Raw genomic sequence first — 555310 nt, 5'->3', positions numbered from 1 at the left:
GAGAGAGGGATAGAGAGTTAGAAACATCGATGAGAGAGAAACATCGATCAGTTGCCTCCTGCACACTCCCTACTGGGTATGTGCCTGCAACCAAGGTACATGCCCTTGACCGGAATCGAACCCAGGACCCTTGAGTCTGCAGGCCGACGCTCTATCCACTGAGCCAAACCAGTCAGGGCAAGGTTGTGGGTTTGATCCCCAGTTGGGGCGCATATGGGAGGCAACTGATAGATGTATCTCTCACATTGATGTTTCTCTCTTTCCCTTCCTCCCTCTCTAAAATAAAAAAATAAAATAAAAACATAGAGAACAAAATTTTTAATCAGCATGAAATGCACCTTTACCATGCCCCTCAAATTTGTTCCTCTGCTGTATTCTCTGTGTGGTCACATAGGCTAGAAATCCTGTAGTCACCCTTAACTCTACCCTAACCCCTATATCTCATCAGACGCCAAGTTCCATTTTCTTCCAAGTATTTTTCTAAACTTTTTTTGCTACTCCTACTAAGATTGCCCTGGTTTGGACTCTTGTCATCTTTATTCTGGTCTACTGCAGTGGCTTAACCATAAATTTCACATGTAATTCTAAAATTAAAGCCTATGTTTCCTCTTGACCACATGCAACAGTAGCTATACAAATCCTTGACCTGTTCAGGCTCTTCCCTAGTGATACCATTTTGGAAGACATACTTAACAAAAGAAAAAAGTCCAAATATTTTAATAATGAAAATTGAAATGATTATGACAACCCAAAATGAGTATCAATCCAAATGGTATTCTGTGTGTGTATATATATATAGTGTGTGTGTGTGTGTGTGTATCAAAGTACCCAGCAAATACTAGATGCTCAATAAATACTGAGTGACCAAATGAATAAAAAATGTAGCTATAAAGATAACGGTGTGGATTAAATTACACTGTGGACCTGTGCCCATGAAATAATGTTAGGTGGGAAAAAAGACATCATTCTATAAGAGTGCCTCTTACATTAAGATGAATCAGGATATGTTATAGATAGATTGTCTCTCCAAGTGAATTAAAAAATCAAAATATACCAGTTATATCACTAGAACATCTTGAAAATAAGTGCTGTCTATCCTCATAGATTACTGGTGTGGCTGAGATATTTCATTGGCCACAGTTCCTGATTTCAGCTCTAGTGATTTTTAGATCTGTGATATTGATCTCTTGGGCTTCTAAGTTGCTGAAACACCAGCTTCTGGGCCCACCCAGATTGCTGGCTGGCATCCTCCCCTAAGTAAGCACTGCATTCTCTTATAACAGGGTGGGTCCTGAATCTACTGCCCAGGATTTCAGCCAGGACAGTGGGGAAATGCCTTGTGGCTCAAGGCGTATGTCTGGGAAAATTACTGAATTCTACTAAGCTACCCAAACCATTTCTTAAAGCCCCACTACATTAAAAAGTGAATTTAATGAATCATAATCAAAATGTTTCTCTTTCTATGAAGTTGTTTCACTTTTTTTTTTTTTAAACAACCCTGTACTTTGTTACTCATGCTTTGAGTAAAGGTATGACTGTAAGGAGTGTGGGTTTCAAACTATCTGCTGGTACACTGGGATTCCACAAACTAGACCGATGTGTTCCCACAGCTAAAATCAAACCTTGGTGGTCTTTTTCCCAGGTCCAATAAAAGTTGGTAGATAGAATTTTCTCAATTGTATGTTTCTTCTCTGTAAATGTTTTTGATGCATTAATACCTGCTGCCAAATTTAAAAGGTTATAAAGACGCATTCTGGGAATATTTGGCCAGCTGAATATTCTTGGTCTAATACCTGGTCTTCGTGGCCATGTGTATTCCTGGTGGCTTTATATTATATACATATATTTTCTGCTAGTAAATTGTTCCTTGTTTGTCAAATTGAATTAAATGTGTAATTATCATAGGCAGCAAAGGCCAACTTGATTTCTAGGTTTTCCACTCCTGGACTAGGTGTGCAAAATATAAAATCCAAATATTCTTATGTAATTTGTACAGATCATACACTCATAGGCACTACTTACTTTAATGAAAATAACCCTTGGTAATGAAAGTACAACTCTAAGTTCAGGTAATCCCTGGATTATTTCTTCAATATAATGACTTCTGGAAAAGCCCTGGGAGAGTGGGGCCTGGTTTTTGGGCACTCAACCTGTAATTAAGACTCCTCCCTTGGAAACCAAGATGGCGGCATAGGTGAAACACCTAACCTGCAGCCGGGCACAACAATTTCAAAGGCACAACTAGAGGTCAGAACGGACATCGTCCAGAACCACAGGAGAGCTGGCGGACTGAAATGCCCACAGCTGGGGGGAAGGAGAAGGCCATGGGGACAATCGGGGGAGCCGTAAAAGCCTGAGGTATGGAGAAACTGGCGGAGACACGAGCACGCGCGCCTGCGGGGAGGATGGAGCCGGAGAGGAAGGGGCGGCTGACGGCCTGGCCGGCGTTCACTGGCAGGAAGGAGATAAAGGCTCCGGAGTGCGCTAAGCGCCGGCTCCGACTGCACTGAGCGCCAGTTCCGGGCGAAACCCTGGGAAGCCAGGCGCAGGCTGGGGGAATGAATCTGGGCTGTGGGGCGCAGGCACAGAGGAGCGGGGGAAGGCAGAGCTCCAGAGGCGCGCACGGGAAGGGGCGCAAAGGACGGACTGTTGCCTGCGCCACTGAACTGCCCTAGCGGGAAGGAGACATAAGCTCAGGACCGTGCTGAACCCCAGTTCCGACTGCACTGAACCCCAGTTCCGGGCGAAACCCTGGGAAGCCAGGCGCACGCTGGGGGAATGAATTTGGGCTGTGGTGGCGGAGGCACAGAGAAGCGGCGGCTCCAGACGCGCGCACTGGAAGGTGCGCAGAGGACGGACTTTTGCCTGCGCCACTGGGTGGCCCTGCTGGGAAGGAGACAGGGACGCCAGACTGCGCTGAGACCCAGTTCCAACTACACTGAAACCCAGTTCCAGGCGAGAATCTGGGAGTCCAGATTCATTAGGGGAGGGACTGGACTGTTTGGCAGTGGGCGAAACTCCAGGGCGCGTTTCTCTCAGAGGTGTTTGCAAGGAATACGGAGGGACACAGACACAGGAGCCTCATAGGGCGGGGCTGACAGGAAGCCAAGGTTGTAGGCTCCACCCTGTAGCTCCGCCCCAGCCAAGCTGAGCAGAAGCTTTTTCCTGCTGAGTGCCTCAGGTAGTGGCTGACCCACACTACATTGGAGACCCAGAAACGAGGGCATCTAGTGGTTGGTGGGAGATGACACCAGATTTCAATCACTTGCATAAGGGAGGCATTCTAGAGGCAGACTCAGTGAGCGCCAAGGCATTGCTGCATCAAGACCCGGCCCACAAACATGTCTCCTGCACAGCAACTCTTCCTATATAGACAAAGAGGGTCCTCACGGCCAATTGGCCTGGAGGACAATTCCTCCCAGTGACACCAACAACAATCAAGACTTAACTGTACAAAGGAGGACCAAGATGGAGACATAGGGCGGCAGCCTGATCGTTGCCTACCACAACAATATTGAGACTACGACGGGAGAGCAGAGCAGACACCAGCCAGAAAGACCGGGGGGCTGGCTGAGCAGATGCTCTACAACTAGAATAAAAGAGAGGGGTACGCAGGATGATGCTGATGCCGGTGACCCAAAGTCCACACTTTAAGAACTATGGCTCAGGCGACACAATGGTGGCCTGGAACGTGCTCGGCGCAGTTCCCCCGGCGGTCTCCGGCTGAGGGGACGGCTCCACTCGCTGCCGAGCATGGACAGACGAGCCCCTGGGAGACATGGGGTGGGAGACTCCGTGCTTGCTGACCTCCGAGTCCTTCAAGAATCTCAATGCCCCGAAGTGGCCAGGTGCGCACGCTCAGCGACTGGCCACCGTTGCAGACCCAAGGGCCGACGCAGCGACACCGGACCAGCCCACCGCCGGGCACCGGGCACACCGGAGCCTTGCCGAGCCCGCCGCCCAACGAGTTCTGCGGCAGCCGCCCTGGAGCTCTGAGAAAATGACCGAAGGAATTGCTGAGAGGGAATTGACCAACAGGAATTGGGATCAAGAAGACGAAACCCCGCTGAGACCCGAGTCCAGGCGAGCCTGCGAGCCTCTGGGCTCAGATGTGGTCACACGCCTCTGGGTCTAGGTGAGGCCTCACGCCCCTGGGTTTGGGTGAGGCCACGCGCCCCTGGGTCCAGGTGAAGCTGGATTCCGGGTTCAGGTGAGGCCATGTGCCCCTGGGTCCGGGCGAATCTGAACCCTGGGTCCGGGTGAGGCCGTGGGCCCCTGGATCCGGGTAAGGCTGGGTCCCGAGTACGGGTGAGGCCGTGAGCCCCTGGATCCGGGTGAGACCACGCGACCAGGGGTCTGAGAGAGGTAACGCGCCCCTGGGTCCGGGTGGCTTCGTGCACCTAGGTCCAGGTGAGGCCACGTGCCCCTGGGTCTGAGAGAGGCCACGCACCCCTAGGTCCGGGCGAGACCATGTGTCCCTGGATCCGGGTGGGGCCGCGTGCACCTAGGCCCGGGTGGGGCCGCGTGCCCCTGGGTCTGGGGGAGGCCAGGCGTCCCTGGGTCCAGGTGAGACCGTGTGTCCCTGGATCCGGGTGAGGCCTCGTGCGCCTAGGCCCGGGTGAGGCCACGTGCCCCTGGGTCTGGGGGAGGCCAGGCGTCCCTGGGTCCGGGGGAGACCGTGTGTCCCTGGATCCGGGTGAGGCCTCGTGCGCCTAGGCCCGGGTGAGGCCACGTGCCCCTGGGTCTGGGGGAGGCCAGGCGTCCCTGGGTCCGGGGGAGACCGTGTGTCCCTGGATCCGGGTGAGGCCTCGTGCGCCTAGACCCGGGTGAGCCCAAGTGGCCCTGGGTCTGGGAGAGGCCAAGCGTCCCTGGGTCCGGGTGCGACCATGTGTCCCTGGAGCCGGATGAGGCCTCGTGCACCTAGGCCCGGGTGAGGCCACGTGCCCCTGGGTCTGGGAGAGGCCAAGCGTCCCTGGGTCCGGGTGAGACCATGCGTCCCTGGATCCGGATGAGGCCTCGTGCACCTAGGCCCGGGTGAGCCCAAGTGGCCCTGGGTCTGGGAGAGGCCAAGCGTCCCTGGGTCCGGGTGAGACCATGTGTCCCAGGATCCGGGTGAGGCCTCGTGCACCTAGGCCCGGGTGAGCCCAAGTGGCCCTGGGTCTGGGAGAGGCCAAGCGTCCCTGGATCCGGGTGAGACCATGTGTCCCTGGATCCGGGTGAGGCCTCGTGCACTTAGGCCCGGGTGAGCCCAAGTGGCCCTGGGTCTGGGAGAGGCCAAGCGTCCCTGGGTCCGGGTGAGACCATGTGTCCTAGGATCCGGGTGAGGCCTCGTGCACCTAGGCCCGGATGAGCCCAAGTGGCCCTGGGTCTGGGAGAGGCCAAGCGTCCCTCGGTCCGGGTGAGACCATGTGTCCCTGGATCCGGGTGAGGCCGCGTGCACCTAGGCCCGGGTGAGCCCAAGTGGCCCTGGGTCTGGGAGAGGCCAAGCATCCCTGGGTCCGGGTGAGACCATGTGTCCCTGGATCCGGGTGAGGCCTCGTGCACCTAGGCCCGGGTGAGGCCACGTGCCCCTGGGTCTGGGAGAGGCCAAGCGTCCCTGGGTCCGGGTGAGACCATGTGTCCCTGGATCCGGGTGAGGCCTCGTACACCTAGGCCCGGGTGAGCCCAAGTGGCCCTGGGTCTGGGAGAGGCCAAGCGTCCCTGGGTCCGGGTGCGACCATGTGTCCCTGGAGCCGGATGAGGCCTCGTGCACCTAGGCCCGGGTGAGGCCACGTGCCCCTGGGTCTGGGAGAGGCTAAGCGTCCCTGGGTCCGGGTGAGACCATGCGTCCCTGGATCCGGATGAGGCCTCGTGCACCTAGGCCCGGGTGAGCCCAAGTGGCCCTGGGTCTGGGAGAGGCCAAGCGTCCCTGGGTCCGGGAGAGACCATGTGTCCCTGGAACCAGGTGAGGCCTTGTGCAACTAAGCCCGGGTGAGGCCACGTGCCCCGGGGTCTGGGAGAGGCCAAGCGTCCCTGGGTACGGGTGAAGCCAGATCCTGGGTCCGGGTGAGGCCGTGCGCCCCTGGATCCATCCGGGTGAGGCTGGGTCCCAGGCCCGGGTGAGACCACGCGCCCCTTGGGTATGGGTGAGGCCACGTGCCCCTTAGTCCGGGTGACGCCGTGCCCCTGGGTTCGGCCGAGACCAAACCAGAGGGAGTCGGACCTCCATTACCACCATTTGTCCACCATCCAGAGCTGAGGGGTCAGTGCTGACATGTACACATAAGGAACTACTGGACATTGAAATTGGGTCTCAAAAGAACTGTTGGTCCAGGGGGAAGCTCGCTACAGATTGATTCATTTGCCTGTCAGCATAACTATTATTGCTCGTCTCACATTTAGTTCTTATTAGTATATATCCAGTGACATATGATCTCGCTCATCTAGGGGAAATGATGAACAACATAGACTGAGGAACAAGAACAGAACCAGAAGCAAGGAGGCATCGATCGGACTATCGGGCCTCAGAGGGAGGATAGGGGAGGGTAGGGGGAGGGTGGGGGGAGGGGGAGAGTTCAACCAAAGGACCTGTATGCATGCATATAAGCCTATCCAACGGTTAAGTTCAACAGGGGATTGGGGCATGCGTGGGGAGAGGGGTGGGATGGGAATGGGGGGATGAGGACAAATATGTGACACCTTAATCAATAAAGAAATTAAAAAAAAAAAAAAAAAAAAAAAAGACTCCTCCCTTATTCCCTAACCTAAGGCACAAGTTGGGACTTTCTAGAACCCTTTCTGCCTGATAATACCTGCTCTAGGTCTAGTGCTGTGCTATGTCCTGAAGTTACTAAGGATAAAATACAGTTTGATGGGTATTTGAAGAGCACATAAACACCTAATCAGAGTACTATTTAATAAGTCTCAGAAAAATGTACCAGCTTCTGCGAGAGTACAGAAAAATGGTGACTATCAGAAGAAAGTCAGGCAAGGTTTCACAAAGAGGTGACGTTTGAACTAAGCCTTGAAAAGCATGAATATGCCCACTGAATGTCAGATAAGATATAGGGAGAAGGGATGGAGAAGCAATTGCAGACATAGAACAGTGCAGGTATAGTCACCGGTGTGTGGCACAAGAGAGGTGGGTTCTACTCAGCATAGGATGTGCTGGGGAGCAATGCAGATGGTGAGGCTGGAAACAATAGACGAGGGTTGGGATCATGAAAGAAAGGCTGGGGCACCTGAACTTTATCTTGTGGGAATGAAGAACTACTAAGGAATTTTAGCAGATAAGTGAAACAATGAAATTTACATTTAGAAAAACCTCTGGCTACATTTTGAAGACTAGATTGAAGGTGTGGGAAACCAGTTAGGAGCCTGCTGTAGAAGTCAAATTCAAGAATTGTTTTGAGCCTGGCCAGAGTGGCTCAGTTGGTTGAGTGTTGTCTTGTGCACCGAAAGTTTTCCAGTTCAATGTCTCTGTCTCTCCCTTCTTCTCTCTAAGCATGTCCTCTGTGGGGATTAAAAAAAAAGAAAGAAAGAATTGTTTTGACAGCATGCATGCAAGTGGGATTCGGGGGCGGGGGGGGGCGGGGAGCAGGGGGCAGATACATGGTGGGAGCAGGAAGTAGAGGACAGGGAGGAGCCTTAAAAATGTTACAGGTTTGGGGGTGAACAATAAATAATTTATTTTTAATATATATATATTTTTTTTTTATTTATTTCAGAGAGGAAAGGACAGGGGTGAGAGAGATAGAAACATCAATGATGAGAGAGAATCGTTGATCTGCTACCTCCTGCACTACCCCTACTGGGGATCGAGTCTGCAACCCAGGCATGTGCCCTTGACCAGAATGGAACCTGGGACCCTTCAGTCTGCAGCCTGATGCTCTATTCACTGAGCCAAACCAGCCAGTGCAACAATAAAGAATTTAAATTAAAAAACAAACAAACAGCCATAACCGGTTTGGCTCAGTGGATAGAGCATCGGCCTGCGGACTGAAGGGTCCCAGGTTCGATTCCGGTCAAGGGCATGTACCTTGGTTGTGGACACATCCCCAGTGGGGGGTGTGCAGGAGGTGGCTGATTGATGTTTCTCTCTCATCGATGTTTCTAGCTCTCTATCCCTCTCCCTTCCTCTCTGTAAAAAAATCAATAAAATATATTAAAAATATAGGTAAATAAAAGCTGAAAAAACAAACAACAAAAACAACCAAGTATAGATAGTGATATCAGTATCTGGCTCAAAATCCAGAGAATTCAATGCAGTGTTCCACTTAGATTCATTAGAATATAGTAAATAAATTAAAGGACTTTATGAAAAGTTCTTTTGCAGGATGATGGACTGATTAAACCAATAGTTATTGAGTATTTACTGTGTGCCAGCGACTATGAAAGATCGGGAGATACAATCTGGAGATAAAACAGAGTCCCTGGTGCCTTTCAAGTTTAATCTAGTGGGGAGGCTAAAGTATACTGGTAAATAAAATATGAATAATTACCAAAAAAAATTAAATAAAAAAATGTTACAGGTTGCCCGGCCAGTGTGATTCAGTGGTTGAACATTGACCCATGAATTAAGAGGTTCAATTCCCGGTCAGAGCACATGCCCAGGTTTCGGGCTCCATGCCTAGTAGGGGGTGTGCAGGAGGCAGCCAATCATGATGTTTCTCTCTCATTGATGTTTCTATCTCTATCCCTCTCCTTTCCTGTCTCTCTAAAAATCAATTAAAATTTGTTTATAAAAAAAGCTACAGGTTTCTCAAAGGGCAGATGATGCTCAGATAAGCAGGTAGGGTTACCAAATCTGTCTTTCCTCATGTATGAAATGGGAACAGTTATCTTTCCCCCTCCTGTCTTAAGGGGTTACTGAAATGGCAATGAAATGTAAAGGTGTGTCATAGTGATCTTTATCCATAAAACAAATACCATGAGGTTGAATGATATGAAATTGCCTCTTTTATAGCTAAAAAAAAAAAAAATCAAGTATCAGCAATTTCAGTGATTCAACCACATAGTTTGTGGATTAGTTTTCCCCTGTTACTTCCTGTCTTCTTTTCAGCCATATCATTGCCTTTCTTTCTTTCTTTTTTTTAAAGATGAGCAATACATTTCATCAAGGGGGTTTCCAGAAATGTTAAGAAAGCAAGTATGGTAGAAAAGTGTACAGGCTTTGAAGTCAGATAAACCTGGAATCAGCTTTACCCCTGTAATTTATTAACTATGATCTTCATTAAGTTACTCTGTTTCAACCTTATTATTTTCATCTGGAAAATGAAAATAATGCCTGTCTTGCAGTGTTATTAAATGAGAACATTCATGACTTGTTTGTGTGTGGCATGTAAAAGGTGCTAAATAAAAGTTAATTTCAACTGTTTCTTACTCCACCCCTTCCTTTTTTTTTTTTCCTTTTTTTTTTCACTTGTTCACATGTTTGGTATAGAATTCTAGTTATCTGCTTCCTTGTGTCCCAGGAAAGCAGAGTTAATAGCTACATACCAGGGATTTTGGTGTGTATCAGAAATGTTCAGCTGTCATAATCTTAGGCCAAAATATCTTAAACTAAGTGACCATTTATACTATCAAATATCATTCCATGGAATTGCTTTAGTGCACAATTTGTGTCAAGTTTTTCTGGAAAGCCACAAGTCTCATCACTTTTCACATAATTCAGGAAGTCCTAATTTAGCCCAGACTTCTAATAAATTCATGCATACAGACTGTGTCATATTCCCCTGGAAATGACATCACATTTGTGTGTGTGTGTGTGTGTGTGTGTGTGTGTGTGTGTGTGTGAGATAACTGTTCGCAAAGGAAAAATCCACTTGAAATAGTATGTATGCCCTTATATTCCCGACTGAATCCACCCCCAAAAGGTGAACTCACAATTGCCAACCCTCTATGCTGCTGGGTCCAAGTAGCACAACTGGGTTTCTGTCTCTGTTTCCCATTTTAACATTTTCTCTGATGATGAGTTCTGCTTTTGCATTAAATCAGTGGTTTTGTTTTTGAGCTCCTAGTTTGTGCAAGCCCTATTCTTCTCACAGCATGTGTATGACAAACAGGACAGACAAAATCTTGGCACTCATGAGCTTTCATTTTTGTGACAACAATCAAATAAGATATTTTCAGAGTGGATGAGTGCTATCCAGGAAATAAATAGGCTAATGGGTAGGTGGCGGGTAACTTAGAAAGGGTTGTCAAGGAATGAGGTGAAAATGAGTTTGGCATATTTGAAGAACAAAATGGGATTTTTTTCTCTTTTTTGTGTGTGACAAAGGGATAAAGTGGTAGAAGATGCAGTAAATAAGCAGGGGACAGATAAAAATTACTCTCTGAGCTCTGGCCTCCAGCATCCCTGGGGGGTTGGATCCCTATCTAGCCACTGTATAGGACCTTCCTTTAAACCAGAAGTATTTCATCCAGAAGTATGCTCTGACTAACATTCTAACTCCATCTCTATTGCCAGGAACCTGGCTGCCTTGCCCTCCCCCACTGAATTTGCCCCTGACAGAAATCAACTCAGAGTCTTTGATTTTCCACTACCTGATGGCCTTTTTTAACTTAAAAATTAATTACTAAGTACTGCCTGCTTATCAAGATAGAAAATGAAGAAAGGCAAAAATAAAATTAAAAAGTTATTTACAATCTCACCACCAGAGATAAATATTTGTTATTTTGGGGTTATATAATTTCAGACATGTATTCATTTATATATATTTTTAATCTAAATGTCATAATGTGACTTTATTCAATGACATAAACTTCTATATCAACAAGTCAATGTCTGCTTATATGTTATTTTAAATAATTTGTCATGCTGATGATATACCACAATTGCTTCAACCCATTCACTGTTTCAAGTACTAATAAAATAATAATTATGATAATTATGACAGTTCATAGATGTTAAGAACACTGATAATTTTGCACATGTTGTTTCTGAGGCAAAGACTGTTAAGTGAGTTGCCTAACATCACACAGATAATAAGTAACCGTCAATGGTGAAACAAGTCACATTTGCTAAGCGTGTACTGTAGGCTTGGCATGGGACTAGTCTCAGTAGCGAAAGAACTTCTGCTGTTTCTTTTAAATCCACAGGTTAAAACTCTGTAGCCCTTCAGTGACTGGTAGTGGGAGGAAGACTGCATATAATGGTGCAGAAGTGAGGCTGCTATTAGGATAGGGAAATGTATGCTGGACAGCCTAACTTTGACTGTCATTATTCTCTTGCCTTAGACTACAATCCAGCCTCAGTTTTTGGTGCCTCTCCAAGAGGGCTCCTCCACTCTAAGCCCCTCACCTCTTACTTCCAGTGTCTTCATCTATAAAATTGGTATACCATGGTTTGTTTGTTTTTTTACTGTTGCCTATTCAATAAACTAGGGCCCAATCCTGGATCACCAAGTATCCAGGAATGAGGTGGGTCCCCACCAATGCCCTTTGAAAAAGTGAGGACAGAATCATCAGCATTTGGAATCCTAAAGGAATGAGGAAAAAGGGAACTAGATATAATCTGTTTTTTCCTCAAAGTTATTGAAGGAAATAGGGGTGAAGGGGGTACGGTGGGGAATTCTCCAGCAGCCTCATTCAAGTATGGCAATGTCATTCGAGTGTGGTTTCCTGGGAGAGCTGCTCACAGGGGCCTCCATTGGCATTCTTGGCATTCCACATTGACATTAACCTACCACTACACTCCTATTACCTGCAAAATTTACTTCTCCTTTGAGGCTTATGCCATCCACCTCAGTCAATCAGACCTTCTGTCCTGGGACCATGACCCTTGAATAAGTGACACAGGAAAGGAAGAAATGATGGAGGTGAGGGGCTGTCTTTGAGGCTCATGCCATCTTCTATGCTTTCTTTGTAGTGGTTGACTTCTGACCAACCCAGTCCCTCAAGTCTTCTCTGCTTCAAGTCCTGCCATCACCCAGGCGACTTCATTTTGCAAAGCTTTTAAAACACCCTGGCCTCCTTGTTCCACAATGTTGGTAACAATAACCAACCACCTCACAGCCATCGTCATACCCTGGAGCTTCTCAAGACCTGGCACTCCACTTTAGAGAGCTTAAATTCTAGTGTATTAAACCCCTGCCTGTAATCTCCTAGCTTCCTAACTCTCACTCTTCGACTCCTATCATACCTTCTCCTTGACCTCCTGGCCTTTGGCCTCACTGTTTTCTCCGAAGTCCATCACTCCCCTACATATTTTGCTTCCTTCCCTATTCTCCCTTGACCTTGTAGTACAGCATGAAAACCAGCATTATCCTATTTCTACCACACCTATTCTTAAACATGTAAACTCTGTATCAGCCCACTCATCTACCTTCTTCACTCCTATGCTTGGGCTCCTGAGCACAACCATGCAAATTGGCTCTAATGCAGCTGTGGTCATCTCTTCACAATAGATATGAATTAATTAACTAACAAAACCGATTAGTCCATTCATTCATTTGGCAAATATTTACTTACCATCCATTATATGCCAGGAAGTGTGCTTAAAGAGAAAACAGTAGACGGTAGACAAAAACAGACAACAGATACATTCCCTGCCTTCATAGAATTATAGTCTAGCAGAGGAGAGAGACCTTGTCCACTAATACAGAAATATATCATTATGGTCAAGAAGAGTGCTGCAAAGGGAAAAACTCCAAGTATTATAAAAGTATACCAGAGGAAGACATGCCCTAGTCTGAAGGGCCAGGGAAGGCCTTCCTGAGAAAGTGACATTTAATTTCTGGCCTAAAGGAAGGGCTCAAATAAGCTAAGTGGAAGTAGAAGTGGAATGAAAGGTCTCTCCGTGTAAAGGGAAGAGTGTGAAGGCCCTGAGACAGGAAAGAGGAAGGAAATGAAAGTGGGCCTTGTGTATGGAGGGGTTTGAAGGCAAGGCTGAAGAAGTCAAGGTGAACCAGATCTTTGGGTCATTTTAAGGATTTTGAATCCTTCGGGTTTTATGCAGAGAATGACATTGTCTGGTTTGCCTTGTCTTTTAAAAGAGGTCAACTCATTTGTAGTGTGTTGAATTGGAGGTAGGTAAATCAGATAGAAACTGTTGTAATTGTCTACTCCAAGGCTGGTGGCTTAGTGGAGATAGATTTGAGAACCTTCTCCAAACTCCAAAAAAGGCCCATTATCTACTTTTGATTCCTCCCACTGCCACCACCACTACCATCACTACCACCAATTTTGGCAATTGACTTGCTTCCTACTTCGTAGGAAACTGAAAATATCAGGTGTGAACTTCCTCAGTTTCCTGCTTCTACACCAACAAATTTAGCTGACTGCATGCCCTTCACCTTCTTCTTGCCAATCTCAGAGAAATAGGGTCAGGTCTCTTTTCTGAGGCCCATCACTCCCCCCGCTACATTCTCCAGGACCAATAACTATGCTCTATTGCTTGTTTACTCCTTGTCCTGAAGCAAACTCAATTCTCTTTCAGTTAGAAAAGCAAAACCCACTAACCTCCTGTCACCCTAGATATTACCTTATCTGTCACCCTATCTCTTCTTCCCTTTATAACAAACTAGAGGTCTGATGCATGAAGATTCCTGCAAGAATGGGCCTTCCTTACCCTGGCTGCCAGCACCACCTTCGTTCTGGCCGGAGCTGCCTTTCTGCCTTCCCATGCTGTCTCGAGGCCCAGAGTTGCTGGGGCAGTACAGAACGCCTGCGTCATTGCCATGGAAACACAAGTGTCCTGCTCTGCCCTGGCCATTCAGTGCCTGTGTATGCAAATTAACCCGCCATCTTTGTTGGGTTAATTTGCATACTCGCTCCTGATTGGCTGGTGGGTGTCACAAAGGTATGGTCAATTTGCATCTTTCTCTTTTATTAGTGTAGATTATATATAGTCTATTCTCCCTATGTCAAAAATGGTGGTACTCACCAATATTCCATATACCCCCCACATTTTCCAGCTCCTTTGACTTGCTTCCTACTTAGGCAGGCCTAGGCAACTAGTATCTCACTTTGGACCAAAACATAGAGTAGCTGGCAAGTGACCTTCCAATGAGTTCTTTAATTACGGAGGCAACTGTAGAGGGAGTTTTGTCTCCTAAAACTTACAACTTCAAGATGATGGAGCCTCCATTGCTCTGAGCTCTTAAGTGACTGTGTAGAGCCTAGAATGTAGGAAAGAAAGAAATGTTTGCTCTAAGTCACCGAAATTTAGGGATGGTTTGTTCCTACAGCATAGCCTATCTAACTACCGCATTTACTATCTCTACTTCCTCACCTCCAGAAGAATTATATTATTTCTGACATAGTTTTTAGCCCTCAGATTCCTCCTCTCCATTGACAGTTTACTCAATCAAATGCCACCACAATTCTTTATTGCTAAATTATCTAATTTGATTTCTCTGTATCATGTGACATAGTTGTCTATTCTCTTCTTGAAGCCTCTCTTCTGGCTGTTATGATACTAGCAGCTTTTGGCTTTCCTCCTACTATGTTTTGGAGGTAATAGGACTTTTTTCTTGTTCCATCAAAGTAGAATCAATGGCTGTAATCAAGTCGAACTCCCATTGAAAAAGACTCTATGGCTTTCCAATCTAAGTTTATTAAACTGACATTTGAGACACTCAACAATTTAGCCATAACCTATTTTTCCAGCTTTAGCTTCTATTCCCCTTTATACAGCTTACCCTTTACCTAAGAGGGGCTTGCTGAGCTCCTCCTCCTTCTGTTTCCTGTATCTGTCACATGCTTCAGTTTTGTTTCCTCCTTACAAATAATTTAGATATGTGTGCAAGGATGCTTGTATAAGGTTTGCTTATAATAGTAAAATTTTGGAAATGATCTAAATGTACATCTTTAGGATAGAATAAAGACATTTTATAGACATACCACATCTGACATGCACTCTTTCTCACCGAAATAAGGAAACAAACCAAGAAAACAGAAGTCTCAACAAGGAAAGAAGACGAAGAGCACCTGGAAGGTGGCAGTGAAGATAAATCCTAGGATCACAGCTTTGCACCAGGTATAAAGGGCAACCAATTCTGATAAGAGCAAGGTGACTCAAAAGATTTATATTATGGACTATCACCAGGCTAAAACTGATGAAAACACTGGTATATGTGATCTCTCAAATAAGGGCATAACCTAAGAAAGGAAGATAAAAATTCTAGTCAACGAGGACTTCAATTCAGGACAAGGCGGGGACATTTTTCTCAGAATGACAGGGAAGGAAAGTCCCAGGAGGGCTCAAGTACAAACAGTTACAGCATGAAAACGAAGGTCCACAAGAGGAATGTGTTTAAGAGAAACATTGGAACTGACAGATTACCTGATGCCATTGACCACAGAGAAAACTATAGTGAAAGATTATTGGAAAGTGTTAGAAGAGTTACCTGTAGGTAATTATTGCAAAGAATATTTGCCAAATGAAAAATCAAGACGACTGTTAACTTTAGGAAAAACAAAGGTAGAAAGAGAAATATAATTTTGATATGCTTCAATGGTCAGCTGTAAATAACATTTGCATAGGGGTCATAATGTAAACGCTGAATACTGATTTAGCCCAAATTAGTTCTATCGGGAGCGTGGGGGAGAAGAAACAGAAGGGATGGGGATGTAAAAGAGCTAAATCCTAATCTACATAAAAAGATGTAACTATATTATGTTTAAAATGGGTTAGTCAAAGATAGCAATAAGAACATATTATTTAGGGAAAACAGAGATATATAAATGCCAAAAGAAAGAACAAGGATGGTTACCTCTTGGCAAAGGACTTGGGGGAATGGGCAGGGTTGGGGCAAGGCAAGAAATTATTGCTTTACTCTGAGGAGTGAGATTGGCAGGAAGATGGTTTCTATTTACCACTTTATATTCTCTTGTACTATTCATTTTTTTTTTACAGTAAGCATGAATTACTTTTATATTTTTAATAAAAAATAATAAAGCTAATGTGCTGTATCTATTTTCTGTCTTTGGCAATTCCATCTCCAGGTTGTTGAGTCCATCACCAGTCCTCCCCATCTCCAGTCTCAAGCCCTGTGTGTGGGTTTGTCTCCTTTGTTTGAATGACAGTAGGGCAATAGCTCTGTGGTTTCTCTTCTCAATCAAGAGCTCATCTCCGTTATCGGCAAACTCCTATCTTCATACCATCTCCAAAGGACAGGAAGCTGTGGCTCCCTCAGCCAAGTTAGCCATTGTCTTGAACACCAAGGAGCCTCTATCAGACCATGGCCTGCTGTGCAGTATATTTCTCTATTTTGAAGTTCTTTCCTCCAACGCTTACCTTATTCACACTAAATAGTTCTTTCCATCTTTGTACACCACCCCTAACTCCCGGAACAAGCATTTCCTGGAACACAATGCCATAACTATAACTAATTAAGTTTGTGTTTGGATCTCACATGAGAAAACACCCTGAAATCAACTTTGATATTCATAGTCTATGGTTAAAAGCTGGAAGTGGCAAGTAAACCTACCCAACCTTTGCCCCAGACAAAGACATTATCTTTATTAGATGGATTAGGGTACAAATCTGCCCTCTGCTATGGAGAAAGACACTTTCTCTGTCTTCCAAGACTCTTTGCTGTACAAACATCCTTGAAAAGATTGTCTAGAACAAAGTTGGTACAAGATATGCAGAAGTACAGTGGAGCATTGTCTCCCCAGACTGACCTATAGAAACTGTGATATAATAAACATTTGCTGTTTTAAGCCATTAAGATTTGGAGTAATTTGTTGTACAGCAATAGATAATAAATACACTTATATATTTTTATTTCCAGTGCTCTTAATTCTTAGTGTAGACCTAGATTTTCACTTGGTATAATTTTCCTTTTGTCTGGAGTACTTTCTTTAACCTTCCTTCCAGTGCTGGTTTGCTGGTAATGACTTTTTTTTTTTTTTTTTTAATATATTTTATTGATTTTTCACAGAGAGGAAGGGAGAGGGATAGAGAGCTAGAAACATCGATGAGAGAGAAACACCGACCAGCTGCCTCCTGCACAGCCCCCACCGGGGATGTGCCCGCAACCAAGGTACATGCCCTTGACCGGAATCGAACCCGGGACCTTTCAGTCCGCAGGCCGACGCTCTATCCACTGAGCCAAACCGGTTTCGGCTGGTAATGACTTTTTAACCTTTTTTTTTTTTTTTAATGTGTAAAGGTTTTTGGGTTTTTTTTTTTCTTTTATACAGCTTTCTTGAGGTATAATGTACATATCCAAAATTGACCCATTGAAACTTTATAAATGCAATAATTTGGTAAATTAATAAAGTTGTGCATCTATCACCATAATCCAGTTTCAGAACATTATCATCTGTCCAAAAAGTTCCCTGATATCCATTCCGTAGTTAATCTACACTCCCACTCCAGACCTAGACAACCACTTAATCTCTTTAAATTTGCTTTTCCTAGGTATTTCATAGAAATAGAATTACATATGTAGTTTTTGCTTCTGATTTCATTCACTTAGTTTTTCAGGTTCATCCATGTTGTAGCATGTACCAGGAGTTCGTTCCTTTTAAATACTGAATGATGTACCATTATATGGATATACCATATTTTATCTTTCATCAATTGAACATTTAGATTTTTTCCATTTCTGACTATAATGAATAATACTGCTATGAACATTTTCATACATTTTTTTATGGACATATATTTTCATTTATCTTGGATACATTCACAGAAATAGAATTGTATAATAATTTTTGAAGAAATGGGCAAACTGTTTTCCAAAGTGGTTGTGCCATTTTATATTCCCACCCATAGTGCATGAGGGTTCTGATTTCTGCACATCCTCACCAACACTTGGTATTATATATCTTTCTTATTATGCCCCTCTAGTGAGTATATAGTGGCATCTCATATCTTCTTTTTATTGAAGTATAGTTGACATATGCAATATTATATTAGTTTTAGGTGTACAACATAGTGATTTAATGTTTATCTGCCTTATAAAATGATCATCAGAATAAGTCTAGTAATTGTCGCCATACAAAGTTGTTACAATATTTATTGACTATATTCCCTATGTTGTACATTGTATCATTATGACATGTTTTATAACTGGAAGTTTGTATGTCTTATTTATCTATCTTCTTTTTGTCCATTTATAAATTGGGTTACTTTCGTTTATTATTGAACTAATAAGAGGCCTGGTGTAGAAAATTTGTGCACTCAGGGGCGGGGGTTCCCTCAGCCTGGCCTGCGCCCTCTCACAGTCTGGGAGTCCTTGGGGGATGTCCGACTGACAGCCATCAGTCAGACATCCTTAGCGCTTCCGCAGAGGCGGGAAAGGCTCCTGCCACTGACTGCGCTCGCCAGCCACGAGCCTGGCTCAGGGCTTCTGGCTGAGCGGCGCTCCCCCTGTGGAGTGCACTGACCACCAGGGACAGCTCCTGTGTTAAGCATCTGTCCCCTGGTGGTCAGTGTGTGTCATAGCGACTGGTAGTTCCACCTTTTGGTTGATTTGCATATTAGCCTTTTATTATATAGGATTGTGAGAGTTCTTTATTTATTCTAGTTACAAATCTTTTATCAAACATGTGATTTGAAAATATTTAATCCCAACCTAAGCCTTGTCTTTTAATTTTCTTAATGGTGTCTTTAATTTTGAAGTCCAATTTATCAATTTTTTCTATGGCTTCTGCTTTTAGTGCTGTATCTAAAAACTCATTTCCCAATACAAGACCAGGAAGATTTTCTCCTACATTTTCTTTTATAAGGCTTATAATATTAGCTCTTACCTCTAGGTCAGTGATGGGCAACCTTTTGAGCTTGGTGTGTCAAACTTCGCCAAAAAACTGAGCATAACTCGGGTAGTGTGTCACTTTGAGGACAAAACTAACTCCAAGACTCTAGTCGCAAATGTTTCATCCTCAGGAGCAGCAAATGTTTCATCCTCGGCATGCGGCCGCGTGTCATCAGAAATGGCTATGCGTGTCATTGCTGACATGCGTGTCATAGGTTAGCCATCACTGCTCTAGGTCTATGATCCATTTAAATTAATTTTGTGGACTGTATAGTATAAAGTAAGGATCTGAGTTAATATTTTTTGCATGTGGATATTCAATTGTCCCAGCACCTTTTAATTGTCCTAGTTACCTTTTCTTTGTGGTGAGAACACTTTTAAGATCTATTCTCTTAGCAAATTTCAAGTATACAATGCAGTATTATTAACTATAGTCACCATGCTGTACACTAGATCCCAAGAAGTTATTTATCCTGATGAATGAAACTGTATCCTTTGACCATTTCCCCTACTCTCTAGTCCTGGCAACCACCAATCTACTTTCAGTTTCTATGAGTTCAACTTTTAAAAATTCCACATGTAAGTGCTATCATTTAGTATTTGTCTTTCTGTCTGGCCTATTTCACTTAACAATGTCCTCCAGATTCCTCCACATTGTCACAAATGGCAGGATTTTATTCTTTTTTAAGGATGAATAATAATAATATACACTGAGTGGCCAGATTATTATGATCTCTGAATGCATAATAATCTGGCCACTCAATATATAGATATATATAGATGATATAGATATAGATATAGATATAGATATAGATATAGACATAGATATAGATATATTTTAGAGGCACAGTGCATGAATTCGTGCATGGGTGGGGTCCGGCCAGCCTGGCCAGAGGGAGGGGACATGGGCGGTTGGCCGGCCTGCCTGCTGGTCAAACTCTTGGTCGAGGGGACTATTTGCATATTAGCCTTTTATTATATAGGATATACACTGAGTGGCCAGATTATTATGCACTCAGAGATCATAATAATCTGGCGACTCAGTGTATATTACATTTTCTTATCCATCCATTCATTACTGAGCATTTAGGCTCTTACCATATTGTGGCTATTATGATTATGCTACAATAAACATTAGAATGCAGATATCTCTTTTTTAAAATACATTTTTATTGATTTCAGAGAGGAAGGAAGAGGGAGAGAGAGATAGAAACATCAATGATGAGAGAAAATCATTGCTTAGCTGCCTCCTGCACACCCCCCACTGGGGATCGAGCCAGCAAACCGGACATGTGCCCTTGACTGGAATTGAACCTGGGACCCTTAAGTCCGCAGGCTGACGCTCTATCCACTGAGCCAAATCGGCTAGGGCAATATCTCTTTTTTTTTCTTTATTGATTAAGGTATTACATATGTGTCCTTATTACCCCCCGCCCCCTTGGCAGATATCTCTTTCGATACTCATCCTCAGTGTGTTTTCTACATTTCTTCTGCTTGTGGTTCATGGAGCCTCTTGAATCTGTGAGTTTATAGTTTTTATCAAATGTGGAAAATTTGGGGCCATTGATTTTTCAACTATTTCTTCTGACCCCTCCTCACCCTCTTTCAGGATTTTGAATTATACATATATTAGGCCCCTAGAAGTTTTTAAATAGTTCAATGATGCTCCATTCTCTTTTTGTCATTTTTAGTCTTTTCTCCTCTTTTAAATTTCAGTAATATTTTCTTCTTCAGAGTCTAATTTGTTAGTATATATTTCTAGCACTAAGACTCATCTAATTTTTCTTCCCACTTCCAGGGATCAGTGTCCTGAACAGCCTGTTGTCCAATGTCTGAAAATAGTTATTTCATATATTTTGTCTGTCTTATAATTGTTTTAAGCAGAAGGCTAAATCCATTGCCTGCTCCTCCACCTTGGCTGGAAGTGGAAGTCCTTTATTCCAATAGCTTCCTAAATTTTCTCTAGGTATTTTCTCTCATTGCCCAAATTTGGTACACATGCATTGTTTTGGTCTTGGAATATTTAGATGACAACTGTAAAAAAAGAATATTAAAAATTCCCATAATTTCCCTGTAGTAATAACTGGTTAGGTGTGTGTGTGTTTTTTTAATATTTCATATTTCCTTCTGGTCTTCTTTCTATCTTTTGATTTTGCATGGTGTTTGCATCCACCTTCCCCTTATATGACTTCTTGCTAGCCCTTGACTAATTTAAAAATTTTTGTTCACTATTAGGTTCCAGGAAATCTCTCTCTCTCCTGATTTTATTTCAACCCTTTCAAATACTAAGAATCCTCCCTCATAAGTTTCTTTTTCTCCATATACCTTTAGATAAGAACTTCTTGCTTGATTCTCCTCTCACTCAATATGGTTCTACATTCTCCCTGAGTGTTTCAGTTGTTATCCATGACTTTAGTTATCATTCATCTGCTTATGACTCACAAATTTATACTTCAGAATATCTCTTCCCAATACTATATATATATATAGGGATGTCTCACAATGTCTTCCAAATGGAACTCATAATCTTCCCCAACAACCTGCTCTGCATCTTGGTTCCATCCCAGTGAATGGCACTAACATCCACCTTTCTTCCCAAGCTAGAAACAGAGAAGCCATGCTCAACTGGTCCTTCCCTCTTCTTCTTAACCCCATATATTTAATAGAAACATGTAATTCTTGTCTAGTTTATCTCCTAAATATCTCTCTTCTTCACACTTGTGCCCTGTTTTCCCCACAATCCTGTTGTTCACACCTTCATTATATCTCACCTAAACTATTGCAACAGCCTCTTATCTGGTCTCTGGATGAGTGCTGGATACACTGTGGTCTTTACAAAACACCAATTAGATTATGTCACTCTCTTGATTAAAGAGCTCCAAAGTCTCCCCATCACGCGAGATAAAATCTAAACCTTTAGCTTAGTATGTGCAAGGCTCCACACAGTCTGCCTCCAGACTCCTTTCCAGTCTTACCTCCTGATCATCCCAGATATATCATTCCCAAATGCATCATCCCCTCTGCTTTTGCACATGCTCTTTTTTTCTGCCCGGAAAGTCCTCCCCATTTCTCTTTTCCACAAGTGTTTTCTCATATTTCAAGATATAGCTGAAATGTCCATTCTTCAGTGAATCTCTCCCTGGAACCCTTCAAGAAATGCATCCCCTTATTCCTCTCATACCCTGGGAGTTCCTTCATTCAACCATCATTGCACTTGTCCCAATGGCCTGTGATTGTGTTTTTCCATCTATTTCTTCTACTGGACTGGGGACTCTTCAAAAACCGTGGTCATCTTATTCCACTATGGACTTGTCTCTCTAACAAGGGCTCAATATAATAATGCTCAGTAAGTGTTCAATACGTGCTCAATGAGTGTTTGTATAATACTTGGTTTCCTTACTGAGGCCCACAATAGGCTTTGGAGGGCCCCTGAGCTCTGGGTAGTGTATGTAAAACTGTACTTTTTGAGGGCATTTTCCTGGAACAAGATCCCATTCTAATCACCAGATTTTCAGAGGGCCTGGATTCACAAAAGTTTAAGAATCTCTACCTGAGGGAGAAACTGTAGCCAGGAAATTGTTGTTAGAAATCTCATGATTGGTCAGAGCCTAAATTTCACTGTGCGAATGGGAAGACATCCTGCTGTAGCTCATGTCCCTAAGACCTGTGAAGAGGAGAGAACTGGAGGGAAGGGTGACCAGCATCTCTCCCCATTAGGTGGGAACATGCAAAAGGCTAAATTTGAAAAGCCAGGACTTTCTCTCTCTCTCTCTCTCTCTCTCTCTCTCTCTTTCCTTTCATGCTCATGAGCACACATAATAGGATGAACGCAAACTTGAAATCCTAACACACACCTCTGCATGCACCCAAATATGCACACACAAACACACAGCCAGGCATGTCCATACATACCCATCTGCACCACACAGATGAACATGCACACACAAACCGGCCACATACAAATATGCAGTCAGTCACACGCCGCCTGGCCCATGCATGTAACCTCTCACACACGGCCATGCATGTGAGAATCACACAACCTGGCTGCGCCCTCCCTCCTGCAGAGTGCGAGCGCTGCCCCTGGTATGGGGCGGGGAGAGGCAGCCGAGTGGAGCCATCTGTCAGGCTGAGGTTCCTGCGCCGCCCATCCTGCCTGAGCTCAGCCGCTCGGCATGCGGGGCATGCAGCCTCACTATTCCCTCCTCGGCTGAATCATGCTGAGTGAGCTGGCCTGGCCAGAGTTTATGAAATCGGAACAGAATTTTGGCAAAACAGATGATTTGTGAGTTTGGCATTTGTGGGCCCGGAAGGTGGAGACCTGGAGGGAAAGAGGGGAGAAGTGGAGGTGAGAAAAGAGGAAGATTGTTTCTCAGTATACTGAGAGACCATGGAGGTGACATCTGAGTCAAGGTCTTAAAGAACAAATAGAAGTTCCTAGGCAGAGAAGTGAGAGTGGGGAGAAGGTGTTCTTGGGATAGAGTATTCCAGGCAGAGAGAACAAGGTTATATATAGATACTATTATAAAACTTATAAGATTATCAATATTTCTCCCTCTGGCTTCTTCACATACTCTTTCCTCTTTCTATTTCTCTATTTCTCTGCCTCACATATTGATAAAACCAACCTAGTGTTTAAGCGCACAGGCTCTGGCATTGGCTGGGTGTGGCTCAGTGGTTAGAGCATCGGCCTGCTCTAACCACTGAGCCGGTCTAATTACTGAGGGTCCCGGATTCAATTCCCCGTCAAGAGCACGAACCTGAGTTGCAGGTTTTTTTTTTTCTTTTTTTTTTTTTTTAATGATTTCAGAGAGGAAGGGAGAGGGGAGAGAGAGATAGAAACATCAATGATGAGAGAGAATCATTGATGAGCTGCCTCCTGCACGCCCCCTACTGGGGATCGAACCCATAACCTGGGCATGTGCTCTTGACCAGAATCGAACCCGGGATCCTTCAGTCTGAAGGTTGGCGCTCTATCCACTGAGCCAAACCAGCTAGGGCTGTAGGTTTGATCCTCCGCTTGTGGGAGGTAACCAATTATTGTGTCTCTCTCATATCGATGTTTTTCTCTCTCTTTCCTCTCTGTATCTCTCCCGTTCCCTCCTCCCTTCCCCCCTCTCAAAAAATCAATGGAAAAATATCCACCGGTGAGGTAAAAAAAATTGTATTTGCTTCATAAGATTGTGGAGAACATTACATGAAATCACAAATTTAAGGAGCAGACCTGGCATAAGGTAATGCTCAAGAAATGTTAGCTGCTCTTATTTTTATTGTCATAGTTAAGAACCTTTAAGCACCAAGGAACAGAGAACCTAACTCAAACTGGCATAAACAGTAAGGAGATTCTTCATCTCGTATAATGGGGAGACCTGGAGAAGAGTGGGCTCCAGGCATGGAATAATCAGGGCTCTGACTTTATTTCTCTGCAGTTCTCCTAGCTCTGTCCTCTATTTGTATTGGCTTTGTCTACAGACTGGCTTCCCTCTTTGTCTAGAGGTGGCCGTGTCACCATGTGCTGCGCAACTGTGACAACATGCTTCCTTGTTCACATCCATCATGATAGGGGACAAAGCCTCCTCCCCCAAACAGAAATATAAATCCCTCCTCTCAGTCTGTTTAGGCCAGCTTAGGTTGAGTGCCTGCCCCTGAACCAATACAGGGACCAGGGGGATTCCCTGGGTTAGCTAAGCCTGGCTTCCTGAGCCAGTCACTGTGAGTGAGGTTGGGTTGCTAGGATTGGCTTACAGTAACTCCCCGGAGTTGGAGATGGAGTCCAGCTTTCTCAAGATCACATGGCAAGGGGGAGGGGCTCTGTTAGAGAGGAGGGAGAAATAGCTGGATGTTGCCTGGACAACCAACAATATCCTCTGTTATCATAACAATTTTATTTTGGGCATGATAGTTCACATGGTTCTTTTCAGACCTTGGTTCAAATGACTCTTTACCAATTAGGTCTTCCTTGACCATGAGACCAGTTACATAAAATCTCTCTCTCTCTCTCTCTCTCTCTCTCTCTCTCTCTCTCTCTCTCTCTCTCTCTCCCCTCCTCCACTTCTCTTCTGTACTTCCTATATCCCTCACCCTGCATTAATTTTATCTAAAGCACTTATCACCACCTGATGTGTCATGTGCTTTTGGCTCTACTTGTTTATTGTGTCCTTCCTCCAGAAAACAAATTCCATGACAGTAGAGGTTTTGGTTGGTTCAATGCTGTATTTCTAGTACCTAGAACAGTCCTAGCCCATAGTAGTCACACAATAACAATTTCTTTAATGAATCAGTGATTCTGGCCTGAGACAGATGCCTCTGAGCTTCACCTGTTATGGGGCCTGGGAATGGTTGAAACTTTCACAGAGCCTTCTTTTCTTCTACAAAGTATTGATTCTAAATCTTTTTCTTCTCCTTTTTCATGATAATGGTATGTATTCTCTATGTGCAAAATATTAAATATTTTGTGTTCAAATAAAATTAGAAAACCAGAGTGGCTCTTTCGTCTTGCAAAGATTTAAGACATGGCATCTCAATTTTTTGAGAACTGCATTTATGTTTCTATACATGTGTTTAAGAAATGTGTATGGGGTATTTTCTGGTAGGTGCTTCTGAGTCTACCACTCCGGTTTTCTAAATATGTATCCCCTTTGAAGTCTCATTTGGTATGAATATTTTTAAATTTTAAGAAAAAAAAAAATCTCTGCTTTTTTCCACACCATCTCTACCTTAAAACCGGTCTGCCTCTAATGAGGGACATGTAATAGGACATTCTTTTCTTGGGTGATACTTTCTGACTCTAGAACTATACAAAAAAACAATGATAAAAATAACAACAAACGACACATATTTGTCTGGAAATTTACAATGAATCATGCCCATTGTTTTTTCCTTAGTTATAAAATTAATATGTACTCATAAAATATTACTTTTTAAAGTGAAAGTCTCTCTATCATCTCTAATCTTACTTCCCAGAGGTAACTAGGAACTACTGTTAATACTAGATTGGTGTACATTCTCCAGAGTTGTTGTTGTTGTTGTTGTTGTTCTTCTTCTTCTTCTTCTTTTTTTTTTTTTTGCATGTATGGCATGTCTGCCAGAATTTCACTTTCTCCTCTATGGTACAAGTTTTTGCCAGAAGCAGTTACCTGGGAAGAGATATTTTCTAGTGATCCTTATATCCAGGTGTGGTCATGTGTACAGCTATTGCCATTAGAATGTGAGCAGAAAGACATGTTATTATTTCTGGGCCAAAGCTTTTAGGAAGTGAGTGTGACTCTTCCACACCCTTGTTCTCCTTCTGCCTGTTGAAAGAAACGCTTGGGGATGGCAGAACCGCAAGATGAAAGGACCCGGGGTCTTTGAATCACTGAGGGGAAAAGAGCCACCTGCCAACCTTGAACTTGTGTGAGTGAGAAATGAACTTAGGTTTGGATCTTTATATGTTTGGGGGCTGAATTGTTGCAGCAGCTAGATGTACCATAATCAATATAGCATGTACGAACACAAGCTATTTTTTGTTATATTATATTCACCTGCACAAACTTAAAAAAATAAAAAAAAAAGGATCACACATTACACCATGATGCTATTTGGCTTTCACAGTTGAGAACAGTCCTCTAAGAGGTGCGGCCAGGAAGTGCAGAAGCCAGAGCTGGGACCTGGGCCTTGGAGCCCCAAAGCCTGTGTTTTTTTTAGTGCATTCATGCCAGCCATAACCTGGCTCTAACCTACCTCTTTGATGATGCCAACATGTAAGAAGATGTTATTTGTTAGGCTTCTTTGATGACTCAGAACAGCTGCATTGCCTTCTGAGATGGGGGGTGGGTAACCCAGGTAGGCTCTGCCCACCCAGGAGCCTGTGGCTTCCTGTCTTCCTCAGTTCAAGGGTTTCTCAGAGACAGAGCCTTCAATATGATCATATTTCCCAGAAGACACAGTTTGATTTGACAAGTACTGCCCTGGGGACAGGGGCATGGGGTTGTGGTGAACACCAGTCAAGTTTGGAAGAGCCAGGTCTGAAAGCCCCCTTCTCTAGTCCAACACGAACATGGCCCCAGATCCTCAGAACTTACAACTTGTGAGCTTATGTCCCCAGAGAGGGCTCCCTGCTTCAGGTCCCAAACACCACCAGAAAGTGAGCTGTAGAAAGCCAGGTGGCCTCAACTCCCACAGGCTTCCAGGAAACCTTGACAGTTTTAAGAAGCCCCAATTTCCTGCTTAACATGCAGAGCCTGGGTGGGGAAAGCCAGGGAGGCCCTCACCCACTGCTACCTCCACCCCCAAACTTACCCTGGGGAATATCTCTGTGTGCACAGATGAAATGCTCATAGAGACAGAACCAGCAGCAGGATGGGTTGGGGAGAGAGAGCCCTCAAGTTAGTCACACTCTGGGATCCCCCACTTCTCTGGGGCACCCTCCACATGCATTCCTTCTAGCTCCACACCCTTCTATCACCTTCTGAGCTAAAGACAGGCTCAGAGGTGAGCCAAAGCAACTGATAACTCAAATGGTATTTCATTGATTAATTAATCAATGTTCCCCAGTGTGGGAACCATATAACATTGGTGGGACACAAAATGATTGAAGGTTTGTACATAAAGACCGATGATAAATAATATTTAATTATTCCCCTTTCCGTTCGTTTCAACACTTTTGATTACATCAAGAGAATGTCACCATTAGGTGCTAGTAGGCCTTTAGTACCTCTCTATATCAGTAGGATGCATCAGAAAGAGAGAGAAGGCGCCAATAAATAACATTAGAAATAAAAAGGGGTCATAACTGAGATAGCAGATATCAAAAAGATATACAAGCAATAAATATTTTCTAATGTAATGTAATTAAAAATATATATATTCTTTACAAAAGCAATTCAATTTTATGTATCTAGAGGCAAATCTCACAAAAAGTGGGCTTGGTCTTTATCAAGAAAATTGTAAAACTTTAATGAAAAACATAAAATAAAACCTAAACAAATGAAAAGACATAGCATGGGTAGGAAGAAGACACAAGTATAAAAATATCTCCCAAATTGTTCTAGAAATGTATGCAATCCCAATCAACATACTAGCTGTGTGTGCACGTGAGTGGATTTTTTTTTCTAGCTGATTCCAAAATGTATTTGGAAGAGCAAAGAGGGCTGCTATTTTATATAAGGTGGCCAAGAAAGACCTTCCTGAGATTAGACTCTGAGGACTGAAGCATTCCAGGCAGGTTGAGCCCAGGTTCTGAGCAGCAGCTGGTTTGGAATGTCTGAGGAATATGAGGCGGTCAGTGTGGCAGGAGCAGACTGAATGAGTGGCAGAAATGAGGTCACAGAATTACCCAGGGGCCAGATGAGATGGGCTTTGAAGACTATGATAAGGGCTCTGGATCATCTCTGGGTGGAAAGCATGATCCAATCTGATGTACACATTCTTAAAGATTTTGCAAGAGTTGGACATACTAAGGAAACATGTTTCCAGGTGGTGTTTCAGAAATGCAGTAAAAACTGTGAAGGGAGTATACGAATGGTTGCAATTTTGGAAATTCTGCCTTCAGGAACTCCTTGGGTCAGAGATGTGATTTGAATTCTGCTCAGCCCAGCAGACTGGGGAAGGAATCTATGTTCTCTGAGCCAACACTGACAAACATGCAGGATGGCCAGGCCCCGACCAAGACTTTCTCCTGCTCCTTTGGCTCAGGAATGATGAGCCTAGCTATGGCTAGACCTCCAATTATAGCCTTCCAGAGAGCGGGTCCAAAAAGCAGCAACTCTGTCCGGCTCCTGAAAAACACCACTGCCTTCCAGACTAATGAGGTTTAAAGAAGGCTGAAGGTGAAAGAGACTCCAGAGAGAGTCATAAAAGAATAAATGATAATGCAACTGGCATGTCCCTGAGGGAACTCATTGTCTTCCCTAAAAAGCTGTTCCTTCTCTGGCATTCTTCAGTCAACACCATTTTTCATTCAGTCAATAAATGCTAGTTAAGCATGTGCTGTCAGCATTGGAGTCACAGTGATGAGCAAGACAGACATAGCTTTTACCCTCATGGAACTTATAGTCTAATGTGGGGAGAAAGACAATAAAAATGCAGAAATCAGTTATTACAAAATGCTTAGTATTGGGAAAGAGACGAATAGGATGATGTGGTAGATTAGGGGTACAATAGGTGGGTGACGGGCCAAATGTGTCCTACTGCCTTTTCTTTGTAAATCAAGTTTTATTGGCACACAGCCGTGGCCATTTGTTTATTCGTTACCTAGGCTTGCTCTCATGCTTTCAAAGTCTCTGGATCTGTCTGATCCTTTCCAGGAAACGTTTGCCTGCCCTTGTGATAGAAAATGATAGAGGAGCCAGTTTCCTCTCAATGCCTGATAGAACTTTTCTGCAGTGATGGGAATGTTCAATGCTGTGCTGTCCAATATGGTAGCCACCCACCACACGTGGCTATTGAACATGTGAAATGTGGTTAGTAACTTACATTTCACCTTATTTAATTTTAATTATTTTTTTATTTTTTTATTATTATTTTTTTTAATTTCTTTATTGATTAAGGTGTCACATATTTGTCCTCATCCCCCCATTCCCCTCCCACCCCTCACCCCACGCATGCCCCAAACCCCTGTTGAACTTAACCGTTGGATAGGCTTATATGCATGCATACAGGTCCTTTGGTTGAACTCTCCCCCTCCCCCCACCCTCCCCCTACCCTCCCCTATCCTCCCTCTGAGGCCCGATACTCCGATCGATGCCTCCTTGCTTCTGGTTCTGTTCTTGTTCCTCAGTCTATGTTGTTCATCATTTCCCCTAGATGAGCGAGATCATATGTCACTAGATATATACTAATAAGAACTGAATGTGAGACGAGCAATAATAGTTATGCTGACAGGCAAATGAATCAATCTGTAGCGAGCTTCCCCCTGGACCAACAGTTCTTTTGAGACCCAATTTCAATGTCCAGTAGTTCCTTATGTGTACATGTCAGCACTGACCCCTCAGCTCTGGATGGTGGACAAATGGTGGTAATGGAGGTCCGACTCCCTCTGGTTTGGTCTCGGCCGAACCCAGGGGCACGGCGTCACCCAGACTAAGGGGCACGTGGCCTCACCCTTACCCAAGGGGCGCGTGGTCACACCCGGGACTGGGACCCAGCCTCACCCGGATGGATCCAGGGGCGCACGGCCTCACCCGGACCCAGGATCTGGCTTCACCCGTACCCAGGGACGCTTGGCCTCTCCCAGACCCAGGGGCACATGGCCTCACCCGGGCCTAGGTGCACGAGGCCTCATCCGGATCCAGGGACACATGGTCGCACCCGGACCCAGGGACGCTTGGCCTCTCCCAGACCCAGGGGCACATGGCCTCACCCGGGCCTAGGTGCACGAGGCCTCATCCGGATCCAGGGACACATGGTCGCACCCGGACCCAGGGACGCTTGGCTTCTCCCAGACCCAGGGCCACTTGGGCTCACCCGGGCCTAGGTGCACGAGGCCTCATCTGGATCCAGGGACACATGGTCGCACCCGGACCCAGGGACGCTTGGCCTCTCCCAGACCCAGGGCCACTTGGGCTCACCCGGGCCTAGGTGCACGAGGCCTCACCCGGATCCAGGGACACATGGTCGCACCCGGACCCGGGGACGCTTGGCCTCTCCCAGACCCAGGGCCACTTGGGCTCACCCGGGCCTAGGTGCACGCGGCCTCACCCGGATCCAGGGACACATGGTCTCACCCGGACCCAGGGACGCTTGGCCTCTCCCAGACCCAGGGCCACTTGGGCTCACCCGGGCCTAGGTGCACGAGGCCTCACCCGGATCCAGGGACACATGGTCTCACCCGGACCCAGGGACGCTTGGCCTCTCCCAGACCCAGGGCCACTTGGGCTCACCCGGGCCTAGGTGCACGCGGCCTCACCCGGATCCAGGGACACATGGTCGCACCCGGACCCAGGGACGCTTGGCCTCTCCCAGACCCAGGGCCACTTGGGCTCACCCGGGCCTAGGTGCACGCGGCCTCACCCGGATCCAGGGACACATGGTCTCACCCGGACCCAGGGACGCTTGGCCTCTCCCAGACCCAGGGCCACTTGGGCTCACCCGGGCCTAGGTGCACGAGGCCTCACCCGGATCCAGGGACACATGGTCTCACCCGGACCGAGGGACGCCTGGCCTCTCCCAGACCCAGGGCCACTTGGGCTCGCCCGGGCCTAGGTGCACGAGGCCTCACCCGGATCCTGGGACACATGGTCTCACCCGGACCCAGGGACGCTTGGCCTCTCCCAGACCCAGGGCCACTTGGGCTCACCCGGGCCTAGGTGCACGCGGCCTCACCCGGATCCAGGGGCACACGGTCTCACCTAGACCCAGGGACGCTTGGCCTCTCAGACCCCGGGGCACGTGACCTCACCCATGCCTAGGTGCACGAGGTCTCACCCGGATCCAGGGACACACGGTCTCACCCGGACCCAGGGACGCCTGGCCTCCCCCAGACCCAGGGGCACGTGGCCTCACCCGGGCCTAGGCGCACGAGGCCTCACCCGGATCCAGGGACACACGGTCTCACCCGGACCCAGGGACGCGTGGCCTCTCCCAGACCCAGGGGCACGCGGCCCCACCTGGACCTAGGTGCACGAGGCCCCACCCGGATCCAGGGACACATGGTCTCGCCCGGACCTAGGGGTGCGTGGCCTCTCTCAGACCCAGGGGCACGTGGCCTCACCTGGACCTAGGTGCACGAAGCCACCCGGACCCAGGGGCACGTTACCTCTCTCAGACCCCTGGTCGCGTGGTCTCACCCGGATCCAGGGGCTCACGGCCTCACCCGTACTCGGGACCCAGCCTTACCCGGATCCAGGGGCCCACGGCCTCACCCGGACCCAGGGTTCAGATTCACCCGGACCCAGGGGCACATGGCCTCACCCGAACCCGGAATCCAGCTTCACCTGGCCCCAGGGGCGCGTGGCCTCACCCAAACCCAGGGGCGTGAGGCCTCACCTAGACCCAGAGGCGTGTGACCACATCTGAGCCCAGAGGCTCGCAGGCTCGCCTGGACTCGGGTCTCAGCGGGGTTTCGTCTTCTTGATCCCAATTCCTGTTGGTCAATTCCCTCTCAGCAATTCCTTTGGTCATTTTCTCAGAGCTCCAGGGCGGCTGCCGCAGAACTCGTTGGGCGGCGGGCTCGGCAAGGCTCCGGTGTGCCCGGTACCCGGCGGTGGGCTGGTCCGGTGTCGCTGCGTCGGCCCTTGGGTCTGCAACGGTGGCCAGTCGCTGAGCGTGCGCACCTGGCCACTTCGGGACATTGAGATTCTTGAAGGACTCGGAGGTCAGCAAGCACGGAGTCTCCCACCCCATGTCTCCCAGGGGCTCGTCTGTCCGTGCTCGGCAGCGAGTGGAGCCGTCCCCTCAGCCGGAGACCGCCGGGGGAACTGCGCCGAGCACGTTCCTGGCCACCATTGTGTCGCCTGAGCCATAGTTCTTAAAGTGTGGACTTTGGGTCACCGGCATCAGCATCATCCTGCGTACCCCTCTCTTTTATTCTAGTTGTAGAGCATCTGCTCAGCCAGCCCCCCGGTCTTTCTGGCTGGTGTCTGCTCTGCTCTCCCGTCGTAGTCTCAATATTGTTGTGGTAGGCAACGATCAGGCTGCCGCCCTATGTCTCCATCTTGGTCCTCCTTTGTACAGTTAAGTCTTGATTGTTGTTGGTGTCACTGGGAGGAATTGTCCTCCAGGCCAATTGGCCGTGAGGACCCTCTTTGTCTATATAGGAAGAGTTGCTGTGCAGGAGACATGTTTGTGGGCCGGGTCTTGATGCAGCAATGCCTTGGCGCTCACTGAGTCTGCCTCTAGAATGCCTCCCTTATGCGAGTGATTGAAATCTGGTGTCATCTCCCACCAACCACTAGATGCCCTCGTTTCTGGGTCTCCAATGCAGTGTGGGTCAGCCACTACCTGAGGCACTCAGCAGGAAAAAGCTTCTGCTCAGCTTGGCTGGGGCGGAGCTACAGGGTGGAGCCTACAACCTTGGCTTCCTGTCAGCCCCGCCCTATGAGGCTCCTGTGTCTGAGTCCCTCTGTATTCCTTGCAAACACCTCTGAGAGAAACGCGCCCTGGAGTTTCGCCCACTGCCAAACAGTCCAGTCCCTCCCCTAATGAATCTGGACTCCCAGATTCTCGCCTGGAACTGGGCTTCAGTGCAGTTGGAACTGGGTCTCAGCGCAGTCTGGCGTCCCTGTCTCCTTCCCAGCAGGGCCACCCAGTGGCGCAGGCAAAAGTTCGTCCTCTGCGCACCTTCCAGTGCGCGCGTCTGGAGCCGCCGCTTCTCTGTGCCTCCGCCACCACAGCCCAAATTCATTCCCCCAGCGTGCGCCTGGCTTCCCAGGGATTCGCCCGGAACTGGGGTTCAGTGCAGTCGGAACTGGGGTTCAGCACGGTCCTGAGCTTATGTCTCCTTCCCGCTAGGGCAGTTCAGTGGCGCAGGCAACAGTCCGTCCTTTGCGCCCCTTCCCGTGCGCGCCTCTGGAGCTCTGCCTTCCCCCGCTCCTCTGTGCCTGCGCCCCACAGCCCAGATTCATTCCCCCAGCCTGCGCCTGGCTTCCCAGGGTTTCGCCCGGAACTGGCGCTCAGTGCAGTCGGAGCCGGCGCTTAGCGCATTCCGGAGCCTTTATCTCCTTCCTGCCAGTGAACGCCGGCCAGGCCGTCAGCCGCCCCCTCCTCTCCGGCTCCATCCTCCCCGCAGGCGCGCGCTCGTGTCTCCGCCAGTTTCTCCATACCTCAGGCTTTTACGGCTCCCCCGATTGTCCCCGTGGCCTTCTCCTTCCCCCCATCTGTGGGCATTTCAGTCCGCCAGCTCTCCTGTGGTTCTGGACGATGTCCGTTCTGACCTCTAGTTGTGCCTTTGAAATTGTTGTGCCCGGCTGCAGGTTAGGTGTTTCACCTATGCCGCCATCTTGGTTTCTCACCTTATTTAATTTTAATTATTTTATATTTAAATAGCTACATGTGGCTAGTGGCTACCGTGTTGGAGAGCATAGTTCTATACATTGACTCAGCTCTTCCTTGAATCCTTATTTCTTCCTCACACATCTGAATATCTCTTAAAGTCCCAATAAGCCAATCAAAGCCAAAATCAAAATATGTGTTCACTATAATTTCAGTTGTATACAAATGTGTACAAGGATACACAGAAGTATGTATCTAATACTTGGAAGCTACTACTATTGTCATTAGTTATTTTTATTAAATGAGAAAGCATGGTGGATTGATTTCATCTTGCTCTTTCAACATTGTCATTGGTTCTATTGAATCATTTGTTGATTAAAAATCTGACATTAGGCTGTGCTTGGTTCTTTGGGTTCTCAGGAACAAATAATCATTCAATTTACCTCAAGTAATATATATGTGAGAGAGATAAGGATAAAAAAATTGATAAAACGGGTTGATGGGGAAAGGGGGAACATATGTAATATTTTCAACAATAAAGATTTAAAAGGAAAAAAGAGATAAACTTCTCATTGAATCTAACGAGAGGACCCCTATGGTAGTGTGACTGAACCACATGGTTGCTCCATATCTAAAGAAGCTCAAAGAACCTTAACAACAGGGTTTCCATAGCCCTTGGCCACACTGGTCTATTATTGTGACTCAGTTACTCTGCACATCTATATGTCTGCTCTATTTTCTCAATACTTATCTCCACTCATAGTTTCTGATTCCTCATGATTTCTGTGTCCTTACTGCTTTTGCCTGCTCATCATGGTTGCCTCTGGTTCTTACTAAATCATAACCCTTCAACGTCTACTCCTGCTGCTAAGTGCCTCCTTCTCTCCATATTTCTCTGTTTAAATTCCCAAATAAGAAAATGTGGTTATCCCAGTTCCTCTTTCTGTGCCATTCCGTAGTGGAGGTCATTGGCCAGCCAGTGGGTTTGTTACACTTGGGTTCAGGTTCTACTTCCACCTGCCCATTCAGTTGTAGCCAAAGGGAAGTGGGGTCACATGATAAAAGCAGGGCTATCCTTGGCTGCAGGGACGATGAGTGGAAGGACTGTGGATATAAAGTTGAGTTCATTGACATGGTGAATACCATCCTTTTTGCTTGCACTAGCTGGGATCATCTCTAAGTGCCCGAATCTGTGACACTGTGACTCTTTTATGAGGCTTTGGCCCCTGGAGAGCTGGGTCTGTGACACAAATTGACTCTCTTTACAGCTAGAAATTCCCAAATGGTTGGCTGTTTGGTGGGAGCAAACTTATCCCTCTCACTCCTCCCAATTTAGAATTCCCCTATCCCTTCCCCAATTAAGAACTCCTTCAGCAAGAGAGGAAAAGACAGCACTTCCCACATGTGGGTCTCAGAGATACAGAGAAACACTGCTGTCCCTTGGGAGGAAGTCTGCTGAAGAGGCTGCTGGAGAATTTTGGATTTTCCGCTTTGGGCCTTAGTAATTCAGGGATGATGTGTTCATCAGAGCCTGAAGGGGTATATTTGCAATCTCACCCCTAACAGCATTGGCTTGAGCTCTGAAGCTTTGGCCACTGCTGACTCAGAGCTGAGTTAAGGGATTAAGTCTGCTGCCTCCCAAATTTGGCAAGGATGGCAATGGGTGGTGGCCACGGGGCAGCTGAGAATCTCCTGGGCTGGCAGAGTGGGCTTCACTTGGCCATATGGGGGCAGGAGGTAGGGGTCCTGGGAATTCTCCATTCCCAGCACACCTTCCCCAGCTGCTCTGAATGCCTAAAATAAGCCAGCAGATACTTTCCTTTACCTGGCAGCTTTGGTCCCAATTAAAATGCAATTCCCTTTATTGCCAATGCCATCCTGAGAGCTGACTCCAGTCCCATGGGCTCTGTGGAAGACTGAGTTTCATATCCTTTCCACTGCTCTGGTTTGGAGAGGAATATAGCAGAGCAGTGGGAGCTAGAGTGTGTGTGTGTGTGTGTGTGTGTGTGTGTGTGCGTGTGTGTGTGTGTGTTGGAGGTGGAATTGAAAGAAAAAACATGTTCAGAATTGGGGCTTGGGCCCTACTAAATGCAGATTATAACAGAGCTGTAGCTCTAATAGAGACTTCGTTTAATCTTGACTGTGCGAAAAATTCCATAGGTCCTTAAGCAAGTTGCTTAACCTCTCTGGGCCTCAGTTTCCTCTTCCGTGAAATGAAGAGGTCGGATGAGGCAATCCCTTGGGGCTTTTCCAGTTTTGAATCATTGGGCCTGAAACAAATGCTTTCTGGAGGAGAGCCAGTGAGAGGAGGAAGTGTCCACTGGAATCTCTTCTGTTAGGCTTACTAACAGAAATAGTAAGAGCAGCAGCAGTGGCTCACCCCAGAAAGCTGGGGAGTAGGGAAGGTCTTACAGCTAAATTCAGCCGCTCCAGCTCCCAACCCCAAATTCCAGCCCCTGCCAGTTTCACCTCCATTCCAATTAGAAAAATGTGTCCCTCTTCAAGAGACAACACTTTACCTCTGATTTCCAGAAAGTTATTTGTGTGACACTTTGAATAATGTCTGTTTGTTTCATCGTATTGGGAGGCCAATGAGGGCAGGGCAGTATCTGTTTTGCTCACTAATGTATCCCTAGCACTTAGCAATGTGCCTATTGCATAGCATATGCTCAATAAATATTATAAAAGGAAGGAAGGGATTGCCCACTCTGTGGCAGGCCCTTGCTTAGCCCTCCTAAATCCTGTGTAAATAGGCAGATTACATAGAAATAAATCATTTGGCTTAGACATTGAGGGTAGTATTACAAGAGCCTATTTCCAAAAAATATTGAATGGATGTTAGGAAAAAGGCTAAGTTGCTATAACAAAGGTGCCCAAAATGCACTGACTTATAGAAAGTAGAAGTTTATTTTTCTCTCACAAAACAATCCCAAGCTAAAGAAGCCAGTGTAGCTGGACCCTTCTGGTCCACACAGTTATTAAGGGTCCCAAGTTTCTTCCATTGTATTATCTTACCATCCTCAATGTCATTATCTTCATCTGCATGGTCAAAGATGGGTCATGTATGACCCATACGTGTGTCAGTCTATGAGAAGGGGATAGAGTAAAAGTCCCGGGCTAGTGATTTTTTTTTTTTTAAACAAATGAGGCAAATTTACACCCTTCACTTCCATTCACAGTCCATTGGTGATGACTCAGTCTCAATACACCGATACATAGAGCTACAAACTAGCTAGAAAATGAGTAGCCATTTGCCTAGATTACCCTCTATTTCTACAAAAGAATGGGTGAATGGATTTGGGGAGATATCTGGCAGTCTTGGTGTGTGTGTGTGTGTGTGTGTGTGTGCGTGCGTGTGTGTGTGTGTGTGTTTATTTGTTTTGTTTTGTTTCCTGGAAGTCTTTATCATGATAAATAACTATTACTCAGGAGATATAATTTTAACCCAAATTACAGGCTCAAGCCACTAAGTCCCACCAATAAGTTACCAGAAAAACATTTTCTTTATGGATTCTCCCAGGTATTTCTGAGAATTTTCAGGGTGTTCCATTATGTTAAAAAATAGATCCCTCCTCAATTTGACAATATACATCAAAATTATAAATACTTATACCCTTTTATACAACAAATTCACTTCCAAAAATTTCTCCAATAGATATATTTACACACATAGGAAATAAATATGCACTATTGGCGAAAGGAAAAGATTAAATAAAATATTATGTTCTCATACAATGCAATATCATCTAGCTATTTTTTTTTTTAATGAGGAAGCTCTTTTTGCACTGCTATGTAAGGATATCCAAGGTATACTGTTAAATGAATAAAAAAGGTGCAGAATAGTGAGTAGAGTATCCTAATCTTTATAGGTGAGAGTAAAAAGGAATATGTGTATTGTACATATTTATATTTGCTTTTGTAGTCATACGTTATCCCTGAAAGAATTAAAAAGAAACTAGTTATGTGACACCTTAATCAATAAAGAAATTAAAAAAAAAAAAAAAAAAAAAAAAAAAAAAAAGAAACTAGTAACAAGGTTGGGAGGGTTGACTGAATGTCTGGGGCATGTACTTTTCGTACTTTTGATTTAGGACCATGTGAATATATTGCCTTTTTTTTTTTTTTTAAAGGAAATGGAAGGAAAGGAAAGGGAGAGAGGTGAGAAGGAGAAACTGAAAGAGGAGAATAGAAGAGAGGAAGGAGAGGAAGAAAGGGAATACAGAAGAAAAGGCACGCTGCTGACCCTGAGGTTGCTGCCCCACTGTGAACAATATTTGGGGTTCACATAAGGCATTGCTCTCCTCTGGGCTTCTTTGGCCCAGGTCCCAGCAGAGACCAGCCTATGTTTAAAGAAAAGTGACTGGTGATTCCAGAATAAAGTAAGGGAAGAATAACAAACAACTTCCTATAACTACACAAACTCAGATCCTTCCTCAGGAATGCCCTATTGGTTCATCTTCCTGCTGCATTCCAGGCCTGACCTCACTATGCAGGGGTCAGTGTTCACCAACACCAGTTCTCTAGGAATGTCCCCACTTCAGAGACCAAGCCAAACCAGCCCAAGGCCCCAGAAAGAGAAGGAAGTTTTCCCCCTACACTAGTTCACGAGGTGGCTTCCCAGACCTTATTTTCAGCCAAAGGATTGAATTCTTTCCAGGACGATTAACAACGGCAATATCCATTTCCTTCAGGAAGTATCTCCTGCAGGCCCACAATGGTATTGTTTGGCCTTATGGTTCTCAAAGACAATCATAAGACTCTGACTTGAATACATTTCCAATATTTCCTCAGTGGAAATATCAAATTAAAATCAAATTAGGATATGTAGTCTAGAATTTCAATTGCTGACCCAGGGGGAAATCTGCCAAACTTAGTTTGTTTTTAGTTGCTTCTCCCCTCAAGGGTTCAAAAATTGTGGGGCTCAGACTTTCCCAAAGTTAACTTATTACATAAAGAAACAACAACAACTACCCAATCTTAGACACAATATTAGAGAAAGGAGAAACAGAATGGCATGAAGAGCCTGGGATGAGATCATTATGGCTATTGAGCCCTAAACATAGCTCTAAGTTTCACTGCTGTAAGAAAGAATGACCATGGATTGTGTCATTGTCCTTGTCTGGTGAGAGGGTATTTGTCCATAGACACAAACTTGTAATTCATTACAGATTCGTATATAAAGGATAGTGAACAAGAACATAAAGTGTCTTCCATGGGAGCTCAGAAAAACCTTAAGGGAAATGCAAGCTGTGCCTGAGGCTGATTCCAGAACTCAGGTGTGGAGGTGGTTAGCAAGACAGGCAAGTACTGTTTTGGGGAGGAGTCTACATTAGAAGGGAGGGTAGTGAAGACAGACAGCTGATATGTCTTACAGAGATTGTTAGCTGGTCTCGGCGAGCAGATTTGAATTGCAGTATGCTCTGCAGAGAGTTGCATGCTGTGTGAACCCACCGTGAACACTCCAGCTTCCATCTTAATAGAACCATTATTTTGTTCTGCTACCCACTCCTCCCTCACGCAGCCATGTGCATCAGGGGAAGTGGACCTTGCTCCAAGCTCCAAGTGATAGGTCTGACTGACTGATATAAAGGCAATCTTATCCCCTTGCTCATGATTAGTCTAGGACAGTGGTCGGCAAACCGCGGCTCGCGAGCCGCATGCGGCTCTTTGGCCCCTTGAGTGTGGCTCTTCCACAAAATACCACGGCCTGGGCGAGTCTATTTTGAAGAAGTGGTATTAGAATAAGGTGACCAGATTTTAACATTGGTAAAGCGGGACACCATTAACGGGGGGGGGGGGGGGGGGGGGGGGGAGGGGGGCGGGGAGGAGGGGGCGGTTCTTGATTAAAAATTTGGTCTATATGGAGCAACAAAAATTTTCATAGAACCCAAAAATAGTATTGTAATATATTTTTTTAAATTTCAAAATAAGTACAATTTACAAATATAATAAATAAAAAATTATGTATAGTATTATTTTATTCTTTGGCATATTTCTCATTTGAGTGAATATTTTTAGTAGATTGCTGTCGTTGTTTAAAAGGTCATGAAATTTTTCACAAGAATTTGTTAAATTATATTTCACACATAAAATGGCTTTCAAAGTCTCAACACTTAATTGTGATTTTTCTGATGTCCACACTTTATTTACCGTAGAAAAAATGCATTCAGTCGCAGCATTAGTTCCTGGTAAGGACAGCGCGTATTCCACAATTTTTAGTGCATTATTTATCCTGGCTAAATAGCCATATGGCTGCCAAAAACCGTATATTCCCTTCCCGTTCTCCCGCCATTCCCTAGCTTGTTGTACATTCTTTCCAAAAATCGGGACTTTTTTAAAACGCCGCGGGACGCAGGACAAATTGTTAAAAATCGGGACTGTCCCGTCAAAAGCGGGACGTCTGGTCACCTTATATTAGAAGAAGTTTAAGTTTAAAAAATTTGGCTCTCAAAAGAAATTTCAATCGTTGTACTGTTGATATTTGGCTCTGTTGACTAATGAGTTTGCCGACCACTGGAATATGCATATGACCCAATTCCAGCCAATGAGAGCTGAGAAGTCTGCTGAAGGATTCTGGGAAAAGTTTATTTGTTTCAAAGAAAGAGCCATAGAGATGTTCTCTCTTCTGTATTTTGTGTGATGCCTGGAGCTCTTACAGCTATCTTGCAGTTTGAGGTTGAAGTAAAAGATGACATACAGAGCCCTGGCCAGTGTGGCTCCGTTGGTTGGAGCAGCATCCGGTACACCGAAAGTGGTGGGTTCAATTCCCAGTCAGGGCACATACCCAGGTTATGGGTTCCATCCCCAGTCAGGGTGCATACAGAAGCCAATTGATTGATGTTTCTCTCATACATCGATGTTTCTTTCTTATTTCCCTCACTCTCTCTAAAATCAATAATAATAATAATATAAAAAGATGACATATAGAGAGCTAGAAAGGAGCAAGATTTTTAATGGAATCATTGAGTTTCCAACCTGGGAAGTTATCCTAACTCTATCTTCTTACATATGGTAACATATTTTCTTCTTTTAAAGCAAATTTCAGTTGGGGGTTTAGTCATTGCAACTAAAGCATATATTCCACAAATATTTATTGGAGTCTAACTATTTATTAGGTTCTGAGGAAGCAGTTTTAAATGTTAACACATCTCAACTCCAGTAGAGCTTATTTTACAGAGCAGAAGGCCAGATATTAGATAACTCATTGTGCAACTCATGACTTAATCATAATAGTGTAAAGTGCTACCAAGGGGAATATGCATAAAGAGAATGTGATCTTGTGTGAGGGAGGCTCATTTCTTTCTCCAGAAGTCCCTCCCTTAAATGGGCTTTTTATTTTAATTTTATTGTTTTTAATATATTTTTATTGATTTCAGAGAGGAAGGAAGAGGGAGAGAGAGAGAGATAGAAATGAGAGAATCATTGATTGGCTGTCTACTGCATGCCCCACACTGGGGATTGAGCCCGCAACCTGGGCATGTGACCTGACTAGGAATCATACCTGTGACCTCTGGGTTCATAGGTCGATGTTCAACCACTGAGCCACGCCGGCTGGGCTCAACTGGACTTTTTAAATTTCAACTGTGCTTCTTTTTAAAAAAATATATTTTATTAATTTTTTACAGAGAGGAAGAGAGAGTTAGAAACATCGATCAGCTACCTCCTGCACACCCCCCCACTGGGGATGTGCCCGAAACCAAGGTACATGCCCTTGACCAGAATTGAACCTGGGACCCTTGAGTCCGAAGGCAGACGCTCTATCCACTGAGCCAAACCAGTTAGGGCTCAACTGTGCTTCTTATGAGAAGGTAGTTTGCACTCAGTTCTAAGTTTTGCTTCTTTTATATATATATAAAAATAACTCTTTATTGTTGAAAGTATTACGTATGTCCCCTTTTTTCTGCGTTGACCCCATCTGGCCCTCTCCACTCTCTCCACCCCAGGCCTTCAGCACCCTATTGTCTGTGTCCATGGGTTATGCTAAGTTTGGCTTCTTGGCAAGGGTTTGTGACATCCATTTAATGACCAAAGGGATATCCATAGAGTTTAAATATAAGACTAACAGGACCAAAGCTGACATGCTTCTGTGAAAATTGTGGAGCCTAAATTACATTCCTTCTTGGATGGAAGGAGTCCAACCTGTGATTTGCTGAGGATGAGCAAATCCCACTTCACTAGCCAACAATGCCAAAGAAATCCTGGGGAATGAGATAACCAGAAGGGCTGGGGACAGCACTTGAGAATCACTTACAGCAGTGCAAGTATTGAATAAATTACAAACAAATGTTATATTAGTCAGCAATTAGTGAACTTTTGATTACAAATGAGCAAAATCAGGTCTTTTTTTCTCTCCTTCTTTACTCAGAATTAGCCCACACAAACAATGAGACCAATAAAAACTCCAAATTTGATGACACGATCTGAACTAGAGAAAGCAGGCGGGGAAACTGTCTTGAGAAAGTATGGTGATAACTGTATATGGATACTATGGGCCAGGTGGGTACTTGAAGGAGTGGGAGGGACCACTCTGTAAAGTACATAATTTCCTAACCACTTTGCCGTACATCTTAAACCGATACAGAATAATATTGAACGTGAACTGTAATTGAAAAATTAATAGAAGAAGAAAGTGGAGGAAGATAAAGCTGCTACAGCAGGTGCCTGTGGTGCCTCACTCACAGGTCCTCAACCCACCTCTCATTTCAGCCCAGCTCAGCCTCGCCTGTGCTGGTAGCATGGTGCCTCAAGCATGTGACTCCCATCTTTTCTCCTTTTGCCTTGGAGCTTCACTGATATTGTGAAAACTACTTGACTCACGTAAAAGTAAAAGTGTGTTTTGGGGAAAGTACATTTAATGCGACTGGGGCAGTCCTCAACCAAAGAGGGATCAGAGGGAGAGTGGATGAGTTCTCCAGTATCCAGCGCTTCAGGCAGACAATTCTGAGAGGCTATACACTTCCCCAGGCCCTATTGCCCACAGTCACAACCTCAATAACACACCCTGATAGTGGCTTTTCCTTCTTCCCTTGATTTGCTTTTCTCTATGTCCTCATTCCTGCTTTTTGGGGTCGTGTCCTAGATAAACTATTTGCACCCTAGTTCTTGTTGAAGGCTCTACTTTTGGAAGAAACCAAACCAAGACAGACAGTACTTGCAGGGAAGGACTCTGACAAAAAAACGAATCAATCTTCTTCTTCAGCACCTTAGAAAGGCTCAGGAACTGGAGGCATACCAAATGTTCTGGAAAGTGATGAGATCCTCCAATGAAAAAGGAGCTCTCTGCCTATGGGAAAGCTACAGGGACGCTCTCTAGACAACAATTTCTGCCCACAGGCAGATTCCAATTCACATTTTAGTGACCCACTATCTTCTTCCTTTAGAAGAATATGTTTTTAAAACAATCTCAAATCTGCAGAAAGGTTGCTAGTATAACACCTACAGAGGTATTGGTGGAAACTGATTAATTCAATATGTGTGGAATAACTTTTATCCCCTCAAACTATTTGCCAATAAGGACTGACATGATGATTCATCTCTGAGTACTTTAGTGTGTATTTCCTAAAAACAAGGGCATTCTCAAAAACAACAGCAATAAAAAACAGGGACATTCTCCTACTTAACCACCACACAACTATCAAAATCAAGAAATCAACACTGACACATTACCACAATCTAATCTTCAGACTCCATCAAGTTTCACCAGTTATTCCAATTAAATCTTTTACAGAAAAGTGAGCCAGTTCAGAATCACATTTTGTTGTCATATCTCTTTAGTCTCTTTTTTTTTTTAAATATATTTTATTGATTTTTTTACAGAGAGGAAGGGAGAGGGATAGAGAGCTAGAAACATCGATGAGAGAGAATCATTCTGCACACCCCCTACCAGGGATGTGCCTGCAGCCAATGTACATGCCCTTGACCGGAATCGAACCTGGGACCTTTCAGTCCGCAGACTGACGCTCTATCCATTGAGCCAAACCGGTTTCGGCCTCTTTAGTCTCCTTTAATCTGATGCAGTTCTTTGGTCTTTCCTCGACATTCATGACCTTGACACATTTGAAGATTACAGCCCATTATTTTGTAGGATGTTCATCAGTTTAGGTTTGCCTTACACTTCCTCATGATGAGGTACAGGTTCTGAATCTTCGGCAGGGATATCACAGGAACGATGTTGTGTGGAATGGTTTCAAGTTGTCCCATTACTAATGATGTTCACTTGGATCATTTGATTAAGGTAGTGTCTTCAAGTCTTCTTCATGGAAAAATTACTCTTTCCTTTCTTAACAAATAAGTATTGTTTTTATAGTGGTAAAAACACATAACATAAAATATACTATCTTAGCCATTTTTAAGTACACTGTAGAGTTCATTATATGCATATTGTTGTGCAACAGATCACTACAACTTTTCCATCTTGCAAAACTGAAACTATATTCATTGAGCAACAAGTCTCCATTTATAACTGAGTATTTTGCGGGACTGTGTTTTGAAACTATGGAAATATACTGTTCTTCTTCAAGTTCTCAGTTTATTCATTTATTTATAACAGTATGCATTCATGGTTTCCTAATTTATGTAGTGAATTATAATCCCTTATTATCATTATTTCTTTTGATGTGAAAATTATTCTAGATTTGGCCAGTGGGGGTCCCCTCAAGCTTGTTTCTATGTCCTTTTGACCCAATTGATTTTTTAACATTTCCTTGCTTTCTGGCACCAAGAGATGTTCCAGGTTCACCTTGTACTTTCCCTGACTGCTCCCTGGAATCAACCATTCAAGGAGTTTTGGTTATTTTTAGTGGAGAATGGATTTTAGAAACCAAGACCTAAGTGCTAGGTCTACCCAATGTGTTTGCTTCCAGACCCTAAGAATAGGCAGCTAGCAAATATATTTATGTGTATCCACGTTGTGTGTGTATGTGTGTGTATTTGCATATAAACATTTATATTTATATTTATTTCTACATCTATCCATACATATTGAAATTTATCAGTTTTTACCAATACCTCAATTTCTAATTCAACACTACATTCTGGTTTTCTTCCTTTCTATATTTTTAACTTCATACTTTGACAGATGTCTAGGATATTCTGTTGAATGAAAAAAGGAAGTCACAAAACAGTATGTACACTATGAGGTCCTCTTTTTAAAGTTAATCAAGTTAATGTTCATTGCAAAAAAAGACGATAAGAATATGTATCAAACTGCTAACGCTGTTCTTTTTTTCAGAGAAGTGGGATAATGAGAACTTTGTACTTTCAATATTACATCTCTATTTATGCTATTTAAAAATATTTTTGCCAAGAGCAGGAACTACTTTTTAATAGGATGTTGGCGGCTCTTTTTTCTCTTGCCCTGCAGTCACACCAAAGCCTATGGCTGAAAACAAACACAAGCAAACAAACCAAACACCTATATACCTCACCTTCTAAAGAGAACAACATACATTTGGGGTCTACCCCTCTACCCTTCAATCTTCTCCTGGGCTTACAAACAGAGTGCTGTCATCATCCACCTCCTCTTCCCCACTATACCCCATTTCCAAAATATATTAAAAGATAGGGTAGGGAAGACAGGGGAAATTTCTTGAGGGTGCCAACGTGTGGAGGGGGGAACTCCAAGAGAATGGTTTGTAGCAATTAGAGTTGCCTGCAAGACAAAGAGAGCAGATTCTATTCCCCAGTTGGACATCTGCTTAGGCAGTAGATTACTGAACTATCTCTAGTGTCTAATAGAGCAAGCAAGCAAAAAAAAAAAAAAAAATTGGAAGGAGATAGATGGCAGGCCAGAGAGAGGAAGTGGGGGCAGTGGAATAGTCTACACACCCACTACTTGGAACTGAAAGTTTTGATGTGTTCCCCGAAGGTCAAGTGAGGATCACTGACAGTAGGGAGGTTTGAGCCTTCTTAGTTCATTGTTGTTCTATCAAAGAAGGCTACCTACTAGGCAAGAGACTCCAACAGTAATAAGCTGTAAAGTGTGCTCTGGGTTGATACTCAAAATAAATATTTAACGGCTGGACAGCATGGATACTGCTTAATCAGAATGTGCACTAGTCATAAACAACCTTGGCAGCAGGACTGCTGAATATCACGCTGATAGTGGTTGCTGAGGGGTGTGGAAGAGCGGAGCCAGAGCCCTGGCTCTTACAGCAGATGTGCAGGGCTTTATCCACTTGCCCCTCCAACTCCATTCTCCACCCTTCCCTGCCCTGCTCTGTGCCTTGGGATGTTTACTCTTAGGGGCCTCATCACTAGGCTCCCTCCCTCACCAGACTTCCAACTGGGTCTGGGCAATAGGAGATACCAATAGGAGATCAGAGGATGGGAGGAAAGAAAGACATTTATTACCCTCCAACCCACCATCCTCAATCCCTCCCTGCTAGGCCATAGTTTTACAATAGCTTTACTCATCTTTCTATGACCACAGCCTTCCGGTGGCTCCTCTCCCATGGTTAACCATTTTTTCCCCAAACTCCTTCCAGCCCAGTAATAGCGCCACTGACTATCCCTAGCCATTCTAGTTGGTTCCCCTAACCTTGTCCACTCCTCTGTCGACATTCCAACATTAGAGTCTCTTCAGTTATTCTTTTGAATGTGGAGTCTGTTTCCTGCCTGGACTCTGACTGATCGTGAGACAACTCTATAGTGGGGAGGGAGGTTCCTGTAATTCCCTCCCAAAGAACTCCCACATGCTCTCCACGAGATAGCCTACTTTTGGAAATCTGCCTCAGAGAGGTCGTCAGTGGTCACTCACTGACAGCCAAAGAAACAACAATAACCAACAGAAGGATTCTAATCAGAGCCAGCCAAATTAAGACACTTGTCCCATTCCTTCTAGCCCACTCCAATATGCTAGAGGCTAAAAGAAGGATAAGAGTATCAGAGTCTCTGATGTTACCCAATCAGAGTATCTCTCTCACTTCCTAGATTCTAAACAAATTGAGAAATTATACAAAGAATAAGGTTGATGGATGGTGGCCAACATATAACCTTTTTTGTGTGTGTGTGATAAAGGCTAAGTTGGGGCATATAGGTCACAGCAAGAACCAATAATGAACGGAACTCCAGAATTAGGCAGACTCATCTTGCAGAGAAGGTAGTACCAGACCCCGGCAGCCTGCAGACAGGGGGTCCTGGCCAGGTAAGACTTAAAACGAGGAGCAGAGGGGAACTCCTGCTTCCTATAGGCAGGTGCTCTCCTAAGACAAGTAAGAAGAGGAAAAATAATCACTGAATCAAATATATCCAGCTTATTCCCAAATTTACAAATCAAATAATTTACTCTGCTTTCAGTGAACAGAGTAAATAAATGGAGACTGTCATAGTAATTGAGCTCTCTCATTTTGAAATAAAATATGGATGGTGGAAAATCCTCCCCCCTAGCAAGGAGGAGAGGTGTTTTTGTGTTAGATTTCACTCCCTATTTCCACTCTAAGCAATCAAGTTTCCAACCTAAACCTGGAGTGAGGGAGGGGAGGAGATAAAATTTATACTGAATTTAAGATTACACTTTTTAAACTCCAAATAGATCATAGACCTAAATGTAAGAGCTAAAACTATAAAACTTTTAGAGGTAAACAGAAATAAATCTTCATGACCTTGGGTTAGGTAAACTCTTCTTAGATGCAACATCAATAGCATAAGCAACCAAAGGAAAAAATAGATAAATTGGACTTCAGCAAAATGTAAAACTTTTGTGCTTCAAAGAACATTAATAGGAGAGTAGAGCCGAAACGGGTTTGGCTTAGTGGATAGAGCGTCGGTCTGCGGACTGAAAAGTCCCAGGTTCGATTCCGGTCAAGGGCATGTACATGGGTTGCGGGCACGGCCCCGGTAGGGGGTGTGCAGGAGGCAGCTGGTCGATGTTTCTCTCTCATCAATGTTTCTGGCTCTCTATCCCTCTCCCTTCCTCTCTGTAAAAAATCAATAAAATATATTTAAAAAAATAGGAGAGTAGAAAGACGACCCACAGAATGGGAGAAAATATTTGCAAATAATATATCTGATAAGAGACTGTATTCAGATTATATAAAGAACAGTTACAGATCAATAATTAAAAGACAACCCAATTAATATAATGATAAAAGACTTCAATAGACATTTCTTCAAAGAAGATAAACACATAACCAATAAGCACATGAAAAATGCTCAACATCACTAATCAATAGGGAAATGCAGATCAAAACCACAATAAGATGCCACTTCATATCTGCTAGGATGACTATAGTAAAAAAGACAAATAATTAGTGTTGCCAAGAATGTGGAGAAACTGGAATGCTCATACACTGCTGGTGGAAATATAACATGGTAAGCTGCTTTGGAAAACAGTCCTACTGTTTATCAAAAGGTTAAACATAGTGGCACCATATGACCCAGCAAGTCTAAGAGGCATGGAAATGTACATCTACTCAAAAACTTGTACATACATTTTCACAGCAACATTATTTATAATAGTCAAAAAGTAGAAACAAGCAAAATGTCCACCAACTGGGAAATGGATAAATAAAATATGATATATTATTTGGCAAGGAAAAGGAATGAATCTCAAATGCATTAGGATATCTATCTATCTATCTATCTATCTATCTATCTATCTATCTAAGGAGAGGCCGATACAGCAGGTGAACAAGAAAATATTTACAATACAGAGTGCAAAGTTCTACCTCAGAGGTAAGCTCTGAATGGTACAGAACAGACCAGAGGTGGAGCCTCAGTGAAGGCTTCATGGAGTTGATGTTTTGGGTGAGCTCGGAAGGATGAGTAGGCATGAGCTAAATGATGAGGATGGAGAAAGAGCCTTTCTGGTAAAGCAAACAGCATGTGAATGCAAAGGTAAAAAAGGGATTTGAGAAATGCTTACCAAGTGCCTACTTTGTACTAGATACAGTGGAAGTACTAGGATTCTGCAGTAAAAAAATTATGGAAAAAGCTCTTGGGCTTAAGGTCCACACTGGCCTCTAATTAGCCAATGATGGGGATGAGAAATAGGGTAGTGAAGCAATAACAAGACTCTGAGAGTAAACTCCTGGGGTTAGGCAGGTGAATTCTCTAGGGAAGCCAAAACCTCACTATGTGTCCCGCTGGGGCTGTGAGGGTAACAGTTTCATGTCCCAGGTTCTGTTGGGATCTGCGTAGTCTTGACAGTTTTTCCTGGATCTCTTTCAGGTCACATACTCCTAACCTTACCAAGCTGTATCCCTAAACTTTGCTCAGAGTCCAGATGGAGCCACCAAGGAATGGACAGTGAGATGCTGGCCAGGGCAAAGGTCGCTCTAAGTTTGAAGGAAGCAGGGAGTCTGAGAGTGCAGTCCCCAAAGAGTTTGGCTTAAAGACAACTGGGCTGGCCCCAAAGGAGGGAGAGAAGATATACTAGTAGAAGACAAATGCCTAGTATAAAAGGCTTCCTGCTAGGCAGCTTAACTCTGCCTCAGAGTCATTTCCATGAAATTACCAGCCTAAGGCTCTAATAAGGTGATCTGGGAGACAGCTGGTATTTTGCATAATTCCTAGTAAGCCTGCAGTAATTCGAGATCATAATTGATTTCCTTGAATCTTCCAAGAACAATAAAGATTTGTGGATGAATGTCATCAAAGGAGCAGAAGCTGAGGGACACCTGGAGGCCCCCTGTGAAGGAGCCATCCCTAGGGGCCCTCTGGAATGGCCCTGGGGGAGGAGAGACTAGCTTTCCCGGAGTTTGCTTCAAAAGTGACCTATATCTGGGAAAGGCAGGTTAACGATAGCATCTCCCTGGCTCCTTCCTTTAGCCTGTGGACACGCTCAAGCTTCATTCCACATTTAGGAAGTCCTCCTTCACCCCTCACCTACCTCTGATATCACATTTATCTCTTTACTCCCCTTCACAGTCAGACTTCTAGAAAGTTTGCTGTGACCACATTCGTTCACTGTTCTCATCAAAGTCATTCAAGCTGAAACCAATCCCTTATGTTCCTGGATACTCTGTAGGATTTAACACTCTCTTTTGAAATCCTCTTCCCTAGGCTTCTGTAACACCACCCACCCTTAGTTCTTTTTCTACCGCTCTGGTTTCTCCGAATCCATCTTTTCCACTGAATTCTCAGCCATGGTCCATTCCTTAAGTGCCTCTCATCCAGAGTTTTGTCCTTGGCACACTTCCCTTTTGCTCTGGGTGAGCTCATCCATTCCTTTGGTTTTCGCCAATCCCGCCCATGCTGATGACTCCCAGCTCCTTGCTGTCACCGAGCTTCTAGCCTCTACATTGTCCTGCTACCTGAATATACCATGGTCCCCCAACTCAATATTTACATAATTGAGCTAACCATCAGTTCCTTTAAATTTGCTCCTGTGATGTTCTTCAGCTCAGCTGGTATCAAAACCCTTTTATTCATATATAAAAATAAGAAATCTAAGTAGCACTCTAGCCAATCCATCTGTGTGTTTAACGTCAATGACAATTTAACATCTCCAATTCCCTCTATATACCTCCTTAACTCCCACACCAATTCCTATCATCACTAACTTAGTTCAGACTTCATCATCTCTTCTATGGATTTTGCAACGTTTGCTAACAGGTCTCTATGCTTTCTCTTCCTCTATTTAGTAAAATAAAGGTTTCTATGACCTTCCTATGACCCTTTTAGGAAGAATTAGATCTGTATCTTTATTTTGTTCCTATACCAATAGACTTTCCTCTATTGTGGCATTTTTCATTTTGGATTTAGATTTCTTTTAGCTCATAACAGCTAAAGCAGTTATTCCTGCAATGGATAGCCAAATGCATTCTTAAATCCAGTCTCTTACTTATGCAAACAGAAACTTGCCCACCCTTAAGAGTCATATCTAGTCTACTTTAGCCCTTAGGTCAATGCAAAAAAATATAACAATAGCTAGTCAGCTACATTCTGTGGAGAGCTGGGCGTCACAGCTCATCCCTGCTGAAACATCTAGTTATGCTGGACTGGTTGTCATGGAAACATAGCTGATGATGTGAGCATATGGCCTAGAGCCTCTGTCTCTTATATTCTCCGTGCGGGAGGGGAGCTGGTACTTGAGAACAATGTGACAATGTCCTATATTATCTGTCATGCTTGTTAACGAAGGGGGAGAAGAGATTGCTGTAGAGAGGGCTGAATTGGGGGTGCTGTGAGGAATTAGAGAGTCTGATTCTTCTGTGAACAGACCAATGTCTGAGCACCTAAAATGAGTGCAGATGGACCTGTGGAGGGTGGAGGAGTGATGAGGAGGATGTAGGGGGGAAAATGTAATGAATAATCACTGTGTGCCAGACACTTTATGTTGGACAATAGCAATACCTAGCATATTTTGAGCACACGATAAGTGCAAGATACTTTACATCATTATTTCATCTAATCCATATAACAATCATATGAGAATGATTCTATTATTCTACCAATTTTTCAGAAGAGGGAGCTTTAAATAATTGCCCAAAGTCATGCAGCTAGATAGTGTTAAGCCCAGGCTTGAACCCAGGGCTGTCTATGTATAAAAATGTATTCTATACTATCTCTCTGCTATGATGAGTGCTTTGAATATATTCTTTGGTTCAAATAAATTGTATAGGGCCCTAACCGGTTTGGCTCAGTGAATAGAGCGTTGGCCTGCGGACTGAAGGGTCCCAGGTTCGATTCTGGTCAAGGGCATGTACCTTGTTGGCAGGCACATCCCCAGTAGGGGGTGTGCAGGAGGCAGCTGATTGATGTTTCTAACTCTCTATCCCTCTCCCTTCCTCTCTGTAAAAAAATCAATAAAATATATTAAAAAAAATAAATTGTATTGGTATTAAACTTCACACCAAGCTTGTAGGATATAATAACAGGTGCTTGTCTGAAATATGCTCATATATAGTAGATGAGAGACTTTTGAACTTCAAATTGTACTATAGCATAAATCTCATGATAATTTGGAGAGGTAGGTAAAATCTTTTTTATTTTAAAAATAAGGAGTCTTATGCTCAGGGAAATAAAGAAATTTGCCCAAGGTCACATGGCTGGTGGTAAAGAGGGAAGAGAAACCAGTAGGTGTCATTCAAAGCCTGTACTCAATCTACTATCTACTCTGTAGGGCCTGGCAAGCTACCGCTCCCTGTCCACTGTGGCTTCAGTTGCCACATTGGGTTGACTCCAAAGCCCACTCCTCAATTTGACTGAGAGGCTCATGTATCCAACCAACGGCTTTCTCAAAGTCACAAGCAAACGTAGTCTGCCCAGACCAAAACAACCACCCCCCACAACTAGAAAACCCAAAATGGCCAAAGTCAAACTAAAGATATTTTCCTCCAAAAGCTACTCCTCCTCTCATACCCACTCTCAGTAAATGGCACCATCATTCAGCCTATTGCTTATTCCAGTAGCACAGAGGTCAGCCTTAACATTGTCCTCTCCCTCCCCTCTTTCACATCGAACCCATCACCGAGTCCTGGTAGTTCTGCCCATTGGTCTAATCTTACATTACCCTGACCCATGCCGTTGCCATCTCTTGCCTGTATTACTACAAGAACCTCCTCACAGGCCTTCATGCTTTTGTTCTTGTGTCTTCCAATCCAGTTTTCACTGCAGCAAACTCTTACTATCACTCTTTTTGCTAAACGGAGAAAGTCCAAAATCCTTAACACGGCTTATATGTTGTGTTATAATCTGTTGTGCATTCTCATAACCTCCTCTACTTTTCTTTCACAGCATCTGTCACTTTTATGATTGACCATTGCATTCATTATTTGTGCGGTTATTGATTTGATATGTCTCTATGTTAGAGTCCAGTCCCTGCATTCTAGTCCTCACTCTGCCACTCACTGTCTGTGCTGGCTTGAGCAAGAAGCAAGATTATTGCTTTTGTGCCAGTCTCTATTGTATATCTTTGTTTGTGTGTCTGTGTCCTCCACTGAACTCTGAGTTCCTTTGGGAAGAACTTGACTATAAACCAAGTCTGTCTGACCTCAGAACCTAAATTTCCCAATTCTTGCAGCAGGACAAAAATGAGGAAAATAGTTGCGTAGATGGAGAAACTGAAGCCCAGAGTAGCAAGGTGATTTGCCCAACAGCACACAGAGCCAGAGCAAGAACTATAACCTTCTGGCTCTTAATCCAGGACTTGTTCCTTCAGCCCACAGCCTTTCAAGCAGCAGCACCTGACAGAGGCTATGGGAGACAAAAAGACATTTCCCTTTTCTCCCTTGAGGGTTGGAAGCATGACTACTAGACTTTGTGGGGGTCTCTGCGCCCCTCTTCCCAACTCAAGTCTGTGCTAGAGCTTTGCTTTGAATGAGCTCTGCAGGTTGCCCTTACTAGTCCAAGCAGCTCTATTCATGGCTCAGCAGGGGCCCTGCGGGGGTGGAGTTCTGGGTGAAGGAAATACATCTCTACCTGGCCCAAAGGGACCACCTGAGTTTCAGGTTACCACTTTAAAGTCCTTGATATAACTTTCTTTGGGGCCCACAATGAGGCCCTGCTACCACATACAGCACCTTAGGGCATACTACAAGCAGGTAGCCCTTCAGGTGGACAAATTGTGGAAGGGAGCTGTTCTAGGAGCCCGTTTAAATAGCCTCCCTTCTTCTGCTGGCTCAGCCTCAGCGGGGGACCCTGGGCAACCTCCTCTGCAGGGTCCCTGCCTTCAGGGCACAAACTGCCCCAGCAGAAGCTGCAGCCTGCCAGTACTTCTTTCCTTCCTCTGGCCACTTCTCATTATCCTGTGCAATTTGTCCAAAGCTTATTTACCACCTCACTACTTGTTACGGTGAGGTCTAGAAGACTCCACCTCTATACCTATGGCCCCACACCAACCTCCTAAATCACAGCTCTTTCCATCCTGGAGTTCATAATCTAGGGAAAGAGACAGGGAGAAAAATCTGAGGTGGTTCTGGGGAGTCACCCAAAGTGCATCAATTCCCCTCCTCATAGAATCAGTCATGGGCAAATTAATGTATTACTGCAAGAGCCTCCTAATAGGCCTTCATGCCTCTACTCTGTGTCCTTCCATTCCAGCTGTCACTGTAGCAAACTCTTACTATCACTCTTTTGCTTAAATGATTTCTTATGACTCTTTAGAGACTGTCCAAAATCTTTAACAGGAGTCAACCAGGATGATGGGGAGGGGGACCCAAGGAGAGGCAGCGGGTAAAGGGGAGCCTAGGGTACTGGATTCAAGGTCGGACGGCCTTAGCCTGTTCCTTCCCTGATGTGTGATCTTGGGCAGGTCTTGTCCCTTTGTGGGGCCTCACTCTCCTTGGAGGTGGTCCAGGAAGTTGGCCCCAGTGATAACTAGGATCTCAGTCAATGTGGACCTGCCATGATGGGCTCTATAGGGTGAGCGTTAAACAAGGAGAGTTGTTTTTCCAGTGTGGTACACACAGCTCACAGGTACTCGGCACATGTATATCTTAGGTGGCCTCTTAGATGATCTTAGGTGGTTAGAGGAGGAATACTTTCAACTCTAGTGGTATTGTATTTTTAAATAGAGTATAACCCAGCCAGCATGGCTCAATGGTTGGGCATCCACCTATGAACCAGGAAGTAACTTTTTGATTCCCGGTCAGGGCACATGCCCGGGTTGTGGGCTCGATCCATTCTCCCTCATCATTGACTTTTCTATCTCTCTTCCTCTCCGTCCCTGAAATCAATAAAAAATATATTTAAAAAATAAAATACAGTATATTAGGGGAAATATATTTTATGTAGGAAATAATTTTTCTTAGGCTCTTAGAAAAAGTATTCATCAACCAAAGTACATGTGGCCTAGAGATACAGCAAAACACACATGAGGTTGTTATGGAAACGGCCAATACTTGGGCAATGTGGATTTAGAGAACATTCTATTTTCTCTGAAGACACTTAACCTGCTTAACCTTCTCCTCTGTACTAATCTTCTTTTCCAATAATGAAAACAACATATTTCATCATGGCTCCTTTTATAGCTTTTCTGTTGTGAAACTCAGAACATTTTATTGATCTTTATATTGGCAGGTACGCGTTCCCCTTTGCTTTGGATCTCATTTCCTTCTTACGTCTAAATGATCGTTTCTCTGTGTAGTCTTCCATTGAGAGCTGTGGGGAGTGGAAAGTGGTGAGTTACCCTTAAATATAAATAACACCCAAAATGATGATGAAACGGGAGTGATGTTAGCTTAGTCCTTCATAATTGATGAAGCAGTTTTGACATATCCTTTCATATATCACTTTTGTTTTCCATAATAGGACTCGTAGCTACCTATTGGGGAAAATGTTGTAATTATCCCAAGTCACAGATGGGAAAACTGAGGCATGAAGCAGAAAGAGGACCTGCTCATGGTCACGTGAGTTGCGAGTCAACTCTAAGTCCTCTGACTCCTATTTACATATTTTTCTGTGTCACTGTAATTTCTTCGTTTTTGTCTTTTTAAAAATAAGATCCACAGCCCTCTGGGTGGGAATGGAGGGGAGAACTAAAGCGGGGGAGGAAGGCCCTGGGCCTGGGCTTGAAGCACTCGCTGTGAGCCCCGCCTGCCCATGACCGTTTCTCTCTGGCCAGTGGTTCTGGCTGCTGGCGGCCTGGCCAGAGCCCCACTTGGTTTATGGCTCCCAGCGCTCAGGCAGCTTTCAGCAGGCCCAGGCCCGGCCCGTGGCTTGCAGAGCCGCTTCCTCCTAGTTGGCTTGGCTTTTCACAGGCTTAAAGCTTCATACCTCTGTGAGCACAGCCTGTTAGCACCCTTGTCAGCAGGGCCCGTGGCACCGGGGTGACGGCTCCCTGCCCCACCGCGCGCCGTCCCAGCTCAGGGCCCTTCCAGAGTCACGAGTCTCCCGGCCGGCCTGGCAGGGGTGGGGGCGATTGTTCTGCAAACGGAGGCTTGCCGCCGGCCCCATGCTGCCCGCCGACCTGGGCTTCTTCAGATCTCCCCAACCCCTGCTCCTGTCCTCTGGTCTTACTGTTACCTGCGCACTGGGCTCTGAGGGCGCAAGTCTTTGATTTAGTCAGTTGTCTAGGTTTCCCCAAGCTCGGGGGCTGTGGGAGATGTTGGGAATTGTGGCCATGGATGGCTGGCTCCCTAGGCACAGACACTCAGCAAGTTTCTCTTTTAAAAGGCGGGGGAGGGGGAAGCCTCCTCTCACCTTCTTAATTACATAAATAAGGTAGCCAACACAGGAAAACATGAAAAAAGGAGAAGAGCTTAAAGGGAAAGGACAAAAATGTGTTCTAATCATCCCAGCCTCCCAATCCAAGGACAGCCGCTGTTAACACATTAGTGCCTGTCCTTTCCCGGTAGTATTTGTTAGGCCCATAATAGCATTTATTGTGTTCTCTACCCAGAAAAGGCACCAAAAGTAGTTACTATTTTGCAGGGTTTTTTGTTTGTTTGTTTGGTTGGTTGGTTGGATTTTATTTTTCTTCTTAGCAGTAAATCATGAACATTTTCTGTGCCTAACGGCATTCTTCCACAATGTGATTTTTAATGGTTCTACAGCATCCCATGGTGGATATATTGTCATTTACTTAACTGATACTCTTGTTTGGCATTTTACTAGTAGTGACTTCCATGTTTTTTTTTTTTCCTACTCTGACAATATTGTGATGAGTATTCAAGAATTTACATGGTCCTGCCCTAGCTGGTTTGGCTCAGTGGATAGAGCATCGGCCCGCAGACTGAAGGGTCCTGGGTTTGATTCTGGTCAAGGGCATATGCTCGGGTTGCGGGATTGATCCCCAGTGTGGGGCGTGCAGGAGGCAGCCGATCAATGATTCTTTCTCATCATTGGTGTTTCTCTCTCTCTCTCTCCCTCTCTGAAATCAATAAAAATACATTAAAAAAAAAAAAAAGAGTTTACATGTTCCAGCATTGCCCCTAATATAGAATATCTTAAATTCTTGAAAGTAGTATTATAGAGTCAAGCAGTATGCACACACTTAAAGCTTTCCTCCAGCAGTTCTATAGTGGTTTTTAAAACATAATTTTATTTAATGTAAAAACAACATTAGAGCAATAATAATGAATTCCTGAAAAGATAAAGCACCCACAAACTCCCTTCCCTAACAAAAACAGTTGTTTTTATTTGCTCATGTTCCTGTCCATGTGTAAAGAGAATTTTTCATGATTGCATTTAGACCTATGTTAGGCTGTTATAATTCCCAGGAATGCATACTCATATAGGCCACAGGGTCTAGCTAGAAGGGAAGAGAAAAGTGTCGCACCAAAACTCAGCAAAAGGGGCCGCAGTTCAGCGAGGCCTATTGTACGGGAGCTGGACAATTGTTCCGGATTTAAGGTAGTTTTCCAGACTCAGTGGATTACTGGATCTTCACTGTAACACTCTGCCATTTATCTAAGTCAGCTACTCTTTGTGCTTTTGCTTCTTTACCGTGTCTACCTCTTTTCTCTCCATTTACCTGGCTGACTTCCTCACGCTCTACTCTGCATCTTTTCTCAGCTAAATATTTTCTGGTTCCTGATAACACATGTGTTCATAGCCTCTCATTTCTGTCCTTGACGTCATGGTCTAAGTATCTTTTAAGCTTCGGCCCCTGATGTCCTGATGTGGTTTTCCTGGGTCTCTTGGTATTTGCCAGTTCCGATTCCAAAGAATGAAAAACCTAATGGCCCAGTTCATCCTCTTTGAGCAGAGTTTCGTAGCAAAGCATCTCAGAAGATGTTGGCTAGTCTGGATCAGTTGTTCATCCCAGAGCCAATCAACTGTGTGGAGAGGAGGGTCATAGAACGTGGTTCTTTAGGGCTACTCTGCTCAAGTAGGTGCTAGGTGTTGGGGTCGCCGAAGGAGGAATTCATGAGACCAAAAGTGGTAAGGACTTATAAATTTACTAGGTCGTCTGGAGACCAGATGGGCTGAGTCCCAAAATGGCCCCAGCACCGAGGGATGGGAAGTCAGAGGTTTTAAAGGACTCTAGGCGGGCTTTCTCAGTGGGGAACTCTCTGGGAAGATCCAGATCCTGGGAAAGTCCAAAGGGGAAAGATAATGGTATCAGCAAGTGGAATGTGGTCTTAGCAAGTGGAACGTTGGTTGTAAAGTGACCTAACACTTGGGTGATTCAGTTTCGTAAAAAGGCATAGTGACTATTGTAGGTAACTGGGCTGTTATATCCTATATAATAAAAGGCTAATATGCAAATAGACTGAATGGCGGAATAACTGAACAACCAGTTGCTATGAAGTGTGCTGACCACCAGGGGGCAGGTGTGGAACATGGTGGGTGTCGGCTGTGGCGGGATGGTGGAGCAGGTGAATGGGGGCGCCAGACCAAGGCGAGGCACCAGTCGTTGTCATCGGGGCGAGCCTCTGGTGGTTACTAAAAATTCTTTGCTCCTGCACACCGTGGTCCCTCCCAGCACTTGCACCTGCTGCCGGCACTGGCCCCACTTGCACCCGCTGCCAGAGCCACCACTCACACCCACTGCCGACACCCAGTGCTGGCCCCAATTGCCCTAAGAGCTTCTCCACCTCCCCCTGCTCCTGAGGGGTGATCGGGGCAGCAGCCGCCGCTCGCAACCACTGATGGTGTTGACCCCCCTCTCTCCTGCTGCTGGTGCTTGCCCCAATCGCTCCGTACTATCAGTGCGTGCGAGTGGGGTCGGCGCCGTCAGCGCGTGGGGGCAGCGGCGGGAGGAGGGCTGCTGGAAGACAGGGGACCAGGGTCCGTGGCAGGAGGGGCCAGGTGGGAGTGCGGAGGATGGGCTGAGACCTACCCCTGAGCCCCCTGCAGCCTTGCATCTCACAGTTCCTTACAAGGTGCATGAATTCGTGCACTGGGCCCCTAGTATAGTAATAATGACATTGATAAAATTATGTATTCTAGTGTTTGAATTATTGTTATGTCATAAGCATATAAAGACTTCATACTTACCCAGTTTCATATAGGCATAACAGTTCATCCAGGGGATAGACTGTAATTTATTTAAGTAATCTATAGTTAGACATTGAAAGTATTTAATTGTTTGTTTGTTTTTACCACATTGGAAAATTCTGTAATAAACAACATATCAATACACATTTATAATTTTTAAAAGTTTTTCTCTTAGGGGCTTATCAATTAGCAATGTTTTTAGCTGCAAGGAGCAGAAAGCTTCTCATATAACAAGTCATTCTGAAGTGGGTGACTGCTGGCTTTGGTTCCCATGGCCTTTTTCTCATGTTCATGTTTGCAAAAATGGCTGCAGAATCTCTCTCTGGTCATAACATCAGCACTCAAGGCAGAAAAGATGAAGAGATAACACCAGTCAGGTCTGCCTTTTTGTGTTTATCAACCCAGAATCATCTCTCGCAGGCATAAACTTCTGTCTCTTTGGCTAGAATTGTGTTACGTGGCCACCCCTTCCCGTAAGGGAGACTACACAAGCAAATGTCATCCCAACCTCTTTATTTGGAGGCAGCAAGGTAAAGAGAACTGCTAATGTGTATTAAACTAGCCTTCCTGCTGCTGTCACAGGGCTTCTCAGATGTGTTGGAGCTGCAGAAAATTTCCTTCAAATAAAATATTGCCTGGGAGCCTATTTGAAAAGCTGAGGAAGGTGGAGTGCTTTGGTTGAGGTGAGGATAGGAGCTTAGAGCTTTACGTGGTCAGCACCTTTTCACCCAGTAGAAGATATTTCCTGCTTTCCAGCTGTCTAGCACCCATGTCATCTTGCAATTAGTTCCCTAAGGCTTCAATTTTGGGGGACTCCCCATATGTGTGCAGACTTGGGAGATAATTCCCATCTCCCATTAAGAAGTCAAACCCCCAGATTCTTTACCCTCCCCTCTCCTGCTTCCTTGCAAAATCTGAGGCATATGATTTAGGTCCAGTCAATCAGGCATTCTCTCCTGAGTATGTGACTGTGTCAGGTGATCAGGGGTCATTTTCCTCTCAGCAGCAGTGCCATATGCACCTGATTGTTCTGGCTCTGTGACCTGTGGTGTGGTTCCAGCTGCTTAGCCCTCTGGAATTCTCGTTTCCTGCCAGTTTTCAGAACCTGGTTGTACGGCTGATTCTGTGAGCCTCTGAGTGTTTTGTTTTGTCTTGTTTTTTTGTTTTTCAGTGCATTGACTTTTTGCTTATAATAGGGTTAATTTCTCTTGCTCATAGCCACAAACCCTGACTAATACGTATCCTTCCTAGCAGTCCCACAGACAATTCTGCAGAACTTGTGAGGTTGCAAGTAGCATAGTTTAAAATCTGCTGCCTTAGGACAAATCCCTTGGAATGGAATTAAGGGACAAAGGTACAAATAGTTTAAAGTTTCTTGATAATTATTGCCAAAGAGTGTTCCAAAAGTATTGTGTAAATTTACTTAACCACAAGCACTGGGTATTATCATTGTTTTAATTTTTGCTAGTATAATGACCGGGAAATGGTCTCTTTTAGTATTTTAATGTGTATGTACTTGAGAATATTAAACTAAGCATTTTTCCTTATGTTGATTTATGGTTATATTTCTATTTATGGGAGATGGCTGTTTATTCAAGCTTTAATTTTTCTTTTTATGATATGAACTTTATATAATTTAGTCATTCTTTGAATGTTATTGCAAACGTTTTTCTTCATCTGTTTTTTTCTTTTTCATCTTTTTATTTTTTGTACAGAAGCTTCACATTTTTATGTAGTAAAATCTGTTCATCTTTTCCTTTGTGATTTCTTCTTTTGCTTACTGCTTTAAAAGTTACAGATTCCTCCAAAGATCAGATAGTCAATTCAATTTCCTGCCAGTTTTTCTGTGATTTGGCTTTTGTATGTTTAACTCCTTAATCTTGTGAAATATGTTTTTGGGTATTGTATAAAAGTATGAATCTAAGTGATTACACTGGCTTTTAGATCAATATGCTTTTGTGAATAAGCCAAGCTTCTGGGTTTTTGTTTTGCTTTGTTTTGGATTCCAGTAATGCAAGCAATATTGGGGCTTGTTATTGAGAGAAATGTGAGTAAAATGAAGAAAGAACATGAGACAATTGACAGAGAAGCAGAGACAGGGAACGATTGAAACGGAGACAAAAAAGCTGAAATGGAGACTGAAATAGAAACAAAGAGAAGACTCAAAGATCAAGAAGCCAAGGGAGAACAAAGACCCAGTTGAAGGAGGGGCTTTGGAGGTAGGTCTCAGGCCTGCAGCCTGAATCAGTGACCACTGAGGCTGTGGGAGTGACTGACAGAGGCTGAGATGACGTCACAGGCTGCAATTGAAGATCTCCCTCCATGGCTGCCCCATCCAAATTTACCCTATCCCATGCATCTGGTGAGGCCTCCCATTCCACTTAGGGACTCCAGTTTTCCCATCATTCTCCGGTTAGCTGTACGTCTGGAGGATCTCAGGGACATAAAGAAAAATCTGTCCTCTTTCCTGCCCATAGTCTTCCTTCTTTCTGGTCTGGCTTTAGACAAGGGTTCACAAAAGGACGAGATCCTGAAGACCAAGCATCCAAAATGTGCCCCAGTGGAGGCTGTAGAGTGCAAATATCTCAGTCTGGTTCTGGAGCCCCAGCATTATCCTCATCAGAGGGGTTAAGTAACTGTGCTCATCAATAAGAGGTAGACATGGGATTCAAACCCTGGTTCTATCCAATTTCAAATCCTGTAGTTCTCTCATGTGGATCAAGATATTGGGCTTGCCCTGGTTGGTAGGCTAAGTGGTTAGAATGTGGGCCCAAGCACCAAAAGGGTCTCAGGTTCAATTCCCAGTGAGGACATGTACTTTAGTTGCAGGTTCAAACTCCCTCCCGCCCCCCAATCAGAGCATGTGGGAGGTAAGCAGTTGATGTGTCTCTCTCACATTGATGTTTCTCTTCTCTCTCTCTCTCTCTCTCTCTCTCTCTCTCTCTCTCTCTCTCTCTCTCCCCCTCCCACCATTCCTCCTTTCCATTTTCTCTGAAAAACAATAGGAAAAAATATACTCAGGTGAGGATTAACAACAACAAAAATACATTGGGCTTATTCTATATCTCTACTAGAAACTGTCCTCCCCAGAATGCCTTTTATTTCTGCTTTTCCATATGTCATCTTTCCATCACTTCAGCCTATGGGCTATTTCTCACCTCTGATTTTCTGTAGCTCAGGCTTCATTTGGCACTGAGGCCTTACTTATAGTCCTGGCTTCTCCTCTTAGCTAAACATTGTGGTATTTTTGTCTTGTTTTCTCAACTGAGTTATAACTTGGGACTGTATTTTACCCCTTTGGACTTCCAGCATTACTTCACACTATGCTGCCCAATCACTAGTTCATTCATCCTCTCAGTAAATATTTTCTGAGAACTTCAATGTACCAGGCACTGAGTAAGCAACTGCAAAGGCAAAACTAAATGTTTGTCAAAAAATATTTTCCAAATCAGTTTTAATACATTCCTGCCCTGCAGCACGGCCAGGTGCTGGCATGCTCCAGTCACAGAAAGATATGAATGATGAACTCCATTGCCGGTCCCTGTGCTTTGCCTCTGGCATGAAAATCTGTGCAGAGGCCAAAGAGGAAATGGCTTTCCCTCCTGCTCACTAGTGTACTTTCAGGCATGAACCTTGGTGATTGTGACTCTAAAATGTGATCACTTTTTTCAAAGCTCTAATCAAGGTCTGCATCTTTAATAGGTAGCACTGAGGGGATGTTGGCATATATTTTGCCTTGGGTTCAAGCAGACCTGGGATGAGATTCAGGTTCTACTTTAGCTAGTCTCTTCAGCTTCCCAAGCCTTAGTCTTCTTACCTGTGAAATTGGGATGATAGCAGCAGGGCACACACGAGAATGTACATATAAAGCTCCCACCTTTATAGGGAGATTTCACAGGACAGGAGAGAGTCCCCAAGTGTGACTTCGGGTTCTTCAACCACCTTCCCTGTCTTTTTTTTTTTTCTATTTCCCTGGTTAATTACTGCATTGTCTATACTTTTTAAAGCTCTAGTTGGCCGCCAAGCTGGCATGGCCCAGTGGTTGAGCATTGATCTATGAACCAGGAGGTCACAATTCGATTCCCAATCAGGGCACATGCCCGGGTTGCAGACTTGATCCCCAGTGTGGGACGTGCAGGAGGCAGCTGATCAATGATTCTTTCTCATCATTGATGTTTCTATCTCTCTCTTCCTCTCCCTTCCTCTCTGAAATCAATAAAAATATATTAAAAAAAGAAAAGAAAGATAACTCTAGGTGGCCATTGCTATACATTTTTTGGACATGTTGCAATTTGTAGCTTTGTAGTTTGCAGTTACTCATAATGATAGCTAATGTTATAAAAATAAGTGTTTCTGAAAAGACTAACTCTTAAATAATTTACTGAGTGTAAAAATTCTTTTTTTCACATTCATGTTAAAGTTTTTTTAATATATATTTTATTGATTTTTTACAGAGAGGAAGGGAGAGGGATAGAGAGCTAGAAACATTGATGAGAGAGAAACATCGATCAGCTGCCTCCTGCACACCCCTTACTGGGGATGTGCCCGCAACCAAGGTACATGCCCTTGACCGGAATCGAATCTGGGACCCTTCAGTCCACAGGCCGATGCTCTATCCACCAAGCCAAACTGGCTAGGGCCATGTTAAAGTTTTTAATTAATTAATTTGTTTTTCTGAATAGATAATACATTTTCTTAAAACAAGAAGTTTATTTAAACAAGACACTTGACTTGAAGGGAAAACTATGTAGGATTCATTTTTTTAGAGTAATTTACTCAAAGACAGATTGCCCTATGTGTAATAGCTGCATACAAAAAAGTTATAAAATTGTCCTTGGTTTTACAATGATAAATGAAAAACATTAAAATTCTCCAATCAAACAAGGTATGCAAGAATTTTTATGTTGTTCTATTTTTGTTAAACAGTGAGAGCAAAATAACTTACAGGAATATAAAGATAAGAGCTGAATGAGTATGCCATTAATGGAGAAAGAAGGTGTTTTCACAGAATCAGTATTTTTTTCCATCCCATCTCTATTTGATGTAGATCAAAACACACTATTGGCCATTTAGTTTTAAAAAAAAGCAAATGCTTGTGCACATACATCAGTTACTTTATCCTACCTAATAAAAGAGTAACATGCAAATTAACCACCACTCCGCTATACCCACCAGCCACGCCCACCAGCCAATCAGGAGTGGGTATGCAAATTAACCCAACCAAGATGGCTTTGGCCACAGAGAGAGTAGGAGGGAGGTCTGGGTTTCCCCAGTGATGGAGGAAGCCAAGCTTTCTGCACACCCTGGCTGGCCCAGGCCTCCGCTTAAGGCTACAAAGTTTCAATTATAGAAGATAATAAATCCCAACAGAAATGGCAGCAGCCATGGAGCTGGAGAGAGCAGGAGGCTAGGGTTGCCCCCGGCGATGGAGGAAGCCAAGCTTCTGTAGCCCTGGCCTGCTTTGACCTCCACTTAAGGCTACAAAGTTTCAATTATAGAAGATAAATAAGTCAAAACAGAAATGGCTGCCACCACAGAGCGAGCAGAAGGCTTGGCTCTGCTCCAGGCTACAAAGTTTCAATTGTAGAAGATAAATAAATCCCAGGTACCAGGGCCTCCACTTGGGTTGCTGGGGGGCGTGGCCAGCCTGCAAACTACCACAGGCCCCTTGCTCAGGCTGCCCCACGCCCCATGGGAACCCCCACCTTGATCCAGGACACCCTTCAGGGCAAATCAGCTGGCCCCCACCCATACACCAGGCCTCTATCCTATCTAATAAAAGAGTAATATGCAGATTGACCATCACTCCAACACACAAGATGACTGTGCCCATGTGGTCAAAGATCCTGCCCCCATGTGGGCACAAGATGGCCACCACAAGATGGCCAGCAGGAGAGGGCAGTTGGGAGGAACCAGGCCTGCAAGGGAGGGCAGTTAGGGGTGACCAGGCCAGCAGAGGAGGGAAGTTGGGGGCAAACAGGCTGACAGGGGAGCAGTTAGGCATCAATCAGGCAGAAGCAGTTAGGGGCAATCAGGAAGGCAGGCAGGTGAGCAGTTGGGAGCCAGCAGTCCTGAATTGTGAGAGGGATGTGGGATCGGGCCTAAACGGGCAGTCGGACATCCCTCGAGGGGTCTCAAATTGGAGAGGCTGAGGGACACCCCCCGCCCATGCATGAATTTCGTGCACCGGGCCGCTAGTGTACAATAAAGGAATGGGAAAGGGGGAAATGAAAGATTAGAGAAAACTATACTGTAGCAGTCAGATGTGTTGAAACCAAAGTGCAGTTTTCTAACTGAGAATGTCTTCTTGTTCTGGAGGAACAGAGTTCTGGAGTCAAGTAGCAGGTTCCCTTTTTAGTAGACACCTCCTGTCTGCTGCTGGAACACATCAATTGTATCTTCACCCTCCATTTCCAACTGTGCAGGTGTGCCTGTTTCAGTGATTGGCTGCCTGTCAAATTGGAATCTGATCTGCCTCATGACAAACCCTTGGGCTTTTCGTCGGCCATGGCGAGTGCCGGGGTCTCCTCAGCTGCCACTTCACAGAAGAGGTCCCAGGTCCGCTCCAAAGGAGCACACACAGCAGCACCAGGAGCGGCAGAAGAAGCCGTAGATAATACATTTGCGTGGTTCAAAACTCAAAAGGCGCCGGAGTGTATACAAGAACAGTCTCCCAGATTTTTGTTTATCTTTTTAAAAAATATATTTTTATTGATTTCAGACAGGAAGGGAGAGGGAGAGAGAGCTAGAAACATTAATGATGAGAGAGAATCATTGATAGGCTTCCTCCTGCACGCTCCCTACTGGGACCGAGTCCACAACCCCGGGCATGTGCCCTTGACCGGAATCAAACTCAGGACCCTTGAGTCCACAGGCTGACACTCTATCCGCTGAGCCAAGCTGGCTAGGGCAGTTTTTTGTTTATCTTCTAGACATAATCTATTTATTACAATCAAATACACATTTATATGCTTCCCCTTTTACACAAATGGTAGTGTTTTATACATTCTTGTTGGTATCTTATTTTTCTTATTTAGGTAAATCTTGAAGATTGTTCCAAGTTAGCAGGAATTCCTCTTTTAAAAAATGTTTGTGCTGCATAGTGTCTCATTCTCTGAATGTACTTTGATTTATTTGACCATTCCCAAATTAATAACATTTAAATTGTGTCAATCTTGCCGAAACCGGTTTGGCTCAGTGGATAGAGCGTTGGTCTGCGGACTAAAAGGTCCCGGGTTCGATTCCGGTCAGGGGCATGCACATTGGATGCGGGCACATCCCCGGTAGGGGGTGTGCAGGAGGCAGCTGGTCAATGTTTCTCTCTCATCGATGTTTCTAGCTCTCCATCCCTCTCCCTTCCTCTCTGTAAAAAATCAATAAAATACATTTAAAAAAAATAAATTGTGTCAATCTCTTGCTCTCACAAATAGTGCTTCAGTAAATAGTCCCATAATATATGTTATTTGGCACATATGTGAATATACCTGTTAAATAAATTATTAGAATCAGATTTTCTAGGTTAAGGGCATATAAATTTGTAATTTTGCTAGATATTACCCACTCCCAAAGATGTTTATATCTTGACTGGGGTTCCCCCATGAAAGCATATCTCTGTAACAATGATTCTAGTGCAAGTAGTATAATTGGTAGGTGCATGGAACACCAGGAAGCTGAGGATTGCGGGGAGTGATACAAGGAAGGGAAGGCACCCTGGAAAGGATGTGTTATGAAGCCAGTTGCTACGTGGGTGACCAGAGTTTAATCCCACCAGGAAATTATGAGCAAAGGTGCAGAATACTCACTTCTAGACTTTTCTTTTTCTTTAAAAAAACATATATATATTTATTGATTTCAGAGAGGAAGAGAGAGAGAGAGAGAAAGAGAGAGAGAGAGATAGAAACTTCAATGATGAGAGAGAATCATTGATTGGCTGCTATAGGCATGCCCCACACTGGGGATCAAGCCTACAACCCCCGGGCATGTGCCCTGACTGGGAATCAAACCTTGACTCCTGGTTCATAGGTCAATGCTCAACCATTGAGCCACGCTGGCCAGGCACTTCTGGACTTTTCTAAACAAGGCGAGGAAGCTGCATTTCCCAAGAGTCATTAGCTGAAGCCTGCTCTGGGAGCATGGAGTGTGAAATGGGAGTAGGAGCAGTAGGTGTTAACTCTCTGGCCTGGCCTAGCCTGCTGGTGGCCAGAATGGACTTCCACAGTTCAGAAAAATCTCTCCGGCAAAGAGATGAATTTCTTGGGGTACTGGGTCCCTGAATACATTGATAGGGTCTAGAATATGGGCTGCACCCCACTGGCAATGAACCAAGGTATCTGTTTCCCTGGATTTTTGTTTCATAGTGTTCTCACGTATTTGATCTTGCCAATTGTCTAGGTGAAAAATAGTACTCATAAAACAAAAAATAGTAACTATAGTTTTAATTTTTATGTATATTATAATTCACATTGACTTTTAAAATAATTTAAAGCTCCCATCTATTTAATTTCTCTAACCCTACCATGTTCCAGTAAATCCTCACACCCTCATCCCACCCTGAGAGTAGGTACTGCAATGATTCTCACTTTAAAACACTAAAGGGAGGAGAAAAGAGGTTTAGTGATCTGCCCTAAGCCACTCAGTTTGTCGCTGGTGGGAATGGGATTTGACCTCAGATTCTCTTTAAAACCCATGCTCTTTCTATTGTGTCAACATGCCCTTTGGGAACATTTTTATCTTGTAAATGGTATAAAACAGAGCAGCCACTCAACTTTTCAGTTCCTTGATCTACAAAAGTAAGAATAGTGAACATCTGTTGTTTGTCTCTTCCCAGCATCCATTCTTCACTCTTTTGCTATCACCTGGGAATTTGTTAGAATTCTCAATTCTTGAGTTTTACCCCAAACCTACTGAATCAGAAACTCCTGGGTTGAGGCCCAGCAGTCCGTGTTTTAACAAACCCTCTCTGTGATTCTGATTCGTGCTGAAGTTTGAGAAATACCGGGTTAGGGGAAAGAATGTAAGTGGAGCTATCTTGCCAACAAAAGCCAGGGGAAACCCAGGTTAAGACTAAAGTCATACAGAACAAACACATGTGAGAGATACAGAGAGTGAAAGAGTTCTGAAGATACCATCTGAGTCTAGTCCTGCTTGAAGTTAGACCAACAGCGGTATCATTTAGTTACATGAACCAATACATCCTTTTCATTTCAGTTTGAGTTGAATTTCTGCCACTGGCAACCAAGCTATTCCTTACTGTCAAGGAGAACACTTATTCCTCCTTATGTTTCCAAGGGAAGAGATTCTTTTTGACCATTAGTTCTCAAAGTGTGCTCCCAGGATAACATCAGCAGCAACATCAACATCACTAGAGAATTTGTTAAAAAGCACGATTTATCAGACCGCAGTCCACACCTACTGAATTAGGATTCTGGGGTGGAAACCAACAATCTGTGTTGTAATAAGCCTTCCAGGTGATTCATGTCCTTTCAGATCACTAAAATGTGAAAATCACTAGCGTAAGACTCCTAGCCTCTCTCCCAACCCCCTTATTCATTCTTCTCTGTGTAGAATGTATGAGTTATCTAATTAATGAGTTTGGAAGGATGATCTGGGCATGCTCAGTTTAGCTCCTCCCTCTGTGTGGTTTTTTTTTTTTTTTTTTTTGTGTGTGTGTGTGTGTGTGTGTGTGTGTGTGTGGAGAGGTAGGAGGGGGAGCCGGTGTGACCCACAGGGGCAGTTATTTTGTGTTCCACTATGTGCTGTAAGTTTTATGGAGACAGATCCCCATAAGATGAGGCCTGCAGTTTTTCCAGCCTTGCCTGTAACTCAGTGGTAAATGTATTCTGGGAACAGTGTAAGCAAGACCATTTGACCTCAGATCTAAGTCATACCCTCCAGTCTAGCTCTTATCAGTAATATAGCTGACATTTTGATCTGCATCTGCTGATTGATAGCGATTTCTCAATTGGTTCAGACTTGGGTGAGGAAGAGGGCTATCTATGGAATCCCCTAATGCCCCAACATTGACTAATTTAGGGAGGTGGAGTAGAAGGTTTCTCAGGCCCCTTCCCCATCTAACATTTAGGACGCCATGTCTCAAACTTTCTCTACAGGGCTCCCAGTGGCCCCTGAAGAAAACCTTGTTTGTTCTCACCAGACCACTGGTGTTGCACCTGCGAGAGACAGAGGTATCCCATGCCCCATGAGGCACAGGAGGGAAGACTGCAATCATAGAGCATTTTCTTTCAGTTCTTTCCTGAAACAGTGTAACTCTGTGGGGGCAGAAATGGGACCTAGAAACCACGGCATTCTAAAAGCTTCCTGGGAGCTGTCTGCCATGCCTTATTATCGGGTTCTACCAGCTGTCTACCCTAAATCCATATGGCTGCGTTTTGAAGTTCCCTTCTGTTTTGTAGGCTTATCATTTGAAAGAAAAAAAAGGACTTCTCTCTTCTCTATTCCACTCTTTTTGTCTTTTCTGAGTTATTCACAGCCAGACGGGTTAGAAGCTCTGCAAACCAGGCCCGGGTGCTACCGGAAGCTCAATGTTCAGGGCTCAGTCCCTTTAGAGCAGCAGGCGTGCCTCTTTCTGGAAAGCTGCTGCAGGGAAGAAAGAGACAAAGCAGCCATTACTAAGTTCAACCCGAGTGACAGAGGACAACATAGCTATTCTCTCTGCATTGACCTGTTTCTCAGTCTTCCTGGAATACTTAATCCTCCCAGATTGTCTAACTACCACTTATTTTTACATAGGTCATATGTGTACAACTGCTTTATATAGCTACAACATATATGTATAGTTTTGGCTTCTGTTGTGCCCATATCATTAAAAATTGTTCATAAATATAATTTTTTTTATTTTTCTGATTTAAAATTAATAAAAAATTGGACTTCATTAAAATTAAAACTTTGTGCATCAAAGAACACTATCAAGAGAGTGAAGGAGAATGGGAGAATATATTTGCAAATCATATATATGAGAAGGGCTTAATATCCAAAATATATGAAGAACTCCTACAACTCAACAACAAAAAGATAAGCAACCCAAACAAAAAAATAGCCAAAGGACTTAAATAGACATTTCTCCAAAGAAGATATATGAATTGAAAATAAGCATATAAAAATATGCTCTACATTATTAGTCATTAGGAAAATGCAAATCAAAACTATAATGACACACACTTCACACCTAGGATAGCTATAATAAAAAAAGGAAAATTACAAGTGTTTATGAAGATGTGGAGAAATTGGAACTCTTGTACATTGTTGTGGGAATATAAAATGGTCTAGCTGTTATGAAAAACAATTTGGTAGTTCCTCAAAATGTTAAACATAGAATTATCATTTGACCCAGCAATTCTACTCCTAGGCATTTAACCAAAAGATTTGAAAACAGGAACTCAGGTACTTGTACACAAATATTCATAACAGCATTATTCACAATAGCCAAAGGGTGGAAATAATCCAAATGATCATCAATAGATGAATGGATAAATAAATCATAGTATATCCTTACAATGGAATACAATTTCACGTGAATATGTGCAACAACATCAAGGAACCTTGAAACATTATGCTAAGTGAAATAAACCAGACATGAAAGGACAAATATTGTATGATTCCACTTATATAAAATGTCCAGAATGGGAAAGTTCATAGAGATAGAAAGTAGATTAGAGATTATCAGGGATTGGAGGTAGGAGAAAATGGAGATTTAAAAAAAAAAGTAAGATGGAGGAATATGTACAGAAAAACTGAAAGTAGAAAAAACCCTCACCTGTAATCTCACGACCTAGGATAGCTGAATATCCTGCCAGGCATTTTTATTTTTAATGTATACATGGTGGTCAAGTACAAAAGCTTCTGGATTCAAATATGCACTCTGCCATTAACTAGCTATGACATCTCTGTGCTGCAGTGGTTTTGCAAAAATACAAATCATAACAGAACCCACTTCAGATGGTTGATTTGTGGATTAAATTGCACAATATGTTTTAAGTGATTATCACAGTGCCAGGCTCATGGTAAATGCTCCTGTGTTGTACCCCACTCTTCTCGTTTTCTGGTAGAAATAAAAATTATTTTTAATAGCCACCTAGTATTTCATATCATGGCTATAGCATCATTTACTTAATCAAGTCGCTATTATTGAGCGTTTAGGTAGTTTTGAAATTTTCATTATTTTACAAAATGCTCTCTGGTGGACATCCTTGCTTGAGTCTTCTTGGCAGACATGCCTGAGAAGGGTTTGTAGCTTTGGCCCTGCTCAGCCTTCTGGGTTCTTGGGCTTCCAAGACAGTGCACCATGTTGAGGCCCAAGCTAGGAGATAGGATCTGAATTCCAGTCATTCTTCTGCTCTATCTCTAGTCTAGGCAATGCTGGGACTGCTCCTGTCTATCTGGGCCTTTGCTTCCTCATCAGTAAAATGAGCATTATAGTGGCAAAGATCTTAGGGTGGTTTTTCTGCTCTGTGACTCTCAGATGATCTCTGCTAAGCTGTGGATTTCTCCAGCCCTGCAGTGGCCTTCCTCAGGGGGGTGTGTGCACACACGCTTGAGTGTGTGTTTCAATTTCTATTCTTAGCAGCATGATCTTTAAACAAGGAATAGATTTGTGCGTCTATCTCATCTCAGATGCATGCAGCTCCTGCTAGGCTCTTTCATTCTCCACCAGCCATTCATTCACATTAGAAACAGTGGCCCTTTAAGGAAATAAGCAGATGGTGCTCTTCCATCAACCATGATAAGGATCGAATGCTCTCTGATTTGGGGGTTTGGCCCTTTTCTGTCACCAGGCCTGGGCTCTGTCTGACTCAGCTATAGATGAGGTCAGGGGAATCTTGGTTTCAGCACCTCCCTTCCCATTCCACTCCCAGATCCTTTCTCTGGGATGGGCCAAGGATGGTATTTGGGCAATGGTGATTTTTAGAGATGATGAGTAACCAGCATTCCAGAAGAGAAGGTCATTGTTTGTCCTGAAAGAAAGAGTGGACATGAATAAATCTACTCTTCTCCAAGAGTTCTCGATTATGGAGGTGTCTCAGAGTAACTTCAGATATTTAAATATACAAATTCAGATTTTTTTTGTCTGCAACCTCAAAGATTCTTACTTATGAACTGTGGGATGGAGCCCAGGTCCTTCATTTTAGGACACTACAGGGGATTTAGACCATCCTAGGTGGAAAACATTGGCATATAGTAGTAGGATTTGCAAATTCTTAAAGCTCACAAAAGCCAGGCAGGCAACATCAAATGGATGGGGTGTGATGCAAGAGTGCTGGTGACTCTGTAGAATAGGAGCATCTACACCTTTTTTCAGGGCACCCTGTACTTACCTTCAGCCAGTTGTCATAGATAAAGCTGGCCCGGTGTTGCTAGATGTTTCACTTAATTTTTTTTTTTTTTTAAGGAAGAGTAAGAAATCCAGATTTGTTTATAAAATATCCCACTTTTTTTTGTTTTGTTGCTGTTGCTAATCCTCTCCGGAGGATATTTTTTCCATTGATTTTTAAAGAGAGTATAAGGGAAGGAGGGAGGAGTAGAAAGAGAGGGAGACACATTGATGTGAGACACATTGATTGGTTGCCTCCCGCCGGCGCCTGGACTGGGCTGGGGACCCAACCTACAACCCAGGTATATGCCCTTCACTGAGAATTGGATCTGTGAACCTTCAGTCCACAGGCTGATGCTCTAACCACTGAGTACACAGGCCAGGGCAAAATATCCTACTTTTAAATATTGGCAACCAATTCAATTTTTTTAAATTGAATATGTGGGCCAAAACATACCTGTTGGTCAAATCTGGCCCTAAATCTGCCTGTTGAAATCTATTGACAACTCCTTAGCCAGACAATTGCTCAACTTAAGTAAAAATGATGCATTCAACAGCCTCTTGATTGACAGCATTGCACTGTCTCTGTGCTGTGATTCTCTGAGGGGTTCTGGACAACACCTGGCTTGGTATGAGGAAAAGTGCTCATAGCAGGCAGTCAGAAGACCTATATCCTGCTAACAACCTGTTAGGTAACATTGGGAAAGAAATGCCTTCCCTAGTCACAGAATTTCTTTTGGTAAAGTAAGGGGGATGGTCTCTATTGTTCTTCCCAAGTTTCTAGGTCATTCTTTTCATGAAGATTTATGTACTCACCTATTTTCCCTCTATTGAGAATGAAACTTTTCAGATTAAGATAAAAGTTAATCTTTAATCGTCTTGAATGACAACTAGTTGTTTCTCTCCCATATTCTTCTATGTCTTTGTGATTCATTTTTGCAGGGGAGTTTCTTTTTGCTATAGGCTTTTGGGCTATTTTCTAAGGGGAAGACAGCATTTTGGAATAGCATGCTTAGGTGGAATTGAGCATATGGGCAATTTGCTTGCTGAACAGTTGACTTCGAGTAAAAAACAACAACAACGATAAAGAAATAGAATTGATATGAGGGACATTTTGAAGTAAAAAGACATTTTGTGATAGCTCAAATAAAACGCTGCAATTGAATGTTTTCTCCTCATAGCTTTATTGAGATTTAATTCTTATACCATAAAATTCACTTTAAAAGTGTATAAGTCAATGCAATTAGATAGTTGCAACCATCACAACTATCTAATTTCAGAACATTTTCATATCTCCAAAAAGAAACCCCATACCTGTTATCAGTTACTCAGCATTTCCCCCTTAGCGCTGGCAACCACTAATCTATTTTCTGTCTCTATAGATTTTCTTACCCTAGATCACACAATATTTGGTCTTTTGTGACTGGCTTTTTCATTTAGCTTATTTTCAAGATTCATCCATATTGTAGTATGTTTCAGTACTTCTTCCCTTTTTATTGCCAAATAATATTCAATTATATGAATATGCCACATTTTGTTTATCCATTCATCAGTTCACAAATAATTGATTTCCCCCCTTTTTGGTTATTATGAATAATGCTGTTATAAATTTGCATGTACATTTTTATATGGACATATATTTTCATTTATCTTGAGTATATACTTAGGGGTAAAATTTCTGGGTTGTATGGTAACTCTATGTTTAACTTTTGAGGAAATCCCAGACTGTTTTCCAAAGCAGCAGCAACCTTTATATTTCTGTCAACAGTGTATGAGGGTTCCAGTTTCTCCACATCCTCTTCAACACTTGTTATTATCTATCTGACTTTTTTATTATAGTCATCCTAGTGGGTGTGAAGTGGTATTTCATTGTAGTTGATTCTGCATTTGAATCTGCTCTGATTGACCTGACTTAGTCACATGCCCGTCCTTTAGCTAATTACTCTGGCTAGTGGAGACTGGTAATCTTAAATGAATCTGAGTGAACTCCTGGAGCTAGGGGTGGGTGTCAGTCACTCCCAAACTACAGAGGAGAAATTGGAGATACTATTTGAAAGCAAGGAGAAATGCATTCCTGGGAACCAACTAACCCATGTTTTCTACAGGATGGGTTTATTTGCTTGGTTTCAGTGTTGGAATTGTCCTGTATTCAAGGATCGTAGTGGTGCAGGTTAGGGAGGAAAGAACCTCACCATCTTGGTGAGGACTCAGGCAGAGAAGGAACCGAGGAAATAGGTGACTGAAATAGAGTCTACTGAAAATAGGTTTCTCTCTGAAAACTCTAGTCACCGACACATAGTGCTTGCAAACTTGTATTTATTACTGTACTACAGGCCCGGTGCACGGATTCATGCACTGGTTTGGTCTCTCAGCCTGGCCTGTGCCCTCTCGCAATCCAGGACCCCTCGGGGGATGTCGGACTGCCGGTTTCGGCCTGATCCCTGCAGGCCAAGGGACCCCACTGGTGCACGATTCCATGCGTTGACCACCCTGGTGGTCAGTGCGCATCATAACTACCAGTCGAACTATAGCTTAGGCTTTAATATATATAGATGCTCCTCATTTTCTTTTCCTGGTCAAACTATCATCAGGCTCAGTACCCCTGAGTGCTCCTCTGCCACATGCTGAGTCACAGAATGCTGAGGACCTCACTGTAATAGTTTTAGGACCTATGCTTGATTCCCCCAGTCTAAATAGCTGTGCTAGTATCGCTATCCCCCCCCCCCCCCCCGCCAGGGAATAACTTTCTTTTGGATATTTTTGATATTTGGTAAGCTTTTCTGATTACCAGAGCTTTTTGAAAGGAGACAAAGATTTTGATTGTACTTTAGAAGGGAAGGAGTGTAAGGACAACTCTTTGGTTATCTTCTTCATCCTGAAAAATAATGGGGAATTTCAGGCCTAGGTAGACACTAAGAGGCATTTGTGGGAAGCATAACTGGCCCTTTCTCAGGTTTTCTTTGACATGGGTTCCTCTTTCTTTTCTTTCTCCCTTTTCTCCTTTTCACATTAATAGTAATATCTGTCATGGAGGTTTTTCTGGCTACAGCTGCTGTGTAACAAATATCCTCCCACTTCCTCAAAAAATAGATCTTAAAACAACCATTTTTGTGCCACACTTAAAAAAAGCTAAAGAAATCTGACAACCAATGCAAGGTCTGATTCTAGACTGGATCCTGTTCTAAAGCACATTATTGAGTCAACTGACAAAATTGGAATATAAGGGTTAGATTATACAAATGTTTTCATATGAATGTTAAATGTACTAAAGTTGATAAATGTACTGTGGTTGTGTGAAATAATATCCCTATTCTTTGGATATACACACTGAAGCACTTAGGGGTAAAGGTCCATAATGTCTGTAACTTAGCCTTAAGTAGCTACAAAATTCATTTTATGAGTTATACATATCTATAAAGAGAGGGAGAATAAGAGAAAAATCGATAGAGAGGGGAGAATAATAGAGGTAAAATGCTCACAATAGTTGAATTTAGGTAAAGGTATATGGGTGTTCTTCATTCTTTATATACAGAAATTATTCCACAGTAAAAAGTTTTAAAAAGTACAACAGTTTACTATTTTATTTTGCTCATGACTTTGTAGGTCAGGAATGGCTAGCCTGGGTGGCTCTTGCTTGGAATCTGTCATGCAGTTGCAGTCAGTCAAATGCCAGCAGGGGCTGCAGTCCAAAGGCTGGGCAGAGCTGGGTGTCCAAGATGTCTCACATGGCTGGCAGTTGATGCTGGCCATCAGCTAGGAGCTCAGCTGGCCCTTTGACTGACATGTTTACTTGTGGCGTCTCTAGCATGGCAGTCTCAGGGTAGCCAAACTTCTGACTGTGTTTCTCCTAGAGCAAGAATTCCAAGAGAACAGGTGGAAGCTGCATGGCCTCTTTTGACCTAGTCTTGGAAGTGATAACAGCATCTCTTCTGCTGCATTCTACTGGTTCCAAGAGAGTCACTAGGTTATGTCCAACGAACTTGTAGTCATGTTCCAAAACTGCCATAAATGCCAAAATGTCAGACGCTGTTGTATTAACTCATTTGATTTTTATTAAAAACAACAACAACAACAACACACATAACACCTCAAGGTAGGTAGTCTTAGTCTTGTTATTTACACAGGTTAAATAAGTTCCCAGGATCACACCATTATTGAAAGAGCCAGGGTTCGAATCCAGTCTGGCCCCAGAACCCATCTCCACTAACTTACACCACCTCTACATCGAGCTGTGATTCCTGCTACATTCTGCCAAATACAAAAGATAATCCCTTTCCATTCACAATCAGTGGTATGCAAACTCCCAATACATTTACAATCATGTGACACAATTCTTACCTTCCTAGCTCTGACTTTTGCATATGTGGTTTCCTTTCCCTGGAATACTTTTATTCCAATTTTTTGTTTGCCTATATCATTTAGTGTTCAGGTCTTTTAGGGCGCTTTCCCTGATTAATTACCCAGCGCTGGGGTGAGTGCTTTTCCTATGGGTGCACATGCCACCGGTGCCTAGTAGTTACTTTGCCTGTTGTCCTGGCGGTCTCTCCCATTGAACTCTAAGCTCCCCGAGGGCAGGGACGTTGTTTTGTTCACGAAAAGGATCTCCAGCACAGTGCCTGGTATGTAGTGTGCAAATAAGTACACACTAATCTCTCACACCCATACCCCTCAGCTACATTACTATATATTTCCCACACATAGACACAGACACTGAGACACTCTCCTGACACACACAAAATCTGTCATATTCACTCTTGCCCGAGCACGCTCAATCACTGTGACTTATGATTCCCCACGCTCAGTCTCGGTCACAGTCCTCACACACTGTCACCACCACAAGTTCATCACACACAATTCCTGTGACACAGCTCTGATCCTCCATCGCTGACACATACTGTTCTTCAATCATGTCACCATCTGCACTCTTCAAACAGGATATTGACTCTCCTACAAACTGAGTTAAGATCACAACAGCTCTATTTTTCACACATGCCTTCACATACTGTATTTTTTTTTTTTTCATCCATATAATCCCTGACATATGGAATTATGGTCACATACTATCTATTGTCTTCTTCCCATTCCCACTGGACACCCTCTCTCACTCATGCTCACGCGCATACACACACTCAACAAGGGCAGCCGTGGAGGTCTCAGCTCCGGAATCTCGCGCGGCCCCGCCCCGCCCGCCCCCCCGCCCCGCCCCCTCATGCATATGCAGCACCAGCCCAGCAGCCCGGCCCCCAGACGGCCATTTGTAGCGGCGCTGGAGGCTGGCTCGGCAGGCGCTGCGGAGACGTGTGGACTCGCGCGCCCCTCGGTCGCTGCTGCCCCCCAGCCTCTGCGGTCACCCCGCTTCTCCGCGCCTCGGGCGGGACTCGGCCAGCCGGGGCGCCGCGCTGCCGCCCGCCCCGGCCTTTTCCAGCAGCTCCGGGCGCCCGGGACCCCCGCCCGCCCGCTCGCCCGCAGCCCGCCGGCCGCACACGTCCCCGGAGCCGGGCCTAGGGCGGGCGGCGGCTCGGCGTGGCCGGGCTGGGCTCGGCGGCGTCCCCATGGCCGCGGCCGGCTGGCGGGACGGCTCCGGCCAGGAGAAGTACCGGCTCGTGGTGGTCGGCGGGGGCGGCGTGGGCAAGTCGGCGCTCACCATCCAGTTCATCCAGGTGCCTGGAGCGGGGCCCCCCGGGGGGCGGCGGGGGGGTTGGCGGGCAGGGGCTCTCGTACCTGTGGCGGGGCGGCCGCCGCGACCCCGCCCCGGAGGCGCCGCGCGGGCGGGGGTGGGTGGGGGGCGGGGGGACGCGGGGCCGGTCCTGTGCTCCTACCCCGCGGCCGCCGCGCTGCGCTCCTGTGTGCCCGGCGCCCTGCTCGCGTCCCGGGAGTCGGGCTTCTCAGGAATGTGGCCGGGAGGGCGGAGCTGGGAGGGTAGGAAGCGCCGATCCACCTTATCGCTCCGGCAGGGGCCCGAGCCCTGCGGGGAGGCAGCGCCGCCGCGCCGGGCTTCCTGCCGGGAGGACCGGGGCGTCGTCGGGCGTCGGGCGCGGGGCTGGATGGAGCCCGGCGCGTTGCGTGCCCAGCTGCCCGGCCGTCTCCTGCCCCGTCGGGTGCGATCGCGGTGGCAACTTGGCCGTGGTCCCGCGTGGTCTCCGGGCTCCTCCGCGCCCGCCGAGCCGGAGTGTGCTGCTCTTTGTGTGTGTGCGTGTGCTTTCCTTTTTCAGTGTTCCCGTAGGTAAGGTGCCCGGGTGGGAGTGTGGGATAATGCCCCAGGGAGATGGTGGCTTCGAGGAAGTTAAGAATGTTCTTCGATACGGGTGAGACCATTTCCTAGGAATTCCTGGTGCCTTCCTCCTCCCGGCCGTGCCAAGGTGAAGTTTGGGATGGGCCGGACGAGGAGGTGACCGACCGAGTCGAGCGGAGCGTTCCGTGTCCGTTCCAGCCACCGTCTCCCCCACCCCCAACCCTCTCTGGTGGCTGAAGGCGGAGAGTAAGGGATGGGAAAGAAAAGGGAGGTGGAATTCTTCATTCTTGCGATTTGCTCTGGTGAGAGGTTCGACTGATCTTTTTTTGGGGATTAGAGAGAGAGAGAGAGAGAGAGAGAAACCCAGTTATCTCTCTGCTTTTGTCAACCTAAAAGGTGTGGCTTCAGCTGGGAGAGAACGAAGGTACCCCGTTATAACAAGTAACAAAGATGTTCTTGGTCTATCACGGAGCACTGTTAAGATTCTTTGGTGAAATATTTATTTCTGGCTTACGTTTCACCCGTTTGTTATCAATAGTGGCGTGAACATACAGAGTACTGAAACAGGAATGTGATTGTTACCTTTCACCTTGACTAAATGAGCAGTAATTGACGTTATGCTACTTCAGGGTATTAAAGACTGCTGCTGAAACCTTTGTATCCAGGAAGAGGAGATGTTTATGTAATGAGCATTTACAGTCTGCTCATTAGTGGGTTAAAAAATTACACTTACGAGGTGAGACTGGTTTAAGTTGAGCAGGCTGCAGGATCAGGGACGCCGTCATGTTGCCGTTTCCCTAGGGCTGAGAGAGACTTGCAGTAACTGGTGGCAAAGCAGAACAATTTATAAGCTAACCCCCAAAGAAATTGGGGGCTGCAGTTAATGGGGCGGGAGGGGCAGTTGTGGGAGTTGTCCTGGAGTGAGAGTAATCTGTCCTGGGTTCTGAATGTATTTGAATCTGAATGTAAGTGAATTATTTAATTAAGGAATTGGACCTTTTGTTTTTGGAAATAGTATTAGAAACCATTAGGAAAGCGGAATTGCTGGCTTTCTAATGATTTTCTAGAATTCATTTGTTAAAGCAATGTCTCCTTTATGAATAGGAATATACCTAGGTGCTCTAGATGATATAAAAGAAATAGAGGAGCCATGTATGCCTGAGGAAGACATGCATTTATAGAGAAATAGTGTGCGCTTTGAGTCATAGACTTGAATGCCTGGTCTTGCTATGTTACTTATTCACTGTGAGAACATGGCCAAAATATGTATTTAGCTTCTCCAAGCCTCAGTTTTATCTTCAGTAAAACGGGTCTGATCACATTCTTTAAGTTATGGGAACCTTAGCATTGTATCTGGCATGTAGTATGTACTTCGGTTAATGATGGCTAATGTAAGTTTGTGGACAGTTCTGTAATACATTTAAATGCAAAGGGAATCCAGAATCAGGGCAAAGTCTCTTGGTACTTTGATAAAAGTACAACTTACGGTTAATAGTGGGGAGAGAGAACAGGTCTTGTGTGAGTATGGGAAGTCATGCTAGCTTTGAGAGAGGAGGCAGTCAGGGAGGGGAGTGTGACAGGTGACTTGGGGCCAGTGAAAGGGAGAAACATGGCTTCTGATTTTGAGGAGACCTTCTGGAGAGTCAGGAGCCAGGCCACCAGGATAGAGAGTTTCATTCTGACCTGTGTATGTGCCTTACCAGAATCAAACCTGTCACCTTTTGGTATACAGGACGATGCTCTAACCAACTCCAGCCAGGGCCACCTGGATAGAGTGTTAGCTCTGTGTAATCTTAGGCAAATTTTACTTAACCTGTCTGTATGTCAGTTTCCCCTTCTGTAAATTGGGGAAATGGGAAGTATGAAGTATTACTCTTGCAAAAATTAAATGAATTACTATATGTCAAGAGACGAGAAAACTGTCTAGTACACAGTAAAGCTACAGGCATAAGATTATTGATAGATTGTGGAGCAAACATGACTATCATCTTTACTTAATAGAGCTACTATTTATTGTCTGACTCCTGGGAAATTAAAATTCATTCTGCTGTGATTGTCTGGCAGTAGTAATTGGAGGGAGAAGAGACGGCGGAAGGATAATAATCTTAACAAGCGGAAGTCAGTTCTCTTCGGAGGAGATCAGGATGGCATAAATTGGTTTTATTTATCTTTTAAGACTCCTGAGATTAAAAAACTTTTTAAATAAGGTTCAATATATATATTTTTTCTTTTATAATCTTGAGCAGAAAAAATATAATAAATTTTGGAGTGGAGAAGTTAAAAACAACTTTGCCTTTAGCCCTGACTTTAACTTTAGATTTACTTGTTGCTTTCTAGGCATATGAAGAGGTGCAAAATTAGGAAATTAAGGCAATAATTACTTAATTTAGGTGCATTTTCCTCTTTAAAAATGAATATAAATGTGGTAAAAATGTAAAATTTTATGTTATTAAGAATATATGTGTGTATGTGACCTTTCTGTTGTTGATAGTTGTGTTTTTGTTTTTTTTTTAAATATATTCTTATTGATTTCAGGGAGAGGGAGGGAGAGAGAATCATTGACCCGGTGCCTCCTGCACGCCCTCTACTGGGGATGGAGCCTGCAACCCAGCATGTGCCTTGACCAGAATCAACCTGGTATTCTTCAGTCCTCGGGCCAACGCTCTATCCACTGACCCAAACCAGCTAGGGCTGCTGTTTATAGTTTTTTGGAAAAAGTTTTAGGTTCTGTTGGTCAATAAAATACCCAAATGGTTAGTAAACTCCAGCCAAAAAATGATCTTAACATTGTACAAAGTGAAGTGGAGAGAACATTTAATATCTGGGTTCTAGGCCTCCCTACTCAGGTAAAACTGGGGGATATCTTAATCTCCCTCATCTTTTCAAGCTTCAGTTTCTTCATTAAATATCGAGTTTGGTCGAACAAATCTCTGCATCTTTCAAATTCAAGGTCCTTTCTTAGTTAACTAGCTGTGTGTTTTGGGTCAAGATCCTTAGGTTCTCCAAGCCTGTTTCTCTATATGAAAAGGGAACCAACAGTAGTACCTATAGGACTTCTGGGAGAAAATGATATAAAACATGCAAATCATTTAGCACAGTGCCATCTACAGAGTAAGTAAATAATTGTTACCTGGTTTTATTTGCTGTTACTTCTGTATCTTGTTCCTCCAAAACAAAATTTGTAATTTGTTCATTTTTCCTTGACACATGATCTGGTCTCTTAAGTCTTCAACCCTCTCCTCCCCCTTCCCACCCAACCTCCTAATCCCCTCCTCACTTTTTGTGGTTATTTAGGTGATAAATGTTGATCCCATTTTGAGTTGGGGAATTCTTTTTATTACTTGGGGGTTAATTTTGGGAAGTAATGGAGGAGTCATTGGGGTTTTGAGTTAATGCTAATCTAGCAACTTTGAGAAGAGACCAAACATGTTTTCCAGAATTAGAGAGGAATTTCCCAGTTTCTGATCTTCGTTTAGCAACCTTTTATTCAGCAGTTTGTCAGATTTTGAGCTATGTTGGGGGTAGCTGATTTCTCATATACTGAGTTTTAGTCTTACAATCTGTTAGTCTGGACCTGACTCAGACATTGCTTTTTACCTAAAGTTTGTCTTTTACTGAATGCTTTTCATGGCTCTTTCCTGGGACAGATCCTAAAAGAGACTTCAAGACTCATGTATTTGTGTTCTCAATTGATCCGTGTATGAAGGTGTAGATTCCCGGATTGCTGTTCTCTTGCTACATCTTGAAGACATCCTGCAATTATAAATCACTTAAAATTATTTTTATCTGTGAATTTGAAACCATACTGTAGACTTATTTTTAGAGTGCAATTACTGTTTTACATTTTCAGAGTAATTTACAAATGAATTCTTAGCATTGAAAAATAAGACATCTCTCCCCATGGTGGAGAGATTTCCTCATTTTGGTAACAGTTGAAGTGATTCTGCTGGCAATTACTAGATACAAATGCTAGGTACTCAAGGAAGAACACTGTCTTCTTCCTTTTTTTTTAAAAAAAAAAAATGTTTTGTTGATTTTAGAGAGAGCAAGGGAGAGGAGAGAAACATCAGTTGGCAGTCTTCTCCCTCCTCCCTCCTCCCTCAACACACACACACACACACACACACACACACACACACACACACACACGAGTGTGCAACCCTTGTGCCCTGACCTGGAATCAAGTTGGCAACCTCAAACCGGCAACCTCTCTGGCACACCAAGTGAGCTTCACCGGCCAGGGCAACACTGTCTTCTTCTTCTTCTTCTTTTTTTAACAACTTAGTTTTTAAAAAAATATATATTTTATTGATTTTTTACAGAGAAGAAGGGAGAGGGATAGAGAGTTAGAAACATCGATCAGCTGCTTCCTGCACACTCCCCACTGGGGATGTGCCCGCAACCAAGGTACATGCCCTTGACCAGAATTGAACCTGGGACCCTTGAATCTGCAAGCCGACGCTCTATCCACTGAGCCAAACCGTTTAGGGTGCAACACTGTCTTCTTAATAGAGGTTGACTACTTTTGTCAGAGGAGAAACAAGGAAATTCTAACCTACGATTTTTCTTATTCTAATCTGTGTGTGTGTGTGTGTCCTCCTGTGATGGAGAAGTTGCAGGAGTGTAGTGGGGACATGTCTGCTGAGTAGTTCAAGAACCCTGCTTTTGACAGGCAGCTACTACTGGGAAGGTGTTTTTAATCCATCAGTGTTGTTGAAGTGTCCTGGGTCTTTCCCAAGTTTTGAAATGAAAGTAGTCTGTTTAATTCACCTAGGAAAATACAGGCTAACTTTAAAAGTGGGGGAGGGTAGAGAAAGAGACTTTTTTAAAACCAGTACTGTTTTCTTTTAATTTATTACAAGTTCCTTTTTCAAAATAAAATTGATCTCTTAAAATTGAAACAGACTTTGTGATGATACTACATGAACATTTTTTTTCTTTTTCTTTTTGTATGGAAAAATAGAAGTACCTGTACGGTATTCTACTGTGCCCTCCTTCCTGAAAAGTGCTAAAGAGTAAAAGACTTTCTCTCTATTCGTAGACAGTGTGGCGTTAATAGTCATTGAATCTTCTTGAAAGGCCTTGATCTTGAATTACTTTGGGTAGAGCCACTGAGTCTGTGTTTGGGATTGAATTTTAGTTTAAAGTAATGTCCTTGGTAGGCCTCTGATTTCTGTTTTACAAAGAGAAATGTCTCTCAGGCTTTTATGAAAAAGACAAAGATTTATATATTTATTCACATATTTTTGGTATGGTTCTGAAAGAAGCAAAGAAATATAAGTTGTTAAATTGTGCTAATGGGGATATAATTAGACTGAGTTTCTTGTTACCTTGTAAATTTTGTTTTATTTTTAGTGATTTATGAAAGCAATGTGATTGTTTATTGGTTACATAGCAGTAAATAGCATTGTCTTACTTTAATTAAAACTTTTTGTTGTTTGTATATATTAGCTTAATATTGCAAACCAACTTATCTTGTTCCCTCATATGGTGATTTTTTTCCCCTAGGTAGAGCTTTGTTTACAAGTAACAAATGTTCAGTACTAGAAATAGGCATACAACTGTCAAAATCACACCCAGTGTTGCTTTAAAAAAAAACAAAAAAACTTTACCCATATTTTCTCAAAGCTAACATTTTACCATATCTGTTCATCCTTCCCTCTCTATATATACACAGCTTTTATTATGAATAAGTAGAGTGTAAGTTGAAGACAATGCCGTTATTTTTAAATACCTCCATGCAGATTTCCTAAAAATAGGGACATTTACTTATATAAACATAGTATATAACCAAAATCAGAAACTAGATTATATATTGCTAATCAAATATGCAGATCTTTTTTCAAATTTTGCAAAATGTCCCCCAGATGACCTTTATAGCAAAAGAAAATCTCAGATTATACAGTACTTTGTTTCCATGTCTTTACATTTGGAACAGTTCTTTAGTCTTTGTGTTTTATAACTGATATTTTTGAAGAATACAGGTTAGTTGTTTGCAGAGTTCCCTCAATTTGAGGTTGGTTCTTTATGGTTCGATTCAGGTTATGCATTTTGGAGGCAGGAATAACACAGAAATGATGGTTTCTACTCAGTGCATTATATCAGGAGACATAAGGTACATTTTGATTTGACTATATGTGTGCTTACCTTTTGACTCAGTCACCCCAAATTTAGGAATTACATGAAGATACACTTCCAACAGTATTAAAATACACATGCATGAGGTCACAGCATTGTTTGTATTAAAAATAATTATGAGCAACCTACAGGATAGGAGAGGGGCTGAGTAAGATATGATACATTCACCCAGTGGAACATTATATGCTGCTATGTAAAGAATGGGAAAAGTCTCTATAAACTGATGTGGAGTACTTTCCAGGATATATTGTTCAGTGAAAAAAAGGATCTACTGTATGTATAGTATACTACCTTTTGTGTAAAAAAGGAGGGGAAATAAAATACATATATATTTGTTCATTGGGACAAAAACAGTATAGGAAGGAGAAATTACTGAGATTGGTTACCCATAGGAGGTAGGTGGGAATGGGAGTGGCAACCCTCCTGAGGATATCTTTCTGACTTTTGGAACCATGTTTACATATTCAGTATATAAATAGCAAACACCAATAAAATCAAGTGATGAAGAAAAACACACCCTAAGGTAGACTACATACAGAAACAAGTGAACCAAACCAAACCTTTTTTCAAATGAGCAACATACCCACACTGAAGTGTGTGTGTCAGGGGGACAACTAAGTAACTTTTTTTTTTTTTAAATTTACATTTTTAAAAATATATTTTATTGATTTTTTACAGAGAGGAAGAGAGAGGGATAGAGAGCTAGAAACATCGATGAGAGAGAAACATCCATCAGCTGCCTCCTGCACACCCTCTACTGGGGATGTGCCCGCAACCAAGGTACATGCCCTTGACCGGAATCGAACCCGGGACCCTTGAGTCCGCAGGCCGACGCTCTATCCACTGAGCCAAACCGGTTTCGGCCTAAGTAACTTTTGAACCTGGATTTGGACTATGTCCTTAGGATGAGGACCAAAAAAAAAAAACACAAACACACAAACAAACAAAAAACAAACAAAAACAAGATCCCTCCTCCAAACAAACGGTTTGAACCCTATCTAGTTAAAGGCTTTTCTTTTTTTGGTCACAGAAGCATGGGTTTGCAATTTTGAAACAGTTTTCTATACTTGGATTAAGCAAATAAATAAATATAATTCTGGAAAATGGAAGCCACATTTTGTCACTGTTGGAGAAAGAATTATAAATGTGGGAAGGGGGAGGCCTAGAATGAACTCTGATGTTTGATTGGAATTGAAGATGTTAGCATGAACTCATGGCTGAAAATGTACATGGGTAGATAGATATAGAAATAGATGTGTGTGGATATACATACACACATCTGTATATTTTTTTGCCAACTCTGTCTGCTGCGAGGGCTTAGAAACAATGGGCACTCCATTAGCAGGGAAAACAGATAGAGCCAGACCTTGGTTTCTGAGGACCAATCTTTACTAAGAGGAAACTTGGTGAAATGACTGATCCCAGGGCTGAGGCAGGGAAAAATAGAAGATGAGCTTGGAGCATCTTGTAGTGCCATAAAGTAAGAAGTGCTTAAAAAATGAAATGACGGTGGAATGTCAAAGACATACAGCCAATCTGTAAGAACTCCCATTGGTTAACTCTGGGACAATATATCAGCATCAAAATAAATAATGATAGTAATTGATTATTGCCCATAAATAAAGTAAGGATCTATGACTCCATAGTGATAAATGAAGGAGGAAGGGAATTTAAGGTAGAATTCTGACTAATGAGCATAGAGGAAATGGAATTAGAAAGTCATTTGGCAATTATAACAGTATGCATCATAAACGGATGTAAAAACTAGTGGCTGAGACTAGTTGGCCTGGCTCAGTGGTTGAGCATAGACCTATGAACCAGGAGGTCATGGTTTGATTCCCTGTCAGGGCATATGCCCAGGTTGTGGGCTCGATCCCCAGAAGGGTGCAGGAGGCAGCGGATCAGTAATTATCTCTCATCATTGATGTTTCTATTTCTCCTCCCTTCCTCTCTGAAATCAATAAAAATGTATGAAAAAACAAAAACAAAAACCCTAGTGGCTGAAAGTTTGAGTAGCTAGAGTATCTGCTCATAAAATATTACTAGTTACTAAGGGGAAATCATAACCACAGGAGAGAAACCTGGCTGATATCACCTTGAATGAGTGATCAAAGATCTCTGATGCTGCTTTGGGTAATAGTAATAAGCAGGGTTTGTTTTACTCAGTTATGCTAATAAGATCTGGTCTTCATAAATTATTAAAACTATTCATAGTCTTAAACACTTAATTAGAAAATCAGAATAATAGTGTTTCCAGTTACAGAGAATGAGGAATTTAGCAGTTATGTTTGCTCTTTCATAAATTTTGTGTCCTTATTTAAAGCAACTAAAAGTGTGTGATTGAATTATTTTAAAAGATTGCTTTTTTGTCTTTTGCATTTTATTTTGTTATTATAATAGTAAAAAACAAACAAACAACAACTCAGTAGTATGAATCCCTTCCTCATTTAGGGTTTTTGCTTTTGCCAATTCTATCATTCTAACTGGTTTCATGCTTTCAAGCAGTCCTCATCAACAGCTAGTTTTTATAATGAATTGTGATTCAGAGAACACTTTCAAGTATGTTTTACTGAGAAGATTTCTAAGACTGTATTTACTTTTACACGCTAAATAATTATTTGGCTGGATATAAAATTATTGGGTCCCAACATTATTGTATTAAAACAGTGGAGGTACCACTTTATTTACCGTTCGTGGCTTTACCTTTGCCTGGCTGGTCTCAAGTTTCTATTCTGCAGGAATAACTGGTTTTCTACTTGTATACTTATAGCCTTCTCTTATCATTGGAAATGGAAACATTAATAAGGAACTAGAAGTTTTTCTCTGTTCACTAACTTTCCCTGGGAAACAATGAAACACTCTCAGGGAAAGTTTTCCTCTCCATTTTTGTATTCATTTTCTCTATTATCTTGTGAAATACCCATTACTTGTGCATTGATTCTCTGAAGTATTTATACCATATTGGCTTAAATTAACTAATGAAAAAGGAAAGACAGTATCCATTTTAGGAGAATTTGTCAAATTTGCTTTCTGTATTATTGATCTTTTTTTCTTATGTGTCAGAATATGTTTTTTTTTAAATTTATCTTAGCTGTTCCTTTTTAAAAATATATTTTTATTGGTTTCAGAGAGGAAAGGAGAGGGAGGGAGAGAGAAACATCAATGATGAGAGAGAATTATTGATCAGCTTTCTCCTGCATGCCCTCTACTGGGTATTAAGCCTGCAACCCAGGCATGTGCCCTGACCAGGAATCAAACTGTGACCTCCTGGTTCATAGATCAGTGCTCAACCACTGAGCCACACTGGCCGGTAATCTTAGCTGTTCTTGGTGTTGAAAGTAAAGAACTGGTCATCCCTTAGAATTATTGCAGGCCACTGAGATTTCTATTCTTTTTGATGCCAAACTGCAAGTTGATATAGGAAGCTTCGATTTTTGGAGTAGCAGGATTTCAGCAGATGTAAAATTCTGTTAAATCTGCTAAGACAATCAGCCACATTTCGGTTTTTGGCTGAGAGATATAAATTTGAGATGGTTAAAAGGGATAGTTTTCGAGTTTATTAATCCTTCAAGTCTAAGCTTTCTGCACTGAGACAAGTGGGAGAGTTATGGGTGAGAGGAGATCGAGATAGAGAGAGAGATAGAGAATGTTAAGCTGTAAAATGCAGATCAAGGTAAAGGCTTTTCTTGTTGTAGGTGGAAAATTTGGAATGGTCTAGAAGCAAAAGGAATCCTTCAGAGAGAGTGTGTGTGTAAGTGTAATTTTAAGTATGGTTATTTTATATTGCATAGTATGTGGAAGTATTTCATGATTTCATATATAAACTTTTGTTGTTGCTTTCTCCTTTAAAAAAAATGAGATTGATTGCCATCTCTTACTGTAGTGCTATAGACATATGCTATAATTTATATTTTTAAATATATTTTAAAGGAATTCTAGAGAGGACAGAATGTTTTTCTTCTGTTACCATCATCACAAAGTCTAGTATCCTTCATGACTTTCAGAAAGGCATGACAAAACTGATTTTGCATTGTTTTCTTTGATAAGAAGTCTTGTGCTTTTTATCAATTTTTATATAATTTTAATTTGAGTTTGAATATCTTCTTAATTTGAGTAATTTAAACTTGGTGAGGGATTGAATTGATTCTTTTAAAGATTTCTGGCTTTACAAAGCTATTGTCAAAGAATATGACCTGTAAATTCTCTATGTTTTGGATAATTAAGAACTTTTAATTGATTTTTGTAAATATTCCAAGAACATGAGAGAAGAATGAATATTTATTTATGTCATATATGGTGTAAAGTTTAACAGAAATCTATTGAAATGGAAGTTGTTGATTGTATTATTCAAATATTTTATTATTTTTAAATATATACATATATTTTTATTGATTTCAGATAGGAAGGGAGAGAGAGAGAAACATCAATGATGAGAGAGAATCATTGATTGGCTGCCTCCTGCAACCCCCTACTGGGGATCGAGCCCGTAACCTGGGCATGTGTCCCTGGTTCATAGGCTGATGTTCAACCACTGAGCCATGCCAGCCCGGCAAGTGTTAGGTCTTGAACAAGACATAGTAAATTAAAAAAAAAAAAAAAAAGGAAATAAAAAAAAGGTCTTTGGAATGAGGAGTTGTATTTGTTATGGTTCCATAGCAGCTAGTTACTAAAGAGGACAAAGAACTGGATTTTATAATTTCTCTCTAATTAAAAGTTTATGTGTATGTGGCATGTGCACATTTGAATGTTGAGTTTTCAAAGTTTTAGCAGTTGGATCCATAGCATTCCGTTTTATTCAAAATAGTCTTTAGAGAAGATAGTCCCATTTTAATCTCTCTCTGAAAATCCTGATTTAGGAAATGTAAACCAGCCTAAAATAGTAAGGTCTAATGATATATTACTTTTGTTTTATTTCCTAGTGGGTTCTCTCTTAATGTCTTGTTTTTAGTTAAATGATGACGTGGTTGATCACAGCAGTTAGTAATTTGTTAGCTGAAAGGGAAAGAGCAGTAAGCAAGTAATCAAGTCAAACTGCAAAGGAAGATTTGTGATAAATGCAACATTAAGTTTCAGAATTCTTGTGGAAAAGATATGTGACTTAAATTTGTAATTTGGTTCCTTTTGCCTCTGGAGATGTGTCAATTAAAGTAAGGTAGGGAAATTTATCTTATGCAGGTACTTTAAACTGAGGAAGGAGTGAACTTAAGGTTAGAAAGGACTTGTGGGTTTGGGGAATAAAAAAATGGAAATAAAAATGTAAAGTAAAGGTGTAGATCTGATAATTTAATGACGTGTAGACATTTACATGAATGGTCATAGTAGTTTAATTGAGTACTATATAAATTTATTATTTTCAGATATTAGCATGGAATTTCCATGCCATCCACTTGGTTTGAATTAGTTACTTTTAAATTATCAAGTTACTTAATGTTAAAATTTTCTTAACCACTGCAGTATTTTATGGTAAAGCACTTTTCATTCAGTTGAAAGTTAAGAATGGAGTAGGAATTGGTGAAGTTGCAAATTAATAATTCAGACTTTATCAAATGTTGGGTTTGGGGGTTATTTCTTTAGTTCCATGGTCATAATTTTAGCAAGTGTTAAAATAGTGTGGAAAACTTTTACTTCTGTTATAGACTTGTGATTCTCAGTTTTAATTTTACATTTAAAGACACAGGCATGTATTGTTCAGTTTTCCTCCTTTCTCAAATCATTGCAAATTATGTAGTTGGTTAGATTTCTTTGTAGCAGTTTCAGGAAGGAGCCATTCACTCACTCTGCTGGTTAGTCAAATGAAGTTGTCTGACATGGGTTACTTTAGTTTGTGGTTTTAGACAAACAGTACATAGTACACAGCTGTTGCTCCAACAGCTTTGTTCCAGCTGTCTTAGTGGCCTGTCACAAAATACCCCACATTCCTTTTTTTTTTCTTTAATGGAAACCCTTGTAATATTCTATTAAAGTGGATCCTAGTAATTACTTTAATGACTTTACTTTTATCCCCATCAATAGCTATTTATTCAGAATGATGCTAAAATGGATTATGTTAATAGATTTAAACTTTGTAATATTTATACTTTTTTGTTGTGAATTAAAGTTGCAGTTTTGAAATATTTATACAAGTTAACATTGAAAAAGGCACCAAACTTAATATCCCCAGGTAACTAGTTGGTATCTGGGTAGAAACTGGCATATTCTAATTTCTTATTTAACCTAGAGTTTGTATTAATTGATTTCAATAGAATTCTAAGGTGAAAAGCTATAATAGTGTGATTATAGAGCTTGTATAGGTAGACTTTAGTTTGTGCTTTTTAAAAATCCTCACCTGATAATATGTTTTTATTGATTTTTAGGGAGGGAGGAAGGGAGGGAGGATGGATAAGGGAGGATAGGATAGGACTATGCGCCAACCAACTGAGCCACCTGGCCAGGGCTTTAGTTTGTGTTTTGATAAGGTGGTTGGACTTCAATTCATTTTCCTATCATATATATATATATATATATATATATATATATATATATAGTAACTGAATTATAATACTAAGGGTTTCAAGTTCTGTTATTTTACTAAGGAACATAGACCTCTGAAGAATATTTTGAATCAGTAATGACTAATGTATATTGAGCATTTTCTTAGACACCATGGTAAAATCTTTATGAGCATTGCCTTATTTGATCTTTACAATTATATCTTTTTTACAGATAGGGACAGTGAGGCCGAGAGTTTAAATAAATTGCTCAAGATCCCACACTATGACTCAGATGGGACTTGAGTCCCTATTTTCTGATTACAAAATGCCAGAGGAATATATTACCGTGCCGCCCCCAAGCATATTTTATTTTGTAAACTTATTTATTAATATATTTATCTATCTACCTTAATAATGAAGTCTTTGCCTAAATTTTTCTTTTGAAAGCATTTAAAAAAAATTGATTTTAGAGAGAGAGTGAGAAACATCGTTTTGTTGTTCCACTTGTTTACACATTCATTGGTTGATTCTTGTATGTGCCCTGACCCTGCAACCTTGGCATAGCAGGAAGGTGACGCTCTAACCATTGGACATCTGGCCAGGGCCAAGTTTTTTTTTTTTTTTTCTTTTTAAAAAATAGTTAGGTTCATGGAACATTTTCCATTTAGTTGAAAAGACTAGGAGAGCTGGGATTGAAGAGGGAATGAAGTTTCCCTGAAAGTGTTCCTTTTCCTCCCTTTTTCCTCCCTCCTGCCTCCCTGTGACCCATTTCTCAGCACTCCTGTTGTGATGGCTGCTTCTCTTCCCCATCTGGCAGCTCCCAGAATCCTGCCCCATACCTATTAGTAATTCTGTCTTTCACGCAGTGTACTGGAGAAAGGCAGTGTGATCACACTTAGTCACAGTCTGTGTGAATACACATCGGTGACTCTTCTGAAGCTGTGTCATCCTTTAGCCAGTACGCCCTTTTAGCTGACTAACTCTTACTCTTCTTTCTAGATGTAAATAAGGCTCTTCATTTCCAACAAGCCTTTCTGAGGGAATATCCAGATTGGACTAGGTGCCCCTCCCATGTGCTTCCATAGTATGCTCTGCATGTTTTTCCCTGAACCTTTTGAGAGTAAGCTGTGGAAGTGATGCTGCTTTAGTGTTTAATTCTTGAATATCAAAAAAGAGCCTTTTATATAACCTTAGTACATTTTTCAACTATAATCTAACTTAATCCAAACTTTACCAATTGTTACAGTAATGTCCTTTATAACAAAAGAAAAAAAATATTTTTGGTCCAGAATCCATTCCAGGATTGCATGTTGCAATTACTTTTCTTGTCTTTTTAGTCTTAAAGTTATTTGTAAAAATATCCCACAACTTGGGTTGTCTGAATTTTTTTCTTGTTGTTAATCCTCACTGGAGGACATTCTTTTCGTTGATTTTTAGAGAATGGAAGAAGTGGGGTGAGATAGGGGGTGAGAAAGAGAGAGAGAGACAGAGACAGAGACATAGACATAGACATTGATGAGTTGCTTCCTGCATGCGCCCCAACCGGGCTGGGAACCAATCTACTACCCAGGTATATGCCCTTGACCAGGAAGCGGGCTGACACTCTAGCCGCTGAGCCACAGTGGCCAGGCCATCTGATGTTTTCTTTCCATTAGAATCAAATTGTGTAGTTTTGGCAGAAATAGCACAAAAGAAAAGTCTCCAGTACATCATGTTACGGAGGGCATGTACATTTTTCCTATTGCTGATAATGTAAAATCTGATAATGTAGTTAACCACTGAACAATTAGTAATTGTTCCCTTTGTAATTAATATATATCTTGTGGGTAGAGATACTAAAACCAGATTAATAGCTAGTTATTTTCCAGCCTTTGGGGTTGGATATCTTTCTCTTCCTTTAACTCCTCTCTATTCTCCCTTCCTTGTTTTTTAGTTTCCTTCTTTATTGTTACATTTGCTGTCTCCAGTTAGCATTTTGTGCAGAGAATGTTTTTTAATGCCCTCAAAGAATGCTTGCATCATACTAATATTTTCTTTAGGAGCAAAGTCCCTCAGTTACTACATTTTCTCTATTTAGTAAAGTGTCTATGTTTTCTTGACTTTGGTTTCTTTATCTATAAAACGAAGGGGCTGAAATAGATTTTATCTAAGGTCCTTTCAGATTCTAAAGTCCTATGGCACATGAGTTTGTGTTTTAAAAAATGATTTAGATTGTTATATTTTATTTAACCTTTTTTTTCATAAGGTTTTTAAAAGGCTGTCTTTATACTTCGTTTTGTACAACATAAAAATGTTTCATTGCTTTGGCTTGTAAGAGAACTATCCTTACTTTGACTTGGGCCAAGATATTTTTCACATCTAGATAATGCCTCTTCCCAAGCTGGAAGACAAAGTGGTATTCTTCCCTTTTGATGGGGTAGGGATGGGAGTGGGGCACTCATCCCCTCAACAGTCATTAAGTAAATCCTGTAATTCCTTAGAGTTTTCTAAATTGTTTAAAACAAAGAAGAGAAGAAAAAAACACAATTCAGTCCAATAGTGTTTATTACCTTGAATAACATGATTTATGTATATTTTCTTTTGGAGGGTTTTACAGAGTTTCTAAAGTGAGTATCTTGAATTAGTGTTGAATTTAGAGCACATTATTTAATTGTAGAATTTTTTCATTATAAAAAGAGTAAAGGGTTATTTCAACATTGTTAATAATTTTAAGTTCTGTAGTAGAAGCATTAGGTTAAAAATAAATTGTAGAAAATTAATTTGGGCACATTTTAACTTTTTAAAAAGCATTTTTATAATAACTAGCATTTAATTCTATGATTTACATTTGTGTATACTTTAGTTTTCAGGGACCTTTTGTGTACATGATTTCCTTCTACACCAGCAACAAACCTTTATGATTGAAAGGCAGTATGACATTGTCATGGTCATTGTTATTTCCATTCTGTACATGAGGAAATGGAGGCTTGGGAAGAAGTGATTTACCCAAGGTCCTATGGCAAGTAAACAGTGAAGCTAGGATTTATGTTGGTTTCCTGACTCTTAAAATAGAAGAGTCTTTTTACTACAGAATTATGAATGTTAAAATGGGACAAAAATGTCAACACTTAAGTAGAGGGAGGCTGAAAAAGAGATACATACTCATTTAATGAATAAAATTCTGGAGCACTGAATAGGGGAGGGGGGAAGAGAGGGAAGAGTAAGTGAAGTTTCGTCAGAAACACTTGCTGACCTGATATGTTTCTATGAAAACTGTTAATTATGGTGATTGATGAAGGTTAGAATGGGGCCAAAGATTAATAATGGCATCTTTCTCTCTAAAATGTACCTAATAAGACTGAGGTATCCATTCTACAAACAATCACTGTTGTATAAATGCCTGAGAATGACAAACACCAAATTTAGGTATTGTTTACCTCTTGGGGTGGGGAGGTGGAATATATTGTTGAGGGACATATAAGGGCCTAGAATCATATTGTTAATGTTTTATTTCCTAAATTGGGAGGGAGGTATACATACTCTTAATTTTTTTCTTCATAACATTTCCTGAGATATAGTTAACAAGAATGTACTCTGAATTGACTGGAAACTTTTAGCTCTCATTTTAGTGTTCAAGGTATCTTGACTTGGTTGACGAGACACAAGTGTATTCTTTAGGGGTTTTCCTCCAGGGTGGGAAACTGTTTTTTTTTTCCTCGGTGTATTCAAACAACAAATAAAATTTGAGTACAATACTTATTACAGTAAAAAGTTCATATTTGAGTTTGTGAGTAAAACTGCTTTGTGTGAATGTGTGTATAGAAGTGTGTGCATTGTGATTTGCTTTAAAATCACTATACAGTTTCTAAAGATTTCTCCAGAGCACAGTATCTGATTTCATCTTGGTGGTTACAGGAACTGATGATTAATTTTGCCTTACATTTCCTGTATGAAGAAGTGATACCTTTAACTTTTCCCAGCACAAAATTCTTAATACTATTTGTAGTCATGCAAAATGAATGCTCACATAATGTGGTTTTAGGGAGGTATGAGTAAGGATTAAAAGAAAATCTGGAATATCATATATTAGACCCATGATCTGTGCTATACTGTTGACATGTTTTTGGTCATAAAATTTACTCATTTGTAATATAAATTTGGACTGAGAACATTTTCATCAGGAGTTGATTTGTGTGTGTGTGTTGGGGGGGTTAGGATTATTTAGTTATTTAAAAATGTGCTACCTTTTTGGTTGCTTTATGAATGAAAGGAATTTTATTTACAAGTTTGAATGATCAGAGTATTAGAAAAAATGTTGTTTATATCAAAGCTTTGCCTTTATTTGGGTACTTCTGATTTTTGGAGAGGTTAGATGGGAGAGCAAAAAGGAATTCTGTGTTCCTTAATGTGAATGTACACTTACATGTTGCTAATTTCCCCAGTAAAGAAATTTATTGCAAACATGGTTTTAGGGCATCTTTGGATTTATAGAGCCTAATGTGTGCTTAAGAAGAAGTGCGTGGGTAACAGGTAGAAGGTTGGGGAAGGTGTATAAGTTTTCTTTTTTTATGACACAGTTTTAGATCTTATAATGCATTTGACAGAGAATTTTGCTTTTCTATATCATAACATTTTAAGATAACAAGAATTACAAGTGAGCATTGTATCAGGACTTTGTAGACCCTTGGTTTTTAATATAATCTCTAGAACATCCATAAATAATAATATATACATACAAATACAACCTAATTATTTTCTTAGTCGTCAAAGCTTTCTGCGTAATTTAAGCATATCAAATAGGTCTAATTACTTTACAATTTTTCTTCTATAAGGAGAGAAAAATCTTTTGAGGTGTTCAGGGGCCTGATGTGTTTGTACCTGTGATGTTGGTGGTAAAACAGCACCAATTGTTACCAGTGAAGTTGGACCTCAGTTCTTGAGTTTGGCAAATAAAGAATTCAGAGCCAGGAACTCAAATTATAATATAAAGTTTATTTAGAAAGTTACAGAGATAGTAAAGTGAGCAGTGGAAGAAACTAACAAGGAAAAAACCCAAAGAAATCCACACCAAGGCACATCATAAACTTCTAAAAATTAAAGACAAAGAAACAAGTTACAGAGCACACGAAGGGCCGTTAGAGCTTAGGAAAGTACACTTGGAAAGGTGGTTCCAGGAGGTGTGATCTGGGGGGAGAGAGAGTGCGCCACTCTTGTTTTTTATTTTAGATGTCTTAGTTAACTCCTTTTGGGGGGATTACCTATGAGTTAGTTAACTCATGGTACAAATTGGGGGTCCCCTGGTGTTTTTGGATGGATTCTGAATGTCATCTAAGGACTAGACTCTTGTATTGATTTTTGAGAACTTGTAAGTGTTTTGCTTCTGAAATTGTTTATTGTTGCAGGTTTTCTTTCTCTGGTGTCTTCTCAAAAGCAGAGCCATTCTTCCAATTCCCAGTGGCAAATGGAAGCTGTGGTCTATTAAAACGTGTCTTATAGAAGATAATTTAAAAAAAAATTTTTTTTTTATACAGGACTCTTTTTGGCAGTTCGGTGAAGCCTATGGATTTCAGAATACTGCCTTTTAAATGTATAAAATAAAATAAAATACATAGGATTATAAAAGGAGACCGATTACTTTAAATACAGTTACCAAAATACTAAAAACAAAAGTCTTCCTATTTAACTTGTGTTGAGTGTAAATACTATTTTGAATTATCTACAACCAGTTACATGAAGTATCTGTGATATCTATTGGAAACAGTCACAGGTATTGCTACAGTGGTTTATTGAAGAAAATGCTAAATTTCAGTTAGAGGTTAGTCAGAAAATATTTTTCTCTGTCCACATTTTTGAAGTTTTCCAAGAACCACTTTTTGAATGCAGTAAAAAACAAACAAAAGGGGTTTGGAGCCAGACGACTATGGGGTTGAGTCTCGTATTCACTACTTATTATTATTATCTACATATTTTTGCAACTCTGAGCCTTAATTTCCTCACGAATATAACAGAGATGGCAATAGTACTTGTGGGTTTTTAACATATTATACCTAGAGCACCCACAAAAAAAGCTAGAATCTCACAAGTACTATTACCACCTCTCTCTATCATCACAGTTTACTGGTATTGTCGTTTTACTAGTTTGAAGTATGAATTTGTTACCTCCTGTTACGCTCCTTTACTCTCCGTTTATAATAGAATTATTTTAAGTATTTCCTCTACAGACATATAGAACCACATCAGACGTTATTATAATTTTTGCTTCAATTGTCAAGCATACTTTAGACATTCGAAAAAAAGGAAAGCCCTTCATATTTATCCATATTTTGCTGTGTTCGTCCTTCCTTCCCAGAGTTTCTTCTTTTATTATTTTCTTTCTGTTTAGAGAACTTCTTTAGCCATTCTTTTACAGTAAATTCACTGGTGACAAATTCTCTTATATTTCCTTTATCTTCATTCCTGAAGGCTATTTTTGGGGGTGGAGTATAAGATTCTGGGTTGATAGTTCTTTTTGCTCAGCACCTGAAAAATTATGCCACTTCTGGTCTCCATGGCTTCTAATAAGAAATCTGCTGTCATTCTCATTGCTTTTCCTCTAGAAGTAAGGTGTTTTTCTCGGTCTGCCTTCAATATTATTTCTTTGTCTTTAATTTTTAGAAGTTTAATTATGATGTGTCTTGGTGTGGATTTCTTTGTGTTTTTTTTCCTTGTTAGTTTTGCTCAGCTTCTTGAATGTGTAGGCTTCTGTCTTGCCAACTCTAGGAAATTTTTTAGCTATTTATGTCTTCAAGTACTTTTTCAGCCTCACTGTACTCTGATAATATGAATGTTAGATCTTCTGTCAGAGTCCCACAGGGCCTTGAGTCTCTGTTCATTGTTTATTTTAAGTCTGTTTCTGTTTTTACAGATTGGGTAGTTTTTGTTGTTTTATATTGCAGTCCATTGATTATTTCTTCTTCCCTTCCATTCTGCTGTTGAGATCATTCTCTGAGCTTTTTGTTTCGCTTATTCTGTTTTTTAGTTTTTTAAAAAGAATAGTTTATTGATTTTTAGAGAGAGAGAGGAAGGGAGAAGAGAAAAACATAGATTAGAAGCATAACATCAGTCAGCTGCCTCTGGCACACCCCCCACCGGGGTTCAAACCTGTAACCTGAGCATGTGCCCTGATTGGGAATCAAACCAGCAACCCTGGGTACATGGGACAATGCCCAACCAACTGAGCCACACCAGCCAGGGCTCTATTTTTTGGTTTTAAGTTTCAGTTTGCTTCTTTTTAAAAAAATATATTTTATTGATTTTTTACGGAGAGGAAGAGAGAGGGATAGAGAGTTAGAAACATCGATGATAGAGAAACATCGATCAGCTGCCTCTTGCACAACCCCTACTGGGGATGTGCCCGCAACCAAGGTACATGCCCTTTGACCGGAATCGAACCTGGGACCTTTCAGTCCGCAGGCCGATGCTCTATCCACTGAGCCAAACCGGTTCCGGCTCAGTTTGCTTCTTTATAAGCATATTTGTTTGTTGAGACTTTGATATTTTTGCTGAGTTTTTTCCCCATTTATTTCAAGTGTGCATGTAATTGCTGAAACATTTTACAAGACTGCTTTAATGTCTTCATCCGATGATTCTTACATCTCTGTCATCTCTGTTGGTGTCTATGCATCATAGGTTTTTTCTTTTTTTGGTCATTCGGTTTGAGATCTTCCTGGTTCTTGGATTTTCTATTGTAACTTGCACATTTTCGTATTTTATTCTGAGGCTCTGGATCTTACCCAAACCATCTGTTTTAACGGACTCTTTGATAATGCTCTGGCAAGAGAAGGGAGGAAGAGGTGCTGCCTCATTACTGCCAGGGGAGCTTTATGTCCAGATTCCCCACTCAGTCTTCACTGAAAGCTGAGGTGGGAGGACACTCCTTATAACTATTGGGTTGGGAGTGGAAGTCCAGGCTCCCTTCATGATCTCCATCGATGCTGTTGGGAGAGAGGTTCATTACTGGCTGGTGGGAGTTAAAATCCTTGGGCTTTTCGGACACCATCCCAATGGGGTATCGGGGATGCCTCCTTATAGCCTTGAGTGTGGAATTTTCTAGGCTTCCTGGGCCTTTGCTGGTGGAGGTGGAGTTGGTTGTTGTCGACGTTTTCCATCTTTCTGGGCTGCCCTTTTCCTGGTCCCTTGGCCAGAGAGAGCACACTTTGGCTGGAGTTCTTTTTGTTTGTGCCTGTTAGCATTTCCAGGTCGCAGGCGTTTTTAGCTCCAATTCTGGGATTTAAAAAAATATATATATACATACTATATTATTGATTTCAGAGAGGAAGGGACAGGGAGAGAGAAATAGAAACATCAATGATGAGAGAGAATCATTGATTGGCTGCCTCCTGCCCCCTACTGGGGATCGAGCCTGCAACCTGGGCATGTGCCCTTGTCTGGAATCGATCCCGGGACCCTTCAGTCCACAGGTCAACGCTATATCCACTGATTCAAAGCAGCTAGGGCCAATTCGGGGATTTTAAAGGTAAAAAGAAAACCTGGGGAACTTACCAGGGTATTGTTCCTTGAGTTCCAGAGCATTAGCCTGACTGCATTCTCTCCAACACTCAGATTCTTATGTTTGTTTTACATGCCATTGACCCTTTAACAACATGGGGTTGTGGCACCAACACCATGCAGTAGAAATTCTGCATATAACTTTTGATTCTTCGAAAAATTAACTACTAATAATCTACTGTTGACTGGAAGCCTCATTGATAACCTGTTGATTGACACATATTTTGTATGTTATATGTATTATGTACTGTATTCTTACAATAAAGTAAGCTAGAGAAATGTTATTAACAATGATAAGGAAGAGAAACTACATTTACAGTAATATACATATTTATTGAAAAACTCCATGTATAAATGGACCTGTGCAATTTAATCCTGTGTTGTTCAAGGGTCAACTGTATAATGAGTATCAAGGAGATTTTTGCTTAGCGGGAGGAATAGGGAAAGTGTGTATACTCCATCTTCCCAGAAGGAAAAGTCCTTCTAAAGTTTTCTTTTTTGGATATATTAAATAATGTTGTAATTAATGTTTTTCTCCAAAGTTTTTTTGTTTTCTTGTTTCTCTTTAGATTATTAGCTAAAAAATGAATTAATATTTTTATGCTTCTTGATTCACATTGCCAGTCATAATGTCATTGAACTTAATGAGTTTAGTTCTGTACCTATTGAGTTTGAGATGCTTCAGGGGCAGCTATGTGAAGGTAGGTATTATCTCTATTTGTAACTAGAAGAGTGGAGTAGGAAAGAAGTCTTGGTGGAGAGATACATTTGGGAGTCTAAAGTAATACTAGATTCTTGAAAATTGTTTGCGTAGATGAGGCTTACCCATTTGACTCAAGATGTAACTCGGAAAGGCTGCCATTGAAAAGAAAGAGGGAAGAAGAAAAGGACCAAGATGACTGAAGAGAAGCCACTGGAGAACTGGAGTTGAGAACCATGTGAAAAGTTAAAATTGGATTAGGCAATGGATAGATTACAGAGAGCAGTATCAGTAGAATGGTGTGAATAGAAGCCAGATTACACTGAATGGGAAGGCAAGAAAAATATTGATGGGTGAGAAAGAAGGAAGGCAAAAGCTTGAGGGTGCATGTGAACGTTTTCAAATTTAAAAAAGGAAGTTTCTTGTTTATATGCTGAGGTTAAAGATCTGGCACAATAGGAAAAATACTAGAGAAGGGACCTTTAATAGCAGGTACCTTTAAGAAGATGGGAGGAGATTGAATCTAGAGCACAACTGAAGGATTAAAAGCTGGGTAGGTATAATACCTCCCCTTCTCCCCCACCCTCCTTACAATGGTAGAAAGGATATTTATATCCATATGATTATGGATGTAGGAGACTTTTTAGAAACAAGTAAGAACTTGATGGGAATCTCAGCTAGAATTAGGAGGCAAAATAATCTAAATGTACATAGATGCTTTTTAAAAAAGTTTTACCGAAGCCCTGGGGAGGTGGCTCAGTTGGTCAGAGTGTTGTCTCAATAGGTCAAGGTTGAGGGTTAGATTCCCAGTCATGGCACATATAAAAAGCAACCAATGAATGCATAAATAAGTGGAATAGCAAATCGATGCTTCTTTCTGTCTCTCTCTCTTTTCTTAAAATCGGTTAAAAAAAAAGTTTTACCCATTAGTAATTTCATAGATTACATTACAGGCTTATCAGAATTGCATATATTTTTTAAAATTTGCTGATACAAGCAATTCTTATACCTTAAAAGAAAAATGGAAACAGGGTGAGAAGACAGTTAAAACACAAAATACTATAAATATTTTAAATTGTTACCCCTCACTGAGTAGCAAAAAATAAAACAAAAAACCATTAAAAATTATCAATTGACAAAAGGTTGTAAAGGTATGGAGATATGGGTACACTCACACTGCTATTGAAATTGTAAACCAACAAGCTGAATTAAGCCTTACATTTCATATACTCAGACCCAGTAGTTATTTTTCAAGGAATTTTTTCTGATGAAGTAATTTGCTATATGTGCAAAGATTTACATATAAAAATTTGTGACAGTGTTACTTACAATATAATTTTGGAAATAGCCTATATGGTCAATAATAAAAAACAAGTAATAGTCCATTTCATTAAAATTAATCTTAAGAAACTATTGAGTAAGAAGGAAATGCTCATTAAGTGGCGGGGGAGAAAGCAGATTATAAAACTGGATATACAATACAGATTTACTTATATGTGCATGGGGGAAAAGGTAAGAGTAAATATCTGTGGATGGTTTTAATTAATTTTGTGTCTGGATTTGTTAATGAACGTGTAATGTATTCTAAAAGGAATTTAACATGCCAGTGCTGCTGAGATCACTCTTAAAATTTTTTAAAATATATGTTTTTATTGCTTTCAGAGAGAAGAAGGAAGAGGGAGAGAAAGAGAGAAACATCAATGATGAGAGAGATTCTGATTGGCTGCCTCCTGCACTCCCCCTACTGAGGACTGAGCCCACAACCCGGGCATGTGCCCCAACCCTGAATCCAACCCTGGTGACAATGGTTCATGGGTTGACGCTCAACCACTGAGGCACACCGGCCGGGCTGAGATCACTCTTAAGGGAATACAACTGATACAGCTTTTTACAGTACAGTTTTGTATTTATCAATAGCGTAGCTTTATCCTTTGACTTCATAAGTATACCTCCAGGGATTTTACTAAGGAAATGAGTAAGAACCATAAAGCTCTTTACATGAAGATATTTATCATGGCATGATTTATAATAGTGACATGCTCTAATTGTGCTAGAGGCCAGTGATTAAAATATAGGTCATTGTTCTAGTGGACTTAACAGAGATCGATGCAGCCTATAAAAAATGATTTTAGAAATATATTAGAGGCCCAGTGCATGAATTCCTGCATGGGTAGGGTCCTTCAGCCTGGCCGATGATCTGGGCTGATGCGGGGGTGTGGGGGTGTGGGGGGGTGGGGGGGGTGGCTGGCTGGGGGGAGGAGCTGTGGGAAGTTGGCTGGCAGGGGGAGGGACCATGGCTGGCCACGGGAGGTTGGCTGTGGGAGCGCACTGACCACCAGGGGACAGCTCCTGCATTGAGTGTCTGCCCCGTGGTGGTCAGTGCGCATTATAACAACTGGTCGACTGGTCCTTTGGTCGCTTAGGCTTTTATATATATAGATAAATTTTCTACAATGGCCATTGTTTTATAATTAGAAAACAGTTGTAAATAAATTTGTTAGTTGATGTAAAATACTCCATAAAGTTGTTTGGTTTGCATTGGTATGATATACAGGGAAGTTTGAGTTCTTATTTTTCTTGTTGCAATTTTTCTTGTATGATTTATTTGTGTTTTTATCCATTTACCTATTAGCCTCTTTTTTTTAAAAAGTCTTTATATGTCTTTTATATTTACTTCAGTTAGTTTCTCTATTTTGTGGTGAAACACATTATACACTACAAAGCAATATTTATTCTATCACTTAAAGCTTAGAAAAAGATATTTCCTCTTAATATCTGATTTGGAGTTTTTATTTCCTATGATCAGAATTTTTACGTTGTTAATTTCTTGGCATTATTGTGTGTGTGATTTCTTTTTTAATTGATTGAAACACTGAGTGAAATATGTGAACATTTCACTAAAAGTACAATATTTTTACCTTATGTGCAAAGATAATGCAAAATTATAAAATGAAAAGTAAAAGTTTCCCACTCTGCCTCTATTTTATTCCTGTTTAGGTTCTTGTTTCTAGTAGTAACAAGATACAATAAAATTTATTTTAAGTGTATTGTTAGATGAGTTTAGACAAATGTATATGTGAAAACTATGTAACCATTACCAAAAGCAAGATATAGAACATTTCCGTCACCTGAAGAAGGTTCCTTGTGTCCCTTCCCATTCAGTAATCCCCAGAGGTAAACACTATATTGATTTTGGTCACCATAGTGCAGTTTTGCCTGATTCAGACTTTATATCTTGGAGTAATACAGATACATATATTTTTGTCTGGGATGTTTTTGCCCGGCATAATGTTCTTGGTGGGGATTCATCCATGATATTCCTTGTTTCTCAGACTGATGATGTTGAATATCTTTTTGCATGCATGTTAGATATTTGTATACTTTCTTTAGTGTTTGTTCAAATGTTTTGTCTGTTTTAAAAATTGGGGTGTTTGTGTTACTGAACAGTAAGGATTCTTATATTTGGAACACAAGTTCTTTGTCACCTATGTGCATTGTTAATATTTACTCCTTGCCTTTTTGTTTGTTTATTTATATTGAGGTATAATTGACATATAACATTGTATTAGTTTCAGGTGTACAACATAACAATTTGATATTTGTATATATTATGAAATGATCACAGTAATCCAGTTAACATCTGTCATCATGCATGTTTCTTCCCTTTTAATATTTATATCCTATTTTTATAGTTGTATTGCTTTGCCAAAACTTTCGAACTTTTAAAATAACAAGAGTTAAATCAAAATGAACACAGTAGATATTTTGCTACTGATTTTTTTTCTATGTCACGTAAAATACTTAAAAAGTTTTATGGATAACTTAGGTAAAATAAGTATCCTTTAGTATTTTATTGAATACTATTATTAGCAATGTAATTTTATCAGATGCTATTTGGCATCTATAGAAATGGATCCTGTTATTTTTATTAAACAAGTAGAGGCCCAGTACACGAAATTTGTGTGCTGGGGAGGGTGTCTGTCTCTCAGCTGGGCCTGGACCCTCTCGTACGTATTCTGGGAACCCTCAGGGGATGTCCAACCGACGGTGTGGGGAGCAGGCCCAAGCTGTCAGTCGGACATCCTTACGCTGCTGCAGAGGCAGGAGAGGCTCCTGCCTCCACTGCTGCATTCGCCAGCCATGAGCCTGGCTTCTGGCTGAGCGACGCTCCCACAGGGGGAGCGTACTGACTACCAAGGGACAGCTCCTGTGTTGAATGGTCATTCCCACCATTCTGCAAATTAGCCTTTTATTATATAGGATTTTTATAGTATTTCTTAATGCTGAATTCTTCTTCCACATCTAGGACATGCATATGCTAACATTTTACCTGATAAGTTTCTTTTTTGTTTTATTAAGTTGTATTGTATGGGTGTTGTGCTTCTTGTTCCCATTTTCTGGGTACATAAAACATGTGATCAAAACCATATTTGTCTTGTAGGTAATGTGTTCTTTACATTCTTGAAGAATTTTAAATTTTATATTATTTAAAAATCAGAATTTACTATTGTTGTCATTAATTCAGATATGAATGTTGATAGTTTTTAGACAATTTTGTCCATTTTATCTTCTGTTGATTTAGTTTTCTATTTCTTGAGATTTCAGCTTTGTGTATAATCATATGTTTTTCCTTTATAAATTTTAGTGTAAAAATATTGCTTCCATTAAACTTCCCAACTTTATTATATAGCTGTGCATGATTATCTTATTTTTGCTGTAGACTTTTCCCTTTGAATAAATAACTAAATATCATCTGAACATTTTTTTGAGGGTTACTACATGTCAATAGCATACTTTTCAAGGAATCTTAGATGATCAAAGCCTCCCTCTCCTCGGTGTGTATTACTCACTTAGATTTTCTAGAAGGCCCTGCCACCCACTCCTACTACAGGTACCAGCTCTTAAATTGTGAATGCTGCTACCAATTAGAATGTTCTGTTTTCCTTTGGATTTAATAGTTTTCCAAAATTTTGTAATTTATTGCTTTGTTTTTCTCTTTTGATGAGCACATTCAAAGTTATGATTTCACCTGTGAATATTGCACTACTCATTTTGATATTCGTTAAATTCCTGTTTTAATTTTCTATATTAAAATATTTTTTCTCATAGGAGTGGTTTAGTATAATATATATTTGAAATTTAACTGTGTTGATTTCTGTTTTTTTTGTTTTGTCTTGTTTTTGGCATTATAGCCAGGGATCTGGAATTTTTAGACACTAGGAAGATACATTTGTTGTCTTTAGTGCAGGGACATATCCATGTGTTAAGGGACCTAGCGTTTATGTGATATTGGGGACCCTCTTTAAAGAAAAGAAAACAGAATTATGTACACAGATGAGTATTTGTTTAGAATGAGAAAAGAAGGCATCCATGTAAATGAAGGCTCTCAAAGCCCAATCATTTTTTTTTAAAATATGCTTTTTTATTAGGTTTTTTTTTTTAGATATAGAGGGAGAGTGATGGAAACATGATGAGAGAGAAACATCGTTTGGCTGCCTCCTGTGCGCCACCTACTGGGGGGGGCGGTCAAGCCCACAACCTGGGCATGTGTACTAACTGGAATGAAACCGGTGACCTCTTGGTTCATGGGCCAGTACTCAACCTCTGAGCCACACTGGCCAGACCCAGAAATCTTCATTTTGTTGTGAATCTGCCTCAATTGAAATATAAAATTTAATATGTGGACTTTGAATCTTGATTAATTTTATTTATAGCCTTTCTGTGGTGTATTTTTTACTACATGCATGTTTTACTTACAGTATTTCTAATAGTTTTTGCATTGATTTATCCTTTTGTTGCCTAAATAATGTTTCCATTTATTGCATAATGGCATTTTAGATGATCACTATAGCTCTTGCCAAATAAACTTTACCATATTTGGTAATGATGTTTTCATACTTGCTTTTCTTTGTTGATTCAATTTGATGCATTTTTTGGCTCACCCTCATATTGTTAGCTGTGTTTTTTAAGCACCACATTGTTGGATTTTATTTAAAAAGAAATCTTGAAACTTTTTTTCTAGTGAAGCTACTAAATTTTTAGTATGATTATTTTGTTTTAGTTTATTTTACAATGAGTTTTAAGGAGCTACATCTATTTTTTCATTATCTGCAGTGTGTGGGAGAGTAAAGTTTTCATCTATGAAATTTTTTCTCTGATGAGTTGTGGTTGTGGATAAGAAGTATATCTAAATCTATGAAGAGTTGATTGGAAGAGATTAAAATTACGTACTGCACATTTTCTTTTTCCCTGTAGCATTTAGAAACTTGTTAAGTAGAAGGGAATTTATGTTGTGTGGGTTATGTTGTATGAATTGGTATTGTCACAATTCTAGCAGCAGTTTTACTGATAACTTGACTTTCAAATGAAATCAAGTGAGAATTAATAAGATAACTAGTTATTCTCCTGGAGTGAAATTTTAATTCCTTTAAATTCCCACATCCTTCTGGGGTCTTTTAGATCAGCAGTCGCCAACCGTTCGGACCACTGGTTGACGACCACTGCATTAGATTGTGTGTGTGTGTGTGTGTGTGTGTGTGTGTGTGTGTGTGTGTCCACGTTTGTATACTGAAGCAATGCAAAGTTAGTTTGCTTAGTTGATTAGTGCAAATTAAAAGGCAGTTTTGCTAGTACAAATAAACATGCTTCTGAAGCTAATGTAATACTACTTGCCTTTTTTACTGTTAGTAATGACACATTGTATTTGTTCTTTAAACACTTAGGAAGGCAGTAGCAGTGATTTTTCAACCGGTGTGCCACAAGAATTTTTAAAACATGCAATACCTTTTTCCCTTAGATTATATAAAAAAAAGACAATGGCCAACACAACAATAGGTGATTGGTGTGAATGCCCTGTCTTGAACCATAACTATGTAGATTATATAATAGAGTTGTATCTTACTGGTTACATTGCATATAAGGTTGTGTCTGATTGGTAAATTCTTTATGCAGAAAATCTTACATACAAGTTTAGGCACCTGATTTTTTAAAAAGTCACATTGGAGCAAAAAGGGTAGGTAAATACTGTGACTCTTTTGTAAATCAAATTACACCTATTTATTTTGTCAGATCAGCAAAATATTTTTTGGTGTGCCGATGAATTTTAGTAATTAGTTTATGTGTGCCATGAGATGAAAAAGGTTGAAAATCGCTGGACCCTAGAACTGATTCCCACCTCAAGGACTTCCCACCTAGTAGATAGAATGAGATTTTTTTTTCCCCCTCTTCACTCTGAAGACAACTTCCTTTATTTTACATTTTTGGTGGTGATTATAGCACTTGTTTTGAGGTTTCACCACCCTCTACTCAGCTATTTTATTTTTACATGTCACTTTGAGTATACTCAGTGGTATTTTAACTATAATATCTTCTGTAATGAAATTTGTTAAAAAGATGTTAGCATGAAAATTTTGTGCATGTGTATTATTTCCTAAAACACCCCTGTTGTTTTGATTTAATTTGGTTTAATTAGTTTATGCTCTTTCTGTTTCATTTGAGTTGTTTTTTAACAAGTGAATGCCTAGTTACACAGCAGAACTGAATAGTAAAATCATACTCTTAATAGATTTTCAATGTTTGTCTTTTTTTCTGTTTAATGTGTAAATGATTTAAGAAATGACATGAGTTTCAACTGCTTGGCTGCTTGAAGTGTCCCCACCTTCCCACCACTAACATTCCAGTAGAGGATGTTTTGCTCTTACTGGCAACTATGTCCTAAATTGAATTGGACTCTGACCGTGTCATGTCAGTTAGAGTAAAGGTATAGGAGAACTTTTATCCATTATTATTAACTAGAGGCCTGATGCATGAAGATTCGTGCAAGAAGGGGCCTTCCTTCCCTTGCTGTTGGCATTGCCTTTGCTTCAGCCTGGAGCCGCCTTTCTGCCTTCCCACACTGCCCAGAGGCCCGGAGTGGCTGGGGTGGTGCAGAATGCCTGTGTCATTGCCATGGTGACGATGAAAGCGTCCCGCCCGCGGCCACTTGGCGCCTGCATGTGCAAATTAACTCGCCATCTTTGTTGGGTTAATTTTGCATACTCACTCCCGATTGGCTGGTGGGCATCGCGAAGGTACAGTCAATTAGCATGTTACTCTTTTATTAGATTTTTTTAAATAATTGGTAAGCTTTAAAAATGTCAGAATCAGTGAAACTTCATAATTTTAATTTTCCAAAATTTTATTAGCAATAGAAAGCATATGTTCCCTGAAATAGTTTTAATATCACAACAATTGGTGTGGTTGAATTTAATCTAATATGTGCTGTAACTTTTTATTTAAAAGAAGACTTAAGCATCATGTAAAATAGTTAACAATATCATACTGGCACAGTCATTTAATATATGGAATGTTAGAAATTATTTAGTAGCAGCAGCATTTTATTTATTTTTTTTTATTTTTTCAATTTTTTTTATTAAGGTATTATATGTGTACATATCTTACCATTGCCACCCCCCACCCTACTCCCAGATATGCCCTCACCCCCCAGAGATTTGCATCCGTTGGTTATGCTTATATGCATGCATGCAAGTCCTTTGATTGATCTCTTATCTCCCCCACCTCTCCCTAACTTTCCCCCTGTAATTTGACAGTCTGTTTGATGCTTTACTGTCTCTGTATCTATTTTTTTGTTCAAGTTTATAATGTTCTTTATTATCCATAAATGAGTGAGATCATGTGGTATTTTTCTTTCATTGACTGGCTTATTTCACTTAACATAATGTTCTCCAATTCCATCCAGGTTGTAGCAGCAGCATTTTAGAAGCTATGTAACATTCTAGTGAATGTAGTTTTAAGCTGTCACTTATTTCTGTTTTTATGAAAAATAAAGCATTCAGATTTTCAGATAAGGTACATATTCTGTTGAAGCCTTCACTACTTTTTTTGGGGTTATGCCATGGGAGAATGAGGTCATTTTTAGTGCTATTCAAGGAAAGAAAACTAAATTCTCTATCTTATAATATGTCAATGTTTTGCTGAATGCTTTTCTATATATTCCCAGACAGAAAGTCTTAAATTTGAGGAAGTAAATGAGAGAAGCCTAGTGAGAGTCTAAACTTAATCTTCCCTCAAAATGGCATCAATTGTTGCTCCTTCCCCAACTCCCACTCCATTCTGTAATTGGACAGTATTTTATGCAAAAATTAGCATTTTATAAACCAAATAGAAGATATAGTGGTGAAAAGACCCCTTGTATAAACAGCACAGGAATCCTAAAAATGCTATCATGTGTCACAGCATATTTTAAATAAACAGAAAAGCATACTATAGTCTTGAAGATTCAAGTTCTCAACTTTAAAAATGAATCTACAAACTTAATGGCATTATAAAATAAAACTAAAAGGATTAAAAAACCCCACCAGACAATTACTCTGTTGAGGCAGTAAGTCTTAGTGTAGGCTCATTTTGTAGGTGAGTAAAGTGAAGCTCAGAGAAGTCAAGTAACCTCTCTAAGGTCACAGAGCTAGGAAGTGGTTGAAACAAGGCTTCACAACAAGGTGATTTTGACAGTTCACATGTAATAATAGCTAATATTTAGTAAGTATTTGTATTATTAAGCATTGCTGTTCTATGAAGGTACTATATATTGCCTCAATTAGAATAGCATCTAAATATTTAGGAAATCAAAATTTGTTAGACTTCTCTAGGGTGGTTTTAGAGATAATGCATTCTGTATTTATAGATTTATATAGGTCCTTTATAATCCCCTCCTCTCAATTTCACATTTTCCTACATGCATAAGCAATTGTTCCAGCATCATTTATTGACTAGTCAATAAATGTCATTTTTGTTAATGTTATCCATGAACATTGAGTGCTTTTTCATTAATATATATCTCTCCCCCTTTTCCCTTTGGCCTTTGTTTGCAGTTTTATAGTTTCTTTCCATATAGGTATAAAATATATTTTATTAGATTTGCTCCTAGTTACCATATATTTGCTGTTGCTGTTATAAATGTTATCTTCTATTTGACTTAATTTTTTTAATGGCTTTTTTTTTTGGGGGGGGGTATGTAGATTTTTTAAAAATCCGGACACCTTGCAAAACTCGCCCAATAATTTATTCTGTATATTCAGTATAGGGCTTTCTGTGTAGATAACTATATCATCAAATAATTTATTTTCAATTCTTATATAATTTTGTTTTCTTGTCATATTGCATTGGTTAGGATCTCCATTATAATGTTGAATAAACATAGTAATAAAGGCTGTTCTTTCTGTTCTTTATTTTATTTTATTAATCATCACCCAAGGATATTTTTTCCCATTGGTCTTTTTTAGAGAGCGAGCAGGAGGGAAGGAGGTGGGAGGGAGGGAGGAAGCGAAGGGGGGAGAGAGAGAAAGAGAGAGAGAGAGAGAGAGAGAGAGAGAGAGGGAGGCATCAATGTGAGAGAGACATATTGAATGGGTTGCCTCCTGCATGTGCCCAGTCTGGGGCTGGGGATTGAAACTGCAAGCGAGGTAGGTGCCCTTGACTGGGAATCGAACCTGAGACCCTTTGGTCTGCAGGCTGACACTCTAACCATTGAGCAAACTGGCCAGAGCTCTTGTTTGTTATATTAAAGAGTTTCACTGTTAAAAAAAAATGTTGTTTGCTATAGGTTTTTGGTTCCCTTTTAGTCCCACTGCTATTACTTTTTGAAGTAAATGTGATTTTCTCATGTTTTTCCTGTATCTTGGGATCATATTGTTTTCCCTTTAATCTGTTCATATGGTGAGTTAATACTGTAATTTTTCAAAAAGATTTATGTATCTTTGTATTCCTGAATTCCTGGAATACACTGGTCAGAATGTATATTCTTGTTAATGTATTGTTGAATTCTGTTTGCTAATATTTATTTATGGACTTTTAATTTTTTTGCATCTATGTTATTTAAGTTGGCCTATGATTTTCATTTTTCATAATGTTCTTGTTTAGTTTTGGTATCTAGGTTATACTGGTTCTGAGTTCGGGGGTATTTCCTCCTTTTCTGTTCTTTGCAAGAATTTGTGTAATAGTGGAACTACCTGCCCCTGAAACTGTGGTAGAACTGGTTTTTACAGCTCTGGACCTGGTTTTTATGTATGTGTGGCAAGGTTCTTTTGTTTCTTAATTTTTCCTCTTTTATTGGTCCTAGGACTATGCAGGCTTTCTAATTATTCCATCCCTAAATAAGGGTGAACTCAAATGAGACTAGGGAGTACTTATACATAAGAAAACACAGAAAAGGCAGAAGTTCAGGAATGAGTCAGAATTTCAATTAGAGACTGAACTTCGGGCCAGCAGCAAGCTGAGGGGTTGTTGGTGGAAAGGGAGCTAAATCTGAGACTTTCCTCATTAGGAAGGATCCCTCCAAACAGGCTGAAGTGGTCGCAGGTGGTGGGTTAATGTAGTCTTAGTGGAGAGAGAGCCCCTTGCTTGCCCTGCTCCCACTCACTCTTGAATGATCAAACAAATGTGCACTAGCAGTGCGTAAGACAGGGCGGAAATAACACACAACAGACTGTGGCTCCACCCCACCGTGTGCAGGGTTTTCAGCTATTTTGACACTTTATGATCATTTTCAAGAGTAAACATAAGAATGAGGGATTTTAATACCATCCTTGTAGAATTCCCTGCACCATCCTGCCACCCTTCCATGAAGGGAAATTTATTTAGAAAACCTAAAATTTGCTGCCAACAGGCAGGCTAATAGAAGGAGAAATGGTATGGACATTCTCAAAGGTTTTAAAATATTGACTCATTTACAGTCATTATGTTGCTTATGTTACTACGAAGGTTAATTCACATTTCCAAAGTTTTCCCATCTGTTACATCATACTTCTTTTTACAGCTGGTTGTCAGGGTCTTGAAAAATGAATTTTAAAATACATTTAAATTATTTGGTATTTTTATTATTGCCAACTTAAGCTCTTTTATATAAACTGGCAGTATTTTTAATACCTTTCATAAAAGTTCCTTCCCTGTGCTTTTTTATCTTCATCCATTCTTAGCTAATGTTTTTACACACCTTTCTGAAAGCAGCAAAAAATTGATTAAGGGGTCTCTGGGCCACCCTGAGGTTTAACTTTAAAATACTCATGAGTTGCTATAGGAAAAACTTCCTACTGCTTTTATTATTTATTTATTTATTTATTTTTAAATTGAACCACTTTTTTTTTTAATATATTTTATTGATTCTTTACAGAGAGGAAGAGAGAGGGACAGAGAGCTAGAAACATCGATGAGAGAGAAACATCGACCAGCTGCCTCCTGCACACCCCCTACTGGGGATGTGCCCGCAACCAAGGTACATGCCCTTGACCGGAATCAAACCTGGGACCTTTCAGTCCGCAGGCCGACGCTCTATCCACTGAGCCAAACCGGTCCCGGCTGCTTTTATTTTGTTTATAGATTAAAATTAGCTAAATGATCGAGTAGTAAATGGGAGTTGCTTAAAGAAGTCTATTTAACATTTTTGACTTGATTAATTTACAGTCTCAGTGTCAGTTGACCTTTTACTTATGGTAGCGAGCATGTGACTCTAGACAAACATGCAGTCACTCTAGGTGTATCGCTGCTTAAGAAAACTGCTGTAAAATAATCTGTTAGGACATGGGAAAAAAGATCTTGCTCTCGTGTGGTTTTCATGGTACCAGAGGTTTGGTTGCTTGTGTTTCGCTCAATTGCTTTCTGTTCAGTGAATAGGATCATACCATGCATCACAACTTTGCAGACTCACTGCAAAGGAAATAGCAAGAGGTAAAATGACCTCAAATGAATGTGGCTTTTTGTGGGTGGGCAGTGTTACAACTAAATAAACAAACTGTGTAGGAAGATCTTTATTGAACTCATCTTTATATTCTCACACTGACTTTTTTGGCGAACCACTCCTTATTCTTTAAACATTTTTATAGTGATTAAGTTCATTGTAAATAAGTAGCATATTTAGAATTAGTTATTTAGTTTTTTCATAACCTTATTTTTATCATTTTTCTGATAAGTTCTGTTTTTCTTTTAGGCTGACAGTTTACTTGTGAGTACCTTTATAAGAGATCTGTGGGAAGAATGGCATTAACCCCCTTTTATCTTGTCATGTTAAATTCTTTTACATCTGCTTTTGCTAGTTTATCACACAATTGTTTTGTACTCAGAAAAATAAAAGTGATATTTATATCTCTCTGCCATAAATCTTTTGGGTGGGTAGAATCATGGCCTTTTTTTTCAGTTGAGCATTGAGTATGAGATATTATGATGATACTTTAAAGAAGTCCTTCATTATGTATGGTAATCTTGAAGTTAACTGTACTCTTAGAAGACAGAAGGGAGTCTGGATAGTTTATGTCTACGTTCATTGTAATACAGACCATATTCACATACCTAGGAAACCACCTGCTTGCCAGCTTATAGTCAAGTGTCAGGATTGACTGAGTGGGGAGAAGGATTTGAGGTCTGGACATTTTAGAGACAATACATTTATTTTGTTTTCTGAAGGTAACGCACAGTGTAATGATTTAGTGGTTTGGGACACAAAATCTAACCAGACTGCTTGGATTCAATCTCCACTCCACTCCTGATTGCCGTGTAGCTTTGGGCAAATTACTTAACCTGCGATGTCTCCATTCCCTCAGCTGTAAGATGGAGACAATAATAAAAGTATCTACCTACTTTATGGACTAATTGAGACGTTTCAATGAATTGATATGTGTAAAGCACTTAGTGCCTGGCACATAGTAAAACTATGGAGATATTGTTGTCAATCAATAAGTGTGACTCAAGTTGGGCCGATATATGTTTCTCTGAAGGCGTTTTGAAAGAATGAATAAAATGCCTGTGTTTGGGTGATCTTTACTGTATACTGTCTGTCTTCCTTGGGAAACATTTCTTCTGTCTTAGCTGCTCCACGGCCCAGCTAAGCTGGGCTTCCTGCTGGAGTGACCACAGCAGGAAAGCTTGTCCTAGGAGACCACATGAGCACCCCACCTGACTGGGTACAGGAGTTCTGCTGTAAAAGAAGGGTTTTGCGCCCTAGCTGGTTTGGCTCAGTGGATAGAGCGTTGGCCTGTGGACTAAAGGGTCCCAGGTTCAATTCCTGTCAAGGGCACATGCCTGGGTTGCAGGCTCAACCACTAGTAGGGTTCGTGTAGGAGGCAACCGATCAATGATTCTCTCTCATCGTTGATGTTTCTAGCTCTCTATCCTTCTCCCTTCCTCTCTGTAAAAAATCAATAAAATATATTTTAAAATAAATATATATACATACATATATTTTTTTAAAAGGGTTTTGCTTTTCTTATAAGTGCACCTAACCGAACAGGTGCCACCTCATCCTTGGGTACTCTAGTGTTAAAAGAAGTGAATGTCCAAATGAAATTTATTGGGGTAGTGATTCATTCGTTCAACAAATCATTCTCTAAGTTTTATGTGTGTGGCCTTAAGTTTGCAAAGACAAGGCTTTCCTGTGCTAAAAGTAGAGCTTTCGTACTAACCGAAGGGAAAAACATGAAAATGATTGCTTTGTTCTTCCTGCTATCTCTGAAAATGACGTAAATGTAGTTTATTTTATGATTGTCCCCTTTGTACACTTAAAAGTTTTGCTGTGATTTGTTTTGTAGAGGAAGATCAAGAGGAAAAACTGATAAGTCCTCTCATCTTCTAAGTTTCTAGTTGATTAAAAGCTACATTTTTTAGAAGTAAAGAAATTACCTGTGATTTTTTTTTCCCAAAGGAATTAGTGAAATGCCATTATGAATTTATGTTGGCTTAAAAAAATTTTTTATTAATAAAGATATTCTGCATCTTACAGGTCTGTATTACATTTTGTAAATAAATTTGTTCCTTGGCAAGATATGTAAATTTTGAATTTTATTTCCGATTGACTTAAAGGATTAAACCTGTGGAATTGCTTCATCCTCTTACCCCCTTAAATACCTATTGAGAGAGCAAAGTCAAACAGTAGGACCTGCACATCTGTGCTCCCATAGTCACTTATGCTAAACCTACTCTAGTACTTAGCCACTTGGAAACTATAGTATCTTATCTAATCTAAGACATCTTGAAAATTTTTCTTATTTTAATATCTTTGTAATTAGAATCATCTTCCAATTGATGGCATCCTAGAGTCAACAGAAGATGGTATTCCTTTTTTTCTCTGGCCTCCTACATGACAGTGAATAGACTCCTTGAGGGCAAGAACTGATATTCATTTATTTTTGTTATCTCCAGGGTCTGATTTGCATTTAGAGCCCTGCTTTTGCTGAATTACAGTGTAACAGTTTTTAGGATCATCTCAATAAGTATAAGTTGAAATGAGAATTTCATCAAGACAATTTTGCAGGGTGAGGCATAGAAAAACAGGTCTTGGTAAATGCTGATAGGTAGTTAAATGCTACTTTTACTTCCCCTTCTTTGTACCCCTTCTCTCTTTCTCTTTTGATTGATTCTCTTACTCTTTTGATTGATGCATCCCTCACAGACAAAGCATTTCTTTACCTGAATTTGTTGCATTTAGCAGATGCCAGAGAAGTGAAAGGGAGGAATGCTGTATTCTCATTTATGATATGCTATTATGTTTTTGAGCATCCTTTGGAGATTGCACTGTGCCATAGTCACTTACATTATGTAAATGAGGAACAGGTGTAAATGTGTTTGGGGACATAGTGTTTAGTCTATAGTGATGGAAGAAAGGCCAGACTTCCTGCTCAAGGCTTCTGCTTTATAAGAATTTTCTTCTGAATTGCTATTCGTTGTTATTTTTATTAGTTTAAAATTATCAATTTTATTTATAAACTAGTGGCCTGGTGCATGAATTTGTGCACATTGAAAGGAAATTAGAAGAAATATTTTAATATTGCTATTCGCCCTTTCTCTGTAATAAAAGTGGCAACCAAATTCTTAATCGACAGTGACAGATGGAAACACACGCATGCAATTGGTGCCAGCGAGAGCTTTATATGTATTGCGCATGCATGAGTCAACTTAAGCCTTTTATATATGTAGAATAAACTTGCTTAATTAGACCTGCTTTCTGATTTAGCTAACCTTTTTCCGGCCCAGTGAAGCACCTCAACTTCTCTTTCAGGTAATTGTCAGCAACACAGCAGTAAATACCAACACAAAGCAGATTATTATTGTAGATCACGAAGGGAGAACAAAGGGTAAAATATTTAACTGCAGCAGTGTTTGACTATACTATGCACAGTGAGAAAACCTGAAGTCATTTTCAAGGTCCACCATTTCTTCTTTTCAGTCGGGTCAAGTTTCTAAGCTTTCTAAATCTCCGTTTTCCGGCTAACGAAAATAGGATGCCACCAAGCCTTCTCCAGGACTTCTGTGAGGATCAAATGAGATGAGGCATGGGAAAATTCTTCACAGACATTTGGTTAAAGTGTAAAATGTTTCCATTTGGCTATAAAGCAAATCGTGTTTGTGGGCAGAAGAAACTTCAAAGATGCTAGTCGCTAGGGAGAGGAAGCCAGGCATTGCTATATGACGTCATTACCTGGATGGACACTTAGCATATTAGCCTTTTACATATACACAGACTAGAGGCCCGATGCATGAAATTTGTGCAAGAGTAGGCCTTCGTAGCCCCAGCTGCCTCCCAGCCCTAGCTGCTGGGGCCCTTGTGGCCCCAGCTGCCTTGCGGCCCCACCCCTGCCCCCCGCCTGCACCCGCCATGCCCTGGTGCTGCCCGTGTCCATTGCCACACACCCTTGGTTCCCTGGTTCTGTGGAGCCCCCTGATTGATTACCTCACAGAGTGTGGCCTGGGCCTCCCTCTTTGGGGCGATCACAGAGCTCCTCCCCATGGATCTCCCCCCCGGCTGATGGCCTGGGCCTCCCTCTGCAGGGCAATTGTGGGGCAGTGGTGGGCCCCCCACCAATCGCATCGCACCCGCCTTGGCTGACCTGGTGCCAGTGTGTGTCATAGCGTGGTCGTCCAGATGGTCATTCTGCTGTTTGGCCATTCGGTCAATTTGCATATTACACTTTTATTATTATAGATAGCTCTGTGATTATGAGACTGGGTTTGCGCAACCTTATCACAATAAATCAAATGTTTGCTTGAAAAGGTAGAGTAGATCTAGTCTCCCTTTATCTTGCTCCTGAGTACCATAATTATCATTCTTGTGAATCTAGATGTAATCTTAGTGCTAGAAGAAACTGCTTAGTGGCTGTAGTTGTTTTCCTTAAGTTACAGGTGGGTGGTTAGAAAAGTCTTATCTAAGACCCCTTAATTAGAAATGACTGCCATGTAAGTTGCTTTTGTTTGTTTAATTCTCACCTGAGGATATGTTTTTATTGATTTTTTTAAAGAGAGGAAGGGGAGAGAGAGAGAGAGAGAGAGAGAAAGAAAGAAACATTGATGTGAGAGAGAAAAATCCATCAGGAGTACATGCTCTGACTGGGGATCGAACTTGCAACCTAGGTATGTGTCCTGACTGGGAATTGAATCCACAATCTTCTTGATGTACAAGACGATGCTCCAACCATCTGAGTCACCCTGCCGGGTCATGTAAATTGTTTTAATACACTTTATGTTGCGAGTTTTAGATAAATAGATAAAATAGTTTCCGTATACTTGGTACCCAGTTTCCTTATTATTAACATGTGACATTGTATGGTACATTTGTTCTAATTAATGAACCATTAACTATAACATTGGTGCATTATTATTTACTAAAGTCCCTACTTATCCAGGTTTCCATAATGTTTACCTAATCTTCTTCTGTTCTGGGATCTCATCATGATACCATATCGTATTTAGTTGTCCTGTCTCCTTCGGCTCCTCTTGGCTGACTTTCTTGGTTTTGGTGGCCCTGGCCATTTTAAGGAATACTTGTCAGGTATTCGTAGAATGCCTCTCTATTGGACTTTGTCTGTTTTTCTCATGACTGGACTGGGATTATGGATTTTAGGAGGAAGACCACAGAGGTCAAGTGCCATTTTCATCACATCACATCAAGAGCACAAAACTAGCATGATATGACTGTGGATGTTGACCTTGATCATCATCTGAGTGAGGTAGTGTTTGGTTTCTCCACTGTAAAGTTACTACTTTCTTTGCCACCTCCTCCCCTTATGGTATTCTTTGAAAGGAAGTCATTATGTGCAATAGAGATGCTATGCAATTTTGAATAAATGTTTAAATGGCAGAACAATGTAAATATGTACCCGGAGTTAGTGAAATATTTGCTTTTAACAAACTATCACTGTTTAAAACGTGAAGAAATGTGCCTACATTTAGAGATTTGTTTTGGTAAAATTTTTCAAGTTTTTAAAATTTCTTAGTGCTTCAACCTTTATTATGTGGCAGCTGTTAGCTGTTAGATGTTCCTCTTTACCTAATTCTTGTTCTGTCTATTTGATACTTATTTTTTGAGACCATAAAATGAAAGGGAAATGTAGGAGATCATTAGTCTAAAACTTGAATAATTTAAAAAAACATTTTGATCATCATCTGTTGCTTTTCTGCACTTAAAAATATTTCTAAAATTGAGGGCTTAGTTGATATGTAAATTATGATTAGAGACCAGAACAGTTTAGGACCCAAAATGATCAAGGGAAAGCACCTTGTTGGAAACCCCCATGACAATAAACCTCTCCTTGTAGTTCCCATTTGTGTGTTTCAATTATAAGGCTTATGTTAAAATTAGATCATAATTTCCATTGTAGACTCTCAATTTTATGGTTGTGTAACTGCCATATATAAACTTGATTGTAAACAGAGGCCTTTAATGATGAGCTTTATTTGAGCAATTTAAGAAAGGGTTATTCAGCTCCAAGGGTAGAAAATACATGCCTAATTTTACATTTTAAGTTAAATTGTGAAGAGAGGCTTTGATTTTAAAGGTGAGCTTGAGCCTGGCTGATGTGGCTCAGTGGTTGAGTGGAGACCTATGAACCAGGAGGTCACAGTTCGATTCTCGGTCAGGGCACATGCCTGGGTTGTGGGCTCGAGCCCTGTAGGGGGTGTGCAGGAGGCAGCTGATCAATGATTCTCTCTCATTATTGATGTTTCTAACTTTCTCCCTCTTCCCTTCCTTTCTGAAATCAATAAAAAAATATTTTTAAAGGTGGGCTTGAAAATATTTTTCTTACAATTTTCTGTGATGAGATGTATTATTTTATAAGAAAAAAAACCTAAAAAATAAAATTAACTTATTAAACAGTTAAAGCCTTGAGATTTGTTATATTTTAAAACAAATAATGATTTTGACTTATTTCCAAAAACTACTAGTACCAATTTAAATCCATTTACCCTTTTTTACTTTTTGTTTTGTTGACTAACTGAATCTCTCTAGTTCAAAGAATGAAACTCACTTTATGTATCTATGAATTACCTTTGCAATAAATTGTAGTGCTGGTATTGTGAAGACTGGTCAGTATTTGAGTTCCAATAGCTTGTGAGAAGAACAAAAATTCTGTTTTGTCATACACTCTTTTTGGGCTAATCTGCGGAAAATAATTAGAAGAATGAGGAGTTCAAATTTTATAGGTGAGCGTGTTCATTTCCTAGGTCTGCTGTAACAAATTACCACAAACTTCAGAGCTTTAAACAACAGCATTTTTTTCTCCCACAATTCTGGACGCTAGAACCCCGGAATCGAGTTGTTGAGAGGGTTGGTTCCCTCTGGAGGCTCTGAGGGAGAATCGGTTCCATGTGTCTCTCAGTTTCTGATGATTGTTGGCAGCCCATGCATTCATTGATTCATTGGCTTTCACTCCCATCCCTGCCTCCGGCTTCATATGCGGCCCCCCCCCCCCCCCCCCCGCCCTCCAGGCTTCTCTATCTGTGTCTCAAATCTACCACTCTTTTCTCTTATAACACAGTCATTGGATTTAAGTCCAGGATGATCTCCTCTGGAGATCCTTAAATTAACTGCATTCACAAGGATCCTCTTTTTAAATAAGGTCACATTCGTGGGTAGCAGTGGTTAAGAGTTAGACATATCTTTTTGGGTGCCACAGTTCAACCCACTAAAGTTAGTAAACTGCTTTCTGAATTTGCTAATGAGCACTGTGAAAGTACTTTTACTAAACGGAATAATAGTTATAGACTCGGACAATATGCATATAAATGTGATTCAGAATTTAGTTGCATGTTTACTTTCTCTTCATGTGGTTTGCAATTGATGTGGCATTCTTTTACTGTGAAATTAGTCTGTACTCATATAGACAAGCTATAATTTGTGACTTTAAATGGTGTGAGCAAAGTCTTAAACTCTGTGAACATATGCCACTTAGTTGTTGAATTTTTAAACCTACATACATGGGTATTTTTCTAAGATGAATGTTTATATGGTTCCCTTTGATATGAATCATGTTTGTCTCTACTTGAAAGAGTTTAAATTTATCCAGTGATCTAGTGTCTGATTTTCATTTATATGCCACAAGGAGGGATTTTATGGGAACCACTGAGAATTGCTGGGTGGATAAATGAGGTTAAATAATTAGAAGAAAGAAGGTTGGTCCTTGGTGTGAATAGACAGAGCCACTTTCTGAGAAGTACCGGCCTGGCCTTCTGGCATGTGGTTGGGAGAGAAGCTCTGGTGAGAGCATTCTCTCCTTTTCTCCAATTTTGAGATGAAGGTCAGGAGGAATTTAGTTCTTATTGTTACTAGGATAAAAGAACAGTGATATAGGCTAAATAAAATTGGATTGTTTTTAAAATTTAGTTGTGCTTTAGACCCATAACTATAATATTGGTCTAAATAATGTATTTTCTAAATAATGTAATTTTCTAAAACAAGAAGCCCCTTACCTCAAAGTACTCATTCTCCATCCACATTGGTCTGTTTTGGGTTTTTGGTAGTGCTTATTTCAAACATTATTATCTTTATTCTGCTTGTGTAGGTATTGTCTCCTCTTCTAAAATATAAGGTCCAGAAGTGCTAGAACTATGTCAGTTTTATTCTCATTCAGGACTATATTCCAGCTCCTGAGTGGTAAGCACTTAAATATATTTGTTGAATGAATGAACTTAATATAGGGTGAGGCAAAAGTAGGTTTATAGTTGTATGTGAAACAGTTTATTCTTGTATTATTATTTAGTAAATAGTAGCCCTGCGCACATAGCTCTTGTGCGCCAGTAGCTCTCTGCAGGGCCTGGCCGCTCCGCGCCCGCTGCCTTCTGCGGCCGGGTGCAGAACGCTTGCATCCACCTCCCCTCCCCCCCACAGCCGCTCCGTGCCCGCTGCCCAGAGGCCCTCCGCGGCTGGGGTGGAATGCTTGCCTTGTCGCCACAGTGATGAAGCAAGCATTCCGCCAGGCCGCTCACGCTGCCCTCTCTCAGCGGCTGCCCCCCCAGGACTGGGAGACTCCAGCGGGGCTGAGAAGACTGGGTGCTGCCGCCATATTGTGGCTATGGGCACCGACATATTTGTGATGGAGTGACAGTTAATTTGCATATTACCTTTTTCTTAGATAGGATTATTGTATTTTCCATACAAACAACTATAAACCTACTTTTGCCCCACCCTGTATGTCACAGATACTCTTGAAATCCATACATAGAAACTTATTTCATCTCTTCAATGGTTGTTTACTAATCTTTTATGCATATAGCATATTCATTTAATCATTATCTGTTACGGACATTTAGGTTATTAGTAGTGTATAGAGGGAAAGAAAACGGAAAAGGGAGTATCCAGGCTCGGGGAAGCAAAAGTTACAGCTGGAAGTGAGTTGGTCAGCTACCTGCTTATGGGGCAGCCTTTGTTTCTAAGTTTGGAAAGGAAGGGAACCAATTTGCAAATGCCCATTTTGAGCTAAACAGTGTACTGGGTACTTCACAGTGTCACTTAATCTTCACAATAGGCTGTAAATAAGAATCATTATGGCCATCTTATAGGTCAGGAAATTGATATTTAAGAGGTTAAGATATTTAAGTGAGATATCCAGGTTTGACTGACTCCAAAATCCATGCTTTTTCTTACACTTCATAATACTTGAAGGGGAATCTACGTATATTAATAATTTACATTTTATATGATGCTGTAAAAATTTCAGAAAATTTTCATGTATCTTATTTGCTCCTTGTGACAAACTTGTGAAAGTGGCTACCAACTCAACTTTACAGGTAATAGAACTTGATATCAGTGATGTGATTTGATGCAAATTTTATAGCTAGGAAGTAGGAGCTAGGGCTTTCATCAACCCTTCCTGTCTTAAAATCTGATATTCTTTTCTTTATACCACAAACTTAAAGAAATTCTTGCGAGTGCCTACACATTATGTTTGACACACTGTAGGAGCTAAATATGTCACAATAAAATTAGAGAGGTAGAGTCTTTTAAGAGATCTTAAAGATGGTAGTTGGCACCAATTCAAATGCCAAAAGGAGCTGGCTTATAGCAGCAGAAGTCCCACCCCTGGTCCCTGATTGGGCAGCTTAGAGCCGCTCTGATTGGTCAGAGCTGTGCAGAAAACTTCAGTCTTATTGGTTGTAATAGGACTCCTGGAACTCCTTTATAATGGCTGGCTCAGGTGGCAGAAACAGTGCAGGCAGGCAGAACAGCAGCATTGAGCCAGGTAGTCTAGCAGTCCAAAGGCAGGCAGTTCAGCACAGAGGCATCCTCTGTGAAGTGCAGTTTGTGTTGGAGGCCACTGTGCAGAAATGGCTGCTAGGCTCTGCTTTTTTTTTTTTTTAAATTATTTGAGTCCAGATGGCTACCAGGAGCCCCTTTTTAGTTCTTGAGTATGCTTTATTTCCTTTCAGGGTTCATAGGAGAAAATTCCTCTGTACAGCCAAAGCCAAGAAAGAGGGTGACTCACCTAGGAGCACTCAGTTAGTTGTAGAGCTGGGACTAGAACCTACATTTCCTCATGCTGTTCTCTGCTTTTATTACTAAAGAGTTTATATTTAATCTGTGTAGGTCTTTCCCCTCGGTTCCCTCTTTCATTCACATGTTTCAGCTTTCAAAACCTACAAAAATATTTTCCTCCCACTCAGGTCTCCCAGCAACCCAGTTCTTTCCACAGGTAATTGAGGTTAGTTTCTTGTATGTCTTTCCAGAGATATTTTATACACATAAAGGAAATACGTAAACTGTGTGTATTTATTTAACAACGTATCTTGTAGATTACTCTGTTAGTACAGGAAGTCTTTTTTTTTTTATGGCTTCATTCATATTGAATGAATGTTTCATAATTTAACCACTCATTTACTGAAGGACAGTTAACATTGTTTCCAGTCTTTTAAATTAAAAACAGTTGCATAATGAATTACACATGTCATTTCTTATAGGCACAGATGTATTGGTAGGATAAATTTCTAGAAATAAAATTGTTAAGTTAAAGAGAATATTTCTGTACATATTTTTATAATGCCATGCTTAGACCTTTATTTGTTTATTTTCTCCTTTCCACTCATTTTCTGAATGGAAGTCAGAGGGAGAGGGAGAGGCAGAGAGAGAGAGAGAGAGAGAGAGAGAGAGAGAGAGAGAGAAACATTGACAGGAGAGTGAAACATTGATCAGCTTCCTCTTGCATGCTCCCCACTGGGGATTGAGCCCACAACTCTAGCATGTGCCTTGACTGGAATTGAACTGAAATCTTTTGGTGCGTGGGATGATGCCCAACCAATAGAGCCACACTGGCCAGGGTAGACCTTTATTCATAATGTAGAAATGGAGTGTTTTCACTTTGAATGAAATTGCTTTTGTCTTTTTATTTAGCAGTGGCAGTTTTATAATTTTAAAAATAACTTATTTTAAGAGTAACAGGATTTTTCTTTTAAACTGGTGTATGCTATATGCTTTTATGTTAATACTAGTGGCCTGGTGCACGAAATTTGTCCACATTAAAAGGGAATTAGCCGAAACCGGTTTGGCTCAGTGGATAGAGCGTCGGCCTGCGGACTCAAGGGTCCCGGGTTCGATTCCGGTCAAGGGCATGTACCTTGGTTGCGGGCACATCCCCAGTAGGGGGTGTGCAGGAGGCGGCTGATCGATGTTTCTCTCTCATCGATGTTTCTAACTCTCTATCCCTCTCTCTTCCTCTCTGTAAAAAATCAATAAAATATATTTAAAAAAAAAAAAAAAAAAGGGAATTAGAGGAAATATTTTAATATTGCTATTTGCCCTTTATAATAGAAGTGTCAGAGATGAAAGAAAATTGGTAAAGTGTATATGAAAATCTTCCTCCTGTCAGAGTCTGGGGCACGCCGCGGGACCCAGAGTCAAGTCTCTGCCCACCCACGCACACCTCAAAATTGCACGAGACCCGGCTGGCGCCACCCCCATTGGATCTGGCCGGCCCCACCCCCATCAAGTCCCGCCGGGTGGGGGGGGGCGCAGCCTCAGGTCCCCCGGCCTGGCTCCGGGGTGAGGGGCATGGCCTGAGGTCCCCTGGCACCAGGAGGGGGGGGCGCCTTGAAGTCCCTTGTCAAGCTCTGCCAGGTGGGGGCACGGCCTGAGGACCCCTGTCAAGCCCCGCTGGGCAGGGGGTGTGGCCTGAGGTCCTCTGTCAATCCCCACCATGCGGGGGACACGGTCTCAGGCCTTCTGCCCCGGCCTGGCGCCACGCAGCCTCAGGTCTCTGCTGATCGCTCGTTATGGCTCATTACAGAAACCCCGCCTCCACTGTGGGTGCAGCCATTTTGTGTTACGGGAATCCTGCCTCCGCTGTGGGTGCAGCCATCTTGTGATGGCGTTACCATCTTGTGAGGTTCAATTTGCATATTACCTCTTTATTATATAGGATGGAAGGTTAAAGAAAGTATAATGGAAGCAGTATTGTTTTGGAGTCAGACCTGAATTTGGATTCCAGTTCCACCAATCTACTGACTTTTGACCTTCGGTAGGTCATTTAAACACTGAGCTTCAATAATCTCATTGTAAAATAGGAATAGTAATACCATCCTGACAAAGTGAGTTATTTAGAACTACTGTACATCATTGATTCTAAGAAACGCATTCCCCCCCTACATTTTAGTATCTCTGACATTGAAATGCTTCAGAATCGAAGACAAGTCCTAATTGTTTTGGCTTTTTTTCTTTCTTGGCACATAAAATAATAGTGGTCTGACAATTGATGGCATTTTTTAGATTTGATTAAGTAGGGTGTTTCCACATACTGGCACAAGTGAACTGTGCTAGGGCATGATATGGGTGGAGGAGTGAAGTGTGATGGGGAAAGTTCAGGGTTGAGGTAGGGGGTGAATGGGTATTAGAGGAGTGGGTATAACAGTGGTGTTTTGTTTTAGGCAAGTGGTCAGAATAGCAGATCCACCACATAGTGGGTGGATAGTACAACTGCTTGGTGAAGTACAGGAACAAACGTTACCCACAAATTTGAGTATATGGAAGATGGAATTATGGCAGATTGTTTGTGGGCAATAGGACTTTGGCTCAGGGCTGAGATTTAGGAACTGTGTACTAATTTGTGTCAGGAAAACTTTAAAATAATGACTGTGGAGAAGATATTTGCAAATCATGTGTCTGAAGGGATTTGTATATAGGATATATGAAGAATTCTCACACTCAACAATAAAAAGACAACCCAACTTGAAAGTGGGCAAAGATTTGAACAGACATTTCTCCAAAGAAGGTGTAAAATGGCCAATAAGCATGTGAAAAGATGACCAACAACCCATTAGGGAAATGCCAGTCAAAACTGCAAAGAGATATTACTTTACACTCAGTGGATGGCTAGGGTAAAAAAGACAGATATTAGTAACAAGTTTTGGTGATGAGAAGTCCTCAAACACTGCTGATGGGGATGTAAAATGGTACAGCCCTTTGGAAAACTCTGGAAGTTCCCCAGAAAGCTAAACATGGTCTTACCATGTGATCCAGCAATTCCACTTCTAGGTATGTATCCAAAGAAAATGAAAACATGTTTACACAAAGGGGTGTACAGGAATCTTCATAACAGCACTGTTAATAGCCAAAATGAAAACAAAACAAAACACAAAAACCACCCTCAAATGTCCATTACCCAGTGAATGGATAAATATAGTATGGTATATCCATATGGTAGCATCTCATAGAAAGGAATGAGAATTGAAATACTGATACATGTTATAACATGAATGAACATACAAACAAAAAAAATGAGGCCCTGGTTCTAGGAATGACCTGTGTTTGTAGATTATCAGCATAAGGGTTCAGAGTCAAAGAAACCAAATTATAAGAGCTGGAACACCTGTTGATTGGAAAAATCCTTGAGAAGAGGGAGGAGAAGTGGTGATACTGAGGTTTGGGAATAAAATAGAAGCAGTTATCAGCATTGCCAAGGTCAGACGAATAACAAAGCTAACAATGGTGAGGCTCTGAATTTTGGCTTGTAATGATTGAAATTGCTTCCTGCCTGAAGTAGGTATTGGCCCTGAGGTCTGTGTGGTTGGGCTGAGCCTGCAGAGAGGACCTAGGGGACTCCAGTGTGGGGAAGCACCCTGATATGGAGAGGAAGGATACACAGATAGGACCCAGGTTAAGCCTGGACGTTGTGTACCCATAGAGGTCAGGGTCTATGTTTTCATCTAAAGGGTCCCGCAGAGGCCAGCATTATATTGTTGAAGCATCTGTGGTCCACGTGAGGTGTAGGTAAGGAAGGCTAACTTAACTAAGGTAATGGTACCGGATGGAAAGGATGGGTTGGATATGGAAATTCCCTAGGAGTGCAAAGTTCAAGTCAAGGCAAGAGCCGAAAGACACAAAACAAAAAAGACTTGTGCCTTGGTGTGAAAAAAGGAATGTCATGGGATTTACTCAAATTTCCCATGGGAACAGCTTGAGATGTTTATTGAATATCTACATATCAAACATAGACTCTGTTTATATATTACTCTGTGCCAATTATCATTATGCTTTGAAAAAATTGTTTTCTTATTCTTAAAACATATAGGCTTTGTGTTACATGTTGTAATAAGACTAATAATTGGGAGATGAAAGCAAACTAATAACTATTAAGGTCAAGCAAGGAAAATAAACTTCATGCTGCATGATAGAGACCACTGGCTTATTGTTGCTTACTGGTTTCTAAATACCAACTCCGAAGGATGAATATGCAGTGATGTATTTTCTTACCTACAAATGGCTGTATATAGGAATAGTGGCTGCAGCCATGGCAGGTTCTGTTTCCTCATGTTGACAGTTTTCAAAATATCTCTGCTGGTATTATGAACTAACAATTTTTGTAGTATTGTGGAGGGAGGGGAAAGAGGCAAACCTTTCTTTTCTTCTTTTCTTTTGAAAGAACAAAAGCTTTGAAGAATAACCTGAAGCTCCCTTTGGGGAGCCGACATGAAATGGTGGTTGAGTCCTCTGAATAATTTTCCCTTAATTTTCCCTTCATAGTCTGAAGTGTTTCTTTTCATTTCTTACCTGTGCTGAAAATGTTACTAAAGATTCATTTTGGTTTTGAATGTTGCTTTTTAGAATAGCAAGTGTCACATGGAGGGCTGGGGTGAGCTTTCTCAGACTTGCACCTCGCTCTAATTTGGACTGATAATGTTCCACCTTGGGTCTCTGGTGAGATTAGCTCTCTTGAAGGAACTGTTAGTTTTAATCTGAGAGTGGAACAGTGGGGAGAGAGGTAAGTGGTTTTGTACCTAGAATGTTTTCACAATAGGCTAATGGTCGAGTAAGAATGTCGTGGACAGTTGGGACGTAATGAGGAGGCTGGGGTGCACAAGGGATGCCCCAAAGACAAGCTTTTCATCCTTATAAGTGTAGCTTAGGGCTGGCTCTGTACTCTGGGAAAGGAAATGAAGTCCTCTTCCCATTTCTTTTTAGGGCCAAATGACGCTGCTTCAGAGGTTTGGACTCAGGGTTAATACTGGCTCAGCACCATATTTCAATGGTAGTTATTGTGGTCTGGCTTATGGACCTAAACACAGATTATTCTCTGGGGAAATGAGTACCAAATAACTGACTTAGAAACAAACTTTTGTACCAGGACTAGTTGGTAAGTTGACTTTGTACTGTACTTTTGCTTGCTGCATACCAGGCCCATTGATTTGCAACCAAATACTTTCTACATGAGGTGTACATATCGCCGAGATTGCCCAGAAGTCACATGAAGGCCTGAGTTTTGCTAAAAAGAAACTAAAAGGATTACTGGGCTTAGTGTAGCTTTTATTATTCTGCATTTGAGTTCTGGAGGATACATTATGGAGATCTCTGTAATTAATTATACATGTTAGATTAAATGAAATACTAATTTCAGTCAGAAAAAAAAGTATTTGAGTGAAGGAATATTAAGCACATTGGAAACATTTGACATAAAAATAAGAGAGGGTATTGCAGGGAACAAAGGTTCTCTGTGACTTGACAGCTGCTGTTAAGAAGTGACACCAGGAGGAGCCGGGCTCTGGCTCCCAGCTGCCTGAGGTTGCTGCAGTCTTCTCGAGTGTTACCAGAGGAATTTGTCTGCTCTTGTTTTAGCAAATAGAGGCCACTGATGGCTAACCAGGTCCTTCCTGTGCTCTGGGAAATTAATCCTTAACTCCCTGTTGCGAGCTTTATAATATTGGGTTTTCCAACAGTCAGTATTTTGAGGGTCTGGGTACAATGTACATTGCTTAACTCCCTTGCAAGGAAGTTCCAAGAAGTATGAGATAGCCCTAACCGGTTTGGCTCAGTGGATAGAGTATCACGGCCTACGGATTGAAGGGTCCCAGGTTCGATTCTGGTCAAGGGCATGTACCTTGGTTGCAGGCACATACCCAGTAGGGAGTGTGCAGGAGGCAGCTGATCGATGTTTCTCTCTCATCGATGTTTCTAACTCTCTATCCGTCTCCCTTCCTCTCTGTAAAAAATCAATAAAATATATTTTTAAAAAAAGAAGTATAAGAGCCAAAACCGGTTTGGCTCAGTGGATGGAGCGTCAGCCTGCGGACTGAAAGGTCCCAGGTTCGATTCCGGTCAAGGGCATGTACCTTGGTTGCGGGCACATCCCCAGTGGCGGGTGTGCAGGAGGCAGCTGATCGATGATTCTCTCTCATCGATGTTTCTAACTCTCTATCCCTCTCTCTTCCTCTCCGTAAAAATCAATAAAATATATTTTAAAAAAAAGAAGTATAAGATAGACCTTGGATACATCAAATCTACTTGGACGCATATAACTGGATTTTCACTAGAACTCTAACCTTTTTTAGTTTCTCTTGAAGCCCCAAAGGCTGAGAATAAAGAAATAGTTGCCAAGTCACCCTCATATTCCAAGGACATGCGTGGAATATGACCTTAAATTTGTTTTGCACTTTAGCCCATACCTTATCTCCAGGAGATAAAAGTGTGGAGAGTTAAGGGGTCTGAGATGAAAATTTTAGGAAAGAGCTGTTAGTATGTGGTGTGCTTTTTGTCCTTTCCCACCATTGCACATAGCAGAGGAGATGATGCTTTTCTTATATCCCCTTCATTGAAGCCAGATGATGGGGAAGGCACTCACAGAATTATTCTGAGAACTTGACATGTATCCTCTTGTTTGGGGAGAATGAGGATTCAAATGTGAATCAATAGCAGAGCGGAGAGGAAAAAAAGAGGGTTGTGCAGGGTGAGGCAAGAGTAGGTTTACAGTTGTGAACACAAATATTTATTCTTGTATTATTATTTATTAACTACAGACCTGGTGCATGGATTCGTGCACCAGTGCGGTCCCTCGGCCTGGCCTGCGCCCTCTTGCAATCTGGGATCCCTCGGGGGATCTCAGACTGCCGGTTTTGGCCCGATTCCCACAGGCCAGGCAGAGAAATATAAGATCTTTGGTTAATCTCTTCCCGCCCTCCCCCTCCCTCTTCCCCTGAGATTCATCGGTCTGTTCCATGTTTCTATGCCTGTGCGTTCAGCGTCTGCCCCCTGGTGGTCGGTGTGCATCATAGCTACTGGTTGAATGGTCGCTTAGGCTTTTATATATATAGATTATTGCATTACTTTCCCTATGAGAATCTGTAAACCTACTCTTGCCCCACCCTGTAGTAAGACATCTGAACTTCAAGAAACAGCAGTGTTTTCCAGAGCTTCTGGATGGAACCAGCTTAAAGCCTTCTGAAAAGGGGCGCTGTGCATGGCCACCTGGAAGATGATGTAGACCAGGAGAGGTACCCATTGAAACCCCAAGGGCTGAGAGTGAAAGGTGTACACAGCGAGGCCTCATTTAAGTCCCGGGAATGCACAGGGAGGGTACCACACAGGGACTCTTCTAGGAAACCCAAGGCCCTCGTGAGGAAGCATAGACATCAAGTTTCAGGTGCAGCCTTTTCAACCCCTCCTGCTCTCCCACTCCAGCTCTCTGAAGGAGCCACAGACAGCCTTGTTGTAAAAATTAACTAGGAAAATATTGTATGTATCACAAAATAAAATGTAGTGGTGCAAACTGCTTACCACATGTTAAATGCTAAATAAAGGATGACTGCTTTTCTTGTGATTCAAGATACTTCCTTTTTTTTTTTTTAATGGAAGTAATGGAGGAGGGAATGGAGATGAGTTTAAGAGTCATTTAACTTTAGAAAGGCAGAATAAATGAAGCAGAAGGAGCTTTGGCCAAAGAGCCTGCAAACTTTGATTTTAGTGCTGGATCTGCCAGTGATTTGCTGTTTTAAGTGCTAGGGAAGTCATGTTACCTCTGACAGAAATCTGTGCCCCCCTGGAGTTTATATTGTTGGAGTGGGGGAAAGGATGGATGGTAAAACTAAAAAATTAATATAAAGAGAACTGGAAAATATTCTGACCAAGAAAAAAAATTTAGGTTTCTAAGCAATTTGGTTTTGAATACAATGAGGTGAAAGCTCAGTTGAAAAGCATCCTTTCGTCCCTTGATTTGACCCTTTCTATAGTACTTAGGTGCTACCACCAGATTAAAAAAATAAACTTCATATGAAAATTGGCAAATATATGCAAAAGTAGAGAGAGTAGTACAATACTCTCGTATACACATTACCCAGATTCGGTAGATATCAATATTTTTCTATATGGTTTCAACTCTTTCCTTCCCCTGCTCTCTCCTTTTCCCCTCCCCTCTCTGCACCCCATGTTTCTAGAGGACTCCAGGACTCTCTAGAGAATGGTGGTGTGCTCAGAAATGCTCTGTCATTTCTTTAAACTCATCAGTGGTCTGGTAGGTCTAGCCTTCTATCCTTTTTATTTTATTTATTTTTAAAATATATTTATTTATTGACTTCAGAGAGGAAGGGGAGAGAGAGAGAGAGAGAGAGAGAGAGAGAGAGAGAGAGAGAGAGAGAGAAAGAGAGAGAAAGAGAAAGAGATCAGTGATGAGAGAGAAACATCAGTGATGAGAGAGAATCATTGGTCGGCCGCCTCCTGCATGTCCCCTACTGGGGATCGAGCCTGCAACCCAGGCACGTGCCCTTGGCTGGAATCGAACCTGGGACCCTTCAGTTTGCAGGCTGACGCTCTATCCACTGAGCCGGCTAGGGCGCCTTCTGTCCTTTTTTAAATACAAGGGTAGTGGACTTAACCAGTGTGGTGGCTTTACTGAGTTCCCAGTCTCTAATTGCCTGTCCCAGGACATAGACCAGGCACCGCTCTGTGGCAGTGCTTGGGAACTACACTCTCATCAGTAGCTTGGCGGCAGGAGAAAGTGGGTTGTCCCTCTTGCCCACTGAATGCAGAAGTATCATTCTCATTCCTTCCCTTCCCCCTTCTTTTCTTCCCTAAGGCAGCTTCTTTGAATGGGAAGATAGTGAGTTGGCCAAGAAATCTAGTGGCATATAATCAAATGTTCCTGCTATCACAGCATTAACACTTAGGGCTGCCCCAGATTTTATCAGGGGAAATAGAACTCCTGTCTGAATGGGCTAGCTCCCCTCATCCTCACTTTGTTCCTCACCTCCTAACATCCTTGAAGAGACTTAGGTCCATTTGCCCTTCTTACTACCTGGAAGGCATCCTGCCCTTTGGAAGGAGCATTCCCTTTCTTTCTGGCTAGGATCCTTCTCCATGCATCCTTTCCTGTGATACCAAGAAAACACAATTTCCTCCCTCCACCCTCCTTTCTTCCCCTTCACTGTGTTCTTCTGAACTCTTTAGTCCAATTCTTTCCTGCCCTTGCCTGAACCTCTACTGTCTTCCACAGTGCAATACCGTACTTGGCTTTTCCTTGCTTTCTGCTACAGAATATCCTTTCTGGACTGTGGTAGGTAACATTTCAACTTCAGTAGACAGACTGTTTTCTTCTCTGGCAAATTGCAGGGGCTCTGTGTTTATAGGTGAATGTATACATACTTCCTGTGCATTAGGCACTGGAGTATTAACCCCTTACATTTTGTGGCCTTCTGAACAAGCATGGTATTGGCATTTCATGCTGTTTCTGTTCTTTGGCCAATACATTTAACACTCCTTATTCTCCTCTTCTCTAATCACAGCACAATTACTGCATGTTGTGCAAAAAGCAATGGGCTCTGAAAGTAGGGACTTTGTCCCTGTGATGCTCCATAAATAATTGTTGAGCAAATGAATGAGAGCAAGAGCAATTGGCTGAAGGATTTCAAGTAGTGAAAAATAAGTCTCGCCGAAACCGGTTTGGCTCAGTGGCTAGAGCGTCGGCCTGCGGACTCAAGGGTCCCAGGTTCGATTCCGGTCAAGGGCATGTACCTAGGTTGCGGGCACATCCCCAGTAGGGGGTGTGCAAGAGGCAGCTGATCGATGTTTCTCTCTCATCGATGTTCCTAACTCTCTATCCCTCTCTCTTCCTTTCTGTAAAAAATCAATAAAATATATTTAAAAAAGAAAAATAAGTCTGAATGGTGAACAGCACAGATCAAACTAGAAGGCTTTGCATACTGTGTAAACAAAGTACTGAATCATATAAGCAACAAAGGCACCATTTAATCCAACCATTAATTTATGTAATTTAGAAAGGTATAATTTGTATCGTGCAAAAAAGTACCCATACCTTAAATGTACAGCTTGATGAACATTTGCATAAGTATATATTTGTGCAGTTACAGCTCAGATCCAGAAAATATTTCCAGAATCCCAGATGGGGTGGGGGTAGCTTTTATTTTTGATTCACAACATTTTGAATACCAAGTCCCATGGTTGGTTTGTGGTATAACTAGGATTGGAATTATTACAGCTGTTCCTGGGATTAGCAAGTCTTTAGACTGGAATAAAAACAGTAGTTCATACCATCTAACCATGTGACAAAAATAATACAATGATTATTATGGTTAATGTTTATAAACCATCAGCATTCCTTGGCACTTTATATGCATTACTTCATTTTACCTATTCCACCAGGTTTTGTTGCTTTCCTATTTTATAGATGCTAAAGGTTAGAAAGGTAAAGTCATTTGCCTCAGGTTCCACAGCTAGCAAATAGAGTTAGACTTCAATCTAGGACTGGCCCTCACCAGAGCCTGATTTCTTGTTGGTGATCAAATATCTGGTACCCACGTTTAAACAACAAAAATGTTATGTCTTTATGGTGGGAGGTGATGATTATGTTTGTTACCTGCACATGATGAATGCCCATTTTAGGCATAGTCTGAGCTGTGGCTTATTAGAATTATGAAAGGGAAAGAGGGTCTTTGATTTTGTGACAGCCATGTTCAGAGTGATGTTGTTACTGAACTCAAGGGGCTCGCCACTTGGGGTGTTTTATTCAAGAATGAGGCATAGTTGTCACAAGGTAGTTTGATTTACTTGCAGCAAGGAAAGGAAACAGTATTTATATCCAAAGCTCTGTCTTGCCCAGATCTTGAGACCTTGACCTAACAGTGTTCCATGAGGCATGAAGATGCTTTTCAGTAAAGATGACTCTTTAAAATCTACATATAGTAAGAAGACGATGGGCTCTACAGACAACTTTTGAAAACAGGACACAGTGTAGATGAAATGCGGACCTAAATATCCAGAAATTCCAAAATTAATTTGTCTTAAAAATTAATATGAATGGAATAAGTGCTTGCCAGTGTTAGTAAAGTGGCAAACTTTTTACAACATTAAGATTGTTTCAAGAACTAAAACATCCAAAGAAAACATGAAAATTCCACAGCCACTACATTTATTTTAATGGCCCTCAAAGTTGCTTAAACTACAAGTCTCCTATAAGTGTTAATGTTTTAATTTGGTTTCACAATGCAAAAAGAACCCATCGCATTGAAAGAACTCTAGCTATTATGCATGACCTGGACATTTGAAAAGTATCCTATGTAATAAAAGGCTAACATGCAAATAAACCAAAGAGTGGAATGACCGGTTGCTATGATGCGCACTGACCACCAGGGGGCAGATGCTCAACGCAGGAGCTGCCCCCTGGTGGTCAGTGCGCTTCCACAGGGGGAGTGCTGCTCAGCCAGAAGCTGGGCTCATGGCTGACCAGCACAGCGGCAGTGGCGGGAACCTCTACTGTCTCTGCAGCAGTGCTAAGGACCCCTGGGGGATGTCCGCCTGTCGGCTTAGGCCCGTTCAGCGCCTGCCCCCTGGTGGTCGGTGCGCATCATAGTGACCGATCGTTCCACTGCTGGCAGGCAGGCATCCCCAGAGGGGTCTCAGACTGTAAGAAGGTGCAGGCTGGGCTGAGGGGACCCCCCCCCCCCAAGTGCACGAATGTCGTGCACTGGGCCTCTAGTAGTTAATATTTGTTCATTATGTTTTCAGACAAAGTGGGAAGGACAGTGGGCACATTTTAGCACATTTAGGCATAAACTGGGAATACTCAATGAAATTCAGGTTTATGAGATGAAAGCATGGCAAGAGGTATCAGATTGCTGTGGAGAAACATGTTTCAGGAAACTAATCTTAAAAATATATAAACAGCGTGCTTTATCCAACTTGCTTGGCGAAAGACTGCAGTTTTAAGTTGTTTAGAGTAGTCGGTACAAAGAAGATAGTTGCCAGTTGTATTTACTTTCTGAAGAGGTGTGGGTGCCAAGAAGTGAGTTCAGGATTGTTTTTGATATCTGTTTATTTTAAATGGGGAATGGGGTAGTGATGGAAATGGCTTTCTACTCCAAGCTGCTCCTGTTGGTAAATGTTTCTTTTACAGATTTTGTTTAATAAATTATGCATTTAAGTGAAACCATCAAATGGGGAGGTTATGTATACTGAATTCTATGATTAAAGTTAATCCTAAAATATAACTGTGGAAAGTACCCCTCAAAAACGAAATAAATATGTAAAGTCATGGTAGCAAGCAGATCATTGTTCTCACCCTTTCTACCCGCCTCTCCTCAAACCAGGGGTTTCTTTACTATCCTGTGCAGAGTGCCTGTGTCTGCGTAGCTTTTTGGAGTTTGCATAGGTCACCATGCCCAGGGCTGTCACTTAAGAATGTGGTGTCCCTGGAGCCAAGCAGGTCCTGCTGCCAAGAACCTTTGCCTGAACAATGGCTGAACACCACTGGCATTGGTTCTTAGCATTAAACTGCCTTCCTCCAAGTCATTCCCTCAGATTTTGTAATGAGCCAGTGGGAGGGGAGTGAAGGAGACAGCAGAACAGGGTGATGTCAGTGTCCTAGTTAGTGCTCTTCTGTAAGAATGGGGAACTAAGTCTCTCTCAGATTCTTGTGGTTGCTGTTGTTTCCTTGTTAAAAACATTTTTTAAAAAACTGTGAAATATAATACACAGACACTTAATTGGTTCACTAAGATGCTTCCCTTCTGAGTGCTACCTGAACTGTGCTTTCTGCTGGTGATGATTTCAGAGGATAACAATTGGGAGGCTTTGCTAACGGAAGAGGGAAATTGAAATTAAGATAACAACAAGAATATTGGTAAAAGAATAAGTTGAGATCCCTATAAATGAAAGAATCCTGAAATCATGTTTCTTATGATAATACTAGTGGCCCGGTGCACAGGGTGGGGAGGGGGGGTTCCCTCAGCCCAGCCTGCACCCTCTCCAATTGGGGATTGCTTGGGGGGGGATGTCTGACTGCTGGGGATCGGGCCTAAACCGGCAGTCGGACATCCCTTTCGCAATCTGGGACCGCTGGCTCCTAACTGCTCACCTACCTGCCTGCCTGATCGCTCCTAACTGCCTCTGCCTCCATGCCTGATTGCCCCTAACCCCTCTGCCTGCCTGCCTGATTGCCCCTAACCTCTCTGCCTGCCTGATCACCCCTAACTGCCTTCTCCTGCCGGCCTGATCTCGCCCCCAACTGCCTCCCCTGCCAGCCTGGTTGCCCCCAACTGCCCTCCCCTGCCAGCCTGATCTCGCCCCCAACGCCCTCCCTGCCGGCCTGATCTCACCCCCAACTGCCCTCCCCTGCTGGCCTGGTTGCCCCCAACTGCCCTCCCCTGCCAGCCTGATCTCACCCCCAACTGCCTCTGCCTGCCTGATCATCCCTAACTGCCCTCCCCTGCCGGCCTGATCTTGCCCCCAATGCCTCTCCTCTGCTGGCCTGATCTCGCCCCCATCTGCCCTCCCCTGCAGGCCTGATATTGCCCCCAACGGCCCTCCTCTGCTAGCCAATTTGGTTCTGATCAGTTGGATTCTATGCCAGTCAGCGTCCAAAGTTCTGCCTCGCCTTTACTGGTTTGGCTCAGTGGATAGAGCATTGGCTTGTGGACTGAAGGCTCCCAGGTTCGATTCCAGTCAAGGGCATGTACCTTGGTTTTGGGCACATCCCCAGTAGGGGGTGTGCAGGAGGCAGCTGATCTATGTTTCTAACTCTCTATCCCTCTCCCTTCCTCTCTGTAAAAAATCAATAAAATATATATATTAAAAAAAAACAAAAACTCTGCCTCCTAGGCAGCCATTGGCTCCTTACAGCAACCAGATTTGGTTCTGATTGGTCGGTTTCTATGCCAGTCAGTCAGAAGCTCCACCTCCTAGACAGCTTTTGTTTTTTTCACAGCACCCACATTTGGTTCTGATTGGTCGGTTCCTATGCCAGTCAGCGTCAAGAGCTCCGCCTCTTAGATAGCCATTGGTTCTTCACAGCACCCACATTTGGTTCTGATTGGTTGGTTCCTATGCCAGTTAATGTCAAAAGCTCCGCCTCCTAGACAGCCATTGGTTCTTTACAGCATCCAGATTTGGTTCTGATTGGTCGGTTCCTATGCCAATCAACGTCAAAAGCTCCGCCTCCTAGGCAACCATTGGTTCTTCACAGCACCCGCACTTGGTTCTGATTGGTCGGTTCCTATGTCAATCAATGTCAAAAGCTCCACCTCCTAGGCAGCCATTCGCTTCTCATAGCACCCAGATTCTGTTTTGATTGGTCAGTTCCTAATGCCAGTTAGCGTCTCTGGGCCTATCAACTGGGCCTGATCAGAAAGGCGGGGCTGATCAGCAGCCCCAGTGGAGCCTGCAGAGAAATGGAGGCCTGACTGCTGGCCGGACTGGGAGAGAAAGAGAGAGGCAAGTAAGTACTGATCAAAAGCTACCACAGAGGCAACAGATCAGTCCCTGCTTCTCTCTTCAGGCCTCTCTCTGGCCCTGATTTGCAGCCCCCTCAGCAGTCAGTGCTGGAGCACCACGCCTGCAGCGGAAGCAATTACAACCCAGGGTTTTTATATATTAGGATACAAGGCTGGTGAAAAGACAAAGACAAGGCATGAGAAAAGAAGCAGGACCTGCAATCTTCCAGGCCTCTCTCTTTGTTGTTGCCGTTTGTTTCAAACTACTTTGTTCTTAGGACTGATGCTTACCATCAGGTTGCAAATAGACCTGAATTTTAATTTATTGTGTTTTCTTAGTTTTTCTTGATAGCTAGATTCTTAGGTGTATATATAAGTTAATTATGAAACCAACCTGCAGATGTTTTATAGTCTTCTTGCATATTTCAGATATGAAAATTCAGATACTTAATTTTTTTTCTCCATTTGAAAGCTGCTTCGTTTAATGAGGAATTGACGTAGTAGAGATAAGCCTTAATACAATGAAAATATTTTGATTAATTCTGGATATGTGGGATTTGATAAAGTTACATTGGTACTTGCTTAGGCAGACATGAATTTTAAAACAAGGTAATTTTTCTTACAGTCCTATTTTGTGACGGATTATGATCCAACCATCGAGGATTCCTACACAAAGCAGTGCGTGATAGATGACAGAGCGGCCCGGCTAGATAGTAAGTAATCTTCCTTTACTTGATAGTTCACATATCCTATTTTTAAAAACTAAGCTCTGATGTTTTTCTAGGTTAAATACAATAGAAATATTAGATAATCTTACACATAAGCCTGTCTTTTTTAAGTTTTAATTGATAATCTGCACATTGGGTAATTTAAATATTCCTCAGTAAATGTAAAGTAAACCAGCACCTGGATTGATCTTGTTCTGGGGAAACTAGTCCTATAGCATTATAACTTGAAGTTGTGTTTATTGGGCTATTTGGGAAAAACATGTGAGGTTTCAGCTCTTCCTAGTTTTAGTAAAAAAATTTTAGCTTCCATGGCCTAAAAAGGCTTTATTAGGCCATTGCTAGAAAAGAGAGAAATAAAAAGGCCAGTCTTGGGGCATGGAGCCTACGCTACCAACAGCATGGCTGGTGGGGAAAGATAGCACATCATCCAGAGTTTTGCAAGCGGTTAATACATTACTAGTGGGGGAAAAAGATGTAAGTCATTCTGAAAAGGATTTCCATTGCCTATAGACCAAGGGGATGGGAGAAAGTGAAGCGGGCTAGTTCTGGGATAGGCCCAAAGAGTCCATGGAAGAGGCGTCAGCTCCCGTGGATTAGCGGTGGACAGCAGATTAAAAAATTCATGTGTAAATAAGAAGTGGGGGCTCCTGGCGTTCTGTGGCACACAGCTGTTCTCTCTTTTGGATAATCGTGGAAATAGCCACCTGGAAATTAACCCTAAATCCCAGCAGATACACGGGAATATGAGCAGTCTTTTGTCAGTCCTGGTCCACAGCTATTAGCAGATGTCTCTCTCTCTCACTCTCTGGCTGCTGTAATTTTAATTTAGAACATCCAAGGATTTTCTTTTTCTTGTACTACCTTTTGGTGAAGCTTAAGCTAGGTGAAGTAAATAAAGAAGAGCTTCAGTAATTGTTAACTTGCTTAGAATTTATAGCACAAAGGCTTTAGCAAATACTGTTTTTTGCTTGGCTAACACTTCACCTCTGCACAAAAGAAAGCCCTGTCCCTTTGACTAGTACAGTCCTTTCACAGAGCTGAAGAAAAGCATTGGCACCTGCACTTGAAGTATGGTATTTGGGGTGTAAAACAGAGTTTCCTTTTGAATTTATAGGTGTCTTTTCTACTTCTTTTCATGGAGGAGATAAACATTCAAATGAATTCAGAGGTTATCTGACTCCAAATGCCTAGATGTATTTGATATTTTTAACCTTGTATAATTGGTATGCTAATATATTTTAACTACAAAATCAACCTGTGCTGATGAAGGTAATTCTGAAACTGGCTGCCATTAGAATATATTTGTCTTTCGTATTGAGAATAAAGTACGAAGAGGAGAAGAATTCCATTTCTTTATCACACTAAGTATGACATGCTCTGAAGGACTCATATTAATTGGACCTGCCTTTGTGGGAGGCAATGTATACATTGAAAACATGGACACAGTTACAGTTGTTGCTTTTTCTTTAGTTCTAGATACAGCAGGACAAGAAGAGTTTGGAGCTATGCGAGAACAGTATATGCGAACTGGCGAGGGTTTCCTGTTGGTCTTTTCAGTCACAGATAGAGGCAGGTTTGTACCAATATTAAAATGGAGATCTCCCTTCAGTCTAGAACAGCAGTCGTCAACTAGTGGTTTGCAGACCACGGGTGCGCGGTCCGTGAGGTCCAAAAGGTTGGCGACCGCTGGTCTAGACCCGTGGTCGGCAAACTGCGGCTCATGAGCCACATGCGGCTCTTTGGCCCCTTGAGTGTGGTTCTTCCACAAAATACCACGGCCTGGGCGAGTCTATTTTGAAGAAGTGGCGTTAGAAGAAGTTTAAGTTTAAAAAATTGGGCTCTCAAAAGAAATTTCAATTGTTGTACTGTTGATATTTGGCTCTGTTGACTAATGAGTTTGCCGACCACTGGTCTAGACCACTGTTTTATTGGATTTGGATTTTCTGGTTTTTAGAAAGAAAAAGAAATAGAGTATTAAATGGGATATGGGACATATGCTGCTCCTTGGCCAAATTGATTAATTGTTTTTCTTTTTTTAGTTTTGAAGAAATCTATAAGTTTCAAAGACAGATTCTCAGAGTAAAGGATCGTGATGAGTTCCCAATGATTTTAATCGGTAACAAAGCAGATCTGGATCATCAGAGACAGGTGAGAAAGAATTTTGCATTTGGAAAACCAGTTGTTTCTATGTAAGTGAGTGGATGTATTTAATGCAACAATTGAAAGTCCATGATAAAAAAACTGTGCTGTTTGACACAGCACACTGTTTATACTAGTAGAAGTCACAATAGGTAAGAAATAAAAAGGTAGTAGATTTGGGGAAATTAAATTTTCACATTTTTTGCGCAGAACTTTAATGGACTGTATAAACCTGCAAGTATTTGTACCAGCTCCAGTTCACATGTTATAATTTCTTGGGTAACATCCAAAACTCTAATTTAGTTAGACAATCTTAAAGTTACCCCCAAAGGCCTAATTTACCCATTATTAGCCCTAAATTACTTTCATGTAGAGAATGGATTTGATTTAAATGACAGGATTTGATTTTTTTTCTAAGTCGCATTAGTGACCGAATTTTCTGTTAATTTTTCACATTGGCTAGCTCTACCACCAGTAACCAGCAAGAAAAGAATATCTTCAGTATTTAGTTGCAGGCTGGTTTATACTAACTTAATTCTTTTTTTTTTTTGTCTTTATTGATTAAGGTATTACATATGTGTCTTTATCTCCCCTTGGCCACCCAAATCCCCCCCGCTCATGCCCTCACCCCCCTGGTGTCTGTGTCCATTGGTTATGCTTATATGCATGCATACAAGTCCTTTGATTGATCTCTTCCCCATACCCCCACCCTCCCATGCCTTCCCTCTGAGGTTGGTCTGATTGATGCTTCTCTGTCTCCGGATATGTTTTTGTTCATCAGCTTATGTTGTTCATTATATTCCACAAATGAGTGAGATCATGTGATACTTATCTTTCTCCAACTGACTTATTTCACTTAGCATAATGCTCTCCAGGTCCATCCATACTGTTGCAAGTGGTAGGAGTTCCTTCATTTTTTACAGCAGCTTAGTATTCCATTGTGTAGACATACCAGTTTTTTAATCCACTCATCTGCTGATGGGCACTTAGGCTGTTTCCAAATCTTAGCTATGCTAAATTGTGCTGCTATGAACATAGGGGTGCATATATCCTTTCTGATTGGTGTTTCTAGTTTCTTGGGATATATTCCTAGAAGTGGGATCACTTGGTCAAATGGGAGTTCCATTTTTAGTTTTTTGAGGAAACATACTGTTCTCCACAGTGGCTGCACCAGTCTACATTCCCATCAGCAGTGCACGAGGGTTCCCTTTTCTCTGCATCCTCTCCAGCACTTGTCATTTGTTGATTTGTTGATGATAGCCATTCTGACAGGTGTGAGATGGTACCTCATTGTTGTTTTGATTTGCATTTCTCAGATGATTAGTGACTTTGAGCATGTTTTCATATGTCTTTTGGCCTTCTGTATGTCCTCTTTCAAAAAGTATCTATTTAGGGCCCTAGCCGGTTTGGTTCAGTGGATAGAGCGTCGGCCTGCTGACTGAAGGGTCCCAGGTTCGATTCCAGCGAAGGGCACATGCCTGGGGTTGCGGCCTCAATCCCCAGTAGGGGGCGTGCAGGAGGCAGCCGATCAATGATTCTCTCTCATCATTGATGTTTCTAACTCTCTGTCTCCCTTCCTCTCTAAAATCAATAAAAAATATATATATATTTTAAAAAGTATCTATTTAGGCTGTTGCCTATTTTTTGATTGGGTTGTTTATCTTCCTTTTGTTAAGTTGTATGAGTTCCCTGTAAATGTTGGAGATTAAACCCTTTTGGAGATAACATTGGCAAATATGTTCTCCCATGCAGTGGGCATTTTTGTTGTTTTGTTGATGGTTTCTTTTGCTGTGCAGAAGCTTTTTATTTTGTTGTAGTCCCATTTGATTATTTTCTCATTAGTTTCCCTTGCCCTAGGAGCTGTGTTGGTGAAGATATTGCTTCAGCATATGTCTGAGATTTTGCTGCCTGTGGATTCCTCTTAAGATTTTTATGGTTTCCTGTCTTATGTTTAAGTCCTTTGTCCATTTTGAGTTTATTTTTGTTTATGGTGTAAGTTGGTGGCCTAGTTTCATTTTTTTGCATGTATCTGTCCAGTTTTCCCAACACCATTTATTGAAGAGACTGTCTTGACTCCATTGTATGCTCTTGCCTCCTTTGTCAAATATTAATTGAGCATAATGGCTTGGGTCAATTTCTGGGTTCTCTGTTCTGTTCCATTGGTCTATATGTCTGTTCTTATTCCAGTAGCAGGCAGTTTTGAGAATCGTTGCTTGGTAATATAGCTTGATATCTTTCTCATTCTTAAACTTACAACACTTTCTTCCCCTTCCTGTCAGTTTGTATGAGTGATATTTTTCTGTTTCACTGAGAAGTTTCTACATGTTCTGACCTCCACGTGAACTAACCTCAGTGCACATGTATCCCATCAATTCTCCCTTCCCCCACTTACATGGATAAACTCTTCACCTCTGTATGACCAGCCCCTCCCGTAGCACTGGGTTCCTTTCCTTCTCACCAGCTCATGGGCACCGCTCCAGTAATTGTTTCATTCGAGTTGCCCCATTTCTCTCCTACGTGGTCATTCCCATTAGCATACAGCATACTACAGTCTTTAAAACAAAAAGGAATTATAGCAAATACTTGTTCTTAATCTGACATTTCTCTCCAAATACTTTTTTGCTTCTCCCTCAATAGCAAAACTCCTTAAAAGCGTTGTACACTTGCTCCCTCTGTTTTCTTTCCTGCCATTCTTGCTGGCACTGACTTCTGGCATGCAGTGCCCCAGTCAAGGTCACCATTTGCACAGATGTCAGTGACATTTGACACAGTTGCTCACATTCTCCTTTTTGAAACACTGTTTACTTAGCTCTGGGACACCATTCCCTCCCCTTCCCCTCTCCTCTGCAGTGGCCTTTGTTGGCTCCTCCCCGTCTTACCTTTCTAGGGTGTCTTAGGGCCCAGGGATGTACAAGGACAAACATGCCTCCCAGCCTTGAGGGCCATACTCAACTACATTTGAAATGGAAATGTTATATTTTTTAAGTTTCTTCACAATTAAAGGTGATGTTTTGTAATGTCTTGGCACCCTTAATTGCTCTACCAACTGAGCCTGGACAGGCCCTAGGAAATCCCCCCCCTCCCCCCCCCTGTTTAGAAATGCTTACATTTTGGTCATCTCCAGGTTCTTAGTCAGTAACCAGTCAGACTTGCTCATAGTTGTTGACCTAGCTCATTCATTTTTGCCTTTTGTCTTAGACTCGATCCTTTGGCCTTTCTCTAGCTTCTAGCCTATTTTCTCTTTGATAGCAAATGCCAGTTCCCCATGTTCTGAGTGTGTGCTCAGCCTTGGGCTTCCTGCCACTGGCCCCTGAGCTAAACCCATCAGGGAGGGGAGATTAGCCAGAAGAAGCTTCGCCTGCTTCCTTTGGCTTCTGTATCTTCGTAGACTTGTTCTTTCATCTATTCAAAATTTATTGAACTCTTTTTCCAGACACTGACAACAGAGCAGTAGGAAAAAACAAAATCACTGAAGTTTATAAAAAGAGATTTATAGAATTTGAATGGTTATTTAGCATTACCACATACCTGGTCCCTTACAGAAGCATTGATCATTTTGTTTATCCTGTCAAAAGTGCAGGGAGAACACATAGGTAACTGATTGGCTTGCTCTTGCTAAAATGTAAGAGTAGGTAAATATGACAGCACATTGATGCTGAAACTTAATACAGCAGTATGTGGTCTCGGGCTGTGGACTTTATGAACCTACGATTTCAAGTTCCTTGTCCTTCAGACAGCTCTGTCTAGGGTGCACTGTTGTGAGCCCCTTTTTTCCTCCCTGACTTGCCTTATCTTGTCCCTTTCCTTGTCACTTTGTTAAGTGTTTAATTGCTAGTGGCCTGCGTCATTTCCCAGTGAGGGGCATGCAGGAGGCTGCTGATTATTTCTCTCTCTCCCCCTCACCCTTCCTCTCTCTAAAAAAATAAATAACAAAATTTTAAAAATATTTATAAAAAAACATACAAAGGAACTCATTACACTTATAATGATAGATACCTAAATGTGCTGACTCCTCCTGTTTGTCAGTACCTGTACCACAGTGTGCCCCTGCCACCTCCCAGGAAAAAGAACCCACCCCCCTCTAACAATAGAGCAAGGGTCTCCTACCTTACCTGTTCGTGCCTTGACTGCATCTCAAAGGTTTGTCAACTATTGACTTGAAGTACGTGCATTGAGGGCCTCTCAATTTCCACCTGTTGGTTTTGTTCATGCTTTATCCTTAGCACATAGAACAAAGATGCACTCAGTAAATATTTGCTGAATGAATGAATCAGCATCAACAAATCAAGATGTGGTATTAATATAATGACTCTTTCTACGTAATAGGTTTGAAAAACAAGTTTTGCTTCTGTAAACTTAGGTTATTCATTAACTACACACATCCCTAAATAAGTATTACAAGTGCTATGGTCTGTTCCATTTAAACCCAGTTTGTTTTAATGAAGTTGCTCTCATCATTCCCATTTTACTCTTCTCTATTTGGAAATATACAATATTACCTAAGTTCATATTATTGTAGATTTCTGCTACTATACATTGTGCCTTGGAATAATCTCCCTGGAGGTTGCATCAGATTCACTTCAGTTGTTTAAAACAAAACATTTCTAGATAGAGCTCAGACCTACCAAATCAGAATATGCAGGGGATAAGGCTGGGTATTTGGCATCTTTATAAAACTCTCTGAGGAACCTCTAAGAAAGCCTTGTTTGTGAGCCTTTAAGCTTCATTCGATTTCTGGCTTCACAGTGCTGTGGCTTCGCTTTGTTTCATGTGATGCTCATTTTCTTTGTGTTGGTGGTGTAGCAATGCCGTTTCCATTTAGTTAAAATTAGGCTACACCAGTGACTTTGACAGCAACTTTTTTTGTGGTTAGAGCGTTCTTGACCAGAAATGTGGTTGTACAAACTTAGCTGACCTTAATTCCTGGAAGATAGTGGTGGGAGACCATGCTTTAAAAATAAATAAATTAAGCACATACACAGTCTTAGCAGTTGGATTGTTTTATCATCTAGACCATTAATTTGTTAATTTTCTTACTGTCTATAAAGACAGGTCATTTGCTGTTCCCCTCTAGCTGAATTACATTATGCAGGGGGGGATAAGGCAAACTACCTTTTTGAAGAATAATTGAGCAGAAAGACAAATAGAAAATTCTTTTTTTTTTTTCCCAAATAGAAAATTCTTAAGGACATGTATTTTCCTTCTCAGTCAAATTTATATTAGTAAAGTAAGTTGTTGAGATGAACTTGTCTCAAATATTTATTTTTATTTTTCTCCCTATACCATCCTTTCTTTTATTTCCAGGTGTACTTACTTTATTGGTCATATTCATTAACATATGTTTATTTAGTTAACTACTCTGCACTCTTATAGACTCAGGAATCCTTATTCCCTAGCTACAGAGAACACAATGGCAGGAGAGCAACAAACCTAAACCAAAAATTATAGTGTAGTATAGTGTGTTAACACTTATCACAGCCACGGCAGGGTGTGACAAGAGTCCTGGCAGGCTATTCTAAAACAACATCAACACTAAGGAGAAATTGCTGATTGCTTCAGGCTTAAAGTATTAGTAAGAAACAAATTAAGGGTATAGAGTTGGGAGGTCTCTCCCAGAGAGAAGGAACAGAATTTGTGACAACATGGGGGTATTTTTATAGGAAGGAATTTACCATGTCAGTTTTTTTTCTTAAAGGACATTTAAAAAAACACTTTCTAAATTCTTGGCTTCATGAAACTTTCTTACTTGGTTTCCTTACTTGTTAATTGATTGCTTGATTTGATTGGTTTATATTTCAAAACCATATGTCTTATGGTACATATGCTATTTTGAAGAGAGGAAGGGTAAATTTAAAAATTACATAAACTTGAAACCAGCCTGCCACCCTTTTGGAACACAGCAGGGTATAAAGTGTTATGAAGTACTTGTTAGATGTATATGCATTAATGTAATAACCTAATGGTATTTCATTGAGGTTGCTGAGTTTTGGGAATGGAATTTATTAAATTGGGAGAACAAACTACCTGACAAGATTAGAGAGAACAATGCCTTGAGCTCAGATAGGGTCAGAAATAATTCATAATACAATCGGCCCGAGTGGAAAACCTTATAATTCTTGGAGTATTGAATGGTGTTTTGTTTCACTTGTAGGGCAGAATTAGCCGTAGACTAAATGCTGTTCTAGCACTGTATAACAAAAAAGATCAATCTTCCCAAATAACTGAATCTCAAAAGAAGGCTCAAAACATTTGTAGGAATACAAACTATCAAGAACTTAGTAGATCAAAGTCCAATATCCAACCATTCACTCAAAAATTACTAGGCATGTAAAGAAGCAGGAAAATATGACTCATAATAGGAAAAAAAATAATGAATAGAAACAGACCCAGAAATGACACAGAATTAGTGAATACAGATATTAAAACATATTCCTATGTTAAAGAAACTAGAGAAAAGACTGAATATGTTAACTATAAACATGGAAGATGTATGAAGATCAAATTAGATTTACAATGACTGTGATTAACTAGAAATAAAGGATGAAAAAATTCTAAATTTGATGAAAACCATAAACTTGTATATCTAAGAAGCTCAGCAAACCGTGAGCACAAGAAGTATGAAGAAAATGACAACAAGGCATATTATCATGAAATTGTTTAAAACTTGTGATAAAGAGAGAATCTGAAAAATGACAAGAGGAGTAAAGATAAAGATGTGACCAGTCGTCATAGTTTCTCCTGGGAAACAATGCAAACCAGACTGGAGTGGCCCAACATCTTTGAAGTACTGTAAGAAAAAACTGTTGCCTAGAATTCAATACCCACTAAACATTCATTTCAAAAATTAAGGTGAAAAAAAGACTTTTCCCAGGTATACAAAAGGTGAAAGAATTCATTACCAGCAGACCTGCATTATAAGAAATGTAAAAGGAGAAATTATACCAAATGGAAATCTGGATCTATACAAAGAAATGAAGAGTACCAAAAATGATAATTATGTAGGCAAATGTAAATTACTTATATTGTTATTTAAATCTCTTTAAAACATAATTGGATGTTTAAAGCAAGAATAATAACAATGTATTGTGAGGTAAAAGGTAATAAAGGCAGAAGGGAGAAACATACTCATTTTGTAATAAGGTTCTTAAAACTACACATGAAGTGGTATAATGACATTTGAATTAGATTGCGATGAGTGAAAGAAAATGTGTATTATAGACTCTAAAACAATCATTAAAATACCATAATAAGTATACAGTTCATTAATCAACATAGGAAATAATATGGAATCACTAAAAAAATATAGTTAATCCACAACAAGGCAGAAAAAGGAAAAGTAGGACAAAGAACAAATAGGATGGACAGGAAACAAATTTCAAGGTGATACAACTGTATCAACAATAACATTAAATGTAAATAGTGTGAACACCTCAATTGAAAGGCAGATATTGTCAGAGTGGATAAACAAAGCAAGACACTACCAGAAATCTACTTTAAGTGTGAAGACACAAGTAGGTTAAAAATAAAAGGTTGGGCTAAAATATACCATGGTAACACTAATGAAAAAACATTTGGCCCTGGTTGGTGTGGCTCAGTTGGTTGAGCATCATCCTGTGCACCAAAAAGTCACCAGTTCAATTCCTGGTCAGGGCATACGTACGAGTTGCAGGTTCGTTCCCTGGTTGGGGTGCGTGCGGGAAGTAGTTGATCGATGTTTCTTTCTCACATTGATGTTTCTCTCCCTCTCCCTCTCCCTCTCCCTCTCCCTCTCCCTCTCCCTCTCCCTCTCCCTCTCCCTCTCCCTCTCCCTCTCCCTCTCCCTCTCCCCCTCCCCCTCCCCCTCCCCCTCCCCCCTCCCTCCTCCCCCTCCCCCTCCCTCCCCTCCCCCTCTCTCCCTCTCCCTCTCCCTCTCCCTCTCCCTCTCCCTTCTTTCTAAAAAATCAATAAAAACATTTAAAATTAGTTGAAATGGCTCTATAAATATCAAAATAGATTTCATGGCAAAGAATATTATCAGGAATAAAGAGGATTGTGTCATAATGATAAAGAGGTTAATCATCAAGAGAACATAACAATCCTGCTATTAGGTAAGTATTCATGTAACATAACAATCCTGCTATTAGGTAAATATTCATGTACCTAATAGCAGCTTCAAAATTCTTGAAGCAGAAATTGAAAGAACTACAAAGAGAAATGGACATATTTATACTAATAGTCAGAAATTTCAGCACCCCTCTCTCAATCATTGACCGAGGATGCAGAAAGAAAATCAATAGTGATATATATAGATGGCTTGAACACCACTATCAAACAACTTATCCTAATTTACATTTAATGAACACTTCACCTAACAGTAGCAGAATGCATATTCTTTTGAAATGAGAGTAGATCATAGAACAAATCTCAATAAATTTAAACGATTTCTAATGAGACAACATGTTTTGTTTTAATTCCATAGTGAAATTAAATTGGAAATCAATAAAAAAAGAAATCTAGGTAATCTCTAAATATGGGGAAACTACATACTTCTAATCCTTGATACAAAAAAAACAAAACCACCCAAAGGGAAATTACAAAGCTTTATAAACTGAACGAAAATTAAAACAACATATCAAAATTTGTGGGAGCTACTGCAGAAGTATATAAAGAAGTTTATAGGACTAAATGCTTTTATTAGGAAAGAAAGTTCTCAATGCAATGACTTCTGCCTTAAAAACTAAAAGGAAAAGAGTAAGTTAAAGTCATACTAATCAGAAGAATGGAAACAATAAAGCTAAGAATGAAAAGCAATGAAATAAAAAATAGAAAGCACAGGAAAAAAACAAACCCCAAACTGATTTTTAGAAGGTCAGTGACAAATATGGCTAGAATGGTAAAAGACACAAATTATCAACATCAGTAATGGGAAAGATACCATCACTTCAGATCTTATAAATATATAAATATTTAAGAAATAATGAAAAAATACTATAAACAACTTTATACTAATAAACTAATAATTTTATACATGTTAGATGAAATAGACATATTCCTTGGAAGGCGCAAATTACCAAAGCTCACTCAAGAAAAAAATAATCTGAACAGTACTGTATTGATAAAATAAATTTAATTTGTTGTAAGAACCTTCCCTCAAACAAAACAACAAACCTAGATGGGATCTTTAACCTTTTGCACTCGGATGTCGAGTGTGACTCGACACGGTTAGCATTAGAATAAAGGAATCGAGAAAAAAGCAAGTGAGTGCAAAGGGTTAATGAATTATATAGAACCAATTTTGCTGAAACTGTTCCAGAAAATTGAAGAAGAGGGAATTCTATTCCACTCATCATATGAAACAGCATTGTTCTGATACTAAAACCAGACAAAGATGTAAGAAAACTACAATCCAACATCTCTCATGAACATAGATGTAAAATGGAGATTTTTTAACAAATAGAATTCAGCAATATATGGAAAGGACAATACATCATCCCTTAAGTGGGGGATGCAGTATTGGTTTGACATGTGGAAATGAATTAATATAATTTACCATATCAACAAATTAAAAAAGAAAAAAATCATATGATCTCAATAGACACAGAAAACAACATTTGACAAAATCCAACATCCATTCCTGATGAAAACACTTTGCAAATGGAATAGTGAGGACCTTGGTTAGCCTGATGATGAAGGACATCTCATGTCAATTAACATAAGGTGTTTTGATAGTGTGGTTCAGGCCATCTATGTCATTACTGATTTTCTTTCTCCTTGCTCAATCAATTATTGAGAGAGGGATGCTGAAATCTCTGCTGTTATCTATACTAATAAAAGCCTGGGTGGCCCTCGCGCGATGCCCTCACGTCATCACAAGATGGCCGCCCCCACATTGTCACAAGATGGCTGGCAGGGGAGGGCAGTTGTGGGTGATCAGGCCAGCAGGGGAGGGCAGTTGGGGGCAAACAGGCCAGCAGCAGAGGGCATTTGGGGGCGATCAGGCTGGCAGGGGAGGGCAGTGGGGGGCGACCAGGTCAGCAGGGGAGGGCAGTTGGGGGTGATCAGGCCAGCAGGGGAGTGGTTAGGGGGTGATCAGGCTGGCAGGCAGAAGCAGTTAGGCAGGCAGGCAAGTGGTTAGGAGCCAGCAGTCCCGGATTGTGAGAGGGATGTCCCAGATTGGAGAGGGTTCAGGCTGGGCTGAGGAACACCCTCCCAGTGCACAAATTTCGTGCACCAGGCCTCTAGTAGGTACATAAAACCCTACCTGCAACAAATAGCACACGTAATGGTGAAAGACTAAATGCTTTGTCACTATGATCAGAAACAAGTCAGAAGTACCCCTCACACCACAGATGTCATTGTACTGGCGGTTCTAGGCAGTGAGCTAAGGCCAGAAAAAAGAAAAGAAAAGGCATCCACGTCAGAAAGGAAGCAATAAAACTTTTTATTAGCAAATGACATAAGCTGTTTTTGTAGAAAGGCTATTACCAGAGAACACCTAGATAAATGAGGTTAGTGTGTTTCCAGGTGTAACACAAATACATAGAAGTTATGATCTTATTTTTGTAGAGAAAAAGGTATATCATTGAAAAAGGAGAAGAATGTGGTTCTCTATGGGTGACAGGCTCCTAATCTTTTCTTTTTTCCCATATCTTTTTTCTAACTTTTCTACAAGTGTTTACTTTTGTGATAGTGACAGCAATAAAGTCTTTTTCAAAAACATACCTTTTCAGCCCCACTATATAAATGTAAATGTAATATGATTTAATAATTTTAGGCAAATATCACTGGTCTGACCTTTCACATTTAAAATACATAAGGTATTTACTTAGTTCAGTTGATGTTTTCTTATTCTGGCCTACCGTTTTCTGTCATCAGCTCTGGCACCCTTCCTTGTCTGCCTTCCTTTGCCTCCTAATGTAAGAAAGGCATTGTAAAGGCTCGTGGTCCTTTTCATTGTTCATTTTTTCCACATATTTGTGGAGCATCTCCTATGTACTGGTACTGGGAAGTGCAGAAGTGAAAAAGACCCCTGTCCTCCTCCCCATCGCTCACCTCTTGTTTTCTTTCTTGGTTTGCTGTATCCAGCCATTCTTGGCTTCTCTCAGTTCCTGGAACTTGGAAAGCACATTCCCCACTGTGGCCCTTGCTCAAGGGTGCTCTTTCCTTTGTCAGGGATACCTCCTCACCCCACCTCCAGCTAGCTCCGTATTTTTAATTTAGTTCTTAAATGTCACTTCCTCAGGGCAGCTTTCCCTGACCAGCCGGACAGGGTTACAGATTCTCATAGCATCTTGGCCTTTACCTTCCCAGATTTATCACTGTTGTGTTTAATACTTTTTGAGTAACCTCTAGACTGAAGTCGTGCTCCTGTCACAGGTGTGTGCTCCTGAGTTCTGCAGAGCTGGGCTTCAGTGTATGCTGAGCTGTTAAGTCCTTCTGTGACAGACCAGCTTGGCCTCTGGGTGGATTAGCAATGCAGCCGTGGCTGAGGGTTAGATGGAGTGGATCTCACTGTTAATAGAGTACCTCATACACTACTCTTGGAATTTCAGGTAACACAGGAAGAAGGACAGCAGTTAGCACGACAGCTGAAGGTTACTTATATGGAGGCATCTGCAAAGATTAGGATGAATGTAGATCAAGCTTTCCATGAACTTGTCCGGGTTATAAGGTAAGCAAGATACATTCTAGAAATTGGTTTTAATTTATTGAATTTGACAGGTAATCACACTGTGCTTTTCAAAACCGTTAACTGGGGGACCATTAAATATTTTTTAGTAAGAAAGGAAATTGTATGTAGAAATGATTCTGATTTGGGGATTAATACACATGTGCTAAAAATTTTAATTAAGTCCATTTTATATTCTAGGTACTTCCTACATATAAACCCTAATTTAATTAAATTGAAGTAGAGAGTCCACATAGGAATTTTGAAAAGAATCTATGCAATTTCCCAAGGTGGTGGTGTGAGGGTAGCGATGACGGCAGCTGACATTTAAGGGTAGTTTCTGGCAGATGCTGGGTTAAGTGCTTTATGTGTATTTTTATATTTAATCCTCACCACAACCTGTAAGTCAGATACTTTCATTTATCCCCACTTTCAGATGGGGAGACAGGTACAGAGAGGTTAACTAACTCGTTCAAAGCTTGGGCATATTAAATGGCAGAACTGGGACTTGAATCCACAGCTCTGAGTCCAGACTGTGCTCTTAGCTTTGCTTCTTACCCAGCTCCTCCCAGCAAAGAGTAATAAGCAAGTGATAGATATTGAGTGTTCCCATGGGTCACGGAGAGTAATCCAGACTACAAAGAGTCTTTCTGTTAGCTGGCCTAGGAGGTCCCTGTGGTTCAGAAAGTGTTAATGGGTTCCAGGAAGCTTGAGGTGATGGGTGAAGTCCACTGGAGTTTCTGTATATGTTTGTGTGTGAGAAGAGATTGAGGTGCTTTCTTGAGCAGGGTTTGATTTGGTTATTTTGAGTCTGTGGCTGGCCCCTACCACACCCTCTGCTCTCTGGATCTACTGGGTTCTCTGCTAGTTAGATAGTTTGACAGGTCTGTGGAGTGGGCTCATGTTAATTGTGTATCTACTAGTAAGCTGACTTAACATCTGAACTTCTTGTAATGTTTAGCCCTTGCCTGAGCGTTCTCTGTAGAGGGCGGGCGGTGAGGTAAAGATTATATTTTTTTATTAGTTTGTTAAAAATCTGAGGCCTGTTATTTTTTAATGAATACAGAGTCTAGATTTGCGAGAGGAAAGAGTTCTGGAGATGGATGGTGGTGATAGTTACATAACGTGAATATTTTTAAATGCCATTGAACTGGACACTTAAAAATGTATAAGTTGGTAAATTTTATGTCATGTGTATTGTAACATATACAGAGATGAACTAGTCCTTCTTAAAATCATTTTTACTGCCCCTTTGAAATATTTTGTCTTTGGATTTGATCCTCAGAATCTGTCTATATCCATCCATCCCTCAGGAGTGAGGAGAGGGTAGGGCAGGCTTTCTAATGCTAGGTACTGTTAGGCATATAAACACTACACAGCCCTAAATGGTTTTGCTCAGTGGTTAGCGTGCCAGCCCTTGGACTGAAAGGTCTTGGATTCAATTCTGGTCAAGGGCACATACTTCGGTTGCAGGCTCAATTCGTGGCCTCAGTTGGGGTGCGTGCAGGAGGCAGCCAATCGATGTATCGATCTCAGATTGATGTCTCTCTCTCTCTTCCCCACCCTTCAACTCGTTAAAAGTCAATGAAAAAATATCCTCGGTAAGGAGTAAAACAATAAGTAAGCATAATACGATCTTCTTTAATCCTCATAGCAACTGTAAAAGGTGGGTTTTTATTATTCCCTTCTAAAACATGGAGGTTCAGAGAGGTCAACTAACTTGTCTAATACTGACTTGTAGCTCGTAGGTGGTAGGACATGGATAAGAACATGGATAAATACCTCATAAGGGTAATTTTATATTGTGCTGTAGTGATGCATACTTATTTTAAGTATACTTTAGGGTCATGGAACTTTAATTTGGGAAGAGAATTTAGAGGCACTGAGTTCAGCATCTCACCCATTAATGAAGAAGCTTGGACAGCCTGTTATGCTGGTACTAAAGCATTTGTGGGCACTCCTCCCCCCAAGTTTTGCTTTGCTTCCCTAGGTGAAATTTAACATTGAAAAGCATATGCACATACACTAGATTTATCAAAAAATAACCTGCATTTGTAATAATATATTACCAAGAAGGCATATGTAGATTTTATAGATTTACATGTAGATTTTTCTGTCTTACAGGAAATTTCAAGAGCAGGAATGTCCTCCTTCACCAGAACCAACGCGGAAAGAAAAAGACAAGAAAGGCTGCCATTGTGTCATTTTCTAAGAATCCCTTGAGTTACAGCTACCAACTGCCAGGCAAGCCTTCACGTTCTCTCCTTACAGTTGACGTCACAGTGGTACCTTTCTAGCCTTAGACAAGTGATCACGGTGGTGGCCTCTGACCAAGAAGCTGGCTGACTACTTCTGTGAGGCTGACCCCATGGTCGTTTCAAGACAGATGGAAAGGAAACACTAAGGCTGCTTCAAAGTTTTCTGATTATTTCAAAAGATATAACTGTGTAAACAGACACATTCTTTTTTAAGGGCTTACATTTTAATAGGGATGAATCAGATTTGGAACCTAAGCTGTTTGCCAAGCTGAAATCATGGGTTTTGAAATAACTTTTAACGTCTGGAATCATATTGCCTACTGTTAATCTAAATAGAAACGTAGGGAGTTGTTTTTTTTAAAATGTGAATTTTTGCCTATCTCTAAAACTTTTTATGTCACCTTTAGTTACCTTAAATACACTGAATCGAATCCTCAAAAGTGAGACATCTCAGACCTGTACTGATGTTACAGCCTTTGTTTTCCAGTGGCCAAAATACCAAAATGCCTATTGTATTTATAAATTAAAAACTGCTTTAAAAGCCTTTATTATTACTCCTGCTCTTAAAGATGATAATATTCTGTGTGGCCAAATATTTGGACTCATTCTGGACTTAGGCATTTCAATGATCTTGGTTTTCTAATTTCACTCTCTTCACAACCATGTTCAGAGTAAAAATAAAGAATTTATGTGTGTCTTCCTTTGTAAGTATTTCTGGATAAGGGGGTTCAAAAAAACTAAAACTGTTTTTGTTGTAATATAAAATAAGGAATTGATCTTTCCAGGGTCAGAGATGATTAATGTTTTTGCTATATACTTTTATACATTATTTTCTTATCAAACTAGTTAACAAGTATTTTTATATGTTTGTAAGCAACTATGCTTTCACAGCATACCTTGTGTATATGTAAAGATAAGTATTTAATTCTCACTGTTCACTTTTAACTGACAAAGAAAAAAAAAGTGAAAACTACAGGAACTGTGGTGGAACTTGACTTGCTCTTCTGGTCCTGGTTGTGGCAATCTTTGGCCAGTCACATAGCTACCCGAGAAACCTGCCCAGGAGAGTACAACAGGATGAGGATCTGAAATCGCCCTCACCATCCCGCTAGATATTGACTGTGTGTCCGGTAGTACCTGTAAACGTTTAAATGGACAATTACTATAGCTGTGGGTGGCTTCTGATTTCGTTTTTAATTCTGTGGATTGTGTTTAAACAATTCAAAAGTCTGTTCCTGATTTTGAGATACTAAGTGGTATTGCACAGTTGTCACTTTATTGAATGTGTACAACAGTCCCAGGAGGTTTATAAAGCGTACCCTTGTATAGTTTCAGGTGCTGGAATTAAAATTGATCTGTTATCACAAGATGCCGCTTGATGACTTGTTATTTCGGTGATTTCTTTCTTTTTTTCTTTTTTAAAAATATAGTTCTTTATTGATTTCAGAGAGGAAGGGAGAAGGAGAGAGAGATAGAAACATCAATGATGAGAGGGAATCATTGATCGGCTGCCTCCTGCACGCCCCCCACTGGGGATCAAGCGCACAACCCAGGCACGTGCCCTTGACCGGAATCGAACCCGGGATCCCTCAGTCCGCAGGCTGACGCTCTATCCACTGAGCCAAGCCGGCCAGGGCTCGGTGGTTTCTTGAAGGAGTGAACGTTGGAGGAAACTTACTTTAGTAGCTCGAAGCCTCTTCCCAACAGTGCCTTTAGGTTTTGAATCTAAAAGTCAATGTTGGTCATTTAGTAGGTGAACTTGAAGTGAAATGGCTTGTTCTTAGGATTTTTTGAGTAGTTCCTTAAGTCGGTGTTTTTTAAACTTTTTCTGTGATGTGCCCCTGACAGGAACCTCAACTGTACGGGAGAGAGGACTACATCTGAGGATGACGCTTCAAACTTTGAAGCGAAAGCACATGCATTTATTTGAATGTTAATTAAAATTATTACCCAGGAAGATACCACATTTACTCTTGTCAGCACTTTCAGTTGGGAAAGTTTTTTTACTTATGGGTAACTTCAGATAGCAAGAGACTGTCTACGTAATATGCAGACTTAATGGGAATCCTTGCATTTTATTCTGAGTAGATGATTTGTAGCAGAGCAGCCTAGAAATTAAGTTTTGTTATCTCAGTTTACTACTTCTTTTCTTTGTGTTTCACTTGGGATAAATTTTATTGCTACATCTTGAAGTTCCCTAACCCTTTCTTCTGCAAATGTTTAGTCTGCTATTAATCCCATCCAATGAATTTTTCATTTTATTCTTTATTTTCTTATCTAGAAGTTCTGTTTGGTTCTTTTAAAAAAATGTATATTTTTATTGATTTCAGAGAGGAAGGGAGAGGGAGAGAGAGACAGAAACATCAATGATGAGAGAGAATCACTGATTAGCTGCCTCTTGCACACCCCCTACTGGGGATCGAGCCCGTAACCCCAGGTATGTGCCCTGACCAGGGATCAAATCATGACCTCCTGGTTCATAGGTCAAATGCTGAACCACTGAGAAACACTGACCAGGCTTTTTTTTTTTTTTTTTAAAGAATAGATTATTGATTTTTCAATAGAGGGAGGGAGGGAGGGATATATATATATATTGATGCAAGAGCACAACATTAATCGGCTGCCTCCTGCACACCCCCTACCAGGTTCAAGCCTGCAATCCGGGCATGTGTCTTTTACTGGAATCAAACCACAGCAACCTCTGGTGCATGGGGCGATGCCCAACCTACTGAGCTATACCAGTCAGGGCTGTTTGGTTCTTTTTTCTATCTTCTGTTTCTCTCCTCATAATGTTTATGTATTTCTCTTACCTAGCCTCTCTCAATTTGGTTCCCAGAATTGAGTCTAATGCCCCTTAACTGTTGCATGTAATACATTCACTGAATGGTACTAGCTGTGTATCCTCCTTGAGAGATTTGAGAAAACAGTCACTAAAATAACTTTCTCTTGCTGCTTTGAATATTTGAACATAGTTATAAATAGCTGATCCTATCTATCATCTCTATAATTTTTGCATCTGTTCTATTGACTGATTTTTCTCTAGTTGTGGGTCACATTTCCTTGCTTTTTTGCATGTCTACTAAGTTTTGATTGAATGCTGGACATTGTGTATTTTATGTTGTTGGATGCCTAGATTTTGTTGGGCCTTTGTTCTGGTAGTCGGTTAATTGACTTGCAGTTCAGTTTGATCCTTTTAAGGCTTGTTTTTAAGCTTCATGCTGTCTCAAGTAGCTTTTTCCCAGGATAGTTTAGTTCCACTAATAGGTGTGGCCCATTTGGGGTCTCTACTGAATGCACTGAGTAATTAGTGTGAACTCTCCAATATGGCCAGTGGGAACTGAAACAATTTGCAGCCCCATGTGAACTCTGGGGACCATTCTATTCATAGTTCCTGGGCCATTCTTTGTCCAGCTAACTGGAGTTTCACTTTATACTAGTACATGTATATCTTAATTTTCAGTGAAGACTCATTGACTCTATGCATTTCTGTGTAGCTCTCTCCTTTCCAGAACTTGGTCTTGCAACTTTCAGCTTCCTGAAACTCCCTGATCTCCAGTGCCTGTCCTTACAGCTCAGGGACACATTTGTGCCCTGCTTAGAATTCCCATCCCTCTGTAGTCTGGAGTTTGCCTTCTAGGCAGTCAGGGCAATTGTAAGGCTTATCTATTTATTGCTCTTCCATCAGGGATTGTAGTTCTATGCTGCTTGGTATATAATGCCTGAAAAAAGTTGTTATACATTTTTTACATCAGCTTTCTGATTGTCTAAGGTAGGAGAGTAAATCCTGTTCCTGGTTATTCTGTGGTTGGAAGCTGAAGTCTCTGTTGATTTCCCTCATATAGTCAGAGGTGCCTTGCAGCTCTCTTACTCTGACTTGAAATCTTTTCTTTATAGCTGAGGGGTTGGCAAACTTTTTCGGTAAAGGGCCAGATAGTAAATATCATCTTGGGCATTGTGGGCTATATAGTCTCTACCATTGTATCACTGAAGCAGCCATAAACAATGAATGAATGTGGCTATGTTCCAATAAAACTTTATTTGTGGACACTGAAATTCGTATTTCATATCATTTCCATATGTCATGAAGTATTAATCTTTTGAATTTTAAAAATTCATTTAAGCTTATAAAAACCATCTGTACAAAAAGCAGGTGGCAGACTGGATTTGGTCTGCGGGCCATGGTTTGCCAAACCTGCTCCCTTGAGCACACTTAGCATTTGAGGTTACATTTCTAACTTTAGAATCTTTTATGTTTCTTTATATATTTGTAAATTCTTTCAAACAGGATTTCCTGAATTGACAGTCATGAATTTCTGTCTTGGGAATTTTCTCCCTATATTGTTTAAGGATTTATAATATTTTAGAGTTGGACATTATGCCTTATTGACATACATCTTCAATGGATGATTCTTTAACCTTTTGCACTCGGATGTCGAGTGTGACTCGACACGGTTAGCATTAGAATAAAGGAATCGAGAAAAAAGCAAGGGAGGGCAAAGGGTTAAATTTGGGGCTTTCAAGTTTTATAATATACATTGGTTCCTTTATCATTTGACTTTTAAAATTTGATGTGACAAGTTTGTATATACTTAAGGTCTTGCTTGTTCCTCTTCTAACTTTGATTACCACTTTACTTCTTTTTCCATTCCTATCCATAATGTTCCCATTGAACAGGTGACTGGCAGGTAAATAGGAGTTGAAAGTAAAGTAGTTGCTCTCAATATCACTTCACCACTTACGAATATTTAACCAGTGACTGTTTATAAAGTTTCAAAGTACTTTTTAGAAAAAGGGTATTTCAGTGTAAACAGATTTCTTTATACAAGACTTTACTAGGTGTTTTTAGGGAAATGGATGCATTGGAGCTTTTTCTTCCTACAAATTATTCAATATCTAGTGGAGAAGATTAAGAGGGACAAAAATAGAAAAGAAAAAAAAATGTTGGGCCCTAACTGGTTTGGCTCAGTGGATAGAGCATCGGCCTGCAGACTGAAGGGTCCCAGGTTCAATTCCGATCAAGGGCATGTACCTTGGTTGCGGGCACATCCTCAGTAGGGGGTTTGCAGGAGGCAGCTGATTGATGTTTCTCTCTCATCGATGTTTCTATCTCTCCCTCTCCCATCCTCTCTGTAAAAAAAAATCAATAAGATATATTTAAAAAGGGGGGGGGCTGTTAAGACAGATTATAAGAGTGCAAAAAGTTGTCAAGTTCAGAATTGATGCTTCCTGGAAAATCTGGGGGTCTTCTTAATTAGAAGTGGTGTTTTAGCTGGAGCTTTGTGGACTGGTAGGATTTGAGGTGGGGAAAGGAGGTGGAAAGACTGGGGGCAAGCCTGGGCCAAGGCACAGAGTTGGCAGAATGGCAAGGTGTATTCTGGGGTTGGAACCTTAACCTAAAAGGATTTTAAGTGTAGTGAGAAAAGCATACTGATAAAGTAGACTCAGCGTGGGTTGTGGAGGACTTCAAATAGGATGGTCCTTCTGTCTATAATGGAAAATTGCCAAGGGTTCTAAACAAGGGGTGCCTAGATCTAATCTGGTGGAGGTATGAACAACAGAGAAGTGTGGACTGAAGGAAGGGTTGCCAGGTAAAGCTATTGGAATCATGGAATCTGACCTCTTTCCATTTGTTCTGCCACTTTTGTCTAAGCCCCTTATCTCACAGCCAGGTTACTACAATGGACTCTCAAGTAGTTTATTTCCATTTTGTCATCATCCCAATGCTCTTGGTCTAATATCTAAATTTCTTACCATAGGCTACAAGGAACTGTCATCTTCCTGCTTCTCACTTATATTCAGGTTGATTAACTTTGTTGCCCTCTGGAACACACCATGTGTTTTCCAAATCAGTTGCTTCACTCAACCACTTCAATGAGCTGTTTTTATCCTTTTGCTCTTGGCTTAGATGCCACATCCTCAAAGAGCCCTCTTGACCACCTATTCTAGTATCACACTGCCTTGTGTTCACTTAATGACACTTAGCATCTGTGGTTATTTTGTGTGTCTTGCCTGGCCTGCACCATAGGGTCACAAGCTCTGTGAGGGCAGAAGCATGTCTACTGTGTTTACTGCTGTGTTCAGGTTTCCTGGCATGCGCAGAAAATTATCCGATGAATGGATAAGGAGCACAGGCAGCCCTCTAGTGATAGAAATATATGGTGATTGTGCCAGTTATACCCAAGGTTAGTCCAGGAGGCATTTGAGAATGGGGAGTGGAACTCAAAAGAAGAGGCTAGGACTAGAAGTGCAGATTTGGAATTTAGTATGAACCAATGATCAAAGAGGTGGGAATGGCAATAGAGTTTGTCTGAGAGAAGTTCCAAGGGTAGAAATTTTGTGGGGAAATGAACATTGGGGGTAGAAGATTAAGAGGCAACCAAAAGCCATGAGAAACCATCAGACCTGGAGAAATAGCCAGGAGACATATTTTTGAAGATGACTATAGGGGGTGGTGAAAGGCGTACAAGGACCAGCGAGGAAGAGGTAGCAAGCAGTGAGCGTCAGAGGTTGCTGAGGACTTTGAGAGATTTGTTTCCGTCACTGGTTGTGGGAACCAGGTTATAGGATGATGAGGTGTGATTGGAGGACAAGGAAGTGGAGGAAGTAAGCAGGAGTTACTCTTCTCAAATTCTGTGGGCAATGGGGCAGTTATCTTGCTCCATAGGGTAGGTGTTAGAGGATTAAGAAACAGAGCCGGTGCAGCATACTTAACTGTAGATAATGTAGGCATGCAAGCCTGCAGGTGGATATCACTATGTAGATGCTTAAGCATTTGAAAGATTGAAAAGCCCAGGGTTTGCATCCTGGCGTCCTCTTCCGACTGGCGAGTGAGGATGGCATTGCGATGGCATTGTGCAGCCCTTCCCTGACTGTCTGAGGCAAAGAGCCAGTTTTTGAACTTTTTCATTTTTACTCCTGTGGACTGATACTTTTGCTAAATGTAATAAAATGAATGACTATAAAGTAATCATCTCTTGGAAATCGTGCAATGTCAAATTGTTATAAAATCTTCTAAGTGCTTGCTTTCAGTTTCTGCATCTCAGGATGGTAACGAACAGCTGTGGGCGTCCTCAGGCTGCAGATCTCTCTGTGAGCAGCACTAACGTGGTAGGTGAGGGAGCTGGAGAGGCAGGTGTTTTTCACAAGTGGCCCTCTGGCTTCCCAGACAGGCTAGTAAATTCCAGTTTAGGATCACGCAGTGGGCGTGGCATGCTAATACTATGAAAAAATAGGGACACTACTATCGTAATGGAGTCAGTAGTCTTGAATATGTTTGCCCTTTTCCCTTCTGCTAATACTTAAAAGTTATTTGAAATAAAAGAGAACTCTTTAAACATACACGACTGCTTAAAATATGAAAACTCTTACCAATCAATTCTAAAGCCAGGAAGTAGTTAAGAACATAATCTGAGTATTTAGAGCACGCTGAGTAAATGTTAATGAATGCTAGCTTACATTATGACATGAATGTTAAGTGGAAAGTCTGAAATTGCATTTCTCTCTGATGATCACCTGGGTCAAAGTATTGCGTGTGTACTTTATTTGTGAGGACATTTTCAGTTATAAGTGACAGGCATGGAACTCAAGCCAGCTTCAACACAAAGTGGGCATGTACTGGTTTATAAAGAAGTGAGGACTGGCAGGTAAAACTGGCTTTCCACGGCTCCTATGTCAGGATACCATCAGGACTTGCTCTCAAGATGAGAATTGGCTACATCGTGGAGGTGGGATAGAATCCTTTAATGTAAGAAAGCTTGTATGAAAGCCTGAGACCAGAAAAGGTCAAATAACTAGCCCTACCTCTCGCGGCTTCTCGGGCCCAGGGGTATTTGAACCCAGGTTTCTCTTGCTCAACAATCATGCGACTTCTGCCTCTCTGCCCTGCAGAGTGCATAAAACCTGAACCGACAGGGTGTCTAAAGCAGGATGTCATTATTTAAATCTGACATTTTAGTACAGATCGTGTGCTCATAGATTTCAAAAGATTTAAAATGAAGACTTAGCTTCATGCTCATTTGCATTCCGCTGATATTTATAGTTTGTTAGAGCATCTCACTCGTTTTCCAAAGGACTATTTTGTTTTCATTCATTCTCGACTTTGGGCAATGTAAAGAACAAAACAAATCATTCTGTTATTAAAGTTAGTGGTATCAAATAATTAATAGTGGAATGCCTGTGTCTTCCTTGATTCTGTGTTGTAATTGGGGATTAAATATGTAACGTCAGTCTTGTTTGGACAATGATACCCATTCCTTTAAGATATAACCATTTAACTCTGGGACAAAAGGAACTGACTGTATGTCCTAGTACACTTTATATTGAACTCCTTTAAACTTGCCTGAAAAGTGTGGGCTATTTGTTATGTCACAGGAACATCGTGACATGGAGAATTTTTGTGTGTTGACATTTTGGCCACGGACTTGACCTGGACTGTTTCATGTGAGAATTTGTAATGTGCCCTTACTTCCTGGAAGAAGTACACAGACTTGAGTATGCCTGAAACATGTTTAATACACAAAGTTCACATTAAAAACAGCACAAAGTCTTTAATTTTTTTCAATGTTGGGTCTGAAAAAGCCCAGGCTTTTTTCTCATTTGCTACAAGTTTTCCTTCAAATAATGCATTGGCAAGGTGACAGATGGATGACCCAGGGTCTGGCTAGGGACTATCTCTCTGAGCATATTGTAATCTGGAAATGTGGGTATAAGTTTGATTACAGCTGGTTTGCCATTGATAAAACTATATAAACAACAATTACAGCTTCTCTTTATATGGCAAGGTTTGCTGGGTGTCTTATGACCTGTTTACTATCTCAAGTGCAAGTCCAAACAAATTTCATTTTTGTAGTAAAAAGTCTTTCTTTCCAAAATGACTGGTTAGCCAGAAAAACTATAAATCACCTAACAGGACTTTGGTAAAAAAGAGATTTGGCACTTCTTATAAATTTCCCCTTGTAAGCAAAAGAAATAACACTTATGTAACAAGGAAGATGTTACCCATTCTCAGCCATTAACCAATTACCTGGTTTTAACGCTCCAAAATTAGGATTCAAAGTGTACCCAATAGGGACCAAGTAACATGAGACACTGGGGTGGCTTGTCCTTTGAGTTACTTAGGAATCACCACCTTAAAGGAACTTTGACTTTCATGGGTTGAGAGTAAGCATGCCTCTATATAGCTAAGAGTAATATTGCCAAAGTGAGCAGATGGTGTATCTACTTTTATTTTTGTTCAAATGAAAATTAAACCTCTTCTTTCTTTTTTTGTTAATCCTAAGGATATTTTTCCAATTTTAGAGAGAGTGGAAGGGAGGGGGGGAGAGACAAAGAGAGAAACATCAATGTGAGAGATGCATCAATTGGTTGCTTCCTGCATGTGCCCCGACCAGGGCCAGGGATTGAGCCTGTAACAGGTATATGTCCTTGGGCAGAATTAAACCAAGACCCTTCAGTCCGTGGGCCGACACTCTATCTACTGAGCCAAACCAGCTAGGGCTAAGCCTCTTACTTATCTTACCTTCCTTTGTAGGGGGAGAAAGCAGTTCATTAAAGGGTGATGTTGGAAACAAAGCTCCAGGAACTCAAAGATGTGACAATAATGGCTCCTCCAGAATGAGGAAGCAAAATCCGCATCCTTAGCTGAATAGGATTGAGGTGGATAACAACTGTAAACAGACCCAACCTTCTGAACACTTCGTTAGTGTAAAAACACAAAAGACAGACCCAAATGAGTTTTTTATTGAACAGTCCCTCTTGGGTTAAAGAAAATAATACAGACGCAGGGCTATAGCATATATATGTTGTGTTTGAAAATATCCTGATGTGTTTAATGTAAATTCTTAAAATAGTGTATTCAAAGCATTATATGCATCTCATCCGTGATACATATTTGGATAAAGCATAATGAAAAAGACCAACAGAAACGAAATGAATTTTAATAAATGAATAAGAACTGCCAATGGACTCAACTCAACAAAATGTCAGTTTACACTAATCCTTGGTAGTCAAGTCTCCCTGAATTTGGTGCTGATGAGTGTTGGGGAGGGGATGGAGAACCACGGCCTTCCCTATGGGTATGTCTAGGACCAGAGTCCCAGGGTCGAGTGCTGACCTAGGCTTGACTTCCCAGCAGATTTTCTTGCCCAGCTTGATTCTGTCATATTCTCTTCTCCCTAGATTACACCTTTTCTGTCTACAAAAGAAAGAAAAACTCTACATATAAAATTTTATAATAAAAAAACCCTTTAAAATACAGGGATAGTGTTTTTATTGAAGAATGGCATGGTGGGTTGTGGGAAGACTTAGCAAAATGTTTTGCATAAGTAAAATATGTTAGAACTGGTTTGAAAACATAAAGGTCTAGATGCATGTTGGGAGATTTTTAAAAACCCAGGTTTGAGACTGCTAGTGAGGCCCCTTTTGCTGCCTGGGCCTTGGTTCTGGTGGGGATCTCGTACTGGAAACGTCATAAGGCTGGCTTCCTAGGAAAATCATGGCAAAAAACAAAACAAGGCAAAAATTCTTTCTAGACTTAGTGACCCTGTGCATCAGGTATAAGAACCGGCAACCTTACATTCAAATAAATCTGCCATCATTTCCTTTGGGGTATCAGGAACCAGTATTAAGGAAAGAGAAATGTATTAAGAATTTCTCAGTGAAAGAAGAAAGCCATCCAACTTCAATGCTCCTCTTCCTGTCTACCATCTCCGTCTTCCTCAAGAACTATTGATGACCGAGGAGACTCAACAAGGGACCTAACGCTCCACTAAGGGAAAAGAGATGAGCAAACCATAGCTTCTTGCAACAGAGGGTGGGCCAGAGAGAATGAGGGGATCTGCTCTCTTTATCTGAGGGGTGTGTTTCCTGCTGCACCCTGGGACTGGGGCACAGGGTCATTTCCAGACACAGTTGCCTCTTCCTGGAGGCCAGGTCTCTGCCCTGCTCCCGGGTGGATGCTCCAGGGGGACACATTTCCGTTGGGTACAGGGTGGCCGACACATTCGTGCTGGAGGAGGACCGGCTGAGGGTGAGGGAGCCCTACTCAGCCTGTGCCCACCAAGAAGTATACAGAAAGGATGTCCCTGGCATCCACAAGACCACTGGGCGAATGACACTGCGGAAATGACAACTAGCGAACACGATTTAAATTGCCTTAAACAAACAAGCAAACAAACAATCCAGCCACCGGTGACTCTGGCATCTAGAGCGGGGCCCTGGATACTTGGACCCTTGTTAGCAAGGGTGAACGTTGCAGGCTCTGATCTCCTTCTTGTCTTTGCAGCTGGTAAACTGGGAGCTTTTGAACCTCTTCTTGACAGTCATGTAGCGTTCCTGAATCCCCCCTCCGCACAGTTTGGTGCATTCCGACCAGGCTGACCACGGGCGCATCCTACAGCCTGAAAGCATGAGAAGCCTGGTTAGGCCCGCAGGCATTGGGGCAGAATAGGGGCGCTGAATTCTAGCAAGCAGCTCTCTCATCTAGTTGTCTGGGCTTCTCCTCTGCTCTTGTATGTAATGAGTTGTTGAATGAAATAATGGTTAGAGTCCCTATTAGCAACTGATAGTTCATAGGTGATAGACTGCAAATACTTTGCAGCTCCTCCCCCATCTCGGGGCTGTCTGCTTCTCCACCTCTCGAATCGGGGGCTTGATTATATGACTTGCCAATGGCTTGAAAAAAAGCTGCCGGGGACCCTTCCACCGCCACCTAAGAAAGCCTGGTGAGACTGATGGAGAGATCGTGTGGAGAGGCCCCAGCCCCCTATCTGAGGCCCCAGAAATAGAGGCGAGGCCGCTGTAGACCTTCCAGCCCCAGTTGAGCCAGCCACTGACAGTAACCACATGAGGGAGCTGAAGCTGGACCACAGAAGGTGCATCCAGCTGATCGAGCCCAAGTCACTGAGCACAGAAACATGTTAATACATGACTTCTAAGTAGCTACTGTTTGGGGTGGCTTGTGGATGCAGCAACGATGCAGGTTGCAATTAGTCACTTCTTTCTCTTATGCTTTGCTCCCCAAGTATTTAGCCCCCTTCCCAAATACTAAGTAAACGCAAGTGTAATTTATTATTCTTCCTACATAAATGTGCCCTTCCCAAAGAAAATTTCCCTGAAGCCCGGATATAAGGTTAGATCTTTTTTTTTTTTTTTAAGTTTCCTTGGCTTTCTCCATATGACTGCTTTGTAGAACCAGTCACGTTTATGATCCTTCAATACTATGCTAAGTTTCATGGAGGAGAAGAATATGGCATAGTGTCTGCCTGGCACGTGGTTGGGTTTAAATGAGTGTTGACTAGCCAGCCGACTGCCATGTGCAACAGACAGCATTTTGGCATGCAAGCAGCTTGCTATCAGAAAGATCATGAACTGTCAGGTAGCTCCTTGTATGTGCATTTCTCATCGCCCTAGATGGAATGCCTTAAGGAAGAGAGAAGAACAGGGTAATGTGAGCTGTGCTTTTAAAAACAGTGTAACGACATACCCTTAACTTCACGTTTATGCAGGCACCTTCCTCACTCACTCTAGGGAATCCAAAGACCACCCATTGGCCTGTACCCAAGACTGAAGCATGGATCTTCCCATCTCATTGTTTCATGAACTTACTGATGGTTTTACAGTCTTGGCTGGGATCAGCTTATTCAGCAGTGTAGCCTCAGATGGGGAGATTTTTTAAGTCCTAAAACTCCCTCAAGTTATGCTGGAGGAGGGGGCACATAATCTCTCTCCCAGGCTACAGACGAAACTTAATAACCGGCCTTTGTGCCTCCTCCCCACTCAAGGTGTCTGTGAAAGTCACTCTGGCTTAAAACCTTCACCTACAGAACCAAGTCTCCAATCCTCAGCGGGCCTCTAGACCTTCCCTGATCTGGTCCCCTCCGCTCCAGCCGGGTTTCCTGCCGCTCCCCTTGTACCTGGCTCCATCTGCATCCCAGTTTTTGCTTGAGCATACCATGGTCTTTGGTATCTCTGTGCCTTTGCAATTACTATTCCTGCTCTAACTGGCAAACGACTACAAGCTCTTCAAGACCCCCTTGCATTTCCCCCGCTTCATCTCCCCGAACTCCAGCCTCACACGTGGGAGCGGTACCTGGGAACTGCTCCCCATCAGACTCTTCCCTCATCTGCTCACTCCTCCGGCTCTCTCGGGCCTCTCTCCAGCGCAGCTTCTGGAAGGATGGATTTCGGCATTTCCGGAGGCGGCACTTTTTTCGCTGCACAGTCTCTGGGCAGGGTGCACCTCCAAACTGAGGCTCCATTTGGATCATCCGGGTTCGAATCATGTGGCCTTTCCCGCATGACTTGTTACATTCCGACCACTGGGACCACTCGGTGAGCTCACAATCAATGGCTGGCAAGACACAGAAGGGCATGAGTGCATCTCCTGTCTGAAACAAGATACGGTCACTTACACTCTCCTTGGAACATCTCAAATCAAGCCTATGAGCCATGCCGAGCAGGTGCTGTTACCCCATTTCACAGAAGAGGAAACTGAGGCTCCAAGAGGCAGACTAACTTCATCCAGCCCATATGGTTGGTAAGCAGGAGGGGCAGGATTGGTGCCCAGGTCATAACCTACATTGTATGGCCTCTCTGGGACTCAAGAAGGCTTTGGGGGCGGGGGGAGAACTTTGTAGATGTGTACAGAGCCTCTTGCCTCGCTCTGTGAGCTTCTGGCATAGATCTGAATCTGGGCAGCAGCCTGAGTAATAAGGGAGAGGGAGCATAAAAGACGACTGCAAGTGCATTTCAGAGGAAGTCAAAAATCAGATCGCAGCCAAGTGTGCCTGCCTTTCCAACACCTAAAAGAGAAGCTCTCCTGGAAAAGGAGCCAGAAAAGCAGGCTCTCTCCCCTCAGGATAAGTCCCCGAGTAATGCAGACAGCTGATCGCAGATTTGGGAGGAGATGGGGTGGGCGCTGAGCTTTTGAGAGCTTGGCTTGTTTTTCTTATCAAGGCTGCAAGGGAACAGGAGTCACTGACTCCATGTCCACCCTCTGGTCATGGACAAATAAACGGTCAGAGGGAAGAGGAATAAAGTAAAAAGTTTGAATATCCATTGGTTAGACAGCTGCTAATTAGGGGTGGGGGTGGGGAGGGAAAGAACGAAGAAGTAAGGTTTACTGAGCCTTGTGCAAAGCGTTTTTCATCTAAGTCTCCCGTTTAGCCGGCACAGCCACTTGCAGTTTGTGTGCTTTGTAGATGGATGTGGGATCCTCATTCCCAATGAGGAGAGAGAGCATGACTGAGAGTTTAACCAGTTACCTGCCACGCTTCCAAAGCGGAAGCCATCCTTGGGTCTATGGGACGCTTATTTAAATTACTTTGCTAACACAGAGCCCTGGCCGGTTCAGCTCAGTGGATAGAGTGTTGGCCTGTGAACTGAAGGGTCCGGGGTTCAATTCCGGTCAAGGGCACATACTTGGGCTGCAGGCTCAATCCCCGGCCTAGTTGGGGCACATGCAGGAGGCAACTAATCGATGTGTTTCTCTCACATCGATGTTTCTCTCTTTCTCCCTCTCCTTTCATTCTCTAGAAATCAATGGGAAAATATCCTCTGGTTTAGGATTAACAACAAAAAACACTTTGCTAATAACACAGAGGTCCAAATCCAAGCTCTTTCTCCCTCCCCAGCAAACGGTTGGACATTTTGACCCAGCAGTGTGACCCGGCACAGGGCTGGTTAACGGCGGGCGTGCGGGGGCGCCGGGACTTACGGCATTCGGGCAGCATGCACTTCTCCACCTGCTCCAGCTCCTCATTGCAGTCCCCGAGCTCGGCCAGAGACTTGAGCATCCGCTGGCGGGTCCGCATGCCCTTCCCACAGGTCACGCTGCAGTCGCTCCACTCGGACCACGGGGACAGCAAGCACGGGATGGTGTCTAGGCGGAGAGCCAGGTTTGCCACGGAGAATAAGCCCCCCTTTGCTTTCTTTGATCCCTGTGCCCCCCCACTCCCTGGCCCCACTCTTGTCCGTGAAGTAAGGTGAAACTGACTGATAGATTCAGACACTCAAGCGAACCCCGGGGGCAAGAAGTGGCTCAGCAGATTCCTGCAACTCCTCTGGCCCTGCTGGAGGCTGACGTGACATCACGTGATATTGAATACACAAGTAATAAGAATATACAAGTCCCCACTTGAAACACCACCGAGGGCCCGAGTAGGGTCTTATTAGAGACAGGAACATTCCACACACCCCAGGAACCATGCACTAAAAGTTAGATGCAATGTTGCATTTTGGGGCATGTGCTGAAACCCCTAGAATGTGTATGTACTCTGTGCACGTGTACATATGTGTACTGATGTGTGAGCCTATGTGCATCTGTGCACAGAGCAGGGGTTTAGTGTTTTATGGGGCCAGGCAAATCCAATGTACAGAAGTGGGGAGGCCTGGGATGGCCTGGGGGAGGCACATGCCACCTGAATGTACCGTTACCCTCACAAAGATACTCTGGGCCCCTAGAAACATGCTGCAGGTGAATTCCATCCAAAAGTCACCAATTTGCCACCCCAGCATTGTCCCTCAAAGGAGGCCACTCTCTCTGGGTCTGGTTGATGTCCACACAGTTATGGCCTTCATCTTGATCCTAGCAGAGCCCAGCAAGGACAGTGGAACGGAACCTACCCAACCTCCGACCTTGATGGAGGTGATAGTAGGGGGTGCTGTGGTCCCCCATCCTGTCCCTGTCTCCCTCCCCTGCCCCACCTCCCACGCCCACTCACGGCACTCCGGCATCATGCACTTCTCTGCCTGAGAGGTCTCGGCTTTGCACATGGAGCCGTCCGCCGGGCTCATCTTGACCATGCGGTGCCGCTTCTTCATGCCCATCCCGCAGGTGGCGCTGCACTCGTCCCACTCGCCCCACTCAGTCATCAGGCAGCTGCTGGAAGCTGGGGAGTCCAGTGGCCTCGGAGTCATCAGTTGCCTCGGGAGCCGGGCCCCCGCCCCGCCCCGCCCCGCCCGCCCAGCGTCCCTGCACTCACAGCACTCCTCGTTGACCGTGCACTTCTCGGTCTCCTCCGTGGGCAGAGTGCACACGGAGCCGTCCTCCGGGAACTGCTTCACGTACCTCTCCCGGGACCGCACGCCCATGCCACAGGAGATGCTGCAGGGCGACCAGGTGATCCACTCGGACATGGTGCAGGTGGACCCTTCTGCAACACACAGAGCGGACGCTGCAGCCCCAGCGCCGTGCGCCAGGGGGTGCGCCAGACACTACCGGCGGGACCCAACTCCTTAAGGGCAGGAATCAAAAGGAACCAGCTGGCTTTCAAAGAGGATGTAAGGGAACATAAAAGATCTACATTTTAAAACCAGAAATGTCTCTAAGAGTAAATGAAATGCCCTTTTCCAGGTACATGGGGCACTCAGTGAGGATTACTCCTTACCCCACGATAATGCATATGAAAGACACTTGGATGATAGAAGGATGGCCATATATATATATATATATATATATATTTATATATATTTATATACATACATATATTTATATTTATGTATATATATATATATTTATATATATATATATATAGACAGATAGAGAGAGATAGAGAGAGAGAGATCTTTTATATTAAAAGCCCAGCGACCAAAACGGTGGAATGACCAGAACGACCAGAGACCAGAACCACTGCTGCCCCTTGCCCAGCAGGGACCCCCACCTCAATCGTGGTCGAGGCTGGCCTGCAAACCACCCATGGCCCCTTGCCCTGGGTGTCCCCACCCCCCAGAGGGGACCCCCACCCCAATTGGGGGCATGGTCAACCTGCAAACCACCTGTGGCCCCTTGCCCTGGCTGGCCCCACCCCCCAATGGGGACCCCCACCCCAATACAGGGCCCCCATCAGGGCAGGCAGGCCAGCCCCCACCCATGCACCAGGCCTCTATCCTATATAATAAAAGGGTAATATGCAAATTGACCCTAATGGCAGAACGATCAGAACACTGCTCGACCAGTCACTATGAGGCGCACTGACCGCCTCTTGGTCCCTTTCCCTGACTGGCAGGCTCTGATCGCCCAATGGCAAACAGGGAACTGGGGGTAGGTGGCAGGGGATGCAGGTGGTGCCAGGCCAAGGCCCCTGACCCACCAGTCGCCCCACACACAGAGGGCAACCCACGGCAGGGGCGGGGCTGGTGAGGGGTTGGAAAAGCCAACCTCTTGGTTCCTCCTGCGGCCAGCAGACTCCAATCACCTGATGGCGAATGGGGAACTTGGGGTGGGTGGCGGCAGGGGGCAAGGCCAGCTGCAGGCAGCTGGGGAAGATGGCCCTGATCTCAGGCCAGGCCTAGGGACCATGACTGCACATGAATTTTGTGCGCTGGGCCTCTAGTGTGTGTGTGTGTGTGTGTGTGTGTGTGTGTGTGTGTGTATACACACACATATATATATATATACACACATATATATACACACATATATATCCTATCTAAGAAAGAGGGAATATGCTAATTGACCATCACACCCTCACAAAGATGGCAGCGCCCACAGCCAATAAAGAGGGAATATCCTGATTGACTGCCACACCTTCAAAGATGGCTGCACCCACAGCCACAAGATGGCAGCACCCAGTCCCCTCAGCCTCGCTGGGGCGCAGGTGCACAGCACAGCAGGTCCCGCCCCCAGGCGGGTCACGCTACTCCTCGCGCCTGCCTTTGGAGTCCCCCAGTTCACTCAGCCCCCCAGTCACCCAGGGCCGGCCTGAGGCGCAGGCAAGCCTCAGATGTTGGCTGCTTAGCCTCCCAGGGCTGGCCCGAGGGACGGCCAAACAACTGAACAAGCAGGCTACGTGAGGTGACCAGGCCAGCAGGGGGGTTAGTGAGGGGTGACCAAACGACTGAACAAGCAGGCTGCATGGGGTGACCAGGCCAGCATGGGGGTTAGTGAGGGATGACCAAATGACTGAACAAGCAGGCTGCGTGGGGCGACCAGGCCAGCAGGGGGCCATGAGGGGTGACCAGGCCAGCAGGGGGGGCAGTTGGGGTGACCAGACCAGCAGGGGGGGGCAGTTAGGGGTGACTAGGCCAGCACAAGGGAGTAGTTGGGGGTGACCAAGCCAGTGGGGAGGGGCAGTTAGGGGTAACCAGGCCAGCGGGGGGGGGGGGGCAGGGGTGCATTTAGGAGTGACCAGGCCAGCAGGGAGGAGGCAGTCGGGGATGACCTGGCTGGCAGTGGGGGGCAGTTAGGGGTGACCAGGCCGGCATGCAGAGGCAGTGAGGGGTGATCAGGCTGGCAGGGGGGGGCAGTTAGGGGCAACAGGGCATATAGGCAGGTGAGCAATTAGGAGCCAGCGGTCCAGGATTGTGAGAGGGATGTCTGACTGCTGGTCTAGACCAGCAGTCAGACATTCCCCAAGGGGTCCCGGATTGGAGAGGGTGCAGGCTGGGCTGAGGGGACCCACCCCCTGCCATGCACGAATTCCATGCACTGGGCCTCTAGTATATATATAAAATGCATGTGTGGTAAAATATAATTTAATCTACATGTAATTTAATATAAGTCATAATCCACTTGTATGGTCCAGGATATATCATACATTTAAGACCAAAAAATACAATTTTTTAAAATATATGTGTTTATTGATTTCAGAGTAGAAGGGAGAGGGAGAGATAGAAACATTGATGATGAGAGAGAATCATCTGGGGGATGCCTTCTGCACATCCCCTACTGGGGATCAAGCATGTGCCTGGACTGGGAATCGAACCATGACCTCCTGGTTCATGGGTAAACACTCAACCACTGAGCAACACTGGCCAGACAAGACCATTAAATATAATTTAAAATTCACTTCTTCAGTAACTGACCACATTTTTAGTGCTGACTAGGCAGGCATGCCTAGTGGCTACCATATTGGATAGTGCAGATATAGAATATTTTTATTGTGACAGGAAGTTCCATTGGACAGCTCTGGAAAGCAATTATATATATACTAGAGGCCCAGTGCATGAAATTTGTGCATGGGGGAGGGTCCCCTCAGCCCAGCCTGCACCCTCTCCAATCCGGGACCCCTTGGGGGATGTCTAGACCGGCAGTCAGACATCCCTCTTACAACACTAGATTGCTGGCTCTTAATCGCTCACCTGCCTGCCTGCCTGGTTGCCCCTAACTGCCTCTCCCCCCAGCCAGCCTGGTCACCCCTAACTGCCTCTGCGTGCCAGCCTGATCGTCCCTAACTGCCCCCTCTGCTGGCCTGGTCACCCCTAACCGCCCCCCCCCAGCCAGCCTGGTCACCCCTAACTGCCCCGCCCCCAGCCAGCCTGGTCACCCCTAACTGCTCCCCCCACTGGCCTGGTCACCCCCAACTGCCTTCCCTGCTGGCCTAGTCACCCCTCACTGCCCCCCCCCGCCAGCTTAATCACCTCCAACTGTCACCCCTGCTGGCCTGGTCACCTCTCACGGCCCCCCTGCTGGCCTGGTTGCCTCATGCAGCCTGCTGTTCAGTTGTTTGGTCGTCCCTCACTATCCCCCCTGCTGGCCTGGCCACCCCAAGCAGCATGCTTGTTCAGTCATTTAATCATCTTTCAGGCTGGCCCTGGGTGGCTGGGCAGCTGCCATCCGAGGTTTGCCTGCACCTCAGGCTGGCCCTGGGCGGCTGGGGGGCTGAGGGGACTGGGGGACTCTGGAGGCTGGCATGTGGAGCAGCTGGACCCACCTGGGGGCGGGCCTGGCTGTGATGTGTGCCTGATGCCCTGGCTGGGCTAAGGGGACTGGGCGCTGCCATCTTGTGGCTGTGGGCGCTGCCATCTTTGAGGGCGTGGCAGTCAATTAGCATATTCCCTCCTTATTGGCTGTGGGCGCCACCATCTTTGTGAGGGCGTGATGGTCAATTAGCATATTTCCTCTTTATTAGATAGGATATTCTGAGATACTATGTAAGCTGTCAGTTCCCAGTCTAGAAAAACAGATGGGAGAATTTTGTTATTGAAGGGGTGAGCGTGACTGGCCTTGAGACATAGGACCTGAGGGCTGATTTGTACCCAAAGAGCAGATTATATTAAGTGGCCGCAGGCACCTCAAAGCCTCAGTTGAGGTTGGTAACAAAGAAGAGAAGACCTCAGCTACTAATGCGGAGCAAATGGTTGGGTGGGGAATTGAGAGAGAATGTCTGTGTGTGTCAGGAGAGGGGGACACAGAGGAAGAATGAGGAAGGCAATGGTAGTCAGTCTTGTTGATATCCTGGACTACATACGGCTTTGTTCCCAAGAGTGGGAGTTAGCAAAGACCCTGGTCCTGTAGGAGACACTCAGGATGTTGGTGAAAAAGATATCCAACCTCTCAGCATGGCTTGTGGTGCTGTTTCCAAGGTGGTGGTGGTGGTATGCTGCTCCAGTTGGAAACAGGTGTGTGTGTGTGTGTGTGTGTGTGTGTGTGTGTGTGTGTGCTTGTTTAAAAAAGAGGAAAATGAAGTCATCCCTCTACCATCTATCTGTTTATCCATGTCACTGAAGACACTGAATGATTAGGCAAATACTCTGAGGTTAAAAAGACGTGTAAGATATGGATCTTGTTCTACTTGGGAGAGAGAAAAAAAGAGAGAGGGGGGGGGGGGAGAGAGAGAAAGAGAGAGAGAGAGAGGCTGACAATAATTCCGGGCATTGAAAATATGACGACAGAGGTAAGCCCAGGGAATTGGGGAGCATAGAAGAGGGGGAAAGTCACCCCTTCTGGGAGTTCTGGGGAAGATTTCACACAAGAGGGCACATCTGAGTGAACTTGGATGGGAAATGGATATTTGCATTTCAGGCACAGGGAAGAGCTAATGCAAACACCCTGCAGAGAGTGTATATGGTCGAAACCGGTTTGGCTCAGTGGATAGAGCGTCGGCCTGCGGACTGAAAGGTCCCAGGTTCGATTCCGGTCAAGGGCATGTACCTTGGTTGCGGTCACATCCCCAGTAGCGGGTGTGCAGGAGGCAGCTGGTCAATGTTTCTCTCTCATCGATGTTTCTAGTTCTCTATCCCTCTCCCTTCCTCTCTGTAAAAAATCAATAAAAATATATATATTTTTTTAAAAAAGAGAGTGTATATGTGTGTGGTATTGGGAGATGAAACTGGAAAGGAAGACTGAAGTCAGAGTGTGAGGCCAGCCTGCACATGGCCACAGGCTGCCACCTGCACATGTGTGGTGCCCACACATTGTCATTTAATCTTTGGACAGTGTAGCTACACGATACTGGTAGTGCAGCAAGAAATCATAGCTAGAACCCACGTTAGACCCAGGGACAAAGCTAACTAGGGGTGCATGTACAACCAAATAAGATCATTATGTTCCGGTGTGATATGGGTGGAGGTTCAGGGCTTGGCAAGCCCCAATTCAGGCTGCCCATAACCTGGCAAGACGTTACCCTGAGCAGGAAGAATACCCTCACCACCAACCCGAGCGTCTTGTGAGAGGAAGAGGTTGGAGTTGAGAGGTGTCCCCCAGATGTCCTCGGGTGCCTTAACTGACAACGTGCTTTCAGTACCGCAGTACAATGTTCACTGCATTGGGTGAGTGTCCGAGTGCTCATTTTCACCAGGCCTCCACCTTGGTTCTCTGCAGAACTATTTTGCCAGTAAATTAAGCGGAGGAGTTTGCACATTGGGCAATGAGGAGCCACAGAGTTTTCAGCTAAGGAGTGACACAACTCGATCTTCGTTTGCAAAGGACTCTTCTAGTGGTTCCTGGAAGTGGGCAGAGACGATAAGGCCTGGGATAAAGGGCTGGCTCCGATAATTAGGAAGAAACTCTAACTAAGATTATTTTATCGTGGTTGCACAATAAAATGTACACTCATGAGGTCATATAATGACTCCCAAATGTCCAAAGGGGTCCTTGCTTCCTTCCTACTCTAAATGCTCCCCAAATAACCAGCGCAGAGGGGAGCCTGATGTGGGCACAAGAGAACTTTATTTGACTTTGGGTCAAGTAGCCTCTGGGAACATGGACCCCAGGTACAAAGAGCAGGCATACTTGCAGAAATAGAAAAGCATATCCTAAAATTCACTCCTCTCTAAAGAGTCTTATCATGGGCACAGTTGACAAGAGACCACCGTGGAAGTGCAGCCAGGAGAGGTGCTTAAGACTGTCCCCCAGGAAGAGCCAGCTAGTGAATGACGTGCAGTGGGGTAAGCTTTCTTCAGCCATCCTCAGCTTGGAAGTAGTTTTCTTCCTGCCATAAACCAGCTCAGTCTTATCCCTTCCCATTGCCTCACTGCCCCTCTGGATGGTTAAAATCACAGAGCACCGACTATAGATCTGCCCAGACAGAGAGAGGAATCGTATTCTGGAAAGGAGGCAGCTGACCTTTGCACAGCAATCAGTTTAGCGCCATCTGGAAGCCTGAGCCATCCTGACAAAGGGGGCGCAAGCTCAAAGTTCTAGTTTGACCTTTGAGCAGTTGCAGAGAGAGAAAGAGAGAGAGAGAGAGAGAGAGAGAGAGAGAGAGAGAGAGAATTCCTGCAATCACACCCCCCCTCCCCCGCCCCAGGCCCTGACACAAGGAAGCCAGTGCTCTGCCTCAGGCTCAGGCAGGACAGAGAGCCAGAGGGTCCTGACCCAGAATCAGGGCCATGGATCTAGATGCAATCTTGCTCAACCTGTTCATCTGCTTCTTTAAAATAGGCTGGCGTTAAGGCCCAGAGCAGGCTGCTTGTTATATGCAATTTGTCATGAGATGTTTGCTAGCTCTTCAGTAACTTGTGTATATTTTCTTCTGTGGCTGGGGAAGGAGGCAGGTGGTCAGTCAATCTCAAGAATTCATTTGATGTCATAAAACTTGTTCAGTGTTCAGAGGCCTGGAGACATTGTTGGAGATGGGGGACTGCCCTAGGTGGACCCCACTGACAACTGCAGTCAGGGTCCTGGTGCCCCACTGTGGACCCGGCCTGAGTAGATATGAGGGGCCGGCATCACCAGGGAGAATTGTTCCCTCCTGAGCTTCAGCCCGCCACCTGCTGGCCTGGGTTGCCTCCTCACCTTCATCGCTGCAGCCCGGGCCCATGCAGGGCTGGAAGTCCTGGGTGTCGGGGCAGGGGACACTGAGGTCCAGCTGTGCTTTCAGCATGCGCTGCCGCATCCTCTTGCCTTTGTCGCAGGTAGAGGAGCTGCAGGCAGACCACGGGGACCAGTTGGAGTAGATGCAGGTTTCCGGGGTGTCATCTGGGAAGAGTAGGTGACAGGTTTTCCCTGGGAGCCTGTGGCTGCTGAGACTGGCCCTCTCCCCAGACAAGCTCATTGGGAGACAAGAAAATCCCTGCTGCCTGGCTGGCCTCCATGAGCCTGGTACTCCTGGGATGGGAGCAATCTGGTCTTTCCCCTTTAAAACCTTTATTTTAGTACTAGTGTCCCAGTGCACAAAATTTGTGTGTGGGGGGGAGGGGGGTGGGTGGTTCCCTCAGCCCAGCCTGCACCCTCTCCAATCAGGGTCCCCTTGGGATCGGGCCTAAACTGGCAGTTGGACATCCCTCTCACAATCTGGGACCACTGGCTCCTAACCACTCACCTGCCTGCCTGATTGCTCCTAACCCCTCTGCCAGCCTGCCTGATTGCCCCTAACCCTTCTGCCTGCCTGCCTGATAGCCCTTAAATGCCTCTGCCTGCCTGATCGTCCCTAACTGCCCTCCACTGCTGGCCTGATCTCGTTCCCAACTGCCCTCTCCTGCTGGCCTGCTCTCGCCCCCAACTGCCCTCCCCTGCTGGCCTGATCTTGCCCCCAATGACCCTCCCCTGCCGGCCTGATCTCACCCCCAACTGCCCTCCCCTGCTGGCCTGATCTTGCCCCCAATGACCCTCCCCTGCCGGCCTGATCTCACCCCCAACTGCCCTCCCCTGCTGGCCTGATCTCGCCCCCAACTGCTTTCCCTTGCCGGCCTGATTGCCCCTAACTGCCTCTGCCTGCCTGATCACCCCTAACTGCCCTCCCCTGCCGGCCTGGTTGCCCCCAACTGCTCTCCCCTGCCAGCCTGATCTCACTCCCAACTGCCCTCCCCTGCTGGCCTGATCGCCCCTAACTGCCTCTGCCTCGGCCCCCACCACCATGGCTTTGTCCAGAAGGAAGTCGGACATCCAGAAGATGGCCGGTCGACCCGGTCTAACTAGCATATTACCCTTTTATTAGTATAGATAGATTATATAGGATAGTATTGCTTAAATGGAAGGGGAAGAGCCTTTTCCAGCAGGAGTAGATGCTCTTGGCAGACAAAAATACATAATCCCTATATCTGGAAAGATAGCCAGTCATATGCACTATACTGCCAAACCAGTCATTAAAAAATTGAACCTCTTTCTTACACCTTACACTAAACAGCTGTTGCCCTTAAAACTCCTCCTCAGCCCCCACCTTAGGTTCTGCCTTTGCAGTTCACCCAGATTAGGTTCTCATTGGTTGGTTTCTGAGCCAGTCAGCATCAAAAGCTCTGCCTCTTAGGCAGCCATTGGCTCCTCACACTTCACCCAGATTAGGTTCTCATTGGTTGGTTTCTGAGCCAGTCAGCATCAAAAGCTCTGCCTCTTAGGCAGCCATTGGCTCCTCACAGTTCACTCAGATTTGGTTCTGATGGGTTGGTTTCTATGCCAGTCAGCATCTGTGGGCCTATCTCTGGGCCTGATTAGAGAGGTGGGGCTGATCATCAGTCCCCACAGAGGCCTGGGGAGAAAGAGAGGTGCAGCTGCTGGCCAGGCCCAGAGAGAAAGACAGAGGCAAGGGCTGATCAACAGCTGCCACAAAGGCTATGGATCAGACCCTGCTTCTTTCTCCAGGCCTGATCCACAGCCCCCTTGGCAGTCAGTGCTGGGTCGCCGCGCCTGCAGCAGCGGCAGTCAGTACTGGGTTGCCACAGCAACCCAGCACTGACTACAGGACTGACTTCCTGTCCGTTGAGCCTTTGGTCATTTTGGACGTTATGGACCCTGGGTTTTTACATATTAGGATCCCATGGGTAGCTAAATAACCTAATAACAAGTAAAGATTCTCCTACTATCCCTTCCCCTCAACAAGTGAATGTCTTTTCTTTTCCCTCACCATGGCAGACATTTTTTCCCACACAGGTGTGGGCATATCACAGGCAATGTGGGGAAGCACAGGTTTTTTTTGTGTTGCTGCTTCATCTTCCCAGTGATCATGATACATACATGGGTGTCATGATAAGAATAAGAGCAGCTGATGTTCACTGAGCACTTATTATGAGCCAACGTCATTCTAAGAACCAAACATGTTTTATCCCATTGGAGACTTAACAACTCTCTTTGAGGCAGGTTCTGTTATTATCCCCATTTTACAGGTGAGGAAACCGTGATAGAAAGGTAAGTGAGATCCCATGAGAAAACTTGAGCTGTGGCTACGGCTCTGCCACTCCCTCCTGACTGTGGGATCTGGGCCTCACTCTTCTTGCTGGGGGAGTGGAATCACCCATGTCTGCCTCACAGGCCAGTATGAGAATCAAAGCAGAGAGCGACCTGAGTACTGTGAAGCCTATGCAAATGCCATTTACACGATCATTTTAAAGGCCTGATGCTGTTGAATGCATATTCTAGTATCACACCTTCACCAATTCCCTGAATCTTTGTGCCTAGTCTTGGCCTTGCTTTGGATTATATCTCTCAAGCAGAAATCCTCAAAGATGAGATGACCAAGTCAAAGGATACAATCATTTGTGACTTTTAAAGCATGTGAGCAAATTGCTTTCCCAAAAGATGGTGCCAATTTATGTTGCCACTGGCAACAAAGGGAAACAATGTACCTTCATCTTTCTCTTCCGGAGCCAGGTCTGCTACTATATCATCCACGTTGTCCGGTACGATATTGCATTGTTCCCCCTGCAAGAGAGCTTTACTCAGAGGGCTCACATTAAAGAATAGAACGGGTGGGGTGAAGATGAAGGAGGATGTAAAATATAATGCCCACCCTGCGTATACAAGGCGGAGTTCTGGGCCAACATTTACAGTCTGACTGGAAAAAAAAATGGCAATAAAGTCACAGCTTCCAATTCCTGACCCGGGGCAGATATTACTAATTGATTGTGGGACTCATCATGAAACCTGAATAATTTGTATACTAGAAACTTTGGGAGGCCCAGGAATTCTACATCCCGGAATATGCCAGGGACCCCATGATTCTAGAGCAGAAAGGGGGACTGTTTCCTCGAACCCTTGGTGGGAAAGATCTATGCCAGGGTGAGCTCTAACCCAGTACCTTCCGGGCGATTCTCTCGATGACAACTCTGGCTACTTGAGTGATGGACCCGCCCTCTGGATCGTAAAAAGGACTCTGAGGATGGTCCAGACTGGTCAGAGGCCGGATTTTCTCCTGGGGAATTGTGGGCCTGTTGGGTGACTGCAATGGGGAAAACAACAACAACAAAAAAAAACAGACACAGAGTGGGAAATAGAATTGGTTAAGAACCACAAACGCAAAAAAAATTTTTTGTTTGTTTGCTCGCAAAGCAATTTGATTGTAATATGATCAGAACAAAAACCTTGATAGGAATTTAACAAGTTTAACTACTATTTATATTATGGAATTCTATTCACGCCATGTGTCGTGCATGGAAATTTGTAGGTCTGTACTTTCAGATTCTCCCACGTACATGGTGGGATTATGCACAGATGAAGAAGCCAAATTTCAGAGAGGTCACCACAGCTCGGAAGTGGCTGAGCTGGGCTGGCCTGAATCCAGAGCTCTTCCTACTAGCCCAGGCGTTGGCAAACCTTTGTCTGCAGAGGGTCAGATGGTAGATATTTTAGGCTTTGTGGGCCAAACCGTGTCTGTCGCAAGGACTGAACTCAGCTGTTATAGTGAGAAAACAGCCCCAGACAACATGTAACTGAATATGTGAGGCTGGGTTCAAATATTTTATTTTCAAATGAGGTGGTAGGCCGGATTTATCCCATAAACTATAGTCACCATCACCTGTTCTCGATTGTTCTACCACTGGTTTTCTGATGGCTCCATTTTGATGTTGTTGGCGTATTGACCATATCTGAGAAATATTGGCATTCAGGAGAGATGCCAAACTCCTTAGCCTGGCTGTCCAGAAACCTTTGGCATATGGTCCAGTCCCCACTTTCTTCCCTCTCTCCCCCTCTTTCTCCTCCCTCTCCCCTTCCTCCATGCAGTGCCTTTCACCTGCTGTTCCCTTGCTCACCCATGAGCAGCTTTTTAGCAGATCCCCTCTCTGAGCCCTCCTGACCGGCTGCACGGGCACTGTCCAGAGTCCAAATCAGACTGTGTGTGAGGATGTGGTGATGAGACCATGCTGGCCTCCCCTGCCACACTGTGAGTTCGTCTAGGGCCCCGCCTGGGCCAGATTCACCTCTGTGTCCAGGATGCCAGGACAGAGGTGGGCAAGGTTTGTCACTCACCACTCCAGGCATACACCTACCTCATAGGTCACCCCGCTGTCAGTGCCCGCGTCCCAAGGGATCAGGTCCTGCACCACCTTCTGCACCCAGCCGCACTCCTTGGTGCACAGGTCCTCGGCAGACAGGCCCACGTTCCAGTCCGGGCTGGGGCCCATCATGGTCAGGAAGGACATTAAGTGGCGTGTCCTGTCCACGGAAAACTCAGCCGAGGGTGCTGCTCTCCTGGAAAGCAAACACAGAGGCCATTACATTAGGGGGGCCAGGGGTGCACACTCTGAGGGACATCTGGCCGGACCATGTAAAGCAAGCATGTCAAACTCCTGCATGTGGCCCACGGTGAATAATTTTGCGGCCCAGCCAGTATAATGGTATGTAAGAAACGTTGTAATAAAAATTTTGTAACTTAATTTTTACAATATCCTGTTATACATAATTATTAATAACGAACCTCAACATTCGCTAATGACTGATTATTATAATCGTGTTGCATTCATTTCCCTTACGCGCCTTACACGCAGGTGCACCATTTCTCTCCACTAATACCAGCAGCGAATATTTTAGCAGCCGATTGCCACATCATTAGTCTTGTACTGAGTTGTTGGGTGTGCACAACAGGAAATATTTTTCTTTTGGAGAACAAGAAAAATAGGTTTATTTGCATTACGCTTATTAATTTGTGCAGTTATTCAGTGTCTGATAAGTTAATGTTCAAGAAAAATATTAATTTTTATTAAAATCTTTTATTATTTTATGTTAACGATTACTCATTTACTTCAGCCCTTTGTATTCAGCATGTCTCTATGGAAATAAACCTACATTTCTATGAAAATTGAAGCTTTTGTGTTTTTGCGGCCCACATAAACTTAAACCTTGTTTATTTGGCCCGTGTTAGCCTTTGAGTTTGACTTGCTCGGTGTAAAGGAGGAAGGCAGATTCTCGGTCTCCCCGTGCCTTTGGCCATGAGTGGTTTATACCATTCTCTCTCCTGACTTTATCCTTTGGCCACACGTAGAGAGAACCATATGCTGCCGACTTATCTACATTTTTTATTTTTTAATCCTCACTCGAGGATATTTTTCCATTGATTTTTAGAGAGAGGGAAAGACAGAGAAAAATATTGATGTGAGAGAAACACATCGATTGGTTGCCTCCTGCATGCACCCTGGCCAGAGCCCGTGCCCTTGACCAGAATCGAACCTGGGACCCTTCAGTCTGCCCTTGGCCAATCCTCTATCCACTGAGCCGATCCGGCTAGGGCCTATCCACTTTTAGTGTGTACACATTGCTTACTATTACTTTATTTATTTGTTTTGCTGTTTATTGACTGGGAAAGGAGGGCTTTTGTCTGCCTTCTTCATGGCTTTAATTCCAGTTCCTGTAAACAGTGCCTGGCACGGAGTAGATGCTCTGTAAATGTTTCTGGATAAATGAATGAATAAATACTTTGTGCTACATGTGAGCCCAGCTGTGTTGGATGTGAGATGAGCTTTACAAATAAAAACTGGCTAACAATGCCCGAAGCTCTTTCTTATACATCCTCATTGAATCCTCAGAACAGGGTACCCGACTCCAATTTGTGGATGTGGAAACCTAGGCTCAGAAGGGTTATGTAATTTGTCCAAAGTCACCAAGTGAAGTGGTAGACCGGAGACCGCCGCCCAAGTCCATACAAGGTAGGCATCCCTTCCATCATCCATTTCTGAACCCTGCACCCTGCCCCTTCCTCCCTGTGCGGAGATCTACATCAGATCCTGCTGCCACCATGGCCCCGCCCCGGGCACCGACTCACAGCCGTGTTCTCCAGTCGGCCAGCAGGGACCCGGCTACGGACCCGGGGCCTCTGGCTGACAACCCCTGAGCTACAGGTGGCAATTCTTCAACCCGTCTCCTCGTGCTGCTAAGGAGTCTTAGGAGTGGCCAGGGCTGTAGAGATCAGGGAGGCGGCCCACCGAGGGGCCTGGCGGAGGATTAGAGTCAGTCGGCACACACGTGCATGGGAGACCTGTGCTGTTTTATTTCCCTACCCCCAGGACAATCCTGCGGGGTCAGCATGATTGTATTGCTTCGTAGAGAAGAAAGCAAAGCGTATGGAGGTTTGTGAACTTAGCCACAACAGCGGCCGGGGTTGGAAGGCAGCTCTGCCGCACCCACAATGGGTCTGAGCAAGTGCTACAGGGAGCAGCGGGGAATCCTCGGCTGGGGACCAGCTCGTCTGTTCAGTCCAGCTGGCAGCTGGGCCGCCTCAGCTGTTTGGGAGTCCCTGTGTCCCTCTGTCGGGACCAGCTGCTTCTGGCTGCCCTCACCTGTCCCCGGAAAGCATGGACTCCAGCCTGGTCAGGCGCCATGGCACTGGACGCCTTGGGCCCCGGCAGGCCAGATGGGATCAAACAAGGGGCATCGCAGAGAGGGAAGCCCGGGTGCATCCTGGCACTGCCTCTCAGAGCTGCGTATCCTTGGACAAATTTCCAAACCTTCCTGTGCCTCAGTGTCCAAATCTATAACATGGGGATCCCCACGTGGGTGACTAGGAGTGCTCAGGGAGCTAACGTGCTCACAGTACTCAGCCCAGGGGCTGGCGCCGGAGCTGTTCTCACAATGCCCGTTTCCTTCCCCATGCCCGCGTGTCCTGGCAGGCAGGTCAGTGGTTTTAGCAGCTTCCTTAAAGACCTGGTTTCTGGAAGACCTGCCGTCTGGGGAGCTGCAGCATTGCTCACCTAGGGACTAAGAGGCCACAGTCTGGGGCCTGCCTTCCATGAAGTGCCCGACAGAGAACACTGGCACCTGGGGGGGCTTCTGTACGCCCCAGCCCTTCCTGGCCCTTGGCCCCTGGAGCCCAGCAGTGCCTTGGAGAGCAGCCTTCCTCTTCCACTGCCAGAGAGACCAACCTCTCCACCTATTACCTTCCCGTCTCCCTAAGCAGGTGGCTTTGGGTCAGGTTAGTGGCTCATGTCTCGTATCCCACTGGTCACACTCTTCGCCATGACAACCCAAGGGGACAAAAGCAGCTCTACTGAGGAATCCAGAGCTGGAGAAACCAAACCAAACCAACCCCCACCCAACACCCATTGGCTACACTGCCCAGTGATGGGTGCCACCATCTGAGAACCTTGGATTTGATAAAGACTTATGCAAAGTGTTCTCTGCAAATGCGTTTTGGCCCAATCTGCAATCTGAGTGAGGGGTCCTATAATCCTTGGTACGCATTTCAGGAGGCAGGAAACGGGCAGCAACCCATCCCTGCACACACACCTGCCCTCAGGTTGGGTAACACGGTGCATTTGAATCTATACGGGCCTAGGAGTGATTTTCTAATCTTCGGTTACGCCCTGCCTTTCTTTCACCCTTGACTGGGAAATTCACGCCCTGACAGACCGCTAGCTTACATAATGTGTCCTGCGGGAAGTGCTTCCTGACTTCCCCTCAATTGCTTAGGACCCGGTGTCCCTTCTCAGAGCATGGTGAACTCAGTGTTTCCATGGAGTGTCTTGTTTGATTTCCACCTTCCCTCCTGGGCTCCTAGGGAGTAGGGGCCATTTTTGTCTTGGGCAATGCTATATCCCAGTGCCTGGCTTAGGACTCGGTGTGCAGTGGATTCTCCTCAAATAGTTGTTGAAATAAATGGATTAATCTAAGAAATAAATGTGAAGCTCTTGTACTTCCTTTGACCTTCAAATTTAATTTAAAAATCACCTCAACGTATTTATTACTTCGATAATAAAAATGCTATTTAAAATAATGAAATGGATAAAAACATACGTAAATTTTCCTTAGGAAATGCTAGATATGACCAGAGTTCTTTAATTTGTCCAAACCATAATTAAAATTCTTACTCATGCTTTCTTATATGCCACATTTCCCCATATTGGTTTCAGTTTTCTATGTGGGATTTAAATTTTAATCAGCTTTCTAGCAAAGATGTGGTCATATCATATACTGAATATGTTCTAAAGCATGATAATTAAAATGATGTAATATTCAGGATAAGAAATAAATATAAATTAGTGGCACAGACTGGAGTTCCCATGAACTTTAGAGAAGACTTATTCAAAATTAGGGGGCAAGAAAAGATTGCACAACAAGTGGGTTTCGGCTAACTTAATTGCAATTAAAAAATATCATAGTCACATCTAATATCACACACACAGTGTTAAATATCCAGTGTTAAATAGAAAACAACCAGAGCAGAGAAAACAATGTCAAGTTTTCTGATCTGTTAGACTCTGTTAGAGAAAAGTTAATTTTTCAGCTTTGCAACAGTAAAAGCAATCACAGAGGTAACTAATTGAATTAGACACCAACTAAAAACATCTGTGTCATGAAAACAGCAGTATTGAATTAGAGAGAAATAATAACATGTTGGCCAAAAGGTCTCTCGCTAGTGTGACTGACAAATGTTAATATCTATTGCATCTCCAGAGCTAATCCAAATCCATAAGAAAATAGCACAATCTCAAAAGATAAGAGGAAACATTTCTAAACAGAACTTCCAAAAACACCACAAAAGAAAAGAGGCAATAAAGAATTTTATGGGATTCAGGTCACTGGTGACTTAGATCACTCATAGGATGAGTTCTGTCTCCTCATCATGTATTTCAAATAATCCCCAATAGCGAGCTTTTGGTGTTGCAGAAACTCAATCATACCACTAGAGGGCGCTCTATCCATGCACTAGGCTGAAATCCTGGGTGCGTGGAGGCAGGTTTCCTGACTTGGAAAACTGTATATAACCTGGAGGCATCGAGGGCTCCGGGTCCATCTGGCTGATTAGATCCTCTAGCCCAGTCTTCCTTTACAATCCTGAGGACATCAATGGGTCTGAGCAAGTGCTACAGGGAGCAGGGAGGGTGCTGTGCCTTCAGCCCTGGAGAAGGATGCCTCTGATCTTATGGCTTGGGTGATTATGGGGCACAGACCTCCAGAGGCGGGATTTCTGGTGAGGGTGACCCGTGTCTCCAATACACTCGCCTCACCATCTGTCTCTAAAACATGGACGTTGTCTAATCAAATGTTAATTAAAACAGGGTGGCCGGAATAATTAAGGGGACTCATTATGTGAAAAGGAACATAAATTCTTTAAAATAAAATCTCTACTATTTTATTTTTTTAAGAACTGAAATTTCTTTTTAAAAGTCTCAGTAATTCCTGGCATCCGGACTAGACCAGAGGAACTGGGTGGTGGACCCTCAGAATTGATTTGCAGGAACCTTGGGCATTTTCTATGCCGGTGCCAGAGGAACTAGTGACGGATGTGGGTTTCGTTGAGAATTTGTCTTTCCTGTCTCTACCTGCGCTCTGGGCTGTGGGAGCCACAGCTTGATTTATTGAGCTAAACAAGTCAGCAGCTAATTTGTTCATTCGTGGCTGTCCTTTGAGAAGTGGTCCTGTGGATAAAGATGAAGATCATTGAAAAACAAGTCAGTTTCCACGGGCAGGACCTGGCAAAGTAGGTCACCCTGGCTTTCCACTGGCCCGAGGGAGGCTGGAATCCCATTAACCTCAATCGAGCGGGCTCGGTGAGGAGGGGCAGGGCTGTGTCTGCACAACAAAACTTGGCTGCGTGGAGGCTTCTCATTTGACTTCCTAATGAGATTTGGAAGGGGGAAAGGGACCATGGGTATGTGTTGGGTAATATCAAAGGAAAGTAGCTGTCCCTTCACAAGCTGATAGCCCAGAGCGGAGAGGGTTTGGGTGTTGGGGAGGTCTGAGTGTTTGCCATCAATTAATTCTGTTTCACTGGGGTCTTAGGACGTCTGAGGGATGGGTGAAGGGTCCACAAATATTTTTTTCCAATTTTTCAGAAAGTCTCTCCAATCTTAAAAAAGAAAGAAAGGAAGAAAGAAAAGCAAAGAAGAAAAAAGGTCCATTGATTCTTTCATCCCCCTTAGAGCTCCTGCCCAGTCTCTTCTTTCACAGCAAGCGTCACTGACTGTCTGTACTCACTGACTCCATAACCTCGTTTCCTGTGCACATTTCACCCTGTTCCAGGCTGTTTACCTCTCCCCCCTTCACTCTGCAGAAAGGAGTCCCAATGAGGTCACCAATGGACCTTTATGTGGATAAATCCAATGGGCATTTTACAGCTCTAATCTCACTTGATTTCTCATCTGCACTGGACGCAGGCTGACCACTCTCTCCTCAAATGCTTTCTTCACATGGCTTCCCTGACACCAAGCTCCTCCCCCAATTTCTTGCCTATTCCTTTCCTGTTTCCTTTGCAGGTGAGTCTGCCTCAGCATTAAATGTTGGAGCTCCTTGGGTCTCACTCTGAAGTCCTTGACTTAGTCTCAAGCTCTCTCTCATCCAAACCATGTCGCTGTCTCCCATTCCTTGTTGACTCAGTGTATACTCCCCAGGACCTTCAGAGCTCCGCAGTTAACTGTGTACGGATCGCCTCCAACTGGATATCTTGAAGCCATTTCCAACACATCCCATCCAGAACCGAACTCAAGATCTTCCCATTGAACGTCATCTGATGTTCCACATCTTATGAGAGGCCCCACCAACTCATTAATTATGCATCTTGACCTGTCTGCCTCTCTCATCCTCCTTACCTAACTGATCACTATGGTCTGTCGATCTCTTAGGTCTCTGCGCCTCTCCATCTCCGCTACCACCACCCTAGTCAAAGTCACTATTAATTCTCCCTGAACCTCTGCAACAGCCTCCTCACTGGTGTCACCTCATCTACTCTTACCCTTTTCACATTGGAGCCAGAGTGTTATTATTGCTTTCACCTAAATCTGATCATGTCATTCCGCTCAAAACCCTTCAATGATTTCCCGTTACTCATAATGTAAAAATCAAAATCCCTAATGTTGCGTGGGTTGGCCCCACACCAAACTCATCTTTGATTTCTGGATATAGTCACACCATACCCTGTTAGTACGTTATGCTCTGCTCCATCCTCAGGGCTTTTGCACATAATGGTCTCTGTAGACTTTCTAGAATGTTCTCCCCTTGCTTTGCTTCTTTACCTAGTTAACTCCTATTAATTTCTGAACTCTTAGGTCAATTCTCATTTCCTTAAGGAAGATTCCTTTGACCCTCCCCTCCCCCCAGGCTGGGCTGAAGCTCCAACCATACACTCTGATGGCAGCTTATGTCTTTATTTCACAGACACGTCACATCTGTCATCATTGATGAATGTCTCTCCCCCATTAAACTGTAAGCTCCATGAGAACCTCTGCTCTGCTCACCCCTGGGTCCCTAAGGACCTTTCACAGGACTTTCCTTTGGAGACCCCCCCCCCCCTGCCATAAGATGTTTGTTGAGGTAACTAAATGTTTCATTATTTAGTAATTATTTCATTATTTATATACCGTATTCTTACAATAAAGTAAAGTTTCATTATTTATTAACTTTTCTTTTTAAGTTTTAAAAAAATTGATTTCAGACAGAGGTAGAGAGAGACAGAAACATTGATGAGAGAGAAACATTGATCAGCTGCCTCCTGCATGCTTCCTACTGGGGATGGAGCCTGCAACCCGGCATGTGCCCTGACCAGGAATTGAACTGAGACCTCCTGGCGCAAGGGATAATGCTCAACTAAGTGAGCTACACCTGCCAGGCTCAGTCATCCTTGATAGGACACAGGGTAAGTGTAAGTTCAGACTGTTTTTTGTTTGTTTTTGGTGGTCACACTGCTATTTCATGCTGCTCAGAAGTCCAATTGACATATATGTTTTGATTGATTAAGAAATGGATAATGAATGGTTACTTAATTGTAGTGAAGAGCGTAGGCACTAGAGTCAGCTGGATACTGTTTGAATTCCAGTTCCTCCACTGATGGAGCTGGATTCTGAGATTGGACCTGTCATACCACCTCCGAGCCTCAGTTCCATCATCGGTAAAGTGAGGGTCATAATCTTTACGGGGTTTATTATGGGGGATAATGCAAGGATTTAAAAAAAATTCTTTATTGATTATGGTATCACGTAATTGTCCTCATCCCAGTGCAAGGATTTTTAAAAAAAAATATGTTTTGTTGGTTTTTTTACAGAGAGAGAGTTAGAAACATCGATGAGAGAGAAACATCGATCAGCTGCCTCCTGCACACCTCCTACTGGGGATGTGCCCGCAACCCAGGTACATGCCCTTGACCGGAATCGAATCTGGGACCTCTCAGGCCGCAGGCCGACGCTCTATCCACTGAGCCAAACCGGTAGGGCAGTGCAAGGATTAAGTGGGATAAGGAAGGTAAGTGCCTCATAGGGTATCTGGCAAATAGTAGGTGCTCAGGGTAAAAGGATTTCTCTCTGCTTCCTTTCTTCTCTCCCTTCCTCCCTCTTTCCTTCCTAAAGCATCTTGCTTTACCGTTTACGTCTTTCTAAACCTACTTTCTAAGCCTACCAGGCTCCTTAAGGGAAAATGGTGTAAGGTTTCCTAACTGGTGTAATTTGTCATCCACAAATTCTGTGGCCCAGATGGCCCCAGCCCCTTCCTGGCTTTGAGCTCCTGCTTGTTCAGAGAACCAGAGATGAGGAACTCTTCACATCTAGGTTCTGGGAGCCTGGGGGCTGGGAGAAGCTGAGGAGAGAGCCTGAGCAAACAGGATTCAGAGTGGACATTTTTTCTGATTGATGTGACTTATGCAAAGAGGGCTGAGGGCTTTTGTGAATTCACATCAGTGTTGTTTGGTGGGACTAGCGTGAGACAGGCAAATGCCCGCCCACTAGTAGAGAGCACAGGGCAGCAGGCACTGCAGCTATTGCTTCTTGACAGAAAGGCACTTCCAAGCCTGGGCAGGTTTTCAACTACGGTCGACCCTTGAACAACAAGTGCCCGGGTCCACTTAACAGGGTGGGGCAAAGTAGGTTTACAGTTGTTCCTATGGAAAATAACACAATTGTCAATAATAATACAGGAATAAGCTTAGTTTTTCATGTACTCACAACTGTAAGCCTACTTTTACCCTGTATATGGGGAATTTTTTTCAGTAAATACATACAGTCCTGTCCTACATGTATTTTCTCTTCCTGATGATTTTCTTCATAACAGTTTCTTTTTTCTAGCTTACTTTATTGTAAGAATACGGTATATAATAAATAAAGCATGTAACTATGTGGCAATCGACTGTTAAGTTAATGGTAAGGCTTCTGGTCAACAGAAGGCTATTAGTAGGTAAGTTTTTGGGGGAGTCAAAAGTTATATGTGGACTATCAGCTGTGCGAGGGGTTGGCACTCCTATCCCGTGTTGTTTAAGGGCTAGCTTACTCTGGTCTCAACTTCCTCAGAGGAGATCCAGAGCAAGGCGTGGAGGTCACAGCAAGCTAGAAGAAGCCTCCACTGCAGCCAGCTGGGCTGCCCGCAGTTAGCTGGCTTCAGACCCCACTCAGGGCCTCAGTCCCACCAGACCGGGGCCACTCCAGGGCAAAGAGCAGCCTTCCAGAATCAGCCCCGTGGTGCCTCCAGCACAAAGACTTCATGACCTCTTTCCGACCTGGGCTGGTGTGTGCTCCTTCTCTGGGTTCCCAGAGCCACTCATATCCTCACCATGACACGTATCCCCTGGAGCGCACAGGGCTACCACAGTGCCATTATAGTATTCATATTCTGTGCATATCGTGCCACTTGGACTTGCGCAGAGCAGACCTGGAGTGGCAGAACTCTGTGTATTGTCTGTCTCCCTCTTGGCTGGCCATTCCAAAGGGCGGGGACTGTGTATAGGGCTGGCACATAGTAGGGGATGAGCCATTAGTTTCCTGAGTGGTTAAACAGGTGGGCACCAGGCGCCTGGCAACAGCTTCCCTGCCACCAGCTGGTCATGTGTGAGTGCTCCTCCTCCCTCCGCTCCTGCTGGAGTCTTCCTTGTACTTCCTTTCCTACCATTTTGTGTTTGCCTTTTCTCCCACTGAGTATCTCACACCCTCCCCACCCCCCTCCCCATGTTGTTGCTGTCTTCATCAATGTCATCATTAGTGGAAGCAGACGGCTCCACAGAGGGGCTAGCCAAGCCATTCCCATAAACCATTTTCTGTTGCTTGACTCGAAACTTTGTCTGCTCCAGGCCTTGCACCCATAAAGGATAAATGAAATCAAGCTTTGTTCAAAGAATTTCATGGGATTCAGAGTGGCCGCAGTGAGGTGCAGAGTAGGGAGCAATAAGACATGGGCCCCGAAAAAAAAAAAAAAAAAAAAGGAGGCAGGGGCTGAAGCGTGTGATGCTCCCTGTGTCTCACAGATGAACTGAGGAGTGCAGACTTGATCCTGGAGGTCACGGAGGGATTCTAAGCCAGGAAATCAGATTTGAATTCTTAAAGATCACTCTGGTAACTGTGTGGATGAGGGATCAGATGGGGGAGACCATAGAAGAGAGGAGAATTGGAGTAGACTAGGTGAGAAACTAACGGTGGGAGAATGGCCAGGTGAGGACTGATTTGCGAGATACTCAGAAAGAAGCATCAATAGGAATCAGTGATGGGTTCCATTTTGTTTTTTTGTAAAAAATATTTTTATTGATTTCAGAAAGGAAGGGAGAGGGAGAGAGAGAGATAGAAACATCACTGATGAGAGAGAACCCTTGATCAGCTGTCTCCTGCATGCCCCCAACTAGAGATTGAGCCCACAACGCAGGCATGTGCCTTGACATCCTGATTCATAGGTCGATGTTTGACCACTGAGCCACACCGGCCAGGCTCACTTTTGGATATGATGAATTCAAGGTCCATGTGGGCCATCCACAGAGAAGTGTCCAAGAAATTGATGGATGGATTTAGCTTCCTACCTACATACCTACCTGGGGGAGTGGTAGTTTTGGGAGCCATCAGCATACCGGTAGTCACCAAATGCATGGGAGAATGAAATCTCCAAGAGATAGAATAGACAGAAAAGATGGAGACTGAGAGTGGAACCTGGGGTAAACCTGGCTTTCCATGAGGCAGATTTGCTTCAAGTGAGCACACGTATTTGCGGCTGAGAACGTAAGTGAATACCTACTGGTTAACCCTTATTCTGAGTTGTGTCCTCTGCGGTGTTAGAGCCATTAGAGGAAACAGAGGCCAAGCCTGCATTCCTGAGAAGATAGGGGCACCTGTGATACTCCACCCATGGGCAGTGCACCGCACCTGTTTGTCCATCTAAGAGGTATTGCTGACTTTAATGACCCAGTTGCCATGGGGTGGCTGTTAGGTGGGTGGCTCCGAGGACAAGGCCAGGACAGGGGCAGGGCAGAGCCAGGGTCTGTCTGTTACTTACACGTTGAGAGGCTGCCAGGCTGGCCACTGAGCTTTGGCTTTGATGACGGTGAGGACCTCATCGCTCTGCAAAAAAGGACCACACAGACACTTAGTGAGGAGAGCTGGGCTCATGGGAACAAAAGGGCTTTGACCTGGTCACACTGTCTACCGCCCCTCACTTACCTGCTATTGAGGCTCTACCTGCCCTGGTGTGGGAGCCATCCAGCCCCAGGGTGGGCAAGCCCTGGGGCCCCAGTAATCCCAGGAGGTGGGGCTGAGGGTCCAGTGTGCCTGGTGCGTCCTGGGCACCAATGGGTCCACTGAGCTACACCTTTGGTTTGCAGCTCAGCCCATCTCTTCCCCGCTGGAGCCAGGCTCTGACCTGGACTCCTCTTGGATGGCCAGACTTCCATATTGTGTCTAGCCTGGAGGGAAGACTGTGTGCTCTGTCCAGATACTGACTGTGGCCTGGACTGTAGCAGGAGCTGCAACGCAGCCAACAACCAGCCCCAATGATTGTCACACCCAAGGCCTTTCCTGCTGTTGAGACTCAGGTACTGGATTAGACTCCTTGGGTTGAGGTGGCCAGAATAAAGCTGGGGGCCCACACCCCTGTGCCACTCATGTTATTATGCTCCATTTTGCTTTGGACAGTGTGTAGAGCACCCTTAAAGTGTAGGAACCTAAAATATTTTTTGAGGAAGAACCTAACAGTTAACATTTTGAAGGCAAGCATTAAGTCATCATTGTGGGGGGAAAATCAGAACTTTGCTGATCTTGCTAAACTCTAAGGTTTGTTTCGGTTTTTATTTTCAATTACACACTGGGAGTGAGGGGGTATCACACTCTTTTCAAGCCTTAATACTCCCATAGTCCAAATTTGGCTCTGGCTGGGGACGTTCCCCAGAATGGATTCAGCTGGTTCTGGATCTACCTCCCCTTCCTTTGGCCTGGGCTCAGCAGTGTTCAGACACCACTGCCCATTACACACCGAAAAACCCAGAATGTCATCAGCTGGGAAGCAAGAGTTTTGTTGTTGACTGAACAGGTCCCTGAGCTCCAGGAGGGCAGAGATTTGCTTGGTTGGCTCACGGCTCTGCCCCAGTATTTTTTTTTTCTTCTGTTTGTTAATATGTTTTTATTGATTTCAGAGGAAGGAAGTGGGAAAGAGAGAGATAGAAACATCGATGATGAGAGGGAATCATTGATTGGCTGCCTCCTGCACACCCTCTACTGGGGATAGAGCCCACAACCTGGGCATGTGCCCTTACTGGGAATCGAACCATGACCTTCTGGTTCATAGGTTGACACTCAACCACTGAGCCACACCAGCTGGGCTGCCTAGAACATATTGGGAATGAGTTGGCGGATTTCTTCTTAGTTGGGTACCTTGCCCAGAAAATCCCACAGCCCTGAGGAAACTCGGAGGAGGTCAGAGGTGTCTCCAGGATCAGGCCCAAAGATTAGAAAAGGCCTTTGGTTTGGACGCCTTGCCTGCAGCCCAGGAAGGAGTAGGTGGGTGGTGGGCCTGAGAGGAAGGAGATCAGCCAGATCCAGGTTGGCCTGGATGCTACAGGGACAGGCCACAGAAGCACCCTACCCACTGCCATCCCGGGGAACCTTGCAGGCTCTCCTGAGCTCAGGCCTCCCTGGGGTTCCCTCTTTTAATCAGAGGAAAGATTCACTGGGTGCACAAACACCCCACATTCACACATCCTCAGGGAGAGCATGTCTAAGTCCTGAGAGGTTTACACTTCTCATGAGAGACATTCTGATTTGTTGAGAATGTCTCCCTGATTCTTTCCTAATAAATACCTGTTGAATGACTGAGAGAAGCTGCTTATCATGAAGCCACTTGTGAGACCTAACCTATCTCCCGAATGCCAGCGCTGGGTCTCCCATGACCTGGGTTTCCTGTGGTCATCATATATTCCGCTTCCCACACTGAACTCTTCATCTGACCCCGGAGCCCTGCTCCTCCTCCAGCCGGCGCCATCTGGGCTAAAGGCACATCCACCCGCTGCCTGAACCAGACACCAGGCATCGCCAGCATTCCTCTGTCTCCCATCCCTTCACGGCGGTCCGGCCCCAAGACCCACTGTGTTCACCGCCTGTGAGCCCCTCCACAGTCTGCTCACTGGTCTCTCACTCTCCTGTACCTTCTTGCTTTCCCCCAGCCCACCCTCCCCCAACCTATCCGTTCCTTGCCTAAACCCTGCAGCAGCTCCCCACAACTTCCATAATTTTTAAATTCCTGGTATAGGTTTTTGATTTTTAATTCCAGAATAATCCATGCTTATTGTAGACAAAATTAGCACCACAGAAGCACACAATGTAAATGTTGAGCTCTTTCCACTTTAGCGTCTACCCTGCCTTCTGCCTCCTTCTCCAGAATGTTACAGCTTGGTGTGTATCATTCCAGGCCTTCTACTACACATATGCAACTATGTGTGTGTGTGCATACATTAGATACAGCTTTCGTACTGGATATCTTATTCTGCACCATGATTTTTACATTTTCCCCTTAAATATTATATCACGGGGACCTTTCCATGTCAGTAGCTACAGCATCTTAGAAGATCTTCAAATTATGGGAAGCTTGGTCAAGACTAATAAGAAAGAAATCCAGGAGATGAGATACTGTCTGATGATGATCATTTTGCCCTCAAAGAAATGCTTTACTAAAAAGAAAAAAAATCAGTGTGGGTGGAGTTACAGCGGCTTTGCATTGCAATTCAATCTTGGTTTTTGAGTCCTAACTAATGACATATTGATTTTGTTTTTTTGCAGAATAACTCAACAAAAATTGTTTGGAACCATCATTAGTGTTTATTTATGGTGATGAAATTCTGTCTAGTTTTCAGAGCTCTGGAGGCCCGGAGGATGGTGGGTCCGGCGTGTGGGCATTAGAACAGCTTGCTGCTGGAATTTGTCTCATCTGGTGGTGCCACACCATCTGCAGGATCAACTGCTTATTGTTCCTTGTTTGCGATCATTCGTGTCATCCAATGAAGCAAGAATGCACGGGCATTCTGCAACATTCACTTTAAAAGCGAAATATTTTTGTTGCTGCATCAAAATTCTCTGGCAGCACCTAAGTCTTACGGGATTGGAGAGTGCCTGGCGTGTTCATGGCCATATCTAAATGCTATGGACGGGTGATGAGTGAATTTCTGAAAAAGCAAAGCCACATCATGTATTCTATATATGTGTAGAATTCCATAGCATGGATGTTCTTGCATGTTTTTTAACCAACATTATTGGCAGATATTTAACTGTTGCCATAAATGATACTATGATGAACATTTGTGCATGTATTTCTGTATTTACAAATCCGAGTGTTCCTGTGTCATAGATCCCCAGGAATGATTACTAATAAAAGATGAAGCACATGGAAAATTTTGGCAGAGTCTACCAATTTGTCCTCAAATGTCTGTATCATTTTATGCTCCAGCAAGAATGTGTATGTGCCCATGTCGTCACAACCTTGGCACCCCGGATACTATAATTCTCGTTAGTATCCAGGGGTCCTCAAACTTTTTTTTTAAAATATATTTTTATTGATTTTTTACAGAGAGGAAGGGAGAGGGATAGAGAGTTAGAAACGTCGATGAGAGAGAAACATCGACCAGCTGCCTCCTGCACATCCCCCACTGGGGACGTGCCCGCAACCAATGTACATGCCCTTGACCGGAATCGAACCTGGGACCTTTCAGTCCGCAGACTGATGCTCTATCCACTGAGCCAAACCGGTTTTGGCAGTCCTCAAACTTTTTAAACAGGGGGCCAGTTCACTGTCCCTCAGACCGTTGGAGGGCTGGACTATAGTTTTAAAAAAAACACTATGAACAAATTCCTATGCACACTGCACATATCTTATTTTGAAGTAAAAAAAACAAAACACAAAACGGCAAAAACACCCGCATGTGGCCCGTGGGCCGTACTTAGAGGATGCCTGGTGACTCATCCAGAAGGCAGGCATGTCGTATGGCAGAGAGCCCAAGCGCAGGAGTCATACCCAAGTTCAAATCCTGGTTTCACCATTTACTAGTTCTATATCCTTTGACAAATCTCTTGACCTCTCTTAGTTTTCTCACCTGTGAAATGGGGTTAACAAGAGTATCTACTGCATTGGATTGTCAGGGGGATTAAATAACACAATTCATATAATGTGCTAATACAGTGGCTCCATCAGCACAAATATTAGCTGCCGTTCTCATTCTTATTTACATTCTGGCCACGCTGGTATTAGAATCGATGTGCACTGCCTGAGCACAGAAAGTGGGGCATGTAGTTGCATCTCCAAACCGACAAAGCCTCAGGAGAACCGGGAAACTCGGGGAGCAAATGACGGGAGGCTTCCGTGACTCGGTGCGCCCTGGATGGGGCCACTGGGGCACTAGGCGTTTTACATTTTAAAGAATGGAGCATTTAACATTCAGAGCAAGCAACCCAAACTTCAGATTTAAATGCAAAGCCATCTCACAAGTCTCTAAGGCACAGAAAGGATCTTTCAACGATCCTTAGAGCCCTCACACATCTCTCCTAGGACCCCTTTCAAACAAAGTGTTTCAAGGCATTCACAGTTCATGCCTCATTTGCATGACGTTAGCAGTTTTCCAGAGATACGCCAATTAAAAAAAAAAAAACACCCCAAAACTACAGGTCACTCGTGTCCCTCTTCACAGGGACGAGTGCTTTCATTTTGCTTTTGATAAACATATTGGGAAGATGTGACAGCTGTACTCAGACTTCTTAGGTACTGGGACCAAGTCGGAATCGCACAGCCCCACACAGGCCAGGGGCTGAGGTCAGATCCAGAGGAGGGAGGGTTCGTGTGGAGTGAAGACAGGCTGGGACTGGTTGGAGGCAGAAATCACATCGATATCAGGAGATGCCAAGACTGAGCAGACAGCAAGAATGTGAGTCTGAGGGGGTCAGGGCAGGGGCTGGTGTTTGAACCAACCTTACCCCACACGGACCCTCCCATACCCTCCCTGCCTTGCTCCTCACCTCCTCCTCTGCAGGCATTGTCCTGGGTCCTGCCCTTCTGCCTTCACCTTCTAGTCCTGAACCACACCTGTCCCTCATCCAAGGCCCCTTTGCTCCGGGAAGCACTGAGGCCAAGCTCTCCCTCCATTGCAGGTCCTGCCCCACACCTGCAGTCTGAGCCCCCCACCCAACCTGCCTCCTCCCCCCAGCAAGAGAAATGGATGCAGTCCATAATTAGACAGGGAAAGCAATTGAAACAGGGAGAAGCAACAATAATAGTTATCTATTGTTTTTTCTGTGCGAGGCACCTTGCTAATTACCTTCATATAGTATCTTATTTAATCTTTACAACACATTTCAAGGTAGGCATATACTTTTTAATGTTCAGAAACGCATTTATTTGGTCAAATTAGTTACTCAGTCAATGGCAGAGTTTAGACCTCAGCCTGGGTTCCCAGGGGGACCACACCACGGCCCTGGGAACCCAGGCAGAGGGCAGCTAGGAGTGGGGAAGCTGCGGTGCAGGGTCCAGGTGAAAGGTCAGCCCAGCGCTGGCCCATGCCTCTGCGCCTGTGAGAGCATATCTGAGAGCTGAACATTGCAGCCACACTCGGAGGACTGGCAGTGTTCACAATACCGTCACCGCTAGTGCTGCCCTGGGTTTGAAGCAGAGGGGGAGGCACAGGGGCCTGGAGTTGGGGAGAAACTGTCGGCTACCAAAGACGGGGAAACCCAATGACACCAAATGCACGTGCAGTGATACCCGTGCATGCGCACCGACAGCCCTGCCCCATCGTGCGTCTTGGTGCATTTATCAGCTTGTTTCCTATGAAAACCTTTGGGAATAGCTATGATCCCATTTTGCAGATGAGGAAACTGAGGTTCAGAGAAGTCACATGGCTTGTTGAAAATCACCAGGTATCAACTCGGGCTCTTCCCACCTCCCCTGACTATTCTTCTTCTCTATCTCCCTCTCATTCCTCCCCCATTTTGCTTGGTGTGTGTGTGTGTGTGTGTGTGTGTGTGTGTGTGTGTGTGTGTGTGTTTTCCCCAGCAAGAGTGTGGCTGCCCTGGCTGACAGTTTTCTCCCAGGAGGCGCAGGGTCATCAGGTTTCCTCTGGGAGGGCAGCGTCCATCATTCTGTGTTAAGACCCGAATGAGCAGTGTTTGGCCCCATTTTTTTTTTTTTGCTTCTACCCTTCCCCAGAATCCCCACTTACCACCCATAACATTTATTCTGATGGCTTCCACCTCCGAAGGGAAGTGGAAAGTCATCCCTCTGTGAGTGTCCTGGGGATGAGCAGCAGGAAATGAGCCATTTTATGAGGTGATAATGGAGCTATAAGCATCTTTAAAGTCAATTGTGCCCAACGGTCCCTCCCATCATTTCAACAGCCTCTAGGTTTATGGGGTCATAAATAAAAACAGACACCTCATATTTCTTGGTGCTTTATAGCTTGCCCCTGGTCTCATTGGTTTCCGCTGTCACCCTCTGGGGTAAGCAGGCGAATGGTCCCATTTCTCAGATGAAGTAACTGAGACTCACCTCTCTCCTCTGAACCTGCTCTGGTCAAGGGCACCAATGAGCTCTCCACGGCCCAGCTCTTAGCTTCTATGACGCTTCCGTAGCACTTGACATAGCTGGTCACTCCCTCTGCCTGAAGCTCGGTCTGCCTGGCTCTGGCACTTGCTGTCTCCTCACTGGGCATCCCTCCCCAGTCTCCTTTGATGGCCCTTCTTCGCCTTCCTCCAAACACTGAAGCGCCCTGGGTTCAAGCCTTTGGTCCTCTTCTCTTTTCTGTCCACACTGCCTTGGGGATGTCATCTTGTCCCATGCCATGAAATACTGGCTAAATGTACACCGATGCCCACTGAAGTAAATCTTCTACCTCCGCCTGGCCTCTGAACTCCGGGCTTGTATCAACAGTCAAACGTTTTCATCTGATGTGCAATTGGCATCTCAAACTCAATGCGTCTGAAATCGTAGTCCTGATCATCCCCTCCCCAAACCTGGCCTCCCTCCTTCCCCTCCACGAAATGGCAAAGTCATCCTTCCAGTTTCTCATCCTTGATGCTTCTTTCTCCCATATTACACATCTGATCCGTCCACACTTCCTGTCAACTCCACTTCTAAAACGTCTTTATGAGCCAATGGCTTTTCGTCACCTGCTCTGCCACCATCCTGGTCTAACCCACCATCGTCACTCACAGCAGCTGCCACCTGGCTGATCTCTCAGCCTCTTTCCTCACCTTCCTCCGCGCTCCACAGGGGCCATGCCATTCCTCTGGTCAAAATCTTCCAATGGCCTCACATCTCACAGCAAGTGGGGGCCTTGCCGTGGCCCGCAGGGCCCTTCATGATCTCCCTGTCCCCTGTTACCTCACTAACCCCATCGCTTATGACTCTTCCCTTCGCTCACCCTGTTTCCAGCCGTCCTGGACCTGTTGCTTTTCCTCAACATGCCAGGCAGTTCCCCGTGTCAGGAATGTGTCCTCCCGCTGTCAGAACACTCATTCCTGTGCCTCCTCCAGTGTGCTCACATGTCACCTCTCAGTGAAGCCTCTGCTGACCATACTATTCACAACAGCAATTCCCAGCCCCTCCCGACCCCCCATCATCCTCCCCCCCCATCACTTCACTACCTTCTCTCTATAACACTTGTCACTGTCCTAGGTACTATATATTTTGGTTATTTATTTAAAAAAATATTTGTTGTTGGTTTCAGAGAGGAAAGGAGAGGGAGAGATAGAAACATCAATGATGAGAGAGAATCATTGATCTGCTGCCTCCTGCACACCCCACACTGGGGATCGAGCCTGCCACCAGGGGAATGTGCCCTGGCCAGGAATGGAACCTTGACCTCCTGGTTCGTAGGTCGACGCTCAACTGCTGAGCCATGCCGGCCGGGCCACTTATTTACTTTTTGTCATCTGTCTCCCCTGCTGAATAAAGGCTCCATGAAGACAGGGTCTGTTTTGCTCACTGCTGTACTATCAGTTCAGAACCATGCTCTGAGCATGCTCAATGAATGTGTGCTGAATGAATGAGAGGCTGTGATGAAGAAGGGGCTGGTGTCCTCTGAGTTCCATTCCACCAGCACCCCCTCAGCCTAGGGTGGAGCTGGAGCTGTGTGAGGTGACACGGGAGACCTGGGTGTGGAGGTGATGGGCACTGGACGAACAGGAGGAGAGCGCCAGCCCGAACACTCTGCTGGGACTGCAGGTGGGAGAGGGAGGGATGAGGGACAGGGCACAGAGGTCACTTTAGGAACCGTGGTTGGAGCTCCCAGGTCCTGAGTTGGCCCCCGGAAACCGGGGTTGGCTGTTTGGAAGTGCCCATAGCTCGCCTTGTCCCCTGGGAAGCGGCTGCCGTCACAAGCCGCTGCCTCATCAGCTATTTCGAAGCCGGAGAAGGTATCTGAAACCCATTCACAGATCCACACGAAGGTGATGCGGCTGCACAGAAGCATTTCAAATTCAATTTCTTTCCCAACACAGCCTGTAATTCTGATGGGGAAATTGCATAATGCTTGTAGATAACAATTTTCCCGAGAGACAGTTTTGTGAAAGCAGCTTGGCATTTCCGAAGCGCGAGGGAAAGGGCCCATCAGAGCGCCCCACTGCCCTCCACCCGGCTGTCGGTCTGTGGCGGGCGGAGAGCTCTGAGCACGGGCATCACTCCCTGACCTGAGCGAGAGGGCCGTCCTTCCCCGCGCCTCTATTAGCCACAGGCATCGATTTAGCTCAGCCTTCGGTGACCAAACTGCCAATCCCGGGCTTAACCTCATTTTCTGGGTTTTCAATGTGTCCTTCCTAATGCTCGCGAAAGCCCACCTCTCGTCTGAGTGACGCAGGGAGCTGAACAGGTCAGTGGGGCATGTCCGTCTCTCCCGTCCCGCCAGCCCCCCCAGGACTGACTTCCCAGGCCCTTCTCCCCACCTCCTTCTCTATGTCCAGCAATTAGAAAAGCATTAGTGCCAGGGCCAGGCAGAGAAGTAGGAAAGGGGCCAGGACAGGCGAGACTCTGCCATCACCCAGGAGAGAGCGGGCGAAGCTGGGGCTGTCTGCTTTCAAACAGGCCTGGCTGCAAAGGAGCCCGGGAGCCTGGAGAGGCTCTGGCTGAAGGTGCCCCAGGCAACCTGTAAGGGCAGTACCCCAACCTTGTCTGTCTCTGGTGGTCTTAAAGGCACAGCCTTCCACAGTCCTCGCTCCTCTTTCCTGTCTCCCCGCCCCACAGCTCCCGTCCAGTCCCGGAAGCCAGTGTTAGAGCAGGGCCTGGGCTGTGTCCTCCCTGTGTCCCCAGCACCGGCCTGGCTTGGGGGAGGTATGCAGGGAATGATTAAGGGATGAATAATGGATTAGTTAATTAAACAATTAATTAATGACAAGCTAGAGGAAGCCTCCGGCCTTGGCTGCCCTCCCAGGGGGCCTTAGGGGCACTTTTTGCGAGTGCTCTGGAATGGGGATGCTGCTGAAAGGTTGGTGAGCAGGAGGGCTGTGGCCTGACTCTGCGTTTAGCGGATTCTGCTGACTGTCGGGGGGCGGGGGGGGGGGGGGGGGGGGGGGGGGGAGGAGTACGCTGTCACAGAGCGAGGGGAGCAGGGGGGTCAGTCAGGCAGAGACTGGACCAGGAGAGAGCATGGAGAGGGTGAGGTGATGTTGGGTACAAGACATTATTATTATTTCTTACCTTCCCCCGTAGATATGTTTATTTATTTCAGAGAGAGGGAGGGAAAGAGAGAGAGAGAGAGAGAGAGAGAGAGAGAGAGAGAGAGAGAGAGAGAGATATTAGCTGGCTGCCTCCTGCATGTGCCCCAACTGGGGATTGACCCCACAACCTGGGCATGTGCCCTGACTGGGAACAGAACCTGAGATCTTTCAATATATTACCGGACACCACTACGACCAACTGAGCCACACCGGCCAGGGTCAAGACATTATTTTAAAGGGAGAAGCAACAAGATCTGTTAATGGATTGGATGTGGGATGTCAAACAAAAAAGGGTCCACGCTGACTCCAAGGGGAGGTATCATGTAGGCAGTTGGAGATCTGAGGCTGGAGCTGGAGAGAGAGGTCAGGCTAGAGGTATGCATTTGAAAGTCATCAGCATATAGGTGGTAGTTAAAGCCACAGGGCCTGGGAGTGAGTGGAGATAGAGAAGAGAGTAGGGAAGGCTTTATTACCTTTAAAATAAAAGCAATTTCAAAAGGAAATGAGAACTTATTTGTACACTAAGATCTCCCTCTCCTTCTCTCTTAAGAAGCTTCTGGCCCAGGTATCATACTGTCAGCCTGTTTTGCTGGGTCCTTAAATATAATATTTCACTTCATCATCTCCCTTCATCCACTGATTTTCAGAAAAAGCTTTCAAATTATTAAGTAATGAAGCTCTAAATGACCTGGATGGGGGAGAAATAAGCAGACCCTACGGTGTGCAGCACAGCAGCTTCAAAAAGGTTCCAGAAATGCTGCTTTCTTAAATGGTGCTATTTAAATGCAAAGGAGCAACTTGATAAGCTTCAAAAGCTTAACTCTTCTCATTCCTGAGACCCCATATACTCAGATCATCATCGAGGTAATAGAAGAAACTGTGTTTGCTGGCTGTCACTAAAGGAATGTCCCTACCAGGGATTTAAGATCACACATACACGGCTGGCCTCTGCTGGGCTTCCCATGGTAACAGTAGGTTCCCCGACGTGAAAGCCCCCTTCTAGTTATTATTGTGGCACCACGGAGCAGGAGTTAAAGAGCAGTGTGGTGGAGTAAGGCAGACTGAAGTTCACATCTTGGCTCAGCCACTTATGTGCTAAGTAAATTTGGGGAAGTCACTCATCCTCGCTGAAAGGATTCCTCATGTGTAAAACATTCTTATTGAGCTCCCTTTGTGGAGGGGTACAGTCAGAGACTGTACTGGGCATGGGGCATAGGGCAGTGGACAAGCTGACAGTCCCTGCTCTTGTGGGATATGTCCTCTAGTGGGTTAATAATAACACATGAAGGTTGAATGAGATAATGCAATGTAAGGTGAATGGTAATGAAAAGGTAACTATGATCACTTAGATGTATTTATATAACTCCACTCTGCCTTCTCTCACTGTGATCTCCCACTTCTGCCAACCTACCTTTCAGCCTAAATCTCCTACATTTAGTGTCATGTCAAGGTTGGCTCAAGGCTGTGAGTTCCTTTGCCTGGAATGTCCTTATCTCTTTCTTCTTAAGCAACTCCTCTTCTAAAAAGCTGACTTCTTCTTCTTCTTTTTAAATAAAAATTTATATATAGTTGTCCATTATCCTCTGGGGATATGTTCCAAGACCCCCAGTGGATGTCTGAAACCATGGATACTTTTGAACCCTATGTACACTATGTTTTTTCCTATACATATATACCTATGATAATGCTTAATTTATAAATGAGGCACAGTAAGATGTTAGCCAATAATTAACAATAAGAAGAACAATTATAATAATAGCTATACTAATAATAGAGGAATATGCAAATTGTCCAGGATGCCATCACAGTAACAAATGAAAAGCAGGTTGCGTGGGGCGACAAGGCTGGCAGGGGGGTTAGTGAGGGATGACCAAACGACTGAATAGCAGACTACATGGGGCGACCAGGCCGGTGGGGGGGACAGTTGGGGGCCACCAGGATGGCAGGGGGGCAGTTGGGGGCGACCAGGCCAGCAGGGGGGGGCAGTTGGGGGTGATCAGGCTGGCAGGCAGAGGCGGTTATGGGTGATCAGGCTGGCAGGGGGGCAGTTAGGGGTGATCAGGCAGGAAGGCAGGCAGGCAGGTGAGCAGTTAGGAGCCAGCATTCCTGGATTGTGAGAGGGATGTCCGACTGCCATTTTAGGCCCGATCCCTGGGGATTGGGCCTAAACCGACAGTCGGACAGCCCATGAGGGGTCCCGGATTGGAGAGGGTGCAGGCTGGGCTGAGGGGAACCCCCCCTCCCGTGCACGAATTTTGTGCACTGGGCCTTTAGTACTATAATAAAAGTTATGTGAATGTGCTCTCTCTCAAAATATCTTATTGTATATACTCAACTTTTCACTTAAAGGAAGCACTTTACGGCTTCTCTTTGGCATATCAGAACTGCCAACATCACTACTCTAGTAGTTTGGGGCCATTATTAGGTAAAATAAGGGTTATTTGAACACAGTACTGAGATACCACGGCAGTGGATCTGATAACCTATATAATTACTAAGCGACTAGCGGGTGGGGAGTGTATAGAGTGGATATACTTGTCAATGGGATAATTCACGTCTCAGGTGGGATGGAGTGGGGTGGCACTAGATTTCATCACACTACCCAGAAGTGCATTCAATAGAAAACTTACGAATTGTTTATTTCTGGAATTTTCTATTTAACATTTTTGGACCATGGTTGACATGGTAATTGAAACTGTGGAAAGTGAAACAAGGATAAGGGGGGGGACTACTATATTTAAGGTATACAACATGGTGTTTTGATATACATATATATATATATAGTAAAATGATACTATAGCCAAGCTAATTAACATATTGAGATCCCCACATAGTTGACTTTTTTATGTGTGTGGTGAAATCTACTCTCCTAGCAAATTTCCCATATACAATCAGTATTATTAACTATACTCACAATGCTGTACATCAGGTCTCCAGACTTACTCATCCTGCTTAACTGAAACTTTGTACCCTCTGTCCAATATCTTCCCATTTTCCCCACCTCCTGCATCTGGTAACACCTTCTTGATGCCCCCTACTCTCAAACCATCCTTTCCTATGATCTCAATCATGTTGCATTATTATTTGTTCACTTAACGTTTCTTTCCTACCAGACCGTTTCATAGTAGGTGCTTGACCAAATATATTGAATGAATGTTCAATAAATGGAAGTTCCTATTCCCAAATGTTACATGTGAATTAAAAGAGGATTTGGAAATGATTATTACTGTCACCCAAGAAAGCATTTGTAAAACGTTGCGATTTTCACACCATGGAGACATCACAGGATTTTTATAGTAATTCACAGCAGAGCTAACCAGCTGCCTCCTAATGTTCTTCTTTCTCAGAGTAAGGTCTGAGGAACTCCAGGGGTCTGTGAATTCATGGTTAGTGTCTCTTAGTTCTCTATGGAATTTAAACATTTTATATTTTACTAGTGGCCTGGTGCATGGATTTGTGCACATTGAAAGGAAATTAATTAGAAGGTGGTGGGCAGGGTGGGACTGGGTGAGATGGGCCGAACATGCCCTGGAGCCAACCTCCCACGTTCCTTCCCCAGCCGGCCGCACCTGGGGCAGCGCCGCAGCTCGAAGGGCATCTGTGGAGTAAGCGGGGTCCCCCTGGCAGGTGGGGTCCCTCGGCCTGGCCTATGGGGATTGGGCCGAAACCGGCTCTCCAACATCCCCTGAGGGGTCTTGGATTGTGAGAGGGCAGTTCTTGAGGGCAGTTCTTGAGTGATGCACCCTGGAATCAGGCTACCTTCTCTCTGGCTCTGGGGTGCGTCACCTGAGAACTGCTGCTGTCAAGTCACTGCAGCTCAGCAGCTCCTGTGTTGAGCATTTGCCCCCTGATGGTCAGTGTGCATCACACCTACCAGCTGGTTGAATGGTCGGATGGTTGCTTAGCCTTTTATATATAGATGATAATTTAAAAAAATCAATTAAAAGTATAATATGGATGATCTCAAAGATCACATAGGCAAGCACCACCAGGCAGTTTCAGTGGCCAGGATACATTTGTGTTTACATCCTGTTGCTGCTCTGCACAACTTTATTGTGGGCTAGTGGGATGGACCCACTGGATAGGCAGAGGCTTTCTTTGGGCCTGCAACCCAGCTCAACTTCTCCATCTGTCTGTTTCTGCTTCCACCCCCACCTTTTCACAGGTGTGGTTCCCAAGAGCATTCATTCCCTGATAGCTTCCTGCAGCTAATGTTGACTCAATCTGCTGCCCAGAGAACCCAGCTGCTACAGTGAGTGGAAAAAAAGAGAGGCTTAGTTAACAAATCAATGGCATTCTTATTATACCAGGTAAAGCCTGAATGACATGTGTGATGTCCACGGCTGGGAGAGGAGTGGGAGAAGTGACTTGGGGACCCTGGTGTACAGGTTTGCCAAACTCCAAAGGACCTGAGTCAGACAGTCAGTGTTGCATGTAGGTTGTGAGCAGTCACTTATTTCATTGATCCGGTATCCCCTACCATATTAAAATGTTACTAATGAGCATTTTAAAGGCTTTTAGTTTTGTTTGTGTTGTTATTATTGATATTTTGCTTTTATAGTCATACTAGTGGCTCGGTGTATGAAATTCATGTACATTAAAAGGGAATTAATTAGAGGAAATATTTTAATATTGCTATTTGCCCTTTCTCTATAATAGAAGTGTCCAGCCAGCCCCACCCCCATTGGGCGACACCAAGACCTGGCTGGCCAACCCCCGTCAAGCCCCGCCGGTGGAGGGGAGGGGGGTGGGTGTAGCCTCAGGTTCCCCGGCCCTGGCCCGAGCTACACAGCCTCAACCAGACCAGCCGTGCCGCGAGACCCATCAATGGTGACCAGTCGTTTGGTCGTTATGGATGAAAATAAAGTCATGCACTGAAACATGCACATTCATTTTTAATGCCTGATTTGTCTACGTTCTCTAAATTGCAAAATAAATAAGATCTTCAGCCAGACAGCATCATAATGCCAAGTTCTTTATATAATGACACATACCATTCTCTCCACTCAGTATGCTCCATTTGAATGGATTAAATGTATGTGACTCATATGAAAGGCACTGCTGCTTGCTCTTAATAGAGGAAGCATTAGCTCATTACCTAACACCATAAATTGGTTTAAATGGCATATACTGACTTGAAGAACAGAAGAAAAAAATAACAAAAACAAAAAACAACGTTCAGTGCTGTGGATGGCAGAATCCTCTCCCTTTCCTTTTGTTTTTTTCTGCTTTTCCCATGAACCTATTTGTGCTCTGCCTCAAAATCAACACAGAAGACAAAATCAGATGCTGTAATCTGCATTTTATAATGCCATTTGAGTACAAAGAGGTGTTTTTCAATCTTTACCTTTTTTTATTATTAAATCAATGCTGCTCAAACTTGCTCCTAATGTTCCAGGAGCCAGGCCAACATGGCTGTGCGGACACACCTTTGGTAGGTGCTGTCAGGCTTCAGGGCTGGGGCAGGGAACACGCCAGATGTTGCAGGAAACAAATCAGCTCTCCTCTCTACATAGGAGGAGTCTTTTCATTATAAAACGCAAAGCAGCAGACGTTTTCCATTACCCCCATCCCCAGCCCTCCTCGCCCTGGGGCATAGGAAGGGGCTGGGAGGATATTTACTCTCGGCTCTTTGATTTCTCTCATTTAACTGAGCCCAGTGACAGCTGCTTATCTGAGCGGAAGGCCAGCCGGCAAGTGGCAGAGCTGACCAGGAGCTTTGACCAAGCCTGGGTGGTGGTGGGGGGGTGGTCACAGCAACCTTGGCAGGCAGACTGCTCCTGAAGACTCTAGGCCCCTCCCAGCTCCAAACTTCAGCTCCCCAATCTCCCCCTTTCATCCACAAGTGCCACCAGCGTGATGTGCCCCAAGACTTGGTGTGCAGATGCCAGGGTTGCAGGTTCAAGACGCTCTGCCTCCTCCTGGCACGTTGAGCCATAAGTGCCGGCAGGGACCTTTCCACTTGGTCTTGGTCTTTGGTCACTGCTGAGGTTTTCTGGACCCTCTAGGCCAGGGACAGCCAGGACCTTTGTCTCTGACCAACACTGTGCCTGCAGCCTACCTGGGGTACCCCCAGCCCCGGGAAAGCATGGGGGCATGGCCAGCCTGGGTGAGGGGCCGTGGGGGTGGGAGGGTTGACTAGCCACCCCACCCTCAATTGGGATGGGAGAGGCTGATCAGGAGTGGGGCCAGGGGAGGGGCTGGGCAGGGCAGCCATCTTGTGATGGCATTATGGCTTGAGGGTTAATTTGCATATTACCTCTTTATTATATAGGATGAGAGCTATAAGCATAAAGAGTTAATATCTACTTATCTTTGCACATATTTAAATAATAATATGATAAAAATACAACTCAACCCTGGGGTTTGTGAGCTTATACATGCCCTTTAAAAGAAGTCCATACCTTACTCAGGTCTGGGAATTATCCAGTGCAATGGCATAGTATTAAGAGCTTGGGTTTGAGAGGCTCTGTGGCTTAATTGTGTAACCTTGGACATGTTACTTAATTCTGAGCCTTGATGTTCTCATCAGTGAAATGGGGATAATGATATCTACAGTACAGGCTTGTGGCAAAATGTAAACGAGCTATGAATGAATGTAGAATGCTTGAACAGTTGCTGACACATAGTAAGTGATCAACACATTGCCACAGGCAGGAGAGGCCTAACAGTAAAACATGCACCTCTCTGCATGCTCTTTCCTAACCTGGAAAAACTCTGCGGTCTGCCTCCATCTCTGAAGACAGTAGAAGGACCAAGTTTTAGGTAAGTTACTTCCAACAGGAGTTACGAGTCAAATTGGCTTAAAAGCTAGCAGCAAGCAAGCACTAAAGCCTCAAGGCCCTCAAAAGTGAAAGGTTAAAAATAGAAAACTAAGAAGATCTGTGGCCTAAATTTAAATTCAGAAAATTTTACATTTAAATTCTCTGAATTTAAATGAGATAAATATTACCGTGGCAGGCTGAATAACAGCCCGAAAGTTATCCATATTCTAATTCCTGGAACCTGTGAATGGAACCTTTTATGTCCAAAAGGACTTTGCAGACGTGATAAATTAAGGATCTTGAGACAGAGAGATTATCCCGGATTATCTGGGTGGGCCTTAAATGTAGCTGTCTTTAGTACAGGGATGCACAGGGAGATTTGACTACAGAAGATGAGAAGGCAACTGAGGATGGAAGCAGAGATTGGAGTGATGTGGGCACAAGCCAAAGAATGCCAGCAGCCACATTCCGGAAGAGGCAGAAAGCATCCTGGAACTCCCTGAGGGAATCAGCCTGGCCAACATCTTGATTTTAGCCTGCAAAACTCATTTGGAAATGCTGACCTCCAGAACTGTGAGAAAATTAATTTGTGTTTCCTTAAGCCACTCAATTTATGATAACAGTAACAAGAACTAATACAATTCCTATGGGCCCTATTCGCCCTTTCAATTAGTGTGTTTAGTGAAAATACGGAGTGGGGCAAAGAAGGGTTTCAGCTGTGAGTATGCAAAATGCAGTTTTTTCTTGTATCATCATTTATTAATTATTGTATTATTTTCAATACAAACAACTGTAAACCTACTTTTGCCCCATCCTGTAAAATAACAAAGAGCAATTGTGAGAAGGGAGAGTGAAAGATCTTGGTTGTTAGAGTCTGAAGAGCTGGTCTGAATCCTGGTCTCTTCACTCTCCAGCTGTGTGGCCTCAGGCCTGTCAGTCAGCTTTTTGAGCCTCACTTTCTTCCTCTCTAAAATGGGACTAAAGTTCACTCATGGGGTTGTGAGGGTTAAATGTTGGAACATCTTAGGAACCATAAAATTATGTGAACTATCCTCATTATTATTATTATTATTAGAGGCCCGGTGCACGAAGATTCGTGCAAGAATGGGCCTTCCTTCCCGTGGGTGGCTGCCGTCACCGCCTTCGCTCCAGCCCAGAGCCGCCTTTCTGCCTTCCCACACTGCCCAGAGGCCCAGAGTGGCTGGGGCGGTGCAGAACACCTGCATCCTGCCCTACCCCTGGCTGCTTGGTGCACGTATATGCAAATTAACCCACCATCTTTGTTGGGTTGATTTGCATACTCACTCCTGATTGGCTGGTAGGCATCACAAAGGTATGGTCAATTTGCATCTTTCTCTTTTATTAGTGTAGATTACTGCTTTTTTTTTTAATTAAAAATTTTAATCAAGATCCCACCTCATAGGAAGATGGCCTAATGAAGCATAAATGTGTATGTAATGAGAATTCACAACGCTGGATTTGGGCATGCTGACTCAATGTTTTGGGGCATAGTACCAAAAAATCTCAGTTCTTAGACTCCTATCTAGTTCCTATTGAACTTCACTAAACTGACCCCAGGGCTCTCCTGCAATTTCTTACTTTTACAACCCAGGCCGAGTGTGACGATGTTGTTGTCACTCGGGCTTCTCTCTGATGAGATATTTTATTTTCCTGAAGAAGAGAATATCAGCAATCCAATCATCTCTAACTATTGGGCAATTTTCCTGCACTTGAAGATTCCTGAAGTATAAATCATGGAAACAATCCATGCTTGAAGCTATAACAATAAAGACGACTATGATTTTTCAAACGCAAGGCTGTTCACTTGTCTCCAGCCTGTCTTCGTTGGCACAGCACCATCTCCCAAAGCAAAAGGGAGAAATAAATAGCTTAGAAGTTTGAAGCTGGAGCCTATCGACAATTTCCCCCCCCCCCCCAATTTTGTAATTCAATTGAGCATTTCCTTACTCTGGTAGTAAGAAAAGAATTGCTGTTTTGATTCAAACTACGTGTAGTTTTGCTTTTTTACAAAACATTTTTGCAGTAGATTTTTCCTTATTACAAAAATGTGTTCACTGTAGAACATTCAGATAATAGAGATAGGCCAAAATGAGTAATATATCGACAACCTGTATATCACCCGCAGATAATCACTGTAACTTTTTACATTTTAAACTGGAAAACAGACCCTTCAGTGTGCCTGAGTGTGACTTTTATGGAGTCACCAATGTAGCTTAATTCCAATGATAACAGGAGCCAGGATTCTCTCTATTCCTTTGTGTAGGTGGGCCCTGCGGTGAGTGAGTGGCCTGGCCTAGGGAAAGTCACTACCGAAGTTGGAAAAATCATAGGAATGGCTTCCAGCTTCCGACTTCCATCAGCTGCACTCTGGAGAGGCCGCCCCATCCTGCCTTATATTAGTGCAAGAGCCCGCCTAACTCCATTCCTGCCTCCACTATCATCCTCCCACTCCCCAATCCAAACCTTCACGGGGATCTTTCTACAGCATACATTTGTCAAGGTCACTCCACTTCTTAAAATTCTTCCTTTGGCTTTAGGGATAAAGTCCAAAGTCTTTAGCATGGAACATGAAGGATCCACTCTTTGGCCTCCATATCTGCCTCCACGTCGATGTACTCTTTATTCTCGTCACCACCATCCTGAACTGCCTCCTCCTCACCAAACCAGCTACCAAGTAGCTGGTATGGTCTATGTGCCAGATACCTACAGTCCTATAAGGAGGAATTTATGGATGAGGAAACTGAGGCTCAGAGAAACCCAACTGTTCATTCCCCTCACTGGGCTAAAAGCACAAGTGTCAGAATCTGAGCCCAGGGTCCTTGATGTCTAAGCACAACCATTAGGGTGCCTGCCTTCCTGCTGAACTGCTTGCAGTTCTTGAGCCAGATATGCTTTCTTTAAGCTTCTGTACATTTGCATAAACCACCATCTCCCTGAGGTGCCTTTTAACAGTTTCTCACCCAGATAATGCCTCCTGGTCCTTCAGAATGCAGCACGAGCCTTCAGTTTAGTGTATCCCCTCCCCTGTGCTTCCACGGTACCCTATGCTGACTTGAGTCATGAATGGCGGTTACCCTCTTACATATCAAGTATCCCCTCCCCTCCCCCACTGTGAGTGCCTCAAGGTGGGCAACTATGTCATATTCATCTCTATATCCCTCCTCCCCACTGTTCAGCACAGGATTTGGCACAAGAAAGATAATGAATAAATGTTTGTTTAATAAATGAATGAATGAGCAGCATTTCCTAGAGCCCTCAAATAGGCTTCAACTAATCAAAACTTGATTTGCTTATAATGTTCTTGCCAGAAGTGGCTCAGAGAAATAAGGAAAATGAAACTCAGAATTCTTTTCCACCAGATTCCTTGCCAGGCTGGAGCCAGATGAAAGAGCCCATCATTTGTAACTAACTGTTGAGCCTCAGTGGTGGACTCTCTGATTTTTTTTTTAATTTGTTTGAGGATATGCTTTTATTGATTTCTAGAGAGAGGAAGGAAGAGAGAGAGAGAGAGAGAGAGAGAGAGAGAGCAAGAGAGCAGAGAAACAATGATTGGCAGAGAAACAATGATTGGTTGCCTCCTGTATGTGCCCCAACCAGGGGTTGAACCCACAATCTAGGCATGTGCTCTGACTGGGAATCAAACCCAAAATCTTTTGGTGGATGGATGATGCTCCAATCAACTAAGCCACCCAGCCAGGGACCTGATTTTTTTTTTTAAACTTTAACTCTTGTAATTGGCTATTTTGTGATCCATAAAAGGTCCAGTGGCAGGTGAAGGGTAACAGAATATGCCACCCCAAAATATGCAAGTGAAGACTGGGAGTGACCAGAAGATTGGTAGGTGGCAGAGACCAGGACAGAGACTGGTTTGGCTGGTGTGGGGCATCTCAAAGGAGCACGGTTCTTTCCTTAAGAAGACGGGTGAGGACGTAATGGAAACAAAGGGAGCCTCATCCATCTCTTGCCTTGACTTATGTGCAATGTGGGGGGGAAATGCCCTTCACTTGAGAGATTGGGGGCATACAGTCCGGGGTTTTGATAAGGAGGAGACGGAAACAACTGTGTGATGGGGTTAGGGGTGTAGAGAAGATTTGGAGGACACTTGAGGACCACCCAAACATTTCCAAATGCCCCCAAATGCCAATGAGTCCCCAGAGTGGGGATGTAGCTTCCCCAGTGTGGTTGTCTTGCTCCATATTACTGTATATCCTTTATCACAGTGTATTATACTTTAAAAAATGTGTTTATGTCCTGAGTTCAAATTCTAGATGTAGTACAAAAGCTTAGACCTTGAATGAGACAAACCTCAATTTGAATTCTCATTCTTCTTTTTTTTAAACCAGCTAAGAGGCTGGAGGCAAGTCATTTCACCTGTCTGACCTTTAGTTTCTTCATGTTTCAAACGGGTATAGTAACTCTACCTACCATATGGGTTGCAGTGAAGAATAAACCAGATATTGACTGGAAGCTCCCACAATATTGTCTGAGATATAGTAGGTTCTCAATAAGCCTTGCCTTTCCCTCTGTGACTAAATTACCTCTCTTTCTCCATGGTCTGACACCATTTATGGTTTCATGAAGGTGTACAAAATACGTTGGCTGAATGAATGAATGAATGAGTTGATGAAGGAATGAATGGGTAAGTAAATGAATGAATGGATGAATGCTAATTTTCAGAGGATATATTGTTGGGAAACTCAAGGCACTCGGCTATGACTGAAAGCACTTTCTTTGAAATTCTTTTAAGCATTTAGCCCAGGCCAGGTCCTCTGTCCTATTCAAGGTCGGGGCCATTCTTCTGTCCTGACCTTGGCATAATGAGCCATGAAAAGCTTGCATCTTTTTTATATTTTAATCCTTCCATCCATTTAATGGGCTATATTTTCTCTGGAAACAGGGGGGTGAAATCACCAAGATAATAGGTAATAACATTAACTACTGGCATTATCCAGATATTATTCAATTAAGATAATAACTCCTAATGCAGGATGAATTGCTTTTATCTTAGAACCCAATTCAGCCATCAGCTCACCATCATATTCAAATGACAGAAATTACCTTTAAGTCATAGATCTTTAATGTGATGTTGGAATGGATTTCTAATTATATTTTATGATGCGATGTTATGGACGTTTTTAAGGTTGGCGTGTATAGCTTGTATGTTTTCATTTTCTATCACGAGGCAATTTGAAATCCCTTTCAAATATATAATGAACAAAAATTAGAAAAATTTACAATAAAATCACTTCAAAGGAGTGCTTCAAAAACCCTAACAATTTACCTTAGGTAAGAATTAAAAAGAAACAAGACACTAAGATTATTATGCAACACTGGCCCCCTGAAGACAGACATGGGGAAGATAAATCACCCTCCTGAAGTTGAATTCACAAGCTTTGTCATCTAGGATGTTGGCTGGGCCAGTACAGTCCCCTCCTTTCCTGACCCAGCACCTGGTGGTGTGTACATACAGAGGGGGTCAACCAGAGGAACTGAGATGTGCTTACCAGTGAGAAATAGGAAAGTCAAGTGGATTTTATATAAACCCAGGAGTGCTGGACAGCACAGCCTACACGTGTAGGAACATCTTTTTAAAAAAATATATTTTTATTTATTTCAGAGAGGAAGGGAAAGGGAGAGAGAGATAGAACCATCAATGATGAGAGAGAATCATTGATCGGCTACCTCCTGCACGCCTCACAGTGGGGATTGAGCCCACAACCCGGGCATGTGCCCTGACTGGGAAGTGAAATGTGACCTCCTGGTTCATAGGTCGACGCTCAACCACTGAGCCATGCCCGCTGGGCAGGAAAATCTTTTTAAGAAGTCATAATATTGCATGGGAAGCACAGAGTTGAAGCAAAGGGGTATAGCTGAATAGTTTAAAGGGACATACTCTTGGAGCTATCTTAGTCAAATGAATTGAACTCTATTATGGGGGTAGGCCTGCCTTATAGATTAAAACATCATGTCTGCTGAGCATGGTATCCTCTCTCTGGGACTGCACAGAAAACCTTCACAAACTCTTTCTCTCTGACCAACCTCCCTCTTTCTAGAGGCTAGGCTGACCACTCCATTCCATCTGCATTTCCTTCCTTCATCCGAAACAAATAGGTGGCAGTTTTACAACAAACAGACTTCGAAGGGTACACCCTAGCTGGGCGATTGGAATTTAGCTATCATCACTTGTAACTAAAACTTGGGGTCACTTCTGTGCACAATTTAACTCAGACCTGCACCCATTCTCCCTCCTTCAATGTCTAGAGGTTGCCTGCTCTCCTCACTATGGGAGCCCCTCACCATCTCCCACTACATCCTGATGAAATTTGAATTTAGTGAGAGAGACTAGAAGAACTAGAATGGATGTTCCCTCATAGTCTAAATTTAATTGACAAAGTTTTCTAGGAAGCATGATTTCCCTGCTGCTTTTCAATAAAGTTGAATGTGACCGCAGCAGGTAGGAGCACTGCAATGAGAAAGGAATAGGAAGGTTCCATAAATTAATGTGTGGAAGAAGAAATCTATATTTATTCTGGTTCTTTTAAGTGAGCTAGATGAATGGCTTCCAGCATCGGTGGCAGTGGGTGGGGGCCAGGCTGGGAGCAGGATGGCCTTCAGCTCCCATCCAGCCTGAAAAAAAGGTGACAGGCAGAAACCATTCAGGGGAAGCCCAAAGCAGGGCCAGATTCTTCCTCGGCTAAGACAGCGCCCAGTTCCCACCTGTCCCACTGAGCGCTTTGTTCATTATCCATGGCCCAGAGCAAAATTCACTCCTCCACTGCTCAGAATTCATGAAACAGAAAAGTTATTCTATCCAAATTGTCAACAGACAAAGCTCATTTCAGCTTTGCCTGTGACTGGGAAAACAATTTATGACGAAGGAAAGAAATGGATATTTTCAGTTTGCTTTTCTAGGCTGTTCCTAATGTGGTTCTGATCTGCCCTGGGACCCTCATACAGCTTTGCTTGTGGTACTGAACCCATCCTAGGATGGAGGAGGCGTGGCTCAGGTAATATTTCACAGTTCCCTAGGCAACCCTGTTGCCTACTTGTCACCAGGGCCAGATATATTGGCTGTGAGGGCACGCCTACCACCTGAATGTTCCTGGAACAAATGCTCCTCTGATTTGGGGTTGACACTTCACTCATTCACCACCCATTTATTAGGTGTCTACTACGGGTACCAGGCGCTGGGAACACAGAGATGATTAAGACATGGTTCCTGCCCTCAAGGAGCTCGTATTTTATCCGGGGGGGGGGGGGGGGGGAGGGAGACAGATGGAACACGTAATGACAAGTTGGGGAGATAGTGGCCCCAGGTGCTGAGGCTGCACTAAGGAGGAACTATTCTCACTTTTTGGCTGCGTTCTCAGCAGGCATTTCACAACGTGTTTGACATAGACAGAGTGCAGACCCTCTGGGGGGGAGGAGAGGACCTGGGAGGGCGGAGGAGGTGAGATACTTGGTTTTCCCAGGTCTCCTACCTTCCATCTGCTTATAAGAAACGGTTCTGGGAATCACAAATATCACAGGTATGACTAGGTCAGTAAGACTCTGCGGTTATCATCAAAGAAAACAGAAGAGGGCCTGCCTGCATTTTTCCCCCCCAGCACAGATTATTAGCTGTAGTGTAATGTGCATGTGAAAATCATATTTTCTATTTCTTAAACACCCAGGCTGATGGGTTTGCAGACGCTAGTGTGTATCAGAGTCACCAGGAGGGCTTGTTAAAACAGATTGCTTCACTCCCACCCCCAGAGTTTCTGATTCAGTGAGTCTGGGATGGGGCCCGAGGAGATTTTTTATTTTTAATAAGTTCCCAAGGGACAACCACTGGCCTAGACCGAATCTGTCACATAGTAAGGGATCAATAAATGATAGTTATTAATAGTATTAGGCACTATGCTTAGTGCTTTACATAAACTAGCTACCTTAACCCTCACCATGGCACTATATTGTAGGAATTATCACTGTCATCCTTATTTTATACACGAGAAAGTGGAGACTCGATGATCTCAATATTTTCCCCAGGGTTACAGAGTTAATAAGTAGCAGAGATAGGATATTGAAACCTAAGATTTTTGAGTAGAAAAATCCATGTTTTTTTTTCCAGTCACCCTTTTCAGTAAAAATGTGTACATGTATTTTCTTTCCTCTTCTTTTTAAACACGGACGCTAAAGAGATTTAACTTTAAATAAATGAAGGCTAGAGTCACAATACCCTTATTCCATTTCAAATATGTCTCCAAATATATTACTAAAGTTATCCCCCACGAGCCAATTGAAAGACCATTTGCTTCTTGAAAATAGTTGTGAAAATATATGAGAGCAAGAGTTGGCTGTGCCCTGAGCCCAAGGAGCCTCCTAAGCCAATAGACATCAATCCTTTTTAATTTTTTTAGTAATGAAGCACATTTTGTTAAGTAAAAGTATAGCCAGACCCCGATATATAAAGCAGGCATGATTAGGGATACTGCTAGAGGTGAGAAACAAGTGTTGGTGCATTTAAAGGACCGAACTGTGAGGGCTTGTGAGCAGAAACTGGGAGCTCTCCCCATGGGAACATTAGCTCTGCTACAAGCAAGAGACCCTTCTGATCTGCTTTGGAGATGGATGCAAAAGTGGATCAGTGAGTTCCTCAGAACTAGGAAGAAGGCAGAAGAAATCCTAGTGAACACCCATGACACATGCTGCCTTCTCCCAGTAAGGGCTTCACCAACACCCTAGTGAAGTGGGATTGGTTGGTTAGCTCAGGCTGCTGTTGTTAGGCCTTCCTCATATGAATGGTTTTAACACAAATTAGATCTGCGTTACGTTTACAGTTGATAAACCATTTAGTAAACTGTTTAGCTTATTTTTTTATTAGCTAATTCATAGTGGTCTTTGTGAAGGTCAGAGTAAGATACCACATCAGATGCTGCTAAGAGAAGGACCCCACCAAGTGAACCCAACTGCTAATTATCACTCCTATTGAATGAGAGATTCAAGAATGCAACCACTCTTAACAAGGGGTATCTGCACATTATTTGCTTCTGTTTGGGTGAGTAGATCAATACTTACAAGTGTGTTTAGAATGCCAGTGACTCACTTCCCAGCCCTAGGTGTGAAGACCCTCTCTCTGTACTTACAGGCTGATGCAGTTGAAGCTCATCCACCACCACCTATTTCTTTTTGGGCTGTCAAGAGAGACCAAGAAGTGATTATCTCCCAATACCTGTTCTCCCTGTCTTCCATTAGTAATAGACTGCAGACGGGTGATCAATATTTAGCCAATGTGATGCAAACAGGAAGGGTGTGTATAACTTTTTGATCACTTTGTATAAGAAAGCTATTTGCCCTCTATTTCCAATTCTCCCTTCCCACTGTTTGGGAAGGAGTAACAGCTAGAACACCTGTCTTGGACACAAATATGGAAGCCATGTGCAGAGTCTGGCAGAAACAGACCACCAGCCTTGTGATGCTCACCCTTGCAGTGTGATATACGAGGGAAATAAATTCTGTCTGATTTAAATCACCATAGTTTTGGTTTCTTGATTGCATCACCTTTGTTAATAACTTACGTGTGGGTCAAAGATGACCATACATTCTGATACTCCTCCCATTGAGAGGTGGGGGTCTACGGGCCTTTCTCTTGAATGTGAGAAGGTTTGTGACTGCTCTGGCCAAGTTCTGAGCCCAAGCCTCAAGAAACTGGCAGCTTATACTCTCTGTCTTGATGAATTCTGTATTTGAGAACCCTGAGCTGTCATGAAAGAAGTCTGACTCCTTGAGACCGCCATGCTGAGAGGCTGTGTGTGGACACTCTAGTTGACAGTCCCAGCCTTCCAGATACCCCTTCAAGGTTCCAGATGTATGAATGATGCCATCTCAGACCCATTAGACCAGGGGTCCTCAAACTTTTTAAACAGGGGGCCAGTTCACTGTCCCTCAGACCGTTGGAGGGCCGGACTATAGTTTAAAAAAAAAACTATGAACAAACTCCTATGCACACTGCACATATCTTATTTTGAAGTAAAAAAACAAAACGGCAAAAACACCCGCATGTGGCCCGCGGGCCGTAGTTTGAGGACGCCTGCATTAGACCATCCCATTTGTCAGCTGCATATCATGAGTAACCTAGTCAGCAGTACTCTGAACAGAAAAAATCACCCAGGTTGTCATATGGGGAGGCAAAATATGGAATTGCTGTACTGATCTCATGGCTGTAAAGGGAGCCATTGATGACACATTGGAAATGGTACAGTGGGAATGCAGACTGGTGCAGCCATTGTGGAAAACAGTATGGAGTTCCCTAAAAAAATTAAAAATGAAACTTCCTTTTGACCCAGCAGTCCCACTTCTGGGAATATATCCTAAGAATCCTGAAACACCAAACAGAAAGACTATATGCACCCTTATGTTCATAGCAGCATTATTTTCAATCGCCAAAATCTGAAAACAGCCCAAGTGCCCATTAGTAGATGAAGGTATAAAAATATCTGTGGTACATTTATACAATATAATACTATGGGGCTACAAAAAGAAGGACCTCTTACCCTTTGCAATAGCATGGATAGGCCTGGAGATTATTATGCTAAGCAAAATAAGCCAGTCAGAGAAAGACAAATGCCATGTGATCTCACTAATATGTGGAATCTAATGAACAAAATAAACTGATGAACAAAATAGAACCAAAGGCATGGATACATGGAACAAATGTCAGAGGCATGGGAAACTGGATAAAAGAAGGTGAAGAGATTAGCCAAATAATATATATACATAGCCCATGGACACAGACAACAGTGTGGTGAAGGCCAGAGGAAGTGAGGGTGAGGGCTGGGTAGAGTTGGGCAAAGGAGGGAAAATGGAGGCCATCTGTAATAGTGTCAACAATAAAAAATAATAAATAAATAACAAACAAAAAAATATGGCAGAGTGGAAAGATGGAAATGTCTTAGTCCCTGATTGCATCAATGAGCCACAGTCCTAACCTTAGAATCAGCTGTCTCCAAACTTCTCATTTAGTGAGACAGAAAAGTCCATATTATTTAAGCTACTCTTTTTTTTTTCTTTATTGATTAAGGTATTACATATGTGTCCTTATCCCCCCATTGCCTCCCCACCTTAAGCCACTCTTGATTAACTTTTCTGTTGCTTGTGGCTGACTGTTATGGGGACCAGAGGATTTGGCTGGGCTTGAAATCAGACTCTGACTTATTTAATAAGTTTACCAGTTGGGAAAGGCTGATTTATCCCAAGGCAGCCCTCTGAGATTCTCCTGGAAGTTGATGCATAACCTCCAGTTATTCTGGCCTGGTGGTGGACAACACAGGTGGAATTCCATTGCACATCATCTCATCTGCCTTCCCTTCACCTTACCTAGGGCCAGGGGCTAGAGGAGAACCTGAGTACCTTCATGTCTCCTAGGTGGATAATGAAGGGAACTCTTCCAGCAGCTTCCTCAATACAGCCTGTCTGGCTGGGGATGAGGGCTCTATGGGCAGAGGAATGGATCCAAGAGTTTCTCCCCCAAGACAACATGGGGAAAGGCAGAACCAAAAACCATGCAGAAAAGACTAGATCTAAGAAGCCAAACTTTGGAGGTCACCAAACTGAAGAGGGCCAAGGTCATCTGGGAGTGAGGATTTGGGGCTGGACAAGTGTGGTGAGGGATAGGACAACAAACACATGTGATTTGGGATGTCTTTGTGTGCTTGTGTGCACACATGGGGCTGGTGGAATAGCTCAAAATAGCTGCTGATGTTTGTGGACATCTGGGGCATAGTGCACAGATGCTTTGGCTGGCTCGCCTAAAAGAATCTGAGAGAACACACACTCAGGAAGCCTATTTATGTTCCAAGATGCAAACCTAAATGCAACTTGCTCATGAAGTCCTTACTGATCTATTCAATTGATCTGTGGATCAATCAATTGACTTGTAGATTCAATTGATCTATAGGGTGTGGCTTATGACCTAATTATAGCATTTATTTCAATTTCTCCTGTGTTACAGCCAGCAATTGTTTAGCCATTTTCCCAACTGGATTAAATTACTTTTGAGGGTAGGAACTATTTCTTAACTCTTCCCTTATAGCATATACCACAGTTTTGTAGATAGAAAGTGCTCAATAAATATCTTTTGATTAATTACTATTGTCAACCTTTTGGCTTATTTTTCTGTTGACATTTAGAAACAGATTAGGAATGTTTTTAATAGTGCATTTTTCCCTAAATGACAGAATAAACACAGAAATCCATCATCAAGTAGGCAAAATAAATCTTATGCAGAATAGTTAAACATATTTAAGGGGAAAAAAGTGGAATAGGGACACAAGAGAAAGATTTGAAGGCTGAAAATTTCTCTGTCTTAGACCCCCCCTACCCCCCCAGGCAAATGAATGCTCTCTGAAAACTTCATCAACTCTTTTCTACACAAAGTGCTTTCTGACCATTGCTCTACAGAGTCTCCCCTATTTGGACACAGAGTTTCATTTATTAATCAAACATAATTGGGCCCCCTTTTAAAAGGATGAACAAAGCCCATTTTGTTGTCCCATTCAAAAGCTGGGCTTAGTCTGGGTCATGCTGTTTGTCAGCATCTGTTTCCAGGCTCTGAGGGGTTGGATATTGGAAAAGGACAATTGGGGGCCAGTTGGGCAATTTCCCACTCCTGGGGTCCTTGAAAGAGCCTCTTCCAAGGTCATGAGCCTGTGTTCTCTGACTATGAATGTGGAGCCTACTCCTCCACATCTTACTCAGCAAGAACAGTCTAGCTGGCCCTTTGTCAACTGGGTCATTTCTCACTGCATAAGCCCATCTTCTGATGATCTGTCCACAAACTCAGCTCACACTTGATTCCCAGAGCTGCTGTTCTTTCTTAAAAAAACTTTCAGTGGCTCCTCATTCTTATAGGTTGCTGCTGAAAAGACTATGAAATATCGAAAAATTAAGAACAAAAGAGGAGGAGACAAACAGTATTAGAAAAAGGGAATGCTGTAATATTTTCTATTTATTGAGGATAGGCACTGTGCTAAGAACTTCACATACATTCTCTGTGATCTTCACAGTAACCCTGGGATGTAAGTCACATAACCTCTATTTACAGAGAAAGTAGTGTCAGAAGTCAAGTTACTTGGTCCATGTCATACAAATAATTAGTGGTGGAAGCTGGATGAGAATTCAGAACTAATTCCTTATGTTATATATATATAAAGGAAACCAACTACTTATGTAGGAAAACTATAACTAATTACATGCTACTTGACTAACAGCCTCAATGAATGGTATTTTTTAATAAAAATATAAAACACCCCAAAATGAAACAATGAAATCCTATTAAACTAGTAATGGAGAAAGACATTTAACAATTTTTCAGAATATTCCAGAAAGCAAGACTCATAGACTTAATGAATTCCTCCAGACTCCCAAGCAATAGCTAATTTCCAAGCTGTGCTAACTGTATCAACACACAGACAAGGCAGGACTTCATCTAATTTATTCTACGTGACAAATGTGATTTTAATGAAGGCTACTCCAGGAATGCAGAAAAGAAATCAATGAAGGAAAATATGTGAACCTTGGATGATACAATGCATTTCAATATATGTCAAAAGAGGAACTTTTTTTTGAGCAAAAGTATTACCTTAACTTGATAAACATACCTATTTTAAATTATAAACCAATAATGGAACAACACTGAAAGCTTTTCTTTAAAAAACTAGGCCCAAAACGAGAATGTCACTACCATTATAACTTAATATTGCTTTAGGCAAATCACAAAAGGTATGAAGAAAAATAACTGTTGGAGAGAGGAAAATATTTACAAAGACTTTACACTTGAAACTAAATCAACAAGTTTAGAAAGAAGGCAGATTTGCTATTCAAATTCAAAGACCTGTAGCATGACTGTACACGATATATTACTATGTACTATATACACTGTATTATAAGCAGTAAACAGCTAGAACTCATATATGTATAATAATATAAAAAACATAAGATACATGAAATGACTTGAGAAATTCAGTATAAAGACTTGATTAATTTTAAATCAAAATCATTTTTTTCTTAGAATTTGACAAAATGATTCTAACATTTATTAGGCAAACAACATATTAACAGCATAAAAAGATATTTAGAAAAAGAAGACCTCTAGTTGAATAAGACTAGAATTGTAAATTCTATACATATTAAAAAGCAAGAATATTTAAAGCAATATAGTACTGGGTGAAAAACCAGACATATTGAACAGTAGATGAGAACTAGAAGCACTGAGACAAACCTATTTATATATGATAATCTGACATATGATGAAGTGTGATAAATAATGGGCAAAGGAGAAGTTATTAAACAAACAATGTTATCAATTTAAATATTTATATCTAAACATGTGCCAAATATATTCAAATGAATTAAACAGTTAAATATAGTTTCTTAAATCATAGAATAACCAAAAGAACAGAGAACCCAGATTGCATCAGATCTTGGGACCTGTAAACAATGAATCTGAACAACTTGTAAAGGCTTGGAGTGATAGAAGAAATAATAATAGCAGAGATAAAATGATTCAACTAGTTAATACTTAACATAGTTTAATCATCTATACATGTAAAAGCCTAAGCGACCGTTCGACCGTTTGACTGGTAGCTATGATGCACACTGACCACCAGGGGGCAGATGTTCAATGCACAGACAAGGAAACATGGACCAGATTGATGAATCTCAGAGGGAAGCGGGGAGAGGGGAGGGCGGGAAGAGATTAACCAAAGATCTTATATGAATACTAGAGGCCCAGTGCACAGATTCATGCACCAGCGGGGTCCCTCGGCCTGGCCTGCGGGGATCGGGCTGAAACCAGGTCTCTGACATCCCCCAAGGGTCTCAGATTGTCAGAGGGTGCAGGCCAGACTGAGGGACCCCACCGGTGCACGAATCCATAGTAAAAATATAAAAATGAAAAAAGAAAGTACTGAGAAATATTTGCTTCAAAATAGTACAATCCATAACATCTACAGAACGTTTTTCTTATCCTCACCAAAAGATATGTTTATTGATTTTTTTTAGAGAAGAAGGCATGGGGGGAGGGAGAGAAAAAGAGAGAGAGAGAGAGAGAGAGCGAGAGAGAAGAGAGAGAGAGAAACATTGATGTGAGAGAGAAACATCAATCAGTTGCCTCCTGTACACACTCTGCCATGGATTGAGTCACAACTTAGGCATGTGCCATGACTGGGAATCAAACCCACACCTTTTGGTGTTCAGGACAATACTCTAACCAATTGAGCCACTTGGCCAGGGATATATAAAGTGTTAAAATCAATAAGAACATGTTTACTTCTAGAAATTCACATGTATGGGGATATTTACCATAGCATTATTTCTAAGAGCATAAAATAAAAATATTCTTCCTCTCTTTAGTTAAGTTTATTGGGGTGACACTGGTTAATAAAATTATATAGGTTTCAGGTGTACAATTTTATACACCTGGATAAGGGGGCATAAATGGTGATGGAAGGAGACTTGACTTGGGGCAGTGAGCACACAATACAATATACAAATGACTCATTAGATTCCACATATAAGTGAAATTATATGGTACTTGTCTTTCTCTGACTGGCTTATTTTACTAAGCATAAAGAAGAACAAAGTTGGAGGAATCATGCTACCTGTTATGAAACTGTATTACAAAGGTACAGTAATCAAAACAGCATGGTCCTGGCATAAAAACAGACACATAGATCAGTGGAACAGAACAGAAAGCCCAGAAATAAACCCATGCATTTATGGTCAATTAATATTTGACAAAGGAGGCATGAACATACAATGGGGTAAAGATAGTCTACTCAATAAATGGTGTTGGGGAAATTGGATAGATATGTGCAAAAAAAATGAAACTATACCACCTTACACCACAAGAATGAACTCAAAATGGATTAAAGACTTAAATATTAGACTCAAAACCATAAAAATCCTAGAAAAAAAAATGTCGTAAAATCTCGGACATTTCTCCTAACAATATTTTTTTTATGATAAATCTCCTTGGGAAAGGGAAACAAAAGAAAAAAAATAAACAAATGGGACTACATCAAACTAAAAAGTTTTTACACAGCAAAGGAAACCATCAACAAAATGAGAAGACAACTCACTGAGTGAGAGAACATATTCATCAATGATACATCTGATAAGTTGTTAATACTCAAAATTTATAAAGAACTTACAAGACTGAACACCAAAATAACAAACAATCCAATTAAAAAATGGGCAAAGGGTCCTGGCCGGGTAGCTCAGTTGGTTAGAGCGTCATCCCGATATGCCAAGATTGAGGTTCGATGTCTAGTCAGGGCACATATAAGAATCAACTAATGAATACATAAATCTCCCTCTCTCTCTCATCAATTTAAAAAAAGGGCAATCATCAATAAATCAACAAACAACAAGTGCTGGTAAGAATGTGGAGAAGAGGGAACCCTTGTGCCTAGTTGGTGGAAATACAGATTGGTGCAGCCATGTGGAATGCAGTGTGGAGTTACCTCAAACAATTTAAAATGGAACTGCCTTATGACCCAACAATTCCACTTCTGGGAATATAGCTGAAGAAACCCGAAACACTAATCCAAAAGAATATATGCACCCCTATGTTCACTGCAGCATTATTTACAATAGCCAAGATTTGGAAGCAGCCCAAGTGACCTGGAAAGTAAAAAGCTGTTTAAACGGTAATGGAAGACCTAATAAATTAGAGCCAACCAACTTAAAAATTCACCATTGAAAAAGTAACCATGAAAGATGTGTCTCACGTAATGGAAAAATGTTTATGATGCAGTGTTAAGTGAAGAAAGAAAACATAAAACAGTACGTGCAACATGACTACAACTTTATAAAAACCAGAATGTGTGTGCTCTGGACCTGGATGGCAGTTCATAAAAATGAAAACAGCTGTTAGAGAGCTGGGTTTGGAGTGAGTTTTGAGCTGTAAACTCATATGCTATCAGGGATCAGGCAGGTGAGGATGGATAGAAAAAAAAAGGGGTGAGGCCTAAGGTGAACTGGAGAGTCAGGCTCAGACAAAGTCATTCAAGTAATAAATAAATAAAATAAATAAAATTAAACACAAAACACTTAGGTTTTGTGGAACCCTCTTGGAGCAAAGGGCATGAGGCCAGAGCCACGTTCCTCCCAGTCAGATCTCCATGGAGACCTGACTCTGAGAGGTGTCCGTGGAGCACCTGAAGTTCCTAGAAGAGTTAGAAAGCTAAGGTCAACAGGGAGCTGTGCATAGATTCTCAGTGGAGAAGCGATTCAATGAGATTAGCAGGGCCAAGCTATGCCAATTCAAGAGACTATTATTGTTCATGGCTTTCAGAGTGTGACCTCTGAACAATATTTCCGTTACTGCTGTTGTAATCATTATTTTTACAAAACTGAAATTCAGATCCAAACAGAACTAGCTAAAAGAATTTATGCTCTTTGCTAACCCAGAGCTGCTTGAGTTGATTTTGAGACTGTGGCCCTGTGTCTTTGAATTCTTTCTAAATCAGGCTGTTTGGGAAAATGCCAACTTGCTATCTGATGATAAATTAAATAGCCAAACACATCCATCCACCAAATATTTATTGAGTGCCCACTGCATGCCAGGCCTGGAGGAAGATGGCAGAGAAAAGAAATAAGACGTGGACTCTATCTTCTATGTGTGTGCAGACTGGTTCAAGATTCTGACACAAAACAATTCCATGTATGTGAACACAGGCACAGACGCTATGGGAATATGGCTAATTGCTGCTAAGGCAGGAAGAGTAGCCCTCAAAAGGTAAAATTTGAACCACATCTCAAAAAAGGATACAGATCTACCTGATAGAGAAGAAGGGAGAACATTGCAGGCAAAGGGAACAGAAGGAAGATTTGACCCATAAGAGAAACGAAAGCCATTACGTGGTGTGCTGGGGGCTGTCTGAGGGGCAGAGAGGATAAAGAACAGGCAGGACTTGTCTAGATTTTATCCTTGTAGGCAGGTCATTTTCCAACTTTGTTTCTAAGTCACAAAACTCTTTGTTGGTAATCCTACTTGGAAGCCCAACTTTTACAACAGACGAAAGGAGACCATCTCTGAATGGAGCAGGGGGTTTGGGCTGAGAGCCACACCCCTTCCCTTCAGATCCCACAGAAGTCTTACCCTGAGGCCCCACAGAAGAAATTTTTTTTTTTGGTATTCATTGTTATTATATACTTCATTCAAACCAAAATATGATAATACAAAGCAAAGACCAGAGGTGGCAGCTGCCCAGAATCTTAGTGGGTTACAGATGCAAACTGGCTATAGACCAGTCCTTGGCCCCACACTTCACTAAAAGACAAGTCTATTACATAAATACAGAGAACATCAGGCACAAGATGTTTCACATCTTTTGCATTGCATTTCCATTTTAATTTAAAAAAAATATGTTTTTATTGGTTTCAGAGAGGAAGGGAGAGGGAGAGAAAGACAGAAATATCAATGATGAGAGAGAATTATTGATCGGCTGCCTCCTGCATGCCCCACGCTGGGGATCAAACTGGCAACCCGGGCATGTGCCCTGACTGGGAATCGAACCCTGACCTCTAGGTTCATAGGTCGATGCTCAATCACTGAGCCACACTGGCTGGGCTGCATTTCCAATCTTAAACATACATATGTTACAACTTTACATTTTAAATTACTACTCCACATATTTTGTGAGACCTCAAGATACTATACATTTAAAGCATCCTCAGTGTCTCATTTTTCCACTTCCCCTTTCTTCTTGCTCATCCTACCTAATAAAAGAGTAATATGCAAATTGACTGCACCTTCGCTACGCCCAAGCCACTCCCACCAGCCAATCAGGGCGAGTATGCAAATTAACCCAACCAAGATGGCGGTTAATTTGCATACACACCTGGGTCCCGGGAACCTCCTCGGCACCCAGGTCACTCCCAGCCAGCCATCAGGCAGAGGCTTTAGGCTTGGGAAGGGGCAGAGCCTGAGATCGGAGATGGGAGGGGACCCCTTCCCAAGCCTAAACCTGGGGAGGAGGCTTTTGACTTGGAAAGCAGCTGAGCTTGGGATCAGAGGGAAGGGGAAAAAAATCAATGGAAACATATCCTCAGGTGAGGATAAAAAGAAAAATAAAGAAATGTCATATTCTATGAAAGACACATCTTGAAAATGCTTAAAGAAAGTTGTCATTTTTTTCATGGTGAAGGGACTGGGGTCTGTGTTGATGAAAATACCTGGGCAGCTGTGGTGACTGGCAGTGGCTGCAGCATCGGGGTGATGGGGCGGGTGCCTTCCCCTGATCAGCCCGGTCGCCTCAAACAAAGGGAAGCCAGACAGCGGCTTAGGTCCGCTCCCAATGGGGAGTGGGCTTAAGCCATCCATAGGAGATCCCCTGATGGCTCCCAGTCTGTGACAGGGGGCAGGCTGGGCTGAGGGACCCCTCCCAGTGCACAAATTTCATGCACCCGGCCCCTAGTATAACATAAAGAGCTTTGTATTAATCTGATTTTTTAGGATCTTTTGGATGTTATGTGTTAAGGGTTTGTTTGGTATCTCACTGAAACATTCCATGTTGCAGACCAAAGTCTGCTTGTCAGGGGGATGGAATCATTACATCCTTAGCCCTTGTCACAAAAATATGTGGAGTAATAATTTAAAGTGTAAAATCATAACCGCCCCCAGAACAATTCGAAAGCTACAGTTGTGGGCAGTGGGAGACACACAAGGATTTTCGACAGGGAATGACTCAATCAGATTTGCAGGAGTCAAACCATGGGAAATATAAAAGATTGCTGTTATACTGAAGATATGCCCTTGGCAGTAATAGCACAACACCCTGGATTTCTGATTTTATTTTCTTTGTACCTGAGCTGCTAAGCATTATGGATTTATTCCCTGCTCCCACTGCTGGAATGATTGTTTCAATTTTTGAAACGTGGAGAGGAAAAGTTTTCTACGTTAATGTCTCCCCTGATGCCAGGGAACCAACACTAATGTGTCGATCGACAGTGCTCACTCAATCCTTTATTTTAACTCAGTGCAGAAAACTCCCTGGACTGAGGTCTTGTGTTCTGCGAGTATCTATTCATAGCGTTCTGGCCAAGAAGGGATCTGAACGTTATCTTCTTCCCCAGCCGTCTCTGAGGTGTGAAACTCTTCCTCCAGCCAGTGGGCGCTACTCAGAGTACCTGGGTATGTGTTGGCCAGAAGCATGCAGACACTTAAAAGCTTACAAATTTGTTTTCTCAAATTCTCCATCTGCCACCTCCATTCTGGGTGACTCTGTGATTGGGCATCTGGTACAATGCTTGTTGGAAGGGACACCTTGATGTATGATAATCATCTCTTAAGGACATTTACATGGCACATTTCTCTTTCAGAGGATAAAGTGTGAAGCTGTCGTTCAATAAAGCAGGTGCTGCTTCCTCTTGCCAAATCCTGCCTTGGGTATTTAAAGCAGCCCACCTAACGACGAGACCCAGTCAGTGGCAGCCGCAATGTCTGCATGTGGGGCTGATGGAGCCAAAGCAAATATCTTGTTGGAGAGGTGATTAGGTGATATTAAATGTCAAGATCTCAATGAATTACTCTCAGAGGTTTCATAAAAGAGAAACATGGTCTTGTTTCTGTTGCTGCTGCGTCAAACAAAAACATTTTTTGTCTGCTTCTTTGCCGAGAAGTGTGTAACTATTGGCTTTTGAATTTGCAATACATTCTAAGGATGAATTAGAGGAGAGACCAACCTCCTAAATCAGGAGTTCTTGGGCCCTGGCAGGGTGGATGAGATTTTCTGGGCCTCGAGGGCGGCCTTTAGTTTGTTTTTTTGTCGTCTGGCATTTATCTTTCTGGCATGGTGAAGGGTACATCGAGGTTGCTTATAGACGGGCACTATTAGCGCAGACAGCATGGAGAAGGACAGCACCAGTGCTTCCAGAGAATCTGTAAAGAGCAGTGCCAACACCTCTGCTGGACTCTGCCCGGTGTAATCAGCACTATACAGGATCCCACAGTGAGACGGCCTTAAAACTTGGATTAAAGAAAAGATTACCCTCTGAGAGTTGAATGAGTCAAATAATCGATGACATTAGCCACCTGCAGAAATCGTGGGAAGGGATGGGATGTTTCCCTAAGTGTTGAGCAGGAAGAATGGGATCTGGCATGATTGAAAGTGAAAGAAGTGGAAAGCTAATCCGTGAGTTTGGCTCAAAGTGTAGGTTAGCTGAGGGCATGGGGCAGGGGGGCTGAGTACACTTGGAAAACAGTCTGGGAGAGAGACTTTGGTCCAGTGTGACCCGGTCTGGGCAACCAAGCACAGGCCCTTGGAGATGTGAGAATCCTTACCATTGGAGGGTGGCCCCCTCCCCCTGCCCACCTTCCTTCCTTATGTGCATTCAACACATACTCATTGAGCATCAGTCTGGGCCATATACTGTCCTAGGCATGGGGGTAGGATGCAGTGGATAAGACAGAAATGAAAGGTTCTTGTGTTCATGGAAGCTTCAGGATGCTAAAAAATAAAGGTGCAAGATCACTTCAGAAAGCAATAAGCACCATGAAGAAAATATTAGAGGATGGCTGGGAAGGGCGAGAAGGGCTTTCTGCAGAAGGGATGTGAGGCAAATACCTTTCCAAGTCTTACTGTAGTCTGGATGACAGAGCCTTGGGGAGTTCCTCCTTCCCTGTGCTGGGATCCATGCTGATCACAGAGGCTGCTGGGCAGGTCCCCAGATCCAGAGGAAAGGATGCTCCAGAGAGCAGATTAAAGTGCTCTGCTCACTAGCCAGAGGCTTCCCGCACTGTAAATGGATATTCAGCATCTGCTGTAGGCACGAGCCTTTGCTCAGGTTGGGTAGACCAACGAGGGCTGCCTGATGCACAGCAAACATTCCATCAATATCACTTCTTGTTGTTGATGTGAGATCCCTCCAACACACAGATGAATGTTTCCTCAGTGACTGACATTTGTAAAAGGGATGATGTCTTGGATTCCTGCTTGTTTCCTGCAGTGTTCATTTAGAGCTTTCAATTTAGGATATTAATCCATATTGGAATCTAATCTTGCTAGAAAATCATATTAAAGGGAAATTCATTGCATTTAAACTAGAATATCTTTTCAAACAAGTCAATACAATGAGGAATTTATTTATAGGTGAAGGAAGAATCTTGTAGCTTAATTATAAGAAAATGAGCTAGCCATATTAGAAAAAGATGGTTTCTCCATCATCTCATTGTCTAAGTCAGTGGTTCTCAACCTTTTTAATGCCGCAACCCTTTAACACAGTTCCTCATGTTGTGGTGACCCCCAACCATAAAATTATTTTTGTTGCTACTTCATAACTGTAATTTTGCTACTGTTATAAATCGTAATGTAAATATCTGTGTTTTCCGATGGTCTTAGGCTCTACAACAGTGGTTCTCAACCTGTGGGACGTGACCCACAGGTTGAGAACCACTAGCAGGGTCGCCTAAGACCATCGGAAAACACAGATATTTACATTACCACTCATAACAGTAGCAAAATTACAGTTATGAAGTAGCAATGAAAATAATTTTATGGTTGGGGGTCACCACAACGTGAGGGACTGTGTTAAAGGGTTGCGGCATTAGAAAGGTTGAGAACCGCTGATCTAAGTTCTAAGTGAATTTTTTTGTTTCTCCTTTATTAGAATCCACTAGTTAATAGTTAACTGCTAATGAAGCCATGACTTAAGAGTGGATATATTAGAATTTGTCCTTATAATAATAACTGTTTATTGGCAGATGTATATCTACTCAATTGTATGTATTTTCCTACTTAAATTCCAAATTAATGCTATGGAATTGGTAGTTTTATTATCCCCATTCTATAGCTAAGGAAATTGAGGTTCAGAGACTGGAGATAACTTGCCAAAGCCACAAAGATGGTAAGTGGCCAAGCTTACCATCTTCAAACACGGGTCTGTTTCACTCAGAGCCCAAGGTCTCAGCCATCATCCTGTAGAGACCCTCTTGGAATCTGGGAGCATTACACGTTCTTATGAATCCTTCATATAACTTTGAAACAATCACCGAAAGTGGGAATAACGAAATCATAAACATCTTTTACATAAAGACTGAAAATGCATGAAGTCAGCAATAAAACTTTATAAAAGTTAATTAAATGGATGTTTAAAATGTCTTCTTTTCCATGGCTTTGATGGAAAGGGAATGATTATAGCTTCAATTTCCCACCTTTTCTTTCTTCTTCCCTTCCTTCCACAAATATCAAATATTCTCAAATTCCTAGGATGCGAAGCACTATGCAGGGCATTGAAGTCTTATAAATTAATAATTCAACATACCTGGTCTCAAGGAGCTTATACTCCAGTGCACAAGACAAGCCACAAACTTAGTGCTCTCTTAATTAGAGATACCCATGGAGCAGTGCATGAGCTTGGGGGAGGAACATGTAATGAAGAAACTAGGGGTATGGAAGGAACATGGAAGGCTTCCCCAGCCAGGGAAGAAGCAGAGGAGAAAAAAGAAGTCATGGATTCAAGGAATATTTTATGATTTAGAGCTACTGTCCCTTGGTGGTCAGCTGTTGTGGGGGTGAAGGAGAGGAATGATTTAGGAGACTACCTGATGTCTGGATTGAACACCTGGGTGGAAGGATATTTCTCTTTAGAGCAGTGTAACTATGAAGACACTGGAGGAATGGACTTATTCTATGCTCCTGGAAGGTATATTGAAAGCTAGCACTTGTATATCTTCTTTAAGTATCTAAGGGACCAAATATTTCCAGACAATTGTGACCTGCAGGTCAAGGGTGTGCACTGTTCATTTCTGGACCCCGCATGCCCAGCACTGGACTGCTACTTAGGTTCTCAGTAAATTTGTACCAAAAGGACTCTCTGTTTTCTCCCCCCAAAGTAGATAGTGCTATGAGATTGCATACTGGGCAAGTTATTATTGATATCAATGGGCTATTGCATTAAATATGAAGGCAGGAACAAGGTTCACTTAAGTCTTGAGACCAGTTTTAGCGAGGTTCCTGGTTGCCTTTTGGAAATCTCTTCATTGCCTTACTTGAGTCAGTTTTAAAAATACAAACAAAACAGAAGCCCCTTTTCTCCTTTAAGTTCCAGCTTTTGAAAGAAATAAAAATGCAAATGTAGCAAAAAAAATGACTAAATAAATAATTTCATTCCCAAGCAGCTGTTGTATATACAAAGTTAGACAAAGCAGCTGTAATGAAGAAATGTTTTTAAATGGAGACTTGGGACCGCTCCATCTGGTCCAAGGAATACCACACCCAGCCCGAGATGCTGGGCCCAGGGCCCAGGGGCCTGAGAGTGATGTCTTAGAGTGGGAGCCACAGCAGAAACACCAGCTCAGAAGACACCATCTTTATGCACAGCAGTGTGCATGGGAGTGGATGAGTGAGATTTAAATCCAGCAGACATTTACGGAGCACCAGTTATGCCAGGTCCTGGTCCATTAGCTTTCATATGTCTCACCTTTTAAAATTCCATAACAACAAACAAAACCGTTAACATGTATTCAGCTTATAAAGGCTTGGCATTAAAACAGGATGGAGTAAACACCCCAGGGGAGCACCCACCTCCTGTTCCAACTAGAGAACGGGATGTGGTCACAAGGGAAAGAGGTTTGCTAAGTCCTGCCACCGCCAGCTGCACTTCCCTACCTTCGACCTGGCTTAGTGGTTTTCAGACTTGAGTGCATACAAGAACTCAAGGTCGTGCACATAAGAACCCTATCTTCTATTGAACAGGCAACTTCAGGGTCTTTAAGGACAATGATACATAATTTTCACATTATGAACCGATTTTAGAGACCCATCCTCACCCAAGATGGGAAGCTCCTGTCACCATTCTAGTTACCTGCACGTTGGCAGTGGGAGTTAATTCAATAATTTCTTGAACTCTATGCTTAAGAAGAATTAGAAGGCTAGGAGGCTCATAATGCTAAACTGCTTTTAACAATGGACATTTAAACACCAAAAGAATGAAATGCACCTAGAAGGAGCAGAAAAACGAACATGGCCAGAGGCTAAGGAAGCTCTACCTTCAGAGCCCGCCAGGCACAAGCTTCTCAGGTCCTATACTTAATTTGCATCCATCATTTTATTTTTTCTTAAAAAAACAACTCTCTCCCAAAGAGAGTAAGTTTTAAGCCCCATGGATTCTGGCTTCGTCCCTAAATGTAGCAGTCACTATGCTTGAGTCTAAATTGAGTCCTGTGCTTTCCAGCACTGAGGGCAAAATGGGACCCATGGCTACTCAGTATGTGCAGCAGAACATCAGGAGGGAAATCAGAATGTCCAAAATACCGAACTGAATAGCTGTCAACCCAAGTTATAGAGCCTGAGCAGACAGCTGCAGAAAACGAAGCACCAATGTTAGAAAATAGTACTATGTCACTGCCTTGTTAGTTAATATTTAATTTACTCACAGTTCACCAGTAATTCAGTAAACAGACATTTATCAAGTTCCTATTTTGTAACCAGCCCTGAGCTAGAGTCTCTGGGGAATATGAAAGGATGAAGATCGGGTTCTTTTTTATTTTTTACTCATACGTTCTGAGAAGAGGCAGATGGGTGTGTACTGAAAACAGGGCAACACCTACCCAGAGGAAACCCTGAACCCTGGGATGAATTACAGACCTGCTCCACTTCTGTAAATGGAGAAAGGGAACCGACCAAAGGGTTGGAAATCAAGGAACAGGGACGTTTGATTTCCTTTCCTCCCTTTCTTCTTCTTTCCACAGATGTTTTCTAAGCACCTGTTCTTATTTTAAATAGCAGCTTTATGGAGATATATTTCACACACTACACAACCTACCTACTTAAAGTGTGCGATTCAATGGTTTTCAGGGTATTCACAGTATTGGGCAACCATGACTACATCAATTTAGGATATTTTCATTGCCTCTCATGCAACCCCATACCCATGAGCAGTCACTCCCCCTAGGCAACCACCAATCTACTTCCTGTTGCTATAGATTTGTCTGTGTTGGACATTTCCAAGGACTTGTTATAGATCAGGTCTCAGGCTGGGAAAGGGGGTTACAGACACCAGTGTCTCCCCAGCTCTGCTATTAGCTTGGAGGACCCATCACCTAACTGCTCCCAGACTTTAGTTTTTTTCCCTCCTAGAAATGAAAAGGATGGATTTCAGGTTCCCTTCTACTTTAAAACGTGTTCCTGGAGAAAAGCATGGATCCAATGTGATTGGGTAGGAAATAGGAAATTTCAAGTGCTCGTGTTAGGAGCAGAGACTGTACAACCTTCCTAGAGACCCATTTGATAAGATGCACTAGGATTACTAGAAATGTCTATACCCCTAAACCCAGAAATCCCACTCTTAGGATTGACCTAAGGCATTCATTAGGATGGGTTGAAAAGATATATAGTCAAGGATGATCATGACAGTATTGGACGTCACTAGCCATGAAAACCTGCAAGATATATTTATGCCCAATACAGTTCTCTGCTCTTGTAATTGTGCTGCTGTCCTGGGCCCACATGTGGGGCCTGACATTTACCCTCCCCCATAAAGCATTATGAGCATAGGACCTGATTTGACCTGCACTATAAAGACATCCATGATATCACAAGGGTTTTGATTGTGGGATTTTGCTTTATTATCTTTAATGATTCCAGCTTTTGTCCTTTGACTCCACTCGTTTTTGTCTTCACCATTAATATCCCACACTCATTCAACTCATAAATAACTTTCATCTTGTTAGAGAGCTTGAAAGCCTGACACTTTTATCACATGGTTTCTTCAGACTTATTTGTGATCAAATAGAAATGACTTCACGAAGGACTCCGCAACATCAATTGATCAGAGACAGCCATATTTTTGAACTTTGGCATCCAATAGAAGTGTAATTTAGAACTTGAAAATAACTTTCTATATTTTCATAATTTTAAGAGGGCAGAGTACTCACTTTTGAAAAAGGCATTATTTCTAGCTACTTAGTAATGACATGTGGTGAGGCAGCTAAATCAGGTGATAATACGTTCAGCAAGCACCATTAATTTCCACACCACTTATTCACCACTGAAGACATTTCAATATCTCAGCGACCTCGGCTGACAAGGACCATCGTGTAAATATTTCACATAGGCTGTCCTCTCTCTTGTTGGCAAGAATTCAAACATGCTGTCTTTTATTTGTCATTCATTAAAGGTAGAATAAGTATTTAGGTATGCCTTTAAATGTAGGAGTTCCTTTTAAAATAATAAATACATTAGTAAAAGAAAGAAACGATTTCTCCATCTGGAATTATCATTCAAGCCAGCGTTTTACACGAAATAATTTTTAGAAGAATGCTTTTGCTTTTAGTTTGATAACAACTAATTTATTCTTAGCTAATTTAATTACTTTGTAATTAGCTTACCAGAGCAGGAAAGAAGACAAATATCTTTGTGATTGGTGCTTTGTAATGAACTAGATGAGTGAGTAAACACACACATTTACTGTGTCAGCCAGGGCACACCCTATTTTTGGTGGAGGTGGTCTGGATTCTCAATTCGTTCCCATTGCTCTCTAGCATTCTTTCACTTGAGGTTTTGCTGTGGGTGTTTCACTGCTGAAACCTACCCTTAAGCATTAAGCTGACCCAGTGGATGACATTTGTCATTCTAGTCAGAGTCACTAATGAAGTTTCTTTTGCATTTATTGCTTAAGAAGCTGAAGGCTACTTAGGACTGTTATTATTCAATTACATGCCCAGAGGCATATACTTCACTAGAGCTTTGGCCAGATACCCTTGAGATTAAATCTCAGCCACCAATGGGAAGGTTTCACAGGAATATTCTGCCTCACCAGTGAGAAGTGGGTGGGAAGACAAAAACTTGGGGGAGGTGAAGTTCATCCTTAACCAAAAGAGCTGGAACCACTGAGCTATGCCGGGCACTGGAACAAGGGCCTCTGGGGGGTAGCTCCCAGTGCAAGTTCGTTTTCTAAAAGTAATCTCAGTGGGCCTGAGGAAGTTTCCAAAGAAAGATGTTCCTTGGGCAAGCGGTGCAGCAACTCAGCTTCAATAGGGGCTCAACAGGGTCCTTCCCTAAATTGTTGCCTTTAGAAGCCCTGCTGAGTCTTACAGCCACCAAAGAGCTACACTGGTGAGCAGGAAACCCTAAAAGCTACTAATGGCCATTACTGTCAAAAGACTGCTTGGCAATTCTCTTCAAGGGTCCCCTGGGGGCCTCCCTGGTTAGCAGAGGGGAGAGTGCCAACTGATGGTATATTTTAGTATCTCCTCACCAGGAAGAGAGAATAACAATTTTCCATCAGGACGTGACTGTGGTTGGAAGCCCAGGTGGGGCTCGAGTTCAAGACAGAAGTTTAACTCAGCTTGTAGATTTCCACTTGAGGGCATTGTCTGAGAAGCAATGGTGAGATTCTGGACATGTGTTCCCTCCTATTTCCCTCCTTCCCATACAGACACTGACGAATATTCTGCATCCAGTACTTAACCTTTTCTAGGATTTGAAATAACACATGACTTATCTTAGGAAAAAAATTTGTACACTGTGACCTGATTAGTGGTCTTAGCTGATCAGATCCCCTAGCCACCATTCCCTTGGGACTCCCAGGCAATACCTGTGCTGTGGGGACAGTATCCCAGCTTTGTTTGTCTGAGGAAGACCAACGGGGGGAATGCAAAGCTAAGGCAGGCTTAGCAATGAAAAACCCGCCTCTCCAAGTATCACTATAGCAACTTTTTTAAGGCAAGACACATTGAATGTGAATTCACTTAAAGTAAACCTTAAGGCAGTGATGGCGAACCTATGACACGCGTGTAGCCATTTCTGATGACATGCGGCCGCTGAGGCATCCGCATGCCGAGGATGAAACATTTGCTGCTCCTGAGGATGAAACATTTGCGAAATAATGTTTTTTCCTCAAAGTGACACACTACCTGAGTTATGCTCAGTTTTTTGACAAAGTTTGACACACCAAGCTCAAAAGGTTGCCCATCACTGCCTTAAGGTCACATCAAGTGAAATGAATAATCACCTTGTTTATCTTTGGGATAAGCAGGGTTAGCATCCTCAAACACCCTTGAACAGAATGATAAATATGTAGTATGTATATATGTATGTCTGCATACATGCATGTATTTTTACCACAATGCCTCCTGGGCCTTCAACATGTTCACAAGCCATCACAGATGAAGTTCAGAGTGTGATGTCTTTAAGATTGGGGTGGTGTGACAATGGGGGTGAGGCTAGGGGCTAGGGCCTTCAAAGGAGGCTATATCTTTGCAGAACCATCTGACCATCTCCTAGGTCTTCCTGCCAACCCTTCTGTTTCCAATATTGGAATCTCAGGCTCACCCTGCTCTTACCTTGCTCTTGACCTCACCTATTGATGAAACTGTTTTTCTTCTATGCTTGTGGCATTGGCACTACTGAAATACTTCTCCAGTGTCTGACCTCAACTGTGTCCAGTTTTTGGCTTCACTATTTTTTTCCTTGGTTTGGATTATTGGCTTTGATCTTGATTTTGGGTTTCTTTCTGGGCACAGCTTCCAGTCCTACATGCCCTCCAAACACTGCATCCTCTAATGAGAGACACCTCACTCCAAAGCTCTGTCTGTCTTTGGGATACATGACTGGCAGGGTGTTTTGCCTGCCTTCGGTCAGGTGTGTGTGTGTGTGTGTGTGTGTGTGTGTGTGTGTGTGTGTGAATTGGAAGAAGGGTGCAGTGCTATAGAAGAGCATTTGGACAACAGTCTTACAAAAAGGCCTTCATGATCACTCTTTCTACTCAGATTTGCTCTGTGCCCCTGTGAGACATGGATCCATCGTAAGGCACAGTAACAGAGCAGCCTTAGGAATCCTTTCTTTCCTGCTTTTCCTATATTTGAGGGCAGGAAAACATACCTTTACTTTTGTGCACAATGAAGTCCTTAACGATGTTGCAACTGACCTATTTATGGACCATCTATTATGTGCCAGGGAGACACTGGGACATAATAGTGAATAAGAGAGACCCTGCCCTAGGGTAAGAGAAGGTTCTATTTTCAGTAAAAAAAAAAAAAAAAAATTTTTTTTTACACTCCCTAATGACACTTTGTCTTTTACCCACAATTTGCTACCAACATTTTCAACACATGTTCTTTAATTTCGTTGTTTTCCTTCGGAACTGAACACATGGTTGACTGGCTTAAGTCCAATGACTCTCCGAGGCTAATGCTATCCTGTTTTCAGCACGCCTCACAATTTCTTCTATTTCCTCAGATACATTGTGAGCTTGCTTACAGGACCTACGCTTCTTATCACTTTTATTCTTTTGGTTTACCACCCTTTTTACAAAGCCAATAAGGGCAAAACACAGTAAAATCCTCAAGTAGTTATACAAACACTGCTGTACAAGCTGTGCGGCTGGCTGGCATTCGGTGTTCACAGCAGCTGAGAGAGGTAGGTTCTTAATGTATGAAAGTGAAGGTTATTCAGAAGTTGAATGTACGAAAAAATACAGGACTGCTTGGATCTTGAATGCCTCTTCCTTACGGCTTTCGTAATCGTCACAATTTTGGCAAAAAGTAGATTTCCAGCTGTTTCAAGTCACAGATGTATTCTTTTCTGAGTTGTTCTAAAAATATGTACAGGCTGTTTTCTTAGGTTTTAAATCAGAATTCTCTTGATAGATTTTTGCTTTGATTTGGAATCTTTTGGCTCAGGACTGTTTGTTAGAGTGAACTGGATGCTAACTTGCCCTGGAAGAAAATTGCTGGAGCCAGAAAGTCACGCAGCCCTGGCTGTTTCTTCCCTTCCCTTTATTATTTCACAATGTGTGCCCAGTCCTGCAAGTTCACGGAGAACAAAATGTGCCCTACTTGTTTTAAGTGTGTGGGGAGGGAAGAAAGAAGTGACTCAACATTAAAGAAGTTCTACATCAGGGGAGGTTGGAGTAGGAAAGTCTGTGGGAGAATCAGAAAGCTCAGGTACAAGTTTATAAATTAAGGAGGAAATTTAAACTGTAAATGCACTGTTTATAACCTTAATTTATACGCTCTTCCCAGGCAGAGACTCGTCCTTATTCGTGTAAGTTCTGTTGATTCAGGGACCAGTTGGTACAGGGATTGGGTTCCCATCCCAAGACTACTGTGGGCCATCATGGCAGATGAGAGATGATCAAAATAATCTATAGAAGAGAGTGAAGACTCAGAAGTCTGGGAGAGCGTGCAAGAGGGCAGATTTGTAAGAGGTGGCCTGGAATAGTGGAATAAACAAAAGCTTTGGAGCCAGCGGACCTGCGTTCAAATCCCAGCTATGCCTTTTGGACAAGTTGCTTATCTGCCCCGAGTCTCAGGTGTCTCTCACTTGTGAAATGGAGATAATATTAGCATCTGTTTCATTCTGGGGTTATAGAGTTAAACACAACAATGCACGTCAAGTGTTTAGGGAAGCTGGCTTCCTAGCTGGCATTCAATACATCAGAGTTAATAGTGACAACAATATTAAAGCACATGAAGGTGTGATTAAAAATTAAGTGTTAATGGCCAATAAACATACAAAAGTTTGACATATAACCTTTTGATAAGTCAGGGGAATATGAATTAAAACAGTAATAACTTTGTCTACAAGATTTGCAAAAACTAAAATAGGGGACTCTCCAGTGCTTATGAGTGGCATGAAAATGGGCACTGTCACATGTGGCTGGTTGGAGTAAGAATGGGTGGAAAGTATTTGGAAAGCAAATTGGTAATAACTATTTTAGTTGAAAAAGACAAAGTTCTTTGAGTCACTAATACCACTTCTGGGAATCTATTGGAAATAAATAACCCAAATTTGTATATATAATGTTCACTATACAATTGTTTATAATAGCAATAGCACAAAAATTAAAAACAACCTAAATATCCACCAATAAGGGAATGTTTAAATAAATTATGGACCATCCATATAATGAGATATTAATTAGCCATTAAAATAATTAGGTAAAATCCATACTATGATTAGTAAAGTAATCAAGTTGTGGGGACTACTAAGGATAATGTCATTCTGTTTCTCCAAGAATGTCTGGGTAAGCAGATACATACATAGATAGAGCTTCATTTATATAAATTTAAGAAGTTGGGAAGGACATGCACCAATCTGTTGAGGATAGTTACCTCCTCTGGGGTTTAGAAGGTGGGATGGGAAAGGAGAGACATTTTTTCCCCCCTCACTTTATGTTCAAATGATGGGACTGTAAGTAATTTTTTTTCCTTTTTGTTTTTCAGTATTATCTAAACAATACCTAAGAATAGAAAAAAAGGAAGAAAGAAAAGAAGGAAGGAAGGAAGGAAGGAAGGAAGGAAGGAAGGAAGGAAGAAGAGAAGGAAGGAAGGAGAGGTAGAGGGAAGGGAGGGCCATAGTGGACCAACATAAGCTATCTTCACATTTCTAGTGATCAGCACAGGACTCCTGGAATGCAGTAGGTGCTGAGTGAATATGGAATTGAAATATTGGTTATTGTGCAACTAGCAAGCAACATTAAAAAAGATTATTTACTTTTTAAAAATGCCCATAACTTACACAGCAATTGTGGGCAGCCTGCACTAAGGCTCCTGGGAGTGAGGGAAGGACAGGGCCCTGTACAGCTTGTTCTGTGCTCTGCTGAGGAGGATCACAGAGGTTTCACCACAAGGTGAGCCTGGGCCACTCAGGGTCCAGATGTTCGAGTTCTCCAGAAAAGCCCAGTTATGAAATTGTCCTTAAAGCTGAAAGCACTGAGGCCAAATGCTACCCAGCGTCTGCCAAAGCTACGAAATTACAAAATGCACATAATTATGCAAACTCAAGAGGAAGCAAATGTTTTTCCTCTTAAGTGTTATCAATAGAAATTCCAATAGATCCAAGTTGTGTGGCTTGGATTTTTTTAACCCTAAATGTCTGTGGTTCTAAGTTCATGGATTCCAGCTTTGAAATGAGGTGGTTGAATAAGATTTCATTCTTCTCCTGAAGGATTTTGCAAAGCATTCAAGGCTCCAAGACTCAGAGTCTAAGTCTAAGAGTAAAAGTATAAATAACACTTAACACCCAAGTCAATCCTTTTTCTCCTTTACATTTAATTGGATGACCAAATTTTGGGCACTTAAGAAAATACTGTCTATTGCTTAGAAGGACACAATAAACGGTGTTGAAATCAATGGTAAAGAAGTTGGAAGTGTGAAAACTGCAGGGATGTGAGGTGCGGGCAGGGCTGAGGAAGATGCACTGGCAAAGCAGCCTTGGAGACATAAAGAGACCTGAGCCAAAGAGTACCTGTCTTGGAGAGAATTTTTTTCTCAGTGTCTGCAGAAGGGAGGTGGGAAAGGAGAGAGATGATGTTTGCCTCGGAGGGATGAGAAGCCCAAGCTGTGCAGTGGACTCTGGCATGAACCCAACATCTGTGCTCAGATGGCAGACAATGAGAAAAAGGGGACTGAATTGCTGTTCTGTGGGCCCTTCGGGGAATCCCTTCAGAGGACAGGGGTTGGCTAATGAATTGAAGAAAAGAATATGGATTGAAAAGATCCAGGATTGACTTTATCCATTTTAAGACATTGTTCTGAACTTTGTATTTAATACTGACTTAAGGCATTTTTAGAGCACCAACAGACTACACAAGGACTCCTCAATCATCTGCTCCTGGACGTTCAGTTTGCTTCTAATTTTTCACTCTTAGCCATCTGTGCGGTGAACCTCCTTGTACATTATGCTCTTCCTGTATCGAGGACAATTTCCTAAGAATAGATTCCGAGAAGTGGAACAACTGGGTCAAAGGATATGAAATGAACATTTTTATGTGTCTTAATACACAGTGGAAAGCATTTTGAAAGCCAAATTGCTTCCCAAAGGGTTGGTTGAACCCAATCACTTTTATTTCAAACAAGATTTTATGGGTGATTATGCAGGGATTTTAATGAGATGTTTGGCTAAGAAATGATAGTACAAAATGTGACATTTATACTGTGCTAATCATAGCCTTTCCATCCACTGTCTTATTTCATCCTCACCCACAACCATGTTAGACAGACATTTTATCCCCATTTGACAGATTAAATACTTTCCCATGGTCATATGGTTAGTTGAGTGGCCAAACCACTGCTTGAACCAGACCTGTCTGACTTCTGGGTATGAATCCCTTGTACACCCCCCTTCCCCCAAGTCATGTTGCTTCCAGCATTTTCAAGAACACAATCCAAGGAAAAAACGATACACCTGAGATGCAGCTGAACCCCAGGAGCTATGAAGCTAGAAGCTGATTCTTTACAGATAACACTGTGCTGTTGGTGAGAAAGTTGATTTCATAAAAAATACATTTTATTTCACAGTGAAATGAGTGATTCTTTATTAGCATATTCTGTCTATTTCCACCACCAGTACCTTAATTCAGACCCTACTAACTTGCCTCGAACCACAAAATAGGCTAGACATTGTTGCCTCTTTCTGCAACCTCTCCACAATCCAGGGGGGAACAGTGCCAAACTGGGTCCCCTGGTTCATCTTCTGAAAACATGGGTTTTGAGAATATTATTCTTCATGATTACAATCATCATGAAACCTTAATATAAATGTGGGTGTTGAAAGTTTTCTAGGATCCTAGACGAACTGCCCCATCAGTGATTCCTATCTGTTTCATGTCCTTGGTACCCAGGAGTTTGCAATAGGATGGCAGCATGAGACAGCATCTAAGTTTCCAAGGGTTGACTGGAGTAAGTCATCCTATCAAAGGGTGAACACAGAGGAAAGGACCAATAGGGTAGGTTTAGGCAAATAGAGGCTTTATTATCTGTCCAGTGGTTTGGAATCATTCCATGGGGTCAGACAGCTGTGGTTCAAATCCTGACTCTACCATTTGTGGGTGATGTGACCTTGGACCTTAACATCTCAAGCATCAGCAAAAGGCGGGGGGGGGGGGTGCGGGGTAAAAACAGTACCATTTCACAGGATTATTTTGAGAATTAAAAAGCTAGGTAAGTGTTAGCTTCAATTCTATAGGTTTGAGCCAGAATTGAGCAGTAAAATTCAGAGGTCAAACATTAAAATCAAATTCTCAGGGCCTGAGCAGGGGTAGAAATAGAAATGTAGGCAAGTTATGAGTTTAGCTGAGCTGGATTGGCAAAGGATGGGCAGGGGGCAAGAATGAGGGTGTGCTGGGCAAAAGACATAGCTAAGCTTGGAGCTTATTTTTCATTTGGTTAGAGCATATGGCATAGGTGTGTTTAAGTTGTTGAAAGGTATAGAGTCAGAGCAAACATCATTCACAATTTCTCACTACATCCATGCTCTACTCTGCACACTGTCCCCCATCCCCAACTTTCCCCTGCACACCCCATTGCCTATCTGTTCCCCCATCTCTGTATAACTTATCTTTCCTGGAATGCCTTCCCCTCACCAACCAAAATTTCCATTGGTTCTACAAGACCCAGAACAAATCTCTATTAGTCTATACAGCCTCTCCAGAGCCTCATTCTATCCCTCCCCCCGAAGCTCCAGTGAGCCCTCCCTTGTTCATATTCCTCTGGCAATTATTCTTTTCACAATTCACTTGGCAATTAATCACATACTGTCTTATGATGCATTTATTGTTGTTGGCTTAAACAGATAAAAATATCTTCTATGCCTGTTTAACTTGTCACATGTGTCTGGCTTGCCTTTCTGAAGGGGAGTCCAACAGGGCAAGCCAGGAATCATTAATAGGGAATAGCTCCTTTCAAAAAGAGATAATAACAACCAGGCCTGTGTGCTCTTCAGACTCATTTTGCATGTCTTATTTCATTTGTTCCTCATACAACCCAGGGAGGTGCCTATTATTAGGATTTACTCCTTAGCTTAACACTCTTTATTGACTCTAAGCGCTAATGCAATATCTGGCTTTGAAAGGCCCCCTAGTCATGTCAGATCAGTTGGACCGACATAAAAAAATAAGAACTCTTCGCAGTGTGAGCATCAGCTCTGATGCATGGACGTGGCCGGTTTGATGAGAAAGTGTGCCGATCAGCCTGGATAGAGATGCAGGTCCGCAGAACCACCACAAGACAGAGGTGGATTGGGGAGATCCAGGGCAGATCTACTCAGCGGGCCTCAGCCCAGGGCTTGCCCAATGCCGTTTCGGAGAAACTGACATTTAATCCAACTTCGCTCTGTAATGATGTTTATATGCTATTTATGGGGGTTCTGTATATATTTTAATCTCTTTATTAAACGGTATAGAATTCATTCTGCCATGTAGGTTCAGGTTTCACGGAGTCTAGCTGGTGTTACCCTCTCTATTGTGAAGAATCTCTCCAGTGGTTGAGAAAGAGTGCCAACCCCCTCACCGATGTCTGTGATGCGCAGGCCACAAAATGCATCTCCTAACAGATGCATCTGTGCAGAGCATGACTCCTGATTATAGGGCCCACCACTGAACATACACAGACTTCACAGTCCTAGGAAGGCAGCTCCCACTGGCCTGACACCATCTCAGTGAGAATTCCATTCAAGGAAGAATAAGTGGAATTCATGAAAACCAAAGTCTAAGTGCTATGGAAAGTTAAATTAAAAGCAGTGAAATGCTAGATTCAAACCCAGAGCTGAATTCGGGAACAAAGCCCCTGGTCTGTTCCCATAATTTTTTTCAGGAAACAGTTATAAGATTCCATGGATGAATTATGGTATCAACCAAGTCTGACTGAGAAAGGCTCTTTAGGAGAAAAGGGTGGGAGGCACAGGATTTGAACAACAGTCAGGGCTCATAGTAAAGGAAGGGTAAATAGTTCATATAGATCTTGGACGGTAAAGGGTGGGGGGTATGCCGTGGGCAAAACTGCCAAATAAACTGCAGCCAAAAGCCAGGGCCAATGACTATAAGATTGAAGAGAAAATAATTGGCTTTGCTGATGGTAAACCCTGTGATAAGGAGAATGTGTGATACTATATTTGCTTGATGAGAATAATTCAAGAAAAGCCACCTGCTTTGCGTTGGCATTCCTCTGGTGTCTAAGCAGAAATGCCTCAGGGCTAAGAGAATTGCAGGAGAGATTTGTGTGACTCCAAGGATTACTTCCCCACATAGGAGAGCTGGGTGTGAATGGGGGTGGAGTGGAATAGGCTCACCCTGGACTTCTGCTGACTTGAGTATCTGGAGTTTTTGTCTTCCAGGGACTCTGAGTGCTGGAGGATGACTCTCTCAAAGATGGGGTAACAAGATGGCAGCCACATGCTGCATTGACCAGAGCTTGTAGGGACTCCAGAGGCTGGTAGGACCAACAATCCATTGTTAGTTTATCTTGCCAGACGGACTCTCAGGAATTCCTGGGTGAAGAATGGTCTTGGGGTGAGGGACATACCAGCAGCCCAGGGGTGGATGTGTAATGTTGAGAGAATCATGGTAGTTTTGGGGAAAGCCAGAGGACACAAAGGACTGGGTTGGTGCAGCTGTGGTTTGTGCCATGACAGCCTTCACACATTTGGACTCTCAAGGTGACGTTCACATTCTCTTCCTGACTGGTGACATCTCTCATCTTTTCCATGAGAGGAAGAAGCATTTTTTTAGCCCAGCTCTCAACCTCCTCAACCATTTGATGCTTCAAAGGTAACAACAATTAATGATGATTGTAACAGTTATGAGTCATTAATCCATCAATTAATAAATTAATCTCTTTCCTCATTCCACAAAGAATCTGAGGCAGGAGTTATTAGTAACATTTATCATGAGAGAAAACGATGATGGCATTGCAAGAAGTCTGGACAAATGGTAATTGCGATCATGATTGTAATAGCTGTAAGTTAGTAGATCAATGCCAAGTACAATGACTCTTTGGAGAAAGAATTTATGTTAATTGATCAATGAGGAAGGAGCCAATCTGTAAGTGAGTAGGGATGACATAGGTGGAAGTTTGCCAGGGACTAAGACTGGCTGAAATGAGATTATTATTTTGTTGAGTGCTTCAGTTCTGTGCAGTGTGCTGTTTGCTATAGTATATAACACCAGTTCATCTAATCCACAGATCAACCCCTATTTACAGATGGGGAAGCAGAGGCACCCCAACAGTTGTAAATCCATCAAATCACCTTTGGAACTGTGAGCAAATCCTTCTCATGGTGCTATCTTCTTTTTCTTTTGGATCTGTCTTACCAAAGTCCCAAGTATGTGGTTTGACTGGTTCTCTCTCTTACTTTTTTGTAGCCTTAAATGTGGGGTTTCAACCCCACAGAAAGAAGGCAGACTCCACCCAAGACCTCATGTGGCAACATCAAGGGATATACCTATCATATCTATAACTATACGACACTTCATCTTCTGCAAGAACCATTTACATTTATGACTGTATTTGATCCACACAATGAACTGTGAAGGGTTGAGTATTGCTATCATCCCCATTTTATAGATCATAAGTGGACATTTATTAGGCACCTACCATCTCCTAAGTCCTGGATAAGAGGCTGACTGTCTATAACAGCCCTGTGAACTATGGCTTATCTCCACTTACAGAAACTTTGCCTCAGAGAGGGTAAGTAAAGTACCAAAGTCACCCCGTTGGCAAGTTGTGGTGTTGGGATTTAAACTGTCAGCCTTTCTTATCTAGAATTTAGGAGATGGTAAGTGCCCAATAAATGTTCATTCCTTTTTCCTGCTTTCTTTCCACTCTAATGCTAGAGGGCTGAGCCGGAACAAACACTAACTACAATACTAAGACTAACAGGAGAGAAAACTTACCAGTTTTAATTAGATCTTAAAAACATTTTAACAGTGGTGTCATATTAACTAGACGCTGTGTCTGCTAGCAATACTTACCGAGTTCAAGTGAGATTTTGTGCAGCAAAGGGTCTATACCTCTAATTGCTCAGAAAATTGTGTTCTACCAACATTACTAAGCAAAAGAGGGGGAAAAGGAGGACTTCTTTGTCTTTTTCTTCAAGGAACACTGAGATGGTCTAATTAGCATGCCTGGTGTCTCCGAAATTGAATTCAACCTAAGAGTATGCTATTAAAGGCTCCCACATTAGACAGGAAAGTAATTTGAAATGACTTAGCTATCTGCACAAACACCTTAATGTTACTCTAATGGGCTCAGAGAAAGGATGACATCAAATACAGTTAAAAGGAATTTAAGTTTAATTGCTGCCTAATAAAATTATTAGTACATTTTCCTAACCATAAAGCCATTTCACAGTCATGGATAAGATTTGACAATTTTGATAAATGATCAAGCAGAGCTTGCTGCCACAGGTCCTTGTTTATTTTGTTACAGTCTTTCCTTGAGAAAACGTTCACTGGGATGCTCACTAATTGCTGGTCTTTCCACATCTGGACTCATCTGGGGACTTGGTCTTTACCAAGAGGAGCCAAAGGAAGTGAAGCTTTGCCGCTTACTTGGTAGGTGAAATGACACCTTCGTGATGGAGACAGAAGTCCCTTCCACTTTTCGGGGAGCAGAATCTCTCCTAAGAGCCCTTGAGTGTGCTGACCTGACAAGGTCACTGCTAGCCCATATGATGCCTTTGGGAAAACTAGAAAAAGTAGCCCCTGTGGATGGTCAAATTAGAAAAAGGCATCCCTTTAGGGACACCCAGCTTGACAGTCAGAAAGGAAACTGGGTTTCAGCTCCCACTTGCCTCCTCAGCTGAGTGCTTTCGTGCAGTGCACAAGCTGCATGACTGTGTATGGCCGCTGACAAGGAGGACCCTGTCACTGAAGGCACTCAAGCAGAGGCAGGGTGACTGTCTGCTGGGAATGTGATGGAGTGGTTTCTAGGTCTGGGTGAGAACTTGGACTAAGTGACAGGTGTTTGGAGATTTTACCTAATGGCTGATAGACAAAAGATTGGTCTTGCACAAAGATGAAGTAGCCAGAATTAGAATTTAGCCTTGGACTCTGAAATCCTTGTTCATTGAGCCTTGGTGGGCTGTCTTCTACAGATCCCTATGAGATCTTAGCTTGAAAGTGAGTAAGTTCCCTTCATACATGCCTATTGAACTGTAATTAGAAAAGATTAGAGAACTTGGAAGGTGAGTGAATAACTGTCAGAAACAATCTTCTATGGAAATAAGGACAGACACCAAGGCTATATAAGAGAGTTTAAGGCTGTTAGAGACTTAGGAGTAGAAGTATGAGAGTTAAATAAGAGCATAGGTGTTTCCAGACCTTTCCAGAGATTCACGGTAACTTATAACCACCATTTTTTAGCTTTCGTGGTTGGCACATTGTTGTGGAGCACATGAGACTTGGTTGGAAAGTTTGTTAGGAGGACATTCTGAGAAAAGGGAAGTGTGTGGAAGGCCGCCTACCCTGTTTATCGGAATTCTGGCTGAGGGGAGTGCCGAAGGCGGTGCCCCTAATTCTTCCTTGACCTTTCCAAACAAGTCTGTGCATGAGCAGACCCCAAGGTGTTTACTGGAATCCTTATGCTTAATCTTTTGGGTATCCTTGCTTAAAAGACACCACAATCACATGTGTCCTCCCAATATTACTTACCCTGCTGATTGTATCTAAAAGGTAAACTTTATCTCAAACAGCTGTTACAGTAAAAGCCTCATGAGGCAGGCAATTGAGGCTATCTGGTTCCTCTAGCCAGGCAGCCCCTTAGCCCTCCCTTTCACAACAAACAGTTGTGTCGGAGTAATCCATTCATCTGTCGCTCAGGGGCTGCTGGTCAGCCCCAGCAGCACATGGATAGAACTATTGCATTTCCCAGACACCCCTTGACTGTTCTAATTTTTTCCTGTTCAACATACTATTGTCCTTCTATTCAAAAGTGAGTGACTTAAAAAACCCCCATACATTTAAATTTGATTTCATTGAAAACAGTCTCTATGAGAATCCTATATAATAACGAGGAAATATGCAAATTGGCCATCATGCCCTCGCATAAGATGGCCACCCCCATGTGGTCACAAGATGGCCACCACAAGATGGCTGGCAGGGGAGGGCAATTGGGGGTGACCAGGCCTGCAGGGAGGGGAGTTGGGGGAGACCAGGCCTTCAGGGGAGGGCAGTTGGGGGCAACCAGGCCACAGGGGAGAGCAGTTAGGGGCAGGATCAGGCCTAAACCAGCAGATGGACATCCCCCAAGGGGTTCCAGATTGAAGAGGGTGCAGGCTGGGCTGAGGGACAGGCCCACCCCCAGTGCACAAATTTTGTGCACCAGGCCTCTAGTTATCATTATAAAGAAACTTACAAATTAGAGGAAAAATATCCTTTGCCAGACCAAAAGTATAATTTTAGCAAATACAATAAGCGTCAAGAGTGGGAAGAGAGCTAACATGTACTGAACATGCCCTGTGCCAAGTGGGTTTTGTTATTCTTCTCATTGTAGAAATTAGAAAACAGAGGTCACCCAGCATGTGCACAGAAGGGCAAGGTCTTGATCCCAGGTTCATGTGACCTCAAGGCCCTTGGTCCTCTCTGCTCTCTGCATTTACTTCCAAGAACAATCACTCATGTTCCAATCTGCTCTCATTTTCTTTATGCTGCCAAACCCCTTGAGGTCTTATTCCCTGCTATGCTTTCTACTCAACTTGCCATTAAACTTTCAGAGGGGAAAAAGTTATCACTTACTGTCTGGGAAGGTGGTTGGAGGAAATGGATGGGACCTGACTACTGCCTGATTTCTGCCATCAGCAGTGGAATCTGCATTGTCAAAAGAGGCTCCCAGCTGTTTAATGCTGAGCTCCAAAAAGACTAAACCACTACAGAGGTGGAAATGACACATATTTCATCTCTTTGTAGTGGGAAATCCATCTGGTGTAGCTTTCTTCCCCATGTGCTCATGGCCTTTACACTCAATTGTGTAGGGAGTCTAGTTGAGAATTTTCTCAGATATGAAATCAGCCTTTGAACAGAAACCCTTTTTCTTCTGGAGTTTGTGTCTATAGAAGAGGTCATGACCCCAGTGATTTACTGCTGAGACCTACCTTGGGGCAAGCATGGGGCCAGCATGGGTACCATGTATGACAACTGATACCTTGCCCAGGGCATATGGCTAGCGGGAGGGGACAAACTGAAGGGAAGTTTATTTCACTATGAAAGTTCATCGTCTGGCTCATAACTAAAGAAATATTTCATTCATTCATTCATTCATTCATTCATAGATTGATTCTACATATTATTTGAACCCTGTTGGGTACCAGGTTGCTGGGGGAGAAAAAAAATCAAATAATATCAAGACTTGTCCTTTCTGCCTTTGCAAAGTTCACACAGTCTGGGTGGGGAGACAAATGTGAACAGCTCATTTGTTCCTTCAGCACTGAGCACTTACAATGTGACAGTGCCCGGAGTTACAAAGAGAGGACACAGTCCCTATCCTCAGGACCTCTCAGTCTGTTGGGGCATACAGACCATAGATGTCAGGTCCAAGCAAAACCAGGGCACTATGGGAACACAGTGGAGGAGCATTATATACAGCAGCTGCAATGGGGAGACCTCTTAGTCCAGATGATGTGTGAGGATCTGAAGGAGTTACCAGATGAAATGAGTAGGGGAATGAACAATACAAGTAAGAAGAACTGCTGGGGAAAAGCAGAAAAGGGTTGGGAAAGAGTGTGAAACATCTGTGGAAGATGTTTCAGTATTGCTGAAGCAAAGGGTGTGTGTGTTTGTGTGTTGAAGGAGGGTGTGGTGAAGATGAAGGTAGCGGGGAAGGCAGGACTGGATTACACTGATTAATGTGGTATGTGTATTTTGGAATCTTTGTGAAGCCACTGAAAGATTTTAAGCTGGAAATGTAGGGTAAACAACTCATCCTGGTTTACCCAGGACAGTCTTGATTTTAAAACCCAAAGTGCTACATCCAGGGAACCTCTTCAGTCCTGAGAAAACTGGGATGGTTAATTAACTTACAGGGGAGAGACAGAAAAGCTCACTGTGGAAGCCTCAAGGAGATGCAATGGAGGGGGTCAGATGGAAGGCAGGCAGATCTGTAAAGAGACTATGGCATTAATTGAGGCAAGGGATGAAAAAAAAACCACATGTATTAATCAAGGCAGTAGTAAGGACCAAGAGGAGTGAATAGATCTAAAACAGGAGATAGCCCAACTGATGTGGCTCAATGTTTGAGCATTGACCTGTGAATCAGGAGATCACAGTTCGATTCCCGGTCAGGGCACATGCCCAGGTTGAGTGCTCGATCCCCAATAGGGTGTATGCAGGAGGCAGCTGATGGATTATTTTCTCTCATCATTGATGTTTCTATCTCTTACTCCCTCTCTCTCCATCTCTGAAATCAATAAAAATACATTTTAAAAAATAAATAAAAGAGAAGGTAGAGACAATTAAACTTGATCATGCTTTTTACTTGGGTAGGGGGAGGAGAAAAGAACAAAGAATAATTTGAATCCTTGTTTTCTAACTTGCTTATCAATTAGCATCATAAAGAAGATTTTAAAAAATGCTACTGTTGGAAGTGCCAAAAGACAAAGTAAATTATACCCACAATGCCCCTTCTATGAGCGGGCATCATCTTGAGTGCTTTATATAAAGTATCTCATTTACTATGCATAACAACTATGACCTAGGAGACTGCTAATTCTCCTCCCATGTGCTAGTACACATGAGGACGCTGGGCCTCAGAGACGAAAGTAACTTGCCCAAGGCCAACACAGCACTGGCATTCCCAGTCAGATATGTCTCATCTAAGGTCTTCTGCGTAGGGCAGAGGAAGCAGCAATTGAGCTGGGCTTTGCAGAAAGATGCCATTTATCCAAAAGGAAAAGGAGAGGGAAGGGAACAGCATGTGCCAGCATCCAAGGGCACGAATGAATATGGAGTGTTCTGGAAAACCCCAAAAATGTCTTTGGCTCTGTCTCTGTGGGACAATAAATAAGTACATCTGCATGTCAGAGTTCATTATTCTTGACCTTTTTATGCAAAACATCTGCAAATCTCATCTTAACCACTCAATGCATTTTAATTGCCCATGTAAAATAAACAAAAATAAGCTGAATAATGCTTTCTTCATGGGTTCCAATCTGCTTGCAAATCCCAGTGGCTTTCCAGTATTTCCCAATATGGAGCTGACAGTTGTGGTGCAATAAACTGTGAAAAGGAGATCTGCACAAGTAGAGACCACCACACCCTGCATTTTATTTTCCTTTCAGGAGGTCTTTTCTTTCAGGACAATGAGCTGGAGTCAAAGTGTTGCCCTCTTGCAGATGTAATTAAAATGGAAGTGGCCCTCCTCTTCCACAGTGAATCAAATCATTGAAATTAATCATCATTGGGCCAGTCTAGCAGGCAGCCATGGTCTCTATAGGAAATGCATCTCAAGGTGTCTGCTGCAGCAGCTACAATTAAAATCTATTTAGTGGTGGGATAAGATGAACCAGACACTTGCCACAATAGTAGAGGCGCTGGATAAAAGAGGGCTGTGTAATTCACTTAACTTAAAATGGGGCTGGGGTATCATGTGGATTGACACGTTAGTGCTTCTTTACAGGAATTATATGAATGGTTACCAACTCTAGCCATGATTTATTTAGGCATTTATTGTATTTATTACTGAGTTGTTGTGTATGATGGTACAGTCTTGGAAATATTTATTTTCATTTCCTTAAAGGGCATGTAACCATTGAATCCAAAGAATAATAAAAATAAAACAGGCTGATTTCATTTCTTTACCCAACAGTGGGGTGAAGGAAGGGATTGGTTGTAAGATCAGAGCAAGTTTGTGTAGGATTCTGTGTTGTTTCTGACTTCTAAACTCTCATTTAATTGAAGAAGTGCACGTAGAACGTAACCTATGAGAACAAATGACTCTTCCTCGGTCACTTGAGACCAAAATATGTGTGTTTTAAGACAGTGTAGTAAAGAAAAAGTCAGAGAATCCTTGAGGTAAATATACTTCACATGACAATGACCTTGAAAGGAAACAAGGAACAAGTCATTCAGTTTCTGAAATATGGTTGAAATTCTTACCTATGTCAATTAGGAATAGGTATGTAACTTAGTATATATGTTACACTGCATGTAATGTAGGATGTTGGAACCCTGCACTTTGCCAGGTTTGGGGGGTCAGGGAGAATTTGGAGAATGAGAGAGAGGCAAGGCATCAATTCTTAATGAAAAGGAAAGTGGGCAGAGTTGATAGATGCTGACCAGAGCAAAAAAAGAAAAGAAAAGAAAAAGGAAAAATGGCAATGTGGGGAGTTGACCACAGTCTGAGAAACAGGAAGGACCTCACCACCAACTTCCAAGTTCCATAACGAAGGATGCAGTTAAGTGTGTTGGTGAAAAAGTGAGTTCTGAATTTTGATAACCTGGTCTTAAATTCTGAATCTACCATAACTATCTATAAACCTTTGGGCAAATCATTCCACTCTTCTGAGTCTCAATTTCCTCAAGAATAAAACAAAGATAATAATAGTATTACTTCATAGGGTTCTAAAGATTCAATGAGATGATTCATGTAAAGTGTTTAGCAGTCTGGCACTTAGTAACACACACAAAAGTTCACTGTTATTATCAGTAAAATTAGGTAATATTACAGATTGGGGAAGGAGCTGTTTTCAGTCATTCTGAAATCATGCCAGTGAATGAATATAAAGGGTAAGAGGAATGGTGGCAAGGAAGGTGACTTCAAATAGACAAGATTTAACCCAGCCTGAGCAAAATGTACTGAACTCATCAGTAGCACTGTAGAAGCATTCTTGACTATCTGCCATTTAACCTCCTTGCAGGTCTGACCAATGCTTGTCATTCCTCTCTAGTAAATGCTGACAGAGCCCACTCCATGCTGTGTGCTATTCTTGGCTACAGAAGCACATTAATGCTCTTACAGGAGAGTTGTGTGTTTGCTAAGAATTAGTTGTGTATGTCCCCAAATTTCTTGATTTCAGCAATTCTTATACTGTCTTTACGCAATTTAATTTTTTAAAAAAATGTTTTTATTAATTTTAGAGAGAGGAAGGGAGAGGGAGAGAGATAGAAATATCAACGATGAGAGAAAATCATTGATTGGCTGCTTGTTGCACGTCCCCTACTGGGGATGGAGCCCACAACCTGGGCATGTGCTCTTAACCAGGGTCTCTAACCTGGGACCCTTCAGTCTGCTGGTTGACACTCTATCCACTGAGCCAAACCAGCTAGGACTAATTTTTTAAATGAATGAGTGATGAGTGAGAAAAAGGAGGTGATGGCTTTGAAAGGACCCAATAAGGACGTATTGCATATAGGCAAGAACAGGATAACTGTCAAGGATTGGGGAAAGTTTTGTAAAAATCAGTGTTTCTGCACTCAAGTATCTTGAAGTACTAGATCCACTTTCAAGAAGCCTAAAGTAGAAATCAGGGATGGTGAATTTTTGGAGTGTTTTATATTTGACATACTCTCGTATTACTTTTTATGATTCCTTGCTTTAGCAATTCTGTTTTAGGTTACAGTGTTCACTGCTGCTCCCAGTTGAGTTGGATTTCAGCTCATCTACCACATTAAACAGTTCTATCTACACACTGATTCATGCTCAATATATAACCAATATAGTTCATTTTATATATTTAGCAAACTCTTTATTATTTTAATTTAATTCATTTTCAAAGGCATCAAGGAATTCTTTTATAATGTCTGATTCATCTCTAATGCCTCAAACACTGAAAAAAGTGGCACAATTTCATGATATCTTAGAATCAATCAGAGTCTTACTAGTTGACTACAGTTAATTCCTTATTTTTAATTAGTTCATTTTAGTATCGTTTAGTTTAAATCCATTGAGGTTAAAAATTTTTAAAGGGTTTGAGTATTTGGAAAAATCAAAACCAAATTTTATTAGCATTTATAATGACATATATAGCAAATTTGTCATTCACATGCACTGGCCATTAATAAGTCAGAAAGCAAAGTTCTAATATAGGTTGAGTTCAAACTCAGGGGCAGGTGATTCCTTTGCAGTGGGCTCATGTGAGTGAGAAGCAGGACACAGAAAAAGAGTGCTTTGATTAGCAGGAGAGAGACTTCCATGCAGAGGAAAGCCTGCCAGGAAAAGTCCCAGAGCATTATAAGCCCCTTCTCCACTGCAGAATTTTGCCAAGGCACTTACATTGAAGAAAGTCACATCTGGTGTAATGCTGTATCTTCCAATATAAATTAGAAATGCAAACAAACAGCAAATATAAACACAACAAATAAAACTTAAGGGGGGAGCTTTGAACAATTGCAGATAGAAAGACAGAGTTCTCCACATGATTAGTACTGATACCAGGAAATGGAGTTGGGTTTTAAGACAAAGGATCAGAATGATGTTGGAGACACAGCTGTATGTCGGGAGAAGAACCCAAATATTTAAAGAAGAGATCCTAGTTTCACCTCCAACAATGATGAACTAGCTTGTGTCAGACCAGCAACCTACCAAGAACTGCTGTAAAAGATGGATAAAACAAAAGAAAACAACTTGGTTCAAAGCACTGGAGAACTCTCAATGCAGCCAGAACTTGAAGGCCAAGATCCTGGAGAGATGGGAAATGCATAGAAGTGAGTCAGATATTCTGAGCTGCGTTCCCCTTTAGGCATTGGATTTTTCATCAGCCATACATAAGAAACTAGAAGCTGAGCATAGCTTTTGGCAGTCTCACAGGACTCGGGAGAGCAAATGACTCAGGCTAAAATCCTGAAGAGAAAGGAAGGACCGAGAAGTGAGTCCGACACTTGGCATTGCTTTTCCTCTTGAGGCAATTGCTGATTTGTAAGAGTCACAGGATAGAGAGTTCGCAAATTTGAGTAGAAATTAGTAGCTAAGAGGCCAAAGAGAGTTTTCAGCAGCCTCAAAGTTTGAGAAGATTAATTGGAAGTCAGAAATCATGAGGAGGGGAGACACTGGTAAGCTCCCCAGGCTTTCAGTTAGGACCCAGAATAGCTGCACCTTTGGTGTAAGGGTGAGCCATAAATAAAACAGCTCTCACAAAGCCTGACATTCAGCTGCAAAACAGCCCAACCCAACATTTAATTAAAGTGATCTTCCCACTTCTAACTGCCTGCGAGAAGTAGATGCTCTGTGAATGAAGATAGGGTCATCCAGAGCTTTCACAATTTTTCAAATACGATGTCTGGCACTCAATACAAAATTATCAGACATACCAGAAAACTGGCCCAAGGGGAAAATATACTAGAAACACTCCCACAGATGGTCCAGATATAGGTCTCAAACCTGGACTTAAACAAAAACGGTGATTAATATGTTCAAAGAAATAGGATCAAAATGTAGACTTTTAGCAACAAACTGGAATTTGTAGAAAAGAATCAAATGGAAATTCTAGAACTGATAAATATAACTGGAATTAAGAACTAAGACCAGCAAAAGAGAGAATTAGGGCATATCCAGATTAAAGCCTGGAGGGAAAAATGATGGAGAATATAGAAAAGAAAGCACGAAAAACATGAGAAATGATGGTAAAGTTTAATATATGTGCAATTGGAGTCCCAGAAGGAGAGGAGAGAGAAAACTGAGGCAGAACCAAACTTTGAAGAAATAATGGCCCAAATTGTCCAAAATTGACAAAAGTATCAGGCTGTGGATTCAAGAAGTGCTACAAGCCCCACAGTGAATAAAGAAATAAAAACAAAACCACAGCTAAGCATGTAATGAAACTGCTGAAAACCAAAGACAAAGACTGAATCTTAAAAGCAGCTCTAGAAAAAGACATGTTATCTTCAAAAGAGCAAGTCAGGTTGACATGTGACTTCTCAAGAAAATGATGAAAGCCAGAGACAGAGGCATGATGAGGTCTGTAAAATACTGAGAGAAAATAATTGCCAGCTTATTTTTAAAAAATCCTTCAAGAGTGAAGGCAAAATAAAGACATTTTCAGACATATAAAGACTGAACGAATTTTTGCCTGAAAATTCTCACTAGGAGCAATGCTAAAGGAGTTCTTCAGGTAGAAGGAGATGGTCCCTGAAGGAAAATAGAAATGCATAGGAAGGAAGAGCAACAGAAAGACTAAGTATATGGGAAAGCTAACGGAATATTGACTGCACAAAACGATACTAATAATGTCTTGTAGGCTAAAATTTGTAAAAGTTAATGATTTGGCAACAATAAGACTTAAGGTGTTAGTGAGGTGAGGAAAATTAAAGTGTTCTAAGGTCCTTGCATTGTTCTGGATGTAGTAAAAGTATCTTAGATGTTAGTATATTAAACTCTAGTAAGTCAGGATGCATGTTGAAAAAGAACGCATGTAGTGGAGACTGTAAAACTAATAAGCCAACGGAGATTGGAATAATAAAATAAAGCCCTACCTCAGGCCAGACACCTCCCCTGCAACAAACACTGCTGTTGTCTTATGCCCTAACCTGGAGGGCTTTGGAGTAACCTTTGACCCCCTTCTTTGTGATAGGTTTGGATATTATATGTACTTGGTATATATATTTTCTCACATTTGGGGGTCACTAATCTTAATGTAGATATTTCAGAAAGATGAGTTTTAAATGATCACCAAATCCATTTCAGAAAGAAAACATTTTGGACATTAGTAGAGAGAAAAACCTCATATTAAAAGACCCAACGATGTTTGCAGTCATGATCCCAGTTCAGCAGCTAGATGAGTATACCTTCTATATTTGCACTGATTCTTGAATACATTCTGCAAGGAGTTCATTAAATTTTAAAGAATAAATTAATTTTGCTCCAGATAACACATACATACCTGTCAGTGCTTCTTGGTTAAATGCATGCATAAATCATAGGAAATACTTAATACTGACAAGCAAATAGTCTCCCCGCCAAAAAAATCCCAATAAGGATCTGACATGCTTCTATGCACTTAAAGGCTAGTTCGAAAAAGATTCCAGTTCCCCCACTGATACCCTAGAGAACTGCTCTCAGGAACTGCAGCTATCAATGAACATGCTGCCCATAACACGGATGGATCAATGCCCTGGGAATACCATTGGCTTGCCAGTTAATAGGCTTTTGATTTTCTTTCCCCATTGATTAACAAAGCAGTCATTTTGCTTTTGAATGGGAAGATAAATTAAGAAATACTGTAACTGGAGCCCACTGGGAAACAGACTGTAGTTTGGAAAAATGATGCTAGGTATGGGCACAAAGGAGGTGGAATGGATGACTTGGCTAAAGCAGTCCTCTGTCGCGGAACTGAGGGCTAAAGTGTTCAACTGAACTCAACAGACACTTATCCTTGTATGATGAGTCATATGCAAAGCTCCACTGGGGAGAGGAAGGGATGGGTTCAGGGCACAGCCCGGCTCAGACTGACACGTTGGGTGCTTTCTTCCAGAGGCAGATGCAGACATTCATAATACAGGGCAGGAGATGAGCCAATAGGGATACAAGATGCTCTGGAAGATCCAAGAAGGCAGAAACAGTATGCATGTGGAGGACCAGGAAAGGCATCATGACAGGGTGGGCTATGGGAGGCTGAGTGGAATTTGGAGCGATATACATGGGGGAAGGAAAGCTCTTCTAGGGATGGAGAGCCAGCACGGAGGAGAAGTAAAGAGCCCAAGAAAAAGAAAGAACTCAAATTCCAGTGCTATTGAGATTATTAGCTGTGCGACCTTGGGCTAGTTACCTGACTTTTCTGGACTTTGGTTTCCTCCCCGGGTAAATGAAATCAACAATAACCACCTTTACAGGGTTGTTGTTAAGATTCTTTGTAATCTGTAAGTCTGCAAGGAATCTCTCCTAGTGCCTGGAACAGGGCAGACAATAGTGGAAGCTGTAAAAAGGATAGCAAGACTTTGAAAGAACTATTGGCCTTCCTTTCCTGAAGCAAAGGCATTTTACTGCTTTCTGTCTACCTGAACTCTGAGTAATTGAGCTCTTTCAAGATAAGATCTGTCTTAATGCACCTTTATATGCCTTCTGGCTTATCTCAGGGCAAGGCCTGTAATAGGAGCACAGGAGACGTTGATGGAAAGAATGAGTGAGTGAGTATGTCCTGCCCTACTCCATCTCCTAGCACTCTCCCATCCCTTACAGTTTCATGAAGGTATTTCCTGCCTCCATGCCCCCTGGCGTGCCTTTCCCTTTTGTCTACCTACAAACTCTCTTCATCCTTTAAAATTCAGCTCATGACTTGGTGAGGTCCTTCATTCAAGATAGAGTTAGACAGCACCGATACTTTCTCGTTAGTACTCCTGTGTAACCTTATACAAAACTCTATCATCATGCATAGCTCAGCAGCTTGAAATTTCTTGCTGTTCCATTTTCCTTAGTCCTCAAAGCCAGGCCTTCTAAGCTTTATTGCCCACATGGCATCAAGGGGAGATGTTATAACGTGGAGGCAGAACTTGAGAAGGCAGCAGAATCTCTCTCCATGAGACGGGATTCTTATTTCTTTGGTTTGTTTATATATTTCTATCCTAAAGAGAAATTGCTATGTTTACACAGTTATAGAACCATTGAAAGTGTGACTTATGGCTTTATAATTTCTGTAGCTAATTTCATATACTATGAAATTTCAGAGACAGTTTAATTTCTTTCCTCCTCTGAGACAAGAATTTTAAGTTGTTGCAGGGGAGTAAAGAGTGCATTACAATTTGGGGGGATGGTGTCATGTGTCTTCCACACTGATCTTATTCAATACATGTCAATAATAATCTGCTGACTGAACCAATGCCCTGGTCTCTGGTCACTCCCCTGCTCAGGGCTGCCCTGTTCCTACTGGTCTATTTGTAATCTTTGCAGCCTGATATTCAAGGTCATTGATGAGATGACCCCTACCTCCCTTTACAGGTGAGTCCCCTATCCCTTTATGCCGTGCATCTCTCACTGATGGCAAGCTGGACCACTGGGTGGGTGGTTCTTGGCTCCATGGAGGGTATCTTCTATGGGCTGGAAGAACTTGTTTGCATGGGGGATGTCAGGGTTACCTTTAGGAGAGTTTCAGGATGAGACAGCTAAGGAACTGCATAGATAGGAGGGACATTCCAGAGACACTCTGACACACGGTACGGAATGAACAACCCATCCTCAAAACAGACCTGAAGACCAAATGTAGTGGTGCCGAGGGATACAGCTCTTGAGACAGCTACCCCATGCAGCCAAAGCGCATGTACTGGCTGCAATCCTAACATGCTCAGTTTGGGAGTCCATCCTCACATGAGGAAGGCGACAACATAAACTGCTACCCTGGTCCTGATGGTCCAGCAAGAGCAAGACAAGAAAGGAGCTAATATTTTTTTGAGCATCAAAATATTGAGTTTAATATGCAGCTCATGAAACCTCAGCTTCCCGAGGCAGGGGAAAGTTCTGTCTGAGCTCAGTCAGCCCTGTTGCACTTGACTCCCCTAGTCCAGGTTGCTCTGTGTTGTAATCACCTATTTCTATGACAAATTTTCCCAAGAAATCAACAGCCCCTTAAGGACAAGTGATTTCCCAAACATGGTGTTTGACACATGAATGAATGAATGAATGGCCGAGACCGGTTTGGCTCAGTGGATAGAGCGTCGGCCTGCGGACTCAAGGGTCCCAGGTTCGATTCCGGTCAAGGGCATGTACCTTGGTTGTGGGCACATCCCCAATAGGGGGTGTGCAAGAGGCAGCTGATCGATGTTTCTAACTCTCTATCCCTCTCTCTTTCTCTCTGTAAAAAATCAATAAAATATATTAAAAAAAAAAAAAGAATGAATGAATGAATGAATGAAATCTATACTAGGTGCATACACCTTTTTTACCACTAGATGGCAAATATTCATTGGAAAGTCTGGCTCTAACAGGTCTCAGAAACAGCCCAGTGAAAACTACCTAAGTTTTTCAGTAAATGGGGTAGTGCATACAGGGTGAGATTTTTCAGGGCTGCCTATCCCTCTTCTCTTTCAGCAGAGAGGAAACCAAGCACTGGAAGTCAGGAGTTCAGGCTGCAGGTCTGTGCTGCCATTAGCATTTGGGCAAGTCACACATATTTCCTGAGCCCCCGTTTTCTCATCTAAAACAAACAAGCAAACAAACAGCGGACAGTGGTGACTTTAGATAAACACGTATTAACACCTCTGGTACCTCAGACCCTGACTCAGGTACTGGGGATAAAGACGTGACTCAGAAATGGTCCTTGCCTCCAAAACAGGGCTTCTCGACTCTGAGGTGAAAGACCAGTGTGTTGCTGTCATTTAAAAAATATCTAATCTGTTGCAAGACTGTATTTTGGTAAAATATAATTGAAGTGTAATAGTAAAAACAAAAGAAAAAGTAAAATTCAAGTTCTGACATTTATATTATTAGATTCAGGGACATTGTTAAATTGCCATTTCTAAGTGTCTATTCTTAACTTCTGGACTCAGCGCATCACGGACTAGTTGCAAATGGCCTGTGGGCAGGCACCAGCCCACAGACCACACTCTGTGTAACACTCCCAAGGGCAGCTCACACCAGAGTCCCGTGAACCTGGGACAATCCACAGACAAGGTTCTCTCTTCCGCGGGTATTAAACACTGAAAGCCGGTAGACACACTGCCTGGTTGTTTTGAAGGTGGAGAGGGGGTGGTTGTGATCACTCCTGGGGCCTTTCTGGAGAACGTTCTGGCCAGTCCTTTCTGATCCTTTAAGACATCAGACCTTCCTAGGCCAAGTGGCTGCCAACTACCAGAAGGGCCTTGGGGCACCTTTCAGCCATTCCCATGCTGTCTGGACTTCCAGGCTCTTCCTGTTTGTGGCCTAACCCCTCAGACCTAAGCCAGGTACCAACTTCACCTTTGCTTTCCTCCTTGGCCACAATTCATACGCCTTCCCTGAGCAAACTGCTGTGGACCACCTGGATTATAAATCCCTGCCTCGGACCAGCCTGGCCCCTGGGACCAGGTCCTAACTGGGGGTTTTCAGGCACACTGGCACCATGTTGGCCTGACTCCATGAGCAGAGTCTAGACAGCTCTGTTGGTCACTGGGATGAGAACATTCCACCAAGAACACATAACGTGTTTCCTCATGTGGTGTCTTTTAAAGATCCCCAAGCTTGGGTGTTTGGCTTACTTCCACTATGAAATAATCAGTTTTTGAATAGATACTGCAAAAACATGGAACAACATTCGAAGGGCACCAAAGGCAATACCATGGAAGCCCCCCCTCCCCCAATTCCTATTCCACAGTCTCTCAGTCCCCTTCCCAGAGGCACCCCCCATTCGTATTCTTATGCAACCTTCAAGAGATGTATGCATACGTCTTCAAAAAGATAACACAAATGGAACACACTATACTCTGCTCATTTTCTTTTTCATTTTAAAAATTATGTTCTTATTGATTTCAGAGAGGAAGGGAGAGGGAGAATTAGAAACATCAAAGATGAGAGAATCATTGATTGGCTGCCTCCTGTATGCCCCCTACTGGGGATCTAGCAGGAAACCTGGGCATGTGGCCTGAGCAGGAATCTAACCATGATTCATGGGTCAACACTCAAAGACTGAGTCAGAGAAATGTGCCCTCCACAAAGCTGTATCCATCTGTGCTGCCACAATTGGCATACTGAAGTATCTGTTTTCCTACGGCTGTCAACTGTAGCTCTGTGAATGAATTTGCATTTCTGTAATTGTAAATAAAGTTGAGCATCTTTTAAACTATCTAAAAGCCATCTAATTTTTTTTTTGAGAACTTTGCATGTATTTGATTTTTTTTTTCTATTGGTTTATTGGTCTTTTAAAATTGACACATAAGTGCTCTTTATATACTAAAGAACTTAGCCCTTTGGTGATTGTAAGAGCTACAAATATTTTCTCCCACTTGGTCCTTCATCTTTAAAAACTTAGAAGAATCTTTCCCACAATTAAAAACTGTTTTTAGTTTACTTTTATCAGTCTTTTCTTTTAGGGCCTCTGGATTGTGTAACGTGCTTAGAAGGGACTTTGTTCTAGATTATAAAAATGTTTCTCTCATGTTTTTTCTAATGCTTTTACATCTTCATTTTTAAATATTTAAATCTTTTATATATTTGGAGTTTATTTTGGTTTAAGAATTGAGGTATGAAGCAAACTGGTTTTCCTGTGGCTTCCAGTTGTGTCATTATCATTTATTAAAGAATCCATTTTCCCCCAACCGATTGAAATTATACTTTTTTCATATACTTAATTTAAGATGAAGTTGGGGCTATTACTATGTCTATTCATGCTCTAGTTTCACACAGTTTTATTGAGTGTAGTTTTAATATCTGGTTTAGCTAGTCGCTTCCCTACTCCCCCCAAATCATTATTCTCTTTAAGGCATTTTCTGACTATTCTTGACTATGTAGCTCTTCCATAGAATTAGTCTGTGTAATTAAAAACTTATTTGGTATTTTTGGGGGTAGCACTTGAAGTTTACAAATTAAGTTTGGGGTATTGGTCTTTTTGTAGTATTCCATTTCTTATCAAAGTTTTCTTTGTTTATTTAAATAACATTCTTGTACATGTACAAATAGTACAAAAAGGCAGATGGTGAAATGTGGACACACATTTCAGTTCTAACCCCTGGTCTAGAGACAATTTCATAGAAACATTCTCTGCATATAAATTTTTATATGTGCACATAATCATTTGACTTTCACCCACCTACCTTTTTTCCCCCTACATGCAGAAAGCTAGGGGCACTGTTTTGCTTTTCAGTATATACAGATCTGCCTTATTCCTCTTAATAGTTGCATGGCCTTTAACTATATAAAAGCAGCCAATCCCCTATTGATAAAATTTCTTCTTTCCATTTCTTATTTTTATAAGCAATCCTATATAATAAAACCCTAATAAGCAAATTGACCGAACAGTGTCACAACCCGTCGCTATGATGTGCACTGACCACCAAGGGGCAGACGCTAAACGCAGGAGCTGCCCCCTGGTGGTCAGTACTCTCCCACAGGGGGAGCACTGCTTATCCAGAAGCTGGGCTCATGGCTGGCAAATGTAGCAGCGGTGGTGGGAGTCTCTCCTGCCTCCACAGCAGCAGTTGGACATCCCCCGAGGGGTCCTGTACTGCAAGAGGGTGCAGGCTGGGCTGAGGGACACCCCCTCCCCCTCCCTGGGAACAAATATTGTGCACCGGACCTCTAGTGTTATAATAAATCTCCTTCCTCATACACCTTTGTGTGAGAATATTTCCAGAAGACAAATTCCTAAATAGAGAATTATTATGTTGAGGTATAAATAAAACGTACAAACAGTAATGTAAATATACTCAACACTACATAAATGTACACTTACAAACAATTAAGATGATAAATATTGTGTTATATGTTTTGCTACAATAAAACAAGAAAATGTACTATTTTGATAGATATTGCCAAACTGCCCTCTACATCTTAAGGCAATTTATTAATTATTCCCCATTTACATTTGCCTTCGGTTTACAATATTTTGGCTCAGTTGCTGTAAAAATAGATTTTTGTGTAAGTTAAGTAATCTATAAGTTTTGAATAGAATTGTCCCACATTTCCCTCATACAGAGATTCTCAGAAAAATTCCCAGGACTTGGTGATGCTCCAATGCAGAACTGGGGAGGCCAGAAACTGCTGGGAAGAGGCAGACCCGTTTTATGAAAGAACAGGCATCACTGAATCGCTTTGGCTGCTTGTCCTACTGTGATTTTGATTTGTTTGAAGTCTCAAGTGAAACCAAACAAGAGGTTTCATGTGACTCAAATCACACCTTTCAAATGATGTTCTAATTTCTGTATCATGTCTGTGACTGAGAGTCTTTAACTCCTTTCCTACCCCACTCCTAGTATCATGTTGTTTCTATCAAACACAAGTGCCCACTTATACGCACTCCATGGAGTTAAACCTTGAATGAGATGGGGAAGGACAAAGGAGGATGGACAATGATGTTAATGTAACACAGATAAAATGGGCACTCCTGGGGCTGCGTGCAGCAGGGTGACAAACCTAAAAAAATTATATCCAATCTGACTCGAAGAGGCCTTGGAAAGTATTGTAGGCCTTTTTTATTATTAATTTATGATTCTGGAGAGGGAGGAAGGGGAGTGGGAAAAAGATAGAGAGAGAGAGAGATTGTTGCCTCCACATGTGCGCCGACCGGGGATTGAACCCACAACCCAGGAATGTGCCCCGACTGGGAATCTAACCCACAACCTTCAGGTGCACAGGCGATGCTCAACCACTGAGCCATACTGGCTGGACTAGAACTTTATTTTAATAAGTAAGAGCTGGTGTGTGTGTGTGTGTGTGTGTGTGTGACTTTCTCAACCAGATGGGGCAGCATGTTATAGTCCATGGAAAACATCAGAAATAAGGCAGTGGTTTTCATTAGAGAAAAGTGATAAAAAGTTTAGGAAATCAGGAAAAATAAGTTTAGTAGACATATATATCATCTCTAACTGTTTAAAGATGAGAAAAAAAATCTCAAACCCTTTCTGCCAGTTCCAAAGCCTTATAAACTGCTTCAACTTTAAAGAAAAGAACACTTGCTTGTTTATTGATTCTTGGGCCATAGGTGGTACAATCATCGTATTGGCTGGCTTACGCGATCTGTCAAAGCAAGGCTTTCTGAAGATGAAACAGGATATGCCTATGTTAGGGTGCACCATGATCTGACCTCTCACTGGCAGGGAAGCCTTGAGTCCAGAGAAACCTAAAAGCTGGCGTGTTTATTCTAGTGCATTTTTTTTTTTTCATGAATGAATGGCCATTCACAGCTCATGGTTTTATGCAAGAGACATTCATGGCTTGCTTGTGGATTAACCAACTCGGATGTTTGTTGAGCAACTACCAGGTATGAGAATGAATTAGGTGCTGGAGATATTTGGTGGGCATCTGCAAACATGAAAGACTGAGCTGATGTAGAAGGTTCTCCCTTTTTCTACAAACATAGAAATGCCAGACAGAATACAACAAGACAGATTTTAACAATACCTAACTGCGTTTAGAAAATGTCTAGATGCCAGGAATGGGGAGGAAAATCTACTCCAGACCAATGAGCAGGAGCTGGTACATGGTGACCTGTCTGGACTGTGGGCCAGGATATGGGCTAGAGGTGGAGGGAATACATAAAGCCATGCAAAGAGAGAGGGGCCGATCTTGAGCTGGTGGGAGATGAGATGCAGGAAGACATCGCTGCATCAAGCTGGACATTTGAGAGCTACCCTGTTTATGAACAGGATACAAGAAAGCTCTCCATCAGTCACCGGGGAAGGTGGCAAGGAAGCTTGCCCTCTCTCCAGACCTGTGAGTAAAATTCACTTTCAAAAAACGGAAGCCCTAGTCTCTCCCATGTATGCGTGCAGAATCCATATTTATACTGGCCATGCAGTAGGGCATTCCCCACTGATAAATGATATAAAAACTCAGGTGGACAAGACAAAGATACAATGTCACCCCAAGGAGACACAGAGGACTCCTACTGGAAAAAAAGAAAAACACCACTAGAAATGATCAAACAACCCAAAACCAAATGAGGAAACTAGTGATGGGCAGAGAGAGAGCAAGTTCGATTAGTCCTGAAGACCCTGAGATAACAGAATAATCCAAAGGAGGCAATTAGACATGTTTAAAATTGAAGAGGTAAAAGTAACCGTCCTGAAACAGTAGGATGAGTATGAATAGAGGCAGTGAGGAAGGCCAAAGGAGCCTGCCTTCAGGGGACACCTCGCCTGCTTGGGAGAGGGGAGGAAACAGCAGAGAAGCCTGGGGGATTCAGAAAATGGCACGTTCAAGAGCAGTCACAGTCCAGTGTCTGCAGTTCCCCATCTGATGCGGAGAGATGCCCCTCAAGAAACTATAATTTTTAATAATTACTCATGTATCTGCCTCTCCACCCAGTCTGTGAATATTTCATGCTATGCCACACTCCCCATCATTCCTCTTGCCACACCAGCCTTCTCCTAGTTCTTCAAGCACAGTAAGCTCGTTTCTGCTGCAGGGCCTTTGCACATGCTATTGTCACCATCTAGAAGAATCTCTTCCTTCTGCTTTTCTGTGGGGTCTCAGCTTCATGGCCAATCCTCAGGAAGACCTCCCCTGACCACCTATCTAAAAAGGTCCCTCTCTACCACGGTCCTCTATGTTACCCCTTGTTCCTTTTCACTTACAATTTACAATTACTTATTTTTTCCTTGGTCTCCCCTGTTAGAATGTAGATGCCATGAAGGCAGGAAATGAACTGTCACATCATCTCTAAAGACTGGCATTTAGCAGGTGTTCAATACATTTGTTGAATAAGTAAATTCATACACTTCATTGGGGGTGTGGCAGGACCTGATTCATGTTTTATAAAGTGGCCTGGGGCCTGGAGATTTACCTCCAACAATACCTACTGTGATTAATATCTACTATTACAATTTTCTACTACTAATAGGACTGTTAGTTTGTTCATTTGTTTGAAAGCCATCAGCATAAGATATTCTTCCAACTATATCTACTATGAATAATAGGAAGAGGATTGGAGGCAGGGAGATCGGGAGGCTAGTGCGAGAATTTAGGCAAGAGATGAGGATGGCTTAGATGGGGCAGTGCTGATGAGGGAGCTGGCTGAATGAGTTTAAGAGAGAAGGCAGAAGTTGGGGTAGGGGAGAGAATAGAGAAGGATGCCTAGGTTTCATTAAGGATAACATGGTGAGTAGGGCACCAGATTTGGGCCAGCAGCCAGCAGAAAACCAGTCAGTACACATGCCATAAATGTGCACTTGATGAAGTAGAAATGGTTTTAGTGTAACATCTTCGTCACCATGAGTACACGTCAGCTCACTTTCTGTTCCCGGGTCTACCTACACATGTGATCTACCGTTTCCTATTGCCACCACCTGCCTTGCATTGCCCATTTGTGACCTGCCAGGCTAATGCACAGTGCCCACCAGAGCACATTTGCCTCCGTCTCCCTCTAAGAAGTGTGCCCTGCGCCCTTCCCCCACTTTCTCCAGCCACTAATGTCATTATTGCCAATAATGCTGCTGTAAGTTGTTTTTAAATATATTTTTATTGATTTTAGAGAGGAAGGGAGAGAGAGAAACATTGATGAGAATTATTGGTTGGCTGCCTTGCTGTAAGTTTTTATGAATTTTCTTGTTTTTTGTAGTTACATGAACATTAAAATTTATACTCAATGATATTATCACAGTTTCCCACTACTAATGGGATTATTGGTTTGTTCATTTGTTTGAAAGCCATTAGCATAAGATTTACCTCCAACAATATCTACTGTGATTTTTAATGCCCTTGAAACTTGCAGTGAGCGCTAAGTCTATAATACGAGAAGGCTGGTAAGCATATAAATGTCTTCCTTGGGAAGAAAGGGCTTTTTATTTTCATCCTGGTTGGACTCGGGTTCTTTGATAGAGTGATTGGTAGGCTATAAAGTATTAAAGGCTCAGAACACTGTGTTAGTCTGTAGATGTGTTCAAACAAGTTCCCAGTTATTCAGGGGACATGTTTATATTCTAGGAGGATTCCCACCTCTGCTCCTTTTTATGTTGCTTCTTACCTGACTTACATAAAAATATAATAAATTGGATGCTTGCAGGAACGATAGAACCATGACGTGTTCGGAAGTGAAGGGGCCCCAAAATCACTCTATCCAACTGACTTTCTAAGGAGCTGGGAGTTCGATGCATTGTTAGTGCAGCTCTGGAAACAGGCTTATTTCAGAGGCTGGCGAGAGGAGTTTATCTGTTGGGCAGTTGTGTGGGGCCGGGAAGGTGGATGGGCAGGGCCAGTGTCGTGGGTGGGAGACCCACAGATTCTCAGGCCCCAAGTTATGAAATTCACAGCATCGTCATTGTGAAAATCTTAACAAGTTTTGAACAAGGCAACTGACATTTTCACAAGGCCCTGCAGCTTTAATATCTGGTACTATGTACAGGGTTTGGAGCCAGACAGACTTGAGTTCAAGTTATGGTATTCTCTAGCTATTGACTGCCTCAGTTTCCTTATCTGTAAAACTGACAATATGTTGTCTTCACAAACTGGAAGTGAGAGCTCAAGGTACACGTCTAGTACGCAGGGGACCTGAAAGGCAGTGATAGACCCTGAGACGTGCTCAGTGGGATTTTTATCGACATGTGCACTATCCACAATTAAACTTATGACTATGACATAACACTAGCCAGCTGGGACAAGCAGGCATCGCCTGTGTGGTACAGAAGCCAACCCCAGGTGTGCTGGCGAAGAACACACCAAGCAAAGAATGTTTTCCTAAGGGGGGCATTCTAAGGCTGAGGGCCCTGTCCATCAGTTATCAACCTTTTTGCTGCTATGACACATGACAGATACGTTCACCAGCACAACACGGTCTCAGTGTCTCACATTCACACATGCTTCCTGATTTTCCAGAAAACTCTCAAGATAGCGAACAAGTGAGACTGGCATTATTATGAAGATGCCCTTGCCTTGGATATAACTTATTTGCAAACCTCAGTATTTCAACCATTATTTGTAACACATGGTTTTCCCCATACCACATGACAGAACTTGACAAGCCAGCGTATCACAATTCCAACGCTGAGAACTAGAAATATGGATGGATCCTCAGGATCCCAAACAAGAGACTTCCCTCCCCCCCGCGCCATGACAAGTGGAACAGACTGGGACCAACAGGAGCCCGCCATGACTTTGCCAATGTGTGTAGCTGTGCTACGGCCTGAATAAGTGATGCCAGTACCAGGCAGGACAGCCAGAGTCAGAGGAACATTTTTCTCCCCAAGAATGGAGAAAAGACTTTAAATTGAATTCATAAGAAACATAAGCTGATTTCTGGGTATTTTGGGATGTTGGTCCAAAAGGATTTCTCAGGGGATTAAAGTAGGAGTGAGGGTGACCTTTGTTGCATTCAATTTAGGGTGTGTGGGGGCCAGGAGTCCAGATGTGTGACTTCCAGGGGAAGCACCTCAGCTGCACTCAGCTTCCTTTGCTGCTCAGGTCTGTGGGCACATGCATATTGGGAGACATGGGCCCAGTGTCTCTGGGGTGTCCTGCATTTTCTCTCTCTGGCCCAAAGGGGTTTTGTGGGTAGCGATGGCCAACGCTGGACCATCTCCTCTCCACAGGGCAGCCTATGAATGGCCAGAGCAAAACACAGCTCTTCTTCCAAGATCCCTCATCAGAACAAATTATTTCTCCTTTGTCTCTCAGTGGTAGGAGTGGGTACCTAGATAATGGTACCGCTCTTAGACCCACATAACATGGCACATGGTACCTGAAAGATACCATGTCTCTAATGATTAGAACTAATGCCTGCCTAATTTACCAAACACCTCAAATGTTTATCTTTGGAAATGGCAGTTTTGGCTTAGACAACCAGGATGTCGCTCCTTGACCCTCTCAAAGATCATGGTAAGCAAATCATAAGCCACCACATGGACTCTCAGGAAACCAGAGACGGTGCCCCAACAATGTGGCCACAGCAGCAGCTTTTAGCACAAACGAAAGAAAACACAAACGCAGTCAGAGGAGGACAACATGATGGGCATTGGTGCCTCTGTCCTCAGCCTAACCCAGACCTTCCAGACTCAGCAAATAGATTCTGCTTCCTGGGTACCAGTTTTCCAGCACATTGTACTATCAATTTCGAGATCCTGGGAAAGAAATCTAAAGAATGCTTTGATAGCATTTCTGGTTTTGGGTTATTCTGTGATTGTTTTTCTTACCTGTTGTCGAATTTCTTCCTCCATTTTTACTGGCGAGCCCAATTCTGCAACTTGTTTGACGCCTTCGCTGGCATATCCTCCGTACTCCCACAGCACGTAATTCTTGGAGTGAGATCCACCAATGATCGCAGACCAGTGATTGGCCCGACCTAGGAAAGCCAATCAGGATGTAGGTATCAGTGTGGCTGTGGCTCAAACTCAAGGCCCTTTAATGATGGGGAGGAAGTATAATTGGACAATGACTAAACCAGAGCTGGCTACGCACCTGGTTGGTGCTAGGCCCTGTGCTATGCAGTGATGAGTAAGACAGTTCCTATGAACAAGTAAGTCTTGGGGACATGCAGACAGGGAAACAGTAGATGACTGAATAAGACAGAGGCAGCCCAGAATGATGACTTCCATTTGGAAGGGTTTCAGAGAAGGGAACAGCTGAGAGAATTTTAAAGGCTGATCAAATGTGTAAGATAGAATAGAAAGGCAATACTATTTCTGGCAGGCTAAGAAACATTAAATAACACTGTGTGTTTGGGGAACCATAAGTAATTTAGCATTGCTATGTCACAAACTGTCAAGGGAAGAGGTAAGAAATAATGCCAGGGAGGCAGGAAGAAGCCTACTCATGGATGGCTTTGTTCTAAATACTTCAGGAGTCTGGATGTCATTTGAAAGGGTTTGAAACCACAGAAGGGTTCTGAGTAGGGGAATGATGTGATCACATTTGAATTTCAGATAAATCATCCAGGCAGCAGTGTAGAGAATGCATTAGAGGGAGCAAAATTGGAGTGCAGAGCTGGGGAGGTCAGCAAGGAGCAAAAAGTAAAGGGGTAGAGTGTGAAATAGGCTTACAATTCTGGGGAATAAGCATTGTTGCCTTTAGCTGGCTTTTCTGTACATCCCAGGATGGGGGTTGGGGAAGGCAGGCTAGCTATGCTGAAGGATGCAAAGGCAGTTGGCATATGAGGAAGTGATCAGTCCACTGTGGTTTGGTGAGGATCATGCAGGAGGATGATTGTTGTGGGATGTAGGTGGGAATTAATGATTGACACAAGAGGAAAGCAGAATAAGGTCTGGGTGGGACCAAGACAGATCTTAACCTGGAGATTTTTTAAAGTGCCAGAGAGAGGAGCAGAGTCAATACCAGTGTGACATTGGGTTTGCTTTGCATGTGATGAATGTAGACACACATATATATGTCTTACTAAGTTACATACAATTCATCATAGGGTTGGCTTAGTTCTCTGCCATTCTTTGGTTGGGTTTAAAAAGTCTCCAGTTTAAGAACATTTTCAGGCATAGGGAAGAGGAAAATTTGCACTGGGCGGCCTCAACTGACATTTGCAGTTCATCACCTTGTAGCCAGCGTGGGCAAAACTCTCCACTGCAACCCACCACTTAGGAAATGATTCCCAACAGGGCCGGATCCTGTTTATGTTTGCCACCTGCTACCCCATGGGCCCTGCCCCCAGGGGCACATTATGAGCATGGGCACAAAGCCAGCCTTCTGGCCTGCTGAGGGCAGCCTTGCCCCACCCCAGGCAGATGACAACACCGTGTGGCTCTGCCCAACTGCTTGTTCATTATTTCCCACACATCAGGGAGATGCAAACTTGTGTTTATCTGTTGTGTCCCTAGAGAAGACAGATGGAGACACTGCCAGCTATTTCTCTCACTCACTTCCTGGGTGGGGAGAATGTCCTAGCTGTCATCTCAGCCAAGAGCACTGCGCTTGTGTAAGAGCAAGAGCAGGAACTAGTGCTGGTCTTTGGTTCATGATGTGAACTCAGGGAAACCAATCAAAGCACCTCTTGGTCCCCCTGTTCTGTGCCATCAAAATGTCCCCTTGTTCCTATCTTACCTGCAACTTAAAAAAAAAATATTTTTATTGATTTCAGAGAGGAAGAGAGAGATAGAAACATCAATGATGAGAGAATCATTGATCTGCTGCCTCCTGCACGGCCCACACTGGGGATCAAGCCTGCAACCTGGGCATGTGCCCTGACTGGGAATGGAACCATGACCTCCTGGTTCATAGATTGTCGCTCAACCACTGAGCAACACTGGCCTGGCATCCTACCTACAACTTTTGTACCTCAGTAGCTTAGCCCATACTGGTCCCTCTGTGCTTTTTCACTCTTGACTTGGCCAACTCATCCTTCCTTCGTGATACCCAGAAGCCTCCCAAGACTGACTGAACCCCTTGTCTTAGGCCTCCTCAAGCACAGATAATGTTTATAATCACTTGTTACATGTCTGCTTTCCCACTAGACTTAAGCTCCCTGGTGGGTTGCAGTGGAGAGTTCTTGTCTTCAGCACTGTATCCCCAGTACCTGGCACTGTGCCTGATACAGTGTGAGTGCTCAGTACACATTTCCTAAAGCATTTCATCCAAATGATCCAATGGGAAGGTGGCAGTATCTGTGCTCGGAGCATTTAGGAGCAGGCTTGTACAGATTGGATTCAATGTGATTACATTAAAATCTCAATTCAGCACAGTTCCTGACACCTACTGGGCTAACGCACTTAGCTATCCTGCATGCTATTAAGAAACAAACATCAACCAACAACAGGAAAGAAACCATTGGTATTAAAACCAACAGAGAGGGATCCAAATCCTGGCATTGTTACTTCCTAACTGTGTAAACTTGGTCAAATTCCAATTACTTTATCTCCCTGAGTTTCGTTTGGCTCCCTCTTTTATAATTCAAGAATGATAATGCCTACCTTATCAACCTATTATATGAATTAAATTAAATTATTGAAAAAGTGAGATAATATATATGCAATTACTACTGGCAACACAATAGACACTCAATAATTATAATTTCCTCCTTCCCTGGTTGTTAGGGAGACTGTAAAAATGAGTAAAACATGAAACCTGCCTTAATTCAGTATAGAAGATAAGAAATAGATAATATGGAACAGGATAAGAGAATGGGAACAAGCACAATCATAGGGGGATTAGGAGATGGGCCCAGATGGGTCTTTCTGGTTTTATTCCTTCAACTTCCATTAAGTCTGTGCCAAGTGCAGTGGCTGGCCATGGACACTGACAGGAATTAGATATGGTGCTTGCTCTGGAGGGACTCACAGTCTAGGGGCAGAGAAACAGATGGATAAGCAGATTACTTACAATTAAGCATGGTCAGGGTTATTACAGAAACAAGAACACAGAGCACAGGGGATGGAACAGCTAACTCCAAATTCCCCTAACATCCAACGATTCAGTCTAAAGGCACATGTGCAGAGAAGCAAGTACCTCAAGAGTGGGATGCCTTTGTGGTTTCTTACCCTTCAATAAATGTCATTATACCAGTTAGACCTTCTAGTCAATACATTTGTAAGTTTTCTACAATGATCTTACAACATACCAGATTAATTCATATTTCAACACATGAATAACATCAACTACATGACAGATACCTTTAAGTCCCTCACTAGTCTAGGGTGAGAGACCAGACTGCACCCTCCCTGTTGGAACAAGCCAGGCATCCATTGAAAAACAATTTGACACCCCTTCTGAAGGAAGTCTCCTGCCCCCATGGCTGCTTAACTTCCCATGCCCAGCTCAAATCGGGACCTGGGTAACAGACAGAGACTTGGCCGACAGCAGCTGCCCTCTCACTGCAACAAGAATTGTTTGAGTTGTCATGTACCCATGGTGTGGGGAAGTGGGTTTTTGATGTCTAAATCCAGCCTACCACCAGGAATGCTCAGGGCCTACTCAAGAAGGCAAATAATCCTTTCCACTAATATTTACAGGGTAAAATAAGATTGATGTTAGAGTAATAAATTTGACAGTAAAGTTTTCAGGCTAATTTAAATTGGCTAATTGAAACAAGCGAATATTCTAGAAAAATTAATTGTACTGGACAAAAAGCAGTTCCTAAAGTGTTAAATAAATTTTTATTGGTAGTTCATCTCATGATAAAATTGCATAACATGTAATGAACCTAAAGCAGTAATATTATAGTGCAAAAAATTAAAATTTAAAAGCTATCAAGACTACATTATAAAATTTTCAAAAGCTTCCTAATATTTAAATCAAAAAAGGGGAGAATAGTAGAAGAATATCATGTAAGGAAAAATATCCTGTAAGTAAATTACATCTAGAAAATTTGTACTTTAGAAAATTAATTGTAAGGCTAAAAGCAAGACACCCATGAAAAACACACATGGTGTCAAAACAAGACAGAGGAAAATCATTTGGGCAAAAAATGAAAAAGGATCCCAAGTCAATTTTATAGAAAATATCCCTTTATTAACTTTTGGTCAAGAATATGTTTGTATATTTTCAGAAAACAACTCCGAGACCATGTGGATTCCGGCAACAGAGAGGAATCGACAGGACTACTCCAGCCATGAAGACAGAAGAGAAGCAGTCCAGAGATGGAAGATGCTTACGTCGCCTTGCCATACTAGCAGTTAGCAGCTGTACTTCACTGCAGGTTGCCCAGGACCAAACCAGAGAGGGTCAGACCTGCATTACCACCATTTGTCCACCATCCAGAACTGAAATGTCATTGCTGACATGTAAACATAAGGAACTGTTTGACATTGAAATTGGGTCTCAAAAGAACTGTTGGCCCAGAAAGAAACTCACTACAGACTGATTCATTTGCCTTTCAGCATAACCATTATTGCTTGTCTCATTTTCGGTTCTTATAAGTGTATTTCTAGTAGCACATGATCTCACTCATCTAGGGGAAATGATAAACAACATAGACTGATGAACAAGAACAGACCCAGAAACAAGGAGGCATGGATCAGACTGTCGGGCCTCAGAGGGAGGGTACGGGTGGGTGGGGATAAAGGGGAGAGATCAACCAAAGGACTTGTGTGCAAGCATATGAGCCTAACCAGTGGTTAAGGACAACAGGGGGGAGGGGGCATGCGTGGGGAGGGGTGTGGGATGGGAATGGGGGGATGAGGACAAATATGTGATACCTTAATCAATAAAGAAATTTAAACAAAAAAAAAAAAAAAGAAAGAAAAACAATCTGAAAGGGCATGATTTCAGGTGAGGGGCAGTCATTCAGGTGCAGAATGATACAGGGGAGAAAAGCATGATGACCACGAGCCTGCCATTCAATCTCTCAGAGCTTCAGCTTACCTTTTTTAAAAAATTTATTTTTCAACCACAGTTTACATTCAATACCATTTCATACCAGTTTCAGATGTACAACAGCAAAGTGGTCAGAAAACTGTGCACTCTACAGAATGGTCCCCCTGCTGCCCCAAACACTCACATGGCCCCATACCCAGCTATCTCGACATTATCAACTATATCCCCCATTCTGCAATCTGCACCTCTGTGGCTATTCTGCAACTATCAATTTGCACTGGGGGGGAAAAAAGAGAATAATTACTGGGCTTGACTATCTCTCTCAGAGTTGTGCAAAGTAATTGGGCTGGTTTCTGAAAGAACTATGAAAACTTTAAAGAACTGTATGAAACAAAGGTCTCTGAACGATTATAGACAGAAAGCACTAGGGGAATCCACTAGAGGAATTCAGAAGAAGTGGGGGGACGTAGGAAACATTCTCATTGGAAGGAAGCTCCCATGGGAAGATTGGGCAGTAGGAAAGGATTCCATCAAAAAAATAGATAAGAGGATTAAACACTTATTGAAGGGTATTAGGTGTTAGGTATAATGCTTTCCTAGATGTAACATTCGCAACAACCTCACTCTCATTGTCTAGATGAGGACACTGAGTCCCAGAGATGGTAAGGAACCTACCCAAGCTCACAGAGCTAGTGATGAACAAAGCTTGGGTTCAAACCCAGGTCTGTCTGATCCCAGAAGACACACTCTTTTCTCTACACCCTGCTGAGAGGCCAGGAACCAGAGAACACCATTTGGTGGGCTGAAGAGTTGAAGACAAAGAAATAAGATGAAAAAGAAAGTCAGGGCCAGGTTGTGGGAGGGTGCTGAGTGCCTGTCATGGTAAATGGCATTGATAAAAGGGGAAAACATAATGGGAGTTTCCTTCTGGGAAGAATGATAATAGCTACATATTGAGCTGATACTATGTGCCAGGCACTGTGCCAAGGACTTGACCAACATTATCACATTAAACACTCAAAAAATAAAACCATTTTGATACAGATGAAATTATAATTTTCATTTTTCACATGAGGAAACTTAGACTCAGTGACGTTGAGTTAATCCATGATCACAGAAACAGATGATGGAAGACGCTGGAATTGAGTTGGGTCGGTCTGGTCCCAGCTCTTCTCCACCACACTGCACCACATCTCCAGCAGGATACACTACAGAGGGCCCAAGGGTGAAGAGACCAAATAGGAGACCCACCAACATTTCCTGCATGAGTTGTATAAGTTCTGACTTAGGGCACTGAAGAGAAAATGGAGACTCTGGGTCAGAGGTATGAGCAATAAGAGGAAAGATGGGACAATCTTTGGGAGGCCGTTTGGTGAAATAGTTAAAACTCTGATTTTTGGATTATACTAATTTGTATTCTAGTCTCAGTTCTGAAACTTTCTAGCTTGAATAAGTAAATTAATCACTCTCAGCCTCAGTTTCTTTTTCTGTAAAGTAGGAATATTGATGTGACCAACCTCCTAGTGTTGTTTTGAGGCTGAAGTAATGACTAGTGGCTAGCACATAAAATAGGCTTGATGCTAATAAATGTTAATCAGTAAAATTAAATTGGAACAAGGCAGGGCAAACCCAGACAAGTTTCCGAAAGGCATGGGAACCAAAGAGAATCTGATTGGGTGATTGGGCAGCAGTTTGACTTAAGACTGATGAGTAGAGATAGAAAAGTCAGATGCAAGAACCTAAATATGAAAAAATGGTAGAGAGTTGTCTAAATGTGACACAGTGGTCTGGGGCCTGCAGAATAAGGTGGTTAAGCAGAATCCAGTAAACTGAGACACAGAGAAGTTTAGACTTGGGCCCCACCATCCTCCAGGAAATAAGAGAGGAGAGAGAGAAGCCCCATTATTAGAAGGTCTGGGGATAGGGGGCTAAGTAAATGCTTGTGGCCTTCTTAAAGAAATAGTCCCGCTGGGGTCCTTGGTGAAACACTGAGGCTTCAGTTTTGGGTGCAGTGGCAGAGACACCAAGACCATCACCAACCCCTTTTGCTCTCGGGTATGGCCACAGCTATTTGGTTTAGCATGCCTCATTCTGATTCTGGCAGTGTCCAATTGGCCTATACATATCTGGGTCTAGATATTTACTCCCAATAGCTTGGATGAGGCATAGATGGAACAGAGGCAGGTGGGAAGTGGCAGGAAGAAGTGATTATTCACGTGAGTTTGAGATACCGATAGCCAGCCAGGTACATTTGTCTACAATGCCACTCCAGGGACATATATCCTGAATATATGTGCAGTAACCTTATTTCTGACACCTTTTCTCTTATCATTGCTGGTGCTAAATTACCATTGTTCACAATGATGCCTAAAAGGCCATCACTGATAAAAGAAGAGCGGTGTTTGGCTTTTTGTCTGGTGTGGGAGGTGGCACGCTGCAGGGTAAATGGATTCCCTGAGATGTTCTGCATACGGCAGGTGTTCAGTGACAGCTCAGATTTCCTGGCCTGCTTTGACAGTGGCTGTATTCCCCTGCCAATCCCAAGCCTGAACAAAGCCGCCCATTCATTTCCTTGACATTCATTTATAACACTTCATTGGAGAATGTTCTACAACTTGGTGACTGGTTTACTACAGCATCCTGTTATCCAACCTCAGCCTCAGCAAATCTTTTTTTTTTTTTTTTTGAGGGGGGGAACCCTGTAATTTGCTAAAGCAGCAACACCAGAACTCCTCTGATCTCTAAGTCTTAGCCTCCTCCTGCCTTCTATCTTTTTAGTAAATGACCTTATCACTTAACTCTTCTGAGAAGACCAAGGTCAACCCACCCACAGACTCATCCATGCACCATGTGGCCACTGACCAATAGAAAAATGCTGTGGACCTGCCAGCTCTATTCATAAAAGTCATCTTGGATCTCACTTTCCTCTTGCCCTTGTTATTCTCATCCTAGGCTCAGTTCCAGAATCTGCATGTTTCTGATACTTTGGAATTGGCTACAGAACTTGGCTCCTCTGGGTTTGCCCCTGGGTGCTGACCAAGACACAGCGTGTACTTGTTCTGTGGCTCTTCCTGCTCTTGGCTGCTTCAAAAATTCGTTCTAACCAAGCCATTCTGGTTTTCAGGATCTCATCCCAGTATGGCCTCCTGGAAAAAGCTCTGCATGGGGAAATATGTCAATTAGGCCAGAAATTCCTCACCTTTCTGCGTTCAGCTAGCCTTTTTTCCTTCCTCAAGGTTTCAAGAAAAGTGTCACTTTTTCAATCCAGAACCAACTCTTGGACTTATAAAATTGGTTATATTCTTTTGTATTTCCTGAGGCCTCCAACAATAATATTCTATTCTATTAAATTAGTTCATTGAATGAACATTTACTAGACATACAGGGTGTCCCCCCAAAATGTGTACACAATTTTTTTCTGATAGCTCAATAGATGTTTCTTTCTTTTTTAGATTTAACCCATTGGAAATAGTAATTATTCAAACTGTGTACACATTTTTGGGACACCCTATATACTATGTGCTAATTCAGGGATCAGCAAGCTACAGCCCACTGCCTGTTCTTGTTCCAATAAAGTGTTTTATTTTACATATTATTTTTTTACTGTTTATGGCTGCTTTCATGCTACAATGGCAGAATCAAGTAGTTACAACAGAGAGAGTGTCTAGCTGCAAACCCCCCTAAAATATTTACTATCTGGCCCTGTGTAGAAAAAGTTTGCTAAAACCTATGCTACTCCAAGGAGACCCTGAGAAGAATCAGACTTGACCCCTGTCCTTGAGATGTTCAATCTGCAGGGTAGGGTGGAGGGCATAAAGGACAGGTTATAATAGGCAATTGCAATCAACTATGTGCAATAGAACTCTGATAAAGGCAGAAATAGAGTGATATAAGAGTACAGATAAGGGAACATTAAACACTGACTGAACGGGCTTCCTGGAAGTTATGATAGTTGAACTACATTCTGGGGGTAAGTAGGAGTTAGCAAGGCAATTATGGGATAGGGAGAAGAATAATTTTGCAGAAGGACCAGTATGTACAAAAGCAGAGCATAATAAAATGTAGAGGTACATGGAAAACCACAAGTAGGTCAAGTAGTGTGTGTGTGTGTGTGTGTGTGTGTGTGTGTGTGTGTGTGTGTGTGTGTTTGTAAGAAAGGGATGATCAGTGATGAAGCCAGTCAGCCAGGCATATCATGAAGGGATACAAATGTCTTAACAGTAAGTTTTTATTTTATCTTGAAGGCAGGGTAGAGCAGAGAAGAGATAGTTCTGTCTGTAGACAACTCCAAAATCTACATATACTCACACAACTTCTGCTTCTAATTCTTATGTAGTAAATGGCACTAGACTAGCCTCTGCACATAATTGTAAAACTGGACAAAATATATGAAACTCCAGTTTTCATATGTTGGAAAACAGACAGCAACGGACTATGATCCTTGACAGACGTGACACATAAGAGGTGAGCCCTAGATTTGTCCTGGACATTTTCTGATTTGTGGTGCATCATTTACTAGCAGTGTGACCTTGAAAAAACTACCTACATTTTCTAAGGCTTTGTGTTCTTATCTGTGAAAAAGAAATAACAATGGTACCTACCATTTAGGATTGTTATGGCTATTACAGAAGGAAACCATATGAAAACAGTACAGTTTCTGTTATATAGCAAATATTTAATAAATGTTACTTTTAATATTAATATTCCATTTCTCCAAGGAAGATAAGGATTGGAAACAAACTGGAGCATGCACAGGACCTATCCATTAGGATAAAGCAAAATCTTGGAAGATAGCTGAATTTTCCAGGTGGTGTGGTCAGCTTAATTGTGGTTCAGGTGGCAGTCAGCTCTGGGGAGGGGGATAGTAGAAGCCCATCAGGTGGGTGGAGCAAGGGTTGAGGGAATGGCAGCAGAATGTGTCATGTGTGTGGACAGAAGCAGCCATGAGAGCCCCTGTCACAAGCTTGCAATGAGGGTTCCAGTTCTCCCTTCTGGAGTCAGGGTGGGAGACTGAAAAGAGGCTTAGAAGGAAGCAGGGGCCAAAGCAGCATCTCTGTTCTTGAGCCTGGAGATAGTTTAGGAGCCCAGACATGAACCCCACAGGACCCAGGACTTGGATTGGGGCTGAAGTGTCTTTAACAACTGTCTGTCTCACATAGGAATTGCCCTAGAAACTGGGAAATAATAATAATTAAAATAGCTAGTGAGACTTTACTATGTGCTTTTTATAAAGTTATTTATTTAATCCTTGGAACAAGGCCATTTGACAGATTTGGAAATTAAAGCACAGAAAGTTTAAGTGACTTGCCTAGTTATCCAGCTAGTACTAGTAATGTGGGGGGTTGGGGGGGGGTGCTTAATCCAGCATCTAGAAGGGGGTTCAGGAATCTGGAGAAGGCACTGTGTGTAAATTAATAAAGAGTCCAGAGATAAAACATAATTTTAGGAGGCATTTTGGGAGGCCAGAGGAGCTTGGCTAAAGGAACCAAGTCCTCTGTCTCTCTGGACCCCTTGCTTTTTATTAACACAAATTATCCTAAAGCAAGGTAGATATACACATCAAAGGCAAGGTTTAGTATACAGAATCCATTGTCAGATTGGGGAAACTGCCTATGGCTTTTCAGGTGTTTGGCCAGCAGGAGGCAATAACATGTAGATTGAAATGCCCTCAGCTGTCTGGCAGCAAGCAATCATTTATGCATCCTTCTCAGGTTTGGGGAAATGCCCTCAGCCATTTCCAACAGGCAATAACATATGTGATTCAGCCCTTGCTGAGTCCCCAAGTTCCATCAACCTTTTGATGAAACTTGCATTTATGACATGCTGGAATTAGCTCCCGGCATACTAGTAAGTGGCAGGGCCAGGATTTGGACCCATCCAGGCTCACTCTAGAGAAGTTTTGTTTAAATGAGCTTTTCTGTGAAGGTGGAGGTGTTCTATATTCCGCTGTCCAATATGGTTGCCAGTTGCCATATGTGGCTATTGAGCACTTAGAGTGACAAAAGGCCAGCGTGACTGAGAATTTTAATTTTAAATTTTATTTAAGTTTAACCAGATTAAATTTAAATAGCCATGTGTGTCTAGTGGCCATCAATTTGGACAGCACAGATTTGGAATCTAGGAAAGATCTGAGGACTGTTGCTAAGTTCAAGGATCAAGTGTGCAGGTAACCCCTCCTGGGAAGTGGAAGCAGAAGAGGTTAAACCCTACCGGGGACTGGGATCTCTCACAGTGTGAATCACAGGTGGCAAGGTAGACAGCATGCAGGAAGAGCCAATGCACTTGAACTATGATTTGGCCTGCAGCAGTTGTATTTGGTGCTTTGTATTACTCACCTACATCTACCTCTCACTTAAGCCACAACAATGGTGGCAGGTGTGGGCCACACTCGCCCTGTCAGTGTGCATTTCAGATGTACTGTGCTTCTTTTCGTTTACTGCCTCATGGCCTCTCGGAAGTTCTGAGGCCTGGTTGGCCTACAAGCAAGTGCTGGGATGTTAGTGCTCCTGAAGACCATCCTCAACCCATAGAGGGGCGGGTGCTAGCTGACTAATCTGGGAGGTGGATAATTCTTGGAGGCGTCTGTACACTTTTCAGAGATACAATGGTGCCAATGACTTCAAAATGCACTCTTAGGTTGATTCCTCCTCCTCCCCTTTCCTTCTCCCCCAATGCCTTCTCTCCTGCTTCCTGGATCATCTTCTTCATAAAGTGTCTGCACCGAAGTCCTTGCCTCAGGCTCTGCTTTTGGGGAAATTGAGACATGGCTCAAATCAAGTAAGATCATGTGTCTGGGCCCAGAGACCCATAAAGTGACAGTCTGGAGATTAGACGAGAGGCAGTTTGACCCTTCAGCACCCCTCTACCCAAAAGCTATGGACGTTGTCTTCATCATTACTGTCATTGTTACCATTATCATCACAACCACTACCATTCATTGAACGCATTCTCAGCATCATGCACTTCACAGGTATTAGCTAGCACCCTGCTGTTCTCACAATGGTCATACTGAGCTGCTAGTAAGGGGCAGAGCTGAGATTATAATCAGATCTGCCAAGGCCACACCCTTTCTACTCCTCTAGGGATCCAGAGCTTGAATTAAGTCTAGATATAGTTAGAAGGCCATTCTGATGTCACCAGAATCAGCTCTTGGGGTGGGTATACCAGGGGGTTAAATAGAACTGTGCCTGTCGAACCCCTGACAGCATGGTAGGCATTGGCTCTTAACATCATCAGTTTCAGCCTTCTTCAAACTCAGCCTTTCCAAGCCAATTTTTCTGAACTTCTGACTGTGATTTATTTAGACATCTCTTAAAGCCTCGTCAACCACGTGATTCTCATCTTAGAGGCAAAGAACATAATCTTAGGGCGCCCCCAGACTCTGCATTGCTACTGTGGAGGCTGGTTAAAAGTTTATTGTGCACTGACAAATAGCATAGGGGTTATATTTCTGGAAAAGGGAACTTTATTTAAAAGTGTCCTTCCAAGCTGACTTTTCCACATAAACATTGTTATATATGGGAGAGAGGCTGTATTCCTGGAAACCTTCCAAATGTTTAATACACCATTAACATCTGAGTTTGAAACCCCAGGGAAGAAACTGTAGCACTTTGGATGATAAATTCTAGCAATGTTTATCTATTTTTAAAAATCTAAGAGCTTGTATTTAAAAACTTAGCAGGAACAATAAATTACTTTATTTTTTAGAGTATAACAAACAAACAAAAAAGAGAGAACTTCTCCCAACCCCATTAGTTCATTTTTCAGGTTTGCATCTTAACTGTCAGCTATACTCTGTAAATAGTAAGCCATTGCTCTTCAGTGTTTAAAAAGTATTTGGGCAGCAGAGAGAAGAAATAGTAATTACACATGCTTGTTCCAGCTGCTTCATATGTACCCTCTAACTTACTTTCAATCCCATTTCATTGATGAGAAAACAGAGGCTTGAAGAGAATGCCAATGGGCACATTGCTTGTGAGTGGTTGAACCAGGATTTAAATCATGATTACCTTGTCTTTGGGAAGACTTTTTGTTCTGCCAGTGCGAGAGAAGCTAGAGGCTCTGGGGAAAGTTTGTTAAGCTAATAATAGAAGGAAAGTCTATTGAACCAAATCTATATATAGGATGAAAGAGGAGTCAAGCTGAGGTAAAGAAAAAAAAAATTCCACCTCAAAATTGAAGGTAAAAGTGAAGATAGGAGCCCAATTTCTTTCATGACTATAGATGCAGAAACCTCAAACAAAATATTGGCCTTATATTCAGTTATTTAGAAAAAGTATACCATATCACAATCATATAGTATTTATTCCAGAAATGTAATGGTGGTTTAACATTCAACATTCCATCAATATAATTCATCACATTAACAGAAAAATTATATGAATATCTTCACAGATACAGAAAAAGCATTTGATTATATTCAATATCTATTCATGATTTAAAAAATCTCAACAAATTAAGAACAGAAGGGAACTTTCTTTACCTGATAAATAGCTACCAAAAAAGCTATAGCAAAAATCATACTTAGTAACATATTAAAAGCTTTCCCTATAATTACTGCTAAAATAAAATGCATTTCCCACAAGATTGGAACAAGGCAAGAATGTCCACTATCACCACTTCTGATCATCATTATACTGGAAATTCTAGCCAGTGCAACAAGGCAAGAAAGAGAAATAGAAGGCATAAAGATCAGAAAGTAATTGTGGTAATATATAATTGTGTTTGTAAGAAATTCCAAAATAATCTATATATAAGCAAATAGAATTAATAAGTGCATATAGCAAGGTCTCTGGATATTAGGTCAATATACAAGAATTAACTTAATTCCTAAATACAAGTGACAAACAAATCAAATTAATATTTTAAAAAGCTATTATTTAGAATAGCATAAAATATATAATTTAAAGGATAAGTTTAGTAAAAATGAACAGGACTTCTCCATAAAAAGCTATACGTTTACTTAGAGTAAATCTAAATAAATGGGCAATATAACATATATGTTGATTAGAAAAATCAATAATCCAAAATTGCCAAATATCACCTAATTTCCCCACAAATTCAACATATACCCAATAAAAATAATAGCAGGTTTTTAAAAAGTAAAAATTGAGATCATGATTCTAAAATTTATGCAGAAATGAAAAGAACCAAGAACAGCCAAAATAATCTTGAAGAAGAACAAAGTTGGAGGACTAACATTCCCAGGTATGAAGGACAGACAAACTGAACCAATGAAACAGAATGACAGAACACAAAGTCCAGAAATAGACCCACAGATATAATCAGCCACTAAATATATAACAAAGGTGATTCTAATGCAGAAAGGAAAAGAATGGGCATTCCAATAAATAATTCTGGGGGGAAAAAAGAATTTTGACCCCTATCTCAAATCATACAAAATTCAATTACAGATCAACTCAAGATCTAGATACAAAAGGTAAAGACAATGAAGCTTTTAGAAGAGACTATAGAGCAAAGCCTTCATGACTTGGAGGAAGGCAAAGATTTTCTTAAGTGAGACACAAAAAGTGCTAACTTCAAAGAAAAAAGATTGTATGGGATAGATTAAAATTAAAACCTTTTGTTCATCAAAGATTAGGAGAATAAAAAGACAAGCCACAGAATGGGAGAAGATATTTGGAATATATACATTTGACAAAGGACTCACATCTAGAATAAATAAAGAACCCCTAAGGAGCAATAAGAAAAAGGTAGATAACTCAATAGAAAAAATGGTCAAAAGACAAAAACAATCACTTTAGATTAGCCAAATGACCAATATCAATATAGTAATCAAAATAAGTTAAAATCACAATGCTACATCATTACATATAAATAATTTTGTTGTGAAAAATTATTTAACAGCTTGTACTAAAACTAGGTTACATATGTTATGGCCCAGAAATTCCACTCCTAGTATATAAACAACAGAAATGCATGCATATACCAGTATTTACCAGAAGACATGCACATGAATGCTTGCTTACACAGCACTAGTCATAATAGCACCAAAATGGAAACTGCCCAAATGTTCATCCATATTAGAATGGATAAATGAAATGTGGTGGATTCACACAGTGGAGTATTATACAGCTACAAAAAGGAAAAAAAACAAAATTATATGCAACCATGTGGATGAATCTTATAAACTATAAAGGTAACAAAAGAAGCCAGACACTAAAAAGTACATGCTATAAAATTCCATCTACAAAATGTTTAAAAACAAGTAAAATTACTCAATAATCGAATTCAAGAAGATGGCTGCCCTTTGCAAAACTGGAAGGGGACAAAAGGAGGTTTCTGGAGTCTGAGTAATTTTCTGATTTTTGTGCTGGTGACATGGATGTGTTCAAATGAATGGCCAATGGTGAGCTGTACACTTAAAATTTACTAACTTTTCTATATGTGTGTTATGTTTCAATTAAAAGTTCACTTTAAACAAAGAAAAGATGGAAGTGAATACAGCATTACCTCTCTTTCCTTGTCTCTCAAGGCTCACTCTGGACTACCCCAGGCTTGAGCTGCATTGCATGGGAACCCGAAGTTTAATCCTCATGTAATGGGGATGTGACAGGGAAAATGACTGAGATAAGCTGTGAGCTTGTAAGAGGCAAAAGTTACCTTAGCGCATTTTAAAGATCAGAGGTCAGGTGCTCTGGGCCAGGAGCTCAGCCTGCATGGAGCCATTAGCTGGGAATTGCAAAGCTGGGATCTTTATTCTGAGATTTGACCTCTCACGGAGGCAACTTGGTAGAGCAAGAGCTTGGTTTATCTTAATGTAACTCACTGGCCACATGTTATATATACTCTACATCCTATGCAAGGTCCTGGGGATTCTGAGCCAAACTAGACCAGGGCCCGTCAGCATAAGAGGGAGGCTCAGACACATGAATGGGCAGTTACAACGCAGCATGGACATTGTTGTGAGAAGACAACCACAAGGCTCTAGCAGGAAAGAGGAGGGCTGCTAATCTAGATTGGGGAATGGGAATAGGCTTTCCAAGAGTGGGATTTATGTTATGAATGAACAGGTGGTGGGCAATCAGCCAGGTGAAGGGGGTGTGGCAGGGCAGGTGCTGCAAGCACATGACAGGACATGTATAAAGGCCCGGAGATCACAGCAAGCAGAGTGCTCTCAGGGAACATAGATGGCTATGGAGCCAAGAGTACAAATTGCAGAGGGGCATGAGATTAGACTGGTACTTGTCAGGTCCTGGTGGATTTAGCCCAGTTAGTCCAGGGTGATGCAATTAAATCTTGAATTTACCCTTTCTGGAGTCTGTGACCTTGACCAAGTTCCTTCTGCATTGGTAGTATCAGAACTGTATTTGTTTTGCCTTGAGTATTCAATTTACTTTGGCTTTCCCACCAATCGTTTTAAAAATACATGAAGAGGTGACTTGTTTTCTAAAGGCCCGCACATAGTAGGTACATGCAGGAAAGTGGTTGATTGATGAATGCCCAAAGTTCTATGGCAAAGGAGAACAGCGTATTATTTAGAAACACAAAAGTTGGCTCAGACCCACGCCCACCACCATATGCTGGCAGCTGAGAACACTGCAAAAGCAGTAATCAGCGTGGAAAATTCCTTTCAAGTTTCCAAACCTGCAGCCCAAGGTGGCAGCTGGTGGCCTATTATTCCCTGGAGCTCTGGCGAAATGGAGGAGTTCTGTTTGTGCAATTCTAGGCAGAAGTCTGTTTTCTCTTGATGAGGAGGAATAGTTTATGGTTAGAGGGATATTTCCTTCTTCTTTTAAAAAAACCTTCTTAGAGATTAAATGATCATAGTAAGGACAGCACACATTCCTGCGATAAGGTTTGGCTTCCTAGTTCTTCCTCAGAGGGAAATAAAGGGTTGAATAATTTATTCATTGCTTGAACAAACTTTAAGGGTGCTGTCAGAATCTAGACCAGATCAGGCTTAGAGATAAGAGAGAGAAACTGGTAGTGGAGGTGACTGGGCAGGTTAGGGACCTCCCAGAATTAGGGGACACCAGGGACCCAGGCATCAGGCAGGTCTGACAGCTCTAAGAGGCAGAATTCCAGGGCTTGAAAAATTGGTAGGAGCAAGGGAGAGACCTTATCCTTGGAGGGGCAAAGCTAGGCCCCTATGTGGGTCTCGCTAACATTTCCATGCATCTGGTACTGGGCTAAAAGGCAATATTAAGGGCAAGCCCAGCCAAAGAGTAGGCAGTCCCTAGATACTTATAGAATCAATAAGTGCCTGAAGATTGAGACCTAATTATGAAAATTTGGGTCTAAGGCAATAACTGGATCACAAAAAAATGAGGCATAATAATAGCTAATCATTCTATAACACTATATGCCAGGCACTCTTCTAAACTCTTTACATATATTAAATCATTTCATCCTCACAATAGTCCTGTGAAGCCAGTATTGTTTTTATTCCCACTTTATAGAGGAGAAAACTGAGAGGCACAGAGAAGGTAATTAAGTGATTTGCCTATCATCTCAAAGATAGTAAGTGTTAGAGGCAGGATTCAGTCTGGCTCCAGAGTCCACACACTTAACCAATTAGACGTGATGGCCTTGTTAGAATGGGGACAATGATGGGTTACTCAGCTCTTGCCAAAATTCTTCCAAACAAAGAAAACCACTGGTGCCACAACCCCAGGGGCTGGACTGAGTCTGAAGAAGGGGCTTAAGGTCCTCATCCTGTTCACTTTTCAGGAGCACTTTGCCTGGAAGCGCCGTTTGTTGTTATACTCCAAGCATATCATCCTGGTAGCTGTGATTAGCCGATCTAAGCCACCGCGGTCTGCCAGCTTTTCCCTTTTCCTTTAATCTGCAAGTTTTGGCCCAGTAGCCGCTAGGATGGGGAGCTGATGTTTCTCTTTGGCTGATAGAAATATCTGACTGACACCCTCTCAGTGGGTGCCTCTGGCACGGAAGTAGTGTGAACCATTTCCCAAGTGTTGTGTGTTCAGAACCCCAACTGGCATCACAATTCTATTAACTTGTTTCCATGCCCTTTGGTGGAAATCCATGCCACTTTGTCAACCAAAATAGGACTTTTCAAAACAGAGTTAGGATGTTGCTCTAATCAGTGTAGCCTAAGTAAGTGCTAATGAAGAATTAGATGCATATAAATTGGGTTGAAGAGGCATTTTCCTGCTTTATTTCCAAAGCGAAACCCAAGAATCCTTGCAAATTGGGAGGACGTTTGGCAGGAATGCACCGGCTGGCACAAAACAGGCAGCAATTCTAGTCATGACCATGAATAGTCAGCCTCACTTGGCATAAACAATTCTTCAGGGTATATTTTCAATTCATTGTTTGGAAAACATAAGCACATACATGCTGTTAGCTTCAGCAGAGTTGTGTGTGTACAATTCTGAGTAACTTTACTAAGATTTTTAGAACACACCCATTCTTCCTTCCTATGATTTTTTTTAAGTAGATAGAATATTTTCTTAAAAATAGAGAAGACTTTTTTTTTCAGCAAACCCATTGAATAACACGTACTGAGCATGAACTCTATATGGGATACTGTGCTGGATGGAGCTGGGGATATAGTGATGGTCCTACCAACTCCAATGCCTTCCTCCAGGGTCTGCCATGAAAATATTATACAAGGTGGGGAAATAGCAAAGAGGACACAGGGAGGGACTAGAGGTGACAAAAGGGATCATGAGGAATTTTGTCCAATATTATTTTTAATATGTATAGTACCTTGAAGATGCTAATTATAATTGCATGCCCCAAGGTTGAAGGTAATGTGAGAGATTTTTCCAGATCGTATAGATTAAAGAAAGCAGAATATATTTAAGGTAGATTTTAGAGCTGGTTTAGATTCTATCCTGTATGACATTTCCGTGATATCATTACAAGGAATGGAGTGGACCCAGGAGCCCAGTTTGTTCATCTGTCCTTTCATCCATCTCATACTCATAGTGTCTACTCTGCCTTGCCTCGGTGGCAAGACTGTGATACAGCCATAAAGAAGACACGGCCCCTGCCCTCAGGGAACTTGTGGCCTAGTGTAGGGGATAGATTGACGAATACTTTTTTGCCCGTTAGGATTTGTGCCATGATGTAGGTGTGGATCAAATGCTGATGGGGTCCGGAGGAATAGATAACTCTTCTCTCTGTCTTTGAGGTGAAAGACATGACTGCCCTTCCTGTCCACAGAGAAAAGAACATTGTTCCTTTTTTTAGATTCTCAGAAGATGTCAGGTTCTGCCTTCCTCAGCCCCTCTCAGGTTTCTTGAGTATCTCCCGTGTGCCAGGCATCTTGCTGCGCACTCTTGTACTGCAATGAACAGCAGTTAGCATGACAGTTCTTGGAAGTCACCCTTTAGGGAAGACAGCTAATCTGTGTGTGTGTGCGGGGTTAGGGGACGGCGGGATGGCTTAAACAAAGAAATTTATTCTCTCTCAGTTCTGGGCCAGACGTCTGAGATCACAGTGTGGGCAGGGCTGCGCTCCCCCTGAAGGCTCTGGGGGAAGACCTGTTCCAGGCTCCTCTCCCAGCTCTGGTGGCCTCAGGAGTCTCTTGGCTGGTCGATGGCTTCCTCCTCCCTGTCCTCACATGGTCGTCCCTCTGTCCTAATCTCTTCTCATAAGGATGTCAGTCGTACGGATAAGGGCCGTCCCTAACAACCTCATCTTAACTGGACCATCTGCAAAGACCCTATGTCCTAATAAGATCACACACGCAGGTCCTGAGGGTTAGGACTGCAGCAAAGCCCCTAACTGGGGGGGTTTTGCCCATGTGCTGGATTAACCCTTTATCGTCATTCTCTTTTGACCCATAACTCAGCCCTGTTTTGGCTCCTTGTTCTTTGTCCAGTGGTTATGCTGAGCTCCTATCTACTTTATGGTGCAGCAGGGAGTTCGGACTCACCCGCCCTCCCTGCCCACACCTGTCCTGGCCATCTGCCCCCCTGGGGAGCTCAGGTCTACGTTGCCCCTCCCACTTGTCCTGAGTGGTGGATGTGGGATGGCTTCCCTGGCTGTCCAGGGCTCAGGCTGCCTTTGGAACACATTTGCCAGTCCAGTTTCCCACCACTAGGCACCCCCTTCCCCCACCAGTGACATCCTGGAGGGGAGACAGGAGGTGACTGTGGCAGTGGTAACCCTGCTGTGGGTGGGCCCTGCTCTCTGCTGCAATTCATTTTTTAAAATGTATTTTTATTGATTTCAGAGAGGAAGGAAGAGGAGAGAGAGAAACATCAATGATGAGAGAGAATCATTGATCAGCTGCCTCCTGGACGCCCCCTACTGGGGATCGAGCCTGCAACCTGGGCATGTGCCTTTGACTGGAATCGAACCTGGAACCTTTCAGTCCACAGGTTGATGCTCTATTCACCGAGCCAAACCAGCTAGGGCTCAATTCATTTTTTTATAAGTATATTTTTATTGATTCCAGAGAGGAAGGGAGAGGGAGAGAAAGATAGAAACATCAATAATGAGAGAGAATCTTTGACCGGCTGACTCCTACACACCCCTACTGGGGATCAAACTAGCAACCATGCCCTGACCAGGAATCACCTCCTGGTTCATAGGTCAACACTCAACCACTGAGCCACACTGGCTGGGCCAGAGAAGCTTCATTTTATGTGGGTGAATCATAGGATATAGAAATATATAAGGATATTGATACAGATATGTGAAAAGAGATATCAAAATATTCAAGTCCCTCTATGAACAAAATGTCAAGCGATGCAGATGACCCATCCATCAAATTAAAAAGGATTGTCAAGAATCAGTTTCAAAGCTGGCAACTGAGTGAATTTTAAGCCATGCTTATGTTATTGGTGTACAGATGTACCACTTCATAGCTGGTTTGAAAAAGCAGTCCTAATCCTCTTTCAGGATTAGTCTTGAATTCTGTGAGTTTTATATTATACTAGTGGCCTGATGCACAAAATTCATGCAAGGGGCTCGGCCCTCGAAGCCACGGTGGCTTGCCTTGGCCCTTGCAGCCCTGGCTTTGTCCAGAAGGTTGTCCGGAAGGACATCCGGAAGGTCATTCGGCTGTCCGATCTAATTAGCATATTATGCTTTTATTATTATGGATTATTATAGATAGATATCTTGAGGAGCATAACCTAGGGCCATGGTTGGCAAACTGCGGCTCGAGAGCCACATGCGGCTCTTTGGCCCCGTGAGTGTGGCTCTTCCACAAAATACCACGGCCTGGGTGAGTCTATTTTGAAGAAGTGGCATTAGAAGAAGTTTAAGTTTAAAAAATTTGGCTCTCAAAAGAAATTTCAATCGTTGTACTGTTGATATTTGGCTCTGTTGACTAATGAGTTTGCCGACCACTGACCTAGGGAAACCTGTAGCAGTCATAGTAAATAATAAATGTTTCAGAAGGGGACAATAGGTTATTGAGGGGCTTTGAGAGCTGGACCCAGTCCAGGGTGGGGTGTCAGAGAAGACCCCCTTGGAGAACTGATAGTTTAGGCTGCGTTAGGAAGGCTGAGCAAGGCCTGGCTTGGTGAAGAGGGAAAGGGGCTGCACACAGGACTAAGATCAATATTTTAGGTCAGTTTCATTTCTCACTCTAACTTTGAATCTTCTCCAGTTGGTTGTTGCTCAGGCCCTGGTGTACTTTGAGGCAAATCCCACCTAAGAATTGCTTTTGTGTGTGTTTTGAGGGAAAGGGGAAAAGAGGAGGAAAACCAAGTAAAACTGACCTTGGGCAACAGACATTGCAGAACACATAAGTCCCAAACTCTGTTTATTTCCCTTAGCTTATTTACAACAATACAAGTCAGTAAATACTAACTTGTAATTAACATTAGCTGACTAGCTCCATGTGTTTGGCTGGCTGATTGTGAAACGTATGCTGTATTTGTTATTAAATTCCTTCCCAACACGGGGGAAAGTCACAAATGCAAGCAAGCTCTAACTATTTCCTCATTGCTGGTGAGGCTTTCTGCAGTATGAGACCTTTTGCAAAGTTTATTTTCATTTTAAATCTGGGGCCATTCAATCTCAGTGGTACTTGTAGAGTTAAGAATGATAAAATACACCTGGCACGCAGCCTCTCTCCATTTGGGATACGGAGGAAATTCAGGAGCTATGTTGGAACATCAGCAAATTCTCACCGGATAACAGAAGCCAATCAGATGAGAGAATTTGTCCATGAGATCAATGTGAGATCAGAGCTAAAACCTTATTTAAAGACTGAGAAATTGGAGGGACATACTGATAAGGCTAGAAATAAGTGCATTATAGCCACAGCTGACACAGCACTTTCTGTGGATCTGGTACTGATCTCACAAACCATTTATGCATTATTTCATTTTAAAATAACAATGACTAATGCTGTGAGCTCTCACTATATGCCAAGTCTGTTTTAAGGACTGTAAGAATATTAACTCATCTAACCCTACAATAACCTAATAATGTAGATTTGGTATTTTTTGTGTGCAAAATCCGAGCTCAGAGAGGTCAGTTGGTATTCCCCCCCCCCCCCCCCCCCCCCCCCCCCCGCAAGGTCCTACAGGCTAGTAAATGGAGGAGCTAGGCTTTGAACCCAGACCGTCTTCAAAACAGCTTTAGGAGTTAGGTGCTTTGATTATCCCTGCTTTACAAATTAGTAACGTGAGGCCATAGAGAGGAGCAGCAATTGTCCTAAAGCCCCATAAATCTCAGATAGAAGACTCCACATTGGCGCTGATTTCCAAGTCCGTGATAGTTCAGGCTGTCTGTAGCATATATTGCCTTTCAGCAGAGTGCAGACCACTGGCTACTCTTTCTTGGGACAAGAGAAACCTGGATTCTAGTTTCTCTCATCTCAGGAATGCTCTTGCAGCTCCCACATTGCTCTGATAGTTGGTGTTGAGATTCATCACTAGGCAGAGAACCTGCTCTCTCCCACATTCCTGCTTTAGTTTATTTTTTCTGCTTTAAGCCTCCTCACTAAAAGCTAGACTGCTTTTGTTTTTCTTCTTTTTTTTCTGATGATCTTGCCTTCAGAATACAGATCAAAGTTTAAGAGGGCGGCAGAATTAGCCCAGGTCTGCAGGCAAGAAATGTTGACCTAAAAATTTAATCAATGGACCAAAGATGGAACCAGAAAGCTGAAAAGCAAAGCCAAATGGATCCATGTCTGCCTCAGGAGGGACAGCAGACTGATGTACAGCTCTCTTCAAAGGTTGCTTAGGGACCCAGTAAACCTGAAAAGACTGTGTCCTGAATCTCAATGTGGGGGGTGAGGAGGCGGATAAAGGAACATTCTTCTTCTTCTTCCTCTTGGTTTTCCCAGAGTGTGTGCAACAAAGCCAATGAATATTTGCATTCAATGACTGAAAGCCACTCACATCTGTAAACACTGTCTCAGCCACCAAACCCTCCAGAAAGCCTCTTAGGCCAGTTCGAGGAGCCAGATGTAAAGAGAAAGCCTTCTGCTTTCTATTGCTCTTGCCACTTGAGCTGCAAGACCCTGTGAAGCTCCATGTGTGGGGGGAAACAGGGCACATTTTCCTCTTAAATTGAACGAAGCTTATTATGTCAGAGAGAGTTTAATTAAACTCTCGCTGGCAGTTGTGGAAAAAGTTAGTTTCTGCCCAAGCCTGACGTCCTGGGGTCCCTGCAGGTAGTGCACACTTTCCCTTCCAACGGAAGGTCATTAGGATCATATGAGTATGCACAGACTCTGAAAGGTTCCAAGGTGTTCTGGGGCATTTGGTTTGTAACTTTCAATTTAATCAATCAACTCGGTGGTAGAGTAAAGGGATTACAACTAACCTACTCCCTCATCAGAGGCAATTTGCTGCAGGGTCGCCCGCACTAATCCTTTTTATTAGACACAAGGCAGGGCTGCCTGGGCTGTGATTTCTATACCCTTTGTCCTTTTATATGTTTGTTCTCTCACTCTGAATTTAACGGAGGCTAGGAAAAAGCTGAAAGTATTTCTTTGTACTCATGCTTCTCTTCCAGCCCAAAACAGTAGAGTTCTTGCAAATTGGGAGGGATGTTTGCCAGGGCTGTAGTGCCTGGCACAGACCTTTGCAGAAACTCCACTTGTGATTATAAATACTTGGCCTCTCTTGGCAGAAACAATTCTTGAGGGTATATTTTTCAACTTGTTGTTTGGAAAACTTAAGGACATAACTGCCATTAGCTTCAGCGGAGTTTTGTGTGCAAATTCCTGGGTAACCACACATAATGCTGTTGTTTAATGGACTTTTGTATATTCCCTCCCCTATGATTTCATAAAGCTTTTTGGAGTTTAGAATATTTTCATGCAAAGGAAAAATTAAGTCTTTGTTATCAAAGCATGCATTTCTTGGAATCACAGCGTAAGAAGTGGCAAACAGGTTTGATGGAAATATTAAATGAAAAATGCATGGGTTGGTTTCATACTTAAATGTTAACCACATCCATTTTGCCAGGAAAACTGGTAGCATAGCATTAGAACTTACATAATAACTGATCCATGATGTGCCAATGAGTCCAATCTTTTTCCCTTCACAAATCAGTTCAAACATTTGAGCTGCGTGAATGAAGTGCAGAAACCATGTCCTATTTAAACTGCCAACTAGCAAGAGTAAATGGCAAGTTATCAATGAAGTAACTTATGCCAATCAGTGGTAATGGGACTTTGCCTTGAAAGATATAAAGGAAGTATTGCTTTATATAATTCTCAATGGTCACTCTAATAGAGGCATGTCTTATTTAAGAAAGGATATGCTCAAGAAATATAGTTTGGAGACTTCCAGGAGGAAGGCGGAGTGAGAGGCTATGAACCTTCCAATTTCAAGTCCCATTTAAATGCCAATCAAATAGTCTGAAGCAAAGGTTTCAAAGTAGCCATCATAACCATTACAAGAAACTCCAGGAAAAATGATTGTGGATGAAAAATAGGGTTTCTACGAAAAGTAACCTCCCGGGATGATCTGATCATAAATTCCTAGCTGGGCAGGTCATAGTGGGTAGTTACTTTGTTAGTAAAAGGTTTATCTTTAAGTAAGCCCTGTCCATTGTTTCAGGGCATTTAGGTTAACACACCTTTGACATAAACCCTAATGACCCTTAAGACAGCACATAATCTTGTCCTGTAATCCAATACTTGCCTTGCTTTCTCCCACCTCCATGTAATCTTCCTTACCTTCCCTCCTTAATTCCAAATGCTTAAAAGAAGCCGCAAAATTGTAATTCTATGGGAGCATTTGATGTCTTGCTCCCTGGCATATGTTATCAATTTGTCTCAAATAAACTGTTATAAAAATTCTCTACAGGTTTGCATGTTATGTCAACAGGAGTAAAATAGAAAAAAAAAAGTGATTTTGAATTATTAAGAGTGCTGGGCTGTATGAAAGAAGAAATATGAATTAAAAACCTGGTGGGAGTGGTGGTGGTGTGTGTGGAATGAGTAAACCATTAAATGAAATGAGAATAAAAACAGAATTTAGAGAATAGTTGCAATCTATTTTTAATTGTGGGAGAAAGACATTATACTTATTTCAGAAGAGCTTGTTATGGGAGGGAGGAGTGAGAAGGAATAAATAATAATAATATAGGTAAAATGTAGAATTGGATGCTATAGAAAATAAACAGAAAAAGAAAATGAATTAGGGAAAAATATGCAGAGCATGGAAAGAGATAGGAAAAGATGCAAAAGAAGATGGGTCTGGATAATGGAGTACTCTGGGAAAGATAGGAGTTCCTAAAGAAAGAGAAGGAATAAACAGGAATTAACTGAGTACATTGCACACAATCAATGCTGTGAATAGATCTGTGGCATGAGAGAGCAAACAACAAAACAACAACAAAAACAATCAAAGATTTTTTAAAAAGATGTACTAGAAGAAAAACGTCACCACTAATGAAATAGCTGAAAGTGTAACAAAGTCCTGCTTAAGATTCCATTTAAAATAACTGAGATCAACATGCATCATCAAATATTTAATTTTAACTACAAGAGAGAAAGCATTCTGTAAGAGCTTGGTTACAGATGTCATCTAAAGGAATATAATTCATAAGTGAATAAAGACTATGTTTTCTTTCATTGCAATAGAAAACCACACCTAAAGCCTAGTCAGAGTAGAAAGCTGTATAATTTAGGTTTTTATAAAAATAAAAAGGCTTTCACAGATTTTCAGTCTTAAGAAACTTAATCACCCACTAATAAACAAGCATGGACTTCAAAAGTACTTTATTTTTATTTTTTGATATAATCTAGAAAACTTTATTATTTCAAAAGTACTTTAAAAAGAAATCTGATCTTTAAAGACAGATCTGAAAAAAAATGCTATTAAAAATAGTAAGAAATCATGAATTTGTCAGTATCTATTGAAGAGATGTAAATAAGAACAATAACAGGGAAAATTGTGATAGGAGTTTGGGATTAGGAGAATGATTAAAATAAAAGTAGATTAAACTAAATAAATTTGGTAGCAAGTTAAATCAATTGAGAATGGAAATGAGAAAATATTTGAGAAAAACAAAAAAACAGCAAAGGTTTCCATAAAAGTGAGTTAAAAAATACAATTCAAATAAGGTATGAGTGTATTGATAAAACAGAAGTAATCTCTGTTGTTTATCCTAAATTGATAAATTGAACTAAAAAGATTGTTGTCAAAGGGAATAAAATTAAGCAAAATAATAAAACAAAAATTGTATTATTTAGATAATACCAAAGAAAATCTAGAGAAAAGAAAACTAATAAACAAGCAATCAAAAATCTTTGATTGTTTTGTTGTTGTTTTGTTGTTTGCTCTATCATGCCACAAATCTATCCAGAGCATTGAAAGGTAAATAATTGAGAATGGCAGGACATAAAATGGATAGGATTAAGGTTAAAATACATGTAAGTTTAAACAATCATGTGGGAAGCAAAACAAAAGAAGGAAAAAGAAAATAAGAAAAGCTTCCAATTGGATTAATGCAATAATTTATCGGGAAAAAATTTAAAAAGGCTTAGAAAGTGTAAAGAAAACATTAAAAAGATATATTAATTAAAGTGAAAGAAAAGCAAGTGCAATGTCAGACATGGTTGAATTTAAGGCAAATGTTATTAAAGGAATTTAATTATGTTCATTATGTGATGATAAAAGTCAGAATTAATAATGAGAGCATAACAATATTGTGTCTATAGGGCTCAAAGAACACCGTGATAAATAGAAAGCAATTATTGTTAAAGAAATCAATGATAAATAAGTACACCACTTTAAATCATGTGTTAATACCCCATTATAAAACATGAAAAACCAAGCAGAAAAGAGTAAAGTAATAAAAAGTCTGAAAAACATAATCAAACTCACCATAATATAGCAGTAAGGATGGGTATTGCCAAGAATTAAATGGATTGAACAAAAATAATTAAAAAAAAACAACCCTCCAAATTTATTGTTGGAATCTGATGAGATGTTGAATCAGCACATCCTTCTCACTCTACATTTAATGCTGGGAAACTTCAGATGGAAACACAAACCCATGGAGCTAACAGAGACATTAAAATAAAAGGGCGATCCAAGGTTGTCTTGAGTGTGGGACGGGGCGGAAGGCACCTGACCCTGGAATGAGAGGATGGATGGAGGAGGACTGGTGGTAGGAGGATGGGTTTGGAAGTTCTCTTATTTCCCATCTCTTACATTGCCAAGGGAGAGACAGTGTCTGTCGTGCAACCAAGATGTCTGCAGCAGCAGGCCAGCCCGATTCCTGTCTCTATCCAGAGTAATCTCAGGGCAGCAAAAAGCTCTCCTCAAGGGAAGAGGAGATAGAGGGAGCCCAGGCACCTTCGGGTGCATCCTTCTCCATCCCTTCCTACTCCAAACTCACAGGGTTGGGAATTGGAACCTACTCCTGCTTTGTTCTAAGAGTGTCGGGGTGAATCCCTGACAGGAGAAGGTAACCAGTAGAATGGAAGCAAATGGGGGAGTGGATAGAGTGATGTAGCAGCTGTCTTTCAACAGATGGTCCGAAGATTTAACATAAGCACATACATATCTTCAAGACATAGGGAAGATATTAGTAATATGAAGAAAGAATAGGAAGTAAAGAAAAAGAACCAAGGGTGAACTGGGTGTTAAAAAAATACTTATAATGGCTGTGGTATCCCTACCAAAGATGCATAACTGGAATCTATTCCTGAGGAAACATCCAAATAACTCCAAACTGAGACAACCTACAAAATAACTGCCTGCTGCTTTTCAAAACTGTCACTGTCATGGAGGTCAAGAAAGGCGAAGGAACTGCTCCAGATTAAAGGAGGATAAACAAGCCAAGTAAATGCAGTGTGTGATCCTAGATTGAATCTTGGGCTGAAATTTTTATTTTAAACTTGCTACAGAGCTGTGCTGTGCAATATGGTGGCCACTAGATTATGGGTCTATTGAGTAAGTGACATGTGGGTAGTCTGAATAGAGATGTGCTTTAATTATAAAATCTAACCAGAGTTTTAGCATAAAATCAATGTAAAATATCTCAATAATAAATTTTCATATTAATTACACATGGAAATGATATTATTTTGGATACATTGGCTTAAATAAAGTAAATTATTAAAAGTGATTTCCCTTGCTTCTTTTTACTTTTTAAAAATGTGGCTACTAGAACATTTAAAATGACATATGTGGCTCATTTTTATGTCTTACCTTAATACTGATATCATACAGTATTGCAATAGGGGTACAATTAATGTCATTTGAACAAGGTAGGTAGATTAGATAGCAGTATTTTTATCAGCGTTAATGATGTGTACTGTGATTCGTAAGAGAATGTCCTTGTTCTTAGAAAATACGTGACTGAAGTACTTAAGGGTAAAAGACCCGGCATGAAGTTTGCTACTTATTCTCTGAAGTTCAGAAGAGTTGGGTTGTGTAAAATAGCAAAGACTGAAGAAGAGAAAAAGAAAATATCCATAACAACCCAGAAATAAAATTCTAGGAAATAACCAATATAAAGTATGTATTTGGGTAGAGTGATGGTAGAGACCAAAGGAATCTGAGGGCATGCTAATATTCATGTTTTGTTAGAAGAAAACATAAATCTTATAATGTTTATGAAATCAATAGAGATAAATAAACATAAGCTCGTGTCTTAAATTAAAGGCAACCAAAAACAAACAAACAAAAACACCAACATTAAAAATATCAGAGAGAGAGAGAGAGAAGAAAGAAACCCAATAACAATAACAAAAATGAACCAAGTAACTTCTAAACCAGTAGAAAAAAAAACTTAATTTAGGCATGGAAAGAAAAGAAATAGTATTTTTAAAAAAAGTTATAATCAGAAAATATAAGATGGCAGAGAAATTGTAATATATAGTAATCACAATGTATGTGGGATAATGAAATGAAAGAATAAAACAAAGCCATAGGGGCCTTGCATGGTCCCGTAATGCTCATGTGTTATGAAATAAGTAACATACTCCTCAGCACCAGAAATGGAATAAGAAAAAAGGGCTTTCTAAAGTAAACATATACAAGATTATTTAAAAAAAAAAACAGTTAAAAAAAAATCAAGAATTATTTACTACTCTCTTACCAAAACAAAATTTGAAACACAAATATAAACCCAAATCCCTGATTATGTGGAAATTTAAAAATACTCTGCTAATTAACAAGTATGTCAAATAGAACAAGTACAAAAGTACTCTGTTAAAAAAAAAACAACAAACATGAAAATGAGAACTACATATTAAAATCTCTAGGAGGAGCTCAGAGCTCTACTAAGAACATAAGTCACAGCTATAATTGCATTTATTATTAATATTTTAAAAAACCAAAAAAGGGAAAATCAGCATATTAAGTAAGCAATATTAATTAAATAATATAAAAATTTAGCACAGGAGCAAAGGGCAATCTAAAAGAAATGAGGGAATAGTATATGTAAACCAAATATATGTAAATTAGAAAAGAGATAAAAATAGCATTATTTACTAAGTTAACAAAACTTATTTGATAAAGCCAACACAGGTAGATTTAGTCATGAAAGGAAGGAGAATTATCTTTGTTGTACTCTATAGTGGTTTGCTATGGACTATGAAAATCTGAGTAGAGTAGATAATTTTTTAAGGAAAGGAATAAAATTCTAAAACTAACACAAAATGAAGAGCCTAAATACAGCAATAACTGATGAAGAAATTGGAAGAGAAAGTGGAGGTAAGGATGGAGGAACAATTCTCAGTGTTTGTGGTTACCTCTTTCAAAGTATCATTGACTGATATGGGTAGATAGTAACTATCCAATTTCCTTCTGAAAGTTAATATGATCTTGAGACTAAAGTCAGAAAAAGATCAGATTTAAAAATCAGAAACTATAGACCTATTTCACTCTTGCATATACACTGAGTGGCCAGATTATGATGATCTCTGAACGCATAATAATCTGGCCACTCAGTGTATTTGTATCTCAAATGGGTACCAAAAGTATTCTAGACTTTTGCTGGAGATCAACCACCTATTTGCCCTGAGCTTTCTATCAGCCAGTGCAAAGGGGAAAACTGATCAGGTACATGATTTATAGTATCTTTGATATCAAGTAAATGAGGTACTCAAGAGAAGTACACTGAATGGCCAGATTATTATGCGTTCAGAGATCATAATAATCTGGCCACTCAGTTTAGTTGTGAAAAATTTAAAAACAATACTGATCATTAATTAGTATTTTAAAGGAGAGTCATAGCCAAAGGGCTTAGGGTCATATGGGCCTCATTCAAAGCCTAACTGTAACAGCATTGACTCTTTGAACTGCACCTAATTGCTAACCTTCCTGGGACTCAAATTCCTCTTCTTTAAATAGGAATCACCATATTCATCCTATGGGGCTAAGGCAAGTGTTATTGAGAAAATGTGTGGAAAAATAATGACATCTTACAAATAGTATGTAGTAGTGGAAGAAGAATAATTAGGCATGTGCACTGAAGGAAAAAACATACCATCAAGTTAGGTTCACCACAGAATAGAAGAGTAGTCTAGCAAATGAAAAACTATTAATTATAACATTCTACAAAAAGAGATTGAATAATAACAATTATATGTCCATATGAGCTAAAAATAAAAGTCCAATAACCATTTAAAAATTAAAAGTAGACATTTATATAAATATCTATTTAAGGTCAAAAGTCAACATTGTACTTAATAGATATTAAAGCAATAAAAAAGAAGGATCTCTTACATTTGAGACAGCATGGAGGAACCTGGAGAGTATTATGCTAAGTGAAATAAGCCAGTCAGAGAAAGACAAGTATCACATGATCTCACTCATATGTAGAATGTAATGAACAAAATAAACAAATAGATGAACAAAAAAGATCCAGAGACATAGAAGCATGGAACAGACTGTCCAATCTCAGAGAGAAGGTAGGGGTGGATAGGTGGGTGGGAAGAGATAAACCAAAGAACTGGTATGCATATATGCATAGCCCATAGACACAGACAATAGGTGGTGAAGGCCTGGGGCAGGGGCGGGGGCATGAGCATGGGTGGGGTTGGGCTAGAAGGTGTCAGTGGGGAAAAAGAGGGAACATATGTAATACTTTCAACAATAAAGATTTTTAAAAAGAGAGATATTAAATGCACTTTTAGTGCAAATAGAAGTCAAACAAAATTACCCACTTTTACCATTATTATTTGATTGTAGTGGTGATTCTTGTCAGTGAACAAGAGTACCATAGAAACCATAGGGTAATAATCAGAAGAGAAAAAAAAAAACACACACAAAAAAACATGTTGCTCTTTGCAGGCAAATGATGAATGATTACTTATGTAATCCAAGAAATTGTGGATAAAACTATTAGTAATAAAAGCGTAAAGTTGCAATAAAAGTGAATAAAAGATCAATAGCATTCTAGTATACTAAGTATAACCTGGCAGAAAATATGATGAAAACTGGAAATCAGATTGCTAATAACAAAAATATAAAATAATCCTAGAAAATTATAAAGGATATACAAGAAAGAAACTTCAAAGCTTTCATGAGGGAAAGGAAATCATTTAGGAAAAATTAAAATTTGTTCAAGTCTCAATGTTTAGAGAAATTGCATATATGTTTATACCAGGAAACATTAGCTTTGAAAACATACTCCTCATTATTAAAGGGTGTTCTCCTAGCTAAAATTCTAGAAACCAACTAACATATAAGCACTAAAGTGTCTACTTATAACATTGCTACTTTGAATATGCTTTGGGTGGAATGAGAGCCTAGTGCTTAGAAAGGGAAAAGGGAATTAGAAGCCTAAGGCAGGCGTCCTCGAACTACAGCCCGCGGGCCACATGCGGGTGTTTTTGCCATTTTGTTTTTTTACTTCAAAATAAGATGTGCAGTGTGCATAGGAATTTGTTCATAGTTTTTTTTAAACTATAGTCCGGCCCTCCAACGGTCTGAGGGACAGTGAACTGGCCCCCTGTTTAAAAAGTTTGAGGACCCCTGGCCTAAGGAATGGGAATTGAATTGGCATCCAAGTTTACCCACAGGCCCAGAGGGAAGACAGCCCCATTTGGATGTCTCCAGGTCCTATGAGCAATGGGAGGGAAGCAGCATTTGACAGGTAGGGGATTTTAACTCAAAGGTGGTGGGGATGTAGTCAAAATCCTATAGTGATGACTGACTTTACTGTATTTGTTAATTTTGCTTGTTATTGCATCAAGGTAATAAATGTACAGAGTCTAAGAATCAATTTCTGAAAGTGTGGCCACAACAGTCAGGTCCCGCGGGAAATTGATGACATAAGCAATGAGGCAAGAGAGGAGAGTTTGATGAAAGAATAATTTATAAGGACATGTCAAGGTTAAACGGAAGCAGGAAGATTAGGGCCCTCGATGAAAAAACTTTCAATGAAAAAGTGATCCAGAAAGAAAGGTTCTCTGTGTTCACCTAGACTCTGGGCTGAACAAAAATGGTCTCCCTTGAGAATTTATAACCATGGGTTTGGAGTTTGACATTGCTCCATTGTCTTGCAGCTTTGTGTTGTTTGAAAGAGGTCTGATGCCACTTGATTCCTGATCTTTTGTTTGTTACTAGTTTTTCTGGATGCTTGTAGGGTTGTCCCTATGCTCATTATTCTAAAACTAGAGGCCCGATGCATGAAATTCATGCACTCAGGGAGATAGGGGGTCCCTCAGCCTGGCCTGGGCCCTCTTGCAGTCCGGGAGCCCTCAGGGGATGTCCAACTGACTGCTTAGGCCTGCTCCCCAAGGGTCTAAGCCAGCAGTTGGACATCCTTAGCACTGCCGTGGAGGCGGGAGAGGCTCCCACCACCGCTGCTGCGCTCGCCAGCCAAGAGCCCAGCTTCTAGCTGAGCGGCACTCCCTGTGGGAGTGCACTGACCACCAGGGGGCAGCTCCTGCATTGAGTGTCTGCCCTCTGGTGGTCAGTGTGCGTCATAGTGACCGGTCGTCACACCATTTGGTTGATTTGCATATTAGCCTTTTATTATATAGGATGTTAAGATAATATGCCTTTTTCATTCATTGTGCTGAGCACGCGACCTTCTTTTAGTTCCTGAGGCTATTCCCGCATCCGTACAATGAATTGGCTTGGTTCTTAGGCACTGCCCTCTCTGCAGGTTTTAGGATTCATCTTTCCATGCTCTGCTAAGCCAGTTACCTTTTCTCTATATTTTTCAGCCTCCAGATTTTGGTGTTATTGTAGCCTACTTTCATCTTTTCTTATCTTTGTGGGTTTATATCCTTTTTATTCATCTAATGTTATCTTTATAGGAACTGAGGGAAAATCAAAGACTAATGTGTATGTTCGACCTGCTATGTTTAACTGGAAAAGTGATTACTGACTTTCCTTTTCTACTCTATAAATAGTCAGTTGTTGCTATAAGACTTCCCAGAAAGGTGGAGGGAAGGAAGGAGAAAAAAAGGGGAAGAAGCTATTTAATTCTTCCTCTTTTGCCCATTCTTTCACTGAACCAGTGTATCATGACACAGGTGCTTGGTATCAAATTCTACTTCCTGGGGATGTGCTCTATTGTGACTCAGACTGGTGGCGGCACAGCTGGGAGGCTCTGATGGGCACAATTCCTCAGCCTGGGGAAGAATTTCCCGGTGATGGCAGAAAGCAGTGGGATTATTGCTTGTTGAATGTTAATTTTGTTTCTGAAATTAGGTCAAGAGGAGTCCTATGGTCCATGTATGAAGAAAATCACTGTCCTAGGCAACCCACTGTCCTAAGGAAACCCACAAATAATAGTCTTACTCATGAATGGGAAGAAACTGAGCAAGCTAAATATTAAAAAGCTAATAATTCTTCCCAATATAATTTGGGGATTTAGTGCAATCTCACTTAAAATTCTGACAGGATTCTTTATAGAACTTGATAAAATGATTTCACAATAATTTATAAAAATAGAAAGACAATAATATTGAGGAATATTTTAAGAAGGAAGCATACCTTCACTTCCAAGCCAGAAACCTGGCTTGTCAGCTTTAATATTTCTCTCTCACTCCTCCACATCCAATCCATGACAGAATCTACCTCTAAAAGATCTCAAATCCATCCCTTCTCTCCATCACCATGTTCACTGCCTTAGTCTGAGGTATCACCATCACTGTGATATCTTCCTAACCCATCTTCCCATATACCACTAGCTCCATCCAATGTGTTCTGCATTCCGCAGCCATATAAGATCCTGTCTCTCTCCTGCCCTCACCTCTTCATGGCTTTTCACTGCTCATCTCCTTTCATTCCCTCCCTTGCTCATTTTGTAATTGCTATTTATCCATCCATTCATTCATTCAACACTATTTATTGAGAAGCTTTCAATGTGCCAGACAATGAGCTAGGCCTCGGGGAGATAATGAGCAAAGTCAGATCTGATTCCTGCCAACACCCTAGTGGTTTTAAAGGCAAAGGACAATAAACATTAAAAAAATAAAGATTCAAGTGTGTTAGTAATTGAACCAATCCCAATTTAAAATCATAAGATTCATTTTTATTACCATTACCTGGCAAACTCAAACACTGAACACTGAAGAGGCTGGGAGACACAGATACATTTATTCATTCTTGGTTACATGGTGAACTGATAGAAATGGTTTGGAGAAGAATGTGGCAAAAAAAAAAATCTCAAGAGCTACAAACGTCCATCTCCTTTGATCCAGCAGTCATAGTATTGGAAAATTATTTCAAAGAAATAATTCAAAGGAAGTAGAAAGGGTAGAGGAAGGTTTTAAGTACAAAGTTTTGGTATTGCAGTGCTTTTTGTGTTTACAAAGGCCCTCACATCACCTAAATGGTCAATAAAAGAACAATTAGGTAAGCGGTAAGAGCAAGCTGATGTAATAAATTGTGGCCATGGAAACACAATCCAATGCAAAAAAGTGTTCAAATATAATATAGAAACTCTGTATTCAGATGAATATACAAAGAAATGAAAGTCGTTGCAAAGTGTTAGAATGGCCGTCTTTCATGTGATTGGATTTAATAATGAATGATTTTTCAAATTAAGTGACCCAATGGAAAAAGTGGCTGAATTTCACTGTAAAATTAACTTCGATTCTGTAGAGTATATTTCCCAGTGGCCATGTTTATATTTGAGGCAGTGTTCCCAAATGCAAAAAAATAATTGGCTCCTGGAAAAGGTTTTCTTTTTGTCAATATTTATTTGTTAAACGGTGTTAAACCTATATCCAAAAATGGGGGGAGTCATGCATTTTACATTATCAAGGGAGATTACAGAGTCTCTCCGGAGTGGAAGCATTTGTCAAAAACCCAGGAGCTGTGTTCAGAACAAGAGAGTAAAGAGACTCAGCATGTGTTAGGCAACTCCCAGTCCCCTGACAAAGACTGGGCATGTCTCCAACTGCCGGGACAGCCCTATGCACTGCCCAGTCACTGTGTTTCTGTAAAGAACACTCGCTCCTGGACCGCAGCTGGGCACTACACTCACTACACTGCTGAGGACCGACACTGGGGTGGGGTGGGAATGCAGAGGGGTTGGGAGGAGGACACACTTGCACTTTTAATACCCCAGGGTTCTGGAACTCTGTTCAGGCACAGAGAATGCAAACTTTCTCTCACTTCTAAGGATCTCCGCAGAGTAGGTCTTTGTACAGTGGGGCAAAGCTGTTCAGAGTTTGGTATCTGCTGAGGCCATGGTGGTACAGCAGGGCCTTATTAAAAGGCGCTTTGTGTATAAGACATTCAATTTCACTGCAGAGGAGAGAAGCCTGCCTCACGACATCCCCCAGAGGAAGGCGGAAACGAATCAGGAGAGCTGAGCTTTGATTTTGGTTCTGACATTCTGGCTGTGAGATCTGAGCCCTGAGCTTCTTTGTGCTTTAGGATTTTTCCACCTATGAAGTAAAACTTGCATGAACCGGCCTTAAAACGGATTTCTAAAAAAGTACTCATTTGGGAGTGTTTTAAAAGGATTTCACTATTTCCAGATGGCCAGCAGGGACTTATGGCACTACAATAGAGAGGGGATGTCAGAAGTCATTTCGGCCATCTTCCTTAGCTCCCCACACCTGTCCCCTCCAAGAGGAAGGGGCGCACTGAATGCAGAAAGTGCTCTGGTCTCCAAGAGATGAAGCTCCAAAACCATCAGTGTTTGGAGCAAACCATTTTGCATAATGGCTGAGAAGAGCCACGGGCAGATGTGGCCCACACAACAGATGGCTGAAGGCATAAGGGTGTTGCCCAATCCCCCATCTGAATGCTCAAGGGCAAGTTATCCAAAGAGAACAGAAGGACAGACACCCAAAGTTGCTATCTTATATTATTGCAGAGGTTCTCAAAGTCGTGGTTTACTTTGAGGAGTGCCACAGAGACCTCTGGCCTCTCTGAGGCCTTTCCAGGGAGACTGTGAGGTGAAACTATTCTTATAGCAGTACTAAGATATGATTAGCCTTTTGCGATGTGTTGACATTAACATTGCTGGTGGGGGAAAAAAACAACCCAAAATCTGTTGATGGTGCAAAAACAAGGTGAGTAAAACTATTGGAACTTAGTGCGGATCAAGGCAGTGGCCTTGAGCTGTTTCCGTAGAGTCTATTCTTCACTGCCAGAAACGTGCAGTGCACAACAACCACGGAAGTCAGTTTTCACCTGAGAATGTCCTTGATGAAACCATATAAATTATTAATTTTATCAAATCTCTGTACCTTTGAGTACACATCTTCCTACTGTACTGAGTGACTAATTGGGAAATATGCGTAAAGCACTTCAACTGCAAACTGAAGTGCCATGATTGTCTTGCATAAAAGCACTTGTGTGATTGTTTGAGGTGCAAGCTGGACTGACAAATGATGGTTATTCAGACTTGAGAGTCTGGCAGACATTTTCTCAACAATGAAGTGAGCCTGTCACTTCAAGGAACGAACACATCGGACAGCATTTGCAGCTAATGATAAGATTCAAGCTTTCAAGCAAAACTTAGAATTTTAGAAAACTTTTATCTGTCACTATGAATTTCATAGCTTTCTAATATTTAAACCCTTTTCTGATGAGACTGGAAGCGGTATAATGAATGTGATTTTTGACACTGTATAATGAAACGTCTCCACTTTTGGATCATCTGCATAAGTCAGAACACCAATATTTTCCAGATGACCAATGTATGATGTTACAAAATCATTCGTTTGTATCAGATCTACTCACAGTGCAAAGGAAAGCAATGCATTTTAATGCGATAGAATATGAGTTCATTAATATGGCTTTAATATTCTATGTTGTAATTATGCTTTAAGAAAGTAGAGTAGTCCCCTCTCCCTCCAGTCTGAGATTTTGCTTTCCATGGTTTCAGGTTCCTGAGCTCAATCACGGTTGGAAAATATTAAATGAAAAATTCCAGAAATAAGCAATTCATAATTTTTAAATTGCACACCAGTATGAGCAATGTGATGACATCTCCCACTGTCTTGCCCTGGAAGTGAATTATCCCTTTGTCCAGTGTATCCACACTGTGTACATTACTTGCCCGTTAGTCACTTAGTAGCTGTCTTAGTTATCAGATGGACTGTCGCAGTATCACAGTGCTTCTGCTCAGGTAACCCTTATTTTACTTAATAATGCTAAGAATTATTAAGAATAGTAATGCTGGCAATTCAGATATGCCAAAGAGAAGGCATAAAGTGCTTCCTTTATGTGAAAAATTGAACGTTTTCAACTTAATAAGGGGGAAAATCACAATCGTTTGCTGAGGTTGCTAAGATCTACTCTAAGAACTAATCTTTTACCAATGAAATTGTGCAGAAGGAAAAATAAATTCACACTAGTTTTGCTGTCACACCTCACATTACAAAAACAATATCCACAGTGCGTGAAGAGTGCTTAGTAAAGGTGGGAAAGGCATTAAACTTTACCATAGGTATGCATGTAGAGGAAGAAACATCCTATATGTTAAGTGTCCAGTCGTTCAGTTGTCAGTTCAACCAATCAAAGCATAATATGCTAATGCTTATGCTAAAGTCACTCAACTGCTCGCTATGAATGCACTGATCATCAGGGGGCAGATGCTCCCACCGGTAGGTTAGTTTGCTCCTGGAGTCCAGCTGATCTGGGCTGAGGGAACTGGGCTGGACATGCCCTGGAGCCCTCCCGCAGTCCTTCCCTGGCTGGCCAACCTCCCACATTCCTCCCCAGCCCCAATCGTGCACTGTGGGGTCCCTCAGCCTGGCCTGTGCCCTCTCACAATCGGGGAATGTCGGAGAGCCAGTTTCAGCCCAATCCCGCAGGCCAGGCTGAGGGACCCCATTGGTGCATGAATTCGTGCACCGGGCCTCTAATTGTACATATAAGGTTCAGTACAATCTGCAGTTTCAGGCATCCACTGGGGGTCCTGGAACATATCCCCTTTGGATAAGGGGGAACTACTGTACCATTTGCAGAGTTTTGGTGTAGTATCAAAGAAGATTATCTGTAATGATCTGAAAAGGTTATTAAAATATTCTTCCCTTTTCCAATTACATACCTGTGCAAGGTAGAATTTTCTTCATATGTAACAATCCAAAATATAAACCATGACAGGTCGAATACAGAGGCAAATATGAGAATCCAGGGGTCTTCTATTAAATCAGAGGTTAAAGAGATTTGCAAAAACGTAGAACAATGATACTCTTTTCACTACATTTCTTTTGTTTTGGACAATACAGTTATTTTCATAAATTTTGGTAACATGTAATAAGTTTATTATTGCTAATTCATTGCATGTTCCTTTTTACAAAGTAAGTAATATTTTTAAATTTCTGTTTTAATTTTTTCCTATGGTAACTATTGAGAGACACAACCCACATAAACAAAAGACTGTGGGAGTTCCCAATAGCTTTCAAGTATGTAAAAGGGACCTTGCCATTAAAAAATTTGAGGACGGCTGCTCTAAGATCCTTGCAGAAAAAGCAGTATTTTTGATGAGTAATTAATAAGGAGAGAGGGACTCCGAATTTATCAGTTTGCACTATTGTTGGGAAGCAGCATCATGGCTTTATTGGGCTTAATGGCAAGCATTGGTTATCAAGACAAAATCATCCCTGGAGACACAAAAGGAAAGTCATCTGTGATCGAATATTGGTAGAAATCACTTTTGATAATATCATTTTTAAAGCCCTGATTGGACCTTCTCTGTGCCTTTTCAGTTAGCTCCTGTCTCCTGAGTATTCAAGTCCTTTTCCTCCAAGGAGGGTCCGGCCCACACTTCCAGCCCACACTCCCTGCTCAGTATTGGCCCTGGTGACTAGATGTGAACTAGAAATCTGCCTCCCAGGTCATAGCGAATGCCACTCTGAGTTCAGCAATCAGCACACGGTACTTGGGAAGGCACCAGGCACTTCCAGGCACTGAGAATAAAAAATGAGCATGTCCTGGAGAACTTTGTCTGATGGGAATAAAGACTCCTGAAGAATAATTACAGTATGATGTGATAAATGCTCTTCTGTTCATAGTGACCAAATTTTTCCCAACCAAGAATTAAGACACACTCTGACATCTATCAATGGAAGCATCCTGAGGGACCTGGAATACATGTCTGCTATATTTATTAAGAAACTCCCAACAGCTCCACAGACATTCTGTACAGATTTGTCCTTGATTTGTCCCTAAGATCCAGAAACAATGGTCTGTACCTTTTAAATTTATTTTTTAATTCTGAGAAATAACAGTGTCAGAATAGAAAAGAGCAAGAAGCTCATTAGGATTACAAAAGATGAGTAATGGACCCCTAACATTTTGCCTATTGGTTGGTGGATGGGAGGCACTGGGGGAAATCTTTTCCTTCATACTTGTTCCAAGTGGTTTCCACCCCCAGGCAAAGAGCCCAAGTTTGTTCTCGCAGGTCTCCCACACCAGCAGAAGCAGATCAAGCTGAACACCAGAGTCAAGAAAATGAACTAGTAAGAGGCTCCTAAGAATCAAGCCTTAATTACATGTGGGTAAAATTAAACAATTGGGCTCTTGATCTGCCAAGAAATGTTGGAGTGCCGTCTGGGTGGGCTGTTGGGGGACCACGGAGGTTCTAGTCTGAACTGGGTCTTCTTAAGTTCTAACCATGTACCCTTTGCTCCCCCTTCCTTTGGGGGCTGACTCAAATCCCTCCCTTTAATCTCTTTCTCCCAGTCCCGCTGTTCTTTCCCAGCTGTGGCAACTCCAAAGTGAAATGAACAAGAATCAAACAATAAACAGAAAAAGCGTGCTCAATGCCACACAGGGACATCATGCCACCCACAGTTAGAGAGAATGGGCAACACTGGCTCTTAAAGGCAACCCAAATGAAAGGCAGGGAAAGAGGCCTGAAAACCCCTTTTGGGATCTTGGATCCACTACTTACATTTGACTGTGGGCAAATCATGATATTTCTCTGATCCCCAGTGAGTTCATCCACAAAAGCTGGTTATTTTTGAGACTTAAATGACACAATGTGTAAATGGCACACAGTAAGTCTACTCTTCACTGTCATAATTTTCACATCTTTTTGTGTGATTATTTGATTAGTGTCTGCCTCCCCACTAATCTCTGAGTTTTATGAGAACATGAGCTGTGTCTTTTTTTTTTTTTTTGTATATTCCATCGCTAGAGTTTTGCACAGTGGCTGGCACATGCTAGGCAGTTGTTGAGATAATTGTGTGAGAAAAGTGAGTTGTTAGAGTCCCACTTAAGGGTCTACTTCAAAATAGCAAGTTTGGGGTCTCCTGACAAGTCTCAAGGATTGGTATTGACTACCTGGAGCATGGTGTCACAAAGGATTCTAAGGTGGTATCTGGAGTCAGTAAGGAAAGGGTGTGCTGTAGACTACCAATGCCAGCAGTGGTTAAGGATGTTGCATATTTGTTGACCTCGGTCTGTGGAGTGAAGAGCGGGTCCCCTTTGCCAGCCCTTTCAAGCACAAAGACATCTATTGTATCGTTCGTGGATAGAGCCATTTGAGGAGGACTGAGGGTTACCACATGTCTGACCTGAAGATAAGCTGCATGACCTCAGGAATATTTTTTAAATCACAAATAAGAAAACACTTAGAACAATGCCATGCAAAGAAGCTAGAAGCAGACCTCTGTCTTGATGGATTCACTTGCGGGGAATGTGCATTTCATGAATCATTTGGCAGGAACGAGCAGACCTAACATACTTCAGCTACTGTATCCCACAACCAGACAGAACTCTGAGATTCACTTTTCCCAACCCGTAAAGTAGCTGCTCTACTCACGAGGATAATCCTTTGGGTGCGTCTTCTCAGACCAATTCCCATAAAAGGTGAGTCTGTACTTGGCAGTCCCACAGGCGCAGCAGTCTAGGATTGGTTTGTCCGTCACCCCATCAAACATGGAATCTGAAACAGTCAGGAAGGAAAGGCACCAAGTTAGGAAGCAAATGTGGGTCCTGATCTTGTCCTTAATGCCTGGGGAAAAACATATGAGGTGCAGTTTTCATTGATTAATAACACAGAGAACCAGGTCAGGACTTGGGCTATAAAGGATTCTGTATAGGTGCCTCTCAGTATGGCAACTATATTCTGCAGTAAATAAATAAATAAATAAATAAATAAATAAATAAATAATAATTTAAAAAATAGAACTTTTGCTCTAATCAAGTGAGGAGACCTGTGGGATCAAGAAGGCAGAATATTTGGGATGGAGGTTGTATTGAGAAACCAGAGATAAAACTGACTAAGTTATCCATTCTGGGCCCCAGTCTCTTCCCCAACCTCTCCCACAACACGATATTCCCACAAAATTTTAAGAAGAATATATATGTGTGTGTTTTCTCTAAGACATATCTCCTGGGACCAGATTGGCAGGACCAGAAGGAGTTGCTTTGAAGGAGTAGTGAGAACAGAAAGACGGAGACAGAGAGATAAAGGACTGCTGAAAATTATTTTTTTTAAAAGATACGCATATATAATCACAACACTTCTTATCAAGCTTTCAGAGGCTTTACTGGGAGGGGTGGTGGGTGGGGAATATGTCCTAAGTTCAGGTTTACTTCTGAGCACAGTGGCAGACAGGAAAAACTGAAGATTCTTTCTGCCCCTACTTTTAGCTGTGAATAGCTGATAAGTGGGGAAAGAGAGATTACATGAATAAATTCAGAATTTCCGATTGTCAAGCCCATATCCCTAACTGTGCATTGTTGCCCGTGGTCTCTTCTGATTCCTGCAAGATGAAAACAATGACTACAGCTGCAACTGGCTTCAAGTGCTTCAGTTTCTCTAGCGGTATTAACATAAATGTTCTCTTTTTTCCAAGTTGGACATTTATTCTTAAATATTATATAAAGAGCAGCGACAAAGAGTACAAAAATCCTTTGAGTGTAAGAAAGAGCATTTTACAAGTGTTCCATATGGAATTCACTGGGTTCGTTTGGTTTGAATATGCAAAATCAGTGATGGGTGGAAGAAGTGCATTCTGGGCTCCAGGATGGAGAAAAAAGGACGGGTTATTATAATAATAACTACACTGTATAGAGTCCTTATATGTGCTGATACTTTTCCATATATAGCTAGAGTTGTCCTAGCAATCCTAGGAGGTAAATACTTTAATTAACCTCATTTTACAGATCAGAAAACTGTGGCATATTAGGTAACCAGCCCAAGGTCACAGGGTTAGTGAGTGGTGCAGGCAAAACTGGAGCTCAGGTCTTTTTGAGACTGGAGCCCATGCTCTTTATTTTATTTTTATTTTTTATTTTTATTTTTATTGATTTTAGAGAGGAAGGGAGAGGGAGAGAAAGACAGAAACATCAATGATGAGAGAGAATCATTAATTAGCTGCCTCCTGCATGTGCCCGGACCAGGAATTGAATCATGATCTCCTGGTTCACCAGTCAACACTCAACCTCTGAGCCACACCAGCCAGTCTGGAGCCCATGCCCTTAATCTCTGCATACTATCTGTCTAGCCAAGAACTTTGGCTGGACAGATGTTCAGAAATACCAATGAGTGAAAAAAAAAATGTTTTTTAAAGGATAGTTTATTGATTTTTTTTTTTTTTTGAGAGAGCGAAACATTGATGTGAGAGGGAAACAAAAATCGGCTGCCTCCTACACACCCCCTACCAGTGATCTAGCCCACAACCTGGGCATGTGCCCTTGACTGGAATCGAACCAGAACCTCCTGGTGTATTGGATGACGCCCAACCAACTGAGCCACACCAGCCAGGGAGAGTGAAAATTCTTCCATGTGTTCCTCTCTTTGCTTTTTCCCTTACACAGCTCCAGGATTTCTAAACAGCCCTAAAGAAGAGGTCTGAAACCACGCAAAACAGAAATCCCTTTGTGGCTACTCTTTGTGCACTTGGAAGAGACCAGAGCATTGTCTGCGCTGAGGAACAGGCTCCCACTGCCTCATGCACAAGTTAACCCACGTCTGATTCCTGTATGAGCCACTTTGATAGTGGAGGGACACGCACTGTTGAATATATTTTGGGAAAGGTAGGATAAATCAATAATTCCTGAATATTTTTTTGCTTTTTACATTTCCATTATGACCAACTATGTTGTGAAAAAACTAAATTAGTTTTGAAAAAGGGATTCAGGGCTAAGAGGTACATGCTGGGGTTTCGATGGTGACTACCAGGCATTGTCAAATGAGGCAGCAGCAATAATCTCTCAAGAAACCAAAATAAGGCAAATTTGGAGCTTTACCTTATCCAAAGGGCTCTCAGGTCTATGGGTGGTAAACTTGACATGTATCCAGGAGTTCAAGGGAATACATTTTACAATAAATCTTTTTGAACTTCCAACAGAAAATAAGCTTCCACTTAAAAAGAAAATGTCGAAGTTTGAAACCAGAAACAGACATATGGTTTCCTACTGAGGACAAGCCTATTGAAAATGAACCAGGCTTTCAAAGGGTAGTGATAACAAGTGTTCACTTCCCTCCTCCACTCTGCCAACCACAGCAGGGCGTGCAACATACAGGTAACTTCAGGCCCTGCAGCGTCTCCGGAGCTGCCCGCTCTCCCCATTTCTACTCTCAGTCCAACAGCTTCCTTTTTCAGTGTTCATCCTTCACTCTCCATCCCTCGCCTTCCTCCTCCTTTTCTCATTATCCCCTTTCTCCCGCAGTCTCCTCTCTTCCCTGCTTTTCCCTTTACCTTCCCCTCTCCCTTAATTGTTTGTGACATGGATTTAAGGTGCGCCTGTGGATGCATATGCTTATTATGGGTCACCTTTTTGAATATTTTATGTGTTTCACTTAATTGTAAGTAGCTTAATGTTTTCTGTTTCTTTCTTAAAATAACGATTGCCATTGCTTTTTAGCTGTGCAGTTCTTAATTTTTCCCCTATGCATTAACAGCTTCTACTGGGGAAAAAATAATAGATACTTGCATCTCTCTCCCCTTCCCTGACTGATTTGATTGGACTCACCAAAGGATGTAAAGCCCTTAATGAAAGAGCTAGAGATAATTAAGTAGGCATACACATTTAAGAGAAATCCCTTTGCTCGATGCTGATGAATTAAAGACTTTCTTAACGTGATCTGCTTGCTAACTGATGAATTTCCTCATGGGTCTGCTGTCTCTGGAGATCATCTACAACTGTATCTAAAGATCCTACAGCTCTTCTCGTGTAATACTTTGAACAATAAAGAATTAAAAAAAAAAAAGATCCTATAGCCCAGGTTATGCTGGGCTCCCTGCCTCCCCTCTCCTCTATAAAGTTATCATTAGAAAGTGGTGTTTTAGCCCTAACCCATTTGGCTCAGTGGATAGAGCATCCGCTGCAGACTGAAGGGTCCCAGGTTTGATTCCAGTCAAGGGCATGTACCTTGGTTACAGGCACATCCCCAGTAGGGGGTGTGCAGGAGGTGGAGATGTTTCTTTCTCATAGATGTTTCTAACTCTCTATCCCTCTCCCTTCCTCTCTGTAAAAAATCAATAAACAATATATTTTTAACAAAAAAGTGGTGTTTTAAACAGGTGCGTGTTTAGTTATTATTTTTTCATTCAGTATTAATATTTAAAAATGTATTGTTGACACTATTACAGATGCCCCCCATTTCACCCCCACCTTTACCCACCTCCACCCAGCCCCCACCCCCCTCCCTCTGGCCATCACCACACTGTTGTCTGTGCCTGTGGGCTATGCATATATGTTCTTTGGCTAATCCCTTCACCTTCTTTCATCCAGTCCTCATCCAGTCCTCCCCCCAAACCCCCAGTCTTCTCCCCTCTGACCTCTTTCAGCCTGTTCCATGTATCATGCCATGTATCTCTGCTTCAGAAGCGATAACCAACAGAGATTTGCAATACCACTTTATTGACATTATATCGCAGAATTTTAGCATAGTCATAGCTTAGATAAGGATTGAGTTTTTGGGACGTGCACTTAGTTAAGGACTGCTATCAGTATGTGAGTGTCAGCCAAGGGCCTCCTGAGAACCCTCAAATCTGGGAGATAAGGTTGTCCTTGATAGTCAAACTAACAAAGCCATCCCCCAGTGGTTGCGATTAGCCATCTGTGAGTGGCCTGCAAATGTGTGATCCAGAAAACCCACAACTCCAACCCACGGGACTTCAATGGCATCTCATGGAGTCCGGGTAGGAATGGGATTGCCATTTATTTATTTAGTTAGTTAGTTAGTTAGTTATTTTAAAAACATATCTATTTTAAAAAAATATATACTTTATTGATGTTTTACAGAGAAGAAGGGAGAGGGATAGAGAGTTAGAAACATTGATGAGAGAGAAACATCGATCAGCTGCCTCCTGCACACCCCCTACCAGGGATGTGCCCGCAACCAAGGTACATGCCCTTGACCGGAAGCGAACCTGGGACCCTTGAGTTTACAGGCCGACGTTCTATCCATTGAGCCAAACCGGTTAGGGCTATTTTTAATGTTTTAGTTTATTCAATTTCTGGGACCCTTCACTCCATAGGCCGACTTTCTATCCACTGAGCCAAGTGGGTTAGGACGGGATTGCCCTTTAGGAATCCAGAGCCTCAATAGTTAAAATGTTCCCTTGTTTGGAGAAAAGCTGAGTGGACATGTGAACAATTAAATACAGGGAAGGAAAGCCCCAAAAGCCACATATGGTGATGCCCACCTGGAAAATGATCAGGGTCCTGACCCATAGGTTCCATTCTCTGGCCCCTATCCAATGGCAGGTATGTCCCTAATGCAGGTATCTAACCTCTCCCCGTTTGCTCTTTCCAGGCTTAGCATGCAACACCACTCCCCCCATGTAGTATCTAACTTCCGTTCTAGCTCATCTGCAGGGAAACATATGCTTCAGGATGCTTTGATCTACCAAAGGCAACAGTTCACGCTATTGAATTGGGAGGTAGGTAGTCCCTTTGACAGAAAGGAAATGGTTAAGGGCATTGGCTCTTAGATTCAAACCCTGCCCTCTACTGTATGATGCTGAGCAAGCCATTAATTTTTTCCCACCTCAGGCTTCTCATCTATAAAATGGGGATGATGTAATGGTTTTTACCATATAGGGTTGTGCAGATTACCTGCTTAAGGTCTGTGAAGTGCTTAGAATAGTGCCTGACATGTAGCAAGCACTCAAAAAAATTACCTATTCTTACAACTTTCCCAGAAGACCTTTATCAACCTTTCTTTTTCTTAATAGTTTATGATTTGCTAGAATTAAAGAGGATTATTTCTTCTCAAAATGCTAATGGCTTGAAATGCAAATAAACTTCTGCAAAAATGAATAGAAATGAGATAAAGATGTATAATTATAGAACATTTTCTATTTTTATTTAGTTCTTTAATGACTTCTAAACACATTCAGATGTTTAGGATCTTCATTTTTAACAGTAGATTAATAAACAAGCTTTCAGATACAGATAACAATAACTAATACTTACAGGTAGCATTTACTGTGTGCCAAGGAGGCATGGTATGATTTTACATGTATTAAGTCAGATGGCTAGGAAGGGCAGAGGCAGGCTTTAAACCCGGGTCAGATCTGAATCCAGGCCTCTGCCCTGACCTCCCCTGTCTACTTGGTCTGCATGGGCTTTGTTAGAATGCCTTCAACCCATGGAGAGGGCAATGATGACCTTGCACATCTAAGGACCAGATCCTTGAATGTGGTGAAATCACAAGGCCAATGCCCCCATGGCAATCCCATCTCCCTCTGTGCTTCCTTGGAGAAGGTTCCTCCATTTTGTCCGGGTACTACCCAAGTTTCTGTTGGTGATTATTCTGGAAAGCCATTAAAACTTCTTAAAGGTACACAATTGTGCATTCCTTAATTAAGTCCTGTGAATTATTCCAGGGAACCTCTTCAGAATAATCACTGTTTCACAAAAATAAAAAAAGACGACACCACTATAAGGTACATTATCTCCTACCCAGGGAACCAAGCTGGGTAATTAGAGCTTAAGGCGGATCCAATTATCCACAGCACACAGCCAGATTAAAAATTGGAGCTACGTGAGGAAGCAGGACCCGGAGGAACTCAGAAAGCACATCATCTTAATTCCCGAGGCCAGGTGTTTGGACTGAATAAGCCACCTTCCATTTATTTGGCTCTCTCCCACTGCATGTTCTTACCTTGTTCACAAAGTTTCTTGGTCAGAGAGCCCTCATCTTGAAAATAAATGATGCGTTTCTGTACGATGCTGGCCCTGTAAGGAAAGAAGACACAGTGCAGTGATGAGGATGTCAGGTCCTTGCCTGGCCACTGATAGCTGTGAGGCTTTGGGTGAATCACCTCAATTCTCTGTACCTCAGTATCTCCATTGGAAAATTGACAATAATAATACCTATCTCATGGGATTTCTATGAGAACTAAATAAAAAACTATATGGTAAGAGCTTAGCACATAACCTAGAAACCACTCAATAAATATTAGTAATTGTATTGCTGGTGCGGCTGCTAATATTAAAGGAAGAAAGTGAACTAACAGCATTTTCAATAACTTTTCTCAATGGTTCATTTTACTCTATATTAAACTATTGAGGCCATTGTAGATCAACCAAATTCAAATCAGATAAGCATTTCAAATCCTCTTCCTGAAGGGGAAAAAAGGAATTTAAAAATATATTTTGATTTGTTCTGAAAATGTCATTCTATATCTTTCCTGAAAGTCTAGACAAAACCGTCTCCTACATTCTGAACAAAGACAACTTCAGCTGTTATATCTCTCTCTTAAACATGTCAAACACAGACTCGTAGAATCTGGAAAGAATATTTTGAGGTTGAAAAATGACTTACTGTTGGCCAGCACATATTTTCTCTTTAATTAGACATGCTACTTCTCCTTTAACCCACCCAACTACTTATTTTGAGCTGGTTTCACAGAAGTTGAATCTCCAAACCCAGTGTTCCAGTAATTTGAAAGTCTACTATGTTTAACGCTGAGACAGTGCCAATGGATCTCCAGCCATTTCTATTGATTTTCTTTAGCAGTGCTATTTAATCAAAAGGTAATTTTTACTTTGATTTACCCTATTAAACAGGTAAAGGGAGCCCTTGACTCCATCCCAGCTGACCACACTGAACGAGTGATAGAGTCACACAATTTGCCCTGTGTCACATGATCTCACACCTAGGAATGGGGCCAAGTGTGCACAGATCTGCCGAGTACAGAGGCAGTTTTCTTGCTGGTCTGGGCCTGGGCCAAGATGACTTTCCAAAGAAACGTCTACTCTACACCCTGTCTTGCATAAAAGGCTAAAATTCAGACTAGTCTACATATGTCTTTTATAGTCTTTCCCCACCCAGGGGAGACAAGATGTTGAAATAAATGAATGAAATATGCTTCCTGTCTACACAAAGCTACTTTGATCATTTATCCATTCTGTTGACCATCAAGCAGAAAGTTTCCTCAGGCCAAGAGAACACTCTTGAGAACACTTACTCTCACCCCAGAGCCAGATAACAAAGCCTTTTATTAGTCAGAATATCCCATAATGCTTTTCAAAGTGTTTCCCACTGAGAAGGGCTTCAGGGACCCATGTGGAAGGCAAGGAGAAGGCTTAGTGGGAAGTATTCCAGGCCCCACATTCTTGCTTCAACCAAAGGCTCTATCCTCATTTCAACCAAAGCAGCATCCTCCCCCATCTGCCTTCTTGTTGAATATACTGGTATATCTTCAACAAATAGTTGTTGGAGGCCCATTTAGTGGCCAGACACTGGCCAGGGACACTGTCATGAACAAGACAGATGGGGCCACTTTTCATTCTGAAAGTTTACAGTATATGGGGTGGGCGGCAGCATCAAACAACTAAATCCTTACCTAATCATTTAACACAACTGTGATTAAGTGCTGAATGGAGAAGTCCACAGGCTTGGGAGAATATAACACAGGGGATCTAACCAAGCTGGGAAAGGCTCTCCCCAGAAAAGATGGCTAAGCACAGATTTGAAAGAGAAGGAATCTAACTAGGCAATTGGGAGGGAGAAGCAAGGGAGAAGGCATCCTTTGTAAAATCCTTGAAGTGGGAGGGTCAGGACTCATTGGAGAATCTACAAATGGAAAACCAGAGAGGTGGTGTGAAACGAGCTGGAGAGTGGGCAGAACCACATCATCCAGAGCCTACAAGGAGATGGTGTTTTACTCCAAGCTTGAAGAGATATTTGAAGAGTGTATCCTATGGAGTGAGATGATCAAATTTGCTCTTTTGAAAAAACTCTTGAGTCAGAGAGTAAAAATGGGTTGGTGTGTGGTTGCAGTATACAGAGCTCTCATGCCAATCAAATTTTGTCTCAATAAAATTCTCTTGTCAAAATAGTTTGATAACCCCTGATGTACAGGATAAATATAAACTTACTATGGTATTTAAGGCTTTTCATAAAGTTTCTCCCAAACATCCCTCTGGCTTCAATTATTGCCATTTGGTGCCATGCTCCCTGGGTTCCAGACATTGAAAAGTTTATGCCACTTATCTGAACACTTTGTCCACTCTCCCAGGTCCTTGTCTGTGCTGTTTTCTCTCCCCAAACCCATCTTTGCTAGTGTCTATAACAAATATTTTTCATTTTCTTTCTCCTGCTGTAAATATGAGAACAATGGCAAAGTCAATGACTTAAAAGCATGACCTCATTTTGAAAAATTAAATCATCCTCAAATTTTCCAAAAATGTGATTGCAAAAATTTGGGAGTCCAGAGATAGAAAATATTTACTTCCTATAAGAGGTTTCAGTTTCCTTCATCCTTTGTTTTCTAAAGTCTAAGGCGGCTCACTCTCTCCTTTTGAGAATAGTGGTAATTTCTGAGCCCCTACACTGTGCCTGCTTGTCCCTGTGCCATGGAGGCCCCTTATGTACTTATCTCATATATCTTATGCTTTACATATATTAAAGGTCATCAAATTCCTCACCCCAAACCCTTGGGCTAGATGTGTTTTTGAATTCAATTTTTCAGATATTAGAAAGTTAAGATGGCAATATGCCATTAACATCCCCATAAGCAAACACATTACTATGCTGCTGCAAAATGTAAGAATATTTATACTAAGAGGGTAAATAAAACTATAAGGAGCTTCATGTCACTTTAGGTCAAGTTTGGCAAACTTATAAAAATGCTCATTTTCAGAGTGATTACGATGAGGGCTTATGGCTATTTTCACCCTTATCTTCCAGGTGGGAATGGCAGAGGTTAAATTAACATGCCTAAGGTTTTGAAGTTCTTTCTGTCTACCTCCAAAGTCCACAGTTGGTCTCATGCTCAGAGTGGTTGTAAGGATTAAAGATTAGGTAGAAAAAGTACAATTGCCCTGCGAGGTATTATAAAGTGCAACCCCCAATTAATTTTCCTTGGGTTGATTTTCCTTGGATCATCTCGTGGAACACACTGTGGAGAACTGAGATTTTGGTGGGCCTGCCTGGAGCCTGGGCTGTGATCACCATGAAAAGCCTGAGCATACATCTCCATGCCTGTGCTTGGCCAGCGCTCTGTATCATGCCCTTTGGATTTCAAGATCAGTGCAGATCAAATGTGGTATACATCACATGAGGTTCTGATCTGGCCGTGGTGATTTGGCCTCATCCTGATCCAATCCTATCCAAGCCATGTTCTATATGTGTCTTCATGGTCTTATACCTCTGGGCCTCTGTCCATGGGATTTCTCCTGTCCTTCTTCATTACTCTACAACATATCACACACACACACACACACACACACACACACACACACACACACACTCACACTCACACTCTCACACTCTCACACTTCAGTTACCTACCTCATACTGAACTACATTACTTCCCAGGTTGATTCCTTGACTGGTTGGTCTTCCTATGGGAACCACAGCCACAGCCTCTTGGGTTTTTCCCACCACAGCATTGATTAACCTATATTATAATTGCCTGTTTACTTTTCTATCTCCTGTGCTAGATTATTATATTTTTGAGAGCAGGAACTGTATCTTACTTATTTCTATAGACATCAGGAGCATTGCAGTATTGGGAGAAGAAACGGGATCGGGGAAAAGGAGAGAATTTGAGATTGAGCTGTCTGTAGGATATGATGGTGGTCTGTCTAGTGGGGAGTTTGACATAGGGACCTATAACTCAGGGGAGATATGAAGGGGTGGGAAGTGTGGATATAGAGGTTACTGAGGCAAAAGTAAAAGTTGAAGCATGAGTGGCTGATGTTACCCAGGAATTGTATACAGAGGAAGAAGCCAAGCTGCGCCCAGGACTTTGAAGAAGACCAATGCTCACCTACCAATATGCCAGCAGAGACCAAGGATACACTTGATTGCAGAAGATGTTTCTTTTATATTCCCAGGAAATGCATTTCACTTTAAGTCTGTTCGCATCGAAAGTATAAAACTCAGCTAAGATTTATAAATCATATTATCGTTCAGGAAAATAATAGCTTTACAAGATGAGAAAGCTGTTAGTAAGAATTCCCTTAGCATTTCAAAATGACAAATTTCTCCCATTCTGTGTTGCAATTTGGCCGTCCTATTGCACAGCATTTCTATACTGATCTACTGAATGCTCTCTTATCACGAGAGAGTGTGTTAAGGAAATCTAAATTAAATTTCTCAGTGTGTTAGCTTCTCAAACTTTGGAAGATTGAGATTCTAAATAACTTAATCATTTTAAAAGTTTTCTTTTAAACCTAAAGTGGAACATTTCCAGAAACGCCAGTGGGAATCTCTTGGATGCTTGGCCCTTTTCTGTCTGAAAGGTTTATTTATTGGCTGTTCTTTTTCCTCAGGGAATTTGCCTGTTGGAGTGAAGTTAGAGTTTGCTAAGTTGTGGATTTGTCTAGTGTTGAAAGGGCCTGGGATCCCTGCTCTCACTGAAAAGGGATAGGAAGACCTTATAAACTAAAGGACTTGGCCATTAAATGGCTTAAAACTACACATGGGTCATCAGTGGCTGGGTCATTGCCATGTAAAGATCATTCATGCAAGGTCCTTACTACATGCATGTTGTGAATATTTAGTGTGTGGTAGCCATTATTGTTGCAATGGTTAAACCACCAGTCCTTAACAAAGCACCTGGCACACTAACATCCTATATAATAAATGCAAATTGACCATCACTCCAACACAAGATGGCCGCCCCCATGTGGACATAAGTTGGCCGTCACAAGATGGTTGGCAGGGGAGGGCAGTTGTGGGTGATCAGGCCGCAGGGGAGGGCAGTTGGGAGGGATCGGGCCTGAAGGGGAGGGCAGTTGGGGGCAACCAGGTCTGCAGGGGAGGGCAGTTAGGGGTGACTGGGCCTGCAGAGGAGGGCAGTTGGGGGCAACCAGGCCTCCAGGAGAGGACAGTTGGGGGGTACCCAGGCCTGTAGGGGAAGGCAGTTGGGGGGAACCGGGCCTGCAGGGGAGGACAGTTGGGGGGGACCCAGGCCTGCAGGGGAGGGCAGTTGGGGGGAACCGGGCCTGCAGGGGAGGACAGTTGGGGAGGACCCAGGCCTGCAGGGGAGGGCAGTTGGGGGGAACTGGGCCTGCAGGGGAGGACAGTTGGGGAGGACCCAGGCCTGCAGGGGAGGGCAGTTGGGGGTGACCAGGCCTGCAGGGAGGGCAGTTGGGGGTGACCAGGCCAGAATGAGAGGGCAGTTAGGGGTGACCAGGCTGGCAGGAGAGGGCAGTTAGGGCAATTGAGCCAGCAGGAGAGCAGTTAGGTATTGATCAGGCTGGCAGGGGAGTGGTTAGGGGCAATCAGGCAGGCAGGCAGGTGAGCAGTTGGGAGCCAGCAGTCCTGGATTGTGATAGGGATACCAGATTGGAGAGGGTACAGGCTAGGCTGAGGGACACACACATGCACAAATTTCATGCACCAGGCCTCTAGTATTTAATAAATAGTAGCTATTGTTATGATTGATGTAAGGTCTGTCACCTTCCCTTGTGGAGATAGGAGTGAGGGGCTACCCTGGTTATCTGCTCTAGGCGGAGATAATGAATGGCCAAAATGAAGCTCGGCTTTGTGGTTTCCAGGTTATTCTAGTCAATCCTCTTCCCAATTCCAGTAAAATTCCTATTACTGAACGTTTCTTGGAATACATTACAAAATTTGTCTATGATCTCAGGGATGTTTTCCATAGAAGTGATCCAGTTTGTAATAGGTATCATCTACTTCCTTCTACCATGAAAGAACAACTCTGTGTGAAGACCCAGGAATAAAATATTAAAGTCATAGTGATGGTAATATCATCAGGAATTGAGGTTATCTGCCTTATTTCATGTCACAAGGATGCCAACTGCTACCCTGACCATGGTCTTGTGTTAATTAACAAATACTTATAGACGCTTACACCAACCTTTTATATGGCTTTAGGTGGATCTCAGGACAGGGAGCTCTGTCCAAGAGTTAACAGACATTCTGGTAGCCCATAATAAGGTGCCCATGGGAGAAAAAAAGTGAAAGCTTATCTGCAGGGTTCTGTCTAACACACACACACACACACACACACACACACACACACACACACACACGAAGTCCATGTCTGCCCAATAGCAAGGCCACAGTCCTTGCGTGAGGTTACAAAACTATTGATTCAAAGACTGGTATAGCCATCTATCATTACTGCAAAGAAGCAATTTTAGTAGCTGCCTTGAGATTATTCCTTCTTAATTATCACTCATTCATAAACCATTTACTAGCACTTCTTTTGTGATGGACATTTTGTTAGGAGCTGAAAATGTAAAGATAAATAGGAGATGTTGCCTTCTAGTAAGGAGCAGCTAGCCCAGTGAGGAAAAGAGAGAAACAGGAAAATGAAACAGGACCTCAAGGTTGAGCACAATAATGGAGGAGCCAAGGGAGGGAGAGGAGCAGAGATTAACTTCATCTTGGCAAAGCTCCAGGAGGAAGCACGATGGTGGCCCTGAAGGTCTGAACTGGGAGAGAGGCAGTGGAAATAGAGAATCCAAAAGGCATGTTGTAGGAAAGTGTATAAGGACTGAGGAACTTACTGGATCTGGGGCAGAAGGAGGAGATTGAGTACAAGATATTTTATTTCTTTTTTGTTTATTTAACAATTAAGCATACATTTAGCCATTAAAGATAGTGGTCAACTGTTAAAAACAAAACAAAACACAATTAAGCACTCTTCTAAGTCCTTCATGGATATTAACTCATTTCATCCTCCCAACAATGCCATGGAGTGGTCCCTGATATTATCCCTGTTTTACAGATGAGAAAAGTGAGACAGTGGGAGGTAAGTAAACTGACTTCCCATGTACAAACCCCAATGACTATTGAGAGGAATAGAATGGTGATGCCAGTGAATGAAACAAAAGACAGAAGGGACAAGGAAGAATTTTTTTTTTGGGGGGGGATTTTTATTGAGATACTTGTAGACTCACGTGTAGTTATAAGAAATACTATGGAGAGATTGTACATTTTCCCCAATGGTAACATTTTGCAAAATCCAGTATAATACAGGGTAGGGCAAAAGTAGGTTTTCAATTGTGAGTGCAGGAAACACAGAGTTTACTCTTGGATTATTATTTATCAATTATGGTATTATTTATGTATTTGTATTATAACCGTAAACCTACTTTTGCCACACCCTGTATTACAACCAGGATATTGACATTGGTATAATCCCCCAGGCTTGAGTCTGGCTATAAATAGGCTAGACGAGGGCCAGATCATGCCATTCAACTTGCCTGTGAGCTGCTGCACTCTATGACAGAGCACTCCCAAATGGCTCTCAGAGCACACAGTGTATGTTTGAGCCCCAATGGAGAATCATCCATAAGTGCTCTGAGGACTCAGAGGTAGAAGGCCATCCCTGATGGGGATGAGATAGAGGAAGAGGTGAAGTGGGAGAATTACTGGCAGGAAGGAGGTCAATCAGGATAATACGACACTGGGGGGCCTGGAGTCCCAGATACTGAGTCTGTAACCAAGGACGGGCTCTTTGAAGCCGTTAGAGGTGCACAACAAAGAGTCTCTTGGCGGGCACACTGTCCTTGGGCTTTGGCCTCAACATCCTCTGCTCTGAGCAGACACCTCAGCCTGAACCCGGAGCATCAGCTTCACATGGTGCTCCATGTACTCATGCAGCTTAGGATGTGACCGAACCTGGCCAAGAGGTCACGCAGGTTCTTAAGACCACAGCCCATTCCCAACCTGGTATGGCCATTGGATTTCTTGAGCTCCTGATTCACGTCACCAAACAAAGTTACATCTACAAAGCCCCAGTTCTAATTTTAACGAAAAATGAGAAGAAAATTAGTTTTAGCGCTCAGTGTATTTCTTCTTAGAATCACCCCGAGGATGACAAGTTTATTGTGGTTCCATTTTCTCTTAGTACTGTCCAATTTCAGACCTTATCATTATCATATATCTTGTCAATGCTATTATGCTAGAATTTAAAAATTTACTCCCTCCCCTGCAAAATCCAATGGAAAATTAACAGTGAGGCATTGATTTTCATATTACAAGAGAGGCATAAAAACAAAAGGGTAAAACTGGATTATGGCTTAAAAGAACTAATTTAGATGTGAGAGGCATTAAAACCAAGAAGATATTCATTTACTCATGTTTTTGTAGAACAGAGTAGGTGCCACAAAGCTGCGTGAGGAACCAGAAGTACAAAGATGAATAAGAGTGGGTGTGACACCAAATAGTTGACAGCTTGATGTGAGAGAGAGATATGTAATCTGATGAATCAATATGTAATCTAGTGCATAGCAAGCACTAGAGTCTACCCAATATCCATTTCTTCCCTTTGCCATGCCTACAGGACCCTCATTTTGGGAGGCATGGTACAAGGTAATCACAATATCCTGCTCTCACTTTCCCAGCCTTCCTTGCAGCTGGGGAACGGGAGTATATGACCCACATGTGGCCTCAGTAACATAGGACAGGTTTGCAGGATATAGAGGAAGTTTTGCTTTCCAGATAAAAGAAATTGATGAGTCACCCTGGCCCGTCCTTCTTTTTCCAGTCTTGATTACAGATACAATGTGTGAAACATGACAGCTATTTTGTGACCATGAGGAAATGGCCAAAAAAAATCACAGAGACACTGGCCCTGACATCTTTTAGGTGCTGAAACAATACCAGCAGTCACCTACCCCTGGCCTTCTTGTTATATAAGAAAAATAAGCCTCTACTTGTTGAAGCTATTACTATTAGTCAAGTTTTTAAATGAACACTGCTCTCAAAAGCATGCCAACTGATAGAAAGAAATATGAACCAAGCACTGTGGGAGTACAGAAGAGGGCAGCCCAAATAGACGGCAGGAAGTACTCCCAGTTGTGGAGTACGTGTTGTTGGCCTTATATACCAGGTCAACAGGTTGCCCTGGGGAGCCACTATAGGACTTAGGAGTGGGGGCAGGGACAGTTTGGTCAGAAGAATCTTGGAGTAGGACACTATGAACGAGGCCTTAACAAAGGGCTTGGATTTGGTGGGGAGGAGGTCATGTTGCCCCTTGCTGGGACTTTTCCATCAGGTGCGGCGGACAGGCACCTGTTTGCAACGACTAGGAAGAGAGCAGGCATGCCTGTAAGCACACTCCACTGTGAAGAGGGACGTGGCTGTAAGGGGAAGGAGAGCGGGTGGGGAGTTTGATAGGAAAACACAGGCGAGGGAAATATTTTTTCTCTGGAGGAGGATTTCACATGCCCGTGTACCGTGGCTGAGGAAACAGTGGAAATCCTTAGGGGCACCTGCTAGATCACAGGCTGGAAATTTGTCATCCATTGGAAAAAAAATCTTAAATAAACTCATGGACAAAATAAATAAACTGCAGGAAGTAGTCCCAGTTGTGGAAGCCCTGACAGGTAGGCAATTCTGGGTAGTAAACAGGGCCATTTCTCATGTCCTATAATTGTTTTAAACCACTCGAGCTTTTCCCAGCATCTTTGCACCCTTACCGGGTTCTTCTCTCTGGCTTACATTATCCATGGCATTTCTTAACCTTGCAAAGAGATATGAACTTGGAGGGAAGGCAGTATCTTACAATATATCTTGAGGCCAAAATATCTTTCTCCCTTAAGAATACAAAAACGTAAGGTTTTATGTCCCTGAAAAATTACTTTAAAAAAACAAAACACAGCCTTAGCATGTTATTCAGCATATAGCAACATGATTAATGGTACCTGGGGTATGACTAATCAAAGGACGGCTGTCGGCTAGATTCACTGTTTCTGTGATATTGTTGAACCCATGATTCTTCTGTCTAATGTCTCATATAGTTAAGCTGCTGGTCAGCCCCTGCCTCGCTTTCTCCTCCAACTTCTTCACACCTATAAACCCTCGGCAGACTGTGAGCCCCAGGACTGTGTCTTCTTCCTCATCAGGCACCTGGAAGCTAGCAGAGGATCTGGCCAAGGCTTACTGAACCCGGAGTTCATACTCTGGGGTCTGCAGCTGGTTTCAGGATGAAGGGATTTTGTGGGATGTGCACAAGTGCATATTTCTGGGTAAGAGTTCATAGCTTTCGTCTGCTTCTTCAAGAGGTTCCTGACCTTAAGAACCACTACTGGGTCTGAAATGAATGACAGGAAGTATGTGACATGGTATGGCTGTCATTCCGTTTAATACAATCTTCAACTACGATCTATGCTTTACTAAAGATGAAGGTTAAATTTTTATTCCGAGCACCCAGGGCTTCAATTGCATTCTCTCCAGACTGTGCTCTGATCAGAAATAGAACCTGTCTGGGCTGGAAAACAAGAAATAGAAAGCGGAGCATTGCTCCTGGGTTTCTCGGGTGTTCCTTGCTGAGAGCTTGCTGCTCTACGCAGGGTGTGGGTGTAATCAGTCACCCCACCCCCTCCTTAGAGAGGAAATGCTGCCTTCCCCGCTGCTTTCCAGTCATTGCTCCCTGCAGTTGGTCCCACTCCACCGTGCCCTCAGCTAATCCCCTGTCGGTGGGTTCCCTTAAGCCAGCGCTGGCAACATCGTCCCCTCGGGTGTCAGGAAACAGTCCAGGTGACAGAGCAATGTCCTGAAGCACAGGCCACCAGCTCTTCTTTCCATTCCTCAGAGAGCTTCCTTGACTGTCACCTGGGATTCTGCAGTGGAAATGGGAGTTTCTTGGACAGTAGCAGACCTGTGTGTAGGGAGAGGCAGTGAGGGTTAGGGACTGGGGGGAGGGTGGTTATGGTTTTTAGCTAGGGATTCATGCTCCCTGAATGGGTTTCTGAGGATTCTTGAACTCCTGAAGAAAACGCACTCAAAATGGGAAGCACGCACATTGCTTTGAGGAGAGATTCTACAAGAACCAGTGCCCTACATTGGGAGCCATGATTTCATGTCTCTTAGTATCTGCCCCAGTCCTATCCACCCCACTCTCAGGAAGGACATGCATGGAAGATTAAGTGAAGGACTCCCTGTACAATTATTGCAGTCACCTCCCAAGGAGTCTCCTCTCCTTGCCAACCCATTCGATTTACCTACACTCTGCTGGGGACTAATTGTCACCTCAAGCACATTATCACTTCATTTCACAGATTATTAGGCAGCAATGGCACCCTAGTCCTAATTATCCCATCTCCCACCTCTGCCCCATCCCAGCCCACTCCACCACAGAGTCTTGCACATAGCAGGTCCTTTCTCACTTATCGATTGCAGTCCAGACTCTTGTCTAAACATCCACAATTCTGAACACCCAGATACAAGCTGCCTTCAAGATCTGTCACCCCACTGACATCCCCTGAATCTTCCCAAATACCTGAACACAGTCCTGCCTTATCACTGTGTGCAGATCATGTGTCCCATGGTCCCTCCTGGCTTCTGCTGATGCTACTCAATAAATTAGGAGTGTACTTCCGCCTCCTCTGTGCCTAATCACACCCCACTTACCCGTCACCACCTCACTGTCTCCTCAGTCTCGTTGGGTTTCTACAGCACTGCTGGTCTTCACTTTCCATTTGGCATTTGGGCATTGGTTATTTGTGATCTTTGCTTGAACTTGAATATCTTGTATTACCACTTAATGTGTTTACATTGTGTACTTCCCTCTGAGTTCTGAACTCTTTCAGGGAAGGGGCCTTGTTTGCATCCCTGTGGCCCCTCTAACACTCAGCACAGTGTCCACCATGCAGGAGGTATTGAAGGTGTGCTGATATGATATATTTTCATACACTGACTTTACTCATCATTCAACTCTTTTATATTCAACCCACAGTGTTGAGTGTCTACCACAGGTCCTCACTCTGGCAAGAAGCACAAGCTCTTCGGTATTAGCAGTGGCACCTGGAGAGCAGGTGAACAGCAAACAGTGACTGGTCTGAGTCACGCAACATTTCCTACTGCACAAAGGCCAGTTAAGTCTGCTTTGCCTTAATCAAGCGAGGCTGTGTGGCTGATGGCAAAGAAAAATTATTCTCCAAAGGAACTATTCAGACTGAATTCAAAATCCCTTCACAATGTTGGGAATGAGCAGGATGTTAATATGTCTGCCAGGAAGAGGTTAAACCAAGGAAGGAGCTTTATGGAAAAGGGAGTTGCTGGTTTCACAATGTATTCCACTTTGCTTATCTCTTGAGTTGACACACAAAAAAACCCCAACAACACAAAAAAAGGCCTACATTTTTTACTCCCGATTCGCCCCATTTTCCTTCTTTACAACATCTGCACTCCTCTTATAGCATCTGACCTCATCCTAATGTCACATAAACTTATCAGAGGTAAGCCATGATCATATGTGACTCCCAAGAGTTCTGGAGCAATGACATGAGCCACATGTAAGCCACAAGGTCTGGGCATGATTTGCCCTGTTTTCTAGTCTTTCTCATAGGAAATACTTTCATAGATTAGAAAAAGAAGAAAGGAAAGGATGGGAGGGAGAGAAGGAGGCAGGGAGGAAAAGAAAGAAAGAAGGTCAAGAGGTCTCGTTTTCTGAGTAAAATATGTGGGCGAGAAATTAAAGGAACCTCATTATGATGCAGAGTAGAATACAAGTGACTAATTCTTTTTTTAAATACCTAAATTAAAAAAAAATCGCACTAATGCTTGAGATGGGGGACTTGGGAATGAATCTGGAGCCCCTTATCCATATTAAACAAGGTACTGCGAATCTTTTTTCTTCTTCCATGTAGGCAAGGAATAAATGAAAATCCAACAAATCAATGACGGTGTCTATCCTAAAGGTGACAGAGTCACCACATTAACATGTCACATATCTCTGAGAGATGAAGCAGTGCATGTGTTCCCACGGAAATGCTTAGAGCTGTCACAGAGTAGGGATGGAAGTTGAGGTGGAAAGGGAAGAGAGGGAAGGTGGGGGAGGGTAGGCTTCAATTGCCTCATCTCTAAGTGGGAACAAGAGTAAAAGCAGATGGTAACCACCTCCAGAGGGCAGCACAACAGACGTCCTCAAAGACCAAATATTTTCCAGTGTCTGTGCCCTGATAGTGCTTTATTTTGTGTTTGCAAATGGATGAGTTTGTGTCATCAGATTGGGATGTGTGTTCCCCCTAGTTTTTGGGTGGCTCCATGTCAAGGATGTTTTGATACAAAGTAAATTAGCTAGCAGAATCCTTATATTAGCAGGATATTTGGTAATGATCTTTAGATAATGACACTTTGCTTAGTGTTTCTTGGGGTTGACATAGCTGGTCTTGGAAATCAATAATTCAACTTCCTGTTAACTTGGATTCTTCTCTGTTCAAGATGCCCTAGAGATGACCAGGAGACCCTCAAGGCGAGGGGTCTAATGTCACTGACTGGCCCAGTTTGCAATGCTGTTATACTGCACTGTTGGTAGAAAAGGCTAATAAATTCTAGCTTCACATGTGCTGTTAACTTCCTTAGGAAAAATCAAACCTGTTCTTTGACCTATAAATTGTTATACTTTATGCAACATATTTTGGTGAAACCAATTAGCTGCAACTGATTGACTGGGGATCAATACGTGAGCCAAAGGCAACCACAAGATGGGTTAGATAGGAGAGACACTGGCTACTTCTGGATTCCTTTCCTGAAAACTCTTCCCTGTAGGGTTATGCATATTAAATGATGCAAACTGGCTTCTTGAAGTCTCTCTTTTGGGGGGAAAGTCAGACAAATTAAGGGAAGGTGGGTTGCTTACACATGCCTAGGTCCAGAGCAATGGACAATTGTCCAGAGTACGTTTCTGCCCCTCTCTGGAGCCTCTGGCATAATCCCATCGTGACCCAGTAGGACTGTGGCTGATGTAATGATGTCACCTGCTATACTATCCCATATACCCCATGTGTTTGTACGATAAACTTCTGGCACTGAAGGTCAGCGGTGCGTGAGAAACACCACATGCAAGCCTGCAGCTGGCACCATTTCCATTTGGATCGTATTGGGTTCTTTTGGTTGTTTGTTGTCAGGGCTCACAAGTATTGAAATGAAGTTGTTTTGATTTGCTACTGTCTCTCTGCTATCAGACAACTGTTATTAGGAAAATCACATTAATTAGCAACAGCTGAGGGAGGACCAGCTCTTTCAGAGCTGCAGCTGCAAGTCTCTTTGCAATCTGACTGCTGCCTGAATTTTAACAATTAACAGAATAAATAGTCTCTGAGCGTATTTAATCACGTTAATTTTGTTTTCCTCTATTTCTATTACTGTTTAGGACTGGTAGTTAATCTGCATTAAGAACTCCGATACTATTAGCATACCTTAAACCATAACCTCAGCATTCCTATTCCTCTGTGATTTATTGGAAGTGATATATTTTTTTAGCTAATTTTTTTTTTAGTTCATGCAGGAAAATGAAGAATTAATTAAAATTTACCCAACAGATTGGCCTATTAACCAAAATATTTGATTAAGCTGAAAATCTTATTTTAGAGCCATCTTGGGTAACATAATTAAATGGATGGATGAACAGAAGGAAGGAAAGAAGAATAAATGAATAGAATGATAGACACATAGAATAACAGATATATATATATATATATATATATATATATATATATGTAAATAAGGACTGAGATTGAAACCTCTTGATTTCTAAGGCCAACTAGTTCATTACTTTTGTTTATGATCACCAGGAAACCAGCATGTAAAGACAGGGTGTAATAGAAAGACCTCCAGTCAGGCAGATCTTGAGCTACCTCTTCAGAGTGGAGAAGGTGAATTACAGTTTTCTTCCCTACAAATTGGGGTTAATACCAACTTTATGAGACTCTTGTGAGCATTAATGAGCTAAGCTGATCTGCAAAGAGCCTAGCACAAAGGAGGTGCCTGAAAATATGTTATCATCCTTTCCTCCTTCTACTTTAAACCTTGTGTTGCTATTTAACTTCCCATTTATGCCTTTTCTACCCAACTAGGGAGTTAATTAAAGTCTTATGAAGTAGAGACTCTCTCTTGCTCATCTCTGTACCTACCCACAGTGCACTGCACAGCAGCTGAAGCCCATTGGGTGTTCATACCAATTCACCATTGCTAGCCCACATGCCCTACTTTATCCGAGGGTACAACAATAATAGTTAACATCTACTGGGTGCTTACTATGTTCCAGACTCTGTGGTGAGTGTTTTACATACTTCGAGGGTTCTCAGCCCTGGCTGCTCATTAGAATTATTTGGGGGAGCTTTTAAAAAGCATTGACACCCCAATTCCATCCCAGACCAAGGAGATCAGAATTTCCGGAGGTGGGGCCAGACATTGGTAACTTTTAAAAGCTGCTCAGGTAATTCTAATGTGCAGCCAAGAACCACTGACTTAAATTACTTTGTTTAGTTCCCCCTACGAGGTAGGTACTATTATTATCTCTGTTTGCAGATGAAAAAACCTGAGGCACAGAGGGACAAGCATCTTGCCCAAGTTTATATAACTCTTAGGAGGCGGAGTCAGCATTAGGAATCCAATGGCTTTGACTCCACAGCCCATCACTTTCTCAGCTGTGTCTCCCAACTTTCCTCTTGGTGACAAGGAAATCCCAAGCTAAAACTACTGGGCAAAAGTAGAATATGCAGCTGTCCCCAGTGACTCTGATCATCATTTAAAAAAAAAAAAATGTGCCAAAGCACAGCAAATCCTTCCTGTTTCAAAAGTGGAGACAAGGTTTCTATCTTGACTTTTACACTGATGGTCTCTGTGATGCAGTTCAAATCACATTATCTCTCTGAGCCTCAATTTCACCTGAACACTATGATGTCAACCTTGCAAGAGGATTGGGAAGGCACTCTGTAATCCCTAAATGACTTAAAAAATGTAAAGGGGGCACTTCCCAAGCCTTAGCGCCTCACCCCCATTTTATAGGGGGGAAATATCTGGCTCAGCATGGATAAAGCCAGGACTCCACTCTTGGCTTGTCTGACACTGGAGCTTGTCTGCAAGGGGCAAACTGTCTAATGCAGGGTTTGTAATCAGTCAAGAACCATCTCAAAAAAGGTGAGTAGCCATGTAATCTATTGTGATGGCCAGAGAGGGGTAGAAGGGAGCCTTTTCCTGTTGTGAGGAATAATGACATCATTAGGCTTTTCTGGAAAGAGCTGTTTTAGGGGTGGTCCTGATGCTGGGGGAGACGTGCTCTCCTTCCCTCCCACACTCTCGCTCCCACCCCCTTCTGTCACTTCCTGGCTTTGTTCCAGGGGCTAAAGTGAAAATGGAAATGCACCCTTCTTCCAAAGGGAGCTTGGCATTTCAGGTTCTCAGATGAATATGCATGTGCTAGTCCCTCAGCCTTGTTCTCTCATCTTCTCCCCAGACCTAGCACAAGCCTGGCACATAGCGGGTGCTCACTAAACGTTGGCCAAATAAACAGTAGAGTCCTGTGGGGCAGTTGACGTTCCCTCTGACTGAGGCCACGTGCCACCTGTAGCACCACATACAAATATGCTTTTGCCTTATTCATAGTTTCCATCCTAAACTGCCCAGCTTAACCCAACTTTGTGCCCCGTTTCTTCCCTTGTGATGGCCTTCCCCACGGAGGCCCCTATGGACCTGATTCTTAGACTTTCTTCTTTAGCCTGATCCTGTGTTGCCCTCCTCCACTATGAGCTGCTCTGCTTCTGCAGCCACCCAGGGAATAACCATCACCCGGTCCAGCTCCGGCTCCAAGTTTACCTGGCCCCATGGCACGGCGCACACGACTGCTGACAGTGCAGGCACGGGAAGGCAGTGAGTGGGATGAGAGGAGAGGTGCCTTGAGTGGATAAGCATCTCCCCCATGCACCCCTGGAGAACTATGGAGGCTCCCAAAAGACAACCCTCTCAAGAATTCAGCCTCATTAAAGATCTGCACTGTGGCAGATCAAAAGCTTGCGCTGTGGAGTCAGTCTGTCTGGGCTTTAAATCCCAGCTCTGTTACTTATGCTGTTGGGCAGGCTGTGCCTCAATTTCCTCTCTGTAAAAATGGGAGAATAGTATCTTCATTATAGGGTTATTGGTAGATTGTTTTTGCTGTTATTTTACTGTTATTAAAATTTTAGAGCAATACTCAGCTGAATGCTCAAGGAAGGGATGTTTTGGCAAAAGAAAGGATATAAAGAATAGAAGGAAAGAAAAAAATAGTCACCTCTTATTGAGAGTCACCTCTGCCCCAAACTCACTCTTTCTTGGTCCACCATGAGGATCCAAGTGCAGGTCCTGAAAAGTTCCTTTTCTCTGGGCTAGGGACACTCCTCACACTGATTCCTCTGCTTTCTCTCTCTAATTGCCTTTTCTCTGCTCACAAGTTGTGCTCTGTGGCCCTTCTGCACCACCCTAGACTAGGTTGGGTGCCTGCCCACCCCAGCCCTGTGCTCTTCCTATGGTGGCCTCTTTCACACCACCTACTTGCTGCCCGTTGTCTGTATCCCACCATTCTGTGCGTTCCTGGGAGGCTGTGCCCTGCTTAACTCTGCATCCTCGATCTCCAGCACGGTGCCTGGTATGGAACAGTGATGCGAGGTGAAAGAATCAAAGAACAAATGAACTCCGCCCAGCCTCTCGGGCCTGGTGAGTCTTTGCCTGTCTTCTCCATTGAACCCAATGTCTTCTCATCCACATCTCAGCCCAAGCAGATGAGAGGAAGAAGCCAGGAAGAAATGGGAAAAAGAAGAATAGAGAGAAAGATGCAAATGCAACTCTTTGAGCTGAGTCTTAAATTTGAAACCATTTCCACCTTAAAGAAAACTTAGAACAGTGCAAAGTTTCCCCTGTAAGCATTTGGGAGCGAGCGGTTGACATGATATCCGATCACCTTGAGTACTTAATTGTGCATTTCCTACAAACAAGGACATTTTCCTAGGAACCACGATAGGACCGTCAGATTTAGAAAATGAACACGAATGCATCTAATCCTCAAACTCTATTGAAATTTTGCCAATTGTTCCTTTCTAGCCAAAACATGTAGTTTGGAATGGCAGCATTACTCTTAGATTTTATGCCCCTTTAGTCTCCTTCTGTCTAAAACAGCTTCTCAGTCTTTCCTTGACTTTTATGATTTTGATGTTTTGGAAGATTACATGTCAGCAACTCTGTAAAATATTTCAGCTTATCTGATGGTTCCTCAGGATTAGATTTAGGTTATGTGTGTTTCGTAGGAATATCATAGAAGTGATGCTGTGTTTTTCTCATTGCATCTTATCAGGTGGCACATGATATAAATTTAGATTTGTCCCATTACTGGTGTCTGCCAGACTTTTCCATTCTAAAATTCCTGTTTGTTTTTTTTCTTTATGGTTATTAAATATTTTGAGTGCAGGTATTTTGAGATTACACATTCTGTTCTCTATCAAACTTTCCTACATGTATTCATTCATTCACTCCTTTAATTGGCATATGTAATTTATATCAGATGACCTCTAGCTTTCCATCTTATTTAATGGGTCATAATCTGTTACTCTTACAACTCTGTAGAAACTTAGAGCCCACGTATATTTGTGCGTCGTCTCTCTCTTATCTTGTTATATTTTAATTTTTATTTTCCCTAGTTTTGATTTTTTTAAAGTTTAACATGACGATTTTATTTTATATTTTTCTTATGTGAACTGGCAAGGAGCAAGCAAGCAAAAGGAAATGAGACCTGTGAGACTTAAATTTAATAGTTTCTTTTTAAAAAATATTTTTATTGATTTTAGAGAGAGAGAAAGGGACAGGAAGAGAGAAACATTAATGTGTGAGAAAAACATGGATTGGTTACCTCCCTTGAACACCCTCACCAGGGATTGAACCCGCAACCTGGGCATGTGCCCTGACCAGAATTAAATCGGTGACCTTTTAGTTCACGGGGCGCAACCTGGGCATGTGCCCTGACCAGAGTTAAATCGGTGACCTTTTAGTTCACGGGGCACAACCAACTGAGCCACACTGACCAGGCCTGAAATTTAATGGTTTCCGAAGCTCAGAAAACCACCTTTAAACTGTACAGCCTGGCCCAAGCCGGTTTGGCTCAGTGGATAGAGCGTTGGCCTGCGGACTGAAGGGTCCTAGGTTCGATTTCAATCAAGGGCACATGCCAGGTTTTCAGGCTCAATCCCCAGTAGGGGGCGTGCAAGAGGCAGCCAATCAATGATTCTCTCTCCTCATTGAAGTTTCTATCTCTCTCCCTTTCCCTTCCTCTCTAAAATCAATAAAAGAAAATATCTTTTTTATAAAGTACAGCTTTTGTCCTAAGTGCCAGAAACTGGATTTCACTTCTTTTGTCTTAGGAAACATCTACATGAGGATCTTCATTTTATTGCAAATCAACAACAACACAATAATAGTAAGTAGCCTGCATAGAGCTTATTCTGTGTCAGACACTGTTCTAAACACATTGTATACATATATTAACTCATTTAATCCTCACAGCAACCCCATGCGGTAGGTACTAATCCCCACTTTACAGGGAAGCATCTGAGGGTTCCCTGAATCTACCTTCATAACTACAATGCTGAACAAACTAGTCTAGCGCTGAGTTGGGTCTCAAATTTGGGGCAACTGAGACTTGTACAGGGGCATTCTGTTTGGGGGAAGTAAGCTGGCTCCTGAGGTTAGGCGGGGAGCTTGATGCTCACCAAGTGTGAGAGGAGGGAACCCCCAGCGCTTAGGATTCTGGACTCTGAGAACAGTCAAACCTATAAACCAGTTATGTACGTCCTCTGTGCTGAAATTCCCATCTAATTAGCCATCGTTGCTTGACCCTCGCCAGGATGTGGGATAGTAAAGGATGGGCTCCCAGCACGGAGCAGAGGTAGGGGAGCAATTTCCTGAGGGACAGACACATTGTCTAGATCCAGGTGGGTGACCGGGGTGGCAAGCAACAACCCGAAGTTTTTGATATGTGCAAGGATTCCCTAAAGATTCCCCCACATTCGTGGGTGATCGACCTGGCAGAAGCCTGGTCTTTCTGTCATTAAACAAGAAGTAGTTTCTGGTCAATAATCTGAAAATAATACTTTCCATTTAAAAAGATTGGGGGGCCACCCTTTGAGGATTCAGACGTGGTCCTTGGAGTTAACATCTCTGATTCTGTTTAGAGCCCTGTTATTTCTAGCACTAGTTGGATTGGGCTGTGGATTATTCCTCTGTCAAATGATGACTTAACACTGGAATCAACGCTATCTGCCCAATTTTTTATGGGGGTGGATTCTTCTTGAGCACAGCATGTATCACAGTTGTTGACTGAGGGAAAAGGCAAGGTGAGTCTTTCATCTCAATGTACAAAGAAACAAGTACAAAGATACACAATAATGTGCTCCTGCGTTCCCCCTACAGAGGCATCGTCAAAGAGGTACTGAAGGCCACCGTCACACACATGATAGATGGTAAAAAGTAAAAGCCAAGGGCGACCACTGAAAGCCAAACACAAAAAGGCGAGGGTAGAGAAATCAGATCCGGGAAGTGGGTTTACCTAGCAACACAGCTGGTGTGAAGGAAGATTCCCTCCAAGCAACGTGGACTGGAACAGCAAGGCCTGTTCAAGTACACTCTGACTCATCGGATTTCTACGAGGAGCCACAGATGTGTTTAATTTTATACACGGAGACCGATTCACACACTGGTGAGCATGCACGAACCCAGCTGCCTAAGCCACATAAGCATGGCGGATGCGTAAGAGGGAGCGGTGACCCTGGCTGCCAGGCTGGGCGCTGATTCCTCGGCCACAAGACAAGACTCGGTCCTGGGACTTTCATCTGGGGTTGGGGCCCAGCCACCCATCATTCACCACCCCCGATTTTTCCTGTACTCTGGAAGGCTTTTCTGGTTAGCTGGGACTGTTGTTCAGGGTCTGGGTGTAATTATCACAAAACAGCCTCTGACTCTAGAAAAAAGAAAAAAAAGGAGTTTGGACCAAGTAAGGAGATGATAGCTAACCAGTCCTGCACCCAAAACTGCAATTAGAGCAATTCTGATGTCATCGTTAATCATGCCGATTTATGTTTTGAAAGGAAATCAAATGATGAATATAATGATTATTTCTGTTTCTGCTTCCCCCTCTCATTCGCCTCAAAAATTGGCAACAGCACTAAAGTCAAATTAAACATCTGTTTGAAAAATAAGCTGGAGTGCTGATGACAGCTGCCCTAAACTTACAAATGCGCCACAGCTGTCAAACTCTAAATTAACAATGATTTTCATTTATGAACAGCGTAGAACTAAGATATAAAGGAGCTTTTTCTCCTCTGTTTTCCCAGCGTCCAGGGGCTATTATATGTGAAATCGTAGGGAAATGCCCAAGGAAAAATGTAGCTGAAATCAACCTGCAATAATGAATCATGAAAGGCGTGGGGGACATTCTTCTTAAGTAATCCCACTTATTCATTGGCTTTAGGCTGGGTGTTCTCTGTGCTGAGCAGGCCTGAAGGGAGTTGTATTCTTCAGGGACAATTCTTTGATTGCTGGTTGAAAGTGAATGGTGATGGAGCCGTAAGCATCTGTGGAGGAAACCCTTCTACAGCACTGAGGACCCTCTGCTCATCTCTCCAGCACGGTTTGCATCTTCAGTGGGCTTCATCCAGTCCATGCTTCTTCCAGATGAAGGTATATGCTTTTGTGACCCTGTGCTCACATACTGGGTGAAAACAATTTAATCAAGCCATTTGGGTGACAGGACAAAATATGCTAACTTGCTTCACACTTACTTCATGACCCTGAAAGACAGAGTAGGTGTGAAACCATTTCTTTGTCCTTTTCTACCCTTGTCCCAGGGTCATCACCGTCCTTTTTGGGGCTGGGAGAAGGCTTGGGAGAGGAACAACATGCCTATTGTATGATATATTCCCTGATTTAAAAAAAAAATACATGGACTGAAAGGTTAATGCAGGTATGATACCACCTGGTACTTTTTCTCTGCTGCCCAAATGTTTCCATTTTTATCCTTTGACCATTCCATGTAAAAAATACTCACAGGAATAAATAAATGGTGGTATATACATGTACTGGAGTGTTACTCAGATCTATAAAGGAATGACGTACCATACGTGCTACAACATGGATGAACCTCTAAGACATTACTCAAGTGAAAAAAAGCCAGATGCAAGCGATCACATACTGTATGATTCTATTTATATGAAATATCAGTAATAGATAAATCCATGGAGACAGAATGAGGACTGGTGGTTGCCAAGGGCTGGGGGGAGAGGAGGATGGGGAGAAACTGCTTAATGAGAAAAGAGTTTAACGTTGAAGCAATGGAAGTGTTTTGGAACTAGATAGAGGTGGTAGTGGCACAACATTGTGAATGTACGAAATGCTACTGAATTGATGTAAAGTCAATGGTGAGTTTTATGTCATGTGAATTTTATCTCAATTTTTAAAAAATGTCCACAGGGTCAACACATTGTGTTTTGATCCCACTGTGACGAGGACAGGGACTATATGGGCAACTGCTGTTCCATCAGTGGGAGAGGCCTGGGACTGGTCTTGTTGCTAGGGCCCTGGGCTCAGGTGCACAATTGGGGTGGGCTCAGTGGGCTTAAGCCAATGGGCTTGCATGCATGGGCTTACAGCCAATGGGCTTACTCATGCATGCCCACCAAATTATAGTCAGCATCTGACCCCTTGCAGTGTTAGCACTGTCCATGGAGCAGGGCTTCAGCGATCCCACCTGAGTTTCAGTTTACTGCTGTGGCATCTCTGCAATTTGTACTTCCTGTTTAAGTCTTGACGGCTTCCTCCCCTGGGGGCTGCACCCTGCACCTGGGACTCTAGCTGCTGAGAGGAACTCTGCTGCCATTGGACAGCTCCCCTGGACCAGTGCCCCCGCCAAGCCTTTCAGAAACCCCTGGCATCTGGATTCCACCTGTTGGGATCGCAGGTCTTAAGGTTCGAAGTCTTCCTGAACCAAGCACATGTTGCCCCTTTAGCCATGACCTCGGTCTTTCCAATGCTCTCCCAAGAACCAGCTACTTTAGCTGGTTGGGGATTTTTCACCCCTTTTCTGCAGGCTCCTTGCTCCCCCTTCCCCCCATCCTCCCCCTTTGCATTGCTGAGGCTCTAGACAACCTCAAGGGGAAGTGGCCCTGACTTATGACAGAGGAGCCTGTGGGTCTTCTCAATACCTAACGCCAGGAAAATTGTGGGGTAAGCTGCACCCCAGCCACATCAGATCCTGCTCACCCTGCCAGTGTGCTCTAAATCACACACAGTCATCTTGTGTGGGTTGTCTGTGTTATTTCCTTCCAAGATAAAAAGAGTTGGTGAGCTCTATGAAGCTACAAAGTATTATGAGTGCTAGCTAATTCCTCAGGACTCATCCTCTCTTCCCGCTAAGAAGCCTTTCCCTTGCCAGATCCCTGGTTTGTTTTCCATTTTTTAAAAGACATTTAGTTTCCTCACTTGGGGAACAACATCTCCTCCCACAAGGCAGTCTTCTACCCCTTGGTTTATAGGAGAGGGCTATGCCCTCACAGGCCAATTGAGGCAGAATGTGAGAGTGGGGGTTGGTCAAGCTCAGCCATTGTAGTTTAGTGGTGACTAATTAACAACAAAAATTTTGAAGTCAGACAGAAGTGGGTTTAAGACTCGTTTCTACCACTTAACTGCATTATTACCCTGAATATAAGCTCTGTAAACATCAGTGTTATCATCAACAAAATGGGAATGACATAGAGAAGACCTATAAGTAAGCTTTAATGAGGATCAAGTGAAATCAAGCATGCAATACACCTAGTATAGTGCTTAGCAATACATCTAAGTTACCTACACTGCTATTCACACTAACCGATGCATTGGGCACCTCTCTATGCCTCTTCACATCCTCTTATTCAATTCTGACTCCAAACACTGTTGTGCTGTGACCAGCTCTGCCCCACTGTAACTGGGTGATGCACACCTTGCCTGCATGGTGTACCTCTTGTTTCCTATACCAGAACTTCTCCGATACTGTAGTAGTAGTTCAGAATCCGAGGAGTGTTCACATGTGTGCAACCCAGAAGCACAGGGGAGTTAATGCTTATGGGCCCCCACTTGATTAATGGAGGACGGAAGCTAATGGATAACAGCTCCCTCTGTATCTCTGAACATAGTATTCTGAGACACATGTCATAAGCCTTTTCAAAAGGTCCCAGCAGGTTCAAGCACCACTTGCCTATAGTGACAACCAAGTCAATAACACTTGACTGAATCACATTCACACACTCCACACACCTCTCCTTCCCCACCCTCCACTTCCCGCTTTCTGAGATCACTTCCCAAATAAACCACCTGCATATAAACCTTTGTCTCATCTGGACTTTTGGGAGAACCTGGGCCATAAATCAGCAGCTACTGAGTTCCCAGCACTGGGGGATTCATAAGAGCAGGGGTCACTATGCTTTTTCTATGAAGTGCTAGAGAAGAAATATTTTATGCTTTATAGGCCATAAAGTCTCTGTTGCAACTTCTCAATTGTGCTACTTTAGCGTGAAGGTGGCCCTAAACAATACATGGAACATGGCTGTGTTCCAATAAAACTTTATTTACAAAAACAACCAGTGGGCCGGATTTGGCCTATAGGGTGTGGTTTGCCAACCCCTGCATTAGGGCCACAAAGAGGAGCAAAATTGATCCCTTTCTCTGTGAAGCTCATAGTCTCCTGTTGGGTGGAGAAGTGCCTGGAAATGAGGCCCTAAGGCAGCTCAAACCAGTCATAAACGACCTTGGACACCATGCTAAGATATCTGACATTATTCTTTGGCAATGGGGAACGTTAATAAATTCTCAGATCTCATAGCTACTGCAGCTGGGAATAGGTTATTTCACTGGCAAGAGTGAATTGCTTCTTTTTAACATTTATGTGAAACCCAGTCCTGCCAGAGGGCTGCCTCCTCTGCACTCCTCCAACACTCTGAGTGACACCCAACTCCCCTCACCCACCTCATTGTACCAACAGGGCAGAGGTCCCTAATCTGATAAGCCCTGAGACCAAATGTGCTTCAGAATTCAGAATATTTTTGGATTTCAGAAAGATAATAACGTGAAAATTCCATATATTTTGTATTATCCCCCTTAAGGCCTGGGGCAGCATCAAACACATTAATATTTATACTAAAAGACTATAAATACTTTTTTAAGTGCTCACCCAAGGATATGTTTATTGATTTTTAGAGAGAGAATAAGGGAGGGAGGGGGAGAGAGAGAGAGAGAGAAGCATCAATTGGTTGTCTCCTGTACGTGCCCTGACCCTGACTACAGGATCAAACCTGCAACCTAGGTATATGCCCTGACTGGGAATCGAACCCACAACCTTTTGGTGTATGGGATGATGCTCCAACCAACTGAGCCACCAGGCCAGGGCAAGACTATAAATAATTTCAAGTCAGTTCAGGGCAGGTTTGAGCCCTAAGTGACTTAAGAAAAATATTTTTGGATTTTAGAGATTTTTGAATTTCAGAATTGCAGACTGTGGATCTGATTTGTTTTGTTGTGTTTCACCCTTAGGCTGTGATGTCCTCAAAGACAGCCTCTGAGTCCTCAGTACCCGCACAGAGAAGGCGCTCAACAAACGTTCCCAAGAGAATGAGCAAACAAGAACGGTGGAGAACAGTGTTCAAGGAGGGATTCAGGGGAAGAAGAGGCTGATCAGGGGCTCTGGTAAAGGCCCTGGGGATACTTTAATGCTCTGATTAGGATTCTGAACTTAATCTTGAAGGTGATGGAAGCTCCGGCTCAAGTTGTTAGGTAAGTGGAGTGACTCAGCTGCATATGAGGGCGGCAAGTCTTGTGCCAGTGGAGGAAGGTGCTCGGGTAAGCAATTAGGCGGTTCTTGCAATAGTGAGGCAAGAGGTGTCTGTGACTAAGACGGTGAATGCAAAGCAAGTGACAGAGAGAAATGACAGCTCTGGCAACTAATGATGTTGGGGGAGAGGAAGAAGTCAGCGTTGAACCTGACCTAGTGGCACCAGTTGGAGATAGTAGAGTGCAGTATTAAGATTACAGACTCCGGAGCCCAGATGTTTCTGTTTAAATCCCAGCTCTGTCACTTAGCCGGTGACCTTGGGCAAGTTACTTAACCACTCTGTGCCTCTGCTTCCTCTTCCCCCCCCCGCCCGCCCCCCCAAATATATTTTTATTGGTTTCAGAGAGGAAGGGAGAGGGAAAGACAGAAACATCAACAATGAGAGAGAATCATCAATCAGCTGCCTCCTGTGCAGCCCACAACCTGGGCATGTGCCCTGACCAGGAATCGAACCCGGAATCGAACCGTGACCACTTGATTCATAGGTTGATGATCAACCACTGAGCAACACAGGCCAGGCCTCTGTTTCCTCTTTAGTATTCACTTCCTAGGGTCACTGTGAAAATTAAATACGTATTTGTAATGCACCTAGAAGAGGACTTGGCTCTTGGTTATTACTATTACCTGTAATCAACCATTGTTTCATAAGGTTGAATTCCCCAAATGATTCACCAAGTGTCTGTCTCCTGAGGAGTAGGATGGCACCTCAGACCCTCCCGGGAAGTGACAAATGAGTGTCAGAAATCTAGTAATAAGAGTATGCAATAAAGGCAATAAGTGTATGGAAAGAGAGGATCACTTCAGGGGACAGGATCTATCCCATTTGAGAGGGCTTTTTCTTTCAATGAGGTGTGCCTTTGCTATAGTGATTTTTGGCATCAGCATTGCAGCATGCCAGGGAAACTTTAAGTGCTGGATCATTTATTTGGAGGGAGAAGGCTATAAGGAGGGCTGCCTGGAAAGCTTGTAATTTAGAAATGTTCAAATCTTTGCATCCAAATGGAAATGGTGTCAGGTTTGTGCCAAAAGGAAAGTCGTAATTGCTCTGTGCTTCCCTTCGCAGCCCTCCTGGGCAAAGCAACACAACCAAGCAGGCTTCAGAGCTGTCGTCTACAGACATTTAGCAGACTCTGCAGCTTAGTCTACCAGGCTGTCATCTCCCAGGAACATTACCCAAACACTGCAACACAAATGCTCCTTTTTGCAAGTGAGGGCTCTGCAGCAAAGCTGGCATCTCCCCTTTTCATCTGTCCCGAACCTTGCTGCCAGATTTCAGTGTCCTTACTAACTTTTTAACGAGCCTTCCTCCCTGCATGTCAGTTCACTGTTTAATAACCACTGATGGCTCCCTTGGTCCTCTTGAGTCAAGTTCCATCTCTTCATCTTGACATTGGAGGACCTCCATGATTGAGCAATGGATTTTGGCCCCCACAGACCTACTAATCTTGCTAACTCTGTCTAGTGTCTCCCAAGGCTGCCATTTTCCCTCTCACATCTAAGCTCTCACTTCAATTTTCACTCTGTCCACCCCCCTTCACCTGGAATAACCTCTTCCCTTCTATCCATTCATCCAAATTCTACTTCAGCCTTTAAGATATAAACTAACCTTTCCAAGAAGCTCTGGTGCTCCCATGGGTCCAATCCCCACTCATCTCCTTTCTGACTAACCATGCTTAATTTCTCCCCTCTTCTGTATTGGGCTTGCTGACTTTTGCATACATATCTTTATTTATTACAGCTGGACTAAAAGTGTCTTGGAAGTCAGGATCAGTGCCCTGGGCACATGGTAGGTGCACCCGGAATACTGATTGCTTGGTTGGTTTCCCAACCACCCTCCACATGAAAAAGATAGAGATTTTCTCAGCTCGATAAAGGGTCTTTCTCATCTTGATTGCAGACACAATTTGAAACGTGTACTCCATGTTATAGTTAAAAGTGAAATATAATAGCATTCCCGTTAAAATCAGGAATAATCATGACTACCACTATTTAATGTTCTAGTAGAGGTGATAGGTAAGAAACTAATGCATGAAAAAGAAATAAAAGGTATATTTATTCATTATCTCCCCCAAAGAATGAAAGAACAAGTCACCACAATTATCAAGAGAGTTTGGCAATGTCCAGATTCAAATTCAAGGTACAAGAATCAATAGGTTTCCTAAACACAAGCAATCATAGATTAGAAAATATAACAGAAAAAAAAGAGCCCATTCTAAAAAGCAACAAAACCATAAAACACCTATGAGGGAAAAAGCCTCATAAAAATGTATAATATAAATGAAGAAAAATTACATTACTTTGCAGGACATAAAACACCTGAATAAATAGGGGATATTCATGTTTCTGACTTAGAAAACATATTGTAGGGATGCTGACTTTTCTCACATTAGACTATTAATTCAGTGAAACACCATTAAAAAATCATACTGTAAGTTTTGTTGAACACAACAAGCTTATTCTATGATTTACCTGGAATTATGAATCTGCTTGAATGGCCACGAACATTTTGAACCATAGATTAATGAGCAATAACTTGCTATCAAAACGTAAAATAAAATTATAGTACTAAAAGGTGTGGGTTTCATGCAGGGATAAAGAGATCAGCAGAACAGAACAGGCCTGTATAAAAAATTTATATTAGATAAAGTAGCATGTCAAATAATCAGGGAAAAAACAAACTTTTTGATAAATGGATGTGGGACAACAAACTAGCCACTTTGAGAAAAACAGGTAGGTTTTGATTTCCCATCTGCGCTGATGTCTTGGGCTTGCTTCTCCAGATACCGTCCCCATCCTTTGGCACCCTGGTCTCTGCCTGAGAGGGGAATCAATATAAACTATATTAACGTCAGTGGACTCCATCGTCCTGAGAATTGAAGCCAGGCCAAAGGGGAGGACTGGCAGGAAATCAAAGGAAGGGAGTTGGGATTCCCTATAACCTCAGGCCAGTTGCTTCCCTTCACCAGAAGTCTCCGCTCCTGAGAGCTAATGGTCTTCTCAGCTCTGTCCTCTCTTTCCCCATCTTGGGCTTCTTCTGTTCTGGGCGGTGAGAGCTCCTCCCACTGTTTGTGTGGTCACATCATTGTAAATAGGCCCTTTATTAAACTGACCCTATGGTGCCTCAATTTGAGCTTGCCCTCTATTTTCTATTGAAACTTATTTGTAGCATATCATTCACAAAATTAAATTCCAGGAAGATTAAAGACCTAAATTTACTATAAAATTTATAAAAATATTAAAACTATGAGAATATATGTATAATCTTGGATGTAGGAAGGTTCTTTTTTAAATAGACACAAATCAAAATTCATAAGGGAAAGGATGGATACATGAGATTAAAATCAAAATTTTAATTTTCTGGATGAGTAGATACCCATAAGCAATGTTTAAAAAAAAGGTAGAAAAATATTTGAAATTTATAACAAAGCATTATTATCTGAAATATATAAGATCAATTTTAAATATAAGTATATTTAAGTATATAAAATTATATATGTAAATATTTTATATAATTATATATAAAATACTTTAAAATCAACTTTTAAAAGCTACATCATTAGAAAAATAGGCAAGAATATAAACAGGCCCTTCACAGAAGAGGAAACAGAAATGGAATATATATGAAAAGATTCTTAATATTACTAATAATCAGGAAAATGCAAATTAATATAATATACCATTTTTTTTAACTATCAGATGGGCGGAACTTTAAAGGTTGATAATACCAAGAGTTGTTGAGCCAACAAGGAAGCAGGCTCTCTTGTTCATAGTCAGAGAAGATGTTTAAGTTGTCAAACTTTATAGAGGAAAATCTGGCAATGTCTATTAAAATTATAAATGTGTATCCCTTATGATCCCATATCTTGGCATCTACCAGAGATAAAAACTTGCATATTTGCTCAAAGAAGCATGTACAATGAGGATGCTCATCATAATATTATTTGCAATAGTAAAAAACTGGAATGTCCAATCTAAATGTCCATCAACTATGGAATAACTAACACATTCCCCTATAGATGGTTTCAACAGTTTTTAAAAAGAGGTAGCGCTTTTACAGCCTAAATGCCCATCAGCAGATGAGTGGATTAGAAAACTGTGGTATATCTACACAATGGAATACTACGCTGCTATAAAAAAGAAGGAATTCGTACCATTTGCAGCAGCATGGATGGAACTGGAGAGCATTATGCTAAGTGAAATAAGCCAGTCAGTGAAAGAAAAATACCACGTGATCTCACTCATTTATGGATAATAAAGAACAATATAAACTGATGAACAAAAATAGATATAGAGGCAGAGAAGCATTGAACAGACTGTCAAATGACAGCGGGTAGGCTGGGGAGGGTTAGGGGGCAGTGGAGGAGGTAAGAGATCAACCGAAGGACTTGTATGCATGCATATAAGCATAACCAATGGACGAAAGACACTGGGAGGGGGGTGAGGGCATGTGGCGGGGGGTAGGGGAGGCTGGGGGAAGGTCAATTGTGGGGGGGGGGGAGAAAGAGACATATGTACTACCATTTGTAATACTTTAAACAATAAAAAAATAAAAATAAAAAAGAGGAAGAGCTATATTTTCTGACCTGGATATCTCTCCAACACATTTTACTTAGTGAAAACTCATTCAAATTCAACACATCACGTAGACCATGAAACCATTTGTGTAAATTTAAATTTCCACAAAAATGAAACTATGTTCTTTTATACTTACTTATCTGCATATAAGCAATAGATAAATCTAAACAATAAACACCAAATTGATATCTTTGCAACCATTGGGTAGGAAACGCTGAGATTCATTAGGGGCAATGTCAGGGTTTTTTTTCACTTTTTCTGTTTTCTGTATTTCACTATTTTCTGTATTATTTGAAATGTTACAATGTAAATGTATGTACATCTGATCTAAAAAACTATTATTCCTTCAGTGAATACATTTAGTTTGTATTAATCCCTTCAAAAGAAAAGGAAGAACATGGGATTTTAGAGTTATATGGATGTGTGACTTCAAGAAACTTGTCTAGCCCTGGCCAGGTAGCTCAGTTGGTTAGAGTGTCGTCCTGATAAGCCAAGATTGTGGGTTCAATCTCTGGTCAGGGCACATACAAACAGTGAATGCATAAAGAAGTGGAACAACAGCCCTGGCTGGTTCAGCCTGCAGACTGAAAGGTCCCAGGTTCGATTCCGGTCAAGGGCATATACCTTGGTTGCGGCACATCCCCATTAGGGGGCGTGCAGGAGGCAGCTGATCAATGTTTCTCGATGTTTCTGACTCTCTATCCCTCTCCCTTCCTCTCTGTAAAAAATCAATAAAATATATTTTTAAAAAAAGAAGTGGAACAACAAATTGATGTTTCCTCTCTGTTTCTCTCTCTATTTCTCTCTCCCTCCCCTCCCTTCATCTCTCTCTAAAATCAATGAATAAAAATTTAAAAAAGAAATTTGTCCAATTCCCTGAAACTTGACTCTTCATTTGTAAAATGGGGGAGTTGTTGTGAAGATTAATGTAGATAAAGCCTGTGAGATATGCAGCTGTGTTCCTGATACAGAGAAAGCATTGGGTGACCTTTGCTCTCTCCTGCATTTGGCTCATGTGAACCTCAAGGCCAAGAACATACGTCAGTTGCCTATACATATCATGCCTATGCAGATACAAGCTCAGTTACATTTGCTGAAAGAATGAGTGAATGCACAAGCCACATTGCTTAACTGGTAATAAATAAATGTATGTCCACATATGTTCATTGTTAGATCAAATGCTCTGGTTTGTGAGAACAAGAAATCATAGAAAACCAGAGATCTAGGTGAGAGAGATTAAAGTTTTTAGAGTGGGAAGACTCATCACATAGATCTGATGTTTTCCAACTTTCTTCTTCAGAGCCCCAGGCCCTGCAGAGGGATAGGGACACCATGGGCAGGGGTGTGGGAGCTAGAAAGCCAAACTGAGACCCCGTGTTCAGGCTGAGAGATTGGACATACTGGTACTGGTGGACAAAGGGCAGACCATATATGACAATCATAATAGAAATCTGGCCCCAACCTTTGCAGCAACTGGCCTGGGAAGCCAAATCACAACCTCTGAAGCTATCAGCCCAGAATGTTTAGGACTTGGTCAATGACTGCCAACTTCGCTAACCCTCCTCCCCCTCCCCCCCCCCCACAACCCCGCTCCACTGCCTCCTCTATTTTTAAGTCATGATCAACCAAATAAAGCCAAATGCACTCTCCAAACCAACTGCATAAGAGGCTTACTTCTAGCTCTCCCACTTCTAGCAAGCTATCTATCCCCTTCCAGCTTCCCCATGCCAACAACCTCCGACCAGAACATAACTACAGTCTTCCCTCTTTTTACTCTAAAGCTTTTCCACTCCTCTGCTGCCTTTGAGTCTCTGCCAAATGCTAGTGATGATAATGGCTGACTCCCTTGATATACAGAAAGCTCTGAATAAATAGATTCTGCGTGCTTTCATTTCAGTGGTCTCTTTATTTCCACAAGGTCTTCTCCCACATTTCTACTAGGTACTAGATATATGTTATATATTAAGTTTATATATAAAATTTCATTTTAAAAGTTCTCCAGTTGTTATTTTTAAAAACAAATCTCCAATGTAAATTCACACCAAGAGCTAAAGTCCTACTGCTAATTTATTTATTTTTTTTCAAATCACCAGTGTAGTTAATGCCAAGAACCAAACTTCTCAAGGAATCTGAGGAAGGATGCTCAGCTTGCATTAAACTAAAAAAGAAACAAATGATGCCCAGACAGGGCAGCAAAAGAGAGGGCTGAGTCTGGACAGGGTTCAGAGGGTTCCAGAGATCTCTGTGTGTTTTTCCCATAAGTCAGGCCCAGCTGAGTCCGGAAACTGCAGGGATTGGAGTGGGGAGGTGAAAGCCCTCCTTATCAGCCTCTCCTGGGGGCTGGCCTGGAGTTAACTACAATTGTAATTCTGTTGAAATGTCCACATACCGGAGAGGCAGACAAATAAACCAAATACATGAATAAGGCCTTGGGTGGTTTAAAGAAGAGGAAGATGGTTGGGAAGGTCCCAGCCCCTACCTCCCTGGGAAAGACTTCTCAGATATTGGAATTGAAGCCTTTCTCATCTAACCATGACTATTGTATATCTGAATTCCTAAAATTCTCACCATCACTCTATACATTCTGTAAATCTATTTAAAATAAGTCATTCCCAGTTTCCAAAACTGGTGAATGTCAGTAGGTGTCTCAGTAGACAAGGAGCTTTGCGTCAAGTAAGTTTGGGGAATGCTGGGTGAAACCAAGTTAAACAGATTTCGTTTTAGCAGGATTTCGTAAAACCTTCAATATGATAACATATGCTATGAATCTGCAAGAAGAAGATACAAAACACAGCCTTTTTCAAACTTGTTTAACCACAGAAGTTGATTTCTTGCCCACCTATTTACATCTCCCTGAACACCATTCCATGGCATACAATTTTAGAGACACAGTTTTGAGATAGCATTATCCATCTTTCAGGGGAAAACTATTAGCTGGTTAATACTTCTTAACATTTATTGTAACTTATCAAAAGGAAAACCAGGAGGTCCCCTAGGAAGTGGCACAAGAGGGCAATTTTGATGGAAGAAGGTAAAACATAGGATCATAAAGCAGAGCCAGAGGCTAATGGAGGTTACAGTGGGGTCTCAGGTCAGCCTGGCACAGATTAAGATTACTAGATATTAAATTCCAGATGGAGAAAGTCAAAGATTATCCTCACCTGGTTCATAATTTTTCTTGACCAGCCATAGTAGCATTATCTCTAGGAAGATAGAGAGTGGCCAGGAGAATCACTGTATTAGATGACAATCAAGATTTCGGCAAATGATTCTCTTACAGCACTTTACCAATGATGGCCTACAGTCCCATTTTTGAGTGGAGATAACTGAGGACAGAGAAATGATGCAACTTGCCCGATGGTCCAGCAAAGCCACTTTTCTTTCTGCAACTACACCATGAAGTCTTTGGTGGACCACAGGGGAGGGGAGTGAAGTGTTAGGAGAATTCCATGCTCACTTACTTTAGAATGACACAGCCCGTTCCTGCTGGCGGTGCTATCCAGAACACCTGGATCCGTGTCCTCCTCCGTGGGGTGCTTTCCGTGACCGCGACAGGGCAGTTACTCATAAACTGTGTTTCTTCTTCATCTATGATCTATGGAAAAACAGCGGAAAATAAACACATTAAAATGTGCTTCGTTTTGGGAAGGCTCTTATGTTTCTGAGTTGACACTTCCTTAATTTTATGTTTAAACCTGTCATTTTGTGTTAGCAGCACTTGATCCCCAGACACCAGAGTAGTGCCTGGCGTAGAGTCCCAGTCACTGCTTGTTGAATTAACAAGAAGGCAAGGATTTGGCATATGTTCTAGGCTCTCCAGGACCAGGATCTTGGGTCAGCACTTTTAGGATCAGGCCACTAGGGGATGATCTTGCTCATTTCACTAAGGTAAGCTGTGTCCCACTTCAGGGAAGGAAGAAGAGGATGGGGAAGAGAAAATCCAAAGCAAACACTCACTATAGGGCTAGTTGTAACACAACTACAATTTTATAACTTGAAATTAAAGTGTTATAAGAAAACACCCCTTTGGAGAAGTATCACAAATTACATAAAGTCCCCCAGCTTCACAGCACTGTTTTCCTGTGGAGTCTCTACTTTGTTTCTTTTTTAAAATTGATTTTAGAGAGAAAGGAAGGGGGAAGGGAGAGAGAAAAAAACTGGGGAGAGAGAGAAACATCAATTGGCTGCCTCCTGTAGGAGCCCTGACCAAGGATCAAACCTGCAAACTTTTGGTGTTACAGGAGGACACTCCAACCAACTGAGCCACCAGGCCAGGGCTCTCTACTTTCTTAACTTGTACATTAGACTAGTATTGTCCCAAGTTAACCATCAAGGTTTCCAATGGCACTGCGAATAAAGCTGGTAGCCATTCCCATTCCCCAAGGCTGCTTTCAGCATTTCTCCTGCTTGCTTCCGGGTCTGCTGCCAGTACTTGCCTATTCATTTTAGTAGAACCATAGACTATGGATCTTTTGGGGAATCATCGAAATCCAATAGGTCTTAAGTGCCAACTTCAGTTGGCTGCTATGTCATGAGGAGTGTTAATAACATTAATGGACAACATTTATTGAGTGTTGAGTACGTGCCAAGCACGAAACTAAGTGCTTATCTGAATTACTCATTTAATCTTCAAATATAACCTAATAAAATTATTAAACCCATATTGTACTTGTTTTGCATTTTTTTAAAAATCCTCTTTTTAGCACAACAGGTAAAAAAAAAAAAAAGGCACTCAAACTCTTTAATTCATCATATATTTTCTTCACTGGACAAAGCCAAGGCAGTTGTCTATTACATTTGTTTATCTCTGTATTCTTTACCCTGCTCCCATTTCCCTCCTCTATTTAACACTTACTCCTAAATATTTAATATATGTCCTTCTGAGTGTGTGTGTGTGTGTGTGTGTGTGTGTGTGTGTGTGTGTTAGTTACTTGAAGTTACAAAGAATTGTTTTGTATTTTAAGGGTGTTTTTTTTTAATTTCACTTAACCTTATGCTTTTGGGATATGTCTGTGTTACTATATTTGAATGTAATTCATTGGTTCTGTTGCCTAGTGTGCCATTACATGCATAGACCACATTTTATCCATCCACTCTCCCAGGGAGGAGCACTTAGCTGACTGCCAGCTCTTTGCCTCCATGAACATCGCTGCAATGGGTCCTCATGCTGCTCTGCTTGTGAACGCACATGGGGAGTGTCTCAGCAATATAAACCATGTGGTGGGATTGCTGGGCTGTTGGGTTGTGGATATAATATTAATTTCACTAGCTACTGCCAGATTGTTCTGCAGAACGACTATGCCTACCTTTCTTCATTAGCTATACATTAGTGTTCCCATTTCCCCACATCCTTGCCAGTACTGTGATTGCTTGACTTTCTAATAATTTCTAATTTAATAGATGTAAATTAGTATCTTGTTTTAATGTAAGACTAGCACATTTGAACATCTCCACAATTTTATCGGGTATCTCCTGTGAACTGTCTACTTAAAATCGCTGTCAGTGGATTTTCCTATCTTTTTTTTTTTTTTTTTGCTGATTTGTAGGACTTTCTAGATACGAATCCTTCATCATTTACAAATATCTTTCTGTCACTCAGAGGTTCATCTTATCTTTAAATTCTTCATTTAACAGAATTTCTGTTATTGATTTCTAGTTTAATATCAGGGTGGCCTGAGAGTAGTCATTGTATGCTTCCCATTCTTTTAAACTTAAGGTATGGTTTATGGACCAGAATGTGGTCTATGTTGGTGAATGTTCCATATGAGCTTTAGAAGAATGTGTAATCTACTATTGTTGGATGAAGTAGTCTATAGATGTCAGTTATATCCAGTTGATTGATGGTATGGTTGAGTTCAAGTATGTCTTTATGGATAGTCTGCCAGCTGGATCTGTCCATTTCTGATAGGGGTGTTGAAGTCTCCAACTATAATAGTGGATTCATTTATTTCTCCTTGCATTTCTACCAGTTTGCACCTCACGTATTTTGATACCAGTTGTTAGGCACATACATATTAAGGATTGTTATGTCTTCTTCAAGTATTGACCCCCCTTATCATTATGTAATTCTCTTTTTATCCCTAGTAAATGTCCTTGCTCTGAAGTGTGCTCTGTCTGAAATTAATATAGCTATTCCTGTTTTCTTTTGATTAGTGTTAGCATAGTATATCTTTCTTCATCATTCTACTTTTAATCTATATGTGTCATTTATTTATTTATTTATTTATTTATTTATTTATTTATTTATTATTTTTTAATCCTCACCCAAGGATATTTTTCCCATTGATTTCTAGAGAGAGTGGGAGAGAGGAGCAGGAGAAAGAGTGACATAAATATCAATGTGAACAAGACATACAGATTGGTTGCCTCCCACATGAGCCCCTGCCAGGGCTGGGGAACCTGTGACTGAGGTACATGTCTTTGACTGGGAAACAAACCCGTGACCTTTCAGTCCTCAAACCAACACTCTAATCATCGATCCAAACTGGCCAGGGCACATGTCTTTATAGTTAAAGTGAGTTTCTTGTAAACAACACGCAGTTGGGTTTTGTTTTTTTATTCACTCTGAAAATCTGTCTTTTAATTGGTGTATTTAGACCATTGATATTTGACGTAATTATTAATAATAGTTGGACTAATATTTGCCATATTTGTTATTATTTTCTATTTGTTGCCCTGGTTCTTTGTTCCTATTTTTGTCTCCCACACATTATCTGCCTTCTGTGGTTTTAACTGAGCATTTTATATTTTTCTCTCTTTTCTAAGCATATCGATCATATTTTTTCTTTTGCCTTTTTTAGTGGTTGTCCTAGAATTTGCCTTATAACATAAATTTATAACCAACCCAAGTTACTTTCAAATGATACTATATTGCTTCACAGATAGTGCAAACCCCTTATAATATAAAATATTCTTAATTTCTCTATCTTGTTCATTGTATTTTTGTCATTTATTTCACTTATACATAAGCATGCATAAGCATATTTATAGCTATAAGTATATGAAACTGAATACATTGTTGTTGTTTTGAACAAACTATTATCTGTTTGATCAATTAAGAATAAGAAAAAAATAAAACTTTTCATTTTACCTTCACTTATTCCTTCTTTGATGTTCTTCCTTTCTTTGTGAAGATCCGAGTTTCTGACCTATATTATTTTCCTTCTCACTAAATAACTTTTTAAACATTTCTTGCAAGGCAGGTATACTGGTGGCAGATTCCCTCTATTTTTTTTTTGGCTGAGAAAGTATTTCTTCTTCACTTTTGAAGAATAATTTTGCAGGATTCAGAATTCTAAGGTAGTGGTTCTTTTTTTCTCAACACTTTATATATTTCACTCAAATCTTTTTTTGTTTGCATAGTTTCTGAAGAAAAGTTTGATATAATTCTTATCTTTGTTCCTTTATAGATAAGGTGTTTTATTCCCCCTCTGGCTTCTTTTAGGATTTTTTTTCTTATCTCTGATTTTCTGTAGAATAAAAGTGATATACCTAGATGTAGTGTTTGTGACACTTCTCTTTCTTGATGTTTCTGAGCTTCTTGGATTTTTGGTTTGTTGTCTGATATTAAGTTGTGGAAATTCTCAGTTGTTATTGTTTCAAATACTTCTTCCATTCTATTCTCTCTTTCTTCTCCTGGTATTCATATTACATGTATGTTATACCTTTTGTAGCTGTCCAACAATCCTTGGATATTCTGATCTGTGTTTGTTTGTTTCTCAGTCTTTGTTCCCTTTGCTTTACAGTTTTTGAGGTTTCTGTTGATATATCCTCAAGCCCAGAGATTCCTCGGCTGTGTCCAGTCTGCTAATAAGCCCATCAAAGGCATTCTTCATATCTGTTCCAAGGTTTTTTATCTCTAGCATTTCTTTTTGTTGTTTTTTTTTTTCCCTTAGAGTTTCCATCTCTGTGCTTACATCACCCATCTGTTCTTGCATGCAGTCTACTTTATCCACTAGCGCCCTTGGCATATGAATCATGGCTGTTTTAAATTCCTAGTCAGATAACTCCAACACCCTGCTATGTCTGGTGCTGATACTTTCTCTGTCTCTTCAAACAGTGTTTTTTGCTTTGGGGTAGACCTTTTAGTTGTTTGTTGAAAGCGGGACATGATGTACTGGGTAAAGGAACTGAGATAAATAGACCTTTAGTATTGTGGTGGTGAGGTGTGTATGAGGCGTGAGGGAAGACTTCTATGGTCCTATTTTTAGGTCTCAGTCTTTTGGTGACTTGAGCTCCTGCACTGTGAACATCACAGGTGCTTCTCAGTTTCCCCCTACTCCTTAGATGAGACAGGGTGGCTGGAGGGCTGGGATTGTGTGTTTCCTCCCCTGCCCCTCCCGTAGGTTAGGCCCTGATAAAACAGTCCTTATACATAAGCCTGCATAAGCATATCTATAGCTATACGTATATGAAACGGAATACATTGTTGTTGTTTTGAACAAACTGCTATCTGTTCGATCAATTAAGGGCAGGCCTTGTTGAGAACAGAATGCTCTGACATATTAAAAATGATTCATTCCCCCCCGCCCCCCCTCCCCCGTCAGAAGTGCAAGGGAATTTTTCTCTGATATTCACCGTGAGGGCAGACATGATGGAGCTCCTGGAGGTAAAACTCACAAAAGTTTTTTTCCCCTCCCTGAATTCACCAGCTGGATGCCCCTGGAGATTTTAGCTCTCAGAATTGTCCATACTGAGCCTTAGCAATCTATCAATTACAGTTTAGGCTACCTCCCCTGGTCTGTGGAGGTTTCTGGTCTGATAAGTTGTGATTCTCTGTACCTTCCTATCGTCTCTCCCTATGATAGATGTTAAAGAGTTGATTTTTCCAGTCTGTTTGGCTTTATACTTGTTAAGATGGAGGGACAACTTCCAAGCCCCTTATACATGGGATGGGGTCCCAAAAGCCCATACTGTGAGCTGCTTTTAATACTAGAGTCAACCCATCTTTCCCCCACCTTTTTGTGATGCGACCTCTTTCTTATATAGAGTGATGATACAATTTATTGTCAAACAAGGATGGAAAAGTCTGTTATTAATAACTAGAGGCCCAGTGCACAAAATTTGCGGGAGGGAGTCCCTCAGCCCAGCCTGCCCCCTCTCATAGTCCAGAAGCCCTCAGGGGATGTCCTACTGATGGCTTAGGCCCGCTCCCCCTTGGGAGCGGACCTAAGCTGTAGTCTGGCCTCCCTCTGCGGGAGGCGACCAGGCTGATCAGGAGAAGGCACCACCCCCATCACCCCGCTGCTGCTGCCACTGCCAGCTGCCACAGTTGCCAAGGTGATTTCATCAACACAGACTCCAGTTCCTTCACCAGAAAAAAATGACAACTTTCTTTAGGCATTTTCAAGATGTCTCTTTCATAGGATATGACATTTCTTTCTTTTTATCCTCACCTGAGGATATTTTCCCATTGATTTTTAGAGAGCGGAAGAGAGAGGGAAAGACAGAGAGAAACATCAATGTGAGAGGGACACTTTAATTGGTTGCCTCCTGCATGAGCCCTGACCTGGGCCCCGGCCAGGGAGGAGCCTGCAACCTAGGTACATGCCCTTGACCAGAATCGAACCTGGACCCTTCGGTCTGCAGACCAAGGCTCTATCCACTGAGCCAAACCGGCTAGGGCAGGATATGACGTTTCTTAGCCCCTCCAGCAGCAGATCTTCGTTTTTTCCTCCAGAAGTGAGGTGGAAAAACCCTAGATCACCTTCTTGGATTCTTATTACCCAAGTTACCAAGAACACTACGAGTGGTGGCGTACAGGGAGCTTAGCCAGTGAGCGGTCAGAAAAGGTGTTTCCTCTGCAGCTCACATGCAGAGGCAGGACTGTTGGCGTGCCGCAGCTGGTAGACCCCACTGTGTGTGTCTGCTCCAAGCCTGCTCCAGCCGCACCACGGTGGCTTGGGCAGTCCCCCCTGTGTGTGTCCACTCTGGGCCTGCTCCAGCCGTGTCGCAGCAGCTTGGGCAGGCCCCTCTGTCTCCGGGCCTGTGCCATTTGTGGCTTCCCTCACTGCGCATGCAGTCCCCTCCCACCCATCTGCGCGCAGCTTCCTCCTGAGCAGGTCGTGACTATTATGGCGTCCCAGCTAGTTTGTATATTACCTCTTTATATATGTAGGTTGTTCTGGGACAACAGGCAAAACTGAGACTTTCCCACGCAAATGGAACATACAGTATGTTCAATGTAATTGTGTACCAGGTTCCTAAACACTCATGTTGTTCCTGCGAGTGTAATATATTTTAATATCTAGAAGGAGAAGTCCCTCTTCCTTGCTCTTCTTTATCAACATTGTGTTATTTGTTTGTGGCTCTTTATTTTTAGAAGCTCCCTTACCTCTGTCATTTTCTCTTCTGACAAAATCCCAATCCTAGATGACCTTCTCACACTTGTGCAGCACAGGGCTGCTGGACAAAGCCTGTGATAAGGTCAATTATCTCCTATATTAATTGACTCCTAGCCTCAAGTCTGCCCTGTCACTTTCCCACTCTTGACAATGATGATTTCAACTCTTCCCAAACCTCTTATTGTATTACTTTGCCTCTTACTTTACAGGAAACAAACAAACAAAACCAGAGGTTATCAGACATAAAGTCCCTCATTTTCCCATCTGCATCCACCCTGACCTTATTTATTCCTGTTATAACAGAGGGGCCATACTTTTTTTTACATCTCTGCTTTGGTCCCATCCCTTCTTCCTGACTCTAACAATTACTCTTTTTCTCCCCTCCAGATTCAACTTTTGCCCCAACTCAATCATTCCCATTAGTCTTTTAAGCACATTTGAGCCTCTCCACTTAAAAATTGAGAGACACTCAGTTAACCCTCATCCCCTTCTGATTATGGTGTTATCTCTCATCTCTCCATCATAATGAAATTACTTGAAGGAGTTGGCTATATTTACTGTCTTCATAATGAAATTACTTGAAGGAGTTGGCTATATTTACTGTCTTCATGTCACCTCCCACTCATTTTCAATCCAATGCCAAGGTTTGCAGATACATCGCACTATCCAAACAGCTCTAGCTAAGGTGACCCCTGGCTTTTTAAAAATATATATTTTTTCATTGACTTCAGAGAGAGAAAGTCAGAGGGAGAGAGAGATAGAAACATCAATGATGAGAGAGGATCATTGATCAGCTGCCTCCTGCATGCCCCCTACTGGGGAACAAGCCCAGGCATATGCCACAACCAGGAATTGAACCATGACTTCCTGGTCCATACATACATTGACGCTCAACCACTGAGCCACACTGGCCAGGAGCTAACGCCTGGCTTTTGCAATGCTTAACCCTTTGCACTCACTTGCTTTTTTCTCGATTCCTTTATTCTACTCGGGATTTAATTTTTTAAATACCCCAGATTTTACAAAGCGCAGCAGTAGAATAAAAAACTGGAGTCTCTTTTCATACAAACTTATTTATTTGGATTTTTTTATATTTCAAATTATTGATACATTCAATAACCGTCACACTCGACATCCGAGTGCAAAAGGTTAACCCATTAGGTACTATGTAATCTTTGTTCTTGAAATATTCTTCTGCCTTGGTTTCTGTGCCATGGCTTCTTGCTGCTCTTCTCCCCACTTCAACTTTCTTGTTCACTCTTTCTCCACTTTCTTTGTCTGCTCATCCTACTCTCTTGGCTTTTAAATTGGAAATTTCTCAAATCTCAGTCCTGAACCCTCTCTTGTTCTGACTTTATTTTTTTTTAAATATATTTTTATTGATTTCAGAGAGGAAGGGTGAGGGAGAGAAAGATAGAAACATCAATGATGAAAGAGAATCATTGATTGGTTGCCTCCTGCTCACCCCCTACTGGGGATCGAGCCTGCAACCTGGGCATGTGCCTTTGACTGGAATTGAACCTGAGACCCTTCAATCCTCAGGCTAATGGTCTCTCCACTGAGCCAAACCAGCCAGGGCCTGATTTTATTCTTTCTCTAAAGGTGATCTCATTCGGATCATGCTTTAATTACTACCTCTGTGTAGATAATTCACAAATTTATATTTCTAGTCTTGGCTGCTTCTCTGAGCTCCAGGCATGTATCTCCAACCTTCTATATTCTACTTGCATTTCCTCTTGGATCAAAACACCTCAAATCCACCTTTTCAAGAACTAACTTAACGATCTTCCCTCTAACCTGGTCCTATTCCAATTGTACATGTCAGAAATGTTGGACATCATCCTTGGCTCATCCCTCTATTTCCAAATGCTTCCATTTTACCTTCCAAATAGCTCTTGAATTTCTGCTACCATCCCTACTACAACCCTAGATGAAGCTACATCATTTTAAATCTCAAACAATATAAAATTATCCTAACTAGTCTCTGTACATCCTCTCTTGCCTTTCTTCAGTTTGTTCTCTACACTGTAAGCCAAAGCCATCTTTTAAAAACACAAACATAACTAGAATATCTCCCTTTTTAGAACAATTCCACAGCTTTTTATTGTTTCCATAATCAAGACTGAATCCATACCAGAGCTGAGTCCCTGCCTTTCTGCCTCTGTAGTCTCATTGTGCCATCCCCCTCTTATTTTCTGCTCTTGGCTACGCTGGTCTTGTTTTCTTCTGAAGCTTAGTCAGTTCCATTTCCTTCTTCCCTCCCTTCCTTCCCCCTTCCTCCTTTCCTTTTTCTCTTCATTCCTTTCCTCCACCTCACTTTTGATTGAAAAGCCTACCCTGTCTCCTTTCACTGTGGCAATTCCCCTTCCTTATATGTTCTCATATACCCATTCTTCTCCATTTAGACTTGATATCACACTTCTCATTTTACATGTATTTGTTTAATTCCTTGATTAACATCTACTTCTCTAATCATCTGTAAGCTACACGAGGATAGGTACTGTCTCTTGGTGTGTTTTTTCCCCTATTGTTTCTTCAGCACTAACACAGTGCCTGACACATAATAGGTATGCACTGAATAACTAGGTGTACTGCCTCTTCCCTTTGGTTGCAAGATTCCTGGCTCTGTGCCTTGGTTGCATCATCTGCCTAGTTCCTTTCATTAGACAACTCCCTGGACTTCCTTCTGACTTTAGACTTTGTTTTCCTAAATTATTATTAATAAATGGCTAGCATTTTTTAGCAGTATCTATTAGCCAAAGACTTTACATATATTATTTTCATTCCCCTCAAACCTTATTAAGTCTATCCTTGAAGAAATTACTGTGATGCAGATGGGTTCAATAACCTGTCCAAGTCCCATAGAGGTAGAGCTAGGCATTAACTTCGGCCCTCCATGGCTCTAATGCCTGTGCTCTTTTCCCTACACCACAGTCCCTCCTAACAGTGTCATCTCCCTTATGTTAGGTAAGAATTTTCTCTCTAGCCAGGCTTAGTCCCATAGAACCATTTACACACTGGCCCAGCCCACAACAACAAAACACCCCGCTCCAACACACACATAGGTAGTTGGTAAATATAAATAGTAGTACTTTTGCTTCATGCTTTCTTGAAGAGTACTTAGATTCCCTTCTGCAGCTTTGTTGGTGTGAGAGTGGATTTCCAAACAATGGGATTTTCTTGGACTTGTACAGTGGCCTCCAATGAGGACTCCCTTTACATAAAGGTTGTCATAGAGAACTCTCTCAGGGACCACTAATCCTAAATCTTTTATTATGATTATTATATTTATTGTTGTAAGTATCACATAGGTCCTCCTTTTCCCTCCATTAACCTATTCCAGCCCGCAATCTTTAAAATCTTTGGGAGGGTTCTGGGTGAGTACATTGGGAAAACTAAAGGGAATTAGTATTTAATCAACACCTGCTATGTGCCAGGTACTTAACAAGGTCACATCATTGAATTCCTGATGGGAATAATTATTACCATTTTACAGGTAAGAGAATGAAGCTGAAGTGATCTGCCCTGAATTCTGACCCCAGGCTATCTGAAGCCAAAGCCTGTGCTCTTTCCAGCTGCCTCTGGGAAAAATTCCAGTGGGCGATAAGACTAAGGCCCTTGGCCCAGAACTGAAATCAGAAGAATGTTTTCCAAACCATTAAAGCCTAGTCAGGTAAATACTGGTATAGTTGTTTATCCACAACCTCAGTTGCCAGATGGTGATTAAGTATTGAACAGAAGGGGTTGTTTCCTCCAATTCAGAGAATGCTTCTAAAGTTGTTTGTTTTTCAGAAAATATCAGCTTCTTTCCATAAACTCTGGTTCTATCAGAACCTGCTCTTGTGCCTTTTCTCATCCCCCAAACGTCTCCACAGTTAGCCACCAACTAAATGAAGTTCCTTTAAAAAGCCTTTACCAATCATTTCATTTATTTATTTTTATTTTTAAAATGGACTTCAGAGAGAGGAAGGGAGAGGGAGAGATAGAAACATCAATGATGAGAATCATTAATCGGCTGCCTGCTGCACACACCCCACTGATATTGAGTCTACAACCTGGGCATGTGCCCTGATGGGTAATTGAACCCAGGTTCATAGGTCAACACACAACCATCGAGCAACAACAGCTGGGCCCTTTACCAATCATTTCAATCTGTGGTTTATTTTCTGAGGATCTGAGACCAGAAAATTAAAACATACTACAATAAGGGGGTTGTGTCTGGTAGCAGCATTATGGGTGATTTTTATTTCCTTTCTATGCTTATTGTCTTTTCTAAATTTTTTACAATAATGACTAATTACTTTAAATGAAAAAGTTTCTAATTTTTTAAAGGACTTCATCACAGCAGTCCATGGGTAACATTTCCATGTTTTTACTGTAGGCTAAAATAGACCTTCTCAAGTTAAGTTTAAGTTTAAAGTCACTTGGGAGAGATTTGCTGGTGAAGCCAGCTGCTTGACTCTCTGCAAGCAAGAGAGTTTAAGGGCCTGTAACTAACTGGTCCCCATCCGACCAGATGAGATAGCCAGGTATGCCGGGTAAGACCCAGGTTTGGACAGGTGGACAAGGTTTTATTTCCAGAATTCTTGGCAACCTACAGTTAAAGCAACTAGTGTGGCATCTGGTCATAAATAACCTTTTCAAATATTAGAGATGTTCTAAGCTACCTCATCAGTATGACTTTAAAGACTTCCAAAACTTTTCATTGATCACAATCTTAGTCATGAATCACACACCAAACTATTTGAAAGCTGCATCATGACCTACATTTACCCTGGTATTTTACTCTTCCCTCATCCTATTTATGGCCTCACATTCTTTAGACTTGAATACACAATACTTCTTTCCTAATCTAATCTTTTCAACTCTGATCTGGATTGTCTCTCCTGATAAGTTGTCTCACCCTTTCTGGTCCAACAGACATAAGCCTCAGGAGATGAGCCTAAACCGCGTTAAAGTACCAGATGAAGTTCCAAGCGTTCCAAAAAATGTGTGGACTGTGAGAGTCAGACATCAAGAGAATACTATCCACAAATCCATGTAGGTGGCCTCTTGGACATATGTCTTCAGGAAAGAGAGCCTGACATAGAAATCAGGGCTAGTGGTCAGGGTCAGGGCTCCAGTTCCCACGTGAGAAGTGAGGACAAGTCATATAATGGTAACAGGAACGTGGAACAGCAGCCACAACAGAAAACCAACTGGCCCCAGGAGCTTGGGCTTGCAGCAGAGTTGGCAGGAGAGGGTAGGTTTGGCAGCTTGGGCCTTGGGGGAAGAAGGGATGTCTGCTTAGGGGATGTGCGATGTGAGAGACAAAACAACTCAGGAGCCCAGGGGTCAGTGCAGGGCACCACAACCAAGGATGCCTAGGAGGGGGGCCATGTAAAATATGCCTTATGGGAAATTGATTTTAAGATTTTTTTTTTTAAGTAACAAAAGAATCAGGAAAAACCTTTGACCTTCCCTCTGACTGCCTAAGAGGAATTTAGATGGAGAACTTGCTCCAGGAAAGGAGGTATCACTATAAATAGCTATGGTTTATTTTAATCTAGTGTGAGAATGACAGAGAAGAACCTAGCAAGGTTCGTTTGTTCAAAGTCCTCTCTGTGGCCCAGTGCCAAAGATGGCCCAGCAAACATTCATTTACCAAACATTTGCTTTTCCATCTCCATGTGAATTGCCTTCTTGACCCTTGAAGTTCCAAACCACCTTTCCCCCCGCCCCCACCCCCCCTTTCTCCTTAGCTCCAGAATGGCATCTAAACCTCAACTGCACAATGCCTCTTTGGGTCTCATATTCGTATGGTACCCCCAAATGTACATCTGTAATGACTTTGGATATTTTCTCCTGTTAATCTATCTCATGTTAATTTGATTATTAGTCCGCCCAGAAAATTATTTTTCATGTCCCCACACATATCAGGAATAAGTGATGAGATAACTCTCAACTGGAGTCAGTGGCCACTTAAGTCCTGATTGATCTTAATAGCAGATGGGCTGAGTCTGAAGGAGAGGGCATCAGTGCATCTAAATACAGATTGTTGAGTGAGAGAGTGTACGGGATGTTGATAGGGACTGGGGTGGAAAACGTGGGAAGATATGTCCTACGGCATCATCTCGTACATATTTCTTCTCTAAGGCTTGTGAGTAGTGGTAGAGTAGAAAGTGCATGAATGTTTGAGTCAGGTAGGTTTGTATTAAATCTTGGCTGATATTTTCCAGTTTTATGACTTTGGCCAAGTCACCTGACCTGTCTGAGTTTGTTTTCCCATCAGCAAACTGAAGATAATAATACCCTTATTGTTCTGTCAACAAAAGAAATATATGAGATTGTATTTACAAAGCATATAATGGGTCCTCAGTATATTATAGTTAAAGGAAAGTGGTCCCCCAACACCTTGGTCTAATTGTATTAACACAGGAGAAAGACACCCTAAAGAGAAGAAGCAGGAATACTGTTTCATTGGAGGAAAATTAGAAAACAGTGAAGCAAAAATTATGAAACAAACATTGCTCATAATTATACTACCCCCAAGTTAGTTATTAACATTTTGATGTATATCTTTTCAGAACAGGCATATACCAGTACATACACATATCTGCAATTCTAAAATATAAGATTGTACTATACTGTCTTGGAATCTGCTTTGCACTCAATAACACATCATGAATATTTTTCTTTTCTACTCAATATCTCAATAAAATATTTTATGGCTGTGTAATAGCCACAGTATGGATTGATTACCCACATTTTACCTAACAAAACCCTCAGTATGTTGAACATTTTGTTGTTTATAATTTGGAGCTATTATGATCATCCCTTATGGCTACATTTCATATCTTTAATTTTTATGGGAGTAAAGTTAATTCAGGTTATTATTGCTGGATTTGTCCAGGAAGGGATTTTGAACAACTTCAATAAAATCTGAGAGAAAACCCAAAGAAAACAATCCCAGCAATTAAACTACCTCTTTCTAGTTTCCCATGTGTATTTTCTCAGTCTGAAAATCATGGGAGGAAAGACAGCTGCTTTGTCTTTTATGAAAGAGCTTTCAATATCGATTTTTAAAAATTAAATAAAGATTTTCTTCTTTATTGCTTTAAAGAGTAAGTGCATTAAAGAAAACTTTACAAAGAAAGGTAAAGGGGAAGAAATCATCCACTGTTTCATTTTGGTTTGTGTGATTCCTTCTAGCCTTTTCTCTATACTTCGAAATTTGTGAACAGTTGTGTTCATATTGTGTGCATAACTTTGTCTTGTTTTTCATACTTGGAGCCTCCCGTTTTTTCCAGGTTTTTCTAATCATATCAGAAACATCCTTTGAATGTCTGCATTGGCTGCATTTTCCAGTTTAGCTTTTGACAGTGGTCCCTCTTGTAGGCTGTGAAGATTTAGGCCCAAAACTTGTCCTCTTTCCCACAAAGTCCTACAAAGACTCTCACCTCCCAACTTCATATCCCCTCACCAAAGTTTCTAGCATCCCTTTCTGCACTAGCATCTCTTCCAACAGATTATTTTCATCTTTGTTACCCTTTCTGCTTTATATTCTCTCTCCCAGGTGTGTGCCCCCCAACTCCCTGAGAGCCTGCAGAGGTGGTCATGGGCGTTGTAGGCGGCCCCTCTGACACCTCGCCCTGGGCACATGGCCTCCAATCTACAGAGGTCGAGTCCCAAGAGCTAATGGATTGTGTCCTCCCTCAACAGCAGAGAAATTCTCCAAGTTAAATGGGTTGTTTCCCATAGTGAGAGCAAACACAGCAGGCCAGCCTTGGGAACAGGGCTGGAGCAGGACTCGTGGGTGCTCTGAGAGGCTAATAATGGTCCCCTTTCAAAATGATATTCTCTAAATATATGCCCAACATTCATTTGGAGGAGAGGCTGAGTGCTGTGTGTGGGAAGGAGGCAGGGAAGACTGCTGGCTCAGCGCTCACTCACTCTTTATTGCCCTGAGCAGGTCAGCTCCCAGACATGAACTTGCACACCTCACCCAGCAACTCAGGGGCCTGGATTTATGATCAGGCTAGACACCATCTCTTGACTCTTAAGTGCTTCCAGAGATTTCCCCCCCCTAACAAGAGGCAGGTGAACATCCTGGGAGAGCCTACCATCTTATTTACTAGTGGAATGACTGGCAAACTCCTTAACCTTTGGAAAGAGTCTTCTTCCCTGTAAAATGGGGGATAATAATAGTATCTAGTATCTACACCTCCATGGGCTGGAAGGTTTGAATGAGTTAATATATGGAAAGCAGTTAGAGAAGTTTCTGGCACAAAGCTACCACTGTGTGTATTATAATCACTGTGGGTCCCTTATAATAATAAATATTAGCATCATTCTCTTGTCATGTTCGCTCTCAGTAATTCTGGTAAAGACGGTTTTTCCCAACTCATTACGTTTTCAGCGATGTTTTAATGCTCCTTACAAATTGGTGTCCTGGAACCAGCCCAGCTGGCCTGCACCTAAATCCAGCTTGGCTTGGGAGCCTCAAGTACAATGGACAGGTTCCAGTGTGTGTGTGTGTGTGTGTGTGTGTGTGTGTGTGTGTGTGTGTGTGTGTATGTGTGTGTGTAGGGGCCATTGCCCAAATACTCTATCCACCGTGTAGCCCTTATTTAAAAAGAGAGCCTCATCTTCCAGGTGATGATTGGGGGATTCTAAAAGGCAGAGAAGGACTTTGGGGGAATTGGTCATTTACCAGGGGTAGGTAATCCTCAGTAAGAAAAGAGATATCTCACCCTAGCTGGTTTGGCTCAGTGGATAGAGCCTCGGCCTGCAGACTGAAGGGTCCCAGGATCCATTCAGGTCAAGGGCACATGCCGGGTTGCGGACTCAATCCCCACTAGGGGGCATGCAGGAGGCAGCCAATCAATGATTCTCTCTCATCATTGATGCTTTATCTCTCCCTCTCCCTTCCTCTCTGAAATAAGTACAAATATATTTGTTTTAAAAAAGAGAAAGAGATATCTCCTTTAAAGGAATCAAGAAGAAAAGGAAGAATTCTCCTTCAAACCAGATGAAATATACCTCCCGGGGTAGTAAAGTGAGTAGGGTGTGTGGGCTTAGGAGCCTAGCAGACCTTGGTCCGATTTCTATCTCATTCACTGAATGAGCTTGAATGAAGTAACTAACCTCTCTGTGCGTCACTGTTCTTATCTGTAAAATGGGTATGTCATGCTGACAAAAGAAGATGCTCTGTGTACAGTGTCTGGCAGAGTGGCTGGAATAGTTGGGTGATTTCCTTTGAGTTCTTAAAGTGACAACCAGAAAATGGACAATGCACAATCATAGCAATGACACTACCATTTACCAGTAAAATCCATACGCTGTGTTCTTGCTAGCACTTCATCTACATTATTTCACATAATCATCTTAATAATCCTGTGAAGTAGGAATTATCCCCATTTTACAGATCCAGAAACTAGGACTAGGAAGCGGGGAGTCTGGGCTCATGTCCCCGATGAGTAATCATTGGATCTCTCATTGTCCCTTTGTCTTCCACCTGGGGAGATGATGTCTGTTCTGACTCAATGCTAGGAAATCACTGATAAACAGGTTTAAAAAAAAATGAAACCATACCTGGGGAATGCTATACTAGGTAGCCTAATGCGTAGGATATAAATCAGCCTTTTAAGTTTTATATTGCAATACAGTTGAAATGTTTAATAATTATTGCCAGGGAATGGTATAATGCAGTACTAAAAATGAGTAATTGAAAAGCCCATCAAGGCAGATGAGGCATCTTCTCACTGAATTGCTTTTGAATACTTTACATAATTATTTCATTCAGATTTATGATCAGCTCAGCAAAATGTGTGCCTGAAGTTGTTATTTTGTGCTAATAACACATTTTGGGATGGACGGATGAAAGTCTCTTGTACACGAATGGGGCTTCCAAGGGTTTGCTTTCATTTATCAAAGGACAAAATTAGGAGAGAAAACTCAGTTTGCTGAAACCCCTCCATGTCCTAGTCACTGTGCTGGGGTTTGTATGTATTAACCATGTTGGTGCATTTTACGTCCATTACAGTCCTGAGGGAGGACTATGTTTTCCATCTCACCGAAGAAACCAAGGCTCCAAGAGATGGTGCCATTGAACCAGATGCACCAGACTCACAGTGAACTCATACCTGGCAGTCTGGCTCCAAACCAGGGGCCTTCCCACCATATCACCAGCCTCTGGAAAGACCCTGTGGGCCCAGAGAAGGCTTAGGTTTTTGGAAAGAGGGTTCCAGTAAGGTCAGGTGCAGAATAAAACCGAGCCAAGCCAGGTTTTATTTGCAGCCCTGGCTCCTCAAATGAGTTGATCCTTCACCCCACCCCTCTTTCCTCATTCCTTCATTCTTATGTCAGCACCTCCAGGTGGAGAGGGATCCAGACCCGTCTCCAGGGAAGACGCAGTTTCCCATGAATTCAGCTTCCCCACCCTGCTCAGATCATCTGAGGCTGTGAGCTTTATCGAAGGCACAAGCTTATCAGCTCGCCTCTCCAGAGAGCCCGCAGAGCGGGAGTTCTTGGCAAATTGAGTTCACTGGCAAGTGTGGACAGATGGCTGCTTGGATGAAGCTGCAACCTTTGTTTCTGGTCGGGCCCATATGTCAAAGTGGCCCAACAGGAGGAAAGTGGGGAGGGAGGAGGGAAGGGCGGGGCCATCTAACAGGCAGGAAAAATAATACACTCCTTTTACATTTAGGAGATTGTAGATAGAAGTGCAGTCTCCGAATCTTTCCACCCTGGCCTAGGACAATGACGTTTCCAGCAGAAGACGGATTTTTCTCCTCAATTCCCAGTCTCCTTCTGACCCCGATGCTTGGCTGTACTCTAAGTCAGCAGACATCAGCACAGGGTCAGAATGGGGGCCCCCTTCTCCCGCACCCCTGGCCTTGAGAATGAGTTAAGGTTCCGCTGAGGGTTAACCAGGTCCTTGAATGTCTTCATTCTCCAGGATATAAAAGCATGTCTGAGTTCTCTCTTGTTTTAGCATGAAAGTGGCAGACTTAAATCTTACTGAATATGGTACATATTTGTGAATTTCTCCACCCCACCCCACTCCCGAAAAGCCAAACTTCAATTATATTTTAACAGTTTGAATCTCTCTTAAGAAGTGGATTGATGGGAACTCTCAGTGGCTATTTGTCAAACACATCCAATGTGGTTACCAGTTGGAGGGGGGTTGGGGAGGGGGGGAAGCACTGAGTACAAAGGAAATCAAATACCTGAGAAGAATGTGTTTTGTCCTTGTGAGCCTGAAGGTGAAACACGCTGATGGAGTCATGCAGAGAAGGATGCTGGGGTTCCCCTCTCCCACAGTGGGCGTGTGAGCTGGGTGCAGTGGGAGGGAGCCCAGAGCCTGGCGCATGCCTGGCTGAGGAGCAGGAGGTATGAGTGGTCCACCAGCTGATGGATAACAGGAGGAAGTGCTTCCGGATAATTACTAGGAGCTGGAGAATCAGCTGTTGTCCCGTCAACACAGTGTATTGTAGGAGGAAGAACAGTAATGGGAAGGGAGTGGGGCTGGCAAGAACAAAGGGAGAGAAACAGCAAAGGAACTCTGAGCGCTCATCACTGGCCTTGGACTGTGTCTATGTGTTACTCACCGATGCTCTGCGGTCCTCGCACCTTCCCAGACACTGTTCCCACTTCTTGTTGCAGGTCTAGCCTCTGTTAGTGGCCTCACTTTACATGTCACTTCCTCTGGGGAACCTTCCAAAAGCCCAGGGCCTGAGCCATATGTGCTGTCACCTCCCTCATCAGCCAGTATCCTTTATCCTTGCCTCTCCGAGTGCTTCTTCGTATCCCCTCCCTCCCCCACCCCCAACCCAGACGTTAGAACCACCTGGGAACTCTGTGAAAACAGTGCAGCCTGGGCGGCACCCAGACCAGCTGAATTAGAAGCTCTGGGAGTGGGGCCAGGGTAGCACTGAAAGGAGTTTTTAGGGGTAAATAGGCAGGTTTAGGGAGTTTTCAGAATCAGGGGCTCCATGGGGAGGAAGACATAGTTGGCTGGGGGCTTGGAGCTGCCAAAAGGCGTACATTCACAGAGAACAAAAGGAGCCACAGGATAAGAGGGGGGGGGGGGGGGGAGGCATCCATTCACAGAAAATAGGGGAAAGCCACAGGGTATGGGAAGGAAGAGGAAACAAACTCTCACAGAGGACAGAGAAATGCTGACAAATGGGAGAAAGAGGAAAACAGGTTTTCACAGGAGATAGAGAATTCTACCACTGAAGTGGGAGAAAAAGGGGGGGGGGGGGGGCGCACATGGGGTTTGCGCTTTGAGGCTGCTATAGTGACCTATCAGAAGGGAATACCAAAAAACAAAGAACTGCAGCCTTTAGAAACCTTAGAAAAAAGGGGCTTCATGGGCTCCCCCTTTGGGACCCCCTCCCCACGTGGGAGTCTGTATTTGTCTCCAATAAATTTCCACCTTTTCAAATACCACCTTTTGCCTGTGGCTTCATTCTTCAAATCCACCTGGACAAGAACCCAGGAAAGATATCACCCTTGCACCCACTCGACTCAGTACTGGATTTTTAAAAGGCCCTGGGGATTTAGATAGACACTTGGGATGACATCACCTTGAATCCTATCTGAAAGCAGGGGCTTACTTTGGTGTTCCTAGCACCTAGCACTGTGCCTGACACACTACACACAATTAATCTTTGCAGAATGAATCAATTAATTAATTAAAATGAAAGAGGTATTACTCCTACCTTTTTAGAGAACAGGAAATTGGATTCATGGAGGCAAAAGAGCTGGCCCATGGTGGCACAGTTGCTGTAAGAGGAGGAACTAGAGTGCCAGCCCCCTGTCTGCTGTATTGCGCTCTGCTGTATTTCCAGGGCCTAGAGTTGGGTCTCAGACAGAACAGGAGCTCAGCACATGTTCATTGACTAAAGACTGCACCTTATTTCTTTAGCTTTAAAAATCAATCTCTTTCCACTCTACCTCGCTCGCTACCAGCTCTGCCTCTGCCATTACCTGTGTGGCTTTGCACAAGTCACTTCTCTGGATCTCAGTTTCCTAAAATCAGGACATTCGATGAAACGGCCTCTAGAAGATTCCTTCCAGTTCTAATCACAGCAGACTGCCCTGTCACCTCTGCATTGTCACTTTAAGGGTGCATACTAGTATGCAGCTATTATGCCAGCACCTTCTGCACACAGCAGCATCTTCTTATTTGTTAGGAGGTCCCTCAGTAGCACCTTCCAGTCATCTTTCCACACTTCTCTTCCCTCCTTCCCTGCTTCCCGCCCCTCTTTCCTTTCTCCCTCCTTTGGCAAGTATTTCTGGTAGGCAGGTGGTGGTCAGCACGAGCTGGCCTTCATCTCCTGGTCAGCCCTCGCGCCAAAGAGCAAATCCATAGCTGAGAAAAGGTGGTTATTAATTTCTCATCCCTCTAAATCCAATTCCAGAGAAAAGCAACACTTTGTTGATGTAGTTGTAGCCCAAAGGAGGAAGAGAACTTGCATTTGTTAAGTGTCTGCTGTTACACACTTGGATCTTCATCCTGTTGTCTTATTGAAGCCTCACCTCTGATTGCCTGTCAGCTGTTCCCCTACAGTATTTCTCTCCAGTGCCCCAGGGCACCTGAACTCCATAGAACATGGCCGCAATGCCCCAACGTACCTCTCTGCTTCCACACTGAATTCCTACAACCCAATCGTCCCGCAACGGCTAGAGTGAATCAAATTGTGCCACTTCCTGCTTAAAGACTTCCAAGGGCTTTCCACGGCACTTAAAATTGCAACTTCATTCAATAGTGACCCCTTACATGTGGTTTCTCTTTCCGCAGTTTTAGTTACCTGTAGTCAACTGCAGTCCAGGCATGTTAAATGAAAAATTCCAGAAATAAACAATTTGTAGGTTTTAAATTGCCTGCTGTTCTAAGTACCATAATTAAATCTTGTGCCATCCCAATCCATCCCACCTGGGATGGGAATTATCCCTTTGTCCAGCATATCAACACTGTGTACACAACCCACCCATAGTCACTCAGCAGCCATCTCAGTTATCAGATCAGTTGTCCTGGTATTGCCGTGTTGTGTGTACCCTTATTTTATTTAATAATGGCCCCAGAGCCATTCACATAACTTTTTTTTTACATAACTTTTATTACAGAATATTGTTATAGTGTTCTATGTTAGTACTAGTTATTGTTAATCTCTTGCTGTGCCTAGTTTATAAATTAAACTTTATAATAGGTATATGTATAAATATATCCTATATAATAAAAGCCTAATATGCTAAGTGTCTGACCGATCATTCCACCATTCAACCAGTTGCTATGATGCACACTGACCACCAGGAGGCAGATGCTCTGACTGGTAAGTTAGCTTGCTGCTGGGGTCTGGCCAATCGGGACTGGGCAAGATGGGCCAGACACGCCCTAGAAGAATCCGCACACCAGGCAGTTTTGGCCCGATCCCTGCAGGCCAGGCTGAGGGACCCCACCGAGTGCACAGATTCATGCACGGGTGGGGTTCCTCAGCCTGGCCTGCAGGGATCAGGCCAAAACTGGCTCTCCGACATCCCCTGAGGGGTACCGGATTGCAAGAGGGTGGTTCTTGGGTGACACACCACAGAATCAGGCTCCCTCCTCTCTGGTTCTGGTGCATCACCCGAGAACTGCAGCTGCCAAGTTACTGCAGCTCGGCAGCTCCTGCATTGACCGTCTGCCCCTTGGTGGTCAGTGCGCATCATAGCTACCAGTAGGACGGCCGAACGGTCAGCCGGTCGGCCAGTCACTTAGGCTTTTATATATGTAGATATATATTCAGTACTATCCTTGGTTTCTGGCATCCACTGGGGATCTTGGGGACAGATCCCTGGGGGTAAGTTCCCCACCTGATCTAGTCCTTGCCAACTCCTTGGACAGCATCTCCTGCCACTCTTAGTCTCACCCACCACACTCCAGTCTCTTAAACATAGCTCTGCTCCAGAGCCTCTGATAGTTGCTTTTGGTTGTCTCCATTCTACATGATCCCACCCATAGATCTTAAAGAGTCAGGAAGGAAAAGAGTGGGAACAAATTTAGATATGCATGAGAGTTCGTGGCAGCTGGTTTTCAGGCGAACCAACATGAACCTGATTTTAGCTTTGCTCCTCAGTGTGCTGCTGCAGGAAAGGTAAAGGAAACAACTCGATAAATTCTATGGATAAAGTCAAAGGCATATGCAAAATGTGGTAAAGAACCAATACACTGCCATCTCTTCACCTTGTGAGAGATTTCAGTAACTCATACCTTGATTTTTTTTTTTTAGATAGTCAGAAACAGAAGTTTAGCTTGGGGAGAGGGAAGCTAGAATTTATTGAACTATGTGCCAGGACTTTTAAACATGATTTTATTGAATCAGCAGAAATCAGTATTATGATTCTATGTGACAGAGGAGGAAACTGAGGTTTAATGGAGTTAAAGGATTTCCTGAGGAACACACAGCTTTCTCAATGGACAGAGCCACTATTCTACCCAGCTATATCTGATCCCAAATCTCAGCCTCTCTCCTCTGCCACCCCATCTTCCTTCCTTAAGCACATCCTTTCTTTCCAACAAAATCAGCCTCAGAGTAAACAGCAATATATGAGTAAGCAATGATTAAGATATAAAAGTGAGAAAAGGCTGTTTTCCAAGAGCACATTTGAAGCCTCCATTTACCTGTGTTAATTGTAATATCGTAACAACAAGCTGTTCTTAAATATTCATTAATTAAATTGGATCCCCTAAGGGCCTGTACTTGAGAGCTCAGTTGGCCAGTATTCGGAATTCCTGAATGTACTTGAAAATAACCAAATGGCTTTTTCTCCCAAAGCATTCTCTAGTTTAGATTGGTAACCAATTCAAAATGACTCTGCTCAATTAGTGCTTTTTCCCGTTATTCTTCTGACCCATAAAGTCAAACTTCAACAGTGTCACAGGCTGAGCCTCCCACTGGGCCCTCTTTCTGGTTGTGTTGCCAAAAGAACAATCCTGCTTTCAATAATAGAAACAACAATCAATGCTTACACAAAAGACTTCCATCAAGATGGCAGTGTAGGCAAATGTGGTACATCCTCCCACATCAAAAATACAACTAAACTACAGAACAACCCTCATTCAAACTGCCTGAAATCTAACTGAACAAAAGTCCTACAGCTGAGGATATAAAGAAGAAACCGCATTGTCACTGATAGGATGGGCAGAGATGCAGATGGGCTGGCCCCACACTGATATGTGGCAGGTAAAAATCAGGAGGGATAGCTCAGTTGTGAGGGTCCCCCCTAAGGATCAAGGGATCCCAGCCCCACACCAGCCCTCCCAGCCCAGAGTTCCAGTGCTTGGAAGAGAAGTCCCCATAACTACTAGTTGTAAAAAACAGTGGGGATTGTGGCTGAGGGAGATGGAGGGCTGCTGGAATCCCAAAAGTTCCTCTTAAAGGGCCCGTGCATGGATTTACTCAGACTCACTCCCTCTGAGTTCCAGCACTGAGGCACCAGCTCAAAAGGCACCAGGAACATACAGGGAGGAACTGAAGTGTCTGGCATCTGGGTATGAGACTTACCAGCATGATCACTTAGTAAGTTATATAATGTTTAATTACTGGGGCATATACCTGAAACTAAAATAATATTGTATGTCAACTATAATTTAAAAATAAAATGATTTCAAAAAAGACTTAGGACAATGGGAGATGTGGATGAGTTCATTATACCCCTAGCCCCTTTGTTCTTTACAAATCAAGGGCATACTGGTCAGTGAACTGTAGAAAAGCAAGTCATGCTTCACAAGAGAAATGAGCTTCGTAGAGATCCAAAATGAGTGTCCTCTCACAACACTTTCATTTACATCAGAAATATCCACATCGTTCAATTGCGGGAGGAAGAAGGAACCAACACCAGCACAGGAATTGGGAAACATAGGTCCTAAGGAAACATGGGAAACTCAACCAGTCTGGGCATTCATTTGTTCATGTAAATGATTCAATGTCACCCAAATCCCCTGCGGTTCTAAAATGTATGGTTGTGCTCTCAGATCCAGCCAGTCTGGGAAGGGCTGAACAGAAGCAGGGATTGGAGTCTAGTGCTTCTGGGCCTGCTTTCCTCACATGCTGTCTCCATCCTGGAAAACTGCAACACCCATGTGACCACGGACAGTTAGCCCCCAAGTTCCTCCTCCCTGGGGTCACCCTGGGCCTGGTGGGTACAGCACTGTTACATCTTTGAAATCTTGTTCTATGTAACTTCCTCCTAAACAAGACTTCCTATTTTTCTTTCATTAATTCCTTCATTCATTCATTCATTCATCGAACAAATATTTATCACCTGTCTGCAATGTGCCAGATACTGTGATATACAGTCATGAACAAAACAAAATTGGTACTTGCCCTTATGTGGCTTATCGTCAGCCAGGTGAATCAGACATTAAAATGCATTTGTTTGAAAGGTAAGAAATACATAAATGTATAAAGTAGAAAGTGAATTGTTTTTATGATTCCACCTCCCAGAAAGTCAAGTACTGTTTAACTGTTGGGTCATATTATCTTCTTATTTTGTAACTTTACTTTTTTTTCTCTTAGCATCTCATAAACAGCTCTCTATTTCCATACCCATAGATCTACCATATATTTTTAATGCTGCATAATAATGTATGCCAGTCATATTTTATGTATTTCATTTGTATCGATTTCCTTAATTGTCACCATAGCTTTATGAGTTGGTCCTAGAATTTTCCATTGTATGGCCAAGGGAACTGAGCCCCAGAAAGCTGAAGTCAAGCAGCTGGTAAATGGCAGAATCAGAATTCAAGTCCTGACCATCGGATTCCAGAACTTCAGCTCTTAGCCACTGTGTCCAGTATTCCATTGCCAAGATGTACCCTCATTTGTTTTAATTAATCCTGCATGATGAACATTTAGATCAATTACCCCTGTTCCTTTGCTATCATAAACAAGCCTGCAAGCAACACCCTGTACCTACTACATCAGCCTACATTTGTCCAATTCTTCCTATTGGATTAATTCCTAGGAGTGAAATTTCAAAGCGAAGGGGTATGAGCATTTTACACTTTGATACACATTGCCAAATTGATAGAAATGTGGAATTAATTTGCATCCCCACCAACTGACTATGGTAGAGATGCCACTCTATTCTCACCCCTTGGCACCCACTGAATTTGCTCTGGCAGTAGCCACTGTCACCTCCTCGCTTCCAAATCTGACAGCTCTTTACCACCTCATCTTGCTCAAAGCTCTACCACATGAACCGCTGCAGACATGCTCTCCTGGAAAGTCTTCCTGGGCTTTTCTTGGCGTTCTCCTCCGGCTCTCCTCTTCTCTTTCTCTGGGACGTGAAAACTCTTCATCGCCTCTCTTCCCTATATGAATGCCATGTGTCCATGGAGTCCTGGGTTCTCCCCTTTTCTTCTTGCTCTAAAAGCCTACACTCCCTAGTGTGGCAGGCAGGCCCCATAGCCATTCCCTCCTATTCCCTTGTTAAAAGGACCCCAATTTTGTTCGAGGCTTAAAGTGTTCAGTCCCAAAGGATGAATCATGAAAGGTCTAAGCCAATCATGGCTGTCCTGTTCCCCTTCCGTGAGCTACAGGTGCCCATGTGACCCGGGTCTGGGCAATGAGACACAAGGGAAACTTTGCCCAGGAGCTTCTGATATTTTCTTGTACAATAAAAACATAGAGATCTGTGAAGGGATCATTTTTTCCCCATAAGCCTCATTCTCTCCTTTTGGAACACTGTTATTGAGCATAAGATGATTTGAGTTTGAGCAACTGTTTTATGGTCCAGGAGAGAAAGGCCAAGTGAATCACTGGGCCACCTGTCCAGGGGCCTGACATCAGTGAGCTGTGGAAAGAATGCTGAAACCACTCATTTCCAAACTCCTTGCTAAACAATAAAATCATCTATGAGAAGAGACTCAAATGGGTTTTCTGTTTCTTACAGCCAAAAATACTTCCTAACAGATAGATACTAGGACATAATGCTCAACTTAGCCTAATACTCGACCTTTATGGTGCCAACCCACTCAGAACTATGTACAATGATAATAATAATTAATAATACCAATAACAACAAATATTCATTAAGTACCTGTTATGAGCTAAGACCTGTTCTAATCTATAATAATAAAAGCGTAATATGCTAATTAGACCAGATGACCTTCCAGACAAAGCCGGGGCTGCGAGGGAAGCGCAGGTACCTTGTGTCAGAGGGAAGCCGGTGCCAGCAGTCGGGGGAAAGAAGGCCTACACTTGCACGAATTTCATGCATCGGGCCTCTAGTCTATATATAAAATTTAAACATCACTATAACTCTATAAGGTTAATGTTAAAGAGCTATTAATATCCTCATTTTGTTAATAAGGAAACGTAGGCACAGAGGGATTAAGTAACTTGCCTAAGGTCATAAATCTCCTAAGGAAATTGCCAAGCAGGGAATCAAGCTAGGACTGTATGGTTTCAGGGTTCCTATGCCCAAATACGATGTCATCCTGCTTCTCAGCTGCCTGGATGACTAAAGAGACCTTGCATATAACATGTCCCAAAGGGGACCCATCCTCTTCCTCCCTAATAAATGGGCTCCTCCTTCATACTCCTCCTCTCGATCATAGCTCCTTGGACTTGTGCTTTTCTCTTCTCCCCCACATGCTGACAGTTCTGCCTTCTGAACATATCCCGAACTATTCCGCTGTCCTAGCTCCCAGTAAATGCTTAATGAATGCTGGCTGCTATTACCAGGCTCCTTATGATTGAGCTGCTCCTGCTGTGTTGGCTTTCACCATCCCAAACCTTCTAGCCCACAGACTCGCCTGACCCACTGCAAGCAGAGTTTGGGTGAAGGTCTTCTGAAGCGAAGAAGAGTTTGACACCCCAAAATATGCCTTTTGAGATACTGATTTTAAGATGGTTATTTTCAAGTAACAAAGGACTCAGGAAAAACCTTTGAGCTTCCACCTTAACTGCCTAAAAGGAATTTAGATAGAGGATCTGTTCCAGGAAGGATATTATCATAGATAACTATAGTTTATTATAAACTAGTGGGTGATAGGGAGGAATCTAGCAAGGTTCATTTGTCCCAAATCCTCTCTATGCCCCATTGTTAAAGATGGCCCCGCAAACATTTATTTACCAAACATTTGCTTTTTTATCTCCATGTGAATTGCCTTCCTGCCCTTTGAAGTCCAAAACTACAACCCTCACCCACTGTCTTCTTTCTCTAGAATGGTACCTAAACCTCAATTGTCCAATGCCTCCTTGGGTCTCATGTTGTTATGGAACCCCTGAATGTACATCTGTAATAAATTGTGGACATTTTCTCCTGTTCATCTGTCTCATGTTAATTTGATTATTAGCGCAGCCAGAAGAACTTAGAAAGGTGGGAGGGAAATTATTTCTTGTGCCCCCTCATTTCCATTCGAGTGTCTAATTTTGTAAATATTTGGAAAGGAAGCATGGCCCCATGAGATATGCTTGGCCTTGCCACTTCTTGGCTTGGTATCTTAGGAAAGTTGCTCAACCTTAGATTCTTTACCGTAAAATCTGGATAAGAACCCTGTTCTGTCTCCATCATGGGGCTGTCATGGAGCTAAAATGAGAGTGAATATGAACATGGGTTAAACATGCTAAGTTCTCTAGAAATGTGAGATGCGTTTTGCAAAAAGGATCAGTCCATATTCAATTCAGGGAGAAAAGGAGAGAGGTTTTATTCACAGGTCACTAAACAAAACTAGTGCAAATTAAGCAACATTTAAAATCCCTCAGTTAATGTTTAATCTAGAAACAATGATATTATTTAAAAGAACACATTGACACTGATTTTTAAAATCATTTTATTGCATTATTTGGCTCTCCCTATTTACTGAATAAGTGAGATTTGTTGTTGTTGTCGTTGAGTTTTACTATTTTTATCTGTGACCTCATTGGTGTTCAACTCACTGAAAATGTTTTAAAGAAACAATGTCATTATTTCAGGGCTTTGGATCCAGTTATACTTGGCTTGTCAGTCTCAACTTGAAAAGTGGTTTGTAATATTTTCATTAATAATTAATACTTCTGGGGAGTAAAATTGAATTTCTCATCTGAACATAGGAAAATGCAGCATGTTCCAGGAGGGCCACTGCCAATGAAAATGGGCCTGACACCAGCACCGAAACCTACGAAAATCTCCCTCAACACCAGCGGTCCCTGGGCACCTGCGAAGGGGGTCTGGAGGTTGCTTTGCAAAGTTGCAATGCCCTGTGTCCACTTTGGAAGCAAAAGTCTGCTGATCTGCTGTCAGCTGCTGCACAATGCACACAGGTCTTTCCGGCTAAAGGCAGCGCCTGGCACTTAGTGAGTGATCATTCTTGATCACACAAGTGTTGCCTGAATTCAAGTGAAAAAACTACACACAAACACGGCACATCACCTTCTGTGGAGATTAAAGCAATTGTCTGAGTCAATACCAAGCTTCCTTTCTTTCCCAATGTAGGTCCCCAAAGCACTACTAAAATGATCATTTTAAAATTCTGTTTAAAAAAGATTAATTTTTTATTAAACCAGAAATGAGCTATCTTATATTCTTTTTGAACAAGATTGGGTATATATTTCTCTTATAATGTGAATATAAAAATATAACAGAAAAAAAAAAACACGTTACTCTGAGAACTTACTTTAAAGCACCAATCAATATGTGAACAGTATGTTCGTTCGACTATTAATCAAATTTAGAGAAAATATAACCAATGTCATAATTACATGAGCCCTTTTCCGAATAAGTGAGTGAATAAGTTGGCTTATTTTTACATAAGCAACAGACAGGAAGAATAGTGTCTGAACTGCTATCAGAGCCCCTCCCCTTCGTTTCTTTCTCCTTCCTTGCAAAGAAATGTAAAAAGAATCAGTCCCAAGATTTTATGACTCCAGGGGCTAACTCATCAACTGCCCAGCCCTCTGTGGCCATCTGTACTTGACCCTTGAGAAGAGAGACAGTGGCCTGACACTTGAGATCCTCCTGGAGACCTGGCAGTGTGGAGACTTCCCCCGCCTGCTATGGACAACTCGCTGAAGGCAAGTGAAGTCAGTGGTGACCCAGGGCCTGCACATTTCCCGAGAGGTGTCCCTGTGACCCTGCAGCCCTGATTCCCTTCACCTGGGCAGCACGACTTGCTCCACTCCTAGCAAGAGCTGTTGCTAAGCCAACATGGATACACAGTGGGATAGTTCCAATATTCTTTTGTTCTTTGGCTGTAGAGACACAAAGCCTTTATTACTGAGCTTAAATGTACCCATAGTTATGTGTCCATCAACCAAGTCTAAGAAACATCAATTCACAAATTATAAAAAATCTTTAAGCATATTCACACCCCTTACTCTACTAATTCCATTTCTGGGAAATCATTTTAATGAATTAATCTAAAACGTAAGAAAATCTTTTCTGGTCAAAAAATTTTCCCCTAGTAATTTTAATAGTGAAATAATCTTTGAGCTACACTTCAACAGGGAAAGGTTAAGTGGACTTTTTTTTACCTATTAAATATGATGTACAAGAGAATTCTGCTTCTTTTTAAAATTTACTCTATGGATATACAAGTGAAAATGTGTGTGTGAACACACATATACATGTAAACATGCATTTTGATTTGTAATAGAAAAAAGATCAAAACAATGTATATGGCAATTAATAGTAACATTCACAAAATGTAAATTTCAAGTACTTATATATCTTTGCTTTACAATAAGCATGTGCTATTTTTATAATTAAATTAATACTTTTAAAAGCTTTTTAAAAAGCCCAAAGTCACAAATCTATGTGAGTGGAGGAAGGGCTCTAACCTGGTCCCTAGGAAATGTTCCCTAGGTTTTGTGTCCCTCAGTTTACAATTAAAGACATGGCAGGTGTTCCTTCTTTTACTCCCAAAGACAAGGCATGAACTTGCAAATGTCTGGCGCTGGGGATTCCCGCCATCTCCCATGCGCCTTGTCGCCCAGCTTATCCTTCTTCCTCACTGCGACAGGACACAGCATCTGACCCCTCTCCTCCCAAACTCCAGATGGTCTCCACCAATTGATCAGAACCAACATACAAGACAAAACCTGCCATAGTTTCTTGAATCTTAGATGCCATTGAGTGTAAGAGGCAGCGATGATATAGTGACAGTTTCTCTGGGGAGAAGGAATCTTACATTTCACGTGTATAGCAGTTGTAAGGGGCATTCTGATTTCTGACTACAGTGTTCAACATGGGCATTTTAGAATCTGCGGAACGCAGCTGTGGCAGCCTGTGTTTCTTTTCCCACTCGTGGCATTCTGTGCTGGCTGACATCTCACTTACTATTAAGAAGTCATAGCACAGACATAAGTCACTGGGCTGGGCCCACTCAGTCCGCTTAGCATGAGCCTTCTGGGACTGCCCGGATCTGCTTCCCAGCCTGCAAGTTATTCTGCAGAAGAAGCAAGAACCTCGGTTCAGGCTGGAGCAAACTGATTTAGTAACATGTGTGAAATTCCATTTGGAGGATGGGGTTGCTGTTAGAAACAGACCCAGAGGGAAAAGATGTAAGAAATACCAGACTAACAGTCATTGGGGACCATTCTGTGCAGGGACAAGCCTCACCACTCCAAAAAGGCAGAACATGTAACTAGACATATTGAATATTTAATAACTAAGGAAGGGGACATCAAATATAGCCATCCTTTTGTTCAACAAACACTTATTAATTAACTACCACGAACTACAATTTGTGCTGGGCCCTGGAGATTCCAAGATGATTAAAACATTGCCCAGCTAGTGTGGCTCAGGGGTTGAGCATTGACGAATGAACCAGATGATCACGGTTTGATTCCGGGTCAGGGCACATCCCTGGGTTGCTGGCTTGATCCCCAGTAGGGGGCATGCAGGAGACAGCCAGTTAATGATTCTCTCTCATCATCGATGTTTCTATCTTTCTCTCCCTCCTCCTTCCTCTCTGAAATATATATATATATATATATAAATATATATATATATATATATCTCACATGCTTTGTCTTCAAAGGGCCTGTGGTCTAGAACTGTGGTTGGCAAACTGCGGCTCGCAAGCCACATGCGGCTCTTTGGCCCCTTGAGTGTGGCTCTTCCACAAAATACCACGGCCTGGGCGAGTCTATTTTGAAGAAGTGGTGTTAGAAGAAGTTTAAGTTTAAAAAATTTGGCTCTCAAAAGAAATTTCAATCGTACTGTTGATATTTGGCTCTGTTGACTAATGAGTTTGCCGACCACTTCTAGACTCTAGAAGATTGAGGTAAAGAGATGCTGATAAAAGGGAAATTCACCTGAACCAAGGACACTGGAAGCTTAAGGAGAGTGTGGCTTCTACTGGGGGCTAGGGTGGTGGAGGGGGAATGGGAGAGGCTTCACAGAGGAAGTGACCTTGAGCTGAGTCTCAAAGAGGAGTGAGCCTTTGCCAGGCCAACCAAAGAATGGGTTCCTTGTACCTGCTTAGAAGACTGCAGCATGTGGAGGATGCTCTTATGGAAAAAGCCTCTTTCCCTTGCACACAGGATAAATGTGGCCTGCACGTCTCCATGGTGAGACAATGCTTGGCACTGCTAAGTTGCTCTATGAGGGAGCAGGTGTCAGCCTGGTTCCCAGATGTATCTCACCAGGGTCAAGAGCTGACCCACATGTGAGGTCGCAGGAAACATTGCTGCGGCATGGCATCAATCTCCTCACCTGGGTCTGGTGGCCTAGGGTGAAATGCCAGGGTGGGTGTTGGAGTTGAAGGTGCCTGTTAGCAGGCTGGGTCTTCCTGGACTGCAATCATGGTTGGCATGAGGAGGCTTTGCTGCAACGTGTGATCAGGTACAGGAGTTGGGAGCACTGAGTGTTGGGCCTCTGGATGACTGTCCAGCACGTCCTGAGCCTGATTCAGTAAGTTGAGAATTTGACTCAAAGTCAAATCTGGCTCAAGGTAAAGAAGGGAAGAAGCTCCCACCTGTGGCCTATTAGGCCTCCATGACCTGACCCTCAACCACTAAGGCAGTTGGAGATACCTCACCATCCTACATTCATTTACTGTTTACTGACCAGACTCTGCTGAGCACTTTCCAGGCATTATATTGCTGCCTCACATCTCACAGAGGTTAAGTGCTCTTAACAGAGTTAAGTGCTCTTTCTTTGGAGCGTCTTTATTTTTATTTTTTTGATATTTCAATGAAACTTTATTGATGGGCATTTAAATTTGAATTTTATGTAATTTTCATGTCCTGAAAACTTTTTTTTTTAAAACATTAAAAAATGTGAAAACCATTCTTAGCTCTTAAGTCCTACCAAAAGATGTGATGGGCCAGATTTGGCTTGTTGGCGCTAATTTGCCAACCCCTGACCTAGAAGATGGGCTTTAAGAAAGGTAGTTAAATTCAAACCCTTACAAAGGAGATCTGCCTCTGGGGCTGCATATGCTCCTCGCATTCAGCTGCCCTGAATCTATGCATAATATTGGTCCTGGTGTGTCCTAATCACCCATACGAATTAGAGAATGTAATTCATTCTTAAGGGCTCCCAATTAAAGAAAGAAAATGGTTTGTTACAAGGAACATCAGGATTTCTTAAGGTTGAGATCCTATTAAAATGCCATTTATAAAGGATGTTCTATTTCTCTGGCTGGAGGTCAGTTGCATTTGCAATCGACTGAAATTCTGAAAGATGACAGTAACAAATTCTCAAACCCAGACAGGTAGGCTAGAGCAGGGTGATACAGTGTGGTTTAGAGGAAAGAGCATAGGCAAAGGACATGAATCCAACTTAATACTGCATCTAGAAGAGAAAGATCTTCACACCTGACTTACCTGCCTGAGGGAGTTTGGGTAGCCGTGAACAGATGCACAGCAATCTATTGAGAAACAGGTTCACATTGAGAACAGTGTGATCATGTTTCCCCACACACATGTTCATGTACACACACACGTGTGCATGCACACACACATACAAACATATTTTGCTCACATAGGTTACCTGCTTGGCCTATGTCAATAGGAGCCTTTTTCCCCCTTTAAGTCTAAACCGTCCCTCTTCTCCCCAGCCTCTCTTTCCTCTTCATCTGGTCTCACCTTTTGCTTCAGATGCCCCTCAAACTCTTTCTTTTCGTCCATCTCCACCCTTACCTCTATCTACAGCCATCTTTCACATATGTGTCTCTTCCTTTCTAAAATGAGCTCCCAGTCTGCTCTTAATCCATCTCCCTCTCATCTCCAGATGTTAATCCTCTTGTATCGCCAATGTTTCCTGTCTACCATGGTTTCACCAACCGTCAAAGTCTAAATAACCAGCCTGAACACTGTCTTGAGCTCCCGATCTAAATTTCCATCTAGATAATCTGCTGGGCTTTCTAACATTTCAAAACTGACTTTTGCACAAAACTCTTTCCTCTTCCTATCTCGGATCTAAGCCCCAGTGTTATTCCATTATCCATTTATTCCTGCAATACTTATTTATTAAGCATCTCTGTCAGACAACATGCTAAGCACTTAGGAATATAATGGCTCCCATTTCCATCTGGTGGGAAAGATGGCCTTTATCAAACAGTCATCAAATGAGAACACAATTATAGCTGGGTAATTGTCTACAGAGGAAATATATGTGTGCAATGAGAGCATATAAGAGCATATAAGGAAAGCTTTTCCAAGGAAGCAACTTGCAACAAAGATGCTAAGATCTGAAGACTGAGTCTGCTTTAGATAGGAAAAGATTGGCTGAATGTTCCAAATAATGAAAAACTATTGATTTACAAAGGCCCTGGGGTGGGAGGGAACTTGGAATATTCACAGAAGACCAGTGTGTATAGAGCCCAGGAAGCAAGGGGGTAATGATATGAGAAGAGAGATAAGTGGGGACCAGACGTTTAAGCTTTTTAAGGAATTTTGTCTTCTTCAAAATTAATAATAAATTGATTACTTTCAACAAACATTTCATGAGCACCAGGCACTTATCTAGATGCTAGGGACACAGGGAATACAGCAGAGAATGAAACGAAATCCTGATCCCATGAGCTGATGTACTGGTCATATAGTCCACTGAAGGGTGCTCAGCAGAACCACTGTGATGTGGCAAATGTGGGTGCAGGCAGGTGACTGTGATGGTCCAGGGGTACATGACAATAGACTGGGCTAAAATTAGACTGAGAAGGAAAAAAGCTGAAGATCCTTAGGAGGCACAATCAATAGGACTTGGTGATGGATTGGTCGGGAGATGGAGTTTCTGTTTACTGTGGAATTTTGTTGTTATCATTTTAAGACAGATTCATGAAGGAAGAGTTATAAAACTTGAACTGAAGGGAAGGATCTAATGGAGAGGAAAAGACTGACTCTACGAAAAGGAGAAGGGGTTAGTGGCCATTGAACTTACTGAGAAGGTAGGATAGGGAAGTATCCAGAGCCCAAGTAGAGGATTTGGCCTTAGGAGGAGAGATTACTCATATTCCATTATTTTCATAGGAGGGATGGTGAGAAAAGATGCAGGTAGTTTAATAACTTGATACCAACACATTTGGTTAGATCTGGTCTAGGAATTTCCTTTTTTTATTTTCCCATAGAGAAAGAGACACGGTCACTTGATGAGAGAGATGTGGAAAGAAGCAGAGAAAGGTGAGAAATTAGAGAAAATCAGGGTTAATGAAGAGGGATGGAGAACCTTCCATAGTAATTTAGTCAGATTGCCAGGCAGGTTGAGGGCCCTCCAAGATCAGGGATCCTAAATGGATGTGTGTGGTAGGCAGAAAATGTCCCCCAAAATATATTCACTTCATAATCCTCAGAACCTGTGAATATAACTTTATATAGCAAAGTATATGATTAATTTAAGGATCTTGAGAAGAGACATTTATCCTAGATTATTTGGAGGGGAGGGATTAAATGCAAACACATGTATCCTTAAAAGAGAGATTCAGAAGTAGTTTTGAGAGAGAGAGAGACAGAGGAGAAGGCAATGTGAAGATAGAAGAGGCTGGAGTTATGTGGCTACAAGCCCAGGGCATCTGGCAGCCACCAAACTGGAAGAGGCGGGGAATAAATTCTCCCCTAGAGCCCCTGGAGGGAGTGTGGTCCTGTTGACAGCTTGATTTTGGCTCAGTGAAACTGATTTTAGACTTCTGGACTTCAGAACTGTGAGAAAATAAGTTTCCGTTGTTTTAAGCCACCAAGTTTGTGGTAACTTGTTACAGCAGCTCTAGGGAACTAAGAGAATGTCTGTCTACCAATCTGCACTGCTGTATGACTTTCTCCAAGTATAGAGCTCAGGTACAAGCACAAAATGGTTATGTTACCACTAAAATGAAAACATGAAATTAATATTGGGACAAATGAAATTAATGAAATTAATATTGGGACAAAATCCTATACAAGGATCCAGAAAGACATCTGTACAAGTTCTGGTTGCTCTGGAAAGAGGCCAAGAGGTGTGTGTGAGCATGTGTGTCTCCTCAAAAGGGTACATGCAAAGAAGCCCTGGATGCCAGCTGACTTCGAGAAGGCAAGGGACTGAGAGTGGGGCCTTGTCTATATCAGAGAGTCATTGTCATTTGACTCTCAAAAAGAACAACTTTGGTCCTAGCCAGTTTGGCTCAGTGTATAGAGTGTTGGCCTGCAGACTGAAGGATTCCGGTCAAGGATACATACCTCGGTTTTAGGCTCCTCCCTGGCCCAGGGCCTGGTCGGTGCTCATGCAGTAGGCAACCAATCAATGTGTTTCTCTCTGTCTTTCTCTATCTCTTTCAGTCTCTCTAAAAATCAATGGAAAAATATCCTCAGGTGAGGATTAAAATTTAAAAAAAGAACAACTTGTTTTAGGGCTGAATTCAAAAAGGCATGCCTAAGAAACTGACAACTATTTATTAAATGCCTACTATGTGCAGGCATTGTGAGAGTGCTGAACAAAGTAATGTTCCTACTCTCGTGGAGTTGACATTGCAGTGAAGGGAAATGATTTATATGCCAGCAAGCGTAGACCAGGTGAGGTGGTGATAAGGCAAATGAAGAAAACTAAAGCAAGATAAATGGGATTAAGAGTGATGGTGGGATTGTTTTCTAACACATGGTCAGAAATGGACTATTTGACAAAAGTTATGTTTGAGCAGAAACCTGAAAGAAGTGAGGGAGTGAGACTTATGGATGCCTGGAGGAAAAGCATCTGGGTAAAGGGAAGGGAAGCACAAAGTCCTTGAAGCAAGCATCAGTGGCTCAGCTGAGGATACAGGCTCCTTCGATCTGGAGATGACATCAGGCTGTGAGGACAGTGATTAACTATGTTGAATAAAAGATGCCAAATCTAGAAGAATCTTGAAATACTAGAGAGATGGGCCATGTTGAATAATCAATTGATCAAGGCAACAATCTAAGGTCTTGAACTTTATTCCAAGAAGGTAATTGCACAAGAATGAAATATACAAGCTGTGGTTTAGTTACCATATGGTAGATGGATGAGAATTCCTTCCTACCAACACTCTGACCTCTCCTGAAACAAAGGACTACAGGACATCAGATATCAGCCAGGGGTCAACTGGAGGGACAGTTTTATGTGCAAGGAGAAACCAAGACAATGTAACATGGCAAAGGTTATACATTCTCTCTAAAAGTAAGGTCTGAGTCAGGCTCCTACTCAAACTCCTACTTGCTCAGGTGCAATGGAAAATCCTATCTAATAAAGAGGGAATATGCTAATTGACCCTCATACTGTCACAAAGATGGAGGCGCCCACAGCCAATAAGGAGGCAATATGCCAATTGACTGCCCGCCCTCAAAAATGGCAGCACCCACAGCCAATAAGGAGGGAATATGCTAATTGACTGTCACGCCCTCAAAGATGGCAGTGCCCACAGCCACAAGATGGTGATGCCCAGTCCCTTCAGCCCTGCTGGGGCAGCAGGCATGTAGCATGGCTGGGCCCACCCCCAGACTGGTCTGACCACTCTGTGCACCTGCCTCCGGAGTCCCCTAGACCCCTCAGTCCCCCGTCTCCCAGCCACCCAGGGCTGGCCTGAGGCACAGGCAAGCCTCTGGTGGTGGCTGCCCAGCCATGCAGGGCTGGCCTGAGGCACAGGCAAGCCTGGGATGGCAGCTGCCCAGCCGCCCAGGGCTGCCTGAGGCTCAGGTAACCAGGGCCGGCTGAGGCTTGTGCTGCCGGCAGTGACAGAAGCAGAGTTGTGATGGGGCGTCATCTTCCCCTGATTGCCAGGTCACCTCCTGCCCCTGAGGGCTCCCAGACTGTGAGAGGGGGCAGGCCGGGCTGAGGGATCTCTGCCCCAGTGCATGCATTTTCATGCACTGGGCCTCTAGTGATATAATAATATACATCAAGGGCCTAAAAACTATTTGATCCAGAAATTTAAGTCTCTATATCATAAAAATGATCCAAAATATAGAAACACAATATCCATAAGGGCAGAGATTTTTGTCTTGTCACAGCTATATTCTCAGTCTAGAACATGTCTTGCACATAGTAGGCTTAATAAATATTTGTTGAATCAATACATAAATGGATAAAAAGTTCTCTTTATAAAAATGTATTTGCTAAATTTTTTATAATATTTAAAAATTTACCTAAATATCCTACAATAGGCTTGTATAAGCAAATTATGATCCATTCACTCTTTGGATTTAACTTCATTTTCAAAAGCAAACGTGGTGGCTTCAGTGTAAAAGCAGAATTAAGATCTATTTCATAAAATAGTTAGATATGGAATGGAGGCTCACTGTGTTCATTTTAAAGATGAGGGATTGCAAGGCCACACACTGACTTATTGGCATTTTTAAGCTACTTAATACATACGTGGTAGTTCTTTTGGGCAGTAAAAATTATAGATTGTCTGCTAAGCAATTCTATCATGTATTTGAAAATGATTCCCAGACCTTTAGAAAAGTAGATGTGGAAACAATGCTAGTTCCCATGCAAGAAAGCATGAGGTCAAATAATGCCAGCGAACAAGTGGGTAGGGCCAGAAATTCCAGCAACAGTCATCCATCAATTTGGAAAATATTTATCAACTGGCCAGTGTGCCAAGCCCTGGTGAGACTGTGGGAATACAGAGATGTCTGCGGCCCAGATTTCTGCCTTTTTGCAGAATCTTGTAGGGTGATAGGGATTTAACACATCAGGGTCACACAGTAAGTGAAAAGCTAGGGCAAAGGGATGTGTCTGTGTTTGAGAGCTCAGAGATGGGGCAGGGGGCTCTGATCCTAAATCAAATGAAAGTAAGACATGAGTGTCAGGAAGCTCAGAGGAGATGGCGTGTAAGGGGCTGAGACCTGGAGGATGAAGGATCTGTGAGAAAACAAATCTGGTGTGATCCTGGGAATGACTCAGAAAGGATTTCAGGGCACCAGGAAGTCGATGTCTGTCTGTCTCTCCCACACATCTCTCCCTGCAGCTACAAAAAATGCTCAATAGAGAAAATGGTGCAGATTTTTTAATTGATTTTTAGAGAAAGAAGAAGGGAGAGGGAGAGGGAGAGGGAGAGGGAGAGGGAGAGGGAGAGGGAGAGGGAGAGGGAGAGGGAGAGGGAGAGGGAGAGGGAGAGGGAGAGGGAGAGGGAGATATGGATGAGAGAATGAAACATTGATTGGCTGCCTCCTGCATGCCCCCAATGGCGGATCAAGCCCGCAACCCAGGCATGTGCCCTGACTGGGAATCATACCACAACCTTTCGGTGCATGGAATAACATACAACCAACTGAGCCACACCGGCCAGGGCCATTAGTCACATTTTTAATTTTCTCTGTGTTACCTGGCCTGTAAAGTGGGGATAACAATAGTGCCTACCCCATGAAATGGGTCTGAAACTGATGGGAGATTGATTGATTGGTTTGGCAAATACTGAGCATCTACTAGTATTGTGTGTCAGGCACTGCACCCAGCACTGGATGTAGTGAAAGAAGCAGACAGTCCCTGTTCTCCTGGAACTTACAGGCAAGAGGGAGAGAATTAAAGTAAATGAAGCAAGTGGACTCGTTAGTACCTGGAGGTGGCAGTTGTGGTTTCCTCCACCTGCTCATTCCCAGGTGTGAAGCCTTTGTCAAGGCATCATTTAAACCCCATTTTCCGTGAAGCTGCTGCGTGGGAATAGGTCACAAAGCCAGTAATTGAGTCCAGCCAAACAGATAGCACCAACATTGAACAGAGTTTTGTTTTTATTTACTGGGTATCATGTACTCAGCAGCACTGAAATGTTTTATTTTACTTTATAGCTCTCCCAATCATGTTACAGTGAAGAGATAAGCCTGTATTTCCCCTCCCCTGATAGAGTCCTCTAGGCAGTTGATCAGTTATACCTAAGCTGAGAAAGCTGTCCCTCTCCACCGAGGGATGCATTGTGTGAGTCGGAGGACACAGAGGCGTGAAAAGGGCACGCTAGGAGGCTGGCTCAAAAGGAAGAGGCATTGACTGATGGTCCATCATGTCCAGGCACTGTGTTGGGCATTTTACATAAATTATCTAATCTGATACTCAAAATTAAGCCACTTCATCATCTAGCTGGCTGAGGCAGAATTTGAGCCCAGGTTTGCTGATTCCAAAATCTACATTCCTTTTAAATAGAAAAGCTAAGCTAGAACTGGAAGAGTAATGAGATACATGGTCCCTTTTGAGGATGAAGATCAGCCTGAAAATAAGGATATTTTCTCCTGTCATAATAACCTGTGTGCCCACCACTGACACTGTCAATTCCAAATGGCCACCTCTAGAAATAGAGGAGCTAATGTATAATACAGGGGTGGGCAAAAGTAGGGTTACAGTTGCATTGTGACATTCTCTTGAGTTATTAATGCTATTGTAATAATCATAACCTGCATGTGTTTTTCCATATGAAGAACTGTAAAGCACCTTTTCCTCACATGTGTGTACATGGATGAGGGTGAGGGGTACGGGGGAAGAGAGAAAGAGAGAGAGAAACATCAATGTGAGAGAGAAACATTGATCAGTTGCCTCCTATACTGCCCCTACTGGGGATTGAACCCACAACCCAGGTATGTGCCCTGACTGGGAATCAAATCTGCAACCTTTTGGTGCACAAGATGACACTCCAATCAACTGAGCCTCCTGGTCAGGGCAGGGCAAGCTTTAAAATAGAGGTGTGTGGAAAAAGTGGAGTGGTCATTACCCACACCCTTCATCTTTACCCCTTGTCCACTTGCAAACTTCAACCACCCAAAGTTATCATCTCAATGAGTGTCCTTTGTATTCTTCCAAATCAGCACTCACTCCTCACTTCCTTCAGATTTTCTTATTTGCACACTTGCAACAATTTTAGCACTTAGTATGCTGCAATATAGTTCTTGCATACCAGTCTCTTTACTCTATGTCACATGTAGGAAGTGATAGGATTTCCCTAGAGTAAACAGATGAGACCACCCCAATATTTAAGGAAATAAATATCTAGGCTCCCCTATAACCCATTTGTAATCCACCAGTATATGTAGCATACCAGGGTTGAGAAGTTCTATTGTAGATCATGACCTTCAAATACCAAGGACCATGCCTTAATTATGCGTCTCCACATGTTCAGAGCCTAGTACATTGCCTTTCATGAAGCTGGTAATTAGTGCTTTCATTAATTCATTTAGGCAAATATTTATTGAGTGTTCACCATGAGCCATGTATAGTGTTAGTTGTAAGAAATACACTTGCGAACAAAATAGATTTGGCTTTGCCCTACTGTGTGGTGAGGCAGAGTAATACTTAACAAATAATCCTATAAACAAATACACAATTATAAATTGTAATATCCACTCTGAAGGAAAAGTACAGGGTTCTATAAATGCTGTGAAAATATTGAATGAACAAATGAATGAATAAAAGAAAACAACTACATACTTTAGACTGCAATATTTGTTTAGTATAAAGCTGTATTCTATAAGGGAAGAAAAAGAATATTGTGGGCTCTTTCAGGCTGGATTAAGAATCCCATAAAATGCCCGGCCAGTGTGGCTCAGTGGTTGAGTGTCGACCCATGAATTGATTCCTGATCAGGGCACATTCCCGAGCTCCATCCCCAGTAGGGGGCATGCAGGAGGCAGCTGATCAATGATTCTCATAATTGATGTTTCTATCTCTCTGTCCCTCTCCTTACCTCTCTCTGAAAGCAATAAAAACATTTTTTAAAAGAATCTCATAAAACAATCTGACTCCTATGTCCATGCTCCTATGATGCATCCTAAGACCTCATCAGTTTCCATGGTCCTGTCTCCTGGATGGTGTATTCAGGCAACTTAAAATCCTGGTATTGTTAGTTTAATATTTGGCCACAAATCCTAATCTCTCTTCTTGCACTATTTATCACCTCCCAGAGAGGCCATCCTGGTCATCCTATCTGAAATTTGGATCTAGGTAGGTGACTTTCTTGGCTCCCCCATTGGCTTTCATCTTCCTAGATTTGGTCCATCAAATTCACCTGTCCAAATCCTGTGATACCCAGTTCTGACATGGAAATATATGTTCCCCTTCACATATGGTAGGGTGTGGCTACCATAATGGAAGGCTCCTATTCAAGTTGTTGAAAAGAGTGCTGAGTAAAAATTTTTTTGGAGGGATAGGGTGTAGAAATCACCTTTACAATACACATCAACAACAAAAAATGTCCAGATTCTTTTCATTTTTAATTACACTTCTGGGAATGTATTCCAGCAAATAATACCAATGAAAGAAAAAAGGTTTTATGCAAGAACTGTTTTTACTCCACTATCTATAATAGTGAAAGGCAGATACAAAATACTAATATCTTATAAGGTGTATGATTAAGCTTAGGTGATTGTAACAAGAACAGTTTTCTTATAAACTAAGAATTCTTAAGAATAGGCTTGCAATAATAGCATTTTAGTTTTTGAAAAGTGTGTCAAAAACTCTTTTAGCTTATCACATGGCTCAGAATCCATTAAATGCTAATAAGTATTTATTGTTAATGAAGAGATAATGAAAATAGTTCAGAAACAGGTGATTAAGAATATGAAATAATTAGCTATTAAAAATACTTGTTTGTATGGTATTGATAAGGGATCTTCTCAGGCTAATAGCCCTTTATAATGAGTCTTTCTTCCTTTGATTGGCAGACTGCAACCTAAACTAGTTGATGCATATAGAACTTCAATTAAAACTAAATAAAGCAATAGTACTATATAATAGCAGCTTAAAATTCTGTCAATAAATATTTGAGTGTCTATTCTGTGCAAGGCACAGTTCGAGCAGCAAACAGGACAGATAAAAATCCCTGCTTCATGGAGCTTATAATGTAGGGGAAGGGGGCAGGAAATACTCAAGTCATCCCGTAGAATAGATAGCATGTCAGGTGACAATAAAGGCAATGGAAAAAAATTTAAGTGGGGAAGAAGGATAGGGAGTGTAGCTCAGGGGTGGCATGGAGGAGGGACGATGTTTCAAATTGGGTGCTCAGGATGGCCTCCCTGGGAAAGGGACATCTGAGCAGAGACCTGAAGGACACAGGACAGTGAGCCAGGCAGCTGGCTGGGCTGTGAGCATTCCAGGGAGCAATTCCCTTTCAGCAATACAATATTAAAGGATGGGTGGGTTCCTTTTGTACAGGCAGCCCAGCCTTGCATTCCTTGTCACTTTTAATTAACCATGAGTATACCCAACCAGCTCATCAAAGAGAGATTCCTATGTCTCTCCCGTCTGGCAGCCAGAGACAGATCCCCTAGCCGGTGCCAACACTGGCACGATGTGCCCTGTGCGCTAAGCAGAGAAGGCAGCCCCACCTCTTCTCGTGGGCCCTCTGCCCAGTGGTGAGAGTTGTAACCCTTACCTTCCTGTGCCCAGCAGCTCCAGTCCCCCACTGAGTGTAAAGGGGCATTAACATTCACTTTTGTTATCTCTGTACTGGGTGAGTCTGGATTCTCTGTGTAAGGGCTTACTCTTTTAGAAGCAAAATCACCCATTCTCAGAGTCACTTTTAGAATTAAGACTGTAAACTTTAACTAAATTCAAAGAGTATTAGAATTTTGTCATTGATGTTAAGTCTTCAAAGCTGTCAAATTTAGAGTGAGGATGTTAACAAAGAAGAGTATCTAAATATTTGTTAATGTATACATTTTTAAAACTACAATGGCCTTTGTCATTTCTGATTATCTACTCATGTCCCAACTGATGACTTGCTGTCTTTCTACCGTACCTGTTGGTCACAGTGGTCATTTCAGGTCCAGTGACAAGGACGACACTGTATGCTCCATGAGGGCAACTATGTCTGTTTTTCTCTGCATCATATCCCAGAGCCAACCTCAGTGCCTGGCATGTAGGAGACAATCAATGCTGATGAATAAATGAATGACTTCAGGTGACAGCTGTGGCACAGAGAGAAGATACTTCTATGCTAGAGTGGGAGGGCCAGCCACAGAGACCAGCATGTCTGAAGCAGGAGTGGTAGGATGGAGGCATGAGCTATGATGCCTCACCCGCTAACGTCTGAGATGATGGGAACCCAAGTGGAGTATGCGTTCAATACACAGGGTAGGGCAGGAGTGGGGAGGTGAAGTGAGAGAAAATCACTGGCACAGTGTTTGCTCCCTTCTCCTCTTAAAAACTCAGTTTCATCATCTGGAAAATGGGGATAACAATACTAGCCTCACATTACTGCAAGAATTAAGTAGGAAAATGCATATAAAGCCCTTGGCACAGAAACTACCTCCATAAAAGGTCACAGCATATCCTTGTGTTTTCACCCAACAAGTGCACATTGAGAGGCTGTGTACACTGTAGTTGGAAACAGGGACCTGGACTGACTAGGTTTGAATCCCAGCCTGTCACTTCGAGCTAAATTGGTCTTAATTCCTCTGGGCCACAATTCCCTCATTTGTGAAAAGCAGGACAATAATGCTTATCTCATAGTGTGGCTCTGAGAATTAAATCAATTAATAAATGGAAAACACTTAGACCCACATCTGGCACACAAGCATTATTATTGTAAGCTGGACATTTTTCATAGTTGTTTCCCACTTTGATCTCTTTGGGGCTGGTGGAAACAATGAGAGGACAGATAGGAGCAGACAGATACGCTGATGTGATGATGGAGGAGTTCATGTTGGATGGGCTGGATCTGTGTCTCTTTTCAACACTGGTCCTCAAACTCTAGCGCATTGGTTTCTCCCTGAGGGCTGGTTAAAACACAGGCTGTGGGGGCCCTACCCTCAGAGCTTCTGATTCAGTAGCCTGGGTGGGGTTTGAGATTCTGTATTTCTAACAAGTTCTCAGATGCTGCTGCTGCGGCTCGTCCAGAAACCACACGCTGAGAACCACTGAAATGTAATAAGAAAGGATGTCAGAAGTCCCAAGAGAAGGAAAAAGAAGGTGTGCCTAAAGAGATAGGAGTTCTGAAACAATTCCAAGAAGGACTGAATTATGGACACCAACAGAAAAAAATAATCTGTTCATTTAGTCAGTCACCAAACATGTACTCCCTGCCCACTGTGAGCAGGGTCCTGTATTCACCAGTCAGTTTCAAGGACCAAGATTTACCTGAGCAGAAACAACAGTGAGTTGGAGAGAAATATCCATCCATTGAATTAAAACAGAACAGCCTCAAAGAAAGGAAAGCCATGTTTCCACAGGCCTAACTCTACATCATGTCCCCATCTGGCCTAACTCAGGCATTATTTTTTTAAAAATAAGTTTTACTGACTTTAGAGAGAGGGGTAGGAAGTGGGAAAGAGAGACAGAAACATCGATGAGAGAGACACGTTGATCGGTTGCCTCCTGCACATTCCCTACTGGGGATGGAGCCCACAACCAGGCATGTGCCCCCATCTGGAATCAAACTGGGGACCTCTTGGTTCATGGATTGACACTCAACCACTGAGCAACACCGGCCAGGCTCAGGCATCGTTTTTCAAATGGTGGTAGGATACACATAACATAAAACTTACCATTTTAAGTGTACAGTTCGGTGGCATTAAGTACAGTTATATTGTTGTGCAACCACACCACCATTTATATCCAGAACTTTTTTTTCATCTTCTCAACCTGAAAATCCATACCTGTTCATCAATAAATCCCTATTTCCCCCTCTTCCACATATCCTGGCAACCACCATTCTACTTTCTTGTCTCTATGAATTGACTATTCTAGGTACCTTATATAAATCATACATTTTTGTCTTTTTGTGGCTGGCTTCTTTCACTTAACATAATGTCTTCAGGGTTCATCCATGTTATAGCGTGTGTCAGAATTTCCTTTCTTTTTAGGAATGAATGATATTCCACTGTATGTATATACCACATTTTGTTTATCCATTCATCCATCAATGGACATTTGGCTATTGTGAATAATGCTGCAATGAACACGGGTGTACAAATACCTGTTTGAGTCCTGCTTCCAAACCTTTTGGGTATATAACTCTAAGCATTATTTTAAAGCAGATAGAATTTGTTGGCATGAAGATTGAGATCACATGCCTCCATCCCACCCCCCACCTTTTCTTTTCTTAGAACTTTACCACTCCCAACACTCAGGTACCCAGATCTCTCAGCTGCCTGAATCTGATAAATCATCCACCTCCAGGTAAATTAGCACAACAAGAACAAGGGGAATATATTTGAATGCATTATGGGCTGAATGCATGCCCAAACTTTCCTTTTCCTGTAATGGAAAACTTAACTGACACACTGTCCCAGCACACCTGTGCCAGGAATTTACTCAATACTCTATGCCGGGCCAGCGTAGCTCAGTGGTTGAGCATCAGCCTATGAACCAGGAGGTCACAGTTCAGTTCCAGTCAGGGCACATGCCCAGGTTGCAGGCTTGATCCCCAGTGTGGGGCGTGCAGGAGGCAGCTGATCAATGATTCTCTCATCATTGATGTTTCTATTTCTTTCTCCCTTCCCTTCCTCTCTGAAATCAGTAAAAAATGTATTTTAAAAATACTCTAAGGAAATTATTTAGTTTCTGGAATAAGACACCTGGTAGAGGAATCTGGTCTTACTATTTACTAGTCATTGAGGCAAATGATTTAATCTCTCTAGTTTCAATTTCCTGATCTATAAACTAGGAATAAAACTAAGATAAGGCAAGCTAATTAAATTAAGATAAACCAAGATAAGATAAAGCACTTAACCTAGTGCCTGGATTATGGTAAGAAACCAAGTATATATATTAGAATCCCAGTGCATGAAATTCATGCACAGGTAGGGTCCCCAGGCCTGGCTGGCGATCAGGGCCAATCTGTGGGGCGACTGGTAGGGCAGTTGCCCCCCCCCCCCCCGCTCTGCTGGCATATGCCTTGGCCAGCCTGGCACTGCCCACTTGCCAGCCCCGCCCCCCACCACCACTGGTAGCCTCCCTCTGCAGGCAACCAGCAGGGCAATGGGGGGGGGGGGGGCGGGTGCACTGGCACCTCCCTTGGCTGGTCTGGGGCCTGCAGGCTGGGGGCAGTTCCTGCATTGAGCATCTGTCCCCTGGTGGTCAGTATGCATCATAGCGACTGGTTGTTCCATCAGTCATTCCACCGTTCGGTCAATTTGCATATTAGGCTTTTATTATATAGGATACACACACACACACACACACACACACACACACACACACACACACACATATGCTGTTGTTAGTATTATTGTGGAGTAACTCCTTCAGATACATGCCAAGAAAGTTCCTGCCATCTAGGCATACAGAAGGACATTACAATGAACATAGAGTTAACAGATCTACTAGGTCAGAAACTCAGAATCCTAAAAAATGGACATTTTTTAAAATCACAAGATTCAAAATTACAACCTGACCACAAGAGTTTAAAACATATCTCTGAATGGGGAAAATATTTAGGGGCAGGGTCCTCTGTGAAGCCCACGTATTGTACCAGCATCCCCAGCGGCCTGCTATGAGTCTGAGGAATCTTCTGAGTTTGCAAATGCCAGTTTGAAATAGATTCCAGAACAATGGAAATTTGAGAGGAGTAATGGTTACCGCAAATTTGGCCAGCCCCCCTCCTAGGATCGCCCAGTCCTTCTGGGACATGTTCTGACAACTTGCCGGCCTTTTTTGAAGCCTCAGAAAAGGAATGATGTTCCTGCCACTTCCGTTAGCAGAATATTCCGCGGTGAAATATGACTCACTGTCAAGGCCCTCGCCTTTGCGATCCCCTTTCTTCTCCTGACCCACTTTCGTCGTGCTGTGCCCTTTTGTACAAAGTTAGATGAAGCCTCTCCGGGAGGAGCTTGCTTTGTGAAGACTGACATTTAAAGACCATTTCCACCTCTTAAACTCACTCCTGTTCATTTAGCCAAGCAAAGCATGTTTAATTCTTTTAATCTTCCCCCATAAATCAATCCCGTCATTCCCTTAATAGTCCTTCTCCTGTGCTTTGAACTCCCTCCAGTCTGGCCATCCTAAGCTCTTGTTCCGTTTACACTTGAGAATTGCCAGTCAATCATGAAATGGCTGTGCAGGAAAAACAGCCGGGCCTGCCCAGGTTCCAAGCGCTCTCACCGAGCTGTCTGCTGCCTAGAAGTACTGCGAGCCCAGAGAAAAAGCCCTGCCTAGTGGCCAAACCCTTAAGGTAGAGCTGAGGCATTTGCTGCCTACTCCATGATGGGTCTTTCAAGTAGACCTGGCCCACCTCGCCAATGGTCAAGGGAATTGCATGAGAAGGCACCTCAGACACCTACACCCCTCATTTTACTCAGGCTTCTCTGTTTGTCCACCTATCACTTGGCTTCTACCTACCAGGACCCCGGATAAACTCAGAAAGGATCTTACCTGGAAGGTGCCAGCATGGTCTTCTTCCTTATCCCCTTCTCTGTGTTCTTTGAGGGCAATTAGTGTAAATCCTCTGAAGTAGGAGGGAGTAGCAGCTGAAAGTGTCACTGTGGAGAGAGAAGAAAGCAGATTATAAGCACAGGAATCAACTGCCTTATATTTGTGAAATGGATAGATGTGAGTTCTCCATCAGCATTCCAGACCTGTGGATTCGAGGGGCAGTGGGCAGTAGGAAAGACTTGTCCAGTTAAGTAATGAACTCTCACTCTCTCCACCCAGTTTCCTCTTTCATTTCAAAACTTGCTAAATGCCTGAATTGCTCTCTCACTTAGGAATTATTGAACCAACCAAGGCTGTGGTGAGCTCTCTCCCAGTAACCATGATTTGATAAAGATAGTCCCTGGTGTGCAACTCTAATCTTGACAGTTATCTAATGATATACTTCCATTAGATTGACCCAAGGGAAATCTAGCTGCTCACAGCACAAATTGACAGAGACTGTCTTGTGTTCTCCAAAACACATTTCCTTTCTCTTGTGGGCACTCAGCTAGACCACATTGTCAGCCTCCCTTGCAATTAGGTGGAAAGCATGGGCAGACATGATGCATGCTACCTCCAACCTGGCCCATATACATTTTCCATTTGATCCTCCACTCTTCTCTCCTGCCTCTGCCTGCCAAATGCAGGGGATCTGGCAGAGGACTGGTGTCCCAGGAGAAGGAGAAGGAGCCACAAGATGGAAAGAACCTGGGATTCTGAATAACCACAAAGTCACTCACTGACCAGAGACAACCATATTGTATTTTGCATAAACTGGAAATAAACTTATATTTATGGTGTTTTGTGATAGCAACTGGGGTTATGAATTTACATTATACTCCTCCTCTTCACATTTACCTAGAGAACTATGTTTTCATTAAAATCCAGTTCAAGTGCCTTCTCAGCAATGATAGTCAGCCCTCCCTTTGTACACCTAATCTCCTGAGATGAAAATCTTTACAATAATTTTTGTACTGAATTGAAATTCCCTTTTTACCTGCCTTCTCCACTGGACTGTCCATTAATGCTGGAGAGGGACTGGATTTTAATTATCTTTGTATCCCCAGCACTTAGCACAGAGCCTGGCATCTAATAGACACTCAATTCAAGTTTCTTGAAATTTATATAAATCAAGGCTTAAATTACTTTACTGCCTGATCAAAGTGCTAAGATTCTGGTCTTTAAACATGGAATTATAGACTATTAGAGCCTCAAGCTACTCCAAGAATCATCCATTCCAGCCTTCCAACTTTACAGATAGGAACCAAAGACACAGAGAGGTCAACAACACCCCCAAGGTAGTAAGACCACCTAGAGTTGCACATACTGAGTATAGTCATAGTATGGGTATCCCACAAGTGTTGATGACATAAAAAAAATTATGATCAATGCATTTAAAATATAATATTTATGCAATTCTGATAAGCAACCCCCTGTTGGGGAGGGACATTTATTATTCCTCAAACTAGTTTCAGTCCTGAAAATGAATCACCCTAAAACTCCCAAAACTAAAACCACCATCTTGGATAATATTCCGTGATCCATGAGCCACCAACACAGTGACATCTCAGAGAACTTTGAGACACAAAGATTGCAAATCTCATGCTGTGATTGGTCAGTTCATCCTGCAAAAGTAAAGGAGCATTCTTATTGGCTACTGATGTCTATAAAAAGTCAGATAGGAAGTAAGAAAGAAAGCATGAGGGGGGAGAGCACTATAAAGTACAGTGAGAACATTGTGGTGCTCAGCAGTGGCAAGCAGCCACTGGATGGTGGTTATGATGTCAGGAGAAAGAGCTGAGATCTCCGAGGAACAGACAGAATGCTCCAAAGCAGTCTGAGGCTATCTGCAGGGGAGTGGGGTGGTCTTTAAGATCACAATTCTGGAGGAAGAGGAGCAGACAATAAAGGTGCACTACCTAGATCCCCTCAAATTCCTTTTTACCATTTTAAAGTGCCCTTGACGATGATGTGGCTTTGCTTCTAGTAGCCAGCACCTGTGACCCTCAGGTCACTGGAGCCTGCTTTGCCTAATATGAAAGTCCCAGCATCCTATATCAGGAGAGACAACTCTGAGGAGTACCTGCCACTTCAAAATGGCCCTCCAGGATCAGACTGAAACTCTCCTTAAGGACCTCCCCTGAGGTCACAGCCTGTCAGGGACTTTTCCCCTTCTATCTTGCTTCCCCACTCCCTCATTAGTTTTCCCTGGGAGCACTTCCTTAGTAAGTCACCTATCCACAAATCCCCACCTGAGGGTTTGTGTTATGGATTAAATTGTATTCTCCAAAAATATATGTTGCAATCCCCCGCCCCCCCCCACCACACACACAACTTCCCCCACTCCCATGCCTGGAAATGTGACCTTATTTGGAAATAGCATCTTTGCAGGTATAATTAGTTTAGAGGAGACCATACTGGATTAGCTCTAAATCCAATATGCCTGGTGTCCTTAGAAGAGACCTGAAGACACACGGAAGAACGCCAGGTGACGACAGAAGCAGAGGCTGGAGTGGTGCCATCTACAAGCCAAGGAATGACAAGGATTGTCTCCAGAAGCCAGGAGAACCACGGAGGAAATGCTCCCTCCGAGCCTCAAGAAGGAACCAACTCTGCCGACACCTTGGTTTCAGCGCTTTAGCCTCCGGAAATGTGAGAGAACACATTTCTGCTGTTTTAAGCCCCTGGTTTGTGGTATCAGGTGTGGCAGCCCTAGGAAATGAATTCAGTATGCTTCTGGGGAAGCCAGCCTGAGGCAGATGGTCAACCCTTGCTTCACAGTCACTGGCTTGTGCATAAAGCTCACACTCCATAGACTAGCAGGCCGGCCCTTGGTCTCTGCCACTCCAGCTTCCCAACCACATTCCCATCCCTCCTCCCCCCGCAACACTACATTCCAGTCATGGGACTCACTCACTGGCAGTTTCCTGGAAAGCCTTATCACTTCACCCTGCAGTATTTTTTTCTCCATAAGCTCCTCATATGCCTGGAATGTTCCACTTCTTCCATTCCTAACAAACTTCTTCAAAAATCAACTAAATTTTCACTTTTTGTGTGATATGTCCTCTGATTTCCTCATCACCACCTGGGTGCTCTTTTTTCCTAGACCCTGTTAAGATTAAAAATACCTATACAATGGGCATAATGATGACACTTACTTCAAAGTATCAGTGTGAAGCATAAATGAATTAATATGTGTAAATTCCTTAAAATCATGTTTGGCAAATAATAGGCACTTAATAAATATTAGCTCTTATTATTATCATCAGTGGTGAGATTATCCCATTAATTAAATTTTGTGTGTGTGTTTTTAACCTATTTTGTAAATCCTTCAAAGATGAGAACCACATCTGAACTCAGCACCGTAATTGACACAGAGCTGATGTGCAATTAAACCTATTGAATTGCGTTCATGGATTGGTAGACTTAGTGTTATGAAGATGTCAGATCTTCTCAAATTGATTTATAGATTTAGCACAATCTAATTAAAATCCAAGCGTGTTTTTATGATATTGAGAAGCCAATTCTAAAATTTATATGCAAATGCAAAGAGCCAAGTATATCTAAGGCGATTGAGAAAGAGGTAAAAAGTTGGAGGGCTTATATTGCCAGATATTGATGTATACATCTATAGAGATTAAGCCAGTTTACTAAAGCAAGGAAAAAAATAGGCCAGATGAACAGTTTGGAGTCTAGAAAAGGTTTCACAAATAAACTTGATTTCTGATAAAGGATGTACCTCAGAGCAGTGGGAGAAAGAAAATATGTTCAATATATGGTACAGGACAACTGAATAACCATTACTGAATGCCTTATAGTAATGAAAATGAACAAATTGCTGCTACATACAGCATGGATAAATCTCACAAACATAATCTTGAGTGAAAGAAGACAAAGAATATAAAAGATATGATTACACTTACATATCCTATATAATAAAAGCCTAATATGCTAAGTGTCCAGTTTTCCCGTCATCCATTCAACCAATCAAAGCATAATATGCTAATGTATGCTAAGGTTGCTCAACCGCTCATTATGATGTGCACTGTACACCAGGGAGCAGATGCTCTGACCCGTAGGTTAGCTTGCTGCTGGAGTCTGGCCAGTCGGGACTGAGCAAGATGGGCCAGACACACCCTGGACATGCGCAGTTTCTCCCCAGCTGGCCAACCTCCCACGTCCCTCCGTAGCCCCGATTGTTCACCAGTGGGGTCCCTCGGCCTGGCCTGTTCCCTCTCAAAATCCAGGACCCCTGGGGGATGTCAGAGAGCTGGTTTTGGCCCGATCCCTCAGGCCAGGCCAAGGGATCCCACTGGTGCACCAATTTGTGCACCGGGCCTCTAGTATTTATATAAAGTTCAAAAACAGGCAAAGTAATCTATGATGTAGAGGTCTGGACAGCAGTTACACATGTGGGAAAGGAGAGTGAGTACTGATTTGAAGGGGGCACAGAGATGCTTCTGGAGTGCTAGGCTTGTTCTATTTCTTGATCTGGGTGTATTCAATGTCATAATTCACTAAGCGGCATGATTAGTGAACTTTTCTGTATGTAAATTACATTTTTATTAAATGTTTCTGAATGATAAATGTTCATCTTACTGTATATATCTGTGCAGCACCCTTAAAGGACTAATCATAAACTCAGCTTCCCAGAATGCTGCATTCCTGTAGGTGCTAGAAAACTAAGGTTTGACTCTACCTTATAGAATACAACCTACAAGAGGCTGAGCTCAGTGTGGTGTTTCAATCCATAATTATCACAGGTGATGATGGTATTACACAGTATATAATTTGAAGGAAAACAGGAGACCCCTATCTCTCAGAGGACCCCATTATATGACTCTCCTGAAAGGAACAAATATGCAGTGTATTCTGAGTTCCAGTAATGATTAAATATGGCAATAAATAATAGAATTTTCTCTCTAATAACTTCTTCCAAGTGCCTCCCAAGAGAGGCCATTAAGAGACCCAAGAAATTCAAGAAAAATGCTTACGAATGATTTAAAAAAAAGGTCCATTAAAATAAAAAAGAGCTATCCTGTGATCACATGCAGGAAACTGGTTAAGAACAAAGATTTTGGATTAGAATCTTAGAGCTATCACTTATTAATTATGTGACCCCTGGCAAGATACTTAACCTCTACATTTCCTCATTTTTAAAAAGAGTTAATGATATTGCCTTTCTCATAGGTGTGTGGAAAGGATTAAATAAACTTTTATCACAGTGCCTGGAACAGATAAAGCATTCAAGAATTGTAAAGGATGATGATGGTGGAGGAGGTGGTGATGGTGATGTTGGGGATGAAGAAGAAGATGATGAACATGATGATTATGATGACGAAGATCATGATGCCCAGTAGGCTACTCAACTAACAATAATTTTCAAAAAGTTGGTTCTCAGGGACAATGATTGAATCTCAAAAGAAAAACTCTAGTGGGTACTAATGAAGGACCACTGAGAGGATTGCAATGGAGATAACTGTGATGGGGATGACTTTTGCAGAGCCAGGTTATGGGGAGATTTGAGTAAGTTATAATAAACTGAGTCTTTTTGCAGCTCACCACACCCAAGACAGAGTGCTATGTGAAGTCCTCTCAGCCTTTCACATCCAAACATATACCCTGTCAATACCCCTTCCCTTTTCTTGAATACCTCTCACCCAATTTTAATTATTTGTGAATTATTAAATGATAGTCTCCCTTAATAATTTGTAAACTCCACGAGAACAGAAACCAAGCCTGTCTTGAACTGCACTGTACCTTTAGCATAGAGCACACCTCTTAACATAAAGAAAATCCTCGATAAATACTTATTGAATGAGTGAATGACAAAGAGTTCATTTGTCTTTAGTGCCTAGTTGGGTAATGTCATATTCAGATTTATGTTTTAGGAATATCAAACTGAAAGTTATATGATTATTGGACTACAGCCCTACGCTAAAAACCAGCTCAGTGGCCAGGGCTTTTCTGGATTGTTGATATGAGAACTGATAATTCACACTATAGGCTAGCCTCAAATCTCCAACCAAGGTTGAGTTTTCCCCACCTTTGCCATGTGTGTTCAGTTCCACCTAATTCCCGAATAGCTTTCTGGGTCCTTCAAATGTTGCTGTGTCAACCATCCAATATAAACTCTGACGGACTGTTACCCAATTGACTATGCCCATTGCCCTTATTGGATCTTGTCCAGTGTCATCACCCTTACCACTCTGCCTCTGGGTTTCAGACCCCCAGCCCCAATTTCAACCAGGAGGTCCTGAAGGAGAGCCCAGCTCCATCACAAAGCCAGTCCCTGCCATCCACCTGCTATGTGTTACTGAGATGTACCAGCCTTAATACCCACACATCAACTACAAGGAACTCAGCTTCTGCCTTAAATTGTAACATGATGCTGTGGTCCACTGCCTACCTCTGTACAACTTCCAAAGCTCTGGGGAGCTGCAACTCACGTGCTTCACTTAGAAACTGGCACAACAATTTAGCCCACTCCTCCAGGATCAGGCAGAAAAAGATGCTGGTGATGGACTGGCAGATAGGAAGACAGAGCTAAAAGTCCAAGGGTGAGCAAGTGTGTATAGTGGGGTTGGATTATACTGTCCCCCTGGATAATCTTCGACAGTGGATGCTCCCAGAATTCCCTGGCAGAGATGAAACATCTCACATTCCAAATTAAAGATCATGCATATTTAAAATTGCAAGAGTTGTCTTTTTATACTGGATGTAGCTAACAGACCTGTCTTCAAACTCCCCTCTGTTCACTTTGTGTAACCTTAGGCAAGTTATGTAACCTCTCAATGTCTCAGCTTCCAATCACCTATAAAATTGCAGTAATAGTACTTATGTCATGTTGTTATTATGATAATTAATCTATAATAATAAAAGGGTAATATGCTAATTAGACCAAATGTCCTTCCAGGCGTCATTCCAGACATCCATCTGGATGAAGCCAGGGCCGAGCGAAGGCCGGGACTGGGTGCCTGCCGGCAGCAGCCAGAGTGAAGCAGCCCGGGTCCCGGGTGCCAGAGGGAAGCCAGTGCTGGCAGCCAGGGAAAGGAAGGCATACTATTTTACAAATTTTCATGCATCGGGCCTCTAGTAAATTAATATTTTTAATAGTTAGTATATATAAATGTTTGCTAAATTAATAAAATATATTAAGCCCTGGCTTAATATTAAGCTCAGTTGGTTGGAGTGTTGTCCCATATGCCAAAATGTTGTGGGTTCGATTCCCAGTCAGGGCACATACCTAGGTTGCGGGTTTGTTGCCGGGTTGGAGCATATATGGGAGGCAACCGATCGATGTTTCTCTCTCACATCAATGTCTCTGTCTCTCTCTCTCTCTCTCTCTCTCTCCCTCTTTGTCTCACTCTAAGATCAGTGAAAATATATCCTCAGGTGAGGATTAAAAATAAATAAATATATAAAATAAGTTAATCTCCTGTATAAAATAGGGATCATCATTATCCTCTCAAGTCATAAGGATTAAAGAAGATAATGAATATGAAATATATTACAACAGCTCAATATAAGTTCATTCGTTCTCCCATGTGCTACCTCATCATGGGAGCCAGATGAATGGGTCCTGAGCTGAACAGCATGTGGATAGGAAGAGGAAGGAAAGGAAAGGGTGCTCCTGGGGAAGTGGGGATAGGTCAGCCAAGAGAATGTAGCTGAGAATATGGATGAGGGCAGGAAGCACTACAGAATGTGTGCCTATTTAGAGCCACACTTCTTCCTCTACTGTGACCATGTGACCTTCAGGAATACCTATCACGGCCCCTCTCTCCTTCTGAAGATATAAAGTCACAAAAATGACTGTGATCCAGTCAGCCTATGTCTATACTCCATTCCCCTAGGTATGTGACCCAAACTGGACCAATCAGAATCATCCCTGGGATTTTTCATTTTGGAGTTAAAATGAAAGGGATTTTATTTTAGTTACCGAACTAACTGGAAGGTTTTTCACTGAAGGTCATTGGCAGCTATCTTTCCTGTCATTTGGAGAAAGTTTATCTCTAGTAAGTAAAATGAGGGTAACACATAGAATCCAGACAGAGATAAAGGATGGAAGGAGCAACACAGAGTAGGTGGAAGGGAAGGACAGAAAAGGAGAAAGAGAGGAAGAGAGAGAGAGAGAGAGCCCATTTGAGACCCTAGATCCATTTATACGTGAAGCCAGAACCACCCCTGGACTGTCTAAATATGGGACTCAATAAACTCTCTTTTTTGCTTTAGTTTAACTTTATTCCTGTCACTTTCAGTGGAAAGAGTTCTGACTAATCTTGAAGCAAAGAAAGAAAATAACTCTGCATAGATTATAGAAACAGTATTCATGACTAAACTGGGGAGGCTGACCAGGAGGGTGGCAGTTGGTATTTAAATATCATTGAAATGATAGCAGATCAGTTGACTTCAAAACTATTTAACTAGATGTCATCTTTAGGAAAGGATTCTAAGGGATGTCAGAAGGCTCTGCCCAGAGACCCAATCTGCTCCACATTCTTATCAACTTCTTTGATAAAGGCTTCTCAGGCAGGCTTATTAAAATTGTGAATAATCCAAAATTAGATCATGAGGATTAGTGACTCAATGACAGAATCCAGATTCATGAATGGTTGACAGCTGCAGGGGTGGACCCAAACATGCTGGATTGGTAGAATGGGGAATCATGTCAAATGTTATGTTCAAGGACCAGTTACACCAGTGTAGTGTGAGGAGGGCAGCAGGCCTTCCAGAAAATCACAGGAATTTTGGCTGGCTATAAGCTTGGTGTGATCCCAGAGCACAGCTGCCAAAATTGCAAACACAAGACCTGGCGAGCTTCACACAAACACAGTGTCCAGGACAAGGGAGATAATCATTTGGCCTTGTTCCATCCTGATCAGACCACATCTGGAGTACAAGGTGCAAGGAAACAAGAAGCAGCATCCTGTAAAGAATGGCTAAAGAGAGGGTCAGAAGTCATAGTAGCTATTTCTCCACAAACACCTCAAGGGCTGATATATGGCCAAGGGGAAACCTTATATGCTTGACTCCCAAGGACAGAACCTGACGATGAGTGAAAGTTACATGGAAGGCAGATGTTGGCAGCAGAGAAGTAAAACCAAGTCAGCCCTAGCTCAGACTCCACCAGTCTGTGAGTGTGGTCATCTGAAGGAAGCTCAGGTTCTTCTCTCCTCGGCACTCCACTGCCAAGGCAGGGGACGCTGCTATTGTGCTGCTTTGAGGACATTCCACTGGCTGCTGTACTGTGTCCCATTGCGACAAGATAGAACAGTGAGCTGACCAGGAGCTAAAGTACATGGGGCATGGGAGTCCAAGGGGGAGGCTGGGACAGATGGTAATGGGGGGAAATGCTCATAGGAAAGTGACCATCTTTTGGCCATCTTCTCTTTATGCCTCGCCATCTTATTTCAAAAGAAAAAGAAATAAACTACATAGAATATAGTCCTGGAATCCAGCCCTTTGTTGCGGTGGGGCCAGTAAAACTATATATATTTTTTTAATCTTTCCAAGGGATTCTGATGCATAGCTAGGTTTGGGAACAGCACAAATGACCCTACAAAGTGCTGATTCCAGGGAAAGTCACTTATTAAACTGGTTTCTAGATTTGATGGATCAACAGGCCCCTCTGCTTTATCTTCATATAATCAGAGTCAGTGTCTGAAGCTGGCAGCCCCTTTCCTTTGCTCTTTTGCCTTCTGTCCTCTGCTTTTCACCTCTGAACCATCAGTGATCCAGCTTTCACTATGCATATGACTGCTGACCTCTTCCCTCCTGGACCCAGGCCTTCTGCCTGCCCTCAACCTCCTGGAGCTCCTTGCCGTTTGTCCCCATCCCTTGGTCTCACCTCTCTCTCTGGCAGAGAGAGAAACATTTTTCTTTCCTTCCATCCAGTGCTCTTAGAAGGAGATCTCACACCTGGGTTCTTGGGGTTTAAATGATACTTTTTTTTTTTTCAACAAATAAGGATCTAGTGCCTGGTATAGCCATTCACTGTTCGGAGTGCTAGAAATAGAATGGCAATAAGAAAGACACAGTCCTTGAATCTCATAAAGCTTGTATGCTAGCTCGAGGAAGCAGATGATAAGATCATTTCAGTGAGTTGTTAAGGTTTATGAAGAAATAAAATCAGGCAAAAGTAATGGGAAACAGAAATTGATGGTCAGAGGGGCCTCTTTAAAGAGATAATATCTGAGCTAAAACTTAAAAAACAAGGAGTCATAAAAAGAGCAATCTAGACACGGAAAAGAGCATGTACAAAGGCCCTGGGGTGGGAATGAGCCTGCTGTGTTTAGAAAATTCAAAGAGCAGTATTGCTGTTTTGAGAAGGAGAAGAAAGAAGTAAAAAATGAAGGATGAGGAGAAAGGAAGAGGGAAGAAAGAGGAAGAGCATCAGAACAGCTTCCTGTAGCACCTAGAATCAATATTTAGTTTTTATGGTCTGCTTCTGAGTCTGCCCACCTACCTATACTCCTATCCCCCACACACAGTGGTTTGTGCTTGGAACCCTTCCTCTCTCTCATATTTGAGACATACAGTATTTGCAAATCTCTGAACCACAAATGTAAACTGGATTCAAGTTATTTCCCTTGGATCTCCAGAGCCTCAGCAAATCAGCAGATGAGAGTAGGCCCCTGTTCAAGTTTCCCTGAAGTTTTCATAGCAGTTATTATTATTCTGTGAAAGTTAGAAGCTTTGTCTATGCAGAGCTTGCAAAGGACTTCTAGTGATATCATCTAACCCCAGACCCTTCCTATCTTAGCCTCAATTCCAGCCTAGTCAAGACACCTGGTAAAAATTTCATACTAGCAAGAGCTGGCCAGCCACATAGAAAGCTATATGTGATGTAGTGAGTTCCCTGATATATATTCCAACACACTACACACTGTTGGAAGTGGGGGAGAAAGAGAGGGAATAACACTTTATATAATTTGGGTCACTTGCTACTCCATTATGTGCTTGAATGAGTATGGTTCCCTCAATCCTTCATATAGTGAGGATTTCAGATTTGTCATGTCAATGTTTCAAGACAAATGAAACACACACACACACACACACACACACACACACACACACACACACACACTCCAGTACCCAACTTAAGAAATATTGATCTCTTCCAGTGCTGAGGGAAAAACCAGGAGTGCTGGTCTTACTGAGAAATGTCCATTTGTTTCTATTCCCCACTAAAAAATCATCTAGAGGGGAACATAAATAAGGCTAGATTGAATCTAGTATCCATGCTATATTTAATGTACAAATTCAAAGGTTTTTTAAGGAATAATTTTGATTTATGAGATTTTGGCTTTCCATAGTGCCTCTTGAATCTAAGATTCAACTCCACTATACTCAAATTATTTCTTTGGTCTTCATTCTGAATGTATATCCCAGTGTTGTTTCTCCTTCTCCTCCTCCTCCTCCTCCTCCTCCTCCTCCTCCTCTTCCTCTTCCTCCTCCTCCTTCTTCTCCTTCTTCTTCTTCTTCTTCTTCTTCTTCTTCTTCTTCTTCTTCTTCTTCTTCTTCTTCTCTCTCTCTCTCTCTCTCTCTCTCTCTCTCTCTCTCTCTCTCTCACATATACACACATAAAAACACATGTGTGCACTTTAAAAAATATTTTTATTGATTTCAGAGAGGAAGGGAGAGGGATTGAGAAACATCAATGATGAGAATCATCAATCAGCTGACTCCTGCATGGCCCCCACTGGGGATCGATCCTGACTGGGAATCAAACCTGTAACCTCTTGGTTCCTGGGTCAGTGCTCAACTGCTGAGCCACACCCATTTGGGCCATTTTCTTGCTTTATCCAATTGTACCTTCACTTCTTTCTTTCCTTGCAGCTTCTTCCTTTATTGAGGGAGAAGGTGGGACAGAACAGGCAACTCCGACATATTGGCCCTTTTCTGTCTTTTCAGTATGAAACCTATCAACACACACACACACACACACACACACACACACACACACACACACTTCATCTACTGGTTTAATCAGTAGTTATATCAATTTCACATGTTGTTGAGGAGATCCATCTAGATGACCTGTCAGTGCAAGAACATGAAATACTGTGTTTTTACATGACTGTGCCTTAAAACATGTGGCAGAAACCTCCAATTGTCTCCCTAATTCCATTTTCTTTTTTTAAAATATATTTTATTGATTTTTACAGAGAGGAAGGTAGAGGGAAGAGAGTTAGAAACATCGATGAGAGAGAAACATCGATCAGCTGCCTTCTGCACACTCCTTACTGGGGATGTGCCTGCAACCAAGGTACATGCCCTTGACCGGAATCGAACCTGGGACCCTTCAGTCCGCAGGTCAATGCTCTATCCACTGTGCCAAACCAGTTAGGGCCCTAATTCCATTTTCATCTTCATCCTTATGAAAAAATAAATTCCTCCTCCAAATTTTAACTGGGCATGTGCCTGTCCAGCTAAATGCTAGATTTTCCAGGCTCCCTTGCAGCTAGGTGTGACCATGACTATGGAGTGTGTCTCAAAGTTCTGGGTGCAATTTCTTGGTCACATCATTAAAAGAAAGTTCTACTTTCTTTCCTTGCCTATATGATGAGTGGAACTGGCTATATCTATGCTGATATGAACATCCTAAAACAGTACTGTCCAATAGAAATAAGTCTAAGCCAGGTAAAATTAATTTTCTTTCTTAGCAGGTATCCAGTAGGAATAAATGTAAAACAAATAACTTTAACTTTAACAACATATTTTATTTAACCTAATACATCTAATTTTCACTCACATATGTAATCAATATAAAATTATTAATGGGAAGTTTATTCTTTATTCATACTAATTATTCAACAAGTGTGAATTTTACACTTACAGCATATCTCAATTCGGATTAGCCACATTTCAGTGCTGTGACTCATGGCTACATATTGACAAAGAGTGCTAGATGATGATGAAGCAACAAGACAGAAGGAATAACAATATAACTATGTATAGAGAAGTACTCAAGTTTTAAACCTTGAAAAATTACAATTTGATATGCTTTCATTTTTTGCATGTTTTTCCTCTTTGCATTTCATGAAACTGAAAGTAATAAACAGTCTCCACAACCATTAAGCACTTAAATATGTATGCACCTTTTAATTTTTATTATCAATTTGAATTAAATACTTATTAAAAGTGGACAAAGGTTAAAAATAAATTTAAATAATAAAAAAGAGAAAAATGGAAAATGAAAACACTAATTTGAAGAGATATCTGGACATCCATGTTCATTGCAACATTATTTACAACAGCCAAGCCATGGAAACAACCTCATTTAAGTGTCCATTGATGGCCCTAGCTGGTTTGGCTCAGTGGATAGAGCATTGGCCTGTATCACCAAAGGATCCTGGGTTCAATTCCGGTCAAGGGCATGTACCTCGGTTTCAGACTCCTCTCTGGCCCGGGGCCCTAGTCGGGGCTCGTGTGGGAAGCTCTACTTTCTTTCCTTGCCTATATGATGAGTGGAGCTCGTGTGGGAAGCAACCAGTCGATGTGTTTCTCTCACATCAATGTTTCTCTCTGTCTTTCCCTCTCTCTTTTCCACTCTCCCTAAAAACCAATGGAAAAATATCCTCGTGTTGAGGATTAATAAAAAAAAAAAATTAAGAATGTATCCACTGATGGATAAAGAAAATGTGGTATATACAGAGTGGGGCAAAAGTAGGTTTACAGTTGTGAGTATGCAAAACACAGTTTGTTCTTTTATTATTATTTAATAAGTATTGCATTTTTTTTCCATACAAACAAACTTTTGCTAACCTACTTTTGCTAACCCCTGTATGTATAATGGAATACTACTCAGCCATTAAAAAGAATGGAATCTTGCTATTTATGACAACATGAATGGACTTTGAGCACATTATGCTAAGTGAAATAAGTCAGACAGAGAAAGACAAATACTGTATGATCTCACATATCTAGACTCTAAAAAAAAAAGCAAGAACAACAAAACCAAGCTCATAGATACAGACAACAAATTGGTGGATACCAGAGGGGGCAGGAGGGTGGAAGAGGGTGTTGATGAAATGGGTTAAGTGGTCAAAAAGTACAAACTTCTGGTTATAAAATAAATAAATCCTGAGGTTGTAATGTTCAGCATGGCGACTATAGTTAATCATACTGTATTGTATATTTAAAAGTTGCAAAGAGAGTAACTCTTTTTAAAAATATATATATTTTTATTGATGTCAGAGAGGAAGGGAGAGGGAGAGAGAGAGATAGAAACATCAATGATGAAAATCATTGATCGGCTGCCTCCCACACAACCCCTACTGGGATCAAGCCCGCAACCTGGGCATGTGCCCTTGACCAGAATCGAACCTGGAACCCTTTGGTCCGCAGGCTGACACTCTATCCACTGAGCCAAACCAGCTAGGGTAAAAATAACTCTTAAAAGATCTCATCAAGAGAAAATAATTTGTAATTATGTATGGTAACGAATGGTAACTATTGAGTGATTGTGGTAATCATTTTGTAGTGTATACAAATATTAAATCATTTATACCTCAATATTTTTCTTTAAAAAGGAAAAGGGTAATGTACAAGAAAAGAGGAGAGGTGGGAGGAGTGTCTTACAATTAATTACAATATCATCAGTAGTACCTAATTTAAAGTAAAACTAGATAAGAATTCATTTAAAAGACCCCATCCTGCTTAAATTTCTCAGATTATACCTACGTACTTTTCAAACATATAATTTTACAGGCATGATCATATAACATCTTCATGTAAAAATAAAACAATAGTCAAATTAGTTTCTTTTTTCCTATCCAATTTGTTTCTGTTTCCCCACAAACAAAAGGAATTGGCTAAAGATTGACAAGGTTCTTTATGTTTCTAAATTAATCCTCTGGTTTATGGGAAAATGCAAAACTGAAGTCTATAACAGAAAAAAAAAAGCAAATATAAATAAGGACCTACTACTTTATACTTCGTGTCCCAAGATATGTCAGTTATTATCTTGGTTTGCTGCTGCTGTTTTCCTTCAATGAAGACAGCATCCAGAAGGCTGAGGGTAGCCGAGAGAATTCATTCTACTCTCAATTCATTTCATTGAATCAGTATAGAATACTGGTTCAGAGCATAGATTTAGGAGCCAGACATCCCTGAATATTTTTTTAAAGAATAGTTTATTGATTTTTTAGAGAGAGGGGAGAGGGGGATAGAGGGTGAGGAAAGGGAGGGAGGGAGAGAGAGAAAAAAGAGAGAGAGAGAGAATGAGAGAGAGAGAGCGATCGGCTGCCTCCTGTACTCCCCCTACCAGGGACCGAGCTGCAACCTGGACATGTGCCCTTGATGGGGAATCCACCAGCAACCTCCTGGTGTACCTGACAAAGCCCAACCAACTGAGCCACACGAGCCAGGGCAGTCATCCCTGGATTTTAATCTTCAATCTGCTGATTATCAGCTGTGTGACTATGGCAACTTACTAAACTCTTTAAGACTTAGTGTTCTCATATGCAAAAATAAGAATAATAATAAACCACCTCAAAGTACTACAAGAAATAAGATGTGAGATGAGTAGGAAGCACTTAACACAATGCCTGATGCGTTACTCACTGCCAAGTATTTTTCTATTTCTAAAATAATCATCTCATAACATATATTTATTTTAGCACCTACTGTGTGACAATTTTCTTTTGACAAGGATTATTTCTAATTCTCACAGCAACACTGGGGATGGGGTGTGGGAACTCACTTTCCTTTCACAGTTGGAGAGATTGCGGGTCAGAGAGGTGAAGTGGCCTGCCTGAGGTCACCAAGGACTTATGTGACTGAGCAGGAGTGGAAACGGACTCGGCCCATAGCAAAGCCTGTGCTCTTTCTACCAGGCTGAGGTAGTGTGTGCCCCGGAGTAGGACAAAGAAAGACAAGGCAAAGCAGCTTTGGAGGTCTCCAAACCTCCCAGTTTAGAATAAATCCCCCAATTATGTTTAAAGTTGGAGAAGCTTTTCAGATTTCAACTGGACATTCTTTTCCCACCAAGTTCCTTGAAATTTCCCTTTAAAGAGCATCTAGGAAAAGCCACTCTCATTAGCCAGGGTCTGGCTTTATTTTCCTAATAAACAGACCTAATAAATCAGACAAAGGAGGCTCTTTTATTTTCAATCGATTCTTGAACATTGCAGCCGATTTTCCTTCTCCTTGGCTTGAAATTGTGATCTGGGAATGGCTGGTCCTGCAAATTGTCCTCCCAGAAGAAATGCCCCCTTGAGGATCCTCCACTTGTTATTTTTAATCACTGTAATCTCCTTTTCAAAAGAGGCCCTGGTCAGAAACAGAGCAGGCCTTTCAGGGGCTTTCTAAAGCACAATTATTGCAGAGGGACCCGGATGGGGAGGAGGGAGGGAGAGAAGTGGTGGGAGAGAGAGGGAAGTCAATATAGTACTAACAACTTGGAAAAGCTGAATAATAATCTCAATTGGATTCTGACAATTGAGAAGAAACCCCATGTTTCAATACATTTACAATAAACAGTGGCCATTTCATTCCAGTCTAGAAAGCCTGGAGGATATACTGGGGTGGGGAGCATGGAGAGCAGAAGCTATTTGGGGGTGAACTGGAATACTGGGGACAAAGACTTGAGGCAGAAAAACAAGCCAAGGATTGATTCCAAGGATTGTGAGGGGCCCCAATTCAGGAAAAAGTTTTTTTAAAAAAGCAAATAGAACACCAGGGGAATGTTAATTTCCACAGCCCTAAGTCAATAACTCCACGAAGAATGCATTAGACTTACTTTTCACACAATTATTCTAAGAAAGTAAAAGCCAACATTAAAATGTCAAACTAGGTCAGCACCCCTTTCTTCCTAACGGTGAGTGGCGGAATCGGGTTTGCTAATCACAGAAGGCCTCCGTGTGGTTTCTGCAAGGTCTTTCTTTCAAGAGCTCTTAGCCACCAGAGAGGAGAAGGATGATCGCCCGTCTCATAGCCTGAGTGGGGGCTTCACAGTGCCAAAGGCTAACTAACATTTTAGGCTGGAATAACTGTAGAGTGGAAGTCTAGTGCTCCCCTCTCCCCCAGCCCCAGTTCCCACCTCCAGGCCATGGACACCTAGGCAATCAGGGAACCCCGTGGTCCATGTGAATACCTGAAGCACCTCCTTCCCCGTTCTGGAGCCCTGGCTACTGCCAGTGCTCAGCCAAACTGGGAGGATTCTTGTGGGAAGAGATGCCACATAGGGCACTTGGCCTAGGCCCCATACTGGTCTAAACCACCGAAAAAATCCTCCTGGGCTTAAATTAGGAACAATTTTAGGCAAGGCTTCTGCCATGGAGAAATCAGTCATTCATTTATTCAATTAATTCCTGAGGACCAGAAAACTGCTATTCACGATAGATTGGACAGGTGGAGTACTGAGAAAACCTACGTTTACACACACACACACACACACACACACACACACACACACACCAAAAACAAAACAAATCTGAATTATTAAATTAATAAAGGCTAACTCAAACTAGCATGTATGGAAGACCTCAGGCACACTCATCTTTGTAAACTCATTCCGGACAAGCACTCAGAGAGAGGCTGGATAAACAGCTATTTTCACAGCTGGAGAATGGACCCAGAGAAATTAAGGACTGGCACAAGGTCGTACAGCTACTAAATCCAAGTCCATCTGACTCCAGAGCCACACCTTTCCCTGCCACGGGGATCTGGGGCCATTTGCCAAGAGCACACAGATTCTCCATTTGGGGGAGGGCTAAAGAGACCAATGGGGTTATTCCCCGCTTCCCTCTGGTCCACGGAGGGCATCGGCTGTTTCCCAGCTGTAGGCCTAGCTCCTTCAGCCGCGCGCCAACCCAGCCGGGTCCCTCCAGCGCTGGGTCGCTGAGTCGCATGTCCTCCACCCAACCTCCTTCTCCTCTCAGTGAAGTCCCGAGGATCCCGCCAACCCGCGCGCCCAGGGTCCTGCCGGCTGCTTGTCAAGCGCTGAGCGCCTCTCCTTGCCAAGGGCGCACGCACGGCAGCCGGCTCTGGGTAGCTCCCGGTGGAGAAAGTCGGGGGGAATCCCTGGAGAAACGGGAGAAGCGTTCGGAAAAGGGTGGCCCCTGGTTCCAGTCGCCTGTGTGGCCCGGGCGCCCGCTGACACTGCCCCAAACTTTCTCCAGTCTTGCTCCCACCGCCTCCCCCCTCAAAGCTCTAGGAACCGGGACGGCGGGTGTGGAAGGGCGGGCGGCGGCTGTGAACCCATTTGCCCCACTAGATGCCCCCAACAACCCACTTGCCCCTGCTTGGTGCCAGAGTTGACTTACGACAGGGTGGGAGTGGAGAGACATGCCCCCTGTCACTCCCCGCCTGCCGGAGCGGGGGGAGGGGGGGCAGGTGAAACCAGGTAGGCTTCCTTCCCTGCCTCTGCTCAGGTATGTGCCGTGGAGCTGCCGTCATGCCCGGAAGGCGCTCAGCTGCTCGGACGTCCCCTCCCTGCGCTCCTGAATGCCTGCCCCCGGCTGAGGAGCTTGGGCGCCACATCACTGGGGCACGGATCCCCTGGAGCCACGGTCTCCCGACCTCCAGGGAGCAGACTTCGGGAATTTGGGCGTCCCTTTCCATCTTTCCTTTTCGCGGCTACACTAAAGGCCCGTTCCACTGGGTGTGTGTGGGGGGGGGGGGGGAGGGGGCACAGAGGGGGGGTGTCTGTCCTAGAAATCCAGAGTCATCTCCCTTGCCTAGAAAATAATTGGGAGTTCTTTCCAGAGACCCTTCCGAAAAGCTTCAGGCTCTTCCCTCCTTCCCATGCCCAGTTAAAGGGGAAGCTTAAAGTCCCCTTTCCTTGTGGGGATCTGTCGGGGGAAGCTGGAGTGAGGGTTCCGGGTTCCGCTGGGTTGTCAGAGAGAAGCTGATGTCTTCTCCTCCAGGAATGGAAGCGGGGAAAGCCGGAGTTCACCACCTTGCTTGGGATGCAACTGGGAGGAACCAGGTCCTCTCCACTCCAGAGATGGATCTGGAGAGAGGCGGGTCTCCACTGTTCTCCCGGACCCAGCCGGTTCCCTCCCAGCCAGACTGGTGTGACGCGTTGCTTTGCTATAGCCCACACCCGGGAACCGCGCATCGGAAATGGGGGTTGCCTCCCCTGGCAGAGGGCCCCACGACGGCCAGGAACTGGCTTGGGAATTGGCTCACAGCTAAAAAAGGGCTGAGGATAGCCCGGACAGAACGGTCCTGGCCGGGCTGCGCAGACACCGTGCGCCCGGGGACTGTGCGCCCTCCTCCGGTACCGCGCGGTCGGCGCCCTCCGGGGGCCGGGTCCCGCGCCCCCAACGCCACGCCGGGCCACTTACCGCGGTAGCTGGTTCCCGGCTTATAGAAGTCGGGGTCGCCCTCCACTCGGAGGCTGAACTCGGTGTAGCCCTCGCGGCGCGTGCCTTGAGCGCGCAGGATGCGGCTGCAGTAGCCCTCCGACTTGGGCACTTTGTCCAGGGTCTCGTCGGAGAAGGCCAGCACTACGGCCAGGGGCAGCGCCAGGGCCAGCAGCGCTGGACTCCGGCTCAGCCTCAGGGGCGCCGGGGATAGCCTCATCCTCGCGGGCCCCCAACTTTGTGCTACCGCCGCAGGCCCTCGCCACGCAACTCCTGCCCGAAGGGGTCCCCGCGGAGACCTGGCAGAGCCTGGGCGGGAACGGGAGCTCGGAGCCCGGAGACCGTGCCTGCCTTGGCTTGGCAGCTGCGCTGCGCGGAACTGAGCTGAGCCGAGCCGAGCTGAGCGAGCGGAGCAGCGCGAGGAAGGAGGGCGGCGGCAAAGGAGGAGGGAGGGCTGATTTTGCCCAGATCCCCGAGTGCAGCGCTGTTTTGTTTCGGAGCTGGCGATTAGCTGCGCTTCTGTGTTTATTTTGAGATGCTGATTCCCAGGGTCTGGCGAGGAAACCATAGGATACTGGGACACTGCGGGCTCTGTCCCACCACCAAGAAGGCTGCTGTCCCCACCCCCCCGCTACACTCTGGACCGTGTGGAGGAGGGTATTTGAAGGAGGGAAAGACACTAACTTTTGTTGCACACCTACTCTGTGCCTAGCTATATGCTGGGAGGTTTACTTGTGCTATCTGCTCACCTTCTCCACCCTGACTGCACACAATAAACATGACATTACTTTGGCTCATTGTATAGATGAGAAAACTGAGGCCTCAGCCAAACAGATAAGGCAGGATCAGATGCCATGACTATCTGACTATTGTTCTTCTCATAGCGGCTGTTGGAACAAGTCAGACGGGAGGATAAGAAATGGACAAAAATAACTCACCCATTGGGCCCAGTAGGCACAGTGCCTTGGAAAGGAGTTTTGCAAGGCTCAAAGAAAAGTCTGTGTTTCCTTGGCTTAGATTTTAGTTCAGGTTCTCAGACCCCAGTGAGACGATTGGAGAGGAGCTGAGCCTCGGGGCTCCCTGGGCAGAGCCTCAGGCATTAACCCCAAGGCCAGGCAGCAGAAGGCCCAGGTGCAGAAATTTCTCCCAGGGTTTGCCTAAGGACAGGTCTGAATAAAACCTTAGTCCTGCCTCTCACCTACCGTGAGACTTGGGAGAATAATTTAACCTCTCCCAGCTTCCTTTCAATGCTCTGGAGAAGGTATTTGTGAGTGCCTGTGGGCCAATACACTCTTCCTCTAGGGGGTGCTAGGATCAAATGAATTGAGCCATATAAAACTTGGGCTGGTTTTTTTTTGTGTGTGTCCTCCACCCCTCCACCCCTTCAGTGGGTGGGTTTGGGCTGACCCGGAGAACCACAGCAATGAAGACCAAACCTACCTTGGAGATGCCTGGGCCTCTGCCTCCCCGCAGTGTGCACATTCCTAACTAGGTGCTCTCAGAAAGTTCAATAACCTAGCTCCCCCTTCCCCTGGGCAGTCAACACACCTCAAGAGTCTCCATTTAAAAAGCAGTCTCATCCTAGCTGGTTTGGCTCAGTGGATAGAGCGCTGGACTTCTGGGTTCAATTCTGGTCAAGGGCACATAACTCGGTTGTAGGTTGCAGGCTCCTCCCTTAGCTTGGGCCCTGGTCTGGGTGGGTGCAGGAGGCAACCAATCAGTGTGTTTCTCTCTCTCTTTCCCTCTCTCTTCCATTCTCTCTAAAAATCAATGGAAAAATATCCTCGGGTGAGGAATAAAAATAAGTAAATAAATAAATAAATAAATCGCAATCACCTTTGATTTCCAGGTCAGGTTTTTCTCTTTAACATCACTACCAAACAGCCCGGATGAGCCATCACTACCAAACAGCCCGGATGAGCCATCACTACCAAACAGCCCGGATGAGCCATCTGCATTGGAGGTCCCCAATGCTCTTCATCTGCCCACTCACTCCTCCGTTCTTTTGCTGGGACTCTCGCTGCCACTATTAACCTTTTGCACTTGGATGTCAAGTGTGACTCGACATGGTTAGCATTAGAATAAAGAAATTGAGAAAAAAGCAAGCGAGTGCAAAGGGTTAACTGGACACCTTTTTTCAGAGGTCACCTGAAAGTGCCCCCTCGCTGAAGCCATTTACTGGATGCTCTTTTCTCAGCCCCAATCCTCCTTGACACTCAACAGCACTTGATCCAGCTGACCAGCCTTCCTTTGTAAAAGTGACACCCACATTCACATCTGCGTCCTGAGTGAATTATCTCCAGTGTCACTATATTGGCTTGGAGCTCATGCTAGACTCCATGGTGCATAATTCTAGTCATATGGTAAGTTTGCATTGGATGTAGATTTAGGGGTCAACTCTGGGCTGAGCAGTGGGCACCAGAGAGAACAAAAAATTCATTCATTTATTCATTCATGTTGAAGGCTCTCCATGTGCTCAGCTCTGGGACACAAGACATATATTGCCTCTGTGGATCTTACAATCCTGTGGGAAAGGCAAATATTGAATACAGTTCCACAAATCTTTTCAAATTATAATTGTGATACATGCTACAAACTAAGTGGTTCATGAGAGTATACCCAATTTTTGTCTCAGAGGACTGGAAACTGCAGAGATGCATATTATGTGGCTCCTGTTTCACAAAGAAGCCCAAATATGTGCTCTTGAATGTCTTTTCATCTAAATCAACACATTCAAATCTAACATGGAGGTGGGTGGTATGAGCAAGCTGGGATGTAATAGTTAATTTTTTATGGATCATTGACAGGAAAACCATGTGAGATAGGAGCCCCCCCCCCCCCCCCCCCCAGAGTTCTATTTTCCAGATTAGGAACTTATAAAATTACCTGTGTAGGTGCCACAGCTAATAAGGGAAAAAAGAACCAGCATTCAAAGCAGGCCTCAACAACAATAGAATAGGGTTCTTTCCACTATACAGTGGTGACCTCATCATCTGGGCAACAACAGAGGCTCTAAGCAGCCCATCACACTTCAATGCCACTACCCAAGCTAGATTTTCCCTAGCCAACTCGGCTGTCACAGCAGACCTCTGCTCCCCTCATACATCTAATCCATCACCAAGTCATTATCTTCACCTTCCAACTAGCTCTTGAATCTGTCCACTTCTCTCCATCTCCTCTGCCACCACACCAGTCTGAGCTGTCATCATCTCTCAGCCTCCTAATTGGACCGCCCGCATCCACTTTTGCTCCCCTCTAATCTGTCTTCTGCACTGAAGCCCAGATGCTCCTTTTTACAATGAAGAGTTGGATGTCAATCCCAAGGTTTAAATCCTTTCCCAGTGGCTTTTTAGGGCTCTCAGAACAAAGACAGAATCTTTAATGTGGCTTCCAAGGCTCTGCTGGATAGCAGCTCAGGCCACGCACCCTTTCTCTCGTGGGCTCCAGCCACTATGGTTTTTCTGCTTTGTGAACTTCTGCCTGTGTGGTTCTCTCTACCTGGAATCCAACACTCTTTAGTCTCTCCCACCATCACCCTGTCCCAGCCAACTCCTATGTATCCTTTAGATCTCAGTGCAAAACTACTTCCAAAGAGAAGGCCTTCTTGATTTCCTAGAACAGATCCTGCCCCTCTTTATATGCACCCTGAAACCTGATGCCTTTCCTTTTAATGTTCTCAAGATTTTACAATTACTTATTCATTTGTATGTTTGATTTGTTTTTGTATCTGTTCGGTGTCTGTCTCTATCACTAGATTCTGAGCTCTATAAGGGCAGGGGCTGTCCATGGAGCTCACCACTGTATCCTCCATGCACATCACAGAGCCTGTCTCCATAAGCATTTGTTCTATAAATAAAAAGTCCTTGTCTCCCTATGACTCAACTCAGTTTCTTCAAGTGACCTCAATACCCTCCACCATGTGGTCATAGATTGCAGTCAACTCCCAGCACCACCCAGCTAGGTTCCCTTGTCCCCCACTTTCAGACTTGACTTGGCACATTTGCTTATACCTTTCCCACCACCTAGAATGCCCTTCCTTTTCCTGCCCATGTACATTCTCCTCTTCTCCATGGAATGAGATCCCTCATTATCTCCCCCAGACTTCAGTAGAACCTATGAGGAGAAAGTTTCTTATTTTGACTATTGCATTCTGATGGATTGTCATGAACTATTGTGTCTGTGTCTCATCTCCTAGCAATGAATCCAGTTTACTTTCTGTTTAATTTCCTGTTCAGATGTTTTGTTCTGTGTAAAATACACTGGACTTCAAGAAATCTCTTTCCAGTTTCACAGCCTAAGGCAGAGCTGACGCTAGTTGCTAGGATGTTGCTAGGGAAAGTCATTTAGCCAGGGTAGATAATTAACTTTATCAGTGTGTGTGGGTAAGTCATAGAAGGCAAGAGCTGGGGGCTTCCCTTCTCCAAAAAGAAAAATACACCTTTGATTGAAAAAGGTGAGATCAGCCTCCCCCACCCCCATCAATCCCTCTCTTTAAGAGAGAAGGAAAGAAAACGGTGTTTCTAGATTCATGTCTTTCTGCATATGGTCATTGAAACACAAGCATCAGATGTTTTCCTCAAATGCTGATTCTGAAACCCCATCCCAGACCTATTGAATTTGCACTTTGAACAAATTCAAAATGAAGTTCAGGGAACCACTATCCCAGAGCTTTTAACTCATACTTGAGGTTCAACCATCCTCTAACTTTCAAGGCTCCAATGAGCTTAGCTCCCTCCACACCAGCTGCCTCCCAGCACAGAAACACCCTCAGGTTGGAAATCTTGGCTCTCAACAGCCCTCTCTCATTCCACCTCCAACTTTCCCATTTCCTCACCCCCTTACAGTGACTCTTCATCAATGAGACCTATAACTGCATAATCACTTCTGCTCTACTCACCTATCTTGTCAATTCCTTCCTCGCTCAATCTGGACACCATGCTTAACCATTTTAACCACATCCTCACCAACACTCTTCCTTAGGTCACCTCTTCTATTTCTCTAACTAACCCCTTTCCCTAGATCAGCTAAGCAGAACAACGGAACTATTCCAGACTTCTGAGTTCTGCTGTATAAAACCTGGCAGCCCCAACCAGCAGCCTTATCCTTAACCATACATCTTAAATTTATCCCTAATCAATTTCCTTTCCCATTCTTCATAGCGTCTTCTCTCTTACTTCTAGTCCTTATCATTTTTATCAAGGTTGCTATATCACTCTTGTTATTCTCACTCTTTGGTCTCTTGTTTCACCCTAAAATAAAGTGCATTTGACATGAACTTCCTCAGATGTCTGTCTCCTCTATCCTCATAGCAAACTCTAGCAAATCCCAACTTCATTTCTTTCCTCAAAGGAAGAAGAGTTTTGATTCTTCAGTTCTCCCCAAGACTAATCCCCTCCTGTGTCCCTGTCCTCATCCCCTCTTGCTGAACACTGAGCAGGCTGTGATCCTCTCTCCTTCTTGTGTTTGTTTCTGTTTCATTCCTGTCCTTGTCCTTAGCCTGTAGACTCAGCTATGTCTCCCTTATTCTGGGAAGGTAGCAGCAGTGAGGGGCTGGGGGAGGGGATGAGGCATGACACTGGACCTTTCGCCAATTTTCTCTCCCTCTCCAGCTGTTCTCTTACTGTGTTTCAAATCAACCTTGCTGAAGGAGTTGCCCTTCCTTGCAATCTCTATCCGCCACCCCCCCCCCCCCGTTTCCATTCATTTTTCCATACAGTGCAGTTTGGTATCAGCTCATATCTCTTTATTGAAACTGCTCCAAGAGAGGTCACCCAAGATCTCCTAATTGCCATAGTTATGGTCTGAATTAAAATAGGCAAAAGCTGTCAGCAAGGGCCCTGTCATTACACAGCTGAATGGAAGCTCACCACTGGAAGAAGTTAAAGGGAAGTGCACAGCAGGAGGTCTGCTAAGGGGTAGACCCGGTCCCAACCTGGAGACCTCTCCATCTCTCTGCTTTGGGTTTATGGATTAGAGAGAACATTGTGTCTGAATGCAAAACAGCATGTCAGGTGCAGCTGTGGCAGCTCCCAAGAGCAAGCCCCTTGCAAGTCCAACCATGTACAGAACCTAATGACAGCCCACATTCCCCCTGTGGTTCTCTTGCTATTAATCTAGCAACCCCCAACCAGCTTTTGAAGTTCTGGAACTTCATGGCTTGGACCACATGACCATGGCACACTCCTGCCACCTGGTGACAGCATACTGAATGTGCAGCAATGTTAAGGAAGGAACTCTGAAGGCACTCCTAAGGTCACCTCCTTGGGCCAATTTTAGACTGGATTGTTTGCTCTGTGAGTAGAATAGGGTCATTGAGTTTTCCACTGCGTTTAGAATACTGTGTCTGCATGCACTAGCTATTCAATGAAGTTTTGTGCAATTTAAACCTTTCATTCAACAAACATTTATTGATGAACTAGGAGAGTGATACAAAGGGAAGACATAATTCCTGCCTACAAGAAGCTGCAGAGGCAGATAAAACAGATGTTTGTAAAATGAAGACTCATGTACTAAATATCAATGAGAGGACAGAGAAAGGAGTGACTAATTCTGTCTGGGGTTGAGGGCCCAGGAAAAGGTAACATTTGAAAAGGCACTCAATGCCTTCTTGCTAGATAGGTAAGAACTTGCTAATTAGAAAAGGGAACAGGTACTCTAGGCAGAGAATACATAGTACAAAGACAGAGAGGTATGAAAAGGCAGGCTGTGTCCTTGGGATGATGGAATAATCTTTGCAGTGGCACTGTATGAAGATGGATTGCTAGGGAGAGTCTGGGGGCAGGGACATATGCTAAAAGGCTTTCATAGTAATCGGGAGGAGGGTCATGGGCTAAGGCTAGAGAGGGAGGGATGACATCGAGGGTTGTTTAGAAAGTGGGGTGAAGAGGATGCTGTGCATGGTGATGTGTAGGAGGGGAGAAAGGAGTCAGGAATGGCTCTGAGGGTTTTCACATGAACCACGGGGCAGGGAGGGGAGTGTCAGTGGTAATATAATTACCTGAGATAACGAATTTAAGAAGAGAAACTATGGTATGTATGTGGGAATGAGGATATAGGGTGGGATTATATACATTCAGTTGTGGATGTGTCCGATTTAAGGGGTCTTTCAAAGGGGGATGTACCATGGACTGCGTCAAAGATAATAGGTCTCCAGCTCAGATGATAGGTGGGTGCTGGGGACAGACTTAGAGTTGGTAAGATGTTGGGCCCCAGCACCACTGTTTAAGGGGATCTCTAAATCCTATGTTGCTTCCTCTCAGTCTTGTGCTCTGATTTTCAAACCAACAGACCCATCTGATAAATATACTCTTGCTTAGCAGGCTAGTGGAAAAAAGAATAATCTTTTTTTTCTGGCTCACCAGGTGACATGTAGCTGTTCGTGGTGTATCCTAAGGTGAACCAGAGAAGTAGGGTCTTTCAGGGTTTGTTAGCTGACAGCTCCTCTGCTTACCCATGAGACTAGAACCGGAGGGAGGCACTGAGAGAGGAAAATAGAGGAGAAAATGGACCCACATCCTCTCAGCCTGATGACATGAGGAAGAGACAGGAGAAAAGCAAGGAGACCCAGCAACTGGAGATGAGGGAAGAAGACAGAAATAGTCAGCAAAGAGTAGCAAAGAAAGGGCAGAGGAAAAGATGCTCCCCTCCACCTCCTCCCATGATTAAATGTCCATGTGCTCAAAATAAGAAAGGTCTTCTTTGCCTTCCAATTATCTGTGCCTCAAGGTTTGCACCTCTTCCAACCTGAAAAATATAATTGCTGAAGTGTCAAGTTTACCGATTGCATTGTGGCTTTAAATAAGCTGCATCCAACTGTTATTTCAAATACACAGCCCAGAGAGCTAGGACCTGTGGGGGGCAGGGGGAGTCCCCAGAACATAATCAGCCCTGGACTTGCTTTTCTTAGAAAATTGGAACCAAGTGTGTCGGTCTGGACATTAAGAGGAAGTAACAATAAGACACATTTTATTCATTCATTAGATAGTGGTCACATTGGCACTGCTGAGCTTTTTATTGAGTCGCTGAAGGACAGAAGGGCATGTCTCCTGTCTGCAAAGGGTTTGCAATAATTAAGGCTGCCAGTTACATCGTGCCTACTAGAGCCAGGCAGAGGTAGTCTAAACACTTCATGTTGATAAACTCATCTAATCCTCACAACAACCAAACTAAAGGTACTTTTATTACTCCCCTTTTGCAAATGAGTAAACTGAGGCATGGAGAGGTTAGGCGACTTGCTTGCCCAAAGTCACAGTTTATTTGAAAGCCCATGCAGATCTACATGAGACATTTCCGTGTCAAGGAAGAACCAAGACAAATGGTCTCAGTGTCCTTGAAGAATCCCCAGAGGGAGAAATCTCTATGGGCTGGAGGGGTCCAAAGGTTTCGGGGAAGCAGTAAGACTTGATGGAAGGGTAGAATTTTGGGGAAAGACTAGAGTAGCACAGACTATAGGGGCACAAAACAGTGGCGGACTAGGGAGGGGGCCGCCGGTCTGCAGCAGAAAGCTTGTGGCAGGGAATCACAGGGAAAGCTGCTGTGACGGAAGTGAAGTTGTGATGAGACTGTGGTACTGGAATTTCTTTTGAGAAGTTTTAAATGTGAAATGAGCTTTTAGTTCCCGGCTCAATGCACCTTAATGTAGTGCACCGGAGCCAGTATTCTGAGTGCATTCCCTCATCAGGCTCCATTAACTCATTAAACTTAACATTTCACTTTTGTTCTTCTTAACAAGTCCTGGCATCTCAGATGCTGACCTTTTAAAAACATTTTCTTATGTTGATTGTCAGTGCCCTTCCTTGTCCTTGAAGATACAGCTCAAAGCACCTCCAGGAAGCTTTCACTAATGCCCAGCCAGGGTTGTCACTCCTCCGTGCATCAGGCTCCATGCACACAACCCCTGTATCACACGGAATCATCATCTATGCACACATCTGGTTCACTTTCACAAGACCCCAGGTTCTTTAACAGGTGGAGCTGTTTACTTTGAACAGTGCCTGGCACATAGTAGACCCTAGTAAGTGTCTGCTGAATGGATGGATGAAGGAATGGGTGAGTGACCACTGTGATACTGAAAGAGTCTAAAGGATTCTCTTGTCTAAACCTTCTTTTATGAACTCTCTGTATACAACCAAAGCAGCTCCTTAGCCCGTAGTTGCCACTACACTGGCCTCTTTATTTATTGCCTTCACAACACTCACCACAACCTATAATTATTTGATGTGCCTGTTCTCTCTCTTAGGATAATCAACTCCATGAGTGCAGGTGCCACATCTGTCTTGCTCACCGTTGCATCCACAGCTCCTTACACTGTGCATGGTTAGTAGTGAACGCTCTGCACTCATTAGTTGAATAAAAGAATGAATATCACATCTCCAGTCAACGGTTCAGATTCTTTTTAGATCCCTCAAGTGAAGGGCAACTCGTTCTTTTAGACAACTCTAATTTTCAGGAAAATTTTATGTCTATTAAAATAAAAACTAGTTCCTTAAGATCCCTACAGAACAAGCCTAACTCTCTTACTAAGAAGCAGACTTCGGTGGTTTTTAAATGTCTACAGATTCTTTGAGACTCCTCCCTTCAAAAGATAGAGCTTACTAGTAATACCCCTTGCCTTGATGGTGAGCAGGACTCGGTGGCGAGCTTCTAATGGCTAGAAAAATCGAGAAGTTACGGTGTGTGGGATGGGGTCATGAAAGGCACTGTGGCTCCTTCCTTTCTTAGCTCACTCTGGGGGATGTTAGCTGCCATGGCATGAGGACATTCATGCCACCTAAAGGAGAGAACTTTATAAAAGGACTGTAGACCCTACTGACATTCTGCTGTCACCTCATGAGAGACCCCAAGATAGAACCACCCAGCTCAGCCACTTCTGAATTTCTGTCCTACAGAAACTATATATAAATAATAAGTGACGTTTTAAGCCAATAAGTTTTCATTTAATTTGTTACACAGCAATAGATAACTAAGGCATAGCCCTTTGAGTTCCGGCTGAGAATTAACCATGTTGCTCTATTTTCTTCTCTTTTCCAGCTTAGACATGGTTTCTGAATCCCTCATCCTTCTATTCTTTCTCCCCATGGCATGTTGCACCTTGTCATCAACCCTGAAAAAAGCTGGCACCCAGAACTGAAAACAGAATTTAAGGTGTGGCTGTGTTATTCCAGAAGAGAGAAGCCCTATCTGAACATGGCCACACCGTGCTGTCCATTGACATTGACTTCTTTCCTAATTTTATTATGAACATTTCAAACACAGAAAAGTTGAAATAATTTTACAATTAGCACCCAAATATCCCCTACCCTGATTTCACAAAGAACATTTTACTAGCCTTTCTTTATCACAAACCTACCTACCACTCTACCATTCCATCAGTCCTTCTTTTTTGTCTAGTGCATTTTAAAATAAGTTGGAATCATCCCCATTGACCTTTCTGCCAAAACCATCAAGTCCTTTTCTTACTTGATCCCTCCCCCAACCTATTTTTTCCACATGCCATGCTTTGGTCCCAAAATACAGGGTTTATTTACCTTTATTAGCATGGAAAATCAGAATGGCATGAGGCGAATAGAAAAGGTTTTGGAGATAAAGAGAAATGGGTAGGATCTAGTTCTTTCACTTCCAGCTATGTGATATTAGGCAAGTGACTCAACCTCCTGGAATCTTTTTTTTTTTTTTTTAATCTGTAAAATGAGGATGATAAGAAGACCTACAATGCAGAGCTATTTAGAGGGCAAGGGATTATGCATGGAAAGCATTGAGCATACCATCTGGCATGTAGTGGATGTTCAATAGATGATAGTTAATATTATTTGCTTCACCGTTCCAGCCCATCTAGATAATTTTGGATTTTGAATCTGTCATTCCAGATTTACATCATTTTCAAGGTCTGCTAGATACTCATCCCAGAAACTGAAGTGGAGCTTGACTGAGACAAGGACTGAATTTCCTGTCAGTTATAAATATTGTTATTGTTCATGTCTGACATTAATTAAAATAATACAATGTAATACTAATACTTTTTGCTTATAGAGCTGACATGAACTATTCATCAACAGTCTTTTGAGTTCTTTAACCATTGATAAATCTACCTTACTGTGCTGTCATATTGTCTGCATTTCTCCATCTTATCTATAAGGACATTACAAGTGGCTTTGTTAAGTGCCTTGCTGATGATAAATGCATTTACTACATCTTCCATATTTTCTTTTTCTGACAGCCTAATAACATTTTCATTAAAGAAAAGTGGATTTATCTGCTGGAAAGTTTCTTAGAAAATTCATGGAATTCCTAGTGATCAACTCTCTTTAAAAAAAATTTACACATGCTTATAAGCTGTTTCTTAGAAAATCTGTTGTTAGAGAGACTGCTAGGTGTGTAACGAACACCCATTCTCTCATTCTTTACTAATAAATCCCTGGTCTTATTGAGGGAGGAGAGCAATGTGCCCAGCTAAAAAACTATATTCCCCACTATATTTCAGACACTAGTGGGCCATCTGACACATTCTGACCAATGAGATATATGAAGAAGTTGTTCAGTGAATCAAATAATTTCTTTAAAGTCTTTTCCTTCCTCTCATCCTCAGCACATACTCAGCTTTTATATCACTCTTCTTTCTGAGTAGGCTAGGGTAAAAAATCAGGAGTGATAGCAAATAGAACCACAAATTTTCTATATTCCTGAAAGACAATATCAGGTCATTAGAAAATGTTCACCTCTTTACTGTTGAAAATCTTCCCTGAGAAGCCTTCTGTTACTGCCTGGAATTAGGATTCAGCCTGGGTCTCCTGGCATGCATGCCGGGGAGAGAAGGGGCCAGTCTCAGCTGTCCAAACAGAGGGGAATTGAATGCTTTTGTCTCATATGAGACCACTGAGCTCCATGGTGATTTTCAACTCTCACCCAGGGGTGTTACAAAGGCTCTCTCCCTTCCCTTTCCTTCCCTTCAACTCTTCTGTTTGTTTTGGGAGAAGAAGGGGTCTGTGGTAGGTAGGCTACAGGTTTAGGACTGGAACTTAAAGAAAGGAAGGGGACTTAACTATTATGCCTGCTGAGTCCCACCCTCATAGCAAGTGTTTCAGTGTACTATCAGAGTTTGGGCACATTACTAAAACACCAATTGGACTCGGTGAAAAAGCAGGAGCTTTAACACAATCTTTTGGCCTGAGTTACCTCTAATAAATCTCACTTCACAAGGTCAAATGAAATATAGGTTCCTAGATCAAAATGCATAGTTCTGTCAGGTCGTTGGATAATTCATTTGTATTGAGCTCTCCTGATGGGTGCTGTTTCCCATGCCTCAGAGATATTTTCCCCTACGTTGCTGATCTTTTGCTGTGTGTATAACAAACCATCGCATAATATGGCAGTCTGCAACAACAACCATTTCGATTACTCATGCTTCTATGGAAAAGCAAATTAGTGAAGATGACTTGTGCAGCTAAAGTCATCTGGCAGCAACATTCTGTGACCGGTGGTCTGAAATGGCTTCACTCACATGGTGCTGGCTGTGGGCTGGGCCATGTGTCTCCAGAAGGCCCTCCTGGGCTTCTTCACTTGGTTCCAAAAGCAGCAGGAGAGAGGACAAGTGCCAACCTGCGTGCGAGCTCACACCTCCACTGGCCTCATTGTTTAAGGCCTCTTGGTATAAGCAAGTCCTGCAGAGGCAGTGGGGAGGGTGTAAAACGAGGGGGGGTTTTACACTCTCTGCTCTGGGTTATCTTCCATGAGAGTCTTTGTGGGATGTGCTGGCTCTCCAAGGCGTGTGAGAAGGGTGAGGCAGGGAAACATGATTCCCTGGAGCCACTCCTGTCATGACCTACCTGTCCCTTCCTCCTGGGCACCTATCTTTCACTTCTCACTGAGTCTCCCAGAAGGAGACGATGGTTCAATGGATACAAACCTCAGTTACAAAACTCAGCTTGGCTGAAGCCAGTGCAATTTCTATTGAAAGCCCCCCACCCCATTTGTGCTGGATGGTAGAAATTCAAATTTAAATTTTAGTTGCTTCCCCTTCTCTGCTTCCTGGAATTTCTATCCAAGTTCCCGGGTCAGCAAGCACTCTCTGCTCTGGGTTATCTTCCATGAGAGTCTTTGTGGGATGTGCTGGCTCTCCAAGGCGTGTGAGAAGGGATGTGGTGCTTCCATGCTCCCCAGACAGGCCACTCCCAGCACCTCCGTGTTCACCAACCCAGAAGCTCTCTGAACCCAGTCCTCTTGGGTTTTTATGAAGGCTTCATTACATAAGCATGACTGATTAAATTATTAACCATTGGCAGCTCAGCTCAATCTCCAGCCCCTCTCTCCTTCCTGGAGGTCAGTGGTGAAAGTCTAAAGCCTCTAGTCACAGGGTTGGTTCCACTGACAACCAGTCCCCATCTTTAGGTGCTTTCCAAAGTCACTCCCTTAACATAACAATACACCTTTATCACTCCCAGTACTTGGGGAATTCTAAGGATTTGGGGAGCTGTGAGCCAGGACATGTGGCCAAAGACCCAAATATGCAGTGTGGGGGCAAAAGTAGGTTTATAGTTGTGAGTATGTGAAACATAGAGTTTATTCTTGTTTTATTATTTACTTAATTATTGTATTATTTTCCATACAAACAACTGTAAACCTACCTTTGCCCCACCCTGTATATAAGAAATGTATTTTGGCTCTAACCGGTTTGGCTCAGTGAATAGAGCATCGGCCTGCGGACTGAAGGGTCCCAGGTTGGATTCTGGTCAAGGGCATGTACCTTGGTTGCGGGCACATTCCCCAGTAGGAGGTGTGCAGGAGGCAGCTGATCGATGTTTCTCTCTCATCGATGTTTCTAACTCTCTATCCCTCTCCCTCTCTGTAAAAAAATCAATAAACTGTATTTTTTTAAAAAGAAATGTATTTTGGTCATCTGAGTGACCAATTATATATTTATTATAAATCACAATATTGCAGAATGCTATCCAAGGAGGGACAGAAACTTTGAGTTACGTTGGTCTGTGGGACGCCCTGCCCAGTAAGTGCTCAGCCTCGCCTTGGGACGTGGAAGCAGCACAGCAGCTCCAGCGGGAGTTGTGCTCCTTGCTGGGGAGAAGAATTAGCCCACGGTGCTCCTCTCATCTCTGGGAACATCAGCAGCCACAGCTGTGATGGTGCGGATCTCACTCTAAACCCATCCTCCACTCAGAACCCACACCAGCGCCAGCAGCTCCCACAGAGCCACCACTTCCCTCTTTGTTAAGAAGCACTAACAGCGTTTCCATTCCGCACATCTTTCTTTTCGAAAGTGTCCTGACAGCTTTACTACTGTGGCTGCTTTATGGGGCAGTGGAAGAGTGAGGGCGGGAAAAATCAATAGCAGGCAATGGAGGGTGCAGGAGAATACTTAGTGCCCCTGCTCCCTGACCCCCTACATGCTCCCTGCCCTGGCACCAGTCAGAGCTAACAGTCCTCAGATTTAAAACGGTGCTGCCCAGGACCCGGAAGGCACCACGAATGGAGATGACCAGACCCCGAGAGGCTATTGGGAAAGGTCATGACCACAGATCCATTTGCTCAGGACCTCCAGCTGCTGGGAAGGAGGTGGGATCCAGCTGGGGTGATGAAGAGTCTTTGGAATTAAATGGTTGACGAGTGCCGTGTCCCCTCCTTTCAGATCAGCACTGAGAATGGAGTAGGACATTAAGGAGAAACCTGGAGGCAGGAGCGATGGGGCAACAGGTCAGCAAGAGGAGATGAAGGGATATGAATTGTCGACATAAAAAACGTCTAAATCTGTAAGAATATTTATGAGTTTATTTGAGCCAAACTGATGGCAATTACCGGGAAGCAAAAATCTCAGCAGAGTGAGAGGAAAAGCACCGGAGAATGGCAGTTTTGCTTCTTATGTTATACATCCGAATCAAAGGAGAAGGCAAAGGGGAGAAATCTGAGATTGGATTGTGGACAAAATAGTGCACCCACCTACGTGAAAGAAGTATGTGCCTATTGTTTTACTTTTTATCCAACTCCAGAGGTTTCCCTGTTTTACTTTTTCCCACCTCCCTAACCTATCATTAATGGATTTCATATAACGCACTTATGTCTCCTTTTTCTTTATTGTAAAGTATAAAACAAGGTACAATATTATCATTCCCCAGAGCATTATCTCAATCTGTTGAGATTCTGCCTCCCAGCAATTGTTGACAGTTTGGCTCAAATAAAATCACAAAAATTCTTCACAGGTTTGAATGTTTCCTACATTGACATTACAAAAAGTAAAATGAAGAGATAAATACTTCTTTTACGTAAGTGGGTAAAAATAGTTAACAATTATTTACAGCATATAAAGGTGGTCTGGGAGAGAACACCTGCTTTGGTGGGAGATCGTGCCCTGAGGTGTCTGGAAAGGGGGGGTTACTCTGACGTTCTAAATGTATGTTATCTGTTATCCTAGATTCAAAAAGATAACAGACAGGCTCATTTAAGGTAAAGATTGACCTTTGCCAAGGAAGATACAGGCCTAGGACATGACCACTTGCCATGACTCAATTTTAATTAGGAAGTTTTCATTTCAGGCCATCTTATGTGGTTCCTTTAGGTCTCTGAGTTTGTAAGGCCCACCAGGCAGGCCTCCCCTGAGCTTGTCAGGTTTAGTATGTGGCCCCTTTTCATCCACAGACTCATTATGACAAAATCAGGATGTTCAACCGCAGAGAGCTACGAGGTCCATTAATAAGGAAGCCAGTGGTCATCACTTTGTAATATATAAGTATATCAAATCAACACATTGAACACCTTAAATGTACACAATGTTATGTTGATTATACCTCAGTAAAGTTGAAAAATATAATCTTTAAAAAATAGAGCTCGATTTAAAAAAAAATGAGGAAGGTGGAGTTTCTTCATGCTGTCTGCCCACACCAGGAAGGGACTGCTTTTCACCTAAACAGCATCCTAGTGGACAAACAAGCCTGTGGCTCCTCCTGAGCCCCCAGACACGGTGTCCTGGGGGCTGGGGGAATGCTATGAGCCTGAAGCAGAGCTGTTCTCTCCCAGCTAGCCCCAGGGGAATCAGAGCCAACTGACAGCTGGTCGGGGAAGAATAAATAGCAACATGCAATCCCTTCTTAAGTGGAATTCCCATGGGAAGAAAGTAATTTCCATCATGGCACTATGATAAATTCCCAAGCCGCCCTACATGTCACTGTGTGTTAAATGAGTAAATGACTGTTAATAGAACTGCCCCTTTGGGCCATTACCACCTAGAGCAAACTCCTGCCAAATGGGTGGTGCCAACTGACACTGTCACTGTAAATGGAACCTGCTTCCCTGGGGACTTGGGTTTTCTCATTTAAAAATTTTTGCCTAATTGTATGGCATTTGCATTTCTTTGATTACTAGAGGCGTTACCTGCTCTTTTTCCAGATTTGTGCTCCCTTTTGTGTGACTATAACCTGATTATGAAAATGGGGGAGAACTGATCTCAAGACACCAATTAGAAGAATGGAGAGAAAGAAGGGTGAGAAAGAGACAAAAATGAGAGAAAAAGATGGAAAAACTCCTCTCCTAACTTTAAATAAGCTGGAGTGGTACAAAACACATGGAACTGAAATGAGCCCCGCCACCTCACCCCTCTCTCTGGTTTGAAACATAACTCTACACCTTAATAGTTATGTAACCCTGGGCAGTCACTCAATTTCATCTATAAAATAGAGATATTAATAGTTCCTGATTCATAGGACTATTATACAGATTAAATGAACAAATGTATGAAAAGTACCTATTTTAGTGCTTGACATATAGCTATTATAATAAAAATAATAACTACTATAAATACACAATATTGCTACCAGTATGATGTATAATTATATATTTTATAATAATGTATTTAGAATTGCTCTTGTTATAATTACTATTACTTTTGTTTGTTTGTTTGTTTGTTAATCCTCACCCAAGGATATTTTTCCATTGATTTTTAGGGAGAGTGGGAAAGACAGAGAAAAACATCGATGTTAGAAAAACACACCTATTGATTGCCTCCTGCATGCCCCGACCAGGGCCCAGGCCAGGGAGGAGCCCGCAACCAAGGTACATGCCCTTGACCGGAATCAAACCTGGAACCCTTTAGTCTATAGGCCAAGGCTCTATCCACTGGGCCAAACCGGCTAGGGCTATTACCCAAGCACTAACCTAGGCAGTTTCCAAAGGTATCTATTATAGATGTTTAGAATAATAAAGCAGCAGAATAGTGAATAGTCTAAAACTAGACGTGCCTGGAGATGAGTCCTAGATCTGCTATATACTACCCATGTTATTTAAACACTCAGAGATTCAGTGTTCTCTTTTATTTAATAGGATTAAAAATAACTGGCTAGCAGAGTGTATGTAAAATTCAACAGCAAAGACAAAAGTTCTTAGCACAGTGCCTGGCAAGTAGGAGCTGAAATAGTAGCAGCTGTAATAGCAACTAATATTTAGTGAGTGTTCCTGTGCCAGGCCGTGTGCTAAACACTTCGAATATATCTCATTTTCATCAGTACAAAATCTTGTGAAGTAGGTGTTATACCCATTTTATAGATGAGGCAACTGAAGCTTAGATAGGACTACATGACTTACACATAGGTCACATCCCTTGCAAATGACCATTAGAATTTGAACCCCAAACTCTTCAACTGTTGACACATACTAACTCTCGGTAAACTTCTTTTTCATCTGCCCTTTTAAAAATCACTGCAATGCTCTATTACATTTTTACTTTTCCCACTTGTCACTTAGAATGACTGTTGGCTATGTCTGTTGTCTGTCTTCCTCTCTAGACCGAAATCCTAGAGCATATTCTTTTTTAAAAAAATATATATTTTATTGATTTTTTACAGAGAGGAAGAGAGAGGGATAGAGAGTCAGAAACATTGATGAGAGAGGAACATCGATCAGCTGCCTCTTGCACACCCCCTACTGGGGATGTGCCCGCAACCAAGGTACATGCCCTTGACCGGAATCGAACCTGGGACCCTGGAGTCCGCAGGCCGACGCTCTATCCACTGAGCCAGCCAAACCGGTTTCGGCCTGGAGCTTATTCTTTTTCTCTCTTCTCATAGTACTCTCCCACATTCCCTAGCACGCTGTCCCCAGTGCTCACCTCCAAGCCACGGTACAACTTGTTGACTGCACATGCCTTTCCCAGCCCACCGCATACCCACAACCAATCCCATCTGCAGTAGTGCTTAGTCAGATTGCAGCCCCAGGTTCTGAGTCTCAGCATCAACCTCCCACGGCTGCTCCTTGTACTCTGAGGTGTCCCTTAGGCTCTGCTAACAGCGTCTGCCTCTATCCCTATCTTCTGCTTACCTTTCTGGTGCTTTCTCTGCACACCCCCTGCCTGCTTCCAGGATAGAGGGGAAGAGATGGCTTTAATGCTCTAATACATTACTTCCACCCCTCTGGCTCTTGACGCTCCATCCTGTGCCTATAGCCAGAGCTGCAATCCTAACCCCAAGAATATGCTAGTTAAAATGACTTATCCAAGACTTGCATATCAAGCCCAGGAAGTGAATACCCTACAAATACTTGAGAGGTAGCCTGACGCAGAAATGGGAAGCAAGCTAGGAAGGAGGCATTCATTTGGACTCTAATTCTATTTATTGACATTTTGTATTTCAGACTCAACAGTTACATAGCCTTTGTACTTCAAATGGAATTCATCTCAGCAGCACTTATTGGGTACCAGCTTTGTGCCTGGTCTGTGCAGGGCACTAGGACAACAGTGATTAAAAAGAGCCAGTCCCTGATCTTAGGGAGTGCTCATCCATCTGGTTCATATTCAGATTGATTGAAGTTCACTGTGGTGTTAATCTTCCTCTTATACATAATTATATTTTGCGTATAGGTTTTTATTTTTTAAAATCCACCTGAGAGCCATGCCATCTGTGTGGATTACTCTTCACAGCACTAAGCTCAGTGCTTATGGGCCCGAAGGCAATAAATGGAAGCTCTTTGATGATATTGAACTTCCTAGAAGCTTCAGAAATTTTCTTTCAATCATCGTAGTTAGTGTCTTAATGTGATAATAGGGTGATTGATTTTTATGTTAGTCCTAATCACACATCAGATATTCAACTTGAATTTCAATTCCAGCTCCAACCACCATATGACCTTGGGCAGGTTGCTTAAACTTCCTGAACTCAGTTTCCTCATCTGTTAAAGTAGGAAAAATAAAACCTACCACACAGGCTTGAAGTGATCATTAAATTAAGTAGAATTCCAAACAAAAGGTTCTATACACCCTTAACATTCAACTCAGTTAGAATTTTTCCCATTTTTTTCAGCAGGTACCATGGTCCGATTCTGTGCTATGTCACCTTGGGAATACTAAGAGAATGAACATGGTCCCTTTTAACCTGCAAATCAACAAGCTGGTGGGGAGAGACAGATGTACTAGTAAGCAAGTAGTTATGATACATACAGATCTCTAAGAAAAGCTCTTTAGGGGCAGTAGGGAGAGAGGCGATAAATATGTATTAAGTGTCAACTATGAGGGACCCACAGGAGAGTCGCTCGCCTGTGTATTTGTATGTGTGCATCCATAAACTCATACTCATTTCAGACTTTGCCTTCTCCGTGGTTGGGTTCCCTGGATGTCTGATTTTTCTGTAACAAGTAAGTCCAAGGAAGCTAATCTTGATTCTCTTTCACTCCGGAGCAACCACATCTCCAAGAACAGCCAGGAATGCTGATGACCACTTTAGACATTCTGAAACCATCAGTCAAATCTGGGCTGGATAAATATGCAAAGAAGTGCTCCCTGTTTGACCATTCCCCTGAATGCCTTCCCAGCTCTGCTGTCTCCTGCTGCCCAGTAACCCGTTGCCGTGGGAGACAAGTGTATTTAGTGTGACAAGTCACACTGCACCCTCAGCCTCCCCGATGCCATGTCAGACTGACCCAAAGGCAATGGCAACTCCCCCAAATTACCGAGGACAGAATACATCTATGTTTAAATGCATCACACATTTCTATGGCATCTTCCCTTGCATAACCATTTTGCCTTTTCTCCTTCCCTGCAGGAGGCTGCAGAGGAATGGATAGATCTTGCCTGGCTGACACCTCTGTGGTTGCCTGGATTGAATCCTTTGCTGCTTCCCCCACCTCTTGGGTGTCAGGTTCCAAACCCACCTCAAGTCTTGGATGGGCCCCTTTCTTGTTGAGACAAGAGACACAGAATACCATGAGGCTCCCCAGCAGTGCTGAAGATGGAAGGAGAAGAGATCAGCAGAAGCCAGCTTTTAAGACGTCAGTTGTTAATATCAATGAATTAGAATTCGGGTAAAAGGAGAAACCCGGGCACAGTGTCTCTGCAGTTCAGCCCGACGTTTTCCCTTTCCCAGCAGAGACAAATTGCAGCACTTGACAGCCTTTATATATCACATACCCTCGTAATGTTTTGCCTGTAGAGTTTATAATAGATAATAATAACAGCAAATATTTACTGAGCACTAACTACACGTCAAGCACCTGATATATGTTTACTGCATTTAATGCTTCTAGCAACGCTATGATGTAGGTACTTGGATCAATCCCTCTCTACCGATTCGGCATTGGAGGCATAGAAAGTGTGGTTCTTTTGCCCAAAGTCATGTAGTGAGTGCAGGAGGCAGCACCCAAACCCAGGATGTCTAACTCCGGATGACACACTCTTGACTCTTGTGCTATTCTGTTGCTAGAGAAGCAGCCTGCGAGAGTGACAAAGTGTAAAAATCATCCAGTTTTGCCACCTAGCAGCTCCATGACTTTGGGCAGGTCACTTAGGTCTAAAATGAGGACCTACCTCATAGGGTGACAGTAGTAGACAAGGATTTAGCCTACATAAGACATTTAGTACCATACTTGGCGCAGAATAAGGATCCAATACATTACTTATATTTATAAACAGTAAGTCCCTCTAAGTTAGGGGCCTTATCTTAGTTCTCTTTGAATTTTCACTCCCAGTACATAACACAGTGTAAAGCACATAAGAGAAATGGATTCATTATTACTGGAACAAATTAGGAGATTAAGTATTCTAGAAGATAGTTATAATTAAGCTTTATTTTTTAATAAGTGCTTTATTATTTACTAAGTGCTGTCATTTAATTTAATTTGGTATGTTTATATTCGAGTTGACCCAGCAACTCAACTCCTAGGTATGTGCTCAAGAGAAATGAAAACACACACAAACTCAAATGTGATCGTTCATAGCAGCATTACTCATAATAGCCAAAAAGTAGAAACATCCCAACTGTCCACCAATGGATAAATGAATAAACAATATGTGGCATACCCATACAATGGAATATCATTTAGCCATAAAAAGGAACAAAGTACTGATACATGCTACAGCATGGATGAACCCTGAAAACATTATGCTCAGTGAAGGAAGCCATACACAAAAGACCACATATTATATGATTCCATTTATATGAAATGGCTAGACTAGGCAACTTTATAGAGACAGAAAGTAGATTCATCGTTGCCTAGGGCTAGAAGGATGAGGGTGTTGGAGTGGTGGTGATAACTGAAAGGCACAGGGTTTCTTTAGGGGATAATAAAAATGTTCTAAAATTGATTATGGTGATGGTTGCACAACTCTAAATATACTAAAAATCATTGAATTGTATGGGTGAATTGTATAGCATGTGAATTCTATGTCAATAAGCAAAGCTGTTCCCCCTTTTCCCCACCCCAAAGTCAATAAATTAATAAATCTCCAAATCAGAAGCTCAGCACCAGTGAATTTGGTGATCTCACCAGATTCCCCATTCTGCCCCCCTCAGTGATTCAGGCATCCTCAGCCACCTGCACCACATACATCCTCACCAGCGCTGACCCAGGGGGGTGAGTAGCCTGTCACTGTTGGAGGTGAGGTGGGAAAAACTTAATTAATGATTGCTCTCATATTCCAGTCAGGCTGCCCCTCAAATGTTTCTTTGTAACCTTGCCTCCTGTCCAAGTCTGGGTGAGATGAAAGCTGGTGGGCCCGTCAATCCTGTGCAGAAATGTGAGCTGGAAAAGGAAACTTGCAGCAACAGCCTAATCTCTCTCAGAATTAAAAGCAAGTTCCAAAGCTGGAAATCAAAGCGAGGAAAGTCTAAATATCAAGTCTATTAATCATTTGCAAGTCACTTCTCTCCTCATGCTCTTGTCTGAGAAACAAATAAAAGCCCAATGTTCTGGCAGTCTTGCTGCATCCTTTGTTTTAATGATGTCTTTCGAAACTTAAGCAAATTGCTGATGGAAAGGGGAGAAGTCAGATTCTAATTAAGCTGCCCCAGTTTGAAAAGGTGTAGAAGATTGCCAAAAGGATTCCAAAATCAATAGGTATTTAAAAGCAAAAACAGGGGAGCAATGATGCTTGGAATTCATGAGAGTAGCTATAAAGGGATGTAATTACGACAGGAACGAAAATATGATTGTATCACTTGGAAATCTTTGTTGCTCTAGTTTTCACCAACGATGTTATATATAGACACACTCACGAGGAAAATTCCTTAGGCAGAAGGCAAGGAAGAAAAATTACACATTTCCTGTTCCTGATAACTGTTGATACTGTTCATTCAAGCTCAAATATTTATTCAGGTAGTGATAGTGAGAAGATTCACAGATAATTTGTTGGTTTCACTAAATGATGAGTGCTGACCTTTACTGAGAGCTCTCAGCTCCTCACGTGTTTTATTTCATTTAATCCCTGCAGATACCCTATGTCATAGGGCCTATGAGGTGGGTACTGTTATGCCCAGAGTTCAGGGTCCCCAATAATCAACCACTAGGGAGCCTTTTCTCCGATGCAAAAGCAAAGAGTCTTTATTCAAACCCGGGTTTGGCTCCCAGCCTCCTCCTGACGCAGCAGTGGGGCCAGAGAGCGAACTCCGGGGGAGTGATGAATTATAAAGGGTTGGACATTTGGGTGGGCTTAGGGAAGTGACGTGGGTTACAGAGATTGCCTAATTTGGACTGAATCTACTTCTCTACATTCCTATTGGCAGGTTCATGCAATTGTTACATTCTCGCGGTTTTCTAAGAAAAAGGAGTCTGATACATAGTTACACAGGATGGAGGGTACAGTACATTTTGTGCTGTCCTGCTCTGCCCTTTCATTCCCCCCTTGTCTTGGGACACCCGGCTCAATCATGAGACGGTTTGCATTTCTACTTTGTCTCTTACTTCTGGCCAAGGCCTTTAGTACTACAGTCCCCAACAGTACTGTCCACAGCGAATTCCAGTTCCTCTCCTGCAGGTGTCGAGATTCCTCCTGGCCTGCGTGGAGCCCAGGCTAGGGATCTCACGGGTGAGGCCGCTGGTTGCCAGGATCCAGGCAGTTTCCTGGTGCAGGAGCTGGGAGTGGTGTAGCCAGGTCTGGACGCCATCTACTTCAACAGCCGTGGGCGTGCTCAGGATAACAGTGTAGCATCCCTCCCAGGTTGGGGTGAGTCCTTGGGCAGTGACCTTCTTTACCCACACCGAGTTCTTGGGCTGGAAGGGATGTACAGGGTCCGCAGTGGGCACTGGCAGAGCATCACGAACAAGCTTATGGGTGGCTCTCTGGGTATACTGCAGAGCCTGTAAGGACTTGAGTAAGGGAATGGTTATGAATTCCAGCTTTCAGTTTCTTCCTGACCCTGGAAAGGAAGCGGCAGGGGGAGGTCTATCATATATGATCTCTAAAAGGGGGAAACCCCTACTGGTAGGGGGTACACCTGGCCCATAAGAGGGTGAAGGGCAGGAGGTTGGTCCAGTTTTCACCGGTTTCTAAGGTAAATTTAGTTAAATTCTTTTTTTGAGTCTCGCGCATGCCTGTCCTAAGGCTTGAGCTATATTTTGAGATATCTTGGCTACAAAGGCGGGGCTGTTATCTGATCCTATGACTACTGGCAGCCCGAATCTAGGTATAATCTAGCAACTATAGAGGTAGTTTCTGTCCTAGTGGGGTATGCTTTAACCCAACCCGAGAAGGTATCTATGAGAGCTAGCAGGTACTTGTACTCTGATGCTGGTGGCTTAATTTCTGTGAAATCTACCTCCTAATGCTCTCCTGGGGAATTTCCCTGGGGCCTGAATTTCTAGGGGGACCTTCTTACCTTGCTTAGTATTTATCTGTGCATAAACTGTACTTCTAGTGACTATGCTTTTAATTATTTTATCTAAGAGTACCTGCCTTGCAGAAGTTCAGAAGTCTTGGTGACGCCAAGTGGGTAGCCTGGTATAACTGGGTAACTAACGTCCAACCTATAGCCTCTGGGACCAACAGTCTGTCATCTGGTAGGGTACACCAACCATCCGGTCCTTTAATGGCTTGCTTCTCTTCTGCCAATTCCTCCTCTTGTTTGGTATAGGAGGAGGTCTGCATAGGTCCAGGTACGGCAGGGTTACTAAAACTTGTAAAGTCCCACTGGTTTTTGGGCGGCTTCCTTGGCAGTTTGGTCTGCGGCTCTATTTCCTCTGGCTTCAATTGTCTTCCCTTTCTGATGTCCTTTGCAGTGCACTATTGCAACTGCCCTTGGGAGCCAGATGACCTTTAATGTGGCTAAAATTTCTTCTTATTTTTAATGTCCTTTTTCACTGCAGTTGGTAACCCTTTTTTCTGGTGGATGGCACTGTGTTCCCATCGGAGGGCCTGGATTAAGGCCAAAAGCTCGACTTTTTGTGCCTTGGTTCCCCTATTCAGGGACTGCGCCCAAATGGTGTGGTCCAGGGTGACTACTGCTGCCCCTGCATATCGGATGCCATCCTGAACATAACTGCTCCCAACTGTGAACAGTACCTTGTCTGGTGATGATAGCGGGGCATCTGTCAGGTCTGGGCGAGCCGTTTGTACTGCGTCTGTTACCTCCGTGCAGTCATGAATGGGTTCCTCTGGGTCATCATCTGGAAGCAGGCTGGCAGGGTTGATGGCCAGTGTCTTATGGAACCAGATGCAGGGCTGGTCCAGGAGAAGAGCTTGGCACTGGGTGATCCTGGTGTTTGACATCTATCTCTCCAGGGTACCTCGAAGGAGGGCCTCCACACCATGGGGTGTTGTCAGGGCTAGTTCCTGGCCCAGAGTCTGCTTATCTGCCTCCTTCACCAGCAATGCTGTGGTGGCCACTGCCCAGAGGCACGCTGGCCACCCTGCTGCCACGGGGTCTAGCCTCTTAGGCAGATAGGCAGCAGGTCTCTTCCAGGGACCTAGAGTCTGAGTGAGAACCCCTTTGGCAATGCCCCTTACCTCACTCACGTAGAGGTGGAAGGCTTCGTGACGTCTGGTAAGGCTAGGGCAGGTGCTGAGATGAGAGCCTTCTTTAGCTCCTCAAAGGCCCATTGTTCTACTTCGGTCTAGTTCAGTGGCTGCATTCCCCCAGTACTTGAATCTAGAGGTTTAGCAATCTCTATGAGCCCCGGTATCCACAGGTTGTAGTATCCAACTGCCCCTAAGAATTCCCGCTCCGTCCCGCTCAAAGGATATGATGGCAGTCCAAATAGTTTCTGTAGGAGGTCACGTTTACACAGGGGGTACAGGCATTCTGGTATGACCAGAAATGAATGAGTTACCGTGTTCTTTCTGAGGAATGTTATGCCCAGAGTTCAGGGTCCCCAATAATCAACCACTAGGGAGCCTTTTCTCCGATGCAAAAGCAAAGAGTCTTTATTCAAACCCGGGTTTGGCTCCCAGCCTCCTCCTGACGCAGCAGTGGGGCCAGAGAGCGAACTCCGGGGGAGTGATGAATTATAAAGGGTTGGACATTTGGGTGGGCTTAGGGAAGTGACGTGGGTTACAGAGATTGCCTAATTTGGACTGAATCTACTTCTCTACATTCCTATTGGCAGGTTCATGCAATTGTTACATTCTCGCGGTTTTCTAAGAAAAAGGAGTCTGATACATAGTTACACAGGATGGAGGGTACAGTACATTTTGTGCTGTCCTGCTCTGCCCTTTCAGGTACTACTACTTATTATTATTGTTGTTGTTGTTGTTATATTTTGCAGATGAAGAAAGTAAAGCGCAGTGAAGTTAAATAGCTTGCCCAGGGTGCCACACCTAGTATAAATGATAAAGCTGAGATTTAAACCCTGTCTGATTCATGTTGTCAATCATTATCATATTCTGCCTCTCTAGCAAACTGGCAGTTCTTAATTTTACTCTTGATGCTTCTACCATCAAGAGTTGAACATGTTAGAATATGGAAAAGAAATATTATTATACACAATAATACAATTTTTATTTAATACATAGTATAATTTTCTTTACTTATTGCATGTATGTTGGGTACCGTCTATATCTGAGGTGGTGTCCTTAGCCAGCTCTGAGATGATATGCCTCAGGGACTTTGCACATGCTGTTGCTTTGTCTGGCATGCCCTGCCCTCCTCCTCCTCCACACTATCTAGGTAGCACCTCATCAACCTCCAGATAGCAACTTAAAATGTCATTTTCCCAGACAAGCTTGACTTGACCTCCCCTTACTTCACCCTGCTGTTATAGATTTTCTTACCCTCCCACACTTTTCCTTTGTAGCGCTTTCTGAAATGGTAATCGAATGTATAATTAGTTGTTAAATGTCTGTCTTAGAAAAATTCAAGTTCCAGGAGGGCAGAATTGGTGCCTCTCATGTTCACTACTGTTTCTCCTGCGCTTAGCAGAGAATCTGCTGTGCTTACTGTCTGAGTCAGGCGTCCTCAAACTACGGCCCGCGGGCCACATGCTGGTGTTTTTGCCGTTTTGTTTTTTTACTTCAAAATAAGATATGTGCAGTGTGCACAGGAATTTGTTCATAGTTTTTTTTTAAACTATAGTCCGGCCCTCCAACTGTCTGAGGGACAGTGAACTGGCCCCCTGTTTAAAAAGTTTGAGGACCCAAGCAAATGAAGAAGTGAATAAATGGGACACCAATGGCGCCCCGTGTTGCTTGCATTTTAGTAGTGTCATATACAACACATACCTACAAGGGGGAAGACTGGGGTTTAGTAGGAAAAGAAACTTGTCAGAAAAGAGACTTATCAAGGCCATAACATTTGAGCTGGCCCTTGGAGGATGGGCCATTTCAGATGGGAAAAAAACAACAAAAGAAAAACACTGAGCCAGGCAAGCACAGCCCACGGAGTAAATTGCTTTGGTGTAGTATACTTATTTAGAAAATAAAGTAAGAAAAGAGTACAACAACAAATGTTGTTTTCCTTTCACTTGAAAGCATTTTGGTGTAGACTGTCTTTGGGGGCTTAAAGACAAATGGAATTGCTTAGCTTAAAGACAGCTGTCTTCACATATTGATAGAAATTATAAAAACCAAGGCACAAAATATAACTTGTAACTTTGACCCACATACCATTCCTCAAGGAGAAGGAAAGGGAAGGAGCCACACATTTCTGAGAATAGATGGGGAAAATGTCTCCTTGGTTTCTCTGCCTCACTCTATTTTCCTACTCCCAGCGAGGAGAATGAGTTTGTGGAATTTCTCAGCCAAGTCCTGAAGAGTCTCTTAAAAACCAGTCAGTCACTTTTTAAGTTCAAAATCAATAAAAGAAACCACACAAAGATCAATAAACTTGACTCCATAAAAATTAACGCCTACTCAATGTCAAAAACCCACACAACCTAAATCAAAGGCAAACAATACACAGAGAAAAACATTCACCTACTGTGATGGCAAAGTCCAGTTCAGTTCAGTTCAACACACACCAGCTGTAGATTCTTGTGTAACTAGAACTGTTGGGTACAGGTGCTCCAGAGCTCTGCTGAGAGGGCAGGACATATAAACTGGCCGATTCCATGTGGTAAGAGCATAAGCAGCTCTGAGAAAAGGGGAAGGGAGGGCGCCTAACATAGCCTGAGCTTCAGAGAGGCCTTGGACTAATAATAATTGAGGAGAACTTATCCAAGGTACCAAGCGGGAGAGGAGGGGGGTATTTAAAACATGAGACAAATGAATGAAGGCAAGGAGATGTGAATGTGCTTACACATTCTTCAGGGTTCTGGAATAAAGCTCAATGTTGAGAGTGACGGAGATGAGGCTGGACAGGTAGAACAGGGTTACTTTATCAAAGCTTTTACTTTATCCTATAGCTGACAGGTAGCCACTGAAGCATGTAACAAGGTCCTGGTGAGGGAAGGATTGAGGACTGGGCAGGGTTTATGGCACAATAGCTTTAGACTGGTGAGTGCTGTGAGGTTAGGATTTCCAAGTGAGTTTTGATGAGCAAACTCTTAGTGTTGATCATTTAACTGTTTAGCTGATTCACAGCCTCACCTTGAAGGAATTGTTACTTCCTGAAGCGAGCAACTAAGGTTGTAACAAAGTACTGATACATGCTACAGCATGGATGAACCCTGAAAACATTATACTTGACCCCAGCTCAGTTTGCTTGACCCCAGTGTGGATTCTCATGGACACAAGAATGTGTGCCTGGTCCCAGAATTTCCTGGGGCAGGAAATTATGTTGGTTTTAGTACCCAAGAAATATACCCAAGACTGTGTTGCTACAGCACCCTACTCTCCACCAACCCTGCCTTCTTTATGATGTTTCTGGCTGAATAAATCAGATTTTTTAAAAATGCATTTGGGAAATGATCCTGAGCTGCTTCACTGGGTGGAATAAATGGATTCTAGAGTTAGGTCAACAGCTATGGCCGTTGTGGGGGAGGAGTACAGTTTTACATGCAGGGAGTTGAAGAAGAGGGGTAACTGGAGGGTCAGGGAGGTGTGCTGACCTCAAGATGAAGAGAGTAACCTGGAACCTTAGGGAGGCGTAGTGGGGTCCTCTGGGAATGGATTCACCATCTGAGCCACTTTGGGTATACTATCAAACATTTTCTTCTCCTTTACTGAGATAATTTTTGTACATCTCAGCGTGGAGCTCTGAGAGCAAGGTACTGGGAATCAGACTGTTTAAATCATAAAGGGAAGCACAGTCTTTGCAACACGATCTATCCACTGAGGCCAATGTGGTGAGTGGCATCACAGAGAGGAAGGAAGGACCCTGAAGCAGCAACAGAGATGGGAGAGGCAGGACGGGAGCACCTGGTCCAAACAGCTGACACATGGAGGCCAAGAACAAGCTCCCTTCTCCCCTCAATTATGTTAGAGGAAGGCTGCCCTGGAAGAAGGTAAGCTGACACTTGGGTTGCCTTTGTATCACTGGAAAAATCGCCAACTTGAAAACCAAAAAAGAGACCTTAAAAAAAGGAGTTATTCTAATTCTTCATCTATTTTATGCAGGGAGGCAGAAAGAACTAGATTAAAATGAGCAAGAATAGCCTACAAGATTTTTAATTGATAAGGGAAGAAGAATTCATTTAATTGGTGGCTGTCTTGAATAATATGCTTTGGAAACTGTATAATCGAAAGTAACACACAGAGTAAGAAAAATAACCAATAAGTAGTCAAGAAAAGTTCCATAAATTAAATGATAGTTGGGAAGGATAGAGTCATGTTAACTCATTACCATATTTTAATTTCATAGTAATTAAAATTATAATGTAGCATGTATTACCACTTAATTGATCTGCCAACATCAAGTATTTGCAAGTTTCCTTTTGTTCTCCGAAGTCATAAACTATTCTTCACTGCATAATTTTGGAGGTAATTTTAAACCATAAATATTTCACTTTATTAAAATTCTCAGGAAATTAGAGCCTCAATAGCTACTTATTTATATCTGCTGTGGCAAGCAGCCAGAAAATTCCTTTTCTTATATTTTGAATCCTGCAAAATTAAAGGGCTAAAGGACATTATCTGTTCATCTTCACACTTCCTTTTATGACAGTTTTACAGTTTAATAGCGATATCCGAGGGTGATTAGCTAAGGCATGTCCCTTAAAAATTGGGTACTTTTTTTTTATAGGAAGCCTCCCCTTGTTGAGGATGAATACCCATCCCACTGTCAACCTTGTACCTTTACAGCACCTGGCCAGCCAGCCCAGGACAGCGTTGCCCCCTGTTGATGCCAATCTCCAGGGACCTGGCAATATTCAGGGACTTCACTCCATTTAGGTACCCCTCCCTCATCTGCACCAGTTAAATGAGATGATGTCCTTGTGCTGACCCTTTGCTGTAGTCTGTCATGACCCCTCAGAATGCAGTCACCTCTAGCCTGATTTAGCTCATCCCTCATCGTTGCATCTGTGCCAAGCCACCCTGGTTCTGATGGAGTAAATAGGACACATATGTCACTGTGGAGCTTCATTAGTCTCTGTAGATAAAAATAAATTTGGAAAATTGCAAAACCTCCCAGAGATAATACTTTCCTAATGATTCCTGCCTCCTTTGACACCCCATTGAACTGATTAATGGTCATTCAAATTGACCACCTGGCATAGATCACTGTCAAAATCAAAGAGGACACACTTTCAAGTTAAGTGTTATCTTTTGTGTTGTGGAATCCTGATGTGTGTGCATGTGTGCATGTGTGTGTACATGCAGACTTATGACAATTACAAACAGATGCACTATCTGAATTCTAAAATTTATTGGTGGCCCCTACTCGACATTTATGTTCTCCAGTACATTATCCTCAGGACTTGTAACATCAGTCATGACCATTAGTTCTTATAGTCAGCAAAATGGTTAGACTAAAGTTGGCCAAATATTTAAGCCAACTAGAAATGGAGACATATCAAGTAGAGAACTTTGACATGAACTACAGGGAGGATTAAAAATAAAAATAGGCGGCAACAGAAACAGCTCGTTTTACAACCTCATTATAAGCTATAAACAAACAAATCTACTTCCAATGCTGAGTCTCAGTAGGGATTTGATCACTCCCTAACATTTTCAAAAATCTGGCTCTGATAGGGTTTATAAGTGAGCACACATAAAACTCAGACATGAGAACACCATCCATGGTCATATAGCACAGTCATCAAATATCTGATCACAAGAAACAGATATCTAATGAAGATGACACAGATCCAAAAGGAGAGCTTATTGGAAGCAGACAGGGGCTAGCTTTCAGGTCCTGAGGGCAGAAAATGTATCCAGAGGGTCAATATAAATAAAAGTCAGGACCCGAGTTTAAGGGCTGCACAATCCCTCAACTCCTCCTTGCGTACTCCAGTTCTGGTGGGCCCATGAGCAGAGCCTAAGCTCCTACTCCACCTGACTTCCAAGTTCCAGCATCTCAGACAGACTAACTCATTCTCCAGGAATCTCTGAGTTTAAGTTCAAGTTAGTAAGAAAAGGAGAATTGAATTGGTCACTGGCCAGCCAATGGACTGAAAGGCCAAATGTCTCAGAACTTTGGATGGGACAATTTATGTAGAGTAGCATCTCAGCAACAATGATCAATGCCTCTGTAACATGCAAGACCTCTGGTCAAAAGGCTCTAGGTGACATCCCACTATTAGTACTTAATGGGGAAAGAGTACTGGGGGCTATATGAAGAGGTTCAGCTATTTCACAGAGGGCCACTGGGAGGCATATTTCATGAGAAGACATGGGAGATTATGTGGTGGGCCTGGAATTAGAAAATCTGAAGACTGCAGGGAACAATTTTAGCTTTGGGATGAGGGTACATTTCGAAGTGCAAGGACTGATGTGAGAATCTGAAAAATGGCAAGTGACCAGGGTAAGTTCACAGGCAGGAGGATAGACATTGGGAGAGGAATAAGGGATAATTTAAAGGGTTGACTACATCATCATCTCAGCAAGAGACACACATCCTCTCATTTATTCTTTACAATAAAACTCCCATGCAGTTGGAGGTGGCACAGTGTGATGATTGTACACCAACCTCCAGAGTTCAAATGCCTGGGCTCAAATTCCAGCCCTGTCACTGGAGTCTTGGACTAGTTATTTTTGTTATCACGGTTAAATCCTCATCTGCAAAATCCAAGCAAAAGATTATCTCCAGCTCAACTGCCCACTCTGTGGTTAAACAATATTGGGAAAGGAAGGAAGAGGAGGTGAAAGAAAACCAACTAACTTTTGCTGAGTAGTCTAGAAGGAGCCAAAGCTTATACATGTTTTCACAGGTTGGTAAATTCTCAGACCTTCAGATAAACTATGAGAGATTAGCTGGGTCTCTCTACCTCCACTCCCTGCCCAATGCTTCCACTTATCACCATTGTTTACTCTGTAGCCCATGTGAATATTCTAGTAACATAGATCTGATCATGCCTCTGCTTGGTAGGTTTGATGGATCCTCATCATCTACAAGATCAAATCCTCACATTTTGGTTAGGCACACATGGTCCTTCCCAGCAGCCCCAGCCTGCATTTCTAGCCCTATATTATGCTCCTTCCCCCTCCACCCTATATCTCTACCAGCCATCCCAATGTGTTTTTCTCAATGACATTGCTTTCATATCTCTATTTTTACACATTCAATTTTCTTTGTCTTAATTGTCTCCTGTCTCTCTGTCTCCTGCTTTTCTCTCTTTTGTCAAAAGATTACCAATTATGCAAAATCTATGTCATATATCCATGAATTCTTCAGGCTGTTAACTGCTCCCTCCTAAAACATCAAATATATCTCTATTGTAACACATATAATAGTATTATAATTCATTATATTCATTCTTTGACTTGGCTATCTCTGACCAGAATATGGTAATCTAGAGGGTAGGCCTTGAGTCTTCTTCATCACTATTTCTTCAGGGCCTAGCACAGTTCCTGGTCTAGAGTAGACTTCTAATAAACACTTGTTGAATATGACAATGAAGCTTTCACACTCCATTAGTCTTCACTGGCATTTTGCAAGGATTTTATTCTACCCCCTCTAGTAGAATCTTGTTTATGTTTAAATACAGAAAAAGAAAATATGCAATATTGTTGCTGTGGAAACAAACTTGGAAAAATGACTTTCTTTTCTCCTTTCTATGAATGTAGGAGTCATATCTCATGGCTAAGCTGAATATGAATACTTGCACAATGGCATTGAAAGTGTCGAGCTTGTTCCCGAAGGCACTCTGTGGCAGTCAGCTATGCGGATCGTGCAAGGCACTCCATGTGCCATTCTAGCATATAATCTTTCTCACTCTGATGCACAGTCACTGGGTTAAATATTATATTCAGTGCATCCTACAATGAAATTATTGCATTTCAGTTTGGGGATTTGAAATGCTTTAAAATCACACAGTATAACAATTTTTCAAGAGGAAAAATAAACACCCATTATTTTTAAAAGTTCCTTTCAAAAGCATCTATTCTTTTAAATATTTGGGATCAGCCCACATGGAAAGGTTCTCTTAAGACTCTATAGAAATATTTTTCCTTCCCTCTCATGAACTCCTACAGAAAGGTACTAAAAAGTAGTAACAAAAGACTTTGTATTTGGTGATATTTCTCCTTGTGGAATGATTGTCTAACCATCTTTTCTCCTGACAAATTATTTTACTGGAAGGAACATGTGGAAATTGTATTACTTTTTTCACCTTAACGAACCAAAAGACCATTTTTGTGTATTAAAACCTCCATGTTCTATCCACTGAGCCAAACCAACTAGGGCGCTGTTCTCCATCTTTTGCCATTGCCTGGCTAAGACCACCGAACTCACTTGGGCTCCTGTAGCAGATTCTGGGTGGATAAATATGTCCAACCTTCAGTCTTGCCCTCCATTTAGTCTTCACTACAGAATTCTGTCTCTAAAATACACACCTTATTACCCTTAAACCCTTTCCTGGGCCTCCTATTCCCTTCTGAATAAAGTCTAAGCTCCTTATGATCCTTTTCATCCTGCTCCAGTCTCTTCTTTTTCCATTTCCCCCTCACATCCCACACTCCAGCTATACTGAGCATCTTTTAGTTCCTCAAACAACACACTGTTCCTCTTGCTTTCAGGTCTTCGCACTTGCTCAGATATTGTTCACAGGGTCAGGCTTGGAGGCTATTAAAATACAAATAGAGAAAGTCCTAGAATTTCTCCTCTGAATTCCTTTTTTATAATTAAACACTTTTATTCACCTCTCCCTTGAACTCCAGAACCTTATTTCCAACTGTTCTCCAGTTCATCCTTCATTTGGTTGTTTAACAGACATTTCAAAATTAACCATCCCCCAAACCGATCTCTTCTGTCAATGTATCCCACTAATCTTTTTAACATGTATGACCACTTCCACACTAGATATTTTACTTATTTATTATTGTGTATTATCTGTCTCCCCCACTGGAAGGTAAGCTCCAACAGATAGAATAACTTTTTCTTTTTCACTCAATAATGAATTCCCAGAATCTAGTATGGTTGCTGACTGTTATGGCCTGAATGCCTGTGTCCACCCCCTAATGTTGAAACCCTACCTCCACAATGTGAGGTTATCAGGAGGCAGGGACTTTGGGATGTAATTAGGATTAGATGAGGTCACAAGGGTGGGGTTCTCATGAATGGGATCAGTCCCCTTGTAAGAGTCACAGGAGAGCTTTCTTCCTCTGCTCTGTTTTCTGTCATGTGAGGGCACAGAGATACTGTTCTGCCACCCTGATCTCACTGCTAGCCTCCAGAACGGTGATAAATAAATTCCTGTTGTTTATCAGCCACAAAGTTATAGCAGTATCTTGTTATAGCAGCTGGAACAGACTGACATTGACACATAATGAACATTTGAGAGGTGTTTGTTGAATGAATAACTGACCTAGAGCCACAAATGAAGATAGACTGAAACTTACCCAGTGTTTCCCAGATCTGGTCAGCCATGGTGCAGTAGAAAGACTATAGGCTTTTCAGGCATATCTGTATAGTTGTATGACCTAGGGTAACTCATTTAATCTCTTTGAGACACTTTTCTCATTTGGTATAATGAAGATGAGATAGCTCATAAGATTGTTGTGGGCTATTTGATATAATTGGCTGTAACCACACCATGGTTGTTCCTCAATAAATATTATTCTTTTTTTCCCAACTACTGGCTTGACAAAGACTACTGGAAGCCCTTAAAGACTTGGCAGGTTTAGCAAGCCTTATCCAAAGCAGATCTCAGATGAAGCAACTCAGGAATTAATCAAACTGTGTTCCATGGGGAGCTTATTTTATTAAAAGTGCTATAGCTCTTACTGGGAGGAACAGAGTTTAATGTGAGGGTCAATTGAAAAGCATATTCTTGTAAATAGTTGCTCAAGGCATGGTCTCCTTGAGAGGAATTGGGGGCTTGCCACCTTATTTCTCCCAACTCACTGTGAAGTGTTTATTGGAGGCCCTGTTTATTGCATTTTCCCTCTTGCATAATGCCTAATAGCTGTGCATTTATTTATAAAATTATTTTTGCTGCAGTGTGGCCAATAGTCTATCAAGGAGGTTAGAATAGGAAGGGAGTTGACACCAAAGAACTGGGCCATGTTAGGGAGAGATTTAAAGTTTCTGGAGAAATGAAATGAAAATGCCCAGTGCTGATTATGATTGTCAGGGCAAAATAACATACAGTCCTGTTCTGATGTGAACCTGCTAAGGTGCATTTGTGGGATGATGTTTGCAGACACAGCAGGGCACTGATGTTTGTTGACATCACAGCAACTCACAGGAACCGAGCATATTGAACATGAAAGGAACTGACACATCACATAAGAATCACAGACTAAGACAGCTAAATGAAACCTTAGGAATCCTTTGTTTATTTTTAAAATGTATTTTTATTGATTTCAGAAGAGATAGAAACATCAATGATGAGAGAGAATCATTGATCGGCTGCCTCCTGCAAGCCCCACTCTGGGGATGGAGCCCACAACCCAGACATGTGCCCTGACCAGAACCAAACCGTGACCTCCTGGTTCATAGGCCGACACTCAGCTACTGAGCCATGCCAGCTGGGCAGGAATCCTTTATTTTGAAGACCAGGAAAATGAAGCACAGAGAGATCAAGTGACCAGATGAGGGTCACATTGATGATAAGGAGCAGAAAGACAACTGAAATCCTGGCCTTGGGAGTCTGGGTCCTCGGGCCTTTCTACCTTAGTGTGCTTAGAGCTAGGAAGGAGAGGTCTAAAGAGGCAAAGTGATGAAATTTTTAAGGTTTTCTTCATGGTGAGACTAAAATGACCTAAAACAGGTCAGCATTTAATAAATGAGAGAATGCATTAAAAAGTGCATTGTAAATTATAAAGTACTGCCTAACTATTAGGTGAATTGTTGATCAAATCTGTGAGATTAATAAATGACATGGTCTGACCGGATGGATATAATCGTATAGTATTATTACACGTCACATTTTAACGGCCACCGAACACATCAAAGTGATTTCACCTGCTTTGTCAGCCATTCCATCGGCTCTGTTGCTGACTCCAGAGAAGGTAACACATCAATAACAAATCTGTACAAGGAAAATGTGCAGGACAATTAATTTGTACATGATTTTTTTCCAGAAGAATGCATAAGTGTGTTATTGTACGAGACTGAGAAAATACAGAAAAATGTAAAAGAAACAATGCAAATCTACCCCTGGAAACAAATGTTATTCAAATTTTGGTGTATTTTTTCTGAAAGACTAATATTCTATAAGTACATACTGTATATGCAGTCTAAAATTCATTATCTTCAAACAACATTATTCAGTGACTTTTTTGAAGTATTTGTTAAGAATAGTATAGTAGCCCTGACCGATTTGGCTTAGTGGATAGAGCGTCGGCCTGAGGACTGAAGGGTTCCAGGTTCGATTCAGGTCAAGGGCATGTACCCTGGTTGTGGGCACATCCCCAGTAGGGGGTGTGCAGGAGGCAGCTGATCGATGTTTCTCTCTCATCGATGTTTCTAACTCTCTATCCCTCTCCCTTTTCTCTCTGTAAAAAATCAATAAAATATATTTTTTAAAAAAGAATAGTATAGTATTGTTTAAGAATACTATAAAAAGCCTGGCCAGTGTGGCTCAGTGGTTGAGCATTGACTCAGGAACCAAGAAGTCAGTGGTTCAATTTCTGGTCAGGTCACATGCCTGGGATTGTAGGCTCAATCCCCAGTAGGGGGTGTACAAGAGGCAGCCAATTGATGATGTTTCACTCTCATCGATGTTTCTATCTCTATCCCTCTCTCTTCCTCTCTCTAAAAATCAATAAATGGAAAAAAAGGTTACTGTAATGGATTGTAGATTATTTTTTCATCTAGAACTATCATAACTTCTTTATCCATCTATTGTTGAACTTTTACCTTGTTACCAAATTGGTACTATTATAAATATTTCTAAAATGAAAATAATTCCTCTTTGGCCACACTTCTATTCTTCCTAGAATAGATTCCTAGAAGGTGGATTAGTAGATCAAAGACTATGACAATTTTTAGTGTTCCTCACAAGGGCCCCTCAGTTGCTTTTCAGAGAGTGTGACCTAGCACTTTGGGTGAATATACTTCTCACTACATCCTTGTCAGCATTGTCATATAAAATAGTTGACAATGGGTGAACATTTGATGAGAAACAGGATGGTTACATGGCCTCAAAATAAATTCCCACAATTCAACTGCAAAGAGAAAAATAATCACTTTACAGAAGAGAAAGTGCAGACACCATGTTAATAGAGATCAAAGTCAGAATATCAATAGTAGGACAAAGTGACATAATGTTCCTCATAATAGGATGCATACAGAAGGATCCAATATCACTTCTGAGATATTCCTGTGAAAAATGAATAACTTGAATCTAATCATGGGGAAACTTCAGACAAACGCAAATTGAGAGACATTTAATGAAGTAAATAATCTGTATTCTTTAAAAAAATGTTAATGTCATGGGGCTCTCAATGTTCCCTGGTTTCGGTCATGATTGGTTTCCATTCACCATGACACCATTATACAATTACTAGAGGCCCGGTGCACAAATTTGTGCACAGGTGGGGTCCTGCCATCCCCCCCCCAATGGGGAGGGGGGCTATTGGGGGGGGGAGCTGGCTGGGGGGAGGGGCTGCGGGTGGTTGGCCAGCTGGCCCTGCCCCCTGGTCAAACTCCCAGTCCAACTCCCAGTCGAGGGGGCAATTTGCATATTAGCCTTTTATTATATAGGATCTGTGTGGCACTGGTGGCTTAGGGGAAAGCTACTGGATTTTGTACATTTTTCTTGTATGCTACCATTTTGCTTACTATTAATTAATGTTAAGAGCTTTCAGCTGATTCTCTTGCAGTTTTTAAATATATCTAATCATATTGTCTGCAAATAACAGTAATTTTGACTCTTCCTTTTCAATAATTTGACCTTTTATTTCTGCCTGATGTCTTACTCCATCAGATATAATTTACAGAAGAGTGCTACATAACAATGGGGACATCCAACATCTCTGCCTTTTCCTAATTTAATGGGAATATTTCTGGTATTTCAACAATAAGGATGATACAGGCTGTCAATATAAGATGTTATTTATATGTTAAAGGGAGTATTGAAAAATTATTTTTCCTTTTATCCTCATCCAAGGATATGTTTAATGATTTTAGAGAGGAAAGGAGAGAGAGAGAGAGAGAGAGAGAGAGAGAGAGAGAGAGAGAGAGAGAGAGAGTCATCAATGTGAGAGAGAAACATTGTTTGGTTGCCTCCCATATGTGCCCTGACTGGGAATCGAACCTGTAACCTTCGGTGTACGGGACCATTTTCCATGCAACTGAGCCACCTGGCCAGGATGAAAAATCCTTTTTAATCAGGCAAAAATGTTGAATTTTATCTGAATATTTTTGTCATCTATTGAGGTTTTCATAGTTTTTCTTGTTGAGATTGTTGAGTTGATGTCATTACATTAATAGATTTTTCTATCATGAAGCTATCTTTGCTTCCCTGGAGTAAACCTGATTTAGCTGTGTAGATAATTCTCTTAGTACTTCATTTTGCTCTTGTTATATTTTGTCCTTTTGCAAACCTGTGGTGAATGTGCATTGCATCAACTCAGCTTAGCTGGGACTGCTTCCAGAATGCCCTTCCCTGCATAGTGCTGGATTAGTCAGGTCACGGGAGACAAGTGTGAGAGTGGGAAGGCGGAGGTGAAACAGAGCCGGGTTCTTGTTGCACTCACAGGTCGGTACAGGGCACAAGGAGCTGATATCACTGCTCTGCTGGCAAGCCTGGCTGTGGGGTGACAGCAGCTGGGCCCATACCTCCAGCTTCACTGACTTCAGGACTGGATATATTTCAGCACCATGAGAAGACTACCAATTTCTCCTGCAGATCCTACCCCATCATCAAAATTGAAGACTTGGGGGCAGAGCGAGACCAATGTAGATTCTAGTCTGCCTTTGCAGGCTCCAGTTCTTGCTGCCCCTACTTCCCGTTCATCTCTGTCCTCACTGCCTGCTTTGCTGACTTCAGGCTCCAGCCCCAGATGCAGAAGCAGCAACTACATAGAAACTTTAAGTAGCTCCCACAATTGTATGAGGTCCAATCCATATGCTACATCCCTTGTTATCTATCTCCCATGGTTCTTCTCCAACCAAATCCTGATCAAAACACTGCTCGTAGGATGGATGGAAATGTGTTCTGATTATTCTCTGTTGATTTCTCTGACGCGCTCAGCTCTGCTCTGTGCCCCAGGTCTCATCTTTGCAGACAGGCTCACTTGCCCTCTGGTTTCTGTTGGGCTTGGTTAGTGTATGCACCGGCAGAAGGTTGAAGGCAGGGGGCAGGGGGAAGCGAGGGATGAAGAGAGTAGAGGGTTTCTAGCTGCCACCTGAGCCCAGTGGTTCTGGCAAAGGCCACATCCGCTGTGTCTACAGTTCATGCCCAGAAGCCCCTCCTCCATAATTCAAACTTTCACCATCTCTAGGGACATTATTTTCTCCATGTTATTAGTTCTCTATTGCAATTCAATGAATTATCCCCAAATTTAACAACCAACACTTATTGTCTCGCACAGTTCCCGAGGGTGGGGAATCTAGGCATGGCTTAGCTGGGTGGCTCTGGCTCAGGGTCTCTCAGGAGGTTGTAGCCATGATGTCAGCAGGGGCTTCGGTCATGTGAAGGCTCCCCTGGGACTGGAGGATTGACTCCAAGCTCTTGCTCATGGCAGAGGGCCGCAGACTCTTACCCTGTGGGCCTCTCCAAAGGGTTTCGTGAGTGTCCTACAGCTGTCCTGGCAGCTGGCTTCCCCCAAAACAATTGATCCAAAACAGAAAACAAGGAGGAAGCCATAGCACACACCATCACTTCCACCACATTCTGGTTTGAAGGGAGTCACTAAGTCCAGCCCACACTCAAGTGGAGGGGAATTAAGCTCCACCTCTTCAAGGGAGGAATACCAAAAAAACTAAGGACGTATGTTAACACACCACCTTTGCCCCTTTCAGGGCTAGCATGATAATGGCTTCCCATTGTTGCTAGTCTTGAATACCTCAGTATACATGAACTTCTTAGACCCTTGCCCACACCTCTATAAATAATCCCTCCATTAAATTATTTGTAGTTAAACCCATTTGAATGTAATTCTCCTTCCAGGATTTAAATACAATATATTTTGGGGGAAGGGTATATACACTATTATATAGCATGAGGTTTTCATGGGAATATATATTAATGTAATTATTTATATATAATTATTATATTTTATATGATTATTATATAAGTATATATAACACAATTTTTACATATAATTATATAATTTATATATTATATATCATTATATATGTTATAGGGAGACAGAAACAGAGAATATGTTTTTGTTATTCTTTCCTAAATATGAAATATTCAAAAATAAAATAAATAAATGTGCCAGGATGGCTGCTGATATTTAGTACCATTTGTCTCTTGCCACCCCTTCTACCTTGTTTCTACATTACAAGGGCTGGAAGCCTAAGAACTACATTTCCCCAAATCCTTTGTGGGCAGGTTTCTGACGGTAGTCCATTATGAGAAGCACTCACTCACTGTGAGTTTAAAAGGCAGAAGGACACATAACTATTATTTCTCCTTTGCAGTGCAGTAGCCTCAGGGCCTTTCCTCCCATACACCCATCTTAGTCCTGCAAGCAAATGTGACCATTAGCAGTGGTTGGTTGCTTTTAGTTGCAGACTGGGGAGCCAGTAGTAACTTCCAGTTTTTGAGAACTAGCGGGAAGCTGAGCGCTGTCAGCCATCTTCCCTGACCTTTGCTTCTCTGCCTCTTTCAATGTTTTTGTGTGTGTCTGTTAGTTTCTTCCCAGTGGTTTTTTAAGCCTATGATTCCCTTTCCTACAGCATGTTCTATCTAAACTACCCAGAGTACTTTATTTTCCTGACCAACTCTATCTAATACAATCATTAGAAGAAAATAAAAGGCCTAAATATACAAGGATTATTTTAATTTTTTTTCAATAGCAAAAGATCCATTTGAGACTACCAATTTTATTGTTATAACATTCTTTAAAAATCTAAAATATGCTCTCTGTATTTATGATATACTGGCCTAAATATTAATTTTGTATATTTGCTTTTTCACTCTTTTTAAAAATTAGTTTTGCCAGGGGTTTTGTTTTTAGTTTCAGGGTCAGTTCTTTGATTTGTAGACCATGTAAGTTAGAAGCAATTACATGCATCAGAAAATGAAACTGACAGTGGCTTCAACAAATAGGCATTGATTTTTCTAACATAACACAGCTACTCAAGAGTGCCTTCAGATCCAGAGTCAGTCTGTCCTTCAGATTCCCTATCCCAGCCCACTGGCTTTCCTCCTCATGTTTGTGGCTTATTGGTTATTGTGACATCAGATATCAGAGGTACATTCAAGGTAGAAAATGTGGCGGGGGAAGGGGAAGAGGGAAAGCACTGAACCAGCTCTGTGCTCTATGATGTCATTAAAGCAAGGGTGATCCAAGAAACCCCCTCAATCATCTTCCATTGATATCTCGGAGATAACATTTATTTCACATGGCCACTTCTAATTCCAAAGGGTCCTGAGAAGTTTATTATTTCAATTTTCTCCCTCCAAAGAAGCAGATAAGAGAAAATGAAGTTTGTCTTGGAAACACTAAGAAAATCACCATACAGTCTTCACTACATCTATCAGTTCCAAGGTGTCTGTTTCTGCCTCTTTCTTATTTACCTTGCTACTCAGTTTCTAAACTAATAAGTCAAATAAAGTTTATTTTGTTGTTGTTAAGTAACAAGATCACTTTATGCTATAAATTTGCCTTTGGGTAGCTTTGACAACATTCCATGAATTTTGATGTAATGTATTCTCATTGCAATTTTCTAAATATTCTACACTCACAGCATGGATTTCCTCTCTTAGTGACAGTTTCTCATTGAATTTATTGGGGTGACATTGGTTAATAAAATTATATAGGCTTCAAGTGTATACACTTCTATAATACATCATCTGTATATTGTATTGTGTGTTCACCACCCCAAGTCAACTCTCCTTCCATCACCATTTATACTCCCTTTACCCTCTTCTACCACTTCCCACCCCCCTTTCCCTTTAGTGCTCACTATGCTGTGTGGTTGTTGTTGTTGTTTTTAAATATATTTGTATTGATTTCAGAGAGGAAGAGAGAAGGAGAGAGAGATAGAAACATCAATGATGAGAGAGAATCATTGATTGGCTGCCTCCTGCACGTCCCAGACCAGGGATATAGCCCACAACTTGGGCATGTGCCCTGACCAGGAATCAAACTGTAACATCCTGGTTCATAGGTCAATGTTCAACCACTGAGCCATGCCAGCTGAGCTCACCATGTGTTTTAATGACAGTTTTTTAAGGAGAGAGTTCATTTCCATGAGGTTGAGGGCTTTATCCTTGAAAAAAAAAAGGCTTTATTCTTGACTTCTAGATTTATTGCATTTTAGGCAGAGAATGTAGTCAGTGCGGCCATTATCAAAAGGAACTTAGGTTCTTTTTTTGAGATTTATTCAAGTTTTCATGTGGTCTAGTATATGATTTATTTTTTATAAATGTTTCTTAAACCCTTTAATAAAAGGTATATTTTGTGTATAATGTTATTTATTATAATATTGCTCTAATTCTCTATAACATCAGTTTTTTTGGGGGGGTCTAATTTTTCTGCAGAAGTCACCCAAATAATTGTATAAGTATCAGTTTTTTCTTATGTTTGTAATCATTTTTCTTCTTTATCTGGTTTTATGCGTTGTAATTTAGCACTTACATTTTAGGACAATACACTTTGTTATCGCTGGACATTGTAGAGTTATGGCTGCATGGATTTCTGATAGGAAAACCTTGTATTTCTGAACAGGGCACACAATGAAAGAAGGACTAGATAAAGTATGTAAATTTTAATCGTGGCTTTATTACTAATTAGCTTTGTGGCCCAGAACGAGAAACTTAGTATCTCTGTGCCTCAGTTTCTTCATCTGTGTAATGGGAGAAATAATGGTACCTACTTCATAGAGTTGTTGGGAGGGTTAAATGATTTATTTCACACAAAATGCCTCATACGTAGTCAGCACTACGTAAGCGTTGTTAAAGTAAACAAAGAAGAAGGCCATTAGACTGAGGTGATCCTACTGCCTTGGTAGCCGAGGTAAGAAAACCGAAACTTAAGCCAGAGTCAATTCCTGTAAATGCCTCAAGGGTAAGAACAACCAGTCACAAACAACTGAGTCTTTCCCAAATAATGCTACTGCTTGAGCTCTAGTCAACCAAATGATTTCCTTGTTTTGCTTCTGCATCTTCTCAATAAAACCCTTGCCACTATCTTCCATTGGTGGATCACTCCTAACCACTACTGGTTTGGCACTGCCCAATTCCAATCAAGTTTTACCCGAATAAGTTCGTAAGATGTTTAATATGCTTCAGTTCATCTCGTGACAGTGTTAACTATTTTTATTACTATTATTGTCTTCAATCTAGTAGACTTACTCTGTTTCTAATTCTCAGAGCAAGAGTGGAAAAGAATCTGCATTTGAAGGCCAATTCTATTGGCATTAAAATTGGTGTTAATTAGTCCCAGGTTCTAGGAGCCCTAGTCTGCAGTTTTTTAAATGCATTTTTGACATCTTCTCTGTCGTTATAGACTTACTGGGAGGTTGGAAGAGGTTGTGTCAAGGGGTTACTTGCCAGCCACCTTTTAAGCCAGAACACTTGTATCTAATTTTTAAAATAACCTGCTTCAATGTGATTCAAGTTAGGTGGAGATGGATGCTATAATTCAACTGCCATAAAGAAATAACCATTAATGCACTTTTCAGTCCTGGCTGGACACATTTTTAATGACCTCAAAAGACTTTGTTGAAATACTAGTATTTCAGAGAATTTTTGTGTTCTTATCAGGAGTTCGTTTGAGAACGTAGGTTCCTTTTTTTCACACGTCATGAATTTCAACACTATTTTTCTGAATCATATCTGATCTACTCTGTAAAATCAATCACAGAATTGCCTCTAAAATAGCATCCCTGCTCCAGTGAGAGTTCCCTTTTAAAAACAATAAGCCTGGCAGGCATCCTGCGTTTAAACTGGATATAGACTGCAAAGCAGTCCTCATCCATTAGCCCAGATGACCTTTGAATAACCCATACCTGAAAAGAATAGGCCATAAATCGAAGAAGACTCGGATCCTGGCTGGCGTTTGTTGATCCTGTCAGCCCAGGAGTGAAGACAGCAATCATACATGATGTGGGAATTGTTCTCACGTAAAAGTCAACTTCCAATAATGGAAAGAGCACTTGAGTGGGAGACAGAAGTGCACTCCGATTTCTAAATGCATAGATTATGTCATTTAACTTTTCAGAGTCTCCATTCTCTTTTTTATAAAATGAGGGTAATACCCCAGGAAGCTAGTAGAGGGGCAGTAGGACAAAGGGCCAGAGTGGGGGAACTTTAGAGGTTTGGGATTTGAACGCCAGCTCCACCCACTCATTAACTGTACTAGTAACTTTGAGCAAATGATTTGTGTTCTTGGTGCCTCATTTTTCTATCTGTAAAATGGGAGGTGATAATAGTACCTATGTGATAGGGTATTTTGAGGATTAAATGAAATAATATACATCAAGCTCTTAGCTCAGTTCCTACGCACTCAATAAAATGTCTACACCTCAAACTTGACTGGTTCTCTTTGAGCAGCCTTAGTAGTTTGCTCCTGATATCCTCCATCCTTCCCCAAAAAATCCAGCTCCAAAAGATAGACAAGTAATGTTGATGTTAATGAAGATTGCATGGCGATTCAGGAGAAGGGGTAAAATAACAATAATACTGATAACAACTCAACTGTTTGATTCTTAACATATTTTAGATATGGTGCAGAATATTTCCCATGGATGATCTAATTTCATTCCATACAATACAGCAACTCTTAAGCCAACTTTCTGTTGGGTATTTTGATTTTTTTTTTTTTCTGTAGAGCCTCTTCCCTTTAGAGAAAGAACTACTACGGAGTATCTTTCTTCTGTCCTCTTTTGGCCAAGACACCAGCAATTCCTTCTATTGTCCCAAGCAATTCAGTTTACCATCAAGCTGCACATTCCATTTAGTAAAACCAAGGAGAGACAGCCAGACTGACTGCTATTCTCCCTTAATTTATGCTGCCCAGGAACCTCTGGTCCATCCACCTGGCCTACTAGGAGGGGTCAAGGAGCAGTGGTCCTCATCACCCATGTGGTCAGAAAGAATGTCTAGATTTCAGTCTTGCTCCCCATTTTCTCTCCTGTGCTTGATGTAGTGCCTGGCACATAGAAGGTTATTTATAAATATTTATGGAATGAACAAATGTCTGATTAAATTAACATAACAGGTCAGTTTGAACCAATGCAGTGGCACTGTGCTGTGGGATATTGACTGAAAGGGAAAATTTCATGGGGAAGCCTGGATTTTTAAAAAATACATTTTTATTGATTTCAGAGAGGGAGGGAGAGGGAGAGAGATAGAAACATCAGTGATGAGAAAGAATTATTGATTGGCTGCCTCCTGCATGCCCTGCTGGGGATGGAACAGCAACCTGGACATGTGCCCTGCCTGGGAATCGAACCGTGACCTCCTGGTTCATAGGTCGACGCTCAACCACTGAGCCATGCCAGGCAGGAGAGAAGACAGGATCTGCCCTTGAAGGCTGAGTAGGATTTTAATAAGGCAGGAACTAGGAATAAGAACATTTCAAGTGAAGGGAGTTGTTTAATAAGCACAGAAACAAAAGAGTATATGGTTTGCTTGGAGAGAAGTCGTTTGAACAGTCAGCATTATGGAGGTTCGGTGCCTAAACCTCAGAGGTGGCTGAACCTTCAGGGAGGCCAGAAATTGGGCTGAGAAGCTTGCAGAAGCCAGATCAAAGGAAGAGCTTAAACACCTTGTTCAAGAGTTTGACTTTATCGGTAAGTTGCAGGGGAAATCTACCGCTGAGAGTTTCTGAGGAGGAAACTGGCTTGTTCAGATGTGTCCTTTATAAAGATGACTGATGATGATGGATTAGGGAGGTGGGCAGAGACCAGAGAGACAGACAGTGGGCAGGAGACAAGGATGACAGAGCACATAGGTGAGCACCCCCTTCCACAAGTCTTAGAGGCCACCCCTCAAGGAAAGTTTGTCTCAAGTGGCACTTCTGCTCCCAGCAGATCTGGGAATATTTGTCATATAAAACAGGGTTGTGTCTTTCCTGTTCTTGTAAGTACTTTTTATACAGGTCATAGAGAGGACATTAATAAACATAGAAAACATATCATAGATATTAAATCTTCTAATCAAGGCTTATAAGTCTCTTCTTATTAGGGTGAGTGGGGTGAGCATATTCATAAGTCCAAAGTCTGAGAAAACAAAAGGGAAAAGAAGAGTACTTTTAGATCCTGGGAACCTCTCCATTGCTATTATTAATTCTACTAGAGGCCCAGTGCATGAAATTCGTGCATGGGTATGGTCCCTAGGCTTGGCCTGAGATCAGGGCCATCTTCCCCGGCTGCTGGCAGTTGGCCCTGGCCCCCACTGCCACCCACCCTTAGTTCCCCATTCACCATTGGGCAGAGGGGACTGAGAGGTTGGCCAGCAGGCCCCGATCAGGCAATCGGAGTCTGAGGTCTGGGGGCAGCTCCTACATTGAGCATCTGCCTCCTGGTGGTCAGTGTATGTCATAGTGACCGGTCGTTCCATCGTTCAGTCTATTTGCATATTACCCTTTTATTATATAGGATGACCGTCTCTAATACGTTCCCAGAATATGCAGAATTACAGACAATAAAGTATCTCTGTTACTCTGTGGTGCCAACCTCTCCTTCTCAAGTACTTGGCCACCATCCTGTTGTCTGCTCATTGCTGCCATCTTGTTTTCCTCCATAATTACTTTCTACTTACCATTACTCTGCACAAATTTAAATTTCTGGTTATTTTTGGTATCATGTCACTACCAGGCAATTTCTTTCTCCCACTCCCACTGCAATTTTAAAAATTATTTCCTGCTTATTTGAATGTATGTTACAAAAGCATCCAGAGTGGACGATAGGAGGGGATTGACATTAAGACACAAAATAGCAATGGTGCCTAGAGCAATTAGGGAGATAACAGATCAGGAAGCAGTCAAAAATGATTTATATTTCCTAGCTTGGGTCCTGAAAGGATGGTGATATTATTTGTTAGAAAGTGTACAGGCATACCTTGTTTTATTGTGCTTTGTTACAATGAGTTTTGCAGATACTGCATTTTCATCAACATCAAAGCAAGACCCTCCAACAGCAAAAAGATGAGGACTCACTGAAGAGTCAGATGATGGTTAGCACTTTTTAGCAATAAAGTATTTTTAACTAAGGTATGTACATTTTTTTAGACAGAATGCTATTGCACACTTAATAGACTACAGTATAGTGTAAACATAACTTTTATATGCACTGAGAAACAAAAAAAAATTTTCATCATTCACTTTATTGAATATTCACTTTATTGTAGTGATCTGGAACTGAACCTGCAATATCACTGAGGTATGCCTGTGCTGGGATTTGAGGTGCTATTATTTAGTATTTAGCCAGAAAACCAGAGTCTACCACATCCCTTCCCAAAGCATAGCCAGCCACCATGAAGTTATGAAGAAAGAAGACACGTACATGCATGGCAAATAAAAGAATAGGCTGAAGCAGGTGAACAAGTCTGTCCAATTTTGCTGCTCCTCTTCCCTCAAAGGCCAAAGTCAAATTTCAATTCTTACCACACTGATCAAATAGGTGGGAAAAGCTTAAAAGAGATAGAATACAACATAGCTAAGCTGATCACTGGTCCTGATTTAGGCATGTAGAAAGAAGAGACAGATGGTCGGATCTACCTAATTAGAGAAGGTCCTGGGTTAGCAAATTACTCTTGTCACATGGAGGAAGAAAAATAGAGAAAGTCCCTTTAAAGTAAACGTTGGCAAACTACAGCTGCATGGGCCAAATCTGGCACATGGTTTGTTTTCTTCATATGACCCATAAGCTAAGAACGATTTTTAAATAATTGGAAAAAATTTGAAACAATTCTATTTCATGGCAAGTGATTATTATAAAAAATTTGAATTTCAATGTCCATACTTAAAATTTTATTGGAACACAGCCGGGACCATCATTTATCTATTGTTGATGCCTGCTTTAAGTTTCAACAAAGAAGGTATAGCCCACAAAACCTAAAATAGTTACTATTTGGCCTTTTACAGAAAACATTTTCCAGCCCTTATTCTAAAGCATAACGACATCACCCAAATAAATAGTAAGTAAGTAGGACCTGATTCAATTTTTCAAATCTGGCGTATTCGTATCAATTTCTCCTCTCCGGGAGAAGCAAAGACAAGCTTAGAAACAGGAGCAAGGGGCTTGGTACTCCTGCCTCTAAAGGCAACTGTATATTGGGTTAGGGACACAGGAGGAGCAGCAGGTTTCGAAGAGATGGCACATTTATTTTTTTTTTCATTTTTTTAATTAAGGTATTATATGTGTACAAATCTTACCATTGCCCCCCCCCACCCCACTCCCATACATGCCCTCACCCCCCAGAGTTTTGTTTCCATTGGTTATGCTTATATACAAGTCCTTCGGTTGATCTCTTATCTCCCCCACCTCTCCCTAACCTTCCCAATGTAATTTGACAGTCTGTTTGATGCTTTACTGTCTCTGTATCTATCTTTTTGTTCAACAGCTTATAATGTTCTTTATTATCCATAAATGAGTGAGATCATGTGGTATTTTTCTTTCATTGACTGGCTTATTTCACTTAGCATAATGTTCTCCAATTCCATCCAGGTTGCTGCGAATGGTAAGAATTCCTTCTTTTTTATGGCAGCATAGTATTCCATTGTGTAGATGTACCATAGTTTTCTGATCCAGTCATCTGCTGACGGGCACCTAGGCTGTTTCCAAATCTTAGCTATTGTAAATTGTGCTGCTATGAACATAGGGGTGCATATATCCTTTCTTATTGGTGTTTCCAGTTTCTTAGGATATATTCCTAAGAGTGGGATTACTGGGTCAAATGGGAGTTCCATTTTAAGTTTTTTGAGGAAACTCCATACTGTTCTCCACAGTGGCTGCACCAGTCTGCATTCCCACCAGCAGTGCACGAGGGTTCCTTTTTCTCTGCATTCTCGCCAACACTTGTCGTTTGTTGATTTGTTGATGATAGCCATTCTGGCTGGTGTGAGATGTTACCACATTGTCGTTTTGATTTGCATCTCTCGAATAATTAGTGACGTTGAGCATGTTTTCATGTGTCTCTTGGCCTTCCTTCTGTCTTCTTTCGAAAAGATTCTATTTAGGTCCGTTGCCCATTTTTTTATTGGATCATTTATCTTCCTTTTATTAAGTTGTATAAGCTGCCTGTAGATGTTGGAGATTAAACCTTTATCAGTGATAACATTTGTAAATATGTTCTCCCATACAGTGGGATTTCTTGTTGTTTTGTTGATAGTTTCTTTTGCTGTAAAAAAGCTTTTTATTTTTATGTAGTCCCATTTGTTTATTTTCTTTTTAGCTTCCATTGCCCTCGGGGCAGTATCAGTGAAGAAGTTCTTTCGGCATACGTCTGAGATTTTGCTGCCTGTGGATTCCTCTAGTATTTTTATGGTTTCCCGTCTTATGTTTAAGTCCTGTATCCATTTTGAGTTTATTTTTGTGTATGGTATAAGTTGGTGATCTAGTTTCATTTTTTTGCATGTATCTGTCCAGTTTTCCCAACACCATTTATTGAAGAGGCTGTCTTGACTCCATTGTATGTTCATGCCTCCTTTGTCAAATATTAATTGAGCATAGTGGTTTGGGTTGATATCTGGATTCTCTATTCTATTTCATTGATCTATATGTCTGTTCTTGTGCCAGTACCATGCTGTTTTGAGAACAGTGGCTTTGTAATACAGCTTGAAATCTGGTATTGAGATCCCTCCTACTTTATTCTTCTTTCTCAGGATTGCTGTGGCTATTCGAGGTCTTTTTTTATTCCAGATGAATTTTTGGAGAGTTCTTTCTAGGTCTGTGAAATATGCCGCTGGTATTTTGAGAAGATGGCACATTTAATTTGAGGTGTTTGGGGGATATCCAAGAGGTGACTGGACTTCTTAGCATGAGTCTCAGGAAACAGAGCTGGAGATATAGATTTTGAGACATGTCCACAGAGGGAATGGTGAAGCCATGGGTAAGCTTTACCAGGGAGAATATAGATGGATAAGAAAAGAGTTGGCTGGGATTGCGAGAAAAAAATATTTATTTGCTAAATCTGGCAACTCAGTTGGGGACAGAACTTTGCAATTTGAAGTTTGAATAGAAAAAAAAAGCCAACAAAGGACACACAAAAGAGAAAATCAGAGAATAAGAGCCATTTGTAACCTTGGGGAGGGCAGTTTGATTGGGATGGTGGGAGCAGGAGTCAGTAGATTAAAAAGAAAGATAAATGATGAATATAAGTTTTCTTTCCAGAAATATACTTGTGCTGCAAAGGACCCTATGATGGCAAGTTGAGGGGGAAATACTGGGTTAAAGGCTGAGTTTGGGGTAATGGAGGCCACATAAGCCTGTCTATTGGTGAAGGTGGAGAAGACAGTGGGAAGTGGTTGAAGATGTGATGAATTAATATTTTTGTTGTTGTTACATTAGGCTAGATTACTACCACACAAGTGTATTCTCTCCTCCTTCATGACCCCTAGATTACTACCACACAAGTGTATTCTCTCCTCCTTCATGACCCCTACCATGCCCACTACCAGAGTGGACAACAGTAGTTAAAATGCTGGCAAAAAAGAAATCTCTGAAGCTGAACTATCTTAGAAATTATATATCATCAGAGCTTCTAATGTCCTGTGAAATGACTTTGTTAAATGTTTTTTAATTCCTCACAATTAGACCTAACTGGCTCATTGGGCATATGTCACTCTGGTAGTCACCTTAGGCAACCCTTGGTAGAAATTTTACCCAGGTGGATAATAATAATAATAATAATAATAATAATAAGGAGGAGGAGGAGGAAGAGGTGAAGGAGAATAATAAAAGCAAACATAATAGCACTTAGTGGCCACACTATTCTAAGTAGTGGAAGTTTATAAACTAACCCATATGTGAAAATAGCTTACTGGCATCTTCTTGGTGATAATAATAATAGTAGTAGTAGCCAATATGAGTTGAATTCTTATGTCACACACTATGCAAAACTGTATATTTGCATGATGATTGAATGATAATTGATGAAGCAAAAGTGCTAGAGATAGGAGGGAATTAAACACTGGGACAACAAAATTAAACATGTGTATCAAAAAAAAAAAAAAACACAGGTGGGAAAAAAGAACCAGGTGACAAGAATGAGTTCTGCATAGGAGTCGGGACACCTGTTCTTCTGTGAGAAGGAATAATGGGCAGACCCACCATGGTGTGTCCATAGAGGAGAGGGGCACAGACAGTGTCAAGCGTAGTGGCTTCATTTCTCAGGGAACAAAGGTTTTCTCACCTGCTATGCATGAGGTAGCATTAGATAAACAACATGGTGATCGGCACAGGTACTCACATTAGATAAAGCTCTGGAACGCTAATAAGGTCTAAGGCAGAAGTGCTGAATAAAGCTGATGTGTTTTGCTCCTATAGACTTTAGCCATGAATATCACATAGACTGAAGGCAGGAATCTCTGGTTTTCAGTAATGTTTTACAAAGCCAGGCTGCCGCCATCCCTGCACTCAGAGTTCGCACCCAGCTCCTCACTGCTGCAATCAGTGTCCTCTCTGTGGACAATGCCTGCACCCTCAGGTCAGCCCTGGCCTCTTATCCCTTTGACTCAGTCCAATTTCCTGAAAGTTGGGGCCTGAAGGTGGGACCCACCGAGCCTTGGAGTGGAGCAACACGAGAATGTGACCACAGACCCATGTTGGGTACCTGGAAGCTCTGATGCCTCTGTCATGTGCACCATGAAGTCGTCTAGTATGAGACATCAGTATTTAGTGGCAAAATGGCCCAGGGAGCAGCAGGCCCAGCCTCCCCTTAGGAACAAACAGATGCTGCTGAAACCCATCTTTACATCATGCTGTTTTGTAGGGAGCCATGCTAGTGAGAGACAGCATGATGAATAACTGTTTATTTACAACGGAGGCATATTTCATGCACTGGCAACATAATGGGGTCAGGAACACAGCAAGCTGTCACCGTGTTTTCTATATCATTTAACCTCCTGGCAGGGTTCTACATGGGAAACAGAAATCTCCTTATGATAGATAACAACATATCCTTGGTCTTGCTCAGAAGCCATATTTTGGAAGCAAGGTTTGTAAGTGTCTTAATATCATCTGCCAAAGAGTACTGTCAGCCTTCTCTTGTTTCTGCCCCACCTTCAGACTCTGCCCTGACCCAGGTCCCAGCCCAGCCCAGTTGTGAAGCAAGTGGTCAATAATCAACCTTAGCCCTCTACCTGATGGGTCTCCAAGGAGGTAGGCAATAGGGTTATAATGGTTGAGTACACATGCTGTTCACTGCAGAACACATCCAGGACCTAAGATCAATCCCTTCCATGCTCAGAGGTTTTGAAAAAAAACTGAGACCATTATATACAACAAAGGCATATAAATAATGAATTTAAAGTTTGAACCAGAAAATATAGAAACTACCATAAGATTAATAGCTAACATTTACTTATTGCTTACTATATGCCTGCTATTGATCTAAACACTTTCCATAGATTACTCAATGAATCCTTGCAAAAGCTTATGAGGTAGATGTTATCATCATCTGTTTTGTAGATGAGGAAGTTATGGAACTTGCCCCAAAGTCATTCAACCAATAAGTGATTGAGCCAGAATTCAAACTCAAGGAGTGTAAGCCCAGGATGTAAGCTCTTTATCAGGAGGCGTGTTCCTTCTTGTAGTGATGCTGTGGTGCTGCCGGAACCTGCACGTCCAGGACTGAAACGCTCACTTCCCCAGCGGAGGGGGTGTCATGCCTCACCAGAGGTATATCACCCATCCAGGGCCCGGTCCACGTGGGAGTATACGGGAGTACAAAGGCTCAGCCACTTGCCCCAATTCAAGACAACTTTGAAGGGCCATCCAAGCTTCAGAGCTCTCCAAGCATCGGCTGAGACCTCTTCCTGTGACTACATTGTAGTTCACCCAGTCCCGCTTCTTTCCCTCCCCCGCAAGTCTCACTACCAAGGGTACACCCCAATACATTTCCTGTCTCAGAGTTTGCTTTCTCAGAGAACCTGGTCTGCAACACTCTCTTAGATATGATTCAGCAGAAAAGTTAAAACACAGATGTCCAAGCCGCAGGACGGCTACAGGATTATTAAGGGGAACTGCCAATTTACCTCTGAGCTTTCAACAGTCAAAGAAAAGATGAACATATGATGGGAGTTGGACCAAAGATGCTGGGATGATCTTATGTGCACAGAGGGTACCTGGGAAATGTAGAGGATGGGAAGACGAAGAGGCTGACCACTTGCCTCCCTGATGGACCCAGGGGAGGCTGCTGCCTGCAGATCTCTTGCACTTGCAGAGATTGTCCGGACAAGGAACCCATGTGGGCTACATTCAAGAAAGGCAGCCTGAGGTCCTCATATCTGACTGGGAGGTAGGGAGTTTACCACCCCTAAAAGAGATGCAGGTGCTTGGGTGAAAAGAAATTCAGGCTAGAGGGCCCTAATAGGAAACTCCAGAGAGTCTGAGAGAGCAGTCCAGGCGAGAGAGAGTCAGCTCAAGTATCCACCAGAGAGCATGGTGTCAGATGAACTCACACCTTTCCGTAAGGCCTTTTCTAACCCCACCACCTCCACCTGTCTGCCCTCCCGCAGCCCCACACCACCCCACCCCCCAGGAAACTAGATAGTGGGGGAACCCAAGGAGGAGAAATGGGGACACCAGCCACACCACCACTCTGTGTCCCATTGCAGTCTCTCATCCTAAAGTCGGCCCAAGCTGGGGGAGAGGGAGGAGAAGACGGCAAGCTAAATCATGTTTAGAGTTTGGGACTGAGCATTCTAATTACTAAATTAGAATGTGTTTGCAATTTAAAGTGACCTGGGAATGTCTATTACCTGAGAGTGAGCAGAATAATTGCGAGCCTGCTGGAAGTTTCATGCAGGGCGGAGGGAGATTTATCCCTACTGAATGAATTGCAGTGGGGTTGTGGGAGACAGAAATAAAATTGTATTTTGATTACAACATACGTGGAGCTTGTTCAACATCCAGTTACATTGTATACATGACCTCACCTGAGCTGGCTTCACACAGAAGCATGGAGGGACACTTGCCTAATTCCTGGGGAGTGCAGTGCGGGAGGCCAAGTGAGCAAAACTGAGGAATAGTGTCCCTGAGGAGAGGGGCCAGAGGGGCCAGGAATCCAGCTTTTCTGCAGTGAAGGGCCAGTTGAGGGATGGTGCTGCCTTCTCCCTGCTCTGGCGATGAGAGCCAGCCTGGATCACGGAAGCATCTGAAGACACCAGGGGTTAAATGACGCCAGCCAGCCCTGCATTGAGAGCTTGGGTGCACTCACTTTTGGTAGGGGATGGAAGGAAAAGCACAGTGGGAACTGAGATACCACACTCCCATCTACATTCTCTCTCTCTCTCTCTCTCTCTCTCTCTCTCTCTCTCTCTTGCTCAACAGCCATATAACCCTTAGCCCTCCTGCCTCTTTTAACATCTGCCTCCACCTTGCCTTCTATAACTAATGGCTTGCAGAAGAACTGAAACGTATAAATAAAAAAGTGTAGCTGAAACCGGTTTGGCTCGGTGATAGAGCGTCGGCCTGCGGACTGTCCCAGGTTCGATTCCGGTCAAGGGCATGTACCTTGGTTGCGGGCACTCCCCAGTAGGGGGTGTGCAAGAGGCAGCTGTCGATGTTTCTCTCTCATCGTGTTTCTAACTCTCTATCCCTCTCTGTAAAAAATCAATAAAATATATTTAAAATTAAAAAAGTGTGTGTGTGTGTGTGTGTGTGTGTATGTGCGTGTGTGTGTGTGTGTGTTTCATGTGCTGTGCCCATACAGCTCCCTTTGCCTGAGACACCTGCTGAACCAGTCAGGGTCCTGACAGGAAACAGATGGCCACTCACAGTAGTGTATCTCAGGGGGAGTCTATGAACAGAGGCCTTTGCACAAGTGTGGAAATGGAGGAAGCACAGGAGATTTTGTGGTAGCCTGGGGCACCCCTCCCCCACACCCAGGGGACAGGAATGAGAATGGGTAGTTACTGGAAGGCAGGCTCAACTCCCACATTTGTGGTCCCAGGACAAGAAAATAATAGGAGAACTCCCAAACCACGTGTCTAAATACTTGGAAGTTGTAACTTAAACTAACAAACTGCTCAGTGAAATATATTTTATCTGTTGTCCTTGGCACATATACCTTTATAACAATCTGGAAGACAAAGTTTAAATATAGAAGTTTCCAAATGCTCAGAGTTCTGTGCAGAAACATGGCAGAGAGAAATGTCTGGGCCCTGGTCCTTGTCGCAGCCCACCCCTTCTCTTCCCACCCCTACTTTTTTTTTGAAATTGCAAGTGACCTCACTGATACAGGTGGACACCCTAGCCCCCACGCCCGGGCTATGCCCAGAACCCACCACACATACACTTGTATACCCTCTGGCCAACTCTCAGACCTGGGGCTAAGAACTTCGCCGGTATAGTCCTCACTCTGAAAGATGGGGTGCAGACACACAATGGAGGGGCAGGCACAGGTGTAAGGGCAGGGCCTCTTACACATGGGCAGTGATATGGCTGGAAGAGGACCAGAGTTCCAAAACATGGTGTCCATGGCAGTGGCCCTCTCTCATGAGTCAAAGGGCAGCGCTAGGAGAGAGAGGGTGCAGGATGTTAAAGGACGCAGCCAACCAAAGGCCACTCCACAGGGAAGACATGCCTTGACCTCATGTTCCTCCTTTAGATTCCCTAGGCAGCTAGGGCTCCCCAACAGGAAGCCAGAGAGGGCAGGGGAGCTAGTGATGTACTGCCAGGTGGTTGGCCTCCAGGGGCAGAGAACCGGATGGAAGACGGAGAGTGGGCCTGGGAGATGTCCAGCTCTCTGTCCTCCCCATTTTCTCTAGTTGATTTTCACTGAAGCTTTAAATACCATCTCAAGTGTAACTCTCCGAAGAAAACCCTACCCGACCTCCAGATCTAGAGCAGGTGGTGTTCATTAGGTGGTCCATGGCAACCCGTCCTGCCCTTCACAGCATTCCTGAAATCTCTAACTGTGATCTATGTGGTTATTTTCTTCATGGCAGTATCCCCACCAGATAACAAGCTCCACGAGGGCAGGGACTGGGCTTGTTTGGGTCACTGCTGTGTGTACTGCTTGCCACGGGCCTGGCATGTGGGGGGTCCTTGCTGTTCTGTTTGAGGTCCTCCCCACTTTGCTGGGAGTCAAGGAGAGCTACATTCAAGATATACACGACAGTAACACACACACACACACACGCACACACACACACACACACACAGGACTTAGCAGTAAGTGACAAAATCTGATATAATGGGTCAAAACCCCCAGCTTAAAGAAGTCAAAATGATTCCCAAACCTGGATAAGAATCTGAAAAAGTGTGGCCACATGTAAAGGATGTGTGCATGAGCCAAAGGACTGGTCAGCTGTGGGAGCCCAGAGAAAAGAAGTACTGTCCAAATAGTGCCCAGAGGAGAGAGAGCCCAGCCAGGCCGGGTAAGTGTCCAAGCCCTGGACAGGCCCATCCTTATGGGAAACATCAGTTTTTCAAGGCCCAATGGCATTAAATTTTGAAATTCTCTAACTCCCTTATTCTGCTTCCATAGCCACCAAGCACCGGCCTGATAACTTGGCTCTGTGGAGCTGGCTGGTCAGGTTCAGCAGTGACAGATTTGCCTGTCAGGTGTACTGCTCATTATAAACGAATGAGATGATGTTCTGATTTCATTCCCACTTATTAGAGATTTTGTTAGCATGGGTGGGCAGCCCTACGTGTGATCTTCCAGAAAGCTGATGAGTGTAGGTTCCTAAGTCTGCAAGGTTGAGGGTCTGATGGAGGCGGCGCTGAACTCACAGGATAATACCCAACAGTGAACCCTCTCCCCTCCCCCCAAGCCTAGCCATGAAAGTTTTTTCTTTTGTGAAACTGAAATAATGGCATTCTCAAAAGGTCTCACATTTATCAGGGGAAAGAGAGAGGCATACTGAGTTGTGTACAAATAGAAATGGCTTTGATTTTTCATTTTTCCTTTGACTCCTCTAAACCTAAATTGTCTTTTCAGCCAGAATACATAGTAGCAGAGAAATGCATGATGATTGGGTTCAGATCACATATTGGGGGTCTGGGATGATGGTGCCCCAAGGAAGCAGCACAAGATGAGGGGGTGCTAGGAGTAGAGCGGGAGAACAGTAAGGGTCATTACCCAAGGCCCCTGAGGCAGTACAGTGCATGTGGAGAATAAAGTCATTACTAATAGAAGTTCTAGGGTCATAGTGTGCACAATCTGAGGGGCAAGGAGAGAACTCAGAAGGAATTGAAAATACCAGGGAAGTTGGGAGTGAGGCAGAGTGAGGTGTAAGGCATGACTTCTGAGCAGCTCAAATCAATGGCTCAGAGTTACGATCTCCCACTGCAATTTCATTTTTTTAAAACATGTGAAGGCTAAATGTAAAGTGACATCCTGGATTGGATACTGAGACATTAACAGAACATTAGTGAAAAATCTAGTGATTTTTTTTAAGTTAATTATCATGTACAAATGCTAATTTTTTAGTTTTGACAAATTTTATGGAAGATGTTAGCATTAGGGGACATGTGTAAAGGGCATACAGCAACTCTGTGTTTGCAACTTTTCTATAAATATAAAATTATTCAAGGTAAATACTTTATTTAAAAATTATAAAGGCCTATTTGTTTTTGTTTGTTTGTTTTTTAATCCTCACCCAAGGATATGCTATCATTGGCTTTAGAGAGAGAAGAGGGGAGAAAGGGAGAGAGAGAAAAATTGATGTGAGAGAAAAACACCCATAGGTTGCCTCCCATATGTGCCCTGACTGCAGTCTTTTCAGTACAAACAACTGAGTCACTGGGCCTGGGCAGGGTCCATTTGTTTTTAAGCCCAAGGAAAGTTTTTTCTTCATTGTGTCTTTGATTATTGTTTCTAATTGTTTTTTAATAAAAAAAAATCTATAGTTCTTATATTAGATCTCCTTTCCCAGCGTTTCATGGCTATCATATTTTCTCTTTATTTCTTTTTCTCTGAATTCTGGGAGATGTTCTACAATTCATTCTCCACATCACTAATCTGGTTTTCAGCAATGCTGCTTCTGCTTGTAAGTCCTTCAGTGTAAATATTAATTCTGCTACTGCATTTTTTGTTTCTTTGTAATTTATTCTTACCTCAGTCATCGCTGTTTACCTCGGCTCCAGCTGTATTTTAATCACAGACGATCTTCTACTGTCACTTTATACTGTTGTTTCACAGAAGCCATGGCTACTTATGTTCTGGCAGGCATCCCGTGTGACTTTGTGAGGCAGAGTGAGTACTGTCTCTCATTACCCTTCAAGACCGGTCCTTTGCTATCTGGGCTTACGGAGCACGTGAAAACACACTCAGAATCTGAACACATACAGAGCTCATCATGTCTCCAGAGCTGCCTGGGATATTTGCTTGTGGAAACTGCATTACTGAGAGTTTGGAATTCCTGATCCAATTCCCTGAAAACGTGTATCTTCTAATTAAGGCATAAATCACAAAGAAGGGACCCACCACCACCTAGCTAAAGGATGACACTATGATGTTGTAACAAGGCCTATCGGTGATGGGATTTTATTACTTAAAGGTACTTTCTAGGAAATGAGAGTGTGATTATACATCACCAAGCATAGAATCGGGGGGGGGGGGAGGAGTCTTTGCTATGCTCATGATACCGCTATTTAAAAAATAATATTTCTGTTACTCTGTGTCTAATAGAGGGAGAATTGTTTAGCATTTCAGATATTATTCCATTGGAATCTACAGGGACAAACCCTACCTTTGTAAGAGGATACAGGATTCTCATCTGAGGAGTAAGTTTCTTTTGTTTGCTCACCAGCTTGGAGAGAGCAAGCACACCCCTCAGACCACATACGAAACGAAAGGGAATGGTGGAGAGGAAGCAGGCCATAGTCCCTGAAGGGTCAAGAATGCCTCAGAGACAAGTTGGGTAGGGGGGGGCGGGGGGAGACAGTCTGGCACATGCAAAGGGGAAGACATACAGGGCATGTGACATGAAACAACCCTTTGGAACCAGAAGCCACTTGGGATAGAATAAAAGAAACAAACCATCATTTTCAAAGTCTGTCTTTATGCTGCTTGTACTTTCCATCATTTTCCCCTTTTTGTTCTCATTTCCTAGGCAAGTTTCTTTGGGAAGTCAGACTGTCTTAAAAGATATGCCCATTTCTGCAAGGCCAGTCTCCAAAGGCGGTGAGTGGCATCCCCAGGAGATTAGAGAGTGGGAGTCCCTCGAAAGGAAACCAGATTTGGGAATGATGGGAGAGGCCCTCCCTCACCAGAGGCCTTCGCTGCCCTTCCTGGGAGGAGCTGTGCTTTGACAAGGGGCCAGTCCTGAGATGATTGCCATGTAGACTTGTCTTCCCTGCCATATTTTACACGTGCTCTCACCGGCTGTTTCTGCCCTTTCCAGAACATCAGAGGAACCCACATGCCTGCCAAGAAATTGTCCTTTTGCTTCCTGAGCCATCCATCGTGGAAATCACTGAGGACACCTGAAACTCATGAACCTTACTGCCTTTCGCTGGATAAAATATTTGCTTAATTAAGAAAAGAGTTCAATACATTCTAGAACCTGCTTTGAATTTTTAAAGCACTTAACCTACCACACACATTCTGTTTTAGCAAAGTTGAACCTTAGTCTTTTATTTTGTTTAAGTGGATTGACTGGACACTACACCCTCAGAATAAGAAGTTCAGCCACAGGCTGGGAAATTTTCTTCACCCAGTCACAGTTCCTAGGCTTCGGTATTTTTCTTCAACACAGCGGACTCTCCACAGTTCAGATTTAGGATTTGGTGCCCACCCCCATCCTCAGAGTAAAATTCCAGGAGGTATTGGTAGTATTTATAGAACAGTTGCTATTTGCCAGACATTATTTTAAGTACTTTATGTGCAACAATGAACAAGGAAGAGCGGGTATTAAAATGAAGAGGAAGACGAGAGAGAAAACTTTGGAGTTCAATACACCTTGTTCAAGTCCCCACTCTGCCAATTTCTTAACTATTTTATGTCTTAGTTTCCTTCTCTCTATATAGGAACTAACAGTAATACCTACCTTACAGGATGCTTTGTGAAGATGAAGAGAAATAACACGTGGAAAGACCTTTACTCAGTAAAGGTCCTTCCCTTTACTCCTTCTGATGGAAGCATAAGTGTAGCACAATGTGCGCAGTTTGACCCACCAACACTACAAATGCAGTGTATAGTTTTCTACCTTCCAATAAATGGTCTCATTAATTATATGGCAAAGAGGGAAGAGAAAGGCTGGAAGCTTGCCAGGGCTAATGGAGTCGTTTTGTAGGACTCTGTCTCTTGTTGTGGATGAATGAAACTATTACCCACCATTACTCGTCAGGGCAGCACAATCCAAATTAGGTGCAATAATGAGAGTCCAGCACCCAAGGGTGTGGGAAATGCTGTCCTAGAGCAGTGGTCCTCAAGCCAGACTGTGCATTAGAAACCCCCGGGGAGCTTTGAAATGAACAGATGCCCGGGCTGCACCCCTGGACATTCTGATTGAACTGGTTTGGAATGAGGCCTGGGCGACAGTATTTTTTATAATGGTGCTAGCAATCAGACATGAGCCCTCTGAGGTCACAGGTTTGGTTCTGTAAACATTGCCTCCAGATGTGGATATCAGCTGCTGTAGGAGTCACCTTTCTGTCCTGTTGCTGCCACTGCCATTAATGACATCATGTTGTTGCTAGATCCCACATGCCTCCTCATGGCCAGAGATGGGTCATGTCCACCAGCAAATTTCCCTTAGACCTACATCAGGGTCTGGGCTCAGCTGCTCCTGGCTGGTACCATTGTGGGAGGAAAGGGAGATGTTCCTCTCCCCACTAGTCCAAACACCCACCTGATGGACATTTCCCAAGGTGATGATTGTCTACTGCGATATTTAACTCCTCAGAGAAAAATCCCACCCGCCCACTAGATTGTCCCCTCAAGATACTCACAAGGAAAGCCACATGTAATGCATTTTCCAGAGTCACATTCAGTCTCTCCCAAGATCACCTTGAGCCCACACTCTGCAATGAGAACCACATGCAGTTGACTATGATTGTATCGGCCAGTCTCTAAGGACCCACAGTCTCCAGGTCATGTTCACTGAGGAGCTGGTAATTAGGGTATCCAATGTGAATAAGGAAATCATTCTGGTCTGACTGGGGTCTTCCTCTTGTGCTACATTCATCTGCCAAGCTGGGGGGTTTCAGACTTCCCTTTAAATCTCAGGCTCTGATTATGCACTTGCTTAAAACTAAGTTTCAGTATTGCTTTTTATAAAAAGCTATATTTTCCGTAGGGCATTGCCATTTTATCATTTCATGCATCATGCAAGCTATTTCAAAAATGATTTGCAAATATTATTACTGTAACATAAGTTCTATAAAATATTCAAGCAAGACAAAAGTGAATACAGTATTTTCTCTTGCCCTACCCTCACAAGTGCCACTCTCTGGTATTAACTAACTTCAATTTGGTATTCCTTGGAAATACTGCGGATTTGGTTCCAGATCACAGCAATAAAATTAGTATCACAATTAAGTGAGTCATAATCATTTTGCTAGTGGAGGGTCTTGCTTTCAATTTGTAAAGAATAAAATATCTGTGAAGCACAGTAAAGGGAAGCACAATAAAATGAGAAGTATCCCTGTGTATCCCTCCAGACCCTTTTCTAAGGGCTAGATTTTAATACTCATAATTAAAGACTGCACATGCTTTATTACATAAAACATTTCATTATAATTTTCCAGTCTTCTTGAACACTGTTTTAAACATTTGCATAACATTTTAATAAGTGGAAGTACCATAATTAGCCACTTACCAAGTGCCAGTGAACTTTCATTTTCAATTTTTCATATTTATAAATAATGCTGTGATAAACATCTTCAATGCATTTTTTTCATTGACAATAACTTATTTTGGTTCAATTCCCATAAATGAAATTACTTAGTGAAAGAGTATAACAAGCTAAAGAAGCACTTAATAATTTAATGATAGGTAAATAAGACATATAGGCAAGCAATATGTTTAGTTAAATAAATTATAGTTTATCTGTATAACTGAATGCTTTGAAGTCATTAAAAATAATGTTGCAGAAGAATATTTAATATCATGGAAAGATTTCCACTATATATTAATATAAGACAAGTTATAAAACTTTCTATGTAATTTGTATAAGAACATTTCTATAATCAAAATATATCTGAACAGAATTTATATGAGAATAACCAAGGCCCAGGAATAGCCAAGATAATCTTGAAGAACAAAATTGGATGGCTTACTCTACAAAAATCAAGATTGATTGTAAAGCTACCAAGACAGTATAGTATTAGTGCAAGAATTTTTTTAAAAGGGGGAGAGGGTGGCTAAGTGGTTGAGCATCGAGCTATGAACCAGTAGGTCACGGTTCAATTCTTAGTCAGGGTGCATGCCTAAGTTGCAGGCTCCATCCCCAGTAGGGAGTGTGCAGGAGTAGCCAATAAATGATTCTCTCTCATCATTGATGTTTTTCTCTATCCCTCTCTATTCCTCTCTGAAATAAAAAATATATACATTTTTTAAAAAGAGGGGGACAGAGCACAGGAGTCAGACATTTTTTCTGAAAAGATCCAGATGGTAAAAACTATTTAGGCTTTACATGGTCTGTCACAACTCAACCCTGCTGTTGTAACATGAAAGCAACCAAGACAATGCACAAATAAATGGGCATGGTTGTGTTAGAGTACAACTTCATTTGCAAAAACAGGCAGCTGATTTGTTTCCCTATCTCTGGGACAGATAATTCAGATCCGTGTGTGTGTGTGTGTGTGTGTGTGTGTGTGTGTGTGTGTGACTTGTGATAAAGGTGGTACTGAAACAAAATGGGAAAGGATGTTTTTTTAAATAAATGATACAGATCCAATTGGCTCCCATATTGAAAAAGTGAGATTTGATTCCTACCTCACATCATTATAAAAACAAATTCCATTTCAATTATAAACATAAGTGAGAAAAATCAAATGATAAAGCTTCTAGAAAATATGATAGGAGAATATATTCATGACCTTATGGTAGAGAAAGATTCCTTAGATAAGACACAAAAGCACTAGCCATAAAAGGAAAGGATAGCATAGGGATTATGTTAAAATTATGAACTTTTTCTTTATCAAAAGGTGTTGGAAAGGTACAGTCTGAGAGAAGAGATTTGCAACACATATAAATAAAAGGGTGCTTATATCCATAAAATATTAAAAATAACTACAAATAAGTGTTTTCAAAAAGAGGAAATCCAGTAATAAAATAGGTAAGACATTTAACGAAAAGAGCATATCCAAATAATCAATAGCGATCTGAAAAGGTGTTAGACTTCATCGGTTATCAGGGAAATGTAAATTTGAAACAAAATGATTTAATTGTTAGAGTATCAAGACTTAGTGAAGATGTGGGGCACCTGCTGATAACTCTCAAAGACTGATTGCTGTAAACTGGTATAATTCCTTTAGGACAATCTACTAAAGCTGAGGGTATTCATACCTATGACCAGAAATTCCTCTACTAGGAATGTATATGCCTGCACACCAAAAGATATGTGCAAGAATGTTCACAGCTACATTATTCATAATTGCTTCAAACTGAAAACAACTCAAATGTCTCTAAATAGTAGAATAGATAAATAAATGGTAATGTAGTCATACAATGCAAACTATGCAGCAATATTACTCCAATGAATGAATTCTCCTTCACAGAATAGAGATGAATCCCATATTCATAATTTGTATAAAAGAAGCCAGATACTAAAGACTGGCAAAAACAACTCGTGGTGATAGAAAAGGGGATATTGAGAGAGTAGTTAGTAACTGGGGGTGAGCATGAGAGGGAATTTGGATTCCTTGTAATATTCTATTTATTGCTCTGGGGGGCAGTAAGATGGATTATTTACTTTGTGATAAGTCACTAAGATTTATGTTTATGACAGATATGCTTTTCTGTATGTATGCTCTATTTCAATTTTTCTAAAAGTTTATATCTTAACTAGAGGCCTGGTGCACAAAATTCGTGCACTGGGAGGGGGTGTCCCTCAGCCCAGCCTGCACCTTCTCCAATATGGGAGCCCTCTGGGGATGTCCGACTGTCAGTTTAGGCCCTATCAAACTGGCAGTCGGACATCTCTCTCACAATCCAGGACTGCTGGTTCCCAACCACTCGCCTGCCTACCTGCCTGATTGCCCCTAACTGCTTCTGCCTGTCAGCCTGATCACCCCCTAACCACTCCCCTGCCAGCCTGATTGACGCCTAACTGCTCCCCTGCCAGCCCAATCACCCCCAACTGCCCTCCCCTGCCGTTCTGATTGCCCCCAACTGCACTCCCCTGCCAGCCCGGTCACCCCTAACTGCCTTCCCCTGCAGGTCTGGTTCCCCCCAACTGCCCTCCCTCCACTGCAGGCCCGAATGCCCCCAACTGCCCTCCCCTGCAGGCCTGATCGCCCACAACTGCCGGCCATCTTGTGACCACATGGGGGGCGGCCATCTTGTGACCACATGGGGGTGGCCATCTTGTGACCACGTGGGGGGCGGCCATCTTGTGCGAGGGCATGATGGTCAATTTGCATATTACCTCTTTATTATAAAGGATAAAAATAACATTAAGGCAATGGATTCTGCCTAAAATTGATTAATCAATAAATAAAAGTAAAACATAATTTTATCTTGATTAGCACTGTCCAATAAAAGCTTCTGTGATTATGGAAATGTCTTCCATCTGCTCTTTCCAATATGGTAGCTTCTAGCCACATGTGGCTATTGAGCATCTGAATGTAGCTGGGGAGACTGAGAAACTGAATTTTTATTTTTATTTAATTTTAGTTCATTTTAATTAGAAGAGCCACATGTGGCTAGTGGCCAGCATATTAGATAGCATAGACATGAGCTCTGGAGGCAACCACCATGGGAAGCAGAATCCACTAAAATATGTTCTCTCTGGGAAGTGGAACTGTAGGAGGAGGTTGAGATGGAGCCAACTTACTTTTTATCATAAACTTCTCTGTACCAATTGATGTTTAACTTTCTGTGTGTGTTACTTGGATAGAAATTAAAATTTAATTTTAAGAAAAAAGGAAGCTTGAAGCAGATACTTAGCATTGGTGTGATCTATGGTGTCTTTTCTTCCTTTAAAAAATTATTCATTTTCCAAAATGTTTACATAATTCTTTTGTGAAAAAAAAAAGAACAAATTAATAAATCAAGAACTAAAACTAGGTACTGATGACAAATCAGAAAATTCTCTAGGGGCCTATCTGTACTTGTACTATTAAAGCAATAATGTGTGTAATGAGAATTTATGGCAGGTCATATTTTTCTTTTCAACATTTAATATCTAAAGGTGCTGGCTAAGCAGAGATTTCACATAAAGCATGCCAGATTGCTGCTGCTCTCTGTTTCCTCATAGGTTACATGGTGATTGAATTTGGGTTGAATGAACAATGTGGAATTTGGTGTGGCGCACCTTCAGGATGGCTTGTCTTTGGGGAAATGGTTTCACTTTCCTGTTGCACTGTCTTACAGCTCATCATCAAGGTCTTCCAAGAGCTACATTTTTAGTGAACTTCATTAAAAGTTTGTCGTGAAAATTATTATAGGTTCCAAATTGTGTATCTTACTACCTACATGACCTTCCACATCTAGATGTTCTCTAGGCCCCTCAAGCTCAGCATGCCCAAACCAGCACATCTGTCTTCCCTCCTGAAGTTATACCTCTTGTAGAGGCACAATCTCATTGTATATCCAATGCGCGTCCACCCAACTAGCCAACCTAGAAACCTGGAAGTCTACTTTCACCTATACCATCCTGCCTTCCCATCTAGGACCCTGTGCTCCAGGCTCTCCAAACCGAACACTGTTCTCTGCTCATTCCTGCTTTGTGCACCTTTGCATTGGCACATGATGTTCCTTGATTGGACTGTCTGTCTTCCCTTTTGTTCTGCCTGGTGAATACTAAGCTTTTATTCATGACCCATATCAAATATCATCTCCTCTTAGAACCTTTCTGTATTAAATATGTCAACCACAGTGCTGAAGGTCCGCAATCCTAAGTGAAACTGTTCCGCCTTCAGCACCTGCTCAATGGACAGGCACATGACCTGTCCTCTGAACCTTTCTGTATTAAATATGTCAACCACAGTGCTGAAGGTCCGCAATCCTAAGTGAAACTGTTCCGCCTTCAGCACCTGCTCAATGGACAGGCACATGACCTGTCCTCTGGTCTATTGGACCCGAGGTGGGTACGTGACGTAGGGATGAGTACCAACCCAGGGCAACTCATTCATAAACTAGCTCATACTCTGTTGCAAAATTTAAATTAGGAAACGGATGGATTTTGTAGCATGTAAATTATACTTAAATAAAAATATTTTTAAAAATCAAAGCAGGAATTTTTAAATACTGAGGCACCTGCTGTTGAGCATTGAAGCTAAAAACCTGGAGGTAGCTTGGGGCCCTGAGAAATCATGTTGACCGTGCACAGGTCAAAGTTCTAATGAAGTAGAATCTGTGACTAGGCAGAGGGAGGCAGCCAGTAGTGAGAAGAGAAAGAATCAGACAAGGAGAGAGGAAGGGAGATGCCGAGATACTACATGTTCTGGGAAAGATAGAGAGAGCAGTAGAGAGGGGCCTCAGTTCCCAACAGTCTTCCAACCACAAATCTCAATCCACGGGTTTTCCTTACAGTAACTCCCCTCATTATATAATGAAGTAATTTGACTTGAAACTTAAAGAAGGTGATGATAACAATTTTGCTGATTACCCAAAGCAGAGTCGATCTCTGTCTCCATTGTGCTCTCACAGCCTATTGCTATTGCAATTTGTGTAAGTGTTTACGGAAAAATGTGTTTTCATTGGAAAGAGCCTAGCTCTGGAGACATACATGGGTTTTAACCTGGACCTATGAACTCTGAAACCTTAGGGCCTTAATTCTCTCACCTGTAAAATGGGAATTACCCTGATTGTGAGGATTTACTAAGATAACATATGAAACATTGATGACTGGGCCCAGATCCTAACAGGTACTCAGTAAATGTCAACTTAATTCCTTTCCCCTTCCTCCTTCACTGGCTTATGGATTGGTGGCAGAAACGGTATCTTATTCTCTTGGGATCCAGCACTTTTCCTGGCAAATAGAAAGTATAGACTGAAGCCCAACCAGGTAGTTCAGTGGTTGAGTGTTGACCTATGAACCAGTAGGTCATGGTTCAATTCCCGGTCAGGGCACATGCTCAGGTTGCAGGCTTAATCCCCAGTGTGGGGCCTGCAGGAGGCAGCTGATCAATGATTCTCTCTCATCATTAATGTTTATATCTCTCTCTTCCTCTCCCTTCCTCTCTGAAATCAATAATATATATATATATATATATATATATATATATATATATACACACATATATTTAAAAGAAAGTATACACTGAATAATTTTTAATTTAATAATTAAATCCATAGAATCGTGTGTTCCATTTTGGTAGGATTGCCAGATTTAGGGAATTTCAACAAATAACTGCATACTTATACTGAAAATTATTTGTTGCTTATCTGAAATTTACACTTAACTAAACTTCCTGTATTTTCTCTGGCAATACTACATCCTTCCCAGTGCCTTCTAATCTATTGATACATTCTGTTTACGGGCATCAGGCATTTGTTTCTCCAGAACCCACCTTTTCTCAGAAGAAAAGGCATTAGGTGAGTGCCTTTTCTAACTATGTGATTCCCATGAATGAATCCTAAGGAAAGCCTATGTTTATTTGAAGAAATGACTATGTATGGACCTGGAGAGTCCCGATTTGCCTGTTGTTCTGGTGCAAGTGTAGAATGTGTAATATTTCTTCCCTTCACTCTCAGAAGTGACCCAGTTGGGGTGATAAGTGATATGGCCTCCTGTGTGCCAGGCACAGCATCTGAACATCAACCCATGTTGTCTGAAACTGGGCAATAGATGCTGCAACTTCATAAGGCATTGACTGCACCAAGGCCTCTCCCAGCCACCCTTCCCCACATTTTACCCCTAAGGAAACTGAGGCACAGGGAGCTGACACACCTCACTTGCAGTGATTGTCCCTGTCCAGTGTTCCAGTGTGACCACCCATGTGGTACAGAGCTGCCACCCACCCTCCCTTTAATGCCTGTTTGCCTCTCTTTTCCTTCACTCTCTCCTTGTCTGTCATTTTCTCTGCACTTCTATTCTATGTGTGTTTCTCATTTTTGCTTTCTGGCTCCCCTGACATTCTCCCTGTGCTTTTGTCTTCATTCCTCTCTTAAGTCCAACCCTCCCGCGTCTTTGTTAGCCCCCATTCCTGACACCACTGTGCTCCCCTCTCAAACACCCTTACACCAGGACCTGCCATTTATTGGGTGTTCACTATGCTAAGATCCAAGAAAAACACTTCTTATGCATCACTTCCTTTAATCTCCGTAAGAGCCTGCTCCCCACTGCCCAGGGTCAGGTTCAGACCCAAACCTGAGCTCTTACCCTCAGTGGGCAGCATGGTCCTACATTTCTAATGAGGTGGATGCCCCTGGGGCTGTGCTGTTGTTTTGTGCAAATATGAATTCTTTGGTGACCTGTGAGTGCACTTGGAAAGTGTGGAAGTTGCAGGACAGAGGGATCGGAGTGAATAACAATAATTGTCCACACTGTGCTGGGACTCCAGCTCTCAATGGGGACTTCAATTCTCTCAGCCACCCCATGACATAAGTAGCATCTGGATGGCCCTTTTATGAATGAGGAGACAAGAACTCAGAGTGGGGAACATCCCAGGTCTTTTGTCACTAAAGCCTATGTACTTCCTAATGCACTGCTTGTGACTCTCCAAATTACATTGTTTTTGGAGCATGCTCCCTGGGCAAGGAGGAAAGATCCCTGCCAGGTGAAAATGAAAAGGTCCTGATAAGGACACTTCAAAGTTCCTTCAAGGCCCCTCTAGGCCTAGAAAGACCCCAGGGAGGGTTGTCTATGTAGACACGTGCTTACATTTACCTGGAGGATTGCTCCTCAACCTAAGACTATCACAGATTGTCCACTTGCTCACTTAGCTTATTTTCCAGCTTTGTAAATATTCAGAACAGGTGGACCTAAATAAGGACAAATGCCATTTAATTTGAACCTGAACTCCTGCCTCACAGCCCACTGCTTCAGTCAGTCCATGAGGAAAAACAATATTACACTCCAACTAGCACAGGCACTGGCGTATGAAACAGCATTGGTGGCACAATAGTTTATTGGCAAAGAGATGGGAGACTTGAAAAAAAATCAATTTTGTTAAAAATAAACAAACCATAATTCTACCTTCTTGACGAGAAACATTTCCAAGGCAAATGAAAATGGCGTGGCATTTCAGTTTCTAGAAACTACTGCAGAATCGTCTTTACAACACGTTGCCTAACACCAAATGTCTTGGGGTGGCACTCAAGGCCCCCTGCAACCTGCCCCTGCCAATCCTTCCTCCCTCACTCCCTGCCCCTTCCCTGCACGAACCCTGGCTCCAGCAGTGATGAGCCACTTCCTGTGGTACACTTTCCTGATCATTCTTCCAAGATTTGGGGCAGCCACCACCATCCCCATGAGCTCTTCCAGATACTCCTACTCCAAGGCCCCCATAGAATTGTACATCATTCCATCAATACTGCGTGCACCACATTAATCAAATGGTTTTGCTTCTCTAGACTGTTTTAGTCTGTTCAAGCTACTATAACAAAAAAATAGCATAAGCTGGGTAGCTTGTAACAGCAAACATTTAGTTCTCACATTTCTGGAGGCTGGGAAGCCCAAGGCTGTGGCACCAGCAGACTGGGTGTCTGGTGAGGACCCACTTCCTCACAGATGGCTACCTTTATGTCATAATTGTACCTGGCAGAAGGACCAAGGGAGCCTTCTTGGGTCTCTTTCATAAGGACACTAATTCTGCTCATGATGGCTCGGCCCTCATGACTTAACCCTCCCCCCGCCCCCTGCCCCCAAAGGTCCCACCTCCTAATACCATCAGGTTGGGCACTGGGTTCGCAACAGACTACATTTGAGGGGACACACACATTCAGACCATAGCACCATTCAGACCATTTATGCAGCATTGGCAGTGTGCCCGGTCTGTTCCGAGAGCATTTGCATGTATCATAACGGGCTTTATAATACTCTCATGAAGTAGACATAATTTTTATATTCCCATTTTACAAATATGGAAACCAAGGTACAAAGAAGAAAGGCAAGTCTTTCAAGGTTAACAGTTTATAAGTGATGGGGGCCAAGACTTAAACCCAAGCAATCTGACTCTACGCGTCTACTACCACCACCCTATATTCTCCCGTCTCTTTTACGAAGCAATGGGACCCAGAGCCTGATGCATGGAACGTGCTTAATAAATGCACACTGAATGGCCCTGGGCTGCTGATGGGTAACATCTGCTTTTCTAACATGGCCACCACCATCCCAAGCCCTCAGGCTGGAGGCGGGGAGTCAGTCAGCTGGCTCCCCAGATCCATCCTACCCCCCCCCCCCCCCCCCGCCCCCGCGGATTGCGCCTGGACCCCTGCAGCTCCGGGGTTGGCACTGATGACCCGAACTTTAAAAGACCACCCGCTTCCTCTGAAACAGGTAAATTGCTTCAGGGAATGACAGGCCACTCCTCTTTCTCTGAAGATAGAAACTGTTCCTTCAGCCCAGAGTGATTTAGTTGGAAAAAACTGATTTCACGCTTTGCTGAGTGTGATTGTCCTTGAACACCAGAGCGCATTATCTGCTGCCTGCGCACCTCCGAGCACGGGCTGCTGTGGCTGCGGTTCAGGGGCGCAGCAGGGCCCTCCATGGGGAAGATCTTAGATCTCCAGCCTCCGCTGGTCCCCCGGGAGCTTGGGGAGGGCAAGGCCATCAGGTAATCAGCTTTTCTGTCTAAAACACTATTTTCTTGCCCTGTAGTCCCCACTACCCCCTCACTTCCCACCCCTCCCCCACTTTTCCTGTTTTCCCGCAGGGGCGGCAGACCCACTTAGGGCCCCTCACCCTTGGTTGTTCCACAGGCTCCTCAGCATCCACATGCCTGAAGGGGAATTTCCCTCCCCAGATCTGTTTCGCTGTGTTCTCATTCATGTCACCTTCAGCAAGCCAGTCCCTAAGCCAAGCGTCCCCTAGATTCTGCCCTCCTGTTAGGGATGTCCAGGTCCTCACAGGTCCCCTCTCATGCTGACATTCTAATCTTAGCCGGTGGCCCAGGGTCCCTGCCTCCAGCCCCACTGCACAGGATGGCATAGGACTCCTCACTGCCTGGGACCTTCCAGAGAACTGCCAGGGGTCTCCTCCAGACAAGTGTGTGACACAGCGCCCGGGGGCACTGCGGTGCCTGGCCTGGGCTGTGGCCTGGGTGGTCGAGGGCAGGGAGGCAAGGAAATGAAATCAGATCTAGGCAGCCCCATGGTCAAGCCAGGGGTCAAGTGGAGTATAGAAATCCAGCTAAGGTCAGGAGAAGGAAGCCAGGGACACAGATGGAGCTGGAAAAACAAACAAGTGCAATAGCCATGGAGGGGGTGGGGGATGGTGGTACTCTGACAAAGGAGGAGGACTTTCTAATGCCTCTGGCATGTTCAAGGGAAAACTGCTATTTCAGTGCTTCTTGGGTGCCTTTGGATGAAGTTCATGGAAAGGTGGCCAAGTTCAGCGGAGCCCCTGAGTGGCTTTTGGATGTGCAAAAGGGGGTGCCAGGTTTGGGGGCTGAGGGTGGAGAGCTACAGAGCTCTGGGAATGGAACTAATAGAAATCTGGTGGCTCAGGCAGGGAGCTGGCAGGAGAGGGGAGGAGAAGGTTTCCAAGGCTGAGCACAGAGAAGCTGACAGCAAGGCCTAATGAGAAAGCGGCCAGGGAGAGAGTTTCCGGCACAGGAAGCCATCATTAGTCATCTAGACACCAACAAGGAAGGGATGATCTCCAGTGTGATGTGCTCACATCTACCTGTTACCCCAAAACAGGCTGTGCTCTCCAGTGTGATGTGCGCAAATCTACCTGTTACCCCAAGTCTACTCAGGAAAGTCTACTCTGTAAGAGGCCTCATGTTAGAAGTAACCTAGGGAGAAATGAAGAAAATTGGGGGGATGCATAAAATGGAGCAAGGAAGTGTCAGAGGAAGTAAGTTACAGAGGGGGGATCGAGGATCCAGGAAAGGTAAGGTAATAGTGGGGTGCTATGCTCTCTCATATATAAAATGGGGTGGGAGTCATTTGTCCATGTCCATTAAAGGATGGAAATGGCCCAACAGATTGGAGGACGGGAGACAGCCAGGTGGCTGACATCTGCATTAGGTTACTGACCAGAATATGAAGGTTTGAAGCAGAGTGCACCGGAGGGAAGTTAAGCCTGGAGGAGAATTTTTAAAATTAGGCATCCGTGGCTGCAGGAGGGACTGGGGCTGGAGCTGTTACCGGCATTAACTTGAACAGCCTTAGGCAAAATGAGAAGAAAGGAGGTTCCCAGAGAACCCAGCCAACGCTGAGGTTATGGACATGCATCAGAGACAAGTGAAGGAGGACAGCTTTGGGTTAAGAAAGTGGGATGAAGAGGGTTCATCTGGGACGCGTGTGCCAGAGGTGCCGAAGGAGGGCAGGCGGACAGAGACGTGGTGGGAATGTACATCCAGCTTCTTGGCATCTGTCCTGGGGGCTGAAGCAGCCTGCACCTCACTTGTCCCATTCAGACGATGGAAGAAATAGCCAGTGAACCCTACCCGGCTGTGTTCTCTGTCGCTGGGACCCCAGGTCCTGTCAGAGTCCAATTCCCGGAAACACTGCTGCTGCTGCAAGCACAGGTAACGATGCCCCTCACCCCCTGCCCTCAGGAGCCGCTGAGTTCTGCAAATTCTACTTCCCAAGCTCATTTCCTGCTTTTCCTTTAATGCTCCTTTCTGTGCTTGTTCCTCATGGGCCTGTTGTCATGGGGCCTGGTCTGCTGTCCTTCCATTAGGTTAGTTCTCAGACTTCCCTTCAAGGGTTGGGTACATACCAGCAGGTGCTCTATGGATGCTTATTAAGTAAATGATTTCCTGTCAAAAGCCAACCCCTTGTACCCACACCCCCCACTACACACTTGCACATGTGCACATGCACACATACATGTACATGTGCAGATACACACTCTTTGATTACTAGGGCCATTCCTTTCCTTTAAAAAAAAACATGTCCCAGGCAGTTTCATATCCATTAAAGTGTACAAGTACAATTTGCCAACATGGGAGAACTGTAGGATCTTGCAGTGTGTTGTGGAAATCTGACATGTGCTATTTGCTTACTCTCTAGCTTTGCATGGATTGGGGAGCAAGAAAACCATCCTGCTCCACCACAGTGCTTGATATAGCTGTCTTTAAAGTTATAAGCGGTTCCTTCCAGGTCTTAGAAGCAGTCCTCCCTTTTGCCTTCTCTTCCCATCATCTTCCTCTCTTCCTACCCTCCCCCACCCCCCATCAATTCACCATTTATTTGTATTTGCTATAATGTCAGGCACTGTAGTAGGCTCTGTAAATAACTTAACTTAATTAATCCTCACCACCACCCTCTGAGATGAGTACCAGTATTCCCATCTATATATATAAAAGGCTAATATGCAAAGTGTCCCCTCGGGAGTTCGACCAGGAGACCGAGAGTTTGATCACTCGCTATGATGTACACTGACCACTAGGGGGCAGCATGGAGCAAAGGAAGGTCCCAGCCAGCAGCCGGAAGGCTCCAATTAGCCCCAATCGCTGACCAGGCCTAGGGACCCTACCCATGCACAAATTTCGTGCACCAGGCCTCTAGTTTAGAGACTTGTTCATAGCCCCGGGAGTAGGGAGCAGTTGTTGTCTTTGTCTCCAAAGCCCCTGCTCTTTCTGCTCTCCTGAGCTGCCTCTCACTTGCATCAAGTTCATCTAGCCTGTCTCCTATCTTTATTCCCTTTAGCATCTCCATAAAGCCCTGCTTGCTGGCTGCCTGTTGGTCCTCTCCCTTAATTCAGAATATGTTAGGTCAAGTTCTTTTCATGTTTGTGGTGTTGCTTATGGAAAACCCTGGTCACTTTCTACAAGAAGATGTAGTGTGGTGCGGGGGCCTGAAACGGCGGGGGCCAAACATGGCGGGAATCTCCCTTTTCCGCATCCCGCGCGGAAAGAGAGATGAACGAACCGGTTCTAAGTGGAGGCGGCCAGGGATTGAGAAATAATAGAAATAAAGAAAACAAGACGCAAAAATAGATTCATGAAGCTGGGGCTGGGTGGGACGCCATCTTTCCTCTCTGATGGAGAGGCTGCATGACGACAACCCCGAACCACTCAGCAGGTTTATTTTATATCCCCAAAATCCAGGAAGTAACACCAAAACTTAGGATCAAAGGAACTTATTTGCATTCTTAACTAGGCCCTAGCATTACTGGATTTACATATCTAGACCCGCCCCTGCTGACACCTGGGCTGCTATGAAGTCAGAACTGATTAACATGTCCAGCCTCATTGGGGAAGCATGTTCCCAGGGCGTGACTCGGCCTAAGCCCTGAGTTCAGCTGATGATAATTAAGGAAATGCCCAGGTGCCTCCCAGGCGGCCCTCTACAGTGTGGTCCTTAATAAATATGTTACTTAGATTTGAAATCATTTCAATGTCTTACAAATTTCACTTTGATTCGATGGCTGCTTCCACTGCTGCACTGTTAGCTAGGAGAACAGGGACCAAATCCAGCTCAATTGTGTAACCTTCCAAAGGCTTTATCCAATGGAAGGAAGCTTGACTTGGGTTGGTGAATACACAATGCAATCTACAAATGACATATTATAAAATTGTAGCCCTAAAACATTTATATAGAGAAGGCTTTATCCAGAGACTGGGGCACTAGGGATAGTCAGCTGATACTTTTGAGTAAAGGGCAACAGCAGAGTATAGAGTATGGGCTCCACAGTCAAATAGTCCCAGATCTGATTCTACCCCATCATGTCCAACCCGTGACCTTGAGCAAGAAGCTCAATTTTCTGAACCTTAGCTTTCAAAATGGAGAGAATAATAGCATCCACTCAATATTATATGAGAAATGTGCATAAAATAATTAGCATATTGCTAAACAGAGGATGTGCTAAATAGATGATAGCCATTATCATAATAATGATGATGAGTTACTGTATCCTTCCTGTCTCTGACCTTTCAGGACCAGCCAACATATCTACCCAACCTCCCAGGCCTGTTCCTGGCAATTCTTTTGGATCTTTCTGATTGTTACCACCCTGCTCTCATCCTGACCCCACTCCCCAACTGTAATCTCTGGTCTCTGCATCCAGCCTTCTGATTCCAATCCTGTTCCATCCTTGGCACATGATTTTTTGCATTCGGTTTCTGGTGTTTGACTTGTCGATGCTCCCTCATGGTCTTGGGCTTAGATAGGTCCTTGGTTCTTCCCAGAGCCAGGGGTCTGACCCTGCCCTGCCTCTAACCAAAGGCCACCCAATCTGCCTTAACTCTTCCCATTTCCTATTCACACTCCTTCTAGCAAAAAAAGAGAAAGAAGGAAGGAGTAAGAACAGGTGGGAGGGAAGCAAGGAAGAAGAAAGGGCTTCTGTGAGGCTCTCCCGACTGTTCCCTGGGCTTATTTTCTAATGCCTGAACTGATATTGCTGTTTTTAACCTTATTTCCATTCAGTTCACCATCCATGTAATCACTGGAATAACAGCAACAACAACTGCGAGCATGTATTAATCATGCATTACGCATGTGACAGGTACAATTCAAAGCACTTCACGAACATTAATCCCTTTCCCCCTCACTACCGACATATTAAGTAAGCAATAATAGTAGCTTCATTTTAAAGATTGAGAAGCTGACATGCCCTTGCTCACTCCCTTGAGCACCTTGCTCAGGGCTGCACAGCCAGTGAAGCAGCAGAGCTGAGATTCCCATCAGAATAGTCACCCAGGATGAACGTGATTGCTGTCTTTGCATTAGACTATGAGCACATTCTTCAAGCCAGGTGGAGGTAGCTTTTGAATCAACCTATTCAGGTTTGGCTACTACTGGGGGTTGAACTTTGGAGAGAATTAATATTTGTGCAAAGATTTTCCCTACTTTGCTGCACAAATTTTCCCCTAAAGGGCAGCCAAAATTTGAGAATCCTTTTGAGACTAGAGACAGAGTCAAATACCCTACTATCTTCCCCATCCTGATATACATATGTAACAGTAGGTTCCCACAGGTCAAGAACTGTCATCCATCTTTCTACTTCCCTTACACTCTTCCCCAGTGCAGTGCCCCACCCAACACATGCTTTGAACACTTTCGTACGCATCTCTCCAGGTTGTACTGAGCATTTCATGAAATCCTATATAATAAAAGCCTAATATGCAAATCGACTGAATGCACAAACGACCGGTGGAACGACTGGTCACTATGACATGCACTGACCACCATGGGGCAGACACTCAACGCAGGAGCTGTCCCCAGCCCACAGGCCCCAGGCCAGCCTAGGCAGGTGCCAGCAGGGGGCCCCCCTGGTCACCCCGCTGGTCGCCCCACAGATGGGCCCTGATCACCGGCCAGGCCTAGGGACCCTACCCATGCACAAATTTCATGCACTGGGCCTCTAGTAATATTTATAAAAGTGTCTAAGTGCTTTTCAAATTAAGTTCATCATTATTGTTACTGTAATTGCTATCTCAAAATTGTTCCTACTATTTGAGGAGCTGTTAAAGAATCCTCGTGCCATTGGAAAAGCTAAGGGGGAGGAAAGCTGTCTGCATCCTCTATCTTGCTAGATAGAGGTAGAGCCATGCAGAGTTGCTCTTGAAGGAGTCGGATTGTGGCATGAAGACATCTCTACTAGTATAGTCTAAATTCTGCTTTTCTTGCTCAGACTCTATGGAGAAAGAGCAGCCTGGGGGTTGCACCTTTTCCCTCCCCACCTGTGTGTGGCAGAGCCATCTGGAGCCCACCACCCTGGGGAGCGGGCACTCATTCCTTGACTTTGGTCGATAAACAAACCCGGAGACTGAGTAGCCAGTCCGGGTGTTTGCATAGAGCAGTGGAGGGAACGTTCCCAGCACAGAGGACACAGCTGGGGAGGCTGTCAGAACAATCCGGGCCTCTGGGAAAAGGCAAGGCTTAGTCCCGCAAACATGGCCCCGGCCTGGGCTCGACCTCTGGATGCCACGTGTCACCTTCGGTGGGAAAATCAATAGACCCCTTGTCTGGAATGTGCACCCCTTCTCTTATGAAACATGGGAAACAGCCAGCAATTGTGTGAAAGGAAAAGCCTGTCTGTAAGCTCTCCGAGGAGCATGCGGACAAGGCCTGCCTCCCACCAGCAGGTCAATACTGCTATTGTCTCCCTTCCCCGGGCGGTGATCGTCACTCAGCCTCCCAACATTCAGGCTCTAGGTTTCCGGATGAGCCAGGGCTGCTGTCCGCACAGCTCTTTAAAGGAAGAAGGACAAAGGGGCACTTCAGTTTGGTTAGGGGAAGCTTGGTGCTTCTTGGCTTGCATGAAGACTGGACAGAAGAGAGCCCAGGTCAGGGTGATGCAATGCCCCCCGTTAGATCTTGGCTGCTCAGACCTGTTGCCCGGAGCCCTCAGAGATGCAGAGACAAGGCAGAGTCTCAAGGTGGGAGTGAGGAAGCTGGCCTGGGTGCGGTGAGTTTGCTAAGCAGGCCCTAAGCCAGGGGCACCAAGTTCTTACCCAGAAGCTGTGCTCCTAAACCCCTGGGATTATAAGAGGAAGCATACAGCTTTAATCCTCAGAACTAAATTCAATTAACTGATAATGACTTCCAGGAACCATTATGTTGAAAATGTTCTGATGCTGGGTTCCAGCTCAGTGGGAAAGAGTGTTGCAATGGATCAGGTCCAATTGTGCCGAGTTGGGACTGTCAGAATGTATGCCCCTCTCTGCCACCCCTGCCCTGGCCTCCCTTCTACATACATTCTAATGGCTAACAGAGTTACTCCCTCCCATGCACCCCTCCCAGGCTGTCTACTGTCCACCTTCATCCTCCTCTATCCCCACCAGTGAATGTACACCATGGCTCAAGCCAGAAACCTAGATCTTATAATGAAAGACTCCTTTTCCTTCCATCCAGATATGGGTAATCTACAAATCTTTCCAGTTCTACTTTCTCAAGATCTTTTTTTAAAAAATAAACACAAAATCTTTTTAATCCATCCTCATCCCTTTCCCATCCACAAAGCCTTTGTCTTAGCTCATCTCTCACCTCAATGAGCTCGCCCTTCCAATAGGTGTATCTGACTTTGACGTCTTCCCATCTGGGTCAGCATCTGCCCATCACACCCATCACAAAAGTGAACCTAGGAAAGTTTATGTCAAAAATTAGAGACTATAAGACTTCAACACAGAGAGGAGGAAGTCTTCAAAAGGTGAAAGACCCATCTGAGATAACTCCCAGCAAGTTGTAACTCCCTGGACTCCCAGTGGCTAAAGTTCAGCATAGCTCTCTTGTTTCCTTGCTCCTTGCACTGTCCACTGCCCCTCCCCTTCTCCCTTCCCTCCCTCCCCTTCCCCCTTCCCCTCCCCCCTTTGCCTCTCTTTCTCATTTGCCTTATTACTGATCTCCTAAATGCCTTCAAAAGCATCCTTATTTGAGTATGTGAATAACCAATTCAAAAATATTTATTCTTTGAGCTTCAAAGTCTGAAAGAGCTAATAATTTTACCTTGTTCTTCGAGTAGCCTCATTATCTGTTTACTCCTGTCTCCAGAGGAGTCAGGTGTCCAGAGGAAAGCTTGAGGCAAAGTATGGGTGACTGCTGTCCAATGAGTGGGAAGCAAGACATGGCAGCTCCTGGGGCTCAGGGAATTCCTTTCTTGGAGAGCCAGCCCTCGGCAGAGGGTCTGCCTGGCTAGCAGAGAGCAGTTTAATTTGTTTCTACCAGCTACAAGGGGATGATTTATTCCCTGGAGCAGTAGAATGGGCTTTATAGGCTTGTAAGAGAAAGACAGCATTTTGTAATAAAGCTAGCAGATGCCCTTGACAGGGAGGCAGGAAAGTTCATGACTCGGACATTAAGCTGTCAGAGTATGGCTGGACAGGTCAAATGCAGATAACCCTTGCACAGAGCCTGGTCCCAGATTCTGGGGAAGGCTTGAGCCACCTACTGGTGACGGATAAATAAGACAGTTTCCAGAGAACCTAGTGGGGAGAGAGCCAAGGAGCCAATAAATCGTTTTTAATTACAAAATCCAAGGTGTTCGTTTTTATTTTAATTGGAAAGTATGAAACAGTGTGCCTGTGTATTGCACATGGAAAGAAAGGTAACACTTATTTTCAGGATTTCCAAGGGACTTATTACCTGTTTTGATCATTTTGATGGTATCTCCAGCAGCATCCTAAGGCATGGGGAAGAGATAGAAAATATAGACAACACGAGATACCTAAGAAGGGTAATATGCCAAGGAGGGTGTTGAGATCAGAAATATTGAGATCCATTAGAAGGCAATCTTCAGTACTTTTTCTAGGTCAAAGTTGAGTGGATTTTTTAAGATAACTAAAAATTAACATTTAAACTGCAGAAATACTTCACACACACACCCTTTAAAAAAAATAGGAAGTTCTAGATGGACCTGGAGAGCATTTTGCTGAGTGAAATAAGCCAGTCAGAGAAAGACAAGTACCATACGATTTCACTCATATGTGGAATCTAATTAACAAACTGAACAAACAAGGAAAATAGAGATAGACTCATAGATAAAGAGAAGGCTGACAGCTGTCAGGGGTGGGGGGAGCTGGGTGCGGGTGGAGGGATTGAGCAAGAAAGAAAGAAAAAAAGAGAGAAAACTCATGGACATGGACAACTGTGTGGGGACTGCCAGAGCATGAGGGAGGCAGAGAGGTGGAGGAGGCTATAGGGGGGATAAATGGTGATGGAAGGAGACTTGACTTGGGGTGGGGAACACACAATGCAGTGTACAGATGAGGTGAGATGTGGAACTGTACACCTGGAACCTGTATAATTTTGTTAACCAGTGTCACCCCAATACATTTAATAAAAAGGAATAAATTTAAAGGAAACTCTTAATATTCTTCAGGGAAGTCTTCCCTTTCCCCAGAGACTAGATTAGATCGTCTTATTATGCAAACTTCTTGCCTCCTGTACTTTTCCTTCCAAGTACTTCTCATAATTTTTAACAGTATAGCTGTATGTTCCCCCATGTCTTTAATATCTATCCTCCCACTAGACTATAAATTCTGGGCATCCAGAGCCAGGTTGTCTTTTCTTCCCTGCTCTATCCCCTAACACTTGCCTGGGACATAATCTACACTCAACGGGACTGATGATAATGATGGACTGTAAGATAGACAGGGAGGAAGATGCGGACATGAGGGAGTAATAAAGAGTAAAAAATGGTGGAGTGTATAGATTGAAGGTTCAAATGAGGATGAAGAATTATTACAGTGTAGGATCTAGGTTGTTGGCAGGAGAGTATGAGAGGCATGGAATTGCAATTTTTAAGAGGAGATGTAGCTATTAGTGATGACAAGACCTGGACTAGGGTATCACATAGGAGTTGGTAGCTGAAGTGGGGTGAGGAAATTCATCATGAGAGGTGAGGAGCTGAATGTCTGAGACCAGTAATTGGCTGTGTCTTTTCCACAGATGTTGGCATTAACAAAATGATGGCTAATGTCAGGAGTGGTATAAAGAACTGAAGCCTTCAGTGAGTGATGGGAGACAGGGAAATCAGTGGCTGACAACAACAAGGAGAGGTGCCAGGTGGCATAGTCTGATGGCATATGTTTCCTCCATCCATTTTTAAACAAATATTTACAAAGTGCATACTATATATGAAGCCAAATTCATGCTATGAGTGATACAAATAAGAGTAAAATATTGTCCCTTCTTCAAGGAATTTATAATTTACTGCCTGTAAATATAAATAATATTGAAAGGCATTTATTGAACTCAAACATTATCGATGGTCTTAGTCTGTGCCACGCATAATGATAGGCCTTTAAGTATAAAAAGACTCAACCGGCCAGCATGGCTCAGTGGTTGAGCGTCAGCCTATGAACTAGGAGGTCACGGTTCAGTTCCCTGTCAGGGCACATGCTAGGGTTGTGGGCTTGATCCCCAGTGTCAGGTGTGCAAGAGGCAGCCAATCAATGATGCTCTCTTATCATTAATGTTTCTATCTCTCTCTCTCCCTCTCCTTTCCTCTCTAAAATCAATAAAAATGTTTTAAAAAAATAGAAAGACTTAGAGATCTGGCCTATGAGATGTTTTTCATATAGAAGGAGAGACAAACAACAACATAGAAAATTATAATTCAACTGAACAAATGCTAATAGTGAGGATTACACATGTTATCCAAGGGTCATGAGGAGGTTTCCTAATCTAAACGAACAAAAGGAAATCAAAGAAGTTTCCTGGAAGAGAATATGACTGATTTCAATTCTGAAGAAAAAATAAGAGGAAGTAGTGAGAAGAATAGAGATCATTCTAGAGAGAGGCAATTGTGAGTGCCATGCATGATGGTGAATGGAAGGGTGACAAATTCCAAAACCTGGAAGCTCTGAGTGACAGGAGCCCAAGAGGAGATATGAGGGGGTGGCAGAAAGGTAAGCAGGTCCTAAATCATAGAGATTTTTATGACAGGCTAGAGACTTTGAATTTCATCCTGAAGAACACTGGGAAACCATGAAGTAGAAGAATGGCATGAGTCTAGATTATTAGTAACAAACACTGAAAAGAAAAAACTCAAACAAGCTACGCAAAAAAAAAAAAAAAAAAAGAATTTATTGGTCACATTACTAAAAAGTGCAAGGGTTAAAGGAGGCTTCAATCAAATCTTGATATAGGGTTTAAATTATGTTATCAGGTCCTTTTTCATATTTGGGCTCTGCTCTCTTAAATGTTGGTTTCATTCTCCAGCTGTTTGAGGTGACAGTTTGGGGTCAATGAATACCCAGGGGTAACGTCAGCAGAAAGAAAATTTTTTTTCCTGGTACTTCTCGCTTAAGTCCCAGTACTCTTTCTGATGAGAACAGTTTGATCACATGCTCTCTCTGAACCAATCACTGTGGCAGGGGCTGTGTGCTGATTGGCCAGTCTGCTCTTATTCTCCACCCCTAGATCCAGGATCAGTGCCCTATTAAAACTCCCTAGGGTAAGTGGTTCCTCTTCAGAAGTATGCTATCAGCAGAATCAGGGTAAATGGATACTGAGCAGGTAACAACAAGTGTGTGCTCCAGTTTTAATAAAGATCACTTTGGATAACTATATGGAAAATTGATTTGACAGGGAAGCTTGGAAATAAGGATATTTGCTAGTCATTTAGTACTAATCAGATAAGATGTGATGAAGGCCTGAACTAAAACAATAGAATATGAGAAAATTTTAAGTAAAAGCAATTGAATTTGTTGAATGGCTGGGAGACGGGGAAGTAAGGAGTCTGGTGACTTTTAGGTTTCTAGCGTAGACAATAGAGCCATTCAACACAGAGAGAAACTATTGGAAGAGGAGCGATTTGGGTGGTGGTTGAGATTGATAAATGTAAAGTTTAACATAGTTTTGACATATTAAGTTTAAAGTGCCTGTGTCATACTCAAGTGGAGGTTTCCAGGGAGGCAGGTAGATTTAAGAGTCTGGAACTCAAGAAAGAAGTCTGAACTGGAAACATGGATTTGAGAGTTTTCAGGTTATAGATGAAGACTGAGTCTATCAGGGGGAAATAGATAACCCAGAAGAAGTGTGTAAAGTAGGGAGGCAAAGGGGATCTAGGAAAGAGTCCCAAGCACCCCCTAAAACTTAAAGGGGCAGGCAGAGGAAAAGGAACTAATGAAAATGACTTGGAAGAAACTATCAAAAAGATACTTGTAAACAAGAATAGAGCATCCTCAAGCAGTGTGAGCAAGCAGCTGTGTGGAGAAAAGAGGATGCCCACCTCATGCCCTTAGCAGGACACACTGGTGATGCTCAGAAGAAATGCAGCTAAGCAGCACCTTCAAGGTCTGTCTTGTCTTTCACTTCAGACAAGTAAGTGAAGGAAATAAATATGAGGATGTTGAGAAGAAAGGGGGGTTGTTTACTCTGCAGTGGGCATTCTTGGAGACAGAGTAGAACTATTTTGAGGGAAAGGAGTGGAGTATGGGGAGATAAAGCCCCAGTAGAGGGGTAGTGACTGCAGGAGCTTGAACCTGGAGGCTCAGCCAAGGTTGACAGGGATGTGGTTGTGGTGGAGATCAGTGATCTCAAGGTTCTAAATAAAAAGATGCCTAAAGTTGTCTCAGTCCTGGTACCAGACTGGATCCTATCACTCCCCTGACACAACCTTTGGATGACCTCCCATTGTCCCTGGAATAAATTGCAGCTCTTTACTCTAGCCTTCAAGACCCCACCTGGCCTGGCCACTGACTGCCTCTCTAGTTTCATACCTTCCCTTGTTCCCCATACAAGCATACAAACATCCTTTCTGTACCTGGAAAATCCCAAGCTTGCTCCCATCTCAGGGCCTTTGCACCTGCTGTTCCTTCTTCCTATAATCTTCTTCCCTTACTCCAGGCTGGCTCCTTCAATGTATTTGGATTTCAGTTCAAGCATTACCTCCTCAGAGAGGCCCCTATTCTCCTACCCCACAAGTCACCTTCTTTCTCTTTCATGCTTTATTTCCCTTAGAGCATTTCTTATTCTCTGAGATGCTCTCATTTATTTCTTTTCTATTCCTTTCCACCAGAGTGTAAGATCCAAGAGATCATGGACCTCTTCTATCTTTGGTCACCCATTATCTCCAAGCATCAGGAACAGAGTCTGACACAAAGTAGGTGTTCCATAAGTATTTACTGCCTGAATAAATATTTACTGGCTGAATAAATGAATATTTAAAGTTGCAGCCTCCTCTGTAGGCCCTGGTTAAAGCCGTGGCCATATTCCTTTGAGTTTTTAGGAATAGACAGGCTGACATATTTTGAAGGGAGAAGTCACTCAAAGTTCTTCTAACAAGACATTCTTCTCTAATGTAAATCATTCTGAATATCATATAACATCCTCAAAACACCAAAGTTGGCTGATGAAAGATAGCATATTGAAAGGCAGTTCCCCAAACAAAACTCTGTTTAAATAAAATGTGGCAAACAATGGTCCACCTACAAATAGATTTCCATAAGGAACTATTGCACAAAACAGAAAGCCACCTACTCTTACCTAAAATACATTGGGAGTTTTCATTTTAAATGGAAATTATACAGTGCCACATTCTCAGACACTAATAAGGCTTAATGAGATTACTGAACTTGGCAGAGACTGTCAAAGTCCGTATCCTGACTATATTTTTGTTATAAACCAGTATTGCTTAAAATAGAATTTCTTAGAGTAGAATAGTTGGGTGAGATCTGAGTAAGTCTTCCCAGAAAATCGAGACTGTGAGAAGGGCTAGAGCCATAAGGGTGGTATTCTGCCAAAATAAATCTGCTCAAAATAATTCTGTCAAAATAAATATGTAAGTATTAAAACAATTCAAACAGGCTGCTTTACTGCACGACTCATACATTTGGAGATGTTCCTAAACTTCGAGGTGATACATCATACTCATTTCTTTGGCCTCAACACTTCCTAAGAAACAACTACTAACATGGGTCATAATATCAATGGTGGTTGTATAATGATTTCTTGATAAACTTGGCTTTGACATATTGGAGCATCAGGACTGAGTGGTGATTCGAGAAAGTGATAAAAGATGGATCAACATAACATAGAAGAGGGAAGGTGAACAGCAAAGACATGGCTTTGATGATCTGCTACTTCAAGGTAGCAATAGTTGAGGTAGCAATGTGGGAAGTGCTGGGATTCTAAGCAGATTTCATTCTAACTGAGCCAACCCAGCTCACAGAGGCTTTCAAGCCTTCCTCTCCACCCTTACATTCATTTAGCTAAATGCCAGCTCTGAGACAGCATTTCCTTATCTAAGGTCTGGAGTCATCATTTGCATTCTATTTTGGTTTGAAGCTTATTACTGCTTCTCCTTCGATTAGCATAAATTTAAGTAGAAAAGATCCTTTCCCTTTCTTTCTATGTAATTCTAAAACAAACATGTTCGGAGAGGCAGGGTTAAGCACCAGTTTGGTGTTAGAAAATATAAGTTACAGCCAGTCTGGTGTGGCTCAGTGGTTGAGGATCAATCTATGAAACAGGCGTCATGGTTCAATTTCTGGTCAGGGGACATGCCCCAGATGTGGTCGCAGGCTCAATCCCCAGTGGGGGATGTGTAGGAGGCAACAGATCAATGATTCTCTCTCATCATTGATGTTTTTATCTCTCTCCCTCCCTCCCTTCCTCTCTGAAATCAATAAATATATATGAAAAATAAAATGTTACAAATATAGATAGATAATATGCATATCTTGTTTTGTTATTGTCACACTGAAACATTTCCTAAAATTGTTTTGAATGGCCCATTGTTCTTCTGTGTGTTGACTGGAGTAAGCAGTGGGCTGGAAGTATACCGATTAATAAGCCATAGCAGCTCTGGAAGAATGTGTGGCTGGACTTGGCAGCCAGAGGCTCATGTGACTTAAATGTTGCTGTGTCTGGGAAGAAAGACCCATCATGTTGTTGGTACTTCTGACAAGTGCTCTTTAAAGGGTCTATAAAACCATGGACACTGATGTCATGGAATGCTGCTCTTATGGCCTCCTATAAACTATGGGGGGAAATAAGACAATTGGGTAATATAAGAAAGAATATAAAAGAGGACCAAAGTGTACACTGAGTGGCCAGATTATTATGACCATCCCAACAGTTCTTTGTTGGGCCACCTTTTGCCTTCAATACTGCAGTGATTCTTCTTGGCATTGACTCCATGAGATGTTGAAAGATGATGCAAGGAATCTACCATACTGGATGAATAGCACTGTCCAGTTCTGTGAGATTTGATGGTTGTGGAACCAGCTGCCTGATGGCTCTTTTAACTTCGTCCACAAATACTCAATTGGATTGAGATCTGGTGATTGTGGGGGCCACCTAAGCAAGGTAAAGTCTCCCTCATGTTTTTGAAACCACTCCTACACAATACGAGCACCATGGCATGGCGCATTGTCTTGTTGGAAGAAGCCATCTCCATTGGGATACGCCATCAACATGATAGGATGAACTTGATCAGCAACGATACTTAGGTATGTTGTGCTATTCAGACCTTGTTCCACATGAATTAAAGGGCCCAAATCATGCCAGGAAAACATGCCCCAAACCATAACACTGCCCTCATCAGCTTGAAGGGTTGTATTCATGCATGAGGGGTGCATGCTTTCATGCTGTTTCTGTGAAATTCTCACTCTGCCATCTGCATGATGCAACTGGATACATGATTCATCAGACCACATGACTTTTTTCCAATGCTCGACTATCCAATCCTTGTGTTTCTGTGCGAATTGGAAGTGTTTTATCTTGGTAACTGCAGACAGCAAAGGTGTTCGAACAGGCCTTCGGCTTCCATATCCCATACGATGTAGTGTACGGCTAATTTGCCTACAAACGTCAGGTGGTCATAATAATCTGGCCACTCAGTGTATGTGGTTGTAAAGAAGAAAGAAATAACAAATGATTGGTCAAATCGTGTGATCGACTTTAAGGGCCCTAGGATGGAAAATTCACTCCTGAGGTCAAAGAGAGGTGTAGAAAGAGGCACTGGGTCTGAGGGTTCCTGTGTCAGGACACTAGGTACGGCATCCTGATCAAGACAGATTAGGATAAAGGGGCAGCAAAGTATAGAATGATTGTCAGTGATGGAATTCTTATTTGGAGACTTCCAAGGACCCATTCATTCTTCATTGAATTGCAGAGATAGACAGCCACAACTGAAGATTTCCTCTTTGACCTCATGGATTTCTGAAGCAGGCAAGTCTGTGTTTGGAATCTTGCTGTCTATGTGACTTCAAACAAATTATATAACTTATTTTTTTGTTTGTCTGTTAATCCTTATCCGAGGATATTTTTTCCATTGATTTTCAGAGAGAGTGGGAAGTTGAGGGAGAGACAGAGAGAGAGAAACATCAATGTGAGAAAGACACATTAATTAGTTGCCTCCTGTCCGCACCCTGACCAGGACTGGGGGTCCAGCCTGCAGCCAGGTACATGCCCTTGATGGGAATTAAACTCGAGACCTTTCAGTCCAAGGGCCGATACTCTAACCACTTAGCCAAACTGGTGAGGGCAAATTACATAACTTCTTGACCTTCCATGTCTTCAGCTATAGAAAGAGTGTAATAATACCTTTCAGGGTCATTGTAAAACATAAATGAAATGGTGCTTAGAAGGTATCAGCCCAATGCCTGGCACACAGTAGGTGCACAGTGCTTCACTTCTACTCTGGAAGGAAGGGCACAGTAAAGTGGTTCATAGAAATCAGATGTCAAGATCTTGTTTGTCATCGTGGGTGGTGTCCCACACACACACCAGAAGGGGTTTTCAGCTACTGCTCAGCCGTGAGAGCACTTATTTAAGCTATACATCTTGGATATAGGAAAGAGCTTTTTGGTGCACCTCGTTTAACCCTCTTTACTTAATAAAACCAATTTAATTTCTAGTCATTCTGTGGGGGAAAAGTCTACAGTAGCCAAATAAGAAATGCATGCAAGGGTTTTTATATGACTCAAATGATATTGCCAGTCTTAAAAGAAATAAAGAGGTCCCAGAAGTCAAAAGCATGATTTGTGAAAAATCAATTTATTGTGTGATGATAAGCATAACTGCAATTGACCAACAATAATTCAGGAAGAAAATTGAACTCAACATTCTAAAAAAGCTTAAACTCAAGACTAGATGTTATTACTATAAAAAAAAGAAAGTAATATATAATTATACAATGATGAGTAGAAATTAAAAACGTGTAGTGTTTGTAGAAATTTTAAAATGTAGTGTTTGTTTTCCCTGAATTGTGTGTAAATTAATGGCGTTTTATAATTCAAGGTGTCATAGAATCTGGGAAATCTGATCTTTTCTGGGGTATGTTCAGATCCCTTTGCCATTCCTGCCTCTGTCATGTTCCCTGACCCCATGCTGATCTATACCTGTTTACATGACTCCAGTCACACCCAGCATCAGAGTCAATTCTCTCTCTCTCTCTCTCTCTCTCTCTCTCTCTCTCTCGCTCCTCTCTTTTCTTTTCCTCTCATTACTCACAGTTTATTTTTCAGTCCAGCCAGTGTGGCTTGGTGCCTGAGCATGGACCCATGAACCAGGAGGTCACGGTTCACTTCCCAGTTAGGGCACATGCCCAGGTTGCAGGCTCAATCCCCAGTAAGGGGTGTGCAGCGGGGAGCCAATCAATGATTCTCTCTCATCATTGATGTTTCTCTCTCTCTCTCCCTCTCCCTTCCTCTCTCTGGAATCAATAAAAAAATATATTTTTAAAAGTTTAGCTGTCAAAGAATAAAGTTGCCACTAACTGCATCGTTGAATTCTAGCTTTTGAGGTACCTCTTGGCTATTTTACTCATCTATGTATACTATGTGACTAGACTATATAAAAACATTTACTATAAAATGTCTTTTCCTCCCATAGTACTATTACTATTGGCTTCAGTGTTGATTGGATTGTGGAGGGAAAATAATCATTTCTGTGTTAATTATAGCTAGGATGAGATTTTCCCCAGTGCTTAGGAGTCCTTTTTTTGTTTATATTTACCTTCTATGTCCTGCTTTCAAATATCTCTTAATGGAACATGGGGTTAAAATATCCTTTATATTTACACCACAAAGGAACAAAAGTATGGTTTGCTCAGATGTTTTCTCAGAAGTTTCCGTATATAAAATGAATTTCCTGTTTTAATGAGAAGGGGAAAAAAAGGAGTTTGTTTTTAAGGCTTGTACATTCATCTATGCCCATGTGGTTTTCTTTATATTTACAATGCAACTGTATGTATGTATGTATATATATATATATATATATATATATATATATATATATATATAATACAGAACTATACATTGTTTGTGAATCTGTAGTTACCTGACTTATGAACTGAACACCCTTTATAAAAAGGGCCATATCTTATTCATTCTGTACCTCCAACACCTAGTAGAATGTTCTTATAATGAGGCGCTTAGTAAATATTTGCTTATTATGGCTGAAAAAGAAACAAATTTATTTCCAATTCTGTATGTAAGGTGTGTGTTTTTTGTTAAAAGGCTACACTCAGCATAAGTCTGAGTTCCTACAGGAGGCTTTTTAGAAGATGCCAATTTAGGAACTCAAGTTGTTCCAAAGGAGTACTGTTCTTATACCAGTTTGAGTCATATTTAGGATATTTAATATGCCTCTTGGGAGCATGCTTCACTCTGCTTCACTGTGTCAGAGTCCATGGGGATAATTGATACAGTTATCACGGGCATCATCAAGCCAAGGAGCCCAGGGGATAATCACTCCCTTTTAGACTGGGAGTTTGAGCGATTGGAAAGTCACAGGGTTCCTCCTACTTCCAGAACCATCCCAATTTGACACAGTTTAATTTTTCATTCCTGCCATGTAGGAAAAAACAACCCAGGAAACCATAGAAAGGCAAACCCACGCATTCCAGTGTATAGGTCTAAGCACACCTGGTGAATAGTTACACCCAGTTCAGAAAAAGGAAAGACCTTCAGCGTTTTGATGCAGTGAAGTTAGAATGCCGGGTAAGTGTGGCAAAAGGAGAAGGTACTTGGAGTATAAGAGGTGATTTTGTTTTTAAAAAGCTGACACAAGTACTGACCCATAGAGACGCGTTGTGTTCACATCACTTGTTTCAATAAAACTTCTGTTTCTATAAAATAAGTGGAAAATTGCACTGGCAATCAAAATATGAGATAAAGCACATGCCTTGCAGTTCAAGTCCAAGAAACCTATTACCAACCAGGAGCCGGAGGTCTAAATTACGGGAAAAGTTTTCTAGGCAGAAGGTAAGGAGGAAGAACAGAGAACAGCCTTTGAAATATTTAATTAGCAAGCTAATTACAGCATCATGGAAAGCATCAAAATATCAATGGACATATTTCCACAGGGGCATAAGCCAATGTGCTATAAGTAACTTCATTTAAATACCCCACAAAATTAAGTTCATAGCATCATTTTGTTGACTGACTTCTACCCCCTTCCACACCACCCTCTGGCTATCCATGATGTCCTTTTCTTCTGGTGAACTCTGCACATCTTTGAAGCCCTAGCACAAATGGCCCCTCTGTTTTATACATGCCCCTGAAATACCACGTATCATGCACGTTATGGTTATGAATGTATGTGTGTTCATCGCCTCTTAGATTAGAGGCTCCTTGAGGGAAGTCAAGGTTTCTATTTTGCCCCTGAGCTCTCAGAACTCAGGCTGAGGCTTGGTACAGTATGGTTGCTCAATAAGTATTTGCTGACTTGGACTGAATTCTGGGAAAGACAGAGGAGGAAGGAATTATTAAAATCAAGTTTCTAGAGCTACATGATAGTAAGAAGATATATGAATTCATACTTTCTCTCAATAAGTATTTATTGAGTACCTTTTATGTGAAAAACTCTTCCAGCCATAAGTCAACAAACAACATGGAAATCTTCACCTCGGAGGAGCTTACATTCTAGTTGCATAAACAATATATATATATCCAGCTCCCAGAACAACCAGAGACCAGAACACCACGGCCCCTCACCCAGGCTGGCCCCGCCCCCCAGGGAGTGGTTAGGCAACCCAATAGAGTGCAAGTTTGAGTCGAAGAAATAAAGGGAAGGTCTTAAGGGTCTGTGGGGTTGGGGTGGTCGCCCTGAGTAGGTTTGGAGTGTGCTGGGGAAGGAAGAGGAAGATCCGATTGGAAAACGGCTCAGCACAGTACCTTTCTCATTGCGAACCAGGACGGAGCCAGGTGTGGACTGAATGGGCGGTTGTTTCATGAGTGCTCTTGGGACCTACATGTTCATGGCAGCGGCAGTACTCCCGAAACTTCACTGATTCCAAATAGTGAACAGCTATCAATGTCAAAGAACAGAAAAATCCTCTCCAACTAGAGGCCCTGGACTTGCAACACGACTGAAGGAACTACTTAAGGAGGAGCTAGAAAAACCGGAAGTATGCAACCAGAGGATTGTGGGATTGTGGAGGACGCCTGGGCGCCTATGCCTAGAAGGGGAGCCTGTTATTGCGCGTGTACATAGTCAGCCCTATAGCAGTGGTCGGCAAACTCATTAGTCAACAGAGCCAAATATCAACAGTACAACGATTGAAACTTCTTTTGAGAGCCAAATTTTTTAAACTTCTTCTAATGCCACTTCTTCAAAATAGACTCGCCTAGGCCGTGGTATTTTGTGGAAGAGCCACACTCAAGGGGCCAAAGAGCCGCATGTGGCTCATTAGCCATGGTTTGCTGACCATTGCCCTATAGTCCTCAGTCTCACAGTATTTGGACATAACTTCTGGCAGGAAATTATTTCTATTGAGGTTTGCTGTTCCCTTGCAGCGAGGAAGATCGGAATTAAAGGTTTCGTTTGTTACCTTGGTTTGAAGCGGAGGACAAGAGCCCTGAGTATGACTAGCTCTACGAGGAGTACACACGCACCTCCCAGGAACTGCAGATGAAGCGCACCGCCATCGAAGCCTTCAATGAAACCATCAAGATCTTCGAAGAGCAGGGCCAGACTCAAAAGAAGTGCCGCAAGGAGTATCTGGGGCGCTTCCTGCGTGAGGGCAATGAAAAAGAGATGCAGAGGATTCTGTTGAACTCAGAACGGCTCACGTCTCACATCCATGAGAGCTGCTCGAAGCTGGAACAGGAGCTGCGGACATCGGCCTGGGACAACTGGGAGGTCGATAAGCGCATGCACAGCCTGAAGCCAGACCTCATGCAGCTGCGCAAGATCCGAGACCAGTACCTGGTATGGCTCACCCAGAAAGGCGCCTGGCAGAAGAAAATCAATGAGTGGTTGGGAATCAAAATTGAGACTGAAGACCAGTATGCACTGATGGAGGAGGTGGATGACCTCCCCCACCATGAGGAACGCACCTGGTATGTGGGCAAGATCACCGCACGCAGGCTGAGGAAATGCTGAACGGCAAGCGGGATGGTACCTTCCTCATCCGTGAGAGCAGCCAGCGGAGCGGGGCTGCTATGCCTGCTCTGTGCCAGGGAGCTCCTTTGCCCCTCAGAAGCAGAGACAGCCTGACAGTGCAGACCCCTTGGCAGTCCAGAAAGGTTGTGTGGGGAGACTTGGTGTGGCCATGCTCTGCCTACACCCTATAAAGATGGCCCTTTACCCTCTGACCTCACCTCTCCCTGGAGCCCTGCCTACTCCCATCGTGCCACCTTCCACTTTGTGCCTGCTTCTCTCATTTCTTCATTTAAATTTTGAACAGGTCATAGACTTGTGTCATGTGACCAAACCCACCTATATTTCATTGACTTGCCCAGTGTTTTAAAACTTGGATGTTTCAAATAAAAAGATTTCCTGCTATTCTTTAAAATGGGAAGATTTGACAATACTCGGCCTGCATTTTTCATGGCCACAACCCACTGGATCTGAGGAGAGTCATCATCCTGTAGACAAAGGCACTTGGCTTTCAGTTTGACACAGTCCACACCACTCCCCATTGACTCACATCCCACCCTCTGTCCTCATTTAAGATATCAGCCGGACCTTTACAGGCATTGAATCTTACTCTATTGTATGACCTTACTCTATGGGCCTAACAATGCCCACCCTACCCCACCCCCGTTCTGACAGCTCCTTGACTTCCATTTTCTCCCTGGATAGTTTATTTCTTCCATTGACCCTGGCATGCCTTAGTCCTACCTGCCTCAACCTGAGCTAACTCCTGGCTTCTAGCCATCCTAGGCTTTGCCATCAGACTCAGTCTTGCTGGCTCTGTCCTGTTGAGACTCTCTGTTTCCAAGTACAATCATGTGTCACTTAGTGACAGGGATGCATTCTAAGAACTACATCATTAGAGATTTTCTCGTTTTTCAAATAGTATAGACTATACTTACACAAACCTAGATGGTGTAGCCTACTACATATCCAGGCTGCATCGCACAGTCTATTGCCCCTAGGCGACAAATCTGTAGAACATGTTACTGTACAAAGTCACACAAGATTAAATCAAACACAAGAGGAAATGATGCAATCAAGAGACATGGTAAATATGAGATGTAATAGAGGCCCGGTGCACAAAATTTGTGCATGGGTGGGGTCCCTCGGCCTGGCAGGTGATCAGGGCCAATCAGGTTCCCTGCCTCCCTGCCTCCCCACCTCCTCCTTCCCTCATCCACATCTGCCACCACCCACCCCCGGTTCCCCATCCCAACCCGGGGCCCAGCCCCAATTGGGTGATTGGGACCTGCTGGCTGGGGGCAGGCCCCAATCAGGTGATCAGGGCCTGCAGGCTAGGGGCAGCTCCTGCATTGAGTGTCTGCCCCCTGGTAGTCAGTGCGCATCATAGCAACTGGTCGTTCCAGTCGTTCTGTCCTAACGGTTGCTTAAACTTTTGTATATATAGATGAGACTGCTGCAAATGTAACACTGCATACTGTTTTACAGCAAACTTTTTTATAAGTTGAAAAAGTGCACTCTAAAGTAATGATAATAAGTATAGTATAGTACAGTAATGGGCAACCTTTTGAGCTTGGTGTGTCAAACTTCGCCAAAAAAACTGAGCATAACTCGGGTAGTGTGTCACTTTGAGGAAGAAACATTATTTCGCAAATGTTTCATCCTCGGCATGCGGCCACGTGTTATCAGAAATGGCTACGCGTGTCAGTGCTGACACACGTGTCATAGGTTCGCCATCACTGGTATAGGAAATGCGTTAGCCTGAAGTAGTCATTTATGATCCTTATTAAGTAGTGTGTCCTATACATCATTGTATGTGCTATGCTTTCATATGACTGGCAGCACAGTAGGTTTGTTCACACCAGCATCACCACAAACCTGTGAGTAATGCATGTGCTACATTGTCACTGGACGATAGGGCTTTTTCAGCTCCAATAGGATCTTATGGGTTGACCACTGTCAGGTGTTATGCAGGACCTGACTGTCCCTGGGCTGGAAGGCCTCTGGGAAGTCTGCCAGCTGAGAGCACCCAGATCTCCTGTTTGAGCACAAAAACAACAGTGGGGAAGACGGGCGTTCAGCTTTCCTCTAACAGAAGCACTTTTCATTCCCCTGTCTTCTAAGTCAGCACGGGGATGAAAGGCTGCTGCACTCTGCTCCCGTTTAACGCTCCCGGGGTTCTACATGGGGCTTCTTCGTTGTTCCAAAGGGAAACATTGCAGAAAAGCCAGGTTTTCTATTTCTTTCTTCATAGTTCAAGGGTCCTTTTGCCAATTGTAAATCTATGAGAACGGAAAGACTAATCAAAGCAAGGTTGTTCCTGAAACGGTGTGGAAGCCCTCGGCTCTTTCATTTATTTTACTCGTAGCTACTTAGACTTTATAAAGGAAGTGGAAGGAACGAAGAAGGGAGGAAGGAAGGAAGGAAGGAAGGAAGGAAGGAAGGAAGGAAGGAAGGAAGGAAGGAAGGAAGGAAAGGTGGAGGAAAGAGGAAGAGAGGGAAGGAGGAAGGGAGGGAGGGAGGGAAGGAGCAGATGTCCAATCTCTCTCTGCCTCTGCCCCCACCCATGTGCTGTACTCATCCTCAGTGACCCTCCCAGGTGCGTCATAAACCTCAGGTGCGGGCGTGAGGACATGGTAATGGCCTCCCCACCCCCTTTCCACTCCCCCTCCTCCTCACCCTTTATGGTGCTTCTGTCGGACAGGAGTCTGGGGATGCCTCCTGCATAAGAGGTCCCTAGAGCTGGCAGGCGTCCTGCAAGGCCCACGGAGGAGCAGGAGTTGGCTGCATGAGTCTAAAGCTGCTCTAGGCTCCACGGGGCTGTGAATGGAGACTTACAGCACAGGGAAAGGGCAGGAAAGCAGGGGTGGCAGTGAGGGGGGCATTTCAGGCTGATTCCAAGTCAGGACTAAAGAGTGAGAATTTGGTTCTGTGCCCGCTAGACTGGATTTCCCAATACCTAAGAGGGTAGAAAGGTGAGGGGAAGAGAGAACATCTTAACACCAGGATATTCTAATGATTTCCTGTTCCTGGATGGGTGGTGAGTGAGTAACGGACTAATCCTCTAGTAGCCCTTCAGTAGCTAAAAGACAATCCAGGAGGCTTTATCTGTGATGCTCTTTTAAAAATTGCTTTAATTAACGAGCCATTATAAAGCCCATAATGCTGGCTGGGTCTCCCTGACGGGAGAGAACTGGCCTTCTTCAAAGAAGCAAAGACAAAGAAAAAAACCTTTTCTCTTTTGATTTGTGAGCCCCAGGTTGCTCCAAAGCTTCTCTTCAAAGATTGTTTTTCCCATTTCATGCCCGTCGTTTTTATTTTCTGATACCTGCTTAGAAATAACCTTGTCTTTCAGGTACTTAGTTATAGCACATAAATCCTTTTGCCATTGCTAAGAAACCCCAGAACTGCTCTGACGGCCCTTCCAGGAGCCCGGCCGCACCACATGGCACAGCACTGCCACCTAGCCTGGCTTCGTGGGAAAAAATTTAATGAGCTTTCTCCTGTTGAGGAGTCAGGTGGCATTTGTAAAACGGGATTTAATTGGGGCTGAATAAACTTCACTTTAAAATTCCTCACACAGCGGCCTCTGCTCATGGGTGACTACAGTCTGCATTTGCTCTGATTTGTCACAGAATCCAGGTCCCGCAGCACTGTGCCTGAAATAGAAAGCAGCAATGGGAACCCCGCATGCCTTCCGGAGCTGTCAGTCATCAGCCGCTCAGCAACACGCCCCTGGGAGAAGCTCCAAGCAGTGAGCTCTCTCTCCCAACAATGGAAGCTGGAAACTGCCAAGAAAGCCCAGACGGAACTTCTGGGCGGTTTCATAAGCTTTCATTTAATGAAAAGCTGTCCTCGTTAATGGCTGCACAAAGCCCATTGACTTCGTGTTGCCTTTACACAACCTTAGAGAATGGGGCGCTACTACCATATGTGGATGGAGGAAGCAAAATGAGACCCTGATTGGTGAGAGTCTGAGAGAGAGCTCAGTGGAAAAGCCTGCCTCCTTCTACCCAGAGGTTCTCCATTGCCTGGGGCCTCTGAGAAAGCCACAGATATTTGCAGTGGATGAGGGTTCATCCTTTAGGGCAAGACTGGGGGGATGGGAAGGGGTGGGGCACATGACTAACCCAGAGGGTTATTTGTATACCGATCTCTGGAGCAAGGAAGGGAGGGGAGGGCACAGGATGGATTGGGGTGACCTGGATGACAGGATCTTTCTCTCTCCACTACAGAAATAGGGGGCATGCCTATATTCAAGTCAGCAAACAGATTTCATCTCGTGACAATTCGGTGCTTTGGTAATGGCTGCCTGGAAGGTACTGAAAAAGAATATCAGTTCTCTGTCTAGGCCCCGGGGAGGAAAAGGTACTGTGATTTATTATCAGTCCAATAGCAGGATTCAGTTTAGAGAAGAAACTTTGTCCCATCCGTGGATGGTGAGTTAGAAAATTTGGGGGTGATACCCAGTGAACTAGTCGCCTTCAGAGATAGTATAATGACTTAACATGACACATAAAACCCTTCATGATATGGTCCTAGTAGCTTCTCCCGAATCGTGTCCCACTTTAGCCCCATCTCTCACTTTAGCATGGTTCTCTGAACAGTCTTGGGCAGACAGCACATCTGTGGCAGGGACCCTTGGCGCTCTGCCCCTTTAGAGACCAGGGGACACCCTGAAGATGCTGGAGGCCCAGGTGTTTGGAGCTGCCCATCCCAGGGGCAAGCAGCAGCAGCAGGGAGAGGACTGGTGATGGTAGCCCGAGGCAGTAATTCACCAGGAGTCGCATTGGATCAGGACCCAGCAAAGCCTTTGAACCTGAAAGAATATCAGGAGAGAAGGTTACTGGGCAATGAGGATGCCCAGCTCGAATTGTGAGAAAAGCCACCAGTCAGGAGGGATGTGGCTAAATTGAGTTTCCTTGGTGAAGGAATGGAGGAAACCAGGCATTTCCCTGAGCAATGCCCCTGATAGAGGGGAATGGGGTTCCTAGACTTGTTACAGAAGACATGACCCTGCCCATCATGGTAATCAGCCAAAAGATGAAGGTGGGCAGGGCTCTGCAGTTGCATCTTAGCTGTGCGAGCCACAAGCACATCATTTAAGTTCAAGTGAACCTGAGTTTCCGTTTCCTCATCTGGAAAATGGGAACAATAAGATCAAGGCCACCGGATTACTGTCCACTTGTTTATTCGCATATGGCTCATTTCTTACATGGTGGCCAAGTTCCAGGTTCTATGTATGATAGTTTCTGAATGAATAAGACACAGTCCCAGCCCTCTAGCCAGGAATTTAGGCACAAAAACAAAAAGTCATGAAGCAGAGGAAATGCGTGGCTGTTGTTTTTTGTGTTTTTTTTCCATTTTCTAATACACAATTACCTGATTATAAAGGAGACTAACACTGAGCCTGGAACTTAGTAGGCATTCAAGAAATAGTGCCAGAATCTGAATCTGACAAGGGCAGCCGGAGAGACTTTGCCCATGCTGCCTTCGGGTGAAAGGCTTTGGGGCCCCACACTTGTCTATGAGCCCCACATTGGCTTGTAAGCAGTTTCCCCGCCCCACCAGCTGTCTCCCTGAGACCTCAGCAGTTCAGGTATCTGCGGCCACCACCATCCTCCTTCCAGGTCACCCACGAAAGGAACAGCTCAGGTCTTGCTTACACCCCAAATTTGCCAGTTTGTATCCATTTTGCTCTTCCTTCTCCTTCATAACAGCAGTTCCCCCTTACCCGTGGGGGATACATGCCAAGACCCCCAGTGGATGCCTCAAATGGTGGATAGTACCAAACCCTATAAATACTACATTTTCTCTTAATACATGTTACCTATGATAGTTTAATTTCTAACTTAGGCACAGTAAGAGATGAACAATGATAAGCAATAATCAAATAGAAAAAATATAACAATTTACTATAATAAAGGTTATAAAGTATGCGGCCTGATTAAGTAAAATGAAGGTTACTTGAACACAACACTGTGTTACTGAGACAGTTGATCTGATAACCGAGACAGCTTCCAGGTGGCTTATGGGCAGGTAGCGTGTAGATACGCTGGGCAGCGGGATGACTCACTTTCTGAGGGCATGAAGAAGGATGGGGAGAGATTTCATCATGCTATTCGGAATGGCATGCAATTTAAAACTTACGAATTTTTTGTTTCTGGAATTATCCATCTAATATTTCGGACCATGATTAACTGAGGGTAACGGCCATGGAAAGCTAACCTGTGCCTAAGGGGGGACTACTGTTTCTCTAAGTAGATTCCTCCTAGAGGTGTGCTCAGGTGTGATGGCTCGGAAGCTGAGCCGAACCTACAAATGGTAAATCCCTCTTCCAATCACTGCTCCGCTGCTGTGGTTATTAACCCAAGACCCAAAATAACCCAATGACATGGAAATAAAAGGGAAAGTGTTCAAATTAACCACCCAGACAGGAATGATAATTTAATTTTTTCACTAGCAGAAGGAACAATACTCAGCGTCTCTAACGCCTACTACATGTTCATGAAACCATGTTGCCAATAGGTGGATAATCAAATTGTTCTGCATAATCTAATCTAGTGTTTTCCTGCTTCTTCTTCATGCTAATTTATGCTGGCATGGCTTTCCAATAATGAAAATCTGTTCTTACGGAATCCATTTCATCAAGATTTTCCATATTAAAATAGAGATGGGAGTGTCGTGGAGAATTAGATTACTTGCCCTCATTCCCGCGCCTGGCACTGCTTGGGAGGGGCCTTTGTCTCGCAGTGGAATAAGCAGATGGCATTAATTGAAGAGAGGAGTAAGTGTACCTTTCATAGCAGGCTGGGTGATTGTTTTTAAAGTGTGGTTTCCATCTAATCAAAGCCTCTTGCCTGCACAGACTTAATTTGTTCCTTTCCTCGTGAAATTTGTTCATTTTCAAAGCATTTTCAGCCCTAATCATTACCACCAGGGTGAAACGCTAGTTTAAATAAACGCCCCAGTGACTAGAACATGTGTTGGTGTCTCATGCCCAAGAAATAATTTCCGGGCAAACCAAATCCTTAGCATCAGAAACAAAAGGACAGATTGATAAATAAACACTCCTTTGGGGGGCACCTCCTGAGCACAGGTCCTGTGCTGGGGCTGGGGGTGGGGTACAGCAGTGAACAAGGTGCCATCCCCCTCCGCCAGGAGCCAGGTCTCGTGTGGGGCTCTCCGACTTCAGTGTGTGGAGAATCACCCGGGGGACGTGTTAAAGGTGTGGGTTTCTGAGGCTTGTTCACAGGGATTCTGAATCCGCTGGTGCTCAACGGATGTGAGTTGCCAAAGACAGCACGTATGTATCACGTTCTTCATAAATGTCCTCAAGTAGTTTCCTTCATTCATGAAATAGTGTCCGGTTGGCACCAGCCCCTTTTCTTAAGCACTCCTGGGAAGATCTTACTAGTAGATACAGGCCAGGCACTCTTTCCAGCAGTTATGTGAACAATGCATTATTCTCATCAAATACTGTTTGTTTGGTTATTGCTGTAGAGAGTGGGCATCTCCATGGCTCTAAAGTTCTGATCTTATTCATTTCATCTCGTGTAATATTAGTTCTCATTGATTCCTCAGCGCCATTTCCTAAACTCTCCTATAGGGTTATACTAATTTAGCTCTTCTCGAATGAGTTCCTATATAATAATATTAATAACAATAATACATAGTTACTGGCAACTTGCTGCATGGCAGTAAGCACCTTGCATGCTCTTTCTCATTGAATTCTCACAACCACCCTAGGTGACATATGCTATGGTTATTCCTCATCTCATACATGAGATGCCTCATTGATGAGGGTTTCTCCAGATGCATGTGGGGGTGGGAGAGTTAGCCAGTCCATTTGGTATTTCTGGGGATCTCCTACCATCCCAGTTTGTCCAGGAATGAAGGGACTTTCCATTTTTAAATTAGGCAAATCGAGATGAGTTGGTCCCCTTCCTCCTATGCGGGGTTTGGAGGGGGACACCAAAATCCAAAGAAAGATGAGCTCAAATTCTCTATGCAGAAAGCTGAGTCCTGTGAGCTAGGGAATCTAAATGGTTCATCTCAACCTAAGAGAGAAGAAGCAGCCGAAAGCCGTGGCACGGAGGTCAGGAAACTGAATGTGAACGCTGTGTTTGAATACTTGGCTGGGGTCTGGGACAGTTACTTAAAACAAGTGGACTTGACTTGCCAGCTACAGTGAGAAGCCTGGTGAGCCAGACAGTTTAAAGGGACAGCTCTGTTCTCCTGTCCTCTTCACCTAGGTGGGTGGCCCCGAGGCATCTCCATAAATGCCTGTGGTACATTGTGTTCCCACCTCTTCACCTCAACACTTGGACTCTCTTAAGAAAAGCAGTGGCAGGAGTGGCAGCTTAATTCCTGTTGCCTGGGAGCATGTGGAAAACAGCTTCATCCTCATCTCCCCAATGGAATGACTAACGTTGTCTGAGAGCCCCTTGGTTTGTTCCTCTGCAATGCACACACCAAGTGTCAGGCGTACAGAGAAACACACAGCCCAGACCCAGGTGACAGGAGACCTCAGGAATCATGGGCTCCCCTCCAAGATGTCTGAATTCTTTACTCCTGGCTAGAGAATTTCCCCAATAAGCAGCCTAAAGCTACTGGGAATGCAGATACCAAGGAGCAAACCGCTTAGAATAGATTGTTGAGTCCAAAAATCTAAGGAAGAGACTTTTAGAAGTTTCCAGAACCAAATGAACCAGAAGTGGCCAAGAACAAAGAGTAACTATGAAATTTGAAGGCCAAAGAATCAAAAACTGGAATTTGAGGTCCAAAGCAGCCAGGAGTAGTCAAGGACAATTGTCTGATCAGGTATCATTGTCTGCATCTGGCTTTTGTGGTCAAGGACTGCCTGGTGTGTATGTGTGAGCAGCTGTGGTTAAAGAGTCAGAAAAATATTGTAGAAGACACACGATTTCACAAGGGGGAAGAGATGAGTTTTCTTTCATTGGTGGTTGGCACTGTGTCTCTCCTACCTCTTCCAGCTTCCATATTTCCATCAGCCAGACTCATTCCTTACTTTTTTTAAAAATATATATATTTTATTGATTTTTTTTTACAGAGAGGGAGGGAGAGAGAGAGTTAGAAACACCGATGAGAAAGAAACATCGATCAGCTGCCTCCTGCATACCCCCTACTGGGGATGTGCCCACAACCAAGGTACATGCCCTTGACCGGAATCAAACCTGGGACCTTTCAGTCCACAGGCTCTATCCACCAAGCCAAACCAGTTTCAGCAGACTCATTCCTTACTTCTGGCCTCCAGTGCAGTTTTTCTCCTCAGCCAACGTGCAGACACCTTTGCCTACCTTCATTCTATATTTATTATCTGCTTACTAATTCAGTTATTTGCTAGTAGAAATCCATCCCCAAACTTAACAGTTTAAGACAACAAACATTTTATTTGCTCATGATTCAGTGGGTCAGCAAGGCAATTCTTCTGGTCTGTTTCTTTGTGGGAGTGGGGTCTCTGCAGATAGCTGGTGGCACAGCTGGGACTGGACAGTCTAGCGTGGCCTCATCCACATTCCAGCAGTGGGCAGGCTGGCTGAGGTCTAGAGGACCTTTGCTGGGACAGTCCATCTGTGCTCCCTTGGGTCTGTCAGCCTCCAGGAAACGAGCCTGGGATTTTCACATGTTGATACATGTATTTTCAGCACAGCCGAAGTTAAGCGTCAGTGCTCCCATGTTAAAGCCTTGTGTGCTAATGAGGGCAAATCAAGCCATGCAGTCAAGCTCAGTCAGGGGAGAAGAAATAGACAAGAGGAGCTACACAGAGCTTGTGCCTATTTTTGCAATTTAGCACACCTTCTCTGTGCCAGGCACTGTCCATGGTAACGTGATGTCACCATCTAAAAGACTGACACAGGTCCCTGAGGGGTGTGAATGTGATCAGGAATCACTTGCAGCTGACTGCTGATTGCTTAGCTGTGTTGAGAGCGCTGCTAAAGCTTGAAGTGTGACGGTTTGAAAAGTGGCACCATTGGCCTGGTGGTGTGACTATCCTCCAGGAAGACCTAGCTGCTGATGGGCAAAAGGGAAACTGATTGGCAAGGTGGGTGCGATCAACACACAACAGGCTGAGGACCTAGGAGATGTTAGGGAGGCCATACAGCAGGCATTGTGAGTCCAAAAGTGGGCGGTGGATGGAGATAGGAATGTCATTCATAATATTACACTTTCTACAGAAGCTGTCATAGGGTTTAACGAGATGGGGACCTGCTGTTCTGTGGGGGTAGCACCCTAGCCTCTCTGTAATGAGCCAGGAAATCAGTTACAATGTGGGTTGTTTGTGAAGACAGCATCTTAATTGTGTAAAAGGTTTGCAATTTTTCTTTTTTTGTTACCTAAGGATATTTTTCCACTGATTTTTAGGGAGAGTGGGAGAGGGAAAGACAGAGAGAAACATCGATGTGAGTAGTCAAGGACAATTGTCTGATCAGGTATCATTGGTTGCCTCCTGCATGAGCCCCAACCAGGACCCAGGTGGGGGAGAAGCTTGAAACCAAGGTACATGCCCTTGACTGGAATCGAACCCGGGATCCTTGGGTTCGCAGGCTGACACTGTATCCACTGACCCAAACCGGCTAAGGCAGGCTTGCAATTTGTCTCTGCCATGAAACACAGATATAACTCAGGCTGCTGCTTAAACAACCTTGGACTCGGGACACCTGCAGGGAGGAATTGCTCTCTGGTTTCTCCCCATGCGCAGTAACCAGTGGCAAGGGTCTGAGCAGAGAGCCAGAAAGAGCCAGCACGACCGCAATGCCCTGTGATCAGTTGCCACCCAAGGAGACTGCAACTTGACGTTCTGCAAAGGGTAGAGAGAAGGAGTTTCTGCTTGAAAGGCAATGACTCTGACTTTGATAGCTATTAACCATTTGGAGGTGAAGGAGGGGGGACCGACTGCCAGATGCCTAGTGAACAAGAATGTCATCCAGGCAGGAATGAATTACTTCAGAACGTGTCAAGGTGGAGCCTTCCTTACCTTCCTAAGGGCTGTGTGGGAGCACATGGCATGACTCACTTGTGGCACCTTCCTACCCACAGCTGAGACGATCACAGAGAACTGCTAACGTCAAAAAACCGTTGAAACCTATAAAGAATTTTTGTGAGTTTATTTGAGCCAAACTGTCGACATATGCCGGGAAGCAGAACCTCAATGAATTGAGATAATGCTCCGGAGAATGGTGGGTTACATCTGTATTTTTACATTGCCATCAAAGGAAAGGGACATAGGTGGGTTACATGAAATCCACTGGTGATAGACTAGAGAGGTGGGAGAAAGCAAAGTGGGGGAAACCCCTGGGATTGGATAAAAAGTAAAATGATAGGGTGCAGGAACAATTAACATGATAATGACGGAATTTGTGGTATCTGTCCTGGCGCCCAGCACATTAGGTTGTGCCCCAAGGGGTCCAGAAAAAGAGAAGTTACAAGTTACCCAGACATTTCAAAGGGTATGTTATTATAGATGCGAAAAGACAGATAGGCTCAGTTAAGGTAAAGGTTGACCTTGTCAGTGAAGATACCGGCCTAGGACATAACTACCCACCATAACTGCTTTTAGTTAAAGTTTAATTTCAGACCATCCTTTGTGGTTCCTTTAGGTCTCTGAGTTTGCAAGACTGCCATGCAGGCCTCCCCTGAGTTTGTCAGGTCAGCATGTGGCCCCTTTCGTCCACAGAACGAACAGCTGCTGAGACTTCTGGGCAAACTGTGAGCAGCGTGAAGGCACTGTCTCCAGGAACTGGTGATCGGCAGAACTCTTCATCCTCCACACTGCACACACTTGAAAGGTTCTGGTTGCTTGGGGGCATCCTTTTCTTGCTATCTTTGACTGCTTTTTGAGGAGTGCCTTGGAGGAATCTGAGAAGTGTTTGGAGTAAGACAGCTGCATTCAGACCTGGCTCATACTTGTAGCAAGGCCAGTTTGCCAGAGTTTCCGGGGCTCTCTGAGCTTTCCATTCCTCCACTGGAAAGTGGAGATAACAAAAACCTCTCAGAATTTCTGAGGGTGTTGGGTGCCCACAGGAGGCTCACAGTAAGTGCTGATTCCCTCTGACTTTGGGGGGTTTCCCGAGCGCCTACCTCTTTAAGGAAGAAGCAGCATGATTTCCCACACCCCAGGCACAGACAAGAATAGTGTTAATCAACAAGGCAAACAGAAGGAGGGGATTGATTTGTTCCCCTTCTCATACAAAGCTGAGCGCACGGCAGGTTATGGGTTTGCATATTAATGCATTTGAAGTGAGAAGAACCACTTATAACAGAAACTGTCTTGCTTGCGAAGATTTATTCCCCATGTAGTTTTTCATGGCTCATAAAAGGTGATGGATGAACGTAATTTTTAGTTTAATTTCTTGCCGTGCAGTTCAGTAATTTTTGAGATAAACTCAAATTACTAAGGATCTGGAACTGTTCAAAGCAATGAGGAGCCATGCACATCAGGTTGTACACGGAAGAAGGGGCTATTCGGAATCCCAGCACACATGTAAACCATGTCACCTTTTAAGTTCACTTTTGGCCCAACCAGCGTGGCTCAGTGGTTGAGCGACAACCTATGAACCAGGAGGTCACGGTTCGATTCCTTGTCAGGGCACATGCCCGGGGTTGCGGGCTAGATCCCCCGTGGAGGGTGTGCAGGAGGCAGCCAATCAATGATTCTCTCTCGTCATTGATGTTTCTATCTCTCTCTCTCCCTCTCCTTTCCTCTCTGAAATAATTTTAAAAATATTTTTTAAAATGTATAAAGTTCACTTCTGCTGTCTCCAAATTCAGATCAAACCTCTGTTTAAGAAAATTTTTATTGGCTCTTTGTGGGGAGAGGGCAGAGGCATGGATAGACAGGAGAGGCACACATTTTTCCCCTTAGGTATTTTGTATCTTTTTATCAAATGATACAACCCATAAGGGATTAATTTCCAAAATATATAAAGAATTTATACAACTCAACACCAGGAAGACAAACAATCCAATTAAAAAAGTGGGTGAAGGACCTGAATAGACACTTCTCCAAAGAGGACATACAGATGGCTAATAGACATATGAAAAAAATGCTCCAGGTCACAAATTATCTGAGAGATGCAAATAAAAACTGCAATGAGGTATCACCTCACACCTGGCAGAATGGTTACTAAATCAACAAATGACAAGTGCTGGTGAGGATGTGGAGAAAAAGGGACCCTCGAGCACTGCTGGTGGGAATGCAGACTGGTGCAGCCACTGTGGAGAACAGTATGGAGTTTCCTCAGAAAGTTAAAAATGGAACTGCCTTTTGACCCAGTGATCTTAGCGGCACAATTTACAATAGTCAAGATCTGGAAACAGCTCAAGGGCCCATCAGCAGATGAGTGGATAAAGAAACTAGTACATTTACACAGTGGAATACTATGTGACTTTAAAAAAGAAGGAAGTCTTACCATTTGCGACATCATGGATGGACCTGGAGAGTATTATGCTAAGTGAAATATGACAGTCAAAGGAAGACAAATACCATATGATCTTACTAATATGTGGAACAACACAAACTGACAAACAAAATGGAACCAGAAGCATGGATACATGGACGGTGCCCAAGGGGAGGGGAGTCACTTGATAAAGAAGGTGGAGAAAATAGCTAAAGAATATATATGCATAACCCATGGACACGGACAATAATTCGGTAAAGGCCAAGGAAGTGGGGGAGGGAGAGCAGGGGAGGGTGGAGATAGGCAAAGGAGGGGGAGGGGGACTCCTGCAATAATGTTAACATTAAAAAAATTTTTTTTAATGGGAAAGTAGTATTTAAGATTATGAGAAAATCTGTTTGGGTTTTAAATTTTATTTTGCTTTGATTTTCCCCACAGATTTTAAATGGTCATAAGGTAGTTGAAAGTATGGGTCCTTTAAGAAATTAGCAATGTGGTCTAGTGGGGGAAATCTGAGTTTTAGGATTAATCAGAGCTAAGAACACACAAGGCTAGGTGATCGATGGATGCAAACTGGTGCCTGAAGTGAAAAGCTGATTGCTAGAGGCTTTAATGGGCCAAAGGCAAATCTTTACAGACCACATTTATCTGCAAGGAGTAAATAAATAGATAAAAAATTAAGTAAAAGTAAGACTGTGGTTAAGTAATAACCGAAGGCAATTAACATTGCGACAGAAGTTAAATTTTTAGAAAAGATTTATGTTTATTTCTTTAAAAACAAATCTTGTTCTATGTTATATCTTGCCTTAAATGTTCTTATTTATTAACCGGTGTTGGGTTAAATAAAATATGGTACTATCCTCACGAGGATCTTTTCATTCTTACAATCTTCCTGAAAACAAAGAGAAAAAGATAGATGTTCCAACAAGCACGTGTTTCACCCTCTGCCACTGACAATAACCTACACAGAATTCTTCTGTATCAGCAATTTAACTGTGGTGACACCGTACACACCCAGAATTACAATTTCAGTCTGGATGAGAGAAGGAAAAAGAAATCTCAGTGCTGTGCTCATTCTGGTTCTGTGGCTAGAACAGCCTTCAGAGGTCAGAAAGTGATGCCTACAAGTTAAATGAGAAAGACAGAAGGTAACACTTTAGCAGAGACGATTGTGACTGTTTGAAGTATCTGTGGATCCCAAGGATAGCCATCATTTCGGGCTATGGTGGATGCTCTCTAAAACTCCTATTGATAGGGGAAAGCTTCAGACTGCCAAGTTGCCAAAGGCTGAGATAAGTAAGAGGATAAGACAAAATAAAATGAGCTAGTTTACCAATTTCTATTTACTTATTTATCACTCACATACATACTACTGGCTTAGGAAAAGAATGAACAGTAGCTTTTAATGAACGACTCAAAGGCATTTTTATCCTAAAATAAAATAGCAAAGACAAAAGGCCAGGTAACACAGGGAAAGATATTGGGTCCTTCGTGGGTACTTGAATCTCTCAGGCTTGCCCTTACACTGCGCAGCAGAACCACCTAAAAACATGCCTTCAACACCGTCAAGGTCTTTGCCGGAAGCCCCAGCCCTGACCTGCTTCTGACTCTCCAGGCTTCCCACCTCCCTGTCCTCCTCGTTCACTTTGCACTCCCCTCACCTCAGCCGCTTCTGTTCGGCACCACTTCTTGGGTTTGACCTTCAGTGTCTCTCTCAGGTTATCCCTCTGGCTTATTATGCAGGAGGAGATTGATCCAAGATCAAGGAGAGATTTAATATAAATTGCTACTGACATAGTTACCAATTGAAACATTTATTGACTCTAACAAACTATGTGCAGCCGAGCCAGTGCTGCGCCGGCATCTAAACCGCCCCCTCTTGTCTGCATGCCCGCCTCCGGCTCACTGGAAAGTCAGTGGGACTACCCCTGCCTCCACTCTCTAAGGCATCCTTTCCTCTGCAATGTCTAGTTTTCGCCCGTCTTTCGGTATCACCCACTTTGGGTCTCTCGATGGTGCTGGTCTGTCCAATCCTCAGAATAAATTCCTGCTCCCATAGGCTCTGGACCAGTGGTTTTCAAATTGTTTTGACCCAGAATCTTCAGTAAGAAATACGTTATTGATCACAACCCAGGATACACACACACACCAGAAACAAAAGTCTCATTTTAAAAAACCCACAACCTTACCTTTACTTCTTGGGATGCATGCTGATGTTTTCTATCCTATTTTCAATATAAACTCAGTTTCACAATCCACTAAAAGCATGTGACCCGCAGTTCCGAAGGCTCCGATCTTATGTGATGGTAAACAGTTCTGGTCTTACCTGCTGGGAACAAGGCCCTTACGGACATTATTTTCCTGCTTTAGACTATCCAACTGTCACTGAACGATTCTCAAGATATCGCTGCATTTTGCTAGTTATGTGATTCCTGGTTTAGGGCCATCCTTTTTCAAATAGACAAACACACATACACAAATCCCCTCCCTCTTGGCACCTCTATGCTCCCATCGCATTTCTGATGGGTCTTTTTCCAGTAATAAAATATCCCAAGTTGTCTTCGACATAATCAGTAACAGAGCCTTTGCTGCCTTGGCCACCCTGGGTTGTCTGAGTCCTGTAGATCGGCCAACACGACCCCATGCCTGACCCCCCTGCTGCATGAGCTAGTGCCGAAGAGGAGAAAGCTGTACTGAACCGTCTAGTGAAAGAAAAATCTCTTAACCCCTAGCAATCAAGACAAGAAGAAAACAGGAAATGGGGGGGTTGTAGGAATGTAGACATAATTCTCATTAACTAATAAAATGAAAAGTTATCTCACCAGCAGAAACATTATTTTTCCTAGAAGTAAACACAGGGGAATTTATTGTGTGATATTCTTGTATATTCAGTACACACTGAGATACATAAAAGCTGCTGGAATCTTTATCTATAACGAATTCTACAATATGTGTCTTGATTTTGTCATTATTTATGCAGTTAATGTTTCTAGGGTTATTTTTAAAGTGTTCTAGAATTATTCCTAGATTTTCCCCAAGGAGTATTTATTTAACTAATTGGCAGAACTGGCTTCTGAAAGCCCCTAAGCAAACTTGAAGAAATTCAACACTTGCTACTTACACTTCCTCACTGCACACACCCTCTTTAACCCCCGGAGCTATAATCTGATTACTCTTTACCCTCTTGAGGTCAGACTTCAGTATCTCTCAACTAAACCTCTTTTCTAGGTGACTGTATCAGTCAGGATGGGCTACATGGTGCTATGGTAACAAATAACCGTAAAACCTCAGAGGCTTAAAACAAGGTTTATAGCTCCCTTGTGCTACATGCGTCCACCCGCATTGGCTGGGAGGAAAGGGGACTCTGCCATGTGTCACCCTCACTCCAGAAGTCTGGCTTACAGAGCCTTCATACCTGGAATGTTACTTGTCACTATGCTAGGGAGAAAGAGACATGGCAAATGAGGACCATATCTTACAAGTCTTCTACCTCATAGTGGCACCTGTCACTTCTGCACTCGTTTCACTCACTAGAACAGTCACATGACCATGCCTAACACCAAAGGAATGGAAAAGCACCATCTTACCTTGTGCCCAGCAGAGACATAAGAAATTCGTGAATAGCCCTCCTCCCCATCAACCAAAGGGATCTGCTCTAACTCTCTGCAGCATTAACGTTGCCAACCACCCCTTTTTCTTTAAGATCTCCTCGCCTTTGGCACTGATCGTTTTTTTCTCTTGACTCCTTCTATTACCGTCTTTTCTTCCTCAAAATATATGTGTCCCTCATCTTCTGACCTAAAATTTCATCCAGAATGGAACAAGATGTGGCATAAAAGAAGCCAACTTCAAACTTTTATCTTTGGTTCTACAAAGAAGATCATCTCAGAAAACTAGGGCAAAAGTAAATATGCATGAATTTGCAAAAAAAGAAAAGTACCTTTTTATCCAAGTCCTTTCTTTTTTAATAAACAATTCAACCAACTGTCTAGAAATCCCACTTTGAAAAGTCTATCTAACAGAAGTAAAACTCCAGTTTATAAGGATGTATATACTAGAATATTTATCTAGAACTTATTGTTTATAGAAGCAAAAATCTGGAAAGATCTTAAATATCCCAGAATAAGTGATGTTCTTGACACAATTATGATATACCCATGCCATGAACTATTATACAACTGTTAAAAAGATTGAAAAAGATCTATCTATTATTGTCTGTGGTATGTTGTTAAATAGAAAAAGCAATTTACAGTTACATTTATACTATGATTTTATTTCTAATAGGATTATAGGATTATAATTCTAATACTACAGTTTAATAAAGGAAAAGCTAATACAAAAACAAAACTAAAAGAAATTTTAATTAATAAAAACAAGAAAAAAAATGAATCCTGTCATTTCTACACTTCCACCCTACCACATGGCTCTCTACCTACCAGATTTATTTCATAATGGCAGTCCTAATACACACAGTTTTTCACTTCACATTTTAAATGCTTTTCATTCTCTCTCATTTCTTTCAAAGATTTTTCCTTCATCCTCACCACCCTCCAAAGGGCCAATAAACTACAATTTATCAAACCACTATTTCAAATTGAATAGCATTATGATTGTTGCAATACTAAGTCTGTCATCCTAGTTTATTACTTTCCCTTGAGGTCCCATTTTAATATGGATTTTTGATGTGAAAGCAACATTCGTTTCTTTTTTATTCTAGTACTAGAGGCCCGGTACACAAAATTTGTGTGTGGGGGGGGAGGGGGGAGGAAGGGATCCCTCAGCCCGGCCTGCGCCCTCTTCCAGTCCTAGAGCCCTGTGATCGATTGCCCCTGCAGAGGGAGGCCCCACCCACCGCCCACCTGCCACAGTGCTGTCACCAGGTAACCTGGGCCTCCCTCTTTGGGGTGATCATGGAGCCCCCTGGTTGATCACCCCGCTGGCCAGTGGCCTGGGCCTCTCTCTGTGGGGTGATCATGGGGCGATGGTAGGGCCCCTGACCAATCTCATCGCACCCACCTTGGCTGGCCTGGTGCCAGTGGGTGTCAGAGCATGGTCATTAGGACGGTTGTTCCGCTGGTCAGCCATTCAGTCGATTTGCATATTATGCTTTTATTATTATAGATGACTTAGAAGGTAAATACTCTTAACTTTACTCACCAACTTCAGACCTTCCATAAATATCTGTGCATTATATCTTTTTATTCCAGCATAAGTTTAGACCTTCTTTTATGGCAGATAAGGAGTTATGTCCTGTTTAGATACTTTGACTTCCTTCATGCTTTCTCACTAATCATTAGCTTACTCTGAGAGCTAATATACCTCTTTTTGTGTCTTCTGTGCCCTGCTTTTATTCCAACCAAGTTAAAATCATTATCTTCATTCCTTCCTCTCCTACATGTTTTGTAAAGAGAGAAAATAGAATATATTTATTGTTGGTGCATAGAAAACATTCTCCATAGAAAACATTCTAGGTAATATCTATTAGCTAGATATAGTAATAGTCATTTCCTGTGGTGAGGTGGTGGTGGAAACCAGTGGATGAGGGAAAGAATTAGTTTTGTTAGAAACCACCCTTTCCACCTATGAGGATAATTTCACATTTCTCTACTACAACTTACAATGCCAGAAGACAATGTATTCTATTCTCAGCATTTTTCAAAAAAAGGAGAGGGATACAAGATAGCAATGGCCATTCATCCTATTATTTTTTCATGAAAGAAATTCTAAGACCTGAAGTTTTTCAGAAGCCTATACAGTACAACTCAACTAGTTATTCTGCTGAAATCAATGAAGGGTCTTATCTAGAACAATGAGTATAAAAGGAAATTTTGGGGCTACAGAAATGCATAAATAATGAGCAATAAAACCAATTATTCCACATACAAAATGTAACTATTATTTCAACCACCTAGTTTGAAGATAAGTAAAAATAACATAGGTGGGAAAGTGGTTTCTAACAGAACCAAGAGTAAATGATAAAGGAGCAGATGGGGAAGATGTGACTGAATACTGTTGGTGTAATTTCTTGTTTACAGAGTGTCCATCAGGCCATGGTGGAAAGTAGAATGTATCCTGATATCTCCTTAGGCACTTTGTTGTTGGGAGCTATGGATAATCAGATTGTATGTACCCTATACCCATTATAATATTCTTGAGTACCCATTTTACCATTTTGAAAATCGATATGAGAGAGGAAGAGAGAACCTGTGAATGTTACCTTACCTGACAAAAGCAATTTTTTCCTTTGTGTGTAAGGATCTTGAGATGGGAGATCATCCTGGATTGTAATCACAAGAGTCCTTACAAGAGAACAAAGGCAGGAGAGTCAGTGTTAGAAGTGGGAGACACTCAGATGGCCATTGCTGGCTTTGAAGATGGAAGGAGACATCAAGCCAAGGAATGAAAGCTGGCGGCCTCTAGACACTGGAAAAGGCACACACACACACACACACACACACACACACACACACTCTATTCTAAAGCCTCCACAAAGAATACATCCCTGCTGATACCTTAATCTTAGCCCAGTGAGACCCATTTCAGACTTCTTGCCCCTAGACCTGGAAGGTAATCAGTTTATGTTGTTTTAAGCTACCAAGTTTGTGGCAATTTGATATAGCAGCCATAGGAAACTAATACATTATTTTAGGGCAAGACGAAATTTTTGTTTGGGAAGGAGAAACACTTCAAGACAGCGATTTGATTTGGCAAAGATAATGCCTCTTCTACCATTTTTGAATGTTGACACATGGAGGCATTACACCACTGTTTATGTAATAACAGCTGTCTCTATGGGGAGAGGGGACATGGATGAGGACAGGGAGGAAATGGAAAGAAGGCAGGTGCAGGCTTCCACATGCACCCTCCTGGTGGGGCCCGAAGGATGTCAGAGGCCTGGACATGGACAGAAGGGATGGCCGTACGCATGTCTGTGTACGTGGGATGATAGCCTGCGAGGCCTGCAGCAGGCGGCAGCAGGAAGCCAAGGAGAGGTCAGCCTCTGCGGAAGAGCCGTGTTTTCTGGTGGTTAAGGGTTAAATGCCTGTGATCCTGTTGAAGATTTATTTTCCATATGTTGAAGCTGTCACCACTAAACCTTTAATTAAGTCTTGTTGAAATTTATGACTTGAGTTTAGCTGAGTCCTAGACAAAGAGGAAAGGATCTGTGCAGATGCAGCAGAACAAGAATCTGAAAAGCCTGTAGAAAGGTTATAAAGTGGCAAAGGGTGACCCAGAGACCAGGGGTAGCCTTTTGGAGCAAGATGGCCGGCTGAGGTGACGAGCAATAGTCACACCCATTTCTGACTCACACAAACATTCTTAGGGAAACGCAAAAATACTTCTTGAGAAAACCCCACAGAAAACATGAATTCTGTAACCATCGAAGAAGGAATCTTGAACCATTCTGGTTCAATAAAAATAGGGGACTGTAGGATAGAGAGCTTAGGGAAACCTGGGAGACACACACAGAGATATGTATGTGTTTGTTATTTAATAACTTAGTGTATACTACTTAAATATAAAGGGTGGGGCAAAAGTAGATTTACAGTTATGAGTACGCAAAACGTAAGAGTTTATTCTTGTATTATTATTTATTAATTATTGTATTGTTTTTTGATACAGACAACTGTTTTAAAGTCTTGTTTTAAAAACAAGCATGAGTGAAAAGAATTTTCATGTGGATAACTTGGTATCTCAGTTAAACTGTACTAGAAGAGCTCCTAGGTCAGACATGCATGTATTTATTTATTCATTCAGAACATTTATTGAATATTATAAAGAATTAAAAAGCTGGTTTGGCTCAACGAATAGAGCGTGGGCCTGCAGACTGAAGAGTCCCAGGTTCAATTCTGGTCAAGAGCACATACCCAGGTTGTGGGTTCGATCCCCAGTAGGGGGCGTGCAGGAGGCAGCCAATCAATGATTCTCTCTCATCATTGATGTTTCTATCTCTCTCTCCCTCTCTCTTCCTCTCTTAAATCAATAAAAAATAAAGTAAATAAATAAAAAGAATTAAAACAGACATGATGAGGCCCCCAGGTTTCCTTACTTCAACCACTATTCTCTTTTTTCCCCTTTTTCCTCTTTTTCCTTCTTTCGTCTTCCCCTCCCCCCAACCTTTGGTTACCTCCTCCTCCCTGAACCTAGCAGACAAACTACAAAGTTAAAAAACAAACAAAAAACAGCTCTTGAAAGAACTGTTCCAGGGTTGCGCCAGTAGTCCTGAACAAGAGGCGCAGTTCCAAGCCCAAGTTTCATGGCAATTAGTGATGATCATAACTACCTAAGCCAAACACAAGGACACATACTCCTTTCTTCTTTTCACCCCATAAAACTACAATCCTGCCTTGACTAAGAAGTCCCCTGGCCTTCAGTTGGTCCCTGATGCACGTCAGCTGAATAAAGCCTTTAACCTCTATTGAGTCACTTAAACTATTTTGTCCTTGACCATATCTTGTGTGAGTTAGGTACTTCATTAGGTGCTTTATATATACTATTTTGTTTAACCTTCGAAAAAAAAACCTTAAATAGAAATAGTATTCCTGGCTTACAGGTTTCAAGACCAAGGCTTGGGTAGATTGGATAACCTGTCTAAAGTCAGTACATGGTACAGCCATGGTTTAAAGCCTGACCCCAGTCACAGGAGCAGATAGAGATGTGGAACCCAGCAGACAGTGGACAGTGATGTCAGGAAGCTGAGAGAGAAGGAGGGAAGGAAGGAGTGACTGCCCCCTATGTACCAGGCCTGTCTCATTTAACCCTTACAAGCCAGTGGAGTGGGCACTGTGATATCCAGTTTATAAATAAAGACAGGGAGGTTCAAAAGGGTGAGTAACTTGTCTGAGTTCATACAACCAGGCCGTGCTCTTGACTCCTTCCCCATCCACTCCCTGGGGACCATGTCCCACCAACTGCCCTCCCTGCACACACTTTCAGTCACTCCTTCTCAACTTGTGGGCAGTATCTACTCTGCCCTGGAACTCATAAATTCTCAAAGGAAATGCTCTCTGAAACGTATGCCCCTCAAAGAGGGAAAGTAGAAGTGAGTGCCCCTATGTACCAGGTCCAATGCTATCAAATTGCTTCCTTATATCCATTCTAGACAGAATTCCACCTTCACTTCCTCCCCTCTATCAACTCATTTCAGCCTGGCTTCTGTCCCCACCACACCCCTGTAACTAACTGAAGGTCATGTATCAGTCAAGGTTCTAGAATTAAGAGGACTGAGGGCCCAGCTTAACAGTTAGGCAGAGACCAAACCCTCCTCTCCTCTCTTCTTTGTTCTATCAGGCCCTCCACAGATGGGTGATGTCCACCCACACTGGGAAGGTCAATGTGCTTCACTCAGTCTACAAATACAAGTGCTCATCTCATCCAAAATCCTCTCACAGACATACATCCAAAATAACATCTAATCAAATATTTGGGCACTCAGTGGCCTGCTCAAGTTTGGCTCTGGCTGGAAAGGAAGGTGGGTAGGTCAAGGGAGACTGATGGACAAAGGAAGAAGAGATTTTGGGGGCTGACACCACCACAAATTTGGTACCAGGAACCAAGTTAAAAAATACCTTTAGGCAGAATGAACAAAAAGCATTCGGATTTTCCCTCCACCCCAAACCACTTTAAGAAAGAAAACATACCAGAGTAACTTGCAGTGCTCTGGCTATGAGCTCTTCAAGGGCAAGGACCAGGTCATAGACTTTTCTGTGTCCCCACCAAACCCAGCCCTGAAGTGAATTCTTAGGGGAAGCTCCATAAACACTTGATGGGTGGCATAAAATTAAAATCCACCCACACATCATGTGCATTTTCCTTCCTCTATGAAAGCATACTTAGCTTTGAGCCCACAGTTCCACAGGATTCCAAGGAGCAACTAGTGGTGGTACTTATATATTTACTAGAGGCCCAGCGCATGAAAATTCATGCACTGGAGGGGGCGTCCCTCAGCCCTCCCTGCCCCCTCTCACAGTCTGGGAGCCCTCAGGGGCGGGAGGTGACCCGGCGATCTGGGGGAAGGTGATGCCCCATCACACAGCTGCTGCTGCCACTGCTGGTAGCACAAGCCTCAGCTGGCCCTGGTTACCTGAGCCTCGGGTGGCCCTGGGAGGCTGGAAAGCTGCCATTCAAGGCTGGCCTGCACCTTGGGCCAGCCCTGGGCAGCTGGGGGGCTGAGGGGACTGGGGGACTCTGGAAGCAGGTGTGCAGAGTGATTGGGCCCTCCTGGGGGTGGGCCCGGCCTTGCCATGCCTGCAGCCCCAGCAGGGCTGAGGGGACTGGGCGCTGCCATCTTGTGGCTGTGGGCACCACCATCTTTGAGGGTGTGGCAGTCAATTAGTGTATTCCCTCTTTATTGGCTGTGGACGCCGCCATCTTTGCAACAGCATGAGGGTCAATTAGCATATTCCCTCTTTATTAGATAGGATATTAGCCATTCCCAGCCAGTTGCCATGGATATCTAAAAGGTAAGCAAGGTACCAGCATAGAGTGATAGGCGAGGGAGGTACTTTCTCTCCATTTGACAAAATTATTGACAATGCTATCAATTTCCTGTCATATTAGCACAACACCCTTTTTTTCACTTGCCTTTTGTTATGTAGATCTATAGAAGATTTTAATTCTATTGTCCTTGTCTTTATTAAACCCATACCCTCTACTGGATTAAATTGGGTCATAAAAATCGTATCACATTATTTTATGTAGCATAAATATAATGTCGAGTGCTCAGTGTACTGTCAAGTCTTGGTGGTAATGAATAACCGACTTTCATTGCCCGCTGAGAATGCTGACTTTCCCTCCCACTTCACAGCTGTGACTGATACTAGACTATTTTCAAGCTACACCATCTCTGCTATCCCCTAAAAATCACCTGGTGAGACAATCACCTATTCTATTCCAACCTCATTGTATCATCTCTCCACTGAAATAAAAAAGAAAGGAAATAAAACCACAGCAGTCCCCCTCTTCGTGCTTGACTCAGATTCCCTTAGGAAATTGTTCTTAGGCTATAAGAAATTGAAAGCTTTAAATTTTGAGAAAATATGTGATCTCCTGGTGAGTGACATGGCTGATGGGACTTCTCTAATCTTCGGTGTCTTGTGAGGCCTTCTGAGACCAGTGTCCTAATAATCAGCCGGGGTCTCCCTGGCCTCAAGGAATCCAGGCCAAGTCATGAGACAGCGCCCCCAGAGGACACGTTGGGAATGGCAAAGTCAGGAAATGAAGTGATTCAGTCTGGAAGGCTCCAGAGAGGCAAAATGCCCAGGTGAGGCAAGAAATCTCTAGTACCCAGCTAGGCTAGAGTCTTTTCCCTGGAAAGAAGCATGCCCATTTTCATCCTTAAGCTGGGGGATAGTGAGAAGATAAGAAAGCCAGTGAGTTCCACTTTCTGAAATAAAAATGAACATTTGATACTCACCAAGGTTTTCCTTATCCATCTCAGCAGAGGTGAAACACCATAGATGGGAGATGACTCTGCAGAGGTCTTATTTCTGTCACTCCCTCTCTGAGTCCCTGTAGAAACCTGCAGTGAAATCCTTAAAACACAAAGGTTTATGTGCTTGTCTTGAGCAGGGAGGAAGCAGGTAACTGGATAAAATGCAGCCCATTGTGCATCCACTATTGTGGGCAAAAGACTGGGGGAGGGAGGGATGGAAGCTCCAGAGGTTAAAAACTGTGGCGGCCCAGCCTAGAGTACGCTGGATGTTCAAGGCCACTCTGAGCATGGGAATCCTAATCAGGGTGTTCAAGGCTAAGTTGCTATAGGCAAGTGCAAGAAGCAAGGACACAGTTATCTTACTGTATGTACACTGCACAAGCATGCCCTTTTATAACCCAAAATAGTGATGTCGCTATTTGGCAAGAAGCCTCTTTTGTCTGAGTTAGTATTAAAGTATGTTACTGACCAGCAGACAGCTCACTGGGATGTGGCTGCTTAGTGAGGCTGTAGATCTAAGGATGGCTCCTGTATAGCTCCTATGTTGCTACTTTGTAGGAAAGATGTTACCTAGCCGGTGTACGGCCACTATATGGGACTTTACTTTGAAGAACTGCTTTATCTAATAGCTCCTGTCATAGCAATGGCTTCTTAGATTACAATAAAGACTCTCTTATACACCCACAACTTCTCATGGCTTCTCCATCGAATACCTGGCATCCTTGGGGGTCCAGTCCCTGGCAGAGGGGTTCGGACCCAACAAAAATAAATAAAAATAAATAAGCCAAGCCACTGGGTTTGCATTAGGAGAGAGTGGGGAGCTGACCAGACCTGAGAAAGCACCCTGGGCTGAGCAGCTGAAATGCCAGCCTAGACTCTTCATAGCTCTTTCATGGCTGGCAGACTCCTCATCAGAGAGGGAGGCCATCGAGGGCCAAAGAGTCCTGGATTCAAACCTGCCACTGTTGGCTATGTAAACATGGACCAGTGCCTGCATCTCCCATGCCTTTGTAAAATAGGCATGATGGTAATTTCAACCCCTTAAAGTATGGTGATTCTTTATCTCCATTTCCCCCCTGGCTTTTGATACCAAAATTTCTCAGAAATGTTTAGTTCTCAAAACACATTGGGAGGAATATAAACACACACAAAAAAACAACATTTGGAGCTCCTAGATATGAAGAGTCAGCTTGGTCCTGCCTCCTCTCTGAACAGATTATTCCAAAAGCAACAGTGACATCCTGCCAAGCTTGGACCCCTGACAGGGAGGGGTCTTTGGGGGCTCGTAGTTCATGGTGTCAATTTCCAAATTAACCTCTGTTTCACTAAAGGCAACAGCAATGTATCATTTGTCCTGAGGCTGGATGCGGTGGCATCTGGATTCTGAAGTTGCCATGTGTTCCCAGACACGCCCCCCTCTGACTTAGGAGGGTCTGTTTTCGATGGTGATAATGAAAGAAGGCAGCTCCCAGGCAGAGGTGTCAGTGCCCTGAAAAAGTGCAGGGATCCGGCCGGACGGGGAAAATAAGCTGCTGTGCAAACAAAGCAGAAACTGAGCCTCCTTGGCCCAGGCAGTGTGTGTGTGTGTGTGTGTGTGTGTGTGTGTGTGTGTGTGTGTGTGTGGTGGAGGGTGGGCATGCACAGAGATGCCTGGCCATTCCTTTCCAATGCACTAGCTTAGTTCAGGACCTCCGTCTCTCCCCACTTCCCCCGGACTTTGGCAACAGGCTCCTGTAATGAAATGAAAGTAAAATGCAGAGCTTCCCAAGTGTGAGAAGAAGAGGGGGAGACTCTGCCAAGTAAAGGTGGCTGGCCAAGGAGCCCCCACCAAAGTCTCATATTTCCCATGTGGAACACCCGCCCTGCTCTTCTTGCTACTGCCTCCATATAGACCCCGAAAACCGGGTGGAAGAGAGGAGCATAGCTACCACTTTATGGCTCTGACCCAAGTATGGGCTTAAATCTCTACCCTTAGCTACACTTAGCACAGCTGAGAAAGAAAGGAATTCCAAGGAAACATCACTAACTACAGAAAGAGAACAGTAAAGAAATAATTCCCCCAAATGCAAATAACATAGAAATAGCACGATTTCCAGAGTTTCGAGGCTTCTGAAATGAGCTGCTAGTCCCATAGGAAGAGAGATAGACAGATTTCTGGAGTCCATGTTCCCATAAAAGCAGCAGGAAGCTCCTGGCCCCAGAGAACTGGCAGGCCTCACCAGCCATGCCACATCACTTCCTGCCCCCCTCCCAGCCTGGCTCCTTCAACAAGTACCATTTCATTTTCTCTCGTATAAATTGGGTTCTTAATATATCCTGTATTCTCTCCAGGTGATTTCAAAATAGGCCAAGTGTCCATCGTTCTTTGTGAGCCCATAGGAACCCTTCCCTCAGTGTTTTCCTGAGGGACGTACCTCTTTCCCAGGTATTGACAAGTTTGGTATTGACTGGGATATGTCACGATGCGGGGTGCGGGGCGGGGCGGGCGGGGGGGGGGGGGGGGAGGGAGGGTGGCGGAACTGCCAGAAACATGGAGAGACAAATTGTGGGTCAGGCTAATCAAAAGATTAGTATTGACAATAGACTATTACATCTCAAATAGCTACTCTGCATGTCTTATCCACATGCCGGAAGTGAACCATGCTTGGTTCTCTGGGCGATGCGGTGGGAAATGGTAAGAATTGGTGGGGGTGGGAAGTCTTCATTCATAGAGGCCAGAAGAATAAGTGGTGATTTATGCTTGAACAACTTTTTCTTGGCCAATTCTTTACAATGCTTTACCTGACCTTTGTTCCATTGTCGTCTCCAAAACTGGCTACCATACATGCTTTCCATCCATGCCCCTTCATGGCACCCCATTTATCAAGAAGTGAGTTCTTTGTCTCTTCCTTATGAGTTGATTCTGGTCTTGTGACCTATTTTGACAACAGAATGTGGTGATCATGACATTGTAGGATTTTAAGGCCCAACCTGAAGACAACTAGCAGCTTCTGTGTCTTCCCTCTTGGAAACTATCTGCCAAAAAAAGGACAACTGCCCTGAGGCAGCCATATTATGAGGAAGCCCAAGCAAGCCAGGTGGAAATGACACATAGAGGGTGAGAGATGCCTCTTTCACCACTTCCTGTTAACCCTGAGTCATCATCATAGCCCGCTTCTGTTACTGCCTCCAACCCTGTTTCCCTTCCTTCCAAAAAGCCAATTTTTAACACAGTAAACAGAAAATCTTCCTATGCTCTTGAGGATTTTCTGTCTACTGTGTTGTTCCCCAAGTAAAACCTAAATCCTTAGAGCAACCTACTAGGTCTTACACAATCCTCTGACACCCATATCCCAACCCCATCCCCAGATCTTCTTTTTTACTCTGTTCTGGATACCCTGGCCTCCTTTATCCTCTAACATGCCAGGAAACTTTCCACGTTGGGGCCTTCACACTGTGCTCCTTCTGCCAGCAAAGGTCTCCTAGTCGCCCACTTAAGTAATTCCTTTAAGTCAAGGGTGGGGAACCTTTTTTCTGCCAGGGGCCATTTGGATGTTTTATATCATCATTCGTGGGCCATGCAAAATTATCAACTTAAAAATTAGCCTGCTAGGACAGAGAAGAATATGTACTGATGCTGAGTTATGGCCTGGTTTACAGGAGGAGACGTGGAGTGAGGACAATGGCAAGTCTTAAAAGAGACCTCAAAGGACTGTTTCCAACATGGCTGAGGAGAAGGAATGAGGCTATTCAAAACCGCAAGAATAACAGGAATGAACCAGTACTTCAATGTGGCTGTAGTCATTGCCTATCACATCCAGGTCCTTCTGATATTGTTAAGGATTATGACATGGTTTTGGCTGGCTTGCCTCAGTGGATAGAGTGTCAGCCTGTGGACTGATGGGTCCGGGGTTCAATTCCAGTCAAGGGCACCTGCTCAAGTGGGGAGCATGCGGAGGCAGCTGATCAATGATTCGCTCTCATCATTGATGTGTCTATCTCTCTCTCCCTCTCTCTGCCTCTCTGAAATCAATAATATAATATATATATATATATATATATATATATATATATATATATATAACAAAACTCACACCTTAAAAAAAGAATTATGATATGGCATGCACTGTATTCTTGTACTCATTTGAGTTGTAACACACTTTTTTGATGTACTCTTTCAATTTTTAGTAGCAAATGTGTGTATAGGGCATCTTTAATAAACTTGAGGCATATCTGATAAAAAAAAAATTAGCCGGCTATATTTGGTCAAACATTTAATTAACTCACCCCTAATGCCTTTACAGGGCCAGACCAAATGATTTCAAGGGCCTTTTATGGCCTGTGGGCTGGACGTTTCCCACCCCTGCTTTAAGTCTTGGCTTCAATTTCACCTTCTCAATAAGGTGAGAACAGCCCTATTTAATAGTGAGAACTATAGAGCCCCTTCCGGCCCCCCAAGTCCCTCTTGCCCTATCATGTTTTCATTCTTTTCTAGTACTTCTCATCTTCTATGTAATTTACTTATTAATTATGCTTATTGTTTACCATCATCCCCAATGCCATGTACGTCCCACAAAAGCAGGGATCTTTGTATGTCTTTTTCACTCTGTCTCCCAAGCACCTAGAACAGTCCTAAGGATGTGGAACACAGAGTAGGTGCTCAGTAAATACTTGTTGAGTAAATGAATGCCCTGACATGAAGCCTCCTTTGCCCCTGTTTGTGGAGTAGTTCAAAAACTTGCTGTGGCTCACAGGACTAGAGGGTTAGGAGCTGGGATTAAGCCCAGCCCACATTAACCCCCACAGGAAAAGTCTATAATTAGGCCCCTCTTCCCTTAGCCATAACTTGGAGCTTAATTATGAAGATCTTGTTTTTTCAATCAGGGCATATTTCATTAAGTTAAAGAAAATGTAAAAATTATGAAGATAGCCTGAGGCTAGGGATGCTATCACTGAAATGAGGCTCTTATGTGATTTGACATTTGGGAAATATACTTAGTAATCACTTTGTCTTGAAATATGTAACAGTGTCCTAAGAAAACGTCTTCCTCCTGATTGCTTTCATCTTCACACGGGTGCGCGCGCGCGTACACACACACACACAAAACTGATGAATTCCTGTATATGTATATGTATGTGTGTGTGTGTGTGTGTGTGTGTATATATATATATATATATATATATATATATATATATATATATAATAAAAGGGTAGTATGCTCATTAGATCAGACATCATTCCGGACCTCATTCCTGACGTCCTTCTGGATGAAGCCAGGGCTGGAGGGAAGCCAGTGCAGGCAGCTGGGGGAAGGAAGGCCTACTCTGGCACTAATTTCGTGCATTGGGCCTCTAGTATATATATATTGAAATATTTCTGCTTAATGTTTCTGATCTTACTCCTTCATTGAATAATCAATGACAATAAGTGTTTCTCTTTTATCAGCAGAGGCCCAGGAACTTATATCACTCTGAGAAGAACCTCACCCACTAGAGAAAGATCAATGAGTCTGAAATTGGACAGCAATGAAATGTACCCAGGGTCAATCAAGGCCCACCTTCCTACCCTACCAGACACTTATTCCCTCCAGGATTGCTCAATACTGGGTTTGGCCCAGCCAGTATGGCTCAGTGGTCGGGTGTCGACCTATAAACCAGGAAGTCTTGGTTCGATTCCCGGTAGGGGCACATGCTCAGGTTGTGGGCTCGATCCCCAGTGTGGGCCATGCAGGAAGCAGCCAATCGATGATTCTCTCTCATCATTGATGTTTCTATCTCTCTCTCCCTCTCCCTTCCTATCTGAAATCAATAAAAATATTTTTTTTAAAAACTGGTTTGTCCCACCCATATGATTCACCACTGGGGATAATCTGTAAGTGAATGACTGGTAAAAACATAGAACCTATTCAAGTTTATCCAGAGTGAATGGAGTTTAGATTTAGGTCTAGCATTTAACTGGAAGAAGAAAAAAAAAAAAAACTCAGCAACTTGATTTCTGGTAATTCAAATGATATTAGGTGGCCCAGCTATGAACTGTAATGAACTCTAATAACTCCCATAACGCAGCATTTAACTCACTTTGGATGTATAACTTGTTTCCTTGGCTCTATCTTCCACTACAATAAAGGCTTGGAGATTGGGACTTTATCTGACTCACTAATTTGACAATAACCCTGTGCCTGACACATAGTAAGCATTCTGTAGTTAATTTAATGCTTGCTGGATTGAATAAAAGAATTAATTAACTAATTATGTAATAAAGGAACATTGATAAATAATGCATATAGGAAAAGAAATTGATTAGTAACACTGCACCAGGGTTGAATCAGCTGTTTTTATAAGAGAGACTCTGAATTCTGGTCACCAGAGAGATGTCCTGCAGCATATAACTGGTAGCCACTGATCTTATTAAACTGATTACAAAGTCTTGGCAGGAATGCTGCTAAAGAAGCGGTGGGGATTTCAATTCAATGAACCTTAACATTCTATTCATTGAAAAAGACCAAAATGGAATGTCCTGACTCTGGGATGGTAAATGCTATGTCACTTTGAAGTAGAATGCCATTTTCTGAAGGGCCTCTGCATTGGGTAGGGAATTAGACTAAAAATGCTATAAAGTCCCTTTAATCTGTCACTCTATCAGGATGACCTTGAGAGGACTACACTTTAACTGGGAAGCATAATGCAGGGCTGCTGCAGGGCTGTGCACCTGGAGCAAGCCTAGACGCAGAAGCCAAGAGCTACTTAAGTGGCTTTCCCAGGGCAGTCAGCCATATCCCAGGAAGGTGCACCTGCTGCCATTGCCAGGAGAGACCTAGGCAACACTGGGCGATTCCTCCGCGTGGCTGGTGAAGAAAAATGAAATAACGAATTTTCTTTTATTTTTAGTATTTTAGTGCCAATACCCCAACTTTGCCCGGGCTGGTAGGACTAAGAGAAAATACCTGTTACCCTTGCTCTCCTCCCCCAAGTGCTAGCTCTTACTTCAAATTAATGCTGAAAATTCATCATATCCTTTCTTCACCCTCCCGCACCACCAATAAAGTTTCTTTACCTCCTTCTCTCCTTCCTTTCCCCTTTCAATAATTGCTTATCCTGTGTCCTGTGCAGTCTGGATCTTTAAATTATTACACCTACAAAACTGTAATTTTTAGGATCTGTAAGAAATTTTCTCATTCTGGAATTTGCTCGTAGGGCAGACTTTCCCTTTTTAAAAAATATATTTTTATTTCAGAGAGGAAGGGAGAGGAAGAGAGACATAGAAACATCAATGATGAAAAAGAATCATTGATTGGCTGCTTCCTGCACACACACTGCCCCCCGCCCCCCACAATGGGAACTGAGTCCACAGTTTCGGCATGTGCCCTGACCAAGAATTGAATCGTGACCTCCTGATTCATAGGTTGATGCTCAACCACTGAGCCACACCAGTTGGGCTTGTTATATTTTAATTGTGTAGAAGTCTGGCTGGTATCTACCCAAAAAGTCATACTAATGCAGATGACTTAGACTTTGAAAGTTAAGTGTTCAGTTTAGTAAAGGAAATTGATTCATTAATTTGTTCATTCATTCAACAAATATTTAAGTACCTGTATATCAGGCTGGTGTTGAGGGTTTGTTAGGACTTTTGAGGCAGCTAAGGCAGTCTTCACAGGGCTGTGTTTATGCCAATGATGAGAACCTTCACATTTGCAAGACTGCCCTCTTGCTCCCTCTGCACCTCCATCTTTGGAGTCAAAACAGCCCCACAGGATCAGTGGACAACTGACGCTCTGAGGCCTCCAGGCCTCCAAGGCGAGTTTCTGGAAGAAGCACCAGAGCTCAGAATCCTCCTTAACAAGATCCCCACCTCTCTTCCCCCTCAACACATGCAACTTCACCACAACCATCCATCATATGTCCTTTGTCTTCATTTTTATCAGTCACAAGAAGCCCAGGGCCCCCAGTTCAACCCTCATTCCCAAGAACTAATACCCCAAATGTACTATATGTTCTGAACCCATCTCATAACCCTCTCCAACTTCTAAAACCATTGAATTCTTGACCATAATATATAATGTCCCCTAAACCCTCAGGCCGGTCTCTATAGGGTGCCTTCACCTCTGGCTCTTCAGGGACCCTGCTCCTCCTGCAGTAGCTATTAAATCTCCAGCATCCTTTCTATTACTAGAACTGGTCGGGGAGAGGTCCTTCCTGTTCCTTGTTGTTGCTTCTCAGACATTTTCCTCTCACCTCCCTAAAAAGCCGCTCTGACTCTCATGTCATCAGACTTCATTACCCACTATCCCTCATTGTTGCCACCATGTATGAACCCTTGGTAATTCATACACATATATTGATTTCAGAGATGAAAGGAGAGGGAAAGAGAGAGAGAAACATCAATGATGAAAGAGAATCATTGACTGGCTGCCTCCTGCATGCCCCCCATGGGGGACTAAGCTCACAATTTGGATATCTGCTCTGACTGGGAATCAAACTGTGACCTCCTGGTTCATGGGTCAACCCTCAACCACTGAGCCACGCCTGCTGGGCAATGCTTGGTAATTCTTACTTGTTTCTTCAATATTTGGGATCCTTTCTCAAATGACCCATGCCCATCAATGTCCATTCCTCCAACTCTCCTCCTAGGCAGGAAAGTTAATATAGGGAACAGAGGCCCCAGGCTCTACCACATATTTCCCCTTTTAGTTACAACACTGTGGATGGACTTGTGGCTGGACACTTGTCCCTTTACCCTCCTCCCAGTTTCCTAGAGTAAGAAAAAGTTAAGACAAACAAAACCAGTCTGAGCCAGAGTTGGCAGCCATGTTGACCTACCTCACAGTTTTGAAGCCTCTCTGCCCTCCAGATCACCATGAGAGTTCTAGAGAAAACCAAAAAGCGAGCAGCCATCTGGAGAGGAGGACTGAGATGAGCAATGCAAACAACCACCCCCACCCCAGCATCACAGACCACAGACCACCTCCATTCCCTCCCTTGCCCATAGTCAATAAAAAACCTCCACCCAGCCACGCTGGTGTGGTTCAGTGGTTAAGTGTCAACCTATGAACCAGGAGGTCAAGGTTCAATTCCTGGTCTGGGCACATGCCTGTGTTGGGTGTGCAGGAGGCAGCCAATCAATGACTCTCTCTCAACATTAATGTTTCTATCTCGCTCTCCCTCTCTCTTCCTGTCTGAAATCAATAAAATAAAACCTTGGAATTTCCTAATTAGAGTGATAAAAAATGTCTCTTGTTATGTTAATGAGGTGAATTTGGAAAACCCCTAAGGAGGAGGACTGGTTGTCAGGAGAATCAACCAAGTGATTAGAGGGTTAAGACTTTTCAGTCCCCTGACTTTGAATTGATCACCATTGGTCAAAGATTTAATCAAACATGTCTTTGCAATTAAGCTTCCATTAAAAACCCCAGGATTTAAAAACCTTCCAGCTTGGCGAACTAGAATGCATCTATGTGCCAGCCTCAAATTTCTTGGGGACAGAAGCTTTGCAATAGGGACCAAGCTCTATGTATATATTCATTTAGCTATTCATTTATATCCTTTAATATCCTTTATAATTAACATGTTCTGTGAGCCACACTAGCTTGTGAGTACTGCCCATTTATAGATAGTTGATCAGGTAGACAGTGTCAAAACAGAGTTAAATTTGTAGGACACCTGGTCAGTGTCATTGGAGAATGAAATTAATTGCTTGGTGGTGTGGAAAAAACACACATATTAGAATATACCACTCATAAATTGATTTCTCCAACTTGAACCTCTACTATGAACTCCAAATTTGTATATCTAACTTTCTCTTCTTAACTTTATGAACATCAGTTGGTTTCTCAATCTCAAAATGCGCAAATCTGAAGGATCAGAGTGAATCTATAACTGGACAACCAAGGAGTCTGGGCTGCCTGTCACTACTTGAGCCAATTAAGCAGAGACAGGGCTGAATCATATATGAGCATGTATTCCATTGATGCCGGCAGTCTGGGAGAGCAGCAGATCATCCACAAAAATCTGCTCTACCTCTTCCCATAAGCCAGCTGCTTATATTGGGTAGAAGAGCAAAGATTACCCTTTGGGAAAGTAAGAATTACAGGCATGGGAAAGTAGGCAAGGTATAATGGTTACAGACAATGGGGGTTGCAAAGGGTGGGCACCTCTGGAACTAGATTGTTTCAGCCACGAAACTGTAAATCTTTCCATATAATGATAGACAGTTCTCGGGAAAGGGGGATGGACTGCATTCCAATGTTAGCTCCCAGGTCCCAGGGCATACAATTCTCAGCCAGGTTAGAATGTGCTCTCTCTAATCAGAACAGAACCATCATGGTTAACAGAGCATGATTCATATTTCTTGTAATTGTAGCTAGTCTCCAGTATTCTAGTTCTGCCCCTAACAAATCCAAGTTTGGGGGGCCTGAAATTTATACAACTTGAGGACCTCCCTTTTTCAAAAAATGCATTAACATTAGGCATAAAGTAAATGTCTATTTAGAATGTTAATAAACTGAGGTAAATTAAAAAACTTTTAAGAATTTATTTGAGCAAAAAAATCTATTGGAATTGGTCAGTGCCAAACTGAAGTGGTTAGAAGCCCTGCACTGACAGGAACTAGGGGGAAATCTTAGGTAGAGAAGAGGTTCTAGCAAAGAAAGAAAAATATTTGATTAACTGTAGCTTAAAGCCTAGTTGACTGTGATTAGTTGTTCTCAAGTTTTAACCTTGAGGTATTCACAGGTTTAGATTTTGGTTTGCTTACTTAGGATACCAAGGCATTAGAACCACCTTAGTCTAATGGCCTTCTTGTTTAATTAATTTAACAAGAATGAGAAAAAAATTGTAACTAGATCCACATTTTTAACCCCCCCCAAAAAAAAATCAACATAAATATTACAAAATCCAGTAATATAATATTTTAATTAATTAACTACCTGACACACCCCTTTTCTACTGTTTTGGGGGCATATATTCGTTGATCAACTCTTTGCTTTCTGTACCAAGAATAAAAGCAGAGAATTGGGTCTTTCCTCTAGCATGGCTGGTGAAAAGTAGATTTTTAGTAGTGACATTTTAGAAAAGTTTCTGTCAGCTTCACAATCTGTTATTGGTAATGTCATGGAAGTTTTTAGGATTGTTTTCAAAGTTGAAAAACTGTCTTTGTTTCATATGTAAGTTGTAAGATTTCAGAATATTCTAAGCTTTTCTATTCAGTGATTAAACATAAATACTTTTGGAACTGACAATACTCTTTAACCAGTTTTTGTTGATATCTTGTGTTGGCATATTTTGAACTTCATATTATCTTCATTAATGTCAATTTTTTTCAAATTAGCAGTGTGTTTATTAAATCACTTCTGTTCATTAATTGGATTATCAAATTTATTGGATTATCAAGTTTATAGCTTCTATTTTAAATTTATCTGTTTCTCTTAATGAATTATTGCTTTTAGTATAATCTGAAAAATGTGTTACAGTTAATTTCTCAGTATCATAATAATTTCTATCGATTTCATTGTTCATATTTATTGTTTTTGGTTCATATTCCATTGATTTTTATCTAAATCTTCTCTCAGTTTTTAAAAAAATACATTTAAAGATGATAAATGGTACACTTCAAAAATATTTGAAACTGTCATCTGTAATTTCTCACCCATTTTATTTAAACTCCAAGGCATCTTTCAAAATTGCAGTTATAGTACATATTCATGTGTTACCAAATATATTTTTCATCAAAAAAGAAGAAAATATCTATTGTGTAATTATAGTTCTATCTTGATAGGCATCAGTGAACACTGAATCCTCTGCTTACAATTGTGTGTCTGATGACTACAATTTTTCATAGACTAGCTCTCACTCCATATCTTTCTGCTCTTGATCTTTATGTCTATTTCCAACAAAGTGATCCTGTTAAAAAGTAAGTCAGATGATATCAGTCCCTTATTCAAAATTTTCCAATAGATTCTTACCTCTCTATTAATAAAAACCAATGACTTGTAAGGCCCTACACAGACCAGTTACCTCTCTGACCTCATCTCTCTTGTTGTTCCCTTTTCACCTTGCTATAGCTATGGGGGCTCTGTGCTTTTCCTTGAATTCCCCCAGGATTCTCTGCCTCAGGGCCATTGCACATGTTATTCTCTCTGCCTAAAATACTATTCTGTCAGATATACCCATGGCTCATTCCCTCGCCCCTTTTAGATCTTTCCTCCAACATCACCTCAGTGAGACCTTCCTTGATTACTCTATTTATAATTTTTCCCCAATACTTCCTACCACTTGTCTTTATTTTCCCCTAGCTCTTCTCATCAAAGGTACTATACAGATGCTCCTTGACTTACAGTGGGGTTGCATCTGGAAAAATTCATCACAAGTTGAAAATATCATAAGTTGAAACTGCATCATAGCTTAGCCTGGCCTACCTTAAATGTGCTCAGAACACTTACATTAGGCTACAGTTGGGCAAAATCATCTAACACAATGAATACACTCAATTGTTTACCCAAGAAAGTATCCTACCGCATATCTCTAGCCTGGGAAAAGATCAAACTTCATAGTATGGTTTCCACCATTATAAAGTCTAAGAATCATAAACAGGGGACCACCTGCCTATTCCTAAGGTCTACATAGGAGTTCAATAAAAATTAGTTGATGGAATGAAAGTCCTAAAGTCAGGGACTATTTTTTTTTTAATTTTTGGTTTAAGTACAACTTGAGATGGAACCATTCCAGAATAGCATTGCTTATTCTAGGGAAATGTGTGCTTTGCCAAGTATTTGCTCATTCCTTTTTTTGAACCACAAATCAACTGTATTTGGTGCTTACTGTATGTGTAACACTGTACTAGGTACTGAAAACCATTGGTAAGGGAACAAAATGGTCCTGAAATTCATAGTTTCTCAAAAGAAAGAAAGGCTATGAAGACAAGTTGATTGGTATCTTTGCACAAGAGTGCCTGAATGTGGATTTACTTATATCTGGCCAAGCCAGACTCCTAGAAATTTACTTTTGGCATATTTGACAGATGCATTAGTCCCAGACACACAATTTAAAACAGCAACCTCTTATGCAATTACTTTCAAGCCAGGAAGATAATAAAAGAAAAATTTAAGAAATAATAAATGTCTTCTTAAGTTTCTTTTTAGTCTCACGTGCTATGTTTACAACTGTCATTATTGAAATTTGTTGACATCTACATTCCTAAAGAAAGAAGGGCACAGCGAAACTGGCATGTTGGCTTTTTGGACAGCTTTCAAGATTCTAAGATGTAGAATCTATCAAGACTTAAATATTCAGAGAACATGTACAGCAACTCCCCAACTCAAGCTGCCACAGATTTTCAACAGCCTTTCTCACCCTGCTCTCAGATGGCCATGGTATATATTTTTTTTAATATGTGCATCCTGTCTGCTTTAATACAGAGTATTTTGCAAGTTTTAATCATTCCAGTTAAAGTGTGGGCAAAGGTGGGGGTGGTGTGAGGAAAGAGATTCTCACCATGCAGAAACTTTTTAAATATATGTATATTTAAATATGTTTTTATTAATTTTAGAGAAAGAGGAAGGGGGACGGAGAGAGAAATAGAAACATCGATGAGCAACATAGTTCAGCTGCCTCCTGCACACTCCCCACTGGGGATTGAGCCCAAAACCCAGACCAGGAATCAAATGGGTGACCTCTTGGTGCATGAGTCAATGCTCAACCCCTGGGTTACACCTGGCAGGGACAGAAATTTAACATTAGTAGTAGCTATTCAAACCAAAATTGTCTATATTTCCTCAGAACTCCATAAAAAGGCATCTCAGAGGAAAAGCACATCACAGTGTCCGGCACATGGTGGTTCTCCAAAGCATACTATTGAGTAGATTAACATTTTCAAACTGTTTTAGGAGATTTGCAGGCAGGGCCACAACCTTTCAGGTTAGCAAACACAATTGAGAAGAGTATGTTATTCCTAATCAACTTAATTATAGTTGCTTTGCTTTGGCTCATTTGCTTGTAAATGTAACCCAGATGGCCTCAAATCCACTAACCTTCTGGATTTGCTCTTTTCTTTCTCTTAAAAAAAAAAATAAATGTGTGTGTACACACACAAGAGATAAACACACATTTAGAAAAGTAAACAAAATAGGGGTATATTACTGAATAATTTATCACAAACACTTTGTAACCAGCATCCAGGTCAAGAAATAGAATCTTGCCAATGCCCAGTAGCCCCCTCATGAAAAATATAATTAAAGCACACATAATGAGTAAAGGGCTCCTAATAGGAATACCCATCAGCTTTCTTTCGGTAAGTATTTGCATGATATATCTCTTTACAATCCTTTCCTTTTTTCTGTATTTTTATATTTTATGTACATCTCATCTAAAGCATAGATTATGTTTTTAATCAAGTCTAGTAATCTTTGATTTTTAAACAACGTGTTTAGTCTATTTGTTTTTATTACAATTACCTGTATTGGGGGGTTTTAATTTACCATTTTAGTATTTGTTTTCTCTTTACCCTACATATTCCACTTCTTTTTGCCTCTTTGCCTACTTTCTCTTGAAATTTTTTTAATTGCTCAATTTTTCTTTTCTGTTATCTGGGAAGCCAAATGTTGCTTTATAATTCTTTTAGTGGTTACCCTGGAGATTACAGCATGGTTTATCAATTTATGAAATCCAATATTAATGGTATTTTTGCCTTGTTCTTAAACAACGTAAAGGATCTTACAATATTTCGACTCTATTTACCTCCTTCTGATTTATGTGTGCTTTGTAATATAATTTATTTATAAATGTAGTTTAAACAGTGCTATACAATAAATATTTTAAATGGTTTTATAGAGTAAATATTTTAAACAGTTTTATATAGTAAATATTATTTATATTTACTGATCTTTATTGCTCTTTATTCCTTCCTACATTACCAACTGTACTGTATAATTTAGTATTTCCTCCAGTTCAAGTTTATTATGAATTTCCTCCATTTAGATTAATCTGTAAATGCCTTTATTTCATATCTTCTCTTGAAGGATGTTTTTAATAGGTATAGAATTCTAAGGTTCCATTATTTTCTTTTAGCACTTTGAAGTTCTTATTCCACTAATTGTTGTGCCTTTGAAGCTTTGTTCTGTTGCTGATTTTAAGATTATTTCCTTGTCTTTAGTTTTTAGCATCTGTATTATGGTGTGCTTACATGTGGAATATTTCTACTGATCCTGCAAGATGTTTGTAAGGAATCTTAAAACACTAGATTCATATCTCTCATCAGTTTTGAAAATTCTCAGCCACTATCTCTTCAAATGTTGCTTCTTCCCCCTGTCTCTCTGTGTCTGTCCCTGTTTTTCTTTTTCTCCCTCCCTTCCTACCATCCTCCTCTTACTACTGAAATGTCAATAAAATGAGGATTAGAACTACATAGAATATCCACACCCTTTTGTCTCTTATCTTCTATTCTGTGCTTTTCCTAATTCTGCCTGTGTTTCAGCCTAGGTACTTTCTTTCCATCTGCCTTCAAATGTATCAATTCTCTCATTATTCACTGACTCTTTAATTTGGTTTTGATACCTAGGTATTCATTTGTTTTTTTATAATAGCTTTCAGCTCTCTGCTAAAATTCTAGACACTGTATTTTATCTCCTTGAATACTGTAATGACCATTATTTTGAAGTCCATATCTGATCATTCCAATAATGAAATACTATTGGTTTTGCCTCTGATAGTTTTCATTGTTATTGTTTAGTCTACTTGTGTTCCTGGGTAGTTTTTATCCAGTCCAGGATGCTGTCTTCACTAATAATTTATGACATACATGATCATATCTTATTCCTGAGAGGATTGACATTTGTTACTGACAGGTGCTTGGCACTGTGGCTTCACCTTAATTTTGAAGTCTTGAAATAAAGCAAAGCTGAGTTATGATAGCTTTTCAAATGCCATTTCACACTTATTCTTAAAGTACAAAGTTTGGAAACCTAAACCTAAAGCAAGTAGAGTTCATGCCCAGCAAGTGAGCTGGTTATTAAGTTACTAGAGGCCTGGTGCACAAAAATTCCTGCACAGGTAGGGTCCCTAGGCCTGGCAGGAGATCAGGGCCAATCAAGTTCCTTGCCTCCCTACCTCCCCGCCTCCTCCTTCCCTTGCTCCCTCAGTTCCCCGCTGCACTGCCACTGCTGGTCGCCCACCATGTTCTGCACCGCCCCTGGTGGTCAGCACATGTCATAGCGAGCAATCAAACTCCCATTCTCCTGGTTGAACTAAAGGGACACTTTGCATATTAGCCTTTTATAGAGAGAGATTGTTACTCAGCTTCAAACCCACCTTTTTGTACCCTGCTTCATGGTGCTAGGGCTCGAGTTCTGCAAACCACATTGCAAACTGAATAAAATTGTTATTCTGTTATTATTATTTTTGTCTGTTAACATAGCCTAAATCTGGTGTAATCACTGTGCTAATAAAGTGTAAATGTATATTTAATATCTTTACTTGACAAAATAAAAATTGGCAACCCTATGTTTCTCCCTATTGATTTTTATTTTATTTTACTGGATCAAAAATGTAGTAGACATTGTGAGTCTGGATTTCTGTTGGGGGTTGGCAAGCTTTTCATGACATGCTCATGGCCAAATGGATTCAGGAATTGGATGCAGAGCCTGCGGAGGCAGGGTGTCCTGATGGCAGTGTTTAATAACATGTCACCCTGACAACGAAGCCTCACACAGTCTGTGCTCCTTGTGATAACACTCCAAGTCCCTCCTCATGTGGTTCCCAATCTCCCAAACCCCATCTTCTATCCCACCCTCCGCTGACCTATGGCTTCATTTCCCATTTACAATCTTGCATCCACTTTTCTTCTTCTTCTTTTTATGGTGTTTGCATTTGAAAACATGAATGAGCTATGTATTCAATTTAAAAGATTAGAACAAAACAAAGTACACTGAAAGAAATATGAGGGAATTAATAAAGATAAAATGCTGAAAAATAATGAATCACAAAACAAAATGCCAGCAAAAATGATAGAAAAGCCCAGTACTCTATCAAGTTTGATTATGAAAAAATGCAGGGCAAATATATATTAGGAACAAGAAAAAAGATAAAACCATTGTTGTGAAAAATAGTCAAAAAAATTATAAAATATCATGTAAAATGTTATCAATATATTTTCAAAACTAGATGAAATAGATGATTTTTCTAGCACAACATAAGTTACCAAAATTGATTTAAGAAAAAGTAGACCATCTGAACACATTAACCACCACACAATAAACAGGAAAGTTTTTTATAGATCCACTGCTTTAAAAAGTAAAAATGAAAAACAGCATTAGACTCTGGTTGTTTTTTGTTTTGTTTTGTTTTGTTTTAATACTCACCTGAGGAGTGAGGATATTTTTTCCATTGATTTTTAGAAGGGAGAATTTTAGAGTGAAAGGAGGGTGGGGGAGAGAGAGAGAAAAGCATCAATGTGAAAGAAACACATCAATTGGTTGCCTCCCACACTCACACCGACAGGGGATGGGGATTGAAACTGCAACCCAGGTACATGCCCTTGACCAAAAATCGAACCAGCGACCCTCAGGTTTGAAGGCCCACACTCTAACCACTGAGCCATGGTGGCCAGGGCAAGACCCTGGTTGTTTTAAAGGCAAGATCTAATTAGACTACCCATCAAGGAACATATAATCCTACCTAAATTATTCAAACTGTTTCAGTATATATGAGTGGAACATTCTCTAAATCATTTTATAAGTCTAGCATAAGCTTAATAACAAAACTGAATAAACAGCGTCCAAAAGAAAATAAACCAATCTTATGAATATCTATGCAAAACTTCTAACATAAATATATGCAGCTGGTATATTAAAACAATAGTACACATGATCAATGAGAATATATACCTCAATGAAGCATTATAGTATTGTTAGCAATATTATATATATAATATTCTATTATATATAATAATGTATAATATATATATACTGTCTAAGATGTAGAATCTATCAAGACTTAAATATTCAGAGAACATCTACAGCAACTCCCCA

General features: G+C 42.7%; 2 protein-coding genes, 1 long non-coding RNA gene and 1 pseudogene across 4 annotated transcripts; 2 read left to right on the top strand and 2 right to left on the bottom strand.

The window, feature by feature from the left end:
* Nucleotides 1–77004: 77004 nt before the first annotated feature.
* RRAS2 (RAS related 2) lies at nucleotides 77005–153800 on the top strand. 2 transcript variants are annotated; one of them, XM_054724623.1, is made up of 6 exons: nucleotides 77005–77408; nucleotides 137664–137751; nucleotides 139237–139339; nucleotides 139806–139914; nucleotides 151437–151555; nucleotides 153677–153800. In XM_054724623.1, exons 1-6 carry the CDS (start codon nucleotides 77301–77303, stop codon nucleotides 153762–153764), a joined length of 615 nt encoding a protein of 204 aa, XP_054580598.1. In that variant the 5' UTR covers nucleotides 77005–77300; the 3' UTR covers nucleotides 153765–153800. The 2 variants fall into 2 exon arrangements, with proteins under 2 accessions (XP_054580598.1, XP_054580599.1); XM_054724624.1 differs by lacking the exon at nucleotides 77005–77408 and adding an exon at nucleotides 117735–117795.
* On the bottom strand, nucleotides 81476–151187 carry LOC114234925 (uncharacterized). Its single transcript, XR_003621106.2, has 4 exons — nucleotides 150937–151187; nucleotides 144018–144123; nucleotides 119115–119226; nucleotides 81476–81733 (listed from the first exon to the last, which is right to left on the bottom strand). It is a non-coding gene; the product is annotated as an uncharacterized LOC114234925 (long non-coding RNA).
* Nucleotides 153801–163530: 9730 nt separating the features above from the next.
* On the bottom strand, nucleotides 163531–420418 carry SPON1 (spondin 1). The gene is made up of 16 exons (XM_054724749.1): nucleotides 420033–420418; nucleotides 400696–400802; nucleotides 353134–353267; nucleotides 319171–319244; nucleotides 312868–312990; nucleotides 271239–271387; nucleotides 192341–192405; nucleotides 181168–181369; nucleotides 179979–180119; nucleotides 179527–179602; nucleotides 176765–176947; nucleotides 169791–169961; nucleotides 169530–169697; nucleotides 168524–168688; nucleotides 166898–167158; nucleotides 163531–165206 (listed from the first exon to the last, which is right to left on the bottom strand). The coding sequence occupies exons 1-16, from the start codon at nucleotides 420268–420270 to the stop codon at nucleotides 165043–165045; spliced, it is 2421 nt and encodes an 806-aa protein (XP_054580724.1). The 5' UTR covers nucleotides 420271–420418; the 3' UTR covers nucleotides 163531–165042.
* An 89654-nt stretch (nucleotides 420419–510072) lies between these two features.
* LOC103294678 (phosphatidylinositol 3-kinase regulatory subunit beta-like) lies at nucleotides 510073–517216 on the top strand (annotated as a pseudogene).
* Nucleotides 517217–555310: the final 38094 nt, after the last annotated feature.

The sequence above is a fragment of the Eptesicus fuscus genome, chromosome 13 (assembly GCF_027574615.1).
Source record: "Eptesicus fuscus isolate TK198812 chromosome 13, DD_ASM_mEF_20220401, whole genome shotgun sequence".
Lineage (NCBI taxonomy): Eukaryota > Metazoa > Chordata > Mammalia > Chiroptera > Vespertilionidae > Eptesicus > Eptesicus fuscus.
The sequence above is the reverse complement of the archived record's forward strand: the minus strand, read 5'-3'. Positions and strand labels throughout refer to the sequence as shown.

Excerpts from the sequence above, each read along its gene's own strand:
- RRAS2 (XM_054724623.1), top strand. The coding sequence starts at position 77,301 with ATGGCCGCGGCCGGCTGGCGGGACGGCTCCGGCCAGGAGAAGTACCGG. Across the intron at positions 77,409-137,663 it reads TCACCATCCAGTTCATCCAG|TCCTATTTTGTGACGGATTA; the intron begins GTGCCTGGAGCG and ends TTTTTCTTACAG. Across the intron at positions 139,915-151,436 it reads ATCTGGATCATCAGAGACAG|GTAACACAGGAAGAAGGACA; the intron begins GTGAGAAAGAAT and ends TTGGAATTTCAG.
- SPON1 (XM_054724749.1), bottom strand. The coding sequence starts at position 420,270 with ATGAGGCTATCCCCGGCGCCCCTGAGGCTGAGCCGGAGTCCAGCGCTG. Across the intron at positions 400,803-420,032 it reads GCCGGGAACCAGCTACCGCG|TGACACTTTCAGCTGCTACT; the intron begins GTAAGTGGCCCG and ends CTCTCTCCACAG. Across the intron at positions 167,159-168,523 it reads GTGCATGCTGCCCGAATGCC|CCATTGATTGTGAGCTCACC; the intron begins GTAAGTCCCGGC and ends GTGTCTTGCCAG.